This window comes from Homo sapiens, chromosome 9 (assembly GCF_000001405.40).
Source record: "Homo sapiens chromosome 9, GRCh38.p14 Primary Assembly".
NCBI classification, from domain to species: Eukaryota; Metazoa; Chordata; class Mammalia; order Primates; family Hominidae; genus Homo; species Homo sapiens.
Genome location: NC_000009.12, coordinates 27,320,285 through 27,897,000, shown reverse-complemented (window position 1 = coordinate 27,897,000; position 576,716 = coordinate 27,320,285). Strand labels below are relative to the sequence as shown.

The window sequence follows — 576,716 nt, the reverse complement described above, 5'->3', positions numbered from 1 at the left end:
CCTGATATTTGCCAGTAGCTAAAACTATAAAGTTAAAGAAAAAATTAATTTTTACATACTTAAGTATAAAAAATAATGTGAGGTGAAAAAAATCTTTAATAAAGGCATATATAGTGGCAAAAGGAGTGACTAAAAGATTAGTAGGATCATGAAGGAGGAGATATTAGAGGAAATATTTATAAGGCATTCTGGATTTTATCAGACAAAGGGGTGAGGAAAGAGACCATGGCTGTTACGTTCACTACAGAGCTGACACATCCTTGGCACAAAATAACCATTGGTTGTCAACAAACCATTTATTGAATAATTATTTTTTGTCAATAATTTGATACATTGGGTGTACAAAAAAGGAAGTCTGTATTCTTAGATCTTGGTATGTATGTCGGATGAGTTCAGATAAGCCGCAAAGTACTTGGGTTTCTTTTGTGCAGAGATAGCTATAATTGTTTCAATCTGACCATGAAGGCATGAGTATAGAACACACCCTCTGGCTTCACATAAAACAAACTTTTCTTTCACTGGGAAACTCTTACACTGTTTGCATCATGAGTTCCAGTCTTCATTTGTTTGACTTAAATACTCCTAATACTTGCAAACATTTTTCATCTGATATTGCCCTTTACTACACTTGTTGCCTTTTTTTCTAGATATGCACCAATTTCTTCAATGTCCACAGAGAAATTGGGGCCCAATACTCAAATGTATTGTTACAAATACAGAAGACAATAGAACAGAAGCTATAGCTTCATTTAAAGATTCATTTTCACATTATTTGATTTCTAGTACACGGTACCCCATTGGGAAGAAACAAAAATGTCAACACAACATACCTAGGCAAGATCTCTGTCATGGTTTGCCAAGTATTGTTTCTTTATTTCCCCTCTGTTTTTCTGTTGCAAGGAAGAAAAACAAGCCATATTATTGTGAGGAAATATACTTTTAGTATTGGGGCAACCCATTCATTGCTAGAATGTAACTTTAAGAACCAGAATATTTCTTAGACTTCACCCAGGAGCCCTGTAACCCTCTCACCAAAGTTTGTGCCTGGATAAGATTCAAGAGATAAAGATCAAATCCATAATAATTATGTTATTTATCTTCCAGATGCCGACCTCCATAGTCTCCTTATCCTGGTCTTAAGCAAATTTTCCTGCATGGAGCTACTCTTAGACCCTTTACAGCTTAAGCTTTGGCTTCTCCTATTTCTTCATTTTGGAATATTCTAGAGTCTCAAATATTTTCTGCCAAAGATGTTGTAGAAATTCTCTTTTGGACATTGAAACAGTCTCAGAAACTTTTGTAAATAGCACAGCCAAAGCACTAAAACTTATTCTCTCTAACAATCAAGAGTAGATACAAGAAATACAGGAAGACGTCACAGCCTCTGAGATTTAATGGCTTCCATGTTGATGCATATGAAATGATGGACACTGTGTGGTTTTCTAGTATTGTGCATAGATATGGTCACTCCTAGAAATTGTCATTGATCATCTGGGGAGGAGACAAGGGCCTTTTTCTTCTATGTCTTCATCTCTTCTGAAATTTAGGTGATCTGACATATTCTCATAGAAGCCAGTCATCCATTGTAAACCATAGTTGCACGTCATTCTCCAGTTACTTCTCTTTCGTTATTCTCCAACTTTCAGATAAGTCTTATGCAAATAATGTAAATATCTCAATTTTGGCCTAACTGTTAATAGAAAAATGGACTGCCTCTCAGACAAAGAAAAACTTCAAAAGGAGCAATGCCGTATACTCATGCCATCATCTCCAAGATGGTGGTAATGAAAATTTGCAAGAAAAACTCTAGAAAAAAGGAAACATAGTCTGGTTTTAGAGTCTGGCTAAGCCTCTCACTTGTAGAAATTCTCTTTGCTGCCAACTGAAGATTTTATTAAGGAAAGTAGCTGTACATATATATCTCCTTTTTGAGATTCTAACTGTGGGATCCAATGTCAGCCCATGAGTGCTGAACACTGGTAAGAATCCAAGCTGAGTTTCCAGACTCATCTCTCTAAGAGCGGCCCCACATTCCTGTAGATTTCTCAAAAACACTCTACTGTCCTCAAACCTCAAAAGCTGTGAAAGAACCATAAAAAGATGGAATCCCTCACTGGTGACAAAATTCCCAAATCCTATCCACAGAAATTCTCAATCCCAAATCCCATCCACAGAAATTCTCAATCACATCACTGAAAGGCTCAGGGATAGTTTAATATTGTGGCAAACCAGCCATGTCTCACTTTAGCACCTGTGCAAGGAAAGTCATGGTTTGGTTCTATTCACTTATTGCAGTTGCGAGGATGAGGAATTTGTCTTCCTGCCTAGCTCTCAAAAAAAAAAAAAAAAAAAAAAAAGATCTTTTGAAAAAGATCAAAATTAAACAGCAAATGTTTCTCTCCTCTGTTTTGGTTTAAATAAGAGAGTCTCATATGTATTCTCAAGAATCAGTGATGTAGGGCAGAAACAATGTTGCAAGAAAATAGATCACCTCCTCACAAAGCTATGCATGGCTCCTAAGAAATCTGGCCAATTCCATGCAAAGACTTACTTAACTAAGTAGATTTCTAAATACCACACATTTAATATTCTCCTCCCAAATTATGCAAATTTCTTGAAGAATTTTTTTCATTGCCTTCATACTCACACAAGAAAGGTCAATATCTGGGTTAATGCTGTCCCTGGACACAGTCCACAGGAACTTCCCACAAGTTTCTCATGTCTCCAATATATTGAGAATGGTGAGTGATACTAGTCTCCAATTACTACCCTTCCACTCCTTTTTATATCACTTATAATAGGAAGTACATTTTAGTTTTTTATAACGTCTGGAGATTTTGAACCTAATTATAACTACTTACTGACTGAACTCCAAGAGATGCTTTGCTGAGATGCATAGCTTGGTTTGCTTTACACCATCTCCTCATTGAAACAGTCATATTAGAAAAAAAAAGAAAGCTTTTCAATAATGTATTGCTTGTTGGTCCTTAGAGTTTCAGCTCTCTGAGCCTCAATTCTACCTTTTTTTTAAAAAAAAAAAAAGGAGGACTGGGAAAATACTTGATTACAATATAGTCTTTAATTATATTATTTACTCCTTTGATGATGACATGTAGTAAATCAAATATAGGAAATGGCCAAAGATAAATAAATGGCTTTAATAAGTTTCTCAGGCCCAAGTTTTGAATGGCTTTAGGTATCTTTGGAATAGAGCAGCTCAAAAGGCAGAGACCAGGACATCTGCTGGTCTTTCATACAGGTACATGTAGATAACCTAGGAAGAAAATGATAGCACTATTTCCTCTACCTCCTCCTCCTCTTCCAACCTCCACCATGAGATTGATTGTGCATTCCAGGTTATCCCTATGGCCTCCTTCACAGGGACAGCTACACCCAGGCCATCACCATTTCTTTCCCAGAAAAGGATTCCAATATTAAGGTAGATGTTATGTTTATTATTCTGCTTCCAGGTCATAAATCCATTAGATCCTGAAAACTCTTAAAGCTTGGGTCTCACTTTTCCTAATGCTATTGTGTTCTCAAGCCTTGAATAAGTGGTTGTAATAATCTATCTATACCTGTCAAAAACTGCATGAGAATTCCCTACTCTTATTGAACTGAGCAGCAAATGTCAGAGTTAACTTACAGTGCTGTTTTAGCTAGATGCCCATCAAGGACTTTACAGGATTTGCTGGCTTCCTGGGGATATAAGCACATTCAACAAATCCAGAATCAACTCAGTCAGGCCACAGAGGATCTTCAGCCCCATTATTTCCAGACATCTGACCAAAATTTAACCTCTTCCCACACTATAGCCGCATATCTGGTAAAGCAGAATTACTCTTTATTTCTTCAGGGCCTTTCCAGTGCCTGCCCCTGGATTATAAATCAAAAAGGAAAAGTGGATACACGGAGTAAATATCCCCACTCTTTCTGACTGCTGAGATGAACCAAGAGTTAAGTAGCATCTGTTGATTTTCCTGTCAGGATATCCACAAACATGTTTTTTATTATAGTAATATAATTTAATAATAGAAATTATCTAAATGAGAAGATGACCACATCATCAATCCTCTAACAAATAAGGTGCTAACATTTCCAAATTAAGTATAGCTTTATCTATAGATAAATACATTTAAGTTGTCTTGGTACCTAGAGAAACTTTAGCCATTCTGGATAAGGCATTTAGTTCAGGCCCTGAGTCCCCAAGGCCTAACCAACTCCCAACTCCCTGAGCTGACTGAGGAAAGGGTGGGGAGGAGGAAATCGTTCTGAGGAAGATCCTGGCCAGGCCCCTAAACAAAGTGAGAGCAGCAGACAAATGACCCCTCAGCAAGGGCATGGAGGATCCTGGGAAGCAGAGGAGCAGCGGGTGCTATAGGGCCAGAAACTTAATTGAGGCCATCTAAACTTGGCACACAGACTGGTCAGCGCAGACTTTTTCAGCATTTAGTCTGAAAACTTATCTTTTGCACACAAAGTGAAAAAATACATTTTTAAGAAACAGAAATTCAATCTCAATTTACTCAGTGTTCGACCTGGGCAGTAAATTATTTTCTTTAATCAAACTGATACAGAATTTTAAACCATTTTAAATGAATGAGAAACAGCCTGCTCTGAAACTATATCTGATTATTAAGAGAAGTTATTACCACAAAGGACCTGAAGATAAGTTTCAAGGTAATTCCTCATAAATAATACACAGAGCCAGGCTCTCTTGTTTTCCCCTTGGTGTCGACATTCAGATTTGAACAACTCTAGCCTTAAAAATAGCTATCTCACCATCAGCCAATTCAAACTACAGTGCTTGGGACATGGCAAATTTTCAAAAGCACATCATAGCTCCAGACTTTTGAGACTCTTTTATATGTACATACACTTCTTCTGAGGCCAAGGTAAACCGGAAACTTCAGTTGCTATGTTATTCTTTTTAATATAAATGTGCATTTGATGTTGAAAGATACATCAATTATTTTTAGAAGAACTTTGGCATTGTATTACAATGCTAACATGTATATTTAATATACCTAGCTTATAAGTAATAGAGAAATATTTCTTAGCTTAAAATGAAAACTAGGAGATGAGAGGAAGATGAAAGGTGAAAAAGGAGAAGATTGTGTCAGCATCTATCTTTAAGGAACACACTCAATCATGCTTTTGCTGAACAGCCTGCCTGGCAGTCTGTTGGAAGAGGAAGGTAAGATTCAGGTAAGAAGATCACGTAGTTGGGCTGTGGCAAGCCATCGACAGCCTCGAAATGCAGCAAAGCTTTAAACGCTCATGCTAGAAAATAAGAAAAGTAAAAATTAATGCCAACAATGAAAACTAATGAAAGTCCAAAGAATTAAGATGATCAACAAAGTCATCAACTGATTATTTGAGGAAAAAAATAATAGACAAATTTCTGAAGGAAATTGAAAAAGAGAAGATGGAAATTATGTTAGTATGGATTAAAAGGGAGGGAACTGGAGATTACATAGAGATTTAAAAGAAAATAAAATACTATGAGTAATTTGATGCCAACACATGTGAAAAACGAAACATAAGGAATTCCTAGAAAAGTATAAATTCCAAAGCTGACTCAAAAGAAATATAATATTTGATACTATAACTGCTACACTATTTTAAAATAAAAAAATGTTTCATGAAAATAAACAAGGCCACCATAGTTTTACAAAGAAGTTCTACCAAACATTCAGAAACATCTAGCGAATCTAAGGCAAAATTTGTTAACGAAGAGAAAAGAGGAAGTGTTCTCAATAATTTTAAGAGTCTACTATAACCTTTATACCAATACCAGACAAAAACATTATGAATATATATGTAAAAATATATTCTATTTTGACTGAGTCATTTCATTTTGCATCAGACTACCTCTTGTAGCCTGAAAAACTAGAAAAGTTGAATAAATTTCAGAGCATCAGAGTGATACCAATGCAGCCAGGATTTGACATTTTAAGAAAGAAAATGATTAAAATTTTCTTGTGGTTCCTGTAAACAAGATACATTTAAATATCAAGCACATATAAATATCAATTTGTGCCAAAAACAGAGAAAACAATTTTTAAAAAATAAGGGATAATTTAAGAGTAGACTTTACAAAAGATCATAACTCTGTCACTCAAACTCGAATATAAAAACATATGGGAAGATATATCATATTCTTGACCAGAAACCCTTGTCTTGTTTTTTATCAATGTCCTACTAATCAAACTATAGACTTAACTAGAATCTAATCAAAATGCTGACAGGGCCCTTCGTGGAAGTTGACAAGCCTATTATGAAATTTATATGCAACAGTAAAGGATCAAGAATTACTATCGGACTCTTGAAGAAGATGGTATGCAATTTGCCTCACGATAAAATAGAGGACAGGAGAGAGGAGAGGAGAGTTCATGACATATCTGTGTGTGTGCACGCGTTCTATATATTGTAAGATGTGTTTTGCACTGAGTTGTGATAAAAAATAAAAATTGAAAATATCCATCCGAGAAAAACTTTTAAACACATGAAGAAATATGTTCAAGAATGTTCATAGTAGCACTACTAGGAATAACAACAAAAAAGCTATAAACAACCCAAATGTCCACTAAATAGAAAACAAACACAATGTATCTGCAAAGTGAAATACACATATAGCATATCTTAATTGGCAGTAGCCACATTTCAAATATTTAATGTGACTAAGGTATCGAACTAGTAGCTAGTGGCTAGTGACTAGTTGCTAAGGTATTGAAGACCACGAGTATGGAATACTTCATAAATGTAACAGAATAAAATGAATTTTTTACATGCGTAGATATGTGTAGATCCCCCAGGCATATCATTCAATACTAAAAAGGAAGACGTAAAACAGTACATATAGTATGATCCAATGTGTATAAGTATATGGGGACATACAGGCTTTTTTTCTGGAAAAAAAAACGGTTAACAGCGGTATTTCTTAAAGAAAAGAGGTAGAGACTGGACCCAGTGACATTTTTGTCTCTTTTTATAGCTCTATGAACTTTGTGAATGTTTTAAAGTATGTATATTTATTAGTTTTATTTTTAAGAATAGAAACAATGGTTAATAAGTTAAGCATATAGAAGTGGAAAAAATATTGTAAAACAACAACCTGTCAGGTTAGTCTAATGTAAGGATGGCCTCATGCACCTCTCTTACCAAGATGTCAGAACTATTGATTTTATAATTATGTCACCACTGACCGACCCTTCTCTGTCTGTCTTGATAGACAAGCATCCTAAAAAGGACGCAATGATCACTTGTCCTGTGAACAGTCTACTTTTGTCATCATTGCAACTCCTGAGCTAACTGAAGATGGATGAAGGATTAGGGAATTAAGTAAACCGAGAAGAAAACTTTTGTGGCCTGTGGCTTTAGAGACTTTAATTCAAATGCAGTGGTGCATATGAGATACCTAGATCTACGTTCCTTTGGAACTACTAATTTAGTAGGCCTACAAAAGAAAGAAGTAAACTTATATCTGACCTCATTTATTCCTGACAAAATGGTGTTTGTGATTATTTCTTTTTAAGTAGATTTGAAACAATTTAAATGAAGAAACCGCATTAAAATTTTTTTCTAGGGAACCAATCAATGTTACTGGGTCATATTGCAATATCGACTATGTTTCTTTTTTGGAAAACCAGGAAGACATGATCCCATCTCTACTTCTGATGCCTCTCCTGTTTTTCACCTATATTCTCTGGATTGACAGTATTGTTCAGGAATCTCTCCTAAAAGTTCCATCAGTGCTCTTAAGTTATTAAATATTGATCAGGAAAGTTAAAACCTTTGGGGTGGCCCTGTTCTACTCTACTTCTATAATAATATTGGTTATGCAGCCTATAATCTGTAGTGCATTTTTAATGGGGGAATAAAAGAGGTTTAGGATTTGAGGGACATGGCCTCCATTTCACCATATTTTTATATTACACTGCCAGCTCCAAACAGTAAGCCTCTTGCTTACTCCCTTCTTCTTCTCTTTCCAAAACAAAATGAAAGTTTATCTTGGCTTTATCACCTTAGTTCTCTTCTTCAAAGTTCCTGCAGCTGAGCTGGACCAACAGCTTCCAGTCACCTGGTCAAGGTGTGCGCAGTACTGCACTTGGCCAGGAGAGGCAGCAGAGGCCTGGAGCCAGGTGGCCATGTGGTCTAATGCAGCTTTGATGGTGGAAAGATGAGTCGGAACTTCTTGATCTCTCACCACAAGACCACACTAAAATTGTCAGTGCACCAAGCATAGCCTGAGCAGAAGGGCATCAGTGGTTCCATTGGTTGATTCAACATTTGATGAAGAAATTGAAAATTAATTTCACCTTTTTAACCTGGTATGCTTTCATTTCATTTTTTTTTTCCTTGATTCTTGTGTCTTTTAAAGATACCATGTGGACCATCATTATCAGTGGCCCATCCCAATAGTTTCTGATTCAGGAGGTCTGGAGTCAGGTCAAGGAATCTGCATTTGATCAAACACCACCGTTGACTCTTGTTTACATTACAGAACCCTAGTTAATCTATAAATGAATTTCATACAGGTTAGTTATTTAATATTTTATCTTTTGCGTTATATTACTATTATTGTTCTTCCTAGTTGCTAACATCACTAACTTTTGTCTGCCGTTAAAAGTATTTTTTTCTTAGGGCTCTGAGAGTTTTATTTCTTCTCATTTCCAAATATTATTCAATTATAAACTATTTTAGAGGCAATTGAGTATAATAGAAGAAATAGGTTTTGGAATCAAACCTCCCCAGCCTCAATTTCCTCATTAATAATATGAAGATAATACATAATATAGTGGACAGGAAGATTAATGAGATGATATATGTAAATGATTGAGAAGAGTGATGGGATAAATGTAGACTCAATACATGTTAATTTTATTCCTTTTTTTATTCTTTACAGTAACCAAAAGTATGTAATCTACATCCTTCCCTAGTGCTTATCTCCAAAAGTTCCATTTTGAAAAACAAGGAGATATATATATATATATATATATATATATATATATAGTAGAATATCACAGGCAGAGGAGGGAAGAACATCTGGGTGGAGACGTAGGTCTGAATGGAAAGGACAGAAAAGAAAAAAAAAGGAGTGGCAGATTCCTCCTGTTACAAAATACTGAGCTCTAGTTAAAAAAAAAAAAAGATTTAGGGGAGCTGTAGATGTTAATACTTAAAAACTACATTAAGGCATAAACATCAGATGATGTGATATTTTAACTCAAAGGTCACTGTATATAAAACTTGAGCCCAAATTGAGTAATTAGTCTATACAAAATATTCTAGAAATTGCCATGGTTTGTTGTCTAGATGAGAAAACAAAATAACAAAATCAAGATTAATAACTTATTTTTGCCAATTACTAATTATTAAAATAACTGATGGCAGACCATCAGTATCTGTCATGGAGGCAAGCAATCACAAATGTATATACATGATGTGCAAAAAATAAAGATATAGACCAAATAAAGAAAGAAAGAAATGGAGAGAAAGTAGATGACAAATCAAAAGCCAAATGATCTATTTGTTACTCTGTGTAGTTTAATGGAGCATTTCAAAATAAAAATTAAGAAGAATTACGAATTTAATGCTAGGGTTTAAAGCTATAGATAACTTAACCAAATCTATCAATAATTTCTTTCACTCTGCAGACCTCTAATTACAATGACCAGAAGAGTGAATAAAAGCCCCAGGTAATTGCAGAGGCAATTGTATCAGTTTTATTTCAAAATTAAAATTATTCTTCCAGGTAATCCTTCCAGATTAAAATTCTCTGTATCAGTCTAATACAACTCAGAGAGCTGATATCTCTTTGAGCCTCAGTTTCCTCATCTATAAAGTAATTATAAGAGTTCACACCTCACTAAACATACAGAAAGTACATCAGATAGAAATTGGCTTATGTTGGTGCTTCTCCCAGCTTTTCCTCTGCATTACATACCGACCTATGCAATATAATATCTGAATATAGATATTGATATTTATAATCCTACCTTCCTTAAAGTTTCTAAATAATGCATAGTAGAAGTGATTCACTTGTTTTTTATATTTCTTAACATATGATTGGAAAGAGAGTATAAGTAAATATTAGTAGCTACTGTATTTTATCCATAAGGAGACTTCCGGTAATATTCCCCTAGTTTTCTCATCATAAATATTCAACATTTACTGAGTACTGCAACGGGTTAGTTCAGCTGACTAAATTAAAGCATGGGGAAGTCAAAAATCATGGACCTCATTAGGCATATAAAAAACGGCTCTTATCCCCTGAAAATACTATTGATCACAGGCTATTGTCACCTGGCTCAGGGTCTATGAATCTCAAATCCCACTATTGTCTTGAGTAAGATACAAATCTTTATGGACAGCCCACCAAGCATGCCAACTTCACAAAGTCAATAACAGCCTCCCGGACCCCACCAATCAACACTTGCATTTCACTTATTGATGTCACCTAAAACTGTCCCACCTGGCCGGGCGCGGTGGCTCATGCCTGTAATCCCAGCACTTTGGGAGGCAGAGGCGGGCGGATCACGAGGTCAGGAGATAGAGACCATCCTGGCTAACACAGTGAAACCCCGCCTCTACTAAAAATACAAAAAATTAGCCGGGCGTGGTGGCAGGCGCCTGTAGTCCCAGCTACTTAGGAGGCTGAGGTAGGAGAACAGCGTGAACCCGGGAGGCGGAGCTTGCAGTGAGCCGAGATCGCACCACTGCAGTCCAGCCTGGGCGACACAGCGAGACTCCGTCTCAAAATAAAATAAAACAAAAAACAAACAACAAAACCAAACAAACAAACAGAAAACTGTCCCACCTGTGAAATCTTTAATTCTAGTTTTCTGCTCTAAATCTCTGTTGCCTTCACTGCTCTCATTTTATCACTCTAATTATACCTATTCTTTGGCATTACTAAGACCTCTAGTCCATTTAACTATATTCTTCCAAACAAATAAACCCCATAGTGAAATAACTTCCTCACACATTTGGATTAGATCTCACCCATCATTTGAACTCATATATTCCCACAATTTTATTACTGTCTATCTGACATGCCAGTCTTATATCAATTTAATCACCTGACTTCCCTGCCCTTCAAATGGCTAATCACTGCTGGAGAAAAATGCCCAACTCTGTGGACTAATGTCACCACAAACATGCTCTCCATCTTCAGATGCACCCTTACAATATGAAGAAATATTCCTTCTCCCTTCCCATTCTTTTTAACAACTTTCTCAAAAAGTCCACAGAAGATAAATTCTGTCTCAGCAGAATTCCAAATTCATAGAGCAAAGAAAGGCTATTGTGTCTTTCTTGTTCCTTCTACTCTTCTTTGCTAGTGTTTGTTTGTGAGGGGAGTAGCATGTTAATTTAGTACATTTAATATTAGCTAATACAACTTATTTTTAAGTGGCTACATCAACTTTACATCTAAAGAATTTCCTCTTGAAAAATTACTAGTTTGTTACATCAGTATTTGTTTCTCTAGGATTTATAAGATTCATTTTGAACTCACTACAGTCTTCTTTCGTTATATCATATCTCTTCATATATGCCGAATATAAGAATCTTTAAACAGCATACTCCATAACCCCATCACACCATTCCACTAACATTTGTGCAGTTGTTACAGATTTTATTTCCACATATGGTATAAACTGCACAATACATTTTGTTGAATTAAGCAATTCATTATATTTAAAAAACAAAAGCTTGTGAAGAAAAGTCTGTTTATATTCACATATTTATGATGTTACTCTTCAACTCTTTGGTAGATCCAAGTTTTCATCTGATATTATTTTTCTTTTGTGAAAAGAACTTTTTTAAATGTTTCTTGTAGTACAGGTCTGCTACCAATGAATTCTCTCATAATTTGCTTTTCTAAAATGCCTCCTTTCTTTTGCCTTCTTTTATAAAGGATATTTGTGCACAATATGGAATTCTAGTTTGAATACTATTCCACCGTTTCCTGGCTTGCATTGCTTCTGATGAGAAGTCAGTGATAATTCCTATCTTTGCTTCTCTTTATAAAAAGTCTTTCTCCCCACTCTGACTGCTTTTGATATTTTCTCTTTATCACTGAATTTCAGCCATTTGATTTTGATGTGTCCTGGTATGGGTTTGGGGTATGTATTTACCTTTTAACTTCACAGAGTTCTAGAACATACTTTTAATCAATAAGGATAATTTTGCTCATTATTTCTTTAAACATTTTTCTGCCACTCTCTCTTTCTGGAATACAAATTTCGTGTATGTAAGATTGTTTGACATTGTCACACAGGTCACTAAGACTCTACACATTGTTTTTCATCTTGTGTCTTTGTATGTGTCTTTTGATTTAAATTATTTTGATTGCTCTTTAAGCTCATTCATCTATTTTTCTCCAGTATCTCATCTACTGTTACACAAAGCCAGTGAATTTTCTATTTCAAGTACTGTGTTTTTCAACTTCAGAAGTTCCACTGGTTATTTTGTTGTATCTTCTCTTTTTCCTATATGTAATTTCCTTTAAATCTTTAATCATTTTTATAATATTGTTTTAAAGTCTGTGTTTGATAATTCCATAATCTCTGTTATTCCTGGGTCTGTTTCTATTAATGTGCTTTCTCTTCACGATAGGTCATATTTTCCTGCTTCTTGCATATCTAATGACTTTGTATTCTGAACTAGAAATCGTACATTTTATGTTATGGAGTGTCAGGAGTTTGTTATCTGCTTTTAAAGAGGATTAAGTGTTGGCTTATTGCTTTGCATTTGTGTGTGTGTGTGTGTGTGTGTGTGTGTGTGTTTGATTTTCTTTTTTTGGCAGACAGATTTCAGCTTGACATTTTTGAGACTTATTTTAAGATTTTTAAAGGTGCACCTAGGATACCACTGTAGGAATAGTTTAGCCCTGCTACCAAAAAAATTTAAAAATAAAAAATAAAAAGGTAATCCTTCTGTTGTGTTCACTAAGAGTTCCAGGTTCATCCAAGTCTCTCTACTCTGGCTGATCAGATTCAAATGTCTCCCAATCCTTTCTAAGTTTTGGGAATTATTCAGTACACATCTACTTTGCAGTGATTCTTTCCCTGGTAGTTGTTCTTTGTACTGAATGTAATAAGCCTGCTTTCTTTGCAATTTGAGATCTGTCCAAACATGGCTCAAGTTTGGAGGTGATCAAAAGAGGAACAGATCAGAGTACCACTCCATTTAAGCTGTCTGTGTGTAGTATGTGTCACAGAAGCATACTAATTCCAGGCTACTTGTAATAAGACTTAAGATAGCTCCATGTTCTGTCTGGCCAAGCCAGAGGTTCCCATTTAGGAAATCTCACTGATCAGGCTTATAAAGTTCTAACTCTCTGTGGGTCCCAAGGAAAAGGTTTTGTGGAGCGTAGGAGGGATTCTGTTTGTTTTTAGACTCCTAAATCCTCTGTAGAGGTTGAATTCACACAGTTAAGGAAGATTTCTTTTCCTAGAGTTTGCCTTTGGGCTTCCTGGGAGCCTAGACTCATCTAATATGAAGGAGATGAATGGTTTGATATTCCCTATGGACTACTTTTGTTACTTGCTGTATTAGTTCATTCTTGCGTTGCTATAAAGAACTACCTGAGACTGGGTAATTTTAAAGAAAAGAAGTTTAACTGACTCACAATTCCACAGGCTATGCATTAAGCATGACTGGGGAGGCCTCAGGAAGCTTAAAATCATGGCAGAAAACAAAGATGAAGGAGGCACATTTTAGATGGACAGAGCAGGAGGAAGAAAGAGCAGGCGGAGGTGCTGCACACTTTTAAACAAGCAGATCTCATGAGAACTCACTCACTATCACAAGAACAGCAAGGGGAAAATCTGCCTCCATGATCCAATCACCTTCTGCCAGGCCCCTGCTCCAACACTGGGGATTACAATTTGACATGAGATTTGGGTGGGGACACAAATCCAAAACATAGCACTTGCACATGTTTTTTTTCTCTCCCTAAAGCCTAAGAGAACATTACAAATTTTAAGGGACGTTAGAGACCATATTGTCTAAACACGCATTTAGAAATATTTGCTCTTCATCGTTTTTTGTGTCCGAACACTAGCATAGCATGTATTTCTCTTGCCTACCAGAGATGCATGTTCTGAAAAAGAAACACAGACAGAAAAGATAGATTCTGTCTGACAAAGAAGTCAGTGTTATTTCAGCTAATATGTTACAAGCAAAGCAGGGAGAGTTACCAACTTTTCTTTTTGTCTAAGCATGTAACTTAGACATACAAAAGACTTTACAATGAGCTACTCTTGAAGGTAAAACCTCCACAGAACTTTTTACCTTATTTGTGGTACCCTTTGGAAGTTCCTAAGGAATCTATCGCCAGCTTACAAAGAGCTGCCTTTCTTAGCTTACTGTCATTGCCTCAAAACAGATCTGGCCAGCAGGGCAGCCTAGGAAGACAGAGATGAGCCCAGGGACCCAGGTAATGGCCTGCCTACAATTAACAAATATAGATGTCGATTCCCATTAGAGCAAACCAAGGTATCAAAGGATGGTAGGCATAAATCATCAACATTTTTACCAAAACTAGAAGCAGATGCCTTATGGTTTATGATGTAGGGGAAAGTTCCGTAAGGTAAAATACCAGTATAAATCTTAAAGCCCAGAACAGTTCAAAGTTTGGGCCATAAAACTGGAGAAGAGGCAAACACAAACTATCAGATAAAAATAAGAATACTCTATTAGTTAAGGTTCTCCAAAGAAACAGAACCAAGAGGATGGATGGATAGAGAAAAAAAATTTATTACAGCGTAAGGAATTGGCAAAGTGATTAGGGAGGCTGAGCAGTCCCATGATCTGCTGTCTGCAAGCTGGAGACTCAGGAAAGGCAATGATGTAGTTCTCAATACCAGAGGGCTGATGGTGCGAGTCACAGTTGAGGGCAGAAGACCGATGTCCCAGATCAAGCAGATGGCAGACAGCAAATTCCCCCTTCCTCCTCCTTTTGTCATGTTTAAGCTTGCAACAGATTGGATGATGCCCATCCACCTTGGAGAGGGCAATCTGCTTTACCCAGTCCACTGATTCAAATGTTAATATCATCTGTAAATACCCTCACAGCACATCCAGAAATAATATTTAATCTGGGGACCCTTTGTCTCAGTCAAGTTGCCGCATAAAATTAACCATCATAAATTACAAAGAGTGTAACTAAAACATGGGATTGCCTTCACCATGGGCTTACTTAGAGGGCAAAATCCACTATGAGATTTATAACACTTACAGGAATTTTTTCTGGGAGCGTCTGAGGAATCCATGATGGGACTAAGGACAGCTATCTCCTTTGCATCCAATGGGTATTATCTTTTCTTGGTTTCGTCCTAATAAATAAGGCTTGAAAGGCAGAAGAGAGCATAAGAAAAGGAAGTAGCTTCTTTGGGAGGCAGGAAAAGAGCTGTAGTCTGAACGCGTACAAAAATTAATGGGTATTGACAATGAAAATGCCAAAAGGTGAAGGCAGGGTATTGGAAAAAGGATTTAGAAATCCCTTGCTTGACCTGATCTTTTGGCATTGACTCTTAATTATAACAGAGCCCAAGGTGCTCTAAGAGAGTGGGTCACTTACAGCAGAAGCGAGTATGCTAAAGGCCCTGGGCTCTGGTGTGCCTCTGTGACAAAGCCAGCTACAAAAGGAAAGGAATACAGCTATCCCTTGAAAAGAAATGAGTTTATTAGTCTCCTGAATGCCATGAATAGAGGATGAAGGACCTTGGAAGACTGAGGGTAGAAGGAGCCTATGAACCTTTAAACAAAAGAATATTAAGATTAGATGGCAAAGAATAAAGCCATTTTGCATAAGAATTAACATCCTTGTGGTGGTTTATGTGTCAGCTTGACTGGGTTAAGGGATGCCCAGATAGCTGGTAAAACTTTATTTCTGGGTGTGCCTCTGAGGCTGTTTTAAGAAGAGATTAGCATTTGAATCAGTAGACTAAGTAAAGAAGTTCCACCCTCACCAACATGGGTAGGTGTCACCCAATCCACTGAGTGCCCAAATAGAACCAAATGCAAATTAAGGGCAAGTTCTTTTTCTCTCTTGAAGCTGGGACATCCATCTTCTCCTGCCCTCTGACATCAGAGCTCTTGGTCCTCAGGCTTTCCAGTCTTAAGAATTTACTTACTTAGGCCTTCTTCAGAATCACATTACCAGCTTTTCCGGTTCTCCCGCATGCAGACAGCATTATCGTGGGACTTCTCAGTCTCCATAATCATGTGAGCCAATTCCCACAATAAAATCTCTCTTATTTATCTATATGAATGCTATTGACTCTGTTTCTCTGGAGAACCCTAATTAACACAACCTTCCTATATCAATATTCTTTGGACAAAGAAAATAATACTAAAAAATGGACACAGTAGAACAGTGAGCAGGTTTGCATGAATTGAAGCAATCTGGATTGGACTCCTGTAAGATCACTGGGTATATAAGGAAACATAAGGGTCCATAGCCACTGGAAGTGACTTAATTCATTTAATGAGAACTAGTGCTAAAAAAAAAAAAAGAAAAACGGATTACAAATTCAGGGGGTGTTCAAACACTTGAGAGATGAGAGTACTTCAGCCTGTAGGCACTCTTTGTGAAGAAAAGCCCAGAGCTGACACAAGCACCAGGGAGCCAGCTCAAACACAAACGTGTCAAGGTGACAGGGCCTGAATCTCATACTGTGAACTCTTTCAGAGAGACAGGCACGCATAAAATCATGTGTTCTAAAGAAAAGAAAACTTGGAATCACAGACTTAGAAGGCCCTTAGAGATAATCTAATCAAACCTTCTTTCTGTAGTTGAGAAAACTAAGTGAGGCCAGAGGAGATGGAGTGATTTGCCCAAGTTACATACATGGTTGGTTCATGATGGATCTGAAATGAAAACGCTTAGGTCACCTCCTCTAGTCTAATATTATTTGCAAAACACTTTCATTTTAATTCGTACCACAAATCCATCTAACTGTAAAGGTAAAACTTGATAAGGAGAGAAAATACACTATCAGAGATGACAGATGTGTCAGTCCATCTGATCTCTTTAGCATTACATCATCTGTCTTAACTAATAGAAACCAATTAGTGATAATGCATGTGATTGGACAGACTATATCTGTAACATGCATATTAACCAGTTCACTTGCATATGACTTATGCTGCAAAATGAACATTTTTAAAGTCATCATCATAAGGGACTTAACCATAGTAAAGATTACCAACGTATGTAGAATCTTAATAAACATTATTAGGATGTTGACATGATCACCAGCCAATTCCTAGCATAAGATATTTTAACATTACCAGGATAAATTTCTCTTTGGAATTCATCCGTAAATTCCAAAGACAAATTCAACAGAAATTCAAATCTCTCCTCACGTGAAGGTAAATTTTGACTTCTCATGGTTCTCAAAGCACATGTAACCCAGTTTCTCCAGGTTTTGGGGTACACACTGTGAAAAAGAATCCACTTGGAACTATTAAACCTTGAGTTCTTATCCTTGCAGACAAGTTCCAGAAAGAAGCCCATCCCTGTCAAAACAAAAACTGATTGGATTCAGAGATGCCTGAGTTGGAGGTAAACTTTGGCAAATTCTCCCAATTACCATACTAAAAACCCTGCCCATGGAGGAGCTTATTCTATATTTTTCATAAATGCAACCATCTAGAGGCATGATTGGAGATTATGCCTGCTCTGCCTTTATTCCACCTCTGCATATGAGGTAGAGGCTAACTAGCCTAATAAAAGCCTTGTTTGAACCTTTAATTGGGAAGGCCTACTTTGGGGAATTATCCCCGGTACCCTCCTTATTTATTGCAAGTAATAAAATCCCCTTGTTAGATCTTTCTTTGTTGTGGTCATTGGACTATCACCCACCAAGCAATCAAACACACTCATTGTGTGGGTAACAACCCTGGCAACCGAGATGAGACAAAGACTCCAGTTCTAACGCTAACTTCACAAAGGCTTGCTATGGGCAAAGCAGTGGACAGCGGCAGCTTGGCTGGGCTAACGTGCTCATGTTGCCTGAGAGGGTTGGGTGCAATTCCTAAGGATCTTCATCTTGGGGTAGAGTCCACTAGGCCATCACTTGGATCTAGCCCAAAAGAGTGGAAGCAGTGGTCCGGACCTTTTGTTTGGTGCTCCTTCAGGGCGGTAAGTGGACTTCACCCTGTTGGCTGACTAAAAGGGAAAACTCCTAGGATCTAGCAACAGGATCTCCAGACTAACCACAATGCACCTCTTGTTTTAGTTTCCACCTTTTGCCAGTTGGTGCCCTGGAGGATTGAGATACACTCCCATCATGGCAACTGGCAATCCTGATCCCTGGCCACTCTGTGCTCTGGAGGGTTGGGAGGCATCCCTGTCACAATAAACAGCAATCTGTACCTAGCCAGATTACCCATGAGGATCAACTTTTCCAGGAAGACAGGTTTAAGATCCTTAGATTCGGGGGGCATTTTCCAAAGTGGGAAACGACCCAGGTACATCTGGAAGCCCTCAGTCTTGACAACTAGGCTGCGAAAATTGTAACATAAGAGAAGAGGCTCTTACCAATGCATCCCTGGACCACCTGAGTGAGTTCTTCTCAAGTATCAGCTTTTAAAAAAAGGGGCAGCTGCTTCACGTGACACCCAGGAGGGTCACCAAGTGGTGCAATCAGAGTTTTGGGGATGTTCATGGGGTTACACTAGGGAACCACTGGGTCACCCTCACATATTGGCTTACTGTGGATCTACACCTTAGAGAGTTTTTTGAGAGACGCTTTTTGAGAGGAAAACCTCAATTATCACACATATGCATAACAATCTGATATTTAAATCTTTTGGAAGCTGGGATCAGATCCTGAGGGTTGTGTCTGAGGGTGGGGGAAACCAGACCTCAATCCTAGAGAAAAACCCATTAGGTTGCATACTCCAACACTAGAAGATCTAGATTGCCAGAGGACGCTCGGAGGCCAATGCAGTAGCAAACTTTGTGTCCTCAAGACTCAAACGGTTTCATCTCCAGCTTTATTACAACAATATCAGCCCCTTTGAGCAACTCCAGGTGACCGAAAAACTTATTTGAACTCAGCAGCCCAAGAGTCTCACTCCTTTAACTTTAGGGAGCTCAACACACTCGGTCAGCATGAAATAGTTACAGAAGCATGAACTCTGTCTCTAAACCCTCAGGAATGAGGAGTGGAATGTCTCAGGAGGGATTCCTAACCCAGGGTCCATGAGGTTTGGAGTACACACTATGAAAATGTACCTATCTGTAACTGTTGCATCTTGAAGTTCTTGTTATTTCAAAAAGGTCCACGAAGAAGCCCATCCCTGGCAGGAAGAAAAAAAAAAAAACAGTTGAATCCAGAATGCCTGAGTTGGAGATGAACTTTGGCAAACTCTCCTCTTTATGATACTAAAAACCCTGCCCAGGGAGGAGCTTGTTCTCCATTTTCTATACATGCGACCATGTGGAAGCATCACTGACAATTGTGCCTGCTCTGCCTTTATTCCACCTCTGCATAGGATGACTCAGAAAACTGGCCTCATAAAAGCCCTGTCTTCACCTTGGTTCACAAAGGCACTGCTTTGGGGAATTATTCCCAGTGTCCTCCTTACTTGTTGCAAGTTATGAAAATCCCCTTGTTAAATCCTCCTTACTTGTGCTCTTTGGACTGTCACCCACCAAGCAATCAAACCCAGCCATTGTGTGGGTAACACCCAGACCCCCAAATATTTCCTAAAACATTATGAACAGAATACAAGAACACAGACTGTTTAAACCGTATTTATGACAAGTGCCCCTAAAATCATACTTTAAATAAGGAGGAAAATTTTTTAAATCTTCATTTATGGAAAATTTTGAAAACTAGAATTTATTTTCCTCCATTAGAATACAATTTTGCTGGGAAAAAGGAAGGTAACTTTTGCTTTCAGATTCACTAAAACTGTGATTTAATAGAAGAAAACCATTCTATCAGAAGAATCAGAAACATTGTAAGGAAGGTAGAGTGGATAATCCGATAGAATTACATGCAGTCCCAGCCCCACAACTACTACCACACATACACACAGACTGCAAGGTATTCAAAGATTTACTAAGGAGCATAAAGAATAAAAATGAAGGCTATTAGTACTTGGGCAGTTTATAGAAACTATAATCCAGAATATGAAGAACTACTGCCATGTAGAAAACAGAAACAGGAGTTTGGTGAAGAATTAGAACGAGACAAATGGCAATTGCAGTGCACTCTACCCTTGGATTTTGGCCTCCTATAAATTTACTAGTATGGTTATTTACATGGAGAAGTAAAGGAAACATTCATGTAATTACAGATACAACAGTAAAGACAAAATAAATGGTACCACAAACTCATTTGGTAAAATATATGGTACCACATCCTTAAAGTAGCTATGAAGGTTTTGTTCTGTTGCTCCTCCCAGCATCTCTCCTGAAACCTCTTACCTGACTGCTGAAGGTATCAAGACATAAAAGTCCAGAGAGCAAGAAAGAGGAACATCTTGATCTTGTTGTATGCATTGAGGATCTATGCTGATGCTGAGTGGCAAAGGTGTTCTACCAGAGAGACATATTCCCTCCCATTCATTTATCTCTGATTTCTGCTGTCACACTGTCATTGAAACTGTTTTTCTGAGGGTTCAGCATTTGGTGAGCAGCAACTTATCCAATTTGATGGGTTCCTTTCAACAGGAAACCTCTCCCCATCCTTCTTGGATACTTTTTGTCATTATTGACCTCATGCTTAGTCTTGAAACTCTTGTCTGTCTCTTCTGCTAGTAGCCTCTTCCCAGGCCCTTTCTGTGTAAGCATTCCCAAAGAGTCTTTCCTATCTCCTTGCGCTCACTCCCTTGGCAATCTCATTTGCTCTCCTCTCACATATTCACCATCACCTTTCCTGTGTAATTGTACCTTGTATTTGTCTAGACACTTATAAAATGTACATAGCCTTTCCTTTAATACTCGCAACAACCTATTGTGATTTCAGAGAAGAGGAAACTGAGACTCAGACAGGGGCAGTGACCTGCCCAGGGCCTCAAAGCTGGAAAGTGGCAAAGTCTGTAAATTTAACCCTACTATTTAAATCTAGTGGTTTTTTTGTTTTGTTTTTTGTTTTTTGTTTTTTTTTTTTTTACAATACCACAAATGCCTCCAAATGATTCCTAAATACATATCCTAATCCTATATATTGTGTGTATAATGCCTAATACCTCATCTTCTTAATCAAGTCCCAGACAAATAACACTTTACCCACCTATTAGATAACCTTACATGAATATCTCATACCTCATCATATTCCCCAAATGCTTCCTCCTGTGACTTCTGTCTTTTTATAACATGATCAGTGTATTCCCGGTTACAGGTACTTGAAAACTTAGATTTAACTTTGATATTTCTATTTACCACTAATTAGTTGCTACATTCTGTACCTATCAACTCTGGTGTCTCCCACCCACTCCTTTAACTGTGCAACATTTCTGCCTTTCTTCTAATTCTTTGATTCTCTTCCCTAGAGTTCTAGGTTATAGTACTATTACACTAATAGTGTATGGATATACTAAGATGGTTCTACCTCCAGCCTCTCTCCTCTCTAATTCCCTGTTTGCATGGCTCCAGTGGCTCTTCACTGCCTTTGAATAACATCAAGATGTTTGAGGCCCTTATCATTAGGCTCTTTCCTATCCAGAGGTTTATCCACTAATTTTCCCACCTACTGCATGGATTCTGGACTAATGACTAGTCCAGTAAAACATTGTCTGATTGTAGGTGTTCAAAGATATTTGCTCAATTTACTCAAATCTGTCAGGAGTGAATTAGTTTTGTCTTAATATTTGACAGTCAAGAGATTAAGGCCCCTTCCTTTTAAAACTCCATTCTTGTTAGCCTTCATTTGAATGAGTGTCCTAGAACCCTTTTCCCTTCCTGTTCTTAAATATCTATATGCATAAATCAATAACTCAAAAATTTGTAGCCATCTGTTGTTATATTTCAGCCAAGATACTACATTATATGCCAATAAAAATTATTAAAATGATGCAAATTGATGATATAATCATTTTTCATGGAAAAAAAGCTTGGCATAAATATTGAAAGTGCATTATAATACTTTTTATTCTCGTTCAGCATATAAAATATTCTTTCTTTGCATAATAGCTAAGAAGAGCTAATAAAACAGTAGCTTCATGAAACTTTTGATTTCAGACATTTATAAGTGAAGCAACAAAAATAATTTGTTAAATTTGCTCAGGCCATATGCATTCTAGTAATTACAAAATAAAATAAATATAAAAGAATATGCACTCGCATAGTCTCGGAGTGAGATGCTAAGTCTGCGTGGTCCCTGAGACTGTTAAATGCAGTGAGAAATAAATATCTGAAGAGTAATTCAAATATTAAGTCATCAAAATATAAACTCCATTTATGTTGTGCTATACTCAAAAATTTTGGTCTCAAAAAGACAGTCAAATTATATCATTTTGTACCTTCTCCGCTATGGCTCACTTAGCCCAACATACAGGTAGGAAAGGAAAAGTAAAGGCAAAAATCGCATGCCAGATGTCATTTTCTTCAACAACATATAATAGAAGGCATTTTATCCTATCTAATGATACTGAGAAAAATTCATCTTATACAACCATGATATTGGGAATATTTACAAAACAAAAAGAATTCATTTAAAGACACAAAATACCATTTGTAGAACACATACACACACACACCAGGACACCAAGCCCCCTGAAACGCTCCCACAAATTCTTGCAGAATTATCCGTAAACATGTCTGATCTGTTTAGGAAAACGTCTCTGTCGTCTCAGTTAAGGAGGACTTTCTGTGGATTGATGCACTGTGTCATTTCCCCAGGCAGTTTCCTTTGGGCCAAAACTGACACCTGCAGCCTTAAGCTATCCAGGATATTCATGTAGCGTGAGGCAAGACAGGCATCAACCTGGCTCTGTCCTTGACTCACTCCACTTTCTCCCTTTTGTCTGTTCCCCCTGATCTCTTCTGTTTCCTTGTCCAGCCTCAGTGTGTTCAGGGAAAGAACACCACATATGAAAGAGAATTGAGAGGTTAGAATTATAGTCCTGACATTGTCACTATACAGCCAATTTACTCTACCTGTCTGTGTCTGGCTTTCCTCATATGTAGTAGTTAGAATCCTATTTCCTGGGATCCTTGTGAGAATCCAACAAGATGAGGTTCAGTATAGCATTTTGAAAACAATCGTGTGCCAGGTGCAAGTACTCTCACTTTTTCCCCAGTATCTTTTAGCCTTAAAACATCTATATTGATATATGTTGCTCTGAACTTTAACCAAAAGTGTATACAAATTGCAGCATAGAGGGTGACATTCCTGCCACAATACAGAAAACAATTCAATCATTACAATTCCAATTTCCTCATCCACTTCTTAGTATTTTCCTAGAAAACCATGAAAAGCCTCTTAATTTCTCTACCATTGAATTCTTCCATACAGAAAAAGAGGTTTGGAGTTTGAAGCAGTCAGAATCTGTGAAAAAATCGGAGAGGAAGTGATGTGGAAGGCAAAGAAACATGTTCTCGCAATTACCCAAAGATAACAGCAGATTCCTGAAATTTTTGTGAAGGTAGAAAATTAGATGCCGGGGATTAATAAATAAAAACTTAAGGAAATTATAAAAGAAAGAGATGGTTGCTAAAATGTCCTGAAGGCTTAAAAGATGCCTCAGATTTAAACATGGACCTTTGAGGAAACAATCGAATACCCTACAAAAGGTAGTCACAACGTAACCCTTTTCTAACATCAGCTCTTCGTACTTCATCTCACATTGTCCTCTGCTTCAGGTGCCCTAACATCCCATGGATCCCGGAGCCACTTTTTTTCTATCCTTAATGCCTTTGCATGGGTCAATTCATTTGCCTGGAATTCCTTTCTTTTGTTTGATCACTGACCTGATTGCTGGTAAAATATTGAAGTCAAAGAAATAACTACAATGGATACAAAGTTAAAGAATGAGTAAAACCTAGTATTTGCTAACAGGATAGGGTGACTATGGTCAAAAATAATTTAATTGCACATTTAAAAATAACTAAAAGAGCTATTATAATTGGATTTTCTCTAACACAAAGGATAAATGTTTGAGGTGATGGGTACCCCATTTACCTTGATGTGATTATTATGCATTGCATACCTATATCAAAATACCTCATGTAACCCATAAATATATACATCTACTATGTACCCACCAAAGCTAAAAATTAAAAAAGTAGGACTACATGTTTGGACAAAAGTGGTTATGCCAAAATGTGCTTCTTTTGAAATTGCAGCTGAGGCCAATGGATAACAATTGTCCTCTTTCTCTAACAAGAGGTGCTAGATACACTAGAGCATGGGTCCCCAACCCCTAGGCTGCAGACCAGTGCCAGTTTGTGGCCTGTTAGGAACCAGGCCACACAGCAGGAGGTGAGTGGCAGGAGAGCCAGCATTACCGCCACCTGAGTTCTGCCAGATCAGCAGTGGCATTTGCTTCTCATAGGAGCACAAACACTATTGTGAACTGTGTATGCGAGCTAGGTGCGAGCTCCTTAGGAAAATCTAATGCCTGATGATCTGAGGTGGAACAGTTTCATCCCCAAACCATACCTCCCCCACACCCTGGTCCATGGAAAAATTGTCTTCCACAGTCCCTGGTGCCAAAAAGGTTGGGGACTGCTGCCCTAGAGGACTTACCCAGAGAAAGTGAAACCAGTTATGAGACCTTTGTTCAGCATGCATATCCACTGTACACATAATTGAAAGCTAGAGAATCATTGAGAAGAATAATCAGCACAAATTTAATTGAAGGGATTTAAGTATTCACCTGCAAAGATGAGTCTAAGGCATCTCCCACCCTTTGCCCTTCTCTGCCTCAAGGTAAGTGAAAGAAGCCTCAAAAGCAACACTGTGTTTATCAGGGTGGAATAGGGTAGAGGAGACCTTGCCAGAGAGTATGCTGCTGTCTTCCCATGCTGGCTGGAGGTTTGCTGAGAGAGCACATACACTCATTGGCCTGGCTCTCTGAAGAAAGTGAGAATGTGGTCTTTGAAGCAACTCACCTTTCCAGAGTTTGGCAAGGCAGGGATGCTAACATATCTGTGACCCAGCTGACATCATGGAAAGTCAGCAAGCTCAAATCATCTTGAAAGCTTACTGTTCAAGAAGATGCCTACCTGAAAAGATGCACCCATTGAAAAGGATGACTCTAATAGCCAAGACATGGAGTCAACCTAGATGCCTATCAGTGGTGGACTGGATAAAGAAAATGTGGTACATATACCTCGTGGAATACTATGCAATCGTAACAAAGAATGAAATATATCCTTTGCAGCAACCTGGATGCAGCTGGAGACCATTATCCTCAGTGATTTAATGCATGAACAGAAAACCAAATACCACATGTTCTCGCTTAGCTCCCAAGTGGGAGCTAAACACTGGGTACTCATCATCATAAAGATGTCAGCAATAGAAGCTAGGGACTACTAGAGGGGGAAGGAAGGGAGGGGGCGAGGGTTGAAAAACCAATGATTGGGTACTATGCTCAGTACCTGAGTGATGGGTTCAGTCATACTCCAAAACCTCAGCATCACACAATAAACCCAAGTAACAAACTTGCATGTGTACTCCCTAAACTTGAAATAAATGCTGAATTTTTTTTTTTTTTTAAAGAGTGAATCTAGGTTTTGTGGGCCTGAAGTACATATGATTCTTCAACACATAAAAAATTTTCTGATACTTTTACATCACAAAAGCAAATACTGCTTTAGAATGAAAAAAGATAACAAAATACAAATTTTTAAAAGCTGACAAATGCCAGAAACACCCAAATCCCCACAATAATGTAACATTTTTAATAATTAATTGTCTGACACTTCTTCGTAATAGTTTTACCCCTAATTTTTGGCTTCATATTTTTGATACCTGCTTCATGTGACAATGATAGTAGAGAAAATTTTAAGATCATTTAGTCTTTGATTGGGTATGGTTGAATCAATTTTTTTTGGTTTCTCATAGTTTAGAAAGTTTCTTTTTTCTTTAAATCTTATTTTGGTGATGCCATATAAACTTTCTGGATTGTTATCAAATTTAGGAAACTCTGACCAGTTTTTATCAGGTCTGATTTGTAATATTTGAAAGAATTTTTCACAGACTAGCTCTGAGCCTCATAGGTTTTAGACCTTATTTCTTCTTCATTACCCACATACTTCTGAGGCCAGATGCCGTAGGACACTTTATGTCAATAAAACCTTTGTCCTAGGCCAGGCACAGTGGCTCATGCCTGTAATTGCAGATCACGTGAGCCCAGGAGTTCAAGACCAGCCTGGGCAACATGCTGACACCCCATCTCTACAAAAATACAAAAAAAATTAGCCAGGCAGGGTGACACATGCCTGTAGTCCCAGCTAATCAGAGACTGAGGCGGGAGGATCACCTGAACCCAGGGAGGTCGAGGACGCATGAGTCATGATTGCACCACTGCACTCTAGCCTGGGTGACAGAGTCAGATTACATCTCAAAAAAAATACAGAAGCAAAAGCAAAAAATACAAATAAAAACCTTTATCCCCTATACCTTTTTATGACAGTGAGTGATAGGAATATTTCTGGAATCCATAGCAAAATCTTGTGACTTTGGAACCACACAAATGTATCCCACCAAATCCTAATTTAATGGATCCTCAAATCACCTTCCCAAAATTCCCCATCACACTCTAAGTTCACCAAACATAAGGAGAATTATTTCAAAGGAAAAATTGGAAAGGAAAGAGACTTCAGACTTAACTGTGTTAAAATAGCTTATCCTTATAAATTTTACAAAAGCATATGACTGCACAGACACACTGGTAGGGGCCTTCCTAGGACCTTGGTAGGAGCCTGTGCAGGTGAGGGGCCCTGAAGCTGAAGCGTCATTAGCTTCAGGGTAAATCCACTTCTGTGTGTGCGTTATATAATTGGCACGGACTGAGGAGGAGCCCAAAGGTGTCAGCTGGAGAATGCATAACATACCTAAGGAAATTGCCAATTTCCCAGGTCAGAGGCCTCCAAAGGCCATGAAGAGCATTTGAATGTCTGCTACAACAAAAGGTGTTAACCATCAAGAAAACAAACACCACCAGCCAACTGAAAAGGCACTTCTCCTCTCTGTTGCTCCTTTACCCATATTTCCTTCAAAATCTGAAGTAACAGGCATAGTGAAAAGGAGAAGGGAGTGCGGGAGACGGGAGAAAAATTAAAACAACTTGTAGAGCAGAGATTAGGGTGAAGCGAGTGAGGCATCTGGGGAGCAAAATTTAAGGGGGCGGGGGACTCATCCTAGTACCGGCTCAGAGACCATGCCACTCCCCACTCCTCCTTCTGTAGCCAGGTCAGGTTTTGGCTGTGGTGAAGGGAAGATGTCCTTAGTTGAATGAGAATTTGGAATTTTGACCCATAGCACGTTGGTCTTTCTAAAGAGTTTTATTTATACTGAAAGTGACAAAAAGCTATGAAATTTTCTCAGCTTATGGAGCAATTTAGAGGACATATTTGGAATGAAACCACTCCTGATTGTACCCTAAAGAGCACCTCCTTTTCAATCACTATATTTAAAGAAGGAAACAGTGGCATTTGTTATATATACAGGATGAAGGCCCAACTCCTTAGCTTGGTACACAAGAGCTGCCACTGTCTTACCCTCCACCATCATCTCTGCTGAAGCCACAGTTGTCACCATTATAAGGCAACTCAGCAGGCCAGGCTATCGCTCTCTCTGATGCTTCCTCTGCTTAGAGTCTTCCCTTCCTCTACTATCTCCTTTAAAGGCCAACTCCTTGGGGAACCTACTTCATAACCTCAAATTAGTAGTTCAATCCTCTGAGCCTCATTGTATTCTTTTTGGCCCTTCTGAGGGCACTTAAGATATTGCAGTATATTTTGGTTCTAGTTCTGACTTCCCACCAGGCTGTAATATCTTTCTAGATAAACAGCATGACCTAATCAGTTTTATTACAGCGTTTTGAATGCAGATCGTGGCACATATGGTTTGTTTCAATAACATTAGTTATGTGAATGAATGTCCTCCTTTTCTTTTCCCATATAGAAGAACTTCACAATAAGAGTGCTGCCTATAACAGGAGGCTCCCTTTGTTTAGTGAATGTGTTAACCAACTTACTATTACTTCTTTATGGATGCCTGAGTCATCTATCCCCAAGGATGTCTTGAAGGTAAAATCTGAAACAAACTCCCTTATTTGTGATTATTAAATTAGTAAGTCATTTCAGTTTAGAAATTTTCTCAATTAGGCACAGATAACAACCAATCCTCGCAGGCAAAATGCTACATACTTAAATATCTTTATTAAAAATTCTGGTGATTTCATGAGGGAAAAAATGCCCTTAGATCCAAAGATTTTGGGCTTCCAACAATTAATAACTAAACTATTAGATAAACACAACTTTCCCCAGGTAAATGTCTCTGAATATGTTCTTCCTCTCCTTCCTTCTGAAATGCAGCCAACTGCTCTGAAGTACTAGGTCTCCATTTTAACTGACTAACAACTCAATTTTGTTTCAATCAAAGTATCACAATTGGGCAAATTCAGAGAGCACACTCTAAAATTTGCTTGAGGTGGAGTTGTAAATTCTTAGAGATAACTCAACTTGCTGTACTGGTTCCATTAATTCCATCCCTCAACGTCTCCTTTCTCTCTTTAATACCAGAAATGTGAGCTCATACTGAATGTCAGAAAACCTCTGCCTTAAGTTTCTGCATGAATTTATCTATAAACCAGGTAGACTTGTTGTTCCTTATATAAATTTGTCTTAAAAACAGGGAAGTGTTCATGGGACACCCATATTGTATTTAATAATAGCATATCAGATCAGAATAGAATTATACTACTTCTTTTTCAGAGTTACAGAATCAGATCTGGGGAGTCATAACAGCCTGCCAGAACCTTGATTTTGAGCAGTGTCAGTTGTCAGTATTACAAAACACAAATTACACAGCAATTAAATGTGGTAAGGCTTCAATCAGAGTCTTTCATGAATATAACAGGGATAAAAATCTCCACATACAGTCATTCTCTGAAGCATTGAAAACTTATCTAAATACCCCCTTTCCCTTTTGATAGCATTTTATGTATACCTTTATTTGAAACACTTATCATATGATACTATAACAAATCTTTTTGTTCTGCTACCCTCTCTTGACTGTGACCTACTTAAGGTTAAAAACTATATCTGACTTTGTGTCCCCAACACTCAACATTAGTGCTAGACATAATAAGTACTCAATGAATCTGTTGAATTCATGATAAAAGAATAAATGAATGTGATGAGTATCAAAGTAAATATCTGTCTAGGCAATTCTTGAAGTCTGCTTTTCCCTAATCTTCACCGTTAAGCACGTGATTCGATACCTGCAAGTTTCCTTAAGGTCTTTGGCATTTCTCAACGTTCCAGCTTAAAGTGCCCCAGTTAGAGTGATTCATTATGCTTTGCAACTAAAGTGGGAAATCAGGAAGAGCTATACCAGGATTCACTGGGATTGGGTGCACTACATCTGGTGTTCCCTAAGATAAAAGTGGGCACTTAATGGGACTAATTCATGCTCATGTCAATGACTCAGGACTAATTATCTTCTAAGGTCATTGTAGCAGGGAAGTATGCTATCAGGAGGAACGAATCAATGTGTCATAGAAAGGGTGGGATCTGAAAGAGAGAAATCAGGTGAGGTCCACCTTAAGAAATAAGAGATAAGAACAAAAATTCAAGAGGACTTCAAGGGATCCAGGTCTACAAAAAACTGCAAGTCTAAGGGTCATGGCAATTCTGTAAGATTTCTTAAACCTCTACAACTTGCTGATATGTGTAATTTTTGTGAGTTTATGTCTTACTGCAATGGCAAGGAAGTCAGTCACCAAAAGGAAAAACAAAACTCTGCGGACAAAAGAGCGCTCAGGAGGCCTCACCTCATCATCCAGGCCCTCCTGCTGCTCTGTTTAGCCAGGACCTATCCCTCAGTCAGCCTGCTTTTGCTCCCCCTGGGGGTGGGCTCCTGCCCTCCTGCTTTTATCCAGCTCTGTGGACCAAAGCACCTCCATCTTGTCTTTTCCTTTCTTCATCCCTTGATCCACTGAACAGCAGACTGGTTCCTACGCAGTGCTTTCATATACATGCACTCTATCTTAGATCTCTTTCTGTGTGGGGAGAGAGTTACAAACCACTCCTTTTACCTCGTGACTGAGGTGCATATATAATTTATCATCCAAATTTGAGAGTGAAAGGGGATGCTGTTCTTAATCATACCAGGATAATAGGAATAAACTACACCTCTGCTAGGCAAACCCAGAAGAATTTGTAAGATTAAAACAGAATTTAAGCAAAGGCTGACGGATTGAAGGGACATGCAATCAAGAGAAAAACAAGATATTAAAGTGAAAGAAATCCTCATTTTCTTTTCCTCCTAAGATCTGTGATATCGTAGTATAACTAATCTCACCTAAGAAACCATTTCCTTTTGGGTCCCCATATATATGGCAATATTAGCATTAAAATAGCTACAGCAACATTATTCATAACAATAAGTTCTTCTTCCATTAGGGATAGTTCCTAGAGGAGTCCCTTCCCCAGACAACTTCTCCCATCGTTCTCTAACAGAGCTCTGGGGAAAGGGACCATGCTGGTCTCCCTTCCATTTAGTTATCTCTAACAGCCTCCTTAAGGTGTCTTCTCAGCCCATGGCCCAGGCACTTCTCTGATAACAGGTCCTGCTGTGCCAGGCTTCCCTTTACATTCACTTCTGCAAGTAGCCTTGCTTAGACTAAAACTTAGGACTATGTAAACCAAATTGTGGTTTACCCATTTGCTGTTAAATATAAACCCACTATTCAAGAACTAGTCAGAGCTTGCTGTAAAAAATAACATTAAGTCCGAACTAGAGAACGGCTTCTTATATATATTTTGAATGTTTATATCCTATTTTGTTAGCCTGAGGCATTTACTCTTTTTCAAAGTACAGTTTACATGTTCCCACTTCTGAAAAATGTTTGACGCAGCTCACACTAAAATATGAACATATATTCACAAGATAACTTAAACTTCAGAAATATCACGAAGTACAGGGAGTAAAAGAATTCCACCTGAATTTTTAAAAACAAACAATAAAATAATAAAATAAAATTTAAGAAGTAGAAATTCAGGAATAATGCAAAAAAGAATATCATAATGTCAACAAAAAGAATTTACTCTTTAGTTTCTAGTTACTGAGAAGCAATAGGAAACTCTGTCTGTGATTAATTGTTATTAAAGTCACATTTGAAAGAAACATGAAACACTCCTTTAATTTACTTCATTCCCCCAAGTACAAAAATTGTGCTCTCTCCTAATCTTTCACTCCTCTTAATTTGGGTCATGGTATTGTACAGCACAGGAGAGAGGTGATTTTCCAGGACACTCAGATAAAGCAATAGAAGATCATATTTTGGAAAATAAGAGACCAGTCACTCTGAAATCTGTCTTACAGTCACTGTCTCAAGAGTAGGGTAATTATTAGGAACACTGAAATGGATCCTTGGAGAGGTAGTGCCTTGAGAGGCAGGAAATGAGAGGGCACAGGAAACATGAAATGTGTGCCTTTCAGCCGATACATTAGCAAATCTCTGGCCACAAAGGTTCATCTGCTGCCAAGCCGGAGAGAGCAATGGGGGGAGAAATGGCAGCCCCGATTACTGATTGACAGGAGTTTCCAGAGGAAAGCAGTAGAATTATTTAAAGGCATCTCAAGTGGGATTTGATTGCACATCGTCATGAAGTGCCAGGATAAATGATTCACATTTCCTGGCAGCCACAGCAGTGGCAGAGCTGACCAGTAATCTGTTGTCTCAGAGGTTTTAACATTTCTGAGTTCAAATCAGCACAGCCTTGTAAGTCTGAAGTCCTACATCTGATGAGTCCTATAATTAAAGACCCACATGAACTTTGAGCAGCCACTTCAGACCTGCTTGCATTTTGTGCTCAATTTACTTTTTCACTTGAGGTGAAAAATCTAATTATACGAACAACAAATAGTGTTATTTTTCCCCCTTGGAGAAAGCCGTGTGTTAAGTGTCACCAATTATTTAGCTAATCATAACTCTATGCATGGCACTGCTAATCCCTTAACAGCATCATCTATTCTGGGTCAGCAGTTCACGCTCCCTTAGCTGCTAATGAATTTCTTTTTTTGGATTCATCAGATATGATCTCAGCAGCACATCAAGGAGTTACTTTAGCATTAAAATGGTCAGCTGGATAGACTATATTCTGTGCCAGGTAGAAGAAAGCAAGCTGCAAATTAGCATCAAATCCAGTAGGCTCATTCATATAAAAATTTAGCAAATATTTATTGAGGGCCTACTAGGTACCCCTTGCCAGCACTTACTAATTATGTAACATAAGAAAAATGCTTGATCTCATAAAGTTTATTTTCTCTTAAGTGTAAAACAGACGTGAGTACTTAATGCACATGAGTGTCTTGTTCAGATAAAAAAATACACTATTCGATTGCAACTACTACAGTGTATTTAGAGCAGTTTTAAAATGTATTTAGGGCCTACTCTATAGAGTGCCTTCTCTGCTAAACACTATACTAGGCATTCTAAACATATTAGCACAATACTTAGTTTATGGTAGTTACTCAACAATGTTCATTTATTTCTTCCTCTTCCTTCAAGCTCTCTGAACAAATCACTCACTAGACATTGGCACTGTTTTCTCCAATTTTTCAGAAAAGCTTATGCAGCTATGCTTCTTTGAGACAAAAAGCCAATTCACTATTAGCATGGGAGGTAAAAAGCCTATTAGGAAGATATAAATACGTTATAGCGCTTGTATACCAAAGAAGTTGAATGACTTCAAAATAATATTTCTAACTCCTTCCTTTGCAGTCTATTTATGAAATAAGCAGGCAATAGTGGTTTCCATTATGAAGCTTGAAATCCACCAACTTAAAAAAAGAAAAGAAGAAATGAGAAAAATATCTAAGCCATCTTTCACTTCATTTCCTTGCAATTTCTTGTTTTTGTTTTTGTTTTTGTTTTTTACCAAGAATGTCTTCAGGGTTAACATTTCCCAGCAGGCAAACTCTCTTTTCACACAATCAGGTTATTTTAAAGATTTTCCCCTTAAGTTCTTCTTGTTTCCCTATCTTTGTCTACATGTCACAGGCTGACAAGGGACAACACAGAAAGAAATATTCCATTGGAACACGGCTTGGCAAACCACAGCCCATGAGCCAAATCCAGCTTTTACCTGTTTTGTATGGTCCGTGAGCTAAGAATTTTATCAATTTTTAAATGGTCAAAAATAAAGATATAAAATATTCTTCTCCTTTTGACTTTATAAATATTCTATGAGAGAAGAATATTAGATAAAAATCAAATGTAAATATCCATAAATAGATTTTTATCAGAAAACATCCATGCTTATTTATTTTCATATCCTGTGCCCGTTTTTGCCAACAACAGTAGAGTTGAGGAGTTACAATAGAAATCATATGACCTGGAAAGCTTAAAATATTTACTATTTGGCTTTTTACAGAATAAAGTCTGCCCACCCCTGATTTAGAATACAGCTAAAATTAACTCCTATATAAGGGGGACCAAGCATGTATACATTGTCTCACTGAGCAAAGGCAAAGCTTTAAAAGCAAACATTGCAGAAAGTCTTTTGAACAGAGTTTTTTTGCAAAGCTAATTGGCTAAAATCTACCAAGGAGGACAGCTTGCCCTTAAGCAGTAGATGGAGTAAGGGAGGAAGGCAATTTCCATTATTTGATGGGTTTCTAAAAAATACTGCTATTTCAGGAGTGTGATGCTTCTGTCTCAGTTCTGGCTGCTGATAACCTACCCGTGGCAGTTTAGTTAAGCTAGGTCCGCACCATTTTTTCATGGTTTTTCGGTCCCCACTTAAGTCCACCTCAGATGCCAAATGAGGTGCTTGAGTGACCACAGCGACTTTACTCTGTATTATTAACTGGATATTGGCTTGGGATATCCAGTTAATGATAGTAAAATATAAGTAACAATATCAGCCAGAAGAGGAAGCCAAAAAATCTATTGGCAATCAAAAATTCATTAGAAACACTTAGAACCCAACTTTTATGTAGTTTACTCTTCAGCCTAGATGTAACCAAGAGAACAATATCCATGAATAATGGCAGTCATCTTTAGATAATCAATTAGCCTTGACTCCAAGCTAGTCATGGTTTCATTTTTTTCCTGAAGTGTATATACCCAGGCATATCAAGGTGTTTTAGTCATTGTGCACACTTTAATCATGATTGGCCAGTAAATAGTCAAGAGAAAATCTATGACCCGGGGCTATTTTTACTGGTCATTTTGGCCTCTAAAGCTTGAGCTGCTTTATTTGCTCCCTGGGCCTTAGTCAGCCTTAAATTGTGGATACATATTCCAGCGTTTGAACTTCTTAAAAAGGGGAGAAATGCTCATACAATGGGTGCTATCCAGTGTCGCAGATGCATCCAGGTAGATTATTGTCAGGCAGTATTAATCAGGGAGGGGAGTTGCTTTTGAACACATAAGGGAAGATGGCCTTATCAAAAGTGTAGGCTAGGTTTTGATTTTGTAAGCACAGGAGAACCATCTGAACACACAGTCATACACACATATGCATGCCTGAGAGTACATTTTGAAGGGACACTAATGTGTTGTTTATGATAATCAGTTGCTCTGTCCATCACTCTCTGGCCTTAATGGGTTTGACTATAGTGAAAGAAAAACAAATGCGTGAAATTTAAAAGATCTTGTCATGATTTCTGTGTAGTATCATCAAAAATAATCGGATCATAGCTTGCATCATTAATTTCATATCCATTTTTATCTCTGTCCTCTGAATTTCTTTAAGGCTGTGTAAGATACTAATAATAGCAGCTAATTGTTGTGGTTAACCACGTTTCCTTATTGACTATAAAAAGGAATGTGGCAGTACTTATAGCTGTGTGATTCTTACTAGAGGAGTCTAGGGTCAAATATCAAACCCAACAGTTGTGAGACTGCTGTCAACCACTGCAATTGTTTGAAAATGGTGCATTTAGAGAGTCTGAAGAATTTAAATGAAAGAAATCGGAGAAAATAGGGCAGAAAAGTATGATAAATGGCCTCAAGTTTTATGTGGACCAAAATATACATTTTTTTTTGCTCTGAAACAAAGCAGGGTGAAGATGATTCTTCAAGTAAGTCTTAATACTAATATTTTCTTAGTGTTTTGGGTTTTTTTAAACAAACTGTATATCACTTGCCATAACCTAACACCATCCATTAATTTAACTCACAGCCAAGTTTTTCTCCCCTTGAGTTACATCTTCTACAAGGACATAAAGCTTTCTGAAAGAGCCAGCGCATTTAAAACATAAAGAGTTAAACTTCTTTTCTTATTCAAAAATTCTTAAGTTTTCATATCCTTGGCTTATAGAAATATTTATTACACTCTGTAAGCCAGTCCAAATAGGAGCTCCTTTGAATTTAAGAGCCTTCATAATGTGATTTATTAATATCCTTCAAAATAGGTAAATGTATTTCAGTGTATTTGCTAGAAAACCATGTACACTACACAGCAAAGGAAACATCAATCTCTTGATCAAGGAAGGAAAATTGGGGAGCAGTTATCCTCTATAGCATAGAAGCCACTTTCCCTGGTGTTGATTCTCCGGTAGGTAGCTTAGTGCAGAAATAGTTTTCTAACTCCACTATATGAAGTTTATAGCTAGAGGTTGTTCCTTTCTCTTTCAGAGGAGCTGTTTTCTCTAACACTTGTTCAACTGGATATAGAAGCGTATCTCCAAGGTTTATTTATACTTAGTTCTAGCCACTCAAAGGTTTTTCTCACATTTTGATTTAGCTCATTTGGTGAATTTCTATAAAACTGTTCTATTATTTTCCAGGGAGTTGAGCAAAGGCCATGCTCTAAGAATACTTCAGATTTCCCCAGACTTAATGAGGGGACACAAAACTCTAAAAAAGCCAGAAGTAATATTCCCAATCTGCATTTTTTAACACACATTCATGCTATTTTATATAAGGATTTAAAAAACAAGCTCAGAATTCAGATCTCTTTGCTTTCCAAACCATATAAACTAATTCGATTCATTGATTCCTTTGATCTTTGTATGCAGTACATTTCTTCTCTTTGAATAGTTGATCTGGTCTGAATAAGATATTTCTGCAGTGTAAATAAATGATGACATATTATTATGGCTAACTAACTTCCGAAAGGTAGAGTGAGAGAGAGAGAATCTGGCCACAGAAACAAAAAGGGCTATAAATATGAACAGACAATTGAACATGGCTTCTTTGAGGGGAAAAAAGCTTTTTTCATTTATAGATAGAGACAGAGGAAATTGAGAGCTTTAGTTTCACATTCGTATCAAAAAATACAGACACCTGTGAGCCCATCATTTTATTTCACCTTTTGAAAATTTCATAGACTTTCATATATAAACAGTGATAGCACAGCTGGGACATCATATCTAGGCTCCCAGGATTCATACAGACCAGACAGACAGCACAGAAAACTATAACAGCAATGGAAAAACAAATGGTCAGTGGTATAGGAAGTGACACAAGTGACTTCCAGACCCTGTGACTGAGACTACCAGCCAATGGCCTGAATAAATGTAGTAAGTTTAGTGCAAAGAGAATGGGTGTCTCAGATGTCATGAGAACCAGAATCACCAAGACAAACATGCCGGAGTCCAAGCATTAAGAGACATTCGGGTTTCCTGACTATTGCCACTTAGCAGATATCAGATTCCCCATGTTTGTACCACTTAATTACAAAGACCAATTGATGAGAGCAAAACAATAGTTTCTACTAGCAAAGGGAGTAGAGTGAGTACGCAGAAATAAGAATCAGGACAAAACCAGATTGGGCCAGGAACCAGATTCAGTTCACACAATTTAAGAATTATCTGCTGAATGGAGAAACTCAAAGTATTCACTTACATTCCTGAGTTTTACATTTCTCTTGGCATTGATGAATGGACTTAGATGGACAGAACACACTAGAAGTTCCATGAATAATTATCGGGAAATAAGTCAGGCACATTTAGTTATGGCAGAGCTGAAGTTTACTTGTGTGTGAGATTTCAATATTGTCTCACTGGACAAAGGCAAAAGCAGAATAGAACACAAAAGCAGAATTGGGAACACAGATTTTAAATTTTTCTCTCCTATTGATATTTACATTGACTTTCCACTATTTATCCTGGATCACTTTGAGAATAGAGAGTTCATGCTCTTCCAATATTTTAAGCTTTACATGAATCTTTTGATATAAAATTTCTGTAAAATTAATTTCCCAGTATAATTCAAGGTCTTAAAATGTGTATACATTTTTCATTATTAATGTTTATATTGTTTTTTTCACTATTTTAACTCTTTGTAAACCTATGCTATGTACATAATCTGAAAAGTGAAACAAAAAAATCTAATGTTCAAAGATACTTAATGCATTATTACTTAAAATGGTAAGAAATCTACCACTTGGAAAATTTAAACCATTCTATCACTACTTGGGAACATTATACAGCAACTAAAATGAGTTTATAAATAGTTTCATATTATACAGGAACATATAATAAACGATCATGAAAAACAGGATGCAAAATTATGTAGAGAATATGATTGCAACTACACATACACGACTATAATTAAAAATAATTTTGAAAGATACAGCAGAATGCTAATAGCGGTTATATTTGGGTGGTGGAAATGCTTTTCTTTCTCTTTTTTCCAGTTTTTTTCCAAAAACTTTTATGATGAATATTTATTGCTTTAATGATAGAAAATTCACAATATACTTTATATACACAACAAACAGTGCTAGTAACCTCTGAAAATCCCCTAAAAGTTCTATTGAGAACCTCCGAAATGTTTTCATTTTTCTGTAACATATTTGTATTTCTTAATTCTATAGGTTCTTTTAAAACTAATAAGTATTTTAAATGTGTGCATCCTTGCATCTATTCATTCTATATGACATATGTTCATGATTGCATCTCAGTCATTGTCTTCTTGCTCTTAATACAGACGATATAACTCCAGAACCAAACTTATCAGTGTGTGGCAGCACCCAAGGAAGCCCACAGAGCCTCACATGGAGGCCCTGAAAGAGAACTTCTCACTATGTGTTTCCAAGTTTTAAGACAGAGTATTACGGTAACTCAGGCTAAGTTCAAGAAGTGGTGCAGGACAGTTGTCAGCTAAGCTGGATGAAAGTACACCTAAAGAAAGCAATATACGGCCGGGCACGGTGGCTCACGCCTGTAATCCCAACACTTTGGGACGCTGAGGCGGGAGGATCATGAGGTCAGGAGTTTGAGACCAGCCTGGCCAATATGGTGAAACCCTGTCTTTACTGAAAATACAAAAATTGTCTGGGCATGTTGGCGAGCATCTGTAGCCCCAGCTACTCAGGAGGCTGAGGCAGGAGAATCACTTGAACCCGGAGGCGGAGGTTGCGGTGAGCCAAGATCGCACCACTACACTCCAGCCTGGGCAACAGAGTGAGACTCCATCTCAAAAAAAAGAAAAAAAAAAAAAAAAGAAAGAAAGAAAGCAATATACATAGTACCACTCAATGGTTTTTTTTTTTTACTACCCCAGAAGAGCCACTCTGTCAAAGCCCATCTGTAAATCATGAATTGCATTTTTTTCTGTTCTTAAACATTAAATAATCTCATTTAATTGGTATCACTCTGGAAAAACATGAGCTCTAGATTTGTGTTAAATTTTCTTCCTCAACTAAGTAAACAATCCCACAACCACCTTCCAGAAACTTCTATGTTAACAGCCACACAACTACTCAAAGCATTAACACTGCCATTGTTCCTCTCCTACTCTTCTCTCCTCTCCAGTCTCCTTTGCCTACATGGCTTCTTTCCACTTTTAAATCTCCAGTAAATTCTTAGCCTTTTTAGGGAAGATGCAATTACACTACCTCTTCTTTATAGCACATATTATTACAGTTGCAATTCCACTTTTAATTTTTGTGATAACTTACTCAATGTCATTTAGCTATAAGTTCCAACTGAATGTCCCTGAGGACAGAGAGCATTTTTTAATTGCTATACCCTCGGGGCTTGAAACAGTGTTTTAACATAGTAGAAAGTTAATAAACACTGGTTGGATGAATAAATACATGAACTAGTGGAAGAATCAATGCATAATAAATCCATAAATACGTAACATATAGAAACTATAGAAACATGAAAGTACTCTTTATATCTTCACTAAATAGTATGTGGTGTTTACTAAGGGGTTAAGGTAGTTGTGTTTTTGGGTTTTTAAGAGACAAAACTAACTAGAGATCAGATCTCTCCTGAAAATGGGGTTCATGTCATTGTGTCCTGACATTCACCAAGGATAGAGACAATGCTCTCAGTGAACTGGGTAGAAAGATCCAAAGGGTCCGAGGCTCTGGAATCTGCCCCTTTGAGATTATGAGTGAAGAGGACAGGAGCCCTAGGTACCTTCTCTACCTTGGAGATAAGATCAGGAATGAAGGTGTTACAGGCAAGGGGTCCTGATCCAGGTCCCAAGAGAGGGTTCTTGGATCTTGCACAGGAAATAATTCAGAGCGAGTCTGCAGTGTAAAGTGAAAGCCAGTTTATTAAGAAAGTAAAGGAATAAAAGAATGGCTACTCCATAGAGCAGAACATTTCCAAAAGTAGGAGGAACACATCCACCCTAGGTACAATGCTTGTACATATGGGGAGATGTGTTCTGCTACAAGGGTTTGTGATAAATAATTAACTTTCTTAATTATGATATTTTGCAGAAATCAATATTATTATCTTTAAAGCAAATATAGGAATGCCTTTGTTCTCCAGATGTTGGGATATCTGGACACTCCCAAGTCTAGGTCTGTTTAGTAAGCATTCTTAATTTGTTCCCTTAACTGTAAACATCTAGAGGCTAGGAATGCCTAACTTTCTGAGAATGCAGCCCAACAAGTCTCAGTCTCATTTTCCTAGTCCTCACTCAAAATGGAGTCACTCTGGTTCAAATGCCTCTGACAAAGGCAGTAACTGTGAAGGAAGGACACCAGGCCAGGCATCTAGGAATTTATACCAACTGTGTGAGGACAAAAGTTAGGTATAATAAGACCCAAAATAACTATTTCGGATAATAGCCTAGTTTGATGCTATTTGTTCATTTTTCTAATAACAACCACAATCATTTACATGCAGGATAATTTTTTCCTCATGACAACTCTATAAAGTGGACAATATTCTCCCATTTTTAAGATGATCACACTGAGCTTGGAGAGCTTAGTAACTGGCTCAAGAGCACAGCGTTACTAAGAGTTGAGTTTTGGTTCAAATCCATGTCTGATCAAAATTCTTGCTTTTACTCAGTATTCTCTATGGTCTATAGTACTGTTTTTGTTTCTGTCCTCTAGTACATAGAAAAGCATTTTGTCGTGCTGTTGTTTAGATGTTCTAAACTGCATGCTGAGAAAAATCAAGATAAGGAGGTTTTGTCTACAGCTGGTCAGGAGTGCTAGGAGGGAGACTGAATTAACTACGTTTTTTATTTTCTGTATCCTGAGCCTTCAATATCTTGGGTCTTGCTGACTGTGGAAGGGACTGGCCCTCCCAGGGTTAGCCAATACCTAAAGGTAAAAACAACTTAGCTAGAGAGCAGAGCATGTCTTTCAAATGCAAAGCAGCCCACCCAGTGCCCATACTCCCAATGTCCTTTATCAGCTCACACATTCCAGGCCACTATCCCCTGCCCTAATCACCCAAGGGACAGGTACCAGATAACTAAGGACAGTCCTATGCCCCAGAGCTCCCCTGAGATTATTCAAAGTAGCTAATCCTAAATACACCTACCTTACCTTGCTGTTCCTCGTCATACAATAAAGGTTCTTGTCCACATCCCCCGCAACCTGGCCTCCCATGGTCTCCTGACTGACCCAGAGGCTTCCCCTAGTAACCCTTGTGGTGTAGTGTTCCCTCTTCTCTTGGGATCTGTGAGAAGAACAAATTCTCTTTCCAATGGCAGTCATCTGATCTATTGGCCTTGCCATACCTAAGTAATAATCAAATCTGTATTTTTAAACAGAGACTCTTTAGCATCCAAGTAAGAGTGTGAGGGGTATGGGTGAGCTGCTGACATCAGAGAACATCAGGCACACTGGAAACCACAGGAGACAAGGGCTGGACTTCTGAGTGACCTGTCCCTCCTCAACTAAACTTTGTCCTTCTGCTACTCTTTCTTTCTTGTTTCATAAGGGAGTCTCTATCTAACAAAAAAGTTAGGAGAGAACTATTGGAAGAGGAAGGCTTAAGGAGTATTTTGTTTCCCTCCAATCCTAATTCCATTTCATTTTCTAAGGTTTCTTAAGCCAGACAGGCTACTAAAGTGTACAGGAGAGTTAGGGCTCTGCCAGAGTCCCCACAAAGCTGGTGAACTTTCTCCTTGTTGGGCCAGGTATGGAACCACAAGGGAAAGGGTGACTTCAGCCAGTATGAATATACCTGATCACCTTGTTCTCCAGGGATCTAGGACCAAGCTGAACAGGAACACTGAACTCCTTATCCCTAATTCTGGAGAAGATAAAGTCAGGGGCTTTCTCTCAGGGCCTTGATGTGGCACTGAAAACCTGACTGCTACTATGCTGCCAGACCGCACGAGAGGTTACTGCTACTAAGGGACCCTGGTAGGTGGACAAGAGATTACAGTAAAGGAAGAAAACACTGCATTTAATGAGCATGCCATGCAAAAGATGAAGAAGAAGTAAAACACTCTGACCCGGGCAACTCTAGCCAAAATGGGTTACTTGAGGAACACAATAGAAGAGGAGGAAGAGACGGAGAAGATGAAAGAGAAGAGGAAGGAGGAAGAGCAAGATATTTAGGAAGATTCAAGGGTTCAAGTTAAGAGTCAAGAATATATTTTGGAACTAAAAAAAAGAAAAAAGCCGGGCACAGTAGTAGCACACGTCTGTAATCCCAGTTACTCAGAAGGCTGAGGCAGGAGGATCACTTGAGCAAGGAAGTTAGACACCAGACTGGGTAACATAGTAAAACCCCATTTCAAAAATAAATAAATAAAATAAGAAGAAAAAAAAGTTTAAATTATCATATACGTCGAAGGTGAATATAGTCATTGTTAAGGCCTTATTTAGAGGCCTGAGAGACCAAGAAGAAGAAAATTCCTGGAGTACACAGCAAAAATACATGATTTATATCAGGAGGAAAATAACAAGATACTTGGCACATAGATCTAGGAAACCCAACATCTGAGATCCAAAAAGAAAAAAAGTTCCAAAAAGAAAAAAATAAAGATGAATGAGAGGCTATATTGAACACATAATATAATAAAATTTCCAGAAGAAATATTTGAGTCTCAGATTAAAATGGCTAACCAAGTTCCAGAAAATTTGATAACTGAAGATACACACTTAACATTAAAATTCATGATTTCTAAAAATAAAGTGAAAAATCTTAAAAGCTTTCAGACAGAACAATCTACTTACATAGGCAAAAGAATCAGGCTGAAATCAGACTTTTCATCGGCAACACTTGGAATTGGAATAACATTTATGGACTACTGAGAGAAAAGGAGTGGAACTCAAGGTCTATTCCTAGACAAGTATGATTCACCTATCACCATTACGGATTCAGCGATTACACCTGCCGTTTACTCATTGTAAGAAAAATATGTGGGAAAAAAAGACCAATTAAAAAAAGTATCAGAACAGGAATCTCAATACAGAGGAAGATGAAAAACTGACAGAACAGCAGTAAGTAGTGAAACTACCAGGACAAAGACTGAAACTCAATAGATACTAATAGACTGTTTGGTAATACAATCACACTATAATTGCAAAATATATTTATATTATTTGTTTTTATCTTAAAGTTTCTACTAAATAATGTATAACAAAAGAATTGTCCCATTGGTTTAAATATTGAAAAGAAAAATTTTGCTGATTATTCTACTGTACACCAAGAAAATTAATTCAAGAAACTCTAGTGGAAAAAAAAAAAACAACAAAAAAAACTACTGCCAGGCGTGATGGCTCACACGTGTCATCCCAGCACTTTGGCAGGCTGAGGCAGGAGGATCGCTTGAGTCCAGGAGTTTGAGATCAGCCTTGGCAACATGGCGAAACCCCATCTCTACAAAAAATACAAAACTTAGCCAGGCCTGGAGGCACGTGCCTGTAGTGCCAGGTACTTGGGAGGCTGAGGTGAGGCATGAGGATCACTTAAGCCAGGAGGTTGAGACTAAAGTGAGCGGTTATCATGCCACTGCATTCCAGGGCAACAGAAAGAGATCCTTTCTCAAAAAAAGAAAAACCTGCTATAAATAACAAGAGAATTTAGTAAATTTAATAAAATGTCAACATAAAATAAAATGTTTAATATAGCTTTTCTTTATAGTAACAAGAAGCCAACAGAAATAAAATAATATTCCAGTTATTAACATTAGTGTTGAGATTTAAAAATGTAAAGGCTGCACACAGACACACACACACACAAAACCAACTAACTGCCACAAATGGGAAACTTCCAATTATGTAATATGCATTCGTCGGAGGTGGTAGATTATGGGTTATGTTTAATTTCTTTACACTTATGTGAGTTATTAAGTATTTTTGTAATTAGCATGTGTTTTTAAATGGTGCCTCCAAAATGAGCTGCAGTCACCTGGGAGGAGGGAGGACAATGGCAGACGGGCAGTGGTGACTGTGGTATAGTGTAAGATGGAACAATGTGACAAGAGAGAAAATATTAGAACTTCGATTTATAATTTCTCGTCCTTACGTTAGAGAAATATGGATCACTTATAGTCAGCTAACTATCTTGAGAGTTCCACCAGAGAGAGGGGCGATGGTGAGTGTCATCCTTGTTCACTTGTTCACTTTCAGCATGTTGGGTTGTTTAATACTTCATGTCTGCCTGATTAAATGGATTTGCAAATTCTGTTATTTCAAATGATAGAAATGATACAATACTTTGTAATGAGATAGTGAGTAACCATGACAGTTTTTTTGTACCACACAGATATTCACTATTAATTACCTAGCAAAGCTTTTTAATTTTAATGGTGTGGACCTCAATTATATATATTTCTCACTTTCCAAAATATAATATAAAATAAAAAACAAATATCTTAAATTGTCTGATATTTTCTCTGATGAAAAGTGGTGGGCAGTGTTCTGTTACCTAGCAACTATTGAAAACAAATACAAACATTATCTGTACCTTCAAGGTAAATGGAACACTTTAACATTGAGTTAGAAAGTAACTGCTTTCAGAAAGAAATCTGTAAAATAGATAACATCATCTGATTCATTTGTAGGAACATCACTGATGCAGGATTGACATCAAAGTAGGTGGGAATTTATGAGCCAAATTTCAGTGCAAACCTTTGTATAATTGGCTGATGGAGGAAAATATACTAGTATCTACAAGTGTTTCCTAGTACCTGCCTGACAGAAGGATTTTTAAATAAATGTCTGTTAAATAAATGAACATACAACAACAGAGTCATAGTTTTTCTGTATTTCCTATAGTCTCAGTCCTGGAACTTTATTCATTTTAGGTGCTCAATAAATTCTTAGAATCAGACAAGCAAAGATTGTCAGAGTTGAATGGTTTATTGGATTTTTTTCCAGAGAAATTAAATGACTTTCCCAGAAACATAACTCATCCACATCTCCCAAAAGATCTGAGGAGCTTGGGTGTTGATTTCAAAATATATAAATTTTTTTTAGTCTTTGTTCTTCCTTGGAGAGAGAATTTGATGTTCTGAAAGAGCACAGGATTTGGCATAATTTGATGCCAAAGAATTTCTTAGACCAGGTTCTAGTCCTTACCTGACCCTATCAGTTATCAGCAGTGCAACCTTTAGCAGGTCATGTACCTTCTGATCCTGTTTCCCCAACTAAGGAATGGTGAAACTGTTATTGATCTTACACGTATTAGTGCAGCCTCTACACTCCAAGTAACAACATAAATTAAGGTTTTGGTTGCTGTTATTTCTCAATTTCTTGCTTCCTTCAGATGATTGTTCCCCAGACTGTGCTCTGAGGAACTAGCAACCCAAGTGAGAGAGAACTAATTGGGTTCCCTGCAGGGAGGCCTAGACTTCCCTACAGAAGGCTAGGCTCTTCGACTTCTTTCTCTTTGTTCTATTTATCTTTCAACTGTGAGAAGATTTTCTTCTCTTAATATTAGTTTGGCTATTTTACCCTGGACAAATCCCCCGGGTTATGTCTGTGTGTATAACCCAGTTTCTCTCAAAGAAAGACAGTGCCCTTCTGAACTAGAGAAAATATCCTTTGAGAGTGGCTCTAAACTATCAGTGTTATCACATCCTGTCTTGTTTGTTCTACGGCAAATTCTAAGGCGTCTCATTTTTATTTTTGTTCAGTTCTTCATCTCCCACCCTGGAAGAGTTCACCAACACCTCCTGCTTCATTAAAATTGCTTTCTGATCCTGAAAAAGTATTTACTTCATGGTGCATTCCTCAGTCGCTCACATCTTTCCAAACAGTTGTCTCTGCTGCTTCTCAACTTCGCAGAGTATCTTCAATCGACCGTAGCAAGCTGTACTTCCTATCATTTGCAAGTGCTTCTATTTCAGGTAAATGTAGAAGACATTTACTGAGCACCTATCCTTGGAGTTTAGAGATGAAAATAGTACAGTCTCACACCCCCAATGAGTTAACAGACTAGACCCAGCTGGAAATAGTCACATGGCAGTGTGAAAACTGCCTCAGTAGAGGAATGGGTCAGAGGCTTTTTTATTCAATGATTTCTATCTGCCTTGTTTCAGAACAGATTCACATTTTTCTGTGTTGATGATAAAACATATGCATGCCTCCTCAAAATTTTATGTCTTACTTAGTTCATTTACCTCATTTTGGAACATCTCTTGGATCATTTTAAGACATTCTACCTGTGATTCAAGTGAATATTGAGCCAGAGGTAGAGAAAAGACAGCCCATATTTAGAAGAAACTTTGGTGAAACCAGAAAGAATCGAGAAGGAGGCACCCATGGCTGCTGAGAGAGGCTGGCAATATGGTAATGGGATTAAAGCTGTTTAGACTGAAGAAGAAAATTCTGAGGGCACATGATTTCTGGTACATGCGTTTCCTGTTGCTGCGTTAAAAAAATAACCAAAAACAGCAGCCAATACCAATAGCCATTTATTTTCACACAGTTGTGTAGTTCAGAAGTCAAATGTAGTTAAGCTTGGTCTTTTACCCAGGATCTCACAATGAAGGTGTCAGGTGGGTTGACTTTCTTTTATAGGATAGGGGAAGACTCCCCTTCTAAGCTCACTCAGGTTGTTGGCAGAATTCAGTTCTTAGAGGCTGTGTGTTTGAAATTCTGATTTCTGGTGGGCTGAGAGCTCTTAGAAGCTGCTCTTAAGTCCTTACAAATTGGCCCCCTCCATAATTCAAAGCTAGAAACAGATAATCTCCTTCACACGGAATGTGTTTCATGCTTCAAATCTCTGACTTCAGCAAAAATCCAATCCCTTTAAAGGTTAAGCCAGCCCCACGAAGGATAATCTCCTCTTCTGAAATCACCTGTACCTTATACAATAACCTAATCAAGGGAGTGCTATCCCATCATATTCACAGTTCATGCCCACACTCAAGAGGATAGGATTATACAGGACATGTACATGAGGAGGAGGGAAACTTGGTGACTACACTGACACGCCACAACGACAGCTGGGTTCCCCTTTTGGTGTGGAGAGTACCATAAGCCTTAAGGACATTAGGAGAGGAAGAGTAAGTAATCATGGACAAAGGCACAAGTGTGTTAGGCTCTGAGAGACAGAATAATGACCAGAGAAGGGTTGGTAGTATAGGAAATGACCACACACTCCACAACCTCTCCTCAAACCCGAAGGTATAGTCCTGTTCAAGCAAACATTTTCAAATGGTTTGGATCTCTCTTTGTAAGACAAAAGGAAGTCTTTGGGATCGTCACCCTGACAATTCAAGTGTCCGAATAGGATGCAACATTAAATCTGAAGTTGAAAGTAAATGTATATGGAAGCCTTGGTACCTAATCAAAATTGTACAAATTTGGGTCAAATAAAGCAATTTGGAAAAAAGTAAAAACTATTGTTAGGATGCACTTTTCCCTAAACTCTTTGGCTAGGAGATAAGAGTAAGCAAAGGCTGTTCACTGACTCAATAAACCATTGCACTAAAGATAATAATAGCTAAAAATGTCCAAGGTCTTATGATGTGCAGGTCCGATGCTAATCACTTTGCAGATATTATTTTAATTTCTGAAACAGTTTAATGAAGCAAGCAGTGTATCTTAGATGAGGACACACGTACCGACAAATATACATACCACTTGCTCAAAATTAGAACCGCCCAGCAAGAACCCCACCCAGGGACCTTCCTACCTTGTATGGCACGGACTTCGGAGAGAGTGGGAAAGGAACCTTAAATATGTTTGAAAGACCGTTGTGAAGATGAGGGGGTAGACTTGTTTTGCTCAGCTCCAGAGGTATTTGTGTGCTGGTAAAGTTTAACAACCAACTCTTTCCAAAGATTTCCTGATTCATATCACTTGCAGATTTCTTCCGTATAAATACTCATACTGTGGGTGATTTCAAGCCCAAACCTGATATTACCAAACGTGGACCTAGAAAGAGAGGCAACTTCAGCCTAGCAGGTAAAAACATTTGGAATCAGATTTTTATTGATGCACTGGATAATTTTCAAACAAGTAAAGCTGTGCAACGGAACTGACTTGCTCAAAGAGTAGGGGCTCCCAAGACTCCAGGTAAATAGGAGCAAACTTTGATGCTGTCAGAAAAAAAGTGTAAAATGAAACCTTGCATTGGAACATTACAAACATAGGATGTAAAAATGGAAGGGTTAAAGATACCTGGTAATTCCCTGTTCCTTCTGTAGTATCTATGGCACAGTCTCTTATTTGCAGGGAGGACTTTTTTCCATGAGCCACTAGCTTCTAAGCTGAGGAATGGAGCCTGCAGATCTCCCCTAGTTAATGACCTTAGAGCAATGCCAAGGGGACGGCTCCACTGTTTTCTGCCTCCAAAATCACTGGTTGCTCACCTTTTTCTGTTTCAACATTTTAGGCTGGGACTTTTCAAATAGTTCTTTGTAAAAATCACATTCTTGGCAATTTTCTTCACCATTATCTCCCAAAGATTAGAACTATAAATAATACAAAAATTTAGTTACAAATTTCTTTTTTTAAAAACACTGTTTAGAGATGTGATGTTTAAATCTCCATGAAATTATACCTTTGAAATTGCTTAATTGTATTTTCCCTGCCAATTTAAATTGCTCATAAAAGGGAAATTTTAAAAATATATAGTTTCTAATTCTTTCCCTGAATCATCACAGTAGCATTGTTTTGTTCCAGAAGAGCAGTACTATACAAATATTGCGAACATCAGCAAATTAAGGTTAGGCCCACAGTGATGTGGGAGTAAGAGGGAGGAGACGCTTCATTCTCCTGATTTGGTTTAATTTATGTCTAATGAACTAAAAAAAAAAACAACCCCTTAAAAATTTGGTTCTTATTCAAAGCTTACAGTTAAGGCATGTAATAATTTCTTTGCTAAATTTCTTTATGAAGGTGTTGCTCTCTAGCGCAATGGCACCTGGCTTTCGTTTTAATTGCAATTATTACTATATTAGGCTCACTTATTTGTATAACCAAAATAATCATTTGCATTTATACAATTTCTTTCTTCCTTGAAGTTCACAGTCTTATGAAGTATATATCTTACTGACCTGCAAAAATTCTATCACTGGTACAGATTTGTAGGCCAGCAGTCTAATAGATTTGGTAACATTAGAGAAATGTTCATTGAAAATTTTTTCCCTCTGCCAAGCAGCCCAATCTGCAAATAGACCAGCTCCAGAGGCACATCAAGTACTGTTTGCTTTAGTACAAAGGCCACCTTCCCAGGTTCTGTGAGCTACCATAACCAGCAAGGCAGTCGTAATACATGCAACTTTATAAGCTTCTAGTCATGAAAGCAACAGAAGGAATAAAAATAATAAATGATGAGTGCTGTTAAAAATGGGAATCCACTCAGAAGTGCTAAAAGCATTAAAAATTTATCCCTCTGCCACTCTGCACAGGACCGCAAACTAAGAACTAGTTTCTTGTTAGGTTTTAGTATGTTACACAAAGGAAGAAAGCATATTCTAGTAGTTCCCTTACTTGACTGCATTTTATAATCACCTGGAGAGCTTTTACAAACCACAAATGTGAGGGCCCACAACCAGAGACTTTTAATCAATTGATCTTGATGAAAAAATTGCATCAGCATTTTTTAAAGCTCCATAGGTCTCTTCAGTGGGTAGTTCAGTGTGGGGCATCATTGGTCTAGTGAAGACAGCACTGGGTTGTTTTTGGCTAACCATTAACTAATTGTGTATCTTGAAAAAAATATAATGTTAATCCCTCTAGGCCACAGAATATTATACTAAAAAATTTGATATTTGGATTAGAAAGAATTTCCTTTCACCTCTAAACTCCTATGATTCTAAACAATAAAAATGACCAGTTCTAATCATAAACTATAATTTTCAACACACCTTCACTTTCACTCAGCATTTACAACACGAAAATACTACAGGGGAATATATATTGCTGGGATTTTACTCTCAGAAAATATATAAACTATATAAGCTAATTGGGAGACCAAAACTTATGTGTAAAAAGAGAAAATCACAATTCAAAATAGCACATGCTAAGTGTGTAAGCAGTATCATTTTAACGCTGACCATTTCTCTAGAACTGGGTTACTAGTGTAAAAGAAAAGTTGCGCTGGACCAGGTAAACAAGCAAGGAGGACTTTATTCCAGACTGTTGCGATGGAGAGAGAGATTAAATTCAACTCCCCTGAAACAAAAGGCTCGAGGGGAGGATTTGTAAATTCTGGAGTGAGTTAATGGGAAAGCACTAGAGGACATTAGGAGTGAAGGCTGATTAATGTGTGAGGCCGTCTGTGTTTGTTAATGAGTGCCCATCAAAGTTAGACTCCTACCCTCCCACAGAGACTGGGAGACAGGGGCCGCATCTCTTTAGATTATTACATTTAAAGGGGGTGGTTCCCAGGTCCTTGAGAAAGATACTTCTGATTTATAGAAGATTTACACCTCAAAGGGGCAGAGAAAGAATGTAAGTTTCCTAAAGTAAATGCTTTAAGGAAAGGGGGTTCAGGAAGAAACCTATCTAAAGCTTAGTCATGTTGAGGAGAACATTAAGTCCTTTGTCACTAGGTTACTTCTTCAATTCCTCATCGCTGGACAGGAAATTCCCATATCTGGATCGTTTCCTTATCTCTTGGCTGTTTAGAGTGATGAATTATCATAGTTCATCAATTCTAAATCATACTTTTTTTTCACAATTTAACTTTTCCAAAATTTAAATGTGTCTTATTACCATTGCTGTTGGCTGGGTGGCAGTGGTGACATACGAAATATTATAACTTGTCAGTCTTTAAAAAGACTACGCTATGATTCACTTCGGAAACAAAGTCATTTTGTTGAAATGAGCCACTGCATGTAAACTTGGTATTACTAGAGAAATAAATACTTACTGTCCAAGTGATGATTGAAACTCCCTAATTTCTTGCAAAGCAACAATCAAGTTATTTATAGATGTGGATGAAAATGGGTTACATTTTGTTATTGGGGCACATGCAAAAGACAGTGTCTCTCACTTGCCAGGCAATGAAATGAAGGAAAGAAAAATCACCAATACCATTGAAAAGACAAGATGCAAAGCCATAAGAGGCTGGTGTGACCAGCTGTTGGTATTTTTTTTTCTTGGTGGTGCATAAAAATAAGGTGATGCATTTTTGAATCAATGCAGTCCTAGATTTAAGAAAACGTGGTAGCTTTGCCAAGCTTTGACTGCTCACCCTAAGCCACGTGTGCCAGTCCATGAGATTTGTCCCAAAGAAGCAAAATTGTTGTATCTGTATTTGCTTTTAACAAAAGATGTCTCAAAAGGCTAAAGGGAAGGTGCAATTTAGAGAGCAACATCCAGAGAAAGACAAACCATTTTTTAATGATTTCCAAATGTTTTTAATTCCCTTTTAACCTAGCCCCTCTTTTTATTATTTTACTTTAAACAGAATCTGTACCTGTCTTTCAGCGTGTCCAGTATGGAAAAGCCCCTGACACTGTGCATGTGCACTGCCATGTCTGCTCTAATTATCAGACTGAGAGAGCCTTCTGTGTATCCTTCAAAACTCAAGGTTCAAAAAATGCCTATGCCATCTTTTCATGAAAAAGAATCACTTCATGTGGGTTTATAGTGAGTAAAATTCATTGATTCAGCAAAGCCACAAGCAGATAATGGCTTTAGTTTCCTTAACTTAATCCCAAAGGAGGGCAGTAAAATAGCAAGCTGGATTTTCTTAAAGAGACGTCCTGATTCAGGTTCAAATGAAAGAATTCTTAAACCACCTGAAGTGAGGAACCCTAAGGGAATCATTAACAACTTTTCTTGGGTGTCTTAAATTGTTGGAGGTTGTCTTTTCCACACAGGGTTGAAAATTCCCAAAAGCCTTGGGAGGATTAGCTCCTCATGGCCTCTGGGAAATTCTCAGGTATAGAAAGTGTCACAGAGGCTAATGTCCTGCTGTAACTCTGTACCCCCAACAGTTCTCCCCAAGGGCACTACTGCAACCTTGTCTACGTTGCTTGGCAGTGACACAGTAATATCCTCTTGCCTGGTCTTTGAAGTCCTAATACTTCCTGGGAACTGAATGCAGTTCAGTGGGGTCCTCAGTGACATACTAGCAAAAGATCATCTTCTGTGTTCTACTAATCTTAGAACTGTAAAATGCCTGCTCTTGTGTTCCTGTGCAAGCTTTGAAAATGAAGCAAAAAATCAAAATTTGGTGGCAAGAGCTTTCTATTTGGAAGTGAAACATTTGGTTCAACTCCTGGCTGTGTCACTGACCAGCTCTCTGAACTTGGGCAATCTATTTAACTTTGGGTCTCAATTTCACTAACTGAAAATTGAGAAAGGCTGCTGAGAGAACCAAACGTGATAAAATATTTTGCAAGCTGTAAAATAACTTACCAATGTTAAATGCTGTCAAATTGCAATAATAAATGCCACTGATATGGTCTGGTTGTGTCCCCACCCCCAAATCTCATCTTGAATTGTAGTTTCCATAATCCCCACATGTCATGGGAGGTAATTGAATCATGGAGGCAGTTTCCCTCATGCTGCTGTTCTTGTGATAATGAGTGAGTTCTCACAAGAGCTGATGGTTTTATAAGGGACTTCCCCCGACCCCACTTCCCTCTGCACTTCTCCGTGCTGCTGCCATGTGAAGAAGGACATGTTTGCTTCCCCTTCCACCATGATTGTAAGTTACCTGAGGCCTCCCCAGCCATGCTGAACTGTGTGAGTCAATTAAACCCTTTTCCTTTATAAATTACCCAATCTCGGGTACGTCTTTATTAGCAGCATGAGAATGAACTAATACAGCCACCATCCCTATTCTCAGATGAGCCACAATACCAGATAGAAGAAGGTCAAATGTGTTTAGTGGAAAGTTTGCTCTTTTCAATAGAAATGACATTCTTTATAGTCAGTGTAATAGCTCACACCGCCTTACGCTGAATTTCTTTAGAAGAACTTTTAAGAATTGTTAGAAGATGCTAAGTAACTTGGTCAAAGACTTTTAGTTTAAAGGAATAAATGGACAACAATGAAAGGGAACTTCACAGAATGGAGATGCAGCAATGACTGTTTACAATATTGTGCTCCCGCCGAGATTATTTTAGAGTGAAGCTTAAATTGTTTGTTCACCCATCTTACATCATTATTGAACAGTTTGAGGACATGATTCCTGAGGAGCAGTTAAACCATAAATGTCATGTTTTCAAAATCCTTAATGTAACCTAGTCCTTTAAATGTGTGCCTCTATTCATCTAAGACACTGCTAGAATTTTAAGTATTGGTAAACTTCCAGTCTACATAGGAGGATTCTTGAATATACTTGGGGACTCCGAGACCCAAGCTCTGTCTCGATTCTCCCACAGAATACTCCTAGCCCCTAATAAAGCTAAAAAGGGGTTCACAGCATTTGCTTATTTTCTCCAAATAGAATCATAGTACCATCAGCAGAGGAAGTGTCCCGAGAACTAGTACTATAGGAAAGCATTGGTGATGAGATAATGTATGATGCCTATGAAAATGTTTTGTAAGCTGCAGAATCCTGCAATAATAATAGCCAATATTTGTTGATTGTTTACTGAGTGTTTGGCACTGTTAAAATGCTTTACATGCATTATTGCATTTAAGTTTCACATGGGATTATCAAAATTGTGTGATAATGGTTTAAGAGCACAATACCTTAATAGTATTATTCCCTAATTTCATACAAAGGGCTGGAGAAACAGAAAACTTCAGTGTCTTGCCCACAGAAAACAGAGCTAAAAGTGTGGTAAAGGAGAGAATTTTGTTCAGGCAGTCAGTCTTTGAGCCCAAGGTCTCAAACCCTACATTCCAGTCACTAGGGGATATAGCGCTATTAATAGAATTGTCTCCCTCAGTTGCACAATTTCTAATCGCCCTTCAGGTCTCAGCTTAAATTTGTCTTCCTCCTGGAAGCTTTCCCCATTCCACCTGACCAGATCAGGACCCCCCGTTTTTATATACACACTCGCAGTAGTCTGTATCTCTCCATCACAGTATTTAATACAATTGTATTTAAATATTTCTTGGGTAACTGCATTTCATTTCTGTCTCCTTCTACATCTTACACTCAGACTGCAAGCTTGATCATGGTTGGTGCTTCAGGAGAGTTAAGACAGAGAATAGTGACACTGAAAATGCTCTTGATGCTTCAAACACTCCCTTGTCTACCACTGAAACATGAAAACTAGAGAATCCCAAAAGGACCTCAATGTGACCAATGCCTTCCTGAATATAGAACAGGGAGACTCCTTTCAGGAGGTTTGGAAGACCTGATTTCATCTCTGAGCTTGATTTTCTTGTTTTCTGAAGCACAAAAATCCCAATTAAACAGTCTCTGATGATCTTGCCAGATTTCACTTTCTTTCTATAAATTCATAGGCCTGAGAACTTCTTTGCCATATGAGAAGAAAAAATATGAAAATCTCCCTCAGATCTGGCAAAACCTTCTCAAATTAATTAATAAGTGGGAACACTTCAAGATCTGAAGAACTATTTAGAGATTCATTGTTTGCTATAAATATACAGGTTTAAAAATCTTCTGTTCCACACAGAGGAAGCTCAGACACCAACACTGAGAGTAGGCCATTGAAAGGGAAATAAAATCCAAGAAAAATCTGAAACAAAACAAGAAAAGAAACATGATGTAGTGCATGCTGCAGTAAAATGTTACTGTTTAATCTAAATTTAAAACCTTTAAGTACATTCCAACAAATTTTTTCAGATAAACAACAATAGAAAAATAGAGAAAGAACTAGAGCCACAATAAATTTAGAAATGTTAGCCAATGTGAATCTAGAAAGAAAAAAAAAACATAACTTTTAACTGCAGGGGTAGAAATGCAGGTTTGTTGCATAGGTAAACTTGTGTCATGGGGGTTGTTGTACAGATTATTTCATCACCCAGGTGTTAAGCCGAGTACCCATTAGTTGTTTTTCCAAATCCTCCCCTCCTCCCACCCTTCACGCTCTTAAAGGCCAAATTGTGTGTTGTTCCCCTCTATGTGACCATGTGTTCTCATCATTTATCACTCACAATGTGCAATATTTGGTTTTCTGTTCCTGCATTCCTTTGCTAAAGATAATGGCCTCCAGCTCCATCTATGTCCCTGCAAAGGAATTATCTCCTTCCTTTTTATGGCTGCACAGTAGAAAAATACAATTCTTACGAATAGAAAACTAGGTCCTCCTCTTTACCACTAAATCAATGTGGAACAACCATTTAAAGAATATTGCTTAAGGAGATACCAAATTATTAGCCTGCTCATCATGTCCTCATATCTCAGGTTAATCCTGCATGCGTATATCTAAATGTACACCCACAAGTGTACATTACAAAATTTTAAAAATTACTTTCTATCATCTGCACTGTTTTGATTTTTTGAAGGAGAGCACCAATATAACAGCTAAGTAGTTGTTCCTAGGAGACATTCTGGCTTAACCGGAAACAGTGTCAAACCTTGGAAGTTAATCAAGTTATTCCACTGAAGCATAGTTCAGGATTAGATAAGCATCTCAGTGTTCAAGTTTTCAAGGTCCACCTATTTATCATATAGCCTCATATTTTATTCAGGTGAAATGCTTTCTGAAAGCTTTAGAAATTCTCTGTGGTGGGGAGCAAGCAGTGCTTTTGAATTTTGCTTAGAAAATGAAAATCCTTTTCAAATAAAGTTACAAATTGCCCTCAACAAGAGATGCTTGCACTAGTAAGCTAACTCATGCCAATTTCTGAACTCAGCTATGAGAATGCTAACACCTGGAGACCAATTCTTGTTAGAAGGATGTTTACAATTTCTGGAAATTTCAACTATTCTGCTACTATAGAATGACAAAGTGGGATGGATGGATGGATGCATGGATAAATAGGAGGAAGAAAGGACGAAGAAAGGATGGGAAAGAAAGAAAATACAAAAGGAGGAAAAGAAACAAGAAGGAAAGAAAGATAAAAAGGGAGAAGGAAGAAGGAAGCAAAGGGAAAACCTAGATTAAAATCTATTTGTGCAGTAAACATCCTTATAAAATAAATACAACAAAATAAAATGTATTTGGTAAAAGTGAGCTGAGAAAAAAAAAAGAAAACATAATATATTCACAATGTCATCTAACAGCTATCTTAGAGAATCACATAGAATCATTGCTTGTGAGCCGGAGTTATTATTACGTTATCATGGAAAATTGACATTTAAAATTTGGACTGATTTGGGTCCTCAAAATTGAGAGTCATGTTTTCAGAAGATCAGCGTAAGCCCCTATATTTCTGTAATACAATGGCATCAGGCGTGTTTATTCTACCTGATTTTTCATCTCACCAGTCAAGACTCACTATGGATGAAACATTATCTTTCCCTTCAAGAAGCTTGAAAAAGTGGTATGGTTTGGGAGTGGTGATTTGTGGGTAGAAGCACAGGTTTTGAAATAAAAGAACTAGAATCAAATTTGGTCTTTTCTTGACTAATCTTTTTGTGCTTTAGTTTCCATTTTGATGATAAAACAATAATAATTGATCTTAGAAGTATGTTATGAGCATTAAATGAAACAATTTAAAGCTCTTAGCACCATGTTTGGAACATGACAAAATCTCAGTAAATGCTAACTTCTGCCAAAAATACCTGACAGGCATATTGTTATTTGTTAACATATTATTTAATGATATGCAGTGAAAACCGATAATAATTATTTATTGTTAATTTATTTTAAAAAGCCAAACCCGGAATATAAAATAAAAAGAGGATAGGAGAAGGAAAAACCAAAGACAGTTTGAAAACTGTTAATTTTCAAACTGATCATTTGGTTAAACGGGTAAACTGGTAATTAACTAGAAGAGAGGCTAATCAAGGTGTTCTGCTCTTAGACAGCTGGGTAAGCATCAAGGAAAACCTTGTCAGTTTCTTCTGAATTCTCCAGAAGAGCTTGACCATTTCACTGTGGATTAGGGGCTAGGATACCTGAATGTGTGATGCCTGTTTTTGTCCTTTGTTAGCATCTTTATATAGGCTATGACAGGTCTGCACCATTTCTCTGTCCAAAATTTCTTCTTCTGTACCTCAAAATCTAAATTCTATCTTCTGTTATGCTAGCTTATTGTATTAGTCTGTTCTCTGGCTGCTAATAAAGACATACCCGAGACTGGGTAATTTATAAAGGAAAGAGGTTTGATTGACTCACAGCTCCACATGGCTGGGGAGGCCTTAGAATCATGGCAGAAGGCAAATGAGGAGAAAAGTCACACTTTACATGATAGCAGGCAAGAGAGCTTTTGCAGGGGATCTCCCATTTGTGAAGCCATCAGGTCTCATGAGACTGATTCACTACTGTGAGAACAGTATGGGGGAAACTGCCCCCATGATTCAATGATCTCCACCTGGCCCTGCCCTTGACATGTGGGGATTATTACAATTCAAGGTGAGATTTGGGTGAGGACACAGCCAAAGCATATCACTCATGGTGCTCTGTACTTTCCTTGGCAGTACTCAACTCATTTTGTAATTACAAATTTGCTTTTTGGTTATTAGATTCATGGCTATCTTTGCCCCAAGAATACTGTCACATCCACTAGAGTATGGATCTTTTCTGCATTGTTCATCACTTTATGCTCAGCCTGTAAAACATATAGGTGTCCATGGTGTTTGAGGAAGAAAGGAGTGTAAGGAGAGGAGGGAGAGAGGCGAGCAATTAGACAGGTAGGCAAGTACAGTAAAAAATGGGTAAAATAAAGTTCCATGATAGTGTAGAGACAAAAATTATCACCTTGGATTTAAACATGGGAATTAGGAAAAGCTTCAAAAGGACATGCTATTTTATCTGAGCCTCAATGCATGGGTAGAATTTAAACATTCCCACTGGGAAAGCATGGGACAAGAAATAAAATATGTCTCAGTTTTTCTAGAACATAAGGTCTCTGAGGAGGCTTCATGAGAGTTGAGGCTAGAAATGTGTCCCAGGCATGTCAGATGAGCTGTTTGACAATGAGGACCCCCTGGAGGATCAGGGTGAGAGACAAGACATGCACAGATCTGTGCTCTGGAAATGCAAGTTTGGTAAGGCGTAAAAGTCGCATGTTGAGAGCGGAGAAATCTGAGGCAGGGAGGTGACTTAATACAGACTAAGTTATTCTCTCTGACATTTCTGCAACAGTAGTTGTATTTACAGTGGCAAACAGCCTACCAAACATTCTGAGTCTACTTGATTTAGACAAATGATAATGTTGCTTAATCCTTGGAGGAATTTTGTGTGTGTGTGAAAAAAAAATTACCAAGATGAATAATTAGAATATTTTGAAGACTATTCAAGCCTTTTCTATATGTGCATTTATCTATGTCTGGCTGGCATGCAAATTGGGGCTCATGCTTAAAATCATGGTGAATTATATCACAGAATTATCATAGAGTAGATAAACCCCAAAAGAACCATGGAGGTTGGGAATATGAAAACCTCTTTTTTTAAATAGAAAGGCAGGTGAATAATATTTTGACAAAAGTCTGCATGATTTCCAAGTTTATGTGGTTAATACTAATAGTATTTGCTGTGTAGCTCCAATGTTCTAGGACATTATATACATTATTTTATTTAATAGTCATAGAAGATTTAACTAGAGCTTAGAAAGCTTCACAGTGGCAGGTCCAGGGCTCCAACTAAGTTTTTTCTAATATGTTTCTTACTAGTCTAGATGCAATTGTCCTTTGCCTGGTAAATAGCTTGTTATTATTTTAAAAGATTTTTTCCAGCCTATCAGTTCAAAACAAATGATATTAAACTTAAACACACAAACACACACACAGCCTTCCCCATCTCTGTCCCTATACCCATCCCTACCCACCAACTTCTGCACCCATATTTCTTCCTTCTGAAGGGCATTTTCTGTCTCCATGGAGTCACAGGTGTCCTCAGCTCACTCATCTCCCCCATCCTGTCCATCCCTGATGCAACCATTCCTGCCCTGGGTCACCTCTGTCATATCCCCCCCCCATCATCTCCTCATCTTCACCCCCACATTCTGTTGGCTTCCCAATCCCACCTAGCTGCTTAGCTATCTCTAGGGAAGATGTGATAGTACAGCCCTTGTCACCTCAAGCTTTCACCGACACGGCTGTGATAGGATGGGTCAATCGTGACACATGGCGCAGGAATATACGGAGGCAATGGTGGGGCAGCTAAGGGGACAGTGATAGGGAATGTGGCTGCTGCCAATTCAGAAGTGGCCGAAGTGGTGGCTGCTGAGGAAAGTGTGACTTGAGCTATGTGCTAAGACTGCTCCTGCTTTCAAGGAGCTAGAATTCTAAGAGACAAGAAACAGAGTAAAATGCATAGTGCTCTGTCTTGAGTCAATTGTCACCTGTCCTGTAGTGATGGGGTTTCCTCCCGTTATACAAGGGAGCATGCTAGGTGGCTACCATGGGTAATCATAAGCCAAAATAGGGACTTTTTCAGCTCAATGAAACATTAAAATATTTAGAGAATTCATTGCCAGAAGACCTGCGCTACAATAAATGATAAATTCTTCAGGTATCAGGACTATGATGCCAGGATCTACACAAAGAAATTGAGAAAGTTATAATTGAATTTTTTAAGTAAAAATTCATTTGGGCAGAGGATCATGGGTTGATAGGTTTTGTTTTTCTTTCAGTTCTTTAAAGATGTCATTGTCTTTCACTTGCATTCTCTCTCTCTCTCTCTCACACACACACACACACACACACACGCACACACATGTACATACAGAGAATTATATATACCACTGGTCACCACCCAGGTAGGAGTCTCTCCAGTAGAATTTTTTGTTGAATTTATGGCTGGTGGTATAACTGCACCAGTTTCATTTGGACAAAGAGGCAGAAATGTTTTAAATTGCTTTAGATGCAGTTATTAAATAAGAGCTAACTTCTGTTAAATTTATTTTAAGGTTCTAAGCAATGTACATGCATTACTCCATTTGTTACTATTATTATCTCTGCTTTTCACTGAGGAAACTTGAGTCTTAAGTCAGTTTTCATTAGGTCCATGACTGATCTGAGGGCTAAGCTGGGCTAAGCCTAGATCTCCTTGGCTCCAGAGGCTGTGGTGATAACTACCTCCCCCTCGAAAATGCCCATGTGATATGTTAGGGTTCCCCAGTCTTGGGTTTGTTTTTTTTTTTCATTTGTTCAAATAAAGATTTCTACAGGGCCGATGGCTGCGCTGTATTTAACAAACTCAGAGGAGGAAAAGCAGTAAAGATGGAGTTTAGAGTCTCTGTGACTGCATCAAATGTGGGCCGTATTAAGAAAATTTGATTAGATAAAACTCCTCACGGACAGAAAATGCCTTCTATCAAACATGTCACAAAAATTGATATGGCAAATATCTGTAGGTCATTCTCATTTTACTTAATAAAGCCAACTCTTGAAAAACAGACTGCACTTTAAAAGCTTATTTCTGATTGATTTATTTGAACCACAGATTCTCAGACTTTGCTGCTTTGCGTAATTTGATTTTTACACGTCATAAGGGAAAAATTAGAAAAAAAAATATAGTATGTCACATGTTCAGAGTCCCATGATTGTCCATTATGCTCTTAGAATATTTTTCTCAACTTAATTCCACTTCTCCATCATCTGCACAGAGATAAATAACTTTACTAACATTCTTTTATTAGTTTTAGAAGACTTTCATCTGATCCCTATCACAGACCAAGGGAGAAACACTGCTATTCAGCTCACTGGCAGGATTTCTTCCTGAATTTACTCTCCAATTTTTCCTTACGCTTTTCTCCAGCCACCTCATTCTAATTACTTTTGTTGTTGATATTCTCATTCTCATCCTGCCCCTTGGCCTCTTGACTTGATCTTTTCTTTCTCCCATCCACTTATTGTACCTGGCCTTCAGCTATTTCAGTCCCTCCTTACCCAGTGTCTCTGAAAACAAACACCACTAAGTGGCCCCAGGTGCCCCCACATCTGAGCACCTGGGCGGCCAAGGATGAAAGTAAAATAATCCCTCAACCCAACTTCATGCTATTCTCTTTTAAAATTAACCTCAAACTGTACTGGCCTATGCTCCGAACCTCAGGAACTCCCTGTGTGTAAACAGCTTTACATTTTTATCTTTATCCACTTTACCCTTGAACTTGGCCTCTATTTAACACTACGCATGCTGTATTCTGAATCAGAACAGTCTTGGCCCAACAGTGAGAGTATTGTGCTGAATCAAGCCTGGGCATCTCACTCTCTTCCTCTGAGAATGATCTTATTCCCAAGCAGCTCATCAGTCCCTCTAGCCGATGGATTTCGTGTCTGCCTCTAAGCCATGAAAACAGATTAACGCCCATCTGCCATAGCTCAGCAACAAGGGCCTTGCAAGGTTTCTATCTGCACATGCACCCTGGGGTTCTTGGGGGCTCAGTGAGATGGGCCAGAGTCCTCTTGGCTAGAAGGGCTCAAAGATTCTGTGAAGAAAGGAAAAGGGAACTTTAGACATGGTCGATGGGGCATTAAGACTTGGCGAAAGAAGAGGAGGTACCAGTCTGCCATTTTCTTCTGCCGGTGCCAGGGAGACTGGGCAGTTTGGACCCAGGAGGAATTTCTCACAGTGTCTTTGACAGATCATGGGAAGACTGCCTTTTTAGGCTGAACCTGGACCCATCCTTCCTCACTGGGCAGGGCTTCTCTACAGGAATTTTAGCAACTCCAGCAAAGGGTTTACAGTCAGAACTCTGATCTCCTTGGGATGGAGTCCATGAGGGGAGGGGCTGCTGTGGTCTAGGCAGATGAGCAGACTTAATCTTTACCCCTGCTGGCTCTGAGGAATCTGGGCAATCCGAACGAGCAGGATGCCCCCCCAGCACAGCGCAGCCCCTCCACCAAGGGGCAGCCAGAGTGCCTTGTGAAGTGGGTCCCTGATCTCATGCCTCCTGACTGGGTGAGACCCCCCCAACAGAGGTTGCCAGACACCTTATACAGCAGCATTCCTGCTGGCATCAGGTCGGTGCCCCTCTGGGATGGAGCTCCCAGGGGGAGGAGTAGGCAGCCATCTTTGCTATCCTGCAGCCTGCACTGGTGACACCTCCAAGTGCAGGAGCGACCCAGGTAAATAGGGTCTAGGGTCTGGAGTGAACCCCCAGCAATCCACAGCAGCCCTATGGAAGAGGGGCCTGACTGTTAAAAGAAAAACAAAAAGCAACAACTACCACAGCATCAACAAAAAGCCCCCACAAAAAAATTCATCCAAAGGTCAGCAGCCTCAAAGATCAAAAGTAGATAAACTCACTGAGGATTAAAACAAAAAATCAATGAAAACAATACTGAAAACTCAAAAACTCAGAGTGCTTCTTCTCCTCCAAATGATCGCAACACCTCTCCAGCAAGGGTACAGAACTGGGCTGAGGCTGAGATGGATGAACTGACAGAAGTAGGCTTCGGTAGCTGAGTAATAACAAACTTCGCTGAGCTAAAGGGGCATGTTCTAACCCAATGCAAAAAAATAATCAAATAATCAAATTAGAACTCAAGATTAAGAAACTCACTCAAAACCACACAACTACATGGAAATTGAACAACCTGCTCCTGAATGACTCCTGGGTAAATAATGAAATTAAGGCAGAAATCAAGAAGTTTTTTGAAACCAATGAGAACAAGAGACAATGTACCAGAATCTCTGGGACACAGCTAAAGCAGTGTTAAGAGGGGAATTTATAGAACTAAATGCCCACATCAAAAAATTAAAAAGATCTCAAATCAAGATCCTAACATCACAACTAAAACTACTAGTGAACCAAGCACAAACAAACGCCAAAGCTAGCAGAAGACAAGAAATAATCAAGCTCAGCGCAAAACTGAAGAAGATAGAGACACAAAAAACCCTTCAAAAAAATCAGTGAATCCAGGAGCTGGTTTTTTGAAAAAAAAATTAATAAAATACATAGACCACTGGCTAGAATAATAAAGAGAAAAGAATCAAATAGACACAATAAAAATTGATAAAGGGGATATTACCACTGACCCCACAGAAATACAAACAACCATCAGAAAATACTATAAACACCTCTATGCAAATAAACTAGAAGATCTAGAAGAAATGGATAAATTCCTGGATACATACAGCCTCCCAAGACTAAACCAGGAAGAAGTTGAATCCCTGAATAGACCAATAACAAGTTCTAAAACTGAGGCAAAAACAAATCCTATCAACCAAAAAAAGCCCAGGACCAGACGAATTTGCAGCTAAATTCTACCAGAAGTACAAAGAAAAGCTGGTACCATTTCTTCAGAAACTAGTCCAAACAATTGAAAAAGGGGAACTCCTCCCTAACTCATTTTATGAAGCCAGCATCATCCTGATACCAAAACCTAGCAAAGATACAAAAAAAAAAAAGAAACCTTCAGGTCAAAATCCCTGATGAACAAAAATGCAAAATCCTCAGTAAAATACTGGCAAGCTGAATCCAGCCAGCACATCATAAAGCTTATCCACCACAATCAAGTCGGCTTCATTCCTGGGATGCAAGGCTGGTTCAACATATGCAAATCAATAAGCAATTCATCACATAAACAGAACTAAAGACAAAAAACACATGATTCTCTCAATAGACACAGAAAAGGCCTTTGATAAAATTCAACATCCCTTCATGTTAAAAACACTCAATAAACTAGGTATTGATGGAACATACCTCAAAATAATCAGAACCATTTATGACAAACCCACAGCCAGTATCATACTAAATGGGCAAAAGCTGAAAGCATTCCTCTTGAAAACCTGCACAAGGCAAGTATGCCCTCTCTGATCACTCCTATTCAACATAGTATTGGAAGTTCTGGCCAGGGCAATCAGGCAAGAGAAAGACATAAAGGTATTCAAATAGGAAGAAAGGAAGTCAAACTGTTTCTGTTTGTAGATGACATGATCCTACACCTATAGAACACCATCACTTCAGCCTAAAAGATTCTTAAGCTGATAAGCAACTTCAGCGCTCATTACAACAGGCTTCCTTGGCTATTCCAGAACCACAGGAGAACTACAAACCACTGCTCAAGGAAATCAGGGAGGACACGAGCAGATGGAAAAACATTCCTTGCTCATGGATAGGAAGAATCAATATCGTGAAAATGGCTATACTGCCCAAAGTAATTTATAGATTCAATGCTATTCCCATTAAACTACCATTAACATTCTTCACGTAATTAGAAAAAAACTACTTTAAATTTCATATGGAATCAAAAAAGAGCCCGTATAGCCAAGACAATCCTAAGCAAAAAGAACAAGGCTGGAGGCATCACGCTACCTGATTTCAATCTATACTATAAGGCTACAGTAACCAAAACAGCATGGTACTGGTACAAAAACAGACACATCAACCAATGGAACAGAGTAGAGATCTCAGGAATAAGACCACACATCTACAACCAACTGATATTCGGCAAACCTGACAAAAACAAGCAATGGGGAAAAAATTCCCTATTTAATACCTGGCGCTGGGGAAACTGGCTAGCCACATGCAGAAAATTGAAACTGGACCCCTTCCTTATGCCTTATACAAAAATTAACTCAAGGTGGATTAAAAACTTAAATGTAAAACCCAAAACTATAAAATCTCTAGAAGAAAATCTAAGCAATATCATTCAGCACATAAGTACAGGCAAAGATTTCATGATAAAAATGTCAAAAGCAATTGCAACAAAAACGAAAACTGACAAATGGGGTCTAATTAAACTAAAGAGCTCCTGCACAGACAAAGAAACTATCATCACAGTGAAAAGACAACCTACAGTACTGGAAAAATTATTTGCAATCTACCCATTTGACAAAGGTCTAATATCCAGAATCTACAAGGAACTTCAACAAATTTACAAGAAAATAACAAACAACCCCATTAAAAGTAGGCAAAGGACATTAACAGACACTTCTTAAACGAATACATGTTGCAAAGAAACATGTGAAAAAAGGCTCAACATCACGTGATCATTAGAGAAATGCAAATCAAAACCACAATGAGATACCATCTCACACCAGTCAGAATGGAAATTATTAATATTAAAAAGTCAAGAAACAACAGATGATGGCAAGGCTGTGGAGAAATAGGAAAGTTTTCTTACTGTTGGTGGGAATATAAATTAGTTCAACCATTGCGGAAGACAGTGTGTGATTCCTTAAAGACCTAGAATCAGAAATACCATTTGACCCAGCAATCCCATTACTGGGTATATACCCAAAGGAATATAAATCATTCTATTATAAGGATACATGCACACTTATGTTCATTGCAGCACTATTCCCAATAGTGAATGCATGGAATCAACCTAAATGTTCATCCGTGATAGACTGGATAAAGAAAATGTGGTACATATATACCATGGAATACTATGCAGCCATAAAAATGAATGAGGGTGAAAGTGCTTTGAAAAAAATGAACGTGAAAGTGCTTTGAAACTCCCACAGTTATCCAGACTGAGAAGGTGCTCATTACAACAGGCTTCCCTGGCTATTCAAGAACCCTGACTGCTGCCAACATCCTCCCCCCGTCCTACCCAGCATTGATTAATTTTTAAAAATCTAATTTTGAGAGACTGTAGGTAAAGTGCTGAGTACAGTGCCTGGAATCTAAGTGTTCAATAAATCACAGCTGTCATAATTCTTCTGCCACATGTCTTTACACTTCACTCTGACTACATGACAAAGTTTGGTTAATGGGCTGTGGCAGAGAGGGCTGTCTACCAGATATCTGTGCTACCTACCTTTCTCTAGCATACAGTTATCACAGAGAAGTGGCTGCTCATTCATCGACTACATTTCCAAAACCCTCCTGCAGTTAGCTGTGGCCATCTCACCCCTTTGCAGGGGCAGAGATGGAACTGGAGGCCATTATCCTCAGCAAAGTAATGCAAGAACAGAAAACTAAACACCACATGTTCTCACTTGTAAGTGGGAGCTGAACATTGAGAACACATGGACACAGAGAGGGGAACAACACACATTGGGGCCTGTGGGAGTGGCAGGGGGAGGGAGAGCATCAGGAAAAATAGCCAATGCATGCTGGGCTTAATACCTAAGTGAAGGGTTGATAGGTTCAGCAAACCACCATGGCACATCTTTAAGTAACAAACCTGCACATCCTGCACATGTATCCTGGAACCTAAAATAGGATAAAATAAAAAGAAGAGGAGGTGGAAGTGTCTCTACTAATATAAGGAGTCTACTCTGAAATCAGGGAAGGTGACAGGAAAGACACATATTCACTGAATTCAAAGGCCTTGTATTAGTCCATTTTCACACTGCTATAAAGAAATGCCTGAGACTGGGTAATTTATAAAGGAAAAAGTTTTAATTGACTCACAGTTCTGCATGGCTGGGGTGGTGTCAAGAAACTTGTAATCATGGTGGAAGGGGAAGCAAGTACATCTTACACTGTGGCAGGCAAGACAGAGCATGGGAAGCAAGAACTGTCAAATGCTTATAACACCATCAGATCTCGCCAGATGCGGTGACTCACGCCTGTAATCCCAGCACTTTTGGAGGCCGAGGCGGGCAGATCATGAGGTCAGGAGATTGAGACCATCCTGGCTAACATGGTGAAACCCCGTCTCTACCAAAATTACAAAAAAATTAGCTGGGCATGGTGGTGGGCGCCTGTAGTCCCAACTAATTGGGAAGCTGAGGCAGGAGAATGGCATGAACCCGGGAGGCGGAGCTTGCAGTGAGCCGAGATTGTGCCACTGCAGTCCAGCCTCGGAGACAGAGCAAGACTCCATTAAAAAAAAAAAAAAGAAAGAAAGAAAAACAACAACAACAAAAAAAAAAAAACATCAGATCTCATGAGAACTCACTCACTGTCACAAGAATAGCATTGAGGAAACTGCCCCCATGATCCAATCACCTTCCTCCCTCAACATGTGGGGACTACAATTCAAGATGAGATTTGGATAGGGACACAGAGCCAAACCATATCAGGCCTGCCACATGATATAGAATGGTGTCACTAAAATAGTCCTTAGGCTTAGACTTTGGAAATATAATTTTCTCAACAGATGTTGCTGGGATTCTGAAGATGCCAAACTACTTTATGGGTCCCAAAAGGAGAATCACTTAGGGATAAGATCTTTTTAAGATTTGTAGAAAAAGTTCCCTTCACAAGAAAAAGATACCTTTCCATTTGAGACTGTAAAGGTAGAAAGGTTTGGCAGAGCAGTAGGTAAGAGCACACAGCCAACACACAGAGACAGAGACAGAGGTGCCCCACAGGGAGAAGGGCACACTGGGGACCCCTCTGTGCAGTCAACCTTAGCCATCATCATAGACCCTGGAAGTCTGTGCAATTTCTACACTATTTTCCCTTCCTGACTGTAATAATCTCTAAATAAGGGAAATATCCAAGTAAGCCACCCAAGGATGAGTAACTTGGGTGGCATCTGGAGTCCTCAGAACAGATGGAATAGAGACTGGTGGCAGACGCCTCTGTGCTTGTCCCCTCAGACACAGAGGATTCCTAAGCTGGTGTGGTCAGGCAGAGTAAGGTGATATATAGTCATGCATATATACAACATGTTCACAAGAAAATGAGAAAGTGAGCCATTACTTCCTTAGGACAGGCTAACTGCTGTAAAAAAAAAAACTGTATAAATACAATTACACAATAAATCAAAAACAATAGAAGCGTATTTCTTGCTCAAGCAACAGTTTTCCTGGGCAGTTAAATAGGTTGGCTGATCAGTCCTTCTCTGTGTATATATTTAGAAGTGTCAGGGAATCAGAGGATCTGCAGTCCTCAACACATACCTTCCAGATTCTCCTTGGGAATCCACCATTCCAAGCAGTGAGAAGGGTCAAAGAGCTTAGCGTTTCCTGAGAGTTCTCAAGGCCAAGCTTTAAAGTGGCACACATTACTTTTGCTCACAATCTTTTGCTAAAACTCAGTTACATGGCCACAGCTAACTGCAGGAGGGTTTTGGAAATGTAGTCGATGAATGAGCAGCCACTTCTCAGTGATAACTGTATGCTAGAGAAAGGTAGATAGCACAGATATCTGGTAGAGAGCCCACTCTGCCACAGCCCATTAACCGAACTTTGTCATGTAGTCGGTTAGAGTGAAGTGTAAAGACATGTGGCAGAAGAATTATGACAGCTGTGATTTATTGAACACTTAGATTCCAGGCACTGCACTCAGCACTTTACCTACAGTCTCTCAAAATTAGATTTTTAAAAATTAAACAATGCTGGGTAGGAGGGTGGGGAGGATGTTGGCAGCAGTCAGGGTTCTTGAATAGCCAGGGAAGCCTGTTGTAATGAGCGCCTTCTCAGTCTGGATAACTGTGGGAGTTTCAAAGCACTTTCACATATATGATCTTATTTGAGCTTCACAATGGCATGGTGAAGTCAGTAAGACAAATCTTATTGCCATTTTGAGGAAAGGAAAGTGGAAATACAAAGAGGTCAAGGGTTTTCCCTGCAGTCCCACAGCTAATGAGGACTACACTAGATTTCCTGACCTGTCAGCTGTAATCTAGTACTGTTTCCAATGCAGCTCACTATTCCTCTGGTACTTTAGCTGGGTTGCAGTTGTCTAAAAGGCAATTAAATTGAGACCTTTCCAAGAAATGGTATTTCTTGATTTTTGATCAGTAATGGCATGTATTTTATTTGACAGCTACTGAAAACTTTTAGCATTAGAGTTGAAAAAAATACATTCCTACTACCCTTTATTGTGACAACTGAGTGAAAGACCTTTGAATGGGAGGTAATAGAGAAGCCACGATCACCGAAACGAGGGTAAATTTATTTGCTAATATTTAAGGAAACCTAGAGCATAGGCAAATGCTAGAAATAATTTTTCATTCTATTGGCCAGTTGACTAGGCTGTGTTGTTCAACTGTTTTGTTGCCTCTGTGACATGGAGGCTGCACAAACACTGCTAGGAGGGTGACCTGGCTGATTACTGATCCATAGGCCTTAAAGCTGGAGGTTTGCTCGCCTGTGCTATTGATCATGCAGTCGACTTCGAGGCCTTTCTGTCCTTCTGGAATTAGACCCATGGATTCATCTCCTTCCACTCAATCTTATTCTATAGTGGATAGTTACTAGGACACTCCTGGCCTGAGCTTCAAGCCACTTGGAAACCCTTAGAAGTAATAACCTCCATATAGTGCTAGCATAAATTAGTATCTTTCTTTACAGGACCTTTCAGAGCTTTATGAATCTCATGAGGAACACTAGCTCTGTGGAGCAGCATAGCAGCTTCTCAAGTCCAGAATGAAGGATAATATTTTCCTAACACTAATATAATTTAGGTCTTTTTAACACCAAATTGTTTTTCAACAAGTAGTGCTGGAGCAATTGGATATTCATAGGCAAAAAAATAAAAAAAAATCTCTACCTAAACCTTATACCTTATACAAAAACTTACCTCAAAGTAGATCATAGAATTAAGTATACAACAGAAAACTATAAAACTTTAAAAATTAGTAGAAAATCTTTGGGATTGGGCTACACAAAGAGTTCTTAGACTTGACAATAAAAGTATTACCTATAAAAGAGGCTGGATGCGGTGGCTCACGCCTGTAATCCCAACACTCTGGGAGGCCGAGACAGGTGGATCACCTGAGGTCAGGAGTTCAAGACCCGCCTGAACAACATAGTGAAACCCCATCTCTACTAAAAATACAAAAATTAGCTGGGCATGGTGGCGTGTGCCTGTAATTCCAGCTACTTGTGAGGCTGAGGCAGGAGAATCACTTGAGCCCAGGAAGCGGAGGTTGCCGTTGCCGTGAGCCGAGATTACGCCATTGCTCTCCAGCCTGGGCGACGAAAGAAATAAAAATGTATTTTAAAAGTATTATATATAAAAGAAAAGATTGGCCAAGTTTGGTGGCTCATTCCTGTAATCCCAATACTTAGGGAGGCCAAGGTAGGAGAATTGCTTGAGCTCAGGAGTTTGAGACCAGCCTGGGCAGCAAAGCAAGACCTTGTCTCTACTAAAAATTAAAAAATTAAAAAATTAACCAGGCGTGGTGGTGTGAACCTGTAGGCTGAGGTGGGAGGCTTGCTTGAGCCCAGAAGGTCAAGGCTGCAGTGAGCCATGATCGTGCCACTGCACTCCCTGCCAAGGAAGGAAGGAAGGGAGGGAAGGAGGGAGGGAAGTCAGAAGGAAGGAAGGAAGAAAAAAAAAGGAAATATCAGGAAGTTGACCTTCATCAAAATTAAAAGCTTTTGTTCTGTGAAAGTCTTTATGAAGAGGATGAAATGACGAAATGAAAAGTTATAGACTAGTAGAAAATATTTGCAAGTCACATAACTGGCAAAGGACGACTATCTAAAATATATAAAGAACTCTCAAAACTAAACAGCCAAAAAAAAAAAGATCCAATTAGAAAATAGGCAAAAGACATAGACATTCACTGAAGAAGATATGCAGATGGCAAATAAGCATATGAAAAGATGTTCAATATTCTTAGCTGTTATTTAAAACCAAATTAAAACCACAATGAGGAGGTATCATTGCATACCTATCAGAATGGCTACAATAAAAAATTGTAATAACACCAGCAAGAATGCAGTAGGAATGTAAAATGGTGTGGTCACTGGAAAAAGGTTTGGCAATTTCTTGTAAACCAAACATTCAACTACTGTATGACCTAGTAAGTGTACTCTTGAACATTTACCTCAGAGAAGTGAAAATTTATATTCATGCAAAAAATCTACCCATGAATGTTTATGGAAACTTTATTTGTAATAGCCCAAAACAGGGATCAGCCCAGATATCCTTCAAGGGATGAATGGTTAAATAAACTGTGGTATATACACAACATGGATACTAGTCAGCAATTTAAAAAAAAAAAAAAAAAAAGAATACATATAAAAACTTGGATGAATCTCCAGGGAATTAAGTTACATGAAACAGACAATTCCAAATATTACATACTATAAGATTCCATTTATATGACTTTTTTGAAATAACAAAATTTCAGAAATGAAAGCCATATTAGTAGTTGCCAAAGGTTTTGGACTTGGGGAGTTGGGGAATGGAAACAGGAGGAAGTCAGTGTGGCCATGAAAGGGCAACACAAAAAATCCTTATAGTGTTGGACTTGTTCAGTACCTGGACTGTGGCAACGGAGACAGGAACCTATGCAGGTGGGTAAAATTGTATAGAACTTAACACACACCTACACAGAAAGAGAGAGAGAGAGAGATAGAGAGAGAGAGAGAGAGAGAGAGACACGATATATCATTGAAACTAAAAGGAATCTAAATTCCTTTTAGTAGATTATATCAATGTCCGTATCTTAGTTGTGATATTATACTATAGTTGTGTAAAATGTTACTATTGGGGGAAACTTGGCAAAATATACATGGGATCTTTCTGTATTATTTCTTATAATTTCATGTGAACCTAGAATTATCTCAATAAATAAAAACTTCAATTAAAAAAACGTCCTTTGCCATCCACTCTCAATTCAGCTTATTTCACTTCTCTCATTACCCTGTAATTTAAAGAACCTATTAAGGAAGTCAGGAGGAGTATTTGATGATTGTAAATGAGGGTTCCTTCTTATTTTCTCCTGAGTTCTTTATGCTGTGATGTACAGCATCTGCCAATTAGCAATTTAAATACTTCCAGATGGACCCAGGTGCTTCAGCTGTCTCAGTACCAAGGCTGTCACTTAAAGGCAAACATGTCCTCCCCATTGCCCAGTATCCATACACTAAAAGATGAGCTCCAGATTTACATATACACCACTGGGGTATTGCGATTATCTATAATTCAGTCACAAAGGGATCTAAAAAGTTCTTTAAGCCAAAAGGAATGCAGAATGACAGCAGATGGCCCTATCCTAAAATGAAGATTTAAGATATTAAGCAGAAGAGCAACTCAACAAAAGAACATGAAGGGTCACAAAAAAGCCAAACTCCTATCCCTTCAGCTAGGTGAGTACATTCTCACTTCAATTTCATTAGAGTTCAGCACCCATGTCAATCATAAGACATGCTAGAACTTGGTACAACACCATACAGGGATGCTCTCAGGTTGTTGGTAGGAATCATGGATTTCTCAGCACCTCCTAACCTCAACAGACACAAAGCAAAACTACTTATAGTGTTTCCAGGCCCCGGAAGCCCTGAGTTTACATGTAGAGCTGCCAAAGAAGTACAGTTCTAACAAACTATCAGGCAGAGGAGTGTTTACAAATGAATTCTCAGTAACTCCAAACTTTTCTCCACTAGCTGAGCCACGAGTGCCTCTGGCTATGACATGGCCTTCAGTACTATGGTATCTTGATGGCCTCAACTGCTGTCCCTGGGCTGGTGATGAGTCAAGGACCCAGGACCTTCGGTTGCAAATAAAATTTCAAAACCCCCTCCTGGGAGGCCCACCCCAGCTTGCGGGACTCTACATGGGTCAGGACTGATATTAACATCATTCATCTAAAGGAATATGTAAGTCAGACCATATGCCAAGCAAAGAGCTTAAGTAGTTCACAAGCCAGAGAAGATTCCAACTGGGTCAAAAACCATGGAGCCCAAAACAAATAGTGAACACTAGATCACAGCAGCAGACATCAAAGTATCAGGGAGATGAACAAGGAGCAGTGGGCACAGTATAAATTAAAAGGAGTCTTAAGAAATTAACAAGTATAGGCCCTTTGTGACTGAGCCACCATTGTGCCTGCAGAAGCATTGTGGATAAAATGGCCAGTTGTAATATCAGACCTAGGATAAGAAGGCAGACAGGGAAAACATGGAAATGATTTAAACCTATGCAAAGCACCTGTGCATTTATCTCAGCTAGTGCCTGAGGTGTACCAGATGCAACAGTTTATAATAGACTCATTTTAAAACTCCAACCATGGTCTTCCCCACTCAGTTCCACTGGGAGTTCCTAGGAACAGCTAAGTCACAAGGGAACCAAAAGATTAAGGAGGTTTTAAAATTTACTCTCCAAATTAAGTAGCCTCTGTTGAAGAGTCAAACTTGAGTGACAGAATAAATTCCTAGGAAGCCCCAAAGGTGAGTGTACAGTAACCATACTATATTGCAAGAGGAGATAAACACAGAAAGAAATAAGATTTGACTAGAGAAGCCTTGAGAATTAGAATAAGAAGGCTAGCAGTGAGTGGGCTGTAGGTGAAATGATTGGCAATCATCAAATGGCCTGGCTGGATCACAGGAAGACTATAGGGGCTTTCATGCCAGGAGGCACGTTTTCAAGGAAGCTATGGATAACTAAGGCAGTGGAAGAAGGCAGCATTAAAAGATCCCCATATTTCTCTCACTGGCTCTTGAGACAGGGGACTTGAGGGGAAGAGGCGGAGCGGGGACGAGGGATAGAAGACTACAAATATGTTGCAGTGTATACTGCTTGGATGACGGGTGCACCAAAATTTCACAAATCACCACCAATGAACTTACCTAGGCAACCAAATACCACCTGTACCCCAATAACTTATGGAAAAAAATTAAAAATATAAAATAAAAATAATTTTAAAAATAAAGAAGGAAAAAAGGCAGCATTTAGAATAACTAAAATAATTGTGTATCCCACCCACCCTTGGGAATCAGAATTCACAATTTGAGAACCAGTAGGCCCCCTAATGTGTCCTAAAATGGCCAAGCAATATAATCACTGGGGAGATTGTGGAAATTCAGCTTCCCAGGCTCCATCCTAGAGACACATAATAAAAATCTCAAGTTTGAAAACAACTGGTCAAGCAGAGCTCCCTAACTGGTCCTCTGCATTTACCTTACTTCTTGCTGCTGCTTCAGGAAGCAGTCTTTTGTAATCTTAGATATATTTGTTGTAAGAGTGTTTCTTATAGCTAGGGTGACCTTAACAATTTATCATCCAAACTGGTACAATTAGAGTGTGAATGGAGGTGCTGTAGGGTAATTACTAAATTACCCTGGAACAACAGGCATAAATAAACTGGAATTGCCTCAAGCAAGCTGCACTCTATTTGGAGCAAACTAAAGCCTCCCCACAGGAACTTTCACCCACTTATCCTCATTCTTCCTTTTGGAGCCATAACCATCAGTCTAATTTCATTTGATATTCTTTTAAATCAGAATATAGCTATTCTGGCATCCCTCCTGGTTCTTTAACCATTTCTTACCCAGAATCATAATAATGTAAAACAAAATCAAATGTGATTGAAAGGAATGATGGGCCAAGTCTCCACCTGCTGTCTTCACCTTGACCCTTGTGGTGGTGCCTGAGGCACCTCCCACAGCATCCAAGGCATTGGTGTTTGAAAACCCTGCCGACTAAGTAAAGATCACTAGGTGACCTTTCCAATACTAAGTTTTAGATTCCTAGGTGACTGCATTTTGAATGCAGGAATAATATGACAAGGAAAAGACTAATATTCAATAGCCTTGCAATTCTCAGTATTTATACTGTAAATATATGTATATAAAAGTGCATATATTTTTATACCGTAGAGTATAAAAATACAACTAACATCCAAGTAAACTTTAACAAATTGACTAAATCAAATGTTAGCATTGCATTTGAAACTGTGTCTATTTCTCTTTCTCTTCATATCCCCTTCTATCTCTCAACCTCCACCCCAAAAGGTAACCACTATCTGGAATTTGTATGCATCCTTCCTGTCACAATTTAACAGGATACCTTTAATCAAGGCCAGGAAACTGGATGAAGTGGGGGATGAAGACCCCACTAACTGAAAAGGCAGCTCTCTGTCACGCATGGCCTACAATTGGCTGGCAAGACCTTGAGACTATTTTCCTTTGGAAAATATGAACCATTGGAATTAATGGTTCCATTAATTGAACCATTGGAATTAATAAAGACCCCAGACTTGGCTATCTTCCAAGCTAATTTGATGTGGCTAGTACAGAAATGCCAATTCCACACTGCTGTGCAAAAAGCTTAAGGTTTTGACTAGGAAACAGGAGAATCTGGCACAGAAAACCTTCACAAACCGATGATTGTCCTGGTGTTTTATGCCCAGTAATTGACTGCAGCAGTCTTTTCAAAGAAAAATGGGGCTCGTTTAAATCAAAAGGCTGACTGAAGGCAGAAGTTAACAAGGGAAGCTAAATCATTTGTGGTCTAGCCCCTTCAATCATTAAGTCAGAAGGTATTTTTTGAGATCCTATGTTTTGCCTTGCATAGTCCTTGCCCACATGCTGTTTAAGTCTCATGTGAGAAGATAAATGCAGGGAATAATTATTTTATGAACAAAGTGGTATGCCATTGAACATCTTTACACAGGTGTACATTGAAGAATAACAGAGTGCCATGTAGCTAGACAGTGATTGTGAGAAAGAGCTAGTAAGTACAAAAGATATGAAAAGGTAAAGATCAGTTTGGCTGGCATCAGAGAAATCTTCATAGAGGTAGCAACATTTCAGCTGGGCCTTGAAGACAGGGTGGGAGATGAAGACATAAAGAGTGGATGCATTTTTCTACTAATAATGAGAACAACTAGCATTCATTCAGTGCTGGGCACTGCGGAAAGCACTTTTACATGCATTATTTCATATAATCCTCCCAACAACTCTTGGAAGTGTAATTCTACCCATTTTACAAATGAGAAAACTGAGACTCAGAGAGATTAAGTAATTTTTCCGAGTTCAGGTAACTGGATAGTAGCAGTCAGGATTGAAGCTCCAAATGTTTGACCAAACAGCCAGCGTAATGCTACACTGCCTAGGTAGAGGAACAGAGTGAGAGGAAGCCCAGACATGGGAGGAAAGGAGTCAGCAAGGATCAGATGTATTGAAGGGGCGACGGGGCATAGGTGATTGGCCAAGTTATTCCTCTGCTGAAAAGTTTTAAGTATCTGCCCCATCCTCTGCACTTTGCACACAGAGATGTTCAAGACTGCTTATTAAATTTAACTGGCAATGTAAGAAAAGGCCCCAACATGAGAAGCAATTATGTAACTGGGGATCTTTGCTTATTATATTTTCCAGTTTGGCTAATATTTTAAAGTTTCACAGGGCATGAACACATTTATAGGGGGAAAAATATCTTAAATACCACAGTACAAGTTGGGAAAATGAGAGATAATGCAAGAATGAGTGTAGGAGTAGACTTTCAAAAGCTGTGAAGATTTTTTTTAATTCATTCAACAAACATTTCCTGATTGGCCACTTTGTATAGTTTCTGTGCTGGGTCACTGGAGTTGTAGGTGCCTCCAAAGGGGCAAAACAAAGGGGGACACAGGATTCCACCATACTTTATAACAAAATGGAATTCAATGGAACACCTGCACTATGCATTAAACAGTGGGCATTTATCAACCCCCCTCTATGTACTGGATGCTCTAAAAGATGATAGATACACATTCTTGTCCTCAAGGGCCTCCAAGGGAAGATCCACAGTTGAGCAAATAATTTCAACACAATGCAATGAATACTACCTAAAGGGGGCTTATAAACTAAAACAAATGTTTATACCAAGGGAGGATGTAAAATCCTAATCTGTCTACATCTATTGAGTTCACTCAGAATAATTTTAGTAGTTTTCTGCCTTGGTTAATTAAAATGTTCATCTCCGTGTACTCCAAGGAGCAGATCAGGTGACCTCTTGAAGAACTTTGAAGCTCTAGGATTCTGTTTTTGCACTCCCCTAGCAACTGAGAAATCAGGACATCTTTCTCCACAGGCAAGAAGAGGAAAATAATACATGAGTGACAGAAGATTGAGTACAGTACCCAGCTTTGCCGAGTAGACCAGGTAATATTCACTAAAGGTTAATGTTAATTTTTTAACATGCCATCAAAAAAATTTATTCAGAAATAGGTCAATGTTCCAATTTTACAATAGTAAGGAAACATCTATGAGCTTTCATCTAATTGCTAAATTCCAGTATGTCAGTAGTGGTCCACTAAAAGTCAAATTTTATTAACTAGAAAAGGTAAATTCAAGCAGTAGTATCCGATCAGTTTGTTAGAAGTACAAAATTAAAAAAAATTAAAATTCAGAAAGTTCAATTGCATGTATTAAGAAAAACAATTTCAAACCAACGCTCAATGATCACACAAGAAGGATTATAATAGCAAGGACATTCTTTCCATTAAAATTACTAAAAGAATATAATCTCAGGATATAGCTTACTAGTTTGTGTGACATGCCAATCACTTACTCTTTCTGGGCCTCAGTTTACTCTTCTATAAAATAAGGAGGTTGAACTAAAGGCTTCATCTTTATCCTTAGCAATTTAGAATTGTAGTCTAGGGATGGCAAATATTTGAACCTCGAATAACACCTTCAGTGAATTGGTATTTATGAGCTGCCTGGGGGGTGGAGAAAGATTCTGTGGCTTAGTCCAGGCTCAGCAGGAAAGATCCGAAAACGTTTAGCAATATCTGGATGGGGTAAATGAGACGAGGGGCACACAAGAGCCGTGTTTGTTCTAGTTGAATCCTCATATTTTAAAATTAGGGTTCAAAATGTGATTATTTGGGTTCATGCTATGGTTACAAAGAAAAGTAATAAGTAACACAATTCTAAGTTGAATTTGTATTACCGCTCATCTTTACTCTCTTTTTAAAAAAATAACAATTATTGTGTCATCTTGTATCTTGTCTCCAAAAGAAGTTAAAGTGGCTTATAATAGCGTTTATAATGCAGTGAGATTAATGAATACAAAAAATGAGACAAAAGGAAATCTATTATTTCATTTCATTATACTTAATGTCAAATTAACTTGTCCAAAGCATAGTTCAGATTACGTTACTATCCTTCTCAATGACTCTCCGCAAAGTCTTTCATTATCTTTTCTTAGCTGCCCTTCCAAACCTGTATTCTAGTTGCACTGTGCTACCATTTTCCTTGCACAGCACAGTAGCCGCTCTTCAGGGTACGTCTGACCAGCATGCAAGTCATCTCCCCACATCTAGGAACCTCTGGATCTTCTTCCCCTGGAAGCAGTGTTTATTTATGACTTCACTCTCCTGGCAATAGTTCCTAAAATTGACATAATGTGGGGCAAGAAGATTCTCCTTGCTGCCTTTCAATTAGTTGGGGCAATCGTAGTCAACCATGTGAATGGAAAAGCAGAGAAAGCAAGTCTGCAGAGAGAAAGAATGAAGTTGAAGCAGGACAATACCCAGGTTCCTGATTGTATACCAGTCTTGATTCCAATTAGTTCCTAAGGTCTGGCTGTATGTCTGCCTGTAAGTTTCCCTCGAACACCCTAAATGCTAACAGTAATTTCCCCTTCTCTTAAGCACACTTTTTGGGTTACCGACAAGTCTTAATTAATCTGCATCGCTTTCTGTGCCTTTGCCACGTCCCCACACCCTGCCTTCAAGTTTGTGCTCAAAGTAACTTTCTCCAGAAAGCTCTTTTTCATTCTAGGAAGTAACGTCTTCATCTTACGAATTCCTACAGTACTTTATCTGTATATTTCTTATGATACTTCAGCCTTAGATCACACCTTTATCATTACACGTTTGTTTTTTTTTGTTTTTTTGTTTTGTTTTGTTTTGTTTTACCATAGTTCTAAGCTTCTTGTGGGGAAGAATCAAGGCCTTATTCATTATTGTAAATTCTACACACCGAGCAGAGTAGAAGTGGGTAGTTGTCAACCTTTATTTGTTTAAAAAAAAATGGATGAACAAATGAACACCTTTTATTCATTCTCTACTATTGCATGAATTCCTAAGCCTCACTCCTCCAGGCTGGTATTACGGAAGTGGAGATTTGATCAGCCAATTTACCCAGTTAATGTGAGCAATGTAGACAGACAAATAGGATAATTGTGGCCCAGAACTCTACTCCGGGGCCGGAATGATGCTGTTTAGTTGTCAATATTGATCACATTTAATTAGAAAATTGCCAGATCTCTGCCGTTCTTAGTGCTGTGTGGGCATCACCTAAAAGCAAAGGGATGACAAGCTGTTCCGAGCATCTGCGGTCTTTATGTAATAAACATGTTTTCATTTGAGAAAATTGGTGCCTGTTTCTGAGAAAGATCAGAGCCTTTTAGAATTTCAAACCTTGTCCCCATACAAACTTTCTTCAGTGGTTATGATGAGGGAACTATTACTGTATAATTTCTAGAGTTATTAAAATAATTAATTCGCACCATGTGAAGGAGTACTTGCAGAGTGGATTTAGAGTAGGGTTAAAAATCAAGATTAGGGTTTAAGAAATAATCACCTCACGAAAAGAATGGAGTTGCTGGAGACGCATTGTGACTTTGTGAAGTGAGTTATTAACCTGTCAGGTACCTATGTCCCTTCCAAGCACTCCTTTGGTTTTTGATGACCCTATGAGAGCTCTTTCCAGATGAAAGCATAGCTATAATCACTGTGTTTTATGCCATCCACTCAGTTTCTCAAATAGCAGGTGACACTCCTGGTGTGACTCGCTATTTGAGCTGTCTATATCTATGTTGATCCACCATCAGAACTGAAAAAAACCTGTCACTCTGAAGTAATAGTTAATAGAGGGTGAGGGTAGCAAAAAATGTAACTGTTTATTTTGCCAGTACTTATCATTTGAAATGGTCATCAAGCAGTAACCAATTTGCTCATCTTAGTATTCAGGCTTAAGCATGTTACATTTGCCTACAGTTACCAGTAAGTAAACGTCAGGTGTGAATCAGTAAATCATCAAGAATAAACCAAGGATTCAGATTATTTATATCTATGGCATTTTCTTATCTGTACTTATTGACTAAGTAGGCTTAAATTATGAACCTGCAATAATTCACCCATGTTTTGAAAATACGTATTGTAAAGCCATAATTCACTATCTTGAACAGAAATAATTGATTATTATATCTTCTACATTTGAAAGTCTTTTTCTACCTGAAAGGAACAAGTCTCATAAGACTGTTGAGAGAGAAATTTGAAAGGAAAATCTTCTCTTAACCTGTTAAATTCCTTTTAGCCACTTAGGATAGAATAAAAGAAAAATGCAGAAAACCAAAAAGAAAATTTTTTAAATCACCCTTAATACTACTATCTTGAAAAAAGTAGTTAAAATTTTGGTTTTATATTACTTCAGTCATTTTATTATACATATACATATGAGTGTCATTAAAACTTATGTTTAAAATTGAAATAATACATACCATTTATAGTGTTTCATAATATGCTTTCTCCCACTTAACAATATAGCACAGATATTTATCTGATCCAGATGTGGGCAAAATTTCTGTGAAGGGCCAGGTAGTAAATATTTTAGGCTTTGTAAGCCACACAGTCTTTGTCACAACGACTTAACTCTGATATTATAATGGGAAAGCAACCATAAATATATACAATATAAACAATATATAAATAATTGGACATGGCTGTGTTCCAATAGCACTTTATTTATTAAAAAAACAGGTAGCAGACATATTGTGTTCATGGATTGAAAGTCTCAACATAATAAAGATACTAATTCTCCTCAAATTTATGTATAGGATTAACATAACTCATATTAATTCCCAGCAAAATATTTTTTGCAGATACAGATAAGATTATCCTAAAATTGATATGGAAAAGCAAAGGAACTAGAAGAGCTAAAACAATTTTTACAGGGAAAAACTGAAGAGGAAAGAATCAATGTATCTAATTTAAGACATATTTAAAGCTATAATAATTAAGTTTGTGTGGTCTTTTTTACGATACAAATATTTGTACATAATTATGAGGTATGTGTGAGTTTTTTACATGTATGGCCTGCATAATGATCAAGTCAGGGTATTTGAGGTGTCTATCACTTCAAGTGTGTGTCAATTTCATGTGTTGAAAACATTTGAAGTTCTTTCTTCTAGTGATTTTGAAATATTCAGTACGTTGTCGTTAACTACAGTCATCCTACTCTGCTATTGAACATTAAATTTTATTCCTTCTATCTAACTGTGTGTTTCTACCCATTAACCAACTTCTCTTTATCTCCCTACCCTCATTACCCAACACACTCTTCCCTGCCTCTGGTAGCCATCATTCTACCCTCTATCTCCATGAGATCAACTTTTTAAACCTTCTACACATGAGTGAGAACATGAGATAGTTGTCTTTCTGCCTGGCCTATTTCACTTACAATAATAGCCTCCACTTCCATCCATGTTGCTACAAATGACATCATTTCATTCTTTTTTATAGCCAAATAGTGTTCTGTTGTGTATATGTGCCACATTTTCTTTATCTATTCATCCATTGTTGTGCATTTAGGTTGATTCCATACCTTTGCTTTGTAAATAGTGCTGCAACAAACATGGGAGTGCAGGTATCCGTTCAATACATGGATTTCTTTTTCTTTGGATAAACACCCAGTAGTGGGATTGCTGGATTGTATGGTAGTTCTATTTTGAGTTTTTTGAGAAATCGTCCTACTCTTTTCCAGAGTGGCTGTCCTAGTACATCACCAGCAAGAGTGTATATGTGTTCCCTTTTCTCTGCATCCTCTCAAGCATCTGTTATTTTTTGTCTTTTTAATAGTAGCCGCTCTAACTGGGGTAAGATGAGATCTCATTGTAGTTTTGATTTGCGTTTTCCTGATGATTAATTATTTTGAGCATTATTTCACGTAGCATTGACCATTTGAATGTGTTCTTTTGAGAAATGTTTATTCATGTCCCTTACTACTTTTTAATGGGATTATTTGTTTCTTTTTTTTTTTTTTTTTTTTTTTACTATTATTTCAATTCCTTCTATAGTCTGGATAATAGTCCTTGTCAAATGAATAGTTGGCAAATATTTTCTCCCATTCAACAGTTTGTCTCTTCACTCTGTTGATTGTTTCCTTTGCTGTGAAGAAGCTTCTTAGTTGAATAACTCCCAATTGTCTATATTTGTTTTTGTTGCCTGTGCTTTTGAGCTCTTAGCCATAACATATCTGCCTAGACCAATGTCCCAAAGTGTTTTCTCTATGCTTTTATCTAGTAGTTTTATATGTTATAAAGTCTTACATTTAAGTTTTTAATCCATCTTGAGTTTATTTTTGTCACTGACGAGAGATAGGGGTCCAGTTATAGTCTTCTATAAATATCCAATTTTCCCAGCATCGTTTATTGAAGATGATGTCCTTCCCCAAATGTATGCTCTTGGCACCTTTGTAAAAAATGAGTTGGCCACACATGCATGGCTTTATTTTTGGGCTTTCTCTTCTGTTCCATTGGTCTATGTGTTCATTTTTATGCCAGTACCATGCTGTTTTAGTTTCTATAGTTTTTATATTATAATTTGAAGTCAGGTAACGTTATGCCACCAGTTTTGCTTTGCTCAGGATTGCTTTGGCTCTTGGGGGTCTTCTGTTGTTCATAAAAGTTTTAGGGTTGTTTTTTCTATTTCATCGAAGTATGTCATTGATATTTTGATAGGGATTACACTGATTCTGTAGATTGCTTTGGTTAGTATGAAAATGTTAACAATATTACTTCTTCCTATCCATGAACATGGCATATCTTTCCTCTTTTGGCATATCCTCTTCAATTTTTTTTAATCAGTGTTTTACAGTTTTCATTGTACAGATTTTTCCCTTCTTTAGGAAAATTTATTCCTAGCTGTGTCATTTTATTTTATTTCATTAGCATTGTAAATGGGATTGCTTTCTTGGTTTCTTTTTCAGATTTTTTTCTGTTGGCATACAGAAATGCTACTAATTTTTGTGTGTTAATTTTGTATACTGAAACTTTACCAAATTCATTTATCAGTTCTAACAGTGTTTGGTAGAGTCTTTAGATTTTTCTAGATATAAGATTATATCATCTGCAAATAGGGACAATTTTATTCTCTCTTTTCTAACTTGGATGCCTTTTATTTCTTACTCTTGCCTGATTGCTCTGGCTAAGACTTCCAGTACTACGTTGAATTGGAGTGGTCAAAGTGGGCATCTGTGTTTGGTTCCAATTCTTAGAGAAAAGGCTTTCAGCTTTTCCTCATTTAGTATGATGTTCGCTGTGGGTTTATCATATATAGCTTTTATTACATTGTGTGGTATGTTCCTTCTATTCCTAATTTGTTGAGAATTTTTATTACAAAGGGATATTGAATTTCATCAAATGCTTCTCTGAATTTATGGAGATGATCATATAGTTTTGGTCCTTCATTCTGTTAATGTGATGGATCACGTTTATTGACTTACAGATGTTAAACCGTTGTTACATTCCTGGGATAAATCCCACTTGAACATGTTGTGGGTTTTTTTGTTGTTGTTTTTGTTTTGTTTTTGATGTGCTGTTGGATTCTGTTTGATAATATTTTGTTGAAGATTTATACATCTATGTTCATCAGAGATATTGGCCTATAGTTGTCTTTTTGATGTGGCATCCTTATCTGTTTTGATAGCAGGATAATGCAGAATAATCCTTGTCTGTTTTGATACCAGGGTAATGCCAGCATTACCCCACTATCAGTGTACAATGAATTAGGGAGAATTCCTTCCTCTTCAAGTTTTTAGAATAGTTTGGGGATAATTGGTATTATTTCTTAGAAAGTTCATAGTATTAGGTTGGGCATGGTGGCTCACGTCTGTAATCCAAGCACTTTAGGAGGCTGAGGTGGGTGGATCACCTCAGGTCAGGAGTTCAAGACCAGCCTGACCAATATGGTGAAACCCCCTCTCTACTATAAATACAAAAATTAGCTGGGCATGGTGGCCCATGCCTGTAGTCCCAGCTACTCAGGAGGCTGAGGCAGGAGAATTGCTTAAACCCAAAAGGCAGAGGCTGCAGTGAGCTGAGATCATGCCACTGCACTCCAGCATGGGTGAGGACACCATCTCAAAAAAAAAAAAAAGAAAAGAAAAATATAGTTTATAGTACCAAATGCCACATCAAAAAAGTAGCAAGATTACAAATAAACCATCCAAAGTTGCACCTCAAGGAATTAGAAGAGCCAGAACAAATCAAACCCAAAATTAGTAGAAGAAATAATAAAGATGAGAACAGAACTAAACAAAATAGAGACTAAAAAATTATACAAGGGATCAACAAGGTGAAAAGTTGGTTCTTTGAATAGATTTAAAAAATTGATAAACCACTAGCTAGACTAACCAAGGAAAAAAGAAGAGGTGGGTATGACTATAAAAGGGTAGCACAAGGGAGATTTGTGTGGTGATGGAAGAGTTAGTATCTTGATTGTACTTGTAATTACAAGAATCTATACACATATTGTACTAATGTCAATTTTATGGTTTGATATTGCACTGTAGTAAGATTTAACCAGTAGAGGAAACTAGTTGAGGGGTACAGAGTACCTTTCTGTACTCTTTGCAACTTCCCGTGAATATATAGTTGTTTCAAAAGAAAAAATTAAAAAACAAAGCAGATTGCAGGCCATTTTGCCATAGTTTGGCTATAGTTTGCTAACCCCAAGATCTAGGTCATTAAGTGTTTTGATAATAATACTTTTATTAGCTGCATAATGTTTTTCATTACATATAAGAATTTATTGAACCCATTTTCCAGTTTCCAATTTTTCTCTTTATAAAGTCAAGACCTTATATATTTTATATCATTTTATACATCCACAATTATTTCTTCAGAACAAGTATCTAAAATTACAGTGTCAAGTTTACAAAGTTTATACCTTTAAACTTCTGAAATAACCTTTAAAATATGTATAACAATTTACATTCCTATCAGCAGTGGACAAAAGGGGGTTACCTAGTTTCAGTTTTCTGCATATGGCTAGTCAGTTTTCCCAGCACCATTTATTAAATAGAGAATCCTTTCCCATTGCTTGTTTTTGTCAGGTTTGTCAAAGATCAGATGGTTGTAGATGTGTGGTGTTATTTCTAAGGTCTCTGTCTGTTCCGTTGGTCTATATATCTGTTTTGGTACCAATACCATGCTATTTTGGTTACTGTAGCCTTGTAGTATAGTTTAAGGCCAGGTAGTGTGATGCCTCCAGCTTTGTTCTTTTTGCTTAGGATTGTCTTGGCTATACAGGCTTCTTTTTGGTTCCATATGAAATTTAAAGTAGTTTTTTCTAATTCTGTGAAGAATGTCAATGGTAGTTTGATGGGAATAGCATTGAATCTAGAAATTACTTTGGGCAGTATGGCCATTTTCACAATATTGTTTCTTCCTATCCGTGAGGGTGGAATGTTTTTGCATTTATTTGTGTCCTCTCTGATTTCCTTGAGCAGTAGTGGTAGCTCTCTTTGAAGAGGTTTTTCAAGTCCCTTGTTAGCTATATTCCCAGGTATTTTATTCTCTTTATAGCAATTGTGGATGGGCATTCATTCATGAATGAATTGTTGGTATAAAGGAGTGCTTGTGATTTTTGCACATTGATTTTTGTATCCTGAGACTTTGCTGAAGTTGCTTATCAGCTTATAGCAATTGTGGATGGGCATTCATTCATGAATGAATTGTTGGTATAAAGGAATGCTTGTGGTTTTTGCACATTGATTTTGTATCCTGAGACTTTGCTGAAGTTGCTTATCAGCTTAAGGAGTTTTGGGGCTGAGGCAATGGGGTTTTCTAAATATACAACAATGTCATCTGCAAACAGAGACAATTTGACTTCCTCTTTTGCTATTTCAATACACTTTATTTCTTTCTCTTGCCTGATTGCCCTGGCCAGAACTTCCAATAATATGTTGACTAGGAGTGGTAAGAGAGGGCATCCTTGTCTTGTGCCAGTTTTCAAGGGGAATGCTTCCAGCTTTTCCGCATTCAATATGATATTGGCTACGTGTTTGTCATGAATAGCCCTTATTACTTTGAGATATGATCCATCAATACCTAGCTTATTGAGAGTTTTTAACATGAAGAGATGTTGAATTCTATTGAAGGCCTTTTCTGCATCTATTGAGATAATCATGTGTTTTTTTGTCATTGGTTTTGTTTATGTGATGGATTACATTTATTGATTTGCATATGTTGAACCAACCTTGCATCCCAGGGATAAAGCCGACTTGATCATGGTGGATAAGCTTTTTGGTGTGCTGCTGGATTCGGTTTGCCAGTATTTTATTTTTTGCATCGATGTTCATCAGGGATATTGGCCTGAAGTTTTCTTTTCTTGTTGTGTGTCTGCCAGGTTTTGGTATCAGGATGACGCTGGCCTCATAAAATGAGTAAGGGTGGAGTCCTTTGTTTTCAACTGTTTAGAGTAGTTTCAGAAGGAAGGGTACCAGCTCCTCTTTGTACCTCCAGTAGAATTCAGCTGTGAATCCATCTGGTCCTGGGTTTTTTTTTGCTTGATAGGCTATTAATTACTGCCTCAATTTGAGAACTTGTTATCGACCTATTCAGGGATTCAACTTCTTCCTAGTTTAGTCTTCGGAGGCTGTATGTGTTCAAGAATTTATTCATTTCTTTCAGATTTTCTAGTTTAATTGTGTAGAGGTGTGTATAGTATTCTCTGGTGGTAGTTTGTGTTTCTGTGGGGTCAGTGGTGATATCCCCTTTATCATTTTTTATTGTGGCTGTTTGCGTCTTCTCTCTTTTCTTCTTCATTAGTCTAGCTAGAAGTCTATGTATTTGCAGGGCTTAAAACCTAGATGATAGGTGCAGCAAACCACCATGGCACATGTATACCTATGTAACAAACCTGCACATTTTGCACATGTATCCCTGAATTTAGAGTAAAATAAAAATTAAAATTAAAAAGGGGGTTACCCATACACTCATCAACAATGTATATTATCTTTTTTAAAAAATATGTCTCTGCAAAGAGACACTTTCTCAAAAAAGCGTATCTGAGGTTTTTCTATTTTTTCAATTTTTTTTGTTTGCTCATCTTGGTCCCCTGCCTAAGACAGTCTCCCCTTTACCTCGCTAATTTGTACTCAACTTTCAAGTCCCCAGTAAAACATCACTTCCTGCTGGAAGATTTCCCTGATCCCTTTTTCTGGGTTAGGTGGCCCTCTTATTCACTTTCATGCCACCCTGTACTTCCTCTACCATACCAACTGTGATCACAGCTTGTTTAATTGTATATCTGTCATCACTAGATCTTAATCTATGTGAGGACAGGGGCTGTGTCTCTCTTGCTCCCTCTTTTATGCACAGCATTAGCGTAGTGCCTGACAATACATATTCATTAAATATTTATTGAACCAATGAATAAAAAAGAATCAATCAGAAATGGGATGTTCTGCTGTTTGAAAGTTTACAGCAATAATATGAGTACTCTGTTTCCAGTACCATGCAGGAAAAAATGGCCTCCTACCTATGAATATAAATATCAGGTCAGAATGGAGGACCACTCCTATATCAGAAAGATGAATTCACGAGATTGTCATAGCTTTATGACACTGGCCATTAAGATTATCTAAATAACATTCATGTTGCTGACTATACTCTCTAAGTCACTTTTTAGTTATTTAGCTTTTAGGTATAAACTATAGACTTCCCAGATTGAGAATATGCATGTGTCATTAAAGCTTAAATTCCCTTGTCTTTAAAACAATTATATTTTTACTGAAAATTAATAAAATGACATCTGACTTGTGCATCCATCACTCATGAATTTTATTATGAGTACATTCCCAAGATCTCTATGATAACCTCTTCTGCAAGGGGGCAATCACACTCATGTGTTACCAAACACCATTCCCTCTGGAGACTCTCTGATTGTTGGCTTCCTCAAACTACAACAGGCATGACTTTTAAATCGTTGTGGTTTTTATACCAAAGTTCTATTTCATTTGACTTTTTAAGTTTTCAAATACCTTCTGAAACTCTTCAGGAAGTCACTAACAAACCTCTGTGCTCCAACACATCAATAATCTCCTTCTCTGTAGCCCCTCCCTTAACCTGTCCCTCCAACACACCACTCAGCTTTTAAACTTCCTCCATAGTCGAGGATATCAGGTCTCACCCTCAAATGCTCAGGTAGCCCAAACCCAGGTCACTTACCTTGGACTTGTTCTAACCCCTAATTCTTGGGCCATCCCAACCCAAAGAAAGAAGTTAATTTGGGACATGTCCCTTCCCTACACCAAAAAAAAGGACCTCCTCTCCTTCTCGGGCCTTGTGGGATACTTCCAGCTGTAGATTCCCAAATTCAGCTTGCTGGCCAAGCCACTCTACATGGCTTCACATGGGCCCATTCTAGAAACCCTAAACCCAGCTTGCCCCATCAACTCACACTTTAAAAAACTAAAAAATGCCCTTATAACGGCCCTGGCACTGGAACTTCCCAACCCCACCAAGCCCTTTACTCTGTATGTATATTTTGACTAAGGCCTTGCTCTTGGACTACTCTGCCAAACGTACAGCAACGCCCCACAGGCCATTGCATACCTCTCAAAACAACTGGACTCTGTCATTCAAGGCTGGCCATCCTGCTTAAAAACCGTGGGTGTGGCCACATTGCTGACCTCAGAGGCACAGAAACTCACTCTCTACCAATGCATTACTGTATTCATCTTCCCATAGCCTACAGAACCTCACAAGCCATCAATCTCTTCTAATTGTCCCACCATCCAACTTACAGCAGGTACCCACCTTATTCATGGGAAACCATCTAATCACCTTCCAGAGAGGTAAAGCTCTCAACCCAGCCACCCTCCTTCCTGTAAGCACTTCCAACTCTAAGCTCTCTCACTCCTGCCTGGACCTTTTAGACTCCCTCTCCCCTACCACCTTCCAACACATTTCAAAAACCCCTTTTTGGGGAAGACCTACATGGTTCATTAATGGAACCTTTTTTAGGGAGCCATGTTCAGCCATCATTGCTGATATAAACTCCTAAAATCCAATGCTCTCCCACCCCATACTACCTCTCAACAGGCAGAACTCCCTCTCAACAAGTGGAGCTAGCTATCCTAACCAGGGTCCTCACCCTAGCAAAGGAAAAGTGACATTTACACCAATTCCAAATATGCATACCACATCCTATACTCTTATGCCTTAATCTGTCAGGAAAGGGGTTCTCTAAATACAAAAGGAACCCCCATAGGAAATGGCAAACTCATACACAAACTGCTGGAGGTGGCTAAACTACCATTACAGTCCATCATTATTCGTTGCAAGGAACACCAAAATGCCATAACCAAGGGGAACTCTCTGGCAAATTTGGCAGCCCAGTAGGCAGCCCTTAAAACCCCATCATTATTGCCCACTTTTCCCAACATACACCGTATATATACCCAGGAGGAACAAACCTCACTTGCCCAGGCTGATGCTACTCAGGAAAAAGTGGTTCTACCTCAACGATAAAATTGCCTTGCCCAAGTTTTAAAAACTTTCTGTACTTTTATATGTTCACAGTCATTTCCATTCCACCCCTACTCCAGCTCTTAAAAACTTACGTACAATCTCCCACCATGGCTTCCAATCTCAAAGATATTACTAAGGCATATTCCCTTTACACTCAAACTTCCCCTCAAGAAGCTATCAAATCACCTCCTTTCCCCACACACCAGGCCCAAGGACACCTGCCAGGGCAGGACTGGCAAATCAACTTCACACACATGCCCCCCGTAAAACTAGTCTGATACCTTCTGACAAATAGTAGATGCATTCTCTGGGTGGATAGAAGCTTTTCCTGCCACCACTGAAAAGGCGCACACTGTCGCTTCTATTATCCTCACCCATATTATCCCTGGTTCAAACTCCCCTCTTCCATCCAGTCAAACAACAGGCCAACATTTGTTTCACAGGTTAACCAACAGCTGGCAAAGGCTCTAAACATTAAATACCCTTCCATATTCCTTATCGCTCCCCTGCCCCCAATCTTCAGGTAAAGTTAAATGGACCAACGTCCTTTTAAAACACTAACTAACCAGACTCTTTCTAGAGGTTAAAATGGCCTGGACTTCACTTCTCCCATTTGCCCTCATGCGTTTGCCAGCCATTCCCCCAAAATCCCCTCAGCCTGAGCCCATTTAAACTCTTGTACAAACACTTCTTTATCCTCCAGCATCTGCCTGTATCTTCTTCCCCTTTTATGCAAGATACTTGGCTGGCATTACACCTTACTCAACATCTAGTAAGACAGTACGCAAACACTTACTTGCCCCATCCGGAAAGTCCATCCTCCAGACACTTCTCCCTGTCCCTACAACCAGGGGACTGGGTCTGGATCACAGACTCCTCCTCCTCCCCTCTCCAACCTAAGTGGATGAGTCCGCACCAGGTTATCCTAGCCACTCCCACAAAGGCAAAGATTATATCCTATCCCCACTCGATACACCATTCCAAACTAAAAAGAGCCCCAGATCCACATCCAGAAATGTCCTCCTCCCAAATTTTTCTCCCTCCCTCACAGGACCAACCTCACTTCACTTAACAAAAATTCCAGAAGTTGCCAATCCAGGAGGCCATGGTCCATAACACTGTCTGCTTCCAATTTCAAATCTTTTATCTCATACCTTGTTTCAGATCTCTCCTGGTATTCCCTCCCCAAGTCCCTGGATAATCCACTCCAATTTCTCACATTAATCCAAGAGCTATGGCTGAAGAACTTTCCAAAATTTCACTCCTACTCAAATCTCCTTGTTCTCATTTTGTCTTCTTTGTCTGTGGGATACTCTAAGTCCCCACCCCTAACCTCTGGCAGTTGAGCCCCCTTTGTCAACCTCAAACATCACCTCTTAAATCAGTCACACTCCCGTCTTTCTTCCAACTGTTAAATTTGTTGTCCACACAAATCCAGCAGTTTACAGCCCTTCCTGTTAACTTAACTGCATAAGCCCAGTCCAAAATAAACCTGCATCTCACGTACTCGGCCAAATCATTCCCAAAACCTGTTTATAATCTTGCTTGGCTAAACGCCTTTCCCGCAATCTATCAAATCCATCCACATCATCACACAGGGCTGTCACCCTCTTTCGCCTCATGGCCTCTAAGCTGGATTCTATAAAACACCCCTTACTAACCCCTCCCCTCTCTGCTGGTACCCCTCTCCATGTAGTCAACCCAAGGGCGCTCCCTGGAGAAACTGCACAAACAATTCCCTCAACTGCAACCTATATCCTTCTGCCCCATCAGGATCTCAATGGCTTAGTTACAAAAACCCATTTATCTCTCTCTCTCCAAAACCAAACAGCCTTCATCTCCTCTCCCACCAACATTCCCTATCAGGCCCTTACAGGCTACCCTTGCTGGCAGCTATTCAACTTGGAAAAACAAAAAAGGATGGGACAAAAAGTTTATTCAGGATTCAACCCCCACCTTGTCATGGCTTTCCACCATAACCTACAACTTTTGTCTGTCCACCCGCAGTGTCTTCTTCCTTTGCAGTGCAAACTCTTAACTCTGCCTACCAGCCAATTGGTCAGGAACATGCACCCTGGTGTTTCAATCTCCAAACATTAACATTTTGCCTAACAACCAAACTACTCAGGTTCCTTTAGTAATCCCTACTTCTTCCTCTTCCACACACACCAAGCAGGCTGTACACTTCATTCCCGTTAGCAGAACTAAACATCTCTGCTCTGCTGCACTTAGCACCAGTATAGGAGGTTGCCCCTTTCTTAGGGCCCCTAATTTTCTTCCTCAAAATACTAACAACTGGCCCATGTGTATTCACCTTCATATCCCGCTTTACCTCCCAAAGGCTAAACTCCCTTATCCAGACAACACCCAGAAACACATTAATACCATCCTCCTCCTCCACCAAGTTCGGTATCAACGCGTCAAGGAAAACAACTCTGAAGTCAAACACCCACTACTTCAAAACCCAAACTCTGAGTACAGTGCCCCTACTAAGCAGGAAGCAGCCAGATGATCCACAATGCCCCTCTTCCTTTTATATTAAAGTAAAAGGCAAGAATGTTAGTCCAAACTGCACTACGTTGTATGCTCCCTGCTATTTTGCAGACCTTGGTCAAAGTGAAACATTTTACAGGGGTTTGGGCCGTGAGAAACATCCTTCCTAACCACATGACCACAAGGCAGACAAAGGCCCAACTAAAAAAACATCCCTATCATATCTTGCTGGACAAAGGTCCATGGAAGATCACGATGACATCCCGCTGGAACAAGGGCCAGAACTGCCTCATCATGGGCACATCTTATCAATATCCTGCCAGGCAGCAAGCCATACTGCCCAGACCCCTCCCACCCATACCTATGAATTGCCACAGCCTGTAGGCAGTAGTGGGCTCTGGCATTAGGCTGGTCCCCCTTTTCTGTAGGTTTTATGCTGGACATAAAGCCTGCATTTGCTGTTGAGCTGCCCTCTTTCTGTGTGTGTGTCTTTAATCCTCACCTTCCCTTCAAAACCTAACAACTAACAAACCTCTGTGCTTTTTCTGATTTAGCCAGAATCTATTTTTGATTGTAATTGAATTTGATCTAAACTTGGGGAGGTATTTTAATGTTCCTACTCCTGATCAGGCTGCCATAGTCCCTCTTTCACAAGGAGTTTGTAATGTGATTCTATCCTTTATCAAAACTCCTTTTTTTAATGTAAATTTGCTACTCATGTGTAAGAGGTTATTGCTTTTAACATGCCACTAATTTATTTGAAGTAGTTAGGTTTATTGTATGTGCTGATTTTTAGAAAAGATCAGAAGATATGTTTAGTGGATGAGAGTTCGGTATGTGTGAAACAGAATTTCTTGAGAATGTACATTCTAGGCCATGAAAGTTATAATCAGTCACTGTGATTATAACTGTGGAATGAAAGGCAGTCTGACCTGGAAATAAGGGGAGAGTCTAGAGGAGTAGGCAATATACATAGGAAACATACCAGAATCAGTCCCATTACTAACTTGCTAAGAGACTTTGTACTGGTCACCTAACCTCTCTGAACCTCAGTTTCCTCATCTACAAACCAAGGGAAGTGAACGAAAAGAAAGAAAAATTCCCTTCCAGCCTGGAAGTTCTGTGATTCCATGACACAATTTGTCTATCTTTTCAATACTCAATCTCAACTAGTGAAATTTATTTTGGAAATGCCCCTACAAACTACTTAGGATCCCTTCCATTAGACATCAATCTGTGATGTACATTTTTTTGGTCCAGATTCTTTTCCCTGTTCTCTGTGCTTAGCAATATAAGGAAACCCTCACTAGACTTGACTTCAGTTGGTCCATGTTAGCTCTCCCTCCCATCTCCAGCTTTCCTCTTCCCATTCCTTGCCTAGCCTGAACAGCTCTCATTCTTGTGCTTTCTGGGCCAACTCTCTACTTCTATCTAAACCAATCTTTAGACCCAGAAGGAGGTCCAAGGCAGCACTCAGAATCTCCTTACGAAATATTATTCTTACATGTTCACAAAAGCTCTTCCTTTTTATTCTAACCTGAAGGAAGGACCTTACTTGAAGAAAGAGGGAAAGAAAACTTAGATTTGTTAAATACCTGCTGCTCATCACATTTATATATAGTACTCATTACAGCTTTTTCTTGACATATATCCTATTTCGCCTTTTTTTTTTGAAGTTGAAAAAACTGATCTTCACGGATATTAAATAAATTGCTGAAATCAAGAGGTATTATCAGGAGAGCTGGGATTCCAACTCCTAGACTGCATAACTTGAGAATTTGTCCTTTTTCTACCAGATCATAGAGTCTCCTATGTTCCGCGAAGCCTCAGAGTTCTGGAGTCTTATTTCAGGGCCCTCCAAGGAAACAGAATAAGAGTTAAGGTCCAGCTCTGTCTTTATTTAGAGGTAATCCAGAACGGGTCCAGTGGTATTTGTTTTATAATTCTTACTAGTATTTGATCTGAGGAAAAAAGATCCCACTGATTTAAAAATGTTAGTACAGCACTTCCTAAAGAAACAACACCTTAATCTAGAGCATCATCTTTTTCTACTCATACACAATTATTTTCATAGACAGTTGAGGTAATAGTCTCAGATGGAATAACCAAATCTCATCATTTATGTGTACTTAGCTACAATCTGAGAGGTAATGAAACCATAGTAGATAGTCAACAAATCTTACTCTGTGCCATTCCTTCTAGAGCTATCTAAACTTAACTATATCAAAGATGTCCTCAGGGTGGTATATTAGGATCCAAAGACACTTATGGTTTGTGAAAATTCTACAGCTGCTGTAGATGTACAATTTTAATTTTATGTTAAATATGCTTAGAGCTACATCGAGTCACATAACCATTTTTTTAAAAAAATTTTTCCTGTACCTGAATCTGCCCTCTTCTTTTCTTTGAGCCAATGAGTCATAATGTGTGAAAATAAAGATCTTCACTGAGGAAGAATGGATGTGCTGCAGGCTGCATGTGTGAAGAATGGTAGATAACGAAACATGCTCCTGGCCAGTGTTCTTTGAAGTAGAATGTCTGGCAATTTTGCATTTGGAGGAGGGATAATAACATCTGAAGTAAGCTACAGGGCTTAGAAGTGTCTAGCATCAGAACGGTCAATATGTGAATAGGTAAGGAGGAAGCCAGAAGAAACAGCAGCTTCTTCTGGGGAAACAGATAAGGAGCAAAAACTATCAGACAGCCTCAGACTTGGGAAATGGTCTCCAGGTGTTTGTTGGGCTGGAACTCTGGAGTACTGAGTTTTACTATTTCTGACCCTTTTATAATTGTGTTCTTCATCAAAGAAGCCACACTGGAAATGGAGAGCTAGATTGAGTGATTTGTCTGCTGACTGAAAGTTACTTACAATTTGTCCAGCAATGGCATAGGGACAGAGATGAAGGCCTCCCATTTCCTCCATGGGACTGCTTCACAAAGCTGGAAGATGGCCAGTAGTCACCATTTTGATCCACGCAATCACTACAAAGGCAGTGCACCACTGAAGGGACATCCCAAGATTCTTAACTGAGGCGTTTTCTTACCCCATGAATATTTACTGCCAGGACCAGTGCCTCTACAGGGGCGTAACAGGATATCTCAGACATGGAATGAAATCAAATAAGATTGTATTCATAGACATCCTCAGCATTGCAAGTGATGCATAAGAGGTATTCACAACAAATTGGTAACTTTCATCTCTGAATTCATTTCAGTTTTCTTCTCTGCAAAGTTGAGATGCCTAGGAGACTGTTACATGGAGATATCAGTATTCAGTGGGATCGTATTGAAGATACGGCTCAAGTTCAAAACTGAGAAGCAGGCTTATACAAGTGGGAAGGGGTGGAAGTGGAAGATAGCCAATGGTAACTGTACACTTAGAGGTCATATGTCTTTTCCCAAGGGCTGAGAATCACCCTGCAAGCCTTTAGCCTTCTCACTTACATTTCAGTTACCAGTTGGCCAGTGACCTGACTATGGACCATGTTTATTGTATACATTTTACGATAAAATAGGCAGCTAAAAACTTAAGTCACTGGGCCCAGTGTTAGGAAAAGGACATTTCTTTGAGGACTTATTTCCCTTATAAGTGCCTATGTGCTTTCCCACACATCCCTGACCTGAAATCTAAGCTTTAGTAATTGCCTCATTATCTTCCATTCTCCATCAACAGAAGTGCTAGTGGCTCAGGACATGGCCTCTTCTCTTCCCTTTTGCTTATAAAGAAGAAAAAAGAAACACATTTTAGACTTCAATTATGAGTTCTCTCGCTTGACCCTGCTGGCTTTGAAACCATGAAATGATCTCTCTCTCTCTATGTTTCATAGTTTTCCTTTTAGAAAGAGCAAGTGAGATTCGACTGGAAAGAACATTATGAAAAAAAAAAAAAAATTGGAATGAAAACTGAAACGGCTTCAAACACCAGATGCCAAAAGAACAAAACTGGTTAATGATCTAATTTTTAAATATATTGTATGCTTTCTAGCGAAGAAAACGGAAGTAGGAAAACAGGCAACATAAATATGTCATGATGCCCACCAGCTTAAAAAAACATTGCATTCTAATGGGGCTGGGACTGGAGGGAATAAGGAAAAAAATACAAGTAATGTTATTTGAATGCCTACTATGTGCCAGGTACCTCGACATATATTTTAAGTGTTACTTCATTATCTGTAACCTCCTCATATAACCTCCCATAACATTCGAGGTTTGAGGAATTGAAGTCTGTTTCAGTTTGAGCATTGGGACCTATTAGCTGCCCATAATAAAAGCTGTTTTACTATTCCTTTAAAAATAAAAATGGAAATTCTGTTCAAGAGGATGTGTCAAGAGTCCCCATGTTTAGACATTCACTAAAAGGATTCATGGGACTCAGAAATAGTTTTACTCATGGCTAAGATTTATTACAGCAAAGTACTAAGGATAAACAGCCAGATCAGAAGGGGACATATGCATTCAGAGCAATCCATAAGCAGGTTTGCTTAGGCTCTTCCCTCCCATGAGGGGTCATACAGAGTACACTTTCCCCTGCAATGAAAATGCAATATGCATATTGTGTGTCTGCTCAAGCAAGCCTATAGAGACTCAGTGCCCAAGATTTTTATTGGGGGCTGTCACATGGGCACTCTGCCTGATACATACCAAAATTCCAGTCTCCCAAAAGGAACACAGGTATTTAGCATAATCGTATTGCTAGTATAGTCTAGGCACAGTCAACCAACCTTATCAGTTAACTGTTGATGTGCACTGCTCTGACAGCCAAGTTCCCAGATGCCAGCCAAAAATCACCTTGAAAGCAGGACTCTAAAGATAGCTATCGCAAGAGTGCTATATCAACTCTTCTCTGAACAGATGGTGTAGTAAGTTAATGCTTTCATGTATATTCCTGCCCACTACCACCATCCTTTTCCAAACACATGGCAATAATAGATAAAAATATGAAAAGGTAAAGTAAAAAAGATAGCTGGGCTTGAAAAATAATCTTTATGGACCAGAAACAACATTGTAAAGATACAGCAATGTAGAGCTATAAGTGAGACTGAAGCACAGTATGTAACTACAATGAACCATGAAGAATGCAACAGTATTGGAATAGACTAAAGTCACAAATTTATTTATGGAATATTAGACCTACATTGGAAATTTGTCCATTTGCAAGTGGCCTTGCAAATGGAAAAGTTGGTATTATTCAAGTAGAAAGGACTCTTTAGAGTAGTTCACACCCATTATGACTATTTACTCAGATTGAACCTAAGCAGAATTAAACTACAATTTTGAAACTTAACCAAATGACAGATCTGCTTGATCTCAGAATGCTTGATTTCACAATCATTTGTTTAGTCCTCAAATGACATCAAATGTCCCACAAGTAGCTTTAAATGCAGCCCTGTCCAATAGAATGTTCTAAGATAATGAAAATGTTCTTGCTGTCCAATATAGTAGCTACTAACCACATGTGACTATTGAACATTTGAAACGTGGTTAGTATGACTGAGAAATTGAATTTTTATTTTATTTTAATAGTTATATGTAGATAGTGAGTTCTATATTGGAAACAGATTTTCTAATGGGTTCACTGCCTTGTTTACTCCTTTCAAAGGAGCTTCTTTCCAAATGTTTTTGACAGAGCTGTTGATTTTGAGAGATTGAGAGAGAGAGAGAGAGAGAGAGAGCATGTCTTGGGCAGAGACAGCAACACCATTTACAAATGTATATACCCAATTATCAGAAAGAGAAATCTCAGCAGTGTTTTTGATCATCCTAACTTAGCTCACCCATCATCTCTTCACATTTGTAACTTGAATCATTGAAAAAATCTAAATCACATCTCATCCATTTAAGTGGAGGGGCCAAGTGAAATTTGTTGAGTATCTAACTTCTTGATAATCTCACTAAGTTAGCTTTTTCCTTAAAAAAGAAGAAAAAGGAGGAGGAGGTAGTGCTGGTGGCAATATCTAGCAGAATCTGTATTATGTATGAAGAATGGCTCAAGTTATAGTTTACTTACTGGATTTCACTTTAAAAAAAAAGCATGGACTATTTTCCATTTTTGCCTATGAATTTATATTGTTGTGAAACTAAAGACTCATCAGGACACCACCTGAATTCTAAAAATGGTATTGACATGCTGAAACATTAGGCTAGGTCATGATGAGTAAGCTTCAGGCAGTGATACTCATTTGCTCATTAACTTCATGATATGTACTGAATGTCTCCATCATGCAAGTCACTGTGCTAAGTCCAATGGATGGTATAAAGGTAAATCCCTGACCTCAAATAATTCTGATCAAGAACCAGCACTGGGAGTAAGCCAACCTTTAAAGACATGTTAATACAGCATACTCCTGACCGGATTTTGTAAGTCTAAAATTATTTTTAAAATTAATAGTTTGTTAAAAATAGGTATTGAAGGATAAGCGGGGTTGTCTAAAGCCCCTGACAGTTCTCTCTAGGTTGACTGGCAATCAGTTAGCTGAGACTAGGGGCTGCCCTCCCCACAGAAGGAAGGTTTATACCTGACTTCAATGTCTCCCAAAGACTCTAGTAATTCCTATAAGCAGCTGGCACTCAAGCCCAGACTATTTGGCAGTCTATCTCAAAATATTTGTCTCCAGTGGCAAGGCTACTCTAACAGTTGCACTATAAAAATGTACAGCAAAGGGGTGGAAACACCCTTCTAGATACAATCCTGTCCCCAGGATGTGTCCAGCTGTGATCAGGAACACTAGTTTGAGAGGCCAGGAGACCTGTGCATCTTCTGACCCTTCTTTTTGTGAATTCCAGTCTGTGCTATATTCATACAAGCCGTTTCAAAAAATAATACTATGGAAATGCCTTCATACTTTATTTTTTAATTTTCCATTTTGGATATCTCCATGTTTTTTTACGAACAGATAAAAGTTTGAATAGTCTACCTTTTGAAAGTTGAAAATCAAAGGAAGTGGGGAGGAAGGGGGTGGACAAGGAACTGAATAGAACATAGATTTGAATATGTAAAGATAAATCTAAAAGTATAGATCAGTTAGTATTTCAATTCCAAAACCAGTTTTTAAATTGTCATTCTAACTTTAATGTATGTGGAATTTGCGCAAACAAGTGAGTATAAATATTTAGACATGCTTATTTAAAAAGCATTTACTTATACAAATAAATTTCAACAACATCCTCAATAATTTTAAATGTCTAGATGTATTTTTATAAGCCAATATTATACTTATAGATTTAAAGGATCCATTAATTTGTGTGCAGAAACTTAGGGGTTAGGGTAAAATCACTTTAAATACAGAAAAGTTCAAATTCTGGAAAATGTCTGTAGAAAGCTGTCACTTTCCAGATATTAGTCTGTGTACTTAATGAGGAACATAGCTTGCCTTCGCAATTTTAAAGGCAACCTGAGGTTTTTACACATTGGTATAGACAAGCCTATGCGAGACCTTCTCACGTCGAGAACAGGTTTTTAAATAATGTGTGAAAATTCTGATGTTGTAATATAGTTAGTACTCTCACATGACAAATAAGAGAAGAAAAATCAATTCCCACCCTAAGAATGAAAGAGTAGTCCTGCAGGGGCAATATACCAACTGAATGAACAATTTCAAATTTGGGCAATAGACTTTTTGGAAGAACAAATTTATATCCTTTGTGAAAATGCAGGGCTCAGAGTTTCTTTAAATAGTTTCACAGGCAAAAATCAGTAAATTTCTTTGGAGACGGGAAGAAGAAATAGGAAAAGCAGTCAAAGGCAAAGCTGTGCCTGAATCTTTTATATTCCCCCTTCCCTAAGGCTTCCCAGAGCCCATATGACAATTATTTTCCTCCTCCATCCTCTCCAAATCAGAAAGCCTTCTTCATTTTCTTGGTAATCAGACAACAAAAAGGTATTTTTCAGCTTGCCCCTGGATATTTTTCAAAAGGAAGTAGAGATTCTCCCCCAGCATTGAAGGAAAACTCCACTGTGGCCTATATTATTCTCTGATTATAAGTAAAACTACTTGACGAAATATAAAAAACAACTACCTGAAGACTCTAAAAAGTAAAAAAAAAAAAAAAAAATGTTTGATATTTTGAAGTTATGTGAGTTTTGTTGTCATGCTGTTATACTAGGTCTTAGTCCTGTGAATTCTGGCTGCATTGAGATCTTTGAGATCTACCGAAGCTTGTTGCCAGAACTATGAGCGAGCTGACAGCACTGTTTGGTCTCAGTGACAGTAAATAGTACCCTCACACTGTGCAGCCCAGAGGGCTTGGTCAGGTGTGACATCCACCCACACTGTGCCCTAGAATGTAGTATGTGGAATATTTCCCTTCATTTGTACCTGCACATTTCTCACTTTCATTTCATAGCCTACGATATGCTGCTTTTTAAAACAAAGAGATATTTGCAAATTGTATTTTCAACACAGCCTTTCTTAAATCAAATTTTAAAGATTTTTTTTTATTTAGGATGTAACATTCTTATGACTTCTGATCAATAAATTTTCTAAAATCCTTTCAAAAAATGAGTATGTTTATCAGGATGGAATTTATATCTATATGACATGTGAACCATTCACTAGCTTACACAGTCAAACTTCCTATGGAAGGATAACATATGTATATTAACACCTTAAATTTCTAGAAAAAAATTGGTTTTTTTTTTGAAATTTTATTGCATGAGGCTTTAAGATTATGTGAAATAGGCTTTGTTGAATCCAGTCATCTCTTTCAAAATATACATATCCTTCCCCCATCTCTATTCACGTAGAAATTTTCCCTCATACTCTGTCTTCTTTAGGGGACATCGTCATCACCCTTCCTTATACTCCATTCTGCTGTTTATTACTGGAGCACCCTGAAGTTGTCCTTTTGTAAAACACATATTTGTTACAATTACATGTAAATGTCTATATTCCCATTTTACACTAAATTCTATAAGGACATTGAATATGTTTGTTTTGTTTACACTTATTTTTTTAATCTAGCAGTGTCTGGTATATAGGAGGAAATCAATAAATGTGCTTCAATGGATGAAAAACTAAATGTGCTATTGCCGCCAAGGAAAAGTGCCTCCAAATTACATGTATTATGAAGTAAAAACATCCAATAAGATGAAGATATTGTTCACATCCCTTGAGGTAATAGCAATAGTTTTCCCAAGAAGATATATTTTTTGAAAAGTATTTTCAACAAAAATGAATGTAATCATCTTCGTTTTTATTAATGAATACATAATATTACATCACCATTTTTTGAGCTATTTGGATTAAAAAATATTTTATGGCCATACCGCCCAGAGTAATTTATAGATTCAATGCTATCCCCATCAAGTTATCATTGACTTTCTTCAAAGGATTAGAAAAAAGTACTTTAAATTTAATATGGAACCAAAACAAAGCCCATATAGCCAAGACAATCCTAAGAAAAAGAACAAAGCTGAAGGCATCTACGCTACGTGACTTCAAAACTATACTACAAGGCAACAGTAACCAAAACATCATGGTACTGGTACGAAAACAGATATATAGACCAATGGAAGAGAAAAGAGACCTCAGAAACAACACCACATATGTATAACCATCTGATCTTCTACAAACCTGACAAAAACAAACAATGGGGAAAAAATTCCCTATTTAATAAATGGTGCTGGGAAAACTGGCTAGCCATATGCAGAAAACTAAAACTGGACCCCTTGTTTACACCTTATACAAAAATTAACTCAAGATGGATTAAAGACTTAAATGTAAAAGCCAAAATCATAAAAAACCCTAGAAGGAAACTTAGGCAATACCATTCAGAACATAGGCATGGGCAAAGTCTTCATGACTAAAACACAAAAAGCAATGGCAACAAAAGCCAAAATTAACAAATGGGATCATATTAAACTGAAGAGCTTCTGTACAGCAAAAGAAACTTATCATCAGAGTGAACAGGCAACCTACAGAATGGGAGAAAAATTTTGCAATCTACCCATCTGACAAAGGTTTAATATCCAGAATCTACAAGGAACTTAAACAAATTTACAAGAAAAAAACCCTATCAAAAAGTGGGCGAAGGATATGAACAGACACTTCTCAAAAGAAGACATTTATGCAGCCAACAAACATAGAAAATAAAAGCTCATCATCACTGATCATTAGAGAAATGCAAATCAAAACCACAATGAGATACCATCTCATGCCAGTCAGAATGGCAATTATTAAAAAGTCAGGAAATAATCAATGCTGACAAGGCTGTGGAGAAATAGGAACACTTTTGTACTGTTAGTGAGAGTGTAAATTAGTTCAACCATTGTGGAAGACAGTATGGAAGTTCCTCAAGGATCCAGAACCAGAAATACCATTTGACCCAGCAATCCCATAACTGGGTATATACCCAAAGAATTATAAATCATTCTACTGTAAAGACACATGCACACATATGTTTATTGCAGCACTATTTACAATAGCAAAGACTTGGAACCAACCCAAATGCGCATCAATGATAGACTGGATAAAGAAAATGTGTCACATATACACCATGGAATACTATGCAGCCATAAACAAGAATGAGATAATATCCTTTGTAAGGACGTGGATAAAGCTGGAAACCATCATTCTCAGCAAACTAACACAGGAACAGAAAACCAAACAGTACATGTTCTCACTTATAAGTGAGAATTTAGTAATAATAACACACAGACACAGGGAGGGGAACAACACACACTGGGGCCTGTGGGGAGATGGAGGTCAAGGGGAGGGAGAGCATTAGGACAAATATCTAATGCATGTGGGGCTTAAAACCTAGATGACGGGTTGATAGGTGCAGCAAACCACCATGGATCAGTAGTTTTTTCTAATTCTGTGAAGAAAGTCAGTGGTAGCTTGATGGAAATAGCATTGAATCTACAAATTACTTTGGGCAGTATGGCCATTTTCACAATATTGGTTCTTCCTATCCATGAGCGTGAAATGTTTTTCCATTTGTTTGTGTCCTCTCTTATTTCCTTGAGCGGTAGTTTCATGTCCCTTGTAAGTTGTATTCCTAGGTATTTTATTCTGTTTGTAGCAATTGTGAAGGGAAGTTCATTCATGATTTGGCTCTCTATTTGTCCATTGTTGGTGTAAAGGAATGCTTGTGATTTTTGCACGTTGATTTTGTATCCTGAGATTTTGCTGAAGTTGCTTATTAGCTTAAGAAGTTTTGGGGCTCAGATGACGGGGTTTCTAAATACAGAATCACATCATCTGCCAACAGAAACAATTTGACTTCCTCTCTTTCTGTTTGAATATGCTTTATTTCTTTCTCTTGACTGATTGCCCTGGCCAGAACTTCCAACAATATGTTGAATAGGAGGGGTGAGAGAGAAGATCCAGCTTTTGCCCATTCAGTATGATATTAGCTATGGGTTTGTCATAAATAGCTCTTATTATTTAGAGATATGTTCAATACCTAGTTTACTGAGTTTTTAACATAAAATATCTATTTGATTCTTTTATATATATATCAATTCTTTGATGAAGTCTTCCATCTTTTTTTAGAGACAAAGTCTGACTCTATCCTAGAGTGCAATGGCATGACCTTGGCTTACTGCAACCTCTGCCTCCCGGGTTCAAGTGATTCTCCTGCCCCAGCCTCCCGAGTAGCTGGGACTATAGGTGTGTGCCACCACACCCAGCTAATTTTTTTGTATTTTTAGTAGAGATGGGGTTTCACCATGTTGGCCAGGATGGTCTCAATCCCTTGACCTCATGATCCACCCACCTTGGTATCCCAAAGTGCTGGGATTATGGCATTAGCCACCGCACCCGGTCCTTCCATCTCTTCATCTATTTTGTTAATCTTTCCCTCTATCTTGGGGGCATATTATAAAGTCCTCCTTCTACTAATTCCAATAGCTAAATCACCTGTTCATCTCTTTTTGTTGTTGTGTGTTGATTTTTATTGTTGTTTTTTAATCTTAGCTTTTAGGCTATAGTCCTGTATCTTGGCATGCTAGGAATATTTTATTAAATGTTAGGTATTATCTTTAAAAAGAGAGAGAGAGCCTACATGAATTACTTTTCTTTCCTCTACTACTGAGTTGAATCAGAACTGGTTGGTAATTCTGATAAGGCTTCATTTTCCTTTTCCTTTAGTTCACCTCTGCTCTTAGGGTGTGAGCTTCCTAGGTTTCAGACTTGAGATCAGTGCATTCACCAGGGCCATTTCACTTGGTAGTTCCTAAACTCTGATCTTTCCACATCAGTGCCTTGAAGCTGCTAACATAACTCGCTTTGTTTTTCAGAGGCTTTCTGCTTGGTTTCATGGCCTCCTGCTTCTTGTAGTTTCAAAATTCATATTAAAACAGAAACGAGCCTTTATCAGGCTCAGTTCTCCACTCCTCCCTTCTCTTTGGGATCTTGGACTCCAAAGTCTCCAATTTTGCCTCTCCAGCCCCACAAGATTTGCCAAAACTCTATTGGTTACTTCAATCCTCAATCCTCAACACAGTCCCTCTGCCTAGGAAAATCATGGGTTCTCAGCCTCTTGCCCTGTACCCCCAATAAGCAAATGTCCCCAGGAAACAAATGTGGCTGCAGAAGGTTAGATCACCTGTCTGCAGTTCCCCTTTCTCCACAATCTTGGCCCTTGTAGACCTGGTTACTTTAACAGCTCTCTAATTTCTTTAAACAGATTTTTAAATTAGCATTTTTAATTATCTTCACTGATAGCAATGATCTGCAATAAGCTACTCCACCAAAACTACCAACAGAAATCTTTCTTGAATTTTTCCCACTGTATCTTTAATTCATTACAAAGACAAAAATATATGTTTAAGACATTTTTAAACAAATAATAAATGATGTATAATGAAAAATAAGATGTAGAAGACTTCTATCAAATAATTATTTTTTATATTGTTTATATGTATTTTTGATTATTAAGTTATATCAAGTTGTTTGTTACATTTATCAAAACTGTCAGCAATTACAGTTGTTACTCAGAAACACAAAGCCACATGTAGTTGTTTTTCCTTCCTATTGCACTAGTCTTTGCAACTGAAAAGTGTGGATTTTCTTAATTTTCTACCTTTTGGAATAATTCCAGGAGACTATTTATATTTGCTTTTTCTTGGCTCCCTTAGATCTCTCTAATTTTGTAATACTTTATTCATTGATTTCATTACGTGAGTAAATTTAGTTTGAATTTGAATGGTTTTCACTGAAATTGCATCAATGTCCTTTTTCAGTTTACAAGTAAAAGAATAATTGATTATTGAAGCAATAAAATAATGAAACACTACATGTACCATTATGAGTTCATAAAAAATAATTAGGTATTTCTTTAGGTGCTTTTACATTAGTAGGTACTTATTTTGAAGCACATGGGATTATTCTGCTTATATGGTTTATGCTGTGCAATAAACATAAGTGCAGTCCATTTAAATTCTTCACTGACAATTTAATGTAGAAATTGAGCTTGAATAGAACTTTATAAATAATAATGTTACTTTCTTTTTAATATTGCCTTTTGAGCAATAATAACTAACTTTTTTGCTTATAATCATTTGCAAATGAATAATAGTTTAAATATTAAGAATTGACATATATTGTTGGCTAATAATTAACTCAAAACTCACATGACGTTCTTCCGAACATAATTAGATTAATATGCTGAACATATTCACACAGAAGCTAATTATTTTTCTTTATTTAACATGCATGAGCTTAAATAGATGGGTAGAAAAAGTCTTTCGTCAAGGAAAGAAAGCAACAGCTCTTAGCCTCATGTAACTTCTTATTTACAGAACCATAAATACCAATATAAATGGACTTTTCCCCTCTGAAGAACTTTCCAACCCCTAAGACCATCCCTATCTCCCCTAACAAACACACATCCACATACACTTTTGGGAGGAGCAGTACCAACTAACAATTTATACTAGACTGGCTAAAACCATGACAAACTTAAGTGTTTTCTTAAACTATTGAAAGAAATCAGAGAAAATTGGTGTATTTTCCAAGTAATATTTCTCCCTAGTTTTTCATTTACCTGAGTCTTTGGGAATATGGACAGAATTTTTTTTTTCAGAAAGGCTGTGGAAAGACTTACATTTTTAAAATGGCTGGTGCTTATACTCAAATGGAATATTAGTTGGGGGACAGTATTATCCTTCATTCAACTAAAGAATTCTCAGGTTACAAGAGACCTTATGAGTCATCTACTCTAATCACCCATCTGAGGCTGAAATGCTCTCCTCAGCTTGTTCAACATGTTACCCAGCTGTCACTTCCAGTGAGTAGAAATGTTTGTCTCCCAAAGCAGTTTAGGACTTCCTTAGACCATAAACTGAAATCTCCTGGAAGCTTTTTACTGGCCCTCACTAAAACCCTTCCAACAATATAAAATGAGACTCTCCCATACGCAGTCTTTTAGTTAATTGAAGACCTCCATGCTATCAGACCTAAGCTTTCTCCTCCCCAACTATTACCCATTTGACAGTTTTAAGTTTTTCTTCAAATAAATATTTAAGTGTCACTGGATTGGAAAGTACTATGTTTGGAGCCGAGGGATAGTCAAATAATTTCTCAACATACTTCTACAAAAAGAACTTTAAGGAAGCCTCTATAGAGGAAAATAAGCCTTGATGAGACTATTAATCAGGGTACTCTGGAGGGACAGAACTAATAGGATATATGTATATATGAAGGGAAGTTTATTAAGGAGTATTGACTCACACGATCACAAGGTGAAGTCCCACAAGAGGCCATCTGCAAGCTGAGGAGCAAGGAAACCACTTTGAGTCCCAAAATCTCAAAAGTGGGGAAGCTGAAAGTGTAGCCTTCGGTTTGTGGCCAAAGGCCCAAGAGCCCCTGGCAAACCACTAGTGTAAGTCCAAGAGTCAAAAAGCTGAAAAACTTTGAGTCTGATGTCTGAGGGCAGGAAGCATCCAGCACAAGAGAAAGATCAAGGCAAGAAGACTCAGCAAGTTGGCTTCTCCCGTCTTCTTCTGCCTACTTTATTCTAGCCATGCTGACAGTTGATTAGATGTTGCCCACCCAGATTGAGGGGTGGGTCTGCCTCTCCCAGCCAGTGACTCAAATGTTAATCTCCTTTGGCAACACCCTCACAGACACACCCAGGAACAATACTTTGCATCCTTCAATCCAATCAAGTTGACGTTTAATATTACCTATCACATTGAGTGACTAGTAATTGTTCATTCATTCATATGTTCAACAACACAGGAGAGTATCTATTATGTGCAAGGCTCTGTGCAAGGTGCTGAGAATTCAGAAATAAGATGAAAAAAGTATTTGTTGGCTGGATAAGTGAAAGAAAAATTGGATTGATAAGACATAGCACATGCCCTCAAAAAACTCACAGTCTAGGAAATGTTAGTTCAAAAATTTCTTAATACCTTTTACACTTATGTATTAGTTCACACTGCTATAAAGATATATCTGAGACTGGGTAATTTACAAAGAAATTTCACAGTTCCACGGGTTGTACAGGTTTCTGCTTCTGGGGAGGCCTCAGGAAACTTACAATCATGGTAGAAGGGCAAAGGGGAAGCAAGCTTCTTTTACATGGCCAGCAGGGAGGAAGAGAGTGAATGTCGAGTTGCTATACACTTTCAAACAATCAGATTTTGTGAGAACTCTCTCACAAGATAGCAATAGGGAAATGGTGATTAACAATTAGAAACTGCCCCCATGATCCAGCCACCTCCCACCAGTCCCCACCTCCAACACTGGGGATAACAATTCAATATGAGATTTGGGTGGGGACACAGAGCCAAATCATATCATTCCACCCCTGGTCCCTCCAAAATCTCAAGTCCTCCTCACATTTCAAAACACAATCATGCCTTCCTAACAGTACCTCAAAGTCTTAACTCATTCTAGGATTAACTTTAAAGTCCACAGTCTAAAGTCTCATCTGAAACAAGGCAAGTCTCTTCTGCCTATGAGCCTGTAAAATCAAAAACAAGTTAGTTACTTCCAAGATACAATGGAAGTACAGGCATTGGATAAGTGCTCCTGTCCCAAAAGGAGCTCCATTGACTGAAACAAAGGGGCTACAGGCCCCATGAAAGTCCAAAACCCTGTCATTAAATCTTAAAGCTCCCAAATAATCTCCTTTGACTCTATGACTCACATTCAGGACACACGGATGCAAGGGGTGGGCTCCCAAGTCCTTGGGCAGCTCTACCCCTATGGCTTTGAGGGGTACAGCCCTTGCAGCTGCTTTCATGAACTGGCGTTGAGTGCCTGCAGCTTTTCCAGGCACATTGTGCAAGCTGTTAATGGATCTACCATTCTGGGATCTAGAGGATGGTGGCCCTCTTCTCACAACTCCACTAGGCACTGCCCCAGTGGGGACTCTGTGTAGGGGCTCCAACCCTGTGTTTCCTTTCCACATTGCCCTCATAAAGGTTCTCCATGAGGGCTCTGCCCCTGCAGCAGACTTCTGCCTGGACATCCAGGTGTTGCCATACATCCTCTAAATTCTAGGTGGAGGCTCCCAAGCCTCAGCTCTTGCCCTCTGCACGCCTGTAGGCTTAACATCACATGGAAGCTGCCAAGGCTTGCAGCTTACACCCTGTGGAGCAGCAGCCTGAGATGTATCTGAATCCCTTCTAGCCACAGCTGGAGCTAGAGCAGCTGGGATGCAGGGCCATGTCCTGAGGCTGCACAGAGCAGCAGAGCCCTGGGCCTGACCCACAAACCATTTTTCCTTCCTAGGCCTCCACGCTTGTGATGGGAATGGTTGCCACAAAGGTCTCTGAAATGCCTTGGAGTAATTTTCCCATTGTCTTGGCTATCACTCTTCAGCTACTGTTTACTTATGCAAGTTTCTGCAATGGGCTTGAATTCCTCCCCAGAAAATAAGTTTTTCTTTTCTATGACATGGTCAGGCTCGAATTTTCCAAACTTCTATACTCTGCTTCCGTTTTAAATATAAGTTCCAATTTCAGGTAATCTCTTTGCATACACATATGAGAGGACACAGCTAAAGGCAGCCAGGTAACACCTTGAATGCTTTTCTGCTTAGAAATGTCTCCCACCAGATACCCTAAATCATTTATCTCTGGCTCAAAGCTCCACACATATCTAGGGTAGAGGCAGAATGCCTCCAGTCTCTTTGCTAAGGCATAGCAAGAGTGACCTTTACCCCAGTTCTCAAAAGTCTCTTATCTCCATCTGAGACCACCTCAACCTGGATTTCATGGTCCATATAACTGTCAGCATTTTGGTTAGAACCATTCAACAAGTCTCTAGAAAGTTCCACACTTTCCCTCATCTTCCTGTCTTCTTCTGAGACCTCCAAACTGTTCCAGCTTCTGCTCTTTACCCATTGCCAAAGTTACTTCCACATTTTTAGGTATCTCTGACAATGCTCCCTTCTCTGGTACCAATTTTCTGTATTAGTTTATTCTCACACTGCTACAAAGACATACCTGAGACTGGCTAATTTATAAAGAAAAGAGGTTTGATTGGCTCATAGTTCTATGGGCTGTACAGGTTTCTGCTTCTGGGGAGGCCTCAGGAAACTTACGATCCTGGTGGAAGGGTGAAGGGGAAGCAAGCTTGTTTTACATGGCCAGCAGGAGGAGGAAGAGAGCAAAGGGAGAGGTGCTACATACTTTGAAACAACCAGATCTTGTGAGAACTCTATCACAAGACAGCAGTAGGAGGATGGTGCTAAGCCATTAGAAACTTCCCCCATGATCCAATCACCTCCCACCAATCCCCACCTGCAACACTGGGGATAACAATTCAACGTGAGATTTGGGTGGAGACACAGAGCCAACCCATATCAACTTAAAAATATTCTAAAATATTCTGAATTATCACTCAAGGGTTTACAAAATTTTACATTGAAATTAGTAAGCATACTTATGTTTTATGACTTAGGAATATTTCCACAGTATGAGTCAGAAAAAGAAATGTTCAGATTAATTTAATCTTCTGGTAACCAGTTTACTGAATTATGCAAATCACTAATGTAGCCTCAGAAAATATTAAATGCTATTTATTGGCACCATATTTGGAATGCAGTACTCAGCACTTCCCAGAAGTTCCATCCCCTGTGAACAGAACCTGTATGTTTGCTTTCTATATTTGGCATCAGTGAGTTTCAGAAAAAAGATCTTCCAACAAATCAATGAGAAAACATTTTGTTTTAAGTTATAACTTCTTAATTTTCTCAATTATATTTCACTAAAGCTGAGAAAAAGTAACAAGAGGAGAAGTCACTTTGAAAAGCAGTCGGGGAGCTCTTCAAATAGTTATATATAGAAATCGCATGACCCAGCAATTCTAGTTTTAGATATATACTCAAGAGATATTAAAATATATGTCCACATAAAAACATATACATGAATGTCTATAGCAGCATTATTCATAATAGACAGACAAAAGTTGAAAACAAACCAAATGCCTATCAACAGATGAATGATTTAAAAACTGTGGTATAGTCATACAATGGAATATTATTTGGCCATAAAAAATAATGAAGCACTGATAGCTATAGCATGCATGAACTTTGAAAACATAATGCTAAGTGAATGAAGCCTGTCACAAAAGACTGCCTATCACATATTATATCACTCCATTTATATGAAATGTCCAGAATAGGCAAATCTACAGAGAAAGGAAGTATAAATTAATGATGTCTTAGGGTTGGTGGTATAGAAGATAGGGTGTGATAGCTAAAGGGTCTGGAGATGTTTGGTGAGGTGATGAAAATGCTTTAAAATGAACTGTGGTGTTGGTTGCACACATCCACAAACATACTAAAATACATTGAATTGTGCAGTTTAAATGAGTGAACTGTGTAGTATATGAATTACATATCAATGGAATTATTACAAAAATGAAAAAAAATCATTGAAAACCAGACATTTTCCATATTGCGATGTGATAACTCAGTCAACAAGATCCTTTATTTTTCCCAGGATTTTTCTTTTTTTTGGAGGGGAGGGTTCTTTGTTTTTGCTATGGGTTGTAATTGTTTGTTTGCTTAGTAATAACTCTGAACGATTTTTAAGACAGTATTTTTTGGTCACGTGTGGTTGTGAATATTCTGTAACTTTTTGTAGCTTTTAAAAAATTTATGTTATTAAAAATGTTTTGGATATATAATAGTTGTGCCTATTATAGCATACATGTGATATTTTGATATGAGCATACTACATGAAATGATCAGTTTGTAGTGACTGGGATACCCTCACATTGGACATTTGTCATTTCTTTGTGTTGAGAGCATTCCAGATTGTCTAAGTATTTTGAAATATACAATATGTTATTATTAGCTAGAGTCTCCTTATTTTGCTACCAAATACTGGATCTTATTCCTTTTATCCAGTTGTATTTTTGTACCCATTAATGAACCCTTTTTTATCTATTCCTTCCAACTACCTTTCCCAGCCTTCATTCAGATTTCAAGATCTAATTTTCTTCTTTAGAGTAGAAAACATATGTTATGTAAATATGTAATAGAAATGACAGCACTTGATTATTTAAAGGCTTTGTTGTCACTAATCTCTCTGATTATGCCAGATTTATATTACTGCTTTTGTTTTAATATCTTGATATACAGGACCACTGTCAGGACATATTCCTTGGCATTTCCCTCTGTAATGGCCCTCATTCACAGACCATTAAACAAATGTGTGTGTTGTGCTAATTTCCAACTATGTCTTCTTTATATATGCATTTCAGATATTAGGAAATACTATAACAGTAGACTTAAGATTCCTCTGTATTCTTTGTGAGATAGAGTAAAGGAAATGATTCATTCATCACTTGACTCCAAAGCCACCACTTTGATTTGTAAACCACAGGGGATTTTTGTATTAGTGTTTGCTCATAGCCAGCTTCCAGTTTTCAAAAAAATTGATCTAGATACTTGCTTTTACTTAATTCACACTTTTCAAGGGAACAGGCCACAGTTCCCTTTGAGCACTAATATTCTGAAAAATGTTTAACCAGCTATTGCTTTAAAATATGTTAAAAAGGTACAATAAAGCAAGAAATAAATGAAGGAATAATAGAGAAAGGAAAGAAAGAATGAATGAAAGATAAAAAGACATGGGGTAGCTGGCAAGATGGCTGAATAGGAACAGCTGTGGTCTGCAGCTCTCAGCAAGATCAACACAGAAAGTGGGTGATTTCTGCATTTCCAACTGAGGTACCTGACTCATCTCACTTGGAATGGTTAGACAGTGGGTGCAGCCCACAGAGGGTGAGCCAAAGCAGGGTGGGGTGTTGCCTCACCTGGGAAGCCCAAGGGGTTGGGGAACTCCCTCCCCTGGCCAAGAGAAGCCGTGAGGGACTGTGCCTTGAGGAACGGTGCACTGTGGCCCAGATACTACTCTTTTCCCATGGTCTTCACAACCCGCAAACCAGGAGATTCCCTCAGGTGCCTACACCACCAGGGGCCTGGGTTTCAAGTACAAAACTTGGCAGCTGTATGAGCAGACAGCGAGCTAGCTGCAGGAGTTTCTTTTCATACCTGACTGGCCCCTGGAATGCCAGTAAGACAGAACCGCTCACTCCCCTGGAAACAGAGCTGAAGCCAGGGAGCCAAGTGGTCTAGCTCAGCAAATTCCACCCCCACGGAGCCCATCAAGCTAAGATCCACTCACTACCAGCACAGCAGTCTGAAGTCATGCTCAAACTTGGTGGGTGGAGTGGCATCCACCATTACTGAGGCTTGAGTAGGTGGTTTTCCCTTCACAGTATAAACAAAGCCTCTAGGAAGTTCAAACTGGGTGGAGCCCACCACAGTTCAGCAAAGCTGCTGTAGCCAGACTGCCTCTCTAGATTCCTCCTTTCTGGGCAGGGCATCTCTGAAAGAAAGGCCGCAGCCCCAGTCAGGGGCTTATAGATAAACTCCCATCTCCCTGGGACAGAGCACCTGGCGAGAGGGGCGCCTGTGGGCACAGGTTCAGCAGACTTAAACATTCCTGCCTGCCGACTTTGAAGAGAGCGGCGGATCTCCCAGCATAGTGCCTAAGCTCTGCTAAGGGATAGACGACCCCCTCAGTTGGGTCCCTGATCCCAATGCCTCCTGACTGGGAGACACCTCCCAGCAGGAGTCGACAGACACCTCATACAGGAGAACTCCAGCTGGCATCTGGCAGGTGCCCATCTGGGATGAAGCTTCCAGAGGAAGGAACAGGCAGCAATCTTTGCTGTTCTGCAGCCTCTGCTAGTGATACCCAGACAAACAGGGTCTGGAGTGAACCTCCAGCAAACTCCAGCAGACCTGCAGCAGAGGGGCTTGTTAGAACGAAAATTAACAAACAGAAAGAAATATCATCAACATCAACAAAAAGGACATCCACACAGAAACCCCACCCAAAGGTCACCAACATAAAAAACCAAAGGTAGATAAATCCACAAAGATGAGGAAAAGCCAGGGCAAAAAGGCTGAAAATTCCAAAAACCAGAACACCTCTTCTCCTTCAAAGGATCACAACTCCTTGCCAGCAAGGAAACAAAACTGGATGGAGAATGAGTTTGATGAATTGACAGAAGTAGGCTTCAGATGGTGGGTAATAACAAGCTCCTCTGAGCTAAAGGAACATGTTCTAACCCAATGCAAGGAAGATAAGAACGTTGAAAAAAGATTAGAGGAATTGCTAACTAGAATAACCAGTTTAGAGAAGAACATAAATGACCTGATGGAGCTGAAAAACACAGCACGAGAACTTCGTGAAGCATACACAAGTATCAATAGCCAAACTGATGAAGTGGAAGAAAGGATATCAGAGATTGAAGATCCAGTTAATGAAATAAAGTGTATAGTGAAGATTAGAGAAAAAAGAATGAAAAGGAATGAATAAAACCTCCAAGAAATATGGGACTATGTGAAAAGACCAAACCTACATTTGATTGGTGTACCTGAAAGTGACAGGGGGAATGGAACCAAGTCAGAAAACACTCTTCAGGATATTATACAGGAGAACTTCCCCAACCTAGCAAGACAGGCCAACATTCAAGTTCAGGTAATACCGAGAATACCGCAAAGATACTCCTCAAGAGCAACCCCAAGACACATAATCGTCAGAATCATCAAGGTTGAAATGAAGGGAAAAATATTAAGGGCAGCCAGAGAGAAAGGTCGGGTTACCCACAAAGGGAAGCCCATCAGACTAACAGCAGATATCCTTGCAGAAACCCTACAAGCCAGAAGACAGTGGGGGCCAATATTCAACAGTCTTAAAGAAAAGAATTTTCAAGCCAGAATTTCATGTCCAGCCAAGCTAAGCATCATAAGTGAAAGAGAAATAAAATCCTTTACAGACAAGCAAATACTGAGGGATTTTGTCACTACCAGGGCTGCCTTACAAGAGATCCTGAAGGAAGCACTAAACATGGAAAGGAAAAACCAGTACCAGCTACTGCAAAAACACACTAAATTGTAAAGACCATCGACACTATGAAGAAACTGCATCAACTAATGGGCAAAATAACCAGCTAGCATCATAATGACAGGCTAAATTCACATATAACAATACTAACCTTAACTGTAAATGGGCTAAATTCCCAAATTAAAAGACACAGACTGGCAAATTGGATAGAGTCAAGACCCATCGCCATACTGTATTCAGGAGACCCATCTCATGTGCAAAGACACACATAGACTCAAAATGATAGAGGAATATTTAACAAGCAAATGGAAAGCAAAGAAAAAAAAATGGAAGTGGTGCCTTCCTTGTCTCTGATAAAACAGACTTTAAACCAACAAAGATCAAAAAAGATAAAGAGAATTCCATAATGGTAAAGGGATCAATGCAACAAAAAGAGCTAGCTATCCTAAATATATAATAACCCAATACAAGAGCACCCAGATTTATAAAGCAAATTCTTAGAGACCTACAAAGAGATGTAGATTCCCACACAGTAATAGTGGGAGACTTTAACACCCCACTGTCAATATTACATCAATGAGACAGAAAATTAACAAGGATATTCAGGACTTCAACTCAGCTCTGGACCAAGCAGACCTAACAGACATCTACAGAACTCTCCACCCAAAATCAATGGGATATACACTCTTCTCAGCACCACATCGCACTTATTCTAAAATTGGCCACATAATTGGAAGTAAAACACTCCTCAGCTAATGCAAAAGAACAGAAATCATAACAGTCTCTCAGACCACAGTGCAATCAAATTAGAACTCAGTATTAAGAAACTCACTCAAAACCGCAAAACTACAGGGAAACTGAACAACCTGATTCTGAATGACTACTGGGTAAATAACAAAATTAAAGCAGAAATCAAGAAGTTCTTTAAAACCAATCAAAACAAAGACACAACATACCATAATCTCTGGGACACAGCTAAAGCAATGTTAAGAGGGAAACATAGCACTAAATGCCCACAGGAGAAAGCAGGAAAGATCTAAAATCAACACCGTAACATCAAAATTAAAAGAACTAGAGAAGCAAGAGCAAATAAATTCAAAAGCTAGCAGAAGGCAAGAAACTTCAGTTCTGCTTCAGCAGAACTGAAGGAGATAGAGACACGAAAAACCCTTCAAAAAAAATCAATGAATCCAGGAGCTGGATTTTTGAAAAGATTAACCAAACAGACCACTAGCCAGATTAATAAAGAGGAAAAGAGAGAAGAATCAAATAGACACCATAAAAAATGATAAAGGGGAGATCACCACTGAGTCCACAGCAATACAAACTACCATCAGAGAATACTATAAACACCTCTACACAAATAAACTAGAAAATCTAGAAAAAAAATGATAAATTCCTAGACGCATACACCCTCCCAAGACTAAACTAGGAAGAAGTTGAATCCCTGAATAGACCAATAAAAAGTTCTGAAATTGAGGCAGTAATATATAGCCTACCAACCAAAAAAAAAGCGCAGGACCAGATGGATTCACATCCGAATTCTACCAGAGGTACAAAGAGGAGCTGGTACCATTCCTTCTAAAACTATTCCAATTAATAGAAAAAGAGGGAATCCTCCCTAACTCATTCTATGAGGCCAGCATCATCCTGATACCAAAACCGGGCAGAGACACAACATAAAAAAGAAAATTTCAGGCAAATATCCCTGATGAACATCGATGCGAAAATCCTCAATAAAATACTGGCAAACCGAATCGAGCAGCACATCAAAAACCTTATCCACCACGATCAAATTGGCTTCATCCCAGGGATGTGAAAGCTTGTTCAACATACACAGATCAATAACGTAATCCATCACATAAACAGAACCAATGCCAAAAACCACATGATTATCTCAATAGATGCAGAAAAGGCCTTCAATAAAATTCAACTCCCTTCTTGATAAAACTCTCATTAAACTAGCTATTGATGGAACGTATCTCAAAATAATAAGAGCTATTTATGACACACCCACAGCCAATATCATACTGAATGGGCAAAAGCTGGAAGCATTCCCTTTGAAAATGGGCACAAGACAAGGATGCCCTCTCTCACCACTCCTATTCAACATAGTATTGGAATTTCTGGCCAGGGCAATCAGGCAAGAGAAAGAAATAAAGTGTATTCAAATAGGAAGAGAGGAAGTCAAATTGTCTCTGTTTGCAGATGACATGATTGTATATTTAGAAAACCCCATCGTCTCAGCCCAAAATTTCCTCAAGCTCATAAGCAACTTCAGCAAAGTCTCAGGATACAAAATCAATGTGCAGAAATTACAAGCATTCCTATACACCAATAACAGACAAACAGAGAGCCAAATCATGAGTGGACTCCTATTCACAATTGCTACAAAGAGAATAAAATACCTAGGAATTCAACTTACAGGGGATGTGAAGGACTTCTTCAAGTAGAACTACAAACCACTGCTCAAGGAAATAAGAAAGGACACAAACACATGGAAAAACATTCCATACTCACCATAAAAAAGGATGAGTTCATGACCTTTGCAGGGACATGGATGAAGGTGGAAACCATCATTCTCGGCAAACTAACACAAGAAAACCAAATACCACATGTTCTCACTCATAAGTGGGAGTTGAACAATGAGAACGCATGGACAAAGGGAAGGGAACATCACACTGGGGACTGTCAGGGGGTGGGGGGCTAGGGGAGGGATAACATTAGGAGAATTACCTAATGTAGATGATGAGTTGATGGGTGCAGCAAACCACGATGGCATGTGTATACCTATGTAACAAAACTGCACATTCTGCACATGTACCCCAGAACTTAAAGTATAATAATTTAAAAAACCTTCTAAAAAAAAATTCCATGCTCATGAATAGGAAGAGTCAATATTGTGGAAATGGCTATACTGCCCAAAGTAATTTATAGATTCATTGCTATCCCCATCAAGCTACCATTGACTTTCTTCACAGAATTAGAAAAAACTACTTTAAATTTTATATGGAACCAAAAAAGAGCACATATAGCCAAGAAAATCCTAAGCAAAAAGATGAAAGCTGGAGTCATCAAACTACCTGACTTCAAACTATACTACAAGGCTACAGTAACCAAAACGGCATGGTACTGATACAAAAACAAGTATATAGACCAATGGAACAGAACAGAGGCCTCAGAAATAATGCCACACATCTACAACCATCTAATTGTCTACAAACCTGACAAAAACAAACAATGGGGAAAGAATTCCCTATTTAATAAATGGTGCTGGGAAAACTGGCTAGCCATATGCAGAAAACTAAAACTGGACCCCTTCCTTACACCTTATATAAAAATTAACTCAAGATGGATTAAACACTTAAACATAAGACCTAAAACCATAAAAAAAACCCTAGAAGAAAACATAGGCAGTACCATTCAGAACATAGGCATAGGCAAAGACGTCATGACTAAAACACCAAAAGCAAGGGCAACAAAAGCCCAAATTGACAAACAGGATCTAATTAAACTAAAGAGCTTCTGCACAGCAAAAGGAACTATTATCAGAGTGAACAGGCAACCTACAGAATGGGAGAAATGTTTTGCAATCTATCCATCTGACAAAAGGCTAATATCCAGAATCTACAAAGAACTTAAACAAATTTACAAGACAACAACAACCCCATCAAAAATGGGCAAAGGATATGAAGAAACACTTCTCAAAAGAAGACATTTATGTGGCCAACAAACGTATGAAAAGAAGCTCATCACTATTCATTAGAGAAATGCAAATCAAAACCACAATGAGATACCATCTCATGCCAGTTAGAATGGTGATCATTAAAAAGTCAGGAAACAATAGATGCTGAAGAGGATGTGGAGAAATAGGAACACTTTTGCACTGTTGGTGAGAGTGTAAATTAGTTCAACCATTGTGGAAGACAGTGTGGCGATTCCTCAAGGATCCAGAACCAGAAATACCATTTGACCCAACAATCCCATAACCGTTTATATACCCAAAGAATTATAAATCATTCTACTATAAAGACACATGCACACATATGTTTATTGCAGCACTGTTCACAACAGCAAAGACTTGGAACCAATTCAAATGCCCATCAATGATAGACTGGATAAAGAAAATGTGGCGCATATACACCATGGAATACTATGCAGCCATAAAAAAGGATGAGTTCATGTCCTTTGCAGGGACATGGACGAAGCTGGAAACTATCATTCTCAGCAAACTAACACAGGAACAGAAAACCAAGCACCGCATGTTTCCTCTCATAAGTGGGAGTTGAACAATGAGAATACATGGACAAATGGAGGGGGACATCATACACCAGGGCCTGTCAGGGGGTGGGGGCTAGGGGAGGGAGAGCATTAGGAGAAATACCTAATGTAGATGACATGTTGATGGGTGCAGCAAACACCACCGTGGCACACGTATACCTATTTAACAAACCTGCACATTCTGCACATGTATCCCAGAGTGTAAAGTAGAATTTTAAAAAAAGAAAGATAATAGGACAAAAAGAGATAAAAAAGTGTTTATTTGTAGCATTCACCAATTTCTTTCATATAAACACTTTCCATGGCCAATATCAGGCTGCCATTGCAACATCACTGAAGAGGAAACAGGGCAAGCATATGCAAACTTGGCCCTCAAGAGACATATGAACGAAATTCATCATATCACTTCCTTTGGGTAAGTGTGTTAGTCTGTTCTCTCTCTGCTAATAAAGACATAGCAGAGACTGAGTAATTTATAAAGGAAAGGGGTTTAATTGACTCACAGTTCCACATGGTTGAGGAGGCCTCACAATCATGGTGTAAGAGCAAGGGACATCTCACATTGCAACAGGCAAGAGAGAGCTTGTGCAGGGGAACTCCCCTTTATAAAATCTTCAGATCTCATGAGACGTATTTACTGTCACGAGAACAGCATGGGAAAGACTGGCCCCATTATTCAATTACCTCCCATGATACTTGGGAATTGTGGGAGCTACAATGCAAGATGAGATTTGGGTGGGGACACAACCAAATCATATCAGTAAGCTTAGGAGGAAAATATAGACCATAAATATGTGGCAGCTTTGCAGTCCACTCTCGAGAGTATCTGCCCTTATCATTTGAGAATATTGGTCAGTGAACAGTCTCAGGCCTGAGAATCAAGTGAGAGATTGTGATTCCACTGTGGCGACATAAGTCAAGCTGCTTTCTACTGGAACCAAGGGATTTTTTTTATTTAAATGCAGATTTAGAGACCTGAAAAAGATGCATATCTTTTTTTTCAGCTTTATTGATGTATAATTAACAAATAAAAACTATACATTTAGGGTGTACAATGTGATGTTTTGATATCTGTATATATTGCAAAATGATTACCGCAAGCTAATATATCCATCAAAATATCAAGTATTCTATACAAGCTTAAAAAATAATATGGATAACAATTAGCTATAATTAGCTAATTAAAGTTAGCTATTCCTTTTATTTAAAAAAAAATGTTTCCTCTCCCTATTTGCAATCCCACCATCCAGATACATTCACTGTTGACAATCTGGTTCTATTCTTTAATTCTTCCTGATCTTATTTTAATGCTTACATAAACACAGTATGACATTTAAATATACCAAGTCATAACATAAATATGCCTAATGAGTTTAAAAAAAACCTTAGTGATGAACTCAAAATCCAAGATTCTTAAGCCTTCATACATCATTCCACTCATCATTCTTGCTCCAACATTTTCTTTTCTGCTAGTATCTTAGAAAGACTTGAAATTAGTATGGATTGTTTTATATTTGGGGAAAATATGTAAGTAGTGAGTACTTTATCTTAGGGTTATTTGGAGTTTTCAAAGTGAAATTTTGTCAACTGTCATGTTGGACTAAATAACTCTGTAAGAAGCAGGGTGTCAAGCAGTTAATATAAAGAATTTAATTTGTTTACTTCTTCTGAGTTTTGCCATTGAGCTTTCTGTGGGAAAGCTCTCCCTAAAAACAAACTTTATTGGTTCTAATTAAGAATGCATCCAGTAGTGTTCTCTCAGGCTTTGGATGCCTGCTGGCTTAATTTTTAAGCTTCTCCATTCTCGATGAAAGTGCTGAATTGAATTTAAAAGTCTATTCTTACAGAATTACCCCTTAGTGTGCACACCACTCACACTTCTACAGAAAAGATTAAAATACTATTTACTACATATGGCAGACATTGTTTTTAAAAGATGAATGGAAAATGAGTCTATAGTTTAACAATAATTTTGAAATGAAAGGTTGTTTCAAACATATGGTTTTTGTTTTCTGGTTTGTTGTTACCCAAAACCAAGATAGAAATTACCAATGAAGCCACAGAATTTAAGAAAATAACTATTATAAGTCAGCAGATTCATATATTTTAATTTCAAAGGCCAAAAAGTTAAAAGATAGAAGTTATCAACGAAGCCACAGAATTTAAGAAAATAACTGTTATAAGTCAGCAGATTCAGATATTTTAATTTCAAAGGCCAAAAAAGTTAATTTCTTTCTAGCCAAAGTCTATATGACAAACCTTGGGACTTTCTCATTAGGTAGACCTGGCTACAATACCTTTGATTAGGCATCATGAGTACTTTTCCTTTATCAATTCTTTTAATTGACTATTGACAAGATGGCAACCTTTGCTGCCCTTGGTGACTGATCTTAAATGTACTGTTTTTGTTTTTTTGGAACCTATTCAATATCATGCTAACTGATTATGTTCTTTCTACAATAGAAGATATTTGTTTGCCAAATTGTATATTTAATTATTCGTCACATGTATATTGTCTCCTATTATGTGTCAGTTACCATGCTACACTATGGGGATATAAGAGCTAAAAGTCCAATAGAAGAAAACTTACTCATAAAAATAATTTAGGAAACAGACTGGCAGATGCCACAAAGAAGTGAAAGCTATGTACACTATGTACAGTGAGGTACAAATGATCCCAAAACTAACATTGCTTGGGAGACTCTTACTAGATTTAGAGAAGGAGGTATTTCCTTTTTAGTTTTAATGTCTTGTATTTACCTATCATTGATTTAATTACCTACTTATATGAATAAGAGTTATATGGACAAGGAAAATATTTTTAAGGTTTTTTAAAAAGGCATACAGTGAAAATTAAGATTCCTTCAACCCTTCTCTGATGACTTCCCAGTTCCCCTCATCAAAGCCTGGTAGGAGTATAGCGAAAAAGCTACACATAAACAAGCATACAAACATACACGGGTGTACATACATAGAGCTCTTTTTCTTTTCTTACACAAATGGCAGTGTTGGTATTTCTTGACAGGAGTCTGGGAGGTGAAAGAAGAATCAGACAGGTGAAGGTCGAACGGGTTTGGCAGTGGAAAAGGTCTTCTGGGGCTTCAGGGACAGAATATGCATTGTGCTAATATACGAGAAGAAAGGAATTATGAAAAGATCAGTGTAAACTTTTGTTAAATGTAATATTATTCTCCTTCAACTAGATTGAAATAATTTATTTGGCATGATTACAGTGATCCCTGTTGGGCCATAAAGTGATATGATTTCTACAAAATTACTGTCTGTTATGTGGAGAATAAGTAGTAATGAGGGTAAAAGTGTGAGAAGGGGAAGAATATTAAAGATTCTATGTGAGGACATAGGATCTCTGCAGTCGTCCAGGAGACAAATGATGCTGTCCCTTAGCAGTGCTAGATGCTAGCAGTGGCGACAGCTAGAAAGGGTCAGATTTAGGATATAATTTGAAAGTTGAACCAACAGGATTTACCAACAGAGTATGAGAATGTGGTTTGTGAAGAAAAGAGGGGAATTAAGCGTGACTCCTAGGTCTGGGACCTAGGCAACTGGAGAGATGTAGCCATTTCCTAAGTGGAGAAAAAATGCAGGAAGCATGTGTGTGGGGTTGGGCGGGGGTGGGGTTTGTGCATGCATGTTTGTGTGTGCATGGGCACATGTATGCACAAAAGTTAGGGTGAAGAAAAAGCAAAGATGCTGTTTGGCTATGGTAAGTTTCAGCTGCATTTAGTGAAGTTGTCCTTAGGCAGCTGTATGTAGAGTGTGATAATCAGTGGAGAGTCCAAGCTTAAGATATATAGAGGGTATTAAAGTCTTGGAACTAAGGCCGGGCATGGTGGCTCATGCCTGTAATCCCAGCACTTTGGAAGGCTGAGGCGGGTGGATCACTTGAGGTCAAGAGTTCGACACCAGTCTGGCCAATATGGTAAAACCCCATCTCTACTAAAAATACAAAAATTAGCCGGGCGTGGTGGTGAGTGTCTGTAGTCCCAGATACTCAGGAGGCTGAGGCAGGAGAATTGCTTGAACCGAGGAGGCGGAGCTTGCAGTGAGCTGAGATTGTGCCATTGCACTCCAGCCTGGATGACAGAGTGAGACTCCCTCTGTCTCAAAAAAAAAAAAAGTCTTGGAACTAGATGAGAACAGCCATGAAGTCAGAGTGATTTGAGAAATATGAGAGCCAAGAGCTGAACCCCAAGGCATAGTAACGCTTAAAGACCAAAAAGCGGGGTAAGGAGCCAGCAAAGGTGAGTAGGCAGGAAGAGCCAATAAGTACAGCGCTTATGAACCTGAGAGAAGAAAATATTGCAAAGATAAGAGGATAGTAAACTGGGCAAAATTTTCTAAAGAGCTCGGCAAGATGAGAAGGAAGTCATCAATGAATCTGGCAACATGGAGATTCTTGGTGACCTTGAAAAGTCAGTATTAGGGAGTAGGGAAGCACAGGAGATGAAAGTCTAATTGGATGGGCTGTGGAGATGAAAGGAAGTGAGGACATAAAGACATAAATGAGATATTTTGCTTTAGAGGGGAGCAGAGAAATAGGATGAAAGGAAAAATGTGAGTCAAGGCAGGGATTTTATCTTAGGATGGGAAATATTTATTTTAATATTACTGCTTATGTAATTAAGGTGAGAAATATAACAGCTGATTGGAATAATCCAGTGGTAATTGGGCACATGTGGAATACTGAAGACATGCAACAATTTTAAGAGTCATTTCCCGAGTAGATGAGAGGGAAAATGATCCAGTGGCAACTAAAGATGTTGTCTTTCGTTAGCAACAGGAACAATTCATCCATTGGAGAAGCCAGAGTATTTGATAGACAAGCTACATAAATGATAAAGTTGCCAAATTAATAACAGAACTAGCTGTAAAAAGGAAGTTAGTGCTACATCTCCAATGAATGAGGAGTGATAAAGAGGTTGAAAGATGATTACAATGAGGAAGTTTGCAGAGTGTATATTCTAATGGGTTATTTAAAGGAGATGCTTTTTGAGAAAGGAAGATAGGGAAATGTATTGGAAGTAGGAATAGGACTAAACAGGACACTTTATTCTCCTTCATATTATTTATATACATACTACATACATATGGGACAAAAAATAACCATCCCTTAAGAAGGAAGTAGAGTCCTTAGTGTGAGCCAGGTTTATAGTTAGAACTAGATGAAGAGAACATTCAGAGAAGAGTTGAGGATGTGGACAGTTTTGCTCGTGACAATCTAAGAGTTCAAGAGAGCAAGCAGAAGGGCTGCAGTGAGTTTGGAGTGGTATAAGGTAGAGTGCCATTGGGAAATTTGGAATACCATGTGGGTTTTATGTTTTGGAAAATAAGAGATGACCAGGGAGTCTTGACCTTTTGATGTTGAATGAGGTAAACAGGAATGTAAGGCATGGTTAAGATTAGGTCTGATGGTCTCCCAGGGGAAAGTGGAAAGTTGGTTCTGTCAATACAGCAGTGTCCTTCTTAGGAATAGTGTGCCATAGTTGGTATTGAAGTGATGGATGCTCATGGTGTGGTAGCATAGGAGTGCTCTGCATTGACATCCTTGCAAAACAGAACATTGTGTTTAGCTGACAGCCTCCCACTGCCTCACCTTAGCAAAATCCACCACTGTGCTCACCCCAAGGCCACATTCTTCCTGGGCTACTCCCAGCCAGACTGAGCATGGGAGAGTACTAAAAACAGGCCATTCCTGCCCAAAGTAAGACTCCTCTTTGCTATGGTCCGCCCTATTGGCCCAGTCAAGACTTTTTTAGGGCTGCCCTATGATCTGAGGCTCTTCCTACCAAATCCTCTTTCCATCTCCCCCTCTTTTCACAGATGTCAAAAGTATTTCTGGGTCAGAGGTTTTTCTTATCTACAGCTGCCCCCTTTCCCTATTACTTTCCATAGGCACTTTCCATAATAAACATCTTACACTTCTAACTCTGTCTTGGCATCTGCTTCCAAAAGAACACGAACTAACACACTTGTGGACTGGAGGAGAGGCTGTGGAGCTGGAAGTAAAGTGTGGTAGATTTTACCAGGAATCACATAACTCCAAGGGCTTCTTTTGGCTCTCATAGACATGTTATGATCAGGGATGAACTAGTTTACCAGGAATAATGGATTTTCTGTAATCCTGCTATAGATGGCATCACAACCAGGATAAGGCATAACTGTTCTATTACTATGCATATTATTATCCTCCTTGTATGCCAAGTTAGAAATGCTATAAAGTAGCCATCAAGAAAGTCAGGAAAAAATGTTTTGAGGGCTTACTCTGTATCACTCATTTGTCTGGTGACTCTCATTCATTCAGAGTACTTTTACTGAGCATCAACGTTTATAGGACACGATCTTGAGACAAAATCAGGGCTGACACTTACTTTTTAAAAATAATTTACATCATTTACATCTTGCCTTATAGCAAGGTGCTTATAGCACCACTGGGTCTGTCTTAAAGTAAACATGTTCACAGTCTGCCACCTGATATAAATTCTTCTTGCCATCTTGCTGACTGGATGTTTCCTGCTTCTCCCAGCTGCATCTCAATTTTCCTCCTTGAATGGACCTAACAAAGGGTCTCTTTCTTGCTATTGCATGTTGCGAATGTTTCAAAACTGATAACATACCTCCAGGACACTAGAACACATGAAAATCGGTGCCTCATGAAAGGAATTGCTTGTGTTGCCCACTTCAGGAGTTCTTGCCTGACAGGTATTTCTGCAGTTTCCCAGTAGAGAGCCCAGCCTGAGTGAAGCTAAGAAAATGTGAGCCTTCAACTCATGAGACACAGCACTGTGGGGTTCAGGTTCCTTTGAACTCTTGGATTACTTATTTGATTTTTTTTCCTGCCCTTTTCTGGAATGACGGCTGCTTAAAATCTCAAACCTCCTATACCTTTTTATTCTTCTCTTTAGTGAAAGGCTTAATTAGGAGCAAAATGTGTCTTTGCATCAGAAACACATCTTAGAAGTTAACAGGAGTCCCTGGCCCCTGCTAAATGCTAGCCAAATGTGTTAAAATCAGTAGTTGGATGTTGCCCATAGAGACAGCTGGAGGATGGGGGGAAGGGGAGATCCAGGGAGTGTCTCACAGCTGGAGAACCCAACAGGAAATTACACTATTGGAGACTTGTGACTAAGCAAACAACTAAATAGGAAAACAAAGAGAGAGAGAGAATGTGAATGAGAAAGAATGTATATGAAACCAGCCCAGCCACGTCACAGAACTGGTAAGGGGATACAGCTCTCTAGGTAGATAAAATTAAAAATAATTATCTGAGAATTGTCTAATCAGACAATTCCATTCACTGAAAGTGAATACAAAAATCCACTAAATGCATACTATTCTAATTTCTGTGCATGTGTGCTGTGGTGTTATTCACAAGTTTAATGAACTCACTTCTAGAAACTTAGAAGCCATTTACTATGGACTTTAGCTGTAAAATTGCAAGAGCTGGACAATTTGTAATGCCCTTTAACCTACACATGCCACTCCTGAGAATAGAGCACAAGAAAATAGCATATGAATGAAGGTAGGTATTCCTATCTATTAATTCTAAGGACAAAATATTTTCAACCTAATGGAAATTGTTTTATAAATGATATAATACCAACACACATAAAGAAACTATGAAGATTATTTGCATTTAAGAATTAATTTCTATGTGTTACACAATGTTAAGTGAATCATTCCCTGCTGTCTTCAGAACATCAATAGATGGGAAATAACACTAAAGAAGAATGTTAGTTTCATCCATATTAAGAATAATAGAACTGTCCCAGTGATTATTAATTTCACTGTTACCGGAAAGAGGTCCCGATCCACACCCCAAGAGAGGGTTCTTGGATCTTGTACAAGAAAGAATTCAGGACAAGTCCATAAAGTGAAAGCAAGTTTATTAGGAAAGTAAAGGAATAAAAGAATGGCTACTCCATAGGCAGAGCAGCCCCGAGGGCTGTGGGTTGCCCATGGTTTTTATGGTTATTCTTGATTATCTGCTGAACAAGGAGTGGATTATTCATGCCTCCCCTTTTCAGAGCATATAGGGTAACTTCCTGATGTTGCCATGGCATTTGTAAACTGTCATGGCGCTGGTGGGAGTGTAGCAGTGAAGACAACCAGAGGTCACTCTCATCTCCATCTTGGTTTTGGTGGATTTTAGCAGGCTTCCTTACCACTGCCTGTTTTATCAGCAAGATCTTTATGACCTGTATTTTGTGCTGACCTCCTATCTCATCCTGCGACTAAGAATGCCTTAACCTCCTGGGAATGCAGCCCAGTAGATCTCAGCCTTATTTTACGCAGCCCCTATTCAAGACGGAGTTGCTCTGGTTCACACACGTCTGACACCATCACTTACGAAACAGCTTCAGTCAGGGAAAACTAGAAATTCCAAAAGGTGATAGAAGAGAATTGGTAGGAGAGTTTTCTGAGGTAGAAAATATAATGGCTTTTTTCCCATCCTCTCCCTGAGGAGAAGACTGTTGGGGCTCAGAAACCAATACCCCAAAATATGACACTTTGTACATGCTGAACCAAAAAAGGAGCTTCAAGGTCTACTTGACTCTCCCCACCTTTCACTACCATCTCTCCTAAAGCACAGGCTGAAGTTGTTCCCTGAAGTTCCCTTATCTTCCTAAAGTTCAGACCTGCCAAAGAAGACATTACCTCCCATGAGTTTTCATTAACTGAACCCATACCACAGGAAAGAAAATTAAATTCTGTCAACAAACCTGGACAGACTTTTGTCACAATCTATTGTCTGCTCTGCAGGCCCAGCAGACTTTGTCCAAGACCATTTTATGTTCTTCAAGCCCATTGAATGCTCCCTAGTAATCATTTATTGCCCCTCAACAGATTTCCTCTTCTCTCCTCTCCCATAACATGTTTTGCCAGAATCCAAGCCCCCATTTTTTCTGTAACCTCAAGACGGTATATAAGCTTCTTCACCCTACTGGGAGTTGGGTCTTCATTCTGAAGACTCTCGTGGATACATGTTAAATAAATTTGTGTGCCTTTTCTCCAGTTAACCTGCCTTTCTTTGCTTCTACAAGAGGTAGTGCTTCCTCTCACAATTTGATTGAGAGAGGTTCAAAAACATACCCACAGAATGATGTCCCTCTTTACATAGGGAGGCTATAAAATTGACATTTTAGGATAAAGCTGAGCTGTAAGGCAACAGAACAACACAAGGAACCACTACTTGAAAATTTGATTCCTATGTGAATAAAAGATAAAAGAAGATTAACAAGTAATCCTATCAAGATGTCGTCCTGAAGCATTGCCAATTGCGGTATTTTCTAGTTTTGATATGCAGATAGGGATGCGAATAAGACGAAGACTCAAAAAAGTAACTTTGAACACCTCATTTATCAAATCAGCAACATATAGCATTGTGTATTTTAATAATTTTCAAACAAGCCTACTGTGTAGGCTATGCTTTCTGCCCTTTTGTAAGTTGATGTTCTTTTTAGCCATCAGAAGGCCTATGGTTTGAGCCCAAAGCAAGAAGATTTGATTTGAAAATATCAAGAATATGGAACTTTCAGGAGAATCTGGAATATGACAAGTGAAATATCCTAAAACATTGCTTCCCAAAATACGCTGCACTAAACACTATAAGATGATCCATTGCAAAAAGGAGGGATTGCCGTGAAGCATTTGAGAAATGCATATGTGTTATCTTTATTCTTAGATATTCACAATTCACATTAGCATGTTTAAAAGTTTGAGAAATCCTTCAATTTTTAAAAGTTGCTAATGTTTAAACTAGCATATTTGATATACCTTCCAATACCCAATCCTAATTCCATGACAAAATCCAGTTAGCATCTGTGGAATAAATCTTTGGTAGAAGTTTCTGAATCTATGAATTCTCTCTGAGCACAGAGATGGGAAACACTGCTTTTTCTTTCTTCCTCACCTTGTAGACCGTGACTGCAGTTATAGAAAAGTGAGAAAGAAAAGAAAGAGGCTAAATGAAAAGGCTATAACAGAAATTGGACAGGATGAATGTGGGGAGAGAGAGTACAAAGTAGCTAGAAAACCAGTATAGTGCTGTTTCCTGGAGGCCAAAAATGGCGCCTCAAAAGGCAAACATGCAAGTGAAACCGTCACTTCAAAGGAGAGACTTGTGACCCAGCTCAGCTGCTCACAAAGCTTATTTACCAAAAAGATTTTGGCTAAAAGGCCCAATGGTTAGAGCATGGAAGATGAGTAGAAGGCAAAGATTCATTCAGACAAGATGGGGACATTGTTTAGGTCTGGCTATGGGATAGGAGAGGGAGATCTTAAAACTTTACAGAAAAAAAATTGTTAGTTTTTTCTCTGGGAAGATAATCAGTGGCCTTGGTTGCAGGTAGTATGAAAAGTAACGGTCTAAAATAGAACCAAGGAAGGAAACAGAAATGCTCCCAGGTGGGTTGAAAAACTGCCTTGCCAAGCTCCATAGAGCATCAGTATATCAAATGAGCATTCAAGGTCCAGGTCTGTCAATCCCACTCCCTTCGGAAGCAATGGGTTTTTAAAAATGCATCTATGCTATATTTAAATGAGCGAACTTATCAGCCTCTTTTCAGAATTTACAGATGGAAAGTGGCTAAAGATTTTTCTTAGTGAAAATGATAAATAGCAGGGTTTGTCATGTGAGATATGCTATTACCTAAATCTGACTGAAAGGAAGGTGATTTGCATCAATTAATTGACTATGTTTAAAGTCTGTTTTCCCCACATGACAAGAACCTCCAGCCTGCTCTATAAATGGGCTGCAGGTAAGAGAAAAGAGGAAGGCTTCCTTCAGGGTCTTCAGAGTAACTGTGCTCCATTCTTTTCTCCTTCCACAGTGATTTGAGAGAGAGCTTGTCTCAGATGAGGTGCGATTGTAGTTGTTAATCTGCTTGTGGGGACAGGAATTTAAACAATACAGGTGGCTTTCGCTGAGAACTTAAGCTTAAAGTAATCTTTGAGCACCAAAAATCGTCCTTGGGATTTGGTATCCATTGCCCCATTTCATCCTCAAAACAACTGTATATGAAGGTGGGCACTTATTTTTTTTCTTTAAGTTCTGGGATATGTATGCAGAACGTGAAGGTTTGTTACATAGGTATACATGTGCCATGGTGGTTTGCTGCACCTATCAACCCATCATCTAGGTTTTAAGCCTTGCATGCATTAGGTGTTTGTCCTAATGCTCTCCCTCCCCTTTCCCCCAACCCCGACAGGCCCTGGTGTGTAATGTTCCCCTCCCTGTGCCCATGTGTTCTTATTGTTCAACTCCCACTTATGAATGAGAACATGCAGTGTTTGGTTTTCTGTACCTGTGTTAGTTTGCTGAGAATGATGGTCCCCAGCTTCATCCATGTCCCTGCAAAGGACATGAACTCATTCTTTTGTAATGGCTGCATAGTATTCCATGGTGTATATGTGCCACACTTTCCTTATCCAGTGTATCCTTGATGAGCATTTGGGTTGGTTCCAAGTCTTTGCTATTGTAAATAGTGCTGCAGTAAACATACATGTACATGTGTCTTTATAGCAGAATGATTTATAATCCTTTGGGTATTTACCCAGTAATGGGATTGCTGGGTCAATGGTATTTCTGGTTCTGGATCCTTGAGGAATTGCCACGCCATCTTCCACAATGGTTGAACTAATTAACACTCCCAGAAGGCGGGCACTTTTGTTATCCCTAAACTATGGATGGGTAAGCTAAAGAAAAGGAATAAAAATGTAAGAGGAAAGAAGAGCTGAGAGAAGGAAACCAAGCAGGCACACATTGAACAGTAGACAGTTCAATCTAGAAAGTATCATGGAAATTTTTTTAGGCCAAGGGTTCTCAAACCAGAAGTAATTTTGTCTCCCAAGGGACATTTGGCAAAGATTAGTGACATTTTTATTTGTCCCAGGTGGGTGAAGGGAGGTGCTGTTAGTATCACAAACCAAGAATGCTGCTAACTATCCTCTAATGCACAGGGCAGCTCCCGACACCAAAGACTTATCTAGCCCCTAATATTAATAGTGCTGAAGTTGAGAAGCTAATTTAAATGAATCCTTTTATTTTACATAGGAGGATACTGAGATCCAGAGAGGCTAATATGTAGTATAATGGTTTAGAACTTGGACAAGTGCCTTAACATTTCCGAGTTTTCATTGCAATATCAGTAAAGTAGGGATAACTATGGTAAGCACTTCACAGGGTTGTTGGGCCAATTAAAATGTTGCACATAAACCAGGTAGCACCCAAGCTGGTTCACAATCACACCTAGTCAATGGATGACCTGCCCACTAGTTAGCTTACAGCTTAGATCCCCTACATCTTTAGAGGACTTGGGAAGCATTACCAGCAAATGCGACTCTCAGACACCCACACCTTCTCCTGGTTTAGTCTGACCTTATTTTCCTCCATCAAGAAAGAGTACAAAATAACACCCAGCCTGCTGACTGATGACGCTCAAGCAAAATATGAAATCCAAGCAAGACCAGTTGAGATCAAGAGAAATGGTGGGAGGAGAAAGGTTACAAAAGATCACTGAAAGAAAAATAAAGAGGAAATATGGCATCCCCAAGGAATTAGAGATAAATACTTTTTTTTAAAAAGCCACCAGCTGAACCTGGTGGGAATCTAGTTGAGGGCAGAGCACAGTGGGCACTAACCCCTCTAGGTCAATAATTGGCTTGGGCCTCTTACAGTTGGCACAGCTCCAGGTAGAATAGAAGGAGGCTGTGTGCATTTAGAGAGACAAAGCTGGGGACACCATGTAAATATACACTCTCCCAGCAGCACAAAGTGCTAGTTACCATCCTTCCTGGAAAGAAAAAAAAAAAAATCACTGAGGCCCCTGGTGGGCGTGCTAAAGCAAATATCTGAGCAACTAACTATTCAAAAGAACAGACTTTTGCTTTGATCACAGGATGAGGCTGGAAACTGCATTTTTCTGATTACACTGCATTTTATCCATTCCCTTGTTGATGCCAGACCACATTTATTCTCTATTAGAATAGAAGCCATTTTTTATTCTCAGCTGCTTTTCTAAAAGAGTTTTTTTTTCTTTCTCCTCACCAGTGCTCAGTCTGAGTAGAAAGGTTTCTAATATAAACTCTGAAATTAATGTCAGGCCTTCTACAGCTGGTAACCCTCTGCTTTCCCCCTGAAGCTATACTGAGCAGAGCAATTTGAGCTAAGAGAAAACTCCTTCCCTGTAGTGTTATGAATGTGATAAGTTATTCAGGGGAGTCCACCCAGAAAACAAGAACAAAAATCCCTAATCCAAACCTCTGCAGTTATTCAATATAACACTTGTCATTGTATTCATTTTCTTGGGGGGATTATGGACACAATGAATAGCTAATAGACGTGTATTCCTCTGAGTCATCAGCAGTTATTTAGAATGCCATTTTATGCAGAAGACAGGGTAGGTACTGCAGTGAAAAAGTGATGGCCTAGCATTTGCAGTACAATTGATTTTTCAGAAGTTAGCCAAGCTATAAGGGCAGAGGACAGCACAAACAACCAGGAGCTGAAATCTCTGTCCCTATGTGAATAAGAGATGAAAGATTAGTAAGAAATTCTACTAAGATGTCATCCCTGAAGCATGCCAGCTGTGGTATCTTTGGGGGTTTTGATTCATAGTAGGAATGTGAATGAAAAGATGACTCCAAACAAATAACTCTATGTATTTACAAGTAGCACCAGCTAATACTTACACAGCATTCACAATGAGTTAGGCACTATGCCAAAGCACTTTACATATATCATCAAATTTAATCCCCATAACAGGTAAATACTATTGTTATCTTCATGTTAAAGAAAGGAAAACTGAGGCAGAAAGAGGCTAAGTCATGTGCCTCACATTGTACCACTATAGGAGATTATGAAAATCTTAAAAGTTGTAAAATAAATATGTCAGGTCTCTTCTGAGGACAGAATTATACTTCCACCCCATTTGAAATTAAGCCTAGTCTTGTGATTTGTGTTAACCAAGGAAATATGTATGTAAGCCACTGAATCACCTCTAGGTAGAATCTGGAAGAGCCAGCATTTTGTTCACCATGTTCTCTTTGCCCTGGTTTGGTGATCACTGAGGTATGTATGGGGAAGGAGACTCCATCAACCTCAGTTTCTGCATAACTTGATGATCATAGGCCTCCTGCCAGTCTGTGTGGGACATTTAGCATGAGCAAAAACCTCACCTTTGCTATACTAAGCATCTGCAAGTTCCGTCTAACAATGGAGTATACGCCAGGCTATACAATACAGTGGTACCTGATAGATTTAGAAAATGAATAGCGCAGACTACGTGAAAGGAAATTCAGAAAATTGGAATATCAGTATAGCCAGGTATTTTGATCCAAGCCCATTGGGTGGGAAGGATGAGAAACCCTTTCTAATTAGCCTTGGTTAATTAAGAAGAGAAACTTGACGTTAGGTTATAAAACTTTTAAAATCTAAAGCAGAGACCTAAGAGCAACTGAGCCCCCGGTAACCCAGAAGTAACTTTGAAAGCCAACAATTTCAGTTGTTTTCTAAGAGGTTGCATGCACTCTTGAGTTTGTGTCTCTCAGCTTTCTTATTTTCTCTACTTTTCAACTCCTTGGCTTGGAACAACATTACTGTCAATCTCACATAGCAGATCCATCTCTCCCGACATTTAAAATGTTCTGTGTCACTTAGTTCCGTTATTGAGAGACAGAATCTGCTTGGCTCAAATGGTTTCCCTTTGGACAGACATAAACTTCTGGTCCAGTGAACTGACGAGGAGAAGATCCCATGGAACATAAGGTTGTCTAAGGCCAGTCTTTTCAGTAGAAATGGGATGAGGGGGCAAGTCCAAAGAAAAAAAGTATGTGGATAGTGAAGAAGTTTAAAATGATTTATGAAAGAGGTGAGGATGTGATGTAGACAAACAAAGAGAGAAGTGTGGCCAGAGCATTGCAGGAAGGAAATACCAGCATGTGTTAAGATGGGCAATTGCTCCTGCTTGTTTGTAACCTACAGTGGCTGAAGAGAGAACGCTCAGGTTTCTCAGAGGTGTGAGGTTAGAAAAGCGAGATGAGTCATCAACCGATATTCATCAGTGACCTTTGCCTTTACGCAAAATTTATTTTCTAAGTCTGCTCTGCTCAGCTCAGCACCTGCTCTTGTAATTGTTTTCAAAGTCTACGCTGCGATCTCCAAGTCAGAGTGTGTGGCCCTTCGCTAAACTATACCATTTCTTTCATCTCAACATTTCTTAGTCCCTTTCAATTTTCTCTTAAGTTTTATAAAAATTAATAAGCATTTTTATATCCTCTACAGGACTGTAAGCGACCTTGAAGGAAGGACCTGTGTTTTATACCTATTCCTAGCACCTAGCTCAGTTCCTTTTGCATAACAAAGCTTCATAATTGTTTGTTGAATAATTCGAAATAAATAAACCTTGCTTTAGGAAGAATGAAGGGTAACAGTGACTTACGTAGGCAACACCACACAGACTCGGAGTTTTTTGAAGAGCAAATTGCCTATAAGAGGAAGATGAGAACTTTTAATCACTATCATGACCAGCACCCCCGCCCCGGCCCGAGCTCTTCTTTTGCCTACTGACTACTCTTGAAGTTGGTAGTGGCGCTCACTCTCTGCTCCCTAAAAGTAACAAACCATTTTTTAAAATAATGCTTTCAGTTTTAAATCTTGGAATTGAGTTCATAACACAGTAATGATTTTCATGAGATTATTAAGTCATATGTCAATATATTAGCGGGAAGTGCTAAGAGGCTTTAAAGCCATGATCTGAGTCTTCCAGCTCTACCTAATCTTAGGCAAGTTACTTTACTTTCTTTAGTAAAACCTGGATTGAATAATACTTACCTCATAGGTTTGGTGCAAAGAGTATATGAAAACCACACATCAAGTAGTTAGCACACAGTAGGCTTCAAGAAATATTAGGTCTCTTCCTATTCTGTTGTTCCTTTGATGCAAACTGCTTTTTGCTAAGCTGAGTGATGCTACATAATTGTGTGCCATGTTGTGCTTTGGACAGACAGACCAGCTGCAATTTAGACTGCTGAATAGAACCCCCAGTGCGAAATTGTACAGCCACTCAGGCCCGATGGTCTTTGATCTCTCCAGAGTGCTTCATCTTCTCTGGTCAGTGGCTATGCCTCCTTGTTGCTCTGGAATAACAGAAGGTCAGAGCAGGTCTCCACACTATTCCAAGTGACAAGACTATCCAAAGCATTGCAATTTTGGCTCATTCCCTATTATGACAATGAGAGTAACAAGAACTGAAAATGGCACAACACAAATCCATTCTTGGAACCAACATTTTAATAAAAATGGGAAATTTTACAAAAGCTGTTATTCTCAGAATAGGTTTCTCATTGTAATTGTGTGAATTTGTATTTTTCTTATTTCTTGCTTTTTTTATAATCTTATGTTCAGATCTTGGTATTGGCTTTCAGTGAAATTTGTTTGGGCAATCAGGAAAAAAATAATGTCCAACTAGTAACAAGGTTGTAAAATTTGAATAGACTGAGGCAACACATGCTAAAGATATTTTCCTTTGCAAAACTATTCTACAGTATACTTTTGACATATTAAGAAAAAAAAAAAACATCAAACCAAGATGCTAGTGAATAAAATTTGCCTCTCAAGAGACAGACATTCTGTTACAACAGTGGTTCTCAAATGCAAGCAACTTTGCATCCCCTGGCCCATCCCCAAAAGGTAGTTGGCAATAACTGAAGATATTTTTTCATTGTCACAATTAGGGGAAGGGTGCTACTGGCAATGAGTGGGTAGAGGCCAGGAAGCTGATAAGTGCCCTGCAATATACAAGCCAGGCTTCTACAACAAAAAATTATTCTACCCAAAAATGTCAGTGGTGACAAAGTTGAGAAACTTGTCTTAAAGGAACTTAAAGTTCTTAGGTGCTTGAATCCAATACCTTAACATTTAATTATTGAAAGATTTTTGCATCTAATGTCCACGGGGCTTATCAAAGGAAAGCAAAAAAGGAAAACAGATAAAATGAAAATTTGTAAAATAGGAACTAAGCAATTAAGTATCAAACTTTTCAGAAGTCAATATAAGCCATTTAAGTAAACGTTATATTAGTCATCTTTTTCAATTAGCTTATTCATAATTCCTAACACTTATATTCCACTTTAAATAACATATACAATTTAAATGATTTCATCTGATCCTCACAAAAGCCCTCTGAGGTAGATATAATTAAGACTCAGGGAGGTTAAGTACTTGTCCAGTGAAACATGAATAATAAGAACAGTCTGGGACAATGAGAAAAGTAAATGACTGAGATCAGGAGAACTGAGCTTCCTAAAGTCTACCATGTGCCAGTCATGCATCATTGTTTTACCCTGCTAAACCTTGGCTTCCCCAGCTATCTAATCGGATTGGTAATTGCTAGCTCAGAGAATCACTACAAGGACTGAACAAGGTGATGAGTTTCAAATAAATTACCTCACATGGTGTGAAATACACATAGAGGCATCAGACCACCAGGGCCTGAGCCAGATATTCCCATTTCAAATCTAATGCACTTTCTTCCATCCCATGAGGACCCACCGTGTGTTTAGAACGCCGCAGGCATTTGAGGACACTGATTTCAGTAGAGAATGTGTATAGCATGCCTGAGGAAAGAAAAAAGGAAAAAGAAACACCTTAAAATCAATTAGAACTCCTTTACTTTCAACTGTATTGTTCAAAATTGCCAAGAGATTTCTTTCCTGGCCAGGACAAGAAAAGCAGAAACTTTCCATTTTCCATGATTGAAGAGTGTGCGTTTTTGTATGTGTTGGGGAGTGGAGGGCAGGGAAAGAAGAGCATCTCAAAACATTCTAAAGCAAAAAGGAACTTGATCATGTTCCCTGAAATGAGGAGAACACACTTCTACTTGTCAGACCAATCTCAGACCAAGGGAGTGTATTTTTCTCAAGCTTCCAGCAAATCATTTTGGACCTAAATCAAAAAAAGTGAAAATTTAAAAAGAAACATTGACCCAGTAATTCTACTTCAGGGAATTAATCAGAAAAAAAAGCATATATACATACATATAATTTTAACAGGCAATATAGAAATTTTAGTGTCATGAATACAGTTCTATAAATTATGGAATCTTTTATAAACATGAACAATTGACACCAAATAAAATACCTAGCAAGAGGAGAATGGTTAAGCAATTATTGAAAATTATGGTAAAGGATAGCTATAACAACATGATGAATGTCTGCTACAATAGCAGGAAAAGCAGAAAGAATTACAAATACAAAATAAACTCAGTTTTATTTTTTAAGCCTAAATAAGCTGGTAGGAAACAGTCTAAAATGTTACAGTGGTGAGATTAGAAACAATTTTTCATCTTTCTTATTTTCTATTTTCCAGCATTCTAAAGTGAGCATATATTCATGTTGTAATAAAAAAATAAATATAATGATTAAGCTAAGAGGACTTGGAAAAAAAGGAGCTAGGTTGGAAGAATACATAGAATTTTATGTGGAGAATTTGCTCTGCAAATATAATAGTTCAGTAAGGCAGGGGAAAGAAAAACTTGATTGTTACACCATTCCAAAGCCCTTAAGACCAAATTCCTCTCAGCCCATTGATTTCATCTTGACATGTAACATAACCCACAGTTCTACAGTAAAAGAAACCATGAAATATTGGTAATGATTTCCAGAGTACACATATACACTTGTTGATTGAAGATTAATTTCTCAGCAGGGTGGCTCATCATTGATATCCTGCCTTTTATGTGACGTAGGTTGCATGACCTTAATTATTAAGGAAACCTGCTTTGAATTGGCTCTAAGTATCTAGAGAATATGAGTTAGACTGCAGTAAAGGCATAAAAGATGCTTAGGTTGGATCATATATTTTATTATGGAGCATCAAAATCAGAGTAAGAGATAATTTGATGGTCTGAAATAGCCTTGAGGGCTACCAGTTGTTGGCTTGAACTATGTCCCATGTAATATCTTGTTTTTCCCTCTTTTCCTTTTCCTTCTTGCATAATTGCCCAACAAAACTTCTAATAGCACATGGCCTTTGGGGAAAATGTATTCAGGAGCTTGTTTAACCAAATTATCCTCAGGGCTCCACCTAAAGAGACATATAAACAGCTCTAAACTGAAGATTCCGTTTAAAGAGAGTATAGATTCATAGCAACAGAACATGACAATTACCATGAGAATTACAGGCTTAAAAGCCATCTTTTGGTCCATTTAATGAAAACAATCATTTCACCCCAAATACATATCCTCCGTCATGGTTGTATAGAAGACTGCTTTGGGTGGTCATAACCACTCACTTTCTGATAATTATTTCCCAACCTAAAAAGTTCATTTCTAAAATATGTGAAGTAAATGTGGAAATAAGAGAGATGTGCTGGGGTTTGAGAAAGCCCAATACGAAGACCTCGCTTCCCTCCCCAAGTTTTAAACCCATCGAAAAACACAGTACCCAGATTGAGATCTCATTTCCTGGTGGAATTAATCTGTGACAGTCCAGATGTCAGAAATAAACAATATCTAGAGCACCATAGGCCTATAGAACTTTCTGCAAAATGGATACATTTTATAGCCGTTCTGTTCAATATGGTAGCCACTAACCACTTGAAGTGGGTCTAGGGTGGTCGAAGAACTGAAATTTTAATTTTATGTAATTAATTTAAATTTAAACAGCTATATCTAGTTAGTGGCTACTGTACTGGACAGTGCAAAACCAGGATGTCAGGACAAGAGCTAGGAATTCAGTGACATGCCATGGTCCTGCCAACAATGTGTGGAAAAGCAGTCAAACACAATAGGAAAAGGTAACTAGGTGTTGGTCACAAAGGAAGACAAAGATCCAGGTTTTGAAGGGAGGAAGGGAGATAATAATAAGCATAATAATAACTACTGAGTAGCTATGGTAGGTAATATTATTGCCATTTTTCATTTGAGGAGAGTGTGGCTCAGAACTTGTCCAAGGTCATACATTTAATAAGTAGGAAAGCCAGAATCTGAAACTGACTCTAAAGTTTATCTTCTTTCTAGCGTGCTCAAAATGGGATTCCTAAGAGCAAAATCATCAAATCAAGCCAAATAGTGATCATCAAATATCTTCACATATCCTTAGTCCTTAAGCCTTCTGATCTCTCTTAAGATTCACCTTATGCATCACTATGTAGGAGGTAAATAGGAGAAACTACAGTCATTCAGCAGCTTCCTTCAACCACCATCTGTTGAATACCTACCAAGTTCAGGGTGCTGGATGCTGCAGACGCTGAAATGAATAGGAGATTAAGACATGATTGTAAGTGAAATGATGGTAAATTGTGGCTGGATTGTATCCTTTCAGCTAACTGTCCCCACTGCAGAGCCCTGAGGCACAGTCACCACTCAAAGACCCTGCAGGGAGGAACAAACACAGCACAGGCTGTGGTTCTAAATTCCCATGCCTTCTCTTAGCCTGCAGAATTGGCTGCTCCTTTGCACAGAAGTGACCACGGATGAGGAAAGGGTTCACAGAAGCATCTCTAGGGTACACAATTCACATTATATTCTGTATGAATGGTGCCCCCGACACTAAAACTGGTGGCCTTCTATGAACCTCTCTTCATACACGATTTTCCTAGGACCTACTCTGGTTCCTGTTCGACTTTTTTAAAGGATAGAGTAGGGAGAACTCCTGGGCATATCTCAGCAAATTAGCAGCACAAAAGATGTGATTAAAATAGAAATTTCCTTTAAGCTTGTAGCAACCCAAAAAGAGAAAGTGGAAATCAAAGTTCCATGCTTGCTTTCTCCCAAGGAAAACTTCAGCTTCTAGCATTATGGCTCTGAGCTCCGCCTACAGGTGATTCTGGGCCACCTATGCTATCAGCAGTCTGGATCCTCAAGGAGCTCACAGCCAAGTGAAGGAGACACAGCAATAAATTATTGCTGTTCAACGATAGCTTCTATAGGAGAGGGATGTACAGATGCTAGTGGTAGCTCCAAGAAGGTACTAGTCAGAGTTTCGCAGATGTCTTCTACAAGAGCTCTGTTTTCAGTAAGATGATAGGAAATTAGACCTGAGAGCTATTGTCTACATGCATGACCTATGGTGTTTGGTGAGATGCTCCCAGCAGTCAACCTCAATGCAGGGAGCCAGTACTTCCTAAGAGGTACCCAGCTTGACTGATGAGTTTTTTACTGTGAACCAACCTAAACCAACTATTAATCAAGGAAAGAGAAAACATGAGATGCAGGTTTCAGGTTCCACGCCATATCTAGGTCCATCCTGAAGACGTATACTCTCCTTTCTTTCAGAAGATTAAGGATACGCCTCCCCCACCACCCCCAAAAAAGGGATAGCCAAAAAAGGTGCCGTAAGCTTTTTTAAAGCCATTAATTAATCATGAACTTGAGCAATTCTGAATCTGCCCTGAGAGTGTCTGAGTTCAGTGGTTAATTTTCCAGATCATCTGCATGTAAGATCCACAAGGAAAGACTTGATTGAGTATAGGCTCCCCAGGGCAGAGGCAGTTCCATTCGTCACTGATCCCTCAGTGCCTAGCATGCCTGGTACCCAGTGGGTGTTTATTATATATTAGTCCTCCTTCTCCATGTAGTAGTTCAGTTATGTTCATCACACATTTATGGAGTACCTGTGTGCCTAGCATTATTCTAAGGGTTGAGAATAAATAGAAATATAAGACATTCTGGTCCTTTGCTCTCCGATGGCTTACAAACAGAGAACACTCAGTAAATGTTCTTTGAATTGAATTGCTGACTGAGTGGTTCAACAGGATAGGCTTGGAACTACAAACTGACTCTCGACAGAATTCTCCAATCAACTGAGTAGGAAAAAAAAACTGGTTTGAGATATATCCAAATGATATTGATCAGGAATATAGCTTGAAATTCTTAACTATGCTTGTGTTCACTGTCATAATACTGATGCTGATTTATCCCTTCCCATACCTATCCCCAACACCGGCTCCTTTCTGAGCAGTAAAGTTCAGGAGGAAGCCTGTTATCCCTGATCAGAGAAACACACAGGTCTACACGAGATTTGGACTGATGTCCTTCATTGGCATCATCCTTTTACCAGCTGGCCCCACATATTGCAGATGTGCCAAAATGGATTCGCTATCATGTTGACACAGCTTTATTGTATCTTCTCCAAAACAACTTAGAATTTTCCTTCCAAGGTGTAGCATTGAGATGGACAACTTAACTTCTGTATTTCCTGACTTTGTGAGTGTATGTCTAGATTAGTATTATGGAGATTACTCAGGGTTTGTTTTTTCACTCTTTGGCACTTTGGTCTATAAATCATGCTATTTATTTGTTTGTCCCTAACTGTCCAAAGGAGACTATCCTTGTCACTGGAAAATAAGGCTGAGTAGCCATACAGTGGCAGAACACAGGCAATCACAAATGATCAGGGAAACAAAAACTAGCAACAAGATGAATGTACTGGAAGCAAGCATAACAAAGAGAGGTGACGGTGAGCACGGGCCATTGCTCCAGCTGCACAGCCAGTGGCTCTGTGCATAAATGCTCAGCAGGTTTCAGTGCAGGAGCTGGAAATAAGTTTATACCCGAGGCAAAATAGACGGTCAAGTCAACTTGAGGCGCATTAGAGGAACAGGGGAAAGGAGGGTGGAAGTGATTGACAAGGGCTACATGGCACTTCTTACGTAATATCCCAACCTGTCTAGCCTCCTCAAGGAACACAGATCTGGCCATGAGCCAGTGTGAAAGGTCTTTCTGGCTTGTCTGTCTCCTACACCTCCCATGTCCTAGACTAATGAAGGGACCATGTGTAAAATAGATGTGTGAAGACTCAGAGCTTAGTAACACACAGGACACACAATGGTGGTCATCCTTGTTCTCTTGTCATTAGTTCACTTGCCAGAGAGGTGAAGGGAGTTCCCCATACTGCCCTCAAATTGCAGCTTCCAAAATTTAGCTGGTTTTGAAGCTGGAGCAACTTTGATGTTTTCTTAACACAGGCAGGCACTTCATTAAAGTACTACGGAGTATACCAGCTATGTTTTCCCAGGAGTGAGCTGGATGAGATCCAAGCTGGGATCCAGACACACACAGGCAAAAATTATATAGGCAGGGAAGTAAACCTCATTATCTTTCCAAGACATAATCTTACTTGCTTTAGTTAATTGCTACGTTTTTGCAGGGAGGGGAGTTGCTTCATCAAAGACATGTTTTCAAGAGACATGTGGTAGTCAATAGTCTATGGGCTGTTGTCCACATCAGAGGCGTGCAGTCTAACCATGGGTCCAAGCAAACATCCAGGAGCAGTATTTCCTCCAACGCGATAAAAGAGATGAAGCAAATTCCAGGTCAATTCAGGGAAAACCTTTGTTCCTGCTAAATGGATCTTGTAAAACTGATGGTTTTTTTAAATTTTATTTTAAGTTCTGGGATACATGTGTGCAGGACGTGCAGGTTTGTTACCCAGGTAAACCTGTGCCCTGGTGGTTTGCTGCAACTATCAACCTATCACCTAGGTATTAAGCCCAGCATGCGTTAGCTATTTATCCTGATGCTCTCCCTTCCCCCAACCCTGCCGACAGGCCCAGTGTGTGTTGTTCCCCTCCCTGTGTCCATGTGTTCTCATTGTTCACCTCCCACTTACAAGTGAAAACATGCAGTATTTGGTTTTCTGTTCCTGTGTTAGTTTGCTGAAGACAATGGCTTCCAGCTCCATCCATGTTCCTGCAAAGGTCATGATCTCATTCCTTTGTATGGCTGCATAGTATTCCATGGTGTATAGATACCACATTTTCTTTATCCAGTCTACCACTGATGGGCATTTGGGTTGATTCCATGTCTTTGCGATTGTGAATAGTGCTGCAATGAACATATGCAAGCATGTATCTTTACAATAGAATGATTTATATAGCTTTGGATATATACCCAGTAATGGGATTGCTGGGTCAAATTGTATTTCTGTTTCTAGGACTTTGAGGAATCACCACACTGTCTTCCACAATGGTTGAACAAATTTACATTCCTACCAACAATGGAAAAGCATTCCTATTTCTCCACAGCCTTTTCAGCATCTGTTGTTTCTTGACTTTGTATTAATTGCCATTCTGACTGGCATAAGATGGTATCTCATTGTGGTTTTGATTTGCATTTCTCTAGTGATCAGTGATGTTGAACTTTTTTTTTCATGTTTGTTGGCTGCATGAATGTCGTCTTTTGAGAAGGGTCTGTTCATATACTTTGCCCACTTTTTAATGGGGTCATTTGTTTTTTTCTTTTAAATTTGTTTAACTTCCTTGTAGATTCTGGGTATTAGAGCTTTGTAAGATGGGTGGATTGCAAACATTTTCTCCCATTCTGTAAGTTGTCTGTTCACTCTGATGATAGTTTCTTTTGCTGTGCAGAAGCTCTTTAGTTTAATTAGATCCCATTTGTCAATTTTTGCTTTTGTTGCCATTGCTTTTGACATTTTCTTTTCTTTTCTTTTCTTTTCTTTTTTTGTGATGGAGTTTTGCTCTTGTGCCCAGGCTGGAGTGCAATGGCACGATCTTGGCTCACTGCAACTTCTGCCTGCCAGGTTCAAGTGATTCTCCAGCCACAGCCTCCCGAGTAGCTAGGATTACAGGTATGCAACACCATGCCCAGCTAATTTTTTGTATTTTTAACAGAGACGAGGTTTCTCCATGTTGGTCAGGCTGGTCTCAAACTCCCAACCTCAGGTGATGTGCCTGCCTCAGCCTCCCAAAGTGTTAGGATTACAGGCGTGAGCCACCACGTCTGGCCGCTTTTGACATTTTCATCATGAAATCTTTGCCCATGCCTATGTCCTGAATTTTATTGCCTAGATTTTCTTCTAGGGTTTTTATAGTTTGGGGTTTTACATTTAAGTCTTTAATCCATCTTGAGTTAATTTTTGTATAAGGTGTAAGGAGGGGGTCCAGTTTCAGTTTTCTGCATGTGGCTAGCCAGTTTTCCCAGCACCATTTATTAAATAAAAAAATTTTCTCCATTGCTTGTTTTTGTCAGGTTTGTCAAAGATCAGATGGTTGTAGATGTGTGGTGTTATTTCTGAGATCTTTATTTTGTTCTGTTGGTCAATGTGTCTGTTTTTCGGCTTTATGTTTTTTAACCAGTACCATGCTGTTTTGGTAAAACTGATTCTTTTGGAAACTACAACTTGTCCTATTGAAATTAGGATTATTTGATATTGAGTTTATTTAAAACTGAGGGACAGCAGTCAGGGAAGGGCAGGAGGAATGCTGTGAAGTCATTGACGTATTCCCCAGGCTTTGAGCAGTATAGTATTTACATAAAGAGTTGAGTCCCTTCAAAAACACTTGATTTCATGCAATAATTCCTGGTTCATTTGTCCATTGATTCCTTGATTTATTCTTTCAACAAGACTTTATTTTCTGTCTCCCACTCATTGTGGTAGGCCCCATGGATAAGTTAATAAATAAGGCAAGTATCGTTCATCTCCTTTTATAGCTTAACCTGTTAAACATGTTTAAAATGTGGTTTTTTAAAAAAATTTAAGAGTGTGCACTGGGAGCAATACATACATACAGATGAGAGGCCTAAACTATTTAGGGCACTGTGGAGGCCTTACCCCCAAAAGAGCATATCCTCAGGACACCGTGAATTTTTCTGTTAACTAAGAACCCAAAATCTCAGGGACTTATGCCTTATTTTTTATTCACCTAGATGTCTACTGCAGTTTGACAGGAGCTTCTGCTACTAATGGTTACTTAGGGACACAGGCTGATGGAACAGTCATCAACTCCAATGACACCAATTACTAACCGAGAGGGATTAAAAGGGCTCTGAGGATTTGGCACTAACATGCAAATACTCCACCCAAAAGTGGTACACCCTGCTCTGCTCACATCTCACTGGTCAGGATTACTTTTGTGGCCTCACCCAGCTAGGAAATACAATCCTTCCAGGTACTAGGTTATGACCTGTACAAGTACTGACTCCACTGCATCATGAAGGCAGGGTAACAGTGAGCCCCATAAGTTGGAGAGGTGGCCAGGGGCCTCAGGAAAAGAATTCCAGACCAAGGCAAAAACATGTGTGAAGGCCACATAATTTCTTCCTGGAGTGGACCTCTCTTCTGTAGATACAATTAATAATATGTCTACCTCCAGGTTAGACTGTAAATTCCAAAATCCATAGTTCTAGCACAAAGTAGGTGCTCAGCACATGTTTAGAAATGAGGAAAACAAGGTTGTCTCTGGGTTGGATATAATGAACTAGATCAGAAATACTCAAAGTTTCCTTATAGTGCCATAACCACCTCCAGGCCAAAGCAGGTCTTGCTTGAATGTTTTCCTAATCTATGTCTGTCTCACTCCTTCTCTGATAGAGCTAGTCTCTTCTTCCTTCTTTCTCTAACTATAAATTGTACAGGGAACTTCAAAGTACCTGTAACACCTTTTTACCTGTATGTGTTTATCCATTTCATCCTACTAGATGCTGAGGGGAGACTCCTATCTTATTTGGCTTTATACCAATGTATAGATCAGTGCCTGGGACATGGTATTTGTCAATATCTATTGAGAAAGTAAATGCATCTGAAATTGTAAGTATGAAGAGAAGGGTAGTTGGATAGCACTGGAAATACGGGAAAATTTGGTAAGTTAGATACTATCGATAGGAGGCCAATTGACTAAAACACCCTGTTTCAGTGACATGTACATCTCCCAAGAAGGATGCTGCAAGTTATAGTAGCCTGGATTGAATTGGGTTTAAATCATACTCTAACATCATGCTCGTACATGACATGAGAGGCACAACATGCTATCAGCTTACATAAGCATTCTGGTCTCTCCAATAGTGTTTTCTTTGACATTTCTGTTTGCTTAGACACTGTCTGTCACAAGCCAATCCAGCGGTAACCATCCTAATCCAAGGTGGATAACAATAGCATCAACCTCGCATTTGTATGACACTTGAACTTCATAAAATGATTTAATGTCTTTTATCCCACCATCCAGGAAGGCAACTTTGTGATGTCCACCATAAATAGTGATTTGTTGTCATTATCAACCAGAGGAAGAGAAAAAATCATGTGCAGTTTTTCACCTCTCTTTCAGGTTCCATTTTGCAGAGTAGCTGAGATGCTATTCAGTCCTCTCTCCTAGCTCTATTAGCCTCAGTAACTGCCTGAAACAGCAAGACTGCAGACAATATTCGGGCTTATGACCACAGAAATCCAAACAGAATGACAATTTTCATTCATTTGAGGTGAACTGGGTTATTCTAATTTTCAGGAATTGGATATTCTTCTAGGAGACCTGTCCCTGTGGCAGTAGAAGGGGCCTGTTGCTGTCAGCACAGTTGCTCAAGGAATGGCTTGTGAGCTGCAATTTTTTCACACTACTAATGCATTGCCTTCACCAGGGAGCACAGCCGGTTGCTGTGGGATTGCATTAGAGGCTTTGGTGAAAAGCCTGGAGACCTCACTATCAAGGAGGAAGTGAAAGGTGATCAGTGGGACTCTACCAGTTAACTCTTCAGGGAACCTACCACCATTTATGTGTTTACCAGAGATATGCTTCTGATTGTAATGGGACCCCTGACAAATTGAGGATTTTTGCATTGCTGCACCTGAGTGGGACTAATAGAATGTCAGCATCAGCTTTCAATGCCTTTCCTGATGACCCATGCATAATAGCTTCCTGTGCGTGGGCTTCAAGAGTCCGTGACTTACTGTGCAGCTTATAAGTTTGTGGAAATGCTAGTCATTGGAGAATCCTCTACACCCTAAATTTTTATTATAAGCCCTATAGTATTTAATGGTTTAGAGCATTTACCTCCAGTTATACTGCTTGGATTCACATCTCCATTCCTCCACTTTCTAATTGTGAGGCTTCAGATGAATTGCTCTCTTTCAAAGGCTCTGTTTCCTCATCTTTAAAATAGAAATAATAATAATAGCAACTACTTATAGTGAAGATTAATTAAGAAAATGAATGTATAGTGCGCCAGGCATGGCAAATTGTAGCAATTTCTCTTAATTGCCTTTTTATATAGGGCCCAAGGTAGGGTTTCACAAGATCAGAGAAAGATAAATCAGTTGAAATTAGAAAAAGAGAGATTTTAGTAAGTTGTCTCTTACCAAGTGTCAAGTACTGCCCTGGAAGAAAGGGCATGCCTTCAATAAGTATTTATTGAGGACCTAATATATATGAAGCAGTAGGCTTCAGGTAGATAAGTTGTCTGCCACTGGATGTGTTTAAGTACGGGCCAGGCAGCCACTTGGTGAGAGCAGGAGCCAGCACAGGGCATCTTTCACCACAGAAAACCTCATACAGCCTAGTGGGCTATTCTAGGATTGTTTTAATCGGATTACAAGGCTGAATAATCAATTTGTACCCACTTGAGTCAACCCAAAGTTGTGTGTGGGCCACTTCATTCTGATAGATGCCTATTAATAAAGAAGGATAAAAGAGAAGGGGGAGGGAGAACGGCAGGAAAATTACATAATTGCCTTTTCCAAATTGCTTGTAAGTCTTACCTGAAGAAAAATACATCATAATTAAGGCCTCTGGCTTCCATTTATGAAAATGCTAGAACAGCTCAATTGCTTTGCCCCCAGCACTCTTAGAATTTTTTTTGTCATTGGCATTATTATGTTATTGAAAAGTGTTCAACATTATTGTAGGCTCTTTAGGATCACAACGTGCAGGTTGCAGAGGTGCACCTTGAGCTTCTTTTCCTATTTATATTGAAACTAGAAAGGAGAGATAGGTACAGAAAAGAGGTGGGTAGGCAGGGGCATCGTGTAAATATATAAGGTGCAGTCATGTATCCAGCAATGCTTTCATCGAGCCAAACCCTTTCCATCTGACAAGTTCCCAAAGCTCTCCCTGGAGGACACAGAACCTGAGGAATGAGCAGCTGCTTGGCTAAGGAGGTGGCAAGGCAAGCTGACAGCAGGAACAGAGCATGCGGTTAGTGGGTGAGAATGTACCAGGAGAAGGAAACTGGCAAAGGAAGGAGAGACTGAAAAAGGCCCACAAGTTACATTCCCAGAAGGCAGCCCACCCCAGTGAGCATGACACAATAGGCTCCCAGATGTCTCCCTTGTGTTATTCATCTGCCACCACAGTTCTCAATCTTGCATAAGCATGTGAGTCACCTGGAAATCTTGTTAAAATGCAGATACTGATTCAGTAGGTCTAGCGTGGAGCCTGAGATTCTGCATTTCTAACAGGCTCCCAGGTGATGTTAATACTCAGAGTCTGCAGACTGCTCTTTAAGTAGCAATGTACTAGGTCACGGGTGGGCACACTATGGCCTGTGGGTCAAATTTTGCCAGTTGCTTCTTTGGTAAATATGCATAAGATTGGAACACAGCCATGCCAGATTGTTCACATATTGTCTCTGGCTACTTTTGCACTCAGTTGAGTAGTTGCAACAGAGACTTTATAGCTCACAAAGCCTAAAATACATTTAGTGTCTGACCTTCCCTTTAGGATAGAGATCAGAATATTTCTCCTTTTTTGAAGCTAAGAAAAAAAGAAGAAATTGTGTTATGTTGAGCTGAAGGAACTTGTATTATGAATTTCAGTAAATAAGAGGAAAATTCTGGCTTTGACAACAAAAAATAATGATTTCTATAAACATTTAGAGGAGATTAAATCTGTAAATGAATTGAAAGAGAAACATTCCAGAACTCCATGGTTCTAGAGAAACCCTGGATCCTTGCAATCCTTCTACATTCTGTAAGACTGAAAAGAACTAGTAAAATCTTGTGTGATGTCCTATGTTGACTATAAATTATCTTCAGAACCACAAAATTTATAAATTCATCTTCCATCAGTTGAAAATAACATGCTTTTGCTCTTCACCACCTCATTATGGTTTCTTAGCTGCTTAGAGAGTTCTTTTTCTTCGGTGAGGAAACTATAACAGCAATAATTCAACCTTAACTTTGCATGACACAGCATCTTTTCCAAATTACTTTTCACATGCAGTATCACGTTTGATCTTCACATTAAATCCTCCAATATAGGTAAACTAATTACATTTGATGCAAAGAAGCAGTGACACAAAGTCTTCACTCAACAAGCTCACACTCTAATCAAAGAGACAGTAATAGACATAAACATCAACATGGTGTGACAAATGTTCATAGAGGGGTGAATGGGACACAGGTGCAAGTCAGAGGATGACATAGGCTGTGATGGGCTGTCATTTCAGAATTTACCTTACAGGTCTTTAAATTGGGGGAAGAGGTTGTAATGAATGAGAAGATTATCACAGCAAAAATATTAATAAAAATTTGAAGGAAAAAAAGGCAATGGTAGCATTTTACAGAGAATATCATTTTGAGGTAGAAATTCTTGCATGGGAAATTAAAAAATTGAGGTTCAGAATCAATACGGATTAATTAATCACTGAAGGTAGGATGCATACTGAAGACTTCTAACTCTAAACATTATTTTTTCCCCTATGGCTATATTAACTTTTCAAGGATGATTTTTTTCAGGGATGAGGATATCATATGGGTTTATAATGACAGTTATGATAATGATGGTTAACATTCATAGAGTATGTTTTCTATGTCTTCCAAAGGACTAGCACCAATAGATGAATGTACCTTAGAAGATTTCAGAGCAATGTAATTAAAATCTTGCTAATCTTTTGAGCTGTCCAGCAAAAGAATAAGCTATATCAGAAAAATAATGAGCTCTCCCTTTCTTAAAGGAAGTGTCTACATTAAAGCTGAATTCACAAGGGGTTTTACAGAAGAGAATGCTTTGTGTTGGCTGAAAAATCGGAATGAATGTGTCTCCTTCAAATAGAGCCAATGAATTTCCCAAGGCCACACAGTTACAGTAACTCAGCCAGAGCTAGAACCTACATGTCCCAGTTCTCTTTCCTCTACTTCCCTCTTCTATTATGACTATTAATATCAGATGTAAGTGACAGGATGATTAATGAGGAATCCAGCATTGTATTCCAGTAGAATAATGTTCAGTATAGACAATGATGTGTAAATAGCTGTAATTCCCAGTGAAACTTTGTAAAGGACTTAGCCTACATTAAGCAGTTGGGAAATTTCCTCATTCTCACAGTCATTAAGATAACGTTCTCCAGTTACTTTTTTTGTTCTTATTAGAATTGTTCTTGGGCCTTATTTCAGGTACTACCCAAATGGCATACATTATGGTTTGGTCTTATTTGATTGCTACTTTTTAAAAGCATTCAGATACCATCAAGCATAGAGCTTCCTAAGGTACAGTAATTTAGCTAAAGAATATGTGTGAGGAAGCTGAGTATGTATGAAACAAGATAGAGTAAAACCCCAGGGAATTATGTGGCCTTTTGTTTTATAGCTATTGCAATAATTTATGATACCATGAATTCAGTCACATGTTTACTTTATGGAGTGACCTATCAACCCAGTCCTCTTTCCAACATAATTCAAAAAACATTTACTGAACATCTCAACTCTGAGCCTAGTTTCTCACCAGGCACGTGAGTAAATGAAAACTATTCCATAATGATGTTACTGTAATCTCAGGGGGTTTTATTCTCATGAAGATTTACAAGTATGCAACCAACTGCTAGAGAAATAAAGAACCAAAAGAAGTAGAACAGACAATAAGTGCCACAGAAGGGGATTCAATATTGAACAGGAATTTTAACAACATTAATTTTCATGTTTCAGCCACATTACAGGTTGACTAAAATACCCCCGATAATCAATTAATTTATTCTCTCTTGACAGCAATCCATTTGTGCATCCGTTGTTATGCCACATAATCGGCACAAAGGAACCATGTCCCATTCGAGTGAGATTAGCCAGTCTACTGTGGCTACGTTATGATTTTAATCCTTGTTTCCTGTAATGCTTCTATAATGCAAAACCTAATGATTTTTCTCTAACCTGCATGGTCTCCAGAGATAGTGCATCTGATTCGGTCTCTAAAGTAACGTAAGCAGTGTGGTTTGGGGGTCAGCACAGCAGGCTAGAAAGCAATAGAAACAGCTATACAGCCAAAGAAAGTGCTTACATTCTTTTCAAACTGAGTTTAGTTTTTAGTGCCAGAAAAAAAAGTGAAATCAAAGGTACCAGTATTCCTCACCCTTATGCTAAATATAGATTTTCATAAACTAGTCAAACACAGCTCTAAAAGATGGTTTATCTTGAGGTTAATCTCGGATGAGAAATTAATGTTTAATTAATTTTAGTCAAGTCAAGGGGTAGCAGATATGCCTCCTTTATTTTTGTTTAATTGGAATCTAATTACAAAGAGGTCATTCATTCATTCATTTGCTCAGCAAATATTTTTTTAACTACGTGAAGCTGGGTTTTTTAACTAAAGCAAAACTCAATAGAAAGTTCTGTGCTGCATTTATTTTCCTAATTTTAGACATTTGTCTAACTTCCCAACGACATTACCCTTGCCTTGAGTGAACATTTGAGGAAATGTAGATCAAAATTATTTGTCCCCCTTAACCACTTTCTAATTAGCAAAAATGCCAAATCTCTGCCTTTAAAATTCTGAATGGCTTTGGCATAATGAAGCAGCATTATGGGTTAATTTAAGTAATACACTAGAAAACTGTCATCAGCTAACAAATGCACTTGTCTTTAAATTGATCATTTAATCCTCATGATGCCATATTTTTATTTCTTTACTTCTCAAGATCAGTGGTTCTCAACCTTGCCAGTATATTGGAATCACAGAAAGAACTTTAATAGATACTGATGCCTAGTATTCACTCCCATAGAGACTGATTTAACTGGTTTGGGGCCATAGTCTGCTTAGCTACTATAACAAAATACCTTTGGTAACTTATACTACTGGGTAATTTATAAATGATAGAGATTTGTTGCTCACAGTCCTGGAGGCTGTAAAGTCCAAGATCTAGGTACCAGCAGATGCTCTACGCTTCCAAGATGGTATCTCCTAGCTGTGTCCTCACATGGTGGAAGGAACAAGGGAGCTCCCCCTGGAATCCTTTCTGTAAGAGCACTAATCCCATTTATAAGGGTAGAGCTCTCATAACTTAATTGCTTCTCAAAGCCCTCGCCTCTTAATACTACCACAATGGGTATTGGGCTCCAACATATGAATTTGGGGGTGGGGGAACGCCAATATTCAGACCATACCAACAAGGTTTTGTTTACATATCCTAGGTGTTTCAAATGTGCACCCAGGATTAAGAACCACCATTCTAAACTATGAGAACATAAGCATGTGATCATATTCCTCCTTTGCTAACAACCCTTCAACGATGCAACAGTCCTTACAAATGCTGGGGAAAATCCAGAATCCCGAGCACAGTTGTCAGTGCCTTCAGAGGTCCACCTCCTGCTCCTGTCTCTCCCCTTTTTCCAGCCCTCAGCAGTGTGCTTTGCATGCTACAGGTCTTCCCACCTGCCACTCTCAAGTCTGACCCAACCCCAGTCCTTGGGCAAACTGTTCTCTTTGATGAGATGCTTCTCTGTATTTCTTCATCTGAACAGTTTCTACTGATCTTTAGTTTTGGTTGAAGTGTCACTTTCTTACACAGAACATTTCTGTTCCTACCCATGACTCTCATCCCAAAAATGTTTCTCTGCCATATCTAACACTTTACTTGTTTATTACATGGAAACTGTAGGGGTGTTGAGGACAGGAACCTTGTCTGTCTTCTTTACTGCTGTGTCTCCAGTACCTAACATAGTGTATTGTATCTAACAGGAGCCCAGTAACTATGTTATTTAATCAGTCATGATCCAGTCAAGAAAAAGAAACCACACCAGGAATTTGAATGGGGAAAACTTTATAGAAAAAGTTCTTAACTGGTAAAATGTGATTGACTACTAAGTAGACTAAAAAGTACTCACAGCAAATGTTGGGGGCAGTTATACTCCTAAGGTAAAAAAGAATACCCAGAGAAGGAGCTAAAAGTTTGAAAAGCACCAGCTCATACCAATGGCTGAGATTTTTGACCCCACTGGAGAGGGCACAACTGCTACCTGCTGAAGAGCAGAGAACTTCACTGGGTCCTGTGGGCCAGAGCTGGTCTGCAGGAGGTCACATGTTCGGATGTTGGTGACTTTTACTAGGGTGTCATGGGTTGAAGCTGGCCCATAGAAACTCCCCACTTGGGTGCCAATAGATTATAGTTGGTCTGCAGGAAGCTTCCTATTGAGATGCTGGAGACACTCAGTGTCCCTCAGTGGAGACTGAGGGCCACTCACCACTGCCAGATGTGCAGCTGAAGGAGAAAGAGAAAAGCACACAATAAAAGCCTCTTTATTTTTGTTGTTGTTGTTTTTGTTGTTGTTGCTATGTCTGCAGTGTCTCTCTAGGCTCTCTCGCAACAAAACCTAAGACTGAACCAACTCTCAAATGTGAAATGTCATAGGGCCCAGCCCCAAAATCACAAAACAGGGTAAACAGCAGTAGATTTAGAGGTGAGAGATAATCAATTGATATCTAGCACTGTTATCAATGATTGATAGATAGATGATAGATAGGTAGATAGATACATAGACAGATACATAGCTGGATAGATAGATACCAGATAGATAGATATCCCCAGTAAAACAAAGCAAATATTAATCCCTTCACAAAGTAAAAACAAATAGCATATTCAAATGAAAAGATAAAAACTTGATAGTCACTTTCTCCTATATTTTTTTATGTCTTCTTTAACATTATTTTCATTTTAAAGAACCAATTATATTTATGGGATATGATGTGATGTTTGGATATTGGGAAACGAGTAAATCAGGCTAATTAATATATCACCTCACATATTTATCATTTCTTTGTGGTAAAAACATTTAAAATCCACTGGTTTAGTAATTTTGAAATATATAATACATTGTAATTAACTGCATTTTTTAATTTTCTTTTTTCTATTCAGAGCTTGAAGCCCAAACCATATTGATGATAGCCATTTTATCTATCCCTATTAGAGTTGGACTTCTCTCATCATGGTCCTGAGAAGCCATGTAACTGGGATGAAGGCAAATCTTGAATTAGATATTTGGAGCTTTTGCTCAACTGTAAGATAGATATTAAATCCTTTCAATTTTGCTTTTCAGGATATTCTGGTAGCAATGTTACAAGCAGTGAAAAAGCATAAACTAGAGGAAATAAATTAATCAGGATATTGCTTGTCATACTTTCATATCATTAAGAATGTTTTGAGTGCCAAATGAAAGCTTTGATGCAAAAATTAGAGCACAGAATGGCAAGATTCTTTTGATCCTTAATCAGTGCTTATAACTTCTGCAGAACATCAACTGTAGCAAAGAATCATTAGTTTTATGCTATATTTAAACTTCTGCTTTATTTAATAAGCAAATGGTGAAAATAAAATGCACATAGCAGGAAGATGATCTTTAGCTGGTGTCAGGGATTGAAAAAATAAGCATCCATTCTAGCCTATCTCTTCACAAAATCATGCAATTGACTCAGAATGCAGCGGATTTCTGAAAGCAATTACATTTGCTTTAAAACAGCCATGCATTTCTGACAGGTACCATAAATGACACAACCTTTTTAGAAATGTTTCTAAAGAGCAATTAACAATATCCATAAATAAGGAAATAGTCTGATATAAAAGAAAAGCTTTATTCTAAAGATATCTGCCAGGCAATATTGATAACACATTCCCATCCCATGAAAAAAAACTAAATAATAAGCAATAAGAGTACTGTGGAATCATCCCATAAGACATGCATACAGCCAGTAAAAATGAAATGTAATAGACTTTAAAACAACAAAAGGAAATGACTATCTTATAAACATCTTCTGTTAAGTGAAAAAAAGCTGATGAAAATAATGTCTCTTGTATAATCACGATTAAAAAGTGCAAGGGAGAAAACCTGGAAGGCTTTTTTTTTTTTTCTTTTCCATAGGATGATTTTGTAGAAATACAGATACAAGACAAAAAAGGGAAGCAAATTTTGGTAGATTACCAAATTGTCCTCCTAAAAGGTGTTATACCACATATACATATACTTTCCTACTACCCATGCATTTTCCATATTTTTGCATATTCCATAATGTACATAGATAATGTTTATACCAGAGAAAAATAGCTAGTATATTTTGCTTTAAAACTTTCAAGGAGGGAGTGGCCAAGATGGCCAAGTAGAAGAAGCTAGTATGTGGCTGTCACAGAGAGGAATAGAAGGGGCAAGTAAATACAGCACCTTAAACTGAAACATCCAGGTACTTGCATTGGGTTTAATCAAGGAAACAACTGGACCCACAGAGAATGGAGAAAAGCAAGACAGGACAATGGCCCACCTGGGAGCAACATGGAGCCAGGGGATCCTCCCCTGCCCAGGGAATGGTGAGTGAATGTGTGACCCCAGGAAACCACGCTTCTCCCACAGATCTTTGCAACCCTCCACTTAGGAGATCTCCTTGTGGATCCACTCCACCAGGGCCTTCAGTTTTCAGTTTGACAGACAGATCTATGTGTAATCTTGGCAGAGCAGCCACTCAGGCATGCATGGAGACCCTGGAGGCTTAGATACCTGGCCTTTCCAGCAAAAGTAGCTACAGCTCTGGCAAAGTGGGAGGTTAGACTCTTATACATACCTCTAGGAAAGAAGCTGAATCCAGGGTGCTGAGTAGCAACAGCCTGCGGACCCCATTTCCATGGCACCTAACAAGGGAAGACCCACAACCAGCTACCAGCAGTGGCATTGCACCCCTAAGGAGCTCCCAGGGGGAGGGACATCTTTGCTGTTTGGGCACCTTAGCCATTCCAACCTTCAGGCTTTGGAGAGTCTGAGCCCACCTGGGATGGAAGGGATCCCCCAGAACAGCACAACTGCTCTACCAGAACATGGTCAGACTGCTGCTTTAAGTGGGTGCCTGATCCTGTTCCTCCTCACTTGGCTGGACCTCCCAACTGGAGCCTCCAGCCATCCCCACACAAGCTCTCTAGCTGACAGAGATCTGAACCCCTGGGACGGTGCTCCCAGAGGGAGGGGTGGGCTGCCATCTTTGCTGTTTGGGTGACTTAGCCATTCCAGCCTTTGGGCTTCGGAGTGTCTGAGGTGACAGGGAGTTGAAGTGGACCCCCAGCACAGCACAGCTGCTCTACCAAAACGTGGCCAGACTGCTTTTTTAAGTGGGTCCCAATCCCATTCCTCCTCACTGGGTGGGACCTCCCAGGTGGGGTCTCCAGTCACTCCCTAAATGTGCCTTAGAGCCAGCAACAGGTCTGTGCCTCCCTGGAACAAAGCTGAGAAGGAAGGAGCTTTGTCCCAGAGGGAGGGATAGGCTGCCATCTTTGCTGTTTTGCAGCCGTCACTGGTGACACCTCCAGGTTCTGGAAAATCTGAGGTGACTGGGAATTGGAGCGGGCCCCAAGCATACCACAGCAGTCCTACAGAAAAGTGGCCAGACTGTTACATGGGTGCCCATTCCCGTATTTCCTCACCAAGCAGGGCCTCCGGGCTTGGGCCTCCAGCCACCCCCTACCAGAGCTATCAAGCCAGTACCAACTTGGCAACTCCCTGGACAGAGCCTCCAGAGGCAACTGAAAGCCTCTTGGCCACTGCCTCTGCAGTGGAGCTTCTCTTGCCACCCTTGGACAAATGAAGGACCAAAGACCCTAAATGCCTTATCCACACCTCCAACAAGCTGCAGTAGACCCAAGAAAAGGAGTCCAGTCCACCTTCCACGGGTCCCACACCCCTCCGTCAGCTCGTCACCAGACAGGGAACCCCTGGCTTGGGCCCACAGCACAAACCTTCCTTCTTGGTCTCACTGTACTGAGCAATTGCTGACCTGCATTTCTCTGGGGTGAAACTCCCGGGAATCAAGCAAATGAACCCTTGGCTACAACCACTATTAAGATCCCTTTCTGTGTTGCCTCTAAGCTGGGGAAGAAACATAAACCCTGAGATCATTCCAGAGCTGCAGCAGACAGTCCAGGAATGCCAAGTTGTGAACTATAGCCAGCATTAAAGTGGAAAAGGAATCCACACTTTCAGAGCACTGAGAGGGAACACAGCTCCATCTATGAGGAAACATAGGGGAGCCACATAACCAAAGAAGAGTCAACCAACTGACCAATAAGCCTAAGTGTCACCTGCTGGATCATACCCAAAGCTTCAACACCAAAAATACCTCACTAACATACGCCCCTCTGAAACCAGAGACGAGAAGTCAGCTTCAAATAAAGACCCTATACAAAGCCTCAGCCCAGTGAAAACATCCAAAAAAGAAGTCTATTGACTGTACTCAATCTACACTGCAGTTAAAGGAACAACCACATGCAGTGATGAGAAAGAACCAGTGCAAGAACTCTAGTAACTGAAATGGCCAGAGTGTCATATGTCCATCAAATTACTGCACCAGTTCTCCAACAAGAATATTTCAGAATATCATCCATGAACATTTCCCCATCCTTGCTAGAGAAGCCAATAGTCAAATTCAGGAAATACAGAGAACTCCTGCAAGATTCTACACAAGAAGATCATTCCCCAAGACATATCATCATCAGATTTTCCAAAGTCAAAATGAAAGGAGTGTAAAAGGCAGCTGGAGAGAAAGGGGGAGTCACCCACAAAGGAATCTCCATCAGGCTAACAGTGAACCTCTCAGCTGAAATCCTACAGGACAGAAGAGATTGGGAGCCCATATTCAACATTCTCAAAGAAAAAAATCTTCAACCAAGAATTTCATATCCAACCAAACCAAGCTTCCTAAGTGAAGAGATAAGATCCTTTTCAGATAAGCAAATGTTGAGGGACTTCATTACCACCAGACCTGTCTTACAAGAGATCTTGAAAGGAGCACTAAACATACAAAGGAAAGACTGCTACCAGCTAATATGAAAACACACTTAAACACACAGACTAGTGTCACTGCAAAGCAACCACATGAACAAGCCAATGTAGTAACCAGCTAACAGCACAATGACAGGATCAAATCCACACGTATCAAGGTTTGTATTGATATCAAGGTTAGTATTGATATGCATGGATTTGATCCTGTCATTGTGCTATTAGCTGGTTACTAACAGCTAACTGGTAAATGAGCTAAATGCCTTGACAAATGGGCTAAATGTCCCCACTTAAAAGGCACAGAGTGGCAAGTTGGATAAAAAAGCAAGACCCAATGGTATGCTGTCTTCAAGAGGCCCATCTCATATGTAATGACACTCAGGATCAAAATAAAGGGATGGAGAAAAATCTACCAAGCAAATGGAAAACAGAAAAAAGCAAAGGTTGCAATCCTAATTTCAGAAAAAAAAAAAAAAAAACAGATTTAAAACTAACAAGAATCAAAGACAAGGAAGGGCATTCCATAATGGTAAAGGGTTTAATTCAACAAGACCTAACTATCCTAAATATACATTCACCCAACACAGGAGCACCCAGATTCATAAAGCCAGTTCTTAGAGACCTACCAAGAGACATAGAGACATAGACTCCCATGCAATAATAGTGGGAGACTTCAACACTTCAGTGGCAGTATTAGACAGATCATCAAGGCAGAAAACTAACAGATATTGAGGACCTAAACTCAGCACTGGACCAAATGGTCCAATGATATTCTGACAGACCTTTACAGAACTCTCCACCCAAAACAAAACAACAGAATATACATTCTCATTGCCACATGGCACATACTCTAAAATTGACCACATAATTGGATATAAAACAATCCTCAACAAATGTAAAAGAACCAAAATCATATCAAATACACTCTTGGACTACAATAAACATAGTAGTCAACACAATGAAAATCATTCAAAATCATACAATTACATGGAAATTAAACAACATGCTTCTAAATGACTTTTGAGTAAAGAATGAAATTGAGGCAGAAATCAAGAAGTTCTTAGAAAATAATGGAAGCAAAGATAAAACATGCCAGAATCTCTGGGACACAGCTAAGACAGTGTTCAGAGGGAAATTCATAGCACTAAATGCCCACATCAAAAAGTTAGAAAGGGCCGGGCGCGGTGGCTCACACCTGTAATCCCAGCACTTTGGGAGGCCGAGGCGGTCGGATCACGAGGTCAGGAGATCGAGACCATCCCGGCTAAAACGGTGAAACCCCGTCTCTACTAAAAATACAAAAAATTAGCCGGGCATAGTGGCGGGTGCCTGTAGTCCCAGCTACTTGGGAGGCTGAGGCAGGAGAATGGCGTGAACCCGGGAGGCGGAGCTTGCAGTGAGCCGAGATCCCGCCACTGCACTCCAGCCTGGGCGACAGAGCAAGACTCCGTCTCAAAAAAAAAAAAAAAAAAAGTTAGAAAGACCTCAGATTAACAACCTAACTTCACAACTGGAAGAATTAGAAATGCAAAACAAACCAACCCTAAAGCTAGCAGAAGAAAAGAAATAACAAAAATCAGAGCTGAATTTAAGGAAATTGAGACACAAAAAACAATTCAAAAGATCAGTAAGTCCAGGAATTGTTTTTTAGAAAAAATTAATAAAATAGATAGTCCACAAGCTAGACAAATTAAGAAGAGAGAAGATTCAAATAAAAACAAATAGAAATGAAAAAGGGAATGTTACTACTGGCCCCACAGAAATAAAAACAACCATTAGAAATTACTATGAACACCTCTACACAAACAAACTAGAAAACTTAGAAGTGATGGATAAATTTTTGGACACATACACCTTCCAAAGACTGAGCCAGAAAAAAATTGATTCCCTGAACAGACCAATAATGACTCTGAAATTGAATGAGTAATAAATAGCCTATCAACTAAAAAAAGGCCAGGACCTGATGGATTCACAGCCAAACTCTACCAGATATACAAAGAAAGTCTGGTACCATTCCTACAGAAACTATTCCAAAAATAAATAAATAAATAAATAAATAAATGAGGAGGAGGGACTTCTCCCCAATTCATTCTATGAGGCCATCATGATATTAACACCAAAACCTGGCAGAGACAACACACAAGAAAACGTTAGACCAATATCCTTGAGAAACATTGATGCAAAAATCCTCAACTAAAGACTTGCAAACCAAATCCAGCAACACATCAAAAAGCTAATCCACCATGATCAAGTAGCCTTCATCCCCAGGATGCAAGGTTGTCTCAACATACGAAAATCAGTAAATGTGATTCATCACATAAACAGAACTAAAGACAAAAACCACAGGATTTTCTCAATAGATACAGAAAAGGCTTTCCTTTATGTTAAAAACTCTCAGTAAACTAGGTATTGAATGAACATACCTCAAAATAATAAGAGTCATCTATGACAAACCCAAAGCCAACATTATACTGAGTGGGCAAAACCTGGAAGCATTCCCTTGAAAACCAGCAAGACAAGGATACCCTCTCTCACCACTTCTATTCAACATAATATTGGAAGTCCTAACAAGAGCAATCAGGCAAGAGAATGAAATAAAGAATCTCCAAGTAGGAAGACAGGAAGTCAAACTATCTCTGTTTGCAGACATGATTCAATATCTGAAAAGCCCGATAGTCTTAGCTCAAAAGCTTCTTCAGCTGATAAACAACTACAGTAAAGTTGCAGGATACAAAATCAATGTACAAAAGTTACTAGCATTCCTATACACCAACAACAACCAACCAGAGAGCCAAATCAGAAAGGCAATCCATTCACAATTGCCACACACACAAAAATAAAATACCTAGGAATATAGCTAACCAGAGAGTTGAAAGAGCTCTACAATGAGAATTACAAAACACTACTCAAAGAAATCAGAGAAGACACAAATAGAAAAATATCCCATGCTCATGGAAAGGAAGAATCAATATCATTAAAATGGCTATACTGCCCAAAACAATTTACAGATTCAATGCTATTTCTATCAAACTACCAATGACATTCTCATAGAACTAGAAAAATTTATTTTAAAATTTATATGGCACCAAAAAAGAGCCAGAATAACCAAGGCAATTCTAAGAAAAAAGTAAAAGGCTGGAGGAATCATGTTGCCTGACTTCAATCTACACTATGAGGCTGCAGTGACTAAAACAGCATGGTACTTGTACAAAAACAGGCACATAGACCAATGGAACAGAATAGAGAGCCCAGAAATAAGGCTGCACATCTATGAACATCTGATCTTTGACAAAGCTGACAAAAACAAGCAATGGGGAAAAGACTCCCTATTCAATAAATGGTGCTGGGATAACTGCCTGGCCATATGCAGAAAATTGAAGCTGGACCCCTTCCTTACATCATATACAAAAATCAACTCAAGATGAATTAAAGGCTGAAATATGAAACCCAAAACTATAAAAACCCTAGAAGACAACCTAGGCAATACCATCCTGGACCTAAGGAATGAACAAAGATTTCATGATGAAGATATCAACAGCAATCATAACAAAAGCAAAAATTGACAAATGGGATCTAATGAAACTTTAGAGCTTCTGCACAGCAAAAGAAACTATCATCAGAATAAACAGATAACCTACAGACTGGGAGAACATTATTGCAAGCTATGCATCTGACAAAAGTCTAATATCCAGCATTTATAAGGAACTTAAACAAATTTACAAGAGAAAAATGAACATTTAACCCCATCAAAAACGGGCAAAGGACATAAACAGACACTTCTCAAAAGAAGGCATACAGAGAGCCACACTAGCATATGGAAAAAAGCTCAACATCACTGATTACTAGAGAAATGCAAATCAAAACTGTAACGAGATACCTTCTCACACCAGTCAGAGAATGGCTATTAAAAAGTCAAAAACTAACAGATGCTGGTGAAGTTATAGAGAAAAGGGAACCCCTTATACATTGTTGGTGGAAGTGTAATTTAGTTCAACCATTGTGGAAACCAGTATGGTGATTCCTCAAAGAGCAAAAAGCAGAACTACCATTCTACCCAGCAATCCCGTTACTGGTTATATACCCAGAGGACTATAAAGCATTCTACCATAAAGACACATGCATGTGAATGTTCATTGCAGCACTGTTCACAACAGCAAAGACATGGAGTCAACCTCAATGCCTATCAATGACAGACTGGATAAAGAAAATGTGGTATATATATATACCATGGAATATCATGCAGCCATAAAAAAAGAATGAGATCATGTCTTTTGCAGGAACATGGATGGAGCTGGAAGTTATCATCCTTAGCAAACTAATGCAAGAACAGAAAACCAAATACTACATGTTCTCACTTGTAAGTGGGAGCTAAATGGTAAGAACTTACCAGAACAAAGGAAAAAACAACAGACATTGGGGTCTACTAGATGGGAGAGGGTGGGAGGAGGGAGAAGAGCAGGAAGAACTCTTTCAAAGTCCAGTTCTAGAGGTAGTACCAATACTTTGATAAAACAAATAAAGATAATAAATTTGTCTACCTCTTTTATAACTACCATATTTCCCAAGAGTAAAAGATCATATCTAAAGTATAAAGCTGTGTTTAATCCATTCAATCACTATATTTAGTTAAGCAAATATATGCACGAATTGCTAAATAAAACACTGGAGAGGGACACAAAAATAAATCAGAACTGGATTCTACCCTTAAATAACTCACAGTCCCATATACATGAATAACCATGAAACTAGATAAAGAGAAAGACGTGCCACCAAGGAGGGAATGAACCTACAGGATGTTCACTATAATTTGAGAAGAGTACACATAGATAGCGGGCAGTAGCCATTTTGATAGGACCCTAGGAAATCTCTTACTAGAAATGCAAAGAAAATCATGGCAGAGCCTGAAGGGTGGTAGTTTTAGGTTTTTGTCTTCATTTTTGAAAATGATAATCCTCCTCTGGTGACACTTAAGTTCGGGAATATTTTCTATTGATCACCTTTCATTTATGGGATTACATTTACTGTGTAACTATCAAGTTCCAGATATGATACCTGATGTTAGCATCACAGGGAAAACTTTAGACAAAGTAAATTTAACACAGTTTATTTGAACAAAGAATGATTTATGAATCAGGCAGCACTGAAAACTAGAAGAGGTTCAGAGAGCTCCTTGCCAGCAGCATAGGCAGCAGGCTTTCATTGGGTGAGCACGGAAGCAAAGTAAATAAACAACTTGACTGGCTACAGCCAGATGTTTGCCTTACTTGGGCATGGTTCAATGGTAGATCCCTAGTTATGTAACCAATCAGCTAATTGACTTTCTGTGATTGACTGAAACTCAATTCAAAATTAGTCAATTACAAAGAATACATAAAGTTTTAGTTTGCTTGCATAAAGATGCCACATACAGAAACAACTCCAGGCTAATGGCCTTCTGCTTATTTTGCTTTTTTTTTTTTTTTTTTTTTTTGAGATGGAGCCTTGCTCTGTCGCCCAGGCTGGAGTGCAGTGACATGATCTTGACTCACTGCAAACTCTGCCTCCTGTATTCAAGTGATTCTCCTGTCTCAGACTCCCAAGTAGCTGGGATTATAGGCGTGCACCACCATGCCTGGTTAATTTTCGTATATTTTTAGTAGAGACCGGGTTTTGCCATGTTAGCCAGGCTGGTCTCAAACTCCTGACCTCAGGTGATCTGCCCACCTGGACCTCCCAAAGTGCTGGGATTACAGGTGGGAGCCGCTGTACCCAGCCTATTTTGCTTTAAAAGTAGAAATATGCACATGAAATAAAAAGATTTAAAAAACAATGTTTCTAAACTCAAGGTGCTTACGCTAACACTCTAATAAAAGAAACAGCCAAATAATCCGAAATAAAAATTCAGTTTGAGTTAAGTATGTTGGAGTAGAACTGAATCATATGGCAGGTGTGTGTTTAACTTTTTAAGAAACTTTCCAACTGTTTTATAGTAAATGTGTAGTGATATCTCATTTTGATTTTAGTTTTCCCTATTGACCATGGATAGTTCCCTATTGGGCAACTTTTCATGTGCTTATTTGTTATCCTTATATCTTCTTTTGTGAAGTGTCTGTTCAAATCTTTTTCCCATTTTTTACTGGGTTGTTTGCTTTCCTCTTATTAAGCTATGAGCATCTCTTAATATATTCTGGATACAAGTTCTTTTTCAGATACAGACTTGGCAATTATTTTCTCATCTATGACTTGTCTTTTCATTCTCATAACTTGTACATGAATGTTCACAGCAGCTTTATTTATAAAGCTGAAAACTGGAAACAATAAGAATGATCAATACAAATGTCCATTAACAATACAAATATCTACTCCACTCACTCCTTCTTCTGCTTCCTGTCCAAAACTTGGTGTTCCTCCTGTGACCCTGTGGCAAGCCATACCTTTCATTTCTAGGAACTATGAGTAACATTAAACTTTTTTTCCCAATGACATTAATCTTTCCATGATGTCACTCAGTCACTTCTATATATACATAAACAAATTATGCACATCCATACAATGGGATGCTACTCAGCAATAAAAAGGAATGAGCAACTGATACATGTAACAATATAGACAAATATCAAAATAATTATGCTGCGTGAAAGAAGCCAAATAAAAAAAAATAGTGAATAAGTTTCGGTTATATGAAACTCTTGAAAATTCAAACATGTCTATAGTGACAGAAAGCAGATGAGTGGTTTGAGGAAGCCAAGGTTGGATGGGATCAGGGAAGGACTGTCAAGAGGGATTACAAAGAGCATAAGGAAACTTTAGGGGAGATAGATATGTTCATTATCATGATTGTTAATGGTTTTACAGGTGTATTCACAAGTCAACATATCAGATTGTCCAATTGAAATATGTATGTCAGTTACACCTCAATAACTGTTAAAATTCAATTTGAGAAATGTGACAATATAGATAATTACAGGTTGCTGTAGAAGCTCAGAGGAAGAGCATCTACTCTTGACTCATGAGTCAGGGGAGAGTTCCCAAAAGAAGTGGCACCCAAGGTGAGACTTGATGAAAAAGGCAGGATAGGAAAGATGTACATGTCACTCTCTCCCATCCTAAGTACCAACAGACCTCTTCATTACTGATAGCATTCTCTCCCCTTGAACCTACAGGTCACCTTGTTCTGTGTTTTCTTAGATTTCATATTTGTTTACTTGGCATTCATTCATCACAGGGCCAATTGTATTAGCTATATTTTCTTATTTTCTGTATTCTTGATGCTCTGACATTTGGGAGCCTTACAAACCCCTGGGAGAGACTGCCACTCCTACAGATGGCTATATCCTAAAGAGCCTAAGACTACTTGCCTAAGAGCATGCCTTTTATATACAAACCCAGTTATCCTGCGTTGCTACCCCCAACTACCTCCTTATCTAACTCTCATACACTAAGCCAATATTTCCCTTACCTAAATCATTCAAGCACCAGACAATGAGAGAGACTACTCCAGTAGCTCAAAGGCCCTAGAATTATTCATACTAACTAATTCTAAATTGTTTACCCTGCCTTGCCTCCCTTTCCTGAGAAAAACCCAGTAAAGGCCATGGTCTAAGCACTCCTGTTTCTGCTTCCTGACCGAAACTTGGTGTTTCTCCTGTGGTGAGCTGCACCTTTCATTTCTAGGAACTGTGAGTAACATTAATTTTTTTTTCAATGGCATCAACCTTTCCTTGCTGTCACTCAGTCACCCTTATAAATTAAGACCCAGACACAAAACACACCTGAGAGTCATTCTCAACATTGTATTCTAAGCAGGAGATACTAATCAAATAGTATTAAGATGAGAGTTGAAATTTACTTGCCATCTCTGAAATAGGAATTATTCGGTTACAGAAATGATCCAAGGATTTTAGGATACTCTGTTTCCAATTCTGGTTCCCACGTGTTCCATCATGAAATGGAAACTGATAACTAAAAGATTGCAATCATTCCTAAGGTGTCCTCTAAACAGAAAGCATCTTATCAGGATGGATTTCCTAAAAGGGCCTAAGGTGGGAATTCTCATGCAAGTGATTGATTAGGGAGAGTGCCCTCAGGATACAGGGAGCAGGGAAGCAGGGGAGGGTAGGGGAGAGCAACTGGGCAAAGATGCCATATCAGCTGGAGCCTTTGTTTAATCTGACCCCACTGGGAAACTGGAAGAAAAATCACACAACAAAGTTCCTCTCACTTTTGCATCCAGGGTTCATCAGTCATTGGCTGTGGGCTGTGGAGTGTGGCAGGGGTATTGAAGGGCAGTAACTGTCCTAGCAAGGTGGAAGAAACGAGAAGGGGAGCTGTGGGCTATTAGTAGCCAACACTCAAGGCACCTGGGGGATGAGAACCAGCCTGGAAAGGGGGATCTGGCCTGGACGGCAGGGCTTTGACCACAATAACTTCCCCTTTTCCCCTTTTCCCCTTTCTTCTTCTAATATTCTGATCTTAGGGTTTAGAACAATGATTCTATACTTAAATTTCTACAGGAAGAGGAATGCAAATGAATAAGATAGATGTATGTATAGAAAATTATTTCTCTACTTTAAGGGGAAACAAACAAATGCAATAATAATACCCAAATGTGACCTTGGTATCAGACAGAGACTGGCTCACTGGGGAGCAAACTCAGCTCTGGCCTGTGTTTTCATGCAGGAATATGAATCCAGCATTGGTAGGTCTTCCAAATGTTGAAGAAAAGCCAACAATCTTAATGTGAGAGCTATTAATTTCTGACTGTATTGCCCAACTAAAAACAATCATTTTATAAACATCGTTCATGAGTTGACCTATGGGTATCAATATGTAATCTCTACTTTAGGAAAGCAATAAACATATAGTTACTCCACACAAAAACTTTCCCACATTTTTAGAGTCCAAAATTTATAAGTAAACAGTGACAGACAGGCATCCTTATTATACCACTGTGTTACAGAAATCTAAAAATCAAAGTGATATGGAAAATACAATAAAGATAAAATATTAGGAAAAGAAAAGACCCAAAGCATAAAAGAAATTATGTGCTTACCCAAAAGAAATTCATAGAGCCATGCAACGTAACTTTGCAGTGGAATATATGAACTCTTTGAAAATCTGATTAAAACCGTAGACCCTTTTTTCAGAAACATGTGTTTATTAGTCCATTCTCGAACTGCTATAAAAATACTACTTGAGACTGGATAATTTATAAAGAAAGGAGGTTTAATTGACTCACAGTTCTGCATGGCTAGAGAGGCTTTAGGAAACTTACAATCATGGAGGAAGGCAAAGGGGAAACAAGGCACATCTTACATGGCAGCAGGAGAGAGAGAGAGAAAGAGAAGGGAGGAACTGACAAACACTTTTAAACCATCAGATCTCATGAGAACTCACTCACTATCACAAGAAGAGCATGGGAGAAATGTCCCCATAATCCAATCACCTCCCACCAGGTCCCTCCCTTGACATGTGGGGATTAAAATTTGAGATGAGATTTGGGTGGGGACACAGAGCCGAACCACATCGATGTGCATAGTATATGGAAGTGCACACATACAAATTTACATGCCATTCCTGAGGATTTGTGGACCCTTGAAGCCCATGATGGACACCAGCTTAAGAGCTCTTGCCATGGCCCAGAGGAACAAGACAGAGCAGACAAGGTACTGTAAAGATGCATCACCCATAGAAAAGGAACTACATTTTTTTTCTCTTTCCTTCATTAAGAAGGGTACGAATAGCTGGTTTCAAAAAGCCTCCAGGAATCTAAGCACCTCTGAGAACATGTCACAAAAGGTGAAGATACTGTGGATGATGCTCTCAGGTAACATCACCTGGGGAAGATGACTCCAAAGAGGCCCAAAATTTTCAATCTCACAAGTAAAATGCTTCATGGAATTTAGTGGCATGGAGTATGCAGTTTCCTTATGAAATGATTGATTTGATGTTTATTTCCAAAAGTTAAGTCATTTCAAATAAATTCTTTATTAAGATATACCACTAGGAGTGAGGAAAAAAGAAACTAGGCCAGCCCCAGCTGTGGCTGTATTATGAATTGCCTATAGCAGGGGCCGGAGACACTGGTGCAGCACTGAGATGTTATGTGGCCACCTGCAAGAGTCACTAATCAATAGATAACAAAAAGTGCCACTATGCCTGATTTTACAATCTAGAGCTTATGCACACCTCCCCTGGAGGGGAGCAGCCAAGTACATCCTGATACAAACCCTTCCACTCATGGGCCATGACTCTCATTATGTTGATTTTTCTCCACCTCGATTTTCCACTCGTAAAATGCAGCTATAGTGACCATTGAACAACAAATATTGAATGCAAGGCACAGAACCTTGGAATACATGAGTTGCCTTCCTTCCATGGCAAGGAATGTGCCAACATTTCGTTGAATCTACTGGGAAAATAATGGTGTTACCTGGCTATTCTACAAATGGACTTCTGCAGGTGAGGCTAGATGAAGTATCCACTTGGTTCAGGTTATATCAGTCCACTCCTTTACCTTAAAAATGTATAAAATAAAGCCCTCCTTTTTTATAGAAAAGCAAAGAATCTTCATCACTATTTGTGTATCCTCATTGAGACCCCAAAGTGTAGATTTCCTTGGGCTCTATATTTGCAGAAGCAATTCTAAACTCTGTCAACAACAGCCTTACTAACCTAGATGGTGTTAATTTGCACAGTTCTCTACTTAGTATCAGTGTTTTCTTTGCATTAAGCAGGAGATGGTTCCTTATTCCAAACCTTACCACCGACCCCCCCCCAGAAGACACACATTCTACCAGCAACAACCTGTGTGGTATTGTAGATCAGCTCATGGAGATAAATTGAAATCCCCCAGGAGGTAAAATAATGTAATTTAAAGAAGCCCACATCCCACACATCTGCCTATATCCAAAGGGCCAAGACCATTAAGGAACAATGCAATTCACATGGTGTTTCAATATTGCTGTGCTTCTAGATTGCTTCCCAGTAGATACAATGCCTGACAGTCACCTGGAATTGATTACCCTGCCTTGTCAAGCAGCTTCTATTGTTTTTATTTGTAATGAAACTGGGAACTCAATTCTCAGCAACCTCTCAGGGTCTCTTAGAGGCTATTTCATAAAATTAAAGTTTTTCTCCTACAAAAACTTTTTCTTCCAAAGTATACTACAAGGGTGTGAATCAAACCCAGCTTAGTAATTGACTGGGAGGCATTAGGCTACATACATTCTGACTGTTTAATGAGATGGTGAAGGTAAAATCGCACTTCCTAAGCATTTATTATGTACAAGTCCCTGTTCAAGGGGCTTTATACGATCTTGTCCATTTTTATTCTCACAACCAACTTCAGAAAAAGGTGCTCCTACCAAGATCTTGCACCACAACAAAAACTCAGCATTGACCTAGTTAGAAAAACAAAACTTTAAGGCAAGTTTAAACCTTTGTTCTGCCTCTTATAAGCTATGCAACCTAAGGCTGAGAGTCAGTTTCCTCATGCCTAATATGGAAAAATGCAACGTCCATGTAGCAGGATTAGTTTAGCTAATGAGTGAAGAAGCATTTGGCACATTATCGGGCACCAAAAGGCAGTTCCTTTCTGAATGATCTCTCTCCCTCAAGCTCGTGCTGTGCGTGTGTGTGTTTGTACTACGTGTGAGTTTGAAACCATTGGGTAAAAAATTCTCATGCGTGATTCATCTAAAAACATAAGACCCTCATCAGACGCTTCTTCGGGCTATTTTTCATTCTCTGCCTCCACTTAACAACACACGCGCCTCTTCTTCTTTTCAGTATTCTTCCCTTGCCCTCACTGGCCCTACCCCTAACCCACACCCACCACCTTCTCTGCTCTTCTACATATTTGCCTCACAAAATGCTACCTCCTTCAGGTCAGCCAATCCAATTCCCCCAGTAGGGAACTCTTTGTCTTCAAAACATCTTTGTGACCTCCAAAGCACAAAAGCCTGAGGGGCCCCCTGGCATCATGGTACCCATATTGGGCCTTGTGGAGAGCTGAAACACTGTTTCGTATACACTTACTGTCAAAACTCCTGGTATGATTTTTGTTTCTCTAAAACCACTTTATTGTATGTGTATGTCCATTTAAAATGAACCCTGTTGATTTGAGACGAAGGTGTCCTATCTACACAGTCCCACCTAGTCTGTTCAAAGACTGTGAAGACAAGACCAGTACCAGTATCCTAAGGGCAGCTGACAATCACACATGTGACTTCTTCTGGTTCTGCTCAATTACTGCAATCACCTTGTTTCTCTAAGTATTGACATGCAATTTTCCATGCCTGTTTTCTTTCTTGGTCTTTGTCTACATATTGGCTGGAAAATCAATGTATGTACTCTACTCTTTGCATCATGAATCTGAGAAAATTGAGGAAACTAACACTTCTGTGGCACAATTCCCTTAAATGCTACAAGGTGCAGTTACAATCAAAGCTCATTGTTTACTACGCCCTTGTTTTTCATTTTTTGCTGAATGCCACCTCAGTAATGTTGGGCAGCATTAGTAGAGTGTTTTCTGTGTGTTAGGCCCTGTACTAAGTCATGGTCACAACCCTGTGAGGCTGATAATGTTATCCTTATTCTACAGGTAAGAAAACTGAGATTAGCCTTGTCAAAAGCAAATATGAATTGAAAAGAAGTGAAATATTTCCTAAGGAACAAATATGTAATCTATTGCAATGGAAATGTCACGGTTTTCAGACTGGATAACCCTTAGCTCGAATCCCAGGCATTCACCAATCTGAGTCCCCAAGGAAAGTTGCTTCATTTCATGAAGCCTCAGTTTTCTCACCTCTAAAATGGGAACAGTAATTCCTACTACACAGGGATAATTGTAGGAGTAAGTAAGCAAATATATAGATAGAGTCTGAACCATAAAATACCTCTGTAAGTGCTTATTACCTTCCTTCCCTTGTGATTGCAATGGGCACTCATAGAGAAAATGGGAAGCTATGTATACAGTCAGACATTTTGGCTAAGTTATTATACAACCCAGCCAGCTGCCCTTTCAGAGTAATGCTCACCTCCATGTGCTAACCAATTTGGAAAATAATATATATTTATTACCCAGACACTCTTTAGGGCCTCTTATAGCTTCATGGAGATCTATCTCAGTTCACAGACCATTGGCCCAAGTAATCATTAAAAGCTAATAAGAGCGTGTTTTTTCAATTTGGTTGTCACACATGAGCACTAAGTCTTTGCACTACAAATCTTCTTGCAACGTTTTTTTTAACTCATTACATATTTTGGCAGTGAATTGTAAGCTTACTTCTATTGTCTTTTTTTGTTTAAGAATGAGAGTGAATCATCTCCAATGACCCATTTCTCCTGCAGTGGTTGTGATTGTCTGTGACAGCCCACTCAGACAACACATGTTCTGTATGTGTGATTCTGGGGCTGAATCTGTATGTACCAGGAAAACTCAAATCCTTGAAAATAATGGCTTAAAATAGGAATGCTGACACCACCTTAACTCAAATAGCACAAATGCAGGGCTGTAATTTTCTATGCTACTTAATCTCCTAGTACAAAAACCTCTGTTGCTCAAGGGAATTCTTCATCCTGTCCAGGGGGGAAGAAATTCTCTCAAGGATGTAGTAAGTTAACAAACCAAATTAGTACACAGTTGGGCTCTTATCATCCACATTAACCTCAGGGCTCTATGGGGCTAATATCTTTAGTTGTGCTGTTTTTGCTTGCTGTCTCCAGACCACTAACCTCATTTTCTCTATGGGGGAATTGAAAGCTCTGCTCTTTGCAAATCTTCCTCTGATTTTTGTTCTCTTTGGTGGAGCAAAGCCTTCAGTTTCCGAGGTCAAATGAGCTAAGCCCCTTCCAAGAAAAGCTTACTTCTGACTGACACCATCAGGGGCTACTCTTTTTAGCAGACCTCTTGCATCAGTATCATTAAATCACTTCGCCATTTGAAAAGCAAGTTTCTTCTGCACGCACAGTTGAAGACCTCAGAAGGAACACACGGAGCAGCAGCACCACCTACTGGTTTTCCCTTAATAGCCAAGTAATGTTTGCAGCAGTGTTGTCTTTGGGTCTCTGCTTTTGCATTAGAGAATGAAGTTGTTTGCTTTGGGATTCTGTTCCCTACATGAGGATCAACAACTGGACCATCTTTAATATACTTTCTTTATAGTACTCTGCCTAATGAGATGCTTTATCTTTAGGGCCTAAATTTTGAGACAGTGTGAAATGGGAAAGGCAAAACTGGAAATATACACAATGTTTTTTGTTGACTCCTGATGGCATATTCTGCATGCCCCCACGGGTATTCCTGTTCAAGTTGATATGCATCATGTTGACTCCCATTTGCTTAGTGAACACCATGGCATATGTCAGCTTCTGCCTCTAGCAGAGGGGGAAGACAATGGCCCAATATGTAATTTTTGTTTGTTGTTGTTGTTTGTTTTTTTTTGTAGTTTTTTGTTTGTTTGTTTGTGTTTGTTTTTGTTTTTGAGACGGAGTCTCGCTCTGTCACCGAGGCTGGAGGGCTGGAGTGCAGTGGCACAGCCTCGGCTCACTGCAACCTCTGCCTCTCGAGTTCAAGCAGTTCTCCTGCCTCAGCCTCCCAAGTATCTCGGATTACTGGTGCCTGCCACCATGCCTGGCTAATTTTTGTATTTTTAGTAGAGATGGGGTTTCACCATGTTGGCCAGGCTGGTCTCAAACTTCTGACCTCAGGTGATCTGCCCACCTCAGCCTCCCAAAGTGCTGGGATTACAGGCGTGAGCCACCACACCCAGCCATATGTGATTTTTACCTGATATAGAAGAGTCTGCTTTCCCTTAAGTTGTAGGAAAGCTGCCTGATAAACATAACATTATGACAAAAATGTCTCAGAATAGCAGTTGCATGTTGTGTTATGGAAAGCTCTGACATTTCCCAAAATGGCATGCCAATAAATGATAATCTTGGAATTCAGTTGCATATCTATCTGAATTCAAACCTTGTGTTCTCAATACCACAAATATACTCTTATGCCTAGTTGGCGCTCTTGAAAATAGGTCCCCTCGTCACAAGAAGAGACACATAAGAAATAATAGTGAAGGATGTTTCAAAAGCCAAACAACTCCCTGAGCCTGTTCCTAGGTAAGACATCTTTATCAATAACGGGGGCAGGGTACAGAAATACACTAAATATCAGGTACAACAAAGGAACTTATAATATGCCTTCACTAGAGAAAAAATTACAATTAATTCCAAAATCTGCCAGAAGCCCCACATACCTCTCAGTGGATTGCATTATAATTCCCATATCCAGAAAAATAAAGAGATGTTCTGCATTTTCAAGGTTTCGAAGTTACTTATCTCTTTAGAAGATTATGTCAAGTATTTCTTGAAGAAGACAATATAAATAAACCCATTTGAAAATCAGAATTGTCCTCACCACTGCATTGTAATAGCTTTTTCAAGGTCACCAGTGACCTCCATCCATACAAATCCAATGATCTGTTCTCTGTCCCCAACAGCTCAGAGAGTAGAAATGATGTCCCACACTTACAAGGGACTACGCAAGGATGAGGCCTCCCCTCTGCTGCCTACTGGGGCAGTGAACTCTCTGTGACTCTAGGTGGACTATGGGATACCTCACTGCATCCTTAACGTCATATTGTATGGCTTTTTATATTATTAAATAATACATATCTAGATGTTAAAATTACAGTAAAGGATCAGTATGAATATAAATATTAGCCACAATCCCATTACTCAGATGACCATTGTTAACATTTTGGTGTATTTCCTGTATGGTGTGTGTGTGTGTGTGTGTGTGTGTGTGTGTGTGTGTGTGTGTGTGTATGTAAGAGAGAAATTTATAATTTTTTAATTTTCTATTTAGAATATCCTTTTCATATGCATATGCATTTTGTACATATAGGTATAGATCTATTCATAAGTATATGCGATATTTGCATTTAGCAAATCAGAAAATGTTTTAATCTTAATAGCTAACTCTATAATTAATGTCAAGGAAAAAAGAAGCCTTGAAAAGCTACTTTGTTAAGTGCTTGGGGTAGGAAATAAACCCTGGCCCCCCTCTCTACCCTCCCACCTCTCCCTACACAATCTAAGAACTGAAGGTTTGCTGGCACTGAGGCTTAGAGGAAAGGAGAAAACTGTAAAACAAAAGAAGGAATTTGTAGCTCCTAAAGCAATTTAGGAGTTAGGCTATGGTGGGCAAAGGTGGGCAGGGAGAAGAAAACGGGAACTCAGTATAAGGGCAGAAAGCTATACAATGCATCAAGACCAACCAAAACTTTCCAGCAATTCTAGTCAACTTGTTGTCACTTGTATGAGTGTACGCGGTAAAACTGGAAGGGGGAGCAGGGTTCCCAGGTAGGACAGGACAGAAGTAGTGTACAAAGAAGCCAGAGCCATAAGGGAAAATAGCCACGAGGTCAGGAAAACAGATACCCCTTGTGGTATCACAGAAATTCAAAGGAGGGCTTCGGACTTCCACCATCTATGGTGTTGGTAGACTGAAGGCAATTTAATTCAAATCTGAAAAGTTACAGGACCCCAACTAATATCTGATTTCACATGTTTAAGATGATGCAGTTTCTGCAGGTTTTCTGTGCTCTTGTCCCCCAGTGGCCAGTGGTTGACTGCCATTTGATACCTGCCTCTGCAAGCCTTCCCAGGAAATTCTAAAAACAGTCTCACTTTGGTCTTCCCTCCTGAGTGGAGAGCTGAAGACTCTGATCGAGGGTAGGGACCTCTGGGGCATTGGGAGAGACTGTGGTTGGCTTGCACAGAGCAGTAAAGTATGAAACAGAAAACTGTTGTTCACTAGAGTCCTCCGAGAGCTAAACTACCTTCAGCCTAGGTTACCAACAGGAGAGACTTTCCAAACTGTGGAAATATTTACTATGTTTTGAGCAGTAAAATAGGTAATTCCTATGTGTAAAACTTGAAATCCAGAATTTTTTTAATCTATCAAAATCTCAAGGAAATTTATTTTCCCAAGTGCTAAATAATATCCAGTTTTCTCTAGCTATTGTGTGTGAGTTTGCACACCTGTGTCAGACAAGTTATTAATATATATAAATTGATGTTAAGGGTCTTTTTAAAATATTTCAAAATGCTAAGAGCTTGAGTTAGGAAGGTGAAATAGAAAAGAAGAGGTGTATATAAAAGTTGTTGGAAATGAAAATAGAACCTTGAGAGTGACCATTTTTAGAATTATGGAAGAATGAGGAACAAAATATGATTTCACCTTTCCCAGCTTGGGAGTTGAGAATGAGGAACAGAAGTAGAGAAGGAGGCTGGTTTGCCACTGGCTTGCATAAAGGCAGATAAGTTTATTTTCCTCTTATTTCTTAAGAAATAAGTTGAGACCTTAGTTGGTCTCAACTAAGGCATGTTGGACCAGTGGAAATGGCCAATAGTCAAATAGAAGTGTGGGATGAAGTTGAGAAGATAAATCAGGGCTACTGCTGTAGGTTTAGGAAGCTTCCACATGAATCAACTGAAGTCGGCAGAGTGGGTGAGACCTCCAAAGAAGAGACTGAAAAGTCAACATACTTCATAACACACCATTTACCTTACTTGAAGAATTAATGCTTTTCAAAAAGGATTGTCAGCAGAAGGCGTGCATAAGTTTTGGGGGGGTTTCCTTTCACTTTATGGGCATGCAGTCTAACTTTAGTTCATGGATTCCTAGAGCACTTGATTCCAGGATGCAGACAATCTGATCAAAATAGTAGAAGGACAAAGAAAGAGATCTTTTAAAGTAGGGCCCTGGGCATGCTTTAGAACTTCTACAGAAAGGAAAAAAAAATTCCTTTAGCAGAAGCTAAAGACATGAGTCGGTGCCCTTGCTTCTGACCCTAACCTAAAGAAAGAAAATGTTTAGAATGCTAGAAGGAAGTCCCTTGTTCTTTAAACAAATGGACTTTCCAGAACACCAGAGTCGGCTCTCTTTGACCAACAAAAAAAGAAGGTAAGCGAAAGCATGGGAAAGATGAAAATGCAGAAGGCCAAACATTATTGGAGGAAGGCTTTAGAGCTGAGTGTCACAAAGGAATCTGAGAATATAAATTCAGCATTTGTGTGGAGTTTATGGGGGCAAAAAGGAGCACATATCTAAAAACAACAGCATGGGCAATGGTGGCTGATTCCACCATTGATTCAATAATAATGTGTATCAGTGTCCTCATAATGAAATATGGCATTTAAAATAAGTTTACGAGTGCCCTACTTGAACTTTTTGTCCTTAAAAAAAAAATTACCCTGCACCCTTGAACTATGTTACCCATCATATTTCTCTAAGTGTGGACTTCCTGAATAAGTATTCCCAGAAGGCTTATTTAAAAAGTAGATTATTGTGCACTACAGAGATCTACTCATTCTACATTTTCAACAAAAACTCAGGAGATCCTTTTGCATATTCAAGGTTCAAAAACATTGTGTGAAAAAAAAAAAAAAAGTTTGGTCTTCCAGAAACTCTGAGTCCCAGGTATTTAAAGGGAAATTCAGTTTTTCCTAGTCTCTCAAACTGGCATAATGAACATTAGCTACTGTACTGAGCCCATAAGAGCAGAGGTTATGTTTTTTAGGCTGAATAGTTATAATTTTAGCTCTAGAAAAATCCTGTAATCCCTCAGTCTGACAGGGTGACCCTGTTGTAGGATAAATCTTGCCAAAGAAATTGCAGAAATAGCTGATATTATAACCATTAAATGCACATATAAACACACACACACACACAGAGACAGAACAAAGACACTATATTTGGAAAGATTCTTAAATGATGGTAGTAGTGGTTGTGTGTTCATTGCTGTTTTCAATAAAGTACAACATTATCATTTTATTTTTGTACCAGCTACTGGAAAAAAGCAAAAACCAGACAATTTGGAGTAAAGGAAATGGAAGAAAAGGAAGGTAAACAGTTAAGTTAAAAATCCATCAGAATTATATATTTTCAGCCCTATCTAGAAAAAACAAAACAAAACACAGTGCAATGAAATCCTCTTACCCTGGTCCTACATACACTAGGTGGGTCTGCCGAAGAATATCTGCTTCTATTCATTTCCAAACATACAAAGATCAGCCCCCTACCCCAACCCCCCCCTACCTTTTTTTTCTTTTACTTAAACCAAGACTTCTTCCAAATAAGGTAGCTTTTCACAAAATTGTTTCCCCTCCTACATCTGTGTTCCTGGTGTCAGAAGCTATAGAGGCTGCTATTTTCCAGAACTGTCATTGTATTCTGTAACAAAGCATCCTTTCCCTTAGCTGAGCTGAACACTAGAGTGCTTTTAAACTAAGTTTTAAAGAATCTAGGCATCTTTTACCTTTAGCTGTCGGGTCTGACTTAAGCAATTTTCCTTCTTCCTCTTGATTGAAGCTCATTTTAAGCTTAAAGAACAGTAACTGTAATCCTAGTTCTCCTTCAAGGATTCTGAAAATGATTAAAACAGCAACACTTAATTCTTTGAGTATTAAGCCATGATATCTTAAGAAATCTGTGGTAGGGAGAATTCTAAAATGGCCTTGAAGATTTCTGCCTACTGGTATATATAACTTCTGTGTGTAATTCTCATCTTGAGTGTGGGCAGAATCTGTGAATTTGATAGAATATCATTATCATGATTAGGTTATATTCTTTGGCAAAGGTGAAGAGATTTTGCAGATGTAAATAAGTTCTCAAATCATTTGACCATAATGAATTAATCAAAATGGAGATCATCTTAGGAAGGCCTGACTTAATCAGGTAAAAGCCTTTAAAAAGAGAGACAGATCCCTTCCTGAAGGGAGAGATTCTCCCACTGGCTTTGAAGAAGTGGCCATGTTGTGAAAGGACCACATGGTAAGTAACTGTGAATGGCCTCTACGTCCTAAGAAAAGCTTCCACCTGACAACAAGAAGGAAAAAGACCTAGTTCTCTAATCACAAGGAACTCAGCTAACGAGCACATGAACTTGAAAGAGGGCCCTGAGTTTCAGAAAGGAACAGACATCATCCTATATCATTTCTTACATTTTATTTCATTTTTAATTAACAAATAATTGTATATGTTTATGGGGTACAACGTGATGTTTTGAATAGTTAATAAAAATGTATTATATATTTCAAATACCTAAAAAGGAGGGTTTTAGATGTTCTCACCAAAAAGAAATGGTAAATATTTGAAGTGATAGGTATGATAATGTGCCTGATTTGATCATTCCATTCAACATCTTGATTGCAGCCTTGGGAGACCCTGAGCAGAGGATCAAGCTAATCTGTGCAAAAATTCTTGACCCACAAAAACCAAGATAATAAATGTGTGATGTTTTAAGCCACTAAGTTTGTGGAAAGTTGTTACGCAAAAATAGAAAGCTAACCTTCACTTTGAGTCTAAAAGTTGCTATCAACAAGAGCAAAGATAAAGGAAGTTCAACTCAGACATTCAGTTTGGTCTGTAAGTTGTTATGAACAAGAGCAAAGATAAAGGAAGTTCAACTTAGACTTTCAGTTCAAGTCTATAAGTTGCTATGAACAAGAGCAAAGGTAAAGGAAGATGTGGCTGAGGAGAGGCTGCCCATATGATGGAGAACATTCTCACTAGTTATCAAGAGACCTCAATTCTGGTCCTAGCTCGCCACTAATTCATTGAATAATATTGGACAAGTCACTTTATTTCCCTGAGTCCTACCCAGTTTGCTCACACATAAAATGAAGGGATTGACCTAGATACACTCCGAGACCCCTCCAGTCTCCGATATTCTCCAAGCCTGTGAAACTATGTCCCCTGTAGCATAAGCCAATCACCTTCCTTCCACACAGCACCAAATGGTAGCTCACCATTAGGTGGCATGAACCCCTAGAAAACAAAATGTCACAAAGGATGACATTGGAAGAGTAGAGAGAATCCTGCTTTCTTTTCTCCCAAGTGTCTCCACAGTGGCATGAAAAGCAATACAGAGATACTTCTGAATCCACATACCCTAGCAAGACTCAGGTCATAAAACTACACTAGACATCAAGACCTCAAAAGGGTCCTTGGTCTCATACAAGACTTTTCTATGTCTCTGTGTACCTCTGTATGAATCAGGAGCAACTGATTACAATCTTCTCCTTATTATCACTGTTATGTCTCAAGTCATATAATAACACCTACCATTAATTGAGCAGCTGATATTAATGTTCTATCTCAGATACTTTATACACATTATGTCTCAGAGAAGATCAATAACTTATTGAAGATTACACAGTTAGGAATTCAGGATGAGAATTTTTACCCAAGTCTACCTCAGGCTGAAGCATGTGTTTTTTCCTCTGCATGACACTTGCACTGGTGTCGCAGTACTTACCCACGTGCCCTATCCACTCAACAAACATCTCATGACCAACCATTCTTATGTCACATTATAGAGTGACCAGCTATCCTAGCTTGCCCAGCACTGAGAGGTTTACCACGATGCCAGACTTGCAGTGCTAAAACTAGGAAAATCCCAGGCAAAATGGGATGAATTGGTTATCCTAACCAACCTGTGAAGAGGTCTGGGTGTGCAAACCTGGAGTGCAGGAGACATATGGAGCTATAAAGTGAGATCCTAAATGCAAAACTTTCTCTGAAAGTCACTTTATTTCACTTCTTGAGCACAATCCCATGCCCTCTATCCTAAGTGTGCCTAAACCCAAATGTGGTCTGTCCATGCAAACTCTTAAAATAACCATGCCTGATACTCTATATTACACTCCCACCTGTCAGCTGGGAATCTGCCAGAACCTGGGTAGCAGGTTTTCCCAGTCATCTGCAGGTCTGCATCATCCAATCTAATACCCTGCCTGAGATAGAGGAGGAATTGAAGCTTAACGATGCATCCTTTAACTAACTTTGCTCTTTGATCCACCTAATACCTAAATCTCTTGAGAACAAATTAAGACTTTATGAAGTCTTGAGTTGTTGTTGCTTTGTTATTGGCCTCTAATTCCAAACCCAGTAAATCTCTTATCAGCCTAATGGCAATATCTCAACTCTGGTACATGGTTCTTGATCTTCTCTTGTAACTTTACAAGTCTACATGCTGCTGACAATACAAATAGGGAAGGCTGTTGACTGAGGGAACACTTAATCTAAAATTTATATTCTGAAGTATGTGAAACCTGATCCTGGTCTCTGTTTCTCACTCAGAGTTGACCACAGGGTTCAAGTGGGCTGGACAATGGGGCCTCCAGCTGTGGTAAACTACAAAACCAGCATCTCCCACTGATCCAGGCCCATGTTGGGTTCCAGGAGCAGCATCTCCAAGCATCTAAATCTCTTGGACACTTTTTATCAGGAGGAAATCTAAACGTTTACAGTGCCAAAACCAAGATACATTATTTGGCCGGAATACTGAGCATCCAGATGGATGCAAACCAAAAACTCTGCCTACCAGATGACCCCCTCTGGGAGTCAAGAGTCTGTTTTGGAGTGGTCTTATGCTGAGATTTAGCCTGTTCAAAATAAAATGAGATGCAGCAGCCATACAGGGCCTTTGCCATGCACTATGGGTGATGGCTGCCTCCTGCATCAACTGACCTTTGCCAAGACTGTCACTTCCTTGTTTTAGCATCCCCAATAAATGCCACCTCTTTTCCTCATGCAAGCACTGAATAAACTGAAAAATAAAACAAAGGAATGACAGATTATGGTTAGATTGAAAGATGTAGCTTAGTGAGCAAGAATACGTATGCCTGAAAGTCAGACATCACATCAGGCAGATTTGCACACTTCTCCCAAGAGAACTGGAGAAGACTTCCTCTTGGCGGAAGAGTGGAGAATTAATATTTTCTGCAGCCTTCCAAAGAGAAGAGGGAAAAAAAGAGCAGGGCTACTTGCACACAGTTTGCTCTTCTTGAATTTGCCAATCGGATAAATCACTCTGATCTTCACTCACATCTTTATGAATGAGGAGGTTGAAGGGTAGGTAGGGGTTAGACTAATGGATTTTCCCCCACTTGAAGAAAACAACATATATGCCTATTAAGTCCAGCTCCAGGCAAGAAGTACTCTTGTTCCGCTAAGACAAGGACACACGAATCAGGATTTTCAGAAAAAAGTGAAGCTCAGTTGAGTGGTGAAAACTGCAAGTGCTCTAGGAAGAGAAGGGAGCAACGGGAAGGGATGATACGAACGGGGCAGGCTTCTGAGACAGGGAGACACCTCTGGCAGAAGGAGAGGAATGAGAATAATTTGGATAGCAAATAAAGGAAAGGACGATATTCCTGAAAAAGGAAAAAGCCAACCAGAATGGAGAAGTGCAGTGTGAAGGAGAGAGTGCACATTTCCGACTCATAGGGGTGAGAATCAGTGGAGTATGTAGTGTTTCCACTTATCAGAGAAGCTAATGGCCTCAAACTGAAAGCAATAGGGAGCCTTAGAGGTTCCTTGGCCAGAAGTAATAGGCTTAAACTGGGGTGAATGCATTTGGGAACCAAAATTACAACTAGTGAAAGCGTTTGGTTAAATGCATAATCAAGCTTTCTATCATACCTAGAGTTTTCATATCTATGCAAACCAAAATTGTGACTCCATTCTCTGTAAAAAACACAAAGTTGTTATGAAAAACACTTGTTACCAGACATTTGTATTTTCCAAGGAAATTAAAATTTCTGGCAAGACGAAGCTTTTAAACTTGCTTTGGTTGGTGGCACAAAGCCACTGTCGGTACATGGTGGGTGCTCTGTGTCCGCCAGAGGTGCCCGTGAGGAAGGTCCCTCTGGCTAAGTGCTAAAAGCAGCTCGGATGAGGAGAGGCAGGAGCAGAGACAGTCATCTGCCACACCTTTGAAGGTGCCCTCTGGGTACTGTGCTCTCAAAGATCCCTCAGGAGATGCTTCAGGGCTGCCCAAAATATCCCAGGCACGATTTACTGGGTCAAAAGTTTAGAGTACATCCTGAGGTTTGAAGCATTATTTAAATTCAACCTTCTGTCATTAGACCAATGAGACCTTTCTCAAACACCCTCTCCCTCTAGCTGAGGAAAAACTGTGAGAGGAAAATTAGTCCTCAGATGTCTTGGTGGCTCTGGTCCTCTGGCAGCCTTTTCCCTCCCCCACAGTGCTTCCTTTCATTAGTGTGGAATCTTCCCACCTTTTCCCCCATTTCTCCCCGTAATAAGCTACCTCAGAGAGGTTCCACTTCACTCTAGCTTAGATGTTGATCAAGAGTCATTTGCTTTTGACACTCTTGAATTTCATCTTATGATGAAAGGCTTTTTCTCCATGAAAAGAATTTGAGCCCCTGGGAAGCTGAGGAGAGAAAGATTTCTGTAAAGAGCTTTCCAGAACCACAGACATTACCTCCAAGGACAATAAGATCCTGACTTCATCCCCAGTCTCCACCTCTCCCTGTCATGCACATGGCTCTGCCCACGCCTGTTCCTCCCAGGCACCAGTCAGGCTGTGTCACCCAGAGGCTGCTCTCTCTTCTGCCCCAGGGAGATGAAAACTGCAGCCCACCAGAGCTGCCAGACTTCCCTGGCCCCTTTCACTTTGATCTCCTCACAGTCATTGTGAATGCCTGAGGATATCTGTGCCCTGAGGGCCTGCAGGGCAGTGCTGAGCAAGGGAGTCTCAGCCCTGCCTGTTGGAAGTGAGATCACAGAACATGGGGGATGAGGAGAATGTGGTGTACCCACAGGTGGAGAACCTCAGGGTCTAGCTTGTCGTTCATTTATTCAATCAACAAATCTGATAGGGTGTCTAAAATACAGTAACTACCTTCAAATATAAATTCCTATTCATTTATTCATCAACAAATTTAGCCAGATGGGGTCTGAAATAAAGTTTTCAAGAGCTTTAGATACCAGAATTTTAATATTGGGAGGGATCTTGGAAGCCATCTGCCCAAATTCTTACAACAGCAATCACCTTTCTAAAATGCCTGACAGGCATTGAAATAGAGGCAGCCCATTTTTTCCATGGACAACACCAGGTCTTAGAAATTACTTTTCTACAGTAAGCCAAAATCTGCCCTGTCAGTGTATTTCTAATGTCTAGACTACAGAGAAACCCCTATGCCCCACAAAAGTTTGTCAAATATGTGCGTGATGGCTTCTTGACTGTCCTTATAGTCAGCAGCAACATCTGTTGGTTCATTCACTCATTCCTTACTAAGAGCTATACTTCCGTGCCCTTCCCATTCCAGTTGCAAGGCTGGAGACATTCTCTGGGGTCTCAGAGTCCCCTGAGAAACACGTGAGCAGATCTGCAGATAATCTCACAGAAGTGGATGCAGGATCATCCCAGTGCACAGAGGGGTTTTTGCTGTCCGTGAGCTGTTTCTGTACTCCTCTCCTTCTGACATTCAGGTCCTTCAGAGTCATAAATGACCAAGAGAGGCAGGGACAAAAATGGCTAAAAGAGGGACAGCAATGCACTGGATCAAATAACAAGGATGCCACTGTCAGACTGACTGGAGATTCTAACAACTTTGGCAGTTACTAGCTGAGTGACCTTGAACAACTTACTGAACCTCTCCAATCTTGACTCATCATGCACGAAATTGGGAAGGTAACGTCTTTCTTATCGATTATTTTAAAATTTTATGAGATATTACCTGTAAAAAGCATTGCACAAATTAAGAGAATAATTATTAGAAGCTATTGTTGTTGTTAGTGCTACACAAGTGTCCAAAGGACAGATTGGACTAAGAAAAAAAAAAAAAAGCTCTGTATTACTTTTTATGGCTTGCTATCGGTCCCTTCTTTCCAGCACAGTCCTGGCCATCTGGATTTAAAGCTGTTCCCTCTGTGCCCCTGCTGGTGAGAAGGGAAAATAAACATCATTCCCTTGGTGTGCTAGGTCTATAACCTGGAGAGAACCCAGTCCCTGCCAGGAATGAATTTGTTTCTCTGCAAGTCAGAGACTTTCTCTGTCTATCCCAGCTGAGCTCTGAGGAGATAGGGGTTCAGACATAAATCAGGGAGTAGCAGGACCAATGTTTCACCTTTTGCTGTTCCAAATCCATATCCCCATTGTGCCATCTGTCCTATTTATAAATGGGATCACATCACAGCCTACCCCACCAGTACCAGTGGAATTCCCTCTACTCACCTTTAGCCATTTATCTCTAGTCCACCAGCCTCTGCTAAACACTAAATTATCAAAGTGATTCTAGAAATTACTCTCTAGAATTGATGCCAGTCACTGAAACATTGGAAAATTTCACATCCAATTGTTTCCCTTCTCCTGAGGTGACACATTCCCTGGGACTTGAGGCTCCCCTGAATTTGAGGCAAGTTACAAAAGGGCCAAAAAAAACCATAAGGAAATCCTGTAGATCCCATGCATCTATCTATCCATCTAGTCACCCCAGCAGGAAGTTGCTATTCTGAATGTCAAGAACTAAGATGAGGTGGTTGCTAGAGGACAGGTCATTGTTGTCTTCAGGACCGACTACTTCTTTCCTCTGGATCTTTCTCTCTCAAATTGTGGAGTTGAGGTGACTGATTCTGTGTCCTTAGCAGGCAGTCATCTCTTATAAGCCAGATTCTCTAATTACATGCTACCAAATGTTTATTTCCCCTTTGTTTCCCTCCAGCCTTCATGAAAACTCATCTCAGTGCTCCAGTCTTAGATGTCACCCAGGAGATTAAGGGAAGGGGCATTTGTACAACAGCACTGACCCAAACCTCTCCTGGCGGTGGCCATAGCCCGAGGAGGGTTTTATCGCCCTCAGGTTTTGTTTAGAAGTGACAGCCCTTCCTTCTGGATTCTTCTCTTCTTCCTTGTCTGTTCTCCAGCTTGTCTAGAACTTTAGTTTGGAAAGAGAGATAACATTTATTTATTTAATACCTTTTGGTTTCTTATGAATCAATTATTTTGGAGAAATTGTTTATCCCAGAGGGAGCACGAAACCCAAGTTTCCCTTTCGTCATCTTGGGAGAAACCCTGAGCCTCCTTTCCCCTTCACCACCTGCCTCTCCATTCTGTTTCTGCCTCAGGTTATGGCCTTTGTATTTCTTGCCTGGTTTCCTGCTAATCCTCCTAACAGCTTTCTCTGACTCTGGCTTTCCTATACCTCTGTCCTAAGGCATCTCAATCCATTGCCTGCCTCATTGAGCTAACTGATACCAGAGTGGTCCACTCTGACTCTCAGATAAAGTCTAAGTGCTTTCTCAGGGCATACAAGGGCTTTTGTGCAAAGCGCCATGAACTGCTCTCATTTCCTGAATGCACACTGCTTTCTCTCACCGACTATCAAAACTGGCTTCCCAGAGCCCGCCACTACACTGTGCTAATAGCCATCTCAGTCCTGCCTTTGCTTAAAAAACCTCCCCTTTGGCTTCCTTTCATTCCCGCAGGTTTTCCAGGGCTCTCATCCTTTTCAGGATTCAATGGCCTCACTCGAGATATGGAAATCCAGACACATATGGTCCATGTTTCCTGGCTCCACATTTCCCACAGAAGGTCCACTCCTCTCGCCTGCATTCACTCTGGCTTCCTGCCTACAGTTGATCTTCATCCCATCTGTGATTTTTTTCTATCAGGAGAACAAATGGAGAGAGGTTAAGAATCGAAAAGAAGAAAGGAAAAAGAGGAGAGATTGATTTTCCTTAAAGAAGACCTGGTCCTATTTCTGAAATGTCTCCTACTTTGAAAACCAGTGTACATCAGCTAGCATCCTAAAGGAACCTCAGTTCTCAGGACCTCAAATCAAGAGAGAGAGTCTACAGGATCATGAGCCAGACTGCCTGGGCCACCGTCTTTCTGCACCATGAGATAGGGACATTTGTTTATCACTTCCAGTTCCATTTGCCCAGTACCTGAGCTGTCAATATTTCAGTCTTTTATGCTCCCAGTAGAGGCCAATGCCTTGGCACACTCACCCCCATTCACCACATTCCCAATTCTCTCTCACTCGTTCTTTTCCCTGGGCCATTTCCTGTCTCTTATGCCTCTATTGTCCTTCATCCTCAGATAATACAGATCTCCACAGTCTCATTCTGTCCAAAACCCTGGCCGAATCATATTCCACTACATTAAACCTCTGCCTATCTTCCCTAAGTCAGAAAACATAACTAGAGATGCCAGTTCCTGCTGGTGGCTGTCAGGCTGGCAGCAAGTTCTGGCCAGAGGCAAGCAACTGCTGGGCCAGGAGGTAGGGACTGGCTTGTCTAAGAACCGTTCTCTGTTCACAAAGCAACACTGTAAGAGCTTCTATTTCTTTTTTCATCAGAATGACTTTATTTTCTGATTTAAATAAAAAAGACAAGAAGAAATGAAAAACAAAGAGGGTGTGGAGAAAGAAATTCTCTTAAAAAGTGAAGGTGTTATAACTAGATAGTCTCAAATTTCCCTTCCTCTTTGTTCCTTGATGGCCACAGTGAAGCATATAAAGGGGAAGGAATCCACTAAAATAAATGTATCCCTCTATTTCTGTTTCTAGCACTGTAAGTGCAGGCTGTGGACAGGTAAGAATGTCTGACACAGGGGACCACGGAAGAGCAGCTCAAAGACATTAGGCCCTGGGCTCTCTAGGTTCTGTGCTGCCTCAAGCATATTAGAAAATACAATCATTGCAACACCACCATTTCTCCCCTCCATGCTTTCCCTCACCCCACACTGAGGGACCTGAGACCCATGACACCCAAATCATAGGTCAACAAAGTCTATTCACATACTTGCTTAAGCAAAGGTGAGCAGTGCTGACCTCCAGCCGCCAGGGCAGCTTCTCTTACCTCCTCTCCTGCCAGTTGTTTCCACTTTTGACAACTCTTCCTGGTTGGACTGGGAACCTGCCATTCTTAGAAAGGTTCATTAAAACCCAGTCCTCTTGTCCCTAAGATGATACATTCTTTTAGTTCAGAGACATATCTGACCATGGCCCTTGACTAACTGGGATAACTAGAATTTGCAAAATCTCCAGAATTTCCACTTACGTCAAATCAGTGACACCTTCAGTTTCAGTGCATTCTGAGGATATTCAAGGTCACATACACTATCATGTCATCAGTCATGACACTATCCCCAGATAAAGCTGCCACTCAGCATACCTGTTATTCTCAGTGTCATCTCCAAGGAAAACAACAATTTTCCTTGCCCGTTGACCTACATTTGGTGTCTTTTTGCTGCAACTGCATTAGAACAGAAATATTTTCTTGGCTTTCTAAGAGATTTTTGTATCTAAATCCCTGTAATTCACCCCAATAACTGACTCCAGCCTCCTGCAAAAGAAAAGAGCAAAAAGTTACTGAACAGAATAAACAAAGTCTCATTTAGGTTGCCCCAGTCTGAAAATAAGAAACACTAAAAGCCTTTATTCACACAATCAATCACCATTCCTCCTTAGCATTGCCCAAAACAAGGGTCTGGTTGCAAAGACATTATACCCAAAAACATTAAAAAGATAAAACACAAAACCACCTACATTTCCATCACTCTCAAAAAGTTTATATTTTCATTTTTCTAATCCTTGCCTATCCTATACAAGAAAATAAATGCAATACAGTTGGATGTAGCCTTGGTATAAAATGAAGAAAACAATACAAAAGGTCAATGAAATGAAAAATTGTTTTTTGAAAAGATAAACAAAATTGACAAATCTTTAGCCAGACTAGTAAAAAAGAAGACTCAACTAAACAAAACCAGAGATGAAAAAGGAGATATTACAATTGATACTGTGAAAATTCAAATGATAATTAATGGCTACTATATGCCAGTAAATTGGAAAATCAAGAAGAAATGGGTAAATTCCTAGACATATAACCTACCAAGATTGAACCGTGAAAAAATCTAAAACCTGAACAGACTAATAACAAGTAATAAGAGTGAAGCTTTAATAAAAATTTTCCAGCAATGCAAAGCCAGAGAGCCAATGGCTTCAATGCTGAATTATACCAGACATCTAAAGAACTAATACCAATCCTACTCAAACACTTCCATAAGATAGAGGAAGAAGGAATATTTCCAAACTCATTCTGTGAGGCCAGTATTACTCTGATACTGAAACCAAAGATACATCTAAAAAAGAAAAGTATAGGGGCCGGGCGCGGTGGCTCACGCCTGTAATCCCAGCACTTTGGGAGGCCGAGGCGGGTGGATCATGAGGTCAGGAGATCGAGACCATCCTGGCTAACAAGGTGAAACCCCGTCTCTACTAAAAACACAAAAAATTAGCCGGGTGCGGTGGCGGGCGCCTGTAGTCCCAGCTACTCGGGAGGCTGAGGCAGGAGAATGGCGTGAACCCAGGAAGCGGAGCTTGCAGTGAGCCGAGATTGCGCCACTGCAGTCCGCAGTCCGGCCTGGGCGACAGAGCGAGACTCCATCTCAAAAAAAAAAAAAAAAAAGAAAAAAAAAGAAAAGTATAGGCCAATAGGCCTGGTGAATATTGATATTAAAATCCTCAACAAAACACTAGCAAATTGAATTCAACAACACATTAAAGAGATAATTAATCATGCCCAAGTGGGATTTATCCCTGGGATGCAAGGATGGTTTAACATATAAGCAAATAAATTAATGTATTACATCATATCAACAGAATGAAGGACAAAAATCATATGATCATTTCAATTTATGCTGAAAAAGCATTTCACAAAATTTAACATCCCTTCATGATAAAAACCCTCAAAAACTGAGTACAGGAGAAATGTACCTCAACATAATAAAAGCCATATATGACAGACCCATAGCTAGTATCCTACTGTATGGGGAAAAGCTGAAAGCCTTTCCCCTAAGATGGAGAACGTGACAAGGATGTCCACTTTCACCACTGTTATTTGACATAGTACTGAAAGTCCTAGGTAGAGCAATCAGACAAGAGAAAGATATAGAGGGCATCCATATTGGAAAGGAAGAAGTCAAATTACCCTTGTTTGCAGATGACACAATCTTATATTTGGAAAAACCCAAGGACTCCACCAAAAAGCTATTAGAACTGATAAACAAATTCAGTAAAGTTGGAGGACACAAAATCAACATGCAAAAATCAGAGCACTTCTGTATGTCAACAGCAAACAATCTTAAAAATAAACCAAAAAAGTAATTCCATTTACAGTAGCTACAAATAAAATAAAATACCTAGAAATTAACTAAAGAAGGAAAGATCTCTACAATAAAAACGATAAAACTTTGATGCAAGAAATTGAAGAAGACAGAAGACAATAAAAAGATAGTCCATGTTCACGGATTAGAAGAATCAATAGTGTTAAAACGTCCATACTACCCAAAGCAATCTACAGATTTAATGCAATTTTAATCAAAATACCAATGACGTTCTTCACAGAAATAGAAAAAAAAAATCCTAAAATTTATATGGAACCACAAAAGACCCAGAATAGCCAAAGCTATCCTGAGCAAAAAGAATAAAACTGGAGGAACCACATTGCGTGACTTTAAATCATACTACAGAACTATAGTAATCAAAACAGCACGGTAGCAGCATAAAAACAGACACATAATCAGTGGAACAGAATGAGAACCCAGAGATAAATCCATACATCCACAGTGAACTCATTTTTGTCAAAGGTGCCAAGAACATACATTGTGTAAAGGACATTCTCTTCAATTAGTGGTGCTGGGAATACTGGATAGCCATAAGCAAAAGAATGAAACTAGTCCACTATCTCTCACCATATACAAAAATCAAATAAAAATGGATTAAAGACTTACATCTAAGACCTAAATCTATGAAACTACAAAAATAAAACATTGGTAAAACTCTCTAGAACATTGGACTAGGCAAAGATTTCTTGAGTAATACCCCACAAGCCCAGATAACCAAGCAAAAATGGACAAATGAGATCACATCAAGTTTAAAGGATTCTGCACAGCAAAGGAAATAATCAATAAAATGAAGAGACAACCTCCGCAATGGGAGAAAATATTTGCAAACTACCCATCTGACAAGAGATTAATGACCAGAGTATATAAGGAATTCAAACAACTCTATAAGAAAAAATATAATAATTTGATTTAAAAACTGGCAAAATATCTGAATAGATATTTCTCAAAAGAAGACATACGAATGGCAAACAAGCATACAAAAAGGTGTTCAACATCATTGATCATCAGAGAAATGCAAATCAAAACTACAAGGAAATATCATCTCACTCCTGTTAAAATGGCTTTTATGCAAAAGTCAGACAATAACAAATGCTGAAAAGGATGTGGAAAAAAGGAAACCCTCATGCACTATTGGTGGAATGTAAATTAATACAGCCACTACGGAGAACAGTTTGCAGGTTCCTCAACAACAACAACAAAAAACTAAAAACAGAGCTATCTTACAATCCAACAATTCCACTCCCAGATATATATCAGAAGTAAGGAAATGACACTAAGTTTTTGAAAAATGAAAAGCTTTTTATTGCAAGCTGGCTAATGAGGAAACAGGTGTCCAGCTCAAATCTGTCTCCCTGTGCTGGCTTTAAGGCAGTAATTTTATTAGAAAGGTTTAGGGGGTGGATTCTGGGATTAGTAGGTGATTGGTTGAAAGAAAGGGGAGGTCTAGAAAGTCCCTAAACATCTGCCATTATTTCTTCATGCCTCCTTATGAGTTCCATGTACAAACTTGGGAAGAGTTAGTATGAAATATGCAGCAGAAATTTGGGCTGTGAAGTTGGCACGCTTGATCTGCACAGACTTCATTTGGCCTTATTGGTTCCAACTTATTTTAGCCAGTTTTGTTATTTTACAAGCAGAGGGAGTTTCAGGGTTTCACCAAGTTGTTTCTGTTTTTTTGTAATCTACCATCCTGCAAGCGCAGGAATTTCTACTACACATTGGTTGCTTTATCTCTTGGGAGTACGATTTCAATTTCACCTTTATTAGCTCACTAAATGGGAGATATTGTCACCATTAGCAAATAAGGAAACCAAAGCATAGAGAGATAAATGAGTTGTCTAAAGGCACGCAAGAGTTAGTGACGGAGCCACATTTTCACTCCGGGCCAGTGGTCCTCCCTTTCCCACAGAGCTGGGTGCATGTACAAGAAATCCATGAACTCCAAAGTAACTGCAGAAATTCTAGAACATAAACTCCAGAGACGAACATAAATATATACGAGTGGAGTCATGGACGGGCGCGGTGGCTCACCCCTGTAATCCCAGCACTTTTGGAGGCCGAGGCGGGTGGATCACGAGGTCAAGAGATCGAGACCATCCTGGCTAACACGGTGAAACCCCGTCTCTACTAAAAATACAAAAAATTAGCCAGGCGTGGTGGCAGGCGCCCGTAGTCCCAGCTACTCGGAGGCTGAGGCAGGAGAACGGCGTGAACCCGGGAGGCGGAGCTTACAGTGAGCGGAGATCGCGCCACTGCACTCCAGCCTGGGCGACTGAGCGAGACTCCATCTCAACAACAGAAAAAAGAATGGGGTCACATCCTTGTTCAATAAATGTTAGTTATTATTATTAGCTTAATACTGATTTACTAAATGAATAAATTCTGATGTCAAAATTAATTCCATCCCAATCATCATAATAGCTACACTTCATTGATTGTTTACCCTGTGTCATGCACCATGGTATATGCTGTAAATGATTTATCTTATTTAATTTCCGCAACGTTTCTCTAAGGTATAATTTACTATCCCCGTTCTACAAATGAGAAAACTGAGGCTCTGAAAGGGGAAAAATTTGACCAAATTTAGACTAACATGTGACAGAACTAGGCTTCAAACCTAGACTCTGCCCCCAAGGTCTGAGCTCTTAATCATTCCATCGTCCTGCCTCGTGTCAATGGAACTCTGTTTATAATCCATCAAACAGAAGAGGTAATGTTGCTTAAAAGAGAGAAAGGGATGGGGTGAACTTCTTCATATAAAGCAATTTCACAATGAAGTTGCTCAGTGGAGGATCTTAAAGGGAGAGAGAGAACAGAGATAGACTTTCAGGACAGTATAGACTTCGGGGAACAGCTGAGGTGTCGCATGTTACTATTGATAAAAGTGCAAAACCTGAGTTTTACTGGGATCCTCTGGTGCACTTCAAAGGCAACGCGAGTTTCTAAAGCTCGCAGCCATGTGGTCAGAGATGGAAAGGAATTTGCCAAATCTGAAAGAAGGAAGCAGGATTATTTCTATAGCATGATGATCCCATAGAAGTCTTCAGATCCAGGTAAAAGGTGAACCCTTAGTCTCAAAGAAACAAAGTATGAGTCCCATTGGCCAGCCAGTTTTAAAAGAGATTGAAAGCAAAGAAGAACAAGTTCCCAGCAAGGTAGCCTGTACAGAGAGATATTTCCCTTCCGGGAAGAAGACAAGAGGGAAAGACTGGAAAAGAGGCAACCTACATTCTCAGTGAGAGAGGGAACAGCTGTACCAGACTCCTAGTCTGCAAGTCAAATATAAATACCTGCCCCCCACCCCCAACAAAAGCTTGAACCAACAGAATGAGAAGAAGATTTGAAAAGGGACAAGATGCAAATTAAATATACAATGCTACTAGTGTACTACTGAAGAGTTTGCTAGAATCACTGGGCTGAGGGAGAAAATGTGACAGCAGTGCCACTATCGCCTGGCAAGAACAGAGACTGGAAAAGCAATATTAGAGAAAGGCCAGAGGGCAATGTCACAGAAGTGCTTCTGACAGGTGTTGTCCTTGGGGAACAGCAGCAGGCCAAAGTGGAAGGAGAAAGTGTTACGGCTGAATGCCACTTGCCCTCCAGCTGAAAAGTCACATCATCACACAAAAGAAGGTTATAGATGAATGAAGTTTAACACAATTGTTCCTCTACCTCAAAAGTGAGCTTAGGCATTTGACTGAAATACTGTACGTCGATATCTACATGCTAAAAAATGTAGAATGCCATGACATTTAAATTTATTAGCTGACAAACATTGTGTTGTGCCATCTGCCACTCTGTACTAAACTTCCTGTAACTAAAGATGCACAAACCCTAGAGAATAAGCATTAGCTAAAATAGATTCATTTTATATAATTGAACATAATTGTCCATGTAATGTTTTAACGTAATATTACTCAACAGCTGTGCAGATAATAGAAGGGTTACTCACCATAGACCATATACTGGCAATGAGATATGAAGACAGAACTCTAACGACCAGTGAACCCACAGCTTCACTGGGATGATGTATGGCTTGCTTCAGAAATTAGTTCAAGTTGAAGGCAGAAACCAAAGTAGAGTGCCACAGAGTGCCAAAAGCAAAGGGGCAGTGTTATCTCCTGACTCTCACTGTAGAGAGGGCATCACCCTTGCATTTCGTCAGTCTTAGCTCACATCGCCATCTGCTCTTCCCAAGGTTGGCTTTTTCTACATGGTCTCTCTTCCTCTTCCATAATTTTTCTAATGTTTTCAGTATTCTTCATTTACAATCACATATTGACTAACCACAAGTGGGCACAGCTTCTCTTGCTTTATGTTCTGTTTGTTAAACAATATGGCAGCTGAGCTCTGGAACCAGAATTCTAAATTTCTAAATAATGGTTATTTGCTCTCTCATTAAACTTTTTCAAGTATCTTCATGTAAGTCCTAAACTGTCCCCATTATATGGGTAGATTTCATTATTCTAGTTTTAGAGATGACAAAACTGAGGCTGAATATTTCAGTCGATCAAGTGCTTACTGAGTTTCTAGAAAGGGCCAAGCTAATGCAAGTCACTTGCCTATAGTGGTACAAATACTTAAGACAGAGCTAAGAAGTAGGATGTAATGCTTTGTTCTATCCATTAGTTCTTTCGGCAGTTCACTGCTAAATGACCTTGCTCAAGCTGTTTAATGTGTCTATAACTCATGTTCAGCATTTTTGAAAGAAGAACCAAAAATCAACTAATTGGAATGTATCTACACATACCACTTTGATCAGATATAAATATTTTTAACATCTAACCAAAATCAGCCTACAAACATCAAGTCCATGTATACTATTTCAGCCCTTGATTCTATTAATTCTATTCAACTCTCCTTTTTAAAGCTTATAAACATTTTTTTTCAAACCTGCTTTGGTATAGTGGCCATTTCAAGTCTGTGGAATAAGATGAGATATATTTTGTTCTGATATATTATGCTAAGAAGTGTCTTACTTGCAGGCAAACTATTGTAAGTTGCCTCAATATTCACCGTATTATACATTTCACATTGTTCTGCCTATATTATTAAAGCTTGGTCTCTTGGAAAATATTATAAGGGAATTTAACTATACATAAATATTGATAGGTGCAATAAAATAAGAACAGCATAAAAGTATTTCAGCACTAAAAGTTAAATGTGTTGGAGCCTAAGGAGAATCCTTTACTCTTTTGGTATTTGCAAATGACTTTAAACTCACATAAGATGATGAAATGATAAAAATGAAAATAACAAAATGCAAAAAAATTATTACAATATATTTCAAAAAGGAGTTAGTGGCTTAGAAAGACCCAAAATGACAAAGAAAAGTATAACATTCTAGAGTTGAAACAAGTCACCACAAGTGCTCAAATACTGTTCTCCACCACAAGGTAATGACATTTTTACTAACATTCAGACAAATATAATAATCTCAAACTATTTTAAGATTGAGAGAAGGTTATGAGAAAGAGTTACCGAAGCCAATATATATCAAACTTGGGGCTGACATTTGGTCTCAAATCCCCAGTGTTTGCAAGAATTTCAGCACAGGTGGTAAGTACAATCACCATATGTTCAAACTGGAGACATCTGCAGAATCAGAACCAAGAGACTGTCAACTTAAATGCATGTTCTTTTGGGGTAGAAAATTAGTTATTTTAAGATATAGTGAGAATATATGATTTAGCTTAATCTCAATTCACTTGAAGATCTGAGGATTAACCCAATCTGTCAAGTAGAGTTCTAATCACTGAGGTTCTTTTCTAAAACCATTCCAAAAAGGATCTGTACAATTTGGATGAGGGATTATGGTTTAAAATATAATTTAATTAAAAAGAGAGGTTTAGTAATCCTTTAATCTCTCTGATCTTCAGTTTCCTTTTTAATGAATTGAGGAAGTGGAAGTTGGGTTATATCTCTATAACAAGTCTACAGTTATCTAAAAACCGTGAGAAGCCAGATAGAACATAATCCTTCTAGGACAGTTTTCACATCCAATTGTAAATGAATACATTGGTTTCCAAGGCAAAATCTCAGCCCCCTTGCCCAATTTGTTACAGGAAACTCTCTGCTACAAGAGCAAGCAGCAAAGCCTGTCAAATTAACTTTCAGAAATGTCCAGTTTTTATTATCACCTCCTGAAATCCACCCTTTATACCGTGCCAGAACAATCCTGGTTGTAGCATACTTTTGGAGGTGGCTGCCCACTCATGACCCTCCTTGTCTTCATTTTACTCTTCCCTCGTCACAGTTGATCCAAGTTGGGTTAATGAGATTCTGTTTTCCTGGAATCTGGAATTAGTATTAATAGTTCCAAGGCATTCTCTGTTGGTTGTTTGATATAAAATCTACAGGTTGGATAGCTACACAAGTGTCCATCTTCTGCTATATGCACAAAGAAGCAAAAACAAACAAACAAATAAATAAATAAATACAAAAACTAAGTCAATCTCCAGAAAGAGAATAGGCAACAGATACCGAGAGAGAGAGAGGGTGACAAAGAGAGAGCGAACAAACCAACACCTTGGTTCCTGATGACTGCCGATTGCAGGAACTTGTTGAGACCCCATGTCCAATAAGATACCTCTATATCCTTATAATATATTCCCTTGGCTAACAAACAGAAACTTCAAGCCCACCACTAGAAATGCAGAGGCAACAGCCTCTTACTTTAAAAAAATATTAGATTTTTTTATTAAAAAATCTTAGATGTTTTTTAAACAGCTCCCATAATTGTGAAATATCTAATCCTTATAATAAATGTTTATTCTGTATAACTTACAGTTATTCTGCTTCCCTGAGAAACAACAACTGATATAGGAAAGATCTGCAATTAGGACCACCTGTTTCCTGTACTTTCTAGCCATGTAACCTCAGAAAAGTCACTTCTCTAAGCTTCAGTTTCATCATCTACAAAATGGGAATAATCATTCCCATCTTATAGAGGTCTTTGAAGGTTAGATATACTGAGGGATGTGTTGAAAGAGAACACACATGTAAAATGCTTAATTTGTAACATTGTAAATACCTTTATCACCATCCCTATCCCTACTATTCAACTAAGCATGTATTATAAATCTATTATTATGTTACAAGTTGCACTTATTAATGAGAAGTTTTAACTGCTGGTCTATTCTTCTAGAAGGTACATTAGAAAATAGAACTTACGTACTTTATCTTAAATCAGAGTCGACTATATACTGGCAAGAAGTGATACAACATCCCAACATAGCATCTTTTTAATGCTTGAATTGTCCTCTTTTTAGAGAGTTAATATCTTGACGGTAATTATGCTATGCTGTGACTTCCAACATATGCTTTATTTTTTTGCTAGTTCTTCCTTAATTTTTCACTTATCGGTACTGCACTGTGACATCTGAACCCAAGGAAGCCAATGCAATAATAACAAAAAGTGCTGCTATGACACTCTTGAGTCTAAAGCAACCTCAGCAAGTGCAGCATTTGGAGAGTTCAGCCAAAGGACAACGCACAACCCAGGAAATGTGCTAATCGGTGGTTAAGACTCCGATGTCTCTACCAGCTGGAGCAGTGGTCTTTAGACATTGCTTCCGAGGGAGTCAATAACATGGGATGTGTTAGTTTTAGTGCAGTGAAGCAGCTTTTGTATAGCCCCTTTTTTAAGGACACATAACTCTGTCATGGCTGCAACTCCACGGACAATGTCCTCTCTTTTTAAGCTCATGAATTTCACTTTCCTAACCTGACAAAACGGTGTGTGTTAGATGACACATGGATGTGGAATTATTACACAGGAACCATCGGAGAGACAAAACTGTCTGCTCTTATTAGATTTGATGACTAGGCAACACACACACTACTGATCTAGAAAAGCTATGAGAAAAAGAAAGCTTTAAATTGGGTTAGGGGACTTGAAGCATAATCTGAGATGCCAGTTGCTTCAAAAATGAAATTGTGCCAATGTCCCCTCCAAGAGAAGAAGGAGGCTAGGTGCCTAAAACGCAGAGACACCCCGTGGCATCATATCTAAAGGCCATGCAGTAAACAGAAATCCAGTGTGAAGAGAAAAGTTCAGAACAGAGTGAAGAGGACAAAAAGAGTGAAGCCTGCACTTCCCTGAGAGGAAGTGCCCCCACCCATGACAAAGCCATCAAGCCACTTCAGACACATTCCAGATAGAGGAACACAGTATGCTGCTGCTGTGAAGACAAGAGGAAAGAAATTGGGAATCTTTTGTATCCCATTTAACAAACATTTCCTGGGAACTTATTAAGTGTCGAGCACTATATTCAGTCTTGTTGGAACCAATATGACTAAGACTTCCATATAGAAATGTGTCTCCAAGGGATCTAAAGTAAGGGTCAAAGTTTTGCCCAAAGAAGGAACTTGAAATCTGTCTTGGCAAGAAGTAAGTTATGATTCTAGAGAGTTGTGCCATGTAATATAAAAGGGCCAATTGATTTGAAAGCAAAAAGGGAATGTTTTATACATACGTCATTTCTATCATAAGAACTCAGTCTGGCCTTTTCAGATTGCTGACTTTAAGCAGACCATGTCCCTAATGATCACTAATGCTGATTGATACTCTGGTTGTGAGTTTGTGTCTCTGCAACTCACGTCAGCCAGTTCACATCACTGATTAAGCTCTCTCTGGGTCTCAACCACGTGGGGCCCCCATGAGCAGTCAGCTTTGTCTGCCTTCCCCCTCAACTTTGCTCCACTGAGACATGGATCCAGGGTTGATCTGTGTGACCTTAAGCGGACTAGAACTGTTTCAGAACACCCTCAGAAAACACTTTTGTATTGCAAGTGCAGATGAAATGGGAACAGAGCAGAGCAGCATGGTTAGGGGCTAAAGCATTCCTCTGCAATCTATGACAAAATCCTTAAGGCTAAATAAACAATCCTTTCCTGCCTCCCAGGTGCAATCTTGAAGGGGATCTGATCCCCTGCAAGGCTTTTCTGTTAAACGTCAACTTAATAAATAAAGTTTACATTTTCATAGTTAAAATACGATCACCGTCCAAACGGTTTTTTAAGAAACAATTGCCTTTCCATCCTAAAGCAATTGTCATCATGAAGTTTATGTACTTCGCTCCACTATGTTACTACATGAAGTTGCATGTGTTTTAACATAGTTGTTATTGTTTTTCATGTATATTTTTATAATCTGGCTTTATTTCACTTGATATTAGATCAGTAGTAATTGATCCATAATCTTAATTTGTAGCTTCTTTTCAAATGCTGCATAACAGTCCCTCATTTTTCTCCATTTAAAGAACCCCAGTTGTCACTAGAAAGAGGATTTATGAGAATATCTTTCTGAATTGATTTGTTTTCTACTATATGTGTCTAGTGTTCTACTGTTAAGTGTTATTTTAGTGTTCTTTGGCAGTATCAGCTCTCTTCCCCCAACTCACCCACATCCCTTCTTCTTTTTCTTTCTTTTAACAATTCACATTATTCTATGGAGAAAGTGACCACCATTGTGAGCATCTGGGACAGCTCAGCTGAAACTTAGACTCAAAACTGTGGAGACTTGTGACTGAAACAGAAAAACTGTTCAACCTTTCATGACGTTGGGAAAATAAACATAGATAACTCTAATATGAAATGTTTGCTTTAGTCCTGGTGTCACAGGGAGCTGATAGATGACATTTTCACTCAAGTGCAGCACTCTACAGTTGGTAGCATACTTTATGGGGACCCAGAAATAATCCTCTCCATGAGGCTTATCATTATTACTTTAAGAGAGAATTAATCTTTCTCCCCTGAGTGTTTTAACTAAACTTTTGTTTTAGCTGTCAAACTTTATTCTACTTGGTTTTACCATTAATTGTTTTGTTTATAGATGTTTCCCCATAGATAATAATAACCTTGAGTGGAGTCATTCATTCATCATAAAAATATGGGCCATCACATAAATGGAGGACATGGAGCCTGGTACAGGGTTGGCAACCAATAAACTTGAAAATGCATTGCCAATAAGCAAATGTTCACTGGTTGCTAACTGTGTACCAGGCACTTGGTTAAGTACTAGAATTAATTCACATTTTTTTCCTCAGAAAAATATAGAATTGATTCCTGTCAAATGCAAACTAACAGAGTCAAGCTTTAAAACCTGGCAGATTTGGTCGGACCTATCTACCTACTACAATGAGAAAACACCTATTTTAATCCTTTCTCTAACTCTGTGTCCATGCCTAATAGAGCCAATAAATTAAGCCCTGTTGGTGAGGTAAAATATCTTGAGCAAAATATAGACTGGGAAAGCACTATTAAACAGCAAGCCATAAAATAACTGTAAACCTGCTTATGAACTACCTTGAAAGTAATTTCAGGCGAGTGGAGAAGGAACCGATTACCAGCAGCAATAGCTGCCAGGATCTTTTACACCAGTTCCTTATAAATGGGAGTCACCTTAGCAATCTTCACCAGCTTCCTACTGAGAAGAAAAGTAACCTGTACATAAAGATTTATAATGTCTACTTAAAGGTGACCTGGGATGGAGTTTGCCACTTTTAACATCCCACTTGTCTAGATCCATATAATCACTATAACACTGAATTCTACCAGCTTATCTTAAATTGCCTGGCAGCCTATATCCAGTAAACGGTCTTTCAATTCTCAAGGCTCGCTCTAGTCAAAATCACGTTGGCCCCTGCCCTTGACTAACAAGAAGGCTTAGAGGGTTTCTAAGACATAGCCCCCACCCCCAGGCCCTATGGATTTAGTTAGTCATTTCAGAGTTTAGATAAAGGTATCTCGATTATATATAAGCCAGTGCAGTGGACCTGATGTCCAATAACCAGACATGATGTTCCTCAGGATAACAGTAAGACTCACCACAAGGCCACCATGTAAGTGACTTCTCTATAGGTGTATGGGTTTTGGCCAAAGTGAGTATCAATGGCTCCTTCTCAGTCTCCTTAAATATAGCCGGGGATAAGGGCAATGTTCTCTGGGGTCATCCATAGCCATCATTTCTAAGATTTCTCTAGGTGGAAAAATCTCCTCCCATATTCAGATGGTTTACAAACATCAGTTGTTTACAGCTAATCCTTCTGTTTCCTCAGGATTCAACAAGATATACTATTCAATTAGACATACAAATGACTGAGTTTTCTTTTTGTTTATAAACATGGTGGAAAAATAAAAATACCTGTTTTGAAATTTATCTAAGATAAATACAATATGATCATGCTGAAATATAAAGTAAAATATTGGGAGTTTATCACCTACTCAACCTTCTGTGTTAAAGCAGACACAGGGCCATTTTCTAAGAAAGATTCTGGTACTGATGTAGGTACTTGAGGCTCACTTTTATTGTTTTTTTTTTTTTTTTTTTTTTTTTTTTGAGACAGAGTCTCACTCTGTTGCCCAGGCTAGAGTGCAGTGTTAGGATCTCGGCTCACTGCAACCTCCACCCCCCGGGTTCAAGCAATTCTTCAGCCTCAGCCTCCTGAGTAGCCGGGATTACAGACATGCACCAACACACCCAGCTAATTTTTGTATTTTTAGTAGAGACGGGGTTTCACCATGTTAGTCAAGCTGGTCTCAAACTCCTGACTTCATGATCTGCCTGCTCTGAGGCTCACTTCTAACCCTCTAGGATGTGAGCACACAATCAGGTGCATTTCTTAGAGTTTCAGCTGCCCCCTTCCCCAGGATCTTGATGTTGTCTTGATTGTCAAAGTACATGGATCTTGGCCAGGCACAGTGGCACATACCTGTAATTTCAGTGCTGTAGGAAGATGAAACAAGAATATAGCTTGAGCTCAGGAGTTCTATGCTGCAAGCTATGATCACTCCCACTGAACTCCAGGCTGGGCAGCAGAGCAAGACTCTGTCTCAAAAAAAAAAAAAAAAAAAAAAAAAAGCAAAAGCACATGGATATCTGACCTGCATGGTAATCACCCTGTCACCCTGTCAAGGTGCTTGGCTGCACTGATGACTTTAAACTCTCTGCTCTTCAACTCTTCCCAAAAGCAGAGTTGCCCAAAATCATGTTTGTGAGAGATCCTAAAGCACATTCATGAATGCATTGCTCCAAGTATTCTAAAATTTGCCCTAAAGTCAGTAGTTCTCATACTAAAATGCACATCAGAGTTGTGTCCAATATAAGTAAATAAAAATTGGGAAGGGAAAATTGAGACTGCCACAACTAATTATGGGCATTGGGTGACTTAAACCTCCAGGGATAACTCCAGGCTACTACAGAATGACACAACCCCAACTGACAGGAATGGCCCTGGACAGGTGAGCAGTAAACACACAAACACATAAACTTCAAAATGCTTTCCCACACCATAACTGGATTTTACAATAACATAAAATTTTGTATGGCAACATACCAAAAGTGTGTTTATCTAATTTTTCTGTCTCATAGTTTACATCTGTAAATCAGAGATAATAAAACTGGTTTCTGTTGAAAATTTAAATATTGAGCAACAAACACAACACTTCTCGCCTATTATGTCTAAGCCTGCCCTGACCACTGATCTCTAGACTAGATTATTATTCGTAATTAAAGCATACTATTATTTTCCTTATCACAATTTGCAGTTAGATATTAATTTGCTTATATATGTGTTTATTATAATATCTACCGTTCTCATTAGATTTTGAGCTCTGTAAGGGCATGTACCATGGGTGTTTGGTTAAAATTATAGACCTAGTGCCTATAATATCCTCAATGATCAGATAACTGGATAAAGAATGAATGAATGAGTTAGGGTTTTAACATTTTACACAAGCATTAAGTAATGGTAACTCCTTTTATTTATTTATTTATTTTTTAAAATTTATTTATTTATTTTAATTATACTTTAAGTTTTAGGGTACATGTGCACATTGTGCAGGTTAGTTACATATGTATACATGTGCCATGCTGGTGCACTGCACCCACTAACTCGTCATCTAGCATTAGGTATATCTCCCAATGCTATCCCTCCCCCCACCCCCACCCCACAACAGTCCCCAGAGTGTGATATTCCCCTTCCTGTGTCCATGTGATCTCATTGTTCAATTCCCACCTATGAGTGAGAATATGCGGTGTTTGGTTTTTTGTTCTTGCGGTAGTTTACTGAGAATGATGTTTTCCAATTTCATCCATGTCCCTACAAAGGACATGAACTCATCATTTTTTATGGCTGCATAGTATTCCATGGTGTATATGTGCCACATTTTCTTAATCCAGTCTATCATTGTTGGACATTTGGGTTGGTTCCAAGTCTTTGCTATTGTGAATAATGCTGCAATAAACATACGTGTGCATGTGTCTTTATAGCAGCAGGATTTATAGTCCTTTGGGTATATACCCAGTAATGGGATGGCTGGGTCAAATGGTATTTCCAGTTCTAGATCCCTGAGGAATCGCCACACTGACTTCCACAATGGTTGAACTAGTTTACAGTCCCACCAACAGTGTAAAAGTGTTCCTATTTCTCCACATCCTCTCCAGCACCTGTTGTTTCTTGACTTTTTAATGATCGCCATTCTAACTGGTTTGAGATGGTATCTCATTGTGGTTTTGATTTGCATTTCTCTGATGGCCAGTGATGATGAGCATTTTTTCATGTGTTTTTTGGCTGCATAAATGTCTTCTTTTGAGAAGTGTCTGTTCATGTCCTTCGCCCACTTTTTGATGGGGTTGTTTGTTTTTTTCTTGTAAATTTGTTGGAGTTCATTGTAGATTCTGGATATTAGCCCTTTGTCAGATGAGTAGGTTGCAAAAACTGTCTCCCATTTTGTAGGTTGCCTGTTCACTCTGATGGTAGTTTCTTTTGCTGTGCAGAAGCTCTTTAGTTTAATTAGATCCCATTTGTCAATTTTGGCTTTTGTTGCCATTGCTTTTGGTGTTTTAGACATGAAGTCCTTGCCCATGCCTATGTCCTGAATGGTAATGCCTAGGTTTTCTTCTAGGGTTTTTATGGTTTTAGGTCTAACGTTTAAGTCTTTAATCCATCTTGAATTGATTTTTGTATAAGGTGTAAGGAAGGGATCCAGTTTCAGCTTTCTACATATGGCTAGCCAGTTTTCCCAGCACCATTTATTAAATAGGGAATCCTTTCCCCATTGCTTGTTTTTCTCAGGTTTGTCAAAGATCAGATAGTTGTAGATATGCGGCGTTATTTCTGAGGGCTCTGCTCTGTTCCATTGATCTATATTTCTGTTTTGGTACCAGTACCATGCTGTTTTGGTGACTGTAGCCTTGTAGTATAGTTTGAAGTCAGGTAGTGTGATGCCTCCAGCTTTGTTCTTTTGGCTTAGGATTGACTTGGAGATGCGGGCTCTTTTTTGGTTCCATATGAACTTTAAAGTAGTTTTTTCCAATTCTGTGAAGAAAGGCATTGGTAGCTTGATGGGGATGGCATTGAATCTGTAAATTACCTTGGGCAGTATGGCCATTTTTACGATATTGATTCTTCCTACCCATGAGCATGGAATGTTCTTCCATTTGTTTGTATCCTCTTTTATTTCCTTGAGCAGTGGTTTGTAGTTCTCCTTGAAGAGGTCCTTCACATCCCTTGTAAGTTGGATTCCTAGGTATTTTATTCTCTTTGAAGCAATTGTGAATGGGAGTTCACTCATTATTTGGCTCTCTGTTTGTCTGTTGCTGGTGTATAAGAATGCTTGTGATTTTTGCACATTGATTTTGTATCCTGAGACTTTGCTGAAGTTGCTTATCAGCTTAAGGAGATTTTGGGCTGAGACAATGGGGTTTTCTAAATATACAATCATGTCGTCTGCAAACAGGGACAATTTGACTTCCTCTTTTCCTAACTGAATACCCTTTATTTCCTTCTCCTGCCTAATAGCCCTGGCCAGAACTTCCAACACTATGTTGAATAGGAGTGGTGAGAGAGGGCATCCCTGTCTTGTGCCAGTTTTCAAAGGGAATGCTTCCAGTTTTTGCCTATTCAGTATGATATTGGCTGTGGGTTTGTCATAGATAGCTCTTATTATTTTGAAATATGTCCCATCAATACCTAATTTATTGAGAGTTTTTAGCATGAAGGGTTGTTGAATTTTGTCAAAGGCTTTTTCTGCATCTATTGAGATAATCATGTGGTTTTTGTCTTTGGCTCTGTTTATATGCTGGATTACATTTATTGATTTGCGTATATTGAACCAGCCTTGCATCCCAGGGATGAAGCCCACTTGATCATGGTGGATAAGCTTTTTGATGTGCTGCTGGATTCGTTTTGCCAGTATTTTATTGAGGATTTTTGCATCAATGTTCATCAAGGATATTGGTCTAAAATTCTCTTTTTTTGTTGTGTCTCTGCCTGGCTTTGGTATCAGAATGATGCTGGCCTCATAAAATGAGTTAGGGAGGATTCCCTCTTTTTCTAATGATTGGAATAGTTTCAGAAGGAATGGTACCAGTTCCTCCTTGTACCTCTGGTAGAATTCAGCTGTGAATCCATCTGGTCCTGGACTCTTTTTGGTCGGTAAGCTATTGATTATTGCCACAATTTCAGATCCTGTTACTGGTCTATTCAGAGATTCAACTTCTTCCTGGTTTAGTCTTGGGAGAGTGTATGTGTCGAGGAATTTATCCATTTCTTCTAGATTTTCTAGTTTATTTGTGTAGAGGTGTTTGTAGTATTCTCTGATGGTAGTTTGTATTTCTGTGGGATTGGTGGTGATATCCCCTTTATCATTTTTTATTGCATCTATTTGATTCTTCTCTCTTTTTTTCTTTATTAGTCTTGCTAGCGGTCTATCAATTTTGTTGATCCTTTCAAAAAACCAGCTCCTGGATTCATTAATTTTTTGAAGGGCTTTTTGTGTCTCTATCTCCTTCAGTTCTGCTCTGATCTTAGTTATTTCTTGCCTTCTGCTAGCTTTTGAATGTGTTTGCTCTTACTTCTCTAGTTCTTTTAATTGTGATGTTAGGGTGTCAATATTAGATCTTTCCTGCTTTCTCTTGTAGGCATTTAGTGCTATAAATTGCCCTCTACACACTGCTTTGAATGCGTCCCAGAGATTCTGGTATGTTGTGTCTTTGTTCTCGTTGGTTTCAAAGAACATCTTTATTTCTGCCTTCATTTCGTTATGTACCCAGTAGTCACTCAGGAGCAGGTTGTTCAGTTTCCATGTAGCTGAGTGGTTTTGAGTGAGATTCTTAATCCTGAGTTCTAGTTTGATTGCACTGTGGTCTAAGAGATAGTTTGTTATAATTTCTGTTCTTTTACATTTGCTGAGGAGAGCTTTACTTCCAAGTATGTGGTCAATTTTGGAATAGGTGTGGTGTGGTGCTGAAAAAAATGTATATTCTGTTGATTTGGGGTGGAGAGTTCTGTAGATGTCTATTAGGTCCGCTTGGTGCAGAGCTGAGTTCAATTCCTGGGTATCCTTGTTGACTTTCTGTCTTGTTGATCTGTCTAATGTTGACAGTGGGGTGTTAAAGTCTCCCATTATTAATGTGTGGGAGTCTAAGTCTCTTTGTAGGTCACTCAGGACTTGCTTTATGAATCTTGGTGCTCCTGTATTCGGTGCATATATATTTAGGATAGTTAGCTCTTCTTGTTGAATTGATCCCTTTACCATTATGTAATGGCCTTCTTTGTCTCTTTTGATCTTTGTTGGTTTAAAGTCTGTTTTATCAGAGACTAGTATTGCAAACCCTGCCTTTTTTTGTTTTCCATTTGCTTGGTAGATCTTCCTCCATCCTTTTATTTTGAGCCTATGTGTGTCTCTGCATGTGAGATGGGTTTCCTGAATACAGCACACTGATGGGTGTTGATTCTTTATCCAATTTGCCATTCTGTGTCTTTTAATTGGAGCATTTAGTCCATTTACATTTAAAGTTAATATTGTTATGTGTGAATTTGATCCTGTCATTATGATGTTAGCTGGTTATTTTGCTCGTTAGTTGATGCAGTTTCTTCCTAGTCTTGATGGTCTTTACATTTTGGCATGATTTTGCAGTGGCTGGTACCGGTTGTTCCTTTCCATGTTTAGCGCTTCCTTCAGGAGCTCTTGTAGGGCAGGCCTGGTGGTGACAAAATCTCTCAGCATTTGCTTCTCTGTAAAGTATTTTATTTCTCCTTCACTTATGAAGCTTAGTTAGGCTGGATATGAAATTCTGGGTTGAAAATTCTTGTCTTTAAGAATGTTGAATATTGGCCCCCACTCTCTTCTGGCTTGTAGGGTTTCTGCCGAGAGATCCGCTGTTAGTCTGATGGGCTTCCCTTTGAGGGTAACCCGACCTTTCTCTCTGGCTGCCCTTAACATTATTTCCTTCATTTCAACTTTGGTGAATCTGACAATTATGTGTCTTGGAGTTGCTCTTCTCGAGGAGTATCTTTGTGGCGTTCTCTGTATTTCCTGAATCTGAACGTTGGCCTGCCCTGCTAGATTGGGGAAGTTCTCCTGGATAATATCCTGCAGAGTGTTTTCCAACTTGGTTCCATTCTCCCCATCACTTTCAGGTACACCAATCAGACGTAGATTTGGTCTTTTCACATAGTCCCATATTTCTTGGAGGCTTTGCTCATTTCTTTTTATTCTTTTTTCTCTAAACTTCCCTTCTCGCTTCATTTCATTCATTTCATCTTCCATTGCTGATACCCTTTCTTCCAGTTGATCGCATCGGCTCCTGAGGCTTCTGCATTCTTCACGTAGTTCTCGAGCCTTGGTTTTCAGCTCCATCAGGTCCTTTAAGCACTTCTCTGTATTGGTTATTCTAGTTATACATTCTTCTAAATTTTTTTCAAAGTTTTCAACTTCTTTGCCTTTGGTTTGAATGTCCTCCCGTAGCTCAGAGTAATTTGATCGTCTGAAGCCTTCTACTCTCAGCTCGTCAAAGTCATTCTCCATCCAGCTTTGTTCCGTTGCTGGTGAGGAACTGCGTTTCTTTGGAGGAGGAGAGGCGCTCTGCTTTCTAGAGTTTCCAGTTTTTCTGTTCTGTTTTTTCCCCATCTTTGTGGTTTTATCTACTTTTGGTCTTTGATGATGGTGATGTATAGATGGGTTTTTGGTGTGGATGTCCTTTCTGTTTGTTAGTTTTCCTTCTAACAGACAGGACCCTCAGCTGCAGGTCTGTTGGAATACCCTGCCGTGTGAGGTGTCAGTGTGCCCCTGCTGGGGGGTGACTCCCAGTTAGGCTGCTCGGGGGTCAGGGGTCAGGGACCCACTTGAGGAGGCAGTCTGCCGGTTCTCAGATCTCCAGCTGCGTGCTGGGAGAACCACTGCTCTCTTCAAAGCTGTCAGACAGGGACATTTAAGTCTGCAGAGGTTACTGCTGTCTTTTTGTTTGTCTGTGCCCTGCCCCCAGAGGTGGAGCCTACAGAGGCAGGCAGGCCTCCTTGAGCTGTGGCGGGCTCCGCCCAGTTCGAGCTTCCCGGCTGCTTTGTTTACCTAAGCAAGCCTGGGCAATGGCGGGCGCCCCTCCCCCAGCCTCACTGCCGCCTTGCAGTTTGATCTCAGACTGCTGTGCTAGCAATCAGCGAGACTCGTGGGCGTAGGACTCTCCAAGCCAGGTGCCGGATATAATCTCATGGTGCGCCGTTTTTTAAGCCCGTCGGAAAAGCGCAGTAGTCGGGTGGGAGTGACCCAATTTTCCAGGTGCCGTCCATCACCCCTTTCTTTGACTAGGAAAGGGAACTCCCTGACCCCTTGCGCTTCCCAAGTGAGGCAGTGCCTCGCCCTGCTTCAGCTCACGCACGGTGCACGCACCCACTGACCTGCGCCCACTGTCTGGCACTCCCTAGTGAGATGAACCCGGTACCTCAGATGGAAATGCAGAAATCACCGTCTTCTGCGTCGCTCACGCTGGGAGCTGTAGACCGGAGCTGTTCCTATTTGGCCATCTTGGCTCCTCCCCGGTAACTCCTTTTATTATTTTAGATTACAAAACTGTGGCCATTTGACATACCATCTGGGAAAACTTCATTGGTTCGGTTACTTGCTAAAATGTTAGGCATATCTTTTCAAACACGATGATCAAACTCACCTGCATAATACAGATGATTATGTTTACAAGACCAAGTTTAGTGATAAAATCAGATAAATGCATGCATTAGCTCATTAATCCTCATAAAAATCTCTGTACAGAAACCACAATTATATCCCAGTTTACAGAATAGTAAAACTGGGACTCAGAAAAAGAAGTAACCAGCCCGATGTTACACAACGAGTTAGTGGTGGCATCAAGTCTGCAATGCAAGGGGCTGACTCCATCACTTTCATTCTTACCTGCTACTCTCTTCTGCCTCCCAACTTTACTGAAACAAACCGCTGAACATACGAATTACCTATGAAATATTACCAAGGTTCTATATAGCACTAAAGATTTTTTTTAGCTTGGAAATGAGTATTTCGTATATACTCAACATCATTATTTTGGCTAGATTATATGATGAAATCCTAACTTTTGAATGCTCTCCCTGAATTTTTCCCTTTATCTTTCAAATTGCTAACTTCTTTAATTCATTACTTCAGAGATGATAAGCAGTGTAAGTTTTTCAAAGACTAAACCCTTGGGGGCGTTGCCAGATATAATCCCAAATCCCCAGTTAAATTTGAATTTCAAATGACAAATCGTTTTTTAAATGTAAGTATGTCCCATGCAATATTTGGACCATATTTCTAATAAAAAATATTTGTCATTTATCTGAAATTCAAATTTAACTAGGCATCTTTTATTTTTACTTGCTAAGCCTGACAACTCTTTTCTTGGGAAAACTTAGTTTATGGAAGAACTAAAAGGAAAGAAGGAGATTAGCACAGCAGAATATCTTAGAAAAACCAGGAGGGAAAGTTCTAGGCAGTTGAATCAAAAGCATCCTGGTAAGAACTTCCATTGTTTCAATGTAGCAAGGATAACTGTAAAACTAAGATATAACTGAGAAGCCCAATTTCAAAGGCTGGGCCAAAATGAAAGCATTGTGGACAAAGAGAAAAGCTAGAAAAGCTATTAAATAGGGAAAATTTGAATATCTACTGGACTTTAATGAGGAAAAGTAATGCTAAATTCCAACTTATGAGGACTGAAATAGCTTATGAACCCTCTTCTTCAGACATGACTATCCCAAAAGATGAAGCAGGTAGAGGGGATTATGAGACCAAATTCTGAGCAAAAGATTTGAAATGCTGATTGTATGGCCTGTGCCTCGCCCTGAACAAAAAACCAGGGAAACTGCGATGAAGATCACACTGCTCCTGCTTTTCAGGCACTTGGATTCTGGCAGGCCAAAGTAAAAGGTAAACAAGCAATTTCAACACTAGAGTTTCCCATACACGATGAAAATCCTCACAGGATTAACTGTCTAGAAAGTGACCAGAAAACTACACAAAGGAAATTGCTTCCGAGAGAGAGGTCTTGAAGAACAAGCCCGCGTTTGCCAAGGGGACAGTGTTGAGAAGGGCAGCCCCTTTGGGGTGTGTTTGATATTTCTGGAACACACAACAGAGAAAGAGAAGTGGGCTGAAACCAGAACATAAGAGACCTAAGATGCACAAAGGCTGCTGAAACTTTACTGTACCCACAAATAATCCAGGGATCTCATTAAAATGCAGGTTCTAAATACATTGCAGGTACAGCCTCCGAGATTCTGCACATCTAATAAGTTGCATTTAACAGGTGATGCAAATGCTTCTGGTCTGAAAATCGACTTGGAGTAGTATTAACTTAAAAATCACAAGACCTTCAAATTTGGAAAAGGAGACTTTATTTCTTATAAAGGGTTAGGGCCTGCAAGGTGGCCACCCCACAGGCTAGTAAGCATGTCTTCAGCAAAGATGGGAGACAGGGACTTGGAGGGAGAAACGGGTATGACAGGAATTTAAGCGGAACAGTTTGGTCAAGTACACATGTTCAGCAGGTTAAAAGAGGAGCTATGAGTATTAATGACTGTGGTCCTGGAACATGCATAGTGAGCAAACATACATGTAACAGATGACCCATGTTCATCTTGGGGTGGAGAGTTAACATTTAAATGTACACAATTAGGCCCTATCCTTCAAAAGGTAAAACAGGGACACAAAGGCATTTGAGTGTGCAGCCTCTGTAAACTGGCCAGAACCAGTCCATGGTCAGTGGTCTCATTATGAGGAGGAAGTTTCTGAAATCAGTCTCTTGTCCAATCAAAGCTATAGTTATAGCTGGTAGAACAGGAGCTGGGAGTCAGTTCAGTGTCTGGTGAAGCGACAAATTGTTTTAATATTGTTTATCTGGAGGCCAGTGATTGTTTAGCTGCTAGAGAAAAAGAAAAATATTGTGGCAATTAGAACATAGTTTCTTCTTTAAGTGTAGGGGGAGTGTGACCTAACGCTTGCCTGGCATAGCCATAGGTTCCATTTATAATTTGGCATTTTATTGACAGAGTCTGTTTTGTTAATCTTATAATCACTTTAATGCTGATCAGTTGTGGCTAAACTCAGAAAGGGAAGGGGTATAAACAGGCATGTCTGACCTCCTTTCCCATCATGGTTGGTAATTTAGTTTTTAAGGGTTTATTGGGTCCTCTTGGCCAAGAGGTGTTCATTTAGTCAGTAGGGGCTTAGGATTTTATTTTTAGTTTACAGTAGGAAGGCTGTATGCCACATTTTGGACCTTGAACCTTTCCAGCCAGCAATGGGGAGCCATCCTGTGGCTTTTCTAGCCTGAGAGGATCTAGAATTCGAAAAGAGCTAGACGCAGACAGAAGACTATTTCTATGATCCAGTAGAGAAAAAGCCGTTTCCTAAACTAAAGAGAAGACAATGAATTGAGTAATACTGAAAAGGTAAAGTTAACATGACTTGGTGTTCAATGGAGACACAGATAAAGGAGACTTGGCAGGAGATGATAGTCTATGAGGAAACTAAGCTTTTTTTTTTGGCAAAATTATAGGATATGATTTGAGGGATGTAACACTTATCTAGCATTTAGGATGTCCTACTGTGATTAATTTTGACACCCTTTTTACCACAAGATATTACTTTTTTAAAATGACGACTTGAGTTTTAAATGTATTGTAGATTCAGTCACATTACTTTAAGGTAGCTCCTGATATATGTCCTGTCTTTCCAAATAGTGTAAATTTTTCTCAGGCAGGAATTGGGTTCCTTATGTCCCTGGCACTGAGCACAAGACTTCCTCTTTGATTGCAGTTTTATTATACACAGACAACCCATTCCTGATCAAACACTTGGCTTCATAAATACGAAAGCATGGGAAAATCCCAAAGCATCAGTCCCAATAGTTTCATCCTCTATTTTCCCTCTTCTCATTTTAAAAATCTGAAATAATGTAAGATTTCAATGCCAATACTACAACAGAGAGCTCATTCATTTCTCAAGTTCTGGAATAACATCCTGAGTTACAGATCTTGGTGGTCCTTCTTAATGACTGATTAGAGTTCTTGTCTTTACCTCCTACTGATGATTACTTGTTTTGATAAGATGCTGAGTGCATTGACTTAGTACCTGTGTTAATTGCTTTATCCTGTTAGAATCTGATTTTCAGTGTGTTGAAAAGTTAGCTTAAGCCAGTGGTTCTCAGCCCTGGCTACACATTAATATCGCCTGGGATCCTTTGTAAAAGAGCAATGCCCAGGCTCCACCCCCAGGGATTCTAATGTAATTGGACCAAGGTGGATCCCAGGTATCAGTATGGTTTGAAAGCTCTGCAGTTGATTCTCATGTACAGCCAAGTTTGAGAACCACTGACTGAAACAAACCTAAATGGGTATTTCATTTTTCTGAATTCAGCTGCCGCTATCACACCAGTCGACCCAAGAAAAAGTGAATGAAAACTTTGATCATCTCATGTAAGTCTATCTAAAGAAATCTGACCTATCAGGAACACCAATAAGAATGAGGAAAGAATCCAAACCATCAAAAAAGTTGGTATGAAGTCTGTACAGAAATGTGCTAAAGTAGAGAGCTAGATTTGATGATTTTTAGAAACAAAAAAAACAGCTCTATTATTTTAGTGGTTACACGACATTGGAGAAGTTATTCTTGCATCTCAGTTTCCTCATCTGCCAAGTATGCATAAGTCTTCCTCATGAAGTTGTTAAATAGATTTAATGAAGGTCCTGTATTAATATACTTAGGAAATAGTTTGCTCACATTTCAACTTCTTTTGAAATTCCTACATCACTCAAGGCATACTATATTTCTCTTTTGCCACATTCTCAGCATTTGAAGGATTATTTTAACTAGTTAATCTAAGAGCATTTGCAACTTAATTTTATTTTTCTAATGAGTGCTTATCAAATATGTAGCACGATATAAATGAGTACATTGTAACTTTGTGGATATCTTAATCTCATGTGCATATTTTAAAATACTTTTATTTTCAAGGTAAGTCAACAAAGAAGTGCTAACCAAGAAAAAATAATCTGTCACACCCAACACTAGTGCCCAGTGTTATGGGTCACTGAACACTAATATTCATTGGGCAGGTTGATCACTTGACAAAGTGTCCTATCTCTGAAGAAGCCAGCACCTGGCTAGAGACCCACCTGCCACAATAAGCCAGGGGTTAAGGGTTTGAGCCACAGAGGCTGACCATATGAGAGCAGCTGGGTAGGCATAATCCCATGCCAATGGTAACAGACAGGTCTATGTTCTCAAGAGGCCCAGCAGGCTTCTAACCAGGTGAAGTAATACAACAATTCCTCACCAATGCCAACCACACCAAGTTGTGAAATAGCATGGCTTTGTGTTTCTATGTAAAATCATTAGATCCCACTCTTTTAAAATTCTGTTCTGTTCAATCCTCTTACAAAAATATGAAGTATGCCTGATTTTCATACCACAACTTCAGATGTTCAAAACTAGAGCTTTTTCTTAATAACTGAAGTTGATTTCTATCTCAAGCCCTTCATATTTCCTGATAGACAATTGATCTGGTCACTTCCAAGTAAACCCAACCACTTCAGTAATTTCTTGTTTCAGCATTACACTGAATCAGATTGTGAACTTTCCCCTTTCTCCCTTCTCTCTGCAGTTAATTCTAACTCAAGTGCTTACACAGTGATGTAGTATATATGAGAAAGTGTCTCTGTGGTTGTCCAGAGTTGACAACTCCTGATATATGCAATCATAACATCTTATACTTAGTGTTAACCCCCAAATGGGCTTCCACTGAAAGTGGCCAAATCCCAGAACTCATCTGGGTCTCAGATTGAATGGTTCACACCACCACTCGTGGTTGCATCCCCTTGTCATGACCTTGAGAACACTTTGGAAATCCAGATTTCTGCATCTGCTGAAAAGTTTACTTTTATTAGGGACATGTGGTAGTTGCTACCCTTCTTCTTGGGGCAATAGAACAATTAGGATCTGTGAACAAGCCCTCTCTTTGACACCAGTGCAGTAATTTCAGCTCTACTACCCCATGCTGAGTGGCCTGAGATCTTTGTGTGTCTCTCCCTTCCAGCCACCCAGATGGGAAACAGAACACAGATAGGGGAAGTTATGCTACAGTAATAAACAATACCCAAAAGATCAACAAAATTTTATTCCTCACTCATATAAAATCCACTACAATTCCAGAGAACTCTCCATGACCTCTGTCTTGATGTAAGAAGAAGCAGCAGGCTGGAAAGTCTAGCTCCAGTAATTAGATGCTTGGACATAGAAATGAGCCAAGTCACTTTCATTTACAATTTAGTGGCCAAAGCAATTCACAAGTTCATACCTATCTTCAAGGAGAAGTACAATGTCTCATATGCCCAGAGGAAGAGCAAGGCTTGAATGTTAGTGTGCTATATCAATATCTTCTATAGCACTGTTTCCTCTATACTTACACTTATCTGAGGGTCTAATAGTCTCTTTGCCTATCACTTGGCTCATTACTTATTGACCCAAAAAGGGGCTTATCCCTAAAACCAGTGTCTATTTCTCTTTATGTTTCCAAATTTTTTCCCTCTCTTCAGCTGGGAGCATCTTTATCTAGTGAGGGAAGAACAGAGAAGACAGATTATGGAAAGATTAATAGAAACTTTTAATTTTAAAGGTCAGGAATTTGACATTCATTTCTCTGTCCTCTTGTCAAGCTCCATTGTGCTATGTACTCCATCCCAAATCTCCTGATGTGGAATATCATCCTCACATGTCTTCTTACATAATGGGCCAGGGTTATGCGATGAAAAGTCAGTAGAAGTAGGTGAGTATCAATACTTCACATTTTTTTCCACCATCAATAATGTATTTCTCTTTTGTATACCACAAGTGGGTCAACTGGGACTGGATAGAGAAATCAAACATGTGTAATTTATCAATAGACAGACCGGAAAACATATCTGGAAAATGTGTACTTAAGTGTTGTGGTAATTGGTGAAGAGGCCAGCGATGATGCTACCATTTTTCTGGCATTTGCTGAAAATAAAAGGAAGGGAAATGGAAGTAAAAAAGATATTCAATTTTAGGCTAAGAAGCTCAGTATAAAACTTTAAAAAGTGGTGCCTTCTGAATAGCATAGCACTTATATGAGCACCTGTCTCAGCAAATCACAATGCCACGGTCATTTCTCCTTAATCATTGAAGGTGATTCAAGAGATGGGTTGCCCACCAGAGAGACGTTTCATGCTGAAGAATCTGATTTTAAAATATATTTAATAGCATTTTAGTTTTTATTTCTCTGGACCTCTGTGAATTACGACACTTCTGTTTTGCCCATTATAGTACTTTTCAGGATCTTAATCTCTGAGACTACTGTTCTTAAAGCCAGGAACTCAGAGAGTTATGACATCTAGTTTATCTATTGCTACAATTAAAATATGTAACAAACAACCCTACAGTTTCAGAGCCATACAACGATAAATTATTACGCTTACATATTGGGGACCAGCTGGGCGTCAGCAAGGTGGCTCTGCTGATGTTGACAGCGATTGCTTACATATCTGGGGTCTGCTGGGTGTGGCTAATCTACATTGATCTCGACTAGGGTGACAGGATACTCTGCTTTGGTCCATGTGTCACTATTCCTCCTGGGACCAGCAGTCTAGCCTGGGCATGTTCACACTGGCATTAACAAAGGCATGAGAGTGATAGAGCAGGCCCTGTCACAAACAGTTTTCAAGGCTCTGCTTCTATCACATCCGTTAATATCCTAGAGGCCAAAGCAAGTTACGGAGCTTAAAGCCAGAGTCAAGGCAAAGAGTGGATGCAAGGAGAGGCGAGAATCAAGGCTAAGACATGCTATTTACCACATCTAGGATTCTGTCCACCAAGAGGGCCTGGGCAGGGCTGGAGTACAGACTGGCTTAGGCACTAGCAAAATGCTAGCTGAAGCTTCAAATAGGGACAAGCTCCTGACTGCTCAGTGAGGGAGACTGAGAAGATTAAATGGAACATGGCACTGAAATGAGCCAGAATAGGAATTCAAGAACCTTTAATTACAGAAATTAAAAGAAATATTAAGAATGATTGCGAACGACCAGAGTATAGAATTATTATCTCTACTTCCCCCAAACACACAGTACCTTCTATTTTACAGAGTACTGTGAGACTGAGAAAGTGTTTACATATTCGTCTCCCTCATTCCTGATGACAGTCCCTGTGTTGTGGTATGGTAGGCATCACTACCCCATTTTAAATGTGGGAATATTGAGAGCTTTAGAAGTACAGTGAGGTGCCCACAGCAACAAAACTAGTAAGTGATCCAACTGAGACTCAAACCCAAGCCTAGTTTTTTTTTTCCACTGTGTAATAAAAAACTTAAAAAAAATGGAAACAGTAACACTTAAAACATCTTCCCTATAATTCTCCGGCATAAAGGCCAAGGTGCCAGGTGTCATTGAACTTAGAAAGGGATAAGCAAATTGGTGGTTGCTATGGAGTCACCTTAGCACTTCAGTGTTTTTGAAGTTGGGGTTGACACTGAAGGCTATTAAAGTTAAAGGGAAACATGAGCCAATACTTATGTATGTTTCTAAGTAATGACAAAAATATGACATGATTCTCATGGAACTGGAAAAAGTAGTTCAAAATGCTACTAGATAAAGGGAGAGATTTAATGGAGGAATCAGAATAAATCAGTAGATAGAGCCTTTGATGAGAAATAATCATTTTGAAACAATTATGTAAAATAAAAACTATAAATCATGAATATAGAATAAAATACCATTTGTTGTTACCAAAGAGAAAAGTCAGAAATGATGAAATGTAGGTAGGAGACCTAAAAGATTTTTAAAAATGCAAATACATAGATTATTACTGATCACAGAGGCAATAAGAGATTAGTATAAAGTTGCAGAAAACTCTAAAGCTGTTTGATAATTAGTTTTTCCTCAGAAATTGGAAATGTGTATTATTGAAGAGGTCCTTAATGTCACTAGATGTAGCCCATACTGCAAATCTGTTGGAAAATAAACAGGAAGAAAGACTTGTACCTGTGCTACACTTAATATCAGAGTTATTTGCCTTTGAAATAACTTGAAGACTAGGAATAAATAAATTGGGGTAGGTCTCATTTCTGTGATCTGATACTAGACATGGGCCTGGTTTCTCAGAAAGCACTCACTAGGTGCGGTGGCTCACACTTGTAATCCCAGCATTTTGGGAGGCCGAGGTGGAAGGATTGCTTGAGCACAGGAGTTCATGATCAGCCTGGGCAACATGGTGAAACCCCATCTCTACAAAAAGTACAAAAAATTAGCCAGACACGGTAGTGCATGCCTGTAGTTCCAGCTATTCTGGAGCTTAGGTGGGAAAATCATTTGAGCCCAAGAGATGGAGCTTCCAGTGAGCTGTGATTGCACCACTGCACTCCAGCACCTGTGTGACAGAGCGCGACCTTGTCTCAAAATAATAAAAATAAAGCACTCACTGGGGGTAGCACAAAGGGTAATTCAGGAGATGAGATGTGCTTCAAAAGAGTTACAAGGAGAAAAAAATTAACTAAAAGACCTTGATGGAAGAAAGGACCTATGGAACTCTAACGTGTTTAATAAAGAATGCCAAAACATAGCAAGATCTCATCTCTACAAAAAAAAAAAAAAATTTTTTTTTAACCACATCTAGGATGTGGTATGGCGGTACATGCCTATAGTCCCAGCTACTTGGGAGGCTGAGGTGGGAGGATTATTTGAGCCCAGGAGTTTGAGGCAGCTGTGAGATATGATTGCAGCACTGCACTCTAGCCTGGATGACAGAACGAGATCCTGTCTCAAAAAAAAAAAGAATGCTGACATCAAATTCCATCCTGTGAGACAGAGCATCATATAAAGGGCACAACGAGTAGACTCTCAGAAATCTGGACCCAGAGACTCAGAAAGGCTGCCACTGGTTAAAAACAGCAGATTATTTAGTTGTTAATATGTGGAGGATTGCCTCTGTCTACTCCCAGAGAAACCCCAAGCAACCTGAGGAGAAAAACAAATGCAAAGGAGACACAGGCTCTGCAAACCATTTTCAACAGCCATTACCCTCCCCTGGGTCAGCCCTCACATTGAGCAATGATTTAGATACAAATCAAGAGAGAATGCCGATCAAATTATTTGAGGAAATAGCAAATATGTTAAATAACAGAGGTGCGATAAAAAGAAATGGCCTTGAAAGAGAAGAAACTGGTAAGATTAAATTCAATAGAGCTAAGTGTATTACTATGCCAAATGTAGGTTCAGAAAACCAGTTATGCAACTTGAGGGAAGAAATTTAAGAGCAATGTATAGGAAAATGAACTCCTTGTTTGAACTGGCTACAAGCTCAATGTCAGTCTACCTTTAATACAGTGATTCTTAACCTCTTTGGGAAAACATTCCTTTGGGAACATGATAAAAATTGAGTACATTCACCTTAGAAACACATATTTTTATACAGCATTTTGCACTTAGTTTCAGAAAGCTCATGGAAGTCTCATGAGGCATCCATTTATAGTGTGATGGTTTAAAATATGAGACCTGTGCTAAACAAATCTACAGTCAGTCAAGGACCCCGTCATGTCTCTGCCACTCAGAATTTCTTATTATGGTTTTTAAAAAGTAAGATAACCTCTATCCACTCTGAGTTTCCTCATCTGTAAAGGGGAGATAATAAGATAATAATACTTGCCCTCTGGTGTTATTATAAAAGATTAATAAGATAAAGCACCAATAGCTTTTATTTTTGTCATAATTATCATTTTATTATATTTTAAAATATTAATATATTTTTATTATATGTATATTTCATCATATGTATTATATTACCAAAGTCAGTTGCTACCTTATGTTAACTTTTAAATAACTTTTAGGTTTGGCTTACAGGACAAAAGAAAGGGTTGCTCCCCTGGGCTGCCTGCCACTTAAAACAATATCTGGAGCTTTTAGCTCTGATCTTGGCATCTTGTTTTAAGAAACACAGGTGTCACCTAGAACACAAGTAAAGGAGGCCAGCCAAGATAGTAATGAGATACATAGGGTATTTACAAGAAGACAAGTGGAAGAATTGGGGATCTTTGACCTAGCAAAAGGAGGATTTAACTAAATTCAACTACTTCAAATGCTATTGTGCCAGAAGAAGAAAAATTATTCTGAATTATTTCAGTGGCCAGAATTTGGGCCAAAAGCGTAGGAAACTTCAGCTACATGTAAGGAAGGCTGTCTTAGAAATTAGATGCCAGCATTTCTTCATCACTGAGGGATCAACATATTCATTCATTCAACAAACATTAATTAAGCATCCACTGTGCACCAGAGACCATGCACGTTACTGGGGATACAAAGATGAGTGAGGCACAGATCTTGCTCCTTTAATAGACTCCAAGTTTGGTGGGAGACACAGGTAAAATAAGTAATGACAATGCAAACAGAGGCAATGGTATTGCCTGGAAAACAAGGCAGATATCTACTAAGAAAAGAGTTGAGCTATAATAGATTAAAAGAAACAATCTAGGAACTACGCTAGTCATGCTAGGCAGAAGACAAAAGGCACAAAGGCAAGAAACAGCATGATGTATTCAAGAAATTCTGGGCACAAAGGAAAAGGCAAAAAAAAAAAAAAAAAAAAAAAAAAACAAGGAGAGAGCTTAGATGTGATCCTATGAGCTCAATAAAGCCATTACAGGATTTTAGGCAGGGGAGTGACCTGGTCAAAACTGTGTTTAGGTATGGATGTATCATTACTAAATATCTGGACACAGATCTTATATTTGTGATATTTCTACATGTTCCCATGAGAGGTCGTTAAACTAGTTAAGTAAGGCACTTCATGAGAGTTCAACATTTTTTCAATGGGTTACTTAGACTTGTGTTATACAAGAATGTTTCAAATGCGCTGCTTGTTTTGGGTATTGAGCCAAGTTGACATCTAAAAGCAAAATAAGAGACAGAGGTAAGAATCCAGGCAAGAGACATAAAGGCCTGGATTAGGTCTGCAAAGCTGTAGAAGGATTGGGAGATGGCACTGATACTCTCCGGGATCTTTCCAAAGCTTGGACTCTATGCAGTTCAGCCCTGACACAATCACAGAGTTGTAGAATTGTAAGGGACACTGACACCATCTCATCCAAGTCTTCCATTACAGAGACTAAACCCCAGGAAGAAAAAGTAGCTTTCTCCCTTCTCCATAGAGCAAGGTAATAAAGAAGTTAAAACTCTGAAAAGCATCACCCTTCAACCTTGATCCAGTGAGTGACCTCTTATCCTGCCACATCACGCAGATTTTCATTAAATCTTTTTTGTAGCATATACACTTTGTTAATTAAGCCTACAAAAACAGGGTGCTAGGATATAAGCTGTTCGTCAACTGGAAAAAAGCAAAGAATTTAAATGTTGCCATGAATTACAGGTATCTTATGAAGCAGGAAGGGTCTCCTATTTAAACTTCTCAGCATAGCATACAAAGCAAAGGATGATTCAAAGCTGAGTCCTCCATTTGCCAACAAAGTGGCATTGAGGAAGTCACTTAACCTCTGAAGCTCATCTGTAAAATGAATAAATAATTCTCACCCTAAAAGTTGTAGATATATATAATGCCTTCACAATGTATAGAGCCCAGCGCACGTTAGGTAGGTCATTTATTTCTCTGTTCCTTCCTTCCTTTCCAAATTTTGCCTTCAAAATTTGTAAGGAGAAGTTATCTGCCATCTTCTCCAGCCCACTAGAGACAGTACAGCAAACGAGTTAGAATTTGGCCTCTTGTGTCAGAAAAACTAAATGGTGACTCTTGGCCCTACATGAACACAGACACATTCTTCAGTCTCTCATGACTGTTGATACATCTATGATAATCTGAAGACAACTATTGCAACCTCATAGGGTTGTTGTGAGGATTATATGAGCTAAATATATGAAAGCTTCTTAGAGTAATGCCTGACATAGAGTAAACACTCAAGTTATGGCTTGATTATGTTGACTTTGCATGCAGAGAACCACGTTACATTGTAATCTCCCTTATCTTCTCATCCTCATAGCTAATGATCTTCTCTTTCATACACAACTTCATATTTTCAAGAAAATTACATTTTCTTCATGCATGTCTCTTCAGACATGGAAGAAGCTAAAAAACCTCTTTTCTCAAAAGTAGTTAAGGTAAATGAGATCAATGGATCCAACTGACTGCCAGAAATGGAGTAGTGGAGCCCTTAATATCATCAATTCAAGATATTGGACACCCATCCATTGATTTTCTCCCTGTCTCTATTAGAAGTCAATAGCTCCTCATCACACATTCGACAGGTGAGGATTCCTAGAAGTGCTGTAAGTGGACTGAGGTAGTTTGGTGTGCCTGTGTCCAGAGCATTAGGTGAGAATTAGAATTGACCTCTGTTTATACCATCCTCTATCCCACACACCTTATAGGGACTCGAAAAACATCCACTGATCCATGAACCTTTCCTCACTGAGTGCCTTGGTAATTAGGACATGATTAACTCTAGGGGCTACCTTGCATTGCATTTGAGAACACAGGACTAAAGTGGATGGCAAAAAAATAATGAGTAGGAGATTGGGCTCCATGGTGAGACCATTTGAATCCTGGCTTCATCATATTTGTAGCTTTAGGCATGTCACTGACTTTCTCCAAATCCCAATTTTCTCTTCTATAAAATTAGGAGCATAACAGGTATACTAAACTAGCAGAGTTCTCATGAGATTAAGTGAAAGAATTTTTGTAAAGAGTTTAGCACCAAGCAAATGTTCAGTAAGTGCTCTTACTGTGATTAGTTCAATATAAAAATGACTAACTGCTGTATCATGTTATATTGCTTCAAAATGCAAAAATAAGAATTTACAGAGTGCGAGATTACTGTGGCACTAACGAGAGTATACACATATTAACTAGGGAGATGTTTCTTAAACAAGATAGGTTCTGACCTAGATCTTAGAGAATAAATAGGTTTAGATCTGCAAAGGGCTCTCCCCATGGGCAAAAGAGCCAGGAGGATAAAATCCCTGAGTATGCAGAAAAATAAGTGAACAGTCAGAATTTTGAATAAGTACCCAAAGGCTAGAAAAGGAACATTTCAAAATCCACTATGGAAGTGCCAGGCAATTTCAGAAAAGATGAGCTATCTAGTGATAATAACTGGCTGATCAAAACCATAGTGTGGTAGGTAAGCAAAGGTTTTAGCAGCAGACAGGCCTAAGTATAAATCACAGACAAACTACCTAACATTTCTAAGCCTCACTAGTCCCGTGTCTGGAATTGGTTCCTTGCAGTGGGTTCTTGGTCTCGCTGACTTCAAGAATGAAGCCGCGGACCCTCCTGGTGAGTGTTACAGTTCTTAAAGATGGTGTGTCCGGAGTTTGTTCCTTCAGATGTTCAGATGTGTCCAGAGTTTCTTCCTTCCAGTGGGTTCGTGGTCTCGCTTGACCTCAGGAGTGAAGCCACAGACCTTTGCAGTGAGTGTTACAGCTCTCAAAGGTGGCGCCTCTGGAGTTGTTTGTTTCTCCCAGTGGGTTCGTGGTCTCGCTGACTTAAGCAGTGAAGCCGCAGACCTTCACAGTGAGTGTTACAGAGCTCATAAAGGTAGTGCAGACCCAAAGAGTGAGCAGCAGCAAGATTTATCGTGGAGAGTGAAAGAACAAAGTTTCCACAGCGTGGAAGGGGACCCTCGTGGGTTCCGCTGCTAGCTCGGGTGGCCAGTTTTTATTCCCTTATTGGGCCACACCCATATCCTGCTGATTGGTCCATTTTACAGAGAGCCGATTGCTCCATTTTACAGAGTGCTGATTGGTGCATTTACAAACTTTTAGCTAGACACAGAGTGCCGATTGGTGCGTTTTTACAGAGTGCGAACTGGTGCATTTACAAACCTTTAGCTAGACCCAGAGCGCTGACTGGTGTGTTTACAATCCTCTAGCTAGACAGAAAAGTTCTCCAAGTCCCCACTCAACCCAGAAGCCCAGCCGGCTTCACCTCTCAGTCCCATCTTTGTTATGAAATTATTTTCACCTACCTTGCAAAATTTTGGGGAGAATTAAATGAGCTGTTGAAGGTAAAACAGTCATCTCAGGGTCTGACTCAGTGTCAGCTAGCGTGATTGCCTAGTGATATTCTAAGAAAAACAAATACTAAAAAAAGTTATTTAAATTTACCTGGACAAACACCAAAGTGGGGTTGCCTAACTGAGGCAGGAGAATAAGGTCTGGAGGTAGGGCACTTAAGACCAATTCATGCTGAATCAAAGAAAAACACCTTGATTTCCTAGGCGCAGGGAATCTGAGGCCAATTTGTGCTGACTTCCTAAAATAGAAAACACCAAGGTCTGGGATTGGGGAATCTGAGGCCAATTCCTGCTGACTTCCCAAAGCTGGATCAAAAGGAAAACACCTGGGTCTAGGGGCAGGGAACCTAAGGCCAATTAACGCAAACTTCCTAAAGCTAAACCCAGAGGAAAAACCCCATCGCCCCAGGCCAAGTAACAAAGGATCAAAGGCTACTCTCCCTATAGCCCTCCCCATTCCACCACATCTCAGATGGAAAGGGAGATTGCCTCGGATTGACCGTAGGCCTAGCAAGGACCATCCCTTCGTGTGCATAGAGCGCCAATTCACCTCAGCCTTATAATTAGCCAAAGACCAAATCCTTCATTTCAGATAACAGGTAACCAATAGAGTCCTCAAAAAAAGTACTTAAAACCCAGAAAACCTTGTAACCGGGCCCTTTAGCCTCTTGCTCCGGCCCACTTCCACCCCGTGGAGTGCTTTCTTGCTTTAATAAAGTCCTGCTTTTGCTGCTCCCTTCCTGTGTTTTGTTCCTTTGTTACTTTGTGCGTTTTGTCCGGTTCTTTGTTCAAAACGCCAAGGACCTGGACATTTACACTCAAGGCCCTCCTTCCGGTAATATAACTGTAGAAGAATCAGGGGAAGTTTTATCCTCATTCAGTGTCCTAAATGTTCTTACTGGTTTCTGTAGGTATCTTATACATAGTAAAATTTCAGTGTTCAATAAATACAAGGCACTGTCATCATGAATAGACAGAGCTAATTGTTACTCCACTTAATCCTCACACAACCCTGGAACAAAGATAATTTTATTTGTCCTGTCTTACACATTTACAGAGCTTAGTCACTTATGCAAGCTCACACAGAAAATAGGGAGTAGAACTAGAATTTGAGCCAAAGCAGCCTGTCTCCAAAGACTGCGTGCTTTGTGTGCCTCTGTAGACTGCCAGGAGATAACTCTGAAACCTTCAGACATGTTCCTGCTGATCTGAACCTGCTATGACAGTGTGAGCCCACCACCTGAATTCAAGAAGGACAAAAAAAAAAAAAAAAAAAAATAGCCCAACAGGGAAAAGGAGACATGATTAGGTAGCTGGCTGGATAGAAAGTAGGCTGACAGAATCACCTGCAATTTTCCTTTCAATCTTTCTCTGTAATTTAATTCTTATTTGAATTCATCGTGAACAGCCCTTACACTTAAGGGTGCTGCAGATCTTGCCTCTGCTTCAGGGCAAAGTGCTTGTTGGAGCTATTGCCCTGTAATGACCGAGAGACAGAATGCCTCCAAAAAACAAAATTCTTAAGTAGGTCTGGTTGTGCCAAGTGACATTAATTACACAATCCATACTAGCACTATCAACTGCAAACTTACCTGGAAGAAGGGCTTGCCCCCTTAGATACTACTTAGAAACTATTTGCTCCTCCTGTCAGTGCCAGAAGTAACTGAAAATCGAATTTGAGAACATTATGGAAAATCCAGAGAGGATTCAGTAAAGGAGGGGGGAAGTTAAACCATTGGTTCTCAATTTTGTTTTCTTTTAAACTTTCCCCATACATTCTCCTCAGGTGTCCCATAACAAATCCAACCTTCTTGTCCCTAACTTTGCCAAAGGAGGGCAGGGAGAGAGAGTGCATGAGAGAGATGAAAGAAGAAGAGGTATAGAGGAGGAAGAATATAGAGGAAAAAAGGAAAGAAAGAGTATCAGGGAGGTAGATATCTACAGATTTGGGGTCTTCGAGAGGTTAAAAAAAAAACAGATGTAGCTAGAAAGAGGGATCAAGAGAGCAAGAGATAGACAAAGTTCTCAGGATTTCATCAGAGGAACATCCTTGTACTCACAAGGCTCAAGAGCATGAGTAGATTTCAAGTGCGTTGAACTGGAACTGATTAGAAATAAAGAAGCTGGAATGTAGAGAGGAAATCGCCCAAGCTGTTAGTTGCTAAATATTCACTTTTCTGGACTTCCCCAGGAATAATTGGGCATTCCATTCTCTGGGCTCCCATGCTGTTTGTGATGGTGTTAGTAAGGTGAAGATAGGCTTCTGGCATAGTTTACATCACAGTGAAGTGTGTATTTATTTAGATGCTGGACTGAGAAGCTTTGAAGCAGACACTGTATTCAATTCATGTGTGCCTATATTAGTGTTTAACAAATGTCTGCTGGAAGAGAGGAAAGAAAAGTAGGTGTAAAGGAGGGGAAGGAAGAAGGAATAATGGGCAGAGAAGCATTCAGGAAACAATTCCTCCTTATCTCAATCGGCATGAGTCAAACAGTAATTTTGGTCTCATGTCAGCAATTTCATTCTTTCAAATCTAGTGTATATTTGCCCTGACAATTAGGAGAGATTGAAAAAAAATGAGGCAAAGTGATTCATAGTCTATCTTTTCATTAGAAAGTTCAAAAATGAGCAGCAGCCAATATTGTGAATAACTAGAACTCAAGGGCTGATATTATGAACTTAATAAGCCATTATCTCTAAAATAATTATTCTGAATGAGCTTTTAAAAATGGTTTTATGCCTTTTATGTCCCCATCTGTCCCATGCCAAAATACCCTCCACTCTTAACATTTTGTCTTTGAAATCTGAACTATAATGTTCAGAAAAATTACAGTGATTTTTCAACCTCCTAAAAAATAGAAAATGCAGTATTAATCGTAGTGATATCTTCTATGTTAGGCATGTTCTTTCTTTTTCAAACTAGTTTTTAAATCTTTCGTCTCCTTTAGTGATCACAATAAGGATCTGAGGTTGTTAGAGCGAGTACTCTCATCTCCAGCCTATTAATGTGCAAAGTGAGGAAAGGGAAGTAACAGCACACAGTAAGATAATGTCTGAGCAAAAGTGAAAACCTAGAGCTCTGACTCTGAGCTCAGCACTCACCCTGCAGCAATGCTTAGAGTAGAGTAATTCTAGAATGTTCTTTGAGTATGTCTTTTGAATCAAAAGGAGAAAATATTTCCCAATTTTTTACATATCAGTCATGTTCTTACATATGCTAATAGCCTTATTTTATAAGATAGTTTATTATTATTATTCTCACCCAGCTGTGGTTTACATGTTTCTTTTAGCAGCAAAATTTTATTATCAAAATCTCATGCCAGGCCAGGCGCGGTGACTCACGCCTGTAATCCCAGCCCTTTGGAAGTCTGAGGCAGGTGGATCACTTGAGGCCAGGAATTCAAGACCAGCCTGGCCTACAAGGTCAAACCCTGTCTCTACTAAAAATACAGAAATTAGCCAGGCATGGTGGCACACCTCTGTAATCCCAGCCACTTAGGTGGCTGAGGCAGGAGAATTGCTTGAACTCAGGAGACAGAGGTTGCAGCGAGCCGAGATTGCACCACTGTACTCCAGCCTGGGTAACAGAGTGAAATGCTGTCTAAAACATAAAAAAAAAAAAAAAAAAGATCATGCCAAACCTCTCTATATAAAACAGATAAAAGTGTATCTGTACTGGAATTGGAACAAAGCTGAGAGACCCAGAAGAGGTTTGCTGATAAGGGACTGTTGGCCTCAATCTCAATACCAAATACATAGAGATCACCAGAACACCACTGAACATAAGAGACTGTTGGCCTCAATCTTAACACCAAATACACAGAGATCACCAGGACACCACTGAACACAGAATGAAGACCTCGTCATAGAGCATGTCTGACTTCTGGTGAAGCGAGAATACTGAAGACTTCACAATCCAACTGATTCCAATTTCAAATCTACCACTTGCTCTCTGAGTGCATTGAAGAGGTTATCAACATTTCTGAGCCTCAGTTCCCTCATCTGTAGAAATTGTAGTAACACCTGCCAGATGAGTTTGTTCTGAAGATTAACTCAGATGCCCCAAGTGAATCGTGAATCGCAGTGCTCAGCACGCAGTAGATACTCAGGCAATTTCCTTCTGGAAGACCCTTGCCAAACTTACATATGCTTTGCTGACAAACCAGATGTGTTCTTGTTGCCTCAGAGGGTATAAATCCCATTTGTTTTTTTAAGTCCAGCTCATGCCGTTAGCATTTGAGAGCTTGCACTACTCCCTCAAACATTTAACATTTTCTGTTCAGTTAGCACAGCATCGAGACTTCAAAAGCAGCTTGAAAATAAACTTGATTCCAAATATGATTTATAATGTCCCAAGAAACAGCTCATTTACCCAAGAAGGCTTCATCAATTATTGACAGATGTACCCTCTGAGGAGAAATAGCATTAATACTAGGAGACTGAGGGAAAAGCATGCCTCAACCCCATAAGCCAATTATCCAAGGTGATTTTGAGCATTAAATCCTTAGATATGCTTAATTTACTGTCCCTTGCCTATAAGCACAGGAAGAAGTATGAGAAGGGAAAAAAATGGTAACCAATTTAAGACTGCTTTTAAAAACAAAAAGAAGGCATAGCATCAAGGGGAAAATGTATTGGAGGGAATAAGTGGGTGTTGGACACATATGAGCTTATAGATTGAACATCCCTGGACTTCAAGCATTTTGCCCCCTCAGTGCAGAGCCAGCTACTACCCACCTGTTTTTTTTCAGTACAGAAATAATTGTGCTTACCTGTCTCTGGCCTAATAATTATAGCAGAGACTGATTTTATTCTCAGCATGTTTATTGTGGTCGGATTTTCTCAGTTTTCAGGGCAAAGGCCTTACTAAGGATGCTAGCATTATTTGCTTTAACATCAAGCTAGTGACAAGGCTATGCAACGTTTTGTAAAAAGCCAAGAGGCCAGTGTGAATCCAGCCCAGGGGGCTTGTAATCTGTGTTTGACATGCAAATATTAGAAAACCTTGGCAAGACTACAAGGTTTACATGCAAGGGAAGAAAGAAAATACATGAGGCCAATACATTTGAGAATGCTAATATATTTCTCTACAGTTTTCTCAAAAGGAGGAAAATAGGAGAGGGTTATTTTTCCTAAAATCCAAATTATAAGGCAAAAGGTGACCAATTATGACTACTTAGCTTTAATTTTCATGTACTGAGGAGTGTGTGTGTGAGTGTGTGCATGTGTGCATGCATGCCTACATACATTGCATGCATGTTTTGAATGAGTGTGCGTAGATGGAAATAAAATAAACTTGGGATAGTGAAGAGGTCTACCTATGTAAAAATTTTTGCATGATGAATTGAACATTTCTATATTCAGAAATAAACCCTGCCACACGAAACCTAAAAAATTACTACCCCGACTTAATGCAATCTATAAAGTACAGTTATAGAACATTCTAAAATTACCTGCTTATACCTCATGACCTGGCAGAATAATTATAGGCTAGATTCTTTCATCTTTTTTACACTCTTTTTATTGAGAATTAAGAGATTCACTGTATTGGGTTATTAAAAGCCTGACCTCTTATAGCATGCATTCTTATCCCATTATTAAGCTGTGTATATAAAATTCAGTAGGCCTTCACTTTTATAGCTTTAACTTCTAAATTTCAAATTCAAAATCAGCATTGAAGTGCCAGTTGGGTGCCAGGCACTATGCAAGTGCTTTTAAAGGTACTGCCACATTTGATCGACACCCAGATTCCTGGCCAGGAATATTCTGATTCCAATCTAGTAAGCATCCTACGACACCACAACCTTCTATCATTGCCTTGCCATCAAGTCTTGCAAGGATTTTAGACAGAGAATTGGAGGGGAGGAAATCAGCAAAGCCAGATCCATGTCTGGTACACCACTGGCTTTTTACTAGAAGTGTACGCCTTTATTCTTTGGAGACTCCAATTTCTCTTAACATAAAACTGAAGCAAGAATACAGAATTCTTGATCAACTCACAAAAACATTATCAAGCGTCTTAAGTACATTCACCCCTCTGAGGTTTCCTCGATGTTCAAGGTTTGAATAAACCATGTAACCTAAATAAACCATCAAATAAATGGTGTATCCTTGAACAACAGATAAGCTTTTTATTTTTAGATGGGGTCCCTCTGTGTTGCCTAAGCTTGTCTCAAACTCCTGGCTTCAAGCAATCCCCCACTGTCCGCCTTGCTGGGATTAAGGGCATGAGCCATGGCACCCAGCTGAGATGAGTTTTAACAACTAGTTATTTTAACAACGTTGCAATTGCTCAAAATCTTGTGTTGGGGAGAGGAGCAGTCCAGGGCACAGGGAGTCCTCTTTGGAATTGCCATCATCCCGAGAATGCATTCTTAACATCCTCAAATGTTCATTCTTTAAGGGATGGAAAATTTTTATCCTTTGGAAGCACATTTGAAACATCCAGAAGTTATTCAGAGCCAAGGGTGATAAAGTGAGGGATCAAATGGAATATGACTTTCTATAAATATAAGAGGTGACTATAAAGTAAAGTAACTCATTATCTTGAATAACTTGTAAGCTAGCATTGAAGACAATCGCAAAAGAAAATTCCAGAATATTTTGGGTATCTGTACTCAAGATATTTTAGGTAACTGCACACACCAATTCACAAAGTTACTTCTTCACAATAGTTAGATAGCTAAAACAGAGAGGAAAATATAAGAATACATTTCTTCTGTTAAGTAGGTAAGAAAACTGATTGGAAAGGTAAGCCATTGGCCTGGGCCATGTGTGTGTTTGCATATGTGTGTGCATGCCACACACAAATGGGAACTGCCCTCGTTCGACCATCATTTTGAAAGTTCTGCTACTTACCTCGTCTAATTATCTGAGCACCTGAATCTTGAGCATAGCTGTCATACCTCCTTAGAGCATGTTTATATCTTCGCATTCTGGGAGGGATGTAATTTTCTTGACCTGAAAAAAAAAAAAAAAAAAAGGAGTGATGTCACAAGCTCTGCTTTTAATTACAACTATGTACTCTCCAAAAGAGTAAAGCATGATTACATATACAAGGATACCTTGTTTTATTGTGCTTTATTTACTGCACTTTGTGAATACTGCATTTTTAATAAGTTGATGTTTGTGGCAACTCTGCATCCAGAAATTCTATTCAGGGACATTTTTTCGACATCATGTGCTCACTTCATGTCTCTGTGTCACATTTTGTCAATTCTAGCAATATTTCAAACTATTTAATTATTATTATACCTATTACTGTGATCTGTGATCAGTGATCTTTGATGTTATTATTGTAACTGTTTTGGGACACCACAAACCCCACCCATATAAAAGGATACATTTAATCAATAAATATTGTGTTTGTTCTGACTGTTCCACCAACCAAACATTCCCTGACTCTCTCCCACTCCTCAGGCCTTCTTATTTCCTGAGAAACAACAATGTTGAAACTAGGTCAATTAGTAACCCTACAATGACTTTGTCTTCAAGTGAAAGTAAGAGTTGCATGTCTCTCACTTGAAATCAAAGGTTAGAAATGAGTAAGTTGATTTGGGAAGACATGTCAAAAGCCAAGATAGGCTGAAAGCTAGACCTCTTGTGCCAGTTAGCCAAGTTGTGAATACAAGGGAAAAGTTCTTGAAGGAAGTTAAAAATGCTACTCCAGTGAACACACAAATGATTTTTTAAAAAATGCAAAACAGTCTTATTTCTGATATGGAGAAAGTTTGAGTGGTCTGGATAGAAGGTCAATCCAGCCACAACATTCCCTTAAGCCAAAGCTTAATCCAGAGCAACGCCCTAACTCTCTTCAATGCTATGAAGTCTGAGAGAGGTGAGGAAGCTGCAAAAGAAGAGTTTGAAGCTAGCAAAGGTTGGCTCATATGATTTAGGGAAAGAAGACATCTCTATAACAAAAAAAAATGAAGGTGAAGGAGCAGGTGCTGATGTAGAAGCTGCAGGAAGTTATCTAGAAGATCTAGCTAAGATAGCTGATGAAGGAAGCTACACTAAACAACAGATTTTCAGGATAGATGAAATTTCAGTATAGATGAAATAGCCTTACATTGGAAGAAGATACCATCTAGGACTTTCATAGCTAAAGAGGGGAAGTCGATGCTTGGCTTCAAAGCTTTAAGGGACAGGTTGACTCTCTTGTTAGGGCCTAATGCAGCTGGTAACTTTAGGTTAAAGCCAGTGTTCATTGATTATTCTGAAAATGCTAGGGCCCTTAAGAATTATGCTAAATCTTGAGCCAGGTGGTGTGGCACACCTATAATTGGGAGTCTGAGGTGAAAGGATTGCTTGAGCCCGAGAGTTTGAGTCCAGCCTGGCCATTACAGCAAGACCTCCATCTCAAAAAACAAACAAACATATTATGCTAACCTACCCTGCCTGTGTTCTGTAAGTGGAAGAACAAAGCTTAGATGACAGCACATCTGTTTAGAGCACAGTTTACTGACTATTTTAAGTCCATTGATTAGATCTGTTGATTAAAGGAAAGATTCTTTTCAGAATATTACTGCTCATTGACAATGCACGTGGTCAGCCAAGAGCTCTGATGGAGATGTACAAGAACATTAATGTTGTTTCCATGCCTAGTAGCACAATATTCATACTGCAGCCCATGAGTTCAGGAATAATTTTCACTTTCAATTCATATTATTTGAGAAACACATTTTGTAAGGCTATAGCTGCCATAGAGAGTGATTTCTCTGATGGATCTGGGCAAAGTAAATTGAAAACCTTCTGAAAAAGATTCACCATTCTAGATGCCATTAGGAACATTCATGATTTACTGGAGCCTGAAGATGTGACTGAATTGCTGCTGTAATTTCATGATAAAAACCTTAATTGATGAGGAGCTGCTTCTTATGAATGAGCAAAGAAAGTGGTTTCTTGAGATGGAATCTACTCCTTGTGAAGATGCTATGAACATTATTGAAATGACAACAATGTATTTGGACTATTGCACAAACTTAGTTGCTAAAGCAGTGGCAGGATTTGAAAGGATTCACTCCAACTTTGGAAGAAGATCTACTGTGGATAAATTGCTATCAAATAGCATCACATGGTACAAAGAAATATGTTATGAAAGGAAAGGTCAATAGATCAGCAAACTTCATTATTTTAAGAAATTGTCACAGCCATCCCAATTTTCAGAAATCATCACCCTGATCAGTCAACAGTCATCAGCAGCAAGGCGAGACCCTCCACCAGCAGAAGGATTACAACTCATTGAAGGCTCAAATGATTGTTTGCACTTTTTAGCAATAAAGTATTTTTAATTAAGGTATGTACTTTTTTGGCATAATGCTATTTCACACTTAATAGAGTATAGTACAGTATAAACATAACTTTTATATGCACTGGGAAATCAAAAAACGTGTGTGAGACTCACTTTATTGCAATATTCACTTTATTGCAGTGGTCTGGAATATAACCTCAGTATCTCCAAGGTATGCCTGTACAATAAACTATGCATTGAGTACAGTGTTTCTGATCCTGCCTTCCAAACATATGTAGTTCTTAGAAAATGGAATAAAGAAGATGAAGCACCTTCCAGTTTGTGTATGGGAATACCTTTTGCAAAGGTTTTCCTTGCCTCAAAAGCCAAAAATCATCATTATAATAATAACCATCCAGATAGTGTGATTTAATACAAAGGTATCATGAACTTAGAAAATTGTGAACTAATACTATACTCTAGTTATAGTATTAGTTGCTTCTCTTGGAGGTATGGGTTAGAAATTCTAAAACCAGTTTATGTTTATACTAAGGTTGAACAAAATAAGTAAATATATTGTAGGCAGTGAGGACAAAGTTTCTTGAGCTTGGGAAAGAAATTACAAGTAAGGAAACAGGAAAGAGAAATAGTACCCTAATAGCAACAAGCACACCTATTGCTCAAACCTTGGTGGTTGATTCCAAGGCTGGGGCAAGGAAAATACAAGATGAGTCTGGAATATCTTATAATTCTGGAAAATAAAGAAGTGCTCAACAAAAGATGGGGACATGCAGAAAGGGCACAGGAGCCTACCTGAAAGAGCTCACAATGGCCAAAAGTGAAGCAATTTGAGCAACAAAATCAATAATGATAGCATTGTGTCATAACCCATAGAATAAGGTAAATAAATATTCCTGAATCTATACTTTCATAAATAAATGATTGAGCAAATAAATAGAGGGGAGAAGACATAGTTCTTCCTTTAGATAAATTCCAATTAAGAAACATAGGAAAATGTTAGAAATATGAAATCACCTCTTAAAACACCACAAATTGTTTCAGGCAAGATCTGTGGCTAGCCCCTGTGTCCCAGAGCCCAAACTACCTGCATCCGTCAATGAAAGTGAAGCAGCTTCGCTTGTCTGGGGTAATACCTGAGGTTCATTGCCTCACACCAAGGAAATCAAGGACGCAGACACACAAAATGTGAGGTTAAGCTTGGAGGTTTAAGAGGCAAAAGAAAGAGAGAAATTCTCCTGTAGAGAGAGAGGGGCTTCCGGTCCATGGCGAAGTGCAGGAGTTTTTATAGATGAGCTTGAGGAGAAGGTATCTGATTTACATAGGGCATATTTACATAGAGAGATAGTTTGGATCAGGTGTGCTGTTTGCACAGCGTGCGAAGAATCTGGCTGCCCCACCCTACTCTTTTATTATGTAGATGGCTTCTCTACCTGGCTAGCACCATGTTGCATGCTTCTTTATTGCACACGTGGCAACAAAGAAAAGGGAAAATGGATTCTCCCTATTGAACATACCTCACTTCCAAGTGTCCCTTTTCTATTAGTGCAGCTGCCCGCATATACCTATGCAAGCTTTCAGCTTGCTTATCTATGTTTGCAGCTTGATTTTTCAGGCTGCTTTTTGTTAAAAAAGATGATTTAGGGGCTGCTTTTTATTAAAAGGAAATTCCACCGAGAACTCTCTTACCCTCACTATCTGCCTAAATAGCTTCTATATCAAAAGTCCTAGTGTTACCATCTTTATCACAATTATTTGAGTCAGCCTTGCTAGAAAACATGTTAAGAAATGACACCTCCCCTTGGCATGGAGGGTCTATTTCTTGCCGGACTGGTCACCCAGGCTGAGATTCTACACTCAGAAAATGAGTAACTTCTTATCAAGCTGCACATTCATTTTCGCAGAGAAAGAAAGTTGGCACCTATTTTTCCAGGTTCCATTATGCCTGTTCTGGTTATTATAATAATCGTGCTTCACATTTCTATAGTGTCTTCAGTTTATAAGTTTCATTCATATACTGTACCTGAGCTAACCCCCAAAACCACCCTTTGAGATTAGTTTATGAATCAGTCAACAAATACTAACTGAGAGCCTGACACATGTCAGGACCTCAGAGTGAAACAGTGAACAAGACCAATGTGATCTTTGCCCGCCTGGAGTTGATATTACGGGGGGAAGATAACCAGAAAAAGTAAACACATAAAATAAGTACAAGGTATAGAGTTATAAAGAAAAGGAAACAAGCATACCAGACCAGGAAATTTTTAAAAATCAAGCATAATGTGAGGAGACCTACTTTAGAGAGATGTGAATGGAAGCCTGTCTGAGGGGGTGGTGTTTGATGAGAAGCAGGCAGCCTTGCAAAGCTTGGGGTAGCACCTCCCATCAGAGCAATCAGCAAGTGCGAGGGCGGTGTGTGCGGGAGTGGGTGATGTCAGGGGAGAGTGAAAACAGCTTGGTACATTCTGGAAACTATCAGAAGGCATGTTCTTCTGGAGAATTGAGGAGGAGGGGGATGGGGGCCTGAAATAAGGGCACAGAGGAAAGCAGAAGTTGCTAGCAGCCTGTGGATGAAGGGTTTTACTCTAGTGCATTGGGAAGAGGTACTGTCGTCTTACAGGTGAATAAATTTAAAATCAGAGATGTTATATGATTTCTCAGATTTCTCAGAGTTCTTACATCTGGCAAGTTACATCTCTGTCCCAAGTCTTTCCATTCCCTCCTTCTTTCTACAAATATGTATGAAGCACAGGAGATCAAGACTAGCCTGGCCAACATGGTAAAACCCTGCCTCTACTAAAAATACAAAAAAAAATTAACTGGGCATGGTGGCGTGTGCTTGTAGTCCCAGCTACTAGGGAGGCTGAAGCAGGGGAATCACTTGAACTTGGGAGATGGAGGCTGCAGTGAGCCGAGATCGCATCACTGCACTCTGGCCTGGCAACAGAGTGAGACTCTGCCTCAAAAAAAAAAAAAAAAAAAAAAAAAAAAAAAGCCAAACACATTACGACTTGCTAGATAAGATACAACTTTAATCTCAACTAGGTTAAGTCTAGAGGTGAAGAATGATTGTGTGAACAAATGCAACAAAAAGTGATAAACATAGGGCTGGGCATGGTGGCTCACACCTGTAATCCCAGTGCTTTTGGAGACCTAAGCTGGAGGATTGCTTGAGACTAGGAGTTCGATCAAGACCAGCCTGGGCAACATAGTGAGACCCCATCTCTACAAAAAATTAAAAAATTAGTCAGGCATGGTGGCACATGCCTGTGGTCCCAGCTACTTAGAAGGTGGAGGCAGAAGGATTGCTTGACCCCAGGAGGCAGATAGAGGCTGCAGTGGACTATGATCATGCCACAGCATGCCAGCCTAGACAACAGAATGAGACCCTGTCTTTTAAAAAAAAATGACAAATGCTATATCCAAAAATTTATACAGAATATAGAGAAGACCTGGAGAAGGGAGAAGTCAGTTCTGTGTGGGTAAGACCAGTAGGGTCAGAGATTTAGCACTGAGCTCAATCTAGAAGATGAATGGCAAGGGAAAGGAGGATGGGGGAGGATAATCAAAGCAGATTGAGCAAAGATACAGACAATAAAACAGCCTGGGTGGCTTCTGGGAATACTGAGCTGTTTCAAGCATGGGGTGAGGGTGCAGAGATGGAAAGTGGAAAAATAGAAATGACCAAAGGCCAGATCGTGAGCCCCTGATATGGCAAAGTAAGAAGCTTGGACTTCATTTTCCAAGCAGTGGAAGCCAGGAAGCAGGGAGCAACATGACTGGATTCGTTTCAGATAGGTCGCATCAACAGAACTATAGAGTTGAATTGTGGTGGTGCCAAGTGATAGTGGTGGAAGCAGGGAGAGCAGTTAGATGACTTCCAAGGTCCATGCAAGCAAGAGGAAATAGAGGCCTGAAGTAAAACTCCGGGTGTGAGTTGGAGAGATAAGGGTAGATTGGAAAGAAGGTGCAGAACTTAGAACACTGGGTGTTTCGGGTGAGGGAGACAGGGAATTCAGGGTGATTTCTGGGTTTCTTTTGACTCTCAGTTCAATACTTCTAATATGAAAAGTTTTTCTACCTTATATAAAACAGCATCTTTTGTTTGTTGCAAACAGTTTAACATTTCTTAATTGCCAGCTAAGAAAAACTCACCTGAGTTTATTCGCATTTTAAAGAGAGTATAATACATTTCCCTCTGACAAACTATTATTTAGAAGACAATGAAACTTTTTTTTTCCTAAAATGATCAGCATAATATCCTCTACTGAGATGAAGAACAAATTTCTACATTGCCACTGGCAAGACCGATATCTAAACAGAAAAAGAAGGTAGATTTTAACAAACTGAATTTTCCTACAATTTAAGTTTCTATCAAAGTAAAAATATTAGCACTCTATTTAAGAAAATAGTTCTGTCTCTGGGATCCTTGGAAAATGTGAAATAATAATTCCTTTTATGTTCAGACCTGTCTTGACATGCCCTGCTACCATCATAAACACAGCACACATAAGTTCAATTTCTATTCTCAGTTGCTCAAGAAATAACGTCAAATTCAAGTCTAAGAACTGACTTGAAAGATATGATATTAACATTTCATACATGGTGTCTAATAAAGCAAAACATTTTAAAATTATATTTAAAGATCTTTGAAAATAGCTTGGCTATAGAAGACAAATGTCCATGACATCTGTACACTAACTATTCCAAGGGCGTATGTAGGACAGCTTCCATATACATTCTACCATCTCCATGTTTCCCCTTTATTGCCCATTTTATTTTACCATCTTATTCTTTTTGAGAGGTGGAGAAAACTCTTAACCATGCTTAGGGGGAGAAATGGTCTGAGATTTTGATTATCTTAATGGTTTACATAGAATGTGTTATGTGCAGAAAACTGTCAAAGAAAATGAATTAGGACTTTGAATTGTCTTGTTGAAAGCATCCCCACTGATGGCCATCTGGAAGAACTGTGCCAGCTTCTCTAAAGATTCAAGATATATGTTATTATCTCCATGGTAAAGATGAGAAAATGGAAAATTAGAGAAGCTTAGTAACTCACTCAACATCACACAGGCCACTAAGTGATGGAATTGGGATTCAAGCCCACATCTGTGACTCTAAAGCTGAGGAAAAGTGTAGGTAGCAATTCCTAATTCTAGTGAACCTCCTAACACTAACCATTTTGGGGAAAACTTACAAGTGTCCTCTAGATATTTTTTCGAATTCACATTTTCTTTTCATAAATGTGGAAAATAATTTTGATTTATATGCATGTATCCTTAATTGGCTATCTTGCTTATTTATTTCAGAATGCAAAGTTACAATTATTAAACTTCTGGGTGTTTTTGCAAATTGGCAAAGGAAACAGAAACAATGGACATAACACACTTCTTGCAATAGCCTGCAGTTAATGGAAAGGGCTCTCATAGCCCTAGTTAACTCAGCTGTAAACTCACATTCTTCCCATCTAACTCCAGAAGCAAATCTCTGGGTGAAAAAATGAGTTAATTTGCTCTCTGTGCTAAAGTGGACCAAAGAGAGGCAATTCTCTATTGAGTAAGCAGTGTTGGAGTCTGTTAATGACAATCTTGAAGTAGCCTAACATTATGGTCTCATATGATAAATTTCAGTTTTCTAAATCTAAATTGCAGACTACTAAAAATCAATTGCTTAAGGAGAAAGAGGCTGTCGACAGAAAGAATGACGGTGGGAAGGAGATGGTTGGCATATTTTAAAAATAGATTTTAATATAATCAATTATTTTCCAGAGATATGGGTGACTTAAACCAGATGAGTAATTTCCCCAGGCTGCTTGCTACCTCTGTAGACTTACTTTGTATATATCATCAATGTTACAGGCTATGGGATGTTCTAGGAATCTTGTCTGTATTATGGAAGTTACAGGATGTTTATGGATGTTATAACAGGTTACAGGACGGTATAGAAAGTCATAGAATGGGTGAAGAGTTAGGAGAATTGAATGTAAATGGATGGAATATAAAACCCAGGGAGGTAGATGTATTCTCACCAGTGGAAATACCAGGACAACATTTGGGGATCTCTCAGTAGTGGACATGGTATTAATTTCCTATTGTGCTACAACAAATTTCCACAAGCTTAGTGCCTTAAAACAATGCAAATGTATTATCTAACACAAGGGTGTCCAAACTTTTGGCTTCCCTGGGCCACATGGGAAGAATTGTCATAAAATACACTAAAACTAGTGAAAGCTGATGAGCTTTAAAAAAAAATACAAAAAAAAACTCACAATGTTTTAACAAAGTTTACTAATTTGTGTTCAGCTGCATTCAAAGCCCTTCTGAGCCACATGCGGCCAGCACCACCGATTGGACAAGCTTGATCTAACAGTTTCTAAAGGTCAAAAGTCTGGGTGGCTGGGCTAGATACTCTGCTTAGGGTCATCTCACAATGCCAAACTGAAGGTTTTGGTAGGGGTGTATTCCTTACTCCAGGTGCTGGGGAGAGTCTGCCTCCAAGCTCATTCAGGTTGTTGGGCAAACAGTTCCTTGCGGTTGTGGAACTAAGGTCCCCGTCCTTGCTACTGTAAACCAGGAGGCAGTTCTGGCTCCTACAGCTGCCCTTGTTCTTTTTTATTTTTATTTTTTAATAAATTCCAGGTGTCCAGTGCAGTTTTGATACATGGATATATTACACAGTGGGGAACTCTGGACCTGTATCCTTTCTTATGCTTTCCATGTGGCCCCCTTCAGCAATGGCAGTGGATTCCCTTTCCTGCTTTAAACTTTTCTGACTTCTCCCACATCTCTCTGACTCCAACAAGTTCTCCAGAAAGTTCTCCACTTTTCAGGGCTCATGTGATTTGATTGGACCAACCCAGATAATCCAGGATAACCTCTCTATCTTAAAGTCTTCACCTTAATAACATCTGCAAAGTCCCTTTCGCCAAATAACATAACAGCAATGTGCCACCAGAGGACAAAGTTCATGGGGCCGTAAATCCTGCCTACCACCAGCACCGTTGTTTCCCTGGGGACCTGGCCCACAAATGCTTTATTAAAGAATGTGGCAGCTAAAACCACCAGGCTACCTTCCAAATGTTGTGAGTGTGAGGATAATCCCCTGCAGAAGTGCCTTTCTGTTTAGAAAGGAACAAAATCAACTGGGTTCATACAAAACTTTTTTGATCTCTGACAGACACAGAGTACTTTAAAATAATGTACAAGTCAACAGAAAAGAGATCTGTCTTATTACTTTTTTTAATGTCATCAGAAAATATTGAGGATAGGTTTAGTAATAATAATAGCTATCCATTTCTTATTTGTACCAGATATTACATAGTCTGGAATATAGGCTGTTGTGACCATATATATATATATATATATATATATATATATATGACTACATAAACTGAACTTACACATATGCACGATGTGGTAGAATAAGATTGTGCATGACATGGTTCACTGCTGCGACAGAATTGTTGACTAGTGCAATCACCAACCACTGTCACAAATCTCAAATCTGCTTTGACATCATGGTCTGCAAATTATAGTCTATCAGCAGACACAGCTCACTGGTCTCTGCTCAGTCATTTTCTTATGCAATAAAATCATTTCCCAGCAAGTTTACAATTGCGTGAGAGTCAGTTCATAGTGAGAACCATCCAGCACAGTCATTAAACTCCAGGGGCTTATACAAAAAAACCCAGACGTTTTTTAATTCTGTGAGTTAATATTTAAAGGACCAAGGTGTTTAATATATTGATAAGTGTAGAAATTCTTTATTTCTAAGGGTATTTAACATTGATCTTAATGATAGTGATTTGTATTTTAATGAATCCTAATGACAATAATTCAAATAATTTAAAAATGTATTTATTTCCCTCTGGAAATAAATTCGCAGCATACTGAGTTAAAGCCAGTTGTCTGGCCGGGCACGGTGGCTCACACCTGTAATCCCAGCACTTTGGGAGGCCGAGATGGGCGGATCACCTGAGGTCGGGAATTCGAGACTAGCCTGACCAACATGGAGAAACCACGTCTGTACTAAAAATACAAAATTAGCCAGGCGTGGTGGCCCATGCCTGTAATCCCAGCTACTCAGGAGGCTGAGGCAGGAGAATTGCTTGAGCCTGGGAGGCAGATGTTTTGGTGAGCCGAGATCCCACCATTGCACTCCAGCCTGGGCAACAAGAGCAAAACTCTGTCTCAAAAACAAACAAACAAACAAACAAACAAAAAACCAGTTGTCACTAAAAGAGCTCAGGTAGTATGTCCTATGTTTTATTTAGAAGTTACCACTAAATTTTGGAATAGCCATCATTCCTAAGGTAATTTTCTACCTTCCTTTAAGCTAAAGTATTAGCAAATGGAAAAGAGTAGCAAAAATAACTCATTCTGTATCTTTCTATGCTTTCCATTCTGTTCCTTGTGATTGGCAACTGTTGTTGGAGACTAATACTCACTGAACTTTAGAATGATTCCGAATACCTGTAATTTGTATTAATATCCGCTGGAACATTTCCCTGTGTTACCTTTTTCTTAAAAATAAAATAATTGATTAGAAGATTTAGATACTATATTAACATAGATTTCATTCTGATTAAAATTAGGAAAAAATTGGGGTTTTATGATTTTTTAGCATGTCACACTCCAGTTATAAATATAAGACTGCGTATTTACTCATAAATCCAGATTTAAATATTAGATAAAGCATATTTTTATATCAAAAATAAAAGTTTTAATCACTTTAAATTTAAGTCACTTTACTAAGTAGAAAATGAATTCAGTAAAGATACTATCAGCTTTTATATGAGATCTGCCAAATGGAAGCTCTCTAATAGAAAACTGTGACCTTTAACATAGTTTAACATCTACAATGAAATCTTATTTTCATTCTCTGTTCTACATATTATTTCATGTATTGTTGGTCCCAGAAAATTTTTAATGACAATATTTTCATTGACAGCATCTTAATATAACCTATATTCAAATTCATCGAAAGTCATGTATCACTTGTACAGCCTCTTTCTTGACATTATTTTCAAAATATTGCTTGCATCCGATCCTTTTCTGCACATACTCAAATTCATACTAGGGCTGTTATGGAAATAGCTAATTTACATTTAGATTAAAAATTTCCTTGAAGCCCATTTACACCCTGATGAGTTAAAGACAAAGTAACTCAAAGCTGATAGCTGGCTTTCATTAAATCCAAGTATTATTACATATTCAACTAGTCAAAATACAGGCTTCAGGTTCATGGCTTAGATCCTAAAATGTCAAATAGGGTGATTGTAGCTCAGCAGACATAGCCAAATTCAGATATACTCAATGTTACTGCAGATCTTGAGACACTATCCTTTAGATTGACTCACTTGTTTGCTTATTCTTTATGTTTCATCCAATACTCATTAGAAAATAGTTGTTTAAAATCAAATCAGTTAGCAGGCCATTTGCAGTCTAGCCAATTTTAATTAGACTTCAGGAAAGAATTTTCTTTCAAAATGACTGGGACACTTCAAGTTTAACTGGCTGCTTAGTTTGGTAGCTCTATTCTGTCTGCCTGTCTGCCTGTCCATCTACTAAACTTCAGGGAAGCATTAGAAAATTGGTGCCTAGTAGGAAAGGCTTTTTAAACACTTCCAGTAAGTAGAAGACCATTCACAGTGGTTATGTCATTCAGTTTGTCTGCCATGCCCAACTTTTCCTTAAACTTTCCTACACATGACCCCTACCCAAAGGTGAAGGGCTAAGAGGCTGGATTAGGAGTACGTGACCCTGCCCCCAACCTGGCCACAGGCATTAACAAAAGATGAACAGCTCTTCATACACCTGTCCATCTGTTCAACTATCTGTTACCAATTGGATTCCCTGTCTTGAGAATTTGAACTTCTATCCACATAGATTGTGTCAGGAAAAGCTGAAAGGCCTTGTAGAACTGAGGCAAGCCACACTGATAAGAAGCAAGGTTATGGATCAGCAGATTAAACCATCCAGCAAAGAAGATAAAGAATACGTCTTTCAGGAAATGACAGAGTTGAAAGAACATATTGGACAAAGGAAACACAGTGAAGGAGAAATAAGGACAGAAGGAGACAGAAAGACCCACAGAGAGATTCAGAGAATGATGACATCAGAGACAGAGAACTTGTGAGTTCCCAATGGCATTCCATCTCCTGCGCCACTTCTCATGAAGCTTGGCCTTATTTGCTACCCTCATTTTGATGACATAACCTTACCTATTCTCCACATACCTCTTTTTCACTTCAACTGATGTGAATAGCTGTTCCTTTTAAGCAGACTGATTAAAACACGATGTTCAAGGATGCCTTCAAAATAAAGCAATAGATCAACTGCTTTGTATCTGTTTTTAACAGAATAAAAGAACAAAAACAATGTGTTTTCTAGAAGAGGAACAATTTCTGGACATCTTGACATGGAAAGATTCTTTTTTTTTTTTTTGAGACGGAGTCTTGCTCAGTCGCCCAGGCTGGAGTGCAGTGGCGCCATCTCGGCTCACTGCAAGCTCCGCCTCCCGGGTTCACGCCATTCTCCTGCCTTCCCGAGTAGCTGGGAGTACAGGTGCCCGGCACCATGCCTGGCTAATTTTTTTATTTTTTTAGTAGAGATGGGGTTTCACCATGTTAGCCAGGATGGTCTCGATCTCCTGACCTCACGATCCGCCTGCCTCGGCCTCCCAAAGTGCTGGGATTACAGGCGTGAGCCACCATGCCCGGCCGGAAAGATTCTTTAACCTAACACCCAACATAATGTGCTCTTAAAAAACAAAGAAAAACCCTATGTCTGCTTTCTTCTTGTGAAAAAGTAATACATCCCTAACAGTTTTCACCCTTTAGAGTTTCTAAAGAACCCAAGGAAAAGTGACATGTTCGTATTCTAAAAGATGAAAAGGACTTAAAGACAGATGGTTTTGAAATTGGTTCTGTTCTCAGCATTTCACTCTGGTATTTATTTAAAAGGCGTTTCAGCCTACTTCTTCTGTATTCATCTTGCTCCATATACCTAACCACTCCTTTCTACCCAATTCACAGGCTGATGATCCTGACACTGTCTCTCTGTCTCCAGCTCTCTTCTTTATGACCTTTACCACAGAGAATACTTCCCTTTTTCCATATATAAACTAAGCTCCCAGTTTCCTGAAATATAGGCAACACTACAAAAGACATTGCAGCATATCTGGAGTACTGAAACAGGAAAAGTTCCCTTGCCCCCTTCACAGGGTGTGCGATGGGGGTGTGGCTAGCTTCTTCAGTACCCCACTGCTCAAACTTTTAGGGGAGCACACAGGCAGGCAGGCTGTGGGGCTCTGACCCCACAGCAGTGTCTGGGAGTGAATGTTTACAGCTGAAGCTCCAGTGGGCATATGTTACAAGGTGCTCTTTTAGTTTAGCCATCCCGCTGCTTGTGTTAGTAAGCTCAATTAGACCCACGCGTTGTCGTAAGGACGGAGGGCTTTCTGTATCCTGGGGTTCTTGCCTTGGTGTACCGGAAGAATCGGATCACACATGGGCTTTGAGAATAAATGCAAGCTTTTATTGAATGGAAGTAGCACTTAGCAGATGAGAGAGCCAGAAGGGAGATGGTTTTCCCCTGGAGTCAGGCTGCACAGTAGCCTGGGCTCTCCTCCAACTGCCCCTGCCAAACTCTGCCTCATTCCGCTGGTCGATGGCCTGATGGCCTGTTGGCGTGCCAGTGTCTGTCATGTGCTCTTCCACCAGCATGCTCCCCTCTACATCCTCTCAACGTCCAGCCATTTGTGTCTTCTTCCACCAAGGTGTTCCTCTCAACGTCCAGCTGCTTGTGTGTCTGCCTGCTAGTCGCGGTTTTTATAGGATGGGGGCGTGGCGGGCCAGGGCGGTGCTGGGAAATGCAGCATTTGGGCGTGAAGGTAGAAGTGCCTGTCCTCACCTAGGTCCGTGGGCACAGGCCCAGGGGTGCAGCCCTCGCCGGGGCCCTGCCCTTCTCCTCCCAGCACTTCCTTGCTCCCCTTCCATATCACTACTGCCAGAGTATAAGAAGTTAAACACCAACTAAGATAAAAAGAAAGACTATGGCTCCTTTCTGCAGAAGAACTTTGATCAAATGTTTGTATTACAAATAAGGAGGTATTTATTTGAGGCTAAAATAGACCTAATTCTAAAATAAATAAAATAAAGCAAACATAAGAGAAATTTTAAATAAAAACCTTTACTCAGCAATTCTACCTTTGTTTAGTCAAGAGAAGTAAAATGCATGTCCATACAACTATTTGTGCAAGAATATTTATAAAAGCTTTGTTCATAATAGCACCATACTGGAGACAGTCTAAAAGTGCATTAGTAACAGAATACATAAACAGATTGCAGTATATCCACATAGTGAATATGTTCAACAATAAAAAGGAATGAAGTACTGATATATGCAATAGAATATATGAATATCCATAATGTTATGCTGAAATAAAGAAACCAAACACAAAAGAGTGCGTACTATATGATTCCATTTATATGAAATTCTAGAGAAAAGCAAAACTAATCTATGGTAACAGAAAGCAGACCAGCAGTTGACTGAGGCCAGGGATGGGGGTGATGGGGGAGATGACTACAAAGAGGCATGAGGCAATTTCTTGGGGTCATGGAAAGGTCTTGATTGAGATAGTGTTCCCATAGTCATATACATTTGCAGAATGTCATCAAAATGAACCTTTTAAATAGGTACATTTTACTGCACGTTAATTATACATTAAAGTCGACTTAAAAGCAAAACATCCTAAAGCTGGGCCTTTCCCAATTCTTATTACTGTAAAGACATAATTGACTTTAAGTGACATTGTTATTTACATAAATGTTAAAAATATTTTTATTTAACATAGATTCTTCATGCAGATACATTAATTTTCTTAGTCATAATTTAATGGAATTTAATAATTCATGATATTCATATGTCAGAGTGGTACAGTCATGTGTTACTTAATGATGGGGATACATTCTGAAAAATGTGTTATAGGTGATTTCATATTTGTGTAAACATCGTAGAGTGAACTTACATAAACCTAGAGGGTATAGCCTGCTACATACCTAGGCTATAGCATAGCCTATTGCTCCTAGACTACAAACTGGTACAGCATGTTACTGTACTGAATACTGCAGGCAGTTAAAATGATGAAAAGTATTTGTGTATCTAAACCTATTTAACATAGAAAAGGTACAATAAAAGTACTGGTATAAAAGATTTAAAATGGTACGCCTGTTCAGGGCACTTACCATAAATTAAGCTTGCAGGACTGTAAGTTACTCTGGGTGAGTCAGTGAGTGAGTGGTGAGTGAATGTGAAAGCCTAGAACTTTACTACACACTACTGTGGACTTTATAAACACTGTACACTTAGGCTACATTAAATTTATAAAAAGCTACTTTCTTCCTTCAATAATTAATTAGTCTTAGCTTGCTGTAACTTTTTAAATTTATAAGTTTGTTAGTTTTTTAACTTTTTGACTCATTTGTGATAACACTTAGCTTGAAACACAAACACATTGCACAACTATACAAAAATGTTTTCTTTCTTTATAGCCTTATTCTATAAGCTTTCTTCTGTTTTTATTTTTTTTTACTTGTTAAGCATTTTTGTTTAAAAAATAAGATACAAACACATTACCCTGGGCCTACACAGGTTCAAGATCATCAATATTACTGTCTTCCACATCCACATCTTGTCCCACTGGAAAGTCTGAAGTGCAGTAACATACATGGGGCTGTCACCTCCTATTATAACAATGCCTTCTTCTGGAATACTTTTTGAAGGACCTGCCTGTGGCTGTTTTATTGTTAACTTTATTTTTATAAGTAGAATGAGTACACTCTAAGGTGACAATAAAAAGTACAGTGTAGTAAATACATAAACCAGTAACATAGTCATTTATTATCATTATCAAGTATTATGTACTGTGCATAATTTTATGTACTATACTGTTATATGACTGACAGCACAATAGGCTTGTTTACACCAGCATCACCACAAACACATGGGTAATGTATTGCACTATGAGGTTAAGACAGCTATGATGTCAGCAGGAATTCTTCTGCTCCATTATTATAATCTACGAGTATTATAATCTACGAGACCAACATCACATGTGCAGTCTGTCATTGACCAAAACATTATTACAGAGCTCATGACTGTCTTAGGAAAACATGTACTAACCATCCGCATCTTTGTTTTTTTTTTTAAGAGTTGGGAGTCTCACTATGTTGCCCAGGCTGGTCTTGAACACCTGGCCTCAAGCAATCCCCCGGTTTCAACCTCCCAAAGCATTGGGATTAAAGGCATGAGCCACTGCACCTGGCCGTATCCTCATCTTTATAGAACAAAAAGTCCATCATTCTTACATAGTACTCAGGCAAGAAGGATAAAAGTTTGGTTGACTTTAAAGAGAAAATAAGATATAACTCACTAGTCATTTTTCTTCTCTAAAATAAGCATTTTTGTATGTGTACATGTACTTTAGAGTACATTTTGTTTATGATTAACTTCTCCAGGTGCTAAGTCTAGTTATCCCTATTTGAAAACACCAAGTCATTTTCAAAAAGTAAAGAACTTCTGTCCCTGTAAGCTATATCAGGCCATCCCCTCTACCTGACAAAATCACTGATGTACCTACTGGTGGAAGCAATTCCATCTTCCATCAGGAGACTATTTCCTGACTTCCAGGAAACCTCCAAGAAACTGTCATTGCCCTGTGGCTATGATAAATTAGTCTGATTATCACATGAAGGAGACAGGTGTTAACTTTGGATCCCCAACCCCACCCACCCACTCATGCCACCTAGAACATCGATGAATCCACTAAGACAAAAATGCCCCAAAGTGGCTCCAGTGAAAGAAGCTCTAGGAACAACAACAAAAAAAAGATTTATAGCAAATAAGCTGCATTCTTCCAGGTCAAAAGCTTTGGGACTTGTTGTCTATTCTGACGGACATTTTCTACCCTTCTTATAATCTCATATGGCAGAACATTTTTTTAAGTTTTTTTCTTTTTTTTTTTAAATTTTACTTTAAGTTTCAGGACACATGTGCAGAATATGCAGGTTTGTTACACAGGTATACATGTGTCATGGTAGTTTGCTGCGCCTATTGACTCATCCTCTAATTTCCTTCCCCTCACCCCACAACACCCAACTGGCCCTGGTGTGTGTTGTTCCCCTCCTTGTGTCCACATGTTCTCATTGTAAGACTCCCACTTATAAGTGAGAACATGTGGTGCTTGGTCTTCTGTTCCTGTGTTAGTTTGGTGAGGATGATGGCTTCCAGCTTCATGCATGTCGCTGCAAAAGACATGATCTTGTTCATTTTTATGGCTGCATAGTAATCCATGGTGTATATGTACCATATTTTCTTTATGCAGTCTATCATTGATGGGCATTTGGGTTGGTTCCATTACTTTGCTATTGTAAATAGTGCTGCAATAAATATATGTGTGCATGTGTCTTTATAGTTGAATGATTTACATTCCTTTGGGTATGCACTCGGTAATGAAATTGCTGGGTCAAATGGTATTTCTGGTTCTGGATCCTTGAGGAATCACCACACTGTCTTCCACAATGGTTGAACTAATTTACATTCCCACCAACAGTATAAAAGCACTCCTATTTCTCCACAGCCTTGCCAGCACCTGTTGTTTCTTGACTTGTTAATAATCACCATTCTGAGTGGCATGAGATGGTATCTCATTGTGGTTTTGATTTGCATTTCTTTAATGATCAGTGATGTTGAGCTTTTTTTCATGTGTTTGTGGGCCCCATAAATGTCTTCTTTTGAGAAGTGTCTGTTTATATCCTTTGTCCACTTTTTGATGGGGTTGTTTGTTTTTTCTTGTAAATTTGTTTAAGTTCCTTGTAAATTCTTGATATTAGACCTTTGTCAGATAGGTAAATTGCAAAAATGTTCTCCCATTCTGTAGGTTGCCTGTTCACTCTGATGCTAGTTTCTTTTGCTGTGCAGAAGCTCTTTAGTTTAATAGGATCCCATTTGTCAATTTTGGCTTTTGTTGCAATTTCTTTTGGCATTTTTGTCATGAATTCTTTGCCTATGCCTATGTCCTGAATGGCATTGCCTAGGTTTTCTTGTAGGGTTTTTATGGTTTTGGTTTTTACATTTAAGTCTTTAATCCATCTTGAGTCAATTTTTGTATAAGGTGTAAAGAAGGGGTCCAGTTTCAGTTTTCTGCAGCTGGCTAGTCAATTTTCCCAGCACCATTTATTGAATAGGAGATCGTTTCCCCATCTTGAGTCAATTTTTATATAAGATGTAAAGAAGGGGTCCTGTTTCAGTTTTCTGCGTACAGCTAGTCGGTTTTCCCAGCACCATTTATTAAATAGGGAATCCTTTCTGCATTGCTTGTTTTTGTCAGGTTTGTTGAAAATCAGATGGTTTTAGATGTGTGGTGTTATTTCTGAGGTCTCTGTTCTGCTCCATTGGTCTATATATCTGTTTTGGTACCAGTACCATCCTGTTTTGGTTACTGCAGCCTTGTAGTATACTCTGAAGTCAGTTAGCGTGATGTCTCTAGCTTTGTTCTTTTTGCTTAGGATTGTCTTGGCTCTACAGGGTCTTCTTTGATTCCACATGAAATTTAAAGTAGTTTTTTCTAATTCTGTGAAGAATGTCAATGGTAGTTTGATGAGAATAGCATTGAATCTGTAAAGTACTTTGGACCATATAGCCATTTTCACGATATTGATTCTTCCTATCCATGAGGATGGAATGTTTTTCCATTTCTTTATGTCCTTTCTTATTTCCTTAAGCAGTGGTTTGTAGTTCTACTTGAAGAGCTCCTTCAAATCCATTGTTTGCTGTATTCCTAGGTATTTTATTCTCTTTGTAGCAATTGTGAATGGGAGTTAATTCATGATTTGGCTCTCTGCTTGTTTATTGTGGGTGTAAAGGAATGCTTGTAATTTTTGCACATTGATTTTGTATCCTGAGACTTTGCTGAAGTTGTTTATCAGCTTAAGGAGTTTTTGGGCTGAGACAGTGGGGTTTCCTAAATATAGAATCATGTCATGTGCAAACAGACAATTTGACATCCTCTCTTCCTATTTGAATACCTTTATTTATTTCTCTTGCCTGATTACTCTGGCCAAAACTTCCAATACTATCTTGAATGGGAGTGGTGAGAGAGGGCATGCTTGTCTTGTACTGGTTTTCAAAGGGAATGCTTCAAGCTCTTGCCCATTTAATATGTTATTGGCTGTGGGTTTGTCATAAAGAGCTCTTATTGTTTTGAGACATGTTCCATCAATATCTAGTTTATTGGGAGTTTTTAGCATGAAGGGATGTTGAATTTTATCATAGGCCTTTTCTGCATTTACTGAGATAATCATGTGGGTTTTGTCTTTGGTTCTGTTTATGCGATGGATTATGTTTATTGATTTGCATATGTTGAACCAGGCTTGCATCCCAGAGATGAAGCCGACTTGATCATGGTGGGTAAGTTTTTTGATTCAGTTTGCCAGTATTTTATTGAGGATTTTCACATCAATATTCATCAGGGATATTGGCCTGAAGTTTTCGTTTTCTGTTGTGTCTCTGCCAGGTTTTGTTATCAGGAAGATGCTGGCTTCATTAAATGAGTTAGGGAGGAGTCCCTCCTTTTCAATTCTTTGTAATAGTTTCAGAAGAAACGCTCCTCTTTGTACCTCTGGTAGAATTTGGCTGTGAATCTGTGGTCCTGAGCTTTTTTTTTTTTTTTTTTTTTTTGGTTTGTAGGCTATTAATTACTGCCTCAATTTCAGAACTTGTTATTGATCTATTCAGGGATTTGACTTCTTCCTGGTTTAGCCTTAGGAGGGTGTATGTGTCCAGAAATTTATCCATTTCTTCTAGATTTTCTAGTTTATTTGCATAGAAGTATTTATAGTATTCTCTGATGGTAGTTTATATTTCTTTGGGATCAGTGGTGATATCCCCTTTATCATTTTTTATTGTGTATATTTGATTCTTTTCTCTTTTCTTCTTTATTGGTCTAGCTAGTGGTCTGTCTATTTTGTTAATTTTTTCAAAAAACCAGCTCCTGGATTCATTGATTTTTTTGAACGGTTTTTCATGTCTCTATCTCCTTCAATTCTGCTCTGATGTTAGTTATTTCTTGTCTTCTACTAGTTTTTGGATCAGTTTGCTCTTGCCTCTCTAGCTCTTTTAATTGTGATGCTAGGGTGTCGATTTGAGATCTTTATAGCTTTCTGATTTGGTCATTTAGTGCTATAAATTTCCCTCCTAACACTGCTTTAGCTTATCCCAGAGATTCTGGTACATTGTGTCTTTGTTCACATTGGTTTCAAAGAACTTCTTGATTTCTGCCTTAATTTTATTATTTACCCAGGAATCATTCAGGAGCAGGTTGTTCAATTTCCATGTAATTGTGGTTTTGAGGGAGTTTCTTAATTCTGAGTTCTAATTTGATTGCACTGTGGTCTGAGAGTTTGTTCGTTATGATTTTAGTTCTTTTGCATTTGCTGAGGAGTGTTTTACTTCCAATTATGTGGTCGATTTTATAATAAGTGCCATGTGGTGCTGAAAAGAACATATATTCTGGGCTGGGCACAGTGGCTCACGCCTGTAATCCCAGCACTTTGGGAGGCCGAGGTGGGCGGATCATGAGGTCAGGGGATCGAGACCATCCTGGCTAACACAGTGAAACCCCATCTCTAATAAAAATACAAAAATTAGCTGGGCTTGGTGACGGGTGCCTGTAGTCCCAGCTACTCGGGAGGCTGCGGCAGGAGAATGGCATGAACCCCGGAAGCAGAGCTTGCAGTAAGCTGAGATCATGCCACTGTACTCCAGCCTGGGCAACCGAGCAACAACAACAACAACAAAAATGTATATTCTGTTGATTTGGGGTGGAGAGTTCTGCAGATGTCTATTAGGTCCACTTGATCCAGAACTGAGTTCAAGTCCTGAATATTTTTGTTAATTTTCTGTCTTGTTGATCTGTCTAATATTGACAGTGGGATGTTAAAATCTCCCACTATTTTTGTATGGGAGTCTAAGTCTCTTTGTAGATCTCTAAGAACTTGTTTTATGAATCTGGGTGCTCCTGTATTGGGTGCATATATATATTTAGGATAGGTAGCTCTTCTTGTTGAATTGTTCCCTTTACCATTATGTAATGCCCTTCTCTGTCTTTTTTGATCTTTGTTGGTTTAAAGTCTGTTTTGTCAGAGGCTAGGATTGAAACCCCTACTTTTTTTTTTCTTTCCATTTGCTTGGTAAATATTCCTCCATTTCTTTATTTTTAGCCTATGCGTGTCTTTGCATGTGAAATGGGTCTTCTGAATACAGCACACTGATGGGTCTTGACTCTTTATCTAATTTGTCAGTTGGTGTCTTTTAATTGGGGGCATTTAGCCCATTTACATTTAAAACTAGTATTGTTATGTGTGAATTTGATCCTGTCCTCATGATGCTATCTGGTTATTTTGCACGCTAGTTGATGCAGTGTCATTGGTCTTTATATTTAGCTGTGTTTTTGTAGTGGCTGGTTTTTCCTTTCCATATTTAGGGCTTCCTTCAGGAGCTCTTGCAAGGCAGGCCTGGTGGTGATGAAATCCCTCAGCCTTTGCTTGTCTGGAAAGGATTTTACTTCTCCTTCATTTATGAAGCTTAGTTTGGCTCGATATGAAAATCTGGGTTGAAAATTCTTTTCTTTAAGAGTGTCGAATATTGTTCCCCAATCTCTTCTGGCTTGTATGGTTTCTGCCGACAGGTGTGCTGTTAGTCTGATGGACTTCCCTTTGTACATGACCTGGCCTTTCTCTCTGGCTGCCCTTAACATTTTTTTCTTAATTTTGACCTTGGAGAATCTGATGATTATGTGTCTTGGGGTTGATCTCCTCGTGGAGTATCTTAGTGGCATTCTCTGTATTTCCTGAATTTGCATGTTGGCCTGTCTTGCTAGGTTGGGGAAGTTCTCCCGGATAATAAAGATCCTGAAGTTTGTTTTCCAGCTTGTTTCCTTTCTCCCCATCTCCTTCAGGTACTTCAATCATTCATAGTTTTGGTCTTTTTACATAGTCCCATATTTCTTGGAGGCTCTGTTCATTCCTTTTCATTCTTTTTTCTCTAATCTTGTCTGCATGCCTTATTTCAGCAAGGTGGTCTTCAAACTCTGATATCCTTTATTTTGCTTGTCCAATTCAGCTGTTGATACTTGTATATGCTTCATGAAGTTCTTGTGCTGTGTTTTTCAGCTCCTTCAGGTCATTTATGTTCCTCTCTAAACTTTTTATTCAGGTTAGCACCTCTAACCTTTCATCGAGGTTCTTAGCTTCTTTGCATTCTGTTAGAACATGCTCCTTTAGCTCAACAGAGTTTTTTATTACCCATTTTCTGAAGCCTACTTCTGTCAATTCGTCCAACTCATCCTCTGTCCAGTTCTGCACTCTTGCTGGAGAGGTGTTGCAATCATTTGGAGAAAAAGAGGCACTCTGGCCTTTTGGGTTTTCAACATTTTTTTCATTGATTCTTTCTCATCTTCATGAGTTTGTCTAGCTCCGATCTTTGAGGCTGCTGACCCTTGGATGGGGATTTTATGGAAACTATTTTTTGTTGTTGATGCTCTTGTTTTTGCTTTCTGTTTGTTTGCTTTTATTGCAGTGGTAAGGTCCCTCTTCTGTAGGGCTGCTGCATTTTGCCAGGGTTCACTTCCGGCCCTATTCATCTGGTTCATGCCCATACCTGGAGGTGTCACTCAGGGAGGCTGGAGAACAGCAAAGATGGGTGCCTGCTCCTTTTTCTGGGAATCTCTGACCTTGAGGAGCACCAATCTAATGCCAGTAGGTTTGCTCCTATACAGGGTGTCTGCCAACCTCTGTTGGAGGGTCTCACCCAGTTGGGTGGCGTGGGGAACAGGACCCACTTAACAAAGCACTTTGACTGTCCCTTGGTAGAGGGAGTGTGCTTCCCTGAGGGGAAACACACTTGTCTAGGCTGCCCAGATTCCTCAGAACCACCAGGAGGAAAGGCTAAGTCTGCTGATCCACAGAGACTGTGGCCACCCCTCCCCCTAGGGAGTCAGAGCCAGGGAGATCAGGGCTCTGGCCCTGAGCCTCTGGCTGGAGTTGTTGGAGTTGCTACAGGGAGGCCCTGCCCAGTGGGGAAGGATGGGTCAGAGTCAGGCCTGAAGAGGAGCTCTGGCCACAATCTGCCACAGCCAGTGTGTTGGGCTGTGGGGGACAACTCTTTGAACCAAGCCATCTAGCCTTCCTGGCTCCAGCAGGGGAAAAGCACAGGCTGGAGCTATAGAGATGGATGCCGCCCTTCTCCTGCCCAGGGAGCTTAGTGTGTTAGGCAGTTATGAGACCCAGTGCTGGCTGCTGCTCCTCCTTCAAGGAGCTCAAATGGCTTAGACAGCAGGAAGCCACAGCTGTGGTGCTGGTTGCCCCTCCCCCCACCCCAGGATTACAGCAGATTTAAGTAGATTCTAGCTGAGAGGCTGTTGAGAATCTGTGCAGCTCCAGGGTTTGGTCCCTAGGCCCGGGTGGTGAGGGTTCACAAGTGGGATCTTTCAATCCGTGGGTTGCACAGTTCTGTGGAAAAAGCATGTGTTCCCCAGCTGGGTAGCACGCTTACTCACTGCCTCCTATGGATAGGGGGTTGGGGACTCCCCTGCCCCATGTGCCTCTCAGGTGGGCTGCTGTACCCCACTGCTCTTTCTTCCTCACCATGTATCATGCCAGCTGCCTAGTCAGTTCTGATGAGAGAACCTGAATACCTTGGTTGCCAGTGCAGAAGTCACATGCTTATTATGGTTCTTTTTGATGGGAGCCTCTGATTGTCACTGCTTCTAGTCGGCCATCTTGGCCCTGGCCCTTTTTTAGTGCTTTGAGTATATTATTAGTTGTTACCCCCAGGTAATCCACTGTCTCACTTGATCTATGATCTTTATAAAATGCTTCAAGAGCACAGCATAATAATTGAATTTTGACAGCTGATATAAAGAACACCCACGTGCCACCTGCAGCCAGGATATTGCTGGCTTCTGATAGGCTGGATTCACCTGTGAGACAGGGGGTTGGAATCTCAGTCATTGATGTACATCCACAAGAGTCCAGGGTGATAAAAGCTCTTGCAGTGAAATAATGTTGCCCACATTCGTTACAGTCCCTCACAGTTTTTACCTGTCCTAAGTGAATGTCTAACAATGTCCAATTCAGTGAGTGATGCTTCTCCAGCACAATAACTTCTCCTAAAATAAATGAAAACACGTGATTTGTGTACATAAAACATGAGGCACAAATGTCTTCTGTCTTCTTAGGCCTGGTTGGTATAGTCAGAAGAACTTGGCGTTCCCCTCAAGCTGTCCCATTATTAAAGTATTAAAGAGATCCCTCACATATATGCTATATAAGGAAAGTCCTATGCAGAGACCAGACCCTCCTTTTGTTCATAATCCAGTCCCCATTGCTCACGTCACCTTTCCAGGGTCAGCTGAGAAAACCTTACCACCCTCATCAGCCATCCTGAGAATAGCACTGTTCCCACAAAGAATGATGTCTCTGTACACTCCCATAGTGTCTAATCTAAAGTAGCCAGAATACAGAAGAGGAAGCTTTCTTCCACATCTGTGACACACTTTGTCACTGGGCTCCCAAGGACTTACTGATCTGGGAGTCTCACAAACTGAGCTTCTAACTCTAGCTTCTTCTTTCTGTAATGTTTCAAAGCTAGTTCAAGGAAACTTGTCCTGGAAAGCTGCCATACATCCACATCATACTCTTATCCCCTTTCCCCCAACTGCTACCTGAGGTGATGTCTGAATGGTAGGAATGAGGGACATATATACACTGGTGTATTAGTCGGGGTTCTCTAGAGGGACAGAACTAATAGGATATATATCCTATTAGTTTATACATACATATATATGAGTTTATTAAGTGTATATATATATAAAGGAGAGTTTATTAAGTATATTAGTATATATATCTTATTAGTTTATGTATATACACACACATATACATACGCATATGGGAGTTTATTAAGTATTTACATATGTATATAAAGGGGAGTTTATTAAGTATATTAGTATATATATCTTAGTTTATATGTATACACACACATATATACACATATGTATATGGGAGTTTATTAAGTATTTAAATATATATATAGGGGAGTTTATTAAAGTATTAACTCATATGATCACAAGGTCCCACAATAGGCCCTCTGCAGGCTGAGGAGCAAGAAGAGCCAGTCCGAGTTCCAAAACTGAAGAATTGGGAGTCCAATATTCCAGGGCAGGAAGCATCCAGCACGGGAGAAAGATGTAGGCTGGGAGGCTAGGCCAGTCTCTCTTTTCACATGTTTTTTCCTGCTTATATTGTAGCCACACTGGAAGCTGATTAGATTGTGCCCACCCAGATTAAGGGTGGGTCTGCCTTTCCCAGCCCACTGACTCAAATATTAATCTCCTTTGGCAACACCCTCACAGACACACATGGGATCAAAAGTTTGTATCCTTCAATCCAATCAAGTTAACACTCAATATTAACCATCAGAAGTCCACCCCTCGCCAACTTGAACCCATACACATCTCGTGAGATCATAATCTTCAAATAAAGACAATAATAAGGTCATAATTATGCCTAACATAATACAACTATCCTTCCTTCATACAACCATAAATGTACCAGTCTCCAACTCAAATACTATTACATAAAGTTAACAATACTTGAATGCTGATGTGAAGTCAATAAATCTCATGTCACATGATAAAGTAAACAGGAAATAAAATGAAGATATTTTCTTAGTACAAATATATACATGCACAAACAGGTTTTTACAGAAGGAGGAAATAATCATGACAATTACAGTCCTCATTTCTGCAGCTGGTCATGTGATCATAGCTGATATTGATGACTACCGTCTTCTACTACCCATTCTGTATTCCCTTTGCCTTCAGCAAGCATCTTAGCAGGTTGTGGTTTTTTTCCTGGTGGAGTGGCCCAAACCTTTATTCCTAAAGGGTCTGGGCCATTTGTAGTCCTGGCTGGACTGATCTGTTGTAGTTTCCCATTGACCTGAATCACAGGGCATGGTAATACTAAGAGATGCCCTAATCGATCTCCTGTATTCCATGCATACTCTTCCTTACCTCCATTGTGGAGTAGTAGACTAATTTCATCTTGATAGTCTGGGTCAATCACCCCAGTCAACACTGTAACTCCCTTCTTAGCCTGTTAACTTAAAGGTAGGAGGAGCCCAAGTGTCCAGGTGGCAATCTTAACTCCCAGTTTAATGGAATTATTGTTGTGTCTCCTGGTGGCAGCATTCCTCTCTCTGGAACTAAGACCTCTATGCTGGCAGAACATAATGTCGTGGAAACAGGAAGGAAAAATTTTGCTCATGGGTCATTAGGGGTGATGGTGAGTGGTGTCACTTCTACTTCCACCCCTTGGTTCCTGGACCTGTAAATCCTGGCTATGGGAGAAACAGTACCATATATTGGACACTGATTCAGAGCATACATGGCCTTCTTAAGAACTTTGCCCCATCCCTGCAAAGTGTTGTCACCTAGTTGGCATTGTAATTGTGACTTCAAAAGGCCATTCCACCGTTCTATCAATCAGCTGCTTCAGGGTGATGGGGAACATGATAAGACCAGTGAACTCCATGAGCATGAGCCCACTGCCACACTTCTTTAGCTGTTAAGTGAGTGTCTTAGTCAGAGGCAATGCTGTGTGGAGTACCATGCCAGTGGATAAGACATTCCATGAGTCCATGGATGATAGTCTTGGCAGAAGCATTGCATGCAGAGTAGGCAAACCCATATCTGGAGTAAGTGTCTATTCCAGTGAGGACAAACCTCTGCCCTTTCCATGATGGAAGAGGTCCACTATAATCAACCTGCCACCAGGTAGCTGGCTGATCACCCTGAGGAATGGTGCCATATCGAGGGCTCAGTGTTGGCCTCAGCTGCTGGAAAATTGGGCACTCAGCAGTGGCCATAGCCAGCTCAGCCTTGGTGAATGGAAGTCCATGTTGCTGAGCTCATGCATAACCTCCATCCCTGCCATGATGACCACTTTGTTCATGGACCCATTGGGTGATGACAGGGGTGGCTGGGGAAAGAGGCTGAGTGGTGTCCACAGAACAGGTCATCCTATCCACTTGATTATTAAAATCCTCCTCTGCTGAGGTCACCCATTGGTGAGCACTCATATGGGATACAAATATCTTCACAGTTTTTGACCACTCAGAGAGGTCCATCCACATACCTCTTCCTCACATTTTCTTGTCACCAATTTTCCAGTCATGCTTCTTCCAAGTCTCTGGCCATCCAGCCAAACCATTGGCTACAGCCCATGAATCAGTATATAATTGCACATCTGGCAATTTCTCCTTCATGTATAGTGCACAGCCAGCTGCACTGCTCAAAGTTCTGCCCACTGGGAAGATTTCCCTTCACTGCTGTCCTTCAGGGATGTCCTAGAAAGGGACTGTAGTGCTGCAGCTGTCCACTTTCAGGTGGTGCCTGCATATCATGCAGAACCGTCTGTGAGCCAGACCCTAGTCTTCTCTTCCTCCGTCTATTGATCATAGGAAACTCCCCATGAGGCCATCAGTGCAGGCTAGGGAAGAGAAGGCAGGATGGCAGGAGTGGAGGCCATGGGCATTTGAGCCACTTCCTCATGTAACTTACTTGTGCCTTCAGGACCTGCTTGAGCCCAATCACATATATACCACTTCCATTTGATGATGGAATGCTGCAGTGCATGATCCACTTTATGGCTAGATGGGTCAGAATGCACCCACTTCATGATAGGCAGTTCAGGTTGCATGGTGTCTTGTTGGCCCATAGTCAAACATTCAGTTTCCACCAAAGCCTAGTAACAGGCCAAGGGCTGTCTCTCAAAAGGAGAGTAGTTACCTGCAGAAGATGGCAGAGCCTTGCTCCAAAGTCCTAGAGGCCCGCACCGTGATTCACCTATGGGGGCCTACCAAAGGCTCAAAACAGCATCCCTATCTGCCACTGACACCTGGAACACCATTGGATGTGCTGGGTCATATGGTCCGAGCAGCAGAGCAGCTTGCGCAGCAGCCTGGACCTGTTGCAGACCCTTGCCCTGTTCTGGATCCCACTCAAAACTGGCAGCCTTTCCGATCACTCGATAAATGGGCTGGAGTAACACACCCAAATGAGGAATGTGTTGCCTCCAAAATCCAAATAGGCCCACTAGGCATTGTGCCTCTTTCTTGGTTGTAGGAGAGGCCAAATGCAGCAACTTATCCTTCACCTTAGAAGAAATATCTCAACAGGCCCCACACCACTGGACCCCTAGAAATTTTACTGAGGTAGAAGTTCCCTGAATTTTAGTCAGATTTATTTCTCATCCTCTGGCATGCAAATGTTTCACCAATAAGTCCAGTGTGTTTGCTCCTTCTTGCTCACTGGATCCAATCAGCATAATGTCATTAATGTAATGGACCAGTGTGATATCTTGCAGAAGCAAAAAGTGATCAAGTTCTCTCTAAATAAGATTATGACACAAAGCCAGAGAGTTGATACACCCCTGAGGTAGGACAACAAAGGTATATTGCTGGCCTTGCCAGCTGAAGGCAAATTGTTTCTGGTAGGCCATATGGACAGGAATGGAGAAAAAGGGATTTGCCAAGCCAATGGCTACATACCAGTTACCAGGAGAAGTGTTCATTTGCTCAAGCAATGAAACCACATCTGGTACAGCAGCTGCAATTGGAGTCACCACTTGGTTAAGCTTATGATAATCCACTGTCATTCTCCCAGACCCATCTGTCTTCTGCACAGGCCAAATGGGAGAGTTGAATGGGGATGTGGTGGGAATCACCACACCTGCATCTTTCAGGTCCGTGGTGGTGGCACTAATCTCTGCAGTCCCTCCAGGGATGCGACATTATTTTTGATTTACTATTTTTCTATGTACAGGCAGCTCTAATGACTTCCATTTGGCCTTTCCCACCATCATAGCCCTCACCCTACCAGTCAGGAAGCCAATGTGAGTGTTCTGCCAGCTGCTAAGTATGTCTATGCCAATTATGCATGCTGGCACTGGAGAAATAATCACAGGATAAGTCCAGGGACCCACTGGACCCACTGTAAGTCAGACCTGAGCTATAACTCCATTAATTACACGACCTCCATAAGCCCCTACTTTAACTGGAGGACCACAATGGTGTTTTGGGTCCCCTGGAATCAAGATCAGCTCAGAGCCAGTGTCCAGTAGTCCCCACAATGTCTGATCATTTCCCTTTCCCAATGCATAGTTACCCTGGTAAAAGGCCGGAGGTCTCCTTGGAGAAGGATGGGAGAAAGATTCACTGCATAAGTTAATGGTAATGTAGTGGGGTCCTTCCTCAAGGGGATCTGGCCTCCCCTTCATTCATGGGGTTCTGGGTCTGTAAGCTGGCTCAAGTCTGGAAATTGATTGAGAGGCTGTGATTCTCTGTTTTTATAATTCAAATTAGTCTTTTGTCCATTTGACCTTTTCTGCTTGTATAAATTAAGTAGGAAGGTGGTAGGCTTCCTATCAATTTCACTTCTAGGAACACCATGATTAGTTAGCCAATGCCAGAGCTCTACATGAGTCAGACTATTCTGATTGCCGCTTTACCTCTGCTCTGCATTACAGTAGCTACACCCACCTTGCCTTCGACAGCTGAGTGCCACCACTTGGCTCCTGCAACCTCGGGATCCAATGATTCCCATTGTATTTAAATTTTGTAGTTGAGAGACTGCAGTTCCCACTGTTAGATATGACATACGGAGAAGAGCAATTACAGGGCTCTTCAAATATGCAGGACGTGCCCTCACAATTCTATTTCACAAGTCATTGGCCAAGGGCTTATCTTCTGAACCCTCCCAGCTGGGATGAGTAGGTCTAAAGTGACTAATCCACTTCACCATCCCAATCTCCCTAAGTTTTTGGATCCCTTCCTCTACTTTAAATCAAGGGAGATAAGGGATTTCCCACTCACTGACGATGGGCCATCTTTTAATCTATATTTCAGCTAACCAAGCAAATAAACTATTAGGACCTTTTTTTAACTCCCTGAGCTGCAACATTAAATGCAGAGTCCCTAATTAGTGGCCCAAAGCAAGAAATTCTGCCTGATCCAACTCTATGTTCCTTCCACCATTATCCCACACCCTTAATATCCATTCCCATGCCTGTTCTCCAGATTTCTTTTCACATAAATTAGAAAACTCAAGCAATTCTTTTTGAGTGTAGTGGACCTCCTCATGGGTCACACTCTCAACCTCATCTCCAGGGGTCTGCTGGGACTTTAGTCTAGTTATAGGTATAGGAGCAAACAGGGGTGTTGGGGGTGACTCCTGAGGAGAATCAACATTATCTTGCCTGGCAACTATCCCTGGGGAGGCCATCACTGTTGCCTCAGGCAACATAGGGTTTATCTACTCAGACAAAGGTGGAAAGGCTGATGGCAGCATGGGTTGGTGAGGGGACGTTGCCACTACTGGGGATGGGGAAGCTGTTTCCTCTGGCAAAAATGTTCAAACTCAGTGTCCCCAGCTTCATCAGGGTCCTCCCACACATCCCCAACCAAGTTTCAGGATCCCATTATTTTTCTAGTCAATGCCCTCACTTTAAGGGTAGACACCTGGTGAGGCTGTGCGTGCACATTTTGTTGCAGTTCAGCCACTGACATGATAAGAGCTTGTGTCTGTTTTTCTACAATTTCAGCTCTTTCTCTACAGGGGGTAAGACTCTCACTCAGGACTATCTCAGCAGATCTGAGGCTCAGTATCTGCTTCTGAAGCCAGGAGACAGAATCCCTGAGTTCATCATTTTCTTTCATCACTTTGTCCACTGAACTTAGGAGCAACCAACCAGCTTCATTATGTTCTTTGGTTCTCCACATATAGTCAAAGGTATTATGTATAGAGTCACTAAACTCCTTGCCTCTCATGAATGGTGTCAAATGCATTTATTTTGCATAACTCTCTAAGCAGTTCACACCAAGGACTATCAGTGTTCTCCATACTATTAGAAATAGTGTCTTTAGCATTTTTGGGTCAATCATATTAAGCAGCTAACTCCAGAAACCCCAAAACCAACAAAAGAACTCCATCCTTAATATTCTGTTTCTCTAGAACCACTCCTGGCACCAATATCTGTATTAGTCAGGGCTCCCTAGAGAGACAGAACTAATAGGAGATTAGTTAGATTATATATATATATATATGGGAGTTTATTAAGTACTAACTCACATGATCACAAGGTCCCACAATAGGCCCTCTGCAGGCTAAGGAACAAGGAGAGCCAGTCCAAGTTCCAGAACTGAAGAACTTGAAGTCCGATGTCTGAGGGCAGGAAGTATCCAACATGCGAGAAAGATGTAGGCTGGGAGGCTAAGCCAGTCTCTCTTTTCACATTTTTCTGCCTGCTGATATTCCAGCTGCACTGGAAGCTGATTAGATTGTGCCCATCCAGATTAAGGGTGGGTCTATGTTTCCCAGCCCACTGACTCAAATATTAATCTCCTTTGGCAACACCCTCAGAGACAGACACAGGATCAGTACTTTGTATCCTTCAGTCTAATCAAGTTGACACTCAGCATTAACCATCACAACTGGCAACATGCTCTATTATACCAACACTTAAGCAAATGGGTACAGAATCAAGGGAGGGACCCAATCTATTTTTTCTCAGTGTGTGATCTCTGACAACCTGCACAAAATACTTGAGTGCTAGTTGAAAATACATATTTTTCCTCTGATTCCACCCTAGACCACTATATCAATCATCTGGAGAGGTGAATTCTAAATCTTTAAACAAGATCATGAGATGATTTTTGCAGAGACCTAAGTCTGAAAATCATTGCTGGATAATCTGAGGAAAAACACTGGTACAATTCAAATTTTTTTGAGATAAGCAAAACATGGGTATTCTCATTCATCTCTGAGACCCTTCCTCAGCAAGTAGCCACTAAATCGTATTATTGACATTTGACTAAAATGGGGGTCATTCAAAGGATGCAGGCCCTAAAAAAATGAAGCCCAGGAGGAACGCCTTGTAGACATCCACAACTTTCACATGGATATTTCCTAACGAAAAAATGGAAAGTGCTGGAAATGTTTTTAAATGATAATGAGGACACTGATATTTAATTTTTGCTTTTAAGGAGAAAATATAGAAATATCAGGAAACAATAAGATTTATTTGTAATCCTAGTTTTTAATTCACTATTGATATAAAATAAAAGATAGGTTATTTGTTTAGAAAGATAAGGAATATGTTTAATTTGCTTTGCTCTGTCAACCTAAATGGCAAACAGAATGAGGCTCTGTAGAAGAAAGTGATAATCTATGCATGCCATAGTAAACTATGTACATATTCAGGAAGGTAAAGGAAGACAAAGGTTTTTAAAGGAAAAATGAAGAGGATTATATAATGTTTTGAGATAATTATCCCTGACTACCTGGTTCAATAAGAAGGGTGATGCTAGTCCAAGGTTGGATAGGCAGTTGCAGGGCAGACTCTGCAGAAGTACTTTTTGTGTAAGGTTGTGATGGCCTTTGTGCAAGGTTGTGGTTCTTGTAGAGTCTTTTGTGATAGTTTTTGTTATGAGACATTTATGCATGAGAACCTCTCTCTTTGAGGCCTTCCCCAGCTCTATTTGTTAGGATTTTTTTTTTTAGCACAGTTGACTTCATTTTGATTCTTCTAACTTCCACAGCTTTTAGAAAATATTGTCATATTTCATGTGTTAAACATAAGAGTATAGTTTGTGTCAAGAATAATTATTGGCCAGGCACGGTGGCTCACGCCTGTAATGCCAGCACCTTGAGAGGCCGAGGCGGGCGGATCACAAGGTCAGCAGATCAAGACCATCCTGGCTAACACGGTGAAACCCCGTCTCTACTAAAAATACAAAAAATTACCCTGGAGTGGTGACGGGTGCCTGTAGTCCCAGCTACTCGGGAGGCTGAGGCAAGAGAATGGTGTGAACCCAGGAGGCAGAGCTCGCAGTGAGCCGAGATGGTGCCACTACACTCCAGCCTCGGCGACAGAGCAAGACTCCGTCTCAAAAAAAAAAAAAAAAAAAAAAAAAAGAATAATTATCAATGCACTTACTGAATTTACCTTTAAATGTTTTAGGGATACCAGTATTTTGTCTCCATCTCTTTCAGTTAATAAATAACAAGCAAATATCTGAGGAACAAGAGAAGGGGAACTAGTAATTATTGAGTAGTTACTATATATCAGTTCTTGTATTAAGCAACATATAGGCTATGTCTGAGAAGAGAAGAAAGTGTGAAAAAGTGTTTTTTAACACACTAGAAAAAGTTATGTTTTCAGAATTTAGTAGATCTCATGGTGACAAGAAGCTACAGAAAGCACTAGTGTTCAGAAGAGCAAGTGAGGGTGCAGGACAGTTTATTGAATCCAATATTTGCCAACAGTAGCTAGCCTAACTCAGCGGTTCTCAAACCTGAGGGTGCATCATCAGAATCATCAGAGGAACTTATTAAAACATGATTATGTCCCCCCTCCCCCACTTTTGGAGTTCCTGGTTCTGTAGCTCTGAAGTGGGGCTAGAGAATTTGCACTACTAAGTTCCCAGGTAAAGCTGATGTTACTGTCTGGGGACCACAATCTGGGAACCACCGGTCTAACTAGTTTCATTTCCTCAGTTGTGGCTGATCCTGTAGCCTTGTCTCCATGTTGCAAGAGGTATACATGCAGATAATACCAGATGCATCCTGGAACTAACAGCCTAAAGTATTTCTAGTTCTGCAATTGTTTTTGATAAGGAGAAATAATTCTTATTTAAAGGTATATTTTGGTCAAGTTAGAAAATTTGGAGAAGAAAAGAAAAGTGTCCTTACAACAACTGAAAATACTTTTCCAACATGAAATCTTAAATTTGCACCATGTTTTATAATCAAATGAAGTAGGGATCTTGCTTTGTTTATATTTCTCCTCTTGAAACTTGGCTACAGAAGATAAGCACAAGCATAAAATGGCTGACAACAAAATTTGCCTGTTTCTTAAATTTTTTACTTTTTTGTACACTTTTGAACAAAAGATCCACCTTAAATCTCAAATATATTTTTCCCTTGGCAGCCTTCAGCTGCAGTGCCTCTTGAAGAAATTGGCTTTATAACCCACAGAGAATTCTGCAGTATGCATCACCATCAAGCATCACAGTTCTCACACTTCTGAATACTTAAAGACCCCCAATTACTAATTTTCTTAAAGAGCTTTGTTGTTTTCTAGCAAAAAGCATATTATCATTTTACAAACGTAGAATTCAATCCAAACTTCATCTCAGCGTATTCCTTGCATCTTTTCTTTCTTGGAGCTGAATACTATTAAGACGACTGTTTATCCTTTGTAACTTTTGTTCTCTTCTCCCTATATTTTCAAGAATATTTCATAATATCAATAAACAAATCTGAGCCACAGAATGCACATCTTAATGGTGTCATTGGATAGTTGCCTCTCATGGTTTCTCTTATGGCCTTGATTTTATTTACACCATTAATCAACAAATATAGCAGATCTTAATACTCAGAGGATGTTATAAGAAAACGGGCAGCTATTTACACAAAGAAAAAAAATGCTGTGCCACGTTTTGAGAGTTGCAAACAGTAACAGAGAATAAAGGCTTGATTAAAAAACAAACACACACCTGCTTTGAGGTGTCATAACACAAGCATGGTAGTGCAGTGATATGGCTCAGATCGGATTGTGGAAGCATGGGGAAGTTGAAGAAGGAACTCACTGTTAGGAGAGAGGGTACTGTGTGGGAGGGGTAAAAGCAGCCCAACTAGGGATGTCTGAGCCAGCGTAGGGTAAGGAGGGTATCCTATGGGAGATTGCAGTGGCAAAGGGAGATTCATCACATCCAGGACTATTGATTAAGTGTTATATAAGGCTAATGAGAGTCAGGTTTCTCACTGTTGGAGAAGGCAGTTACAAATATGGAAAAGAAAAAACTAGAATAAACTTTGTGGCATTGGATTGAAATTTGAGGTATAGGTGCAAACTCATTGTTTTCAATATAGATAGTTATGGAAATATAGATGTTAATGTGAGGATAGATAGGCAGACAGACAGACAAATATTCCCTACCTCTGTCCACCAAAAGGGCTTCAGAGTAGTAAGACTGCAATGAGAACAACTGGTCTCCAAAACTTGGCTTCTAAATACCTTTCTCTGCTGGTCAGGACTCTCGGCATAATGAGTGATTTCAGGATTGGGCAAGGAGAAAGTACGTGAGCCTGGTGAATCTTATTGCTCCAGGAAGTAAGGAAGTGCTCAAAGAATTATAGAACTGTGTCAAAAGTACACATAATCCATCCTAAAGGGACTTCCACTGGATAAATTAGGGATAATTTGAACATTAAAATAATTACGGTAATACATATAATCTTGAATTTAAAAAGAAACCATGAGTCCATGCTGAATATATAAACAGATAAATAAAAGCTGTGATGAGGAACGGGAAATTTACATGGTTTTAAAGTACCTCTTCACAAAAACATTTATTAATTACAAAAAGGAAAATTATAACTTTACAGAAGTCCTGGCAGATACTTAATTCAAATGATCAAAATGAACACAACTAATAGGGCAAATTGAAATCATGAGCCACTAGATATGATGTGATGATAATAATACATTATTTCTGTGATATTCTCGGAAAAGATTCTCGATTATAATCATGAGGAAACAACAGACAAACCCAAATTTTAAAACATTCCACAAAAACACAAACTGAGGAACATTCCACAAAGGAATAATCTTCAAAAGTGACAAATAGTGGAAGACAGACCGCTAGGAACACCAATAATCCCTTCCCTTGAGTTGGGCAGAACCTACCCACTTTTAACAAACTTTTAATTACTTACTTTTAACCAGTAAGATATGGGAAAGTTGATGGGATATCAGTCCCATCATTACATTATGGCATATTTAAGATTCCCTCTTGCTAGCAGAGATGCTAGAAAGACTCCACCTCACTGTCCTTGAAGATGTGAATTGCCATAAAGTTAAGTGGTCATGTTGGAGAGGTTCACATGACAATGAACTGCAGGCAGCCTCTAGTAGCTGAGAGTGATCTCCAGCAAGAAACTGAAGCCTCAGTCTTACAGCATCAAAGAAATACATTTTGCCAACAACCTAAGGGAGCTTAGAAGCAGATCTTTCCCGTCAAGCCTCTGGTGAAACCGCAGCACTGGCTGACCTGTGGATTGCCTCCTGATGAAACTCTGAAGCAGAGAAGCAAGCTAAGACATGCCTAGACTCCTGATCCCCGGAAACAGATAATAAATATGTGTGTGTGTGTCCGTGTGTGTGTGTGTGTGTGTGTGTGTGTTTCAAGTTGGTAAGTTTGTGGTAATTTGTTATGCAGCATAGAAAGCTAACGTAGTCATGAAAGTCCATGAAAGGTTGAGAAATTACTCCACAGTAGAGGAGGCCAAAGAAACGTTACACGCCAGACTGGGTGGCTCACGCCTGTAATCCCAGCACTTTGGGAGGCCAAGGCGGGCAGATCACCTGAGGTCAGGAGTTCGAGACTAGCCTGGCCAACGTGGTGAAACCTCGTCTGTACTAAAAAAAAGTACAAAAATTAGCCCGGCATGGTGGTGGGTGCCTGTAATTCCAGCTACTCGGGAGGCTGAGGCAGGAGAATCGCTTGAACCTCGGACTTGCAGTGAGCTGAGATCGCGCCACCGCACTCCATCCTGGGCGACAGACCAAGACTCCATCTCAACCAAAAAAAAAAAGAAAGAAATGTTATAAACCAATGCAATATATGATTCTGAATGGGATCTTTGTGGATGTTATTGGGATAATAAGAAAAACTTGAACGTGGTCTGAGAATTAGAAGGTAGAAACAAATTAGTGTTATTTTCCTGATTTTGATGGCTGCTTTGCAATTATGTAGGAGACTATCCTTGTTACTAGGACATAAACACTAAAGTGTACAAAGGTGATGGGGCATCAGGTTGGCAACTTTCAAATGGTTCTGAAAAAAGTTATTTGTATTAGACTCACAATTATTTTGTAAATTTGAGAGATTGCTTCAAAAAAATATTCAAAAAACACATTAAAAAGCTGTTTCCACCCTTGTCTTCTCCATCTCAGTAAATGGCACCTTATTCATCCAGTTGCTCAGGTAAAAATCCTAGACCTCATCCTTGATTCCTCTATAACCTGATACTGTTCACTCAATTATAGAGTGATCCAAGTATCTATCACCACCTCCACCATTACCTCCTTTGTTCAAGCCAACATCTTCTTTGGCCCTCTTGTTTCAATAGACTCCTGGCTGCTCTCCCTGCTTCACGCTTGCCCTACAAGTGTCAATGCTCTACACAGTAGCCAGAGTGATGTTTGAAATTTTTAATTTAGAACCTGTGATTCTCCTGCTCAAAATCTCCAGCAGCCGCCACAACACACCTTTCATGGGCTACCAGCCCCTATATCATCTAGCCCTGTTCTCTGACTCATGTACCACCCTCCTTCATCATCCCCTTCAGACTCTACAGCCTTCTTGCTGTTTCTTGAGCTCCAGCATTTGCATTTTGTGTTCCCCCAGACAGCAATATGGCTTCCTCCTTCTCTTCAGTGCAGTCTCTGTCAAGTGCAACCTCCTTAGAAAACTCTTTTTTAACCAATATTTTTAAATGTTTAAAATGCCCCCTCCCTCTCATCATAATATACATGTATCCCTCACTCCACCTTATTTTTCTTCATGGTACTTATTACCAACTGAGAGTAAAAATTTCCTCTTATTTTCTTGTTTTATTATCTGTCTCCTCTATGAGGGCAAGGCATGTTCACCTCCGAATCTCCAGGACTAGAATGCTGCATGTTGAATGAGTGAGCACGACAGTACTGACATTCAGTTTCTGAGGAGTCAGCTTACTCACTAACTATATATACTTGTCTACAAGCCTGGCAGTACTCATGACCAAAGTTCCTGCCTCAGAAAAATAAATTACTGCTGTGCAGAAATGCTAGGGTCATATAAAATAGGTAAAACCATAACCTTCTAATTATAAGAGTCCATTAAAATTAACCTTTGTCTATCCTAGAGAATGCCTTCTGCTTAACACTGATAACAGTGCTGTCTCATTGGCTTCGTGTGCCCATCAACTGTGTTTGTTGAGTACAGAGCCCTGAACAAAAAGAAAATCTCTGAAACAGGAGGAAGACAAAAAGACATGAAATTAAGTCAATAAATTAAGGGGACACAGAACTTGAGGAAAATTCATAGCTGATGGAGACAGAGAGAAAACAAACAAGGAAAGGAAATAGGACTAGAGAATGCTTTACATTCTTTTGACTACTAGAGTAAGAAGGGCCAAGAACACAAGAGGAATCTTAAGAAGTAGAATTAAAAATCTCTGTCAAACCTCTTCTTTACGTATCCATTCCTGGTTAGCCTTGCAATGTTTCCCACATTATGGAAATGGCATTGCGATGAAGGAGAAAAAACTCATGCAAATAGAGTAAATAGAGGTAAGACCATTTTAGGTCTGGTTAGCTTTACATGGTCGTGGGATGGGGCTACCTGGATAGACATTTTCAAGAGGTTTGAGCTGTGCAGAATTGTATCATGAAGAGAAAGGATATGAAGGTCATATAATGATCACCTTAAGCATGAGATTTGAAAGAGACTGCGGATGAGCATTTGAGAGCCTCTGGGTACCGCTCACTTGTTACTTCTTCTGTCAACTGTTAAGTCAGTAGTAGGTAATAAATAAGATAGTTGCAGTTCCATGTTATCCTATTGTGTCTACTCCTCATTTCTGCCTGGAAGGAAATCCCAGATTAGGATTGCCAGATAAAAGATAAGATGCCCCATAAAATTTGAGTTTTCAATAAACAATTTTTTTGTTATTTTTCAATAAACAATAATTTTTAATAAAAGTATGTCCCGTGCAATGTTAGGGATATACTTTTAAGGAAGTATTTATGGATTATCTGAAATGTAAATGTGACTAGGTGCGCTATATTTGTCTTTGCTAAATCTGGCAATGCTACTCCACATCAAGGACTAAAAACTAAGAAAGGATGGACTTTGGTCTTTCTGGTCTTTCTGGTGCCCTTGGTAGGGATTCAGAGAGCTTGGATGGCTCTCTCTGCTGTATTTACCATACAAAGGGCTGGATCCTTCCAGGAAGTGATGCTACACTAAAGTTTATGTGTCTTCTTATATTTGTCTTTGCCCATCTATCTCTAACCCTGCAAGGAGCTGCTATTCATTCATTCTTCCCTTTCCCAGGTATTCTTTTATTCTAACTTATTCTGACTTATTCTGTTTCTAATACAGTCTGCTCAAAGAAGGTCTCCTGGGGCAATGGCATGCTTGAGTTACTCATTTATAAATTTCCTGCTACTGTGCATTTTCATTATTGACAGTTGCGTTGCAGAAGAATTTTTCTTGCAAATGCAGGCCAATTTTTCCATGAATTTTAGGTGATCTCCTATTTATAAATAAAGCCACTGAAAGGGTTTTTGTCATTATTTAATAATGTAACCACAGAAAGAAAAACAAAACACCAGAATCAATATCCAGGACTGAGAATCCTGTGAGAAGAAAAACATTTGGCAACAGCAAGTCTGAGAAGTAGTGACATTTGTGTCCCAACAGATAGGCAGAGTTCAGTAATGGGCAACTTAGAGCAATAATTCTTCAGCTACCCACACAGCAAGAAGACAGTCAGCCTTTTGGAGATATTTCATTCTTCTAATAAATGTTAAGGTTTAGGGATAAGTAGTGGTAGGAATTGAAGCTCATACAGAATCCAAATATCACAGCTGGAATATGCTATTAGAATCTCAATAGCATTAGTTTAGGAGTAACTACATAAACAGTCTTTCAAAAATTATTTTATTTTTAATTTTTGTAGGTACATATGAGGTGTATATACTTATAAGGTACATGAGATATTTTGATACAGGCATACAATGCATAATAATCATATCAGGGTTAAATGGGGTATCCATCACCTCAAGCATTTATCCTTTGTGTTATGAACAATCCTATTATACTTTTCTAGTTACTTTAAAATCTATAAATAATGGTACTGTAGTCACTCTGTTGTGCTATCAAATACTAGATCTTATGGGTCACTCCATCTAAATATATTTTTATACTCATCAATCAACCCCACTTCCCACATCAACAAATGCCACTTCCCCCATCAACCAACCCCACTCCATCCCCTCCACCCAGGAGTGGGTGGAAGTGGTGAAAGAGGGGAAGTGGGGATGGTTGAAGGGTACAAATATTTTACTTTTTAGCTCCCACAAATGACAAGAACATGCAAAGTCTGTTTTTCTGACACAGAGTCTTGATGTTAGGCTATATCAGAATTTTTAAACCTTGGCATTGTTGACATTTTGGGCCAGATAATTCTGTTGTGGGGGACTGTGCTATGCATTGTGTGATGCTTAGCGCAGCCCTGGCCTCTATTTACTAAACGCCCGTAGCAAACTCCCAGTTCTCACAACCAAAATTGTCTCCAGACATTAACCAATGTCCCCTGGAGGACAAAAACTGCTCCTAGTTAGGGGTAGCCACTGGTCTGGAATAGAAGAGTGATGTTTAATCCTGATGGAATGTTAGAAGAACCTGGAGGGTCTTTTAAAAATAATGATTTTCTGACACCACCCCAAAGATTCTGACTTAATTGTTCTGGGAGAGAGCTCACTTTGTTGTTTTTCATATGCAAGTAGAGTTTAAAACTATTGAGCTAGATCTAAAAAAGAAAAAAAAAAATCCTGTTTGCAAAAGTATCATTCTTGGAAACTTAGAGATGAGTCCATAAATGTGAATTAAATAGCCTCAGCTATTGAAAAAGAAACAGACAACGGGGGGCAAGTCTTGGTAAAGCCTGGGCCTAGAAGAGCACATTCACTTTCCCCAGTTTAACTTGTTTTTAATGGCATTTTTAAAAAAACAACATTCATATTTTAGGCTGTAGTTGTATTAGTAAGGTTGCAAGACAGAAAAAGGGGCAGTAAAAATAAAAAAAGAATTAAGAAATTGCAAACTGGCTTTTTTTTTTTTTTTTTTTAAAGGAAGTTTTTACTTACTGGTTTCTTTTTTTTTTATTTTTAAAAAAACCTTCCACTAAGTTTATCTCATGAGATTGCCAATTTGGGAACATCAGCAATCATGGGTGCACCTTTGTGGTGATCAAATATTTGAAGGCACGTTACCTTGCATGCCTTTCCTAAATCTTACACAGAGTGAGTAGTAAAGAGTTAAAGGACAGCCTGCTGCTCAGCTCTGGGATTCTAATGCAGGCAAGCTTTTACTTCTGCGGAGCTCTTCTAAGAGAGACAGCCTAGAGGTATTCCAGAGAACGGGTTTTTGTTGCTTACTGTTAACAGTCTTCCTAGGAACGTTTGGCAAGGCATAAAACATTCCTTTCACAGTACAGAGGGGACTTGTGGCCAGAGTGTGCAGATTTAGAGACAGGTGGCACCAAGAGGGTCTTTAAAATTAGTGACGCTTGCTGATGGCTGCACTGCAGTCACAATCTATCCCTACCATATTTCAAAAGTCCTCATATTTTATATGTATAATGTCACTAAGCCTGGTTTAAATAAATGCTAGATGATAAAGTATGACTTTATAATGAGTAATTGTTAACGTGCTCTCTGTACTTTGAGGAGCAGGGCTAGTGATTACTCCTCACTTGATCATTTACACTAAGACTCTCAGATGGACTTGATGCTTCTTGCCTATGGACAACGCTTTGCTTTCGCTTCTGCTGTAGAAACCTTGAACACCCACTTTAGTTCTACCACTGGGTAAGAACTTTATGATGAAAACTTAGATCTTGAGGATCTTCTTGAGACTCTCCTGCTTCTCAACTCAATGAAAATCAGTGCAACACAAAAAGTAAGTAAATCCTGTGAGGTGTGAGCCAGCTGACAAGGAGTGAGGTCAGTCCAGAGCACAGAGAGAAGTGTTGGGGACAGCTTGGGCAGCAGAGACGCAGCTGCGGCAGTAGCAGAACAGTAGCAAATGTCCAATGTGCAACTGCAGGAGAGAGAATGTAGGCACGAGAGAAAAGTCCGAGACAGAATGAGTGAATTATGAAAGGCCGGGGTGGGAGGGGAGAAAGTTTAATCATAAGAGTTTAGAGCCAACAGGACAAGTAATGATGTGTAATAAGCCCAGGTAATACAGTACCCAAGGAATACAGTAAAAACAAACATATCAGTAAAATGAGTCATACTTACTGATATGAGGACATGGGTTTTCTTAAATGCTTCCTTGCACCCTTTTTGGAGCTGGCATTTCTAGTACTAAGGTAATTCAGTGGACCCTTTGTAATATAACTCTACTCTGAAGAAAACAAACATTCTTTTAGCAGCATAAGCTAGTCATTAATCTTCACAACCTGGAAGATCTGATGGTGTGTTACAAAGTTCAGTACTGCCCTGAAACCCAGGCAAGAGGTGCCACTTTCCTGTTCTTTAGAGTGTCTGGCATATGAGAGACTCACACAAATCAATGTATTAGGAACACACAGGTGTCTCTGTTTTTTTGGGATGCAGTACTCAGCACTGGCACCACTTGACCCACGACCATAAATATCTGCTTCCATAACTCACACCAGTCAGGCCCCGGAGAAATGATCCCCACATCTCCTGCCCTGTGATTCTAAAACAAAAGGCAAGTGCATCTGAATTCTGTGAGGGTTTGTGTGTTGCACCACCACTGAAATCAGAGAAAGGCACTGCCTTAGATGGTGGGGAGTGTTTGAGTGACAGAGGCACTTAGGTAAGAGAAAAGACAAATTAATTAACTTGTCAGATCCTTCCTCTCAGATAACATGAATGCAATAGATTCTTGCATAATAAGTATAGTTTCCCAGGAGTACCATGCATCTATTTTTTTGCTTCTCTTCATGTTCCAATTCATAGTTCCAGAGGTACTTCTGAATTAAATCAGTTTTGTAAAATCAAACATGGTTGTTTAAGGACATTTTACAACATCAAGCATTCCATGTTAGTCTTAAATTTGTATATATGTATATCTATAGGCTTAGTTGTAATGATTTATGTATTGGCAATTAGATGAAAACAAAACACAGGAATTGCTAAAACTTTTATTACCATGAAAATATTTACTAAGATTGAATTACTTTTCCAAAAAATTAAGTTTAGCTTTAATTAAATAACTTTAAATTTTCATATTTATATGTTGTACTTTGTAAATTTGCTTTTAATGTTGGATAAGCTTGATAATATTATCAAATATTAGATAAATGTAATATTAGAAGAAAACTTTTTTGAAAAGATATATAAAAATAATTTCATTCAAAATTTTTATATTTAATTTAAATTTTTAATGAAAATATATCTAAGTTTTGTACGCTTTAAATGTAATTATGTTTGATAATTTAATCATTTACTATTCGTTCTCTATTGCTGCCCTAACAAATTACCATAGTTCAGTGGCTTACAAAACACAAATTTATTATCTTACCATTCTGTGAGTCAAAATTCCAAAATAGGTGTCACTAGGCTAAAATGAAGGACTGCATTTCTTCCTGCAGGCTCCAGGAGAGATCTATGTCTTACTCTTTTCGGCTTCTAAAGGCTGCCCACATTCCTCGACTAGTGGCGTCCCTCCTTCGTCTCTAAACCCAGCAACAACAGGTTGAGTCCTCATGTCACATCTTTCTTACCTTTCTGTCATCTCATCTCGCTGACTGCTGCTGGGAAAAATTCTCCACTTTTAAGGGCTATCATGATTAGACTATGCCCACTAGATAATACAAGATCTCAGATCCTTAACTTCCATCACATCTGCAAAGTCGCTTTTGCCTCATAAAAGAGTCTGAGGTTTAGACGGGAGATCTTAAGGGGGCTATTAATATGCCTACCATAATCACTGAGAATAAGTACAAGTTAAGATTATAATAGCAATAGAATATACAAACGTGAAGCTCCAAAAGAACAACAACAACAAAAAAGGTGAACAGGAAAAAGAAACTGAAAATCTTTAAAAAGGCAGTCTGTTTAAATCTATAAAAACTGGAAAAAAATGAGAGTGGACAAATATCTGGTAAGCATGATGGACTTAAAATTTGTGACTAGGGCATTACATTTTTTATATTAATATAATGAAGATTGAATTACTGATCAAAACAATTAAAAAGCAAGAGAACTATTCTCATCAAATCTGCAACACGAAAAGTTCAGACAAAATTCCAACAACTTCACATTCTGAACTAAATGAGGACTAATTACCAGTTCGAGCAATGAGAATATATGAGGTCCTCCGTTTGCACTTTGCCAGGGATCTGAAAACGTTGGGAGTAGGTCGGCTTCACCCTGAAGCCAGACCATCGACAGCCAGTTTTCCCTCCCTTCTCCACCCACAGGTCTTAGGCCCTCATCCTTCCCAGCCTCAGAACTAGTCTCCAAAGAAGAGGAAAGTTAGAGGAGAGAGTAAATCGTTGAATAGGATGAAGGAGATGTGGGAAAAAGAAAAAGAGAGGCTGCAAGAGAGAGGGTCCCAGGGATAACTCTGCTCTTGGAAGGGTGGCCACAGTCATGTGGTCCCAAGAGGCAACAACAAGCTTAGGAAGCCAGAGAAACCAGTTACAATCACTGCTACTCTTTTCGATTCTGTGTTGTTTAAGAAATATCACCCGCCAGGAGTTCTCCAGAAACATTTTCCCTGATTCCATGTAAGTGCTCAACCAGTGAATGGTAATCCCATTTTGGTTTAGTCTGTACCATCCCCTATTCCAAAATAAAGGGAAAAATGGTGGGTTTATATCTTAAATTTTCTACTTTACTAAACTCAAGGGAAATAGCCAAGCAAAAACGAAAGCTGAGACTCTTGCTAATTATCCTTTCCATAGAATGTTTGCTAAAATTCCTTGTCAAGGAAGGAATAACAAAGCTAGTCCACGCTCTGTATAGGGTGTTTCCAATTAGTTATACTTTAAAGTATAAGTATTTAACAAAATCTATAAATTTTGTTAATTATTTACTTGTAGTGAAAAATGAGCCATTCTCAAGCAAATCACTTTTTATTACACATTCCAGAGAATAACCATAAAAGGACATTTATTATAGCAAAAATAACCACATCTGGATGGAACTTCAATCACCAGTATTTACTAAATAAATGCCCAGAAAAAAAATAGTTCATCTTTAATTTCAGTCATCATTAATAAAAGCTGAAGTACCTCTTCAGATCTTTTGATCATTTTCTGTTGGATTGTTTTCTTTTTACTGAGTTGCAAATGCTCTTTATATATTTTGGATACAAAGCTTTATCACATAGGCATTTTGCAAGTATTTTTTCCAAGTTTTTTTATCTTTTCATTTATTTAATAATATCTTTCAAAGAACGGGAATTTTATAATTTTTATGAAGTCCATTTATAATTTTTTCTTTTATGGGTTGGTGGGGGTTGGGGGTTGTGTTGTCCTAAGAAATCTTGGCTCAACACAAAAAGATTAGTTTCTATATTTTCTTCTAGAAGTTTTATAGTACGATCTCAGATCCATTTCAGATGATGAATAAGCACATAAAAAAAGGATACTCATCGTTAGTCATTAGAGAAATGCATATTAAAACCATAAGGAAATACTACTATATACATATATTAGATAGGATGAAGAGCAACTGGAATCTCATACAGTGCTGATTGAAATGCAAAATGGCAAAACAACTTTAGAAACCAATTTGGAAGCAGCTGTACTGACATGGAATTTTGAGCTGGAAGAATCTTAGAAAAAGAATACTTTACCACCTCCCCCATTCTCTTCACCCTGGGGAACTGTTAAATGAGGAAATTGTGGTTCAAGGAGGAACTTGTCTATATGCTTTCTCAGCTTTCCCGTGGTAATTACCATCTTGATAATATAACGTAATGTATGTATATGTTATCAAATAATATAATATCTTCATCATATATTTATCATCTTCATAATGTTAGCTGTCTAGTGGTAACTTTTTTTTGCTCTTTATTGCCTCCCTCTTTTTTCCCTCTTTGTTGTTTTTTGTCATACAATTATGATATATGTGTATATATTCTCACTGTAAAGATGTAAACAACACAAAGATTATTGAACAAATCACGAAAGTAACCCTTCCTTCATTCTTACCCTATCCAACCCTCATCTCCTCAGAAGAATACACCATTTTAGTTGTAAATGTTTTTCTAGCTCTTTTTCAATGTTTCTACCTATATGCATGTATGTATAATGTATATACATACATATATACATACATATTGATATATACATATATAGAGGTATGGTTTTTTAACTTAAATGGAATTGCATTGTGGATATTGTCCTATGACTTGCTTTCAACCAAATTATATGTCTTGGAAATACATACATATATTTAAAAAATATGTTATGTATATGTAACATACTATATGTGCATAATATATATTACATAGATATAATAAGGCCTAGGAAGAAATTGTGTGCAACCTCTAGTACATCTTCCTCTATATCTACTGTACATACATACAACCCATTCTTTTTTTAATTTTTTTATTTTTTTAGACAGAATCTTGCTCTGTCGCCCAGGCTGGAGTGCAGTGGCACAATCTCGGCTCACTGCAAGCTCCACCTCCTGGGTTCACGCCATTCTCCTGCCTCAGCCTCCCAAGTAGCTGGGAATACAGGCACCTGCCATCAGGCCCAGCTAATTTTTTTTTGTATTTTTAGTACAGATGGGGTTTCACCGTGTTAGCCAGGATGGTCTCCATCTCCTGACCTCGTGATCCGCCCACCTCATCCTCCCAAAGTGCTGGGATTTACAGGCGTGAGCCACCGCGCCCAGCCACAACTCATTGCAGAGTAGTCCAAAATATGGATGGACTGTAGCTTAATTACTTATTCTCCCATTGATAGACACTTAGGACTTTTCTAATTTTTATAATTTAAAAATATGCTGCAATTAACAAACATTCTTGTGTATCTTTTTGCTGTATGTATGCATATTTCTTTAGTATGGGTTTTGGAAGAGGAATCACAAAGGAGGCATAGAATATAAATATTTTTATTTTGAAAAATACAGTTGTAATTTAATAACCCACCAAAAGACTCTAACAGTTTAGATTCACATCAACAGTGTAAGAACATGTCTGTTTTACTGCATCCTTACCCCCACTGGTTATAATACTTTTAATTAACAATCTTATGGATGAAGAATACTATCGCAATGTTGTTTTAATGCATTTTTCCAATTACTAGTGAGATTGAACATTAATTCTTTTATTTTATGGATCACTGGCTTTTCTCCTTCTGTGAACTACCTGTTCACATCCTCTGCTTTTCAGCTCTTGAGCTGTTATCTTTTTCTTATTGATTTATATGAGCTCTTTATATATTCAAGATGTTAATCATTTGTATTTTATGTATATGGCAATGATTTTCTTCCAAACCAATGCTTGTCTTTTATTTATTTATTTATTTATTTATTTATTTGAGACCGAGTCTCGCTCTGTCGCCCAGGCTGGAGTGCAGTGGCGCGATCTCGGCTCACTGCAAGCTCCGCCTCCCGGGTTCACGCCATTCTCCTGCCTCAGCCTCCTGAGTAGGTGGGACTACAGGCGCCCGCTGCCACACCCGGCTAATTTTTTGTATTTTTAGTAGAGACAGGGTTTCACCGTGTTAGCCAGGATGCTCTCTATCTCCTGACCTCGTGATCCGCCCGCCTCGGCCTTCCAAAGTGGTCGGATTACAGGCATGAGCCACCACGCCTGGCCAATGCTTGTCTTTTTATCTCTGTTTATGGCATCTTTCATACTATGGACATTTTTATTTTTATTTTTTATGTTGATTTATTCTTGAATTGTATACATGTTAATTATACCTAAGTTATTGTAATACCCTTAAAGCCAAGTTCTACACATATATTTAATTTGCTTTCCCAATAGGTCTCTGAGGGAACACATTTTTTCAAATCACTTTGTTTCATCTTTTTTAGGTGTTGATCAATTATTAAGGAGTTTGAAATAATCATTTAAACGGAATTCTTCAGATGAAAACATAAAGACATTTATCGGGTCAGAGCATTGGTCGGTTCACATACTCAGGATCAGTGGCCTGGGTGGGCAGGCACTGGGTGAATGGAGAGCTGCAGGTATTGGAAGAGAGCCCAGTTGGATATGTAGTTTCCAAAGATCATCAAGGCAGACAACCAAAGGGAAACCGTGGGAAACACCTGCTTTGGGCCATCTAAGATGAGATGATAAAGTAAGGAAAGAGTTGAGCCCAACACAGTGATAGCCAATCTGAAAGCGGGCAGAACTGACAAGACCAAACAAGTAGGTGAACTGGCTGCAGGCAGCCAGCCACCACAGGGACAGCGTGTACTCCAGGGACAAGCTCAAGGCTATAGGTAGTTAGTTCAAGGCTACTAGGGTGAGAAGAGCAGGAACTGAGTTCTATACCAGTGCTTCTCAAAACTAATGTGCATCCTAATCACCTGGAAATCTTGTAAAAATGTAGATTCTGATTCAGTGAGTCTGAAGCAGAGCTTAAGATACTACATGCTTAACAAGAGCCTAGTTGATGCTGACACTGCTGGTCCCTGGAGCTCTCTTTGAGTAGCAGGCTTCTGGAAGGCTTGTGTCACTAAGCACAGAGAAGCCTCACTTATCAAATCTGCACCAAAACAGGAAAACTAATGTGAAGAATAATGTGATGCACACGTCAGAGCATGAGGCAGTTGCTTTGTCCCTGAGGTTGCGCTCCAGATGGCTTCCTAAGATGCGACAGGCTGATCTTGTGCGTGGGGGTCCCGGAGGCTTGGGCCACGGGAGAGACAGGACCTCAGAGGCTGGGAGACAGGCAGAGACAGAAGAGTGACATCCTGCTGCTTTTGAATTTGCACATTCTGTAGAATAATAACAGCAGTAAACTGTTACACAATATCTATTCTCAGCATCTTGAAGCCCTTTCACATATTGTTACTTCCATTAATGGGGCCCTTTGCTGCTATTTCTACTTTTCTCTTCAGCTATCAACAATATGGCTTTCCACACCTCCATCAGACAGTAGCCAGATGAAATAAAATGTGCCAGAATGAAAACTTGTTCATTTGTCTACTTTTTGCCAAGACTAGACAGGCAGGAAATTGAATGTATTTTTACAGAAAAGGTTTTCAAAACTTTTTCCCCTCTGTGGCTCATTTAGGTAAACTAAAAGGCATAAGACCCACCTAAAACATGGGTTCCCGCTTTTTATTGGAGAAAGAACATAGTACTTTAAAAAAATACATAAAATAATAAAAAGGAAAGACAAAGATAATGAAGGTTGTACATGGTACCAAATTTTTGTATCCCATAATAACACATGAGTAGATCACTACTAAGTAGGTTTTAGTGACATATAGGAAACATTAAAATCTACAGAAATTTGCATTATTTTCTGTCAAAAAGGATCATTTCACAGCCTTTCAGGGGGAACCCATTGCCCACAGGAACTCATGCATTCCATGCTTTGAGGATCACTAGATCTAAGAAGCCTTCCTTGGAGGTTCTAGCCTCCAACCCTTATTTTAGTAAAAGAAGCTCCAGTTTTATCTGTTTCTAAGTCAGACTACCACACAACATTGGGCTTAAAGAAAGGTTTCCAGGGCTAAAGCAGACTTTGAGGATTACTAATTCCGAGTTAAATTTCTGTGTATTATCTCTGGATTTGACTTATTCACACTGGACTATCACTCATAAATATACATAATACAGAGTTAACTATTTAAATTTATAAAGAGAGTATTTTCCTTTTTTATGAGCAAAACATGCTGCCAACTACTTGGACCACATACTGATCCATAAATACTGACAGCTTTGTAATTGGAAATAATAAATACACACTAATGAAGCATCTCAAAAGGGAAGAGCCACAGGTAATCTGAGTGATTAGGCATTCATGTTAGGTTAGGCTTTGATCATTGTTTTTAATCGCAATTTCATTGCAGTGCATCTATAAATCCATGTCCAGAAGTATGAAGTGGTTCTATAGTAAGAATAAGATGCTACAGATAATGCGACTAAATAAGACACTATAGGTAATGACACAGATTCAAGTCTTATTGTTGATGGGAAGAGGTCAATAATGGATGATATAATATACTACAGCAATGAGAATTATTGAATGTTTTCCAGACTCACTTGTATAATTGGCCATAACAGCAAACAAAAAACAGGTTCTGATAGCAAAATGATATACAGTACTAACAAAGGTGAATCTTGAGGTGAACCTTCTCTTTATAAGTTTAAATAGTTTACCCCCGACCTTTTCCCATAGTAGAACAGCCTAAAAAGTATCTTTCAGTAGAATGCTAGTGCTTATGAGGTTTTCTTAAGATATCATTTTTCAATTAAAATTTATTTCACAAAAGACTCACATCCTTGCCAGCCTTCAGGGTGAGTGTTGATTCAGGCTGTGTCCAACGGCAACGATGAGTGAACTTCTCACCCTCAGAATCACATGAGCATTCCTGAGATGTTTTATCAGAGTGATACCAACTTCATTATTAGAATATTGAGTCCCTATTTCCTATATTCAATGTCCTTTCAAGCCCTAACTTTGTCCGGGTTGAAGGCAAAGATCCAAATAATCACATTTGTCTTTGATAACTGAAACTGGGAGAACTGGGACTGTCTCAAGAGTTCTACGTGACTGTAGGTTGCAAGTACTGTGGTTGCATCTCCAAATATTAACCAATCCCAGTGACAATTCAATGGGGTCTCCTGAACCATGATCCTCATGTCTCCAGTGAAGGAAATGGGCAAAGGGGATTCAAAAATCCCTTTTGGAGGAATAGGAAACTTCTGCTTTCCTTCATTTCATAACATTTGCGATGGAACAAAGGCTTTTTTAGAATGGAGCAACCAGATCCTTTTTTGGGGGAATCAGCTTAAATGTCCCTTCTTCTCATACTACTTTTATCTATGTGATCCTATTCTTTTCTGTTGTGGATTGAATCATGTCCCTCAAAAAGATTGAATTTAGAGTGTGCTCTAAATTCAATGTGGAGAAATTTGGACACAGAGGCAGACACACAGGGAGAACCCCGTGTGACAATGGAGGAAGAGGATGCATTTATGCTGCCACAAGCCAAGGAACACCAAAGATTGTCAGCAGCCACCAGAAGCTAGGATAAAGGCATGGCACATCACTCCCTCTGAGCCCCCAAAAGGAGCCAAGACTGCTAATACTCTGATCTCGGACTTCTGGCCTGAAACAGTGAGAGAATAAGGTTCTGTTGTTTCAAGCTACCCAGCTTGCGGTATTTTGTCACAGAAGCACAAGGAATCAAGTACATTTTCTTTCTCAGCACTTGTGATAATTTGATTTTTTCTTTACTCAGTGGTTGTTTCACACCTATGTCCCCATCAGACTGTAAGCTTAAAGAGACCTGGATCTGGTCTGTCTTCACCACTGTTGATTCATTACCAGCACAGTGCCTGGCCCATGGTCACTGAATAAACGTTTGTTGAGAGAATGAATGTGCTTAACCAGAAGTACTATTGACCTATTAGGCCAAGTTCAAGGTGCCTAACAGCTCAGCTGTGAAGGATACCTCTCCTTTCAGTCCTCTGTTACATATGTCCCTGATAGATGTGTTATTTGTATCTCCTCCTGGCCCTCAAGTTTGTTTGAGGGCAGGACCCTTTTTTGTATATCTGTAGAGCTTCGTAGTACCTAAATACTACTTTGCATATATAATAAAGTTTCGATAAATATTCATTAAATAAAGAAATAAATGAAATGACTAAGTTTTCTAAGATGTTACAACTAGATTGAAGATATTTAGCTCATTATTTAACAAGAAAACTATGGTTAATTATGGTGTCCTGTGTGAAAATGGTTATAGTTTGTTTTTTAATTAATATAAGCATGTATGTGCATTATCAGTATACACAATTTGTGGTATGAGTGTTTTGTGTCCCTGCACACAGACCACGGAAATCCTGAGAAACAAACTGCCACCCCAGAGCAGGTGCCTAACACAGAGACTTTTAATCCTTAAAGTTTTTCTATAACTAAGCAATGTTTTTTCAAATGCAATAACACTGATATGCAGACATATTGATTGTCCACTCACAAAGCCATTCCTCAATATCATTACAACATGCCTCTTTGAATGTCATTAAAAATAGATGTCTCATTTTTCTAGGACAAGTTGGCTGAAGTTCTGCTTGAAAACTGGTAATAGAAAATACAATTTCTCAACCCGCTTTGGCCTTTTAATTCTGTTCTACAACCTTGCCAGTTCACTTTCAAAGTCAAGGGATGCATCTTGCAAAACCATGACATCTTTTGAGTAACTCCTTCTGTTCTTAACACATATTCCCAGGAGCTTAATAAATATTGTTTTTGCAACTTGTTTAGTGGCAAAATAATGAGTCCTTGGTGTATGCTTATCCTCTGCTTTGCTATTAGAGAAGATATATTCAGACTGTTTTAAACAAATTAATTCAAGGGCAGGGAACAGTCCTAAAACCTGTTAAAATTCAAATACTTGGTCACTGTATGTGCAGCATGTGTGTTCTAGAAAGTCCTATTATTTTAAAATATAAATTGAATCTTGTTGAGAAATTAATGTCATATGAATATATTAATAACTGAAATGCTGCCAAGTTTACAAAAAGCCCTCAATGAAACTGTGACCTTGTATAGACAAGGGCCTGTGGAGGGACATTTTTAAACCATCTCTTTTTTTATTTCCTCATGAGATCTACAATGTAAGTGCATTAAAGTTGATGAATGAATTGCAGTGCAACTTTTCCTGCCTCTTTTGCCTTTCATTTGTCTATATTTCAAGCTTCACTGAAGTGATAGATTTTGGGCTTTGCCACATTGTCCTCTGATTGCTTCCCTCTGCTCCTCCTTTTCCTAGTGAATCTTTGTTTTACTGGTGGAAAAATCTACATCTTTGTATCTTGGCATTTTACTTTCACATTATCTCATAGATTTTATTTCAAGTTGCTATAAAGTTATCAACTTTTATTTTTAACTAATATTATTTTTAACAATTAGAAAATTGTTGACCAGGTAATTCCAGCACTTTGGGAAGCTGAAGCGGGAGGATCACGTGAGCCCAGGAGCTCGAGACCAGCCTGGGCAATGCAAGGAGACTGTCTCTACAAAATATAAAAATACATTAGCCAGGTTTGGCGGTGCATGCCTGGGGTCCAGCTATTCAGGAAGCTGAGGTGGGAGGATCACTTGAGCTGGAGAGGTTGAGGCTGCAGTGAGCAGTGATCGCACCACTGCACTCCAGTCTGGGTGACAGAGGGAGACCCTATCTCGAAAAAAAGGAAAAGAAGAGGATTTTGCTGGCAAGATGGCTGAATAGGAATAGCTCCGTTCTGCAGCTCCCAGTGAGATCAATGCAGAAGGCAGGTGATTTCTGCATTTCCAACAGAGGTACCTGGTTCATCTCACTGGGACTGGTTGGACGGTGGGTGCAGCCCATGGAGGGTGAGCAGAAGTAGGGTGGGGCGTTGCCTCACTCAGGAAGTGCAAGGGGTCCCTCTTCTAGCCAAGTGAAGCCGTCAGGGACTGTGCCATAAGAACAGTGCACTCTGGTCCAGGCTTTTCCCACAGTCTTTGCAACCCACAGACCAGGAGATAACAAGCGGTGCCTATGCCACCAGGGCCCGGGGTTTCAAGCACAAAACTGGGTGGCCATTTGGGCAGACATCAAGCTAGCTGCAGGAGTTTTTATTTTCATACCCCAGTGGTGCCTGGAACGCCAGTGAGACAGAACCGTTCACTCCCCTGGATAAGGGGCAGAATCCAGGGAGCCAAGTGGTCTGGCTTGGCGGGTCCCACACCCACGGCGCCCAGCAAGCTAAGATCCACTGGCTTGAAACTCTCGCTTCCAGCACAGCAGTCTGAGGTCCACCTGAGACGCCCGGGCTTGGTGTGGGGAGGGGCATCCACCATTGCTGAGGCTTGAGTAGGCGGTTTTACCCTCACGGTGTAAACAAAGCTGCCTGGAAGGTCCAGCTGGGCACAGCCCACCACAGCTCACCAAGGCCGCTGTGGCCAGAGTGCCCCTCTGGATTCCTCCTCTCTGGGCAAGGCATCTCTGAAAAAAAGGCAGCAGCGCCAGTCAGAGACTTATAGATAAAACCCCCATCACCCTGGGACAGAGCACCTCAGGGAAGGAGTGGCTGTGGGTGCAGTTTCAGCAGATTTAAACGTTCCTGCCTGACAGCTCTGAGAGAGCAACAGATCTCCCAGCACAGCGTTCAAGCTCTGTTAAAGATCAGACTGCCTCCTCAAGTGGGTCCCTGACTCCCATGTCTCCTGATTGAGAGACACCTCCCAGTAGGGGCTGACAAACACCTCATAAAGGAGAGCTCCAGCTGGCATCTGGCAGGTGCCCCTCTGGGACGAAGCTTCCAGAGGAAGGAACAGGCAGCAATCTTTGCTGTTCTGCAGTCTCAGCTGATGATACCCAGTCAAACAGGTCCTGGAGTGGACCTCCAGCAAACTCCAGCAGACCTGCAGCAGAGGGGCCTGACCGTTAGAAGGAAAATTAACAAATAGAAAGGAATAGTATCAACATCAACAAAAAGGACGTCCACTCAGAGACCCCATCCAAAAGTCACCAACATCAAAGACCAAAGGTAGATAAATCCACAAAGATGGGGAGAAACCAGTGCAAAAAAGTCTGAAAATTCCAAAAACCAGAACGCCTCTTCTCCTCCAAAGAATCACCACTCCTCACTAGCAAGGTAACAAAACTGGACAGAGAATGAGTTTGACAAATTCACAGAATTAGTGTTCAGAAGGTGGGCAATAACAAACTCCTCCAAGCTAACGGAGCATGCAAGGAAGCTAAGAACCTTGAAAAAAGTTAGAGCAATTGCTAACTAGAATAACCAGTTTAGAGAAGAACATAAATGACCTGATGGAGCTGAAAAACACAGCACGAGAACTTTGTGAAGCATACACAAGTATCAATAGCCAAATCGATCACGTGGAAGAAAGGATATCAGAGATTAAAGATCAACTTAATGAAATAAATTGAGAAGACAAGATTAGAGAAAAAAGAATGAAAAGGAATGAACAAAGCCTCCAAGCAATATAGGACTATGTGAAAAGACCAAATCTATGTTTGACTGGTGTACCAGAAAGTGACGGGGAGCATGGAACCAAGCTGGAAAACACTCTTCAGGATATTATCCAGGAGAACGTCCCCAACCTAGCAAAACAGGCCAACATTTAAATTCAAGAAATACAGACAACACCACAAAGATACTCCTCGAGAAGACCAACCCCAAGACACATAATCGTCAGATTCACCAAGGTTGAAATGAAGAAAAAAATGTTAAGGGCAGCCAGAGAGAAAGGTCAGGTTACCCACAAAGGAAGCCCATCAGACTAACAGCAGATCTCTCTGCAGAAACCCTACAAGCCAGAAGAGAGTGGGGGCCAATATTCAACATTTTTAAAGAAAAGAATTTTCAACCCAGAATTTCATGTCCAGCCAAACTAAGCTTCATAAGTGAAGGAGAAATAAAATCCTTTACAGACAACCAAATGCTGAGAGATTTTGTCAACAGCAAGCGTGCCTTACAAGAGCTCCTGAAGGAAGCACTAAACGTGGAAAGGAACAATCGGTACCAGCCACTGCAAAAGCACACCAAATTTTAAAGTCCATTGACACTATGAAAAAACTGCATCAACTAACAGGCAAAATAACCAGCTAGCATCATAATGACAGGATCAAATTAACCTTAATTAAGTTAGCCTTAAATGTAAACGGGCTAAATGCCCCAGTTAAAAGACACAGACTGGCCACCTGTATAAAGAGTAAAGACCCATCAGTGTGCTATATTCAGGAGACCCATCTCACATGAAAAGACACACATAGGCTCAAAATAAAGGGATGGAGGAATATTTACTAAGCAAATGGGAAGCAAAGAAAACAAAAAGCAGGGGTTGCAATCCTAGTCTCTGATAAAACAGACTTTAAACCAACAAAGATCAAAATAGACAAACAAGGGCATTACATAATGGTAAAGGGATCAATGCAACAAGAACAGCTAACTATCCTAAATATATATGCACCCAATACAGGAGCACCCAGATTCATAAAGCAAGTTCTTAGAGACCTACAAAGAGACTTAGACTCCCACACAATAATAATGGGAGACTTTAACACTCCACTGTCAATATTAGACAGATCAATGAGATAGGAAATTAACAAGGATACTCAGGACTTGAACTCAGTTCTGGATCAAGTGGTCCTAATAGATACCTACAGAACTCTCCACCCCAAATCAACAGAATTTACATTCTTCTCAGCACCACATCGCACTTATTCTAAAATTCACCACATAGTTGGAAGTAAAACACTCCTCAGCAAATGCAAAAGAACGGAAATCATAACAGTCTCTTAGACCACAGTGCAGTCAAATTAGAACTCAGGATTAAGAAACTCACTCAAAACCGCACAACTACATGGAAACTGAACCTGTTCCTGAATGACTACTGGGTAAATAATGAAATGAAGGGCAAAATAAAGAAGTTCTTTGAAACCAATGACAACAAACACACAATGTACCAGAATCTCTGGGACACATTTAAAGCAGTGTTAAGAGGGAAATTTATAGCACTAGATGCCCAAAAAAGAAAGCAGAAAAGATCTAAAATCGACACCCTAGCATCACAATTAAAAGAACTAGAGAAGCAAGAGCAAACAAATTCAAAAGCTAGCAGAAGACAATAAATAAGATCAGAGCAGAACTGAAGAGGAGAGAGACATGAAAAACCCTTCAAAAAAATCAATGAATCCAGGAGCTGGTTTTTTGAAGAGATTGACAAAACAGATAGACCACTAGCCAGACAATAAAGAAGGAGAGAAGAATCAAATAGATGCAATAAAAAATGATAAAGGGGGTATCACCACTGATCCCACAGAAATACAAACTACCATCAGAGAGAATACTATAAACAACTACACAAATAAACTAGAAAATCTAGAAGAAATGGATAAATTCCTGGACACATACACCCTCCCAAGTCTAAACCAGGAAGAAGTTGAATCCCTGAATAGACCAATAACAAGTTCTGAAATTCAGGTAGTAATTAATAGCCTACCAACCAAAAAAAGTCCAGGACCAGACAGATTCACAGCCGAATTCTATCAGAGGTACAAACAGGAGCTGGTACCATTCCTTCTGAAACTATTCCAATAGAAAAAGAGGGAATCCTCCCTAACTGATTGTATGAAGCCAGCATCATCGTGATACCAAAACCTGGCAGAGACACAACAAAAAAAAGAAATTTTCAGGCCAATATCCCTGATGAACATTGATGCGAAAATCCTCAATAAAATACTGGCAAGCGGAATCCAGCAGCGCATCAAAAAGCTTATCCGCCAGGATCAAGTCGGCTTCATCTCTGGGATGCAAGGCTGGTTCAACATACGCAAATCAATAAACCATCATTCTCAGCAAATTATCACAAGAACAGAAAACCAAACACCGCATGTTCTCACTCATAAGAGGGAGTTGAACAATGAGAACACGTGGACCCAAGGAGGGGAACATCACATACTGCGGCCTGTCGAGGGATTTGGGGTTGAGGGAGTGATAGCATTAGGAGAAATACCTAATGTAGGTAACAGGTTGATGGGTGCAGCAAACCACAATGCGATGTGTATACCTACCTAACAAACCTGCACGTTCTGCACATGCACTCCAGAACTTAAAGTATAATAATAAAAGGCGCTGCCTCAGGATGTAAAGTGTAACAAGGGGGCTGGGGTGGGCAGCGTGGGCCTCTGAGACCTTTGGTTGCCCGTGTCCGCAGCTCGCCCCGCAGCCGGCTCCACAATGGTCCGCTCCGTTTGCCACGTGCGGATTCGGGTTCCAGACTGAAGGCTGCGTGTTCTCTGCCGCCCACAGCCCAAGTTTATTGTGGCAACCGCCGGAGCAGCCTTCCCCGCTGTGGAGGAGCCTGGGGCTACCCCTCAGCGGTATTTGGGGCTGGTCCTGGGGGAGCTAAGCAGGGTTGTGGCAGCACTGCCTGAAAGTGTGAGACCAGACTCTAATCCTTATGGTTTTCCATGGGAGTTGGTGATATGTGCAGCTGTACATGGATTTTTTGCTGTTCTCTTTTTTTGTGTGGAGAAGTTTTAGATCGGTTGGGAGTCGGCTTTATGTGGGAAGAGAAAAAAAGCTTGCTGTAATGCTTTCTGGACTAATTGAAGAAAAGCATAAACTACTTGAAAAATTTAGCCATGTTCAAAAAGAGTATGAAGGCTATGAAGTAGAGTCATCTTTAAAGAATGCCAGCTTTGAGAAGGAGGCAACCTGTGAAAAGCTAAACAGGTCCAATTCTGAACTTGAGGATGAAATACTCTGTCTAGAAAAAGAGTTAAAATAAGAGAAATCTAAACATTCTGAACAAGGTGAATTGATGGTGGATATTTGCAAAAGGATACAGTCTCTAGAAGATGAGTCAAAATCCCTCAAATGACAAGTAGCTGAAGCCAAAATGAACTTGACGATATTTCAAATGAATGAAGAACGACTGAAGATAGCAATAAAAGATGCTTTGAATGAAAATTCTCAACTCCAGGAAAACGAGAGACAGCTTTTGCAAGAAGCTGAGGTATGGAAAGAACAAGTGAGTGAACTTAATAAACAGAAAATAACATTTGAAGACTCCAAAGTACATGCAGAACAAGTTCTAAATGATAAAGAAAATCACATCAAGACTCTGAACGCTTGCTAAAAATGAAAGATCAGGCTGCTATGCTTGGAGAAGACATAACGGATGATGGTAACTTGGAATTAGAAATGAACAGTGAATCGGAAAATGGTGCTTACTTAGATAATCCTCCGAAAGGAGCTCTGAAGAAACTGATTTATGCTGCTAAGTTAAATGCTTCTTTAAAAACCTTACAAGGAGAAAGAAACCAAATTTATAGTCAGTTATCTGAAGTTGATAAAGGAAGAGCTTACAGAGCATATTAAAAATCTTCAGACTGAACAAGCATCTTTGCAGTCAGAAAACACACATTTTGAAAGTGAGAATCAGAAGCTTCAACAAAAACTTAAAGTAATGATTGAATTTTATCAAGAAAATGAAATGAAACTCCAGAGGAAATTAACAGTAGATGAAATTACCGGTTAGAAAAGGAAGAAAAACTTTCTAAAGTACACGAAAAGATCAGCCGTGCCACTGAAGAGTTGGAGACCTATAGAAAGTGAGCCAAAGATCTTGAAGAAGAGTTGGCGAGAACTATTCATTCTTATCAAGGATGGATTATTTCCCACGAGAAAAAAGCACATAATAATTGGTTGGCAGCTTGGACTGCTGAAAGAAACCTCAATGGTTTAAGGAAAGAAAGTGCTCACAACAGACAAAAATTAACTGAAGCAGAGTTTAAATTTGAACTTTTAGAAAAAGATCCTTATGCACTTCATGTTCCAAATACAGCATTTGGCAGAGAGCATTCCCCATATGGTCCCTCACCACTGGGTCGGCCTTCATCCTAAACAAGAGCTTTTCTCTGAGGGCCCACTGAGACTCTCATCTTTGCTAACAGGAGGAGGAGGAAGAGGCTCAAGAGGTCCAGGGAATCCTCTGGACCATCAGATTACCAATGAAAGAGGAGAATCAAGATGTGACAGGTTAACCAATCCTCACAGGGCTTCTCTGACACTGGGTCCCTGTCACCTCCATGGGAACAGGACCGTAGGATGATGTTTCTTCCACCAGGACAATCATATCCTGATTCAGCTCTTCCTCCACAAAGGCAAGACAGATTTTATTCTAATTCTGGCACACTGTCTGGACCAGCAGAACTCAGAAGGTTTAATATGACTTCTTTGGATAAAGTGGATGGGTCAATGCTTTCAGAAATGGAATCCAGCAGAAATGATACCAAAGATGACCTTGGTAATTTAAATGTGCCTGATTCATCTCTCCCTGCTGAAAATGAAGCAACTGGCCCTTACTTTTCTCCTCCACCTCTTGCTCCAATCAGAGGTCCATTGTTTCCGGGGGATACAAGGAGCCTGTTCATGAGAAGAGGACCTCCTTTCCCCCCACCTCCTCCAGGAACCATGTTTGGAGCTTCTCAAGATTATTTTCCACCAAGGGATTTCCCAGATCCACCACATGCTCCATTTGCAATGAGAAATGTCTATCCAGCGAGGCGTTTCCTCCTTACCTTCCCCCAAAACCTGGATTTTTCCCCATAAACCCCACATTCTGAAGGTAGAAGTGAGTTCCCTGCAGGGCTGATTCTGCCTTCAAATGAGCCTGCTACTGAACATCCAGAACCACAGCAAGAAACCTGACAATATTTTTGCTCTCTTCAAAAGTAATTTTGACTGATCTCATTTTCAGTTTAAGTAACTGCTGTTACTTAAGTGATTACACTTTTGCTCCCACTGAAGCTTAATGGAATTATAATTCTCAGGATAGTGTTTTCTAAATAAAGATGATTTAAATATGAATCTTATGAGTAAATTATTTCCATTTTATGTTATTCTGGATAGTATAACTATTTTAATTTGATAAACTAATCCACGATTATATAAACAATAATGGGAGTTTTATATATGTAATCTTGCAGGTAGGGAGGCTTTAAATTATAAAGGTTGTGTCTTTATGCCAAGAACTGTATTAACTGTGGTTGTAGACAAATGTGAAAGTAATTTTATGCTTCATTAAATAAATTTTAGTTGATTTTTTTTTAAAAAAAGAAAATGGTTAATCTATCATTTAGGTGCATCATCAGTTGTTTAACCATTCTCTCTTACTGAACATTGGGTTGTTTAAAAAGTGTTGTTATTTTTGAATCATGGTTCAGTGAACAATTTTGGACACATAACTTTTTATCTGATGAGTTATTTCCTAAGGATCCAGCTCAGAAACTCAGCACATAAACCTAATAAGAAAAAAACAATTTGAAGTGGCTAACCTCTTATCCCAATAAAAATGTTGTATTTATGTTTGGATTTAGATGCCTTTCAGTGGTCATACCTTCACCTAACTTTTATGGATTCTACTTTTAACATGTAGAGTGACTGTTTAAATCACCTAAACTCACTGAGTTTTAAGTTCCTTTTTATTCAACAAGACTGGATTGTATGTTCCAGCTCCTCAAACTTAGTTACCAACCACCATCCTAGAGAAGTGAATTCACATGAGGCCTGTCCAGAAGAACAATCTCCCTTTCAGTGTCCTCATGCATGCAGTGACCAGAGACCAACCTTGATAAATTATGGAAAAAGTACAGCACATTCTGGAAGAGCCATGAAAGATCCAGATCATCTGGTGCTGGATAAGAATATTAATGGACAGGCTGGGCGCGGTGGCTCACGCCTGTAATCCTAGCACTTTGGGAGGCCGAGGCGGGCGGAACATGAGGTCAGGAGATCGAGACCATCCTGGCTAACACGGTGAAACCCCGTCTCTACTGAAAATACAAAAAATTAGCCGGGCATGGTGGCGGGCGCCTGTAGTCCCAGCTACACGAGAGGCTGAGGCAGGAGAATGGCGTGAACCCGGGAGGCAGAGCTTGTAGTGAGCCCAGATGGCGCCATTGCACTTCAGCCTGGGCGACAGAGTGAGACTCCGTTTCAAAAAAAAAAAAAAAAGAATATTAATGGACAAAAAGATTAATGAAAGAACATATTGAAGCATCCAATTACCTGGTGTCTGCTCAAATGAGGAATCGGTGAGATAGGTCAGTTAGCAGTCAAGATTTATAAAAGAGACGATGGCCTTGGGAGGGGCTGCCCTACTCGACTTTTTAATGGCTAGAAGCTATTAAGGGCTAAGCCAGAACCCTTCAGTATGGTTCAGTGAGGATCCCAATTTGGGGTCCAAAAGTAAATGACAACTCCCAGGAACCATTAAGAATAAAAATCATGGAGCATTACTGAGAATTTATGTTATCTAAGTCTGAGGAAAATTAATGTTAAGGAAGCTTTCAAAAGTCTAATATTTACACCGAATTCCAGGGCACCATGCTCTAAGACAAAGCACTCTGGTCCTGCCCCTCTCCTTTCCTCATGTTTTTTGGTTCTTGGGATCCTTAAGGGTCAATGTTATTCTTAAAATACAGAGCATCCTGGAAACTAAAAAAGTGGAAGATATTCAAATTCTAATGAATGTACTGGCAGTATTGTAGATCATGGAGTATAACATAAAGACAAGAATCCCTAGCCTCTTCCACCATACTTTGTAATGGTAAGGAGAAAGGATAGAATTTTGAGAAGTCTGGGAAGACAATGTATGATAACATCTGGAGAAGCTCTGCATAAGTTACTTTTGTTCAGGCTTAAGAAAAATTCTAGCTTGCCCCTGCACTGTCATCAGGTATCATGAAAGTAAATAAAACCTTTAAAGATTCTTCAAGCCAGCAGACTTCTATCTTCTCTATACTATCCTGTGATCCTAAACTCTTAACAGTTACTACGTATAATTTCCCTACATTTGCTACTAGTATTTTATCATACACAATATTACACTCAATATTTCAAAAGTGGATGATTCATCTCCCGAAGAGACTGCAAAATTCATGAGTTAAGATTTGAGAATACTATTTTAGACAAGATTTAGTCAGATTTTAGAGAGTTAGAAACCTGTAACAATTCTCTAACAATACTGCTTCTCCTTTTGTGTATTAAGGAATTTTTGTCTATCAAAGATAGTACGAGGTAGACCAGAAGATAACTTGCCTTCAAAATGTCTGGAATGTAAAATGGCAACAGTAGTATTTGGGGACTTCGTAGGGGATGGCCAATATACACCCATTCTTAGAGGTACTGATGATATAATGTATAAGACAAAATCAAGTGGTCTCCATCACCATATAATGTTTAAAATGGCAAAGAGGGAGCAGAACAAACACCCTTTGCAAATCTCTTCATAGAATCTACCGTAATAAACTTGTACTTGCTTAAAGTGTGTCTCTTCAGTGGTCTTATTACCACTACTTTGGGGAAAATGAGGCTGCTTAAAAGATTAACAGACATTACATTTTACATATCTGTGGCAGAGAAAACACTATGTATTCACCAAACCACTTCTTTTCCTTCCCAGTCACTCGGGAAGAGGTCATTTCTTTGTCCCCTTTCATCTAATTGAGGTGCCGTGACTACTTCTAGACAGGCAATGTGAGCAGAAGGTATGCACGCCACGTATAGGCCTGGTCTTCAAAAATCCCTCAGATATGATCTTCTTCTCTCGTCTCTTTCATGGACAAACTACAGGCCATGTAATAAGGATGGTGGGGTTCCAAACTGAAAGAGCCTGGATTTCTGATTTACTGTTTTGAGAAGAGTTCACCAGGGAAACAGCCTGGAAATACGCACAGGAAAATATGCACAGGACCCTGTGTGAGCAAGATATAAAGATCTATTACATGGTGCCATTAAGGTGAGAGTATTGTGCTTATAGTATCCAGCATTAATTATCCTCACTACTACAACTTCTTTGTATCCATCATGTGGAAAAGTAGAGTATTTAATAAATGATTATTGAGTTTATTACCTTTTTTATATTCCAATCATTGCTAATTGTACGTTACCTCATTTCAAGGTAAAGGTGACCAAGGGCTAAAGCAGTGCTATCCAAACCAAGCCAGACATCAAAATCACACAAAACCTTTTGAAAATACAACTTTGAAGATGCCATTCACATAGATATTTATTCAGTGGGTTTTCAAATGGAACCCTGGAATCTACAGTCTTTAACAAGGCTTCCCAAGTTATTCTGATATACAGCAGGCAAATCTGAGAACCACTGGACAAGAAGAAAATAAAGGCTATATCTTTCGACAACAAAGACAATGCCTTAAACATAGAATGTATTCAATTAAAGCTTGTAGAAAGATAGGTTTGTGAACAGGCACAGGGACTAGCCTCGAGCAAATTAATAAGGGCAGCAATGTTTTTCACTGAAACCATTATTCCCCCTATTTTATTTCTTCTGGGGCTCTGTGTTTCCTTTCTCCTATCAAAATCCATTCTAAGGTTGGAGGTTGGGGGTATCTCTTGCCTACTCCATACAGCAAGGAATAAAATTAGTATTTCTCGAACTATCTGTGACAGCAGACCCATTGTAGGCCAGTACTTTTGTAAAATGCAATAAAAATTAACTTCTAGAGAATGAAATTTTAAAATCACAGACATTCAAAATACAAATTCCAATTTTTTTATTATTAACTGTAAGAAATTTAAAATTAAATCTCAATAAATAAAATTAAAGCAAACATAAGATAGAAAAAAATAAGCATTATGGATTGGCCCAGTCTGCAAACTGTATACACTTTGCCAAACATGGGCATAAATTACTAAGAAGCAAAATCTTCCATCTGTAAACATTTCCATTTCCATTGACAATATGTGTGAGGGAAAGGAGGGATGCTTCTGTTTTAGAATGCCAGGCGTCAGCTAACAAGTGACAAATACGTATTGAGACTGAGATCTCCCCAGCCTCTCAGTAGTCAGCAAGAACATGTTGAGGCCTCTGTTTTTGACTAAAAAATTGGCCAGTGCATGGGCAACATGCATAGGTCCTGAATGAAAAAAATAGCAGCAGCAGAAATTTAAAAGAATTTTCACAGCTAGGCCACAGTAAATTCTCAAGCCCTTCATCAGAAGCCACTGTGGGGCCTCATTTATGCCTTTGTTTTTATTAAATTGGATGTGATCTTAAGATTCTTCTGTCAAAATTCCACTAGCATGTGAAGGCACCAAAAGTTTAAAATGTAAAATTAACCCAAGTTAAGCTATTCCATTATTAAGCAATAGCAGATATATTTGTTATTATATGAGAAGAAAGTTAACAGGGAGCTAAGATTGATGTTACTGATAAGAAACAGAAACAAGACTTTAAAATTAAATAAATGAATTATTTATTTAATAAGAACCAATTGACAGATTCTCGATAAAGACTGTAAGATGTCTTAAAACATTAGGTGTATGGAGATAACATTTGTAACTTTGACAATTTATATGATGAGAAAAATCAAGGAATGTTATTGTTTATTGGCAGAGTTCTAGAATTACAATTCCATCATTCTGTTTTGGGGAAGTTTCCCTTGAAGTAAATGATAACAGGGCTTGAAATAGTACACCTCAGCATTTTGTTTATAAAACTGTGGAATAGGTAAGGTTTGTATTGTAACTGAACCCAGGTTCAGCTGCTTGCTGCTCTAAAGCTAGACATAAGAGAGGAAGGTTGGTGGGAGGAAAAGCGATTTTAATCGGAGAAGCAGCAAACCAAGAAGATGGTGAACAATAGTCACAGAACCATCTTAAATTTTAAAATTTACCATAGAGTGTTCAAAGGAAAACTTGGTATGGGAGGCATGCAGGAGGGGTGCAGGGGGCGGGGTCTGTGTGTCTTGTTCCAATGGCTATCTCAGATAGTCACCCATCTGGAGGTCTAGTTGGTATTATTTTGAATTCAGCCCAGTGGTGGTGGACTGTCAGTGACTCCTCGCTAAGCAGGAGGATTCTGCACTCAGGGCTCCATGCATGGTTTGTTTCAAGATTGGCCTCTGGAATTTCTCAAGCAAGAACATAATTAAATAAGCAGGCATTGCCAGAGGGGAGTGTCTGGAAAGGAAAGGAATGAAGAGATGAAAGGAAAGTGGGTGGTTAAACTATATTTTTAAAACTGAGGTTCCCAGTTATAGTATGTTTCGCACGCTCCCCCCATTTTAGCACCCCTGACAGAATTTAGTAATCTCCTCATCTTGTCCTCTACTTCAGGTCCCCTATCTGTCCTTGTACTCTCCAGGGTTTCCTTTTCTTCTTCACGACCTTCCTTCCCTGCAATTTTATAAGCTATTCCTATCCCAGTGATTTAGTTTCAGCTTATAAAACTGTGTCTTTGCCATTGTAATCAAATTGAAGGGCCTCTGCTTCATGGTTGGATTCTGTGACCAGGAGACTCTTACGAGGAGTTGGCCAGGTCTCTGTTAGGAAAGCAAAAAAGAACAATGGAGGCAATTATCCCATTGATTTCAGCTATAAATCCTATTTTGCCTGAATTGTCTGAACGATGAGTATTCTGTGAAAATGCTGCTCTCTAGTGCAATAGAACTGCAAATAATGCACATCTATTTCTTATAATCTCATCCAACATACCCACAGAGATTCAGATCTAACAAAACAGAGGTGATTTGGTTATTGAATCATAATATAAATATGGGGAAGAGGAGGGAAATTTCAAGCCTGAGGAAACTGTAGTAGGAGTAAGTATGCTGTGTTTAAGAGGTCACAGATAAAATTAATATTACCAATCCATCAATAGGCAATTACTAATAGCTTACTACACACACAGGAATAAAATGTGAAGACAGAGGAAGTGTAAAATGGAGCCGCCAACTCTACGGAGTTGTTTGCAATTTGGTCTGGTAGAAAGCTATGAAATAAGGAAGTACATGATTGAGAGCTAGAGAATGTGGCACAGGCTCTGAACCCGGACCGTTCAATGTAGTAAGCTCTAGCCACACTGGACACTTGCAATGTGGCTTGTCCAAACTGACATGTGCTTTAAGTATAAAATATAATCCAGATTTCTAAGACTTCAAAAAAAATGGAAATATCTCATTAATAATCTTAAGTTTATTACAGGTAGAAATGATAGATTAAATAAACTATATTGTCAAAATTCATTTGATCTGTTTCTACAGTATAACAAACTTACTTGTGTGGTTTGCATTTTATTTCTACTGGATAACATGGCTTTAAAAATGGTATTTTAGAGGAAGGAAAGCTTGGTAGAGAATGGACTAATCCGGATCCCTGGAAGAAATGGACCTTGAATGGGTCTTGATGACTTGGAGAGGCAGAGAGAGAAAAAGAAAAGTCAAACATAGGGAATTGGTTGATAAAATGAAGGTGAGGGGAGAAGGAACAGAGGGAGGAGAAGATCCAGTTTGAGGGATATTACAGCGAGCAGCCTGAGAAAGAAGGATAAGAAAGGAGAGAAAAAATGCAAGGGAAGTAACCCTTCAAAGCCAGTCAGAAGTTTCTGGGTTCCTCAGCAGCCAGAAAAGAAGCCGTTGAAAAGATCTGAGTAACGGAGATTCTGGACGAAAACTGAAGTTATGGAAGGGAAGTTTAGACATGGGTTATTAAACGCTTTAGCGCATTAGAAGTTTCTTATGTAATCACTAAATTCAGATCCTGAAATAATGCCACAAGAACTATACAGCTCAGCCACCCAATTCAATAAGAAGTTACAGCACAGTCTCACACATATCCAATTAACCTTGGCCTTTAGTCAACATCTGGGTTCTTTTTGTCATTTTCAAATACTATCACCCAGAGGTGCTATGATTTATATTGGGGAGGGGATTAAAAGAAAATAAGTAAGTTGGTGATAAGAAAAAGCTTTCAGATGATTCCATCTGAATTAACAGCCCTCTTTAGTTGTCTAGGAAAGAGGATGCTTTTTCTTGAAAGTGCTTTGAAATGATGATGTGCTTGTTAGTAAACATCAATTATTTTCAAATCGTAATGTTTGCAAGTTTGTCTTCCTGTAGCTCACCCTTTATGTAGGTCCAGAATATGATTGTCACAAATATCTGGGTGAGCAAGACTATGAAATGTGGTCATAAAGTAAGTGATTATTTCTAAACTCATCTTTGTCACTCGTAGTGCTTCACAAAGCACCTTTTCCTGGACTACAATTCATTTTAATTGATCCCATCAGCACTATATCTGTATCCTGAGTGACTTCACAATACCCTCTATTTCAAGAGAAACCAATCAGGTTATGGGTTTGTTAGTAATAAAAATTACCAAGGAGCAGTTTGTGGATGGTAAAAGCAATGCAAATTCTAAAGAGAAGTCATAAGAGCAATAATAAGCATCCTCCTCACTTCTTGGAAGTGAACAATTCCAAGCTCCCTGAAGCAACACTTAACCTATCATATTAAACAGTAATGGACAAATATTAGAAATGTTGATGTCAGCTTTCAGAATCTGTGGGCATCAAAACATCACTTAAGTTCTCCGAAGTATTCTCTGTCAAGTTTCCTTCTACAGTATTCTTTTCCTACTAGGACAGAGCCTTAAGCCCTAGAAGAATAATTTTGCTTGTGTGTTAATTATTTGTTTACTGGTTCATTCCAGAGTGTGAGCTGGAAAAAGGGGGAAGTGTCATAAATAGTTTTTTATGGCCCATGGTTTTTCAACTACGTCACTATTGGTAGCAGTTTCCACTGCAGGATCTATTTGCAAAGCCTAGGAAATTAGCATTAAGCAAGCTGCTAGGAAGACTTCAACAGTAACTAGGCCACAGGCCTCACACATTTTTCCTCCACCCCAGCCTCCTCTGGAGAGTACTTGCTAAACCTCTGTGACACATAATGAAGCAAAGAAAGTGATAGAACAACAGAATTACACGGGCAGATCCTTGTTTCTTCTTCTCTCTCTAAAGAATTCCTTGGACTGAAAAGCAGTTTATTTTGGAGGAGTGAGAAAGTGGTGACAGAATTAGAAGGGCCTGGGAGGGCTTCATTTTAGGAGACAGTTTTAGGCTGAAAAGAGATTTCATGAGTGTGATTTACCTGAGGTGACTTTTGGGGGCTCTTATAAAAAGGAAGTTCATGCTGAATGGGAGGTGGCTTCTGAGATGCAGATTCTGGTGAGCTAAGAGGGCTCGGTAAAGAGGAGGCAGGAGTTAAGTAGCGTGAACTATGCAGTAGCAGCCTTCTTCCCCCCTTGCTTGGGGCAGGTCATCACAACCCTTCTCAATAAAGGGGTCCAGGAACCACTAGGAATAAATGGGCATTTGCACTTCAGGTGAAACCCATTTGTCATAACTGCTTGGACTTTAAGCTTACAAATAAAAAGAACCACATATTTCCCTTTGCAGCTTGATTTAGTTAATGTCATTTTGAGAAAGAAAGAAGACATTGTTATCCCGTCCCTTTTTTTTTTTTTTTTTTTTTTTTATGAAGAGACTGGGACTCAGAGAAGTCAAGTGATTTTCCCAGAACCAGAAAACACAGAAGTAGCAGAGCTGAGATGACTACTCCGGTCTTCTGATTCCAAATTCCAAATTCATTCTTCTAAGCGATTTCCCAAAACGGGAAATGGGTTTATCTTCTATTTATGGGAAGTGATAGTGGTATTCTATTTAGAGAACTTATATAAAATCTTACTTTAAAATAAATAATATTTCAAAAAGTAAGCTTAATTTAAAGAAAATAATCAAGAAAGTCTGGTATATTTTTACAAATATACCAAATGACCTTGCTCTAAAATACATCTACTTTCCAGCAAGCCAAAGTGAAACAATTTGAAATAAGTGGCATTTACTGACCACTCCCTAAAGTTCACACAAAAGAGGTAGTACTCTAACTTAAATATACAAGGTGAAGAAATAGCTTACTCAGCCTGTTGGGCTTCCTCTTCTACACTCTTGGGAAATGCCCTCCGTGTTAACCAAGAATTCTCAGGCCTTGGAGGGAGTTTTCCATTCTCAGTAAACTGAGATTGCAGTTGCGGAAATTAAGAGGTATCTGTCCAGCACTTCATTCCCTTAAGGTCAGGATCTGTGCTTTTAATAATGACAATTAGCTAACATATACAATTAAGCCATGCAAATGAAGTAAGAGAAAGCTAGAGGAGAAATTCAGGAGCCAGTTGCCTTTTCCAGACATCTTGTACAAATAGTGTTCAAAGGACTAATTCAAAAGATGGGATTCTTCGCTTGAACCCAGGAGGTGGAGTTTGCAGTGAGCGGAGATCGCTCCACTGCACTCCAGCCTGGGTGACAAAGTGAGACCCCATCCAAAAAAAAAAAAAAAAAAAAAAAAAAAAGATGGGATTCTTTTTTAAAAAATAAATTTTACTGCGTATTTTTAAGGTATACAACGTGATGTTATAAGATGGATATAGATAGTGAAAAGGTAACTGTAGTGAAGCAAATTAACATATTCATCATCTCACATAGTTATCTTTTATTTGTTTTGTTTTGATGGGATTTTTAAGATAGTAGAAAGGAATGGTAGACAATAAACATTTGAGGGAAAGTGGGGCTTTGTAGAACTCCTAAAATGACAGCACGCACAAATGTCCCCATTATGTCTAAAGGGTAACTCGTTCCTACTTCTAGGGACAGCTGAGGGACATCAATGTAAATTTCTAAATGACTTCCTGAACTTTTTATTTTTATTTTTTGTATTTTTAGAGGAAATTATAATAACATCAAGCCACCTCTGGACCATATCGCTGCTGATATCATCAGCAAATGGCACTATTCCTAAATCCTAAGATGCACTTTTCCCTTCACATTTCAACATTTGTGAAACTCGATTGTACCTACACCTGATTTTATATACAATGCAGCCTTTCCTTTTCTTTTGTCATTGCATCTTACGCCTGATTTCTCCTTGGAATTGAGTAAATATAATGCTTACATGTGTTAATAAGAATTGAGGTCACTCATAATTTTTGAAATATGCCACCAAATATAAGCCTTTCTACATATTGTTGACTTTGAAGTCATTTCTTTTTTTAACTACTAAACAATAACACTTTTTGTTGAGAAAAATTGCATATGAACAAGAGACCAAGCAGGTAGAGAGAAAAAAACTTTTAATAATCAAGAGAATGTTACTGTGTCCCAAAGGCTAAAGTCACCTTACTATCAAGAGAGAAGGACAGGAACAGAGAGAACCAGGTAAATTACGAATTGAAAATTCCATGGTTCATTTATCTTTATTTTTAATAATTCCATTTGTGTGATTGTGTTGACCACAAGGTCATAATGTTACTCTTCATACTGACTTCTCATGTAAATTATAAATAAGTTTTTATGCTAATGATTTATGGAGTAAGCTATTCATCTTTCCGACAGAGAGTTACCTACAAAGAAATAATTATTCTACCTCTGAGATGAAATATCATGAAAGGAGTGGTTTCCAGATATTTTGACTTTTAAAAGCTTAAAGAATATATGTAGTATAAAATTCTAAAGCAGGCAAAATTAATCCTTTTAGCAATCAAGATAGCGGCTACTTTTGGTGAGAAGGACAAGGTAGTGATAGAGAAGGGGCTCAGGGGTCTTTCCTGAAGACAGTGAGGTGGGCAATGGTATTTTCCTTGACCTGGATGGTGATTAAACAGATGTGTTTACTTTGTGATAATTGACTAGGCTGTGCACCTATGAACTGCATACTTTTCCATATATGTACTGTATTCTTATACTTAAAAAGAAGTTTAAAAATAAATGCAACAGATATAGGACTTCCTATATTACTCGTTGACCAAAAAAATGGATTCATTTTTCTTTCAGGTAAAACGTACTAGTGGTTTTAATATTATATTGACCAGGGAGTAAATGTTTACCTTAGGAACCTTAATCTTGATGTTCTCCAAAGTCATTATCTGTTCTTTCTGATTATCAGAATAGAGTATATCTCTATATAAATGAAAATTTCTGGTCATTCTCAAAAAATAACACTAAGCATGAAAATCAGAAATATTGATCTTGTTTTGTAATGATGTTTCTATTGATGTGAAGTAGTTTCTAGTAGAGTTGCTGTCCTAACACACAAATGAAATTGCACTGTTTGGAAGACACAACTGTGAATGACTTGCTTCAGTAAGGAATTTCCAACATGATGGTTTAGGGATAGAGGTGCTCGATTCCTCTGTCTCCGGTTACCCAGGTTATTGAGGACAGGGAGGTCAATAAGTAATGCCCTCCTCCCACCCATAGCACAAAACAGAGCGGGGTTCAGAGAATAGGTAAGGCTTTGGCCAGGGTGTTGAGGAGACTTACATCCCTGGGAACCAGTCAGAATGGGGGCGCTGAAAACAATGTTTTAAATTCTAGCACCCAGCAACATATGTGTGAAGATTAAATGTACTCGTGCTAAATTCACTTGCTCCATTACTGAATTTGGGTGGTGTCTGTTAAAGATGGGAACAAAGGCATTCAGGTCCTGGTATCTTCTACCACTCCCAGCATGAACAGACTCATGTCAGTGGGTAAGGGATGGTATTTCCCGAGAAGGCTTTGAACTCTTGTAGTGGGTCAAATAATGGCCCCCCACTTAAAAATGTTCATGTCCAAATCCCTGGAAGCTGTGAAAAGGGGTTTTTGCACATGTAATTAAGTCAAAGATATTGAAATTAGATCATCCTGGATTACATAGGTGGGCCCTACATTTAATGACAAGTATCCTCATAACAGAAGAGGAGAAGGTGATGTGAGATTTGGAGCAGCAGAGATTGGAGTGATGTGGCCACCAATCAAGGAAACCAAGGACTTCCAGCAGCCACCAGAAGCTGGAAGAGGCAAGGAAGGACTCTTCCCTAAAGCCTTTAAAGGAGCACAGCCCTACTAACACCTTGCTTTTGGGCTCTGGCCCGCAAAACTGTGAAAGGATACATTGCTGTTATTTGAAGCCACAGTTCGTAGTAAATTTATTACAGCAGCCCTAGAAACTGATACAACTCCTAAATACACCCTTAGCAACACTGCTCAACAAGAAGTAGGCAATTTCCTCCTGACTGAAAAATACTGATACTGTTATGGGATCCTTGGGGGTGTTGCTTTTCTGTCCAGAAACCTCTGTGGCGGTGGCACCTTTGCATGAGTTTTGCTCGGGTCCACTGGGCCCACTCATCCTGGCAGGCTGCGCTCAGCTGACACTACTGGCGTGGATCCCATGCCTCCAAAGAGACTGGAGCGAAGCGGTGAGGGATGTGTGAGGAAGTGAGCGTGGGGTCTGGCACACAGTCAGGCTCAATGGCTGCTACAGCGGGATGGGCAGCTTCAGGTGCTGGCACGGGTGCTGGCTCACTGCAAGGCTGTGGCTGCACCAAGCAGCGCAGCAACGGAACGCATTGGTGCCTGGAAACTTGGAGACTCCAGGAACCTCAGGGCTCCAAAAGGCAAATCACAGCCCTAGCTTCGGGAGCTCCCAGGTCTGGGCTGCCAAAGGGCTGCAGCTCTTCTCTCCTCTCTCTCTCTTCGCTCCTCTCCCTTTCTCTCTTCACTCCTCCCTCTTTCTCTCTTCACTCCTCCTGTCGCCTATGAACAGCGAATTCAACCTTCCAGTTTTCAGACTAGGAATGCTGGAGTTGTCCTTGATTACTCTGAATTGTTCACTCCGCATATGGGCACTGAGGATACGTTGATGAACTACACAGACAAAAAGGATAGAAATTCCTGTCAAGACTACATTCAATAGGGATGAAGCAGGCAATAATGAATAAACATACTAAGTTGAATATGACTATTTAAATATATATAACACATATGACTTGTATAATGTTAAATATTTTAAGTTTTTTAAATTCTTCCCTTCATAGATTTTACATTATAGTAGAAGAGGCATTTTTGTTGTTGTTCTTTTTGTTTTGGATTCAGAGGGTAAATGTGCGGGGTTGTTACATGGGTATATTGCATAATGCTGATGATGGTCCCATCACCCAGGTGGTAAACATAGTACGTAATAGGTGAATTTTTAGCCCGTGCTTCCCTCTCCCATCTAGTCGTCCTGAGTGTTTATCGTTGCTACGTTTATGTCAATGTGTATTCAATATTTAGCTCCCACTTATAATTGAGAATATGCAGTATTTCGTTTTTTGTTCTCGTGTTAATTTGTTTAGGATAATGGCCTACAAAGAACATGATTTCATTATTTTTATGGACATGTAGTATTTCATGGTGTATATGTACCACGGTTTCTTTATACAATCCCACTGTTGATGGGCACCTAGGTTGATTCTATTGCTGTTGTGAATAGGGCTGCAATGAACATACAAGTGCATGTATCTTTTTGGTAACAAAAATTTTATATTTGGATTACCCAGTAGAATTGCTGGGTTGAATAATAGTTTTGGTTTAAGTTCTCTGAGAAATCTCCAAACTGCTTTCCACAGTAGCTGAACTAATTTACATTTCCACTAGCAGTGTATAAGCGTTCTCTTTTCTCCACAATCTTTTCACCAGCATCTGTTATGTTTTGGCTTTTTAATAGCCTTTTGATGACTGTGAAATGGTATCTCACTGTGGTTTGGATTTCCATTTCTCTAATGATTAGTGAATGTTGAGCATTTTTTTCATATGTTTATTGGCCGTTTGTATGTCTTCTTTTGATAAGCGTCTGTTCATGTCCTTTACACATTTTCAATTAAAATATTTGTTTTTTGCTTGCTGATTTAAGTTCTTTGTATATTCTGGAAATTAGATCTTTGTCAGATGCATAGTTTGCAAATATTTTCTCCCATTCTGTAGCCTGTTTACTCTGTTGGTAATTTCTTTTGCTGTACAGAAACTCTTTAATTAGGTCCCACTTGCCTATTTTTAGTTTTGTTGCAATTATTCTCTGGAACTTAGCCATAAATTGTTTGCCAAAGCCAACGTGGAGAAGGATATTTTCTAGGTTTTCTTCTAGGATTTTATAGTTTAAGTTTTACATTTAAATCTTTAATCCATCTTGAGTTAATTTTTGTATATGTTGAGAAGCAGGAGTCTAATTTCATTCTTCTGCATAGGGCTAGCCATTATCTTGGCACCATTTATTGAATAGAGAGTCCTTTCCTTATTGCTTATTTCTGTCAATTTTGTTGAATATCAGATCGTCGTAGGTGTATGGGTCCATTTCTGGGTTTTCTATTCTGTTCTATTTGTCTCTGTGTCTGTTTTTGTACCAGAACCATGCTGCTTGGTTACTGTAGCCTTTTAGTATAGTTTGAAGTTGGGTAATGTGATGTCTCTGGCTTCGTTCTTTTTGCTTAGGATTGCTTTGGCTATTCAGGCTCCTTTTTGGTTCCATATGAATTTTAGAATATTTTTCTGATTCTGTGAAAAATGACTTGATATTTTGCTAGGGATAGCATTGGAGTGGTAACTTGCTTTGGACAGTGTGGCCATTTTAATGATATTGATTATTCCAATCCATGAGCATGGAGTATTTTTATATTTATTCAGTCATCTTGATTTCTTTCAGCAGTGTTTTGTAGTTCACCCTGTAGAACATTTCACTTCCATGGTTAGATGTATTCCTATTTTGTGGCTATTGTAAATGGCATTGTATTTTTTTTTATTTGGCCCTAAACTAGAATGTTATTGGTGTATAGAATTGCTACTGATTTTTGTACATTGATTTTGTATCCTTAAACTTTACTGAAGTTATTTATCAGTTCTAGGAGACTTTTGGAGAAGTCTTTAGGGTTTTCTATGTATGAAATCATATCATCAGCAAAGAGAGACAGTTTGACTTCTTCTTCTTTTTGGATGCCATTTATTTCTTTCTCTTGCCTAGTTGCTCTGACTAGGACTTCCAGGGCAATGCTGAATAGGAGTGGTGAGAGTGGGCATCCTTGTCTTGTTCCAGTACTCAAGAGAAATGCTTCCAGCATTTACCTGTTTAGTATGATGTTGGCTGTGGTTTGTCATAGGTGGATCTTATTATTCTAAGGTATATTCCTTTGATGCCTAGCCTGTCGAGGGTTTTTAATCATGAATGGATATTGAATTTTATTGAAGGTTTTTTCTGAAACTATTGAGATGATCATATGGTTTTTGTTTTTTCATTCTGTTTATGTGGTGAATCACACTTATTGATTTGTTATGTTGAACCAGCCTTGCATCCCAGGAATAAAGCCTACTTGATTGTTGTGAATTAACTTTTTGATGTGCTTCTTGATTTAGTTTGCTCATATTTTGTTGAGGATTTTCGTGTTTATGTTAATCAGAGATATTGTCCTGAAGTTTTCTTTTTTCATTGTGTCTCTGGCAGATTTTGATATCAGGATGATGCTGGCATTGTAGAATGAGTTAGGGAGGAGCCCCTCTCCTTAATATTATGGAATAGTTTCAGTAAGATTACTATCAGTTCTTCTTTGTATGCTTGGTAGAATTCAGTTGTGAATCCATCTGGTCCAGGGCTAAATTTGGTTGGTAGGTTTTTTATTACTGATTCAATTTTGGAACTTGTTATAGGTCTGTTCAAGTTTTCACTTCCGTCCTGGTTCAATCTTGGGAGGTTGTATGTTTCCAGGAATTTATCCATTTCCTCTAGATTTCCTACTTTGTGTGCATAGAGGTGTTCATAACGGTCTCTGAAAATCTTTGGCATTTCTGTGGGATTGGTCGTAATGTCATTTTTGTCATTTCTTGTGCTTTTTGGAACTTCTGTCTGTTTTTCCTCGTTTTTCTAGCTAGCAGTCTATTAGTCTTGTTTATTCTTATGAAAAACCAACTCTTTGTTTCACTAACATTTTATGGACTTTTGCATCTCAATTTTATTTAGTCATTATCTGATTTTAGTTATGTCTTTTCCTCTGCTAGCTGTGAGATTGAATTGTGCTCTTTTTTTCTAGTTCCTCTAGTGTTATGTTAGATTGTTTAGTTGAGATCTTTCTAACCTCTTGATGAAGGCATTTTAGCACTATAAACTTTCCTCTTAACACTGCTTTTGCTACATCCCAAAGATTTTGGAAAGTTGTGTCTCTATTTTCATTAATTTCAAATAATTTTTTGATTTCTGCCTTAATTTCATTGTTCACCCAACAGTTATTCGGGAGCATGTGGCTTAATTTCCATGCTTTTGTGTAGTTTTGAGAGATCTTCTTGGTATTGATTTCTATTGTTATTTCACTATGATTTGAGAGTGGCCTTTGTATGATTTTAATTTTTTTTAATTTATTGAGACTTGCTTTATGACTGAGCATGTGGGGCAATCTTAGAATACGTTCCATGTGCATATGAGAAGAATGTGTGTTCTGTCATTGTTGGCTTGAGTATCCTAGAGAGGTCTATTAGGTCCAACTGGTCAAGTGTCAAGTTTAATTCCAGAATTCCTTCGTCAGTTTTCTGCCTCAGTGATCTGTCTAATGCTATCAGTGGAGTGATAAAGCCCCCACTAATATTGTGCTGCCATCTACGTTTTATTGTAGGCCAATAATTTGTTTTATGAATCTGAGTGCTCCAGTGTTGGGTGCATATATGTTTAGAATAGTTAAGTCTTTTTGTTCAATTGAACCTTTTATCATTTTATAATGCCCTTCTTTGTCCTTCCTGATTGTTGTTGGTTTAAAGTATGTTTTAATCTGATTTAAGGGTAGCAACTCCTGCTCTTTTTTGTTTTTCATTTGCATGGTAGATCTTTCTTCATTCTTTCACTTTGAGCCTGTGAGTGTCATTCATGTAGGATGCATCTTCTGAAAACAGCAGACAGTTGTGTCTTGTCTTTTTATCCAGCTTACCACTTTATGCATTTTAAAGGGAGAGTGTAGACTGTTTACATTTAGGGTTAGCATTGACATGTGAGATTTTGCTCCTGTCATTGTGTTGTTTAGCTGGTTGTTTTGTAGACTTCATTGTGTAATAAGTGTATTTTTATTGGTAGCAGGTTTCGTCTTTCATTTCCATGTTTAGCAATCACTTACGGATTTCCTGTAAGAATCATCTGGTGGTAATGAATCTCCTTGGTGCTTGCTTGTCTGAGAAGGATTGTATTTCTCCTTCACTTATGAAACTCAGTTTGGTGGGATATGAGTTCTTGGTTGAAATTTATTTTCTTTAATAATGCTGAAAATATAGGCCCCCCCATATCTTCTGGCTTGTAAGGTTTCTGCTGACAGAACTGTTGCTGGCCTGATGAGGTTCTTTTTGTAGGTGACCTGACCTTTCTCACTAGCTGCCTTAACAATTTTTTCTTTTGCATTGACCTTGGTGAATCTGATGACTATGTGACTTGGCAATGGTTGTCTTGTATAGTGTCTCACAGGAGTTCTCTGTATTTCTTGAATTTGTATGCCCACCTCTCTGGTGAGATAGGGGAAATTTTCATGGACTGCATCCTCAGATGTATGTTCTAAGTTGCTTACTCTCTTTCTCAGGAATGACTGTGAGTCATAGACTTGGTCTCTTTACATAACCTCATAAATCTTGAAGGTTTTGTTCATGTTTTAAATTCTTTTTTCTTTATTTTTGTCCAACCAAGTTGATTCAAATAACTGGTCTTCAAACTCTGAGATTCTTTCCTCAGCTTGGTCTGTTCTGCTGTTAATGCCTCTGACTATATTATGAAATTTTTGAAGTTGATCCCTCAATTTCTGAAGTTCAGTTTTGTTCTTTCTTAAAATAGCTATTTCATCTTTAAGCTCTTTGATCATTTTTCTGGATTCCTTGAGTTCCTTGTATTGGGTTTCAATGATCTCCTGGATCTTGATGTACTTCCTTGCCATCCAGATTCTGAATTCTATGTATGTCATTTGAGTCATTTTAATCTGGTTAAAATCCTTTGCTGGAGGACTTGTGTGTTTGTCTGGAGGTAAGGAGACACCAGCTTTTTTGAATTGCTAGAGTTCTTGAGATGACTCTTTAACATATGAGGGCTGGTGTTCCATTAACAATAGTGTACATTGAGTATAGTCAGTTGGCTTCATTCTGAGTGCTTTCAAAGGGCCAAAGCTCTGTACAGCATCTTTATTTGTGGCTAGATTTTTGCTTTAGGTTTCACAGGTGCTGTATATTGGAAAAATGTTTTTGGTGTTGTCATTTGGGGTGCAATCCAGTAGGTGATGCTTAAGAGTGGTAGCTGGCAGATAGGCTCTTACTCAGTCCACAGCTCTTTTGTATTTTGGTGCAGTCCTCAGTAGTGCTCTGTGGTGGTAGGGAGAGATGACCCCCTCACCAGATACATTCCTGGGCCTTGGGGGAGCCCTCTCTTATTACTGGCACTGCACCTGCATTTCATTTATTAGGTGTCCTGGGCTGCAGGGTGCCCTCAGGCAGAGGCTGCGGCTGGAAAATAGACCATACCCTTCCCTGGCTGGCCCTGCACAAGGAGGCACACCCTGTTCCTGAGCCAGTCCATGAACCCAGCTGTCTCACCCCTCTCAGTGTTCTGAGAGTAGGGGATCCCCCACTGCTTGAGCACCATGAGCCCCTCCTGGCTACAGGCAGTGGGGGTAGGTATAGTCTCTCAACCCACTGTCCAACTGATTTCCAGGGTAACAGAGAGCTGTGCCTGCCCACAGAGTTCAGGCAGAGGCCAGGCCATTGTGCTGGAAGCTGATGCTAAGCCTTGTCTGATGATGGGGAGTGAAGCAATGTAACGGCTCCCTAACTGTGGCTTCTCTCAGGGCTATGGCAGCTGGCATGAGACTGCTCCAGGTCCAAGGCCTGTGGGACTTCCTGTGGACTTGAGTTTTGCCTCTGCAAACACTCCAGCAACTCTCTATGTCAGTCTAGAGGCCCAGGGACACGGATCAGGTATTGGGATGAAGGGGTTCTCCAGTTCCCAGGATTTCACAGGTCCCTGTGGAAAGTGAGGATCCCCCAGGGGCTCTCACTCACTCACCCTTTCTCTATGTTGGGGAGCTTCCCCTGGCTCCATGCCCATCTTGGGTGGCCAGCTGCCCAGCTTCACTCTTCCCTGTTCTCTGTGTCCCCTCACTCCCTTAATTGTCCTGATATCGTTCCTTAGGTGATCTACTTGCAGAGGCAGTGTTTACTCGCCACTTGTTTTCTCTCTGTGAGAGTAGCACACACTAGCTGCTACTCATCTAGCATCTTGAATTCTTCCCATCTGAAAAAGTTTCAACTGCAATCACAGTTAAAGAAATACAAAAACAATAGCACTCTAAGTTACAACTTCTCACCTATAGAATTCAAAAACATCCAAATGATTAACTAAACATTTGTTTGGTAGATCTGTGGGAAAACATGAATTCCTTGTGAATTACTGGAGAAAATGAAAATGATGCAACACTTATGGAAGAAAATTTGGGGATTTTTGGGGGGGAGGGGAACAATATATTTAAAACTATAAATGCATTTATCCTAGCAATTCTATGAATGGGGATTTATCTTAGGGTACACCTGCACACTTAGGAAATAATGTATGCAGTCATTCATTACAGAATTGTTTGTAATAGCAACAACCTGAAAAGCAACTCATATATCCATCCATCACACAGGGACTGGTTTCATGACTACGGTTCATGAATACTCTGCAGCCCTTAGAAAGAATGAGGAAGTGGCCGGGCACGGTGGCTCATGCCTGTAATCCCAGCACTTTGGGAGGCCGAGGCGGGTGGATCACGAGGTCAGGAGATCAAGACCATCCTGGCTAACACGGTGAAACCCCGTCTCTACTAAAAACAATACAAAAAAATTAGCCAGGCAGGCGCCTATAGTCCCAGCTATTCGGGAGGCTGAGGCCGGAGAATGGCATGAACCCGGGAGGCAGAGCTTGCAGTGAGCCGAGATAACGCCACTGCACTCCATCCAGCCTGGGCGACAGAGCGAGACTCCGTCAAAAAAAAAAAAAAAGAGGAAGTTCTCTATGCGCTGACATGGAAGGAAGACAGATGGTTGAATGAAAAAAGTACATAATTAGCCATAAAGTGTAAGACTTTTTGTCTAAAAAAGAAGGGTGATATAATTGCATATTTATATTTTCTTCCATTTATATTAAGAGATAATAAAGGTACACAAATTGGCTAGAATAAAGTGGTTTCCTATAAAGGGTAAGAGTAATTGAGTGGATGAAGACTAGGGTTAGGGATAGATTTCTCAGTGTATTCATTTTAATATATGTATTCATTTTATATATGTACTAATTTTTATATATGTATTTATTTTATATTTTGATTTTCTTAACATAAATATATTATTCCTTCATAAAATTAAACTTGATACATTTTTGATTACTAGATATGTAGAAAGCATTATGTTCAGTACCACAGTAATACTTTCAAACCAGCTACAATTAGTATTTATGAGCATCTATGTGCCAGACATTGTGTTCTGCTTTGGTTGGTGGGGGTAGAGGAGGAAAGGAAACCATGGCTTACATAGGAGTGGAAGTCTTGTCTTTCACTTTGCACCTCTCTCCTTCAGACCTAGCATAAATATGACCTTAGGGGAGGCAGAACACATATGATAAAGAGATAACTAGCAAGAGACATAATAGTAGCTAAATAAATACTGAAGGAAAAATTCAGGAAGAGGTAGGAAGGATATGCCTCATCACTTCCACCTGTTAAGAAAAACTTTAGACATTCTTGCCAATATTCCTTATTGCCTGTCTTTTGAACAAATGCCATTATCACTAGAGTGAAATGATATTTCATTGTAGTTTTGATTTGCATTTCTCTCATGATCGGTGATGTTGAGCACCTTTTTATATACCTGTTTGCCATTTGTATGTCTTCTCTTGAAAAATGTCTATTCAGATCTTTGCCCATTTTTAAATGGCGTAATACATTTTTTCCTATTGAGTTGTTTGAGTTCTTTATATATTCTGGTTATTAATCCCTTGTCAGATGAATAATTTGCAAATATTTTCTCCCATTCTGAGGATTACCAGAGGCTCAGAGGGGTAATGGTGGTGGGGGAGAATAAAAATGGTTAATGAGTACAAAAATATAGATAGGAGTAATAAGATCTAGTATCTGATAGCACAACAGGGTAATTACAGCCAACAAAAATTTATTGTGCATTTCAAAATAACTAAGAGTATAATTGGAATGTCTGTAACACAAAGAAGCAATAAATGCTTGAGGTGATGTGAGGGGATGGATATCTAATTTACCTTGATGTGATTATTACATATTGTATGCCTGCATCAAAATAGCTCATGTATCTTATAAGTATATACACCTATTATGTACCCATTAAATTTTTTAAGAACTTTAAACAAATCAAATTTAACAGAGTTTAATTGGGCAAAGAATGATTTGAGGATCAGGCAACCCCCAGAAACAGAAGAGGTTCAAAGCAACTCAGTGCTGTCACATGGTTGGAGAGGATTTATGGGCAGAAAAGGGAAAGAGAGATACAGAAAATGGAAGTGAGGTACACAAACAGCTGGATTGGTTACAGCTTGCCATTTGCGTTATTTGAACATAATCTGAACAGTTGGCTGTCTTTGCTTGACCAAAACTTGGTGTTTGGTACAAGAGCAGATTACAGTCTATTTACACATCCAGTTAGTTTACAGTTCACTATACACGAAGAAGAAACCTTTAAGCAGAACTTAAAATATGCAAAGAGGAAGCTTTAAGTTAAACTTAATTTAACACACCCAATTATCAAAAAATGAGTAGCTCTGCAAAAGTGGATTTTCCTGGTCATCTTTGGTACTTCCTTAAAAAAGAGAAAAGTAGTACTCACGATAAAAAAAAAAAAGTCCTCAAGTCTTTATTTTATTCCTTTCCAATTTAAAATGTTACATCATCTGAGGAAGGTTTTTCCCTTTGACCGCTTTCATAGACATTTCTTCTGCATGGGTTGGCCAGAATCAGAAGAGTAATTGTAACTTTCTGTTCTTGTCCTACAGTTACAAAGCGGTTTCACTTTGTAAATGCTCTTTGGATGGCAGGAACCAAGCAGCCATGAAAAGAGGAGTTACACCTTTAAAGGAGTCATTCCATCATGACTCTCAGGACTGGAACATGGAATACCTGAATGGCCTCTTTGGCACAGATAGGCCACCCTTGAAAGGTGTTCCAAGCTAGGAACTCACTACCACTGTTACATCGATGCAACTCTGTGAGAAGTTTTTATCTGGTGATGGAAAATCTCATCTCTTCAACACACTGACTACTACCAGTCTCAGAACCCTGTAAACAAGATTCATTCATCTCAAATTGGGTTAAAGCAGTCACCCTGCCTTACATTAGTTTGGAATAAGGATGTGGGGATGGTGGTAGAGGAGGGGAGTGGATGATGATTTTTTTATTGTTATTTGATTCTAAAGAAACTTCTATACATTTTGCATTTAAAATAATTATGTTTTTAACAATGTTTGGATTAATTCAAAATAGGATATTATATCCTATTATATTAAATATACTATTTAATCATCTTGTTGACCAAATGCAACTTAAACATGTAAAATGGTAAATAGCATAATAATTGTCTTCTAAGCCTGCACTATAAAGTATTTCAGTGGCCTCATTATTAAAGGACCAAGGTGCCCAAAGAAACAAAATTTAGTAATCATAAACAAGAGACAAACCTACTTCTTTTCCCCCAGAGTTCTGGCCACATTGAAATAAGGTGTTTGAATGCTTAATAAGAATTATTTTGGCCCACACAGTGGCTCATGCCTGTAATCTCAGCACTTTGGGATGCCAAGGTGAGCAGATCACTTGAGGCCAGGAGTTCAAGACCAGCGTGGCCAACGTGGTGAAACCCCATCTCTACTAAAAATACAAAAATTAGCCCGGTGTGGTGGTACACGCCTATAGTCCCAGCTACTCGGGAGACTGAGGTGGGAGAATCACTTGAACCCGGGAGGCCAAGGCTGCAATATCGAGATCACACCACTGCACTCTAGCCTGGGCAACAGAGTGAGAGTGAGACTCTTTCTCGGAAAAAAAAAAAAAGAATTATTTTGAACAAAGTGCTGTCACCTAAGTTAGCAAAACTCCAAGCAAGGTTTTTGGCTCTGTAAGGAAAGAATTAGCCTACTCATTTGGAAATTTAGTGGTGTTTGTAATGCAGAAAGTGACAGTGAGACTGGAAAGGGATTGGCTTTGGGGCTTGTTCTGCTTTATAAATAATAATGAATCTTCTCCAACATGAAGTAATGTGAATTAAAAAAAAAAAATCTGTCCTTAGAGTACAAAATTACTTCATAACCCAATCTGCATTTCTCCACTCCAAGCATATTTTCTGGGAGTTCTACTTAGAGAGTGAAAGCTGCTGTGTGTGTGATAATTAATTTTAACAAACACTTGGCAAACTGAGCTGGACTATGTATAAGCTACCCTAGACTAAGCATGAATTTGAACTGCACTTTTTATGGTGTTTTTTCCACAATGACATTATTTAGGCATTTAAAGTTATCTGAACTGCAATTTTTTGTTCTTTTTTTTTTAATTTGACTTTTTAAAAAAAATTATTCCTGAATAAAGAGGCAGTTTGTAAAAACTCGAGAACTGTGAGAGATAATTGGATCTTTGTGTAGCAAAACTAGAAGGGTGTTGGGTATCTGCTCTTTATCAAATGGACCACTTACTTTTCTTTTCTTTTTTGCCCTGTGTTCAGAAAACAAATGTGCGTGTCTCCTGATTTATAATGTATAGTTCATTAATGGAGAAAGTGCTTGAGAATTAGATCCTAATGTCATTTCCCATGCAGCATCTTCATTCTTTTCTAAAGCACTATTTGGTAAAAACAACTGATAGTCGTCAGAGGTGATCAGCAATGTTTGAGCACTATTTCCTTTTTATATCCTGCACATGGAATATGGACAGGCAAACAAATCATTTCCAAGTAAGAAAATAAATTTTGAGGGAGTTAATACTATAATTTGAAAGTAATAACCTCCTATTTATCCATCTAGTTTGTTGTTCTGTACTAAATTATTTGTGCATGTCTCTGTGTCTATAATTTATGTGAAACTTTGCACAATCTTAAATAGGACAAAATAGACATTCTGTAATTTCCCAGGCAAGCTATTTAAGGTGACTATCTCTCTACATATTTGAGATGAAAAACAATAACATGACAATCCATCCCTTCTTAGGTTTTTGTAAGCAGACTTACTACCTGTGACTCAGTTTTGTTCTCACAGGGTACTAATTAATCCTTCACGATAATAACTTGTCAAATTCCATTACTTCTGTAAAGGCAATACTTTATATTTGTTTGTATTCAAATTTTAAACTGATGTTAAATGCCGTGGGTGCAACTGCAGGTTAAAAATATGTGTTTGAATCTCTTATTCTTTTTGCTTGGCAATGTATGAAATAACTGCTCTTTCTAGAAATCTTGATGATGAAGTGGCCTGTTGTTTTGTCACCTAAAAATGCAATAATGTTCAAATTAAGCTTTTCTTTATTAACATCACTTGATTGTGTGCCATATTTAGAGCTTAGTGAAATTTTAATCTACACATTGATTAAATACATTTTATTTATTCTTGTTTCTAATGGGAACTTTCTTTGTTTCTAATGGGAACTTTCTTAAATTAAATTACATCCAACATTTATTAAAGACCTAAAACATAGGCAATTACTGTGCTTAGAGGAAAAGCGCAGACGAAAGTGAATCAGACAAGTTCCCTGCCCTCCGGAAGCTTTCAGTCTAGTGATGAGAAAGACGTATACACACCTTATGTTGATTTAAAAAAAAAAAAAGCTCTTACCTGGTTGCTGGCATATGAAAGTGTTAGTTACAGATCTGCCCCAAACTAAAGGTGTCACCTCGAGTAAATCTCTTTCCCTTTCCCTTTCAATCTCTTCATCTATAAACTAGGGGTTGGGAATACATTTATTAACAAACACAAATTGAGCGTCTACCATGTGATAATAGTAGCTAAACTTACTGAGCAATTACCATGGGGCAGGTATCAAGATAAACCCTTTATGATGGTAACCTCATTTAATCCTCAAAGCAATTCCATTTTCAAGAGGAGGAAATTGAGGCTCAAAAATGTTAAGTAACTCCCCCAAGGATGCAAAGTGATTGAGCCAGAATTCAAGACTAGGTTGGTTTGACTCCAAAACTCATGCCATTAAACCCTATTGTGTCACTGCAAACAACTCTAATAGTTTCAAATTATTAGTTCTATTAATATTATATTACCATTATTTGCCCCCAAAATGTAAAATGTAAATACAAAGAGTTTGGTTTTTGTATTACTAGTGGAGGTTAAAGGTGCACAATGGAATTATTCAAACTGGGAAAATCCAGGAAGACTTCATGGAGGAGGCAGCATATGGCTGCAGTTAATAAGGTTTGCTCACACAAAATGGAGAGGTGAGGACATTTCAGGCAGAGAGAATTATATGAGAGGTTACAGAGCAGTAAACAGTCATGCGTCTGCAAGATCAAAGGGAAAGGGCGGTAAGAGAGAAGCTTGAAAGTCAAGTGGAGCCAGATTGTGGAAAAACTAGAGAGTCATGCCAAGGACCTTGACATATAGAAAATGGGAAGCCCCTGAAAGGTGAAGAACATGAGAGTGAAATGATTAGTAACTTTTTGGTTTAGGACTTGTTTCTTTTGTGTTTTGGTTGCTTTCTTGTTTTGTTTTGTTTGTGGTTTTTAAATTTACAACCAATAAGAATATTTAGTAAGGTTTCCAAATACATCATGAATATATAAAACTAGCCTGACTCAAGGATAATAATTCTGGGTAGTTGGAGTGAAGTTTCAATCAGCTACGTGGCATTTGCTAATCATCTGATATGAGCTAACAATAAAGGAGTTAACAAATAAACTGTCAGCCTACAGTCCAGGGTCTCAAATAGCATGTGACATAGTTGAGAAGCAGTTTTCCATATCATACATGAAATAACTAAAGAAACTACTTACAAAGCACTATACCAGTAACTACAATAAAATACAACTATACATGCAAAATAATGCTGAAAGCTGCAAGTAGAGGGGTAAAGCTAGGCCAGTTGCTCAGGGAACCATTCTGAAGTGGATTTGGGAAGTATGTCTAGAAGGGGAGCCATTGCTGTGAGAGTGCTGAGGCTCATCTGCTACTAGTCCCCCACTACTCAGGCATATGGTAGGTCAGTAACAAAACCATCATTGTGCACTGTTCTTTCCATCTAAATTCCATCAAATTATGACCAACCTATCAAGGTACTAGTTCAAATTCTCTCTTCCTCTATAAGCTAGTGGTCTTCTCTAAAATTTAAGAAGATCGTGCTCATCTTCCTACTTCTTGTTCTCTTTCTTCTGTGTTTTCTGAGGCTGCAATGAACTAGGAACTTCCTCTCCCCAGAACTCTGTATTCCAGGCCTTAGATCACTCAAAACTGTTGCTTATAAAGTGCAGAGAATCAACAGAGAAGGAATAGAGGTTAATGTCTGGTCAAAGATGTGATTCTCTTGTTGAAAAGTTCATTAGCTTATTATTTATAGAATCATAAGTCCCAGGAAAAACCAAAAGGAAATATATATTGGATCCTAATGATATTCTCTTTTTTTCTTTTTTCTTTTCCCCCACTCCATTGCCCAGGCTGGAGTGCAGTGGCATAATCTCAGCTCACTGCAACCTCCACCTCCCGGGTTCAAGGGACTCTCCTGCCTCAGCCTTCCAAGTAGATGGGATTACAGGCATGTGCCACCACATCTGGCTAATTTTTTTTTGTATTTTTAGTAGAGATGGGGTTTCACCATGTTAGTCAGGCTGGTGTTGAACTCCTGACCTCAAATGATCCACCAGCCTCGGCCTCCCAGTGTGCTGGGATTGCAGGCGTGAGCCACCACACCCGGCCTGATATTCTCTTGCAAGGGCATTGTTTACATTGTCTATCATCAGAACTGTAGAGTGTTGGCTCCAGGCACAGAACCCCTAGAGTTTTGTAAACCATTTATATCACACTGGCAACCAGAAGTAACTTTATATACTCAAGAATCAAGATTTCACCTAGAAGTACCTCAGGTAGGTGTTGGTTCATTCACATTCCAACCAAAAGATAATGTACCATAAAGTGCATACCGCCTAGTCCGTAATGATTAAGGCAACCACATAAAATCTCATTATTTAAAAGAAATTAAGTCCAGGCACGGTGGCTCACACCTGTAATCTCAGCACTTCGGGAGGCCAAGGAGGGCAGATCACCTGAGGTTGGGAGTTTGAGACCAGCCTGATCAACATGGAGAAATCCCATCTCTACTAAAAATACAAAATTAGCGGGGCATGGTGGTGCATGCCTATAATCCCAGCTACTCAGGAGGCTGAGGCAGGAGAATCACTTGAACCCAGGAGGTGGAGGTTGAGATCGTGCCATTGCACTCCAGCCTGGACAACAAGAGTGAAACTCTGTCTCAAAAAAGAAAAAAAGAAAAAGAAATTAAATGCACTATGGTTTATGGAGCGGTATTCCTCCTCCATGTCCTACATAAGATCTTTCACATGCCAGTCACAGTTAAATCTAATTTGCTGTAATCTGGATAAATGGGAGCTAATCAACAAGCTCTCAGCTCTAGCTCTGAATCAGCAGCAGATATTGCATTTTTGAAATACACTAATAGCAAGAATGCCTTCCTGACAACAACTGGCATTTTTGACACAGCAGGAAGTTTATCTGGATTCTGATATAATAGTTATTGGAATCATACATAGGTACATAGTTTAAAAGGCTAATAAGTCATTTGTTATTGCTTTTATTATCTCTGCATAGTTAGTAAAATTGAGATTAGAACCACTTCTCGAATGTACTGTTCTAAATCCTTAGCTTGCTTGATCACACATGACCCTCACAATGATCCTAGGAGAAATTATTCTGCATGCCATTTTGTAGCTGGGGAAACTGAGGCACAGAGAAATACAGTACTGCCCAAAATGTCATAACTAATCAAAGGCAAAGACAATACTCACACCAGCTCTGATTCCAGAGCCCACTCTCTTAACCATATGCTTTTCTGCTTCCCTAGTTGTAGAGTCTTTTTGTATGACTGCATTAATTATATGTGAAGAGTTCAAAAATTTCTATATAAGGTCTTTTAAGGGTGTCATTCTGGTTGAAAATGGAGGACTAGGCTTCTCACTTGAAGACATATTTCTGTAGAAAAACCTATTTTCATTTAGATGCTACAGTTACTTGATGTGGTTAATAAACCAGTTAACAGAGTATGAAAAGGATAAGGGTTAAAGCCCTCCCAAGCCATCTTTCATGCTGCTAATATGAATCACATTACTAGATACTTAAATATCATTTTCTCTTTGGTTCCCAGAAGACTGCATATATGCTAGAATATTTGTCCTCCTCTTTTACCCTTTCAGGCAATAAAGTATTTTGGACCACTGTACTATGTTATAATTATTGTTTCTCTCCTGATTTTTTTGCTCCAATCTAATGAAAGACATACAAGCTACTATACTGCTACACAATGACTAAATACCTGTTGGATTAGGTGGGGGGAAGATACACAGTCACTGGCTAGAAAGCATCATGCATACAGAGCCATTTTCACCATATATTTTATTTCTCATGATCATGTAGAATTTAGGCTTTGGTGTTGATTATTTCTCTCTTAGGAAACATAGTTGTTTCAGGGTTGATATCACAAAAAAACAGAAAAACCTATTCGAGAAAAGGAAAATTATTTGTCTGTAGGCCAAATTTTGAAGTAGGAAAACCTGCTTTTGGAGTTGTATTCCCCTCCCAGGCACTTAATCCAAGTTCCAGTCTTATTCTAAACTGGGGATGCTAGTATTAACCACCATAGGAGTTATCTGAGATGAGTTATCATCAACTTGGTACCAGGTTGTTGTCCTCTGGACTCAGTGAGCTCTAGAATTGCATGAAACTGGCCTAATTTATCAAAGTATGTAGCCTTGGGTAAATAATTCAAGCTCTCAGAGGTCCAGTTATCTCCTCTGTAAAACATATCTACATCCTAGGGATGACAATATCTACATCCTAGAGATGTCAGGAGGATTAAGTGTAATTTTTTTTAATTGTATGTATTTAAAATGGGCAACATAATGTTTTGATATACACGTGTATAGTGATTACTACAGTCAAGCAAATTAACATATCCATCATTTCATAGCTACCTTTTATGTATGTGATAAGATTATCTAAAATCTATTCTCTTACCAAATTTCCAGTATACAATATTGATATGGTTTGATCCATATCCCCATCCAAATCTCATGTTCAGTTGCAATCCCCAACGTTGGAGATGGAGCCTGGTTGGAGGTGATTGGATCACAGGGGTGGCTTCTAATGGTTCAGCACCATCCTTTCTTGGTACTGTATAGTGAGTAAGTTCTCACGAGATCTGGTTGTTTAAAAGTGTGTAACACCTCCCCCACTTTCCCTCTCTCTGTTCCTCCTGCTCCCGCTATGTGAAGTGCCAGCTCCCTCTTTGCCTTCCGCCATGATTGTAAGTTCTCTGAGGCATCCCCAGAAGCTGATGCTGCCATGCTTCCTATACAGCCTGCAGAACCATGAGTCAATTAAACCTCTTTTCTTTGTAAATTACCCAGTCTCAAGTATTTCTTTATAGCAATGCAAGAATGGACTAATACAGAAAATTGTTACTGAGAAGAAGGGCATTGCTATAAAGATACCTGAAAATGTAGAAGTGACTTTGGAACCGGCTAACAGGCAGAAGTTGAAACATTTTAGAGGGCTCAGAAGAAGACAGAAAGATGAGAGAAAGTTTGGAACTCGCTAGGAACTTGTTGAGTGGTTGTAACCAAAATACTGATAGTGATATAGACAGTGAAGTCCAGGCTGAGGAGGTCTCAGATGGAAATGAGAAATTTATTGGGAATGAGTAAAGGTCAGGTTTGCTATGCTTTAGCAAAGAGCTTAGCTGCATTGTTCCTCTGTTCTAGGGATCTGTGAAATCTTAGACTTAAGAATGATGATTTAGGGTATCTGGCAGAAGAAATTTCTAAGCAGCAGAGTGTTCAAGAAGTAACCTAGCTGCTTCTAATAGCCTATGCTCATAGGCATGAGCACAGAAATGACCTGAAATTGGAACTTACACTTAAAAGGGAAGCAGAGCATAAAAGTTTGTAAATTTTGCAGCCTGGCCATGTGGTAGTAAAGAAAAGCTCGTTCTCAGGAGAGGAAGTCAAGCAGGCTGCATAAATTTGCATAACTAAAAGGAAGGCAAGGGCTGATAACCAAAACAATGGGGAGAAAGACTCATAGGACTAACAGGCATTTTATTTTATTTTATTTTTATTTTATTATTATTATACTTTAAGTTTTAGGGTACATGTGCACAATGTGCAGGTTAGTTGCATATGTATACATGTGCCATGCTGGTGTGCTGCACCCATTAACTCGTCATTTAGCATTAGGTATATCTCCTAATGCTATCCCTCCCCCCTCCCCCACCCCACAACAGTCCCCAGAGTGTGATGTTCCCCTTCCTGTGTCCATGTGTTCTCATTGTTCAATTCCCACCTATGAGTGAGAACATGTGGTGTTTGGTTTTTTGACCTTGCAATAGTTTACTGAGAATGACGATTTCCAATTTCATCCATGTCCCTACAAAGGACATGAACTCATCATTTTTTATGGCTGCATAGTATTCCATGGTGTATATGTGCCACATTTTCTTAATCCAGTCTATCACTGTTGGACATTTGGGTTGGTTCCAAGTCTTTGCTATTGTGAATAGTGCCACAATAAACATAGTGTGCATGTGTCTTTATAGCAGCAGGATTTATAGTCCTTTGGGTATATACCCAGTGATGGGATGGCTGGGTCAAATGGTATTTCTAGTTCTAGATCCCTGAGGAATCGCCACACTGACTTCCACAATGGTTGAACTAGTTTACAGTCCCACCAACAGTGTAAAAGTGTTCCTAATAGGCATTTTAGGCTTTCATGGTGGTCCCTCTCATCACAGGCCCCGAGGCCTAGGAGGACTGAATCATTTCCTGGGCCAGGCCTAGGGCCCCTGCTCCCTCTTACAGCCTTGGGACTCTGCTCCCTGAATCCCAGCTGCTCAAAGGGGCCCAGGTACTGTTACAGTAGGTAGCTAATCAGGCATGAGTGGGGTAAGAGAGAAGTCCCCACCACCCACCAGGAATGTCAGGCAACCATCAGATGATGGTCAGGCAGTTGTCATACTGCCTCTCTAAAATAGTAATTGGTTGCAGCCAGCACCAGGGAGAGGCAACTTCTCAATAGATAGAAACACCTGAAATTGGTAACTGGGCGCTTCCAATAAGATCTCAGGAACTGAGAGAGTGGGCTTAACATGCACATTAAGAGGCAAAATGGTGAAGTATGACCTTTGGGGGCATTCCACCGGAAAAGGGAAGAAAGCCTCAGGTAAGCATGTATACAACTCCAGTAAACACACTGCACACGCTCACCTTCCAAGTGCAAGCAGGGCACCATGCATGCGGCAAGCTCACCCTTAGGGAAGGACCAAGGGAAAGGGGCACAAGATGTCAGAAGTAGGCCAGTGTATAAGATCCTAGGTTCAAGGTCAAACAGGGCACTTGACCTCCAAGGTGCCCACTTGGGCCTCTTCCAAATGTACTTTCCTTTCATTCCTGTTCTAAAGCTTTTTAATAAACTTTTACTCCTGCTCTGAAACTTGTCGCAGTCTCTTTTTCTGCCTTATGCCTCTTGGTCAAATTCTTTCTTCTGAGGAGGCAAGAATTGAGGTTGCTGCAGACCCACATGGATTTGCAGCTGGTAACTCAGATAACTTTCACCAGTAAGAATACAGTTCAGGCTGCTGCTTCACAGGGTGCCAGGCATAAGCCTTGGTGGCTTCCATAAGCTGTGAAGCCGGCGGGCGCACATAATGCAAGAGTTGAGGCTTAAGAAGCTCTGCCTAGATTTTAGAGGATGTATGAAAAAGCCTGGATGTCCAGACAGAAGCCTGTTACTGGGGTGGAATCCTCATGGAGAACATCTACTAGGGAAGCAAGGAGAAGAAATGTGGGGTTGCAGCCCCCACAGAGAGTCCCCTGGGGCACTGCCTAGCAGAGCTATGACAAGACAGCCACCGTCCTCCAGACCCCAGAATGGTAGATCCACCAACAACTTGCACCCTGCAGCCTGGAAAAGCTGCAAGCACTCAATGCTAGCCCATGAGAGCAGCTGTGGGAGATGAACCCTGGAAAACCACAGGGGTGGTTCTGCCCAAGGTTTTGGGAGCCCACTCATTGCATCAGTGTTCCCTGGGTGTGAGTCAAAGGAGATTATTTCAGAGCTTTAACATTTAATGACTGCCCGGCTGGCTTTCAGACTTGCAATGGGGCCCTATAGCCTCTTTCTTTTGGCAGATTTCTCCCTTTCGGAATGGCAGTATCTGCCCAATGCCTATACCCCCATTGTATCTTTGAAGCAATTACCTTGTTTTTGATTTTACAGGTTCATAGGTAGAAGGGACTAGCTTCGTCTCAGGTGAGACTTGGGACTTTGGACTTTTGAATGAATGCTGGATCGAGTTAAGACTTTGGGGAACTGTTGGTAAGGCACGACAGTATTTTGCAATATGAGAAGGACATTAGATTTGGGAGGGGCCAGAGTTGGAATAACATGGTTTGGATCTCTGTCCCCACCCAAATCTCATGTTCAACTGTAATCCCCAGTGTTGGAGGTTGGGCCTGGTGGGAGGTGAGTGGATTATGGGGTGGCTTCTAATGGTTTTGTACAGTCCCCTCTTGGTACTATATAGTGAGTTCTGACAAGATCTAGTTGTTTAAACGTATGTAGCACCTCCCATTTCTCTCTTCCCCCAGTTCCTGCCATGTGAAGTCTGGGGTCTCCCTATGCCTTCCATCATGATTTTAAGTTCCCTATGGCCTGCCCAGAAGCTGATCCAGCCATGCTTCTTGTACAGCCTGCAGAACTGTGAGCCATTAAACTTTTCTTTATAAATTACCCAGTTTCAGTTATTTCTTTATAGCAGTGTAAGAATGGACTAACACAATTATTAACGCTAGTCCTCATGTTGTACATTAAATCTCTAGATGTATTAGACGTAACTGCAACTTTGTACCCTACCCTACAATTTTCTTTCCCCCCAAGCCCCCCAACCAAGGGTCTACTCTGTTTCTATAAATTCAGTTGTTTTTTAATTCCACGTATAAGTGAAGTACAACTCAGTGTAGAAACTTGGTAAATGCTAGCTACTTGTTATAAGCTGTCAGTCAAAATAAAAATACAGAGATGAATCTCTAAATTAAGTGATTTATTTGGGAAGAAAGAATTGCAATTAGGGCATACATGTAGATCAGATGGTCTTCGGTATATCCACACAACAAAGAAAAGGGGGAGGTTTTGTTAAAAAAGAGAAATGTTACATAGTGCTCTTTGAGAAAATTCATTGGCACTATTAAGGATCTGAGGAGCTGGTGAGTTTCAACTGGTGAGTGATGGTGGTAGATAAAATTAGAGCTGCAGCAGGTCATTTTAGCAACTATTAGATAAAACTGGTCTCAGGTCACAACGGGCAGTTGCAGCAGCTGGACTTGGAGAGAATTACACTGTGGGAGCAGTGTCATTTGTCCTAAGTGCTTTTCTACCCCCTACCCCCACTATTTTAGTTGGGTATAAAAAGAATGACCCAATTTGTATGATCAACTTTCACAAAGCATAGAACAGTAGGAAAAGGGTCTGTTTCTGCAGAAGGTGTAGACGTTGAGAGCCATTTTGTGTATTTATTCCTCCCTTTCTTCCTCGGTGAATGATTAAAACGTTCTGTGTGATTTTTAGTGATGAAAAAGATTAAATGCTACTCACTGTAGTAAGTGCCATCTCACACTTGCAGATCAAAAGGCACACAGTTTAAAAAACCTTTGTTTTTTTACACATCTGAGTGGTGTAAATGCTACTCATCTGTAGTAAGTGGAATCTATACACCTGCAGACCAAAAGACGCAAGGTTTCAAAAATCTTTGTGTTTTTTACACATCAAACAGAATGGTACGTTTTTCAAAAGTTAAAAAAAAACAACTCATCCACATATTGCAACTAGCAAAAATGACATTCCCCAGTGTGAAAATCATGCTTGAGAGAATTCTTACATGTAAAGGCAAAATTGCGATGACTTTGCAGGGGACCGTGGGATTCCCGCCCGCAGTGCCGGAGCTGTCCCCTACCAGGGTTTGCAGTGGAGTTTTGAATGCACTTAACAGTGTCTTACGGTAAAAACAAAATTTCATCCACCAATTATGTGTTGAGCGCCCACTGCCTACCAAGCACAAACAAAACCATTCAAAACCACGAAATCGTCTTCACTTTCTCCAGATCCAGCAGCCTCCCCTATTAAGGTTCGCACACGCTATTGCGCCAACGCTCCTCCAGAGCGGGTCTTAAGATAAAAGAACAGGACAAGTTGCCCCGCCCCATTTCGCTAGCCTCGTGAGAAAACGTCATCGCACATAGAAAACAGACAGACGTAACCTACGGTGTCCCGCTAGGAAAGAGAGGTGCGTCAAACAGCGACAAGTTCCGCCCACGTAAAAGATGACGCTTGGTGTGTCAGCCGTCCCTGCTGCCCGGTTGCTTCTCTTTTGGGGGCGGGGTCTAGCAAGAGCAGGTGTGGGTTTAGGAGGTGTGTGTTTTTGTTTTTCCCACCCTCTCTCCCCACTACTTGCTCTCACAGTACTCGCTGAGGGTGAACAAGAAAAGACCTGATAAAGATTAACCAGAAGAAAACAAGGAGGGAAACAACCGCAGCCTGTAGCAAGCTCTGGAACTCAGGAGTCGCGCGCTAGGGGCCGGGGCCGGGGCCGGGGCGTGGTCGGGGCGGGCCCGGGGGCGGGCCCGGGGCGGGGCTGCGGTTGCGGTGCCTGCGCCCGCGGCGGCGGAGGCGCAGGCGGTGGCGAGTGGGTGAGTGAGGAGGCGGCATCCTGGCGGGTGGCTGTTTGGGGTTCGGCTGCCGGGAAGAGGCGCGGGTAGAAGCGGGGGCTCTCCTCAGAGCTCGACGCATTTTTACTTTCCCTCTCATTTCTCTGACCGAAGCTGGGTGTCGGGCTTTCGCCTCTAGCGACTGGTGGAATTGCCTGCATCCGGGCCCCGGGCTTCCCGGCGGCGGCGGCGGCGGCGGCGGCGCAGGGACAAGGGATGGGGATCTGGCCTCTTCCTTGCTTTCCCGCCCTCAGTACCCGAGCTGTCTCCTTCCCGGGGACCCGCTGGGAGCGCTGCCGCTGCGGGCTCGAGAAAAGGGAGCCTCGGGTACTGAGAGGCCTCGCCTGGGGGAAGGCCGGAGGGTGGGCGGCGCGCGGCTTCTGCGGACCAAGTCGGGGTTCGCTAGGAACCCGAGACGGTCCCTGCCGGCGAGGAGATCATGCGGGATGAGATGGGGGTGTGGAGACGCCTGCACAATTTCAGCCCAAGCTTCTAGAGAGTGGTGATGACTTGCATATGAGGGCAGCAATGCAAGTCGGTGTGCTCCCCATTCTGTGGGACATGACCTGGTTGCTTCACAGCTCCGAGATGACACAGACTTGCTTAAAGGAAGTGACTATTGTGACTTGGGCATCACTTGACTGATGGTAATCAGTTGTCTAAAGAAGTGCACAGATTACATGTCCGTGTGCTCATTGGGTCTATCTGGCCGCGTTGAACACCACCAGGCTTTGTATTCAGAAACAGGAGGGAGGTCCTGCACTTTCCCAGGAGGGGTGGCCCTTTCAGATGCAATCGAGATTGTTAGGCTCTGGGAGAGTAGTTGCCTGGTTGTGGCAGTTGGTAAATTTCTATTCAAACAGTTGCCATGCACCAGTTGTTCACAACAAGGGTACGTAATCTGTCTGGCATTACTTCTACTTTTGTACAAAGGATCAAAAAAAAAAAAGATACTGTTAAGATATGATTTTTCTCAGACTTTGGGAAACTTTTAACATAATCTGTGAATATCACAGAAACAAGACTATCATATAGGGGATATTAATAACCTGGAGTCAGAATACTTGAAATACGGTGTCATTTGACACGGGCATTGTTGTCACCACCTCTGCCAAGGCCTGCCACTTTAGGAAAACCCTGAATCAGTTGGAAACTGCTACATGCTGATAGTACATCTGAAACAAGAACGAGAGTAATTACCACATTCCAGATTGTTCACTAAGCCAGCATTTACCTGCTCCAGGAAAAAATTACAAGCACCTTATGAAGTTGATAAAATATTTTGTTTGGCTATGTTGGCACTCCACAATTTGCTTTCAGAGAAACAAAGTAAACCAAGGAGGACTTCTGTTTTTCAAGTCTGCCCTCGGGTTCTATTCTACGTTAATTAGATAGTTCCCAGGAGGACTAGGTTAGCCTACCTATTGTCTGAGAAACTTGGAACTGTGAGAAATGGCCAGATAGTGATATGAACTTCACCTTCCAGTCTTCCCTGATGTTGAAGATTGAGAAAGTGTTGTGAACTTTCTGGTACTGTAAACAGTTCACTGTCCTTGAAGTGGTCCTGGGCAGCTCCTGTTGTGGAAAGTGGACGGTTTAGGATCCTGCTTCTCTTTGGGCTGGGAGAAAATAAACAGCATGGTTACAAGTATTGAGAGCCAGGTTGGAGAAGGTGGCTTACACCTGTAATGCCAGAGCTTTGGGAGGCGGAGGCAAGAGGATCACTTGAAGCCAGGAGTTCAAGCTCAACCTGGGCAACGTAGACCCTGTCTCTACAAAAAATTAAAAACTTAGCCGGGCGTGGTGATGTGCACCTGTAGTCCTAGCTACTTGGGAGGCTGAGGCAGGAGGGTCATTTGAGCCCAAGAGTTTGAAGTTACCGAGAGCTATGATCCTGCCAGTGCATTCCAGCCTGGATGACAAAACGAGACCCTGTCTCTAAAAAACAAGAAGTGAGGGCTTTATGATTGTAGAATTTTCACTACAATAGCAGTGGACCAACCACCTTTCTAAATACCAATCAGGGAAGAGATGGTTGATTTTTTAACAGACGTTTAAAGAAAAAGCAAAACCTCAAACTTAGCACTCTACTAACAGTTTTAGCAGATGTTAATTAATGTAATCATGTCTGCATGTATGGGATTATTTCCAGAAAGTGTATTGGGAAACCTCTCATGAACCCTGTGAGCAAGCCACCGTCTCACTCAATTTGAATCTTGGCTTCCCTCAAAAGACTGGCTAATGTTTGGTAACTCTCTGGAGTAGACAGCACTACATGTACGTAAGATAGGTACATAAACAACTATTGGTTTTGAGCTGATTTTTTTCAGCTGCATTTGCATGTATGGATTTTTCTCACCAAAGACGATGACTTCAAGTATTAGTAAAATAATTGTACAGCTCTCCTGATTATACTTCTCTGTGACATTTCATTTCCCAGGCTATTTCTTTTGGTAGGATTTAAAACTAAGCAATTCAGTATGATCTTTGTCCTTCATTTTCTTTCTTATTCTTTTTGTTTGTTTGTTTGTTTGTTTTTTTCTTGAGGCAGAGTCTCTCTCTGTCGCCCAGGCTGGAGTGCAGTGGCGCCATCTCAGCTCATTGCAACCTCTGCCACCTCCGGGTTCAAGAGATTCTCCTGCCTCAGCCTCCCGAGTAGCTGGGATTACAGGTGTCCACCACCACACCCGGCTAATTTTTTGTATTTTTAGTAGAGGTGGGGTTTCACCATGTTGGCCAGGCTGGTCTTGAGCTCCTGACCTCAGGTGATCCACCTGCCTCGGCCTACCAAAGAGCTGGGATAACAGGTGTGACCCACCATGCCCGGCCCATTTTTTTTTTCTTATTCTGTTAGGAGTGAGAGTGTAACTAGCAGTATAATAGTTCAATTTTCACAACGTGGTAAAAGTTTCCCTATAATTCAATCAGATTTTGCTCCAGGGTTCAGTTCTGTTTTAGGAAATACTTTTATTTTCAGTTTAATGATGAAATATTAGAGTTGTAATATTGCCTTTATGATTATCCACCTTTTTAACCTAAAAGAATGAAAGAAAAATATGTTTGCAATATAATTTTATGGTTGTATGTTAACTTAATTCATTATGTTGGCCTCCAGTTTGCTGTTGTTAGTTATGACAGCAGTAGTGTCATTACCATTTCAATTCAGATTACATTCCTATATTTGATCATTGTAAACTGACTGCTTACATTGTATTAAAAACAGTGGATATTTTAAAGAAGCTGTACGGCTTATATCTAGTGCTGTCTCTTAAGACTATTAAATTGATACAACATATTTAAAAGTAAATATTACCTAAATGAATTTTTGAAATTACAAATACACGTGTTAAAACTGTCGTTGTGTTCAACCATTTCTGTACATACTTAGAGTTAACTGTTTTGCCAGGCTCTGTATGCCTACTCATAATATGATAAAAGCACTCATCTAATGCTCTGTAAATAGAAGTCAGTGCTTTCCATCAGACTGAACTCTCTTGACAAGATGTGGATGAAATTCTTTAAGTAAAATTGTTTACTTTGTCATACATTTACAGATCAAATGTTAGCTCCCAAAGCAATCATATGGCAAAGATAGGTATATCATAGTTTGCCTATTAGCTGCTTTGTATTGCTATTATTATAAATAGACTTCACAGTTTTAGACTTGCTTAGGTGAAATTGCAATTCTTTTTACTTTCAGTCTTAGATAACAAGTCTTCAATTATAGTACAATCACACATTGCTTAGGAATGCATCATTAGGCGATTTTGTCATTATGCAAACATCATAGAGTGTACTTACACAAACCTAGATAGTATAGCCTTTATGTACCTAGGCCGTATGGTATAGTCTGTTGCTCCTAGGCCACAAACCTGTACAACTGTTACTGTACTGAATACTATAGACAGTTGTAACACAGTGGTAAATATTTATCTAAATATATGCAAACAGAGAAAAGGTACAGTAAAAGTATGGTATAAAAGATAATGGTATACCTGTGTAGGCCACTTACCACGAATGGAGCTTGCAGGACTAGAAGTTGCTCTGGGTGAGTCAGTGAGTGAGTGGTGAATTAATGTGAAGGCCTAGAACACTGTACACCACTGTAGACTATAAACACAGTACGCTGAAGCTACACCAAATTTATCTTAACAGTTTTTCTTCAATAAAAAATTATAACTTTTTAACTTTGTAAACTTTTTAATTTTTTAACTTTTAAAATACTTAGCTTGAAACACAAATACATTGTATAGCTATACAAAAATATTTTTTCTTTGTATCCTTATTCTAGAAGCTTTTTTCTATTTTCTATTTTAAATTTTTTTTTTTACTTGTTAGTCGTTTTTGTTAAAAACTAAAACACACACACTTTCACCTAGGCATAGACAGGATTAGGATCATCAGTATCACTCCCTTCCACCTCACTGCCTTCCACCTCCACATCTTGTCCCACTGGAAGGTTTTTAGGGGCAATAACACACATGTAGCTGTCACCTATGATAACAGTGCTTTCTGTTGAATACCTCCTGAAGGACTTGCCTGAGGCTGTTTTACATTTAACTTAAAAAAAAAAAAAGTAGAAGGAGTGCACTCTAAAATAACAATAAAAGGCATAGTATAGTGAATACATAAACCAGCAATGTAGTAGTTTATTATCAAGTGTTGTACACTGTAATAATTGTATGTGCTATACTTTAAATAACTTGCAAAATAGTACTAAGACCTTATGATGGTTACAGTGTCACTAAGGCAATAGCATATTTTCAGGTCCATTGTAATCTAATGGGACTACCATCATATATGCAGTCTACCATTGACTGAAACGTTACATGGCACATAACTGTATTTGCAAGAATGATTTGTTTTACATTAATATCACATAGGATGTACCTTTTTAGAGTGGTATGTTTATGTGGATTAAGATGTACAAGTTGAGCAAGGGGACCAAGAGCCCTGGGTTCTGTCTTGGATGTGAGCGTTTATGTTCTTCTCCTCATGTCTGTTTTCTCATTAAATTCAAAGGCTTGAACGGGCCCTATTTAGCCCTTCTGTTTTCTACGTGTTCTAAATAACTAAAGCTTTTAAATTCTAGCCATTTAGTGTAGAACTCTCTTTGCAGTGATGAAATGCTGTATTGGTTTCTTGGCTAGCATATTAAATATTTTTATCTTTGTCTTGATACTTCAATGTCGTTTTAAACATCAGGATCGGGCTTCAGTATTCTCATAACCAGAGAGTTCACTGAGGATACAGGACTGTTTGCCCATTTTTTGTTATGGCTCCAGACTTGTGGTATTTCCATGTCTTTTTTTTTTTTTTTTTTTTTGACCTTTTAGCGGCTTTAAAGTATTTCTGTTGTTAGGTGTTGTATTACTTTTCTAAGATTACTTAACAAAGCACCACAAACTGAGTGGCTTTAAACAACAGCAATTTATTCTCTCACAATTCTAGAAGCTAGAAGTCCGAAATCAAAGTGTTGACAGGGGCATGATCTTCAAGAGAGAAGACTCTTTCCTTGCCTCTTCCTGGCTTCTGGTGGTTACCAGCAATCCTGAGTGTTCCTTTCTTGCCTTGTAGTTTCAACAATCCAGTATCTGCCTTTTGTCTTCACATGGCTGTCTACCATTTGTCTCTGTGTCTCCAAATCTCTCTCCTTATAAACACAGCAGTTATTGGATTAGGCCCCACTCTAATCCAGTATGACCCCATTTTAACATGATTACACTTATTTCTAGATAAGGTCACATTCACGTACACCAAGGGTTAGGAATTGAACATATCTTTTTGGGGGACACAATTCAACCCACAAGTGTCAGTCTCTAGCTGAGCCTTTCCCTTCCTGTTTTTCTCCTTTTTAGTTGCTATGGGTTAGGGGCCAAATCTCCAGTCATACTAGAATTGCACATGGACTGGATATTTGGGAATACTGCGGGTCTATTCTATGAGCTTTAGTATGTAACATTTAATATCAGTGTAAAGAAGCCCTTTTTTAAGTTATTTCTTTGAATTTCTAAATGTATGCCCTGAATATAAGTAACAAGTTACCATGTCTTGTAAAATGATCATATCAACAAACATTTAATGTGCACCTACTGTGCTAGTTGAATGTCTTTATCCTGATAGGAGATAACAGGATTCCACATCTTTGACTTAAGAGGACAAACCAAATATGTCTAAATCATTTGGGGTTTTGATGGATATCTTTAAATTGCTGAACCTAATCATTGGTTTCATATGTCATTGTTTAGATATCTCCGGAGCATTTGGATAATGTGACAGTTGGAATGCAGTGATGTCGACTCTTTGCCCACCGCCATCTCCAGCTGTTGCCAAGACAGAGATTGCTTTAAGTGGCAAATCACCTTTATTAGCAGCTACTTTTGCTTACTGGGACAATATTCTTGGTCCTAGAGTAAGGCACATTTGGGCTCCAAAGACAGAACAGGTACTTCTCAGTGATGGAGAAATAACTTTTCTTGCCAACCACACTCTAAATGGAGAAATCCTTCGAAATGCAGAGAGTGGTGCTATAGATGTAAAGTTTTTTGTCTTGTCTGAAAAGGGAGTGATTATTGTTTCATTAATCTTTGATGGAAACTGGAATGGGGATCGCAGCACATATGGACTATCAATTATACTTCCACAGACAGAACTTAGTTTCTACCTCCCACTTCATAGAGTGTGTGTTGATAGATTAACACATATAATCCGGAAAGGAAGAATATGGATGCATAAGGTAAGTGATTTTTCAGCTTATTAATCATGTTAACCTATCTGTTGAAAGCTTATTTTCTGGTACATATAAATCTTATTTTTTTAATTATATGCAGTGAACATCAAACAATAAATGTTATTTATTTTGCATTTACCCTATTAGATACAAATACATCTGGTCTGATACCTGTCATCTTCATATTAACTGTGGAAGGTACGAAATGGTAGCTCCACATTATAGATGAAAAGCTAAAGCTTAGACAAATAAAGAAACTTTTAGACCCTGGATTCTTCTTGGGAGCCTTTGACTCTAATACCTTTTGTTTCCCTTTCATTGCACAATTCTGTCTTTTGCTTACTACTATGTGTAAGTATAACAGTTCAAAGTAATAGTTTCATAAGCTGTTGGTCATGTAGCCTTTGGTCTCTTTAACCTCTTTGCCAAGTTCCCAGGTTCATAAAATGAGGAGGTTGAATGGAATGGTTCCCAAGAGAATTCCTTTTAATCTTACAGAAATTATTGTTTTCCTAAATCCTGTAGTTGAATATATAATGCTATTTACATTTCAGTATAGTTTTGATGTATCTAAAGAACACATTGAATTCTCCTTCCTGTGTTCCAGTTTGATACTAACCTGAAAGTCCATTAAGCATTACCAGTTTTAAAAGGCTTTTGCCCAATAGTAAGGAAAAATAATATCTTTTAAAAGAATAATTTTTTACTATGTTTGCAGGCTTACTTCCTTTTTTCTCACATTATGAAACTCTTAAAATCAGGAGAATCTTTTAAACAACATCATAATGTTTAATTTGAAAAGTGCAAGTCATTCTTTTCCTTTTTGAAACTATGCAGATGTTACATTGACTGTTTTCTGTGAAGTTATCTTTTTTTCACTGCAGAATAAAGGTTGTTTTGATTTTATTTTGTATTGTTTATGAGAACATGCATTTGTTGGGTTAATTTCCTACCCCTGCCCCCATTTTTTCCCTAAAGTAGAAAGTATTTTTCTTGTGAACTAAATTACTACACAAGAACATGTCTATTGAAAAATAAGCAAGTATCAAAATGTTGTGGGTTGTTTTTTTAAATAAATTTTCTCTTGCTCAGGAAAGACAAGAAAATGTCCAGAAGATTATCTTAGAAGGCACAGAGAGAATGGAAGATCAGGTATATGCAAATTGCATACTGTCAAATGTTTTTCTCACAGCATGTATCTGTATAAGGTTGATGGCTACATTTGTCAAGGCCTTGGAGACATACGAATAAGCCTTTAATGGAGCTTTTATGGAGGTGTACAGAATAAACTGGAGGAAGATTTCCATATCTTAAACCCAAAGAGTTAAATCAGTAAACAAAGGAAAATAGTAATTGCATCTACAAATTAATATTTGCTCCCTTTTTTTTTCTGTTTGCCCAGAATAAATTTTGGATAACTTGTTCATAGTAAAAATAAAAAAAATTGTCTCTGATATGTTCTTTAAGGTACTACTTCTCGAACCTTTCCCTAGAAGTAGCTGTAACAGAAGGAGAGCATATGTACCCCTGAGGTATCTGTCTGGGGTGTAGGCCCAGGTCCACACAATATTTCTTCTAAGTCTTATGTTGTATCGTTAAGACTCATGCAATTTACATTTTATTCCATAACTATTTTAGTATTAAAATTTGTCAGTGATATTTCTTACCCTCTCCTCTAGGAAAATGTGCCATGTTTATCCCTTGGCTTTGAATGCCCCTCAGGAACAGACACTAAGAGTTTGAGAAGCATGGTTACAAGGGTGTGGCTTCCCCTGCGGAAACTAAGTACAGACTATTTCACTGTAAAGCAGAGAAGTTCTTTTGAAGGAGAATCTCCAGTGAAGAAAGAGTTCTTCACTTTTACTTCCATTTCCTCTTGTGGGTGACCCTCAATGCTCCTTGTAAAACTCCAATATTTTAAACATGGCTGTTTTGCCTTTCTTTGCTTCTTTTTAGCATGAATGAGACAGATGATACTTTAAAAAAGTAATTAAAAAAAAAAACTTGTGAAAATACATGGCCATAATACAGAACCCAATACAATGATCTCCTTTACCAAATTGTTATGTTTGTACTTTTGTAGATAGCTTTCCAATTCAGAGACAGTTATTCTGTGTAAAGGTCTGACTTAACAAGAAAAGATTTCCCTTTACCCAAAGAATCCCAGTCCTTATTTGCTGGTCAATAAGCAGGGTCCCCAGGAATGGGGTAACTTTCAGCACCCTCTAACCCACTAGTTATTAGTAGACTAATTAAGTAAACTTATCGCAAGTTGAGGAAACTTAGAACCAACTAAAATTCTGCTTTTACTGGGATTTTGTTTTTTCAAACCAGAAACCTTTACTTAAGTTGACTACTATTAATGAATTTTGGTCTCTCTTTTAAGTGCTCTTCTTAAAAATGTTATCTTACTGCTGAGAAGTTCAAGTTTGGGAAGTACAAGGAGGAATAGAAACTTAAGAGATTTTCTTTTAGAGCCTCTTCTGTATTTAGCCCTGTAGGATTTTTTTTTTTTTTTTTTTTTTTGGTGTTGTTGAGCTTCAGTGAGGCTATTCATTCACTTATACTGATAATGTCTGAGATACTGTGAATGAAATACTATGTATGCTTAAACCTAAGAGGAAATATTTTCCCAAAATTATTCTTCCCGAAAAGGAGGAGTTGCCTTTTGATTGAGTTCTTGCAAATCTCACAACGACTTTATTTTGAACAATACTGTTTGGGGATGATGCATTAGTTTGAAACAACTTCAGTTGTAGCTGTCATCTGATAAAATTGCTTCACAGGGAAGGAAATTTAACACGGATCTAGTCATTATTCTTGTTAGATTGAATGTGTGAATTGTAATTGTAAACAGGCATGATAATTATTACTTTAAAAACTAAAAACAGTGAATAGTTAGTTGTGGAGGTTACTAAAGGATGGTTTTTTTTTAAATAAAACTTTCAGCATTATGCAAATGGGCATATGGCTTAGGATAAAACTTCCAGAAGTAGCATCACATTTAAATTCTCAAGCAACTTAATAATATGGGGCTCTGAAAAACTGGTTAAGGTTACTCCAAAAATGGCCCTGGGTCTGACAAAGATTCTAACTTAAAGATGCTTATGAAGACTTTGAGTAAAATCATTTCATAAAATAAGTGAGGAAAAACAACTAGTATTAAATTCATCTTAAATAATGTATGATTTAAAAAATATGTTTAGCTAAAAATGCATAGTCATTTGACAATTTCATTTATATCTCAAAAAATTTACTTAACCAAGTTGGTCACAAAACTGATGAGACTGGTGGTGGTAGTGAATAAATGAGGGACCATCCATATTTGAGACACTTTACATTTGTGATGTGTTATACTGAATTTTCAGTTTGATTCTATAGACTACAAATTTCAAAATTACAATTTCAAGATGTAATAAGTAGTAATATCTTGAAATAGCTCTAAAGGGAATTTTTCTGTTTTATTGATTCTTAAAATATATGTGCTGATTTTGATTTGCATTTGGGTAGATTATACTTTTATGAGTATGGAGGTTAGGTATTGATTCAAGTTTTCCTTACCTATTTGGTAAGGATTTCAAAGTCTTTTTGTGCTTGGTTTTCCTCATTTTTAAATATGAAATATATTGATGACCTTTAACAAATTTTTTTTATCTCAAATTTTAAAGGAGATCTTTTCTAAAAGAGGCATGATGACTTAATCATTGCATGTAACAGTAAACGATAAACCAATGATTCCATACTCTCTAAAGAATAAAAGTGAGCTTTAGGGCCGGGCATGGTCAGAAATTTGACACCAACCTGGCCAACATGGCGAAACCCCGTCTCTACTAAAAATACAAAAATCAGCCGGGCATGGTGGCGGCACCTATAGTCCCAGCTACTTGGGAGGATGAGACAGGAGAGTCACTTGAACCTGGGAGGAGAGGTTGCAGTGAGCTGAGATCACGCCATTGCACTCCAGCCTGAGCAATGAAAGCAAAACTCCATCTCAAAAAAAAAAAAAGAAAAGAAAGAATAAAAGTGAGCTTTGGATTGCATATAAATCCTTTAGACATGTAGTAGACTTGTTTGATACTGTGTTTGAACAAATTACGAAGTATTTTCATCAAAGAATGTTATTGTTTGATGTTATTTTTATTTTTTATTGCCCAGCTTCTCTCATATTACGTGATTTTCTTCACTTCATGTCACTTTATTGTGCAGGGTCAGAGTATTATTCCAATGCTTACTGGAGAAGTGATTCCTGTAATGGAACTGCTTTCATCTATGAAATCACACAGTGTTCCTGAAGAAATAGATGTAAGTTTAAATGAGAGCAATTATACACTTTATGAGTTTTTTGGGGTTATAGTATTATTATGTATATTATTAATATTCTAATTTTAATAGTAAGGACTTTGTCATACATACTATTCACATACAGTATTAGCCACTTTAGCAAATAAGCACACACAAAATCCTGGATTTTATGGCAAAACAGAGGCATTTTTGATCAGTGATGACAAAATTAAATTCATTTTGTTTATTTCATTACTTTTATAATTCCTAAAAGTGGGAGGATCCCAGCTCTTATAGGAGCAATTAATATTTAATGTAGTGTCTTTTGAAACAAAACTGTGTGCCAAAGTAGTAACCATTAATGGAAGTTTACTTGTAGTCACAAATTTAGTTTCCTTAATCATTTGTTGAGGACGTTTTGAATCACACACTATGAGTGTTAAGAGATACCTTTAGGAAACTATTCTTGTTGTTTTCTGATTTTGTCATTTAGGTTAGTCTCCTGATTCTGACAGCTCAGAAGAGGAAGTTGTTCTTGTAAAAATTGTTTAACCTGCTTGACCAGCTTTCACATTTGTTCTTCTGAAGTTTATGGTAGTGCACAGAGATTGTTTTTTGGGGAGTCTTGATTCTCGGAAATGAAGGCAGTGTGTTATATTGAATCCAGACTTCCGAAAACTTGTATATTAAAAGTGTTATTTCAACACTATGTTACAGCCAGACTAATTTTTTTATTTTTTGATGCATTTTAGATAGCTGATACAGTACTCAATGATGATGATATTGGTGACAGCTGTCATGAAGGCTTTCTTCTCAAGTAAGAATTTTTCTTTTCATAAAAGCTGGATGAAGCAGATACCATCTTATGCTCACCTATGACAAGATTTGGAAGAAAGAAAATAACAGACTGTCTACTTAGATTGTTCTAGGGACATTACGTATTTGAACTGTTGCTTAAATTTGTGTTATTTTTCACTCATTATATTTCTATATATATTTGGTGTTATTCCATTTGCTATTTAAAGAAACCGAGTTTCCATCCCAGACAAGAAATCATGGCCCCTTGCTTGATTCTGGTTTCTTGTTTTACTTCTCATTAAAGCTAACAGAATCCTTTCATATTAAGTTGTACTGTAGATGAACTTAAGTTATTTAGGCGTAGAACAAAATTATTCATATTTATACTGATCTTTTTCCATCCAGCAGTGGAGTTTAGTACTTAAGAGTTTGTGCCCTTAAACCAGACTCCCTGGATTAATGCTGTGTACCCGTGGGCAAGGTGCCTGAATTCTCTATACACCTATTTCCTCATCTGTAAAATGGCAATAATAGTAATAGTACCTAATGTGTAGGGTTGTTATAAGCATTGAGTAAGATAAATAATATAAAGCACTTAGAACAGTGCCTGGAACATAAAAACACTTAATAATAGCTCATAGCTAACATTTCCTATTTACATTTCTTCTAGAAATAGCCAGTATTTGTTGAGTGCCTACATGTTAGTTCCTTTACTAGTTGCTTTACATGTATTATCTTATATTCTGTTTTAAAGTTTCTTCACAGTTACAGATTTTCATGAAATTTTACTTTTAATAAAAGAGAAGTAAAAGTATAAAGTATTCACTTTTATGTTCACAGTCTTTTCCTTTAGGCTCATGATGGAGTATCAGAGGCATGAGTGTGTTTAACCTAAGAGCCTTAATGGCTTGAATCAGAAGCACTTTAGTCCTGTATCTGTTCAGTGTCAGCCTTTCATACATCATTTTAAATCCCATTTGACTTTAAGTAAGTCACTTAATCTCTCTACATGTCAATTTCTTCAGCTATAAAATGATGGTATTTCAATAAATAAATACATTAATTAAATGATATTATACTGACTAATTGGGCTGTTTTAAGGCTCAATAAGAAAATTTCTGTGAAAGGTCTCTAGAAAATGTAGGTTCCTATACAAATAAAAGATAACATTGTGCTTATAGCTTCGGTGTTTATCATATAAAGCTATTCTGAGTTATTTGAAGAGCTCACCTACTTTTTTTTGTTTTTAGTTTGTTAAATTGTTTTATAGGCAATGTTTTTAATCTGTTTTCTTTAACTTACAGTGCCATCAGCTCACACTTGCAAACCTGTGGCTGTTCCGTTGTAGTAGGTAGCAGTGCAGAGAAAGTAAATAAGGTAGTTTATTTTATAATCTAGCAAATGATTTGACTCTTTAAGACTGATGATATATCATGGATTGTCATTTAAATGGTAGGTTGCAATTAAAATGATCTAGTAGTATAAGGAGGCAATGTAATCTCATCAAATTGCTAAGACACCTTGTGGCAACAGTGAGTTTGAAATAAACTGAGTAAGAATCATTTATCAGTTTATTTTGATAGCTCGGAAATACCAGTGTCAGTAGTGTATAAATGGTTTTGAGAATATATTAAAATCAGATATATAAAAAAAATTACTCTTCTATTTCCCAATGTTATCTTTAACAAATCTGAAGATAGTCATGTACTTTTGGTAGTAGTTCCAAAGAAATGTTATTTGTTTATTCATCTTGATTTCATTGTCTTCGCTTTCCTTCTAAATCTGTCCCTTCTAGGGAGCTATTGGGATTAAGTGGTCATTGATTATTATACTTTATTCAGTAATGTTTCTGACCCTTTCCTTCAGTGCTACTTGAGTTAATTAAGGATTAATGAACAGTTACATTTCCAAGCATTAGCTAATAAACTAAAGGATTTTGCACTTTTCTTCACTGACCATTAGTTAGAAAGAGTTCAGAGATAAGTATGTGTATCTTTCAATTTCAGCAAACCTAATTTTTTAAAAAAAGTTTTACATAGGAAATATGTTGGAAATGATACTTTACAAAGATATTCATAATTTTTTTTTGTAATCAGCTACTTTGTATATTTACATGAGCCTTAATTTATATTTCTCATATAACCATTTATGAGAGCTTAGTATACCTGTGTCATTATATTGCATCTACGAACTAGTGACCTTATTCCTTCTGTTACCTCAAACAGGTGGCTTTCCATCTGTGATCTCCAAAGCCTTAGGTTGCACAGAGTGACTGCCGAGCTGCTTTATGAAGGGAGAAAGGCTCCATAGTTGGAGTGTTTTTTTTTTTTTTTTTAAACATTTTTCCCATCCTCCATCCTCTTGAGGGAGAATAGCTTACCTTTTATCTTGTTTTAATTTGAGAAAGAAGTTGCCACCACTCTAGGTTGAAAACCACTCCTTTAACATAATAACTGTGGATATGGTTTGAATTTCAAGATAGTTACATGCCTTTTTATTTTTCCTAATAGAGCTGTAGGTCAAATATTATTAGAATCAGATTTCTAAATCCCACCCAATGACCTGCTTATTTTAAATCAAATTCAATAATTAATTCTCTTCTTTTTGGAGGATCTGGACATTCTTTGATATTTCTTACAACGAATTTCATGTGTAGACCCACTAAACAGAAGCTATAAAAGTTGCATGGTCAAATAAGTCTGAGAAAGTCTGCAGATGATATAATTCACCTGAAGAGTCACAGTATGTAGCCAAATGTTAAAGGTTTTGAGATGCCATACAGTAAATTTACCAAGCATTTTCTAAATTTATTTGACCACAGAATCCCTATTTTAAGCAACAACTGTTACATCCCATGGATTCCAGGTGACTAAAGAATACTTATTTCTTAGGATATGTTTTATTGATAATAACAATTAAAATTTCAGATATCTTTCATAAGCAAATCAGTGGTCTTTTTACTTCATGTTTTAATGCTAAAATATTTTCTTTTATAGATAGTCAGAACATTATGCCTTTTTCTGACTCCAGCAGAGAGAAAATGCTCCAGGTTATGTGAAGCAGAATCATCATTTAAATATGAGTCAGGGCTCTTTGTACAAGGCCTGCTAAAGGTATAGTTTCTAGTTATCACAAGTGAAACCACTTTTCTAAAATCATTTTTGAGACTCTTTATAGACAAATCTTAAATATTAGCATTTAATGTATCTCATATTGACATGCCCAGAGACTGACTTCCTTTACACAGTTCTGCACATAGACTATATGTCTTATGGATTTATAGTTAGTATCATCAGTGAAACACCATAGAATACCCTTTGTGTTCCAGGTGGGTCCCTGTTCCTACATGTCTAGCCTCAGGACTTTTTTTTTTTTAACACATGCTTAAATCAGGTTGCACATCAAAAATAAGATCATTTCTTTTTAACTAAATAGATTTGAATTTTATTGAAAAAAAATTTTAAACATCTTTAAGAAGCTTATAGGATTTAAGCAATTCCTATGTATGTGTACTAAAATATATATATTTCTATATATAATATATATTAGAAAAAAATTGTATTTTTCTTTTATTTGAGTCTACTGTCAAGGAGCAAAACAGAGAAATGTAAATTAGCAATTATTTATAATACTTAAAGGGAAGAAAGTTGTTCACCTTGTTGAATCTATTATTGTTATTTCAATTATAGTCCCAAGACGTGAAGAAATAGCTTTCCTAATGGTTATGTGATTGTCTCATAGTGACTACTTTCTTGAGGATGTAGCCACGGCAAAATGAAATAAAAAAATTTAAAAATTGTTGCAAATACAAGTTATATTAGGCTTTTGTGCATTTTCAATAATGTGCTGCTATGAACTCAGAATGATAGTATTTAAATATAGAAACTAGTTAAAGGAAACGTAGTTTCTATTTGAGTTATACATATCTGTAAATTAGAACTTCTCCTGTTAAAGGCATAATAAAGTGCTTAATACTTTTGTTTCCTCAGCACCCTCTCATTTAATTATATAATTTTAGTTCTGAAAGGGACCTATACCAGATGCCTAGAGGAAATTTCAAAACTATGATCTAATGAAAAAATATTTAATAGTTCTCCATGCAAATACAAATCATATAGTTTTCCAGAAAATACCTTTGACATTATACAAAGATGATTATCACAGCATTATAATAGTAAAAAAATGGAAATAGCCTCTTTCTTCTGTTCTGTTCATAGCACAGTGCCTCATACGCAGTAGGTTATTATTACATGGTAACTGGCTACCCCAACTGATTAGGAAAGAAGTAAATTTGTTTTATAAAAATACATACTCATTGAGGTGCATAGAATAATTAAGAAATTAAAAGACACTTGTAATTTTGAATCCAGTGAATACCCACTGTTAATATTTGGTATATCTCTTTCTAGTCTTTTTTTCCCTTTTGCATGTATTTTCTTTAAGACTCCCACCCCCACTGGATCATCTCTGCATGTTCTAATCTGCTTTTTTCACAGCAGATTCTAAGCCTCTTTGAATATCAACACAAACTTCAACAACTTCATCTATAGATGCCAAATAATAAATTCATTTTTATTTACTTAACCACTTCCTTTGGATGCTTAGGTCATTCTGATGTTTTGCTATTGAAACCAATGCTATACTGAACACTTCTGTCACTAAAACTTTGCACACACTCATGAATAGCTTCTTAGGATAAATTTTTAGAGATGGATTTGCTAAATCAGAGACCATTTTTTAAAATTAAAAAACAATTATTCATATCGTTTGGCATGTAAGACAGTAAATTTTCCTTTTATTTTGACAGGATTCAACTGGAAGCTTTGTGCTGCCTTTCCGGCAAGTCATGTATGCTCCATATCCCACCACACACATAGATGTGGATGTCAATACTGTGAAGCAGATGCCACCCTGTCATGAACATATTTATAATCAGCGTAGATACATGAGATCCGAGCTGACAGCCTTCTGGAGAGCCACTTCAGAAGAAGACATGGCTCAGGATACGATCATCTACACTGACGAAAGCTTTACTCCTGATTTGTACGTAATGCTCTGCCTGCTGGTACTGTAGTCAAGCAATATGAAATTGTGTCTTTTACGAATAAAAACAAAACAGAAGTTGCATTTAAAAAGAAAGAAATATTACCAGCAGAATTATGCTTGAAGAAACATTTAATCAAGCATTTTTTTCTTAAATGTTCTTCTTTTTCCATACAATTGTGTTTACCCTAAAATAGGTAAGATTAACCCTTAAAGTAAATATTTAACTATTTGTTTAATAAATATATATTGAGCTCCTAGGCACTGTTCTAGGTACCGGGCTTAATAGTGGCCAACCAGACAGCCCCAGCCCCAGCCCCTACATTGTGTATAGTCTATTATGTAACAGTTATTGAATGGACTTATTAACAAAACCAAAGAAGTAATTCTAAGTCTTTTTTTTCTTGACATATGAATATAAAATACAGCAAAACTGTTAAAATATATTAATGGAACATTTTTTTACTTTGCATTTTATATTGTTATTCACTTCTTATTTTTTTTTAAAAAAAAAAGCCTGAACAGTAAATTCAAAAGGAAAAGTAATGATAATTAATTGTTGAGCATGGACCCAACTTGAAAAAAAAAATGATGATGATAAATCTATAATCCTAAAACCCTAAGTAAACACTTAAAAGATGTTCTGAAATCAGGAAAAGAATTATAGTATACTTTTGTGTTTCTCTTTTATCAGTTGAAAAAAGGCACAGTAGCTCATGCCTGTAAGAACAGAGCTTTGGGAGTGCAAGGCAGGCGGATCACTTGAGGCCAGGAGTTCCAGACCAGCCTGGGCAACATAGTGAAACCCCATCTCTACAAAAAATAAAAAAGAATTATTGGAATGTGTTTCTGTGTGCCTGTAATCCTAGCTATTCCGAAAGCTGAGGCAGGAGGATCTTTTGAGCCCAGGAGTTTGAGGTTACAGGGAGTTATGATGTGCCAGTGTACTCCAGCCTGGGGAACACCGAGACTCTGTCTTATTTAAAAAAAAAAAAAAAAAAATGCTTGCAATAATGCCTGGCACATAGAAGGTAACAGTAAGTGTTAACTGTAATAACCCAGGTCTAAGTGTGTAAGGCAATAGAAAAATTGGGGCAAATAAGCCTGACCTATGTATCTACAGAATCAGTTTGAGCTTAGGTAACAGACCTGTGGAGCACCAGTAATTACACAGTAAGTGTTAACCAAAAGCATAGAATAGGAATATCTTGTTCAAGGGACCCCCAGCCTTATACATCTCAAGGTGCAGAAAGATGACTTAATATAGGACCCATTTTTTCCTAGTTCTCCAGAGTTTTTATTGGTTCTTGAGAAAGTAGTAGGGGAATGTTTTAGAAAATGAATTGGTCCAACTGAAATTACATGTCAGTAAGTTTTTATATATTGGTAAATTTTAGTAGACATGTAGAAGTTTTCTAATTAATCTGTGCCTTGAAACATTTTCTTTTTTCCTAAAGTGCTTAGTATTTTTTCCGTTTTTTGATTGGTTACTTGGGAGCTTTTTTGAGGAAATTTAGTGAACTGCAGAATGGGTTTGCAACCATTTGGTATTTTTGTTTTGTTTTTTAGAGGATGTATGTGTATTTTAACATTTCTTAATCATTTTTAGCCAGCTATGTTTGTTTTGCTGATTTGACAAACTACAGTTAGACAGCTATTCTCATTTTGCTGATCATGACAAAATAATATCCTGAATTTTTAAATTTTGCATCCAGCTCTAAATTTTCTAAACATAAAATTGTCCAAAAAATAGTATTTTCAGCCACTAGATTGTGTGTTAAGTCTATTGTCACAGAGTCATTTTACTTTTAAGTATATGTTTTTACATGTTAATTATGTTTGTTATTTTTAATTTTAACTTTTTAAAATAATTCCAGTCACTGCCAATACATGAAAAATTGGTCACTGGAATTTTTTTTTTGACTTTTATTTTAGGTTCATGTGTACATGTGCAGGTGTGTTATACAGGTAAATTGCGTGTCATGAGGGTTTGGTGTACAGGTGATTTCATTACCCAGGTAATAAGCATAGTACCCAATAGGTAGTTTTTTGATCCTCACCCTTCTCCCACCCTCAAGTAGGCCCTGGTGTTGCTGTTTCCTTCTTTGTGTCCATGTATACTCAGTGTTTAGCTCCCACTTAGAAGTGAGAACATGCGGTAGTTGGTTTTCTGTTCCTGGATTAGTTCACTTAGGATAATGACCTCTAGCTCCATCTGGTTTTTATGGCTGCATAGTATTCCATGGTGTATATGTATCACATTTTCTTTATCCAGTCTACCATTGATAGGCATTTAGGTTGATTCCCTGTCTTTGTTATCATGAATAGTGCTGTGATGAACATACACATGCATGTGTCTTTATGGTAGAAAAATTTGTATTCCTTTAGGTACATATAGAATAATGGGGTTGCTAGGGTGAATGGTAGTTCTATTTTCAGTTATTTGAGAAATCTTCAAACTGCTTTTCATAATAGCTAAACTAATTTACAGTCCCGCCAGCAGTGTATAAGTGTTCCCTTTTCTCCACAACCTTGCCAACATCTGTGATTTTTTGACTTTTTAATAATAGCCATTCCTAGAGAATTGATTTGCAATTCTCTATTAGTGATATTAAGCATTTTTTCATATGCTTTTTAGCTGTCTGTATATATTCTTCTGAAAAATTTTCATGTCCTTTGCCCAGTTTGTAGTGGGGTGGGTTGTTTTTTGCTTGTTAATTAGTTTTAAGTTCCTTCCAGATTCTGCATATCCCTTTGTTGGATACATGGTTTGCAGATATTTTTCTCCCATTGTGTAGGTTGTCTTTTACTCTGTTGATAGTTTCTTTTGCCATGCAGGAGCTCGTTAGGTCCCATTTGTGTTTGTTTTTGTTGCAGTTGCTTTTGGCGTCTTCATCATAAAATCTGTGCCAGGGCCTATGTCCAGAATGGTATTTCCTAGGTTGTCTTCCAGGGTTTTTACAATTTTAGATTTTACGTTTATGTCTTTAATCCATCTTGAGTTGATTTTTGTATATGGCACAAGGAAGGGGTCCAGTTTCACTCCAATTCCTATGGCTAGCAATTATCCCAGCACCATTTATTGAATACGGAGTCCTTTCCCCATTGCTTGTTTTTTGTCAACTTTGTTGAAGATCAGATGGTTGTAAGTGTGTGGCTTTATTTCTTGGCTCTCTATTCTCCATTGGTCTATGTGTCTGTTTTTATAACAGTACCCTGCTGTTCAGGTTCCTATAGCCTTTTAGTATAAAATCGGCTAATGTGATGCCTCCAGCTTTGTTCTTTTTGCTTAGGATTGCTTTGGCTATTTGGGCTCCTTTTTGGGTCCATATTAATTTTAAAACAGTTTTTTCTGGTTTTGTGAAGGATATCATTGGTAGTTTATAGGAATAGCATTGAATCTGTAGATTGCTTTGGGCAGTATGGCCATTTTAACAATATTAATTCTTCCTATCTATGAATATGGAATGTTTTTCCATGTGTTTGTGTCATCTCTTTATACCTGATGTATAAAGAAAAGCTGGTATTATTCCTACTCAATCTGTTCCAAAAAATTGAGGAGGAGGAACTCTTCCCTAATGAGGCCAGCATCATTCTGATACCAAAACCTGGCAGAGACACAACAGAAAAAAGAAAACTTCAGGCCAATATCCTTGATGAATATAGATGCAAAAATCCTCAACAAAATACTAGCAAACCAAATCCAGCAGCACATCAAAAAGCTGATCTACTTTGATCAAGTAGGCTTTATCCCTGGGATGCAAGGTTGGTTCAACATACACAAATCAATAAGTGTGATTCATCACATAAACAGAGCTAAAAACAAAAACCACAAGATTATCTCAATAGGTAGAGAAAAGGTTGTCAATAAAATTTAACATCCTCCATGTTAAAAACCTTCAGTAGGTCAGGTGTAGTGACTCACACCTGTAATCCCAGCACTTTGGGAGGCCAAGGCGGGCATATCTCTTAAGCCCAGGAGTTCAAGACGAGCCTAGGCAGCATGGTGAAACCCCATCTCTACAAAAAAAAAAAAAAAAAAAAATTAGCTTGGTATGGTGACATGCACCTATAGTCCCAGCTATTCAGGAGGTTGAGGTGGGAGGATTGTTTGAGCCCGGGAGGCAGAGGTTGGCAGCGAGCTGAGATCATGCCACCGCACTCCAGCCTGGGCAACGGAGTGAGACCCTGTCTCAAAAAAGAAAAATCACAAACAATCCTAAACAAACTAGGCATTGAAGGAACATGCCTCAAAAAAATAAGAACCATCTATGACAGACCCATAGCCAATATCTTACCAAATGGGCAAAAGCTGGAAGTATTCTCCTTGAGAACCGTAACAAGACAAGGATGTCCACTCTCACCACTCCTTTTCAGCATAGTTCTGGAAGTCCTAGCCAGAGCAATCAGGAAAGAGAAAGAAAGAAAGACATTCAGATAGGAAGAGAAGAAGTCAAACTATTTCTGTTTGCAGGCAGTATAATTCTGTACCTAGAAAATCTCATAGTCTCTGCCCAGAAACTCCTAAATCTGTTAAAAATTTCAGCAAAGTTTTGGCATTCTCTATACTCCAACACCTTCCAAAGTGAGAGCAAAATCAAGAACACAGTCCCATTCACAATAGCCGCAAAACGAATAAAATACCTAGGAATCCAGCTAACCAGGGAGGTGAAAGATCTCTATGAGAATTACAAAACACTGCTGAAAGAAATCAGAGATGACACAAACAAATGGAAATGTTCTTTTTTAACACCTTGCTTTATCTAATTCACTTATGATGAAGATACTCATTCAGTGGAACAGGTATAATAAGTCCACTCGATTAAATATAAGCCTTATTCTCTTTCCAGAGCCCAAGAAGGGGCACTATCAGTGCCCAGTCAATAATGACGAAATGCTAATATTTTTCCCCTTTACGGTTTCTTTCTTCTGTAGTGTGGTACACTCGTTTCTTAAGATAAGGAAACTTGAACTACCTTCCTGTTTGCTTCTACACATACCCATTCTCTTTTTTTGCCACTCTGGTCAGGTATAGGATGATCCCTACCACTTTCAGTTAAAAACTCCTCCTCTTACTAAATGTTCTCTTACCCTCTGGCCTGAGTAGAACCTAGGGAAAATGGAAGAGAAAAAGATGAAAGGGAGGTGGGGCCTGGGAAGGGAATAAGTAGTCCTGTTTGTTTGTGTGTTTGCTTTAGCACCTGCTATATCCTAGGTGCTGTGTTAGGCACACATTATTTTAAGTGGCCATTATATTACTACTACTCACTCTGGTCGTTGCCAAGGTAGGTAGTACTTTCTTGGATAGTTGGTTCATGTTACTTACAGATGGTGGGCTTGTTGAGGCAAACCCAGTGGATAATCATCGGAGTGTGTTCTCTAATCTCACTCAAATTTTTCTTCACATTTTTTGGTTTGTTTTGGTTTTTGATGGTAGTGGCTTATTTTTGTTGCTGGTTTGTTTTTTGTTTTTTTTTGAGATGGCAAGAATTGGTAGTTTTATTTATTAATTGCCTAAGGGTCTCTACTTTTTTTAAAAGATGAGAGTAGTAAAATAGATTGATAGATACATACATACCCTTACTGGGGACTGCTTATATTCTTTAGAGAAAAAATTACATATTAGCCTGACAAACACCAGTAAAATGTAAATATATCCTTGAGTAAATAAATGAATGTATATTTTGTGTCTCCAAATATATATATCTATATTCTTACAAATGTGTTTATATGTAATATCAATTTATAAGAACTTAAAATGTTGGCTCAAGTGAGGGATTGTGGAAGGTAGCATTATATGGCCATTTCAACATTTGAACTTTTTTCTTTTCTTCATTTTCTTCTTTTCTTCAGGAATATTTTTCAAGATGTCTTACACAGAGACACTCTAGTGAAAGCCTTCCTGGATCAGGTAAATGTTGAACTTGAGATTGTCAGAGTGAATGATATGACATGTTTTCTTTTTTAATATATCCTACAATGCCTGTTCTATATATTTATATTCCCCTGGATCATGCCCCAGAGTTCTGCTCAGCAATTGCAGTTAAGTTAGTTACACTACAGTTCTCAGAAGAGTCTGTGAGGGCATGTCAAGTGCATCATTACATTGGTTGCCTCTTGTCCTAGATTTATGCTTCGGGAATTCAGACCTTTGTTTACAATATAATAAATATTATTGCTATCTTTTAAAGATATAATAATAAGATATAAAGTTGACCACAACTACTGTTTTTTGAAACATAGAATTCCTGGTTTACATGTATCAAAGTGAAATCTGACTTAGCTTTTACAGATATAATATATACATATATATATCCTGCAATGCTTGTACTATATATGTAGTACAAGTATATATATATGTTTGTGTGTGTATATATATATAGTACGAGCATATATACATATTACCAGCATTGTAGGATATATATATGTTTATATATTAAAAAAAAGTTATAAACTTAAAACCCTATTATGTTATGTAGAGTATATGTTATATATGATATGTAAAATATATAACATATACTCTATGATAGAGTGTAATATATTTTTTATATATATTTTAACATTTATAAAATGATAGAATTAAGAATTGAGTCCTAATCTGTTTTATTAGGTGCTTTTTGTAGTGTCTGGTCTTTCTAAAGTGTCTAAATGATTTTTCCTTTTGACTTATTAATGGGGAAGAGCCTGTATATTAACAATTAAGAGTGCAGCATTCCATACGTCAAACAACAAACATTTTAATTCAAGCATTAACCTATAACAAGTAAGTTTTTTTTTTTTTTTTGAGAAAGGGAGGTTGTTTATTTGCCTGAAATGACTCAAAAATATTTTTGAAACATAGTGTACTTATTTAAATAACATCTTTATTGTTTCATTCTTTTAAAAAATATCTACTTAATTACACAGTTGAAGGAAATCGTAGATTATATGGAACTTATTTCTTAATATATTACAGTTTGTTATAATAACATTCTGGGGATCAGGCCAGGAAACTGTGTCATAGATAAAGCTTTGAAATAATGAGATCCTTATGTTTACTAGAAATTTTGGATTGAGATCTATGAGGTCTGTGACATATTGCGAAGTTCAAGGAAAATTCGTAGGCCTGGAATTTCATGCTTCTCAAGCTGACATAAAATCCCTCCCACTCTCCACCTCATCATATGCACACATTCTACTCCTACCCACCCACTCCACCCCCTGCAAAAGTACAGGTATATGAATGTCTCAAAACCATAGGCTCATCTTCTAGGAGCTTCAATGTTATTTGAAGATTTGGGCAGAAAAAATTAAGTAATACGAAATAACTTATGTATGAGTTTTAAAAGTGAAGTAAACATGGATGTATTCTGAAGTAGAATGCAAAATTTGAATGCATTTTTAAAGATAAATTAGAAAACTTCTAAAAACTGTCAGATTGTCTGGGCCTGGTGGCTTATGCCTGTAATCCCAGCACTTTGGGAGTCCGAGGTGGGTGGATCACAAGGTCAGGAGATCGAGACCATCCTGCCAACATGGTGAAACCCCGTCTCTACTAAGTATACAAAAATTAGCTGGGCGTGGCAGCGTGTGCCTGTAATCCCAGCTACCTGGGAGGCTGAGGCAGGAGAATCGCTTGAACCCAGGAGGTGTAGGTTGCAGTGAGTCAAGATCGCGCCACTGCACTTTAGCCTGGTGACAGAGCTAGACTCCGTCTCAAAAAAAAAAAAAAATATCAGATTGTTCCTACACCTAGTGCTTCTATACCACACTCCTGTTAGGGGGCATCAGTGGAAATGGTTAAGGAGATGTTTAGTGTGTATTGTCTGCCAAGCACTGTCAACACTGTCATAGAAACTTCTGTACGAGTAGAATGTGAGCAAATTATGTGTTGAAATGGTTCCTCTCCCTGCAGGTCTTTCAGCTGAAACCTGGCTTATCTCTCAGAAGTACTTTCCTTGCACAGTTTCTACTTGTCCTTCACAGAAAAGCCTTGACACTAATAAAATATATAGAAGACGATACGTGAGTAAAACTCCTACACGGAAGAAAAACCTTTGTACATTGTTTTTTTGTTTTGTTTCCTTTGTACATTTTCTATATCATAATTTTTGCGCTTCTTTTTTTTTTTTTTTTTTTTTTTTTTCCATTATTTTTAGGCAGAAGGGAAAAAAGCCCTTTAAATCTCTTCGGAACCTGAAGATAGACCTTGATTTAACAGCAGAGGGCGATCTTAACATAATAATGGCTCTGGCTGAGAAAATTAAACCAGGCCTACACTCTTTTATCTTTGGAAGACCTTTCTACACTAGTGTGCAAGAACGAGATGTTCTAATGACTTTTTAAATGTGTAACTTAATAAGCCTATTCCATCACAATCATGATCGCTGGTAAAGTAGCTCAGTGGTGTGGGGAAACGTTCCCCTGGATCATACTCCAGAATTCTGCTCTCAGCAATTGCAGTTAAGTAAGTTACACTACAGTTCTCACAAGAGCCTGTGAGGGGATGTCAGGTGCATCATTACATTGGGTGTCTCTTTTCCTAGATTTATGCTTTTGGGATACAGACCTATGTTTACAATATAATAAATATTATTGCTATCTTTTAAAGATATAATAATAGGATGTAAACTTGACCACAACTACTGTTTTTTTGAAATACATGATTCATGGTTTACATGTGTCAAGGTGAAATCTGAGTTGGCTTTTACAGATAGTTGACTTTCTATCTTTTGGCATTCTTTGGTGTGTAGAATTACTGTAATACTTCTGCAATCAACTGAAAACTAGAGCCTTTAAATGATTTCAATTCCACAGAAAGAAAGTGAGCTTGAACATAGGATGAGCTTTAGAAAGAAAATTGATCAAGCAGATGTTTAATTGGAATTGATTATTAGATCCTACTTTGTGGATTTAGTCCCTGGGATTCAGTCTGTAGAAATGTCTAATAGTTCTCTATAGTCCTTGTTCCTGGTGAACCACAGTTAGGGTGTTTTGTTTATTTTATTGTTCTTGCTATTGTTGATATTCTATGTAGTTGAGCTCTGTAAAAGGAAATTGTATTTTATGTTTTAGTAATTGTTGCCAACTTTTTAAATTAATTTTCATTATTTTTGAGCCAAATTGAAATGTGCACCTCCTGTGCCTTTTTTCTCCTTAGAAAATCTAATTACTTGGAACAAGTTCAGATTTCACTGGTCAGTCATTTTCATCTTGTTTTCTTCTTGCTAAGTCTTACCATGTACCTGCTTTGGCAATCATTGCAACTCTGAGATTATAAAATGCCTTAGAGAATATACTAACTAATAAGATCTTTTTTTCAGAAACAGAAAATAGTTCCTTGAGTACTTCCTTCTTGCATTTCTGCCTATGTTTTTGAAGTTGTTGCTGTTTGCCTGCAATAGGCTATAAGGAATAGCAGGAGAAATTTTACTGAAGTGCTGTTTTCCTAGGTGCTACTTTGGCAGAGCTAAGTTATCTTTTGTTTTCTTAATGCGTTTGGACCATTTTGCTGGCTATAAAATAACTGATTAATATAATTCTAACACAATGTTGACATTGTAGTTACACAAACACAAATAAATATTTTATTTAAAATTCTGGAAGTAATATAAAAGGGAAAATATATTTATAAGAAAGGGATAAAGGTAATAGAGCCCTTCTGCCCCCCACCCACCAAATTTACACAACAAAATGACATGTTCGAATGTGAAAGGTCATAATAGCTTTCCCATCATGAATCAGAAAGATGTGGACAGCTTGATGTTTTAGACAACCACTGAACTAGATGACTGTTGTACTGTAGCTCAGTCATTTAAAAAATATATAAATACTACCTTGTAGTGTCCCATACTGTGTTTTTTACATGGTAGATTCTTATTTAAGTGCTAACTGGTTATTTTCTTTGGCTGGTTTATTGTACTGTTATACAGAATGTAAGTTGTACAGTGAAATAAGTTATTAAAGCATGTGTAAACATTGTTATATATCTTTTCTCCTAAATGGAGAATTTTGAATAAAATATATTTGAAATTTTGCCTCTTTCAGTTGTTCATTCAGAAAAAAATACTATGATATTTGAAGACTGATCAGCTTCTGTTCAGCTGACAGTCATGCTGGATCTAAACTTTTTTTAAAATTAATTTTGTCTTTTCAAAGAAAAAATATTTAAAGAAGCTTTATAATATAATCTTATGTTAAAAAAACTTTCTGCTTAACTCTCTGGATTTCATTTTGATTTTTCAAATTATATATTAATATTTCAAATGTAAAATACTATTTAGATAAATTGTTTTTAAACATTCTTATTATTATAATATTAATATAACCTAAACTGAAGTTATTCATCCCAGGTATCTAATACATGTATCCAAAGTAAAAATCCAAGGAATCTGAACACTTTCATCTGCAAAGCTAGGAATAGGTTTGACATTTTCACTCCAAGAAAAAGTTTTTTTTTGAAAATAGAATAGTTGGGATGAGAGGTTTCTTTAAAAGAAGACTAACTGATCACATTACTATGATTCTCAAAGAAGAAACCAAAACTTCATATAATACTATAAAGTAAATATAAAATAGTTCCTTCTATAGTATATTTCTATAATGCTACAGTTTAAACAGATCACTCTTATATAATACTATTTTGATTTTGATGTAGAATTGCACAAATTGATATTTCTCCTATGATCTGCAGGGTATAGCTTAAAGTAACAAAAACAGTCAACCACCTCCATTTAACACACAGTAACACTATGGGACTAGTTTTATTACTTCCATTTTACAAATGAGGAAACTAAAGCTTAAAGATGTGTAATACACCGCCCAAGGTCACACAGCTGGTAAAGGTGGATTTCATCCCAGACAGTTACAGTCATTGCCATGGGCACAGCTCCTAACTTAGTAACTCCATGTAACTGGTACTCAGTGTAGCTGAATTGAAAGGAGAGTAAGGAAGCAGGTTTTACAGGTCTACTTGCACTATTCAGAGCCCGAGTGTGAATCCCTGCTGTGCTGCTTGGAGAAGTTACTTAACCTATGCAAGGTTCATTTTGTAAATATTGGAAATGGAGTGATAATACGTACTTCACCAGAGGATTTAATGAGACCTTATACGATCCTTAGTTCAGTACCTGACTAGTGCTTCATAAATGCTTTTTCATCCAATCTGACAATCTCCAGCTTGTAATTGGGGCATTTAGAACATTTAATATGATTATTGGCATGGTAGGTTAAAGCTGTCATCTTGCTGTTTTCTATTTGTTCTTTTTGTTTTCTCCTTACTTTTGGATTTTTTTATTCTACTATGTCTTTTCTATTGTCTTATTAACTATACTCTTTGATTTATTTTAGTGGTTGTTTTAGGGTTATACCTCTTTCTAATTTACCAGTTTATAACCAGTTTATATACTACTTGACATATAGCTTAAGAAACTTACTGTTGTTGTCTTTTTGCTGTTATGGTCTTAACGTTTTTATTTCTACAAACATTATAAACTCCACACTTTATTGTTTTTTAATTTTACTTATACAGTCAATTATCTTTTAAAGATATTTAAATATAAACATTCAAAACACCCCAATTAAAAGTCAGAGATTGTTAATACCACATGATCTCACTTACACACAGAATTGAAAAACTTGGAACTCATAGAAGCAGAGAGTAAAAACATGGTTACCAGGTGCTGGGGAGAGGCGGTGGGCTGGGGAGATGTTGGTCAAAGTTAGACAGGAGGAATAAGTTCAAGAGATCTATTGTACAACTTATTCAGTTAGATAGGAGGAATAAGCTAAAGATCAAGAGATCTATTGTACAATGTGACTATAACCAACAACATATATTGTACACTTGAAAATTGCTAACAGTATCTTTTAAGTGTTCTCTCTACAAATAAATATGTGAGGTAATGTATATATTAATTAACTGTAGTCATTTCACAATGTATACTTATTTCAAAACATCATATTGTATGCTATAAATATATACAACTTTTATTTTTCAATTTTAGAAATGTCCTTAAAAAATCAGATTTTCAGATCAGATAAAAAAGCAAGACCCAACTATATGCTGCCAACAGGAAACACACCTTAAAAATAAAGGACGAACAAACAGATTAAAAGTAAAAGGATGGAGAAAAGATACATCATATTGGTAATTAGAAGAAAACTGGAGTGACAATATGAAACAAAATAGATTTCAGAGCAAAGAATATTACCAGGGGTAAAAATGATCATTTTATAATGATAAAAGAGTCAGTTCAGCAAAAGGATATAACAGTCCTAAATGTTTTTTCACCTCATAGCTGTGTCAAAATAGATGAAGCAAAAACTGATAGAACTGTAAGAAGTAGACAAGTCCACAATTATGTTTGGAGATTTTTTTTTTTTTTTTTTTTGTCGCCCAGGCTGGAGTGCAGTGGCAGGATCTCAGCTCACTGCAAGCTCCGCCTCCCAGGTTCACGCCATTCTCCTGCTTCAGCCTCCCCAGTAGCTGGGACTACAGGCGGCCACCACCACGCCTGGCTAATTTTTTTGTATTTTTAGTAGAGACGGGGTTTCACCGTGTTAGCCAGGATGGTCTCGATCTCCTGACCTCGTGATCTGCCTGCCTCGGCCTCCCAAAGTGCTGGGATTACAGGCATGAGCCACTGCACGCAGCCTGGAGATTTTAATATCCTTTCAATGTTTAGTAGAACAAGAATACACAAAATCAGTAAGGATATAGAAGATTAGAACAAGACTATCAAACAATTTGACTTAAATGACATTTGTAGAGCACAGCAGTCCCCAACAACAATAAATCACACATTCTTTCCAAGAGTACATGAAACATGTACCAAGATAGACCGTATTTTGAGCCATGAAACAAATCTTGATAAATTTAAAAGGATTCAAGTCATAGAAAATATGTTCTCTGACCACAATGGAATTAAATTATTAACCAATAACAAATATCTGGGAAAACCTCAAAAACTTGGACACCAGCGCTTTTAAAAGACTAAATAATTTCTAAATTATCTGTGTTGGGGGGAAAAGAGAAATGGATTAGAGAGCAAAAAGGGTATCAGAGTGCTGTGGTACGATTTTTATGAAGAGTGGAACAGAATCTGCCTTTGGCGTTTCCCCACTACAGCCCATTCTTCACATTGATAACAGCATGATCCTTCTAAAATTAAATCTAACGATCACTTCTGCTTAATGGCTCTCCAACACTTACAGAATTAGGTCCAAAATTCTAGCACAGTTTCTGTTCATCTTTCTAACCTTTCTTCCCACAGGTCTAGCTAGTACGTATTTCTTTTATTGCATTTATTACACTATTCCTTTGCTTATCTATCTCCCCACCTAGGCTAAAGAACAAGATTCTTGTCTTTTTCATTTTTGTGTCTCAGTGCCTAGCATGGTGCCAGGCACACAGCATGCTTCCAGTAAATGTTAGCTGGATGGATGTAATGAGTATATTAAATATTAATTTATTTGTTTTTCCCCAAAAAGAATTATTTCCTGCAAATCAAGGAAATTGCTTTCTTTATATAATCAAAAACTTATTTTCCCAGAAGATTCTTCATTAAAAATTAAGCCTATGCACAACCTAGCTCTAAAGTTTCAAAGATTTTAGGCAGCAATTTTTCAATCTTTTTGAAGTAATACATTTGAATCTTTTCAAATTTCTGTTTCTGCATTTGTGCCACACCATCTCATCTCTTGCTGAAATGTTTTTGTTAAATTAATTGCTTGATAAATTGCTAAGTACTTTTCATCAGACCAATTAGGACAATAGTAAGTATCCATCTGTGGAGCGCGGACATTCAAGAAATCTGATCCAGTATTTAGAAAGTCATTCCTGAGCTGAGTTGGCTCAAACTGGCACCTTCTGGCATTTGCTTGTGGGTGGGGAATGTGGAATGCTTTGAAAGCTGAATGAGTTTGTCAAGTTTTAAAATTCCCTTATGGCTAAAGGAAAACAACATTCATTGTTTAAAAACACCATTGTTTGTTTTTTCTGCTTTTTTGTTCTTTGGAGCCTGAATCTGCAAAAACACTCACACCCAGCATTTTGCTTCATGTACCACTCCTAAGATGTTTTTAGAGACTTGAATAGTGTCTCCGCACTACTTTTTATTGTGATTGTTCAGAATGTTCATAACAAATGGTAAAAAGTCAGTTTTAGTGCTCAAATTGAGTTTTATGGAGAAAGACCATAATTTATGTTTGTCATTGTAAATTGATAGGAGAATTTTTGGAAGTTTGCGTCCTAGAACCAGATTTCCAAGGCTCAGATCCTTATTTTCTCACTTCCTAGCTGTGTGACCTTAGACAAGGTATTAAACCTGTCTGTGCTGCCTCAGTGTCCTCATCTATTCTTTAAGAGTAAGAATAGAACCTACCCGATAGAGTCACTTGAAGATTAAGTGGGTTAGTAAATTCAGAATGCTTGGAACAGTAACTAGCACAGAATAAGTGTCCAATAAAATTGGGTTGCAGCTATTATCAGTATTATTCCTGTCATAATCATCATCACCATTAAGCAATTAAATGTAGAGTTCCAAAATTTGATTATGAAACTACAGTTATACAGCCATGATTCCCGGTGATACCACGTCAGTAACAAGATTATTTCCTTAGCTTGAGCCAGTCACTACCTCATTGCATGTGGCAGAGTGTGTTGCCGTAGGCAAATGTCATTGTAGGGAATGAAAAAAAAATTGCCTGTGAGCTGCTCTCCAGAGGCCTCATCCCATTTTCCCATCGTCCACTTTACTCCATCTCCACTGCCACTATTAGGACCTTATCATTTCTTGTCTAGATTAATTCAACAGCTTCCTTCCTTCTAGTCTCCATGATTTCACCCACTAGCCATCCCCTCCCCTTTGCCCAATTTTCTCCATTTATGGTAGAGTGATCTTTCTAATAGGAAACTCCTGACTTGCCTTAAAAAGCCCTCATTGAGGCCGGACGTGGTGGCTCATGCCTGTAATCCCAGCACTTTGGGAGGCCGAGGCAGGTGGATCACGAGGTCAAGAGATTGAGACCATCGTGACTAACACAGTGAAACCCCATCTGTACTAAAAATACAAGAAATTAGCCAGGCGTGGTGGCGGGTGCCTGTAGTCGCAGCTACTTGGGAGGCTGAGGCAGGAGAATGGCGTGAACCCGGGAGGCAGAGCTTGCAGTGAGCCGAGATTGCGCCACTGCACTCCAGCCTGGGCGACAGAGTGAGACTCCGTCTCAAAAAAAAAAAGCCCTCATTGACAACCTTCAACCCACAATCCATGGTGAAGCACAGGAGCCTTGGGGATCTGCCCCCAGCACACCTCTCCACCCTTGTCTCTCACTGCTCCTGCCTTCATGGAGAGCCCTGATGAACTATTTGTAGTTTCCCCTGACTCACCTTGCTGTTACTGGGCCTGTGTGCGTGTTGCTCCCACTACCTGCAATACGCTTACCCACTTCACCTGGGTGAACTTTACTTAGGATTCACCTTAGGTGGGCATCATGTTCTTCCAGGCCCCTCCTCTAACTTTTAGTTGAGAGTATTCCAGACTTAAGGCTCCATGGGATAGGGATCTTGTCTATGCACCAGCTTATTCCCAACTGCCTGGCACGTAATGCATTTATTAAATATATATTGAATTGATTACCCTACTTGGGGCTCTTGTTTGCTTCTACACTTACAGTTCTAGCATAGCACTTAACTCATTATCATGCATCATTATTATGGGTTTGTTTTGTCTCCCATTAGACTGTGAGCTCCACAAGGCTGTGTCCTTGTCTTATACATCATTGTATTTCCAGCTTCCAACATAGTGCTTGCCATGACACAGGAAGTCAGTAAGCTCTGAATGAATGAATAGTATCTACATACCATTAATCTGAGGTTTAAAGTTTCCCCAAATTCTGAAGCAAGGGGATTTACGGACTTCCCTGACAATTTTTGGATGTCATCCCAATGATACCACTAACATTTTAAGGGACAGCTTGCATATATACATTTTTCTGGATGGCAGTTTTTTTTCCCACAGGCTTCATCAGATATTTCTCCATAGCCTTCCTCAGATTCTCAAAGGGGTCTCTGATTCCCCCAAAAGATAAGAAACTGTCATAAAAAATTATTTCTAAATATCAATTGTTAAATAAAATGTTTGCAAAGCAGCCTGATGAATCATTTCAGGCCACTTGACCCCGATGAGTTAGAGAGTTTGTGCTCTGCAATCTGACTGCTTCCAGCAGTCTCACTGCTGCTGGACTGTGGCACTTCCAATTGGCAGCAGGGCAAGTTTCTTCTGGATGAATATTCTGTCATAGGGGTCCCCCTTCCACACATACCTGTAGGAGCAGTTTGAAACTCATATGCATGGTCTTCCTGGTTCTAGGCACATGAGTCATTTAAGCTGCTGGAGCCAGGACCAGCTAGTATGCTAGCCCGGCATTCAGAAAGTTAAAATTTGGGGTCAAAACTGAGAACCTTCTTTGATCCACCTTGGCCAGACATTTTCTCTGGCTTCCATTAATAGCCTCAACATTTTTTTTTTTTCTGGCCTAGACCCACACAGGCAAGAGACCAGAGCTTCTCTAAGGAGCTAAGGGAAAGCACATTTTAAAAATAACTTGAGCAAATGAATTCATCTGGCAAAAGCAACCCCACTACGTAAAATAAACCTTTTTAGTTTCGCAATAGCAGTTCCTGAAAATGTAAACAACCTCAGGGTCTACATGCACTGAATCATTTGCTGAACAGAAAGTCCCTGGTCCAAATTCTGCAAGAATAAACACCTTACAAAACTAGGGGTCAATGACCTTCATATGGGAACAAGGAGGGTGTGGGGGGCAGCAACCCACCCTGAGGACAATGAGAAAGTCTTGAGACTTGATATTCAAAATGCTGGCTTTCTAAACCAAAAACTGGCATGAGTGGAGGGAGAAGGGGAGGGTGGGCACAGTCTATGCCTCAGGCTCTTGCTCAGACCCTACCAGGCCCCTGCCTTCCCTAGGGAAAGCGAGAGTCTACTCACTGTCATGAAGCCAGAGGAAGGCCCTGCAGGTTTCACTGTGTGTTCTGTTGACAAGATGATGGTTCCATTGAAACTGTAATAACATACTTGGCCAACTAAGCCCATACGATCGTAGTAACTTTGTACCCAGTCCTAGCTTTTCAAACATAATGATAATATGTTCTTTCTAATGTGGCCCATACTGTTCTAATGAACTTATGCTGAGTTTTTCTGAGTACTAGAATAATATTCGCCATAAATAATAGATATAATTATTCTCATTTAATATTTGCGTAGCTCTTCTTTAAAGCAGAAAGTATTTTCTCATTCCTTACTAGAACCTTTCTGTGTGAGGAGCACTGAGCTAGAACCCATATCTTAGAATGGTCAGAATTTGGAGAAATTCAGGGAAAAGGCACTGGACTCATTTTTAAAGACTAGAAAATGCAACCTCCAGAAAAAGATTCAAGAGTTTTTTACTCCCAGAGATGTAGGAAAGATTGGAGTAAATCTTAATATTATATTTCAGGTAAACAAAGGATCACTGTCAAAATAGCAGCATTTATTGAGTAATGGCTGTGTGCCAGGTACTTTACAGTTTCACATTTAACCCTCATAATAACCTTGTAAAGTGGATATCCCCTCAGTACATGATGAGAACACTGAAGCTTAGGTTAAATGATTGTCCAAATCGGACAATCATTTTCAAAATCTCCCCCTTTTTTTCTCCTTTCTTATCTGCAAGGCAGATTGCCCTTTCCCTTTCAGTGAAACTTGTGCATGACCACATGACTCTCTTTGGCCAATGAAACATGAACAAGCAGCGTTTATCACTTTCAGATGGAAGGCTTTGCATGAGCTTTGCCTCCTTTTCACTCTGCCACAGTGGCCACTAACATTCCAGATAGTGGCGCTCTGCAGGCTAGGTCCTATAGTGGGAGCTATGGGCAGAGCCCCCTTTCCCACCCCCATCAAGATGTGCATGCTGCATAAGCCATGCATTAATCTTTGCAGTTTTAAGCCACTAAGTTTTGGAGTTATATTAATCATTAATCATGGTTCTCAAGAGAAACAGAGTGGGGGAGTGGTATTCATTATGGGAATTGGCTTACATGATTATGGAAGCTGAGTAGTCCCCCAGTCTGCTGTTTTTGAGCTGGAGAACTAGAGGAGCCAGTGGTATAATTCAGCCCAAGCCTGAAGGCCTGAGAAATGGGATGGGGGAATTGGGAGGGTGGGTGTGCTAGGGTAGGATAAGTCCTGAAGTTCAAAGGCCAGCCAGAAGGTGGATGTTTCAGCACCAGAAGAGAGAGCAAATTCGCTTTTCTTCTGCCTTTTTGTCCTCTCTGGGCCCTCAATGGATTGGATGATGCCCTCCCACATTGGTAAGGGTGGATCTTCTATACTCAGTCTGCTAATTTCTTCCAGAAACATCTTCACAGACACATCCAGAAATAATGTTTTACCAGCTATCTCGGTATCCCTTAGCCTAGTCCATATTTAAAAATTAATGATCACAAGCAGTTGTTTGTTTCCACAGCAAAACCTGGGTGACAGACCAAGTGACCCAGATGACTAGAATTTGACCTTCTTTTGTTGCCCACACCATACTCTGAACTAACATGCTGTGCTGCCTTCCAAGTGGAGAATGATGGCTAAGTATCTTCTACCTAATTTGAGTCACAGAAAAAAAAAAAAAAGGTTATTAACTGCAGTGACAAGAATTGTGATTCCCCAGGGGGCAGATCAAGACTGATAGATAAGAGAAGTGAGGAACATCTGGGGAATGTCCATTGAAAATTTACTCAGAAGAGAAGAATAATTAATATAATAATATGATATATTGAATTATAATAAATAATATTTTGATGTATTTCCTTCCAGGCATGTTTAAGTTATAGACTTTGAGTATATTTTCTCAAAGGGGGTTCTATGTAAGAGACTATTTCTTAATATAGTTCCTAGCTTGGAATTGCTCTTGCTGGTTTAAGCTGAGCTTATTTTATTACAGACTTCACAACAATAACGTTTTCCTTCACTAGTCAGTACACAAGATGGTCTTCATTTCCAGTTTGGAATCCCACACTATCAGAGCCTGAGACAAGGACTAGTATGCAGTTAGTTTGTTTGGGAGGTGATTCCAGGAAGTGGGAATGAGAGATCAGTCAGCCTGCAACACGAAGGAGGAAAAGTCAATATAAGGATGAATTTGGCAATTGGCCGTTTCATGCAACTGGGGCTAAATTTTGCTTGGCTCTCTAAGAAATGTAAAGAATGCCTCCCGTAATTGCTCACCTCAAGTATTTATTCATTGGCTCTCATGCTCCATTGGTTGTCCATGAGAACTTTAGCCCTCCCTCGCTGCAGCACAGACACTGTGCTTTCTCCTAGGCTGAGCAAGCTCCTGCATCTGTGGAAACCGTCCCGGGGCAGATAGTGAAATAATGACTGCTGCGTGCTTGAGATCTGGGAAAGAGGCCACATCATAAGTGCACTGAAATCAGAGATGTGTCAAGAGATGTGACACAGGGCATCTGAGGTGTCTACTGCACCAGCTATAACTCCCTAAACGCTAATCTCAGTTCTTACAGAGGGGATGGATGCAAGGGAACAGTCATGATTGAGAGCACCGAAGAAGCTCTGTATGAACCTTAGGCAAGTTTCCTAATCTCCAAAATGAAGGTAATAATACCCACCATCCAAGATCTTCGGGAGGAATAGATGAACTAATGTATGTGAAAATGTCCAGCACAGGTCCTAACCCATAGTAGGTGCTCACCAAATGTTAGTTCCCTGCCCTCCACGTTGTGTGTATCCGGAGCTGCACTAGATGCTGAGGCAAATGGTCTCAAATGTACTTTAACACTTAATGACTGAGATTTTTTCTGAGCTGCCTACAGGTTATTGACTATATTCATTATTAATAATAATATATATGGCCACTTCAGGCAACTGGGGCTAAATTTTGCTTGGCTCTCTAAGAAATGTAAAGAATGCCTCCTGTAATTGCTCACCTCAAGTATTTATTCATTGGCTCTCGTGCTTTATTGGTTGTCCCTGAGGACTTTAGCCCTCTCTCACTGCAGCACAGACACTGTGCTTTCTCCTAGTTTCTGTGGCAAGTGACAGGAGCCCACCTCAAACTAAAGCAAAAGGGACTTCATTGGCTCTTGTAGCTAGGAATTCCAGGGTTGGCACTGGCTTTGGGCACTACTGGATGCAGGAATTCAAACAATGTCTTCAACTCTTTCTTTTGGTGTTTCTCTCAGCTGTGCTTCTCTTGTCGTTTCTTTTTCCCATTTTACAGATAAGTTCATCCGTAACTGAGAGAGGTGAAAAGGGGATGGCTGCAGAGAACTCTGGCTTATATCATCCTTGCTTGCTGACCTCAAGGTCCATGTATAAATTCTCAGAGAAGAAGCCCTCTGGTTGGTGATGCTTGGAACATGCCCTGGAGGGTGGGCCCCTTGAAGTGGAGCTTGCTGGAACCACATGGGCTGGAGCAAGGCGCTAGGGCCAGAAGAGAGAGGTAGGCAGGGCTGCTGGCCAGGCACTCTTCACCAAGACAAGGCAAGAGGAGGGGCATGATTGAGGCAGTGATACAGAAAGCAGACAGTAGAGGTCGTGGCAAGTGTGCCGTTACTTGCTACCTGTGGTTGATGGGAGAGTCACACCACATTTAGGAGGAGAGAATCCATTTGCCACTTCTGACAATGCCACAAGAATCACATATTTCATCCAGAGGTTGAATTTGGCCCATGCTGAGCTTTAAAATACAGAGCTGTCTTGGAACAATGGCTCAGTACATTCATTTGGTGTCCAACAAAGCCTGCCTCTGTTGCCTTCCCTCTCTCTGTGTGCCCTTCAAGATCTTCATTGTGCTTTGGGGAGAGAAAGAGAAAATGTCATATCAGGGTAGCTCACCCCATGTGTCCTGGACTCAGGAAAAGAGTATCTTATCACCTTACTCTTTTGTTATTATAAAAAATAAAGTTGAACGTCTTCAAATAAAATAAAGAAGTATAGAAAAAATTTTAAATTAACCTGTTATGATTCTACCTAGAGAACCATTGTCAACATCTTGGTATATGTACTTCCAGATACTTTCCTATGAATATATACATTGTAGATTTTTTAATATTAAAAGGCTATCATGCTGCTTTGTATACAGGCTTTCTTTACTGATATGTAATATAATACACAGACAAATATACAAATCCTAAGCCATCAACTCATTGAATTTTTATTCATTGTTTTTAATACCTGCATTGTGTTCCATTGTTAGGCTATGTCACAACATATTTAATTAAGCCCCTATTGATGAATATTAATTTACTCTATTTGCCAGTTCATTCCAGTCCAACATTTATTGAGTGTCTACTTACGGGCCAGGCACTCTTGTATTCATCAAGATCACCACATTATCTGTATCAGTTATTTATTGCCACAATAAAACTGCATAACAAATCACTCCAAAATGTAGCACCTTAAAACTACAACTACTTATTATTTCTCAAGAGTCAATGGGTCAGCTGAGCAGTTCTGCCGATAGGGGTCAAGGTCAACACATTTCAACTAGACTACTTGTAAAAAAGAATGAGTGTCTGGGTAGGTGTGTTCTTCTAAAAATAAAACAAGGAATGAGGAAATTGCAGGTAGGATAAGAGGGGTGGTTGGCAACCAAACCCCACAAAAGGCAGACAAATTTTAAGGAAACATAATGCCAGACTCCTATGTCATCATCCAAGTAGATGCAGTGAAGTATAACCTGGGGCGTAGTAGGGTAGGAGTGGGGAGAGCAGAGGAGAAGGAAGGGAGATTGCTTTTCATCACTTTTGGATTCCCTAATAACAGACATGACTGCCAGTATTAAAATTTAACAAAGGATATCTGATCATTAATTTTCCTGTATAAGTCACTGGTGATCTTCAACATCTCTCCCTCCCTTCCTCCCTTCCTTCCTCCCACCCTCCCTTCCTTCCTTCTTTCCTCTTTTGCTTTCAACTTCCTTTTCTCGTTTCCTTTTGCTTTCTTTCTCTTCTCCCTTTTTTCTGTCACTCTGGGCGTATGTAGTAGTGTAAAAAGGTTGACAGAGAAATCAAATATAACAGGAGCAGGGCCCTGAGAAAAGCACCTGGCATCCTGTAGGCAAACCATTGTTTCTAAAAGAAGGGACTGAGAGATTGAGGAGCTCAGGACATTGCCAAATGAACAAGGCAAGCACATTTATTCAGTACCAAACAAACGGAAAACGGCCTTTCCAAATAACTGACCTATAAAACAGCCTTTTCACAAGAGTACCGTAATTACTGGCCAACAGCAACAATGAAAAACAACTCCCAAACAAAGAAATATTTCTGGATTAAAAGCCATGAGATCTGGATTCTAACAAGCTGTGCTCCTCAAACTACAAGTACAAAATCTGGCTCTAAACTAACAAGCTATGAGCCTCAAACTGATGACTGGCATGTTTGGGTCTCCATCTCCTTCTTGGGGGTTGGGGTCTTAGAGACCCTTTTCCACGCCCTGATTCTCTTACTAGTGTGTATGCTTTCCTTTTGACTTCTCATGCTGACCGTCTGAGCAGGAGTGAGAAGCAATTTCAAAGGAAAACATCGTTTATCATCTGCTGAAAGAAACCAAAAAGAACACAGGAAAACAAAAAGACAAGGAAAGGGAATGAAAATGTAATTCATTTTATTAAAAAGAAGAATTATTCTTCTGGGACACTGGATAGAAACCTTAATGAGTTACCTAGCTATCATAAATCCTCTAACAGAGAAGAGAAGAGAAAGAAACAAAGACGGAAGAGGGCAGGATAAAAGAAAGAAAAAAGGAAGGGAAAAATGAAGGAAGGAAGTTATCTATTCATTTCTACAGAGACTCTGCTGAGCAGTAGACAAGAAGACTTGGGAAAAATTTAACTGAAACTTTTCCAAAAATCTTTTCAGAGGGATTTTTTCCCTCTGAAAAGCATCATTAGAGGCTGTTCAATACCCAAGGCAAGCCTCTTTCATATTACTTACTGTACATGAAACACTCATGCAATTGAGGCTAGCCAGAGGCCATTTAGAAATTCAATAATTATTCAACCCAAGGGGCTTTCCAAATGGTGAAGTAGCTTCTTAAGAGGAAATTAATATTGAGCAGTATAGCAAACCTAATTGGAATCTTGAGAAAATAGTTCTGTGTCGTTAGAACAGCTAGAGGCTAAAGAAGATCAGGTTGGATGATACCTTCATTTTTGTCTCTTTCCTTAATTATGATGTAAAGGGAAAAATCTTGTTTATTTTCTATGCCAGGAGGGTAGAGGGTGATTTGGAGAGGTTCCAAGTTTATCAAAATCTACCTTCAGTCTGGCAGTAGAAAAGTTTACTTCCTTCATTTCTTTCCTATAGACATTCAAAGAGAGCTAAGGAGATCCAAAAACCTTTTTTTCTATATTTGCAATGCAAGGCAGTTGGGAATTAATGACTGATTTGTTGGTGAGGGCAGTGGGCATTGATCACAAAAGCAGTAAAGCTGTGTTTCTCAAAGAGAGAAAGTCTCTTTGAGATCTTCATTATTTTACTATTTAGAAGAGAAAGGGGCGTTATATCACGTTGGAAGCATCCATGAGTCACTAGTCTCTTCTCTATCTTTCTATGCCTTTCTGTATTAATTACTTTGAAAGCACAACATTCCAAACCCATTGAGCACACAGTGGTCTGATTTCTCCACTTGTGAAAGGTGCTAAAGTCTCACTGTAGGATTAATTTGGGGGTCCAGGCTATGGGCTTGTAGATATGACTACCTTAGACTTTGGTTCTCCTGGCAACTAACCCTTTTTGGATCGTATCTAAGTTGACCTGTTTCACAGTGAGAGAACTCCTCTCCATTACTCAGAATACTGAGGCAGATCACAAGTGTACCACACCTGGCTAATGTTAAGCCAGACAGAAACATCAGGCTCATCTCTTGAGAAGAAGGGTCGCTTATTAAGGATACAAACTATTTTTTTTTTTTTTTTTTGAGACAGGGTCTCATTGCCCAGGTTAGAGTGCAGTGGTGCAATCATAGCTCACTGCAGCCTCAACCACATGGGTATTTTTAAATAAGAAAAAAATACCATCTGATAGATATGAAGGAGCATTGGGTCACTATAAACAAAACAGATTCTAAGAGCAGGAAGAAAGAGTACAGTCTCTTTTCAATAATTTTTTTTTAAACTTGGGAAAGAACACTCACTCTATTCCTATAGACCAGAAAGCAGATAATTGTCCATTATGATTCCACATGACACTATCTTGTTCAGCTGTCACTGAAACAACTTTGAACACTGTCATATGTTCTTCCCAGCTCCTGAACTCTGACCTTTTTATGCCTTAGTTCCACTTTCACAAAAAGGGATTGATGTAATGTGCATTTCAGAGGAAACGACTATAGACATTTAGTGTCATTATAAATGTTGAGAAGTATGCTGGCAGAAATTATGCCTTAAGATCATATATGGATTCTTGTATGGTTTGAAATTGCTTAAAAGATATATATGATCTCTAAAATGTGTGTGTATATATATATGATGTCTTCTTATATATCTATATGTGATATATTTATATATATATAAATCTGTGTATATCACATATATAAATTTGCTGTTATTTGAATTGCCATTACCTCAGTGCTTAGGGGAAGCCATGCACGTTTGTTTCTTTTCAGTACCCAGAGTTAATTAACATAAGTTATCACAGAAGCTCCCATAAGCATTGAGACAATTTCTCTATACCTGTGACTATTTAAGGTTTTGAAAACAAAACAGAAGCAGGTAAGGAGGAAGTACGCTTTACTATTGAAGATTTATTAGGTACACATTTAGATTTGTGAACTCACATTGCTTAGGATGAAAGGGACTCTTGAGGATGTCTGCTGTTTGTTAGTGAACTGCCTGTAACAATTACAATTAGCACACACATGAGCACAATGAACTGGGTAGTCAGACTCAGCCAAAATGAATAGAAATAGCCTCTTACCAAATTTACTTTGAGTAGCCCTTGGACTCTGAGCACTGCTGCCCAGAGCAATATGACTGTAGGTCCAAGTTTGTCAATGACTATGCAAATGTGCTTTCTTCGCTTTTACTCTATTGTCATCTGTCTATTACAATGTTGCTATGGTGACACCTTTCCAATATCCCTGTGCTTCTTTGGTATCCTCTAAGGGGAAGCTGTAATGAAGTGGCTTGGCAAAAGAATCCTCTTGGAATTTTTTTTTTTTCATATGCTACTGAAAACCAGCATGATTTTCCTCTTATGGGAAATGTATAAAGTATGAGTTGGAAATGATGGAAATTAATCTGTACTGACTTGGGCAAGGAATGTGAATGTTATTCATTCTGTTCCAAACTACCTGAAAATATTCTCTTTCTGTTCCTACTTTCCAGGAGATAACATCTTAAGGGACACTGAAGCTTGTGCGTGTGTGAGTAGAACACGTGCTGGGGGCTCTTGAGCTCATGAGGGAGGGGCTACATGTCGGTGGGGTGATAACTGTATGCTGGAAACAATGATAGGTGGTGACCCTGGAGCACTTACCATGTGACAGGTGTTATGCTAAGCATGTTGTATGCATTCCTTCATTGAATGACAGCTACCTATATTATCCTCATTTTATAAGATGAGGTAACAGAGCTTCAGAAAGGTTAGACTCAGCTGCTATGGGTCTGTCTGACTCTGGTGTTCTTCCTCTTAAAAACTGGGGCACTTTGGAAATGAGATTCCTCGGTGATGAACAGAAATATTGCTTAGCGGCTGTATTTTTGTATCTGGCAGTTTTCCCATATTTGAGTCTTATATTCACAATCGGTATCTTTACATTACACAAAAGTGACACAGAATTAGAGTCATTTAATCCAGGGTTGATATCATTAAGTCATGACTATTTATTAAATGTTTCTTACAATATCTGAGATGATATTGCAAAAGATGTAAGTGATTTTAGAAGTTCTCACTTCGTAGTTAGTTGCAGAAACCTCTTTTGGAGGAGGGATGTTTTCTCTATATATCCTAATTTCTACTTAATATATTTCCACACCTCTTTGAAGTGTGTAGTAAGAATGGTAAAATGCAGTACTTCGTCATTTGGTACAGTTCAATCAATATGCATTAAGATGTGATCATATGGGTAATAGAAAAATGTGAAAGATCCAATTCTTTTTCTCCAGAAGGCAGGAAGCTCATATTTGATTTCTGTTACTATAAACTATAAAAACGTTTCAAATGTAGTTTACCCGTAACCATCACCCTGCAAGGGTGATATTGCTCCCCGCCAATTTACGGAGGAGAATACTGAGGCTTTAAGGTTGTAGATAGACCAAGACCACACAAGTAGAGAGTGGCGGGCTGTGGGTTGAGCTTTAAAATCCAGGTTCATCCATGACTCCCAGTGTGTTCTAGTAAATCCACTAGAATCTGAGTATTTTCCAATGATTTATGCTCCGCTCTGTGTCAGGCAGTTCATGGTATTTTTCAACAATCAGAAAATCCTGGGGAAGGCAAACTGTTTCCCCCTCTCTAGGTGCCTTGGAAGTGGCCGTTGTGGACCCAGAGATCATCCTTTCTGATCTGACACCTTCTTCACTGCCCTGGCCCAGTGTCTTTTCTGCAAGGCTGGAAGCCCCCTTAGACTGGTCATGTCCCATCTCTTTCCGGAGGGAAGATGATCCCAAAGACGACTTTTCTCTCCACGGTGCTGCCATACCGCAGGCGGCCGCCAGGGGTCCCCGCTCGGCGTCCCCGCGAGACAGTCGAGCCCCGGCCGGCTGCGCGGCGCGCTGGGTGCATGAGGGGGCTGCTCCGGAGCGACGGCGGCTGCAGCTGGAGCCAGGCGCTCGCCCGTCCGCCGGTTGGCTCGCCGGGACCTCGCGCACCGGCGGCAGAGTCCCTTGCGTGGATTGGCAAGCGACGCCCCACCTGCCCCGAGCTCACCATTTTCTTTCGCGCTGGCTGCAGCTGACCCGGCGAAGGGAGCCGACCGGGCCCTGGGCTGGAGGTAAAACCCCACGGTGAGTAAGAACCCGCTCCAAGCTAGGGGAGGCGGCGCAGCCCGGTGGCTGCTCGCTCCCGATCTCGCCCGGGCGGGCGGCGAGGTTTGGGGCGCACCTGGGCGCGGGTGCAAGAAGGTGCGGGAGGCGGCGGACCGGTCTTCTGCCCGCCGGCCACGGGCTTCCGGGGCTGGAGTCCTCTTCAGACCCCTGCCGGCGCCTGGGTTTCTGGCCGGCTCCTCGTGTGCACTTCCCGGCAGGAACAAGGGTCGCCCACTTTCCACCCCGGGATCTTGATTTGTCCTTGATTTGAAAAGATATAAATCAATAAGATCGTCCTTCTTTCGGGGTGCAAGACTCCGAGCCCATCCCCAGCCGCGGACGCCTGCAGGGTGCGTGTTGGGCTGTGGGTGGCGGGAAGACAAACTTTTACAAAAGTGCGCCTGGGCTGGGGGACAACGCTTGGGCGTCCTGATCCTGAGGGAGGAGTCTCGGCTTGGGGCAGCGTAGGGGAAGTCCGCACCGTCAGCCAGGTCGCCCCCGGGGCTGACGATGCCTCACGGAGGTGGGGAGCGTGTAAAGGCCGTACAAATCGCGCTTAACTTTGGGGCCAACAACTGTCAAACATCTGGAATCCCAGCCCCTCCCTTTCCCTGAACTGGGGAAGAAGGTGAAAACCCTTCAAGTTTTCTTTGATTGCCCCTTCCCACCTTCAGACCCCTGCTGGGAGGGTAAAGCGCCGACCCCTGGTGCCTGGCAAGTACCAGAGACTCTAAATCTCTCGGGATCCCCCCCCTCGCGCTCTTTCCTGACCCTCTCCCCTAACCCTCCCCACAGAGATCTCTCTACGCAGCCGACTGAGATCGTGGCGAATGGCCTTTTGTTTCTCCGCGTTTCCCCTATTGTTTGCCTTTCCAACATCTGGCGGGGCTTGGGGAGAGAAGGAAGCCCCTCTGGTCCCCCTCCCCGGCCCCCACGCCAGCTCCGGCAGGGGATCCCAGCTGGGAAAGTGGAGGAGCCCGACCCCAGCGAGGCCGCCCCACCCCGCCCTTGTGGTTAGAGGGCGGAGGGAAAGTTGTTCCTTCCCCGCCTCCGCTGCTGCCTGTGGCCCAGGGCGCATTTCTCAGATCTCAGCCCAGGCGCGCCGCAAAGGCTCAAATCCGAGAAGGTGCTGCTTTCGAGACAGTGGAAGCGCGTTCCGCCCCAATCCAGAGCGTCCAGTGGTTGGTTCCAGAGGATTTCAATCTCTAGCCAAAGGCGTTGGGGCTGGGCCGCTGCTAGGGCAGTGGGAGGGGATCGGGGCACCTTTGGTAGGCGGAAAGCTGAGATTCTGGGGTCCACAAGTTTCCAAGGGCGGGAGGGCAGGCTAGTCGCCAAAAAGAGAACGAAGATGCAAATAACGAGGAAGCCTTATGACGTTGCCTGGAAATAGTAGTGTGGTGGTTCACTCCGGAATGAACGTGGAGTTCTGGCTTTGAGTACCGCTCCAAGTTTAAATCCCAAGTCCCCTTTCTTCATTGTAGAAAAAGAGGACTCAGACGACGCAACACAGATACGGCTAGAGCACAGTTCCTGCTTCCACGTCCCAGAGAACAAGTGGCTTAGGATGGTCCCGAGTTCCCCTGTGGGTGCGCTTGTTGGGTTGCAGGCGGCCCTGTTTCCCTGCACAAGTCAGATGCTTACACATTGTGTTCATTCTTAGTGTGGATTATTGATTAAAGAACTGGGGCAAAAGCAAAGTAGCTACTCTGAGAAGTCAGGGTCCCCAGATGGTGCCCAGCGAGTTGTCTTGCCTCTGAGGGGAGGCTGACTGAGACTGTGCACCTGTTAGAACCTATGCTACCCCATAGCCTTGCAGTTGACTTGCTGTTGCCAGCTTTTCCTGTGGGATCCCCAATGAGTCCCTCTTCCAAGGAAGCTCAATTACACTTTTGATTCCTCCTCAACCCAGGGGAAGAAAGAGGCTTCTGTAGGAACATTATGATCTATGTACCCACTCAGACATTGTCAGTGGATACCAGAAGCTTGGCTCTGCACAGCTCTGAGAGTTTTCCCTTTGCGAACTCAACAGAACTTTTGAGTTTCCATTTAACATAAAAGAAGTGAGACTGCTAAGCCAGGAATGCGACACATAGAGCACTTTCTCTAGTGATTTCTGGGTATTATATCTCTTTACCTTCCCAACGGTGGAACCAGGAAAAGAAAAAAAAGCAACATCTTTGAAGTACTGCAAGGCACTTTACAAACATTTCATTATGAAAATGATCCCCAAGGAAGGATTCCTTTGAAATTTAGCAGCAGCAACCCAGAAGCAACAAAAAAGACCAAAGTTACTCAAGAAGTACCCAAAGGCATCATTAACAAAATAAAAGAGCATTTCTTGTCTTGGCCTACCCCGCTAAGGAAAACAGGGTAATTATAGTGGAAGTTAAGCTTGTACAGTTTCTTTTAGAATTAAAAATCTTCCCAAAAAAATCACTATAGGAAAAAATAGAAAATATCGAATGGTGAAAATGAATGTAAAAGGGGGAGATATCATAAACCTATTTCCTTGGAATAAATTTCGGAAGACGTGATACCTAGGTCACAGGGGCTGATGCGTTCTTTAGGATATTGAAGATTGCCATATTTCCCTGTAGAAAACATGTCCCAGTTTACTTTCCTCCCAGTAATGCACAAAGGCTCCTATACCTTACACTCCACTCACATTTTATATTGTCATTCTTTTTCTTTTCTGTCATACTGATGGGAGTATCTTGTCATCTTATTTTGCATTTAAAAATCAAGTTAGATTAAACATTTTTCACATTGTCTGTAGTATTTCTTCCTTTGTGATGATGTCAGTTTGTGCCCTTGCCTTTTTTCCAGTGGAGATGTTATCCTTTTTCTTTTGATTAGATGTGATCTTTAAAAAAGCATACTGTTCTGACTTCTACCCCTGCCACACATTCAGAAAATGTATATTAACTGAAAGCTCAGCTCGGCTTTCTCAGCCATTCTCTTTCCTCCAGGATAGCAAACACTTGGCAGGACTGCAACCATAAATGACTAAAGTAATTGACCTCATTCCAGTAAAGTTATTAGAGAGAACAGGCAAAGACTTTATTAGAGAAAGTCATGAAAAATAGCAAGTATATATTTTATGCTCAGTAGCTTGCATGTCCTAACTCCTTTACAAGCTTGTAGTACTATTTTTAATCTGGAACAACTCTGCTGATAGTTATTTTTACTAAATGGTTTGCACTAACTCATTTTATTGTCTGATCCTTCTGCTGATAGCCTGCATATACCATGATCCACAATTTGTTCTTGTTCTTTTAAACATCTCTTCTAACTTCTTGGCTGAAATTTGCCTCACTTTTATCATAAGACTTTCTTTGGCTATAACATTTGGGCCCTGCGCTTGGAATAATCTTGAATCTGAACAGTTTGGCAGCATGCTGTTAGTGGCATGAGCAGGAAATGGCTTCCAAGGGCAGAACCAGGTACATTTCAGATATATTTCACCCTTTTTTGGTGCATTTGCGTAGCCACAATCTCTGTTAATTCTTGCTTGAAGGTAGATGATTCTGAAATGGGGTAGATAGAGGTGCGAGAGGAAGAGAAAATCCATGTCAGCTAGGTGGTGAATTAATATAGATGAAGGGCCGTGCTAGAAAAGTAAATAATCTAGGTAGTCTGGCTGCAAAGTAACTTTTAAAAAGATAAAAGATATTAAAGTATTATGTATTATTGGAATAGCTAGTTAAATTAACTCACAGAATGTAGTCTTCTAACTAGGAAAATCTAATGTAAAATTGTTCCATATTATGACTCTGGACATTTTATTTCAGGCACATGAAAAACAGTAAAAGACAGATTCTGTACCATACTTTTCCACAGCATTTTCCATGCCTTTAGATGTAGGAATCAAACAATATACATCAGGAATGAAGAGTGTGCTACATTAGAATCACAGACTCTCAAAGGTTAAATGAAAGCTTAATGGTCGTCTAATTCAACCATCCATCCAATTTCACTATGGATCTTCACTCTTAAAGTAATGAAATACTATTCCACAAGCATCAATTCAAACAAACCAAGCTGAGAAGGAAATGGGCCAGAAATGTCAACCTTTTTCCCCCCGAGCAGGAGGGGGAAAATGCAAGAGTATTGACTCTAGGGAGCATGTATAAGCTCTTTTAATGTGCTGAATTTTCATAGGATAAGCAACCTTGGCAGCAAAACAGTTAAGTCATTGAAATGTTACCATTTTGCAACATTCTCTGCTCCCTATCCTCTAGCCATTGTCTTGGTGAAGTCCACAGGTGGTATATATAGCAAAGCTCTTTCAAAATGGCCACAGAAAAGAGCAAGAGAGAATAGAAGAAGACGGAGAGGGAATCTTATTCCTTTAAAAATGTCTTAAAGACTTTCTAAGGAGACTCTTGGTCACCCTGAGGATGGTTGGCATTACCTCTCCTTAGAGAGGTGAGTGTCCCTGATGTTCCGAGGCTACCAGTCCAACTGAGGACAGGCTTACAGGACAGCACAACAATCCTTAAAAAGAAGTTGGAGGAGGAGAAGGAGAAAGAGATTTCGGAGGGAAAAGGAATTTTAATTCCAAAAATATACCTTATTTCCTCCTGAATAGAGCTGTAAATTTGTAAAAGTAATACAAACATCTTCTGATTTCCACTCGGACAATCTCCCAGGCACAGTCACTGTATTTCTTTTCTTTCAGGAAATTGTCTATCCTGTGGAAATATCTCCTCAGTTCCAGGCTGCTCAGCTGGGGGACCCTGGCTTCTGAGGGTTTCATCTCATTCTCTTTCATTTCTTTCATGTCTTCATTTTCATTCTTGTCTTCCTCCAAGCATTGGTTCAGGTACTCTGCTTGCTGATCAAGTCCTATTTGGATTTGTTTGAGGTGTCTCTCTTTCCAATATTTGAAGGTGTGTTGGCTGAAGATGTTGAAGGCCTGTAGGGACATTTCATAGAAGGCCTTCTTGATGTCCCTCTTCATAGGTTGGGTGTATTGCAGAAACTCTTGGGGCAACTCAAAAGCTATGTTTTCTCGTAGACATTCTACAGGAAATGAATTGCTCATACTACTCAGATGTCTCAGATTTTGCCAGGTGACTCTTCTCAGGTGAACGTTCAGTAAGTTACAGTCCAGGGATAGGGTGCCAGCAATGAATATACCCATAAGGATCTCAAGCCACAAACACTTTTGAATCATATCAGGTTTGGTGCTCATTTTTTTTGCAAGCTAAAAAATCCAGAAGATGTGTATATGACAATGATGTTTTGAGTTTTCCTTCATGTGCCTTTATATACCTGAATATCTTCAGCAGGAGGAGTTTTCTCATTCGTCATTTCACAGTTAACCAAGGTTGCGGCCCCTTTCCTTTGCCTCTGAGGCTTTTTTTTTTTTTTTTTTTTTACTTCGGGTGACTATGCCGACTTTGGAAGTGATAACTTTTTTTTTTCCCTGAAAAATGAGCAAAGAATTACCATCGTGTTACCTTAAATGCCTGGATGATCCATCCCAGCACTAAGGAATCATCATAACAAGACTGATGCAGGGTATTTCAGAAAGCCAAAAGCTGTGAGTCCATGCACTCACTCACTCACTCACTCACCCAAATCTATTACATAAGAGGGAGTGATCCTTCATGAAAATATATTTTTTGTACCTGGTGCTATAGCCAAACATCCTGTCTCATTGAGTTAATCATAGACATTGACCAAATGACTGTGATTATTTGATTGCTAGGTCACCAGAGCACAGTATAGTTTAGGTTTTTCCAATTTTGTTAAATTAAGCTTCTATATTTGGATATTTTCTCTTTTTGATTTTTCTGGATCTCCAAAAAGATGAAGAATAGAGCTGGCACTTACTAAGTAGGAGACTAAGTTGGCTTGGTTTTCTGTTGCATTAGAAAATGTTGATAATCTCTAAATATCCTTTTCTTCAGTTAAATCCATCCTGGACTTAGCCTTCCATATGCCTCTGATACCTTTCTTAAAAGTCCTGGAGGGGGTTTTATATTTGAGAATATCTTTCTGCCTCATTAACTTCTCTCTTGTAGTATCATTTTCTTTTCTTTTCTTTTCTTTTTTTTTTTTGGTGCAGTTTAGGCAGTATTTTTAAACTTTTGCTTGATTGCTTGATTATTATATCTTCTTGCCTGGTGGTTCTGGATTCTGTAAAGGCTTTTGTTTGCTCCTGTGTTTGTTGTGCACTGAGGAGGTATGTGAGTAGGAAGTCACCCATTTAGCTAAGTGAATTCCTAGCTGGACCAATGTTACTGTGGTAATGATGGCTATCTATTGTTTATGGTTTTTACTTTGTTTGACCAAATAACCTTCCTCTGATTATGGTTAAAGCAAATGGATTCTTTTCTCCAGGAAAATAAAATGGATTGTCATTTTAAAAAGGTAGCTTATTATATCTTCTCAAGAAAAAAAAGATATACATTAATTTGCAATTAAGTCATTGTAAAATGGTAAATAGCCACAGTTCCACAAACATGGCAGACTTTGATTGAAAAGTTGGCTTAAAAAGTTCTTGTCTAAATCAGTTGACTGCACCAAAGGCTAATTGTGGGTAAGTGGGATTTCTTAAAATCCTGGCTTTTAGGAAAGGTTTCTTACGGAAAAAAATATATATATATATATTATTCTATTTGTTCCATCTACATAAATTCTTATTTCATGGGCAGATTTCTTGGGCTGACCAAATTTGGAAAACATTAAGAAAACAAGCCCTTTTATATAGCGTTATAAATTGACACAACCTTCCTAGAGAGGAAAGTGGTGATATGGATCAAAAGCCTTAAAAATGTACATAATATTTGACTCAGCGATTGATCCTCTAGGAACTGATTCCCCAGAAATAATGATGATGCCCTTAAAGACTTAGCTGTAAGGAAGTTTGTCACAGCAAAAAATGGAAAACAATTTTAATGTTCAGCAATAAATACTTAGTTAAGTAAGCCATCAGTAGAAAACATATATGTAAGCACTAAAAATTATGTGTGGGAATATATTTGGTCACTTGGATAGATACACTTTGTAGTTTAAAAAACAAGCTTATATTTGCATATAGAGGCTGATACCACTTTTGTTAAATATAGACATATGCATATATATATATATATATATATATATGAAAAAATGTCTTGATATATATGCAAAAATTTTGAGTCACTATCTCTAACTGGAAGAATAATGGGTGGTTTTTATTTTTATATTTTTATTTACCTGGATTTTTTAAGTTTTCTGTGGTGAGCAAGTATTTCTTTTTCTTTCTTTCTTTCTTTTCTTTTTTTTTTTTTTTTTTTTTTTTGTGAGACGGGGTCTTGCTCTGTCTCCAGGCTGGAGTGCAGTGGCGCGATCTCGGCTCACTGCAACCTCCGCCTCCCGGGTTCAAGCGATTCTCCTGCCTCAGCCTCACAAGTAGCTGGGATTACAGGCACGCGTCACCATGTCTCGTTAATTTTTTTGTATTTTAGTAGAGACAGGGTTTCACCATGTTGGCGACGACGGTCTCGATCTCCTGACCTCATGATCCGACCGCCTCGGCCTCCCAAAGTGCTGGGATTACAGGCGTGAGCCACTGTACCTGGCCAAGTATTTCTTATTTAATAAGAGAAGGCTGTTTTTAAAAGAAGATACATTAAAAAAGGAAAAATTATTATACATCTGAAATGGGATCAATACTATTTTATTTGTTTAAACATTTCTACTCTAGAGTATTTTGAAAGAAAATGTGGATTCTCCCTAAGGCTCAGTTCCAATCAGTTGATATGAATAACACACAGTATGTGGGAATATACTATTCTTGCAGCCATGTTTATACATGTATATATACTTATAATTACACACACACACACACACACATTCTATAAAGTGCAAAGCCTCTCTGAGGGCCATGGCTTTTTACATACCTCATATAACTTCTCTACCTAAAACTTCTTGAACTGTTCCAATTAGAACTGCTTGTTCCCCATTTTGCTTTTACGATGCCTTGGCCTCCTTAACCATGGGTTTTAAAAAACAGATAATTGTATAAGTGTTGGTCTCCCAATTTAGTGCATTCCCCTCTTCCCTGAAATTGCCCGTGGTGCTTAGTATACTTTTCACTAGTTTGAGACAGTTCAATGATACTAACCAAGCTAAAAGATTGTTCAGTTCTGCTCATAGGTGTTGGAGATGGCTGCACATTTGGCTATTGTCATTCGTCTTGAAGTTGCCTGTATTTTCAGCCATGCACAGTTTTGTCATCTTTAGCCCTCTCACCCCAAATTTCCTCCCTTTACTATAATTCCATATTATATTCTCATTTATCTAAAAATGTACTTTTGTGTTTATGACATTTCCGTCACTGGCCTAGGTCCTGAAGAAGGAGGAATAAGTTGTAGTGCATGATCTCGAGGAGGCTGTGGTTGAAGAAGCAGGCATGTTCTGAGTGTTTTAGGCAGGAGGAGTAATTCTTAGGGTTCCCCAAGAGCAAGGACTCCATTCCCCATGTTCTGTAAACGTTAATAGATGCTGATATTGACAATATTCATGACAAAGAAGGAAAGATGGTTGGCATACACATCTGTCCTTCTCCCACCATTAGGATTGCCTGTCTTAGCAGATAAAAATATAGAACACTCATGCAATATTTGGGACATACCTACTAAAAAGTCATTCATTGTTTTTCTGAAATTCAGATTTAACTGGGTGTCTTTATTTTATCTGACAACCCTATCCACCATGCAAGCTCCCACTGACCTCTCACAGCAGAGCTCAGACGTGACATCCCCTGCAGAGAGCCATTCCTCTGCTACTCTTCCTCCTCCTGCAGAGTTACATTTGATTGCATTTCTCTATGCTGGCTTTACATGTGCACATACCCGTAACAAGTGTACATGGCAAAGAGGTCACCTGTCATACTAAAACAAAATAATACTGACACACACAAACATACACACACTTGTACACTCACATATAATCACTCTGATTAGAAGCATTATTGAATGATCAGTCACTGGTCATACCTCTGTTCTGTAAAGCCAGAGGTATTGAATGTATCTCAAAAATATAATCAGAAAATTGAAAACAATGACAGTGTAAGGAAACATTTTGACTCCTAAATTCGTCTGGCATAACTGCTGAGTTTGTCATCAGTAGGCTATGCACTGACATGCTAACATGGTTTCCATGATATCTGTTCTTATTTCCCTGGCATGGCTTGAGATCGTTTATACATGTTCAGGCTTTCCTCAGAGGGAGGGCTGGTTAGCAGGGGCTGCTCTGTTGTTTATGGAATTGTGTGGTGTCTATGTGGATTATGAGATTAACTGTAATGGACAAGGCAGAATTTGGCAAAATGGAGATGAGACATTTCAGTCTAGACGATATAGCTGTGATTCAGCTGAGGGGCATTTGGCATCTACTGATAAGATTTATTGCTCTCCATGAAAAGACAAGTTTCGAATCAGGACGAGAGTAACACATTGATCATCCATATTACTCAATTCTTGAAAGTACATTGTTCCATTTGTAGGGTCATTAGGCGATTGAGCCCAGTAGAGAGCCCAGGAAAAGGAAGCCTTGTGTCCAGGCCTAGCGGTACTTCCCATGGGGCATGCAGAGGATGGTCATCACAAGGTTGTGTGCAGCTATTTTATCCTCAGACAAACGCAGTCACCTCTGGCAACTAGATGTTTCACTCATTCTCACTGCCTCAGCATTGGGGTCAGCCTCATTTGGGGCCAGCTTGTCTTCTGGTCCCTTTCTTGGCTCTTCTCTTAATGATGACCCTGATAGAGAAACTGATAATGACTATTCAGGGAATACTGTGGATATGTGCATATGGTAAAAATTCAAACACTTCAGGGCAAGCGAAAGCTTTGCTTAACAGCTCAGCCTCATGTCATGCTCCTCTCCTCCCCTGCGGCAACTACAGTTATCAGTTTGGTATGTGTCCTGTTTGATACCTTTCTCTCTACTAAGCAATAAGTTCTGTGAGGGAAGGTATAACAACTGGCTTGTTTGCTTTCTCTTAAATGCTCATAGGGAATAGGAGAGACCTGGATCATATCCATGGGTGGCAGTAGGAGGACTTGGGTGTATATTTTTAAAATTGGCAATACAGGATTATAAAAATTGTGATATGCTTTGAGGTTGAATCCTAGAAGTTTATCTGTGTGACTGTATATAGGATATCATTTGGAGATGATATTAAAAATCTATATTATCAGCCCTTTATGGATATGAGGTCCAGGATAAATGGCTCACCAGACCTCGCCTGTGAGAGAGCCAGGCTATCACAGCACCTGGCCCATAGTAGGTGCTCAATAATTATTTGTTGGGTGACTGAATGATGATAATGAAGCCATGTCTTAATGACAGTAAAGTTATTTGGTGGTTTGGTTCTTTTTGTGTAGGGATATGGAGAGGACAAAGTCAGATGTCGGGGAAAATTAAGGGAATTAACAGAGTGGTAGATGGCAACTTAGGTGTCCATTTAATGTCCTATACTACTTCTGGTGCATTCTCCTTGGGATTCCCCGAGGCTGGTCAGATCATGAGCACTTTCGTACCTCTACTCTAGTGATGTCACACAGTTTTGTATTTCTTGGTTGATTCATATGTCTTCCCCTCCAGAAGAAAAATGTGTCTTTCTTAGTTTTGTATCTGTGGCACTTCTTACACAGTAAATGTTAGTTTAATCAAAAACTGCCGTGTGACTTCTTATAGTTCTCAAATCTGATTCAGTAATAACCTGTATAGGCAAAACTGCTGAGAAGTTCTAAGACCATTCCTCTCCACCACCCCCTTTTGCTGCTTTTTTGTACATGATGCTCCCTGTAGCTGTCATTTAATTTTATCAACCTTAGAGGGGCTCTTTGGACAAACTAATATCCAGTTGTCTTTTCCAGCCCAACTGAAGATTATGCACGTAGTAACTTCCCACCCAGAAATAATTTGAGCTGTTGGAAAAGAATCCCTGATAAAAAGAAATGTAGCATGATGGAATAAGTATCTCAGTAAATAAACGTGTACCATCAGTAAAACCTACTCTCTGTTTTAGGATGACCAGAACAGCCTCCATCCATATCCTCATTTCAGTGTTGATTTCCCTGGGTCCTTTTGAGCCCGAATGGGGCTTTTACTTCTGAGGATGTTAGTAAGAATTTCAGATGGCAGGCATGAAAAATGGATGTCACCTACCAGAATAATCCTTCTCTTTACTCAGTGAATAGATGTGGATTTTTTTCCTAGATCACATCCAAGAGTGGCTGTAATTGGGAAGAAATGATGAGCGTGCAGTGGGTGATGGACAGAAATGTCCTCTTGTCTTGGGTAAACATTTTAAAAGGAGTTGGCGTTGTGGAGATGAAGACAGTGTCTTCTTTTAATTACCATCAGCTTGCATGTGGTCATAAGGTTTCTTGACATTTCTGAAGAACAAAGAAAGGTATTATGATAGAAAAATTTAAGTTGGCCTTACTTAGCCTGGCAGAGGATTCACATGCTGCAAATTTAAGGATTTCTTAAGTGTCTGAACAATGCCTGAGGTTGGGGGTGGTATCTAGGAATAATCTTCTAGAGCAAGGGGGTGGACTAAGTGGGGAGGGGTCTCTTTTCTTCCTGCCAACATCCCTCCCCGCAGGTAGCCTGAGAAGAAGCTTGGAATGGGTTTCCTGAGAGATGCTAGACTTTTTCCCATGTCTGAAATTAAGTTATTTATATACTCACTTACTTGTTTGTTTTCTTTGTTTTCCATTTTATCCCCGGTGTTTAGCACACAGCGTACACTCAATAAATATTTATTGAATGAACAGATATGCATTTCAGTATTTTATCTTATGAGTATATTTTAATCTAAATTGAATATCAGATCAGTTCAGTAATTCTACCTCTTTTTTTTTTTTTTTTTTTTTTTTTGAGACAGAGTCTCGCTCTGTCGGCCAGGCTGGAGTGCAGTGGCATGATCTCTGCTCACTGCAACCTCCGTCTCCCGGGCTCAAGCAATTCTCCTGCCTCAGCCTCCTGAGTAGCTGGGATTACAGGCATGTGCCACTACGCCCGGCTAATTTTTGTATTTTTAGTAGAGACTGGGTTTCACCATGTTGGCCAGGCTGGTCTCAAACTCCTGATCTCAGGTAATCTACCTCGGCCTCCCAAAGTGCTGGAATTACAGGTGTGAGCCACCACACCCAGCCAATTCTACCTCTTGATAGAATTGTATAACTGTGTAAATATAGAATGTGGACAATAAATGATAGTTATCATCATCATCTGTTGCCTACAGTGTTAGACACAATGCCAAATTCCAAGAATACAAGGGAAAACAAGACAAATACAGTCCCTTGCAGAGGTTCCTGGAGGCAGTGATACCCAGTCTTAATCTTAAAAGGCAAGAGTTGATGAGAGTTTGAATTAGGAGAGTGATAGCAGGTATCAAGAAGAAGACAATTACTTAGAAGTTAAGGTTGGCAACTTTTGGAAATTGATTTGGAATGGGAGGCGGGGGTGAGAAGGAGGAAATAGACTAGGGAGAAACTCAGTTTTCTAGCTAGGTATATGATCGTGCCACCAGCTGAGAGATAGCCTGTGGGAGGAGGAGCAGGCTTAGGGGAGCAACTGGTGAGTTCTGTTATAGACAAGTTGCTTTGAATTGTCTGAGATAGCTAAGTGGAGATGTCTATCCAGCAGTTGGATATATGGGCCTAGACAAGAGCAGAAGACTGATGCTGCCAGGAGAGATAGATTGGAAGGTATCCACAGAAGCTGTAAGTGGTAAGACTATAAGAATCAGTGGGTCTGTCCAAAGAGAATATATGGGGAATGGAATGAAGTGGGTCTGTGTCAGAACCCTAAGAATATGCTATGTTACAGTGGGCAGCAGAAGAGGAAACTGGAGAGGATGGTCACAGGCATAAGGATAATTAGTTTTTTCTGTTTTTTTCGTTTTGTTTGTTTGTTTGTTTTGTCTCTGCATCTTTGCCCAGATGACTCCACAGAATTTTGAACATAACACTGTAATCCAGCTATTCTCAGTTAAGCTCTATTTGCCATTGTTGATCTAGGCCTAATGCCCTCCTGTTGATGTGATTCTTTTAAGCTCAGAAAGAAGAATTAATTCATTGAAGAGTATGGTCAAACTCTTTGGGCTATTTTAGTATATGCCTCCCATGAAATACATCTTACTGCCAGGCATGTATGTGTGGAGTTCTTGGCAGTCATCACTTGGACTGCAAGTTTGCCTGGTTTCTTTACTTCTGCCACTTGGGGCTGTAGGAGTTTTGGGATGTATTCATTTCCTAGGGTTGCCATAACAAATCACCATAACTTAGGTGGCTTAGAACAATGGAAATTTATTCTCTCATAGTCCTAGAGTCTGGAAGTCCAAAATCAGAGTGCCATCATGATAATGCTTCTGCCAAAGCCTCTAAACAAGAATCCTTCCTTGCCTCTTTTAGCTTCTGGTACTTGCTGGTAGTACTTAGTGTTCTTTGGTTTCTAGATGCATCATCTCTGCCTCCATAGTTACATGACATTTTTCATGCATCTGTGTGTCCCTTCACGTGGCCCTTCAATGGCCTTCTTATCAGCACACTACTTGTTACACTTAGTACCTACCCTAATCCAGTATGACATCTTCTTAATTTGATTACATTTGCAAAGTCTTTTGTTTCCAAATAAGGCCACATTATAGGTATTGGGGATTAGAACTTCAGTATATTTTTGGGGGAGACACAGTTCAATCCACGACAGGGGATATGGTACAGGGAGCCTTAATGGGGAGAGGATCTTGCAACAAATCTAGCATGTTGGAAAGAATGGCTTGGAGACATTGAGCTAGTATGGAAGTGTTTAACTGTAGGTCTTTGTTAGAGAGAAATGTGGTATATGAGTAGATAGTGTTAGTGCTCATAAGCCTGTCAACATGATAAGCCAGACATTGTCTTTAAGTATTCTTTGGTAACAATCTGTATAGCTATTAATAATAATAAAGAATAAGTTTAATTTAACAATTATTAAGTGCCAATGCTCTAGATACATTCTCTTTAATTCTCACAGTTACTATGCAATGTACATGATACTAGCCTCAGTTTAAAGAGGAGGAAATGGAAACTGGGAACTATTGAGCGACTTAACCAACGTCACAGAGCTAGAAATCCACAGAATCAGGATTCCAGCCCAGGTCTGTCTGAGGCCACATTGTCTTTTTACAGGACTAGTGTCGTAAAGGGTTTGGGTTAAAATCCACTGTGTGTATTTATGCATTAATAGCCATTTTCATTCTCAAAATAATTTGAAACCATTTATAGAAATATATATGATACAAGAGAACAAAGATTAGTTAACGAAATCAGAATTGAGGGAAAACAACAGTAAAAAAGCAAGATGAAGTCGGGGCACAGTTCAAATGTTAAGAATGCATGCCATAATGTCCAATGTCGATAGTGTAGAGGGTTGCAAATCTCAGGGCTTCCTACAAGCAAAGAGATAATATAATCTGTTAAAGTATTTATAGCATCCAAAAGGCCAAATGAAGCAACAACAAAACTAAGTCTTCAGGAGAAGGAAAGCTTCTCTTGGTACTGAGTTCTGGGAGGAATTTCTCCTGTGGGCCTTCAAGGAGGGAGCACCGTGAGATGTCCTGAGCGAAGACCCTAGTAACTTCTTTACAGGAGTTACCACTAGCACATGCATGGAAGGGCTAATTCTTACAACTTCCCTCTGTGTAGGCTGCTGTCTCCTTGCCAACAGGCATGCAGTTCCTTGGCAGACATGCTGCAGAGGTTGTTGGTTTTTCTCATGTTGAGCTACAGAAAAGAGTTCAGCTGCTCTGCTGGCTTGGGATAGCATTTCTTCATCATGGCCCAAAATGGGGAAAAGCATGGTCACACATGTTGGCATTCTCAGGGGTGTTCAATGTGGAAAGACTGCCCTGACATTTAAAGAGCCCTTGCCTAGATCTGATCCTGCATTTCCTATTATATATACAGAGGAACTTCTGGGAAAATAATCTGTAGACACAACTCTCTTTAATTCAGTCAGAACTGGGAAAACAAAACTATTCTGTCAGATTGACCCAGTGTCATAAACAAAAATGAAGTGCATGCTGGATTTCCACATTGTCAGAGGTTTGATTTGCTCTATCTCCTCTAGAGGAATAGTTCCAGATATAGGAATCTAAGGAAGCAACTTGTGGTCTTTTTTTTTTTTTTTTTTTTTTTGAGCTTGTGGTCTTATTCTGCGTTGAGTTGACTTTATTTTCTCTGAAAGAGCTTCTTCATAAATTGGATGTCTTAAAATTAAAAACCAGGATAGCCTTATGCCTCCAAATATTATAGCTAATTAAATACTGGGCTATCCTCTTGGAATTATCAATTTTGCATAATTGAGTATTTTTCCTTTAAGAGTAGAACTCACCATGTGGAAAGAGCCATATGAATGGTCCCAGAGTTAAAGCTTCTTTATATTCCCAGGAGAGATGTACTTCAGGAGAAACTGGGATTGCCCTATATACATCCCTGCCAGAATCACTCATTGCTAAATGTGATAATACGGTTTCTCATGGATGGTTCCAGTTGTTGGGTCAAATAATTCAGAAAGTATCTACTGCATGTTTATTCCATCCATCCACCCACCCACCATCCATCCATCCATCCATCCATCCATCCATCCATCCATCCATCTGTTTATCCATCCTTTCATCTCCAAGGAGATGATGCCTGACACAGGTAGTAAAAAAGAATAGGGAAACTTCATGTCCTCATAGTGTGTCCCAGTCTTCAAACAATAACAAAATTACCAGGCTTTATAAGTGCTATGAAGGAAATAAACAGGGCAAGAAGGTAACTCGGGGAGGTGATGGATGAGCTAAGACCTGAAGGGTGAAGAGCAGTCAACTGTGTACAAAGCTGGAAGGGAGCATTTTGGACAGAGGGAACAGCAAGTTCACAGGCCCTGATGGGAAGAGCTCGGGATATTTAAGGGATACAAAGGAGATTAGTTGGGCTGGAGTGAAGGGAATGGAGAGGTTGGTACTAGGATAGGTTGGGACTGGCAGGGCACAGCAAGCCATGATAGAGTTCCAGTTTTATTCTAAGACCAGTTAAAACGTATGAAAGAGTTTCAAACAAGAGAGTGGTATGATATGATGTGTGCTTGAAGGAGATCCCTTTGGGGGCCTTGTAGGGGTACAGTTTGGAGAAGGGGCTAGAGTAGAAGCAAGGAGGCCAGGTTGAGGGCAGATATTTCAGTAGGCCTGGGGAGAGTCATGGTGACCTAGATTAAGGTGGGAGCAGTAGAGATGGAAAAAATAAGACTGGTATGAAGTAGGTTGTTAGTACGTTACTTAGGGTATATTTGGGTTCAGGTTAATATCTGTGATCACCAAAGGCAGTTTTCCAGAAGTACCATTGATAATGTATTTGATTATGAGATCTTTACTGAATTAACATGATAGTTTTTTGGTAATCAGTAAATAATCTCATTTAGCATTTGATCTTTCACTGGATGGCCTTAAACTAGGTTAGCTCCCTTATACTTTAGCCAATGATATAAATAATTTACTTAATTGGTCTTAGGTTGAGGTTGAGGCTTGAATTTCCCAGGTTTGGCCTGAGGCTTAAATTTCTTAGAGTATACCCTGATGTACTTTCCTGTGTGTACATAGAACAAATGCATATTCCTATACATTATGATATTTAGATAAAATAATGTTTTTCATGATTGATTTAAACCATGGATAACTACAGTCAAATCATAATGGAATATAATCATATAATTGTGAAGTGAAAAAAAGTGATCCTAATCTATTATTTACTAAATGTAGATGAGAGCCTAGAGCTGACAATGCCAATTCTAATTTGATTTAAAAACAAAAACTCAGAAATGTCTATCTGCACCAATTCTCCGACACAAACTATACACCCATGAAACAGTAGTGTTTAACAGGGTGAATCAAGATGTCCCTGCTACTGGAGTCAAGCAATGCTAGCCTTTCTTGTGTCACAGAAAAACTAAATAAATGAAATGAATTTTCTATACTTTAAGGTTGAAACATAGAAAATTCAACCTTCAGCAATATTTTTATTAAACTTTTGGCATCTCTGATGGTTTACTTAGAGTAGAACCTAGTTTATAATGATACCTTAGTTTTAGATTATTTAGTTATTTTATGAGTTAGTGCCTGAGTCTCGGACTTGGCACACAGTAATTCGATTTATTATTTTTATAAATAATCTCATAATGTTCTGCAAAAATCTCAGGACTTCCAGATGCTTCAGACACCAGCTACTGTAAAAAACATCCAAAATTATAGGATGGCCTAAACATGATAGAAGCATTCCTCATGTGTACCCAGCTCAAAACCAGGGTACTTGAGCTGCAGTTGGGTCTCTTATAAGCAGTGGTCAGGGACATAGACCCTTTCCCTCTTGTGGCCCCGCCATCTTCCATGTGGTTTCCTTTATCAGGCTTGCAGGATTTATCTTTGTCAGGCTGGAGCAAAGGGGCAGGAGCATGGAGGAGTGTGCATGGGAAGGTTATATGGTTAGGCTTAGAGGGACACACAACACTGTCAGTCCCATTCCATTGGCTGGAACTTAGTCACATGGCCACAGCTAAGTGCGAGGGATGCCAGGAAATGTAGTCAGGTGCCCAGGAAGGAGAGGGAATAGTTTGGTGAACAGTTAGCCCATCTCTGATCTATTTAGAAAAACAATCTAGCAATCAAAATGCATTGAGACTGGTATAAGTTAGATCAGGGGGTTGGGCTGGCATAATGGGGCACATTATAGATGCCCAATAGAGATTAAAAGAAAAAAAATCCTTCTGGAGAGGATTGGAGTTGTCAGCCATAGGCAGCTTTCTAGTGATTTCTTTTCTGAAAGAGTAGAAGTACTGTTGAAATGAAGGATTTAAATTCTTTTCAAGGCTACATAAATAAGAAGCTAAATGATTAATTTGCTATTTTTTTTAAAAAAAACATACTTTCCTTGGAAGAAATCTATTTGGTAGGATGGTACCGTCATTTGCTTTCTTTAAAAAGCAGAGCCCATGGAGCTTCTTTCTCACAGGAGCCAACATCCGCAGCTGATGCTGAACTGGGCATGAAGCATGCATTGAGCACAGTGTTACCGGTGAATACATTATTTCACTTTATCACTGACGGAATGCTGCAGGATGGACAATTTTATCCCCATTTTATGGCTGAAGAACCAAGGCTGCAAAAAGTACATAACCTGGCAAAGTTCACACCGAACTAAAGGCTGCCTGATTTTCTATTAAACTGTTATTTAAGTATAAAATAAAGGGTTCTGAGTGTCTCATGTTTTTCTTTCTTTCTTTTTTTTTTTGTCAAAGATGAAAATGTTTTACCTAATAGCATCACTACCTTAACCTCTCAAAAATAGCTTTTTTGAGAAAGACTTTTAAAGATTCCTGGCTTCTGACAAAAATGAGTTAAACACACTTGGGTCCCTTCTTCTGCCTGTGGAGAGTGAGATTCTTTCCCTCTCCATGCGGTCAGTTTAGCTGCTGGAAACTGTTTATGAGTCCCTGCCGCTTGACCTGACTTATGGGACCTGGCAAATATGATCCCAGGGTGTGGCTGGAATTCATTTCTGACTTCTGTGGCAAAAGGAGGAAAAGGCACTAATGCCCCTGTGAGAAGAGGCAAGAGCCAGGGACCTGCCAAGGTCTCTGCAGTAGACTTCAGGGAGTATCTCCTGACCCCCACTGTGTGGAACTTGGTGGATCCTGGTGGAGAGACAGGCTGTGGGTAGCACCAGAGCATCATGTGATTAAAAGAGAGGATGGACTGATTTTCAGTACAGCATCTTGAGATGAAGCAGTATTCAAATCCATTTGCTCAACATTGGCTCCATGAAACACTAATTTGGCTAAAAGCTCCACAAAAGAAAGATTTTGTAGCTAAAGAAATTTAGAACACCATATATATTTAGACTTGCAGCATATGTTAGTATATGAAAAGCCTACAATATCTTGCAGCAAGGCACCTGTTAAACTGGTCTAACCTATAATATAATAAACTTATTTGACTACATACTTTTAAAAAGATCACACTTACTAATATCCTGAGGAATTAATGTTTTGGGGAACATACTTTGTGTATCACTGATCTAAATAGAGCATACAAAGAAGACAATGTTAGAAAAGAAATCCAATATCCAAATTAAGATGGAATACAGGGAGGACTACAGACTGGAAGATTGCACAGTTACTCTTGGTTAGGTAATATAAGCAGCAACAATGATCACATCATAATTTCAGTGTTTTCTCTGATTTTAAACAAAACAGAAATACGAAAAACTCAAATGTTTTATATTGTAAAATGCCTTTTGTCCTCTTTATTTTTGTTGTCTTCCCCCTTTCTCTTTTTCTATTACCACATAAGCTTCTTGATTTTCATCAAATGAGTCACTGAAAGTTGGAACAACTGGAGAAAGATGTGTTCAAATCCATTGAACAGAAAGTTATTAGTTAAGTACATAGTGTTACTCAAATCTGTTACATAAATTTGTTGGAGGCTGGGTGCAGTGGCTCATGCCTATAATCCCAGCACTTTAGGAGAGCGAGGTGGGTGGATCATCTGAGGTCAGGACTTCGAGACCAGCCTGGGCAATATGGTGAAACCCCATCTCTACTAAAAATACAAAAATTAGCCGGACGCGGTGCTGCGCGCCTGTAATCCCAGCTACTCAGGGGCCTGAGGCAGGAGGATCGCTTGAACCCAGGAGGTGGAGGTTGCAGTGAGCCGGGATTGTGCCACTGCACTCCAGCCTGGGTGACAGAGTGAGACTCCTCTCAAAAAACCTCCAAAAAAACAAAAAACAGGCCAGGCATGGTGGCTCACTCCTGTAATCTCAGCACTTTGGGAGGCTGAGGCAGGTGGAGCACTTGAGGTCAGGAGTTCGAGACCAACCTGGACAACATGGTGAAAACTCATCTCTACTGAAAATACAAAAATTAGCCAGGCATGGTGGTGCATGCCTGTAATTCCAGCTACTCGGGAGGCTGAGGTGGGAGGATCGCTTGAACCCAGGAGGCGGAGGTTGAAGTGAGCCGAGATCGCACCTCTGCCCTCAAGCCTGGGCAACAGAGTAAGACTCCGTCTCAAGTAAAAATAAATAAATAAACTAATTAATTAATTTGTTGGGCTGATAATTTCATTTCATGCTTCTTTAAATTTGGGGAACTTGAAGTATTTGGGGAATTTCCTTCCCTCCTTCTCTTCTCTCCCTCCCTCTCTCTCCCTGTCTTCCTTCCTCCCTTCCTTCCTATAGCAAATATGTGTTGATACTAAGGCTTGGCATTGGAACTATGAAAGTTACAGTATCTCTTAATGTATGTGTATATTTATGTATTTTTATGGGATGACATGTGAATAATGAGCATTAAGAAAACTAAAAGCATCTGTATTAGTCACTCAACAATTTTGCTGGCTTTTCTGTAGACTTAGACGGTGGCATGGTACACTGGAGAGTGGCAGATCTGTGGCATGTGGATGATCATTCTTTCCATAATGCCACGGCAGACATCGCCAACTGACGACAGCACTCAGTCTTGCTCTGCCCATACCTTGCTTTCTCCAGTTGTTCCAGACAGATCAACTGGAACTGGAGCTGTTTGCTTTCCCAGGAGTAGTGGAAGGATTAGCATTTTAGGAGACCTTGGTTCTATTCTAATGAAGTGTTTGACCTTGGAAAACAGCCTCAATGGGCCCTATTTTCTTCAATATTTAGACTGGGTGATTTACTGTATTGTTTTAAGCATAACATTAATGTTGTTTCTCTGTCTACAAATCGCTGTCTGGGGACAAACTTAATTTAAAGTCAGCATAGTCTTTTGCCTGCCTGTCTGAGACTCCCTTTGATTTCCCACTTGCATTTATTAGGGGTATCTGACACCTTATCTCACTCGTTTTTTTGTGTGTGAGTTAATATTTTAATATACTTCAATTTATTTTATTTAGTTTTAGAAAAATAGCCTTCAAAATGAAAAAAATTAGTTTTAATTTCTTGCCTTTGGTGATGTAGGCCCCCTGAGTTTATTTTTTCTGGAAGTGCTTCAGCCATGTTCCCAGGGAAACTGCCTCTTCACTCTTCTCCAAATCCTGCCAGGACTTCTTGAATGGTCCCTACACGTGGATTCCTCAGCTTCTGGAGAAGCTTCTGTCTTAATGGATGAAAAAGACTCTGAACAACCCTTGCGTTTTTTTAATGTGATACTTTATAAAACCTTTTCAGTTTAGATCTTGTTATGGTTTATTATTTGTGGAGTATCAGTATTTAGTACAGAGATTTCAAGAAACTCAGTCAAAAGACAGTATGTTTTAGCCCAAAGGCATTATTCTCATATCAGTGGAATACTTTCTTCAGGAACTTGTCCATAGGATTTTGATATCCTGAGTACGTATCACAGAGAAAGTCGTATTTCCCAAGTGAATTCCTTTGGTCCCCCAGAATGCTGCAGAACTCCTGGTTGCAGCAATTTAGCAATTCACTATTGGTACCCTCTTCTATACCTCCTAACCAGTTACCTTGAAATCTTTAAAAACAAAACAGATAAACAAAAACTCATCTGTGTGCTAAATCCATTTCAACAGAAAAATAATAGAATTATTGTAATTACCAGCTTTAATCGCTTGAAGAACTTAAACCTTCTGGATGAATGATTTCTAAGAATCACTTCAGAGATGAAAGGAGATCATCGTTTTTAAACAGTCTGTAGAACATGACTTTATTTGTAAATGGTCATTCTTCAAAAGATATTTTTTGAGCACCTGCTTTGTGCTGGGCATTTTGCTGCATGTTGAGATATAACTGACTCCTAGAGATTCTTTCGACTTAGCCACCCCAGTAGGTCTGAGGGGACTCAGCCTAACAGTCACTCTCTCCTTCTGTAGCTGTTAAAACAAGCATCAAGGGACAAAGTATTGCATTAAATTCCATGTACTGAATGCCATTGTATAGTTGCATCCTGAAATAACCAAGAAATCAACTGAGACCTGGAAATCCCTCATCAGAAAAATGTCCATGCCAGTCCTGGTTGCTGTAAGAAGACTTGTTCTAGACCAGTTGACATTTGGGGAGTGCGCATTGTAAGCACCATGGTAAGGGATGCAAAGTACCGTAAGAGATGTCCAGTGAGGAGAAAGTAGCTACTGTGCACAATATGACAATAACAAGACTGGGCTGACAAGTAAGTGCTCTATGAATTCTGAGATACACGGAGGATCCCACTGGCTGGAAAGAAAACAAGAAGGTAGGAGTGAAGTATGAATAGAAGATACTTGTGCACTTGGATCCCAGCCCTGCCACTTACTAGCTGTATGACCACGGATGAATTTCTCATCATATGGAAGCTTCTGTTTCTATATCAGCAAAAGAGGAATCATAACATTGACTCATAGACACAATGATAAAAATGTAAAATGCTTAGCACAGTGTCTTAAATGTGGCACACAGCAAATGGTATCAGTCACAGTAAAACTCAGTAAATAATTTTGCTTGTTTGTCTATAAAGCAGCAATACTACATCATAAGACTATGGTCAAGATTAAATAAGTTGGGCTGGGCGCAGTGGCTCATCCCTGTAATCCCAGCACTTTGCGAGGCCAAGGCAGGTGGATCATGAGATCAGGAGTTCAAGACCATCCTGGCCAAGATGGTGAAACCCCGTCTCTACTAAAAATACAAAAAAAAAAAAAAAAAAAAATTAGCCGGGGTGTGGTGGCTCACGCCTGTAATCCCAGCACTTTGGGAGGCCGAGGCTGGCGGATCACGAGGTCAGGAGATCGAGACCATCCTGGCTAACACGGTGAAACCCCGTCTCTACTAAAATTACAAAAAATTAGCCGGGCGTGGTGGCGGGTGCCTGTAATCCCAGCTACTTGGGAGGCTGAGGCAGAGAATTGCTTAAATCCAGGAGGCGGAAGTTGCAGTGAGCTGAGATCAAGCCACTGCACTCCAGCCTGGGTGACAGAGTGAGACTCCGTCTCAAAAAAAAAAAAAAGATTAAATAAGTTGACATAATTAAAGGGTCTGGCACAGTGCCTACCATACAGAATATGAACATATACAATAAATATTGGCTATTGTGATGATGAAAAATGGGGGTAGATGAGAGGAGACATTTCAGACACAGGCAAGAGGTACATAGCCTGGTATGGGCTTGGCAAATTACCTGGTTCTCTAGGATGGAAGTTTTGTTCAAGTGAGTAGTAGTTGAAAGATAGATGATGGTTGTAAAATATGTTAAACATGAATTAAAAGCCTCTTAATTGGGGATATTAAATAAAGAGTCTAGGATTCCAGAAGAAAATTTAAATGAGTGATCTCTAAGTTTCCTTCTGTTTGAGATTCTGTGGTTCCTCCAAGACTTCCAGTGGTTCCCAAGAAAAACTTGTGAGTCAACCATCCCACTGCAGTAGCGATCCAGAGCTGCAGCCTGGAACACACCAGCAATAAGGCAATGCTTCTCTGTTTTGATAACAGCACCTCATTTGCTAAATGAAAAAGAGTTTTAGTTTCCATGTGGCAATCTGCCCAGGCATTTGATTTGACAGCTAAGAGAGAGAAAGGTAAAAGCCCATGCGTGTAATTGGTGACACGTTATTTCCTGGTCATTTTTTTCCCCTTAGTTTTGAGAGCCAGAGTCAAAGAGAAGGAAGAGAGAGGGGGAAAAAATGGCTCTACGGGAAATGAGTTTCCAGGCAGAGCTGAGACACCTGAAGAATGTGTCACTTCATATACTTTGCACGTGTGAGTCAATAGGCAGTTTCAGGGTTTGCCAAAGTGCATCCAAGGGCTGGTGCAAGAGAAGAAACCACTCCAGGAGAATTAATATAATTCTGGTAAGACAGCTTCATGCATTAAGCTTTCAAGAGGGCCTGAGAGGTCTGTGGACTTCATGCAGAACTGTTTGCACAGCATTGGCCAGAGTTGGAATATAAGCTAGTACAGCATTCCCAACTTCTTCCTAAATTTATTTTATGTGAAAATACATTTAGAAAACTCAGAGTTAAGCAAGTCAAAGAGATTTCTTTACTGCAGAACATCTCAGGATCTTTGTTATGCTAATATGAATTGTGAGTGTCCAAGAAGGAGAGTGTGAATGCAGTACTTCCCACATTCACGGGAAAGTGGTAGGTTTTAATGTAGAATGTATCTAGGGACTAGAGTCTTAAGCAGCCCTTTGGGAAAAGCTGATTTGGGGCAGGAACACCAGGCCGTCATTCCTTCACTCTTGCCCTTTCCCGGGGAGGTCTAGGTACGGACACAGATGTTTGCAGGCAGCCCTGTCATTCTAGCAGCTGAATGCAGGACATTGTCCAGGAGAACACCAGTCATTTGCAAAAACATGATGCGGTATGGTAGGTAAAATAATAGCTCCCCAAAGATGTCCACATTCTCATCCATAAAGCCTGTGAATATGTTATCTTACATGCCAAAAGAAATTTTGTGTATGCGATTACACTAAAGATATTGAGATGGGTGATTGTTCTGGATTATCAGGGTGGGCCAAGTGTAGCCACAGGGTCCTTATGAGAAGGAGGCAGGCAAGCGAGAGTCTGAGGAGATGCAATGACAGAAGCAGAGGTCAGAGTGATGTGGGGCCACAAGTCAAGGAATGCAGGCAGCCTCCAGAAGCTAGAAAAGGCAAGGAAGTGGATTCTCCCTGAGAACCTCCAGCAGTAACACAGCCTTGCCACCCATTTTAGACTCCTGACCTCCAAACTGTAAAATCACCTTATGATGTTTGAAGCCACTAAGTTTGTGGTAATGTGTTACAGTAGGGGTGGGAAATGAATAATGAGGTTTGATATTGGTCCCACTTTTCCTGTGCTTGAATGTGGATGGATTGACATGCTTCCAGACCCCTTCTAAGGCCCTGCTCCTGTTCAGGACTCTGATAGTCAAGGAGGTCATCCATAACCACCCTCTGGCTAGTGTGCCCTGCTTTCTTGCTGTCCTTCCTTTATCTCCCCAAGCCCCAGGGCCAAGTATCACTCTACTGCTCAGATGTGCAGTGACCAGGCCAGTCACTGACAGTCTTTGAAAGAAGTGATGTGATTGGCCACTGGTTGTGCTATGCATCTGTCATTTTTGTAGTGTGGGCTGAAGAGCATACTTCATTCAGTTACTACTATAATATCTTGTGGTAACTGAAATTTGAACAGGGTTGTTGTAGGATGGGTGTCATTTAAATTGTGCTCACTGAAATGGGTGCATATCAGAACCACACAAAATGAGGACTGCATCTTTTAAAATCATGGTGCAAATCCTGCAGTAGCATTGTTATCACTGGACTGGGGGACAGGCAGCCTAGCCATGTCCTCTTGTGTTTGCTGAATACCAACGTATAAATGTGGCTGATGCAAGCATTAGGGATGTCAGTAAATAATGTATGAATTTAAAGTTGAGCAAAAGATGATGAAGCACTATTTGTACTTTGTGTCTGATGGTCACAGTTCAGTTATCCAGGAATCTCACTCTGAGACCCTGTGATTTGCAAGTAGGAGGTTCATTAGGGACTGCTTATGGCCACAAGGACTGGCAGGGGAATGAAAGCAGGAGAACGGAACAGAGGGAGAAGATGGCTGTGATGCACAGGGGGCTCTGGAGCCGGGACAGCCTGAAGAGTGGTCCCGAGTTAAGGCAAGGGGGCAAGGCCTTTATGTTTCTCCATCAGCCAGTCATTGGCTGTGGGTTGCCCAATCCCAAGAGGGCAAACTCCCTCCAGGGCGGTGGCTCTCTCTAACTAAGCATGCTTCTTTGAGAGGCCCTCAGCTGAAAGCTGCCAGCCTCTAACACTCCCAACTGGGAGAATAAATGCCCTAGTCCTAAAGGAATCTGATGGCACATTACAGGGTCCACTACCCTGATTATTCTATGATTCTGGTGCCACTGGACAGCCAAACTTTACAGAGGGCTAATCAGTATTTTAGCAAGGTTCAAGTCAGAATCTGGGGCAGAGTATGCAGGAAGAAGAGACAGGAGCGCAGGAGAGCTGACTGAGGCTGCTGCTGACGGAGAAGGCAGGGCCGCCTTCTAGGACAGTGGCCACCTCTCCTTCCCAAAGAACAGCAGCCAGTTGGGGCTGGATCCGCCTCCACTTTGATTTTCATTTATGGTAACTTATTAATTTGCGAGAAGTTGATGGTCTCGTTACTTTATCTTATCTTGCCCTTTTCGGGCATTTGGGCTCTGAATTGGAGCAGATGGAGAGGACAAGAACTTGAAATGAAAAGTTACTACATTTGACATTCGTGGTCAATTTTTCCTCTAGTGAAATATAGGTACCATGTAAAGGCAAATTGAAATTTTTTCAACTCCCAGTCCTTCCCTTTCCCTCCTTTTTTCTTCTGGTTCTTAGACCTCACACGTGTGTCATGTTCTTCCTCCAGTCTAGTCACCCCTAGCTCTTTATTTGAGGAGAATTAGATGCCTGAAGTCCGGCTCCTGCTTCACTGAATTGGGAAACAATGAAGTCAGCATCTCTCATTCTCTGAACTAACACTTACAGCTTTGGGAAACTACCTCTTTCCCCCAAGAAAAAGGGTCTGCAGATCTCTGAGAGAGGTTGCTAAGAATTCAGCAGGGAGATGAACAGGATAATAGAGGACTTTGTCACAAAGGGCTGACACCATGTTTTAGAATTGCTGATCTTAACACTTAGGCTAAAACCTGGATAAAAAGAGATTCCTGCCTACTTTCCTGTGACATTCTCTTTAGAAAGACTGAAGATACTCCCATCTGTAAGAATTTAGTTTGGGCATCCTGGTGGATTGAGGGCTTGGAGGCCACATGACAAAAGCTTTTCATCTGGAGGACCAAGTCTGACCCTTCAGTAGTGGCTGCCTGGAGAGGCTGTGTTAAGAAAGATTCTGAAGCCAGAAAAGCTTCTGTCTCCTTAGCTGATGGCTGCCCTGGCCGTGTTCCTGGGGAGGAAAGGGACACCTGATGTGTACTTGGCCATCTCAGGACATTAGTCTTCACACAACAGTCCTCAGTTGGCTGATGGGTGTTTTTGTGCTTAAACACTATATCCAATGCATACCTTTAATCTGGTTTGGGGTATACTGTAGTTTGTGAGTTATTCAGAGGTAAAATGCTAAGTACAGGATGACAAGTTGAAGAGGTAGCTGTCCAGTCCCTAGACTTCACAGAAAGAGTGAAAGATAAATTAAATCCTAAAATAAGTATATGAATAGGGAAGAGGTATTTGGAATTAGTATTAAGTATTATTTGGTTTGATATTGTGTGGGAGACCTAGATCAATGACTCCAGGTCCTAAAGTGCTGGACCTGAGGATATAAAGATTGCTGTGGTTTTGAAATGGAGAATTCGCTCATTGTCTCTTTTGATCTGAAAACAGGCAGTGAAGTATGTAAGTAGAGCATGCAGCACTATGCTTAGCAAATCATGACTAGAAACTGGAGATCTGTCACATTTGTAGGGAGAAGGATCGTGTATATATGGAAGAAATAAGAGAGGCAAATTGATGGCAAAAAAAGGGAAGGACAAACAGGGTCAGATTCTAGTCTTTGCCCTTTTTGTTGAGAGTGAGTGTTTTTTTCCTGAAAGAGCATCAAGGACTACACAGGTAAAACTTGAACTGTAATATTTAAAATTCCTTTTGCCTAATAACTTCTCTTTTTTTTGTCAAGTAAACAAAAGTCTACCCTAACAGTTTCGATTCCCTACTTTCCCTTGCTGGAAGTACATTAAATTGCTCATGTAGATCCCTATCTCACAAATAGCACTTTTTTTTTTTTTTTTGAGACAGAGTCTCACTCTGTCGCCCAGACTACGGTGCAGTGGGGCGATCTTGGCTCACTGCAACCTACACCTCCTGGGTTCAAGTGATTCACTTGCCTCACCCATCAACCCATCATTTACATTAGTTATTTATCCCAATGCTATCCTTCCCCCCACCCCCCACCCCATGACAGGCCCTGGTGTGTGATGTTCCTCTCCCTGTGTCCAAGTGTTTTCATTGTTCAGTTCCCATCTATGAGTGAGAACATGCAGTGTTTGGCTTTCTGTCCTTGTGGTAGTTTGCTCAGAATGATGGTTGCCAGCTTCCTCCATGTCCCTGCAAAGGACATGAACTCATCCTTTTTTTGGCTGCATAGTATTCCATGGTATGTATGTGCCACATTTTCTTAATCCAGTCTATCATTGATGGGCATTTGAGTTGGTTCCAAGTCTTTGTTATTGTGAATAGTGCCGCAATAAACATACGTGTGCATGTGTCTTTATAGTAGCATGATTTATTATCCTTTGGGTATACACCCAGTAATGGGATCGCTGGGTAAAATGGTATTTCTAGCTCTAGATCCTTGAGGAATCACCACACTGTCTTCCACAATTGTTGAACTAGTTTAAACTCCCACCAACAGTGTAATAGCATTCCTATTTCTCCACATCCTCTCCAGCATCTGTTGTTTCCTGACTTTTTAATGTTCGTCATTCTAACTAGTGTGAGATGGTATCTCATTGTGGTTTTGATTTGCAGTTCTCTAATGACCAGTGATGATGAGGTTTTTTTTTCATATGTTTGTTGGTCGCATAAATGTCTTCTTTTGAGAAGTGTCTGTTCATATCCTTTGCCCACTTTTTGATGGGGTTGTTTGTTTTTTTCTTGTAAATTTGTTTAAGTTCTTTGTAGATTCTGAATATTAACCCTTTGTCAGATGGGTAGATTGCAAAAATTTTCTCCCATTCTGTAGGTTGCCTGTTCACTCTGATGGTAGTTTCTTTTGCTGTGCAGAAGCTCTTTAGTTTAATTAGATCCCATTTGACAGTTTTGGTTTTTGTTGCCATTGCTTTTGGTGTTTTAGTCATGAAGTCCTTGCCCATGCCTATGTCCCGAATGGTATTGCCTAGGTTTTCTTCTAGGGTTTTTATGGTTTTAGGTCTAATGTTTAAGTCTTTAATCCATCTTGAATTAATTTTTGTATAAGGTGTAAGGAAGGGATCCAGTTTCAGCTTTCTACATACGGCTAGCGAGTTTTCCCAGTACCATTTATTAAATAGGTAATCCTTTCCCCATTTCTTGTTTTTGTCAGGTTTGTCAAAGATCAGATGGTTGTAGATTTGTGGTGTTATTTCTGAGGCGTCTGTTCTGTTCCATTGGTCTATATCTCTGTTTTGGTATCAGTACTATGCTGTTTTGGTTACTGTAGCCTTTTGTCTAAGTGAGGACACTTGTTTGTGCTTTCTATAATTTGGACAGCATGATAAGGTAGTTTTACGAAGGAATTTTGCATTTCTCACAAGACACTTTATATATCTATAAGTCACAGGGTTCTCCCCACCCCCCAACCCAGCACAGGGAATTTGAAACTAAATAAGGAAGAAACTAAATAAGGTGAACCAGACTCAATTCAAGTGAATTTCAGTTCTAGGTTTCTGCTATACACACTTTAATGGTGATTTTTAACCATTATTTATAAGTTATTGATAGTTCTGAGGTCTAGTCAAACCTTCCACAGCATTTAACCACAAGATGCATTTAAGTTAGATGTAAAAACCAGAAATCTAACTTGAGACCGACTTTGTATAAGACTAATTGAAAGGTTGATTGTAGATGGAAAATTCATAAACATTTAGTGATAGCTGTAGATTTCATTTCAACATAACACAATGGCAAAATTATAATTCTAATTTACATTAATTTATAAGAATGTTCTGAAAGTTGCAAACAATATCTAGAAAAAGTGATTGTCCCAAAGTTCAGATCCTTCAGTATTAGATACATTGTTTTTCTGTACTAGTGCAGAAAAAAAAACCAAAAGCCATTCATTTCCTGCTGTGACTTGTCCTTCAGAAGGTGGGATAGTTGCATGGAATGACTCATTTCCTTCACAAACTAGAAGTTGCCATTCTAACGAGAAATGGCAGTGTGGAAAGCGAATTAGTAAATGTTAAAGTATGAGTCCTAGGTAATGGGACCTGTTCATTAATTTGGACAGTGCTGTGAATATGTGAGTTACTCATTTTGAAATATACATTGAATTAGATATGATTAATATTCCAGTTGTTAAAAACAGATAAAGATGTCTTAACCTGACATATTTCCTTTCCATGAGTTTTAAATAAGAACCTGAGATCATTTTACTGGGACTATTATAGAAGTAATTTGTTTACGTGATGACTCTGTTCATGAACCTAATAAGCTTGCTTTCTTGGTCATTTTTTAGAGAAGGTTTTTATTTGATTGTTGAATCATAAAGAGACAGGACTCTTGCATTCCAGCTTCATCCTCTGGCTTTTCTGTGATTTTTCCTTGTTCCTCAGTCTCTTCATACATAAAAGAAATACATCAGCAGTGGCTCTGAGATGCAAAAATAAATATAATTGTCAATATTTAAATTGTAAAACTTTAGTAGATTATTCTTATTTTAATTAAAGGAGGAAAATAGACCCAAAATGATTTTAGGAGCTGATTCAGATAAATTGGTCAGGTGGTTTAGAATTTAAATTCATGGTTCTTTTCTACTGAATTTATTGGATAATAATTTATGCATATACAGATAAATTTGGTGCACTTTAAAATGTGCTTAAAAAATCTTGTGTTAAGATCCTCTTCTTCCTGAATCAGAGGTCCACAGGCCTATTTTGGCCCACAGAGATGTTTTGTTTGCTCATAGAAAGTGTTGATTTTTCTTTTAAGTTATCAACCTATAAAAATACAGATTTCACCTAAAAAATAGATTTCCAATTACGCTTAAAGAATCATAAGATCCAGCAATGTCAGGTCTTTATCTCTACATAGCAACTGCTGCTAGTACTGAATAACTTTCCCCTTTCAATGGTGCATGTGCCTCAGCACCAACAGTCTCTGGGATGAGACCCCAGTACTACAAATCAGGGTTTTCTCTGTTGACCTAGATGAGAACATTCTGACATTGAGAATAAACAGTTTAAGCATCATTATTAAGTGGTATTTGAATTCAGAGATTAGGCACATGAACAAAACCTAGGGTACTGCTACCTTGAACTTCTTTTAGTAAGAAGCAAGTTCTTCTAACTTTCCTCTACTTTCTTTTAAGTTTGTCCAAAGGTGCATTTGCAAAGGGATTACAAAGACCATGGCAGAACCAGCCCACCCCTCCCTAACACACACATCACACGCTTATTCCACCAGCTCCTCTAATTAAAGGTCTCGCACAGCTCATACGACTCCCAAAGCCAATTAAACAATGCTCACCCTTGTACCTCACAGTAGGTTGGGGAGTAGCTTGGAAAACGCTGTGATTGATATGAAAAGTAGTAACGTATTTTTAAGCACTTTTAGCACTGTTGTTACTCTATGAGGCACAAGCTTTCAACATAGTGGCCTTTTATTTTCTGCGCTTTTGGAGTGTGAGAACACCATAGAGGCTACACGCACCACGGCGTTTCTGTGGGCTGGGAATCAAGGCCTGGAGAAGGGGGTGGGCAGCCGGGAAGTGACAGTGCAGGGAGGGGGAGTTGGCAGCTGTCAAATGAATGCATTTCCCTCTTCTATTATCCTGCTATCCGAATGCTCCATCTATTCATATTCATGGTTTCCATCACTGTGCATAGCACCAAGGCCAGCTTCCTTTTCACATTTCATCTTCTTGTCTTTCTTGGAGTTTCATTTTGATTTACTAAAAATCAGTGGACTGCTTCTAAACAAGGATCAGCTAATAGAAACTGGAGGTAGTTGGTAGAGAATCTACTGGGAGGAATTTATTTACATACAAGAAGTTAAAGCCAAATGTATGTGGTAAGTTAACTTTTTGTTCATCCATTGTTAATTTCATTAATTTCCTACTAATCTAGTGATTAATTCCCCATGTAGGAAGACTATATTCACATTGCTAAGAGAAAGGAATAAGTAAAACATTTTATATTTTAATTACAAAGTAATATATATTTAATTTAGAACATATAAAACTACAAAAATTTAGGAAAGTACAGAAAAGAAATTAAAATCACCTGAAACTAGACATAATTATTAGTAAGTTCTGAGTTTATTTCTTTACAGTCAAATATGTATATATATTTTTTAGGAAATTGTGATAATTCTAGAAATTATTCTCATTGTCTTCTTATATTTGTATAATACTAAATCATAAATATTTTAATATCCTTAAATATTTTATTAAAGCTTTTCATATGTCTATATAGAATTCTATAGTATGGATACTCCATGATTTTTGGGAAGTTAGGTTTTTCTGAATTTAAATATTAAACAATGTTGTGATAAAGACATTCACAAGCTTTCACATCCAAGCTTTGTGGAAATCTATGCTTTTTCCTTAGGAAAATTTCCCAGAAGTGATTTGTGAGTCAAAAGGTAGTTGGCCTTTAAAGTAACCTCCACAAAGTTTGTAGGAATTGAAGCTCTCTGATGTATAAGAGCCCCAAACAGGGAGCTTTTCTAAGAATATCTTTCTGGGAAGCTACTCAGAATATTCTTTGACTGCTTTTGTCTAGATATTTTTACTCTATGAAGAAGACTAATCACTTGCTGGAGTTTCTTGGAATATAGGAAGAGGAGAATGGAATGCTGCCAACTTTGAAAATGTTTGGGAAAAGTGTGGGCCATATTAACCATCGTTTTAATTAACATTTGTTTTAGATCAAGAATGGAAAACCAACTCTTCTGGAGGAAAACATAAATGTCTGCTGGGGAACATGTATTTGCTTTGGGAACCCTTGGGACCAAGAAAATAAAATGCTTAATAACAACAGCATAATGAGGCTGTAGGAGTGCTGAAAGCATTAATTAATGAACAATTTTAAAGTTCTTCAGAAGCCCAGGGAGAGTTTAGAGTGGATGGATTCCTTTACTGACAAAGACTAATATGTTGGACTGCTTAGGCTGACTTGATTAAACCAGAGCTAAATTTTAAAACACACCTAATTACAGTTTCCCTATTTTAAATGGAATGCCTCATATTTATTGGAGTCCTATTATTCTATTGAGATGAACCACGGTTAACCACATCCATATTTTTTAATATTTAGGCTGTAGAACTAAACTTTTACATGTACCTGGAGAAGTTTAGAAGTTGACATTATACTGTCCTTACATGTGACGTCCCACTTTGCAACAAAAGAGCCATAGGAAGGCAGGCCCTGAACTGACCAATCGAATAACCTGAGAGTCTGATCAGAAGAATGCATGCTATGTAAATAGATCACGTTTGGGCAAGTGCTTCCTATTGCTGTCCATTGAAACTTAACACTTTCAGTGGTCCTTCTGAGTTTAACAGGTTTCTATCTCCTGGCAATAAAACCAGACTTTGCTATAGTGGTTTACTTGGCAAACTTAATCTCCACTTGTTCCTGCAGTAGGATTAAGCATGTAAACACAGCATGAGTTAATTGTAAAAATGGACACTGATGTGACAACTCAGTTGGAATACTTGCTGTATTTTGTCATACAAGTAATGAGAGTTTTTTTGCTCGTTTTTAGTGATATTGCTTACAGAACCTTTAAAGTGATTAGCATAGAGAGATAACGCTTCTATGTGCCTTAGAAGAGAATCTATGCTAATTATAACAGTATGCTGCCAGCATGATTGTTTTGTAAATGATGTTGTCCTAGTGATATGCTGGGAACTGTACTTACTGTTCCTCCAGGATAGGAGATGTCCCTTGAGAAAAGGGAGTTCTGGGTCTTTCTTTTGTGTGTTACAGTAAAGGGAACTCTTGAAACTTTATCTTTCTAAAGTGAATGTCCAGGATTAATCTTTCCTGATAGTTCTCTTGCCTGGATATCAAACAATAAAGCACTTAATACTCTCAATACTGGTAATATATGAAGTTAGTCCAGTAATTCGGAAACAGGAAGTTTGAACCCATTTAGACTTTAATACACTAACCAACAGTCATTTCCCTTAATTTCATTCATTACATGAATTTCATACATTCATGGATTCATTACTTTCTTCATTTGTTTACACATAGCCTGAATTGAGTGTCTGAATTGAATTCAGCAGTCCCTTGGGGCCATCAGGATGGGTTCCTTGTCTTCAAGGAGCTCCCAGCCTAGTGGAACAGGCATGGGAAAACTAATACAGTGTGGCACGAGCTATGGTGGAAATGTCCCTCAGGCATGCAGGAACAGGGATGGAGTAGCTAACCCTGCCTCACGGTCCCTCCTGACTCCCTCAGCTCCATTCATTTAATTAATTAATTTATTTATTTATTTATCTATTTATTTATTTATTTTGGAGACAGGGTCTCACTCTGTCACCAGGCTGGAGTGTGGTGGTACAATCATGGCTTACTGCAGCCTTGACTTCCAGGGCTCAAGTGATCCTTCTGCCTCAGCCTGCTGAATAGCTGAGACTGTAGGTGTATGCCACTGTGCCCAGCTGATTTTTAAAAATCACTTGTAGAGACAAGGTCTCACCAGGTTGCCCAGGCTGGTCTTGAACTCCTGGGCTCAAGTGATCCTCCCACCTCAGCCTCCTAAAGTGCTGGAATTACACTGTGAGCCACCTTGCCTGGCCCATTTTATTTTAATATATAGCAGTTTTTCCCAAGAACCTTGCCACTCTGATTGTGGCCCACAGACTAGCAGCATCAGCATCACCAGCAGTTCACTACACATGCATCACCTGAACCAGACCTGTTGAATCATAATTTGCATTTTAACAAGATCTTCAGGATCCAAAATTTGTCACATGACCACAACTCTTATGTGGAATAGGGGGAGGGGTGGCACTGTTACAAATGTATGTTCTTGGCAGGGCATGGTGGCTCACGCCTGTAATCCCAGCACTTAGGGAGGCCAAGGTGGGTAGATCACAAGATCAGGAGTTCGAGACCAGCCTGGCCAAAATGGTGAAACCCCGTCTCTATTAAAAATGCAAAAATTAGCCAGGTTTGGTGGTGCGTGCCTGTAGTCCCAGCTACTCAGGAGGCTGAGGCAGAAGAATCACTTAAACCCAGAGGGCGGAGGTTGCAGTGAGCCAAGATCGCGCCACTGCACTCCAGTATTGGGGAATCTGCCCTGATATTCACGTAGGTTCTTTTCTATTTTCCTTAAGCATCGGCCAGCTTGAGAAATAAAGGGACAGAGTACAAAAGAGAGAAATTTTAAAGCTGGGCATCCAAGGGAGACATCACATGTCGGTAGGGTCCATGATGCCCCACAAGCCGCAAAAACCAGCAAGTTTTTATTAGGGATTTTCAAAAGGGGAGGGAGTGTGCAAATAGGTGTGGGTCACAGACATCAAGTACTTTACAAGGCAATAGAATATCACAAGGCAAGTGGAGGCAGGGCGAGATCATAGGACCACAGGACCAGGGTGAAATTAAAATTGCTAATGAAGTTTCGGGCACCATTGTCATTGATAACATCTTATCAGGAGACAGGGTTTTGAGATCAACCGGTCTGACCAAAATTTATTAGGCAGGAATTTCCTCTTCCTAATAAGCCTGGGAGCACTATGGGAGACTGGGGTCTATTTCACCCCTGCAGTCTCAACCATAAGAGACAGGTGCACCTGGGTGGGGGCTGTTTATAAGCCTATACCTCCAGGTGCGTATTCTTTTTCCCAGGGATGTTCCATGCTGAGAAAAATAATTCAGCGATATTTCTCCCATTTGCTTTTGAAAGAAGAGAAAAATGGCTCTGTTCTGCCCGGCTCACCGGTGGTCAGAGTTTAAGGTTATCTCTCTTTTTTCCTAAACATTGCTGTTATCCTGTTCTTTTTTCAAGGTGCCCAGATTTCGTATTGCTCAAACACACATGCTGTACAATTTGTGCAATTAATGCAATTATTACAGGGTCCTGAGGCGATATACATCCTCCTCGGCTGACAGGATTAAGAGATTAAAGTAAAGACAGGCATAGGAAATCACAAGGGTATTGATTGGGGAAGTGACAAGTGTCCATGAAATTTTTTTTTTTTGAGATGGAGTCTCGCTCAGTCGCCCAGGCTGGAATGCAGTGGCGGGATCTCAGCTCACTGCAACCTTCACCTCCCAGGTTCACGCCATTCTCCTGCCTCAGCCTCCCGAGTAGCTGGGACTACAGGCACCCACTACGATGCCTGGCTAATTTTCTTGTATTTTTAGTAGAGACAGGGTTTCACCATGTTAGCCAGGATGGTCTCGATCTTCTGACCTCGTGATCCTCCCGTCTCGGCCTCCCAAAGTGCTGGGATTACAGGTGTGAGCCACCACGACCAGCCTGAAATCTTTACAATTTATGTTTAGAGATTGCAGTAAAGACAGGCATAAGAAATTATAAAAGTATTAATTTGGGGAACTAATAAATGTCCATGAAATCTTCACAATCCACGTTCTTCTGTCATGGCTTCAGCCGGTCCCTCCGTTTGGGGTCCCTGACTTCCCACAACACTCCAGCCTGGGTGACAGAGCAAGATTCTGTCTCAAAAAACCAAACAAAACAAAAAATCCCAAATGTATGTTCTTACATACATTGAGCAGAGTGAGCCCACTCTTGATCAAGGTGTACTGGAATGATTTAGTAATAATAGCTTCCTTTATTATGTGTCTATTGCTTGCCAAGTGTGGCTGCTAAGTAGCTTAGTATATGATCTTACTCATTTCCTTCTACAGCCTGTAAGATAGGAATACTTATCCCCATTTTGCACCCTAGAAATCAGACGTTCATAGAAGTTAAGGGATATGTCCAGGCCACACAGCAAATAATAGCTGAACCAGAATTTAAATGCAGGATTGCTTTGTTCCAAAGCGTTGCCCTTTCCCCTGCAGTACCCACACAGACTCCCAAACATTGGAGACATATCCCTGAAAGCATGCTTCATACTTAGTTTCTTTTTATCTGTCAGCTTCATGACAGAAAGTTAGTACATTAAACCCAAATAGCTCTAAAACTGGAGTTAATTACCTTCTGCTCCAGATGCAATTAGTAATTGCTGTAAACCTGCTAGCATGATGCCTGGCAGTTATCAGTTCCCAGATGCAGTTTTGGTAAATGGTTAAATCCTATTGGTCTGCTAATTTATGGTGCTAGATGCTAGATGAATTTCATTTCTGAAAACCTTTAGGTAGACCTCATCTTGAGAGTCACTTGGGCAGCATTTCGCTGGCAGACTACCTGTTTGATACCTGGGCCTATTTCTTTGCTGTGGAATACATTTTGCTCAGGGAATGCTTGGTAAATCCATTCTTTAGTGTTTTAAAAAATCTTTATTCTTAGGGTTTATTTTTCTTGTCAAGTTTTTTCTATTTAATCTTTTCTATTCAATTAAAGGAAAATTGTGACATTTTATGATCATTATAATGAGTGTGAACCTTATGCAGATATATGAAGAAAAAAGTTAATCTCTTCCGTAATCCCCCTTCATTTTTACCCCACAGTGGGAACCAGCATCCACAAATTGGCTCATATTTTTCCACAACTTTCTCCTTCCTCATACAAACAGGCACAAACAGCAATGTGCAAATACCCTGCAATTTGCTCTTAAGATGTCATGGACATCCCTCTCTACTCTCAAATCTCATTTGCAAAATTCTTTCTTCTTCACTACAAGGATTCTCAATTTGAGCAGCGAAGTGAGTAAACTACTTTCCATTTAGGTATCTCAGACAAGACTTTAAAAGAGATATGCCTATAAAAGTAGTGATATCAAATAAAGGTGCTTAGAACATAGGCAAATTCCTATATTGATTTTTGTTGTTGTTGTTGTTGAGACAGAGTCTTGCTCTGTCGCCCAGGCTGGAGTGCAGTGGTGCGATCTCGGCTCACTGCAAGCTCCGCCTTCCTGGTTCACGCCATTCTCCTGCCTCAGCCTCCCAAGTAGCTGGGACTACAGGCGCCTGCCACCACGCCCAGCTAATTTTTTGTATTTTTAGTAGAGATGGGGTTTCACCATGTTAGCCAGGATGGTCTCAATCTCCTGACCTTGTGATCTGCCTGCTCGGCCTCCCAAAGTGCTGGGATTACAGGCATGAGCCACCGTGCCCAACCACCTATATTGATTTTTAAGGAATTATCTTTCTAATTTAGAATATGGAAAAAGAATGGTTGATACAGATATATGTCTTTTTTTAATCTCTGAAAATAAAAAGTTTGACCATTTTTTGGACAGAAAATAGACTTATTATGGCAAATTCAACATGGGCCCCAAAATGCTGTAACAGTACACTGCACACTCATTTCTCCTTGTCGGTGGCTGTGCTCTCTTGCACAACTTCAAAGCCTCCCATCATCTGTGGAGAAAACTTTTTTTTCTTAGTGAATAGCATGAATACACTTCCTTTTTCTCTTTTTCTAACCTTCTGGCTTATGTGGAACTTGTGCCAAATTCCTCATCATGAAGGCATCTGATTTATATTTTGACAACAGTGATAGCTTCAAATGAACAGTTGTAAATAATATGTCTTCTTCTTTTTAGTTATGGATTGCATATTAATTTTAACCAAACTACATAATTATCTCATCGTTCCGAAGAAATAATATATACAAAGGAGGATTTTTTTAAAGTATGAGACACTAGGACCGTTTGTTGCAATTATTATCACTATTATTATCATCTTCCTCTGTCCTGGTATCCTTTATTTTCTGAATTAAAAAAAAAAAAGGCTGTATGATGTGCTATCTAGGGCTTTGATAAATACTCTTTTTATTCTGGTAGGTGTCATTGTTGTTACATTTCTCCTTCGAATTTGCTTTTCTGGGCTTTCCTCAGACCCTCTTTTAAGCTACCCATTGTGCCTACAGCATCGATGGTATTTATTATGTTAAAAATGATTCTAGTTTCACGTGGCTACATTTTATTGGTGCTAAAAGCATCAAGGTCCAGTGTAAAGAGCACTGGAGTGAGAGTCAAGAAACCTAATTAGGTGGGCTTTGGAGTTGTTTTGCTGTAGGACCTTACGGCAAGTCAAGGAACCCATCTGGACCTCCTCTCCCACTCCTTACTCCCAGCTCCTGAGCCACCCTAGGTTCCTCCCCAAGAGAACAGGTGCTTTCACACTACATGTCTTTGCACATGCTGTTTCCACTGCTTCAAATGCCCTTTCTTGTCTCCTACCAGACAAATTCCTATTCATCTTTAAATGGCCCACATTCAAATCTCATCTCCTGTGGGAAACTCTTCTTGAGTCCCTCTCTCAAACACTATTAGTTGCTTCTTAATCTGCAAGGAATCTCATAATTCCACAAACACACATAATAATACTTTTAATATTTTATTGCAGGGGTGTGAGTGTGTGTGTCTGTGTCTAATCTCTCTCACTAAACCATGAGCACCTTTAGGACAAGAACTGTGTCTCATTCATCTTTTTCTCCCCAGGGTCTAGAACTTCGCCTGATACGTGGTAGGTCCTCTATACCTGTTGGCTCACTGAAGGCATGAGCCTTAGTTCACCCATCTGTAGTAGGGGGATTGGACCATATGCTGTTAAAGTAATGCTATGGAATTCTATGTTTTTACAGAGAGCTCGAACAAGAGGCCCAGCCAGGTGATGCTTTGTGTGTGCAATGCAGAGGGGAAGTGTGTTGATGGATTGAAATTTGGCTGCATCACCATTTCAAAACAGTGGGCAAAAGAGGCACATTGGCTCTTTTGAACTTTAAGTAGCTGTCCTAATATCTTGTTTCACCACCTTAAAGAATATTTACTATATATGTGAATGAATCCATAAACAATATAAAGTCAAGTTTAATAGTTGTTTTGTTTTTTAGCTTATGTGACTGTTTTAGAGATACATTTGTGTTAATAACATAAGAAGTTAGTTTGTGTATTCTTGTATAGGTGGACATTACTTGGCATATGATAATGAGCCTTAGTGCCCTGTTGGACCAAAAAAAAAAAAAGATTATTTCCTTATCTGGTGTGATGTTTCCCTCTAGGGGCCTGTTTCCAGCCAGGAAAATTTGTGCTTCTACTTGTAGCTCCAGTGCCCTGGAAGCTACCTCCAACCCCCATCACCCACATACGTGGTTAGCCTTTATCTTCCGATTAGGGAAATTTATGCCTCACCACCTCCATCACAGGCAGCATTGTATACCAGCAACATAGCCTTTCTCTCTTTCCATAGTGAGAGAAATTAGCTTAGTGAATTTTTGGAAAATTTCAAGGCAAGTGTGGCTTGAGCTCAAGATGAGGGAGTTAACTCCCACCATACTTGTTTTTGACTGAAGTCTATTTTACTGCTTTTTAAGAGTGAGAGCTCAGGATTAGCAGCTGCTGGGTATAAGTCTAAGGTCTGACAGAAGCCTTTGCAGAGACACCTGCTGCTTTCAGGACTGCCTGGGACTGAGGGAATCCCCCACACAAAAGGCTTCTGTTGGATTTCTATGTGTAGTTGAGAATGCTTAAATGACAAGGGAAGAAAACCACAAGTGAAAGGGAAAGACGGACTAGGAGAAGTAAATGGAAATACGGTTGACAAAAGGCTATGCCAGTGCAAAAAGTGAGTATGAAGCACCAGCGAAAAGCTGGAAAGCAAACTCAAAATGGCTAGGAAGAAGACCAGGCGGCAGTATCCACATTTTCTAAAACTACCGTGGGAGCCATGATTATCTAAAATCCCCGCTAGATATTATCACTTGAAACATCATGTCTCACTCTTTTAGTCTGTGTAAGTTACCAGTCCTTCCAGAATAAGTAGGAACAATTCTGAGCCCCTGGCATGTAATGGTATAGCCCTATGCCAGTCAATTTGTCAGCCCTGGCACAACATAAGTGAATACAGGCAGCCTTGAAATGTGTACGTTATGTAAGCTGCACTTTCTCCTTTCTGTGCTGACCACATTCCATAGTGTTCTAGATAAGCAAAGGGGCATCCTGTTTGGTTGTCAGTGCTACTCGATGGGTATGCCATGACCCCTTTAGAGATGTGACACCAGGCAGGGCGCAGTGGCTCACACCTGTAATCCCAGCACTTTGGCAGGCGGAGATGGGTAGACCACGTAAGGTCAGGAGTTCGAGACCAGCCTGGCCAATGTGGTGAAACCCTGTCTCTACTAAAAATACAAAAGTTAGCCGAGTGTGGTGGCGCTTGCCTGTAATCCCAGCTACTCAGGAGGCTGAGGCAGGAGAATTGTTTGAACCTGGGAGGCAGAGGCTGCAGTAAGCCAAGATTGCACCACTGCACTCCAGCCTGGGCAACAGAGCGAGACACCATCTCAAAAATAAATAAATAAATATAAAAAGAGAGATGTGATACCAATCTTGGATCTCTGTGTAAAACATTATGTTTGCAGTGTACCTTGATATCCACTGGGGTGAATGTTGTGCTGAGTTGGGTGATATGGTTGGAGTTCTGAGTTACCGTTACCCTTGCTGCTACTACAGCAGTTTTCACAAGTTAGAGCTAAATGCAAGAAAAGTCTCTCTGTATTCTGCCTGATGCTGTCCCTCCTCTGCCTCCCATGGATACAACATAATAGGAAACAGCTAGTTGTTTGCAGACTTCCAGCTGCAGGGGAAACACAGAGAAATGTAGTAGGGCAGGTTTGAGGCTGAAACAGCAGATAAATAATCATCATGATGGTCACCTGACTCAAGGGGAGCCAGTCTGCATACTGGCAGACCTAGGGACTGGCCTGCCTTGAAAATCCCTGTCCATTCAGGGACACATTGTCCCAATAGGTTATTTCTCTCAGAAGTTTGGTTTTGGAAGTAAAGATTATCAGACAGTCAGAAGTGAAATCTACAAGGATGCACACAAAAGACCATGAGCAAGACCAAGTTAAGAGAAGGCAGAAGCCATGATGATAGCATAGCAGAATCAATAAGCAGAGAAGAGACCATAGCATCAGGGTGAGAAAGATGTACATGAAGAATCTATGGAAATAGTTGAGTCATTTTAATGGCATACGCAAAAGTGAAAAATCTTCGAACTCTTGCTTCTAAGGGTCAGGTGGCCAAGCAGCCCCTAAGGAGCAGCTTAGAATAGAAAGCTACTAGATCAGCTGGAAAGGAAATAATGAACCCAAATGTACCTATCTAGTTTATTACTCGTGGTACATCAGGCAGCATGAGCATTATGTCTGCATCATCAGTTCTCCCTGGCCCCCCAGGTCTCATGGAGGTGATGGGGATGTGGGCCTAGGTGGATACTGTGCACATAGGGGTCTGTTTCACAGCTGAGCAACACTGAGCTTTAGAAAACCCCAATTTTATAAGGAGACATGCCTATCCTCCCCTCCAGAGACGGCTGATTCCAGGGTAATAAAGCTTATTACCCTGGAATGTAAACCGATCTCTGGGCAGGGGATGTTCTCTGTCTTTACTATGCTAGTCAGGAAACACATGTGCCTTCTGATCTGCAGGGGAACACTATCTTTAGTTTCCTAGGCTGTTTGCTATGCAAATATCCCAGAAAATATAGTCTGGCATGACTTATAGAAACGTTATGGAGAATTGCCTCCCAACGCTAAGAATTATTTATTTATTTTATTTATTTATTTATTTATTTTTGAGACAGAATCTTACTGTGTTGCCCAGGCTGGAGTGCAATGGTGAGACCTTGGCTCACTGCAACCTTCACCTCCCAGGTTCAAGTGATTCTCGTTCCTCAGCCTCCTGAGTAGCTGGAATTACAGACATGTGACACCACACCCAGCTAATTTTTGTATTTTTAGTAGAGGTGAGGTTTCACCATGTTGGCCAGGCTGGTCTTGAACCCCTGGCCTCAAGTGATCCATCTGCCTCAGCCTCCCAAAGTGCTGGCATTACAAGCGTGAGCCACCACGCCCAGCCCCAACACTAAGCATTCTTAAGCTGCCTTGAGTCTTTCCACTTTATACATGGCCAAGTCCTGTTTTAACTCCTGTTTAGATTCATATGAACCTCATATTTTCTTTATTCCCATTAAATTCTTAAAGCACCACTTCTCCCCACAGTCACACTAGCCTGGGTGGATTTCTGCTTCTCATCTCTAGAAGGCCAGAGCTAACTAACATAAAGCTGGAAAATTAGATTGTAATCAGAATGCGGGCCCTTGAATGCCAGGTGAAAGTTTTAATCGAATATGAAACCCTGACACTTGGATGCCACAGGACTAGCTTTAGTTAGGCTTGATCCACTTATGCGTCTGTTCATTTGGGATGTGATTACTCAAGACACAGGAAGTTATTCTATTCATTGCCTCCATAATGCTTTGAAGGGTGCTTCAAATTTGAGCCAGAGGCAGAAGTGATCAATTTTCTATCCTATTAATTGTTTGGATTTCTTGTTCCAGATCTTCTTCTTAAAAGTCTTAATAGATTTCATCAAATGAAACTTTAGATAGGTATTGGCTTACAGGTTTACACACAGGTCTTCTCACTTACCGGTCCTCCTGCGTTGGAAGTTCTTCATACTCTTTGACTTGCTTCTAATACTGCCACCCTGAATCCTTCTAGTCTCTGTGCACAAGTATCTTCATCAAAGAGGCATTCCTGGTCCACCATCGAAACTAGCTCTTGCCCGTTGTCCTGTCTTGTGGCACTTGCTCTTTTCATTCTTGGCACACAGCACAATTTGTAATTGTACATCATGTATGTGTGTTTAATGGCTTCTCCCCCAACAGACTGTAAGCTCCACTAAGAGAAGAGTTATATCTTTCATTCATTACAGAAAACCCAGCCTAGTGTACCAAGTGCTCAAGAAATATTGATTGAACAAATTATAGATTTTTGACTCTCTTTGTAAAAAGTCTTGAATAGTTCAGCTCAGTGAGTTTGCACTTATGTGGTTAGCAATAGTGTTGGTGAGTTTTATACATACAGGACTTAACATCATTAGATAGTGTTTTGTTTCTGCCATTTTTTTCCTATTACAAAAGGAATATAATCTCAATGCCTTTAACTCAATAAACACAGAAGAGAACAAGGGGGAAAAATTGATATCATGGTAATTCTGCTGTTGACATTTTGTAGAGCTGTGTTTTAAAGAAGAGTAATTTTCCATGAGGGTAGAGAGGGAAGAGAATGTAGGATGTAAAATCAGTTTGAGATGGTCCACACAAAAGTCGATATGAAAGTGAAATGTAAAGCAGGAGCCATTGGAGTGCAAAGAAAGGGGCTAATATTGGAGACATTCCAGAGACAGAATCAGTGAGATTTGCCCAAGGCAATGCTGACATTTGGGGCTTTGTGATTGGGAGACAGATGTAGCTCTTAACAGAAATAGTGGTGTTGGAGAGGCCTTGAGTCCTAGAAAGGAAATAGGCTTTAGAGCCAGCAGAGGTGGGTTTCAGTTCTGGTTCTGCAAGCAAGTCACCTAACCTCAGTGAACCCATTTCCTTCCTGTGTAAAATGAGCTCCACAGTCCCTACCTTGCCAGGTTGTTGTTGGGTAAGTTACTTAACCTTTCTCAGCTTCTTTATCTGTTAAGATAGGAATAATAACAGTACTTACCTCATGGGTTGTTTCGAGGATTAAATGAGTTAATATTGTAGAATAAGTGATATATAGAAGTATTTGCTATGATCCTTGTTGTTATTGATATATTATCAATATATGGACTGGATGCCCTTGAGACATCCAGCTGAAACTGTCCATCTGGCCACGCAAAACACTTGTCTCGAACTTGGATCCGTGGTCTGTTTAAAAATACTGGCAAGGCCAATTTTCCGGGGTGGTTCATGTGTTGTCAGGGTTAAAGGCTGGGAGTCAAGTTTCCATTAACTGAGGTATAATGGTCACTGTACTCCATGTCCCAGAGTCCCCTTCTAAAGTGGATACCTCAACCTGACTGTGTGGATGTAGTTTACTAGCTGGTACCCTGGTGAGCTCATGCCTGGGTTTGACAGCCTGCAGAAAAAGCCTGAGGATGCATGGAACGCTGAGTTCTCAGGGCAGGGTAGAGGAGGCCGGGGGTCGGGGGGTTGATTTGTGCAAGCACCAAACCCACAGGGCAGGTGCAAGGCTCAGGAGGTGGGCAGACATGAAATGCACAGGAACAAGCAAACAGAAGGGAATTATCCTGGGACTGCTATTCATGAAGCCTTTATGGTGGCCCTTTAATGTGGATAGGTTAAAGTGACTCGAAGGTTGAAGGCTAACAAAATATTTTCAAATTCTTTATGCTTTTTATTTAAAGTAAAAATAAATGAAAAATAATGCACTTCAGTTTGCTCTCTTCTTACTGCCTCCCACTCATCAGTTTTGCACAGGGAGAAATGTCCACTTGCCATGGCTTCTTACTCCCGCCTGAGTTTTTTGTTTTGTTTTTAGCATAGACCCATTATAACTGAAAGCAAACAGCCCACCTTCTCAACCCCCTACATGGCAGACAGGGGGCTGCTGTGGAAATGCTGGGAGACCTTGTTAGATCAGTGTCTTCTGTGATGGCTGTTTATTATCTCTTCCCGTTTTTCTCTGAGTTAATGGGATCCTCTGAATGGGAGCCCTTAGAAAGACTCCTGATCACTTCTATGTTCAACTCACCCTCAGCTCCAGACAACTGTGATAGGACCTGCATTTTGAGAAGAGCATATATTATGAAATGCAGGTAACAATTCTCACTTGGGGCATCCCTGCCCCTCAAAGATGCAGGAAGAACTTGGCCTGAACCCCAATGCTTGGCATCATAAGCTCGTTATGGGCCCTCACCCTGCCCTGGCACTCCTTAGTGGCTCTGTCACCTGGACTCAAACCCTTATCCCCTACAAGAAATCCAGTGGAAAGCAGCATTTTCCAGAGTCTGTAGCTTTTTTGAAGATTTCATTCATGAAGGGCGAGCAGCAGCAAATGGACCACTCAGCTGTGACACACCCTCTGCCATTTCCCCCTACGTCGCTTCACATCCTATTAATACCAGCTCTCTTTGCACCCTCCTGCTGTACATGGGACCAGGTCTTTTAAGATTTTCTGAGGCCTTAGTTCCTCTTCTGCCCACGAGCATACCAAACATAACAACGTGCACCCACACCTCACATTAAATATAATCTGTGCAGCAAGCGATGAAAAGCACCTTTATAATTGGGCCTTTGAAATCATTTGACTGTAAGTATGTCATTCAATTTATGATTAGCTCTGTTTTCTCAGGAGCTATGCAGTCAAGAATTCTTAAAAAGAAAGTCAGCTTAACTTACTAATTGTTTTCATGCACAAGAAAATATTTTTAAAATATTTTGAAACAAAATGTTATTGAAATTTGTTAGATTTAACAATGAAAGAAGTACCATATATTGGCCGGGCGCGGTGGCTCACGCCTGTAATCCCAGCACTTTGGGAGGCCGAGGCGGGCGGATCACAAAGTCAGGAGATCAAGATCATTCTGGCTAACACGGTGAAACCCCGTTTCTATTAAAAATACAAAAAATTAGCCAGGTGTGGCAGCGGGCGCCTGTAGTCCCAGCTACTCGGGAGGCTGAGGCGGGAGAATGGCGTGAACCCGGGAGGCGGAGCTTGCAGTGAGCCAAGATGGCGCCACTACACTCCAGCCTGGGCGACAGAGCAAGACTCCGTCTCAAAAAAAAAAAAAAAAAAAAAAAAAGTACCGTATATTTGTAGACATTTACTTAAACATTTGGTAATTGTCATGTTTATCTCTTTGTATTTTGGAAACAATTATCTCTTTTAAGCCCTCAAATATGTATGTGCACCTCTTAAAGATATTAAACTGCAAGCGCTGTAGCTATGTTTTCCAGTGGATAAGACAGGTTAGCAGGAGGCCTGTTCAAGGCAAGATACTCTAGGAAAAGAGTCCAGTCCTTATCCTGGCTTCATTTCTCTCCAGAAGCAGCCTTATCAGGCCAACCCATTTTCCCCATGTGCCTTCTGATGAATACAATTTTCTTTGTCTCATTACACAAATTTTTGCAGAGTACAACCAAACTTAAAAACGGCCATGTGGTGCATTCCTTATACAGGGATTTTGTCAGGAACCTCAAGCAACTTTTAGAGAATGCTTCACTTGGAAAGGGTTTGGTGGGAAGTACAGATGGGGAGATAAAGACATCTGGGCAGGCCACCAGCACGGGCAATGGTGTAGAGGCAGAGGTTGAGATGCAACTGAGCCAGGTCTGAAAAGCCTTGGAAGCCACACTGAACATTTGAGACCTTACCTCATAGTAAGGTCTATGGGGAAGAACTGACATTCCAGGAACTGGCTCAAAGAGTAACTTAAGGTGAATGTTGTGGATTTTTCTTTTCCTTTCTCTTCTTCCTCCTCTCCATTCTTTTAGGCACAGAGCATTCCTTTTAACATTGCCGTTTTTCTTAATAGCTAGATAAGCCCAGGTATCCAGTAAGCCCCCAAAGGAGACTTGGTGTAAGCAGACCTGGTGGAACAAACATCCAGACCATCCAGACATTATTATGAGTTTTGAGTGGCCAGTGGGGCTCCATGTGCTTTATGTTTGGATTATTTAATGTTTTTCCCGTCCTTTAATGTTAGGTCTCTTCAGCCAAATGATAAGGTTGAACAGGGCGGAAATTACAGGGTGGGGATCACAGTGGCGTTTTAGCATAAGCCTTCGCTTCCATTCATGTTTCAGTGGTTTGAAAGAGTTGTTTTTTTATTCCACCCTTTTGCTTTATGTTTTTTTGTTTTTGCATTTTATTTACCGTGCTTTTCGTTCATTTGTTTCATCTTATCTCTTTTCTTCCCTCCACTGGATCAATAGCATTTTATTTCCTTTTTTCAGTGTTTGCTTTTTAAAAAAAAATTCATGGCTGATGTTTAAAATTCTGATTTCCCATAAAACTCCGAGTTCCCAGGTTTTTGAAAGTTAACATATGTGACATTGGACTGTATTCCCACATGGCAACGATCTGTAAGAACTACCTTCCTTAGGCTGGGCGCGGTGGCTCACGCCTGTAATCCTTGCACTTTGGGAGGCCGAGGCGGGCAGATCATGAGGTCAGGAGATCGAGACCATCCTGGCTAACACAGTGAAACCCCATCTCTACTAAAAATACAAAAAATTAGCTGGGCATGGTGGCGGGCGCCTGTAGTCCCAGCTACTTGGGAGGCTGAGGCAGGAGAGTGGCATAAACCTGGGAGGCGGAGCTTGCAGTGAGCCGAGATCACGCCACTGTACTCCTGCACTCCAGCCTGGGCGACAGAGCTAGACTCCGTCTCAAAAAAAAAAAAAAACAAAAAAAACAAAAAAAAAAAAACTACCTTCCTTAGACAGGTACACGCTTACCAGTTTACCCCAGGCGCCACCACACTCTATTGTCTCCCTGACCCTGAGGAGACATCAGTTGTGGTTATTTGGGTTGTTGCTTTCCTACACCTGGCTGTTTACTCAGTTATGTGACCTACTCTGCCCCAGTAAGCATTTCAGTTTGCCATCATCTTTTAGCTGGAGCATTTAGTTGATTTACATTTGTTATAATTAACTGTACCGATATATTTTAGTCCATATCTGCTGGAGTCTTTTGTGCTGTTTGTTGCACAGTTTCTATGTTTCTTCTCGCCTTTTTTGTCTTTTTATGGATGAGCGAGTTCATTGTCTCACTCTGTTTTTTCTTCTGCACCACTCTGAAAGGCATACTGTTTTATTCTTTCAGAGATTAGCCTAGTAATTATAGCATGCGTCTTTAACTTACTAAATTCTAAAGTGATCAATAGTTTTACCTTCCTTTGAATAACACCCTTCTTATTTATCCCTCCCCGCAATTCTTACACTAGTCTTTTGAGTATTTTAAGTCTATATAATTTTTCAAACTCCACAAGGCATCGTTTCTTTTATTCTTTTATAGAGTCAGTGCTTGTATTGATTTACTTATATATTTATCATTTTCTGTTCTCTTAATTCTTTCTTATATTCTTACATCCTTAAAATTCCTTCTTTTTTTCATATTTTGTCTGTATATGTCTCATTTGAGTATTCTTTTTCCCCCTTTCCTTTCTTCTACTACTTTAGAAGTTATACAATTCTGCCTAGGCACGGTGGCTCACGCCTGTAATCCCAGCACTTTGGAAGGCCCAGGCAGGCAGATCAAGAGATCAAGACCATCCTGGCCAACATGGTGAAACCCTGTCTCTACTAAAAATACAAAAATTAGCTGGGGCCAGGCACGGTGGCTCACATCTGTAATCCTAGCACTTTGGGAGGCTGAGGCAGTCGGATCACAAGGTCAGGAGATCAAGACCATCCTGGCTAACATTGTGAAACCCCGTCTCTACTAAAAAATGCAAAAAATTAGCCGAGCATGGTGGCGGGTGCCTGTAGTCCCAGCTACTCCGGAGGCTGAGGCAGGAGAATGGCGTGAACCCAGGAGGCGGAGCTTGCAGTGAGCCGAGATCGCGTCACTGCACTCCAGCCTGGGTGACAGAGCGAGACTCCGTCTCAAAAAAAAAAAAAAATAGCTGGGCATGGTGGCATGTGCCTGTAGTCCCAGTTACTTGAGAGACTGAGGCAGGAGGCAGAGGTTGCAGTTGCAGTGAGCCGAGATTGCGCCACACTCCAGCCTGGGCAACAGAGTGAGACTCTGTCTCAAAGAAAAAAAAAAGTTATGCATTCTATTTCTTCTCTCCCATTTCCTTCCTCATTTCCCCTGAAAATATTATATGAATAATATGAATGCTTAGCCTTTTTTTTTTTTTTTTAAAGAGACAGTATCTTGCTCTGTTGCCCAGGCTGAAGTGCAGTAGTGCAGTCATAGCTCACTGTTACCTTGAATTCCTGGGCTAAAGCAATTCTCCTGCCTCAGCTTCTCAAGTAGCTAGGACTATAGATACGTACCACCACATCCAGCTAATTTTTAAAACTTTTTGTAGAGACTAGGTCTCACTATGTTGCCCAGGCTGGCCTTAAACTCCTGGCCTGAAGCAAACCTCCTGCCTTGGCCTCCCAAAGCACGAGCTTAGCTTTTAAAAAGTTTTAAGTTATTCAAAATTTCTATTCCCCTATCACGTAATGCAAGGGCCATAGAGTACTTTAAGTTAATCACTCTTTCATATTATTGCTATCTGATGTTTTAGTTTCAAGTTGTTTATAATGCCTTTCCCTATTAATCTTAAAAATTTTTTTTGAGTAGGGGTGTTTATAAATATACTAACATGTTTGTCTTCTTTGCTTATCATTGCTTATTTATCTTTTTCTTAGTTTCCTTCATATCGAAGTTATTATTCTTTAATATTTCTTTCAGCAAGGGTCTATGAATTGGATAGTCTCTCTTTTTTGGTATGAATATGTTTTTATTTCACCCTCTGTTTGAATATGTCTCCTAAAATTCATGTGCTAGAAACTTAATCCTCAATGCATCAGTGTTGAGAGGTGGGAAGTTTAAGAGGTGATTAGGTCCTGAAGGTTCTGCCCTCATGAATGGATTAATGCCATTATCATGGGAGTAAGTTCATTGTAGTAGGAGTGGGTTTGTTATTAAAGGAAGGGGTTTCTTATAAAGGATGAGTTTAGCCTCCTTCCCTCTCTCTCTCTTGCCCATATGATGCCTTCTGCCATGATGTGACAGTAGTTGCTGGTGCCTTGCTCTTGGACTTCCCAGCCTCCAGACCTGTGAGGAAATAAATTTCTGTTCTGTGTAAATTAGTCTGTGTTATTCTGTTATAGCAGCGTAAAACAGGTTAAAATACCCCCATTTTTGAGCAGCAACTTAATTAGGTATAGAATATTAGTTTGACAGGTTTTTTTATTACCACTTTGAATGTCATTTCATTATCATCTGGCCTCTGTATTATTGATGAAAAGTCCACCACCAATCTAATTGCCATTATTAAGTTTGTAATTTATCTTTTTCTCTCTGGTTGCTTGTATGACTTTCTCTTTGGTGCTAGTGTTCTGCCATTTACCGCTGTGTGTGTGTGTGTGTGTGTGTGTGTGTGTGTGTGTGTGTGTCTTTTTAATCCTGCTTGGGACTTGTAATTTTCTAAATCAAGAACATATGTATTGCTTTAATGCTATTAAATTCTCAGCTTTTATCATTTCAGTATTGCCACTCTCACATAACCTACTCCTTCTCCAGAACTTCAATTAAATGTGTTTTATTTCCCCAATTTACTCTCTGTGTTTATAACCTCTCTTTCACATTTTTTGATCCCTTTTTTCTTTCTCTGCTCCATTCAGAACACTTCTTTAGACCCATCTTTCATGATGGTAATTCTCTTTTCAGCTGTATCTAATATGCAATTTAACATGTTTTTCTCATCTTTAAGAATTCAAATTAGTTCTTTTTTTCAAAGTTGCCCTTTGTTCATAAAGGATGGTTCTTTTATTATGGTTTTTATTCCTTCTTTTATGTTAAAAAAAACTTTTAAACGTAATTAGCTTATAGATCCTGTCAGATTATTCTCTTACTGTAAGTTCTTAGAGGTGCTAATTCTTCTGCTCATTGTGTACGTGGCTTCTCCTTCTGACTGGCTTCATTCTTTGTGGGTTTATTCAGCAGGAATTGTTTATTCTGAGGGAGTCTTGTAGGTCCTGAGTTATGAAAATATTTCTACAGAACAATTTGAGTTTGCTTCTTCCCTGGTTCTGGGAACATTTTTATAGTGATCTATTAGTTCAAGATACTTACACAGCCTAAACAATGTAAATTTGTGCAACACACTTGTGCATGACATAGGCTTGGTGTTCTATTTAGTTTTTTTAATCGGATGCATTTTTTTTCACCCTGATACTGGAGCACAATTCAGACTTACTTCCCCCTTCCCTGAGCTACTTGGAGCAGTGGTAGTTCTTCTAGTCCTGTTTTTATGTAAATGGATATTTTGAAGAATTCTGACTTGATGCAGTTATGTCAGTTCCAGCATCTTACCTTGCATGAGCCTTGGGCCATGTCACCTGTTCTCAAATGGGCATCCCAGCCCTAAACCCCTAAGCAGCTGTATCCAGATTCAACACCCCTCTGGGTGATAGCAGTATTTGCTCTCATTCTTATTGGTTTAGCTTTGGATTCTGGCTTCATTTCTGGCCTGCATTAAGAAGAACAGTTATGTCTTACAGGTATATGAGGTACATTCTTGTGATGGCTGCCATGGCTTATATTTTGGAACTGAAAGAGGATCTGGGTAAATTCAGACTGACATTTTTAATGTAAATTAATTCACTCACAAACCATTTATTGGCCACCTATCATGTTCCTGACTTTGTCATAGGTGCTGGGGCACAACAATAAATAACACTGTGTCTTTGCTCCTGTATAGTTTACATTCTCATGGGAAAGACAAAACAAACAATAAGTAAAACATATAGTAAAATCAGCTGGAGCGATGAAGAAAATTAAAGCAGGAGAATGGGAGAGAGAGGGACTGGTTTGGGTCATGTGCTTTATTAGGGTGGCAAAGGAAACCTCTCTGAGGAGTGACCTTTGAGCACAGGCTTACATGCAGTAATGAAGAATCATGCTGGTATCTGGGGTGTGAGTCCGTTTTCTCCAAGAAGCATTACGCCAAGGCAGGATTGGCTATGCAAGAGATTTATTAAGGCAACTCCTGTGAGCAAGAGTGAGGTCAAGGAAACAATGAAAATGTGGGGCTCCTTGTTCAAAATAACATTAAGAATTCCAAGATGGCTGCAGAGGAGTATTCAACCAAGCACAGAGCCCTTTTGAATGCCCTGTCTGACTATGAGGGAAAGTAGGAGTGAGCTGCTGGGAGCTCGGGAGACTCCTCTGATTGTGATGCAGGTCTGACCCCAGGTGAAGAAGACGGGAGGGAGGAGGGTGAGCGGAAGCATCCTACAGGGCTGTGCTGTTTCAAGAGAGCCTGGATCTCTTGGAGGAGTCTTTGAGTCCAAGCCACCTCTTAGGTAAGTTTTCATCTCCCAGGAATAGGTTTGCATCACTATGCCTGCCATGCTCAGTCACTATCTAGGAGTAGCCTGTGAGAAATGTGGCTTCAGCACAAATGCAGAGATGGATTTCAGAGCACAGCAGCTGTAACTCCTAGCCAGTAATACTCCTTGTAAGTTGGATGTCTACAAGGCATAGTCTCATGGCAGCCACACTGGGTAAAGAGCTTTTCAGGAAGAGGGGACAGTGATTGCAAAGGCAGTTGTTTTGGGGTTGAATTATGTTCCCCATCCCAAATTCATATGTAGAATTCCTAACCTGCAATACCTTTTAACATGACCTTATTTGAAAACAGGGTTATTGCAGAAAATAATCAGTTAACATGAGGTCATACTGGAGTCGGGTGGGCCTCTAATCTAAAATGACTGCTATCCTCATAAAAAGGGAAAATTTGGAGATAGACATACACACAGGAAGGATAACTTGTGAAGATGAAGGTAGAGATTGAGGTGCTGAGTCTACAAGCCAAGGAACACTGAAGATACCAAAAAACCCCACCAGAAACAAAGACGGAAACATGAAACAGATTTCTCCCTAGTGCCTTCAGAGAAAGCATTGCCCAGCCAACACCTTGATTTCAGATTTCTTGTCTCCAAAACTGAGACAGTACATTTCTATTCTTTAAGCCACCTAGTTTTGAGTACTTTGTTATGGCAGGCCTAGCAAACTAATACAGCCTTGAAGTGATAGAAGACTTGGCATGTTGTAGAAACATCAGGGAGGCCACTGTGGATAGAGCAGATAAGTAAGGGAGAGAATCGTAGGGGAAGGAGAGGTATCCAGGGGCCAGATCTGTAGATCATGACTTTGTAAACCAATATAGCAACATTTGTTTTTATTCTGAGTGTGATGGGAAGCCATTGTAGGGCTTGAAGAGGGCAGTGGCCTGATTTCACTTATATCTTTAAAGTACCACTCTGGCTCCTGTCTGGAAATAATAGTTTGCCGAGGAGCAGAAGTGGAGGCAGTGCAACCAGCCCAGTCAATGGCAGCTGTAAAGAGAGAGAATCTGGTGGTGTGGACAAGAGTAGTTGTGGTGGAGGGTGTGAGGAGTTTGGGATGTGTTGGCAATTTGAAGTAAATGATATACTTTCAAATTGATTAGACAGAGCAACTAGACTACTAGAATTGTTTTCTGAAATGAGAACACTGGGTGAGGAGCTTATCTGGAGTTTACAGGAATGGATGTCGATATCTGCCATTTTTTAAAAGTCACATGTTGTTTTGCAATTTGCTTTTTGATTTTCATGAACTTCTTTTCATATCAATACAGATATATTGACCTCCCTGTGTTTTGAGGGCTGCCCAATATTTCTTATGTGGATATGCCATTCTTGATTATACTAGTTATCAATGAATGGACTTTTGGTTGTTTCCTTTTGTATGTGATTATAAACAATGAGGCTTAAACAGCTGTATGATTTATCTATTGCTTCATAACAGAATCCCCTCCAATGCAGTGGTTTAAAAACAACAACGTTTATTATCTCGCAGTTTTTTTGGGTCAGCAGGCAGAGTACAGCGTAGCTGGGTTCTCCGGTTCAGGATCTCTCCCAAGGCTGAGGCTGCAGCTGTATCAAGGTTTGACTGGGAAGGAGCCGCCTCGGAGCTTACTCAGTGGTCATTGGCAGGATTCAGATCCTGGTGAACTGTTGGCCTGAGGGCCTTTGCTCCTCACTGGCTGGCTTTTAGCTGGAAGGCACCTTCAGTTCCTTGCTATGTGGGCCTCTCAGGAGGAGAGCTCACAACATGGCAGCTGGCATCATCAAAGCGAGAGCAAGAGTGTGTGAGCAAGAGAGGTCACAGTGTTTTATAAGCTAATCTCAGAAGAGTGCCCCATCCCTTTTGCTGTATTCTGTTCACTAGAAGTCAGTCTCTGGGTCCAGCCTTCACTCAATCAGAGCATTATACAAAAGCATGGATGCCAGGAGACAGAGATCACTAGGAGCCACCTTAGAAATCTGCCTGGCACCATAACCCAATACATTTGTGTTTTGATAGATTGTTAAAGGTGGGTTTGCTGAGGGAAAAAGTACGCATGTTTTAACATTTCATATATAACAGTGGATTTCTTTTCAAAATCTTCATTCTAGATTTCAAAGTTTGTTTTGATGAGACTATTTGCTACTGCCTGAGAAGGAGAGGCTATAGCTCCTCAAAGAGCCTTTCCAGATTTTGTCATGAATGTCTCTTCCCTTCTTGCCCTTCTTTTTCTCACCCCTCCAAAACTTCCAGAACAGGAAGTAGCTATGTGTCTTGCAACAGGAATGATACGAAGGTTCTAATCAGCAGGCACATGCATCATGGTGACTATTCTAGGGTATGATGACCTGGATTATGCCATTAAAAAATGTCATTGCCTTCACTTGTGTGCTGACATGGGTAAGGTTTATTCAGCCAGCCTTGATGAGAGGAATTAAAAAGTAATCTCTGGTATAAGGAGTCAGTTTGGGCCCATGATGTCTAGGGAAGTTCCACTTGAATAATTTCTTCTAAATCCTCAGAACTCATGAGCTTCTGGGAGGTCATACAGTAATGAGGTATACATTTATTTCCTTATTAGTCAGAAAGAAACTTTACTTAAAAGGACCCATTTGTGTTTACTAGATATGGTTGGAGGAAATATAAATTATTATCACTATTACTTTATCTCCTTCCCATACAAGGCTTTATAAAATTAAATGCATTGTAAACCTAGACTATAATAAAAATGAGATCGTGTAAATATCTGTGTGTCTTACAGGCTACCTGTAACAAGATACCTTAGACTGGGTGGCTTATAAACAACAGAAAATCTATTTCTCATAGTTCTGGAAGCTGGAAATCCAATATCAGGGTACCAGCATGATTGGGTTCTGGTGTGGGCCCTCTTGAGGGTAGAAAGCTTTCTGGGGTCCCTTTTATAATGGCTAATCTCATTCATTAGGGTAGAGCCCTCATAACCAAACTATCTTCCAAAGGTCCCACCTTTTAATGCCATCACATTGGAGGTTAGAATTTGAACACATGTAGTCTATTGCACTGTGGCTGCTATCAGGTTAGATGCCCCATTTGAAAGATTAGACTGTCTTGGCAGCTTCCCAAATGAATGCCAAGGTGCCTTCTTTCCCCTTCTGCTTGTGAGCAAGGTGGGGTGTGTGTGGAACTGGGGAGAGTGCATGACCTCTGATGAAGCTGAGGGAATGTCTTGATGGGGTCCATCACCAACATCCCCTGTTTGGGGCTGACCTCTTGGTTGGAGAAGGTGCTAGATTCCTTCCCACACTGCCCCTTGCTTTCTATTGTCAGGTCCCTGTGTTGCCCCAGAGGCCCATGGCCCTCCTTGATGTGGATTAGTTTAGCGACTAGCTCTCAGGGCAACAGGTCCCTCTCTGCTTGTCCAGCTTGGACAGCTTCTCTTTCCTGGGCACCGTGAAGGCCAGGATCCTGCCTCCTGCCTGTGCCCTCCTGTGAGCCTGGTGCTCTAGGAGCGTGGCTCTCCAAACAGGGAGTGACTCCTCTGTGTCCCAGCACGACCCCACCCTCCCCCTTTGCCTCCCTCAGACACTGGGCAGATTGTACTCACATTTCACAAGATTACTCCGCTAGATGAGAAAAACGTGTACTTTATTCAGGACAGCGAGCTCAGCTCTCTGGATTGCATTCCTTGCAGAAATGAGAATCCAAGTGTAGTGGCCTTTCAAAGCTGAAATAAATCAGGGCTCCTTGGCCATACTACCCTTGTCTGTCAGTTTTTGTCTTTTTCTAGAAGCCATGCAAGGTTAGGGAAAATTAAGGGAGAGCAAATGAGGACCAGTTCATTGTGTAATCACTTAAAATCTCTGAGTTGGAATAGCTATCTGTGATTTAAAACATAAATGTTTGCAAATGGTTTGTATCTTGATCAGTTATGTAAAGACGTGCATTTGAGATGCACCAAAGTGACTTTTAGATGCTTCTTTTTAAAAATGACAGTCTTAACTTGTGTTTGCGGAACTCTGTATTTTTCAGTTTTCACCTACGTTAAGCCTTTCAATTTTTTTGTTGACTAAAGTTGGTAGAAGAAATGATTATCAGAGTTTTTATGGAATCCTCCACCACCTTTTTCCAAAAGGAATTAGAATCATCTGGTGCTTATATAAAATCAAACACTGTTTAAACTCAGGGAGCTCTTTTTTTTTTTTTTTTTTTTTTTTTTTAGAATAAAGTGCAGTTTAAAGAGAATAGAGTGGGAGCTTTTACCAGATACCTGTTTTGGTCTCTTGCTGGGCTGATACTATTTTCCTAGGAATGGTGACTGTGTGTTTCTGTTTTTCCTCTTCAGATTTCTTAGACCAAATAGAGGAAATCCACTGGAGGCTTACCTAACAAGACGTATTGATGAATGTAGAATCTTAAATGAAAAAGAAGTCAGTGGATGTGGCTTCCTGTACTGTCAGCTTGGACCAAAAATAAAGCGAGCCCTCGCCGCAGGGGTTTGGCTCAGCCCTGCGCCTGTGGCAGATGTTGTTTTCCATGGCTTTGCTTGAGGAGTACACTTCTCTGGGCAAAAGTTCCTGAGGCCTTTGGAGACTTTTAAAGCCTTTTTTTTTTCTGTAGCTTTTATTGTTTTTAAGAAAAGTGGTGTCACCCTTACTTGTCATTAAAAAAAAAATAGTGTGGGAAAAACAAATAAACTACCCAAAGAATAAAACAAGAAAAACCAAAACAACTCCCCTAAATGAATGAAAAAATTTACACCCTTCACTCTTTTGCAAGATAACTATTTCCATGCAAGTTGGATTAGAAACTATGAGAAGATTTTTCTCTTTGATTTTTGGTTTCTTCTATTTTTAACATTTTTGACAAGTCTACACATTGTGGTTACATAAAAACATCAGGATTAAGATATTTGGTATTTAAAAAGCACCCTTGGACTCGGGATGATTCTTTCTGGCCTACAGTGTGCCAGACCCGCTGCTAACCTCTCTTCACCTACTGTCTTAGTTGATCACCACAATCCTGCAAGGTATAACCCACTAAGAGTGTTTTAGGAGAGAGGGAACGTAGCAGCCTGTGGGATCTGCTTTTCAGGAGTTCCCTATCCAGAAGGAGGGAGACATATGTATATGAGTAAGTTCAAGAAAGCATGATGTTAGTGATAAGAATTAAAGCTAATGCATATTACAAACTTACCTTGCGCTTGCTGCTATATCAAATGCTTTATTTGGATAATGTAATTTAACTCTCATGGCAGCCCTTTGAGATGGATATTTTATCTCCATTTTACAGAAATGGAAGAAGAGGAAGCTAACGTTGAGCAATGTGATATAGTAAGCTCCAGAGCCCACACTCTAGAAATGGTAGATTTGGGAGTCAAAATCGGGCAGTCTGATCTCAGATCCATTTACTTAACGACCAGTCTATACAACACAGTGACCAAGAGCCACAAAGCGCAGGGGTGGTTCATTGAACTAGCCTCTCCACAGGTGGTGTAGACCAGTAGGGGCAGGGCCATGTTGTATATTCCCAATAATGATTCAGGTTAATTCTCCTTTCCCCCAAGGACTTTTTCTGCCATTCTTACTGCTGGAAATACAACTCTTCAGATGACCACTTTTGTCTCCTGCCTATTCGCCTCAGGAAATGACTTTTGGCCCATGGACCACTGGATATGCCAGGCCAGGCATGTCAGACTCCCTGGCTCAGGGAGCTCTTAAATCCTGGAGAGCAGCAGAGTCCACACATCCACTGGTGAGGGGTGGGATGCTAGAGTCTGCATTTTAAACTTGCACCCCAGGTGCAAGTGATCTTGGTCTTTCTGCCATTTCCGAGTGTCCCCAGGAAACCCAGAGGGAACTTACTAGTTAGTCCGTGGACAGATGGTTCAGGGTGAGAAGGGGTTGTATTTTTTCCTTCAGCAGCCACCACCTTCTACCAGAGCCGCCAGAGCTCAAAAGGGGAAAAGTGAAAGAGAAAAAAACAAACAAACAAAAGATAAAAGGCCAGGGGGAGGCAGTGCTGGGGGAAGAGTATAGAACTCAATAAGAACAAGTCAAACCCATAAATATTTGCTGAGAAAAGCAAGGGTTCCAAATGAGTGCGGCAGGGATGGCAGAAACAAAGCCAGATTAGGGAAGGGTCAGGAGAGAAGGGGAAGGGGTAGGCTGAACCTCCACCAGAGGTGGCAGCTTGTGTTTGAAGCCTGCTTTGATGGGCCCACAGGGCTAACAGATGGGTGGGTGGGCCCTGATTATAGATGGGCCAGAAGTTGGGGGTGAGCTGTGAGAATAACCAACAAATCGGACTGTTTAGATACAAAGGAAGGGCTACAGATTCAGAGCTTTGGAGCAAAGGAGAGACAAGAGTCACTTCCTAACAGCACTGTAGGGAGAAGTCGCCTGGAGGCTGGAGGATTATGGCAGGCGGAAGGCAAAAGAAAGGGCAGGGGCAGGGATTTAGCCACTGACAAGTGCAGTCAGCATTAGGGGTCTGGGGAGTTGTCCGATTGATCAAGCGAAACCTGAAAGTTCTCAGAGGTGTTTCAGTGGCTGTTGAGAGGAGTAGACACCCTGCTTCAGCTGCAGAAGAGATAAATAATTTTTATTTATTTTTATAAAATTGAGGGCCTGCATAAAACTTCATTTGGAGGAACAAAGGAGCTATGTTGCTTTAAAAGGCTTAAAAATCACCAGGAATATGAATAATATCTATATCTACATCTCTCCATAGATCTAAAAAGACAGTTAAGTTGGGGTAGTTTTCTTTTCTTTTTTTTTTTTTTCTTTTAAGAGACAGGGTCTCACTCTGTGCCCATGCTGGAATGCAGTGACATGATTATAGTTCATTGTGGCCTCGAACTCCTAGGCTCATGTGATCCTCCTCCTGCCTCAGCCTCCCAGATAGCTGGGACCATAGGTGTGTGCCACCGTGCCAGGCTAATTTTGTTTTGTTTTGTTTTGCAGAGATGGCTGGGGGAGGGGGAAGGTGTTGCTTTGTTGCCCAGGCTGGTCTCTAATTCCTGGCTTCAAGCGATCCTCCTGCCTTGGCTTCCCAAAGTGCTGAAATTCTAGGTGTCAGCTACCACGCCTGGCACGAAAAGGGAGGGGGGAAGTTTTGAAGGGCCATTAAGTGTCAGACTTGCTGAAGTATTAAACAGATCCATTGCCTAGTGGAAAGAACACAGGCACTGAGGTTGAGGCTTTGTTTTCAGCCCCAGGTCTGTCCTAACTGTGAACCTTTAAATATTCACTTCAGTTTTCTGGGCACTAGCTGTTTGTTTTTGTTTTTAATAAATTAAGAGGCTCTATTGAATTAACTGATGTTCAGAAGTTCTTCCTGCTGTACAATCCTGTCAGCCATGACCTTGCTATCAGGCCTCCCTAGCAGATGCACACGGAATGGGTAGCAGGATCAAAGTTCGAGGAAAATTAATGTCGTGGTGTTGTGTGGGATGATTGAGGGAGACAGGTTAGGGGCCAGGATGCTGTCACTGAAGGGTACAAAGGCAACAAGAGTGGATGCAACAGAGACAGAAGCTTGGGCATGGACACCAAAGTCACAGAAGTTGAGTTTTCACTAAAGGAGGTGAGATGATACATTTTTTTTCTCGTATTAGAAAAAAAATTCCCAGCCAGGCACTGTGACTCATCCCTGTAATCCCAGCATCTAGGGAGGCTGAGGCAGGAGGACTGCTTGAGCCCAGGATTTCAAGACCAGCCTGGGCAACATGGCAAGACCCCCATCTCTACAAAAAAAGAAAAATTCCCAAGTTGATTAGCTTGCTCTCTTCCCCATTATTTTTTCCTCTGAGGTATATTTTTAAAACTTATTTTTTAAACAAAGCACAAAGGTAAAGGTCTTTGCGTGGTATTGCAAAGATCTTTACAAAGTTCTACCATGACTTTTTAAACATTGTTTTAAGCCAGTGGGCATGCTTCCAAAGGAGCTGACTTTTCACTGAATGCTAGAAAATGAAAACATGGGAGCTGTTTAGATTGGCCTGGGAAACATCATGTCCAGTAGCCACTGTTGATCTTTGCATGAAGTAGTTCTGTTTTCTGAAAAGATTCCTTTTGTCCATTGTCTCATTATGATTATGGGGGCCTAGTCCTCTCAACTGGAGAAAGAACTGTTTATCTGTGCGGTATTTGATTAACAATCATTTAGATACACAGTTTAACCACAAAAAGTTACTGAGTTCCTGTTTCTGCTGGGTCCTGTGTTAGGTACCAGGGATGCAGTGAAGTCTAGGGTGTGCTCCCAACCCTCATAAACTGATGGAGGGGCCAGACATGTGAGCAAAGAAATACAGCACAGTATGTGGTCCTGGGGCATTCGCATCAGAGATGTGCATGCAAGGTGCACACGATGACCAGCCATCCCGTCCTTCTTGCTCCTTCTTTTGGTACCTTGTTCCCTCTGCTTTACCAGGAGTTGAAGTTAAGCCAGAGAGAAGTTTGAGGAAATCGAGGCTGGGCAAGGGAGAGGCCTTATCTGAGTGGATAGAAAGTTTTTCAGTTCCCTGGAGAAAGCTTCTGATAATCATGTTCCCAGACAGTAGCCACATACAGGGGCATGGGACTGTCAGGCCTAAAGCTCACTGTCAATTGTGGAGGATTCAGAAGCACTTCATAGATGATGGGGGACTCTGTTCTGAGCAGTCTGTCTCTGTGTGTCTGCCACTGAGCAGTAACTGGTACAAATGCACCCTATGACTAGGTTTTCTTTCTTAGCTGAGAAATCTCTTGAGAAGGCTATGCATTTCTGGTGTGTAGACAGACTTTCTGCAGATGAGTAAGTTATGTCTTAAACAGAGTTCTTGTTGAACTAATGTCACGAAGAGTCTCTGCTAACAAAAACAGCTAACTTTGCATAGCCAAGCCACTCTGCACAACTTAACAATGTTAGTTCTCCAATAGAGCCCTAATAAACAAGTCACACCACTCTTCCCTATGTGGCTTCAAAGAAGTTGATAGTAACAATACAACAACAAAAACAAAAATCAACTTTGTTTCTTATGGAAGCCAGACTGTTAACCAATGGGCCTGTTAACTCTAAACTCTGGATTTGCCCACCCTTTCCCATGTAGCACTGGTGAGAGCAGACCAATTCCATTCATAAAGGCAGAAAGCTGGGGAAGCAGCAGGTAGCACACTTGAAAGCAGGCACTTCGCAGGAGGAAAAAAGGTCAGGCTGAGCCAGCTGAGCATGTGCGGTTTGCCAACTAAGTGAATCCATCCCTCCACTTGCCCTGGGGCGATGTTAGTAAAAGGACATAGAGAGGATAGTAGGATGCATAGGGAAAATTCTTCCTCATCCAAACCACGAGTGGGGAAATGGTGCTTCCCTCTGAGGTGCCTCAAGATTTTACACTTTTTGAGGGTCATGTGCTTAGGTCTTGTGGGGAAGAAGTCAAAGAAAGAGCACATTATGGTTGGGACTCCTATTGATCATCACACCACCTGAAATCTGATCATAGGAGAAATCCAGATTAATAAATTTAACACTTGACATTTACCTATCTTTACTTATATTATCTCACTTATCCCCAAAACCCACTGTGATATTGGTATTAGCACCCTAACAACAAAGAAAGAAATTAAAGCACAAAGAGAAAGCATTTAGCCCACAAGGGTAACTGGTCAAGGGGCAGAGTCTGGACTCAGACCTGCATCTTTCTGGCTCTAAAGGTAGACCTCTTTTCAGTCTTTGAGGAGGATACATGGTTTGCAATTACATGTCTGACTCAATTTCATTTCAAACTTTTTTTTTAACTTGTTATTGGCATGTTTGAGAGAATAGAGTGGGTAGAATCATTAATTATTTGTCTCAATTTTATCTCAGGGTTACCTGCTTTGTGTACCTGTTTTTCATGTAGAAAAATGAGAAATCATCTAGCTAGATGGTTGTCTGTTCTCTCTTGAGAGTTTCTAGAAATGCAGACTTAATCCTTCTGGCAGGATCTCTGGATTCTGATAACAGGAATGATAACAGGAATGATATGGTTTGGCTGTGTCCCCACCCAAATCTCAACTTGAATTTTATCTCCCAAAATTCCCACATATTGTAGGACGGACCCAAGGGGAGATAATTGAATCATAAGGGCCGGTCTTTCCCGTGCTATTCTTGTGATAGTGAATAAGTCTCACGAGATCTGATGGGTTTATCAGGGGTTTCTGCTTTTGCTTCTTCCTCATTTTCTCTTGCTGCTGCCGTATAAGAAGTGCCTTCTGCCTCCCACTATGATTCTGAGGCCTCCCCAACCATGTGGAACTCTAAGTCCAATTAAACCCCTTTTTTCTTCCCAGTTTTGGGTATGTTTTTATCAGCAGCATGAAAATGGACAAATATAGTAAATTGGTACCAGTAGAGTGAGGCGTTGCTGAAAAGATACCCGAAAATGTGGAAGTGACTTTGGAACTGGGTAACAGGCAGAGGTTGGAACAATGTGAAGGGTTCAGAAGACAGGAAAATGTGGGAAAGTTTGGAACCTCCTAAAGACTTGTTGAATGGCTTTGACAAAAATGCTGATAGTGATGTGAACAATAAGGTCCAGGCTGAAGTGGTCTCAGATGGAGATGAGGAACTTGTTGGGAACTGGAGCAAAGGTGACTCTTGTTATATTTTAGCAAAGAGACTGGTGGCCCTAGAGATTTGTGGAACTTTGAACTTGAGAGAGATGATTTAGGGTAACTGGCGGAAGAAATTTCTAAGCAGCAAAGCTTTCAGAAGGTAACTTGGGTGCTGTTAAATGCATTCTGTTTTAAAAGAGAAACAGAGCGTAAAAGTTCAGAAAATTTGCAGCCTGACGATGCAGTAGAAAAGAAAAACCCATTTTTTGAGGAGAAATTCAAGTCGGCTGCATAAGGAGCAAGGAGCCTAATGTTAATCCCTAAGACCATGGGGAAAATGTCTCCAGGCCATGTCAGAGATCTTCATGGCTGCCCCACCCATCACAGGCCCAGAGGCCCAGCAGGAAAAAGTGGTTTTGTGGGCCGGTCCCAGGATCCCCGTGCTGTATGCAGCCTAGGAACTTGGTGCCCTGTGTCCCAGCCATTCCAGCTGTGGCCGAAAGGGCCAACGTAGAGCTCAGGGTGTGGCTTCAGAGGGTGGAAGCCCCAGGCCTTGGCAGTTTCCACGTGGTGTTGAGCCTGTGGGTGCACAGAAGTCAAGAATTGAGGTTTGGAAACCTCCCCCTAGATTTCAGAAGATGTGTGGACATGCCTGGATACCCAGGCAAAAGTTTGCTGCAGGGGCGGGACCCTCATGGAGAACCTCCGCTAGGGCAGTGCAGAAGGGAAATGTGGGGTTGGAGCCCCCACACAGAGTCCCTACTGGGGCACTGCTTGGTGGAGCTGTAAGAAGAGGGCCATCGTCTTCCAGACCCCAGAATGGTAGATCCACTGACAGCTTGCACTGTGCACCTGGAAAAGCCACACACACTTAATGCCAGCCCATGAAAGCAGCCAGCAGGGAGGCTGTACCCTGCAAAGCCACAGGGGTGGAGCTTCCCAAAATAATGGGAACCCACTTCTTGCAGCAGCATGACCTGGATGTCAGACCTGGAGTCAAAGGAGATCATTTTGGAGCTTTAAAATTTGACTGCCCTGCTGGATTTCGGACTTGCATGGGCCCTGTAACCCCTTTGTTTTGGCCAATTTCTCCCATTTGGAACAGCTGTATTTACCCAATACCTGTACGCACATTGTGTCTAGGAATTAACTAGCTTGCTGTTGACTTTGCAGGCTTATAGGTGGAAGGGACTTGCCTTGTCTCAGATGAGACTTTGGACTATGGACTTTTGGGTTAATGCTGAAATGAGTTAAGACTTTGGGTGACTGTTGGGAAGGCATGATTGGTTTTGAAATGTGAGGTCGTGAGATTTGGAGGGGCCAGGGGCAGAATGATATGGTTTGGCTGTGTCCCCACCCAAATCTCAACTTGAATTATATCTCCCAGAGTTCTCACATGCTATGGCAGGGACCCAGGGGGAGATAATTGAATCATGGGGGCCAGTCTTTCCCATGCTATTCTCGTGATAGTGAATAAGTCTCACGAGATCTGATGGGTTTATCAGGGGTCTCTTTTTTTGCTTCTTCCTCATTTTTCTCTTGCTGCTGCCATGTAAGAAGTGTCTTCCACCTCCCGCCATGATTCTGAGGCCTCCCCAGCCATGTGGAACTGTAAGTCCAATTAAACCTCTTTTTGTTCCCATTTTCAGGTATGTCTTTATCAGCAGCATGAAAATGAGCTAATATAAAAAATAACTTTTTAAACAGTTTAGAAAGTCATTTCTGTTATCAGAATACAGAGGTTGTAACTGGATTATAACCAGGAATGTAATGTGTTAAATGTAGAGTATTTATATGCTATTCTGAAAAGTGTTTGAGGGATTAGTGGGAGGGCATGGTGGATATAATTTGCCCAAATTCATGAAATAAGCCATATTGCATTAGATTTATTATATGCAAAAAAATACTGGAACTCCCTCAAAATATTAGGGTAAGTGTGTTATAAATGTTGGGGAATATTGTTAACTCATTATCAAATCACTGAGGTTAATATTATTTCTTTTTGCCTGAGAATTAGAAGTCCACCCAAATTAAGCAAGAATGAAGCATTTTCTTTCTTTCTTTCCTCCTATGCAGGGCTTCCATTGCCACCGTGCCCCCCACCCCTACCACCTCCTGCCTATTTCTTATTCGTAAACACACATTTGCATTGAACTGAATCATTTTCTGTTTCTCACATCATTTCTTGATATTAAGTCAAAAGTCATAGTTTCTTTTATCAGTCACTATGTCAATAACCATATAATTGTTTTCCATTTGTGAAGCACTTTCACTGGCAATATCTCTTCTAATTTTCACAGTAACCTTACAATAAAGGTAAGCACCATTAACCGTTATCCTTATTATTTTTTTCTTTTTTCTTTTTTTTGAGACAGGGTCTCATGCTGCTGCCCAGGCTGGAGCACGGTGGTGCAATCATGGCTCACTGCAGTCTGGACATCCCCAGGCTCAGGTGATCCTCCCACCTCAGCCTCCCAAGTAGCTGGGACTACAGGCGTGTCCCACTGGGCTAATTTTTGTATTTTTTGTAGAGATGAGGTTTTGCCATGTTGCCTAGGCTGGTCTCGAACTCCTGGGCTCAAGCAATCAGCCTGGCTCAGCTTCCCAAAGTGTTAGGATTACAGACGTGAGTCACTGTGCCCAGCCACCATCATCTTTAAAGAAGACAAAACTGAGATTCATAAAAAGTGTCTGTTCAAAGACATAGCCAGCTAAAGTCATTGCCAGAATTTGAATCCAGGTCTTTTGAATCTAGACCGCGAAGTTTCCAGAAATAGATCTCTTCTGGAGTGGCACATGACAATGTACATAGGGCTAGGTCTCTGTTTCTCCCATTTCCTCCCTGACCCCCTTAGGTGTACCCCAGAACTTCCTCTGTTTTGTTTTTTTTCTTTAACTACCCAACTGTCTAAAGAGGCACTTTTAAGTAGGTGGTAAGAGGTTTGGAGTCAGCTTGGCTACTTACTGGTTCTGTGATCAGGATATAGCTTCAATCTCACTGTGTCTCAGTTTCCTTAAGCGTAAATTAGGTATAATAATAATAATACCTATTCATAAGGTTGTGAAAACTAAAATAAATAGGAAGTCCTTAATAAATACCATTGTTAATATTATATAATTAGAATTTTAGGCATCCTAAGATAGATTCTAGGTGACTGGTCTCTCAAGAATCTGACTCTCTAGTAAAACTTGTATCATAATATGATTCAAATGATGAACATGATGATAGCAACAACCACTATACTATATTCAGTACTTGCTAATGCTAAGTGTTTTACGTAAACTGTTTGAATTCTTGCAGCAACCCTGCAAAAGCTGTGTGCTGTTAGCCACTGGGCTTTAGTGCCTCTTAATCTTGCCTGCTCTTGGTGTTAATTTTACCTATCCCCTGTCAAACTTAAACTTATGATCTTTTGAAAATTCAAACTGTATTTTCGAATTTCCAGTCTTCTTGCCCATTTTGTGTTCTCCACCTTCCTGCAAAGATCTTTTGCAATGGTTCCAGATGTCATACATAAGTTCTCATGGTGCTAGGGCTAGAAATTTTTCAGACTTTGAGACTCAAGTTCACTTAGTGGCTAAGAGTAAACAAGTCTGTTGTCAGTTACAGGATCCAACTTCCTTGAATTTGAACCTTTTTCCTTTAAGACTTTTCCAAGAAAGGATTGACATACGCTGTTTCAAAGAAAAAGAAAGGGTAACTGACAATGACCTTTATCCCAGTATCCACTGAAGGTTCAGAGTGATATCATATCAGCTGATATACACCCATGCTTTATAAAGTAAAAATACTTATCTCAATATCCGTTCAAGGTTCAGAGTGACATCATATCAGCTGATATACACTCATGCTTTAAAAAGTAAAAATACTTACATTTTTTACCTGCCTTAATTTTTTATTTCAGCTATAACTTAAGCTTTATCTGTAGTTCTCATCCCATCCCCCATTCTTCTACCCTCACCTGACTTAGATATTGTTTTTTTCAATTCACGTGTCTTTCTTTAAGCCACAAAAATGAATATTTTCCAGCTAGTCTAAATATCTGGAAATAATATACCAAATCTCTCACTGACTTAGAGAAGTTTCTCTTTCTTTTAAAAAAAATCAGTATAATCAGTAGGATGTCATTATAAGATTTATAATCTTTATAAGATTAAATAGGTCATCTGAGCTTTTATCCTGTAATAATTTTACTTTACTATTTATTTTTACAACTGCAGTAAGATTGGATCAACCCTGCCCAAGGTTTGACCAAAAGGTCTTCATCTTTGTCATTGTTGGGAATCTAAGCTAGTTGGTACTGGTGTCCAGAAGGAACATTATTCTCTTTATTTCAGAAAACATTTTTTAAAACTCTGTCTTTTGTTCCATGGACTGTCAGTAGGTAATGTTTCAAACCATACCAAACAAATCCCACTCTTTTCTTTTACTCTTTCCATTCTTTCTCACCACTAAGTGTCCTCTTCTGAATGATGATGAATCATTATAGGTTTTTGCTGAAAACACCTGTGCATTCATCTATTGTAGCTGTTGCTGCTGCTACAGTGTATAAGGTTACAGGTAATGCTTTCATTTTGGCACTATTTACTTACACATTTGATGCTAGAATGTCTGCACTGATGACCAAAACAATAAGCCTGTGAAACAGCAAGAATGCAATTCAAACGACCATTGAAGAGCTAGAAGATGAGCAGAATAGTCCTGTGACAGACTTCTGTACGGTTACACCTATTTGTACTAACTTCATCTGTGTTCAGAAATAATGTGAGCATTCTAAGCTCTGAAACCATGCATATCTTTGAAGATTAAAATGAGGCAGCAAGGTTTCTCCCAACTAATGTAACAAAATGCAGTGATATGACAGCTCAAAGTTGAGGAGTTGAATTCGTTGGGGAAAAAAATAGCAAAGCTGCTTCTCAGGCAGGAATCTCTTCCATTCTGGGGTTGTCCTGTGGGCAAAGATGGCACCTACTAAGTAGGCATAAGGTAAACAGTGCATAAGGGCTGATGGAATTGCATCTTAGGCACATCCTTTATTGGATCCTGGAAAGGTCAGACGATGTTCATTTTATGATACACACATACATACACCCCTCTAAAATAAAAACCCAATCTACTTTAATTCAATATTTGGGAAGTGGGAGGACGATTCCAAGGACTATTCCAGCTATAAAGAGAACAATATAGTGGGAAAATGAGAAATCAGACTGGTCATTCTTTGATTCTGAAGAGGTGGAATTTCAGATAACACAGAGGAATGGAGCAGCTCATTTGAAAGAAAAGTTGAGCTGAAGTCTTGTCCTTTCAGGAGGCAGACTTGTTACTTCAGGGTATCCCAGCGGCCTCAGTGAGTTGGCAGTGAGCTTACAGATTGACATAGAGTCCCCAAATAACTGAAGACAGGAGATCCACTTTGGTTCCTCTTTTGTGGTTTCACTGTGATGTAAAATGTTCGTAATTCACTGTCATTTACTCATTCATTCAGCAAACATTCAGTTAAGTCAGCTCTGTGCCTGGCAATGAAGATGACACTAAACCTCCTTCATGCGGGGTGTTTCTGGGGCATTTCTCTTATGGCCTTCCTATAGGAAATGAATCATCCTGGCAGCTGATCCTGCCAGGAGGAGTCCTCCACCTCACAGATAAGATATTGAACTGCCTTTCCTGCAACTGGTATCAGCTTCAGTCCCTCTCCTTTCCTAACCCCCTCACCCTTCAGTACCACCAAGGTCTCTTAGAGGTGGGCCTGGCTAGAGAAGATGGATCTCTCAGGAGTGACTGGGAGAGTTGTTTTATTTCTTCCTTATCCCTGGCAAGGACTCTTTGATTTCTCAACTAATGAGGCAAAAGACATCAATAGGAAAAGAAAAATTAGAACTTTCCTTGCCAGTGCGTTGCTTAGCTACCTTGTCAACATTCCCTTGCAGCCCAGCCGAATTCTCTCTGCATGTTTTTATAGTGCACATGTTTTATTGTTATAATTGATCTATTAGGCAGAAAATATGGAGAGCACATGGAACTTCTGTCAGTTTTGTGCTATTTATTTAGATTTCTGTTTTTCTCTTTCCAAAGACCTCACCCTTTATTGTCCTGTTTCATCCCTGACCTAAGTAATACTCTGAAGGAGTCACATCAGTATGCATGTTGGTGCATTGAACTTTATAGTATTAAAAGCAAAAGTCAATAACTAACCTCAAAACTACATACCAAATTGTGAATTCTTCATAGACAGGGACCACATTTTTATGAACTCTATGTCCTTAGTGCCTAGCCCTGTGTCTGACACATAAAAAGCTTTTAGTAAATGTTTATTGATCAAATGAACCATTGGTTTCAAATATTTATTAACAACCAGAATTGTCATGGGTGCAGTTCATGACATAGAATTTACTTTCCATTTCTACTTAGAAGGAAAACTTTATGACTTTTTTTTTTTTTTTTTTTTTTGGAGACTGAAACAGGACAGAAAATAACCACTGTGTTGTTGCTAGTGCTACAGTTTATTCAGCCAAAGAAACCTTTCTGCTTGAGGCCGCAATAGCAGCAGCTGCCCTCTACCTGGCATTTATGAAAAGGTATTCACTGGAGACCTCCTAGGTGCTGGGTGCTGGGCTATACAAGTCAGTCCAGATCAAAAGACCTGGTCATTGTCACCATCTGTCAAGGCGATTGTATTCAAAACAGTATCTCTCATTTTTTTTTCTCGAACATACCCACACTCAACTGAAGACTGTTTATGAAACAATCTGTTGACAAAACAATAAATGGAAGTTTGTTTATTCATTCCTTTACTCAGCCAGGCAGGCAGCCCTCCAACCCAGCACTTCTCAGATCATATACTTTTGAGATTTTGTTAAAATGCACACTTAGATCTACCAGGTTTGGGGTGAAGCCTGAGAGTCTACATTTCTAACAAGATCACTTAGTTAGATCAGGCCTTGATGCTTTGAGTGTCATCCATGGACCAGTAGATTCAGTACCACCTGGGAGACTGTTAGACCAGCCTAATCAGAACCTGCATTTTAACAAGATCCCTGAGTTCACATTGGCTAAGCACTGTTCTAACTATTTGATTAGCCCACAGCATAAATTATGGGCAGGGGTCCCAAGGGGGCTCTGGGCTGGGAAAGTAAGTCCAGGTGCATTTACAGTTCCCTTTTTAATTTCAAAACTCTCAGGTACCTGCGCCAATATGGCATCTCACACTCAGGAAAAGACACAGATGGGTGCCTCTTTGTTCTGTCGTTCAGTGGCATGATACATCTGTTATTATCCATCCTGGATTGCCATTGTCTTTAAACATGGGGGGGGGCCTACCTGATCAACCTATTTCTTCTTAAGAAAGCTTCATTTTAGATTCAAAAGTTTGACCTAAAGAGACAGCCTCATGTCTGACCATGTCAGAATCATTTACAAATTTGAATCAAGCACTAGGAGATCTGAGTCTCTGTTTCCTTGTCTGTAAAATGGAGATAATACCACCTGTCCTTCCAGTTCAAGAGACTGGTATCAGGCCAGAGCGGGAGGATTGCTTGAGGTCAGGAGTTCAAGACCAGCCTAGGCAACAAAGTGAGACCATGTCTCTACAAAATACAAGATAAAATACTTAGCCAGGCATTGTGGCATGCACCTACGGTCCCTGGTACTTAGAAGGCTGAGACAGGAGGATCGTTTGAACCTGGGAGGTCGAGGCTGCAGTGAGCCATGATCACACCACACCACTCCAGCAGTGGCATGATCATGGCTCACTGCAGCCTCGACCTCCCAGGTTCAGGTGATCTTCCTGTCTCAAAAAAAAAAAAAAAACATATCTTCAAATTTGTTATATGAGTATCTCTAGAAGAAAAATTCCCAAATTTCCAACAGTGTTTTAATATTTATTTAAATATTTGCGAGTGCCAGTCCACGCAAGGCTTTATGATGAGGAGGATTTGTTGTGATTATTCGGTGTTATTCACATGCTCCCGTCAGAGGTGTCAGAGGGGTTTGTTGATGGCATCCACAAGAGCCTGGCACAGGTGCGGAGGAAGGTTTCCACAATGGTGTCCATGCAAGCAGACACTCCTGGCTGAGGGAAAACAGAAGGATTAGTGGCACCAAGGGTATGTATGGCCATGAAAGAAAGTTGCTCTGAGGACTGTGGGCATTGATGGTACCCTCATTATCAGATTAATAGAAGAGCAAGTCTCATTTGTTCAAGACATGAGGGGGCAGCTGTTTGGTGGTTACTGTTTTACTGTCAGCAATTAAGCATTTGAGACATAGAAGGACTATTGTCTGTTTTTTTAAAAAACAAGTCCTCACCACCCTTTCTCTGTATTTCCAACCTTCAGCTCATTCTTTTATTTTGGAAATTTCCTTCTAAAACCCTCAGGTTTCTTAAGCCTGTTTTCAGGCAAGCTAAGTCTCTTTTAGGAAGGTATTCTTTAGGAAAAGAGATCACTCCATTCTTTCCCTAGACTTTGCAGAGTTTCTGTGTTGATATCCTTACAGGTGCTATTCCAGGGTACCCAGAAGTGTGATTTCACAGACTGTCTCAGGCAGAAAGTTTCATGTGACCTGCTTTTCCACATGGATCTCTTTGGTGGGGAGTGGGTCAAAGGTCAATGTCCTGTGAATAGGAAAAAAAAAACCCACCTTGCGGATATGGCATTTCAGTGAAAACCTGTTAGGAAGAGGGTGGGGTTAAGAGGGAGGAAGTGAGCAGGCAGAGAGCCAGAGGCCTTGGGACTGGGGGTGGGGCGGGGATTCCACCGCCTGGTTAGCAATTCTGAGCGAAGAGCAGAGTTGATAAGGGGGAATCAGGATGTCTTAGGTATATTGGCCTCAATAACTTAAGGTTGAAAGTACCATCAAGCCCTGTTTGAGTGTGGAATGGCAGAACCCCTTACAGGCAGGGAAAAAACAGTTAGTGGGATCATGCTCCAAGCCCATTTTAACAGATTCCGTGTTGGGCTCTTCTGAATCTGGCCACAGCTGTTGGCTCATTTTGTTGGGGCTTGACCTATGAGTGGATCAGTTATCTCCTCTCTATTTCAAGGCCACGGAACATAGCCTTCACCTCCGACCAATCTATACAGCAGTCTTTGGGGAATATGTGGATAGAAGCTTTGGGGAAAACAAGCTTTGTAAACCAGTAGGAAAGACAAGTCGAAGTCCATTACTTTTGGGAATATATGGCCATGTAGAGAAAGCATTTGCTAGGAGTCAACAAACTGGATTTCAATCTAACAGCATGCTCCAGCTAGCTATGGGATCTTGTTAGGCAAGTAATTGTATCTCTTGGAGACCCAGGAAGAATGATACCCACTATAAATCTATTAGACCTATTATAAATCTATAAACCTCAGCAGATTTTCGTGAGGATCAACAAGTTAGTGGAGAAGAGGGCATCGAAGACTTCAGAGCTGTGCCATCCAGTGTGGTAGCTGTGAGCACCTATTTAAGTTTAAATTCATTAAAATTAAATAAAATGTAGAATTCTGTTCCTCAGTCACATTAGCCACATTTCAAATGCTCAATAGCCACATGTGGCTAGTGTGTACCATATTCAACACCATAGATATAACACATTTGCATTATCACGGAAACAGAAAGTTCTATTGGACAGTTCTGCCTCAAAGTGCTGTCTAAAGTGTGAGATGAAGGGTATAAAGGACGGCACATTGGAAGGTGACAAATACTGTCATAGTTAGGAATGTTTGGCAAGAAACAGAACCAACTCAAGTTAGCTGAAATACAGTAAGGCTTTGACTAATTCAGGAAATGTGAATGGATCCCAAAAGGCATGAAGCATAGCTAGGCTTCAAAAGGAATTGGAACCAGTTTCTAGAAGATTATCAGGATTAGTTCTTCTCACTGTCTCTCTTTTTCTCTTGTCTTCCTCTCTCTGTGGCCACTTAGGCTCTTGTCTCTGTTTCTCTGTGTATTGGCAGCCACCTTCTCCACCTTCTCCTTTTCCTCCTCTTCCTCCGTGGCTCTGCAGACCAGCTTTCTCAACTGCACTACACACGGTCCAAGCAAGATTCAACCAGACCCAGTTTTCATCACTTCTCACCCAATGCCACATCACTAATGCCCAACCAAGGCTGAGTCCTGATTCCAAATTCCCAGGAGAGACATTCTTATTAGCCAGCTTGGTGTGATAGCCACCCCTTTTCCATCATCTGTATCTAGAAGGATGGGGGAAGTGTCCCCATGCCTACTTAATAGGAGTTGTTGGGGGGTGGGGCTCTAAAAGCTAGCACACGTGGGATAGGATCAGGCCATTGATCAACATGTTCATCCTTAACACCTTGGAAAGGTCCACTAAGCCTATGATCACACAAAGAAGAGCCAGTAGAGATTTGACAAAGGCCATGAACAAAACAAGTGTGATGCCTTTTCTTCTTTAGTTATTTGCATGGTTTGCATCAACAGTACAGAGTCACAGGGCAGTGGCTTAACCCCCATGCCCATATACCTGGATGGAGAGTGGGCACAGCCAAGAACACAAGGTGGAAATCAGGTTGAAGACTGTCATTTTTTAAAGGCGAACTGGGCACTCATGTGTTCCCTTTTCTCTTCTACCTTTAGGAAAGAACATGAGGTTCCCTTGGAAATCATTCAAGAGGAAGATGGAAGGGGCTGTTTAGAAGAGCTTAAAAGCTACAGGCTGTAAGACTGGGGCCTGAGTGCTGGCAGTGGAAAACACTGTTGGGCTGTGATCTCTCCCTGAAAAGTTCCAGGTGCCTTTTCGCTTCCTGCAAAAGAAAGGAAGCGAAAGAGAAGACCATGTCCATAGCCCTGAAGCAGGTATTCAACAAGGACAAGACCTTCCGACCCAAGAGGAAATTTGAACCTGGCACACAGAGGTTTGAGCTGCACAAACGGGCTCAGGCATCCCTCAACTCGGGTGTGGACCTGAAGGCGGCTGTGCAGTTGCCCAGTGGGGAGGACCAGAATGACTGGGTGGCAGTACATGTGGTGGACTTCTTCAATCGGATCAACCTCATCTATGGCACCATCTGTGAGTTCTGCACCGAGCGGACCTGTCCTGTGATGTCAGGGGGCCCCAAATATGAGTATCGGTGGCAGGATGATCTCAAGTATAAGAAGCCAACAGCGCTGCCAGCTCCCCAGTACATGAACCTTCTTATGGATTGGATTGAGGTTCAGATCAACAACGAGGAAATATTTCCAACATGCGTGGGTAAGTTCATTACCAGCTCTCAGTTTTTTTGTCACCTGCACAATCTTCACTATGAAAATTTGCAGACTGCCTTTGAATGCTAGGTAGCACCCATGCATTAATCCCATCACTCACATACCTGTAGTGAGTGATATATAAGAGCCTCATTGAAATGAAAAAAAAAACTTTATGGACCACTTACATTTATTTTGTGGACTCCAGTGGTACACATACCACATGCTGGGGAACACTGACTTGGTGAAATATTAGGTGTGATTGTGTTGGCTTTCTTAGGACTAGATGTCAGACTCACTCACTTATCTTGATAAGATTATTATTTTTTGGTTAACTGACTAAAGTTACATGGACTCTGATGCAGTTACTGGTATTTATATCTGAGGATTAAGAAATTCCAGTGTGAGAATTCATAGATTTGTTTGGGGATCAAACAAACTGGGGGTTCAAATTCTGAGGAGAAAGAGATCCTGAAATTCTCCTCCCTCTTCTAATCATAGGTTGTTAATTCCAGGCTGTGCTGTTTACTTTAACCCTTGCGTATCTTCTGGATACACTGGGACACTTGAAATGCAAATTAGTTTGTTTGCTTTGTGCTACAGGCTAAAACACTTCAAAAGGAAGGACCAGTCAGTCTTCTCTGCCTCTTACATTTCTTCATGATGCTGGTCATTAGATTTTTCCATGCACTTTCAGACTGAATTTAGAATTTAGTGTTTTATGCCGTAGGCTGAATAGGAATCCGCAATCTCCTATGTCCACTGTTGTAGCTCCAGTGCCTAACATAATGCCCTGCCACCTTGTAGACACTCAGGAAATATTTGTGGAATGATGGAATAAATACTTGTGCTATTAGAAAGTATGATTTAAAAGCCCTGAGATGGTTGGAGTACAAAAAACGTATTTGAAACACACTGTTGAAATCACCTCTAGATTGGGGTAGGATGTGTCCCCACATAGCACCTGGAAAGTTGAGAAGGGCGTGTATGGAAGTAATTAAGTTTATACCAGAAAAAAAATGTATACATTGATTGACGCAGTATGTACATCTTGAAATATTCGGCACACAAACCAGTTTGTCAGGATCTTGGTGTTGCTTTGGCTTGTCCAGTTCCCTCATACTTCTCTCTCTCCTACCCCTTCTTAACAGGAAGGAGGTAGGTTGTATGTCAGGGCAAATCCCCCAGTTCACAGCATAGGAGGAAGAAGGCAGGTTTCAAAAACTCCCCTGGGCATAATATTAAGCACCTCAGAGTGGTGGAAATTTCTTAGGTTCATGTCTTTTGCACTTTTCATTGACTGTCATAGGCTACTTTTGGAGCTGGAAGGATTTTTTCTTTTCCAGAAGCCTTACTAGCAACTGCCAGTGCTCTATGCTGAACATGTAATAGCAATAAAGATAAATAAATGTAGGCAAGGATACCTCCTCTTTGTCCTTCCCCCTGTGTCTTCACCTGTATGCTTTGAATTCTGCATACTCCTGTTCTCTCTGCAACTGTGGCTACCACAGAGAGTACTGACCAGAAGTCATAGTACAAAGCCATGGTGTGTTACTTGAGAGAGAGGAAGTTTCTGGCTGTCTGGCTGGAAAACAGGACATCATAGGTGGTTTTGGGCTTTGCTTGGAAGAAATTAATGGATGCCTCTATGGATGCCTCTATATCCCCCAGGGTAACCGACTTTGCTTTATTTTTCTAGACATTTTCTTAGTCATTCAGTATGCTTAGGGAACGTGCTTACCTGGTCAGAATCCTCTGTTTCAGCTCTACCCCATCTAGCCTCCATTGCATACTTGTATTTTGAGAGATCGTAAAGATTTCTTCCCCCAAGGAAAAATAAGTTTGGGAAATGCTGAGTGAAATTGATTTCTTTACCACAGGACTTTTAATATGCCAATGTGCATTATGAATTTCCAAGAAAAGAATAGTATGTGGTGGTTCCTTATTTGACACTGGTACCTTTTTTTTTAAATTAATGAAAGACCATTAGCATCTTTTGGAAAACGTTAAGCTGTATATATTACAGTTGTCAAACTTTTGTTTATATCAGAATTATTTGGGCCTTCTGTTCAAAACGCAAATTCCTTGAACCTCTCTTCCCCATTAACAACTAAATCAGAATCTCTTAGGTGAGACCTAAAAGCCTGCACTTTTTAGAAAGGAAAACTGTAGTCACCACATTGTATAATTTATCTCTTGAATTTACGCTTTCTATCTAACTGAAGTTTTGTATTTTTTGACCAACATCTCCCTAACGCCCTCTCTATACCTCCAGCTTCTGGTAATCACCATTCTAACTCTCTACTTCTATGAGTTCAACAATCAACATTTTAAGATTCCAAATATCAGAGAAACTATGCAGTATTTGTTATTCTGTGCCAGGCATATTTCACTTAACCTATGTTCTCCAGGTTCATTCATGTCACAAATGACAGGATTTCCTTATTTTTTAAGGCTGAATAGTATTCCATTGTGTATATATACCACATTTTCTTTATTCATTCATATACCTGTTAGCCATTTGTATGACTTCTTTTGAGAAATATGTCAGATCCTTTGCCCATTTTTAAATTATGTATTTTCTTTCAATTGAGTTATTTGAGTTCTTTATGAACCTGTACTTTTAATAAGCATCTTCTGTTTATTGTAACCACTCAGAATTTTTCATTCCCCCAGAAGTGGTTTGTTTCTTACCACTCTGGTTTTATTCATGTTTTTCTCTCCTTCTGTAATCACTCACTTCTCTGTCTAGTGAATTCTCATGTATCCTTTGAGGTTCAGCTCAGATACCATGTCCTCTGTGAAGGCTTTCATCCATTAGAATACCAGCTCTTTAAATTATGCAATATGTCTAATTCATCTGACTATCACCCACTAACTCTAGTCCTGGTAACTTTCAAGTTATTGGATGGATGGATGGATGGATGGATGGACGGGTGGGTGGATGGATGTTTGGATGGAAAAATAATCTTTATAAAGGCCCAGCACATGGATGATTCTGGTGATCAGAGCAAAGTTAAACAAATGTTTCTGAATCCTTTTGTTTTCATTCCTGGATATTTCCTGCACCTTGCTTCCATAGGGTTCCATTTTCTCTGTTTAACTTTTCCAAGGTGAGATGTTACGGTCAGTAAAAACCATCACCGTCCACCTTCACTATGAGAGTCTTCAACCTCCTGCTCACCTCTGTGATTTGCCCTCAGTTGCTACTGTTGTGGTCTTTTGGAAGAACGTATTATTAGGAGCTACTTTCTCTGTTACACTCCATTTCCTCCTCTTTTTCCTTCTCCTGACTCCAGCCTACTTTTCTTCTTTTTGATCTTTGTGCTATCATGAGTCATTATCATGGAGATAATCAAGATGTCTGTCAGGGTAAAGCAAAAGAAGAATTCTAAGCAAACAGGACCCTGGGTGGATGAGAAATGGAGAGTTCTGCTTAGAATTACAGCTTTGAATACTGGGCATATTTCTGCTTGGGAATTGGGAGGGGTTCAAACTTCATCTCCTCCCCACTGTGATCCAAGGAAATAGAACCGGAAAATACTGACAGATGTGAAAGCTTCATCCTTAGTTAGCTATTAAAGGATATAAACAGCTGTTGATCTCTACCATTGAAACATTGAGGAAAGAAAGCTTTCATCTGTTCCTAGATTCAGTCTTAACTAGGTGACCCGTGCTATTTCAGAAGTCGAACTTTCTCAGATGGCAGAATACCAAACAGATGTGGATACCTTGTAAACCATAGTTTCCCTTACTCTCTCTTGAAACCTTTTCTGGCTTCTTTTATTACAAACCCAACAGATGTCCCTGTGAAAGCCCTTGAAAGAGCAGTAAATTCTGAAGCAAGGGCCACCTCCTTTTCAATTATATTTCTTTAACCATTTTTAGACATCACAGCCAAGACAGTAAAATAGAAAGCCATGACTTAAAAAAAAATTCTATTGCCTGACTAATTACAGTAATTTTTATGGTCCATCCCCCAGCTTCCCTGTTTTTCTGTTATATAATAGGATTTAATATTTTAGACCTGATAGAAAAAAGCCAGTAGCAAACTTAGAGGTCCTCCAACTCATGGGTTTTTTAAGTCTTTGAAAAGAAGGAATAAGAACATGTATAAAACAATTACATGATCTCACTTACCTCTGGGGTTTTAGAATAAGTGGGTGTCAGGGCAGGAAAGAACAAAGAAAGCAAGGGAGGGAACTGAGGGAGGGAATTCACATCTATTGAGCCTGCTAAATACCAAGCCCTGTGCCTGCTACTGTTAATGTTTCTTAATTCTTACAACCCAATAAAGTAAAAATGAAGTTAATATCTCATTTTACCAGTGAAGATGCTGACATTTAAACAAGCTGAAGAAGGGCTTTCCTTAGGTTGTACAGCTAATACATATTTAGGAGTCAGGGTCTGAGCTCATGAGTGTCTGGCCAGAAATCTGTGCCTTTGTCCTATGCTGCCATTCATAGCATGTATTATTATTTCACAGATTCCCCTTCACATGGTAAAGGCTTTTCAATGAATGGTTTTAGGAGGTTGTTTAGGATGGAGAAAATTTTATAAGACCTGTTTTGTTTTTGTTTTTGTTTTTTTGGCTAGAACTTTTAGATAAAGGATTCTTTTTTTTGATTATTATTATTTCTTAATCATCTCTGAAATGCCTGAGGACTGTGTCCAGGTACTGTAAATATTCCTTCATTCCATTCTAAGACTGGGCAGCAGATTACTTAGCCTCATGAAAACCCTCTGCTGGCCCATAACTCCCTGGTAATGCCATTTATTATTAATTTATTCTTTCAATGAGTGTTTGCTGAGCACCTATTTTAGGTTCCAAGAGAGAACAAAGCAGGCAGAACCCCTGTTCTTGAGCAGTTTACATAATGTCCAGAATGTCTAGTTGCTCTAAATTGATTCTGTACATATTTCTAAAGTAAGTAGTCTGTTCAGTGGTCAAGTGCATTGTGGAAATAGTTGCATCCCTTTGGTAACCTTTCCGATGAGACTACAGCTGAGTCTCATCCTCCCTCACATGCTGTGGCAAGGGATCTGAAAATATAAAAACAAGTCAACCATAGGGATAATCTTCTCAGACATGGGATGTTGGGGAGTTGAGTTTATGATTGGCCTTTACATTTTAAGTTTTTTTTTTTTTTTTTTTAATTTTTGAGACAGAGTCTCGCTCTGTTGCCCAGGCTGGAGTGCAATGGCATGATCTCGGCTCACTGCAGCCTCCGCTTCCCAGGTTCAAGTGATTCTCCTGTCTCAGTCCCCTGAGTAGCTGGGGTCACAGGCACCTGCCACCACACCTGGTTGATTTTTATATTTTTTTAGTAGAGTTGGGGTTTTGCCATCTTGGCCAGGCTGGTCTCGAACTCCTGATCTCAGGTGATCTGCCTGCCTTGGCCTCCCAAAGTGCTGGGATTACAGATAATGAGCGACATCTCCCAGCCAAGTTTTTATTTTCTATTGTATGTCTCTCACATGGTTTTTATTTTGATAGAAATCTTTGTAACGCTAGCAAGACAGAATGGGCATCAACAAAATATATTTACAGTATGTTGGAATTAGTACTGGACTTGTAGATAGACTTGGGCTTAATCAATTAGCTCTGTCACTTAGAAGCTGCTGTGTGACTTTATCTCTAAGTTTCCATTCGTTTGTAAACTAAGGGTTATAACTGTGACCTCCACAGGACTGTTGTAAGGATTAAATGAAGCAGTATGAATAAAAACACCCATCCCAGAGCCTGAGACATAAGAGTTGCTGAAAAATACATGTTAGTTATCTCTCTCTCAGTATACATTTCTTTTTAACTGCCAACCAAAACTCTTGGAGACTATTAGACAATTTTTGAACCGTATCCTCAGTAAAATAAAATGTGCTTTAAAAGACTTGACAAGATTTTTAAAAATCATCAGTCTTCATTGCTGAATCACTCTGTGATGAGGGTTATAAATACTTCAGGTTGACATCTCTCAGAGCCTTTGGAAAATTCCAGTATTTCTTTAGGCTCCTGGCTTCACAGATGAGCATCTAACTCTAGAGAGACATCTACTAGGAAGTGTCTTCTCACTTGATTTCCAGAAGACTGAATACTAAACCTGTTCATGTCCAGTGTCAAACCAGCTAACCTCAGCAGAGGGTAGGAATGGGTTAGCAGGAGAATTGGGGAGATAGCCTATTAGTCACATCTGGGATAAGCTACTCATTAAAATAACGTTGGGCAAGGTTACCTACATTTGATCCTTCAAGAGGATGGGAAAAGTGTTTGCAGAGTACTCACTGCAATAACAGAGCCCCCATAATAGCCTCATGCACTGGCAAGTTTTTCCAAGACTCTGGAAATTCAATCCACCTGTGGGATCTAGTAAACTGTTTGGCTTCCTAAGAATTTACCAGTTGGGAAGGCATATGAATAAAGCTGCCATTTTCTGAATGCTTGCTACCTTAAACACTTCATCTGCTGACATGTTTTGGCTGTGTCCCACCCCAAATCTCATCTTGAATTGTAGCTCCCATAATTCCCACGCATGGTGGGAGGGACCCAGTGGGAGATAATTGAATCATGGGGCCACTTTCCCCCATACTGTTCTCATGGGTAGTGAATAAGTCTCACAAGATCTGATGGTTTTACAAGGGGAAACCCCTTTCACTTGGTTCTCATTCTCTCTTGTCTGCTGCCAAGTAAGACGTGCCTTTTGCTTTCCACCATGATTGTGAGGCCTTCCCAGCCATGTGGAACTGTAAGTCCATTAAACCTCTTTTTCTTTATAAGTTACCCACTCGGGGATGTCTTTATCAGCAGAATGAAAACAGACTAATACACCTGCATTATGTCATTTAATCTGTAAAATAACCCTGTAAGGCAGGTAGTATAATTTCCATTTCACAGATGAGAAAACTAAGACTCAAAAGGATTAAGTAACTTGCCAGGGTCACACAGGCAGAACTGAGTTTCAGACCCAAGGTGTCTCAACTCCAAAGCCCATGCTGTCAATGACTCCAACATCTCATGTCTGTGGTGTTCTTACCCCAGAGTCAACATCACTCTTGGCTTGCCCTGCCTGTTGCAGTACATGTTAAATCCTCTCGAAGGGATGCCTTGAGACAAAACCACCACAGAGAGGGACTTGAAAAAACCCAGGGCCCTGCACCTGATGCAAACTCTACTGGGCCCTTACTGGTAGGAACTCTAAGATTCTGTTCCTTTAAAGAACTTGCCTCCTGTAGATTCTGATGCTACCCAAGTTTATTCAGTTGTCTATTCTTGGAAAACATGCAGAGACAGCTGAATCCACTCCCTGCACCCCACTGGCTGCTGGAGAATTGATGGTCTATTATGATGGTCACAGTTCCCCACCACAACCTTGTGAACCCAATACTGCAATGACTTGGTGGCTGAATTAATGAGAACAGTGTTAAATAACCACCCCTGCTCAACAAATCCCAAGAGATACCTCTGTTTAGGGCCTCCAGTGTGCAAAGAAGCAGAAAGGAAGGGGAGTAAAGGCAGGAGGCCCTTAGAGGGCCTGAAGACTGCTCTGTAAGTTACAGCTAATTACCTGCTGTCCGGACCTGCACTGGATTCTCCATTACCTGTGCTATGTAATTTTAATGGGCTGTATCTCAGGTGACAAGTTGTTACATCTCAGCACCAGCTGGGAAGGGAAATGGGATATGTGATATTCAGTGGAAGCCAGAGATTACAAACAAAGGCCATAATAGGGTGGGGATGGGGGCATCTGCTGCTTTTATTCCATTCGTCATTTGTCATTTGTAGCCATGGCATCCTTCCTTAGTCAACGAAGCCTGTACTGTGGAGGTCAGTAGAGCTTGGAGAGGCAGGCTGTCTAAGTGTCAAGCTTTAAGGGGTGTATCAGCAGGGCCCTGACACCAGAGGGCTTCTTTCTGCCCTCCCCACCAGTGCCCTGCCTTGCCTCTAGATAGAGAGTATGCAGATACTTATATGATGTCATTTTGCCAGAAGGCCAAATTATTAGCCTGCCTTACACCCCCATGTGTGGAAAGTGATTCACAAGCTTTTCCTTCAACGAACCTTTGTAGGCATAAGGACGTGTGTTATCTGCAAAGGTCTCTGCAGACAGGACCTTTGGGTGTTATATCTTAAAAAAAAAATTCATGCTAATTTCCTATTCTAGTGAATAATTCTGTCCATATTTTCTTTCACATAATCATATTTTCCCCTTAATAAATGGGATGCTCTAGGAAGACTAGCTAGTTTGGGAAGGGGATGGAGTAGTTAAAAGGAACAGAAGTGTTAGTTTCTGTTAGACCTGAGTTTGAATTCTGATGATGATTTTACTAGCATAATTTTAGTCTCTCTGAGCCTGTCTTCTCATCTGTAAAATGCATATACAGGTACCTGCTTCATGGAATTGTTAAGAATATAAAATAACATGCTACGTGTGAAGCCCCTGACACAATGCTAGGACATAGAGCAGTAAGCTTTAAACGTTAGTTCCCTCAGTATCACAGCCTCAGTGTGATACAATAGACTCATCAGGTAAATCAAGGTTAGAAAGAACTAAGGATCAAAAGTCCATAATTATCTCAAGCATTTGGCTGTGGAGTTGATCATCCATGTTCCCTTCATCTTTTGCTATAGCTTGGGGAACAAATGAAAGGAAAGGTAGACATTCATGGGATGAGATTGGCGTTGCTTGGCCTTGACAGCTAGAATCAGGAAGGAGTCTCTAATAGAACTTTAGAAGGCATTTCACAGGCATAGCACAAGTGGCCTGCACAAAGCCAGTTCCATCTTCTTTCTGCTGCAGGATGCAGCACCCAGCATAACATTCGGTATAAAGTAGACACGTGGTGAACTACTACTGTAGTGCAAGTGTAAATGAATTGAAGGATGCCACATAGTTCATATTAAAAAAAAAGATGTATTCCCAAAAATTGGGAGGCAGTTGAATTTTTTGTCACTTGGCTAACATCTTCATTTCTCTGAGAGTTCAATATTTAAACAAAACTTGGCGAAGAGGCCTTTTATTATGTGAATATCTCCTTAGTGATGTGTCTAACTGAACCTTAGTTCAGGCCTTTTGTGATTAAAACATTCGTCGTCACAGAGACTGGAGCCAGAGTTGTTAGTTCTTTCTCAGGAAAAGAAATAACCATTATTCAAAAGCAGCAATAGGCTTTTGATGTTTCTACATCATCCAGCCCAGGTCGTCAGGACTGGAGAGCAGCGAAGAATTAAGGGAGAAGCTGCAGCCAAGAGTCAGGTGTTCATTGTGTTGCCCACCCCCTGGATCATATCCCTTGACAATCCGCCGGCAATGGGAGGCTCCTGCTTAGTCTCTGGTGCAGCTGAAGATTACCCTAATGCCTGATGTGACAGCACAGTGGGGCCTCAGTGTCTGGGGACCACTGAGAATTACTTGTGGATCACTCTCTTCAATACCTCCTTGATTGCTTGACCCAGCCTGGGAATTCTACTACAGTTAACAGGAAGAAAAGAAGTTGCTAAATATTGCGGACTTACCTATTATGGCCCTCAGATAAGCCATCCATATTTGGCATCTCAAAGTGGAAAAGAAAAAGCCTGCAGCCAGGGGCATTTGTCTTCCCATGTTTTTGAAGAGAAATGTGAGCAAATGTGTCAACGAGGTACCAGAGTCGCTAGAAACTACCTGTGGGCAGTAGCTGTCAAGGCACATGGGATGGCTGCTGGCTTTTTTCTGTTTTCCAGAAATAGTGTAAAGTCCCAGAGCTCATCTTCAGTTCTGATTTAAATCTGCTCCTCTCCTTACGTAAGCTCTCCCTATGTAAGCTTGGCAAACCCTGAACTTCTCTGAGACTACCTCCCCATCTAGAAGGTGACGTGGGAAAAATAATAATACCTGCTTTGTAAGGTTATCAGAATTAAGTGACGTAATGCACATAAAGTGCTTAGGATGTTCCTGGTAGAGAATTAAATGCTGAAAAAATTTTAGCATAATTTCCCTTTTCAAAGTGATATAAAAAGGAAAAACCTCTGATTTATTACAGCTTTTACTGCTTGATTACATAGGAGAATTTTGCCTTCAGTACCTTTGCACATTTATTTACCAGCTGAAGAAAAAATGGAGAGACGCTATTGATCATGTCACAGTTCCAGTGATCTCAGAAAAGAAATAATTTTTTACATCCATTAGAATATCAGTTGATCAAAATTTGAATACCAACTAAGAGTGATACATTCCACTTTTAAAATAAGGTGGTAATTCCAAAGCTTAAAATACAGTAATAATTATATTAACTAGCATTTATTACTTATTCTGGGCCAAGCAATATGCTAGGTCTTTTATTATATTTTTTCTAATCCTCACAGCAGTCCTGGTTAACCATCATTATTATTATCCCTATTTTCAAATGAGGAAACTGAGATAAATTTCTTCTTTCAAAGTCACCCTCCTAGTAAGTGGTTGATCCAGGTTTAGAATCCAGACTTGCCTAACTACAAAGCTACAGAGTTTTTTAAGCTGCATTTGATGAAATTATAACCTTTCCTCTCTCTAAAAACATAATAACTTAAAAACAAGATGAAAGTAGTGTCTATAATTCCCTGTTTTCTGGAAATGATAAAGATTAAATTGGGATAAAGTATTTCTTTTCAAGTAGAAAAATTTAGGCCCACTTTTTCATATATGTACCTATTTAAAGTACAGATGTACTTGTGAAGATATCTTTATGATTAACTTGAAAAAATTTACTGCCTTCCCTTCTAATACCCGAGCTCCATTTACAAATGACATCTGAAGAGGTGGAAGAAAGCAGGTTGATGTGGGGTATTTTATCTTTTCCTTCCTTCCTTCCTTTCTTCCTTCCTTTCTTCCTTCCTTCCTTCCCTCCCTCCCTCCCTCCCTCCTTCCTTCCTTCCTTCCTTCCTTCCTTCCCTCCCTCCCTCCTTTCTTTTTCTTTCTTTCTTTCTTTTTCTTTCTTTCTTTCTTTCCTTCCTTCTTTCCTTCCTTCCTTCCTTCTTTCCTTCTTCTTTCTCTCTCTCTCTTTCTTTCTTTTCCCAGAGGACAGGGGTTGCAAAGGCAGAGGTTTCCATTTACTGGAATGTCACAGGAGGTGCAGAACATCTGCCATGGCCTTGTGCTCTTGAAATATTATGCCATATAATGTTCTTAGATGGGGCTCAGAGAGAACATGCTGTGGTTGATTATGATATCTGCATAGGTGCAAGACTAAAGAATGTGTATCATACATATGCCATTCATGCTCTTCACTGTTCTGAAAGGATAATTATTGACAGCCCAAGGAGAAGGCCAGTCATGTGTACATTGGTTTTCTGAAGTCTAACAACTACCAGGGCTAATAAAGCTATTGGGGCATGATCAGGAAGTATGCTAAAACCAAACCAAAATGTTACCTTCTTATCAAAACCCTGATGGTGAGTCTTGAAATCAGAGTGCCCAGCCCTTGGGGCAACTCAAGGTGGGTGTATGAGAATAGAAGACGGTCCAGGGTATGGTCTCTAAGATGATTAAGAAATTGAAAAGTAGGGGTTCCTGATTGGACTAACTTGAATTCTTCAGGAAGAGGGAAAAAGTGAAAAGCTGTAAAATCATAAAGGGAAGATGGCAAATATGGTTGGGTATTTTCCCCAACTAAATCCTGATATTTAAGAATACCTTTCGCAGTTTGAGAAGGTTCAGTGATAGACCAGTAAAAGAAAGGAAGAAATCGTTTATGTATGTTTGGAAACTTAAAAACTTGTTACTTTCAGTGTGGTATAGACTACAAATAATAGAGTACAGGATGAATAATGTAATAGAGATCTGGACTACAGTCCCAGAGTGAGCTATTGGGAGAGTTGATGTATATTTGGTGGCACGTTCCTGACTGTTGAGCTTGGTGTCAAATACCCTTAAGCTTCAAGATGCAGTGGGAAGACTAGACATAAGGACTGGCCCTGCTGCTTTTCAGTTGTGTCACGCAGGGCAGTAGTTCTCAAAGTGGGTCCTAGACCAGCAGCATCAGGATCCCTTGGGAACTTATTAGAAATGCAGTTATAGGCTTCACCCTATATTTAGTGAATCAAAAATTCTGGAAGTGGCCCAGAAATCTGTGTTTTAAAGCTCTGTAGGTAATTCTGATTCAAGCTAGAGTTTGAGACCCACTTGTCTGGGGCGAGCAAATTCTGCCTGAGCCTTATTTTTCAGATATATAAAATAATGATACTAACACTTATCCCACAGGGCTGTTACTTTGAAAAAATTATTTACTTGAGACATTGTGGTTATGGTAGCAGATGAGACAGGCCCAGACCTCATGGAACTTACATTTCAGTCAGGAAAACAGGCCCCATGCCAGATGGTGCAATGAAAGGAGCTAACGTGGAGAACTAGCACAAAAGTGCTGAGAGAGCTCAAAGTCAAACTGGGCTGGCAAAGCAACAATATAATATTATAACAAGAGCCGGAAGCCACTGCCACCTTAGGCTTGCATGAGGGAAGTCAGAGAGGGTGTTACCAGGGCTCAGGAGCCAGGGGCAAAGAGGGGAGGTCCCTTGGAGCCAAGGTGAATAGCAGTACTGCCTGACCCGAAAGGGCAGGGTGGGAGGTAGAAATACCTGGCTGTCTGCTTCCCTCCTCCAGTCTCCTGCCAATGCTTCCCACTGTCTTTGGCAAAGGAGCCTGGGAAACACGTTTTGCTGAGGAAAGATAGAGAACGGATCTGAGAGCAAGTAGGCAAATAACTGGCTTATGGAGAAAACAGATAAAACGCAAATAAATATATGACATAATGTCAGATAAGGATAAGTTCTATGAAGACAATTAAAGTAGGAAAACGGAATTAGGATGCTGTAAGATTTAAATAAGACAGATGAACAACAGTCAGTGCTCCTCAAATTTTCTGTGGTTTCAGAACCCCTTCATATTCTTAAAAATTACTGAAAATCCTGATCTTTTGTGTATGTGGGTCATATCTAGCAACAGCTAACAATATTAGAAATTAAAACTAGGAAAATTTAAAAATATTTATTAATTGAGAAAGTAATAAGCCCATTACATGCTAACAAAATAACTTTTTTTATGAAAAATAACTACATTTCCCAAAACAAAAAAATTTTTGAGTAAAGAGAGTAATATTGTTTTACTCTTCACAAATCTCTTTAACGTCTGGTTTAACAGAAGGCAACTGGACTCATATCCGCTTCTGCATTTTCAGTCTATTGTGGTTTATTGTTTTGATTCATGTCAGGGCTGACATGAGTATGTGGTTGGAAAGGGGAGGATTTTGTGTACCTTTGAAAGGGTCCTTAGGGATCCATACAACACTGAGAACACTGCTGGGGTGGGGAGGGAGTCCTTTGTACCTAGTAGGCACTAGACTATGTTGGTTGAAACAAGACAAGCGACAATTGCATTACGAATTTCACAATATAGTAGTCCCCCTTTATCTATGGTTCTGATTTCCTCTGTTTCAGTCACCTGTGGTCAACTGTGGTCTGAAAATATTAAATGGAAAATTCCAGAAATAAATGATTCATAAGTTTTAAATTGCACACTGTTCTGAGTAGCATGATGAAATCTTGCTCTGTCCTACCTGGGACAAGAACCTTCCCTTTGTCCAGCATACCCACACTGTAGACTCTACCTGCCCATTGCTCATTTAGTAGATATCTGGGTTATCAGTTAACCTTTGCAGTATCACAGAGCTTGTGTTCAAGGAACCCTTATTTTCCTTAATGATGGCTCCAAAGTGCAAGAGTAGTGATGCCAGCAATTCAGATATGCCAAAGAGAAGCCATAAAGTGCTTCCTTTAAGTGAAAAGGTGAACATAAGGACTTAAGGAAAGAAAAAAATTGTAGGCTAAGGTTGCTCAGATCTATGGTATGAATCTTCTGCCTGTGAAATTGTGAAGTAAAAAGAAATTTATGCTAATTTTCTTGTTGCCTCTCAAACTGCAAAAGTTATGGCCACAGTGCATGGTAAGTGCTTAGTTACGGTAGAAAAGACATTACATTTGTTGGTGGAAGTCATGAATCAGGCCGCACAGCAGGAGGTGAGTGGCCAGTAATGGAGAATTACTGCTTGATCTCAGCCTCCTGTCAGGTCAGTGGCGGTGTTAGATTCTCATGGGAGCACGGACCCTATTGTGAACTGCACATGTGAGGGATCTAGATTGCTCACTCCTTATGAGACTCTAACTAATGCCTGACGATCTGAGGTGGAACAGTTTCATCCTGAAACCAACCCTAACCCTGCTGTGGAAAAATTGTCTTCCACAAAACTGATCCTTGGTGCCAAAAAGGTTGAGGACCGCTGCTTTATGGTATTTACCCACCAGTACTGATGGCATTTCACATCAGTATTCACAGTTATGTGGTCTCCTTATCACAGAGTTTTTGGGAGCACCAAAGGAAAGATGCTAATTGATCTTTAAAAAAAAAATGAATCTTCTGATTTCCTTAGCACTATGTTCACCCTAACCTAATGAGCTAATTCAGACTAGATGCGTAACTGGTGGGACTTGATACACACACAGAAAATATCTTAAAATTGAATGAATATTTTATAATTATTGTGCCATACATTAGAGAGTGGTGGACCACCACCAGTTATTCACCTTGCAAATTTTATGCAACAAATATTCAGGCTCAGGAGAGCTTTCTATAATATCCAGGTCAGAGTAGTCATGAATTTCTTCCCATCATCCATTGATACGTATTCTTATAGAGTACCAAACATCAGCCAAGACCCAAGTAATACAGTAAGGTAGCTATTATGGAAAAAAAAAAAAAAGAAGGAATCATTTAGAAAGTATTTGTTCTCAGAATTATTATCTATGACTCTGCTCTTTCCATCTACATAGATAATTGAATTCAGCATTAACTGAGCCCCATGACAAGGGCACTGTGATGTAGTTGAACATCAGTCAGCATTAAAGAGACATGGCCACATTGCTTCAACCTGCAGATGGGCAGATATGTATTGCCCACTGTGGACAGACTCATTTCTGAATGGGATTTATAGAACATCTTATGCTACATGAAATGTGTTTTACTGCTAGGGTGAGACCAATCTTACACCTGCCTTGCTAACCAGGTTTTGTCATATCTAGATTTTGTTTTAGACAGTTACTGTAATAATGATGTCTACCATTTTCTCTCCACTGTAGGTTAACTAGGTGCTTTACATTGCTACCTTACCTCTCACAACAGCCTTACCCCCCACCACCGGGCCCACCCCCAAAGCATGACAGGCAAAACAGCCTTTTGCCTGTTTTCCCAATGAGGGAACTGAGCCTCGGAGAGGTTACAAATGTTGCACAGGTCACAGCTTATAAAGGTCCATAGTAGGTCTTTCTGGCTCCATTCCATTTTTTTTGCTATGCCAGAGACATCTGTGATAGGAGTATTCTGGGCACATATATGCATACCTTTGCATAAAACACAAACATGAATATATTCAAAGACAGCATGAGAGGGGGAAAAAGTAAAAGGATAATTTGAAGAAGCAAAAGGTTTTGCTTCTCTGTGACACCAAAGCATGAGGTCCCTGCAGAAGAAATCCTGCATGGATGAAATAAAGAGATTTCAAGTCATGGCTTTGCTACTTTCTCATTGTGTCTTGAATACTTGGAATTTGACTCATGGTCTGCTGAAACTAAAAAGATTTGTGCCAATGGTAAAAACCTCCCATAATAAGGTAAGACAGATGAGATGGTTCAATAATTTGTGTTTATGGTGAATGTTGAGTGTGTATATGTATGTGTGTATGTATGTATGGTATGTCTTTTAAAGATAAAAGTCTCACCGGCTAGGAAGAGAAGGAGGAAAAAAATAAATGATTATTAGAGTATGACAACTAGCCTTGTAGTTTCACAATTAAGAAATGAGCAGACCAATATAATTCAATGTCTGTAACATTTAATTTCCAGTCCAGTATATAAAGGTAGATTCTGTTTGCCTTTCCTCTTTACTCCTCAGTCTGTTAACCTTGTTTCCTCCCCTGTAACCTCAGGAAACCTAGGTCTTCAGGTTGCTGTAAGGTCTTAATAGGATAATGCATGGGACTTTGCGTGTAGAAAATGTTCAATAAATATTCACTAATATTATTGCTAATAATATTGTAAGTACCATATTTCTGCAAAGGAGCTGTTGTGTTTTTCTCCCATAGTAGAAGCTACACATATCAATAAACCGTTGAGGCTCCCAGAAGTAAAGACCCCAGAGGCCCTAAGTCTCTTTCAACAGGTAAGGTCAGTGGTAGGTTCCTGGACTTGCTGCTGAGGTGGACTTTTCGGCCATGGTTTCTCAGTCACCCCTCAAGGAGTTGACACTTTGGGGCCCATGAAGTTTTTTAGCCCTAAAACATGTTGACTCTTTAAATGGCTGTGGAATCTGGCTGCCCTTATCAGTCTACAGCGACTCACGGGGCTGATTGGACTTCATGTTATTTCAGGCGCCGCAAGTGTACGTTTCATCTCTTGCAGCTCCTTGTCCTCCCAACGGTGCTATCCAGCAGCTGCCCTTTGAGGAATGTCCTTTAACAAATATGACCAAAACTGGAGCTCAGGTTTTTCACATGAAGTATTGTAGCCTTTATAACAAACTGGCAAGGAGACATTATCAAAGTGAACTGTTAAAATTACCCAATAAATAGACCTACAAGGTCCTCTTGCCCCAGCACTTTGCCCATCTGCTAGGTCTCCTTCAGGCACCTGCCTCATCCTCTTGGCTGTATCAGGGGTCCTGAGCCTCCTTCAGCTGAAGGGGACCTCCTACCACCAATTCAGCAGTAGCAGTTCTGAAGCCTGTCACAATCTCAGACTGGGCACGGTAATTTCAACAAGGAGCAAGTAAGAGCTCCCAGACCTGGGTAGGAACAGGGCTTTGAATCCAGTTACCTTCCAGCTGCTAGTGCCCTGAATTTACTGTTAGAGCTTTCTCTAAGGTTAACTCTCTGCTCCTTTGCCCATGCTGAAGCAGTAGTATACGGTAGGGTGACGATGACCTTCCTTAAAAGATTTCTCAGTGCTCTTGGCTATTTATAGTTACTGTTACTGCCATCTGTGAATCCAGCTTCTAAAAGGTAAACTGGTTCGTACCACAATGTCTTCGTGGTGTTAGTAAATATGAGAAGGAAAAATGCATCCTGGCATATTTGCATGGGAAGCCTTAACAAGAGGCCCCTTTTCATCTAGTCCAGCAGTCTTTCTCCTTCATTTGAGAAATAGCAATGTGGTTTCTATGCTTTCATAGCTTTTGGGTGTGTCTTTGTTTTGAATAGGATTTAGCAAAGTCATTATCTCATGCTTTAAGAAGAAGTTTCCAGCCTAAAAACACATCAGTACATTTTTTAACTGACATGATAAAAAACTGAAGCCCTCTTCCCTTGGAGATAAGCCCTGTCAAATATAAGGCAGGCAGATGTGTCCCTGTGGATGACTCTCGCTTCTATTGTATAGCTCACTGCTCATAAATAATGAATTTGACAAATGTAAAATGCATCAGTGAGTTTCAAAAGGAGGGCTCTGGTGACAGTGTTGCACACTTTGTAGCAGTTGAAGGGAGACATTTATCAGCTGTTCCCTTTTTGGATTTTTTTAATGTCCATCAGCTAGATTATATTCGTCATATTCATCAATGACCAGTAATAAATGGATTGCTTATAAATAAATAAATGTGCTAACAGAGCTATGGCCCCTTGATTAGCACAATGTCCAATAAAGATAGGAAAGTTGTCATTAGTAGGACTTGAAAATTACCAAAAAGGACGAAATTCAATGAATACCTTTATAATTATATAATAGTCCCAAATAGGTCAGAGTTTAGAACATTAGAACTATTTTACTTTTTCCTCTAGTGGTCTCTGAGATTCTAAGAGGTCTTAATGCCAAGAAGGGCACAACTGTAGCCCATTTCCCACAGAGCAAATAATTTATTTTCTTAAAAAACATAGATCATATTAACTATCTACTTTCTAAAGTGCAGTATCTTCCCACTACAACCAGAATAAAATCTTAAATCCTTACCTTGGCCTACTGGACCCTTTGTGAGGAGGCCCCTGGCTACTTTTGCCATCTCCTCTTTCAGGATTTCCCCTTGCCTGCTGGACTTCAGCCACCCTAGGCTTTTTTATGCTTCTCAAAACACACTCCCCCCACCCCCAGGTCTTCCCCCCACTCCCAGCTCTTCCCCCTACTCCCTTTCCCCGAGCCTTTGCGCGTTCTGTTCCTTGTGTCTGGAAAGCTTGGCCCTGGATTTTTGCATAGCTGGCTGCTCTTTCTTCATATTCAGATCCCCGCTCAAATTTCTCCTTCCTTTGGGAGGACTCCTCTAACCATCCAATATAATGTGACCTAGATCCCTTCTGTTTCTATTAGATAACCCGCCTAATTTCCTTAATATTATTTTCACTCTGAAGTTGTTTGTCATGTATATTTATTCATTTATATTAATCATAACAGAGATAAGAAGATCAATAATTCCTTACTAAAAAGTCAAATAAAATGCAAATCATCATAACAAGTCTGAAGCATTGCCATTTTCTGTGGACACAATTGCCTGCAAGCAGTTGTCTAATTCAACTTGTATTTACTTACTATGTACCCAACAGTACAGTAGTAACTTCGGGAGGCCAATCAGACAGTCAGCAAATATTTGTTGACTGTTTCACACATGCCAGACAGTGAGCTAATGTGCGAAACACTGGAACACAGTGGGAAACAAAACGTGCATGACCTTGTCCTCATGAACTTAAAAGCAAATAGTAGAGTAAGACCTACAGAGGATGGAAGCTCCATGAGTGTAGGAATCTCTTCCACTCAGTGTTGCAACCCAGTGCCTAGATAGTGCCAGGCACATGAAAGTGCTTTGTATAAGTTGATGAATGAACAAGTGAAAGAAATAATTACAAGTGTGAAAAGTTTAACAGAGGAAAATGCAGTGTGCCAATATACAAAGTACAAGCTCACATACAAATATTACCAAACATACACAAAGTCTCTAATAGGAGCCCCTTAGAAATGATACTTTAGGTGAGACCAGAAGGGTAAATGGGACTCAGCAAGGTAGAAAGGATAGGATGGTGGTACGGGGTCTGGGTAGCGGGGTAGAACAACAGCTACAAAGGTCCTGACGTGAGAAAACTGAGGCATCCCTGAAGGACTAAAAGAAGGAAAGTGTGAGTACTGTGCAATGAGTGAGGCTGGAGTGACATGTGAGGAAGTCACAGAGGGAGCAGGGCCTTGGAAGTCTTAGAAAGAACTCTGGTCTTGGCTGGGTATGGTGGCTCACACCTTTAATCCCAGCACTTTGGGAGGCCAAGTCAGGTGGATCACTTGAGGTCAGGAGTTCAAGACCAGCCTGGCCAACATGGTGAAACCCTGTCTCTACTAAAAAATACAAAAATTAGCTGGGCACGGTAGTGGGTGCCTGTAATTTCAGCTACTGGGGAGGCTGAGGCAGAAGAATCACTTGAACTCAGGAGGTGGAGGTGGCAGTGAGTAGAGATAGCGCCACTGCACTCCAGCCTGGGAGATAAGAGTGAAACTCCTTCTCAAAAATAAATAAATAAACAAACAAATAAATAAAAGAACTCTGTTCTTTATTCTAGGGTTATAGGAAGCCTCTGAAGGCAGATGAGTGACATGTTAAGACTTGAATGTTAAAAGAATTGCTCTGGCCACAGACTGGGGAGGGGCAAGGATGGATGCCCAGTGTCATGGAGAAAAAATAATTTTTCTCTCTACTCTACCTTTCATAGCTCTTAAATGGAACTTCCTGAGAAAACACACACATACACACACAAAAGAAAACAAAAGAAGTTTATAAACATGTATACTTTATGTACACATGGGGAAAACCCCAGAGAAATGAATACATTTCTCCAGCAGAGCTCAAAGAAAAATAGTTTAAACCTCAGGTTTGTGCCATAGTTTGCTGAAACAAATTAAAAAAGGAGTGTGGGGAAACTCTGGTTATGGGAAAATGGCCAGGAAAAGAGAAAACAAGGGTAAGATTATGCAGATTTTAGTCTAGGCCTTCCCTCCCTCCTCATTTAACCATCCCTTTCTCCCTGGTGGGGAGAGAAAGAGAGAGAGAGAGAGAGAGAGAGAGAGAGAGAGAGAAACACCTTACAAATGGTATTTTCCTTTAGATGTACATTTCTCTTACAAGAGTGACTTTTCAGAGCTCTGCCTGTGTCTACAGTTTTTCAAAATAATCAGTTTGAAATAGTCAACATGCCAAGAGACATATTTTAGAGTGGTGTATTATGTTCTCCTACAGTCATGTTTTGGGGTGGTTTTTCCTGAGCCCCAGCACCAACTGAGAGCCCTTTGCAGTGGCCCAGATAAGAGATGATGAGAGCCTCAACTCAAGTGTGGAAAGAGTTGGGTTGATTGGAGAGGTTTAGGAGGACAAGCTGAGGAAATGTGTGAGGGGTAGAGCAGGGAGCAGGAGGAGTAAAGGTAAGCCCTAAATTTCCGGCTTGAGCAGGGGAGTAGAGCCATTTACTGAGATTGAGAATCTTGGAGGAGGAGTTCTTGAGGGTGGGAAGTTTGGATGAGTTGGGTTTGAGGTGCCTCTGAGATATTCAAGTAGGTATATGGACCAAGCAGGTGGATATATAGGCCTGGGATTCAGAAAAAAAGGTCTTGGCTGGGCCGTATAAATGGCAGCTGAAGTCATGGGTGTGGCTAAGAGCACTTGTGGGTTAAAGCATAGAAAGAAAAGGCCTAGGACAGAGCTTTGAGGCACACCACATTTAATGGTGGGTGGAGAAAGGGGAATTGTTGGTAAAGGAGTTTGAGGAGAAGTCAGAGAGTTAAGAGAAAACACAGTGGAGACTGGTATTCATGAGCAGAGGAAAGAGATGCTGCCAAGAGGAGGGGGTTGAAAGATTAAGTAAGACAAGGGCAGGAAAGACAAGTATATTGTAGGTCAACACAAGAGGGTCAGCAGACAGCCCAGATGAGCAAAAACACTTGTAAGGCAGCATTTGTCCTCCGAGGGGTATTCTAATCTACATCAGTATCTAATCAACATCTCTGATTCCAAATTACAAAGCCAGGAATGTCAGTCTGCAGAAGTAGTAAGAAGACATGAGGCTACCATGCATCTTCACAGAGGTGAGCAAATACCCTGAGTCTGGATTTTTTAGTTCTATTTCCATTCCCTCATGATGCTGGGCTCCACCTCCTGCTCTTGTTTCCTTTTATCAAATTGCTTATGTTTGCTTCTGTTGGCTCAAGTGGTTTTCTCTTTTCTTAAACCAAAAGAGCTTTGATTTAGCCAAGAATTCTTTGACTCGCAAGGAGAAGGCTGCTTGACCTCTGCAGGCTCTGTAAAGGTCACTCTTGGCAGTGATTCAGTAGTTTAGCAGGTTTATTACTGTAGCCTGCAACTCCTAAGCCATAAATTAAGAATCCCATGCACCTTCAATATGCATGGAAAGGCTTCATTCTCATCTATAAATCACAGGAATTCTAAAGGCCTTGACAATTCACAGTGCAACCTCCCTTCGCTGCTTCTCTTCCAGGAATTTTTTCAGATTTGATTAACTGGAGGGTGGAGATGGAGCTTTGTAGGCTCATTTGATATCCTTGGCCCCATGAAGAAGGCAGAGAATTCTCTTTTTAAGGTAGAAGGCATGAGGTTGGTTTATCTCAAAGATTTTTTTGCATTTCTGATTTCTGTGACAGTAAATGATTAAGTTTGCACCCTCAAATCTACTAAACATCTGACAGCAGTTTCACCTCTATGTGGCTTAATTCATGGCTGCTTCTCAGTTTAAAATCATCTTACTGCTTAAGATGGGTGAAGCTAATGGCTGTAGCATGGTGCAGACATAGGTGGAAAATGTGTTCAGAGCTAGAAAAGGGGAGATAGGGACTGGAGTAATTTCTGATTTAAAATTATTATATTAAAGTATAATAAAAACATACATATATAAAAAATCATTACTATCATACATAAATGAGATAATGTTTACAAAGCCCTGAATTTAATATCTCTTTTTGAGCCGGTACTAAATTTATATCAAATATGTATCTTCATATTTGAATAAAAAAAGTCATGCTGCAAAAAGAAAATCAGCAAATCTCATTTAGAAAAAAAAAAATAGTTCCTGAAATAAAGATGTTGATTTTCTTAAAGAAAAGATAATATTCTCAAGAGAAAAGGGTATTCCTGAATCTATTTTCTAACATCAGTCTGTCTCTCAGATGAATAGAGAATTCCATGTAATTGGGGAATATTTTTGTGCTTTTAGCAAAGATGGAAAACAGCTTCCTTTCTCCTCTTCTTTTCATGTCATCCTTGGAGCATTCCTTTAATGCCCCATTTTTCTGTTCAAGAGGGTATGAAATTAAGCAGGTGGAGTAAGAACTTCCTGGTTATGCATTAACACTGATTAAAATGCATAGCCCAGAATGGAATCCCACCATTATTTCAAAGTCAGGATCTCTGCATTTTTCCAGTACTATTTTTGGGCAGGAAAGGATGAGACTAGACAACTTCCAGGATCCTCTCAAATACTAACGTTCTATTATGGAAAAGGATTGTCAATGACAGTACCTGTTCTGAGGGAAGATAAGGATCAGCGGTGTGCAAACCTGGCAGAGATGCAGTTCCATTCAAAAGAGACTTGCGGAAAACCTACCATGTGCTGGGCATGAGATAAGGCATTGCAGGGCATAGAAAGAAAAGCAAAAAGTACTTCCTGTCCTTGAGGTTACTATCTCAAAGTGAAAAGAGACTACTAAAAATAAAAGCTTTACTACTATGACAATACTGAATAGAACTTTTACATTTGCAGATTATTCCAGTATCTCAAATGGCAATAACCCTGTGATTGAATTATTACTGCCTCTACAACACAGGGAAAGAAATTCAGCACATAGAGAAAAAAAAAAGAAATCTTACAGAATTGTAAAAGAAGAGGGAGCTTCTATCTGGTTGAATGATCAAAATAGGTTTTATGGAAATGACTGGAAGTGAAACCTTGGATCTACTACTCTTTTCTGTGACCATTTTAATAATAGATAGCCTTCTTCCCTTTAATTAAACTTTTATTTAGCAGTGCAAGTTTCTGGTTTATTTTTCTGAACATGGTAGTTGATCGTCTGATGTCTTTTGCTTCTGTGAAGCACACTGCCTAATGGATGTTGGACTGTTTCTAAAGTTACTTTTCTTCCCAGGCCAATATTCATTTATTCCAGCATATGCTAGAGGTGTTGGGGGAGTTTGTAACATGCCTTGGGTCTCTTGCTACACAGAGTTGTGTTTATCCGTCATGTTGATCAGTTGTATACAATTTTTAATGGGAAAAGCATGACTTTACTGACCTTTTCTGAACAAATAAATTTACTTAAGTCTGCTTGTGTCATTTGGAAAAGAATGTTCTTTCTCTTCTTCTCTGGGACTGCCTCCAGTGTTTTGCATTTCAGAATCCCAGAAGTTCCCAGCTTCACACATCCCCAGTCACCTGACTCCACAACTTTAAAAGCAGACTGGAAGGGGACCTGAAAGAAGATAGAGTGGAGACACAGAGTTCTGTGGCTGTCAGTCATCAGTGTTGTACCTTGGTCTCAAGGAATATTTACATCACTGGTCCTCATGTTATCTCCATAGTAGTTGATTCTTGCTGCCACTTAAGGTCAAGCTCTCCCTCCCAAGAAAGGCTTTGTCTTTCTAGAAGATGCCTAAGGCTGTCCTTTTTGTGGGATTGGACTCCCTCTGAATCTTGTGAAGAAATATCCAAGAAGATTCATCTGTCTCCTTCCCTGTCTCCATTTTTTTCGTGGCTCTCCTTTCAAATATGGTAATTAAGTCACTAGGCCTGTTTGGAAGGAGATCAGGAGTTAGCTTTAACAACTAAAATAAAACCACATGTTACATCTCTAGTTAAGTGAGGAATATGTTTGTTTAACTTTTGTTTCTTTGGATACAATTCATGAGGTTTATTTATTTTTAAATTGTAGGGTGATCTAGCTTCTCCTCCTTTGAGAATATAAAGAATACTGTTTTAAGGGTAGAAAATCATTTTTAAAATGAGAATTTATCTTTAAAATAATTGAATTTTTCCCAATACAGAAGGCATTTTTTCTAACTCTGCACAAAATCGCAGTCATTTACAAGTGGAGGAACCTGTTTTAAAAAATGTCTAAATTAGCATTGGCCAAATTCTTGGGGCTTTAAAGTCTCAGGTGAAATCTGATCTTTGACTGGGATTTTTTTTTTTTTTTCCCAAGCAGGCAGGATGGCAGCTTAACAAACTGTGGAACAGAATCCCATGGGGTTAATGATCTGAACGGGAGGGTTTAGAAGGTTAATGTCACGGTGGTAAGAACCAGGAGTTGTTGCGCCTACTTTCACAGAAAATACTTTAAAATAACCACCAATAAAATCCTCACTAAGAATCCAGATGAGTGGCCAAATGAGCTTTTGTGTTTCACGATGACCTGTTTTAGGAATTTTTCATCTCCTTTGAATTCCGCCTGGACGAATTCTTCTTTTACCTTGGCTTTAACTTTTCAGTTAACTATAAAAAATATGGTGTGATGTTATTGATGCAGACACACTATTTTAGTGGTTTCAAACCTTTTTATATTTTTCAAACAAAAAAAAGACTTAGAACCTTAAATGAAATAAGTAAAATTGGTTCTGCGTTGGCTGCAGTAGTGGGTGAAAGGCTCAGAGTCCGCACTCCTACCCTCCCCGCCTGGTCCTCCAAGATGAGGTAGCTTCCTTTGCTCAGGAAGCAGAACCCTAAAGCTTTGAGGAGCACAATTTGAAAACCATGGCTCCATAGCACTTGCCACTTATGATTGCCTTTGGGGCCTGCTTTCCTCTTTGTGGGAGTCAGAAATGAATCAAAGACCATGAGAGGCTGCCGGAGAGCACCATCCCTGCAGCACAGGAAAGAAAAGCCTGGGGCTCGGTTGCCAATCCCTTGTGGCCTCAGCAGTTCCTCTAAGCTTCCCTAATTGTACTAAAAAGGTGTGCCTGGCAGAGGATGTGGAGAATGAAAGTACCAGGTCAAGGAGTAGTGATGTCACCTTAAATCCAGAGAGATTGATCAGACAGGGTGAAATGTTTAAGCAACAGCTCTGGGAAGCCCTTAGAAGGCAAGTGGCACCCTCAGCAGACCATCAGGGAACTCTGTTGGAGCAAAGGGCCTCCATAGAACTTCGTTGCATTCGCTCCTGAGCTGCAGGCACTGATCTGTCTGCCTCAGACACTAACTTAGATCTTCTAACCCTCAGCACATCCTTGCTCCTCCTCTCTGATACCTAGTTTCAGAGTAACCATTAGAGACACCATCTGTGCTTTTACCTGGTGATAGTGCTTATCCTTTGAGGGGCAACCTTGAAACTCAGTATTATGGAACTTCCAAGTTCGTGACCTTGAATGGTAACTTTGAAACTAGGCAATCTTCCACCAGCACCACTGGTGGGCTGGCCCAAGCTCTCCGTCTATGCAACAGCCACAGCATCCATCTGAGTACTCCTTTTCCCAGATTCTCAGTCTCCAGTGCCCAGCCCAGCTTCCTCCTCCTGCCACTAACTGACACAGTGAACTAAGACACAGTAAGACAATGAGCCATTGTCTTAGTTCTAGTTTCTCTGTTTGTTTCCTCTGTTTAATTGTTTTAGAATCTATTTTTCTCTTAGCTATTTATCATTTTGAATTGCTCTGAGTGTGATTAGAATATTTTTAGGATGGTTTTGTCCCCTTTCTTTTCCTTTCTATGACTTCTGAGATCAGATTTCAGCTGTTGTCTGTGTGAGACACTATTATTGCTCATTCTGCATATACTACCTCCCTGATGGAGATATTTCCAAATATCACACTTTTCCATGTGGGGCTATGCAGCTGGCTGGTTTGTTTTGATGGCCATATTTCATTGGGCTTTCCAAGTGGTTCATCTTAGAGCATTATTGAGAGTTGTAAAGCCAACCAAGACCTCTTAGTTGAAGTGGGTGTAATAGGGTGTTCCTACGATTTATGAGAAGCTCTAGAAGTTTAACTCTGGGCCTTTCCCTTTATGTCATGTCATTTGTAGCACTGACCTAAAATCAGGGTGTCTCCTAAAGACTTATGGGGGTTACATATAGATTGAACCATTTTGAATTTCTAAAGTATGTATGAGTCAAGAACCAAAATTTGAGGGTGATCAGAATGTCATGTTTATTTTCCTTAGTTTAACATATCTGAGTATAGTCCCTGTTCCACCAGGTGGTGGGAAAGCCAGCTTAGACATTATTCAGGCTTTGTACCCTTCCTCAGACTTTGGTAAAGCTTCCAGGACTTAACTCAGTGCCAAAATACAAAGCAACCCACCCAGTCCCTTATCTACATGGGTTACCATTGTTCCAGCCCACATGGTCCCCTTGAGCATGCAGCATTTGTGCTAATCTTAGAGCACAGGCATCTTTGGCAGAGCTGGGAGCCATGGCACCTGCCATCCAGCCATTTTAGATATGCCCTGCAGCTATCACCTTTGTTGAGTGGCCATCTTCCCTGGCAATAAGTCATGTCAATAAATTATCCTAAAATAACTTCCTTCTGTTTAGGCTTTGGACCGCAATGAATGGAAACTCAACATTTTTACTTTGTTTTACCTTTGGCCTCTACCACGTCTTATTTCTCCACACAGAACAAACTCATCTCTTTCTAGACAACTCCTATTCATCCTTTGGGTCTCAGCTGTAATATCAGGGACTAAGTTAGAGGTACCCCTGTGAACACCCTATCTCCCCAACCGCTTTCTTACTACGTTGTACTTCAGGCATGATTTGCATCAGCATTACCTGGGAAATTGTTAAAAATGCAGAACTTTGGCCTCTGCCTGAGATCATATTGCTGAAACAAATTCTGCATTTTAACAATTTCCCTAGGTGGTCTCTGTGCACATTCCAGTGTGAGAAGCACAGATATACTAGATCATGAGCTCCTTGATCACAAGGACATTATTTTTTCATCACCATGTTGTTTTGATATGCCTAGTCCATAGCAGCCCCTCAGTAAATAGCTGCTGAATGCATGGATAGCCTGTAATAAACATGTAGACCAAACATTCAGCTTGCAGTGGCTGCTGTTAGAGAAGGGATTATGCCTAAAGTGTGACCCAGGAGGTACTAAACTGGAACAAACTGGGGATGGAAGTAGGTTGGTCACCGCTCAGTGAAACCAGAAGTATTGGGTTGGGTTCAGGCTAGGTAGCCAGGCCCACAGGTGTAAAAACCAACTTAATAGGCAAGATAGGGCCAGGTGGGCTTGGTTGGAGGGACTGCTGGAGAGCCTGACCTAGGAGGGAGGGAAGCAAAGGCCTCACCAAAGAGGCAGAAGAGAGGATAAGGAAACCTCTGTGAGGGCTCCTGAAGGGCATGATGGGAAATAAATTTGAACAGGAAGACTGAAATTCCAAAGGCATTCATTTCCCATTCAGTATTGAAACACAGATTCCAACTAGATCAAAGACAAGGCAAAAAATATGAATAGAATCTTTATTGTTCTGCACATTCCTTTTTTTTATTTGAACTAGGGGAAGATGAGCCACAAAAAAACAATGGAGTAAATCCATCTCTCGAGTTTGTTAGAAAATCTGAGATTTATTAGTGCCTTCTATGTACCTACTTATCCCAGAGGCATGACTACCTGGGCTGACATTAAGGCACTACTAGAGTAACTGGAGCAGAGAGGTGGCTGCATATGAAAAGCTTTTCCTTGTCCTTGCAGACATCTCTCTTCAAACCAGTCACTCTGAAAGAATGTTTGACGTTAGCCACATGGGAATTGTCTGGCAGGTGACGTGGTTCATGCCTGCTTGCATTTCTTTTTCCCTTGGAGGTAACCAGATGCTCTTTGGGAATGCTTGCACATTTGGGCTATATCAGTTCCTGAAGTTTCTCCTTTTGTTGAACATAAAGTCTATGGGTTGTACTAAGGAGGCTTAGCCCTGGCCTTCTGGTGGGTGGGAAAAAAAATGGAACTAGCACTGCTTTAGGTCTGCATCAAGGTGCCCTGAACTCTGATGCAGGTAGGCAGGAAGTCAAGCCTTGGAGGCATTTTTCACTCCCTGCCCTGGAATTCTGGGATCTGCTTTCAGGAGAGCATGTAGCCCTTGCTCTGCCTTTGCTCATGGCAAACTTGGATGTTCTCTTCCTAAATTGGCACCTAGAATAATCCAGTGTGTGCTTGCAGATTCATCTTGCCCACACAAGCATGGGATTCTGCAAGAAAAATCAAGCATCCCGCCTATTCCATTACCCTCCATCTCTCTGTACTTGTCATGAACTCTGAGAGCTTGCTTTTAAGCACATGGGGGTGGAGGTGGGAGGCGGGGATTATTCTGACTGAAACCAGTCCTCCAAGTCTAGGCAGTAGGAGGCTGCAGAAAAGGAAATAGTGCAAGCCTGGGAAGTGAGTCTTGGGGGAACCTAGAGGATCTCATTATTTTCCCCTTGGATTCTGAGTCGGGCAGGGGGGGACAGTGTCATGTATTATTCTGAGATTAGATATCAGCTGAGCCTGGACTCCTTTGAAGAAGCAGCAGCTGCTTCTAGGCATGAGGTAGAGCTCTGACAGGCAATGGCCATGACGCTCTGGAGCGAGCTTCAGAAATCCCTGCAGGGGTAGCATTGTGTGCCCAAACAAAAGATTCACTTCACAGTAGCTTGGTCACCTGCCTGGACCTCTGTGTGCATAAGCTTTGCCAATACACATGATATCTCAACTGATGCAGGCTTGAAAAACAGTGTATGTCCCCTAGACCTCTCCCTGCACCCCAACACTATACCTTCCTGTTCTGCTCATGCCAAGCAAAAATGAAAACAAAACAAAACGTATAACCCCTTTCCTTCCTATTTGGTGCTTGTAACTGAGAAAATTAGGTTTGAGTAACACTCAATGTACATGACTTTATTTATACCAAGTTAAACAAATTAAGAGTGTGGGCTCTGGTATCAACACAGGATAGGTTGGAATCCCAGTTTTGCCACTTCCTGGCTTACTAAGTCTCTGTGTCCTCATAGGTAAAATGGGGGATAACAGTAGCACTTACCTCCTAAGATTTACTGAGAGGATGAAATGAAACCATATATTTAAAGGCTTAGCTGTGGTAAGCACTGTGTAAATATTCAACTCCTCCTGCTTTTCCATAAAGAAACAGAGCACCCTCCTCCTTCTGCTGGGTGAATCAGGGCTATTTCGTCTAACGTCTAATGGATAAGTCAGTTTGCCGTCACTCTTCCTTCCTTACCTATGACTTTTCCAGTCCCTCATTTCAGGCCCTTTGTGGTTTGATTGATGAAAAGATGGTAGAATGTAAGCTTGAAATACATTGTTTGGAAATACCTTGGGGAGGGGGATGCTAGGAAAAGGGAAAGGAAGAGAAGGCTGACAAAAGAGCCTCATGCCTTCTAATGAACACACTGAACCCTTGACCCCTTTTAGACATAAGCCCACTGCATTGGACTTTGGGTTATAAATATAGGACTACAATCCATTATTCTGAAGTCTAGAAAAAGCCTGAAAACCATGAGTGTTTTCATCTGCATGAAACTATTTGTATTCTTTATTTATCTAACTTAATATGAACATTCATGTTTCCCTGAAAAGGTATTAATGTGCTTGATTCCAAGGTGCTGCCCCAGGCTCTGCTGGGGGTGTTATGTAATGGGTACTATATGTATCACAGCACCATTCTGAATTCTGAGAAATCCTGAATTTTAGAAACAGATCTGCCCCCAGTGACTTTGTTTTTTTGTTGTTGTTGTTTTGTTTTTTTTTTTTTTTTGAGACAGTTTTGCTCTTGTTGCCCAGGCTGGAGTGCAATGGCGCGCTCTCGGCTCACCGCAACCTCCGCCTCCTGGGTTCAAGCGATTCTCCTGCCTCAGCCTCCCGAGTAGCTGGGATTGCAGGCGTGCTCCATCATGCCTGGCTAATTTTGTATTTTTAGTAGACACAGGGTTTCTCCATGTTGGTCAGGCTGGTCTTGAACTCCTGACCTCAGGTGATCCACCTGCCTCGGCCTCCCAAAGTGCTGGGATTACAAGCACAAGCCACCGCGCCTGGATGCCCCCAGTTACTTTGAATGAGGATTTTCCTGTAACAAAAACTAACTGGAGGTAGTTTAGTTTAAGCAAGCAAGCAATAAATTATGGGTGGTGGAGAAAAATTTACTTCTAAGATTACAGGCATATTTCACAGAACCCTAGAGCAGAATGCAGCTGTCTTGGGAAGAGGCTGGAAGAGACCTGGAAGGTTGAGGACAGTTTCTGGAAGGTTTCTCTCTAGAGTTTTGGTTCTTACGACACAAGTATGGAACATGGATGGCTACTACTGATGCACCAACATAACTCTTGTGTTCTAATCTGTGGCAAATGGTAGGAACTTACTATGTATGAGTTGATTGGCAGATTGGCTTTCCAGTCTGGTATATTCTTTGCTCGGTGGCCAGTACAAATTGCATTATCCCATTAAGCTCACCATCAGCATTTGCCCTTTGTAGAGTCTGCGCACCCACTGGATTGGGCAGAAGTCATGTTGACTGAGTAGTCATGGGTCCCCATGCAGTTTATGATTGGCCCCCGGTGGTTCTTTCACTGGGTTTGGCAATAGCAAGAATCACTCAGAGTTTATCTTCCTCGCAGTTCTGGGGTTTGATTCATATAAGAACAGATGAGAAATGAAGTAAATGGGAGAAGGAAAGCAAAAAGCAATTGCTCTGAAATGACTCACTGGGGACCTGCCCTGTTCCTGTGTATCTCTTTGGGCCTTCAGTTTGAGCCTCATACACATTATTCTGTGTCCGTGGCTAGCACGTCTTGGGACATGGCTTCATTTGGTCATGGTTATTGGGATGTTTGGGATGAACCTCTAAATCAGCCTAATCATTTTTCTTCTAAGTTCATTGTCTGTAGTCTTAGTGTCTTTAAGAAGCCACAGAAACAGTAAATGTCCTTTTTCCATTTTTCTTCTCTTACTTAACAGCTTCATACCTAAGCATAGGGGATGTCAAGAGGCTAACTCTATGTGAGTGATGATTAACTGTCAGGAAGCCAGAGCTTTAAGATGCGTATGTAGTCAGCATGCACAGACATTTACACTGTATTGCCTTGAGACTAAGGGCACAGACTCTGAAGCCAGCCTGTCTAGGTTCATGTCCTAATTCCACCACTTACTAGCTATGTAACCTGGAGAAAGTAACTTAATTTTTCTGTGTCCTTATTTCTTCACCTGTAAAGTGGGCAGATTAGCACCTCCTTCGTATAGTTGTTGAGAGGATTAAATGAGTTAATATATGTTAAAGCACTTAGCACCTGTCTTATAATAAGATCTAGCTAAATAATTGATACTTTCTCTGATGAACATAAAGTCTCAATCAGTTTATTCATTTATTAAACAAATATGTATGTTCTGTGTGTTTTGCCTGCCATATGAAGGCATTGTATTTGAAAGAGTGGACAATTCTTGTAACTTCTACTCTTGTAGTGAAGACAGATACTAAACCAGTTATTACACATGTGAAGAATGTTATGACCCAAGTGTTAGGCTTTCTAAAGAGATTAGCAGAAATCAGATAACCATAAATCCAACTTTATTGATTTTTTTTCCCTCTTTAAATGCTCCACACTAAATGCTCCATACCTTCTTTAAGGATCAGGGTATAAGTAAGGTGAGAGTAGCTTAGTTTAGCCATCATACCAACAGTTGCTTGCTTGCAACAAGAAGTGACTTAAATCTTAGGTAAGTTAAAAAAAAAAAAAAAAGAGTATTGCCATTACAAAAAAAGTCATGTATGGGGGCCAAAGATATTCACAGAACAGGTAAAACTGTTATATTTATGTGCAATAATAATATTAATATTTACCAAAAGACTTTTAATGTTTAGCAGTTCATTCATCACCCTTGATTGTCATAACTGTCATGTAAAGTCAGCAGGGCAAGATTTATCTCAATTTGCAGATGAGAAAACTGAAGCCCAATGTAGTAAAATGACTGAACCCGAGTCACAGGCAAGGCCAGTGCCTAACACATAATAGGCACTAAAAATGTTTGCTTTATTGAACAGCATGAGTATCCTGACTTGCCATGTAGCGTTCTTTCTGGCTCTCCATGTGGACCCATAAGTAAAGCCTCAGCTCTGTAGTATTTTCAGATTTCATGCTCATTATTATTGGGATAATTCGTCTAATATTCACCTTCTTTCCAGATTGACTATTGAACAACACTTTTTTCCAGACCCTATCAAGATATACCAGATACATATTCCCAGCTTTTTTCTGTCTAGATTCAGGACATAGAAAACTAATTTTCAAGATTCATCTTTTAAATGTTTATGTGTACATTTAATAATTTTAAAGATCACAGTACAGTGTCTCCTGATAAATTTTTTCTGTAACTGGAATTTACAAGCAAAGTACAATTTGTGGTATACATGCTTCAACAAGACCTATGATTGTCTCTTCCAGATACAATTTTTTTGAAAGTCATTAATATTCATCAGAGACTGATCTCATGAAAAGTGTCATACAAAAAGCTTAAGAAGTGCATCACTCCCCTCAAATTGTTGGCAACACATAAAACTACATATTGCCAATGCATGAAAACAAAGATAAAATCTGTCTTCAGCTATCTTGATTAAATATGGCATCTTGGTTGCATTCCATTAATAACTTTAACTTCCATAGGGTGTCTAGAAACCTAGGTCAGACTATATCAACAGAATTAGAGAGGTGGAACCAAGATAGGTGTTGGTCATATTTCACATTTACCAAATGCCTCTATTGTAAAAGTCTCCTCTAAAAATAAAGCGTTGAAGTTGGACTGAACTATGCATTTAATGGTGGGTTGTTGATTTATTTTATTGCAGGGAAGATTAAATGAATGAACTGAGGAAATAGTGGGAAATGAAAGCTGAAATGTAAATTGCTCAGCCAGCCACCTATTTGAAAGGCAAGATCAGCCCCAGATTTGCAAGTTGAATGAATTGAATATTTGATCCTCACTATTTTCCATTTGTAACTTATTGCCCTGAAAAGAGGTAGCATTCATTCACGTATTCATGTATTTATTCATTCATTCACTCAGCAAATATTAATGGAGCCCCTACTGGGTTCCAGGCACTGTTTTGACACTTACTGAGGACACAGCAGAGAACAATAAAGACTAAATCCTCACTCTCATTGAACTTATATCTGCATTGAGAGTGGGGAGGAGAGGCAGGCCATAATCAGATATAGATGTCAGGTGGTGATAAGTGCTATGAAGAAAAGCAGCTAGAGAGTGATGGGTGCTATTTTATACAGTAGGGGCAGAAAAGAAAGCTACTGGAGCCACACCTGAATGACATAAGAAGCAAACCCTCCGACATCTGGAGAAAGCACATTCCAAGCTGAGGGAAGAGTGAATACCAAGGTTCTGGGGTGGAACCACATTTGGAATGTGTGAGGACTAGCAAGGAGGCCAGTGCAGCTGGAGTGTGGAAATGGAGGAAGTTGGAGGTAGACAAATTATGTGAGGCCACAGTAAGGTTTTGGGACTTTATTCTGAGGATGACGAGAAACCAGTTGAGGATTTTCAGCAGAAATGTGAAGTAACCCCCGCCCCCCGGCCTGGTGTTTTAAAAGAACTACTCTGGCTGCTTTGTAGAGAACTGCGTGGTTTGAAAGGAGCACCCAAGGTGAGCAAAAAGACCTGCACTTTATGCTACTCTCACTTAACTCACTCTAGGGCTGTGTGCCTCAATTCTTTGCCTATAAAATGGAGGTGAGAGTGGCCGGGCATGTTGGCTCACGCCTGTAATCCCAGCAATTTGGGAGGCCGAGGCAGGCAGATCACCTGAGGTCAGGAGTTTGAGACCAGCCTGACCAATATGATGAAACCCCCATCTCCACTAAAAATACAAAAATTAGCCGGGCGTGGTGGCATGTGCCTGTAATCCCAGCTACTTGGGCGGCTGAGACAGGAGAGTCGCTTGAACCCGGGAGGCGGAGGTTTCAGTGAGCTGAGTTTGCACCATTGCACTCCAGCCTGGGCAACAAGAGCGAAACTCCGTCTGAAAAAAAAAAATGGAGGTGAGAATACCGCTCTTCCATGTAGGGAGAAGGTGGGTGCAAGGTTACCCCTCATGGATGGTAAAGGCCTCCCAATACAGATGTGATCATTGCTGTTGTCAAGCTCTGGGTCAGTGGAAGATGTTACTGACCTTTCTATTTTCTTTTTTTCCATAAGTTATTGAGGTATAGGTGGTATTTGGTTACATGAGTAAGTTCTTTAGTGGTGATTTGTGAGATTTTGCTGCACCCATTACCTGGGCAGTATACACTGCACCATATTTGAAGTCTTTTATCCCTTGTCCCCCTCCCACTCTTCCCCCCAGGTCCCTGAAGTCCGTTGTATCATTCTTATGCCTTTGCATCCTCATAGCTTAGCTCCCACATATCAGTGAGACCATATGACCTTTGGTTTTCCATTCCTGAGTTACTTCACTTAGAATAATAGTCTCCAATCTCATCCGGGTCACTGCAAATGCTGTTAATTCATTCCTTTTTATGGCTGTGTAGTATTCCATATATATATATATATATATATATATATATATATATATATATATATATGGAATATACAGATGGAATATATAGATGGAATATAGATGGAATATATAGATGGAATATATATGAAATATATAGATGGAATATGTAGATGGAATATATATATATAATCATAGTTTCTTTATCCACTCGTTGATCGATGGACAATTGGGTTAGTTCCACAATTTTGCAATTGTGAATTGTGCTGCTATAAACATGTGTGTGCAAATATCTTTTTCGAATAATGACTTCTTTTCCCCTGGGTAGATACCCAGTAGTGAGATTGCTGGATCAAATGGTAGTTCTACTTTTAGTTCTTTAAGGAATCTCCACACTGTTTTCCATAGTGCCTGTACTAGTTTACATTCCCACCAGCAGTGTAGAAGGGTTCCCTGATCACTGCATCCATGCCAAAATCTACTCTTTTTTGATTTTTTTATTATGGCCATTCTTGCAGGAGTAAGGTGGTATTGCATTGTGGTTTTGATTTGCATTTCCCTGATCATTAGTGATGTTGAACATTTTTTTTCATGTTTGTTGGCCATTTGTGTATCTTCTTTTGAGAATTGTCTATTCATGTGCTTAGCCCACTTTTTCAAGGGATTGTTTGTTTTTTTCTTACTAATTTGTTTGAGTTTGTTGTAGATTCTGGATATTGGTCTTTTGTCAGATGTATAGATTGTGAAGATTTTCTCCCACTCTGTGGGTTTTCTATTTACTCTGCTGACTGTTCCTTTTTTCGTGCAAAAGCTCTTTAGTTTAATTAGGTCTCAGCTATTTGTCTTTGTTTTTATTGCATTTGCTTTTGGGTTCTTGGTCATGAAATCTTGCCTAAGCCAATGGCTAGAAGGCTTTTTCCAATGTTATCTTCTAGAATTTTTATAGTTTCAGGTCTTAGGTTTAAGTCTTTAATCCGTCTTAAGTTGATTTTTGTATAAGGCGAGAGATGAGGATCCAGTTTCATTCTCCTACTTGTGGCTAGCCAATTATCCCAGCACCATTTGTTGAAAAGGGTGTCCTTTCCCCACTTTATGTTTCTGTTTGCTTTGTTGAAGATCGGTTGGCTGTAAGTATTTGGGTTCATTTCTGGTTCTCTATTCTGTTCCATTGGTGTATGTGCCTATTTTTATACCAGTACCACACTGTTTTGGTGACTATGCCCTTATGGTATAGTTTAAAATCAGGTAGTGTGATGCCTCCAGATTTGTTCTTTTGCTTAGTCTTGCCCTGGCTATGTGAGCTCTTATTTTGGTTCATATGAATTTTAGAATTGTTTTTTCTAATTATGTGAAGAATGATGGTGGTATCTTGATGGGAATTGCATTGAATTTGTAGATTTCCTTTGTCAGTGTGTTCATTTTCACAATGTTGATTCTACCCATCCATGAGCATGGGATGAGTTTCCATATGTTTGTGTCATCTATGATTTCTTTCAGCAGGGTTTTGTAGTTTTCCTTGTAGAGGTCTTTCGACTCCTTGGTTAGGTATGTTACTAAGTCTTTTTTTTTTTTTTTTGCAGCTATCGTAAAAGGGGTTGAGTTCTTGATTTGATTCCCCGCTTGGTCGCAGTTGGTGTATAGAAGAGCTACTGATTTGTGTACATTAATCTTGTATCCAGAAATGTTGCTGAATTTTTTTTTATCAGTTCTAGGAGCTTTCTGGAGGAGTCCTTAGGGTTTTCAAGGTAAACGATCACATTGTCAGCAAACAGTGACAGTTTGACTTCTTCTTTACCGATTTGGATGGCCTTTATTTCTTTCTCTTGTCTGAAGAGGAGTGGTGAGAGTGGGCATTCTTGTCTTGTTCCAGTTCTCAGAGGGAATGTTTTCAACTTTTCCCCATTCAGTATTATGTTGGCTGTGGATTTGTCATAGATGGCTTTTATTACATTAAGATATATCCCTTGTATGCTGATTTTTCTGAGAGTTTTAATCATAAAGAGATGCTGGATTTTGTCAAATGCTTTTTCTGCATCTATTGAGATGATCATATGATTTTTGTTTTTAATTCTGTTTATGTGTATCACATTTATTGGCTTGCATATGTTAAACCATCCCTGTATCTCTGGTATGAAACCCACTTGATCGTGGTGGATTATCTTCTTGATATGTTGTTGGATTTGGTTAGCTAGTATTTTTTTTAAGGATTTTAGCATCTATGTTCATCAGGGATATTGGTCTGTAGTTTTCTTTTTTGGTTATATTTTTTCCTGGTTTTGGTATTAGGGTGATGCTGGCTTCATAGAGTGAATTAGGGAGGGTACCTTCTTTATCTTGCAAAATAGTGTCAAAAGGATTTGTACCAATTCTTCTTTGAATGTCTGGTAGAATTCTGCTGTGAATCTGTCTGGTCCTGGACATTTGTTTTGATAATTTTTAAGTTACCATTTCAATCTCGCTGCTTGTTTTTGGTCTATTGAGGGTTTCTAATTCTTCCTGATTTAAGCTAAGAGGGTTGTATTACTTTTTTTTTTTTTTTTTTTTTGAGGTGGAGTCTCACCCTGTCTCCCAGGCTGGAGTGCAATGGTGTGATCTCAGCTCACTGCAACCTCCGCCTCCCAGGTTCAAGCTATTCTCCTGCCTCAGCCTCCCAAGTAGCTGGGACCACAGGCGTGTGCCACCACACCCAGCTAATTTTTGAATTTTTAGTACACCAAGTTGTACTAAGTGTACACCAAGTTGTACTAAGGGTTTCACCAAGTTGGCCAGGATGGTCTCGATCTCTTGGCCTTGTGATCCACCGGCCCCGACCTCCCAAAGTGCTGGGATTACAGGCGTGAGCCACCGCACCCGGCCAAAGGGTTGTGTTTCTATTTTCTAACCCCAGAGGGTTGGTGTAAAGATCACATGAGCTCATGTATGTAAAGTACTTGTGAGTCCTCAATAAACGGTGGTTTTTTTCACCATCCCTTTGCTGCTAGAGTCCAAAGTACTAGCATTTTTGTTTTTCTTTTCCCTTGGGGATTCTCAGCAGAAGCTGAGAGGCTTAGAAAGTGTTTTTTTAAATCCCAAGGAAGAGAATTGTTGATTCCTGGAGCTGGGCACAGGGAGGCTGTGAGCAGAGGAGCTGTAATAAGATCACTCAAAGGAAACTTTATTGTTCCATTTAAAGCACAGGGTGTCTCTCTTTTTCTTTCCCTCTCATGTATGCATTTCAGGCATTTGACGTTTTGTTTGTTTGTTTGTTTGTTTGTTTTGTTTCCTTTTGTTTTTGAGACGGAGTCTCGCTCTGTCGCCCAAGCTGGAGTACAGTGACGCAATCTCGGCTCACTGCAAGCTCCGCCTCCCAGGTTCACACCATTCTCCTGCCTCAGCCTCCCGAGTTGCTGGGACTACAGGTGCCCGCCACCACGCCTGGCTAATTTTTTGTATTTTTTAGTAGAGACGGGGTTTCACGGTGTTATCCAGGATGGTCTCGATCTCCTCACCTCGTGATCCACCTGCCTCGGCCTCCCAAAGTGCTGGGATTACAGGCGTGAGCCACTGCACCCTGCCGGCATTTGAGTTTTAAAAGTAATACATCCTGTATCTTCATGGTAATAATTTAAGCAATCCCAGGTGTCTAAAATCCCAATAACATTGTTTCTTTCTCCCCTTCAATCGCACACCAGTTCTAAACTCCAGATGTAACTAACGGTAACAGGTGTCCCCTGCTTATTCTAGTAGTCATAAGCACATTTACAGACGTGGAGTGGTGGCTATCTTTTGTTCTGTTTTACGAAGAAAAGCAAAGGAAAGATGAGCTAGCCGTGGTGGCTCATGCCGGTAATCCCAGCTTTTCAGGAGGCTGAGGCAGGAGGATTACTTAAAGCCAGACGTTTAAGACCAGCCTGGGCAACATAGCAAGATCCTGCCTCTACAAAAAAAACTTAAAAATTGGCTGGGCATGGTGGTACATCATGCCTGTAGTCCTAGCTACTTGGGAGGGTGAGGCAGGAGGATCACTTGAGCCCAGGAGGTCAAGGCATTCCACTCCAGACTAGATGACAGAGCAAGACCCTATCTCAAAAAAAAAAAAAAAAAAAAAAAAAATTAAAAAGAAATTACTCCAGGGGTTCCACAGAACCTCCAAATGATATCTAAAGTCTTTAAGAATGTGTTTTATAGGTAGAATATCTATAGCTTTTTCAGGTTGTCAAAGGAATCTAGCAGCCCACCCCTCCATCAAATTAAGCACCAGCCATTTTAAACTTCCTAAAAATCCCAAACGTGGAGATTAGACCAGATTCTCTGAAGTCCCTCTACTATTGCCATTTCAAAGAAAAGCTCTTTTTTCCCTGATATGCCACTTACTAGATTTCTCTTGTTAACTGATCCTTAAGCATACCTATACTTAAGGTATGAGGTCCTACGAGATCATGAAGGGAAATCTTTATGCTTAACTGCAATAGCCAAACCTTTTCCATGAGTTTATTAAACTGTAGTTATTCAGAATTCAATAATACTTGTATATGCTGCAAAATCATTTTATCAATCAGGAAATTGTATTAACCCCAAATACATTTTTTATCATGCAATGAGAGGACAAAAACATATTGCAAGCCCAGATACCAACAAAGTTTGAATGTTTTTCCTTTTAGGATTACCTACAGATAATCCAGGGGTGAAAGCATGTGAAAAGCAAATCTAATCATATGTCTGTGTGAACTAACTAAATAAATACACGCACGAAACCCCATATTGAAATCTATATGAGTGATAAAATCCACTCGTATTGCAGTTTAGAACCAGATGTGATGAAATTTTATTTTCCTCAGCAACAGCTCTTCAGTTAAGGGGACACTTACACATCTGCTTGGTCATCCCCAGAGGATGCAGTTGTTTTTAGATCTAAAGCCAAATCCATTGAAATTAGCTAGGACCTTTTCCATTTGGAAGTGAGAAATGAGGATTTTTCTCACACAGTTAGCTGATGGGGCTCTGCTAGCCTGTTGAGACAATTAACGCAAAATTTACACTGATATAAAATGTAAGTGCCTCTCATTTATTTTTTAATAATCCCATCTAAAATTGACCAGATTAATTTTTTTACGGGAAAGAACACTTTCACAGAGAAGAATAATGAATGGGAAGACTCAGAGACTCCAATTCCTATTTTTTCTTATGTTTTATAATTGAAAATAACTTTAGACTTACAGATAAGTTCTAAAAAAAAAAAGTACATAGTTCCCATATATCATTCACCCAGCTTCTGCTAATGTTAGTGTATTATATAACTTTAGAGCCATCTTCAGAGGCAGGAAATTGACATTAATTAAATCATATTTTATAATTTTTCTAAAAGCAAACAGTACCATTTCACTTTTAACCTATGTTTGAGAGAAACTGTCATATTTGTCTTTACATATTATGCACACCCATAAAGCCATCTTCTAAAAATTCCTTTATTCCATAGGATTTTAAAATCTGGTTAGAGGGCTGGGCGTGGTGGCTCACACCTGTAATCCTAGCACTTTGGGAGGCTGAGGCAGGAGATCACCTGAGGTCAGGAGTTTGAAACCAGCCTGGCCAACATGGTGAAACCCCGTCCCTACTAAAAATACAAAAATTAGCCAGGCATGGTGGTGCACACCTGTAATCCCAGCTACTCGGGAGGCTGAGGCAGGAGAATTGTTTGAACCCCGGAGGCGGAGGTTGTGGTGAGCCAAGATCGCACCACTGCACTCCAGCCTGGGTGACAGAGCGTCTCAAAAAAAAAAATTAAAAAATAAATAAAACTGCGGTTAGAGTATCATTCAGCTAAACTGTCTCACGGGATTTCTTTCTCATTTTATATAAGAATTCTGAAGATCTGAGCAGCAATTCCTACAAGCAGCTGCTTGGAAGGCCTGCATGCATTTGACTTATTGGGGAGGAAAAAACCTCATGACCGTGTCACCTTGTGTTTATGTTGCTGATTTAAGTAGTGAGGCAGCACTTTGAAAACTGCACCACGTGTAACTGGTTCTTTATCACTAAATCCAAGGCCATAGGGAGTATAACCTCAGTAGCAGGAGCCAAGATAAACTGACTTTTGTTCAAGAGTCTGACATTTTAAACCTAATCCTCATATTAGCTGTGCACAGGCAAGAAGTGGGTCTTACTTCATGTGGGGAATCCTCAGGGTCATCCCACTGACCAGCCCTAATTGAATGGAGGCCATGAGTTTCAGAATGGGCTCTCAGCAGCTGCAAACATCTGCAACAGTCTGGTTCAGATGAACGAGCCCCCCGGGTTCACAGCTGCTTGTGTCCACCAAGGCCTTGTGGCTTTAGACAGATGGTTCTGCTCTGAACACTGAAAGATGAATGTGCAGCTTCCCTGCTTGCTGCCAGGAATCATGGCTATTCACAATCATGGTCCAAAGTTCTCTGAAGCCATTTAATCGTATATGTAGAAGTTGGCATTTATTGGCAAGAGTGGGCAAACATCATCTGCTTTGAAAAGCAAGGTTTTCCCTGGGGAAGCAGCCGTCAGAGAGATCACATGTATTCCTCCATCAGAACCCATCCAGATTTATTGAACTAGGCATGATATGGAGATGTTCCAAGATATTTGTTGCTCCTAAGCTAAATGAAAGCTTAAGTCCAGCCAACACATATGTCAGTTTTTAAAATACTTCTCAGATTCCAGCACTCGCCTTCTGTTCATTGAGATACCTCAAAGAAAGCTCTTTGGAAGACTATTTTTAAATAGCCTCAGGAACCAGCTATGGCTTGGTTTTATTAGAGGTCCCCTTTCTTCCCTACACCAAATCTGCTTCTCTTGCAGAGGTCTCTGGCTCACAGTTGTGCTGAGATTTACCCAGTTGCTCAGAAACTTAGAAAAATCCTTAATACTTTCCTCTGTCCCACCCCTACTTTCAACCAATCCTTCAAATCCTATTGCTTTCACTTTCTATTGCATGTTGGATTTCATTTCTCTTCACTGTCATTTCTGTAATCATGTCTCAACTGGAATACTGGAACACCCTCCAATTTTTAGATTCCTAACTTCGCTCTTTCCCCTCTCCAATCCAGTCCCTTCAAAATAGCCGAGAGTAAGTTTTAAAAACAAATCTAGCCACGTACATGTAACTGCTTTATCAGTGGGCATAACTCGTGCAGCAACCAAAATGCAACTTTATTCTTTGTCTCCTGCTATCCCTTTAAAGAACTTATTCAGTGCAGTGGTCCTCCCTTTGTTCTTTGATAAAATTCTTGCCAGTGTGGCTTTTCTAGTCACTCTCAGTTAATAGTCTATGTCACTTTAAGCTCCACAAAAAAAAAAAGTCCCATTTCAGTAACGAGAATGAAATGGAGAATTCACTCCAAAATAATAACCTTCCAAAAATAAGACTCCTCCCTGTCCCTTTGCCCCCGACCTCTCTGCTGTGCTAAGATCTACAATTGGGCTATTTGCCTCAGGGGAATGGAGCCATGGAGATATGGCAGAATTCCTCCTCAGTTCCTCAACTTCCTTCTTCTCCCACTACTGACTGCTATTTTGGGCCCTGCCTGGGTCAAAGCATAGGGTGGGAGCAGGAGACAGAAGATAGGAATGTTAATGTTATTACTTGGCTGGGCAGATTTGCCCTCTCTGGTCCTGTAGATGGCTAAAGCAAATTCTTTAAAGGGTGCCTTTCATTGGAGAATCCATCTAAATGAATGGTCCAGCCTGGTCCCTCAGCGTGGTCCATGTTCCTATCAACTGTGACGTCTCACAGGTAGAGCTGCCATGGGATATATACACCAGTGGAGATGTGAGTAAACCATCAGAGTGTAACTCAGAAGTAGACAGCAATAGGCTATTGACTTAGTGACCAGCTATAATAAGCTAACCCACCACGGTCACTGTTTCTGTTCAAAGCAGGCTGGAGTCGCCTTCATTTTCATCTTGAGATGATGCTGCTTAAACCCCCATCACTGTCTTCTTTCTCTTCCTAACTAGAAATAAGAATGTTTGCTTTATTTTTTATGTATGGCTGTAAATTCAGAAGACTTGCTTTGGGAAAAATGGAACCCAGTGCTTTAATTTAGAAACAAGAAAAGGGAGAGGGAGGGAAGGAGGGAGGAAGGAAAACCAAACAAGAGACTAATAACTATAGAAACAAAAAGAGAATTGACTCCTGGTACTGAGCATTTCCTCATAGCACTGAAGTATAGATAAAGAGTATATTGCATGAATGGGTTGAGTGACAACAATCCTTTTGAATCCGGAAAGGTGGGGGCTTTGCCACAAACAACCCCACCCCCACCCTTTATTAGAAGTCTACTAGGAATCTTTAAGATATTGCTCTGGGGAAGAATCTCCAGGAAAGGAAAGGCACCTGGTTAAGCAGCTCTTCCTGCTCGCATAATTTCTAGTTATCCCTGAATGGGGGTAGGTATGGCTGCCTCTCCTTGATTTTATCTTATTTTTACTTTTTTTTTTTTTTCGTCATAAGGGTAGATTTCTAGAAAAGCCTCAGTTTGTTTTTGTTTTGTTTTGATCACCTTTGCCCCATATTCTCCTTCCACACATTATGTGAATTATTTCGTTTCTCCTTGTTAATGAAACGACCCTAAATAAATGGTTCAGGGTTAATTAACAAGCATCTTCTTTTTTTATCTTAATTAATAGACTATCTTTTTGAGCAGTTTTAGGTTTACAGAAAATGGAGCAGATAGTACAGGGTTCTCACATGCCCCTTCCTCCCACAATTTCCCCTATTATTAGAACCTTGCATTAGTGCAGCACATTTGTTATAATTGGTGAACCAAAATTGATTTGTTATTATTAGCTAAAGTCCATAGTTTACATTAGGGTTGACTCTGTGTTGTGTATAGTTCTATGGGTTTTGGCAAATGTATATTGTCATATATCCCCCAAAACGGTATCATTCAGAATTATTTCACTGCCCTAAAAATCCCCTCTGCTCCACCTGTTCATCTCTCCCATTTTTATGTTTATTTATTTCTTTCTTTGTTTCTTTCCTTGGCATTCCTCACATGTGAGCAAGACTTCTTCTGTCAGTTCATTTAGAAGACGTGGTAGTGCCTCAAATTTTCAGGACACTTTGCCTAATTCTGATGAGACTAGTTAGGAAATATAGACAATTTAAAGGTCTAGAAATAGGCACAGTGTGTGCTCTGATGATGGCTGTCCTGATCCAGCCTCTCTTACCCGTCTATGGCCTCACTCTGGCCTCTGATCTTCACACTGTAATCCCAAGAAATTGGTACAAATCTGCAAGCCCTAGCTGAAACAATTAGATGGCATTGATTCACCTGCTAGATGTTCCTTCTTGGAAATTTGAACCTTGCGTGGGATGAAGAGAGAGCTGGAGTCCTCCTCTGCAATAGTACCCTTCCCTCCAACCCCAGGACTTTCTCAGGTACAGATTTCAGACTGAGAAAACGATGTGCCTTTTCCCTAGAAGAGGTACAGCTACCAGGAAAGAAGCCACTTATTAGGGAAGACCCCATCTGCCATATCTAGGGATACATCATTGTATCAAACCCTGTTATAAACATATTATCCACATTATAAGAATTCTATGCATATATGAACAAGATCATTGCCTCACAGACTCACAGCAGAACCAAGTTTCTGCTAGACTTCCATATTCGCATTCATCATATTGAATCACATATCCACAGATACAATTTTGGACAGCCATTAAAAATCATGTTTTCAAAGAATAGTTAAGACGTGGGGCAATGTTTGCAGTGTAAAGTTAAAAAATAAAGGGATACAAGATTATATGTAGTGTGATTCATATAGCTATATAGAGAGAAAGATAATTCAATCACCAAGTAGATTCCTTCTCATTTTCCAGATTTTCTACAGTGAGCATTATTAATTTTATAATCAGAAAAAAAAAGAATAACTTTCATTTTAAAGAAAGTAACACTGATCTGTGTGGTGACCATTCTGGGGATATGTGTCCAGCCTGAAGACCACCAAGCAGGCCCCTTTTCATTAGCAAGTGTTGTTGGAAATAATGGAGAGGCAAAGCACAGGTCAAAGCATTAACCCTGGAGTGGTCAGCTTGCCTGTGCTTAACTCCAGAAAGATGCAAAATATACATTCATCACAGGAACAACTGAGCTCTTACAAGGAAAGATTTTCCAGAAACTCAAGGAAAAAAAAAAAATCTTTTCTAGGCAATTTCCTAGCTAGGTGCAATTTTCTTATAGGTCTATCTAAAAACTTTTGAACCGGGTGACTCAAATTTGTCAGTTTCCAATATTCCCATGCCATCATCTTCATCAGACTGAATTCATTACACTTGTACTATCCTGACTGTGCATTTAGGAATAAATGACCCCATTGGGTAAAGAATGAGCTGAGGTCTTATTAAAGCTGGCATCTTTATTTCCCTAAATGTCATACTCACTTTGAAATCCACTGATAGAATGAATGGGGGTGTGCTCTGGTTCCCAAGAGCCCTCAATAATTGGCTGCTGACTTCTTGTTCTTGGATCGATTTCTTCTAAGTTCAAACATTTTTTAAAAATTTGTTTCTTTAGTTGTAAAATAAATATAACATAAAACTTACCATTTTCACCATTTTTAAGTGTACAATTCAGTGGCATTAAACACATTCACAGTGTTGTTCAATCATCAATATTATCCATTTCCAGAACTTTTTCATCACTGCAAACTGAAACTCTGCATACATTAAATAATGACTCTTCATCCCCACCCCTCCCTCTCAGCCCCTGATAACCTCTATTCCACTTTCTGTCTCTCTGAATTTTTCTGTTCTAGGCAACTCACATAAAGATAAATCATACAATATTTGTCCTTCTCTGTCTGGCTTATATCACCTAGCATAATGTTTCGACCATGCTGTCATAAGTATATAATTTCCTTTTTAAGGCTAATTAATATTTCATTTTATATATATACCACATTTTGTTTATCCATTTATCTATTGATGGACATTTGGGTTGTTTCTGCCTTTTGGCTATTGTAAGTAATGCTACTAGATGACCATTGAGGTACAAGTGTCTATTTGAGTCCTTGCTTTTCAATTCCTTTGGGTATATACCTAGATGTGGAATTGCCGGAGCATATGATAATTCTATGTTTAACTTTTTGAGGAACTGCCATACTGTTTTCCACAGTGGCTGCACCATTATACATTTCTACCAGCAGTATATGAGGGTTGTGACTTCCCACATCTTTGCCAATACTTGTTATTTTTTTATCTTCTTGATAGTAACCATTCTAATGGTATGAAATGGTATCTCATCATGGTTATGATCAAACATTTTAAAGAAAATCTTTCTGTGTGGCTGTGATCGTCTCTGAATTAAATAGTGTCTAGCTCTGGGGCCAAGCAGCTTTGGGTTTAAACACCAGAAGGAAGTCAGCTCCACAAGGGAAGGAGCTTTAGGCTGTTTTGTGCACCAACATATCCCTGATCCATAGAACAATAACTGGCACGTAGTAAGACATGAATAATATCTGTTGAATGGACGGATTCCAGTCCATCACTTTCTAGCTATGTGACCTAACTTAAGTTCCAGTTTTCTTAACTATGATACGGGAATAAAGACAGTGCCAGCTGCCAAGGTTGTGTGAGGATTATATGCAATACCACCCACAGGGTACTTGTACACTGGTTGGCACATAGTGAGCACTCTGTAAATGGTAGTTGGTATACCTGTTATGACTAAGCAGGAGGCTTTTTATATAGGCTAATACTGAGCCTTGATCTGCAGGAGAGGGGTGAGTTCCTCAAGGCAGGAAGGGTGCCATGGGTTCAGGGATCTGGGGCAGCTTTCATGCTAAGCCAGAGCTTTGTAGCAGGAAGGAAGGGGAAATACTGCAAAATCCATTAAGCTCAGAGCTCCCCAGAGCAAGTGTATTCCCTGGCAATAACGCTGGGGGGCCAGAGGCGGGAGAGGAGAACCAGGAGTTATGTTCTCCATCAGCCCAACCACCAGGACCTTAAGCAGAATAGGCACAGTGAGGTTACAGCATGAGGGCCACTCAGTGAGGATTAATGCCCAGTGATTGATGGTAGGTCCTGTAGCTACAGCTACTGCATTCTTTCAAGATGCAAAATAATGCACTGGGAAAATGTAGCTTCATGTAACCAAATGTTAGTGGAATGCTAATGTCCCAGGTCCAAGAGGAAGCCAACTGAAGGAAGTCAAAGTTATGGATTTCCCCCTTTGCTCACATGTTGGTAGAAAATACGTGCCCCATCTCAGTGCAGAAATATAGATTCATGGGAACTCAGACAGGCTGAAGATTAAGTCTAATGAATGGATGCTAGATAGTGTCAAGCAGATTTTTCTGAGGAAGCGGAAATTTTTACTTTCACTCCCAATTTCCCTGCTTCATCAACTCCACAGAGCTTGCTGAGTGTTTCAGACGTGGTACATGCATCCTTCCAGTAGCTGAGTCACCTCTATTGTATTTAAACCATGCAGCTTTCATGGGGTAAAAAGTCAACAGATTTTACTCTGCTCATCACATTATTTCGGAGGCACATGGTTTGTTGTGAGCCTTCTGTGTCAGCCTCGGCCAGAGATTAGGAGGAGGCCCTGGGGCATCAGTGAGCCATTGATGTCCCAAGCATCGGGCTCAGTGGCCAGAAACAGTCTCTGGAGATAGAAAGGCCTGTGAGGATTCAGTGGAGATACCAGCTAGGGCAGGTAGGACCAGGTCTCAGGTCCCCAGTATCTGAGGTGTGATGGATTATCAAAGAATGCAGAGCCCAAGTTTTAGGATCAGAGCCAAAAATGGGGGAAAAAACTGAAGGAAAGAAATCGAGAGGAAGCAATATTAGGAGCAAATAGACCTCCCAAGGATTCTACTGTCTTGCCAGAGACAACACTGGGAAGCCTCTCTCCACCTTCCCAGTGCCCAGATAGCCTCTCCTTCATAAGCCTGGGAGTTTCTGGTTTCATTTTCTGCAGAAGAGATAAGAATGACCAGTTTCCTTGGAGCAGAAGGAAGTCTGCATGGGTGGGGAAGCTGGCCTGGTGGAAGCCCAGGACTTCCTTTCCTACCTTATCACCACTGCTTCTCCAAGAAGAGAGGAAGGAAGGCCAGTACTCTGGGCCCTCCTGCCCACCATAAAATCAAGCTCTCCATGCCCCAGGGGTTCATGCTCTGGCCTGAATCCATGCAGACTACTGGAATTCCATCAAGCAGTGAGTGTGAAAGATTTTCTCCACACTTCTGAGTGAGTTGCTTCCTCTCCCTTTGATGGAAGACTCAAACCCTCTTTATAACTAAATAAAACCCATAATTATAATTCTGTGGTAACACTTCTGTAAACAGTAGCTTGAGATGAAAAGAACAGCTCCAGAATCACAAGAAATGGCAGCATCCACAGCCACGTCTGGGAATGGTTCCCTGATGTTGTGCTCTAAACATTTTTTCTAAACTCAGATGGTAAATGCAGGATGCTTCAGTCTTTCCTAGACCTCTTAGGTTACACAGAGTGGGGCTGAAATCTTACTCAAGAAATCTTTGGGCCGGGCGTGGTAGTTCATGCCTGTAATCCCAGCACTTTGGGAGGCTGAGGCAGGTGAATCACGAGGTCAGGAGTTCAAGACCAACCTGGCCAACATGGTGAAACCCCGTCGCTAATAATAATACAAAAATTAGCCAGGCATGGTGGCAGCTGCCTGTAATTCCAGCTACTCAGGAGGCTGAGGCAGGAGAATTGCTTGAATCCAAAAGGTGGAGGTTGCAGTGAGCCGAGATCATGCCATTGCACTCCAGCCAGCACAACAAGAGCAAAATCCATCTAAAAAAAAAAAAGAAAAAAAGAAATCTTGGCCAGACCAATGTCCTTGAGCATTTCCCCAGTGTTTTCTTCAAGTAGTTTTATAGCTTCAGGTCTTCGATTAAGTCTTTAATCCATTTTGATTTGATTTTTGTATGTGATGAAAAGAGAGAGAGATCTAGTTTCATTCTTTTGCATATGGATATCTAGTCTTCCCAGCACTATTTACTAAGAAGACTGTCCTTCCCAATGTATGTTCTTGGCACCTTTGTTGAAAATGGGATGACTGTAAATGCATAAATTTACTTTTGGATTATCTATTCTGTTGCATTGGTCTATGTGTCTGTTTTTATGCCAATATCATGCTGTTTTAATTACTGTAGCTTTGTAGCATAATTTGAAGTCAGTGTAATGTGATGCCTCTGGCTTTGTTCTTTTTGCCCAGGATTGCTTCGGCTATTCCAGGTTTTGTGGTTCTGTATACATTTAAGGATTATTTTTTTCTTTTTCTATGAAGAACATTACTGGTGTTATGACAGGGATTGCATTGTAGCTATTGTAAATGGGATTACTTTCTTGGTTTCTTTTTCAGGTTGTTCACTGTTGGCATACAAAAATGATACTGATTTTTCTATGTTGATTTTGTATTCTGCAACTTTACTGAATTTCTTCATCAATTCTAATAGTTTTTTGGTGGAGTCATTAGGTTTTCTAAATATAAGATCATAGCATCTGCACACAAGGCTAGTTTGACTTCATTGTTTTCTGATTTAGATGCCCTTTATTTCTTTCCCTTGTCTAATTGTTCTGGCTAGGACTTCCAGTACTCTGTTGAGTAAAAGTGATGAAAGTAGGCATTCTTGTCTTGTTCCAAATCTTAGATAAAAACTTTAGTTTTTCCTAGTTCGATATGATTCTAGCTATGGGTATGTTATATATGGCTTTTATCATGTTGAGGTATGTTCCTTCTATACTCAGGTTTTGAGAGTTTTTATCATGAATCAATGTTGAATTTCATTGAACGCTTTTCTGGCATCAGTTGAAATGATCATTTGGTTTTTGTCCTTCATTCTATTGGTATGATGTATCACATGTATTGATTTGCATATGTTGAATTATCCTTGCCTTGTTGAACTCAGTTTGCTAGTATTTTGTTGAGGATTTTTGCATCTGTGTTCATCAAAGATGTTGGCCTATAGTTTTCTTTTTTTGTTGTGTCTTTGTCTGGTTTTGGTATTAGGGTAAGACCTCAAAAATACAGGCAACTAAAGCAAAAATGGAAAAATGGTATCAGATCAAGCTAAAAAGCTTCTGCACAACAAAGGAAGGAACCAAGAAAATGAAGAGACAGCCCACAGAATGGAAGAAAGTATTTGCACACTACCTATCTGAGAAGGGATTAATAACCAAAATATATAAGGAGCTCAAACAACTCAATTTTAAAAACCTAAATAATCCCATTTAAAAAATGGACAGGTTGGGCGTGGTGGCTCACACCTGTAATCTCAGCACTTTGGGAGGCCAAGGCAGGCTGATCATGAGGTCAGGATTTCAAGACCAGACTAGCCAATATGGTGAAGCCCTGTCTCTACTAAAAATACAAAAACTAACCGGGCATGGTGGCATATGCCTGTAATCCCAGCTACTCAGGAGGCTGAGGCAGGAGAATTGCTTGAACTCCGGAGGCAGAGGTTGCAGTGAGCCGAGATCGCACCACTGCACTCCAGCCTGGGCGACAGAGCAAGACTCTGTCTCAAAAAAAAAAAAAAAAAAAAAAAAAAAAAAAAGACAAAGGTTCTGAATAGATATTTCTCAAAAGAAGACATACAAATGGCTAACAGGTACATGAAAATATGTTCAACATCATTAATAAGCAGAGAAATGCAAACTAAAACTGCAATGAGATATCCTGTCACCCCAATTAAAATGGCTTTTATCCAAAAGAAAGGCAATAATTAAGGCTGGTGAGGATGTGGAGAAAAGGGAACCCCATACACTGTTGGTGGGAATGTAAATTAATATAGCCACTATGGAGAACAGTACAGAAGTTCCTCAAAGAACTAAAAATAAAACTACCACATGATTCAGCAATCCCATTGCTGAGTATATATCCAAAAGAAGGGAAATCAGTATTTGCACCCCCATCTTTATTGAACCACTGTTCACAATAGCCAAGATATGGAGTCAACCTAAGATGAGTTATAAAGAAAATGTGGTTTAATTAGCCAGGCATAGTGGATCACGCCTGTAAATCCAGCACTTTGGGAGGCCAAGGCGGGTGGATCACCTGAGGTCAGGAGTTCAAGACCAACCTGGCCAACATGGCAAAACCCCATCTCTACTAAAAGCGCAAAAATTAGCCAGGCGTGGTGGTGCATGCCTGTAATGCCAGCTACTCGGGAAGCCAAGGCAGGAGAATCGCTTGAACTTTGCAGTTCAAGAGGTTGTAGTGAGCTGAGATCGCACCATTGCACTCCAGCCTGGTGACAGAACGAGACTCTGTCTCAAAAAAAAAAAAAAAAAAAAAAAAAAAGAAAGAAAGAAGGAAAGAAAGAAAGAAAGAAAATGTGGTTTATATGCACAATGGAATATTATTCAGCCATATAAAAGAATGAAATCCTGTCATTTACAACAGCATAGATGGAGGAAATTATGTTAAGTGAAATAAGCCAAGCACAGAAAGATAAATAGCACATGTTCTCGTTAATATGTGGGAACCAAAAAGAAAAAAAAAGGGTAGTCATGGAGATAGAGAATAGAATGATGGTTACCCAGATGGAGGAAAGTATAATAGGGAGGGGGAGATAAAGCGAGGAGGGTTAATGGGTACAAAAATACAGTTAGATATGAGGAGTGAGTTCTAGTGTTAGCACAATAGAGCGACTATAGTTAACAATAATTTAGCATGTATTTCAAAATAACTAAAAGAGTGGAATTTGAATATTCTTAACACAACAGAAATGATATATTCTTGAGTTGATGGATACCCCTATTACTCTTATGTGATCATTACACATTGTATGCTTGTATCAGAATATCACATGTGCCCCATAAATGTGTACAACTATTATGTATCCATAACAATTAAAAATTTAATAAAGAGGCCAGGCATAATGGCTCACACCTGTAATCCCAGCACTTTGGGAGGCCGAGGCGGGTGGATCACAAGGTCAGGAGTTCAGGACCAGCCTGGCCAGCATGGTGAAACCCTGTCTCTTCTAAACATACAAAAATTAACTGGGTTCGCTTCAACCTGGGAGGTGGAGGTTGCAGTGAGCTGAGATTGCACCATTGCGCTCTAGCCTGGGCAGCAGGGTAAGACCCTGTCTCTTAAAAAAAAAAAAAAAAAAAAAAAAAAAAAAAATTAGTAAAGAGCCAGACCAAGCATTAAGCAGTTTAGGAGATAGAGATAACTTTAGTGTGTTTCTCTTTGGGATCTTAACAACTTTTTCCTTTTCCCTTCTCCCTATATGTGCATATTTGTGGTTCCTGAAGCTTAAATAATTTAAAGTAACTGACTTTCTCCTAAGTGTAACTATGTTCTACCTTTCATACTTTGTTTCTCCTTATTTGTTGTCAAAAGCAGAGAGAACATTCTCCTCCCCTAAATGTGACTTCAATCTAAAATCCAGAGATATAAACTGGCCATTACTTGAAATGTTAAAGACATATGTATGGCTAGGTTAAGTCTTCCTTTCTTCACTTTAGTTCTTTTTTCTGTCTTCTTGATCAATCCAGCCCAGGATCTTTCCTGCTTTCCTAGTGGTCATCAGAGCCAGTGGTCATCAGAGCCAGATACCAAACTTTTTTTTTTCGGTCCATGACTAGTCTCCCTTTTAACCTGCTTCCCTGTTGGGAAGGTTGAATGTTTGGTGAGAGATGCAGGGAGTCAACTTAGCAGGCTCTTAGGACAAAAATTGTGTTAAGGAGCATGAGCCATATACAGTACCATGGGAGGGTCTCCAACAGCTAAAGGCTCATCGCACAATTGCAAGCTGTTGGCTGTCTCTGAGCAGACAAAAGCCAGCAGACTTCTGGAAGCTACACATTACAACCCTAAATTTTCCTGGCTTGGCAGGCTGCAGTTCAGCACTTTGCCTCTCTCACTTTCCTGGGAGGCCCACGGGGCCAAGTGAACCCTGATAGTGTCCACACAACACCAAAGGGCCTGCTGGAAACATGAAAATGAAGGCAGTCCCCATTTGGTGTTTTGTGATAGCAATTACCAAAAACAAGTTTCATAGCAATTTTTGTTAACTTAGTGGTCTCATTAGACTTTCTGTATATGGACTTGAAATTTATTCATTCATTTACTTGCTCACTCATTCTTTCCTTTAATAGACATTTATCGTGTTCCTATTGTACACCAGGCAATGAGATAAAGGACTGTATTGTCTATAATTGTCCCCAGATGTAGGCAGTACAGAAGAGGTATCTTTGTCATCATCATTATCCACATTAATTCATTCAAAAAATACAGATAGAACACCTTCTATCTGTGAAGTGCTGTGCCGGGCATTGTGTGGGAATCAAGATAGACCGAGTCCAGGCTCTCATGGAGCTTGCATTTTAATGATAGAAACATATAAATACACAACTATAATAAAGGTCCTCTGATCGGGGGAGCATATAACATTATGACCTGCCTAATTTTTAACTTCATGTGGTTCAACCAAATGTTTACCGTTTATTGACTATTCCTCATATGCCAGACACAGGAATATGTGCTTTATAAGTGTTACAGTTAACATTCCCAAGAACTCTGCAAAGTTGACTTTATTATTTCCATTTTATAGATGAAGAAACTGACACAGAGAAGTTAGGTGTATTTCCCTTGGTCACAAGTGCTAAATGGCAGAACTCAGTTTATTTGACTCTAAGGTTCTGTGCTGTATTCTCTACAGGACAGAAATATCTGCACATTATGCGCTAGGCTGTTGGAAGAGACCAGAAAAAAACTAGTAGAGCATAATACCCACCTAGTATGTGGAGTAATGGATGAAATGAAGTTTAGCTCCCAAAATTGTTGTGGTTACTCATGTTTCAAAATCTGATTTCAGATAGGAGACAGATCAGTATGTTTGCCATAAGTTTCTAACCTTTGCTTACCTGTATGTTTTTCTTTTGCTTTCCTTGCTTTGAAGTTCTTTAATGATTTTATTTCCTCATTACTTTATTAAGAAGATTTAACTTTTGATTTCTAGATGTGCTCCATTAGGTACCTTGGATGTTAGCAGATCAGAAGACTGCCACAGCCACCAGGGATGAAGGGTGAGGCAGAAATGTACTTGTAGGGCAAGTTTTTTAAGGGGTAATATACCTGTGGAGTTGTCAGTACTGCCTTTGACCTGTTTCAGATCATCTATCTTTGCTCACAGACCCAGATGAGGGTGCCTTTGTCTGTGTGATCCCACCTGTCGTTGACACAGGTCCCACCTCCGTGGACCAGGGTGGACACTGACTTGAGACAGTCACGTGACTTGTATGTCACCCAAAAGGAGCCCTGGGCCACCTACAGCCCCTCTTTCAGGACTTTTGCACTAAGATCCAGAGGGAAGTTGTTAGTCGTGAGCCATTGAATCGAAAAGTCACAGGGTCCAGGCTGAGGGTGCCAGCTGGGGCTCATCTATGTGTCAAATGAGGAGGGAGTGAAGTCTCACAGAATGTGAAACAGAAGGGAATGGCTCCAGGGAGTAGAGTGAGGCAGAGAAGGCAGACCGCGTGGCCCATGCTGGAAAGGAGCACCCGGCCCCTGCTCTTCAGTTCCCTGGCCCGGTTCCATTGCTGGGCTTCACCTTCTGCTCTTGGGTGCCATATTCTATCACTGTAAAGCCCCTGTTGCCTTCCGTAGCTTGAACTGGTTTCTGGTCCTTGTCATGGACAGATCAAAACACAAGTTCTCAAGCAGATAAAATAATTTGTATCACAACTAAATGGAAATGAGGAACCTTGTGATGTCCTACTTATGGGTCTCAGATACTTTTGCCTTCTCCACAGAAGCCTAAGCTAGATATTTAATATTCTCTCCTTGAAGAAATGCTAAAAGAAGGACTAGAAAGCATCTAAGAAAAACTGCCCCCTTTGAGTGATTGTCTTAAACATTTAATGTAACACTAGAAGAACCATCATAAAAGGCCAGTGGCCATCCCTTTCATGTACGTTAATGGACCTTCTCTAAGTAGGACTTTGTGCTAGATATAGGTAGATAAAAGTGAGTGATGTCACACCTGTTCTTGAAGTGTTCACAGTCTAGACAAATAAATCACCACATAATGTAGGAACTACTAGAGTAGAAATATACAAATGTTCCTCTGAGAAGGGAATGATTCATTTCAATTTCACCTGAGGACATTAGGGAAGGCTTTACCTAGGTGATTTTTGAGCTGAGTCTTGAAAGGTAACTGTGTGCCTGGCAGTTTGGGAAGGAAGGAGGGAGGCAGGCCCTCCAGGCAAAGGGAACAGGATGTGCACAGCTAGGCGGGCATAAAACAGCCTGTTGAGCTCATGGAACTGAGAGGAGGTCACCGCAATGGGGAAAAGTGGGTGCATTGGGTGAATGGCAGGAATAAGGGTAGGTTGAGGCCAGGTTTTGGAGAGCTGTATCTACAATTAACAATACAATCAATAATTACTGTAAGTATTATTATTCTCTGTCACAGACAAAGTAAGTTATTTATATCTATCATTCTCATTTGTCAAGGAACTGTGTTGTGGACAATGTCCAAACAATATAAAGGCTTTAAAAACACTTTTTGGGAATGAGGATTCTGAGAGCAGTTTGCAGGAGAGACTGATGTAAGGGGCAGTGAAGAGCAGAGAGGACAGGCAGGAGGCAGCTGTAATTTCCAGGGGAGAAGTAAGTACCTGATTTAAGGCAGGGGCTGTGGGATCGAAAGGAGCAGTTGGGCTTGAGATTACACTTCTGAGGGATTCATATTTAGATATGTGGAGAGAATGAAAAAGAACTTCGAGCCGGGTTTGAAGGTCTTCCTCCAGGAATGGAGTCAGTAGTGATAGCACTCACTGAGCTATGTGGCACAGGATTAGGCACGTGTAGGAAGATACGATCTCATTTGGGGACATATTAAATTTGAGATGCTAATACATTTTCAAGATAGAGAAGATCTCTTGGCAGTCAGGGAAAGGAGTCTGAGGCTTGGAAAAGAGGTTAAGATTGAATATACAAATTTGGGAGTTTATATCACTCTGTCCTTCAGATTAGCGGATGGGTTCAGAGACGTGCACAAGACAGTTTTCAAGATTTGTATTAATGGAAGGGTCTCCAGACCCCATCAGTGAAGGTCCACCTGGGTGTCTGAAATACTCTAAAACAGTTGTTCAGCAACTTGCCTCTCAGCCAAGTTCCTGGAGCTCTAACCTTCTCCCCAGTGCTTTCTGTTCCCTAACAGGGCAACCAGGTGGGAATGAGCTGAGTACAGGATGCTCACTGGCCCCAAAGCCATAATGGTCTGAAATTTGGCTTTTGCATTTCCACCTGCCCTTGTGTGCTTCGTCGTCTCCTCTCTTGTACTGCCCAGTGTGGCACAGGTATGCCATCTCTTTTATTTAATAGCCTATTTGCAGTTTCAGATGAGGCATAGCCTTCCTCCTGTGATTAATTCAGGGCCCCACTGGGAAGTGGGATAAGGCACCTGCCTCTTTTGCTGGAGGGTATTTTGAGAGCTCTATAAATTTGCATCTTGAGTTTATGAAAGAGAGAGATAGGGAAGAATGGAATGTCATTCATGCATGATAATAGTAGATCTCATGTGGGCTTGGTTTCCTCAGAGTTTTCCTCACTTAACTAAGAATAATTTATTTGACCTCCACTTGGGGACTCAATATTTTAAATATTTGAAAGAGTCTGTTTCCCACCCCCCTGCCCCCAGAACTCAGGTTGACTGCTAAAAAATTGCCATTTTGCAGATTAAAAAAAAAGTAGCCACCCATCAGCAATTGCATATAGTTTCAGCCTACTAGCAACTAGAGATGGGGATGCCTAGGTGAAGGTGACAAATTGTATATACCTTTTGAGTAATTTGCCACAACAGTCCCTGGTATCTCTCTTAGTAAATTCAGATTATACGTGACTTTTAAAAGGTATCACAGTATTTGATTATATGTAACTATTTATAGAAATACTTGGTGGTATTACATGGTCAGTATTTCTGCGTCACAGTGGTTTCTGCATCCCTGACATGGGTTCCACACTCACCCAGTCTCTGGTAGGTGGTACATGCACTGCTTGCTTTTCTACTCAGCTCTTTAAGTCTCAATCATGACTTCCAAATTAGCTCATGTAGTGATCCTGGTTTGAGATTCTCCATGAAGAGGGAATGAAAGACCTAATGTTTATTGTGCACACCTGCTCTGTATTAGACTCTGTGTCAAATGCTTTATGTCTACTGTGATCTTCAATTCTGAGTAACAACCTTACAGGTAGGAATTATTATCTTCATTTTTATAACTAAAAAAAGAAAACCATGAAGACTCTAGATTAGATAACTTGCCCTAAATTATCAAGGAGATAGTTGCCATTGGTTAGTTCTTGCTCTGAGCTACAAAATCCTCCAGAGCAAATGTTATATCCTGAAGGGAAGAAGGCAGTAAGTGAGATGACGATCCTTCTGCCCAGATTGGGAGGAGGGGTACATTTCAGGAGACATCTCTGTCCCACTGTGTGACATTGGATTCTGTTTCTCCACAATGAAATGAAGATAACAACACATGAGCTCCTCCCCGGGATGCTGTGTGATTAAAGGTAAATTTGCTTTAATTTCTACTGAGGTAACCCAGAATGCTGATCTGGGATTCCTGAAGAAGGCATGCCATAAATTTATCTTTGGATCCTCTATCAAAAGACGGGAGACTTGGGTAAAAAATTTATCAGTGGCCTAACACAGGTTCTTAACTGGGAGAGATTTGGAGACATCTGGCCATGTCTAGAGACACTTTTTGGCCCCTGGCATCTAACGGGTAGATACTACTAAACACCCTGCAATGTATGGGACAATCTCTCACAACAAACAATTATTTGGCCCCAAATGTGGATTGTGTGAGATTAAGAAACCCTGATCTAAAGAGTACTTGCAGAGAAATTGGTTTAGCCGATCTAAAAGAGCAAGTTAATTCCACAAACTATCAAGTACTTTGGAAGGATTTATTTGTACATAGAAGATTAGTATATTATGAATTATAAAATATTTAGTCATGAAAGCAATTCTTGGGAGGGAACTTCTGTTATTACTAGAATCTTGTGAGGGTTCTATGAACTAAAAAAATAGTATTTAAATAAGGAAAAAGATGTAGTCAAATTTCACAGATTTGCACTCATTAGAGCCATTGGAGGAGGTAATTACTCAGAATTAGTGAACACTTCAAAATATAGAGGCATTATTGGTTTATTCCCCTGTAATGTGTTGCTTTATATAATAATCAGTGGAGAGCCTATTGATTTGCATTTATTTGAGAGTTGTTTTCTATGTATTAACTCTATGCTGTGGTTCAATAGATGAAAAGCCTTATATTAAAAGGGGCTGTTAATATAGCAATCTTGATGATCTTTTTTTTTTTTTCTCTTTGCCACTTCTGTAAAACTCATAATCGTAGTGTCTCATCTTAGGCCTGCCACATGACTTGGAACGATTGAGTTATGGAGAATCTCTGCACCTCCGTATAGAAGAAATAGTATGAGGCATTTCTCTTGAACAGCGCTATCCTTCTTCCTGCATTTTCCCTCTTCCCCAACTTCTGTTGAACAAAGAAGAAGGACTGTCTTGTAGATGTTACTGTCCTATGACAAAGGTCTTTTCCACTACACAAAGAAAATTTGCTTGGAATGGGCCCAAAATATTATTTCCTTAAAAGCTGCTCAAAAAGATGATGAAGGCATCTTACCAAATATCAGGAGATTGTATTCTAGTTTGTCCTTGATTTGGTGTTTGGCCTTGCACAAGTCATTAAATGTCTGTCCTCCTTTTTCCTTACTGTAAAATGAAGAGGGTTAACGTGGATGGTTAAATGCGTTACCATTTTGAGATTGTAATAGCTAAGTCTTAGGGCACCTAGGATGCTAAAATTAACATTTTGCTCAGCCAAAAATCAGGCTGCCTTGAGGGTAAATGAATTTTATGGAGACACTGTGATAGTTAAGAAGAGGGCTGAACTTATTAGAAGAGACATGATGTCATCCTTATTCACAGACTGGAATAAATTCTGCCATATTCAGTGGGGAAGGAGACTAAATTTAGATAGTCAAGGTGAAATAGTGGTAGATAGTCAAGGAGAAATATGGGAAACATAAAGTAGTAAGGAAATATGATTAGAAAGGAAGAAAAAACAAGGTACATATCATTTAGGGCTCCTTGGTTGCAAGCAACAGAAACTGACTCTGACTAACCTGAGTAGGAAACAGGATTTATTAGAAAGAAGGTGACCTCAGAGTCAAATAATGATTCTGGTGTGTGTGAATTGGGGTGGATAGGAGTGGGCTTGGGGATAACCGATTGGCAAACTTGCCAGAGCCCCAGTGACTGAGGGAGCAGTTCCCCCAGGGACGAAAGCTATGAATAGAGAAGGGGGAAAAGGACTGCTGAATATAAAAAATAATACAAGAAATATAAATATTTCTTGAACAAGAAAATAAGAGAATTGCCTCAACCTACTGTCAGTGATACATCTGTTTGAAGCAAAAGAAAATGTGGTTTACTATTTTGGAGAAGGAAAAAAATACATGTAGGGAAAGTGTATCAGGAAAGGAACCTGAAATAAATTTAACCAAATTCATTTATTCTTGAGCATTTTTAGAGCCCTCCCCCACACCCCTACCTTAAGTGGCCAGGCACCTTGTGCTCAGTATCCAAAAAAGGTAACATAACCCCCGTCCTCAAAGCTCCCAGCCAGTAACACAATAATTGTGATTTCCTCACTTTTTGATTGTTCTGTACATGCCAAGCTGCTTGCTGAGTGCTTTAAAAGCATGTCTCATTTAATCCTGCAAGTGCTCCTTGAACGAGTCCTATTGTTATCTCCATTGTGTAGATGCCACTGAGGAGCAACAGAATGAGCCTAAAGTTAGAAAGCAAATCAGGCTGAGCCTGACTCAGCCCTGGTCAGCTTGGCTCCAGGACCTGGGCTCTTGCTACCGTTCTGTGTTGCCTTTCTTAGCAAGTAGAGGAGGAAAAAGAAAACAGAAACACAAAGGAAGGGACAACACACCCATATGGTATCTCCTGTTATTGACTAGATCACTGAGCGTTGCAGTATTTAAGGATTGAATCACATTCGCTCCCTGTTGATGCCTGCAATAAGTTATTAAAAACAGCCATGCACAATCAGTGAGCAGGCTAGCAACTGTTCCAAAGCAGGATAGAACCTGCCTCTCTCTGTCTGGGGCATACCAACCTATCAACAGTCTTTTTTTTTTTAAAAAATCTATTTATTATTTAATTGGCAAATAAAAATTATATGTATTTATGGTGTATAACATGTTGCTTTGATATATGTTTACATCGTGGAATGATTAAAACAAGCTAATGAACACGAATCAACTCATATCATTTTTTGTGGTGAGAACATTTACAATCTAGTCTCTTAACACTTTTCAAGTACATAATACAGTATATGCATTAACTATATGCAACACAGTATATAACACATCTTCAGAACTTTTTCCTCCTAACTGAAACTTTGTACCCTTTGATCAATATCTCCCCGCTTCAGCGGTCTTTTGATGCTTCTACAACAAGACATCCCGACTTAATGACTCCACAGATGACCTTTTCTCCACCCCCCAAACAAAGTACAGATTTCATGTCTAAATTTTTTATCCTAAGCCAAGATAAGAATGTTATTGTCTCTTCTGTGCCTGGACCTCTCATCAGCAGTGAATGGAAATCTCAATGATTAATACAATATTTTCAATCTAATAGAGCTGCTGGCTCACAGCCACTTGTCTTGAGACATCTCACTGTCAAAGCATGACTCTCAATACATGAAATATACAGTGGGCATCAAACTATATTCCCAGCTTTTAAGATAACATGATTTTCTCCTTTTCTATGTTTTACTAATTTTTATTAAAAAGTATGTTTACTTTTACAATAGAAAAAAAAAAGTCAGTTAAGAAGAATGCCTGCTATGCTGTGGTTAATCTAAAGTTAATTACTTCTCTGCCACCTACTCCTTTGTTTATAAAGGACTCTATTGTAGGTGCTGGAAGCATAAGTAGGTGTGACCGTCAGGTTCCTATACACTAAATCTAAATTTGCTGCCTACTCACTGGCATTTTGTGGCTTTTGTACCTTTTCTTCAAGCCTCCTTCTGGACACAGTTTATCCAATGGCTGGTATCATGTGGGTTTGTCAGTCTTTATAGCTCATTTGGGATTGCTTCTTTTGGTAGTTCTGTGTTTTGGAACTCTAGGCCTCTGCTTTTGTTTTCTTTTCCTTCAAATAGTCATTGAAGTCCAGAGTGTTGGCAGTGACCTTTGAAAATGTTTTTACAGCTTACAGAGACTTCCTGACATGTTTTATTAGCTCTTGGTGGTAGCTAATAAAGTGAGTCTTAGCAAAGCCGTGTAACATGACAGATTAGAGCCACTTCCAAAATAACCACTCACCAGAGTTATCTTGAAGGAGGCTTGACGACAGGATATTTGGCTACCGCTTTCTGTCCAGTTCAGCAGGGCATGTGTGATTACCTCTTGAAGAAGGGAGGTCATTCCTTTAGGAAATACAGTGACCAACTTATGATGAAAGAACCACAAACACTGAGAGCCCCCTGCACCAGTAAAACAGAGATGTGATTGCTGTAGGGATTGATTAATGAGTTATTCCACAAAACTTTTGCCTCCTACCTTCACAGAGTTAGAATATGAGCCAAAGCTGGTCATCTACCTTTTAAGAGGAGGAAAAGAAGTGAAAACAACCCTCCCTGAACACTCATGAGTGTTCAATAAGATCTCTCTTTTCTATCTTATCTTTATTTTTATTTTTTTACTTGGAGGAGTGGTTTAGCAAAATGACATGGAGTTTGGATTCTGGATTTCCACAGATCTGGATTCAAATCCTGCATCTGCCATTGATCAGCTGGGTGATCTTAAGCAAGTGTTCGCTTAAGACTTGGTTTCTTCATCTGGAAAGTGGGGATAATAATCGAAGGTTTGTTGTGAGGAATAAAATGTGGCCAAGTCTGTACACTGCTTAGCACAGTGCTTGACATGTAAGCACTCAAAGAATGTTAGCTATGAAGTTATTTTCTTAAATTCCTTGCAGAGCCATGTGTGAACTCTGTTTGTAGAATAATATTTATCTATATGCCTTCCTCCACCCAGGTCTACCATTTTGCACAACTCCTTGGGAACACAATTAGCAATGGGACATCATTCACATAGAATACAGTATCGATGGTGTCCTTCGAGTTCCACAACAGAGCAACTACCTCCTCATCCTCCACTTCCTCCTCTCTCTACCTCTCTCTGTTACACACACACACACACACACACACACTTCTCTGCACCCTATATAAATAATCATGCACTTCTCTGCACCCTATACAAACAAGCTTTTTAAGTTATTTTTGTGCCCTCTACAAATAATCACCTGGCCTATATTTACTTTGGGGAAATAACTTCTTCATAAATAGGCGTAACAGAAAAAGCAGAACTGACCTAGACAGCCTTTTAAACACCTATAGCAAGGATTTACTTGTACCCTGTGCATTTTGTGACAAACAAGGTGTAGAACTGCTATTTCAGATAGTCAGTAATAGCCAGGTATTAAGAATCTGTCTAATGTGAAACTCCGTCAGAATCTAAAGCAAGAGAAAAAAAGCTAAAAATAAAATGCTAGGGACAATCAGTTAATCAGCCACTTTTCCTCCTTTTTATCTCAAGCAACACTTTGTCTCAAGTCTGTCTCAAGTCCAACAAGGGTCTTAGTAGATTGTAAATCCATAGAAGACAAAACCAGGGAATGTGGACATTTTTTGAGTCCCTTCTGTATGTCAGTTGATTAATCCATGTAAGGTCATTAATAGTCATGACGATGATTATCTTTATTTTATAGATAAGGAAACCAAGACCAATTGGTTATGTAAGTGATGCCCAAATCACACAGCTAGCAAGAGGAAGAGCTTAGAATTGACTTTTTTATCTTTCCAAAACACTGGTCTCTCCACTGCCTGAGAGCTTCCCAAGTATCAGAGCTCCATTCATGAAAATGAATAGGACAGGACATCAAATGGCTCGTCTTTATTCCTACAGTTGTTCATGTAAAGGATTGTCTTTTATTCTGGGATTATAGCTTTCTTGTTTTTTTTCTTTTGTGGTGCAAAAATGCCCTTTTATGAAATGAGTGAGAGTTAGTGAGACTTTTTTAAGTGCCCTTTTGGCAACATAAACGTAGGCGACTTTATGTTGATCCCCTTGCCCAATTTTTAAAATTTCCTGGATTTTGAAACCCAGAAGTCTAGTCCTACTACGGTATACCATTTTGCTTTCCTCCAAATATTTGCAGATGTTTTAAACGTTCTCTTTGCATTATAGAATACTCTTACAACCTAGGGGCCTGCTATGCAGTTATTTCTCATTAAGCTTCAATGATGTTCAAGAATTACCTGTTCCCACATATGATAAAGAAAACTTGTTTCTTTATTTGAATTCCACCAAAAAATGGTTCTAAATAAGAATCCTCTAGAAAATGTATTAAAATATTAGATTCTGGAGCCCTGCCCTCAAAGATTGATTCAGTAGTTCTGGGTGAGACCCAAATTTGGATTTTTTGCAAGCCTCTGAGGGGATTCTGATGCTGCTTATATGGGGATAGTACTTCCAGGAACTCTTATAGAAAGGCATTGAATCTGATATGAAATTATCTCTCCTCTGCATTGAGAATTCTGTATTTTTGCCATAGAGACTTATAGAGGCATGGCATCATGTCAAGCTCAATTTTGTGAATTATATGAGATTTCTACATCTATTTTTGGTTAAAATACTGGAGCAGAATCATCTTATTTGCTTTAAGCACTTCCTCTCAAAATCAAATTAAGTAAAATTAATCTCTTCGAAGAAAAGCATTCTCTAAATTTGAAGTCACTTTTATGCTTAACTGAACATATGATACCTCCAAGCTGAATCCTGGGCCCGTCAGGGAAGTCTGAGTTCCGTATGTGACATCAGTTGGTTGCTATGGAAGTGTAGGCTGTGCTATAAATTCCAGCTCCACGCAGATTTCTCTTGATTGCAAGTCAATTGAGAATGATTTGTAATTTTTTGGATCACACTCAGAGATGCTATTTAGTGTAAACACTTACTTTCATTAAAATAGTTTAATAATTGATGTCTATGGTTTCCAAACGTTTTCAGCATCACATTTTGCACATGAATAGCACACTTCCAACAATAACATAACTCATTACATGACGGGATTATTGACCCAAGAGAGGTGAATCAGTTTATCCAGGACACAAAAATAACTTAAAAAGCTCTGCCCCCTTCCCCTAGGGACCTTTTAAGCTTTACCCACCACACCCAACCATTCATTTATATAAATAAACTTCACCAAGATCAGATATACTGCCAATATTTTAAAAAGAAGATTATTACTGAAGAATCTGCTGAGGTGAGAGGTAGGCAGTCGCCTCTGAATAGGATGTGCTCAGCCAAACACCATCCTGTGAACGTGGTACATTTAACCAAAGCTCTCTTCTTCCCAAGACCTCGTTTCAGAAAAGAGTAGGTGTGAGTAAAGGGTTCATGCCTTTGCTTCTCTACTTCTCTGCCTGACTAACTCAAACTTCAGAACTCCTCCAGGATTTTTTCTGATTTATTCTGTTCAGGCTGCTATAAGAAAATGCTGTAGACTGAGTAACTTGTAAACACAGTTTCTCACAGCTCTGGAGGCTGGAAAAGCCAAGATCAGGATGCCAGCATGGTCAGGTTCTGGTGTAGACTGCCAGTTTCTCAGTGTGTCCTCAGGTGGTGGAAGCGGGGAGGAAGCTTTCTGGAGCTTAAGGCTTTTATAAGGGTAATAATCCCATTCGTGAGGGCTCTGCTCTCATGACCTGATCACCACTCAAAGGCTCTACCTCCTAATATCACCTTGGGGGTTAGGATTTCAACATACAAATTTTGGGGGGACTCAAACATTCAGTCCATTGCACCCTCTGATTCCTTCAACTGGGTTAAGTTCTCCGCCCTTAGTCTCTCACTGCTGAACTCCAATACATATATTCTCACTATGGTGAAAGGATTTCGCCCTGATTGCAGGCTCTGTGATCAGACAGCCTGGCTTCAGATTACCTGTCTGCCAGTTACCCTGTGGGAACTAAAGCTTATGAAATGTTAGCAGTGTCTGGTACATAAATAATATTAGCAACTTGGCCGGGCACGGTGGCTCACGCCTATAATCCCAGCACTTTGGGAGGCTGAGTGGGGAGGATCACTTGAGGCCTGGAGTTCATGACCAACCTGGTCAACATGGCAAAACCCCGTCTCTACTAAAAATACAAAAATTAGCCACAGTTGTGGCGGGTGCCTGTAACCCCAGAGGAGGCAGTGAGCGGAGATCGCCCACTGCACTCCAGCCTGGGCCACAGAGTGAGACTCAGTCTCAAAAATATATATAATTAGCCAGGCGTGGTGGCATACACCTGTGATCTCAGCTACTCAGGAGGCTGAGGCAAGAGAAACGCTTGAACTTGGGAGGCGGAGGTAGGCGGAGGTTGCTGTGAGCCAAGATCACACCACTGCACTCCAGCCTGGGTAACATAGCGAGACTCCGTCTCAAATATATATATACACACATATATATTTTATATATATATATGCAACTATTGAAATATGATTTAGGAAATTGGTGATTTAGGAAATTGGTGTACTTCTACTTTCATTCCAAGTAACAACTTTTATTTTATTTTTATTTTTAATTATTTTTTTAGCAGATGCTTAGAGTGGAGGGTTGTGAAAAATTCAGAGGCCATATCCAGGATTAAGAGGGAAAGACTGGAGATCAAGTGGTGATGTCTCCTCGGTCTCGGTCCAGGCTGGAAATGGGAGCTGTATGCCACATATTTTCTCTTTCTGCACTAGACTAAAAGTGACTTAAAAGTGCTAATTCATTCAGGCCTTTAATTTATTTACTACTATGTACCAAGCACTGTGGTTTCCATAGCATATACATTAATGAATAAAACAGACAGAGCCCTGGCCTCAGGGAGCTAATGGACTAGTGAAAGAACCGGATAATCATAAGGAAGCTAGAAAATAAAGACAGAATACAACTAGTGATGGGGAGTGCTGTGAAGAAAACCATGATTATAGCCACAAAGAATCGAGGGTGGGTCAGAAAGCTACATTAGAAAAGGTGGTCAGAGGAGGCATCTCAAGAGAGATGGGAAAAGTGTCCGAGCAGTGAGAACAGCGCATGCCAGGACCTGAAGTAGAGAAGCTCTCGGCATGTTCAAGTAATTGGAAAGAAGCCCATTTGGCTGCAGCGTAATCAGAAAGAGGAGTGGAATGAAACGGTGGGGTCGCAGGGAGATAGGCAGGAGGCAGAGCACATAAAGCAGTGGTTCTCAGCCTCAAGCATGTATCCCAACTCCCCAGAGAGCTTGTGAAAACACAGATTGCTGCCCCACTCCCAGAGTTTCTGATCCAGTAAGTTTGGGGTGGAGCCTGAAAATTTGCATTTCTAACAAGTTCCAAGTGATGCTGCAGGTCTGGGGACCACTCTATGAGTACTCCTGATATAAGCCTTTTTCAGTCCACGGCAAAGGGCTTGGATTTTATTGGAAGCATTAGTGGGATACCATCAAAGGAGGTCAAGAGTGATAGCTTTAATTATTATTTTTAAAATGATTACTCAGACCATTGTGTGGAGAATTCATTAGAAATTGTCAAGACTAAAAATGGGGAGGCTATTCAGAAAGTTGTTTACAGTGGTCAGGCGAGGGCAGTGGCAGTAGAGGGAAGAGGAAACTTTCAAGATGAATTTAGGAGTGGCATCGATAGGATCTGCCTGTGGATTATGGAATGGGTAGGGAAGAAGACACGGAGGATGTTGACTGGGTTTCTGGCTTGAGAAAGGGAGATGGCCAAGGCACGTACTGAGATGGGGGAGATTGAAGGCAGGAACATGCTTAGAAGGGAAAGGAAAAGAATATATTCAACATGTGTTAGACAGGTTAAATTTGAAGAATCATCTCCGAAGACTCAGAGCCTAATAAGAATGATACATTGGACTTTGGGGACTTGGGGGAATGGTTGGGGGTGGCGAGGTATAAAAGACCACACCTTGGGTACAGTGTACACTGCTTGAGTGATAGGTGCACCAAAATCTCAGAAATCACTGCTGAAGAATTTATTCATGTAACCAAACACCACCTGTTCCCCCAAAGCCTATTGAAATAAAAGAGAAAAAAAAAGATACTCTGAGCCTAGTATATATAGACATTTCAATGAGTGAACTAAAAATAAAGGTAATAACCCCCTGGTCAGTGCTAATATGAAAGCTGTATGGGTGCTTGGGGACCAAGCCAGCTCCTCAGCCTCTGTCTCTGGGAGCTGAGAGTGCTTAGTAATAAATCATTGCTGCATCACCAGAGTAGCCTCCTACATAAATCATTTTAGACGCAAATCAGTCACCTTTGGAAACTAGATTAGCTCTTGGGTACCTGGAAGTTAACGGTATGTGCAACCTAAAGTGGAAGCTCCTTTGGAAACAAGGTTTTTCCAAGGTTTATCCTAACACTGGGTTTTTAAACTTTGGTACTATTGATGTTTGAGCTGGATAATTCTTTGCTATGGGAGGCTGTCCTGTGCATTGTTAAATGTTTAGCAGTATCCCTGGCTTCTGCTTGCCAGGTGCCAGTGGTAGCTGACTCCCAATTATGACAAGCAAAAATGCCTTCAGCCATTGCCAAATGTTGCCTGTGGGGGGCAAAATCATTTCTAGTTGAGAAACATGGCTGTAAGAGGACTCTGACATGTTAACCCCTTGTGGTACCCCTTGCTGCGAGACAAACTCTCTTCTCCATTTAATGTACTGTCCTTGTTTTCCATCCTAGCCTCTCAGAGCCTGTACTTTCTGTCTTTCAAGGTGACTTTCAATCCATCCGAAACGTTAATCCAGGTCAGTGGTCAAGGAGATGCTATAACTCTAACCATTTTCTAAAGAGGATATCTCTGGCCTTAAAATATTCCCATCAGTGTTGGTGATGCAGGGAACTTTAGGGTATCCTGGAGGAGGAAGAATGTACCAGGAGAATCTGATGGTAATTATGATAATGATAATAATAGTAGTTGCAGCAGCTAACATTTATATAGGAATTTGCCATACATAGTCTAAATATTTTTAACATATTAGCTTATTGAATTCCTTATAGCAGCACAGTGACTTTGGCACTATTATTATGATTCTCATTTTACAGATGAGGAAACTGAAGTGCAGTGACCTACCCAAGCTTACACAGGGAAACAGCAAAGCTGGGTTCAGATCCAGGCTCTTTACTATTTCCAAAAGAGGGATAGGCATCTGATGAGAGAATATGGGGCAGGTGTGTATAAAATGGTCTGCCTGTTAAGACTCATCACCTTTAATCCTTAATTACACTTGTAAATTTACCAAGTCCCTTCAGTAGAAAATCCCCACAGAATTTTAGAAATCATGATTCCTACCCATGATAAATATTTTAAATGAATGATTATTCATTTATTCATTCATGTCTCCCCTTTCATTCTGTTTAAAGGAGGCATCCAACTTCAGTTTTCTCAGCAAGCACACATTTAGGCCACAGATTTCATTAAGTCACAGTGATTCATTTTCACAAGCTTGTAACTTTTATTTTGGTACGCAGAAGCAACTCTGCCACATTTTGCTGCTATTTCCAGAGTTCACGGAGAAGCCAACACAAACATTTGCATTACTGTGGCAACTGCAGGCAGCTGTGAAATTACAGGTGTGCTGCGTTCACATGCCTTAGGAGGGATGAGAGCTCACACTTCTTCCAGAAACTCCTCCAGGAGCAAGTAGATTGCAGAGAGGAATGTGCTTGAATGAGGGATATAACACAAGAGTTGTGAGCTGATACTTTGATTGCTGCCTTGGCCCCTGGAAAGATAAGTTCATGACATTTTCCTTCAAGATGTGCTCTGAATGCAATTCCTGTAGCTCATAAAATATCAGTGGAACTCAGGCAGACTGAGCCTTAAGGGCCATCAAGAATGTGATGACAACTGGTACAGTGTTCCACATGACCCTGTTTGTGCTACATATATAGATTTTGAAATTCCTTTGAAAAGCGCTTCCATCTGGTGAATCTCTCTAAGGAGAGAAGTTTTAGATTTATGCATTCTAGCATGTGAAGAAAAAAATTATTCGTGCTGTTCCTGAGAAGATCGAAAATTTGCATCAACAAAGCAGGTCCTTTAATCTGCTTTAGTTTTCATTTTGACAAGCATTACTCCCAGACCAAGACTGTCAAATGGGTTGTTGCTGTTACTGAACATTTCCTTTGGCTTTGTTGAATCGTTCCTCTCCCATGTGTCAATAATAATGATAATACTGAAATGGACACTTACCATGTGCTTATCATTTTCCATGAATAATTAAACCCCTCAATCCCATGATATAGGAACAGTCACTGTCCCCTGATTTACACATGAGAAAATACAGGCTTAAAAAGAGAAGTCGGCTGCCCAAAGTCACAAATGAGGCAGCAAGGGAGGCAGACTCGAAACTTGGACTCATTCTTGGGCACCCAGTGTCTTCTATGAGCTGCCTCCTGCCTATGACTATCATAAGCCCAAGGAAAAGCAGCAGCAGGATGGCTTGTCCATGTGCTTCTTGCACATGTCTGCACAGCAACCCAGGTGTCCAGTGCTCAGCAGGTTGCAGATCTCCCTAGACATGTCTGAGGGCAAAGTGTCAGCGAATCTTCTTCATTCCCTCTCTTCACAAGGCCTGGAGGCACCCTTCATTGAGTTTGCATGAGAAGCATCCAAACCTCAAGGTGCTCCAGGGCTTGTCCTAGCAGCTGCCACAGCAAACTGTCAAAAGGAGCAAGTAGGTGCTTGAGCAAGTGCCAGGTCTGGCCAGTGCTTGCACTGCTTGAAAGCTCTCAGTAAACAATTAACTTCAAGTGTGTTTTCTCTGCCAGAATCCATTAGGGCAATCAATATTGGCATCTCTCTTTGCATGATTAATAAGAGTCCCGTTCCTGGACCTGCCCTGCAGAAAGTACCTTCAAAAATTCCTGAAGGCTTTATAGACATTAATAAATTAAGTCTCCCAACAGCTCTCCCTGCAAGAAAACACAGAGAACAGAGCTGTTTAAGTTGGTGGGGAGAGACAGAGTGAGAGAGAGGGCAGGTATGCAGGAGAGGACCCCACCCTCTCAACCCCTCACCACCCTGACACCTCACCAAGGCCCCTTAGGCACCTTTGTAAAACCTCCAGAATACAGTTTCAAAACCACCAGTCAGTCCTGACCTACCTCCTCCGTTTATCTTATTTGTCACTCTGTCTCATGGTTACCTCGTACAGGGCCTGACACTTGGAAGTGCTCAATAAATTGTTGATCAGGTTGATATGCCTTGGCAAAAAAGAATCACTGTTGTTTTGTGTGTCCTACTTTGCTATAAAAAAAAGTTACGTGAATATAAGAATTCAGAGGAGTATGTTAAACCCTACAGAGGAAATTCCGCAAGAAAACATGTTCAGGCAAATGACTTCTAAAGACCCTCCTTTTGCCCCCCTCCTCATCCCCTTGCCTTCCTGCTTCCTGCCCTGTAGCAGGGCCATGCAACGATAATTAAACAGCTTTGACTTGATGCTACTTTCTAGGATAAGGTGCCTATCTCCATCCCTTAGTTGTCCCCAAATGTTCATCCTGCTTCCTCTTGACAGGGACTGCCTGGCCAACCTACGTATTGTGAGAGACATGACCCAAGTTCCTGGCAGAGGGACTGGAGGCTGGGGCTGCTGGGCAAGGACCAGGCTCAGCGTCTCACCCTCACCCAAGGTTCTCCCCCAAGGCACAGGTGGTGCCATGGGCCAGAAGGACCCGTCTCAGTTCCTGATGCTACTCACTGGCAGAACAGCTGGGCTACTGTGCAGAGAGGCATTTGGCAGGTGTGGGGGACAGAGATGCTTCCGTCTGACACCCAGCCATGCCAGGGAAATACTGGAGGGAGCCATTGGGGAAAGAGCATTGCTGCCTTCCAGTCCTAAAGCACGTTCACCTCCACTGTTTTCTGTGGAAGAATGAGTTCTGCTGGAATTGTTCTGGAAGAATTGTTCTGGAAGAATGAGTTCTGTGGAAGAATGAATTCTGGAACAATTGTTTTAATAAGAATGATTTTGCTGTCAAATGGCCAGATTTTTTTCATTAGTCCAGTGAGGGGTGTGCCAGCTAGTTGCCAAGATGAATGGATTGAGATTGTTTGAATTACTGAGCTCTGAAATAACAGGATCTCCTCAGTCCCATCTCTGGAACCAATACCAAATGCCATCAGAGGTCAGCTTCTGGTCTGTTTCTCAGCTTTAGACAGGTGTGCACTTAAACCATTCATGAAAAATGATAGTAGTTTGTTTCCTTAAGTTTATAGTTTAAAAAAAAAGTGTATGAACTTAGGCCCAGTCCTTGTTCCAGAGGCAGAGATGTGGGTGTCTAACCGTGGCTCCATGACCTACTAGATGAGCTTCCCTGGAAAGTGGGAATAATAATTCCTCCCTTGCAGGGCTGTCAAAGTTTAGTTGGGTAACTTCAATATTCCCCAAAGTTTCTATTATATAGAAAAGGATTCTGTGGCTAAGTAGGTTTGGGAAACACCACATTGAAAATAAGCAGGTTTCTTTACTGTAGAATTTCTCAGAGCCTTTATAATGCTTATCTATACCAGGAAATTTCCTGGAAGGGGCTTGAGTAAATGGCATTTTATTTAACTATGATTCACTTTATTTTTTTAAGGAACATCTTGCTATATCCAGAGCAAACTTTGGGGAAATGCTAGACAATACAATAAATTTAATCTCATGCCAACATAGGTAAGGTAATTGCAACCATTTAATAAGTACCCACTATGTTTTGGGTAGAGCGCAGTATAAATAATAAATGAACAATGCAGTGTGCTAGCACCTGAACAGGAAATGTATTTACATAGATCTCTCCCAGACACTCTTTAAAGGCACCAGCCTACTGGGTTCACAGAGCAGCTCTGTCCTGATTTAAAGGGAAAACAATCTGCTTCTAGGACTAGTTATCCCTCTACACCCATATCCACATATAAAAAAGCAGCTTGTCCTTCTTGACTTGACCCAGGAGCCACCCCAAGTCCATTCTGTCAATTCCTTCAACAGGTTATCTGGCCCTCTCTCATGTAACCTTCATGAATCTCTGTTATTTGTCTAGAATCATTTGAGCCTGAGTTTGAACTCCCAAACTTCAACTTCCTACCCACATAAGTTATTTGTGCTTCAGTTTCTCCAACTATAAAACCTGAACCCTGCCACTTCATAAAGGCAGAAATGAGAGGGAGAGATTAAATGAGAAACTTTATTAATAATAGCAAATTCTTCTGTACCACTTTTTATGCACCAGGCTCTGTTGTAAGGGCTCCCATATATATGAATTTTTGACATCGCCATGACAGCCCTGTGGGTGAGGTTCTGTTATTACCTCCAAGGCACAGAGAGGTTGCATAATTTGTCCAAGTGATCATGTGCAAGCAGGGTGTGAACATGGGTAGGCTGGGAGTCCTAGATCCACGCTCTTAACCCCCTCACCTTCAGGTCTAAACAGTGGCTGCCACACAATAAGTGTCTATTGATGGACATTTTCTTCTCCCCCCACATTCTTTTCCCTGCTAAACTCTCTCTTATGATCTTACTAATCAATTTATTCTCCTCTCCCCCAAATACCTTCTTGCTTGTTAGTTTTATTTGTTTCATCATTCATATCTTTAACACATAAAGACCGCATAGCACTAAGTCCTGGAAGTTCATGAGATTATTGTGGGGCTTTGAAGTGGGGATTTAATTGGATTGGGTAGGGGAGAGGGAAGCACTGGCAGTTTCATACCCCTCAGGGAACTGCAAAAAGCACCAGTTCTGCAGTGAATAACATAGCAAGTGGCCCCTGGATGGATATATATATATATATATATCACCTTCACCTCTCATTTCACACCAGAGAGGCATATCTTACTGCAAGTTCACATTTATCGGGTTTTTATTATGCCTTGGGAGGGCAAGGTCCACTGAATTCTTGGTCTGGTCTTTTCTCAGCCTAGGTAGGAGCCACGGACCTGTTTGTCTGAATCATGGTGAAGGAACTCACAACATGCCCGGATTGATTAGGTGCATTTTTCCACCCTCAGCCATGGGGGTGAAGGGGGTTGGAGAAGGATTGGCCCTGATCTTCTAAACAGCACACATCTTTCTAGCTTCTGGATGAAAGAGTGAGTCAGGGCACCAGGAATAACTAGGAACAGTTGATCCTACTCAGTGTGTTAAGGGGAACCTGGGGCTTTAGGCAGAGAAGGCTGTGTAGAAAGAGAATCGATCTGATATCTGAAGCAGTGGTTGTTCCACACAGCTGGGTGTCTTTGAGCCCCTTAACTTTTTTGCTTTTTTCAGTACTCATCACATATTAAAGCTGTCGAGGAATTGACCTAGTACAAAGTGGTGGCAATAATAACAATAACATTTACAGTGCCCGACACTATGCCAAGCTGTCAACACATACAAATGTCATTTCATCGCTCATTTGAACTATGGAAAAGCTGACACTTAGACGAAATAATGTGCTCAAAGACACAGAGCAGACTGAGGGGATGTCAGAATTATGAACCCAAGGCTTTCTGACTCCAAGGCCCGAAGCTAGAGAATGCCCACTCGTATCAGGTTAATGTCCACCCCTCATCAATTTAATGTTACTTTTTCCAGACTTAGCTCACACTTGTAATCCTAACGCTTTGAGATGCCAAGGCTGGAGGATTGCTTGAACCCCGTAGTTTGATACCAGCCTAGGCAACATAGCGAGACGTCATCTCTACATAAAATAAAAATTTAGCTGGATGTGGTGGTGCGTTCTTATAGTTCTAGCTACTCAAGAGGCTGAGGCAGGAGGATTGCTTAAGCCCAGGAGGTTGAGGATACAATGAGCTACGATGGCGCCTCTGCACACCAGCCTGGACAACAGAGTGAGACCCTGTCTCTTAAACGAAAAAAAAGTTCTAGGGCTACCTGTAAGGAAAACATCTTTAATTCCATCACAAAATCAGGCAGTGCCACAAAGGGCCCAGCCTAGAGTGCGATGACTGGTGTTGCCGTTACACCCAGTTCTCTGCTATCCACATCTGGCTTGGTTTCCATAGGCACTTAGCAGAATTCCAGGGCCACTCAGGGTTCTCAGGGTCCCAAGAAGCACAGAAAATGTAGGCAGCTTCTCAGTCTTTTGGCAGAGACAGACTTGTAGCCCCAGGACTCCAGCCTCAGGGAAGATGTGTTAAGTCTTTAGCAGTCCTCAGATCAGCAGGGACTGGGGAGGCAACACCGAGAGGCAACAGCCATTTATTTTTGTGGGAAATAGAGTGTCAGAGCCATAGAATGTTAGGTCCAGAAGGCACCTTAGAAATTACCTAGGCCAGGATTTTTCAAACTTTAATTTTGTCAAGTGTAATTCTACCGAGAACTTAAACACCCACTATGGATAGATAAGAGGAAAACAGGATTCCTTGCTCCTTCCACCATTCAGCAGCACCTCCATGCCTGCAGTAGAGTTTGAGGCATACTGATCTCAGCTGCATGTCTTGTCAGCTCAGGAGCCTGAAACCTAGAGAGGTTAAACAAGTTCCTCCAAAGCTCACCCAGATCATGAGCCCAGTGAGAGGTAGTGAACTGATGTTCCCCAGATGATTTCTAGATCTGAAAAGGTGGAGTTGGCTCTGCCTCATCCCACCCCCAGGTTAAATTGAACTTCCTTAGGCAGTGTGGAAAGCCCCAGACATCTTCTTTGAATGGTTGATGCCATTTAGGCTGTCTCAATTCCCTTTTATAAGTTTTAACTAATCTCTTATGAGGGGTTAGGAACTATGAGGGGGTGGTGGGCAGGTGGGGGATGGATCCTGAAATAGCTTGAATAGCTTAAGAGCCCTGGACTACAGCAAGAACAAGGGTGATTTACAAGGGTGGGGGTGGGGAGGGGCCAGAAGCTGGACCACCTCCACTCCTCCCACCATTTGGCCCAGAGTCATCGTTAATGAGAGTTAGTTGAATAAGGCATTTATTCAACCTGGAAAATGCCCAGTGGCTTCAGCCCTTATAGTATGGAATTCCTATCTCTTGGCGGGGCGTGGTGGCTCACACCTGTGATCCCAGCACTTTGGGAGGCCGAGGCGGGTGGATCACGAGGTCAAGAGATCGAGACCATCCTGGCCAACATGGTGAAAACCTGTCTCTACTAAAAATACAAAAATTAGCTGGGTGTCATGGCGGGCGTCTGTAGTCCCAGCTACTCGGGAGGCTGAGGCGGAGGTTGCAGTGAGCCAAGATCATGCCACTGCACTCCAGCCTGGCGACAGAGTGAGATTCTGTCTAAAAAAAAAAAAAAAAAAAAAATCCTATCTCTTTTTCTGCACTTGGCCCCTCCCCAGAACTTTGTGATTGGTCCCAAGAGGGAAAATAAAACATATTTGGTGGAGAATGGGTATGCACTAAAGTTGCACTGCTAGTGGGGGCCCATAGACCTCGTGGTGGGTGAGGATTTAGACACAACTTGCAAGATACAGGGGTTGATCCAGCTTTTCCCAGAAAGGCGTGGGTGGGTTCTGCTGAACTGGCACATCAGGAGTTTCACTGGGGTTAATGTTTTAACCGTTGTGTCAATATACTTAATGACACTTTGTTTGAATATTCTATAACTGAATGGAAGCACTTTTAACGAACAAGTTTTGTTTTATTTTTAGGTGAGCGAATAGCAGTAAGATTTACCTAGGTACACTTTGTACTATATTGAAAAGTTTACATTTTGAAAAACCAAATATGATATATTTAGACCAAAGAAATAGTTAGACTTTATGCCTTGAGAGCTTTGCAACTCTTTCAGTGCTTATAATCTTTTCAAGATCTGAGGGTCTGTTTCACTCTCCTGGTGCTTCCTGGACTGTGTAGTTTTTATTTGGGAGATTAACCACTGGGGGCTTTTGTTCAGAACCTGCCTTGGACTGAATGGCTTTGGACCAGGTCTCACTTGGTGCCTTCTGCTCCTATGGTAAGGAGAAAAGATCTGCAGCCCTCACAGCCCGGCTCCTCCAACACTTTGGGGTGTGACCTTGGGCAGGAAACTTCATCTTCCTCTGTCGTTTCCTCATCTGTGAACAGGGGATGATGGTAGTACCTGCCTCCTGTGGTTGTGGTGAGGACTCAGTGAGGTAATGACTGGTCCTGGTTCAGAGTAAACCCTCAGTAATTATCGAATATTGTTGTCACCAGCACTGTCACCCCACAGCTAGCTGTCTCTTATGCCAAAAACTCAAGTCATAGAATTTCAGAGTTGAAGGAAACCCCAGTAATTCCTAAAGGTGCGTTAGAATCCCCAAGGGTGCTTTAAAAGTCACCTATTCCTGAGATGCACCCAAGAGCCAGTAAATCACAAGGGGGTCTGGGAATCCACTCTGCTGAGAAGCAATGCAGGAGATGGTAACATGCAACCAGAGATGAAAACCATCTTCCCTTGCCTGAATCCCCGCTCCAACAACCCTTGCAAGTGGTCTCCGGGCTTCTTCTTGAACACCTCCAGCCTGGGGAGCTCACTATCACCTGAGACAATGCATCCCATTTTGGACACCTTAGGCAATGTAAATTTGTCTTCATGCTGACCTAAAGGAAGGGGTTCCTTCTGACCCTGAGGAGGCAGAACAGAGCAGTGGAAAGAGAGCAAGCTTTGAGCTTTGAGCTCAGAAGACGTGGGCTAGAATTCCACTCTAGCACTTGTTAGCTTTGTGGCCCTGGATAAGTGGTTTGCAATTTTCTTTTCCCTTTCCTCTTCCAAATGACCTTCTTTCAAATATTTGAGCCCTATCCTTCCAGTCTTCTCCTAGCCTCCCTGTGTGATAAGACCTTCATTTCCTTTATCACTTTGGTCACATGCCCAGCTCTGCCCATGCACATGCAATACTCAAAGATGCACAGGATTCCCCAGGTGTGGTTCTGGGTCAGGGAGTCATCAGGGCTGGCAAGGGCTGGGAGAATGGACCAGAAAGCCATAGAGTGAGATACAGGGGGAAGAAGAACACAGACTGGCACACCAGATCCCCGGCCCTCACCTTCACGGTCCTTTGGCCAAGCTGCCCCCTGGTTCCAATAGTTCTGGGACTAAACCCTGGCTTTTGCCCTTGCGCCAGGAGTAGTGGTGAATGTAATCATTCTGGCCACATCATTGAGGGAACTAGATGGGATCAGGGCCAGCTTTGCCTCCTGTTCACTTTGTCCAGAGCTGACATCAGAGCCTGCTGGAGAGTAGGTGAGCAGCAATATGTGTCCCTTTTTACCCATGTCCAGATGCAGCATCCATCCTTATGACCTCATTCCCTCCCCAGCTGAGATTCATTCTCAGTCACACACAGTCTTTTCAGTCTAGAAGCAAAGACTCTTCTACTCATTGTGTAGGTCAGAAAGAGAAATGCAAAGGTTTTGAGATCTGATTTCTGACCTGAAGATCCTTATTACTAGCTATGTGTCTTCAGAAAGTTTAACCTCTCTTAGTTTCAGTTCCTTCATCTGTAAAAATTGAGACATAAGTAGCCCATACCTCATAGATTGCAGGAAGAATTAAATGATGTGGTGTATACAAACTCTTAGTCTAAGTGATTGATGTGTGTTGGCTTCTTGGGGGAAGGAGAGGTGACAGTGAATGATTTCTTACCCCACTACCTGTGAGAGCAGAGCAAGACAGGCTGGGCTTGCCCATCACCCTGCCCTTCAACCCCCTGTGGGGGACCTAGGGTTCAAATGAACGTCACTATCCACACTTCTGTAAAGTTGGCCAGTGTTACTCTGGGGCAAACCTAAATAGAATGTCAAACGGAATTTGAATTTTACAGAGGAAATGTGAAAGTCTTAGAGAACATTTCGCTAGTTTTTAAAACTTTTTATAGGTCACAGTTCAGTTGCCTTGCAGTTTCATGAACTTTGCCAGTGTTTTCAATTTAGCATAAAAAGTGTGGTCAGATTTGTATAAACCTCACCTGGGAACTTGTTTGAAGCACAAGTTCTCAGACCCCTCCCCAGACTCACTGAAACTCTGGGGGTGCAGCTCAGCAGTCTGTGTTCAGTGAGCACTCCAGGTGCTTCTCAGGGCTCCCGTTTGAGAACACTGGTCTAGGTGTTAGAAGGGTGGTCCCCTCCCTTCTCCCCTTCCTCCCACCCCTGGCAGTTTTGAGGTCCAGATGACCAAGCCCGGCTCTCTAGCCGTGTATTTTCAGCACTTCCGTAGTGTGAAGACAGCTCCTGAGAGAATGACTCATCGTCTCATCCTGGGAGATTCATGTATTTGTGTCACAGCAGGTGTAATCTAAATCCAAGCCTAGGCCTGGAAAAGAGTTAGGAAACAAACATCTGTTTTGGGTGTTCAGACTGACAGATCAGTTGTCTCCCTCCACCTCGGAGGCTTCCTTCCTGATCTCCTGACCACAGTAATAGTTCTCTGATGGCTAATGAAAATAGCAAATTTTATCAAGTTCTACCTTTTGGAAAATACCATTCATTATTTTCCCTTTAATCCTCACAACAGCCCAACAAGGTAGATGCTATTAAGATCCTTATGTCCTTCACAGTGAAACAGCCTCAGAGAGGCTAAGTCATTTGCCCAAGATCGTGTAGCTAATAAATGGGAGACGAGAGACTTGAGTTCAAGTCAGACACCAGATTCTGTAAATCTTCAGCCAGACTTCCCACTTGGTTAAGCAAGCTAGATCCTTGAGCCAGGAATATTCTAGGCCTGTGGTTCTTAAAATTTGTCATGGATCAAGATTTCTGGAGGACATCTTAAAGCACAGATTGCTGGACCCTTGTCCCCAAGTGTTAGATTCAGTGCTGCTAGGTTGAGGCCTGGGAATTTGCATTTCTAGCAAGCTCCCAGATATTGCTGGTGCTGCTGGTCCGGAGACCACACTTAAAGAATCACTTCTGTAGGCCAGTATTTCTCAACCAGGGCTGTACATTAGAATCATCTGAGGAACTTCAGATTCAATTGTTCTAGTGTGAGACACTGCCATTCTATTTTTTTATGTTCCCTGGATAATTCTAATGCACAGCCAGGGTTGAGAACCACTGCTATACTCAAAGGAAGACTACTAATTCCTTTTTATAGCTTTGGTTCTTGAGTCCTGTGTCCATTTTTTTCTAACGGCAGCATGCATACTTCTGGGAAACTCAGTGTGTGCAACGGGTACCAACACTGCAAGACAAATAGTGCTCATTCATTTCATTTCAATATTTTCTATGAAACAAACATCTATTGTGGAGTATAATGCAAAGTGTTCATGAACTCTTAATGTAAAATGTAATGTAAATGGGATTTAGTCCACTCCTAAGAATTTAGCCAAGGAAAATTGTCAGGACCAACTGTCAAAGATATGTACAAGAAGAGGCATCTAAGTATTACTTTGTCTTGATAATTGCTGAGTCTGTGTGATGGTTATATGGTGATTCATTGTTCAAAGAATATCTAATACTTATGTCAAGTACAAAAAGGAGGATACAAACTGAATATTTAGTATGACTCTAATTGTACTTTTAACAAAACTATATACATACACACACAGAAAAAAGACTGGAAGATAACACAACAAAATATTACCAGTGATTATTTCTTGATGGGATTATGGGTGATAATGATAACATTTTCTAATTTTTAAACAATATTACTTTTATGATTAGACCAAAAGAATTTGTGTAGGCAGTCACCTATTCTTGTAAATACATTCTACAATGTCTGCCTGAAATACAAAGCATGCATTTGTAGATTAGAAGTTTTTTCAGAGAATTAGAAAGCATCTTACAATTGTTAATTAAGGTCCCAATGGGTGCTAATGCCTTTGGGACCTGGAAATGTGAGAATCATCATAGGAACCTAGGGAGATTGTGCTGGGCAAAAGGGCTTTTGCTCTGCAAGGTGGTTCTTCTAATGGGGTTAGGCAGCAGGGGTTGCTAGAGGCTCCTCAGGATGCATGGGGTGAGTGTGGGGCTTTTGTCCTCTCCTCTAGCGAGTACACACTCCTCCACAGTGCTTCTGTGTGACATCACCAAAGCATCCACTATAATTAATGTATCATAGATCAAATGCACCCTAGTAAAGGGAATTTAGCAATGTCCATGTAGTGTGCAAATATGCAGGAGGTAAGAAAGTTAAGCATATGTAACTCAAGGACCACCTATGAATGTTAATAAAGAAAGAACATATGGAGAAAACTCTTGTATTGCAAAACATGAAGCCCATGTGCCTTCATCATCCCCAGAAGTCTGTCTGTTCATGCTCCCTGGGATTCCGTTCAGAAAACAAGTAAATGGTGCCTTCTGCACATTTATGTTAAACGGAGAACCAAAAAGAGTGACTACCCCACTCCAGTGCTTGCTGGGGCTGGGAGAACAAAGAAGCTGCAAGTATGAGGTACTCAAAGACAGTGTTACTAGGGTAATGATTTTCCAGTATGGCCAAAAGACATCTTCTATGCAACCAAGCCTCACCTGGCCTTACAAAACAAAAGTGGTTTGGCCAGAGCTTGAATAACAGCTGGGATGGATGGCCCAATGTAAAGGAGCAGGTGGCAGGCCAGTGGACCCCACTCTGGGGTGGCCCCATGGTGGACAGAGCCCCTGCTCCCTAAAATGGCCAACACCTGTCCCAAGGAAGGCCACCTAGCCAGAAGTGCCCACCATCTGCTGTAATCAAATTTGCAATCACAGGTAACTTTTCCTCTCAAGGGTCCAGCTGGCAATATAAATAAATGGAATGAATGGGGCTCCTCAGATGAGTACAGCATCTTCCATGTATGGGGAGCAGACATTACTGAGCTGCTGCCATGTGGGAATCTCAGTCCAGTTGTGCCAGGTCTTCTGAGTTATTCCAAGAGAAGCAAGAATTCGTCTTTGTGTTATAGTTTCCAGTTTCTAAATATTGGTAGCATTTTAAAAATATGTAGTCCAAAGAAGACAGTCCTGTGGGCTGACTTTGGCCTGCAGGCACCAGTTTCTCATCTCTGCTTGTGAATGTCAAGTTCTAGAGAGACCATTGCTTTAGTCACCTCTGTCCTCTCCCTCCTCTTCCCACTCCTGCCTCACCAAGACCAAATTCCAAAAGACCAGTTCTCCTCAAAAGTTGTGTTTCATAAGGACCTTAAAATTGGCTACTAGTCTAACAGTAATTTATTTCAGTTGAGGACTTTTTAAACTCCATGACTAACCATTGAGGGTACTTTCTGGATGATTAAGTTAATAATTTTAAAGGAATTGCCTTGGTTTTTGAGGGGTAGAGGGTATATTATTTGGGAAGTGGCTGTTTCAAAGTGAGTGGGATCTAGGTTTAAATCCAGCTTCACCACCTGTATCACTTAAGCAAGTGATGCAGCCTCTCTTAGTTTCTCATTATTTAAAAAAAAAAAAAAAATACTTCAGACAGATTAATGGAGTTTATTCAAGCAAAGAATTATTCATGAATTGGGCAGCCCTGAGAACCAGAACAGGTTCAAAGGGACTCCAGGGCTGCTGTTTGGTTGGATAACATTTATCAACAGAAAAAGCAAAGTACAGAAAACGGAAGTGACGTATAGAAACAGCTGGATCGGTTACAGCTGGGCATTTGCCTTATTTGAACCAGGTTTAAACAGATGTCTGTCTGTGGTTCAGCTACTGTGATTGGCTAAGACTAGGCTACTTGCTGCAAGAGTAGGATATAGCCTGTTTACTCATCAAGTTGGGTTCATTAGGTACTGACAAACCTTTAGACCAGACTTAAAGTAGAGGAGGCGGCTTTTGGCCAAATTCAATTTAACAGTATTTTTTCATCCACAAAATAGGGAAAACAACTGCAGAGTTTGTTGGTTTTTTTTGGGATAAGGATATTTACATGGCTGGTGCCATTGGATGCCCAGGAAATAAAAGTTTCTCTTCGGAGCCAATGTAATTGAGACTTTAAATTGCAAATATTATATAATAGTCACAAAAAACTTTTATGTATTTTATTTTGGAACTTAAGAAATCCTTTTTCTATAGAATTTTCATTGTAGGTAGGTAGTATTGCAGTTGAGATGGAAGAAAGTGGGAAAATAGAGAGGGTGAGGGGATGAGCCTTGTGGGTGTCTGTACCTGGGGGAGGTCCTTAGGTCAACTTCCAGTGCTGGAAACTTAGGTATAACATGACCTTATTCAATTTAACTCTTTCGCTTATTGCTGAATCCCTAGTATCTAGCACATCTGCAAACAAATAAATATTTGCTATTGTTAGCTATTAAATTAGTTAATGAACAAACAAAGGGTGTATAGTGGGAGTTGTATCTGGCAAGGATGACTCCTGACTCCACAGCTCTGTTCAGATCATATCACATGTCAGAGACAGGGCCAGCTTCACAGTCATGAAACCTGCACTCAGAATGGCCCCATGCTTGGTTTAAGACTCTGCTGTTGCCATCTTGAAGTGCTTAATAATTTCTAAACAAGGGGCTCTGCAAATTATGTAGCCAGTCCTGATCAGAGCATAACAGTAAAGACAGAAATGTTAGTGCGTAAATCAAAACGTACAAACTCATGGCCTCTGGAGCCAATCAAATATTTTTGACCCACAGAGTGTTTTTTAAATATAAATAAACTCTTAATATAAACATTTTCTTTAGAATAGTTGGTTTATTAAAAAGTTGTAAAGATAGTACAGAGTTCCCATATATCCCTCACCCAGTTTCCAGTATCGCTAACATCTCACAAAACATTTGTCACAGCTGAGGAACTAACACATGAACACTACTGTTATTAAACTCTACACAGTATTCAGTTTTTCCCTAATGCCCTTTTTCTGTTCCTGGATTCCATCCAGGATACCACATTACATTTAGTCAGCACATCTCCTTAGGCTCTTCAGACTTTCCTTGTTTTGATGAACTTGACAGTTTTGAGGACTACCAGTCAGATGTTTTGTAGAACATTCTTCAGTGTTGGTTTGTCTGATTTTTTTTATGGTTAGATAGGGCTTATGGGTTATGGGGAGGGAGACCACAGAAGTGAAGCGACTTATCGTATCAAAGCCATATTCTATGAACACGATTGATCACTGTTGATGTTAACCTTGATCACTTGGTCAAGGTCATGTTTGCCAGGTTTCTTGACTATAAAGCCACCTATACTGTACTCTTTGGAAGCAACTCACCAAGCATAGCCCACGCTCAAGAGCTTCATTCATCTCCTTGAACAGGGAGTATTTACATATTTGGAATCTCACTACACAGGAGATTTTTCTTTTCCCTATTTACTATCCAACCATTTATTTATATCAGTGTGAACTCACAGATATTTATTTTCTACTTTAGGTTATAATGCAAAACTACTCCATCTATTTTTTTGCTCAGATTGTTCCAGTTTGGGCCATTCCGGAGCTCTTTCAGGTTGGCTCCTACGCCCCTGTCATTGTGTTTTTATTAGCACTTCCTTTCTTTCTGACACTAAGGTGTCCCAGGCCATCTTTTATATTTCCTGCCTCAGTCCTAGAATCAGCCATTTTCTCCAAGGGGCCCTGATTCCTTTATTTAAAAAATGATGTTGGAAACCAAGATCCATGTGTTTCATGTGCTCAGTGCTACGAGAGTGTTTTTCTTTCCTTCTTTTTTAATTTTTAAATTTGAATTTTTAAAATTAAGCTGTCAGCTTATAGAGTCAACTTCCAGGCTGAGTGAGCTATATAAGACTAAATAATGTTAATAAATAAAACGTTTGAAAATTTTTTAGTGTCCTTGAATTAACTAAAATTTAACCACGGGGAGGTTTCATGTAAGAATCTAGATTTCTGGATTATCTTGAAAAAAAACAGAAGGTCTGGCAGTCCTAGATCTATATTCCTGCTGGCCAACAATCAGCTAAGGCTGAGAGGCTTTTTTCCTTTCCTGCATAATACACTCTCCAGGCTGGCACAGTCCACGCCACTCCCGATCATATTACACCCAGCCTACTTTACTCATTCATGTTCCTTTGTAATCCCTGAAGGCATGTGAATATGTGATATCTTGTTTAAGACATATTCAAGTAAATAATTTACTTGAATTAGTTCATGAATTTAGCTTGACTTTGACCCAGAGATAAGATTTTAGAGCCACATTTCTGGTTTCTTCCCTATCCCTTCAACTTACCTTCGCGGGATCTTACATGCAAATGCAATGACTCACCATTTCTTGCTCAGTGCTGCCTTAACCCCTCTATGTCAGGTGGAAAAAGTCCTCAGCATCCACTCACCGTCTTTCCCTCAGATTCTGTTTGTCTGGAGAAGATCCCCCAACAGTTTTATTCCTATCTCAGGTTCATTTCAGAAGGGTCACTGTTCCCTTTGGCTCTGCAAAGCCCCGCTCAAGTTGGGTTCCAATTGTTCTTTCTGGGTTCCCCCAACTGTACAAAGAGGATCAATGACATTGCTATCTTCTCCCTTGCCCCCACCTCCTCCCATTATGTGTCTCAGCATGATTTGCCAACCAAATCTGGCTTATTGCAAACTTTAATAACTCTGGAAAACTACCTGTTTGACTTTATTTAGATGAAAATAACCACATCAATGCAAATGTACAATACAATTCGAAGAGGGAGATACTTCTTCCTCGGTATCAGTAAAAATCTGATAGATGCGTTTCTCTCCGAGATCTGCAAGGTGTGAAGAGATAACTGTGTATTAATGTTCACGGTAGCGTTACTCCTTAGACGTGACTTGGTTAAACGTGGGCCTATAGCAATTCCATGGAGATCTTTCTACCAAGCAGTGGTTTTCAGATTGTGACTCAAGGGCCAGTGCTTGGAGTTGGGAAAAGTAAGGGGAACCCAAGCAGGGGAAGCTCTTCACCACTCCCGCACAACTCAGGTTTCTATGGTTATTTGTTTATTCACTGGCCTAGTCCATTCAAGCTGCTACAACAAAAATACCACAAACAGAGTGGCTTATAAACAACAAATGTTTATTTCTCACAGTTCAGGAGGCTGGGAAGTCCAAGATCAAGGCACTGACAGATTCAGTGTCTGGTGGGTTCAGTGTCTGGTGAGGCCTTGCTTCCTGTTTCACAGATGGCAGTTTTTGCTATAACTTCACATGGAGAAAGAAAAAGGACCCTCTTTTTTTCTTTTTTTTTTTTCTGAGATGGAGTTTCACTCTTGTTGCCCAGTCTGGAGTGCAATGGTACAATATTGGCTCACCGCAACCTCTGCCTTCCAAGTTCAAGTGATTCTCCTGCCTCAGCCTCCCTAGTAGCTGGGATTACAAGCATGCACCACCATGCCCGGCTAATTTTGTATTTTTAGTACAGACGGGGTTTCTCCATGTTGGTCAGGCCGGTCTTGAATTCCCGACCTCAGGTGATCTGCCCACCTTAGCCTCCCAAAGTGCTGGGATTACAGGCCTGAGCGACCGCGCCCAGCCAGGACCCTCCTTTTTAAAGGCACTAATCCCATTCATGGGGTGTCTGCCTTCATGACCTAATCACCTCCCAAAGGCCCCACCTCCTAGTACCATCAGCCTGGGAATTAGGATTTCAACACGTGCATTTGAGGGGGGCATAAGCATTCAATCCGTTGCATTCAATAATTACATATGGAGAACCACCGTGTTCTGCTATGCATTCGATGCCAGGGCTATGACTATGAACAAGAAAGATCCCTGACATTACACAATTTTCAGTCTCCTGGGAGACAAAAAAAAAAAAAAAAAAAGGACAATTAAAAGTTGATGTGGTAGTATTGTCATGGAAGAAGCAGCGGGTGTTATGATATGCCTACCTAGACTGAGGGTGAGGTGGCCAGGGAGGACGTTCTAGAGGAAGTGACAAATTAGTTAAGGTTTGAATAACAAATGGGAGTTAGTCAGGCGAAATGGAGAAGCTGAGGAAGAGGTTTCCAGCTACCAACCCTCCAGTATGTAGCAACGCCCAGAAGCAAGTGAGAAAGAGGATCGTAGCTTCAGATGGCTGGAGTATTACATGCAAGTTGGGAGAATCCAGAAATGATGGTGGACCACTGCATGTGTGAAATCATAAAGGGTCTTGCCTGCATGTTAAATAGCTTTGATTTCACCTTGGAAGCAGTAGGAGGCTGCTTTAGAGTTTTATGCAGAAAAACAGGCTTCCTGGTTAGATTTGCGTATTGGGAAGGTCCTTCACCTGCCAAGTGGAGATTGAAGAAATGCAGGAGTAAAGAAAGGAAGCTTAGTTACAAGGGACCTGCATAAACTAGGCAGGAGGTGAGCTAGGAAGGAGGCAGTGGGGCTGAAGAGAAATTTAGAGATCAGCAACTGTTCAAGACAAGACTTGGTGTTAATTGTCCCCACATAATGGAAGAAAGATTCTACTGGGGAATAAAGAATAGTTTTATTTGTGAGGATACTCACAATATTACATCCATGACAAAGAACCTGGCTTTCAAATTCTGGTTGGGGCTCATGAAAAAAACCAGAAGGTGTGGTAGTCCTAGACCTATATTCCTGATCAAACTCCTGGTACCTCAGCCTGACTTTCCAGAACCAATGAAGTTCATTAACATCCTGTTCTCAGCTCTGGCTCATTTGTCCCATTTGATTTTCAGCAAACTGGTCAGGTTTACACGGTCTAGGGTTTGTTTCTAATGGCTTTTATTGTCAATCCACAGTGAATATCTTTCACGGGTTATCTTGGGTCTTTCTTAATCTACTGCTCCTTTCACATCCATGCTGTGAAAGCAGGGGACAAAGGCAGCCATCTGGGAGCTGGGGATGCTGATGAGCAACTCAGAAGTGGCGCTCAGGGGTAGGAGGAGGTGTGACGAGCAGGCACGCTGGACTCATGGTTGCTCCTTGGGGTGGCTGAAACAGCACTTCCTATGCCCAGCACATGGCATGTCTGAAAGAATTAAGACTCTCTTGAGAACATATAATCACATACCACTGTTTGTCTTTCTTTTGGCCCAACCACCATGATAACAGACTGGAGGACAGCACAAAGGGGCTGGGGAGGGGCAGAGGGAGGGAGTTGGAAAACAGAGTAGTAGCCAGTTTATTTCTAAGCATTTGCAGCTGTCAGCTTGTTTGGGGACTTTGTTTTCTCTTTTTTTAGGCAGAGGAACAAAGTCCTGCTACACAGGATTGTTTTCCTTGGCATGACGAACAGACACTTTCTTGAGGAACGTACTGAGATAACACAAAACATCTGCTAAGAGGAATCAATCCTCGCAGCTGAATTTTCATCAGCATCAGCAAGAACACGAAGCTTCTCTCTCTCTCCCTCTCTGTATGTGTGTGTGTGTGTGTGTGTGTGTGTGTGTGTATGTATGTGTGTGTATATATATGTATATGTATGTATATATATAGACAGAGAGCAGGAGGCAGGAGAATGGATGGATGAAGGGGCAAGAGAATAAGCTAAGAGGAGGAGGATATATATTATTAAGAAACATCTGTGTTGTTCATGTGTTTTGTTTTGTTTTGTTTTGTTTTTGCCTTGTGATCCGATTGCATCTTGTTTTGCAAGTATTTTGGAAATGGTGTGTTCTCAGCCACGCTGCCAGAGGAGGTATGTTTTCTTTTTCCACGTGTGTGGGATGTTGTTTTTATTCATGAACTATTGAGAATGAGTGGTTTTTATGACTTGTAGAGGGATTTTCACATCCCTCTTATTACTGGACTCTGAAGACAGAAGGGACAGCACAAATGCCCTCAGACATGAATAACAGTTTCAAGGAGAAACATGGGCACTTCTGGTTGTTGTTGACATGCCATCAGGGGTCCCAAAGGATTGGCCAGGAAATCAGGTTTCATCATATGTCCTTTGGAAGCTCCTTGGACAGTTCACATGCTCTTCCAATATATGACATGTCTTCCAAGTATACTTTCCAAGAAGAGTTTATCCTTTGGAGAAGAGGCAGCTTCACCTGTCCTGTTTCATTTGCCCTCCTGCCACCCCTGTCTTGGCATTGATTCAGAAGAGCCGTCTTCCTAGCGTTGGTAACATCGGCTGCCATTTGCCAGATGCCTTCTGTGTGCCTGCTGGTGCTGTGCTTCTCATTTAGTCCTTGTGGTCTCATGAAGAGCTAGGTATTATTATCACCATTCCTCAGACAAGAAAACAGAGGCTTTTGGCAGTTAGCAAAGTTGCTTAAGGGCAAGCAGCACAGAAGTCCCACAGCTGGAATCATAAATGGGATTGAGGCCAGAGCCAGGCGTTTCACCAGTGTCCTAAACCCCCAGTGACACATACATTTGGGAAAGTAAAAGCCAAACTACCCTTTTCCACCTTGTCTTCTAACAAGTTTCGTTTCCCCAGCTGTGTCAATCGTATTTGCATGAGATGAAAGGAGCTGTAGAAACCCTACAAAGCTTCCTGGCAGAATAGAAGGAGCATAGGCTCTGAGACAGACTTGAATTCAGATCCCTCTTCATCACAAACTAGCTCTATAAAGCCCAAGTCTGTCCCTTCACCTCTTTGAGCTTTGATTTCAGGGTATGCAGGCGGCACAGGAGCTCAGCTCTCATTCCAACGGTCAGCAAGTATTTATTCCATACCCACCCTGCTCCAGGTGCCAGGCCACTAAGGAGACGTCACTAAGGAGACACTTGTGAGGAGGCTGGACACCGTCCCTGCTCTCACAGAGTGGCCAGTCTGGAGCAGGTAACAGACCTGAAGCAGAGACTCCCACAGATACATGTGGAATTACCATGTGTGATCTATGCAGGAAAATTTCAGGAGCAGAATAACAGATGCCAGGGAAGCTGGGTCTGCGGATGATGGGAGACACTGAGCCAAGCTCTAAAGAAAGAAGAGGCAGTAACCAGGTGCTCAATAAAGGGGCCTATCTGCCAGTTGTTTGCAGAACTTGAGGTGTTTGGGGGCAGTTCTCCAGTATCCCCAGAGACAACCTTTTGGTTCTTACTCTTCAGACCACAAAAGCCCAGGTTCAGCCCAGCACCGATCACAGATCAGAGTCTCATTCCCAGGTGTTGGCCTTTCTCTTCCAAAGAAAAGGGAAAATGATGAAAACAGGAATGATTAACAGCCAGCTCAGAACACACATCCCCACCCCCCAGTCTCCTGGACCTTCGTCAACCGAAGCATTTCTGCATATTCTAAAGGAGTTTTTCCTTTTTTGGCCTCCATAACAAGATAAAATAAGTAACACAAGCCATTTAGGCAACTTATTTTCTTTCAGAGGTGCCTGAAAAGGAAGGATTGAATGAGATGTTTGAGGGCTTAGTGGAAGGGAGGGGCAGGAGGGAAAGAGGAAGAAAGAAAAATGGGTTGAAGTGCAGAAATTACTGGAATTTTTATTAAATTTTCTTGGGGAGAAAGGAGATTTCCTAAGGCAGAGATGAAAGGCAAATCTGCATGGGGCCTCAGAGAAATTATTACGTTTCATACTCGATTTAGCTCTCACACTGAATGTGGCTTGGAGATCAGAAAGTTGTGGTTAGACACATTCATAAACTCAGCAGGGCTCTGTCAGATGCGGGTTCCTGACTGAGTACCAAGGCTTCATGAGCAACAGAGACAGGGCTACAAGGCTGTCTCATCAGGCCTTCAAGAGAGACTCCAGGCCTGCACTCTCCTTACTCTCCACCCTCACCCCAGCACCCTGGCCTGCCTCCTCCTTAGCCTAATTGCTCAGAAAACTCTAGTCTTGCTTTGAGTCTAACTGGTGAGCAGACTCCTGCTAGAAACTTGTATCAGTGATTGGTTTGGATTCTGGCCTCTGCTTAGGCATGTTGCCTCGGCGCACTCCAAAACTTGAGCTCAGCTGGCCCTGTTTCAGGCTCATTAACTCCATTTCAGTACTGGTCCGTTTGCAGAAACTAAGCTACATCACATGACCCAAGGCCATCCAGGTCCAGGGTTATCCTTGGACACCTGGATATCCATCCCCTCTCTGTGGAGCACTAGTCTGAACACTTTCTCAATGTGGGCCAACTTCTTGGAGTCTGAAATTTTCCAGCTTTTAAGCTAAGAGCCACTGGTGGTAGCTCAGGGTAGGATAGAGAGAAGGGCATGTTCTGAGTCTCAATTATTGATTGCAAATCACTTAGAGATCTTGTAATCAAAGATTGTTTTCTATATCATCAATACAGGCACATATCTAACAGTCTGGTATTATTGCTGATGGTTTGTCTGGATTATTATAAGACTAGTCAAAATCTAACTCCAAACCCTTAAGATATACAATCTATTTCAGTTAGGACTGCTGGTTAATGTTGTCTGGCATTAACTTTCTGAGTACAGTGACTGAAAATTAACTCTCACTACCTGAAAAAAAAAAAAAAAAAAAGAGAAGAAGGAAGATTTCAATGATAAAAAGAAAGTTTCAGAGTTTTTCCTTTCCACACCCTAGGCTGGATCACAGTGTTCCTCATTGCAAAGTTTTCTCTTCTCCCCAAAAGCAACATGCAGCCTTCCATGCCAGGACTATATATATCAGGAGTCTGGCAAAAAGCTATCCTTTCTGCTGTGGGTTTTCTTTTTTTTTTTTTGCCTCCCCCAAACAGGAGATGATGGATTCACATCTTGACTAAATAAGACCACTGCTCTTTTCTGATTCAATTTTGATCGATGAAGTATTCCCTGCCTTGCCTGTGCCAGGTGCTTTCAAAGGTGGAATCAAAGTATAACACAGTCCCTTTGTTCAGAGAACTTACAGCAATATAAGACATAAGTTTGAGAAACTAGTAGAAAATAATGCAAGGTAGATTATACTCCAGGGCTTATTTAGTACCTGCCACTGTAAGTTTTTTGCAAGTCCAGAATTGATGTATTAATGCCAAGACTGCTATCATGAAAATAAATAGCCAGGAATTTAATCCCAAAGTTTGTCACAAAGACCATTTGGTCAATGGGATACTAAAACTAACAATTCACAATAGAATACTGCAAGGCAGTAAGCTAAACCTTTTAGATGTTTATGTAATTAATCTGCACAACACCCTAAGCTACAAATAACATTAATATATCCCCATTTTTCTTTAAGGGATATATTCTTTAAGGGGAAAGTGAGGCTTGGAGACACTACATCATCTGCATATGGCTACATTGTGAATAAGTGGTAAAGGTAGAAATAAAGCCTAGGAGTTCTGGTTACAGACTCTGTGTTTTAAATCAATAGCTATTATAAGCAAAGGGGAATCCAGATTTAAATAGGATTTTTTGCTACAGATATTCTCAGATCCTTTACTATGCTTGGGTACGTTGTAAACCTCTATGAAAACAGCATTTTTGCCAATATATTTGGTCTCAGAATCCTCTCTTTTTAGCCAAGGATCTCTCAAGAATAGTGATTTTTAAAACACATAATGGGGAATACTGAAGTGGAGGGTCTATCGTGTCTTATGTACTCATGAGGCAGAAGGAGGGCATTGGTTATGGTCCTGATGTTGGGTCACTTGTGCCATGTAGAACACGGGTTGCCCTTTGCTCAGACCCAGCCATGCACAGCTCCCCAGGTCCAGGATGCCATTGTAGCTAGCCAAGTGTCCGTTCGAGGTGATCCAGTTGCCTTTCTTCTTCCAATTGCTGAGCTGGATTCTTTTAAAACAAACATTTTTTGAGCTCCTTCCACAAGCAAGCTAAGTGCAGGTCATAAAATGGTGTTTTTGGCTGGACAAGATAGCTCACACGTGTAATCCCAGCATGTTGAGAGGCTGAGGTGGGAGGATCGCTTGAGCCCAGGAGCTTGAGACCAGGCTGGGCAACATAGTGGGACCTTGTCTCCACAAAAACATTTACAAAAGTTAGCCAGGCATGGTGGCGCATGCCTGTATTCTCAGCTACTTGGAAGGCTGAGGCAGGAGGATTGCTTGGGCCCAGGAGGCTGAGGCTGCAGTGAGCTGTGATTGTGACACTGCACTCCAGCCTGGGTGACAGAGTAAAACCCTGTCCTTAAACAATGAATAAATTAAAATAAAATGGTATTCTTGTCCCTCACCTTCCCTGACACCATAGAACCTATAGGATGCTGAAGAAAGAGCCTGAGTTTTGAAGCCAAATCTCTATCTCCTTTTACCCTTGTGGCCTGGGGCAAATGATTTAACTGAGCTAAGCCTCAGTTTCCATTTAAAAAAAAAAAAAACTGAGCCGGGCGTGGTGGATCACGCCTATAATCCCAGCACTTTGGGAGGCTGAGGTGGGCAGATCACGAGGTCAGGAGATCGAGACCATCCTGGCTAACACAGTGAAACCCCGTCTCTACTAAAAATACAAAAAATTAGCCGGGCGTGGCGGCGGGCGCCTGTAGTCCCAGCTACTTGGGAGGCTGAGGCAGGAGAATGGCATGAACCTGGGAGGCGGAGCTTGCAGTGAGCCACGATCCTGCCACTGTACTGGGCGAAAGTGCGAGACTCCATCTCAAAAAAACACAAAAACAAACAAACAAAAAAACGAAAAACCTGAAATAATAATTCCACTACTCAGGGTGTCACTGGAATTAAATGACATTGCACATACACAGATCAGCCCTCATTTGGAATTCCCTTTTCTTTTAGTTATGTAATGGAGATTGGATACTTCTTTGCAGCACCATGAAGAAAGAAAACCACCTCAAATCAATCAGTTTTCATGAACTGGCTCTCTGGAGCCTGCCAGGAAAGGGAGTGGGTCAGCAAGCTGTATCTTGTTCTATCTTGCTGCCATGAGGTTAGTTACATAGAATGAGAAAGTTCCAGAGTCTGCAGAAGGGGTGGACATCCGAGGTCTCGCCATCTGAAGGGATAACCTCTTCCAAGTCCCACCTTCTGAGGTTTATTTAAAACACACACACAAATCTGGACGTCTGTAAGGCAGAAGGGAAAAGGGTGAAAATAGTATGCAAACTGTAGAATTGGCCTCTGAACCATCAATAAATATAAGAATTTTTCAAATGCATGTAGCTTTCCTGTTCTTTTCCCACTCTCTGTGAGCTGGATTTTGTCTTTGACTCAGCAGAGAACCCAGTGGGGTTTCCTAGGCTCCTGAGGGCTCCCAACCTCTTTGCAGTGTCTGGAGTTGGCCTGGGGTGACTGCAGTGCATGCTGAACATGTCTCAACTTGAACCGTTTGCAGCTTTTGCTTTTGAAGAATGAATTACATGGGAGGGAGGGAATGGTGGAAGAGTGGGGCCTGACTTAGCAGCCAGAGCCAAGAGATTCTGAGCCTGGAGTCCTACCTACCCGAGGAGTTCAGGTGGGAAATAATGAAAGTTGAACTTACTCCCAAAGTTCCATTGAGTGCCAAGCACAGTACAGATACTAATAAAAACACTACAAAGTAAATTTGTGTATTAGTTTTATAATAAAGTTGAGTGATGAAGACTCGACTGGATTTTAAACTAAAGACCTAGTTTAAAATCCTAGCCCTACTGCTTACTAGCTACATAGGCTACATAAGCTGTAGCTAGTAAGAAGTCAGGTTAGTATTTTAAACTAGGTCTTCCAGATTGCAAAACCAACTACTCTAAAGCCATAGCCCAAAATGGATAGGCAAGAGGCAAACCCCCTTCAAGGCCAGAGACAAGTCAGAGACCAGGTATGGAATGGAAGGCACAGCTGAGATTTCTGAGCTGAGCAGTGGCAGAGATGGGGGGAACAGAGCCGCTTGGAGACAGTCTAAAAGGGGCCAGCAATTGCCATGAGCATCCGCAGTGTGTCCAAAACTTTGCCTTATCTGTAGCCAGTGTGGAGGGTAGGGGGGCTGGCTATAAGGGCCACACAGATAAACTGGCACAGCTGAAAGTCCCTGTGTCCCCCAGCATCTGGTGAGCTTCCATGAGACTGGAACCAGGGGAGGAGAAGTGGGAGCACACTTGAGGGAGTTTGAGCTGCCCAGAAAGGAAGGGCTTCAGAGCTAAAAGTGTGTGCAGAGCCCGTGAGCAGTGCTCGTGGACTTTGGAGTCAGACTAACTGGCTAAATCTCTCCTCTACTATTTCCCCGCTGGGTGACCTTGGGCAGCTACTTAATTGTCCCAAATCTATTTCTTTATCTGTGAGATGGAAGTAATTTAAGGCCTGTTCTGAGGGCTCAGTTAGCTAATCTATAGATAGGGCTTGGCACAGTTCCTAGAACATAGTAAGAGCTCAGTAAATACTACTTTTTACTGTTAATCCCAGGTCTGTGGTCTTAAGGCCTGGGCAGAGAAAGCTAACATACTCTCGTTGAAGGCAGCAGAGTATGTTAGCTGACCTCTTCTTGCCTCTGGTTGTGGCTTCTGATGCTGTGGACATTTTTCTGTCCTTCTCCTTCTTCTGTCCCCATCCCCTTTCTTTTGCTTATTTATGTCTCTGTGCCACTGAAGAGTAACTTTTAGATGCCTCACTGTGCTTGACAATCGAGTGGTTCCTCTAACCTGGGAAGAGAGAGCGTTGTACTCTGTAATACTCATTTTTTGGATTTTAGAGTCAGGCGGACTTGGTTCAAATCCCAGCCCTACCACTTTTTAGCAACAGAATTCATGCTGAAGAGCTTCAGTGCTATTTATCTATGAAACATTAATAGGAATAATAAAACCTATTCCACAGATACATTGTGAAGACAACATATGTCGACCTCCTGGCATTGTCACCAGGTGGGTTACAGGACTCCCCATGTGAAGGAAACATACCTATCTTAGAGGGAATTTCATCACTTCTGGGACTCAGGCTTCAAAGACTCCAGACCCGCCCCCAGTGTGGCAACAGCAGTTCTGCAGGCCCCTCTCCACTGAGAAAGCAGCCCATAAACTCTGCATGTGGCTGCCCTCCACCTTCTCCTTGGCTCTACCGCACCCTCAACCCCAAATCCCAGCATCTGTTGCCCAGGCAGTCAGCTCCCAAGCAGTGCCAGAACTTCTCCCTGGGTTCATTTGATATGTTGCCACTTTGTTTCAAAGAAAAGCCATTATCAGTGTTGGGACCCAAGGGAAGCAGATCTTGTCACTGCCGCCTGCCAGACATGTTCCTTCTCATCCTGCCCTGGGGTCCCAGGTGATCCCATTACAGTGTCTCACCAGACAGCTGCTGCTAGGTTTCTGTGGAGGGAAGGACAGCAAAACTCCAGGCTTCCTGGGGACTTGGGGCATGTGCCGTGCATAGTTCTACAATTTTGCTGAAAGGCTAGTGGTCATTTCTACCTTTCTTTGACAAGGGTAATTCTTTTGTTGTTGTTGGTTTTGTTTGTTTGTTTGTTTGAGACGGAGTCTCACTCTGTCGCCAAGGCTGGAGTGCAGTGGCGCAATCTTGGCTCACTGCAACCTCCACCTCCCAGGTTCAAGCAATTCCCCTGGCTCAGCCTCCTGAGTAGCTGGGATTACAGGCGCACGCCACATGCCCGGCTAATTTTTTTGTATTTTTAGTAGAGATAGTGTTTCACCATGTTGGCCAGACTGGTCTCAAACTCCTGACCTCAGGCAATCTGCCTGCCTCAGCCTCCCAAAGTGCTGGAATTACAGGTGTGAGCCACCGCATCTGGCCGGGTAATTCTTTTCCTTATAACAACAGACCTTACCTTGTAGAGAAAAGGGAGGACATTATCAATTTAATAAGCTTTCACTATGTTCTAGGCGCTGTAGGAGGATCTTACATTAATACCTTCCCAGCCATTTAAGGAAGACCTTATTATGACCGCTCTTTTACAGATGAGAAACCAAAAGTCAAACAACTTGCCCACAGTCATACAGCTGGAAGGGGAGCAGAGTAAGAATTCAAACAATGTCTGTTTAGCTTAGGAACCCATTACAACATGTCACCACTTAAGGACAGTGCAAATAACAAAACAGCTTAAGCAGTGTTTGAGATGGAGAAAGGACGTGGGCTTGCGATCCTGCAATTTGTTGCTTTACTGAGCTGGGAGTAGTGGTCATCAGACGGGAAATCTGAGTGACTTCGATGACCACTCACCCTTTCTGTGTTATGAAAAACAAGACCTCCTCCCAACTCTTACCTTCCTCAAAGAGACGAAGGGGGAATCTGTGATGCAAAGTATCTGTGAAAGTTATTGAATTTGCCCACCTCAGAAACAGTATACCTCAGGAAAAGCTTTGCAGACTGGTAGCTTGCAGGCCCAGTGTAACTTATAGAGATGTTTTATTTTGACTCATGGTACTTTTTAAAACTTCAAGTTAATTGCTAATGTTTAAAAAATGCAGCAGGTCCAAGTATAACTCTAAATTTCTGAATTATCTTGAAAAATTAGAAGCTCTAACAACACTGGGCCTCCATCCCTATATGGCCACTGTTGGCTGTAGTCGCAGCAACTGCTCCCTTTGATGGGGAGGTGGAAGGTGCTTTCTAGTTTGCTACCAACCCCCCCCCCCCACACACACACACTCCCTATGACTCCTGTGACGGGTGCCAGTCTCCCTGTAGCATTGCCCTCAGACAGTTTTCATATTAGAGGAAAGAGGAAAAGGATCTATCCCATCATGGTTTCATTCTTTCTTCTTTTTTTCTTCTCTAGGTGTTCCCTTCCCAAAGAACTTCCTTCAGATCTGCAAGAAGATCCTGTGCCGCCTTTTCCGGGTCTTTGTCCACGTCTATATCCACCACTTCGACCGGGTCATTGTGATGGGTGCAGAGGCCCATGTCAACACCTGCTACAAACACTTCTATTACTTTGTCACAGAGATGAACCTCATAGACCGCAAGGAGCTAGAGCCTTTGGTAAGTGACACCATGAAATAATGGTATCCAAGTCACCCCAGGAGCTCGGCCATTTGTCAGAGCGCATTGTCAATCCCTGGAAAATGCTCATTGATGGCTAGCTGTTAGCCTGAGGGCTGCAGAATTGAATGGGGTTTAGTGGTCAACTAACAGCCAGGAGATGCCAAGATGTCCACTGTCACCAAATAAGTGTCCGAGATTACCCTCCAAGAGGTGGCAGAATGTTGTGGGAATATAATAGTTTGGATCAGAGGGAGTAGCTTTAACTTTCAATTCCAAAGTCATTCTTCCACTTATTGAATTCCTTAAATGGGCATCTTTGATATTTTATATTATCTCTCACTCTGTTAATCAAAGATTATCAGAAACATTTCTTCAGTCAGTAAATAAATATTTAGCACCTACTGTGTGCCAGCTGCTAGGGATACAGTCAGGTAAAACTGCCTTTGGGCAGCTTTTACTCCAGAGGTAGTGACAGAAGTTAAGCCCTAAATAAGGATACAGTCTCATAGGGACTTTGCTTTTCACATTGAGTTTTCCATGATGCAGCTTCAATGGGATATATTAGAATAGAGAACATTTGATATGATTAAATCCTTAGTGTTATTGTTTAGGTGAATGGGGACTACTTTTATTTTCTTCAAAAGCTCTCTTTCCAGTGGCACTCAATCTGTGCTTCAGAAGTCAAGGACCCCTAAAAACCTCATCACCTTTTGTAACATGCAACATCTCAATGTGGACACTTTGATCAAAGCTTTTTATAGTGGCTCTGTTGAGTACTATATTATACCCCATATAATACAAGGTGACTGTTTTGCTAAATATAACTGACAGAGCAACTACATTTCATCCAAGTTCATTTGAATGACCAGAGTACTAGGGCCAGGCTGTCCTCTTTTGCCACCCTTTATCCCTTTCTCTTTATGTACCTATTTTAAAACACAGGTTTTATTATTTTTATTTTTTCTTTGAGACAGGGTCTCACTCTGTCTCCCAGTCTGGAGTGCAATGGCAAGATCATAGCTAACCATAGCTCACCTTCAACTCCTAGGTTCAAGCACTCCTCCCACCTCAGCCTCCCAAGTAGCTGGGACTATAGCCTGGCATGGCTATTTTTTTTTTTTTTTTTTTTTTTTTTTTTTTTTGTAGCGATGGGATCTCATTATGTTGACTAGGCTTGTCTCAAACTGCTGGCTTCAAGCAATTCTCCACCCTTGTTCTCCCAAAGTGCTGGGATTACAGGTGTGAGCCACCATGCCTGGCCAGGTTTTATTATTATTTAGGTATGGTAAAGCTAACAGATCAGATGATTGTCATTGAAAAGAGAATTTGTTATACTCATCCCAAGAGAAAGAGCCATGCCACGCCACAAGAGAGCACATGGGAAAGCCCCAGGTTAGTCCGGAGACTGAGGGAGCAGAGAAAGCTTGAGCAAGAACCTTCACCATGGTTTTCATGGGAAGGAAAGGGCCAGACAGGGTAAGCAGGTTTAGGGTTGGCTAATTTGAATAATCTCTGGAGCCTAGGGGTTATTCCTAGTTATCTGATACCTTGGCCTGGGGTGGTTAGTGTGAGACCCTGATGGAGGAGGTATTTGGGGTGCAGGCTCTGCAGGATTGGTTTGTATTGGTTGTTGTGTAAACAGCTTGAGCGCAAATTGTTTACCATCACTAGGAATTGGCTAGCTCTGGGAGGGGCAGTCCCTCCAGGATCAACAAGGCCCCTTTGATGTTAGAGAATCGAAACACAAAAAATAAAAGATATGTTTAATACAGTACAGTACCTGTACCTGGCAAAGAAGATGGTGAATTTCACATATCACCTTTAGTGTTTTTCACCTTGAAATTTATTATTCTGCTGTGAGAATATATGGCAAAAAAAAAAACACATATATATATATATATATATATATTTGCATTACTCAGTAGTCCTGGAACAAAGCAAGACTTTTTGGGTTACACTTGAGATGGCTCACATCTTTACTTTAAAAAGAGCCTATTTTCTTCATTTTCTTTCACAAGAGATTTCTAGAAGGCTCTCAGGGGCAGGAACCGAGTTGTCTCTGAATGCAGTTGGACAAATAGTATGGAAAGAATTCATCGATGGCTGAGTTTTATAAAGGCTGTTTTGGGTAAACAGCCACTATGGGAAGATAAGGTTGTGCAAACAGCTCAAGGGAGTTAAGACTAGAAACAATTGATAAAGTTAATTTCAGAAAATGTCAAGGACAGAGAGGAAAGATGGACAAGGGCCACGTAAATGAAGACCCAGAAGAAACCACTGCAATCTCCTGGATGGTTTCAGTTCAGTTCTCTTCTATAGTCATGTTCAGGTCAATGGAAAATAACTTCTCCAAAGGCCCACAAGAAGGAAGAGGCTGTGGAAGCACTCACACTTTTGGTTTCACAGAGCTAAGGGATCAGAAACACCACGACAGAGCTGAAAGTCAATTTCTCCTTTATGCCTGAAAGCATAAAGACAACATTGTAGGAAAAAGCTGAGTGTAAGTTATCAAGTAGAGAAAGGCTTTCTTTGCTATCAGAAAACTCAGTTATTTTCTATAATTGAAGAAAGGGCTCCAAGGCAGTGCCAGGAACTAACTTGAAGTCTCAGAGTCACAGAATGGCCTCAAACATGTCAATATCCTAGACAAGGGCCTCTTTGGGGGCCTGGGAGAAAATTAGGTTAACCAGACATTTTTAACAGTTTAATTGAGCAAGAAAGGTACCAGGTTTTTTTCCCCAGAAGTTTATATTTCTTTAAATCTTGCTTGCAATAGTATACTTCCTACATTTATGTGTTAATTATAATTATAGGGAAATTCATTTTAATGCTTGTAAATATTCATACTTTTTAAATGCTTAATTGTCTGAACATATATATTTGTTTTACACTAACCAAACCCTATAAAGGAACAGAAATAGATATTAAGAATGTTTCTGAGGCGAATCATATAATATCAGGCTCTGGATACTTAGCACATGCAGTGTCCATTAAGAGTAGATTGTTTATGGCTTGTGGATTGCTATTGCCGAAATGACCATTTCAACAGTTGACAGTGCTAGGATGCCTAACTGCTAATACTGTTGCAATGCACCTATTCAAATCAGGCATAACATGTCAAGTCAACACATTTTTATTTGATTTGCATATATTGATACTCTATATATACAACTCAAGTTGCTCAGATATTCTATGTGCATAAAAAATCTATGCTCTCGAGGCAGGCAGATCACGAGGTCAGGAGATCGAGACCATCCTGGCTAACACGGTGAAACCCCGTCTCTACGAAAAATACAAAAAAAAATTAGCCAGGCACGGTGGCGGGTGCCTGTAGTCCCAGCCACTCGGGAGGCTGAGGCAGGAGAATGGCGTGAACCCGGGAGGCAGAGCTTGCAGTGAGCCGAGATCACGCCACTGCAGTCCGGCCTGGGCAAAAGAGCGAGACTCCGTCTCAAAAAAAAAAAAAAAGAAGAAAAAGAAAAAAACTATGCTCTCAAGAAATTTACAATACAGTCTGAAAAATATAAAATAATAAATGTCACCCATTTTTGACCCTCAAAGGATGATGAAGGAGTCAGGCATTTGGCTTCACATTCTAGTTGTACATTTTTTAGAATTGAATGCAGCTGGGGCCAGAAGGGCAGCATTTGTCCAGCCAGTTTCCCTTAGAACATTGGCATTCCCAGAGTTCCCACGCCACCGGTGGGACATTCTTGGTGTCATGCCTTGGGATTCCACAGTATGGAACTCTGAGACCCCCCCACCACCTCATCTTTCCCTCTGCCTTGCCTCCACCATGCACAGCCACACATCTCTTTGTTGCTTTTGTCTCACGTGGACTGAGTATCTACCACACAGGTTGTGCTGAGGATCCATGCAGCACCCTACTGGGGTAGGAGAGTCAGTATCATACAGTGCCTAAGAAAAGTCTTAGACTCTGTGGGTTCCAACCCTGGACCCTGCATTTACTAACGTGCAAACTTGAGCAAGATATATGGCTTTTCAAAGCTTCATTTTCCTCATCCATAGCATGGGTATAATAATAAGAGTTATAAAAATTAAATGGGTTAGTCACGTGGAAGTGCTTAAGAAATGTTAGCTAAGTGAGACAATGACTGTAACAGTAGCTGGGCTGTAGTTAGTGGATGTTCCTGAATTCTGTCTTCCCTAGCTCCCATGACCTCTTTTCTGTCTTAACGATTGATTCCCTAGGTAGACTCCTAGCAAATGTAGTTAATTGTATTTGTATCAGTCACTCCCATGGGATTGTCAACTCTTTGAGGGCTGGGAATATAAAGGACATATTCCTGCATTGCTTAGGGTTCCTGGTACCTAATAAATGCTTAATATGTTTTTGAATTGGGGAGAGTACTTTAAGGATGATGCACCTCCATTCAAAGGGATTACACACTGGTCACTCTCTTCAATACGCCCCTTATCTCAGAACATGCATGCAGACCTCCACTTACCCATTTCCATGTTGGGACTAATGCTTCATCCTGTCAGATTAGCAATAGACATTAAAAGCAAAATAAGACAGAGAGCAGGGATGCATCATAAGCTTTAGGTCTCACAGAGAAAGACGAGGCCTCAACTCTTAGTCATTCTCTGTTCCAAATTCCAGATAGATCACCCAGGAAATCTTGAATCCTCTCACACTGCTTTTGTGCCCTGGTGTGTCAGGCAAAGGATAACCAACCCTCTCTGTTTTAGCAGTGAAATTCTCATGTCCTAGGAAAACTCTTGGTGTCTGTCAAACTAGGACGGTTGGTCACCCTATCAGGCCTCTGAGTGGGAATACAGTTTGGAATTCAGAAGCTGGGAAGAGGTCACCCTGGCTAGCCTGGTGAAGACCAGCACATCCATCCACCCCCAGAGCTTGCCTCATGGCTCCCATTGGGACCTGCTGTTCAGCCGCTATGGCTGGCAGCCTGGGAACCCAGGCAAACACATGCCATTTCACTTGGTCTCCAGCAGGGAGGGGGAGCCTGGCACACTGACACAGACACAGACGTGACAGATCATCCATTGCTCATGTAAATGCAACAGCTGAAGATAACTTGAACTGAAGCAAGTTCCTTGTTGGAGGAAACAGCCCAAATGATGCTGATAATTAGAAAATGGGCCAGGCCCTGATTGAATAAGCAGGCTGCTGTTGGCCCTTGGCTGCCAGGGAGTCAGCTGACACAATTAAGCTAATCAGAATTATCATTAGCAAGCACGAATAGCCCGCAGTGTTTTGTTGGCCTTTCACTGAAAACAAAAGCAGACTCAGAGAGGGCTGTTAGCAATGCAGTAGTTGTGAATGAAGAGCTGATTAGGGCAGGGGGAGGACAGAGATTCGTGAGGTGGGGAGGACAGACAGGAGGGGACTTGTTTACCCTAATGCACCTGCTAACCCCTGGGTGACCTTGGTCCAGGACCTTCTCATTCTCTCTCCAAGGCTCCATTTTCTTGTTTCTAACAATGAAAGTGATTATACCACCACCTACCTTGTAGAGCTGCTGCTGTGAAAACCAATGTTACCACAGAGCTGTTCTGTTACCTTATAGCAGGGTGCTTGGACCATAGGGGTTTCTCAGGAGTCCACACACACACACGTGCATCAGAATCTCCTGGAGGAAGTACTTCATAAGTACATTCTTGGGCCTCACCCCAGATACACTAAATCAGAATTATTAAGATTAGTGCCTAGTACCAAGCACCCTCAGTCTGCATCTCAAACTTTAATGTGCATGTGAATCACCAGGGATCTTGCTGAAATGCAAGTTCTGATTCAGTACATCTGAGAGGAGGAGACTCGAGAATGTTCATTTTGCTCCCAGATGATATCGATGCTGCTGGTTCCCAGACCACACGTTGAGGGAAAAGACCCTAGATGACAATTACCCTCAAATGTGAGAATTACCATTTTTAGCACTTCATCTCTTCTCCTCTAGGATTGGGAGTTAGCTCAGTGGGGTGGGGAAGTAAAGCAAAAAGGAGAAAAATCTGAAGATCAGTGTTTGCCAAGAGAGCTCCTCAAAATGCCAGTCCTGAGTGATGGTCAGTGAAAACAGACTTCCTTCTGTGGTCAAATGAGTTTACAAAATACTACATCGTCTCCACCCTTGAAGATTTACAGTGTACAATAGCATATCAAAGCCTTTGAGAAGGTATCCAGTAAAGAAACTTGTTCAATTTTGTGTAGCCCGCCCAATTTAACTGCATTTGGCTACTGGACTTTTTTCTTTTGCTATCACTCATTGACATCTTAGAGATATCATGATCCATGGAACACACTCTGGGCAGCACTGCTCATCTTTGTGATGTGATGTGTCTCTAGATTTTTCTATTTTCCTCATGCCTCCACCCTGGCCTCAAACCACACAGCCACCACTGCCGCATGGAGAGGGAGGTGGGAAGGAAGTGAAACTCCATATGGGAGGGCTTCACACACACACAGGAAGTGCAGTCCTTTTCATTGTTGCTCCTCATCCTCCCACATCATCATATGACAGACACCCCTTCGTGGAATTCTTACCATGTGCATGACGCACAAGCATTTTCAAGAAATAATTAATAACTTCATTTCTTCAGTTCCAGATAATCTGTTAGTTCCTCTTGACATATATTATTTCATCTCCTCACACTTGTTACTTTTTTTTTTTTTTTTTTTTGAGACAGGGTCTCACTCTGTCACCCAGGCTGGTGTGATCATGGCTCACTGCATCCTCTAGCCTCCTGGGCTCAAGTGATCCTCCCACCTCAGCCTCCTAAGTAGCTGGGGCTACAAACACATGTCACCACACCTGGCTAATTTTTAAATTTTTTGTAGAGACAGGGTCTCACTACGTTTCCCAGGCTGGTCTGGAACTCCTGAGCTCAAGTGATCCTTCTGCCTTGACCTCCCAAAGTGCTGGGATTACAGATGGTACCTGGCCAGACTTGTTACTATTATTTCCAGCAGATGTGATGGGCAGTTTCTCAACATCTGAACCACATTCCTCTCCATCCCTTATCACTGCCATTTTGTCACACCAAAGTGCATGTCCCACCCCCAGTGTGTAGGTGCCTCTTGGCTAATGATTGAGATTTATGGTAGGCTCTACCACCAAAACTATCCTCTAAAAACGGGTGCTTTTTAGAACAATTTGAAGACCAAAGATTTGGAAAGCCTTGTCTCATAAAGGCCCAGCCACAAGCCTATCCAGGCCCCAGAATACACTGACCTCATGTTGCCCTAAGAGGTAGCCAGGCCACACATACACTTCTCTCAGAGTTGCTTGGGTGAGTGCAGCAGCCAAGGTTGGCCTGCAATGGTAAGATCAAGTCAGGACTGTGAAAAGAAGCAGAACCTCTCGCATGAGCCAGAGCTACTCCCTAAAGTAGCCAGCAATGAAGAGCCATTGTGGGGCTTTTGAAAGGACCTTTTCTTTTGAAACATCATCTGTACAGAGGCCTCTGGGTTGCTTCTTGTCAGGCGGCTTCCTTGGCCTTCAGCCAGAAGGCTTGATGTGGACTCAGCCATTATAGAAGAAAGAGCTGCAGCCTGTGAAGCTGACAGTTTGGCCTTTACAATGGCATTTCCACTATTATGCTACCACATTAGTTACCACATGGGGCAAGGCATGTAATGGCTCTGAGCCTCAGTTTCCCCACCTGTAAAAGACATCATCCCTAGAATCCTCCCAGCCTGACCTACAGAGATTACTGATGGGTCACTACTAAGATTACTGACCTACTGGGATTACTACTGATATGATGTGTCAGCAGCCCTGTCATCTTTCATCCAAGACAACCGTTTCTCTTTGCTTAGAGAGCCCTTCATGGATTAAAGCCCACTGTGGGCCAGGCGTGGTGGCTCACGCCTGTAATCCCAACACTTTGGGAGGCCTAGGCGGGTGGATCACCTGAGGTCAGGAGTTCCAGACCAGCCTGGCCAAAATGGTGAAACCCCATCTCTACTAAAAATACAAAAATTAGCCAGGCGTGGTGTCAGGTGCCCATAATCCCAGCTACTCAGGAGGCTGAGGCAGGAGAATTGCTTGAACCCAGGAGGCGGAGGTTGCAGTGAGCCGAGATCGTGCCATCACACTCCAGCCTGGGGCACAACAGCGAGACTTCGTCTTAAAAAAAAAAAAAAAAAAAGCCCACCATGGCAGCAGAGGGGCAGAGGGGGTGTACATGTTGCCAAGAGTAGCTGGAGTGTGCATTCATGGGGCTTTGCCAGTTCAGATGACAAGTATATGTGTGTCCAGGGTGGCATCGGCTGTTGGTGGTTGTTCAGGATAATGCAAAGGCTCAGAGATTAGTGGGAGGGCCTGCCAGATATCATTTTAGGAGACTTGGCAGATGTATTCTAAAGTGTCAATTGGAAAAATAGCAAAGAAACATGATTATTTCCAATGAATTGCCTTATGCTGGGTAACTGGGGATGTGGCAAAAATAGCCACATGTCTCTGCCAGTCCTATTTATTCATCCCTTGTTGATGTCCAGAGAACTTTTGCTTCTAGTTTATAGGGTGTTGGGTGGTTCATTTTTGTTTTAGGGTTTCTCTTTGTTTCTAATTTGGTCAGAGATGAGATGTGGTCTGATTTGTTTCAGGGCCTAAAATATGATCAATTATAGTTGAAGATGTCTCTCATGGGAAAATTGCTAGCATATAATATTAAGTAATAAAAGCAGGATACAAAACTGTACTGGAAAATCACTAATCATATGTCCACAGATGATAAAGGAAATAGAGCAAAAAGTGCCAACAGTGGTTCTCTCTTGGTATTACTATAGATAATGCTTTTTTTTTTTTTTTTTTGGTATATACTTTTTGGGGCTTTCTAAGTTTTCTGTCACAAACATGTGTCACTTTTCTAATCAGAAAAATCAAACTTTATACTTGAAAAGGCTTTTCCAACCACTTGTGACTACTGAGATTAACATTAAATTAAAAATTAGTTTCTTAGCCTTACTAGCCACATGTTAAGTGCTCAAAAGCCACATGTCTAGTGGCTATTGTATTGGATATCACAGATACTGAACATTTTCATCATTGTGGGACATTCTCTCAGACACCACTGAGCCAGAGGCTCTACCTTCAAGAGCTACTTTTTATAACCCACTCTTAACAACCACTCCCTCCACAAAGAGCTGCCAGATGTGTTCACATTGTCTCCATGCTGCCACATGAGGCATTTCCGTTCATTGTTTAAGCCCCCTAGTATGGTTGCTTCTCTTTGCTAAGCCACTTCTCTCCTACTTTATTGATAGGAATAAATAAAACTCAGTACCTTCTGCTCAACATTTCTCCCTAGATTTCCCATCAGAACCTCCACCTCAGGAAGCTGCTCAGTATCTTAGGGGAGCTGTTGGTCAGAGACACCAAATAGTAATTGTACTTTTTTATTTTTTTAATGTTCTCTGCAGTGTTGGAAATTGCTGCAGGATGTCAGTCACAGCAGGGATTAATTCGTCTTCATGAGCATTTACATGAAAATGTAAATAGTCAGTATGGCTTGATGCCCATATATAAGCCTGCCAAATTTTGGCTGCTATGTGTGGTCTAGACTAGTTTAAATTTCCCGGCCAGATAAGATTAGATTCTTTGGCTCCAAAAATGTCAAGCGAGTATTAACTTGGGGTTTGAATGAAGGAAGGTTTTATTTATTGAAACATAACATTATATTTTCTCCCACCACCCACCTGTCCCACCACAATAAAGGCATGAAGATAAGGCAGGTTACAGGCAGTACCTAGCCTAGGGACTTGTGTGGTCACTTGTGTGGTCTCAGGAGCACTTCCTCCTATGAAACAATTTTATACATAAAGGTCAGATATACAAACCACCAGCAAAGCCAGTTAAGCTATAATGTGGTACTGGAACATAATACTAATTAGTATTAATTCCAAGATGTTGGTGCTAATAGAGTCCTATTACATTGTGCATCTAAGTGTAAATGGACCAATAGACAAGAATAATGCCTGGAGGCAGATCTGGAAGAAGAAAGAGATATGCAGATAGCTCCATAGGGAACTTCCCAGAGTTCTTTGAATGGGCCATGTCCTCTCACCCCCAGGCCATTGTATGTACAACTCCTTTGGCTTCCATGTCCTCAGCTTAAGTCCTGCTCATCCTGCAAGTCTAGGCCTAATTGTCCGCTTCTCAGAGACAAACACCTTTCATTTGAAACGTTAGGTTTCTGCTGGCTACTCCCAGAATGCCCTGATATCAGAGAGGGCAACCAAGATGGAAATCACCATGTATCTTCTACAGACTAGAGTCAGAAGTGATAACCCAACCTTCTTCCCACTTTCCATTCATTAGAAGTAGGTTACTAAGTCCAGCCCACACTAAAGGAAAATTAAGGTCTATTTCTTTCTTTCTTTTTTTTTTTTTATTTTGAGATGGAGTCTTGCTCTGTCACCCACACTGGAGTGCAGTGGCATGATCTCGGCTCACTGCAACCTCCACCTCCCTGGTTCAAGCGATTCTCCTGCCTCAGCCTCCAGAGCAGCTGGAATGAGAGGTGCATGCTACTATGCCCGGATAATTTTTTTATTTTTAGTAGAGATGGGGTTTCACCATGTTGGCCAGGCTGGTCTGGAACTCCTGAACTCAAGTGATCCTCCTGCCTCAGCCTCCCAAAGTGCTGGGATTACAGGTGTGAGCCACCAGGCCTGGCCATATTTCTTGAAGAGAGAAATGTTAAATAATTCTTCATATGTTAAATAATTTTAAAATATTTTTAAACCACCACAGAGACCAACATTTTTAAACTGGTGATGTTTTTCTTTGACCTCTGCATTTCTCTTTCTTTTCCCATTTTCTACATCCTACAGCACAAGTCTGCTACCTCTCCAAAGTGCTCATTGCTTAAGAAATCTGACTCCGTGAAAACTCCTATTACCTCAGTGTGGTTTCTTCTTCCTCCCCTTCCTTGAAAGAAGCCAGTCTAGCCAACTATCTACACTTTCTCACTTCCCTTTCAATTCACAGTAACTTGCCCTCCACCACTCCACCACTCCAGAAACCTGGTCTTTCTACAGAAGTACAGTCATGTGTCACATAATGATGGGAATACATTCTGAGAAATGTGTCTTTAGGCAACTTTGCCATAATGTGAAGATCATAGAGTATACTTACATAAAAATAGATGGTGTAGCTACTACACACCTAGGCTATGTGGTATAGCCTATTGCTCCTAGGCTATAAACCTGTACAGCATGTTACTATAATGAATACTGTAGGCAACTGTAACATAATGGTAAGTATTTGTGTATCTAAATGTAGAAACAGTACAGTAAAAATACAGTGTGAAAGATAAAAAATGGTACACCTGCCTAGGGCATTTGCCATGAATGGAGCTTGTAGGACTGGCAGTTGCTCTGGGTAAGTCAGTAAGCTTATACTTGCTTACCTCCACCCTATACCTTCTCCCAGAATCCATCCTACACGCAACACCTTGGCTAGACCTAATGGTGTTTTTGTTACCCCCTGCTGGCAGCGATCACCACCCTACCCTAGAAGTCCATCCCCCAAGACTGCACTTCAGAAGCCTGGCACCTCACCTGTGCTATGGCACCCATTATGCAAACCCCAGTATCACCAGGGCGCTACGTTCCAGGAACATGGCTGGGTGCTGAGGATACAGTGATAGGCCAGGCTTGGTCCTCAGTGTGAGCCTGCTTCTATGTGCAGGCATATGAAAGGTCTTACTTTTCCCACTGGTAAAAATAAAAAGGCATAGCCAAGATCAGCAGTTACCAAACTGTGGCCCTTAGCACACAGGTTCTATAATTTGCTGGGTGAAGCTGGAACCTAGTTCAGGGACTTCACCTAACCTGAGCTGCAACATCTCTCTCGTGAATGGCATGTATGTAAGACCACATTAAAAGAAATGGTTTCTGCTGCTAAAATAAGTTTTAAATCCATTAGGATAGGTTTAGATTCCCTCCAGTTCTGGCATGTTGTGGATCCAGAATAACATAGATTGTCACTGCCTTTCCTTTTACTTTGTTTATTTCTAATAGTATAATTCTGTTTATTTTATTTTATTTTGAGATAGAGTCTTGCTCTGTTACCCAGGCTGGAGTGCAGTGGCATGATCTTGGCTCACTGCAACCTCCACCTCCTGGGTTCAAGCAATTCTCCCACCTCAGACTCCCGAGTAGCTGGGACTACAGGTGCGTGCCACCACAACTGGCTAATTTTTTGTATTTTTAGTAGAGACAGGGTTTCACCATGTTGGCCAGGCTGGTCTTGAACTTCTGACCTCAAGTGATCCATCCACCTCGACCTCCCAAAGTGCTGGGATTATAGGCATGAGCCACCGCACCCGGCCTCTAATGGTATAATTTTAAAATAGAGATTAATGGTAGAGATTTATGTCCACGTCTTATTAAAATATTTTCATATAGAAGAACTTTAAATGGCCTGTAATAACTATATATATTTTTTCATTTGATTTGTTCAGCTTCAGAGGATATAATAATAGGGAAGACTTTTAAGTAAAACTATGAGCCAAGTGCTGTAGGAAATGTGTTTATGTGTTACGTCATTCAATCTGCACACAAGTCTATGAGATAAATACTGTTTATCTTCATTATAAAAAGGAAGAAAATCAGATGCAGAGGTGAAATAACTTGTCCAATGTCACACAGCTCTGTGGAGCCAAGATTGAGCACATACGGTCTGATTCCAAAACCCAGATACAGCCTTTCCTAGACCATTCGGGCTGCTATAACACAATGCCTCTGGCTGGGTAATTTATAAACAACAGAAATGCACTGCTCACAGTTCTGGAGGCTGGGAAGTCCTACATCAAGGTGCTAGTATCCAATAAGGGTTTGGTATCCAATAAGGGTTTGCTCTCTGCCTGAAAGATGGTGCCTTCTCACTGCATTCTCACATGGCAGAAGGGCAAGGAAGCCCCCCATCAGGTCTCTTTTATAAGGACACTAATCCCATTCATGAGGGTGGATCCTCATCACTTAGTCACTTCCCAAAAGGCCCCACCTCTTAATACTATTACACTGGGCATTAGGTTCCAGCATGAATTTTGGAAGACACCAACATTCAAATTATAGCATGGTATTTGCTGAGGAAACTAATTTGAGGTGGATTTTTGCCCAAAGGCTTACTTACTCAACTAGATTCTGATGATCTGCAGCAGCTAGATAATTTCCAAGGGCCTCCAGCTCCACGAGCCCAGTTCTCTCCCTGTCTCAGCAGTGTGTGCTGTGGGACCACAGTCAAGTCACTTTAGATACCTGAGCCCATGAAATACACATAGTGCACATAGTTGAGCGACTCAGGTGAAACAGGAGTAAGGAGCCAATCCTAGGTGCTGCTGTAGCTCAAGAGATATGACTACTGCCCTCAAGGAGTTTGATGACTATGGATCAGAAGATCCAAAGCCAAAGTCAACAGAGTCAGGCAGGTAACAAATATCAGTTAACAGGCGAGTAGCATGAAATAGGAAGCTGTGGGGGCAACCACCATGCAACTCAACTAATAGTTTCAGGGCGGGCATAGAGGCCCAGTGCTTCCAAATCAGAAGAATTTGGAACTCTAGCATTTTAGGTGAATTCTCCAGAGTTTTAAATGATGGCAACTACTTAGAGCAGTACTTGTATTTTATTTTATTTTTAAATCTACAGATTTAAAAATCTGTAGATTTTTTAAAAACCCCTTCTGGGAGTACAGTTTGCTTAGGGATCATCTGTTTGCAGTCATGGTTCATACAGGGCCTATGGTGGGCAGGAGCAGTTCTGACCCATTACAACCTGGCAACACATCCACAGTGCCCACATTTAGAGAGCAATTTTTAGTTTTCCCTTGTCCTGAAAGCCCACAACTTTCAAGCATATGAAGCAAAGTGTTTGTGTGTGGGCTTGGGGGAGGCATATGCACCATTTCAGTGAAGACGACAAGACAGTGGTCATTTATTGGGTTGATGTCAGCTTCACCCCATGCTGCTGCATACTGGATCACCATTGCTGGCCTACAGTGACTGTATTGCTGTGGGCACCAAGAGACAGAGCATGGCTGTTCCTTTGTCATTGGCTTCACTTGACACGACCAGTGTCATCGCCAGTTGGCATTTAGGTTGTTGACCCTGTCGCGGCCAGGCCGAGACTGTAAGCAGCTTTGTTATTGTATGTGCCTATTCCAAACAGTAGAGCCTTCAGAAACCGCACTGTGGGGCACCTATGCTCTGGGAAACTGGTGGAAAGGACCAGAGTGCTCACAGCACATCCAGAAGGGATTTCATCTTATTCACCTTTGGAGAGCATTGGCAAATACACAAGAATCAAAGTAGACATTAGACCACATCCACATCCAGCTTTAATTTTACAGCCTAATGATTGAAGAAGAAGACTTTTCATTAAGGTTGGCACTCTTGCCCATATCTAAATTCCATTTTTAATTCAAGGTTTCTATTGTGGTTTCCTCTTTCTCTGGAACTCACTCTTTCCCTGACGGCTACGACAGCCTTTGTACGTATACTGCAGAGGAATCTTCATAGGTGCTCAGTGGGTGTGTTTTTTCCCTTTGGTGTCACTGGTGTAAGATGTCGGAGTTATAATAGGTTCTCAGACATAGTTACTCTATTTTGTTTTTTGTTGCTAGTGCAACGGTACTTGGCATTTTGCATTAAAAGAAGGAGATTATTCTAAATGGAATAATTCTCATTTTTCTAATACTGACAGCAATAACAGAGGGAACTGAATTAGTTGGGCATGGATGTTTTCTTGGAGACACATTACACACACAAGCACCCACATGAACATGCACTAATGCTCATTTGTCCCCATAAAGCCTCAAATCTTTCAAAACTCCTATGAGGATTTTTGTTTCGTTTCACTAATGGCCTTATGTGTAAAAATCTTCTTCCTTGAAGCTTTTGAATTTTTTTTCTAAAATGGATAGCTATGTTTTTTTTTTCCTTTCTAAATTTTTTTAATTGTGGTAAAATACACATAAGGAAATTTAGTGTCTTAACTATTTTTAAGTGTACAGTTCAGTGGCATTAAATGCACTCACATTGTCATGCAACCATTACCATCATCTATCTAGCTTCAAACTCTGTATCTTGGTACCTATGGCTTTTGTTTTTGTTGTTGTTTCTTCACATATGAATTGGGTCTTTAGGATTTGCAAGTGAGGCCAGGATGGGGAACAAAAATTACGTGAAGTAAAAGGATATCTTGCTTTATTTCTCTTGAACTGAACCAGTGCTGCTACCAATTTTCAATGCATTCCACAATTTCCCTCTTATATTGAGAGCAAACCGCAGTGTAACAACAGTAGCATAAAATGCCCTGTACTGCTAAAAAAAAAAAAAAAAAAAGGCTAAAATTCCAGCCTCATAATAAAAGACGAACAGGTGAGGAAGGAGCCCTAACAGTAAAAATGCTTTTGCCTTATTAAGTACATTTCCTGTATGTAAAATTCATATTGTTTTCATGGATCATTCACTGGGAGTCTGAGAATAAGGAAAGAAAAGGACTTGTCTCCTCTCATACTCTGAAAGCCAAAGAGGTTTAGTTCTTTTTTTTTTTTTTTTTTTTTTAGTATTTATTGAGCATTCTTGGGTGTTTCTCGGAGAGGGGGATTTGGCAGGGTCATAGGACAATAGTGGAGGGAAGGTCAGCAGATAAACATGTGAACAAGGGTCTCTGGTTTTCCTAGACAGAGGACCCCGCGGCCTTCCGCAGTGTTTGTGTCCCTGGGTACTTGAGATTAGGGAGTGGTGATGACTCTTAAGGAGCATGCTGCTTTCAAGCATCTGTTTAACAAAGCACATCTTGCACCACCCTTAATCCATTTAACCCTGAGTGGACACAGCACATGTTTCAGAGAGCACGGGGTTGGGGGTAAAGTTATAGATTAACAGCATCCCAAGGCAGAAGACTTTTTCTTAGTACAGAACAAAATGGAGTCTCCCATGTCTACTTCTTTCTACACCGACACAGTAACAATCTGATCTCTTTTCCCCACATTTCCCCCTTTTCTATTCTACAAAACCACCATCGTCATCATGGCCCGTTCTCAATGAGCTGTTGGGTATACCTCCCAGACGGGGTGGCGGCCGGGCAGAGGGGCTCCTCACTTCCCAGACGATGGGTGGCCAGGCAGAGACGCTCCTCACTTCCCAGACGGGGTGGCGGCCGGGCAGAGGCTGCAATCTCGGCACTTTGGGAGGCCAAGGCAGGCGGCTGGGAGGTGGAGGTTGTAGCGAGCGGAGATCAGGCCACTGCACTCCAGCCTGGGCAACATTGAGCACTGAGTGAGCGAGACTCCATCTGCAATCCCGGCACCTCGGGAGGCCGAGGCAGGCAGATCACTCGTGGTCAGGAGCTGGAGACCAGCCCGGCCAACAAGGCGAAACCCCGTCTCCACCAAAAAATGCAAAAACCAGTCAGGTGTGGCGGCGCGCGCCTGCAATCCCAGGCACTCTGCAGGCTGAGGCAGGAGAATCAGGCAGGGAGGTTGCGGTGAGCCAAGATGGCGGCAGTACAGTCCAGCCTTGGCTTTCACAACTTTGGTGGCATCAGAGGGAGACCGGGGAGAGGGAGAGGGAGACGAGGGAAAGGGAGACGGAGGGGGAGGGGGAGGGAGAGGGGTTTAGTTCTAAGGGACTATAGGCATGTAGAGTTCACTCCACTCTTGTTTTAGAAGCGTTTTTCTACTGATGTAACATCATTGTTCTCCCAAGACAGAAGACTGGACTATTTATAGATTAAATAAATATTGGACTATTTATTGCCAGGTCAGTTTTGGAAAGGCAGCTTGGGGATCCATTTATAACCATGTGGGTCAAAACTAGAGAGTCTCACTGGTCATGGTATTGGCATGGTGCGACGCGAGGTCAGCCAGCTTTTCTGAAAAGACCCCCATGCTAAATGCCGGGCTCTGTCCCAGTCGCTCAGCTCTGCCATGGAAGTGCAGAAGCAGCCACAGGCATTCATCCATAAATGGGTGTGGCTTACTCCAATAAAACTTGTTTATGGACATGGAAATTTGAATTTCATAAAATAATCATATGTCATAAAATATTCTTTCTTTTTTCAACTATCAAAAAATGTAAAAACCACTCTTAGCTTATGGGCCATACAAAAACAGGTGTGGACTGGATTTGACCCATGAACTGTCATTTTCTGGTCCCTGATATAGAAAAAAAGATAGGATTCCGAGGCCTGTTGATAAGATCCAAATGATATCCTGGTTTGAATTCTCGCTCTGCCAAGTATCAACCATGTAACCTTGGGCAAGTCACTAACCTTTCCAAGTTTCAGTTCCTCTCTAGGGGAAGCATAATGGCCACCCCATAGACCTGAGAGTCAGTGACAGAGTCGGGCACAAAGTGGTGACCAGCTCCTGAGGCTCTCACGAGACCAAATTTCTCTCTGTGAGAGCTTGAGAACATGTTTCAATAGGTGGTAGTCAAACTTCTAGCAAGAGATCTCATTGTATTAAAAGGAAAATTTTAGTTTTGTTTCATGTCTATTTACTCCATCAAAATAACACTTTGTTCCTACCAAAGGAGTGAGACTGCTTAGAAACTACAGACTTCCTAAATTACAGGCTCACTGAGGAAGCACATTCCCCATATGTTTTCATCAGACACACAATAGAGGTCTTATTAAGCAATGGCAAGCTCTGTCCTGTGGTGAATTCAGCTAGGCTGAACGGCTTCTATGGAATCCTTTGTTTTCCCAGGGGAGGTAAATTCTTCCTTTAGGGACCCATGCTCTGAAAGTTCAGAATACTCCCTCCAAAAGGACAAACCGTTTGTTCAGCGTTTCTTGCATGTCATTAAGAGTTGCCCCCATTAAGCTTCTGTCAGAATAAATAAAACTCTGGTGCCTGCAACCTAACCTGGAGTTTCCGGTACTCTCTGCTTCACCGGCCAGTGCCTTCCCTCCCACTCCTGATAGAAAGGCCACATGACAGAAGCAAATGTGAGAATTCCTTCCCCTGCCCTCCCGCATCCAGCCTTTAAGGAACTGCACAACCCTACAGGGGGCATTGGGCCATGCTGAAATCTGTTTCATTCCTCAAAGCGGGTGGGTGCACTCAGTCACCCTTTGCTCATCCCAGAACAAGGGGCAGCAGCAGCATCTGCCAGAAACCAATCCAGCTGCGCTGACAAATGCTGGGTATGAGAAGGAGGGAGGCAGACTCCTGCCAACTGTGCAGACCTCCATGGGGGCTCTGGAGAAGTTGGGTAACAGAGGAGGAAAGGAGCGGGGAGCAGCAGCCAAATGTCAGAGATCTCAGTGTCGCTTTGAGCAGAAATCACAGGCTCCTTTGATCACAGGTAGCATCAGTCTGAGCAGAAATCAGGTTGGATCCCCTGTCCCATCAGTGCATCAGCCAGGTTGATACAGGTGGGAAGGACATGGTAGGTGGATCCACAGAGCAAGACAGGGTGCTAAAAAAAAAGCACAGAGTTGCAGAATGAGGGGTGGGCTGCGGGGCTCTAGGGAGGGGATCTGCAGAGATACAGTGACCACAAACAGTTTTGATTAATGCTCTTGCTTTCACGATGCACTATGAGGCAACCCACCATGTGTCCGTAACCCATCTCCTGTGGTTAAATGAGAGAACTTCAAAAATGTGCAGCTCTGTCTTTATAAGAAACAATGTAAATCAGGAGGCTGAATATGTTTACATAAAGTGACTTATTTTTAATGTTTGCAGGGTTTGGAAAAAGAAGAGCAGTTTGATTTTTGTATCGGTATGAATAAATATTCTCCGTGGGTGGCGAGTGTGTGTGTTTATCTAGCCATACATATGTATATGTGCACTTGGGAGCCTGCACATATGTGCACACATTCACACACACGCACCCCTCCATCGTGGAAACGCCCTCCGTGTCAGTAATGTGGGCTGTTGTTTAGGAACAGAATTAATCAAATAAATATTGTTCTGTGTGGTTTAGGGAAGTCTGGCCTGCCTTGTTTCTATTTTTATTTCGTTTGGCTTATTTGCCACCCACATTCCTAAAAGAGAGCAGAAAGAACATTTCTAATTCCTGTGTGCTGGTTGGATCCTGTATATACTTAGAGTTGGGGAAATTTTAAAAATATTTTTGTAGACTGGCTGCCCTGCCTGCTTTATAAGAATTCAGACTTTGGGATGCTAGCAAAGGAAGAACAGCAGCCCTGGCTGTGGGCCTCCTGGGAACGGTCCTGCCAGCCGAGTCCCTACTCCCGTGGCCCATGCTGGTGTGGTACAGCCGCTGATTCAGAGACTCAACTGAAACAGCACATGTAGATATGAATGAAGATATATTCAGCACGATGGCTCAGGATATAGTAGACTGGTTAGGAGGATGGGTTTTCAAGTTTCAACCTTGGCCAGGGTAATTATTAGTGATGTGGCCATGGCCGAGGTACTTAACCTCCATTACCCCTCTGTAAAATAAGAATGATACCACATACCCCATAAGACTGATGTAAGGATTGAATGAAATGATGTCCAGCATTGAGCACAGTGCCTGGCACACAGAAAAGGTGCAGGAAATGATAGAAACTACTCCATTCGGAACACAAGACACTTTGGTTAATGATGGCTCTCTTATCACTGCCCCATCTTGTTCACTCTGACTCTTGTGACCTGGCACGGCTTCATTCATTCATTCGTTCACTTCTCAAGTTATTTATACCAATAAAGCCTAGTTCCAAAATAAATTTGGGGTGGCTGATGTCAGCCCCTACTGGAATTCTCTCTCCCAGATGCTCTGAAACAGACACAACAACGTTACAAAAAAATAGTTCCTAAAAAAATGTTTAGGCCTCATGCCTGAACCTCGCCTAAGGATTCCACCATTGACTCCTGGTCCCTTTACCCTCCTCTGAAAACAAGCTTCCAGGCAGGAAGCTCCACCAGCTTGACCACTGCAGAAAAGGCCTTGAGGGCAAGAACGAAGTCCCCTGAGCCTAGGGGGAGTGCATGGCAGGGAGACTCTCCCCGAGGGTTCCCAGGGATCCCTAACTTGCAGCACTCCCTCCACAGCCTCACACAAACAGCTGGGAATGGTCCGGGAAAGCAGATTAAGCAGCCCTGGACTCACCCTCACTCTGCACCAAGGATGCAACTGAGGGCTCCTTAGAAAGTCATGCCCCAGGAGGCCCCACTTGTGGAGTTACCTGCCTGTCCACCGGAGTCGGGGTGGGAGGGGTCCTTCCCCTGGAGTTGCCAAGGCATTTGGGAAAAGGCCAGTGTTATTTCCTCTGATACATACAGCTATTTGGATTCTAGAAAGCTAAAAGAGAAACACCACAGGAAGTGGGGAGCCAGCCTCGTTTGGACAGCTGTGGTCCCGACAGCGACACAGTGGCCTCCCTGTGCCCGAGGCCAGGCAAGAGCTGCCCTGCTGTTGTTCCCACCTTCTACGGTTCCCGCTTTGCCACATGGACTTGGCTGTAGAGTTGTTTGGGATGTTTTGTATTTGCTTGTTTGTTTTTCTTTTCTTTTTTTCTCTCCTCTCTTTTTCCGGGGATTTCCCTGCAGCAAGCAGCCTGATGTTTTTCATGGGTCTTCCTTGAAGTCAGACACTCACCTTCAAAGCAGAACTGCACCCCCGTCTGAAGGAGAGCCAGCTGCCAGGGCAAATTCTTAGCAACCAGCTCTGGGGCGCTGCTGGGATCCTCTATCTCTCTTTCATCACACCCAGAGTTCTGCTCCCTTTCTGGGAATTGCTCTGTCTCCCACCTACGTGGCTTGTAAGCTTCACCCACACCCAAGCAGGGCTGGGAAAGAGGAACTGGAGTGCTCTGGAGGAAACAAGGAAATAGGGCTCTCCATGCAGAAGGAACAAGTGTGCAAAGATGCAAGATAAACAGAAGCAAGGTGTATGCAAGGCCACAGACAGGGGCGGGAAGCAGATCCAGAAGTCCTTGCAAGTCATGGGAAGTTGAGGACTTGATCTAGTAGGAAATGGAGATGCAGGAAAACAGTTTTATTTCTCCCTGGATCTTCAGCAGTACCTTTCCAGCCAGTGCTGTTGAGGACACCAGCAGGCATTAGAGAGTGGTGCTTCTGGGCCTTGGTGCATACTGGAATCATGTGGCTGTTACCTCTAGGACCACAGGCAGCATGGTGCCACAGGGAATTCTGAGCCCTTCAAACTGGACGATTCAGAGAGAACAGTTGGTTTTCATTTTGATCATTGAATGCCTTACCACAATACCACTGCCTCTTTTGATTCCACAGCCCCTGAAAGCACACCTGCCCTTGCCTTGGGATTCTTTTGACAACAGTATCACCATGCCTCTCATAGCGCCACGACACTAGAAGAAACCTCACTGATTGCTGTCCCTGTCTACAGTCCAAGAGGATTTCAAATGGGCCCACACGGTATAGCTGAGAACCCGAATCCCTTGCTGATGCCAGCTCATTTTCTTTGGTCTCATCCTCATCACTCCTCCAAGAAAACTACCCAGTCCAGAGGGACTTGCTTTTGCTATAAGTGGGTTAGATCTTGAGATAAGGAAATAGCAAAATGTTGGTGTAACATTGAGTGTGGAAATGTGGCCTGAGGGAAGTGAGTGCTGGCAGGAGCTGAGGACCCTGTTGGGAGGGGGCCGTGAAACCTTGGCATAGACCTCGCCAGCACAGCTGTTTGGAATGGAGGCAGGAAGGGCAGGGGAAAGCCATGAGAGAGGGAATTTTCAAGATGGTCAGTGTTCTCAATCCACAGCCATCACAGAAGAAACTAATGAAATATGGGTACAATCTGGAGATTTTTAAGTCTCTAAGAAGTGGAATTTGTGAGACGAAAGGCTTCCAGAAAGCCCTCTTTCTGACCTGGCCTCTACCCCTAGAGGGCCTTAGCCTTGCTGTGGGGAATGAAACTCTTCCCGGTTGTAGGGTTTTGGTGCTGTCCACCCCCAGCCCAGCCAGAAATGTGGCTTCTGTACTTCTGCTGCAGTTCAAGCCACTTTTCCAGGTATGTCCCATCTGAGTGGAGATGGGGCTGACGGCAGGCCACAGGGCCAAGCTCGGGCACGGGGCCGGTAGCTGGGACTGAGGCTGCACTGCTGATTAATGGGCAGGGAGGCACTTTGTGAAACGTGCAATACCCTTTGACGGCCTTTTCCGGGGGACTCGCAGCTTTCCTCGTGTCTTTTCAGCAATATCACATTTGATTTTACCTTTAAAATGTATTGATGAAGCTGCATGATTGGAAAAGGTGCTGGGGGAGATGAATCTCTCCTACTTTCCGTTCTGTTTCCATTACTTCAGGGGTGTGTACGCATGAGTATACACGTGTGCGGGCGTGCTGTATTAGAGAGCCCAATTTCCTTTATATACGTGAACTCCTCCCCCTAGTAGCCACCATTAAACATCCAACGGCTTTAAAATGGTTAGTGAGAAGTACACAACATAATGTCAGATGTGGCCCTGAGAGAGGCGTACTGCTCACTGCCCTGCTTTAACCCGTTGGCTGTTTAATGGTGGTTACTAGGGGCAGGAGTTCACGTATATAACAGTCATTTTTCCAAAGTTTCCAGCACCAAGGGTCCTCCTGCTCCTTACCACACTGCGGAGCCTTCTACATCTCTTCATACTGCTTTTCTTCCTTGATTATTTTTTGTTTCAAGTATTTCTTCCTCCCCCTTTCTCCTGGTGTCTCAGAGTTAGCAGGAAGCTGGTAATTAAAAGAAGACATGGGTTTTGAAATGCTGCTGTGGTAGCTCTTCCCCCCCCTTATCCATTTTACAACAGAAACAAAAAGACTCACTCCTTTTCTTTTGCTCCTCCCTCCAGCAGAGTAATGAAAGCAGAATGTTGTTTGCTTGTTTTTGTTTTTGAGTCCACTAAATCATTATTGTTACACTGACTAGCTGGGTGAACTTGGGCAAGTTAGTTCAAATTTCTGGGCCTCCTTTTCCTCATCTGTAAATTAGAAAAAGTAATGCCTAGTTCATAGAGTTGTGAGAAAGTGCACAAGGTAAGTCTAAGTGCCTTCCCCATCGTAGGTATGAAATGCGTGTTTCCTTCCACCTCTCATTTTACTTGGGTCTGTAGACCTAATAAGTGTTCCTTTTCATTGGATTTCAGTTTAATTTAATATGTTTTAAGCACCTAGTATGTGCCAGGTCTTGAGCACCAGGGTCTACACAAATACCAGATAGGTTTTCTCTCTTCAAGAGCAGCCTGGTGCTGAAACCAGGAATGTGATAAACGGTCGCACAACAGTGTGAAAGGTGTCATGGGCACTGAGGGAATCTGGAAGAGGAGCACCTAGGATTCCTTGGGGACAGGGTGGGAGGGTAGAAGAATGTGTCCCTAAGGAGATGACAACTGGTCAAGAGCGTTAAAGGGTGTTGGCGATGGGAGAAGGGTGTTCTGGGAAGAGAGGAGCATGTGTATGGAAATCGTTGTGTGTTCCATGGGAGAGAAGGAGCGTCGGCCACCGATGGGGGATGAGGTTGAGTGCCTGAGAAGAGTCTAGATCAGGAACAGCATCGTATGTTACAGTGGAGACTTGGTTTGAAAACTACTGAAAGCCATTAATGGAGTTTAGGAGCATCATGAGATGATAAAGATTTTACCTGCAGCACATCAAGCCAGCTCTAAGAAATCCTGTGTACACAAATTGCCTCTTTCGAATCAATGTGAAGTCAGAGAGCCCACAGGCCAGCAGTCCAGTTCTGCCACTAATTAGTTTTGCCGCATTAGGGAAGTCACTTACTTTCCGATGGTCTGAGTTGCCACATCTCCGAAATTAAAGTGTTGGAGTAGGTGACACCCATGTTTCCTCCCAGCTATAACAGCAGCCTATGACTCTGTGATGATGTCACTGCTTTTTGGCGCTTGTTTCATAATTCCTAGAGTTAACTTATTAAAATTGCTGTGCAAGCATGATGACTGTCCCCTAGTAAACATCAAGTGTTCTTCTTCATATGTTCCATATGAAAATTAGCTTCTTGGGCCAGGCGCAGTGGCTCATGCCTATAATCCCAGCAATTTGGGAGGCCAAGGCAGGCGGATCACGAGGTCAGGAGATCGAGACCATCCTGGCTAACTACTAAAAATACAAAAAATTAGCCGGGCGTGGTGGCGGGCATCTGTAGTCCCAGCTACTCAGGAGGCTGAGGCTGGAGAATGGCGTGACCCCAGGAGGTGGAGCTTGCAGTGAGCCGAGATCGCGCCACTGCGCTCCAGCCTGGGGGAACAAAGCGAGACTCCATCTCAAAAAGAAAAAGAAAAAAAAGAATATTAGATTACTAAAATGTGTGATGATGTAGTGCAGTAAACTGAGAGCGTTGATTTCTTTGTAGTCTTGCCTAAGTCAGAGAGTATTTGTGTGACTTGGAATAAGTCATTTTACTTCTCTGGATCATTATTCCCTATCCTCCACTGACTACCAGTTATAAAAATGGGTACACTGAGGTTAGACTAAGATTTGACACTTAGAGTTCACGGAAGTTTGTTCAATGGCTATCAAGAACTTCTTCCAACTGCTAACAAGTACATAAAGAAGATTTAAATTTAAAAAGTGTTTAGATCAGAACAGAAAAAATTGAGTATCTTATGTAAAAGACAGGCTGATTTCATCCACCCCCACCGTCCCCACAAAAACTAGGCAAATGTCATTTTAACTTCATTTCTAAAGTGAAATATGATTTCAGATTGGAGTCTCTGTCTACTTTCCTTTTTGTTTTTTAAATAACCGGTCTTGTTTTCTTAGAAAAAAATTCATGCATATCAAAAATATCTAAAACTTCAGACTCCGCAAAGGACAAAAAAATTAGAAACAGAAAACATACACAATTGTATTCACCCAAAGATAAATTTATCATGTTGGACCCATATTTTTCTTTATATTTTTTCTCAAAATAACTGGATCAAACCATACATCCTGTTATACAATTTGAATAAAATATGCATCATACATTAATATACTAAAAAATATTAATGTTCTTCTCAGATTCAGGCAAAAATGAAATGATGAATTCCAATGTGATAGAATGCAAATGTGTGCAAAGTGATGGAGATACCCAAGAAAGGAGCTGACAATTGCATCTTAAAGGATGTCAAAATTTGCCAGGCAGAGAAGGGCAGAAAATATTTACCAGATATAAGAAAGAAACCACTAGAAACTGGCCAGTTGGAGACCTGGAGAAGTCTAGTTTGCCTGGCTGGTGTGGTGAGTGGGAGGGAATTCAGCAGGAGGTGAGCAGGGGGCGATGGGTCCTCTTTCTTTGACAGGCTTCAGAGGATGGAATTTGTTTTGTTGACAGTGGAGAACCAGGGACTTCATAGAATCAATTACTGCTTTATTTTAAAACAAATGAAACCGAGTGACCACAACCAAGATTCTACTTTGATCTTCTGTTAAAAACACATTTTGAAAAATTCAGGTGTTTTTGAAAATCTTCATATACAAGCCAAGCACAGTCACCAGGAACTTTCTCAGAAGCTTCTCATCACCTCAGCGGAAGCCTTTTAATACACGTTTTGGAGTTCTTTAGTGGCCTGCCTTAATACACAGGGCATTCAGTAACTCCAGCAATGGCAAATTCATTGTAAAGAGCACCCTGGGTAGAAGCTATTTTGGCCACACTCTCAGAGAGGAAGGAATGTGTTTGGCCCTGCTAGCCTGCGGGAGGGCTCTGATGAAGAAAGCGATGGAACCTAGCATTGCCATTTGTTTATTTAAACGAGTTTTTTTTTTTAACAGCTCATTGGCTCCACCCAGTGGGCAAGTGCTAGAATACAGCTTGCAGAGTCTTGCAGAGCTTTGAAGGATGGATCCAACTCAAATGTCTTTCCTGATGTTTCTGATCTGCTATTTCAACCATACATTCCCTTTATGAATTTAAGAGGCATCCCAGGAAACAGTTTTTATCCTGCATCTCAGTGACCTTGAATAAGTACCCTGTCCTCTCTGAAACTGTTACTCTGCTACTTAAAAAAAAACTCTGCCATATTTCTAGTGTCCATACTCTCTCAGTGGCATAATTGTTCTAGTATTTGCCCATTGTACCTATAATTCAAACTGGCATCAGTCTGGATAAAGAAAAAAATCTGGCATTTTGAAAATTCATGAATGACTGCAACCACCTATAATTATATATGTCAATTAATATATGCCAGTATTATCCGATTGCATATTCATAAGACTATCTTAGAGGCTTTAACCTACAATCACATGGTGTAGTAGAAAGAGCAAGCCTTTGCGGTCAGATAGACCTGAGTTTAAACCGTAGACCTGCAGCTTTCTATGTGACCTGGTAAGGTACTCTCCTTCCCTGAGGGTTTTTCCTCATCAATACAGTAGAGATGGCAAATCTTACTTCACAAAGTATAATATCTGTATAGCAGTAGACACTGGGACTGGCAAACAGCAGGCCTCTGTTTAATAAAAGCAGCGGTTACTGTTGAGCATTCTGTACCTTACCCATTTACCTTGAGCAAATAGCTTCTGCTCTGAAACTGGGATTCTTCCTCTGTCCATTGGAGGTCATAGTTCCCTGTCTTAGAGTTATACAGATGCAATGGTATAACCACCCCAAAGCACCTGGCATCTTATAGATATTTAACTATAGCTAGCTTCTTTCTTTTCAAAAGTACAGACCTATTGCAAATAATTAAGTTATAAAGCTAAAATTCTGTTTATCCCATGAACACACTTTCTCTCTCCCTACTTCTCTTTCTGTCTCTCTCAAACACACACACACATGCTCTTGTTGTATTCCCATCTTGTTTTCCTTGTCTGTGTCATCAAGAGTTAAGCCAAAAGCTGGGTGCAGTGGTTCACACCTGTAATCCCAGCACTTTGGGAGGCCAAGATGGGTAATGCTTGAGCTCAGGAGTCTGAGACCAACCAGGGCAACATGGTGAAATCCTGTCTATACAACAAACTTAAAAACTAGCCAGGTGTGGTGTTGTGTGCCTATAGTCCCAGCTACTCAGGAGTCTGAGGTGGGTGGATAGCTTGAGCCCGAGTGGTTGAGGCTGCAGTGAGCTGTTGCCACTGCACTCCAGCCTGGGCAACAGCAAGATCCTGTCGAAAAAATTAAAAATTGAAAAAATTAGATATACACATAGATTTGTAACTTCCTGTATTAATAATTATAGAGATGCAAAAGTGCCTAGATTCTGCCTTGTCTATTGTTATTTCTTTAACCAGCACATCTGTATGGTTTTCGAATAGAACGCTTCTCTGAACACCTTGGCACTCCCACACTCAGTCTCCTTTTTCTCGATGTTTCCTATTATATAAGGTGTGGCAGTCCAGGTCAGTATGCAAGAGATGTAGTAGCTGCAGTCAGCTCTGCAGCAGGTAGAACTTGGAAGATCGTTCATCTAACTAAAGTGACATGAAACTTGTCTTCTCAAGATGCTAAATGGCACAGGGCTCATTACTAGCCTGCTCCTCAGACCATCCTTGGAGATGAAAGAGGAGCCACTACCCTGGCACAGTGCCAGGGGCAGGGGCTACAAAGATGAAAGCACATGGGGCGATTCAATGAGTGCTTCTTTTTCCTGGCACTTAGTAGCGCCCAGTCTAGCAGGGCCAACAGACATGTCCAGAGCCCCAGTACACACACACACACACAGAGATGTACAAATTCATACACTGCATGTAAGAATCAATGTGTGCACAGGAGGAGAGAGTGGCTACCTCCACAGCGAGTGGGGCAGGAGTGCGGGAAGGTCTCCCAGCAGGTAAAAGTCACCTTACCTGAGGTGGAAAAATGAGTGGCAATTTGACAAATGAAGAGGGGCAGGCGCAGGATGTGGTAGCAGCGGACCATAGGCATGGGACTCAACCTGTGCGGAGCCCCAGGGGTAGAGAAAGGATGGCTATTCGGGATCTATAAATACCCACAAGAGCCAGGCAGGTGACGCATGTCAGACACTTTGGTGTATTATTCATTTCTATTTTTAAAAATGTCCTCCTTCCTGCTTTTCTTGACTTATACCCACTTATCCTTTATTTTTCCATCTTTGATTGAAACTTAAATCTTTCCCTACTCGAAGAAAACTAGCAGTCCAAATCCAATTACTGTATCAGTTCATAAGTGCTACATGGCTCCTGCTGGGAAGTCAGGTGGGAGTGGCAAGGACTGGGGCAAACTGGAGAGCAAATTCTTCTGCTGAAGAGGACAGCCATTCTTCAACTCCAGTTGTTCAGAAGCTCCAAATCTTGCAATTTCTCAGAAAAAGCAAGCAAGCAACCTGAATTTTGATACATGAGTCAAATTTTTAAACAGTGCCTTAATGGAAAAAAAAAATTCTGCAGAACAAACAGATGGAACATACCCTCATGCTAAGCCTTATTCATGGACCATGCTTGCAAGCTTTCATTTACAGGCTCTCGAGATTCCAAGAGCATTTTCAGGATCCTTCACCAAATCGTTGCTCTGCTTATAGTTTCTCCTAACCATCCTTTTCCCCTTGCTTTCCAGAAAGAAATGACGAGCAGGATGTGTCACTAATGCTCCACCTCACCCTTTGGAAGAAAGGAAAGCTGTTTCCTCCTGGTGCCCTGAGCGGGCAGGAGGTGGACCACCCTGGCTGAAATGACACACCTACTCCCAGGAACAGCAGAGGTGGAGGCAAGCAGTGACTCCTGAGAGACATTCCCCACTCACTTTGTGTGCTCTTAACCTTCTGAGTGCTGCTAGCCCAGACCTGTGGACGAGGCAGACCACAACGTGAAAGAAGGACCAGCCCCTTGACCGTTCTGGCTGGGGAATTGTCCACGAGGAAGCCTCTGCACTTCCACACATGGCACAGTTCTGCCTGTGACCTGCCGCCTAAGCTTTACTGGAATTCAGGTTTTGAGACTGAGATGCGTGTTCGTATTTTTCCACTTATCTGTCTTGTCAGCTGGCCGACTTCTCTGTGATTGGTTTTTTAAGTGCCGGGTGAATTTTGGACCTCTGGATGTGCAGCAAGTTTTTATGCAATAAGCCTTCCTTTCAGGTCTCTAAAAGCTCCTGCTCTGATCTGTGGTTTAACACTGTGCAGGGCTGTGGAGCTCTGAGACACCTGAACCCCTACCCATCCCCTGCACCTCCCTACTCTCCCTGCCGAGGCGTCCATAGCATTTCCCTAATAAATAGTTTTATCAGGGACACTCCATGGGGTGGCTTGTCTCTGCCCCAAACAGGGTCTTCACGTTCTAACTGCAGGGAAGAGACTGGTTACTAGCGTAAAGCTGACAAGTTACCAGTTCACCTGATCAGAATGTATTTTTTATAACCACCATCATTCCTTGTCTCTTCAGTGGAAGATATTCTTTCCTGTTTCCCAGAAGAGAGAAATAAAAGTCCTAAATAACTAAGAATGATCAGCGGGAGCGTTGGGCATGATTACTGCAGTGTTTGTTCTTTATTAAAGACAGGGAGTCGTGGCTGTCTCTACATAATACTAACATTTCAGTGAAAAAAGTACAATTGGTTATTTGGTACGTGTAGATTTAACACCCAGACGGCTGACTTGTAACCCTCCCCACTAGCCTTCTGAGCATTTAAACCCAGCCGTCATTCTCTCCCCACTCCACGCTCCCCACTCCTCTGCCACGTTATGTTACGGCACAAAATTAATTTCTGCCCCTGTGATTGGGCCACGGTTGCCAAGGTAACAGTGGAGCTGGAGCTAACTTCCTTCTTTCATCCTTTCCAATTTTTCTATTCCAGAAGACAGTCAGAATAATGCATTCTGTACTACATCCTGCCTTTTGAAACCTAAATGAGTTTTCGTTGATGAAATGTTGCCTTCTCTGATTCATTCACAAAACTGTGGTGGTTCTGACCACCTGTGACGAGGGGGGTCATAATACTTCCAGTGATCCTTTTAATTTAGCAAAATATTTGTCGGTGGAGGGAAGTAGATAAGAATGTATTAGTGTATTTTAAAGTAATAATGATTAAAGAATAACTAAATGACTCTGATTTTGTTTTATCAATCATAATGTGTTAAAGCCCTCTGTGGCTGCCACAAAAGACTAGAATCATGAAATCTTTGTCCAAGCTAAGAAAGGGCTGTCTCTGTGGGTACAGTGGCATTCTCTGTTGACCTAACCAAGCAGCCTGAACCTTGCTTTGTGTCTCGTAAAGGTCATCTCACGGAATCCAATTGCTGCTACCTCACCATGTTGCTGTGCCCTGGTCAACAATAAACATACTTTTGTCCCCCTTCCTAAGTAACTTTGAGAGGACAAGATAGGCAAAGTTTTTTCCCTACATCTCTTTTGGCCAAAAGAATATCTGACCATCACAGAGATCCAGAGAACAGAAACAAGAGCCCCTAAGTCCCAGCCTCTGCAATACACAGTTACCAGATGGGAATGCAGCACAGTGGCACAGAGAGGTAACTACGGAGCCCATGCCCTGGAGGAACTCTGTAGCTGTGCATCATGGAACGCCACAGGATTTTTACATTAAAAAGTTGAATATGTTCCTGCATTTCAGCAGTGCATAATCGAGCAGGAGGCTGGAATCTGGAGACCTTTGTTATTCATTCTTTTTAAGGTTATTTTTTATTAACTGTGCATATGAAATTTCCACTCAATTTAAAAATCCAAATCTTTTTAAGCTTCTTGGAAGAATTTCCTCCTGCTTATATTGTTAATTGCACTAATGAACTCTTCTAGGGTAAATTCTGGCAAACTACCCTTTTTTTTTTTTTAATCACAGAATATTCCTGTTCCCACAGAACTTTGGCACATTCTGAAGAAAATCTCTGCAGTCAATTTTTATCTCCTCTGCTTGACTGCATCTAACTGTTCATCTCTGTTATAAATGGAGCTTCAGCCCTCTGGGTCAGAGACTGACAACCCTCCTTCTTCTTCCTAACCTGTCCTACTCTCCTTCTTTTTCTGCTTTCATTTTAATTTTGGGAAATTTTAAAGTAAAAGTTTCAAAGTTGAAAGATTATAGTGAGTACCCTTATGTCCTTTAGTGCATCAGTTGTTAATGTTTTGCCTTGTTTTCTTTTCTTCCTTTTTTTTTTTTAAGAGAAGGGGTCTCTCCCTATTTTACCCAAGCTGGCCTTGAACCCCTTGCCTCAAGTGAGCTTCAACCTTAGCCTCCTGAGTAGCCAGGACTATGGCATGTACCACCGCACCTGCCTCACATTTTCTTTCTCACTGTAAATACACATTCTTATTCTTGAACCTTCTGAAAATAAGTTGCAGACATCATGAAAATGTAAAATACTTCATCATATTCTTTCTTTTAATAAGAGCATTGTCCTATAAATCTGCAATATTTTCACGCCCATGAAACTGAACACTGATACTGCATAAATCTAATATATGATCCATATTCAAAATTCTCCAGTTGTCCCCAAAATATCCTTTATAGCTGTTTATTTTTAAATCCAGGATCCAATCAAGAATTATACGTTATATGTAGTTGTCATTCTCTTTTGTTTCCTTTAATTGATTAGAGTTGCCCTTTTGTGTGTGTCTGAGTGGTGGGTGGTGGGGTGGTGTTTGTGTATGATGTGCAGTGTGTGTGTGTGTGGTGTGTCTTTCATGACACTGACATTATTAAAGAGTTCAGGCAAGTTTGTGGAATGTCCCACAATCTAGACTTTTTTACTGATTGTTTCCTCATTACGAGATACAGGTTACATTTTTTTTCCCAAGACTGCTACATGTGTGATGTTGTTTCCTTACTACTGCCTCACCTCAGGAAGCACATAATGTCTACTTGTCTCTTTTCTGATATTAGGACTGATCAGGTGTTGTCTGCCTGATCCAATCATTATCAAGTTCCATAATTCATTATTAAGCTCTGAAATTCAGGACACATACATTTATAGAGTGTGAGGCTGTGCATACGTACATTCATCCCTTAATGTTCTCAAGGAGGCCCAGGATCCCCAAAATATTATAAGCATTGCAGTCAGATGATATAGCACTAGCAAAGCATTCATCCCTTTCCATATAACAGGAGGGAGGGGAAGAAGGAAGTTTCCATGTGCAGGCAATACGTGAGAGCATGGGCAAGTGAGGATTTGTATGCTCCCTGTAGCCAGAGGTGAAATATTCAACGCTTTTATTTTTTCTCCCGTCTTCAATGACCTCCCATTTGGACCCATAGTTTATTTATAGAGAGCACACACTCCCTAATTGTCAGATGGTTTTTTTGGGAAAACTCTTAGATAGTACAGTGAGTTGTGACCCTCCAAAGGATCACAAGTACATAAACAGATACAAAGTATTTATGTGGTATTAAAATTTCATGGTGATGGTGCAAGGGAGAGATGATTAGGAAGAAAATGTCTTACACGGCTGTAATTGAGAAATACTGATCTAGAGTCATTTCCTGCTTCTTAAATTGTTCGTTTTCTCTTCCCTGGGTATTTTCTCATTTCCAAAGACCCAGAGTCTCAGAGCCAGGTTAAGTGGAAGAAACTTTGAGAGGTTTCTTAATCAATTCCTTCTATCTCTCAAACCATGCCAGTAACTTCCTTGGTGAAAAAATCTATACTCCTCTCACAGTTCTTCGGGCATGGAAATTCTATAGCATTCTTTGGTATAACCAACCCACTGAACCCTCCACAACATCTTGAATTCCATTCAACTCGAGCTGAAGTATTCTTTTTGAGTTTCAGTATATCTTTTCTAGTGTCCCACTTTTAGAAAGGTCCAAAGATGATATATAATAAGTGAAAATACAATTAATCAGAGCTTTATTTGCATATCCATTAAATATCTGAAGGCTATTACCAGTTGTGCTTCAGCCTCCTTTCCCTTGCAATTCTCCCAGGGTGGCATCCTCTACGGAGTCTTGTTGCTCCATTGTTGACCACTGATGTAACTCAACGTGAAACCTTCCCAAAGCTCTCCACATCACTCTCTGTTATGGCTGTGACCAGCAGTGAACATGAAAAGAACTTATTTCATGCCTTCTCCAAACTATATTGTTTCTTTGCTAAGTCCAGACCTGCTTTTTCTACATTTATAGGTTTTCTATTTTAATCGCCATGCAAAATTCTTTATCATACTCAATCATTTTGGTTTATCTTCCTGACTTCTTACCTTTAACATCCCTGTTAAAGATTACACTGTTGTTGTTTCAAAAAAAAAAAAAAAAAAACCTTAATTGGCAAAACATTAAGGGACTTGAATAGAATTACACTTATCTTTTTGTGCTGATTTATGTCAATCCATCATTCTGGTTATTGATGGAAGCAAATTGCTTCCTATGTTCTCTAAACCTTATGTCCCTTCCATACTCCATGAGTACCACACTGGGAGAAAACAAAAGCAAAAAGATTGTGGGAAAAGTATAGCCATTATCTTTGAGGAAATGTGTACCAAGGCACAATCATTAAAAGGAGTTGGAGGCATCATTTGGTTGACACTGTTGTCATTCTTGTTCTGATCATTTTGGACCTTGAAGAAATTGGTGATTCTCTCCTAGAATTAGACAAACAAAGTGTGTTTGGAAATAATGATTGTTTTCCTGCCTTAAAAAATATATTAACAGAAAGCTTTTATAACAGGCTGTTTCCCTCTGGACAGGTATTAATTCTGAGTAAGAATTTTCAGTGACTACATAAGGATTTGTGTAACTTATGAAGGAAGAGTCCATTTCTAATCAAATAATTCGCCTGTTTTACTAGCTTATAGTGATCTGATTTCAGAATTTTCCTGTATCTTTTTTACATACATCAGAAAAAGAAATGTTTACTATATTTTTGGTTCCATTTATGATTGTATTAAGCATTTGACTATAAGGAAAACTAACAATTAAATCAATTAGAAAAGCAACATAAAATTAAATGATATTTAGGAAATCAGTTATATGTGAGCTTGGGTATTCAAATGTCACAAATAAAAAGCATATAACCATTATCTAGTCTGTCTTTTTTTAATGCTTGGTTCATTTCTTTAATAAATAGGTTGTCTTGCAATGGTCCTAGAACAGGTAAATAAAAGGAAAGCTGTTAATTCTACAAAAACCAATTCAAAGTTCATTTGAAAACACATGGGTGGCTGGCAAGATGGCCAAATAGGAACAGCTCCGGTCTGCAACTCCCAGCGAGATCAATGCAGAAGGCGAGTTATTTCTGCATTTCCAACTGAGGTCCCCAGCTCATTTCACTGGGACTGGTTAGACAGTGGGTGCAGCACATGGAGGGCAAGCCAAAGCAGGGTGGGGTGTCGTCTCACCTAGGAAGTGCAAGGGGTCAGGGAACTCCCCTAGCCAAGGGAAGCCATGAAGGACTGTGTCGTGAAGAATGGTGCACTCCAGCCCAGATACTACGCTTTTCCCATGGCCTTCACAACTGGCAGACCAGGAGATTCCCTTGGGTGCCTTCACCATGAGGGCCCTGGGTTTCAAGCACAAAACTGGGCAGCCGTTTGGGCAGACACCGAGCTAGCTCCAGTAGTTTTTTTTCATACCCCAGTGGCACCTGGAATACCAGTGAGACCAAACCATTCACTCCCCTGGAAAGGGGGCTGAAGCCAGGGAGCCAAGTGGTCTAGCTCAGTGGATCCCACCCCCATGGAGTCCAGCAAGCTAAGATCCCCTGGCTTGAAATTCTCACTGCCAGCACAGCAGTCTGAGGTTGACCTGGGGCACTGGAGCTTGGTGGGGGGAGGGTTGTCCGCCATTACTGAGGCTTGAGTAGGCAGTTTTCCCCTCACAGTATAAACAAAGCAGCTGAGAAGTTTGAACTGGGTGGAGTCCAATGTAGCTTCGCAAAGCCGCCATAGCCAGACTGCCTCTCCAGATTCCTCCTCTCTGGGCAGGGCATCTCTGAAAGAAAGGCAGCAGCCCCAGTCAGGGGCTTATAGATAAAACTCCCATCTCCTTGGGACAGGAGCACTTGGGGGAAGGGGCAGCTGTGGGCGCAGCTTCAGCAGACTTAAACGTCCCCGCCTGCCATTCTGAAGAGAGCAGCAGATCTCCCAGCACAGCACTTGAGCTCTGCTAAAGGACAGACTGCTTCCTCAAGTGGGTCCCTGACCCCCATGCCTCCTGACTGGGAGATACCTCCCAGAAGGGATCAACAGACACCTCATGCAGGAGAGCTCCAGCTGGCATCTGGAGGGTGCCACTCTGGGATGAAGCTACCAGAGGAAGGAACAGGCAGCAATCTTTACTGTTCTGCATCCTCCGCTGGTGATACCCAGGCAAACAGGGTATGGAGTGGACCCTCCAGCAAACTCCGGCAGACCTGCAACAGAGGGGCCTGACCGTTAGAAGGAAAACTAACAAATGGAAAGGAATAGCATCAACATCAACAAAAAGAACATCCACACAAAAACCCCATCTGAAGGTCAACAACAGCAAAGACCAAAGGTAGATAAATCCACAAAGATGAGGAAAAACCAACGCAAAAAGACTGAAAATTCCAAAAACCAGAACACCTCTTCTCCTCCAAAGGATCACAACTCCTCATCAGCAAGGGAGCAAAAATGGATGGAGAATGAGTTTGACAAATTTACAGAAGTAGGCTTCAAACTTCTTCAAGCTAAAGGAGCATGTCAAATGCAAGGAAGCTAAGAACCTTGAAAAAATATTAGAGGAATTGCTCACTAGAATAACCAGTTTAGAAAAGAATATAAATGACCTGATGGAGCTGAAAAACACAGCACGAGAACTTCATGAAGCATACACAAGTATCGATAGCCAAATCAATCAAATGGAAGAAGGGATATGAGAGACTGAAGATCAACTTAATGAAATAAAGTGTGAAGACAAGATTAGAGAAAAAAGAATGAAAAGAAATGAACAAAGCCTCCAAGAAATATGGGACTATGTGAAAAGACTAAACCTACGTTTGATTGGTGTACCTGATAGTGAAGGGGAGAATGGAACCAGGTTGGAAAACACTCTTCAGGATAGTATCCAGAAGAACTTCCCCAACCTAACAAGAGAGGGCAACATTCAAATTCCGGAAATACAGAGAACACCACAAAGATACTCCTCAAGAGGAGCAACCCTAAGACATATAAGCGTTAGATTCAACAAGGTTGAAATGAAGGAAAAAATATTAAGGGCAGCCAGAGAGAAACGTCATGTTACCTACAAAGGGAAGCCCATCAGACTTAACAGTGGATCTCACAGCAGAAACCCTACAAGCCAGAAGAGAGTAGGGGCCAATATTCAACATTCTTAAAGGAAAGAATTTTCAAACCAGAATTTCCTATTCAGCCAAACTAAGCTTCAAAAGCGAAGGAGAAATAAAATCCTTTACAGACAAGCAAATGCTGAGAGATTTTGTCACCACTGGGCCTGCCTTACAAAAGCTCCTGAAGGAAGCACTAAACATGGAAAGGAACAATCAGTACCAGCTGCTGCAAAAACATACCAAATGCTAGAGACCATCGACACTATGAAGCAAATGATTCAACTACTGGGCAAAATAACCAGCCAGCATCACAATGACAGGATCAAATTCACACATAACAATATTAATCTTAAATGTAAATAGGCTAAATGCCCCAATTAAAAGACACTGACTGGCAAATTGGATAGAGTCAAGACCCATCAGTGTGCTGTATTCGGAAGACCCATCTGACATGCAAAGACACACATAGGCTCAAAAAAAAAGGATGGAGGAATATTTATCAAGCAAATGGAAAGCAAAAAAAAAGCAGGGGTTGTGGCCAGGCATGGTGGTTCACGCCGGTAATCCCAAAACTTTGGGAGACTGAGGCAGGAGGATCACGAGATCAGGAGATCAAGGTCATCCTGGCTAACATGGCAAAACCCTGTCTCTACTAAAAATACGAAAACAAAATTAGCCGAGTGTGGTAGCAGGCCCCTGTAGTCCCAGCTACTCCAGAGGCTGAGGCGGGAGAATAGCATGTACCTGGGAGGCGGAGCTTGTAGTGAGCCAAGATGACGCCACTGCACTCCAGTCTGGGCAACAGAGCAAGACTCCGTCTCAAAAAAAAAAAAAAAAAAAAAAAAAAAGTAGGGGTTGCAATCCTAGTCTCTGATAAAACAGACTTTAAACCAACAAAGATCAAAAGAGACAAAGAAGAGCATTACATAATGGTAAAGGGATCAATACAACAAGAACAGCTAACTATCCTAAATATATACGCCCCAATACAGGAGCACCCAGATTCATAAAGCAAGTTCTTAGAGACCTACAAAGAGACTTAGACTCCCACACAATAATAGTGGGAGACTTTAACACCCCACTGTCAATATTAGACAGATCGACGAGACAGAAAATTAAGGATATTCAGGACTTGAACTCAACTCTGGACCAAGTAGACCTAATAGACATCTACAGAACTCTCCACCCCAAATCAACAGAATATACATTCTTCTCAGCACCTCATCACACTTATTATAAAATTAACCACATAACTGGAAGTAAAACACTCCTCAGCAAATGCAAAAGAATGGCAATCATAACAAACAGTCTCTCAGACCATGGTGCAATCAAATTAGAATTCAAGATTAAGAAACTCACTCAAAACTGCACAACTACATGGAAATTGAACAACCTGCTCCTGAATGACTACTGGGTAAATAACGAAATTAAGGCAGAAATACAGAAGTTCTTTGAAACCAATGAGAACAAAGAAAACGTACCAGAATCTCTGGGACACAGCTAAAGCAGTGTTTAGAGGGAAATTTATAGCATGAAATGCCTAGAAGAGAAAGTGGACAGATCTGAAATCAACACCCTAACATCACAATTAAAAGAACTAGAGAAGCAACAGCAAACAAATTCAAAAGCTAGCAGAAGACAAGAATAACTAAGATCAGAGCAGAACTGAAGGAGATAGAGACAAGAAAAACCCTTCAAAAAGTCAATGAATCCAGGAGCTGTTTTTTTAAAAAGATTAACAAAATAGATAGATCACTAGCCAGACTAATATAGAAGAAAGGAGAGAAGAATCAAATAGACACAACAAAAAATTATAAAGGAGAGATCACCACCGATCCCACAGAAATACAAACTACCATCAGAGAATACCATAAGCACCTCTACACAAATAAACTAGAAAATCTAGAAGAAATGGATAAATTCCTGGACACATACACCCTCCCAAGACTAAACCAGGAAGAAATCAAATCTCTGAAAAGAGCAATAAAAGGCCTGAAATTGAGGCAGTAATTAATAGCCAAGCAACCAAAAAAAGCCCAGGACCAGACAGATTCACAGTCGAATTCTACCAGAGGTACAAAAAGGAGCTGGTACCATTCCTTCTGAAAGTATTCCAAACAACAGAAAGAGAAGGAATCCTCCCTAACTCATTTTACGAGGCCAGCATCATCATGATACCAAAACCTGGCAGAGACACAACAAAAAAAGAAATTTCAGGCCAATATCCCTGATGAAAATTGATGAAAAAGTCCTCAATAAAATACTGGCAAACTGAATTCAGCAGCACATCAAAAAGCGTATCCACCACAATCAGGTCAGCTTCACCCCTGGGATGCAAGGCTGTTTCAACATATGCAAATCAATAAATGCAATCCATCACATAAACAGAACCAATGACAAAAACCACATGATTATTTCAATAGATGCAGAAAAGCTCTTCAATAAAATTCAACACCCCTCCATGCTAAAAACTCTCAATAAACTAGGTATTGATGGAACGTATCTCAAAATATTAAGAGCTGTTTATGACAAACCCACAGCCAGTATCATACTCAATGGGCAAAAACTGGAAGCATTCCCTTTGAAAACCAGCACAAGACGAGGATGCCTTCTCTCACCACTCCTATTCAACATAGTATTGGAAGTTCTAACCAGGGCAATCAGACAAGGAAAGAAATAAAGGTTATTCATATAGG

The 576,716-nt window shown here is 40.0% G+C and overlaps 5 protein-coding genes, 1 long non-coding RNA gene and 2 pseudogenes across 15 annotated transcripts, besides 24 other annotated features; 3 read left to right on the top strand and 5 right to left on the bottom strand.

Moving 5' to 3' along the window:
- Positions 8,024–8,073: an enhancer, noted in NCBI's record as "active region_28255". NCBI's record gives its function as "activates an Ori minimal core promoter by ATAC-STARR-seq in GM12878 lymphoblastoid cells {active_cell/tissue: GM12878}" and the evidence as "EXISTENCE:reporter gene assay evidence [ECO:0000049][PMID:35858748]".
- Positions 107,627–108,128: an enhancer, noted in NCBI's record as "H3K27ac hESC enhancer chr9:27788871-27789372 (GRCh37/hg19 assembly coordinates)". NCBI's record gives its function as "activates a minimal SCP1, AML or CMV promoter by ChIP-STARR-seq in naive H9 embryonic stem cells {active_cell/tissue: H9 hESC(naive)}" and the evidence as "EXISTENCE:reporter gene assay evidence [ECO:0000049][PMID:30033119]".
- Positions 124,610–125,259: an enhancer, noted in NCBI's record as "OCT4-NANOG hESC enhancer chr9:27771740-27772389 (GRCh37/hg19 assembly coordinates)". NCBI's record gives its function as "activates a minimal SCP1, AML or CMV promoter by ChIP-STARR-seq in naive H9 embryonic stem cells {active_cell/tissue: H9 hESC(naive)}" and the evidence as "EXISTENCE:reporter gene assay evidence [ECO:0000049][PMID:30033119]".
- Positions 129,937–130,106: an enhancer, noted in NCBI's record as "experimental_107363 CRE fragment used in MPRA reporter constructs". NCBI's record gives its function as "activates a minimal promoter by MPRAs in K562 erythroleukemia cells, with activity observed for both the introgressed and non-introgressed 9:27766978 variant alleles {active_cell/tissue: K562}" and the evidence as "EXISTENCE:reporter gene assay evidence [ECO:0000049][PMID:34662402]".
- LOC124902135 (uncharacterized) lies at positions 134,614–185,474 on the bottom strand. 2 transcript variants are annotated; one of them, XM_047424284.1, is made up of 3 exons: positions 185,336–185,474; positions 175,977–176,083; positions 134,614–135,551 (listed from the first exon to the last, which is right to left on the bottom strand). In XM_047424284.1, the coding sequence occupies exons 1-3, from the start codon at positions 185,413–185,415 to the stop codon at positions 135,412–135,414; spliced, it is 327 nt and encodes a 108-aa protein (XP_047280240.1). In that variant the 5' UTR covers positions 185,416–185,474; the 3' UTR covers positions 134,614–135,411. The 2 variants fall into 2 exon arrangements, 1 of the variants encoding a protein (XP_047280240.1); XR_007061442.1 differs by lacking the exon at positions 134,614–135,551 and adding an exon at positions 150,743–152,126.
- Positions 212,611–213,810: an enhancer, noted in NCBI's record as "MED14-independent group 3 enhancer chr9:27683189-27684388 (GRCh37/hg19 assembly coordinates)". NCBI's record gives its function as "activates an origin of replication core promoter dependent on BRD2, BRD4, P300/CBP and CDK7 cofactors, and independent of MED14, by STARR-seq in HCT116 cells {active_cell/tissue: HCT116}" and the evidence as "EXISTENCE:reporter gene assay evidence [ECO:0000049][PMID:35650434]".
- On the bottom strand, positions 212,792–232,634 carry LOC105376002 (uncharacterized). 2 transcript variants are annotated; one of them, XR_007061441.1, is made up of 3 exons: positions 232,564–232,634; positions 227,879–227,980; positions 212,792–212,837 (listed from the first exon to the last, which is right to left on the bottom strand). It is a non-coding gene; the product is annotated as an uncharacterized LOC105376002 (long non-coding RNA). The 2 variants fall into 2 exon arrangements; XR_001746640.2 differs by lacking the exon at positions 232,564–232,634 and adding an exon at positions 231,355–231,523.
- Positions 217,113–217,857: an enhancer, noted in NCBI's record as "OCT4-NANOG hESC enhancer chr9:27679142-27679886 (GRCh37/hg19 assembly coordinates)". NCBI's record gives its function as "activates a minimal SCP1, AML or CMV promoter by ChIP-STARR-seq in naive H9 embryonic stem cells {active_cell/tissue: H9 hESC(naive)}" and the evidence as "EXISTENCE:reporter gene assay evidence [ECO:0000049][PMID:30033119]".
- Positions 232,635–254,148: 21,514 nt separating the features above from the next.
- LOC107987058 (uncharacterized) lies at positions 254,149–257,657 on the bottom strand (annotated as a pseudogene).
- Positions 285,629–286,128: an enhancer, noted in NCBI's record as "H3K4me1 hESC enhancer chr9:27610871-27611370 (GRCh37/hg19 assembly coordinates)". NCBI's record gives its function as "activates a minimal SCP1, AML or CMV promoter by ChIP-STARR-seq in naive H9 embryonic stem cells {active_cell/tissue: H9 hESC(naive)}" and the evidence as "EXISTENCE:reporter gene assay evidence [ECO:0000049][PMID:30033119]".
- Positions 286,129–286,630: an enhancer, noted in NCBI's record as "H3K4me1 hESC enhancer chr9:27610369-27610870 (GRCh37/hg19 assembly coordinates)". NCBI's record gives its function as "activates a minimal SCP1, AML or CMV promoter by ChIP-STARR-seq in naive H9 embryonic stem cells {active_cell/tissue: H9 hESC(naive)}" and the evidence as "EXISTENCE:reporter gene assay evidence [ECO:0000049][PMID:30033119]".
- On the top strand, positions 286,207–289,013 carry CTAGE12P (CTAGE family member 12, pseudogene; annotated as a pseudogene).
- Positions 322,911–323,438: an enhancer, noted in NCBI's record as "OCT4-NANOG-H3K27ac-H3K4me1 hESC enhancer chr9:27573561-27574088 (GRCh37/hg19 assembly coordinates)". NCBI's record gives its function as "activates a minimal SCP1, AML or CMV promoter by ChIP-STARR-seq in naive H9 embryonic stem cells {active_cell/tissue: H9 hESC(naive)}" and the evidence as "EXISTENCE:reporter gene assay evidence [ECO:0000049][PMID:30033119]".
- C9orf72 (C9orf72-SMCR8 complex subunit) lies at positions 323,135–350,455 on the top strand. 3 transcript variants are annotated; one of them, NM_001256054.3, is made up of 11 exons: positions 323,135–323,292; positions 329,837–330,324; positions 331,411–331,470; positions 334,525–334,620; positions 335,352–335,416; positions 336,702–336,774; positions 338,394–338,510; positions 340,205–340,440; positions 346,294–346,351; positions 348,335–348,444; positions 348,579–350,455. In NM_001256054.3, exons 2-11 carry the CDS (start codon positions 329,881–329,883, stop codon positions 348,763–348,765), a joined length of 1,446 nt encoding a protein of 481 aa, NP_001242983.1. In that variant the 5' UTR covers positions 323,135–323,292; positions 329,837–329,880; the 3' UTR covers positions 348,766–350,455. The 3 variants fall into 3 exon arrangements, with proteins under 3 accessions (NP_001242983.1, NP_659442.2, NP_060795.1); NM_018325.5 differs by lacking the exon at positions 323,135–323,292 and adding an exon at positions 323,520–323,570; NM_145005.7 differs by lacking the exons at positions 336,702–336,774; positions 338,394–338,510; positions 340,205–340,440; ... (1 more) ...; positions 348,335–348,444; positions 348,579–350,455 and having other exon boundaries at positions 323,135–323,214; positions 335,352–336,577.
- Positions 323,447–323,526: a silencer, noted in NCBI's record as "silent region_19822". NCBI's record gives its function as "represses an Ori minimal core promoter by ATAC-STARR-seq in GM12878 lymphoblastoid cells {active_cell/tissue: GM12878}" and the evidence as "EXISTENCE:reporter gene assay evidence [ECO:0000049][PMID:35858748]".
- Positions 323,455–323,472: a repeat instability region, noted in NCBI's record as "repeat instability region; expansion of the (GGGGCC)n hexanucleotide repeat (GGCCCC relative to the plus strand of the reference genome) is associated with frontotemporal lobar degeneration with amyotrophic lateral sclerosis (ALS/FTLD)". NCBI's record gives the evidence for it as "EXISTENCE:polymerase chain reaction evidence [ECO:0000082][PMID:21944779, PMID:21944778]" and "EXISTENCE:Southern hybridization evidence [ECO:0000078][PMID:25476002, PMID:21944778]".
- Positions 323,455–323,516: a tandem repeat, named in NCBI's record as "chromosome 9 open reading frame 72 repeat instability region".
- Positions 324,037–324,126: an enhancer, noted in NCBI's record as "active region_28254". NCBI's record gives its function as "activates an Ori minimal core promoter by ATAC-STARR-seq in GM12878 lymphoblastoid cells {active_cell/tissue: GM12878}" and the evidence as "EXISTENCE:reporter gene assay evidence [ECO:0000049][PMID:35858748]".
- Positions 360,916–361,210: a silencer, noted in NCBI's record as "tiled region #13504; HepG2 Repressive non-DNase unmatched - State 13:Ctcf, and K562 Repressive DNase matched - State 13:Ctcf". NCBI's record gives its function as "represses a minimal TATA promoter and a strong SV40 promoter by Sharpr-MPRA in HepG2 and K562 cells {active_cell/tissue: HepG2 | K562}" and the evidence as "EXISTENCE:reporter gene assay evidence [ECO:0000049][PMID:27701403]".
- LOC124902107 (dapper homolog 3-like) lies at positions 366,301–368,545 on the bottom strand. Its single transcript, XM_047424279.1, has 2 exons — positions 368,275–368,545; positions 366,301–367,981 (listed from the first exon to the last, which is right to left on the bottom strand). Exons 1-2 carry the CDS (start codon positions 368,543–368,545, stop codon positions 366,993–366,995), a joined length of 1,260 nt encoding a protein of 419 aa, XP_047280235.1. The 3' UTR covers positions 366,301–366,992.
- Positions 367,140–367,439: a silencer, noted in NCBI's record as "silent region_19821". NCBI's record gives its function as "represses an Ori minimal core promoter by ATAC-STARR-seq in GM12878 lymphoblastoid cells {active_cell/tissue: GM12878}" and the evidence as "EXISTENCE:reporter gene assay evidence [ECO:0000049][PMID:35858748]".
- On the top strand, positions 367,187–571,792 carry MOB3B (MOB kinase activator 3B). Of its 6 annotated transcripts, XM_047423894.1 has the most exons (5): positions 418,688–425,131; positions 425,669–425,856; positions 441,253–441,868; positions 537,765–537,967; positions 566,385–571,792. In XM_047423894.1, the coding sequence occupies exons 3-5, from the start codon at positions 441,451–441,453 to the stop codon at positions 566,412–566,414; spliced, it is 651 nt and encodes a 216-aa protein (XP_047279850.1). In that variant the 5' UTR covers positions 418,688–425,131; positions 425,669–425,856; positions 441,253–441,450; the 3' UTR covers positions 566,415–571,792. The 6 variants fall into 6 exon arrangements, with proteins under 6 accessions (NP_079037.3, XP_047279848.1, XP_047279851.1 ...); NM_024761.5 differs by lacking the exons at positions 418,688–425,131; positions 425,669–425,856 and adding an exon at positions 367,187–367,446; XM_047423892.1 differs by lacking the exons at positions 418,688–425,131; positions 425,669–425,856 and adding an exon at positions 398,997–399,213.
- Positions 368,410–368,459: a silencer, noted in NCBI's record as "silent region_19820". NCBI's record gives its function as "represses an Ori minimal core promoter by ATAC-STARR-seq in GM12878 lymphoblastoid cells {active_cell/tissue: GM12878}" and the evidence as "EXISTENCE:reporter gene assay evidence [ECO:0000049][PMID:35858748]".
- IFNK (interferon kappa) lies at positions 370,503–372,711 on the bottom strand. The gene is made up of 2 exons (NM_020124.3): positions 372,040–372,711; positions 370,503–370,994 (listed from the first exon to the last, which is right to left on the bottom strand). Exon 1 carries the CDS (start codon positions 372,662–372,664, stop codon positions 372,041–372,043), a length of 624 nt encoding a protein of 207 aa, NP_064509.2. The 5' UTR covers positions 372,665–372,711; the 3' UTR covers positions 370,503–370,994; position 372,040.
- Positions 401,607–402,312: an enhancer, noted in NCBI's record as "H3K27ac hESC enhancer chr9:27494687-27495392 (GRCh37/hg19 assembly coordinates)". NCBI's record gives its function as "activates a minimal SCP1, AML or CMV promoter by ChIP-STARR-seq in primed H9 embryonic stem cells {active_cell/tissue: H9 hESC(primed)}" and the evidence as "EXISTENCE:reporter gene assay evidence [ECO:0000049][PMID:30033119]".
- Positions 411,622–411,751: a silencer, noted in NCBI's record as "silent region_19819". NCBI's record gives its function as "represses an Ori minimal core promoter by ATAC-STARR-seq in GM12878 lymphoblastoid cells {active_cell/tissue: GM12878}" and the evidence as "EXISTENCE:reporter gene assay evidence [ECO:0000049][PMID:35858748]".
- Positions 431,251–431,752: an enhancer, noted in NCBI's record as "H3K4me1 hESC enhancer chr9:27465247-27465748 (GRCh37/hg19 assembly coordinates)". NCBI's record gives its function as "activates a minimal SCP1, AML or CMV promoter by ChIP-STARR-seq in primed H9 embryonic stem cells {active_cell/tissue: H9 hESC(primed)}" and the evidence as "EXISTENCE:reporter gene assay evidence [ECO:0000049][PMID:30033119]".
- Positions 500,866–501,429: an enhancer, noted in NCBI's record as "OCT4-NANOG hESC enhancer chr9:27395570-27396133 (GRCh37/hg19 assembly coordinates)". NCBI's record gives its function as "activates a minimal SCP1, AML or CMV promoter by ChIP-STARR-seq in naive and primed H9 embryonic stem cells {active_cell/tissue: H9 hESC(naive and primed)}" and the evidence as "EXISTENCE:reporter gene assay evidence [ECO:0000049][PMID:30033119]".
- Positions 526,412–527,166: an enhancer, noted in NCBI's record as "OCT4-NANOG-H3K27ac hESC enhancer chr9:27369833-27370587 (GRCh37/hg19 assembly coordinates)". NCBI's record gives its function as "activates a minimal SCP1, AML or CMV promoter by ChIP-STARR-seq in primed H9 embryonic stem cells {active_cell/tissue: H9 hESC(primed)}" and the evidence as "EXISTENCE:reporter gene assay evidence [ECO:0000049][PMID:30033119]".
- Positions 527,167–527,920: an enhancer, noted in NCBI's record as "OCT4-NANOG-H3K27ac hESC enhancer chr9:27369079-27369832 (GRCh37/hg19 assembly coordinates)". NCBI's record gives its function as "activates a minimal SCP1, AML or CMV promoter by ChIP-STARR-seq in primed H9 embryonic stem cells {active_cell/tissue: H9 hESC(primed)}" and the evidence as "EXISTENCE:reporter gene assay evidence [ECO:0000049][PMID:30033119]".
- Positions 529,438–529,557: an enhancer, noted in NCBI's record as "active region_28253". NCBI's record gives its function as "activates an Ori minimal core promoter by ATAC-STARR-seq in GM12878 lymphoblastoid cells {active_cell/tissue: GM12878}" and the evidence as "EXISTENCE:reporter gene assay evidence [ECO:0000049][PMID:35858748]".
- Positions 542,408–543,389: an enhancer, noted in NCBI's record as "OCT4-NANOG-H3K27ac-H3K4me1 hESC enhancer chr9:27353610-27354591 (GRCh37/hg19 assembly coordinates)". NCBI's record gives its function as "activates a minimal SCP1, AML or CMV promoter by ChIP-STARR-seq in naive H9 embryonic stem cells {active_cell/tissue: H9 hESC(naive)}" and the evidence as "EXISTENCE:reporter gene assay evidence [ECO:0000049][PMID:30033119]".
- Positions 571,793–576,716: the final 4,924 nt, after the last annotated feature.

Coding starts and splice junctions, on each gene's coding strand:
- LOC124902135 (XM_047424284.1), bottom strand. CDS start 185,415: ATGAACCTTTCTAAGAATGGCAGGTTCCCAGTCCAACCAGGAAGAGTT. Junction 176,084..185,335: donor AACAACTGGCAGGAGAGGAG/GTAAGAGAAGCT, acceptor AATCATTTTCAG/AATCCTTGAAGGAGAACTAG. Junction 135,552..175,976: donor GTCAGACCCGACAGCTAAAG/GTAAAAGATGCC, acceptor TTCTTTCCTCAG/GCATGCTATACACATTCTCT.
- C9orf72 (NM_001256054.3), top strand. CDS start 329,881: ATGTCGACTCTTTGCCCACCGCCATCTCCAGCTGTTGCCAAGACAGAG. Junction 331,471..334,524: donor CAGAGAGAATGGAAGATCAG/GTATATGCAAAT, acceptor TTTATTGTGCAG/GGTCAGAGTATTATTCCAAT. Junction 346,352..348,334: donor TGAAAGCCTTCCTGGATCAG/GTAAATGTTGAA, acceptor CTCTCCCTGCAG/GTCTTTCAGCTGAAACCTGG.
- LOC124902107 (XM_047424279.1), bottom strand. CDS start 368,545: ATGCGCCCTGGGCCACAGGCAGCAGCGGAGGCGGGGAAGGAACAACTT. Junction 367,982..368,274: donor CCACGATCTCAGTCGGCTGC/GTAGAGAGATCT, acceptor CACCTCCGTGAG/GCATCGTCAGCCCCGGGGGC.
- IFNK (NM_020124.3), bottom strand. CDS start 372,664: ATGAGCACCAAACCTGATATGATTCAAAAGTGTTTGTGGCTTGAGATC.
- MOB3B (NM_024761.5), top strand. CDS start 441,451: ATGTCCATAGCCCTGAAGCAGGTATTCAACAAGGACAAGACCTTCCGA. Junction 441,869..537,764: donor AATATTTCCAACATGCGTGG/GTAAGTTCATTA, acceptor TTTCTTCTCTAG/GTGTTCCCTTCCCAAAGAAC. Junction 537,968..566,384: donor GCAAGGAGCTAGAGCCTTTG/GTAAGTGACACC, acceptor CTTGCTTTCCAG/AAAGAAATGACGAGCAGGAT.